Raw genomic sequence first — 461,957 nt, forward strand, 5'->3', positions numbered from 1 at the left:
GTGAGAGGCCCGCGTACCGCAAAAAAATAAATTAATAAATTAAATGGGGTTACAGTTACCCACTCAGCCCCATCTCCAAATGTGGCTGTGTGTTGAGTCACTGTGTGTATCTGCACAAGCTTTGCTTAGGTGTGAGGAGCTGTTTACAATCTCACACCCCTGGCTCCTAATGACAGCTGTAATAATAATAGCTAACATTTCTTACATGCTTATGGAGTACCAGGCACAGCTCTGAGGACTTTGACTATGTTAACGCATTGATTCTCACAACACCAATTATCCTGACTTTCAGGAAGGGGAAACTGAGGCTCAGAAAGGTTAAGTAACTTCCCCATGATCACACAATTAGAAGCAGGATTGGAACTCCAGTGTCCATATGGTTAACCACTCTGTCATAGTTTCTGGACTCACCAAGCCCCTCCTCTTGAGAACTGGGCTGCCAAACTTTCATTGAGCAAATGGTTACTGCACCTGTAGTATTCAAGGAGGGGAGAATGAAAAATTGAATTAACAGGAGCTATAGGAGTTCCCTAGTGGTGCAGTGGTTAAGAATCCGCCTGCCAATGCAGGGGACATGGGTTCAAGCCCTGGTCCGGGAAGATCCCACATGCCACAGAGCAACTAAGCCCATGCACCACAACTACTGAGCCTGGGAGCTGGCGAGCCACACCTACTGAGCCCACATGCCACAACTACTGAAGCCCGTGAGCCTAGAGCCGGCAAGCCACAGCTACTGAGCCCACGTGCCACAACTACCGAAACCCACAAGCCTAGAGCCCATTCTCTGCCACAAAGAGAAGCCACCACAATGAGAAGCCCATGCACCGCAATGAAGAATAACTCCAGCTCACTGCAACTAGAGAAAGCCTGTGCAGCCAAAAAATAAATAAATAAATATTTTTAAAAACAGGAGCTATAGATGGAGAAAAAAGATCTAGAATTACTTCACTATTGCTTGAGCCTGAGTAAGAAATTCCAAAGCACAGAATCAAAGTGCTATGGTAGTTCCAGGTGCAGAAGCTGCCTCTGTCTAAAAGAAGGGAACTGGAAGGCTGCACCAGAAGTGGGCCTTGAAGCATGGGAGGTGGACACTCCCAGGAAAGGAACAGTGAGAGAGGGCAAAACTGCAGGCTGGATGGGCCTGAGCCATGTTTAGGAAGAGCTTGAATAGTGAATCCTGGGAAATGAGCCTTTGAAGGTGAACTGTGGCCTTTGGTGGGTGTCCCACTTTGATGTTTGCTTTAAATTTTGAAAACTGATACCCCTTTATGGTGTTTGACACACTCTATAATAGGCATGTGTATTGCCTGTCTCACCCTTCCTATCAATGCTCCCCATCCCCATAGATCTCTGGGAGGAGATCTTATTTGTCACTGTATCCCCAGCACCTAGGACAAGGCATCCTGGATGGATGGATTTGAAGGCCTGAAGACCACGAGGTTTACCAGCAGTGGAACATTAAGTATGGACAGCCAGGTAACAGAATAGAAGGCCCAGTACAGCACCCTAAGGGAGGGTACGCCTGAGGGCCTACTCAGGCCTATCCTCTGTTTATGTTGAGCCCTCCGTTCTCACACTATGCACTGGGCTAGTGACTTCACTGCCATTCCACCCAGGAGGAGGCTTATGAGTGCATGGACCACACGGAGAGGCTAGGTGGGTCTGAAGCACAAGGCACCTTGGGCTGGGTCACATTAACTCCAGTGCCTTTCCTCCCTGTATATTGGGCACTCAGCTTGGGGTCTCTGTTAAGAGCCTGGGTCAAGCTCTAAGTCAGACGAACCAGTTTGAATTTTGGCTCTGCTGCTTTCTAGCTATGTGGTCTTAACTACATAATCTGGATACTGCTTTTCTCACATTGGCCCTGTGACCCCAGGCGCAGCTCTCACTTTCTCTGAGCCTCAGGCACTGTGTAGGTTGGGATGGTTACCCCTGAGACCCCTGTGGCTCTGTCATTCTCTAGGTCACCAGACAGTGCTTTCTAGATGGTAGCAATATGAATGTAAAGGTGAAGTTTGGTCTTTTCTCTCTGGGGCAGTAGGAAAAACCTCCAACCCAGCACTGATCACAGAGAAATGACTGGGTCAAGGCCAATTAATATCTGTCTTCCAGATATTGCATCTGGGTGACAATATTTCAGGCATATCTGGGGATTGTTATTCTCTATTTGCCCCTCAACCCAGACCCGCAGCCCTGCAGGAGGTTGATCCCTGTGGGCTGCATCACAAGGCCCCCTTGCCAACTGGCTTCCACATGGGTTTGGACAATGAGAAACAACAGGAGACTGGAGGATGAGAGGAGAGAGTGGTTGGGCTATTTCTCCCTCTGCTCCTTCCCCACTCCCTCCTTGATCCCATTTCTGCCAGGCAGCCCTACCTCTCATCCGGCTCTGGTGATGTGATTCCTGCCCCTGCTTTCAGCCCTAGTCTCTGGGTGGGTGCCTCACCATCTTTTGTTTGTTCCCTTAACCTGCCCACACCTCAGTACAGCAGTCCCTTCATTAAGTCTCTTCCTTTGAACCGTTACAGGTGAATTGCTTCCTGCTGGCTCCTGACTAATACAGGACCCTCCAGTATTATGCTAAGTGAAATGAGTCGTACAGAGAAAGACAAATACTGTGTGATATCACTTATACGTGGAATCTAAAAAGTATAACAAAATGGTAAAAATAACAAAAAAGGAACAGACTCACATACGTAGAGAACAAACTAGTGGTTACCAGTGAGGAGAGGGGATGGGGAGGAGCAATATAGGGATAAGGAGTAAGAGATACAAACTATTATGTATAAAATAAGCTACAAGGATGGAATATCACCAATATTTTATAATGACTATAAATGGAGTATAACATTTAAAAATTGTGAATCACTATATCGTATACCTGTAACATATAATATTGTACATCAGCTATACTTCAGTTTTAAAAAAATGAAATAGACTACCAAAAAAATATGGGACCCTCCACCTAGATCTGCCTATTTGGCTCAGTCAGATCAAAACTTTCCCCAGAACAAAGACCCAAGCAGCCTGACCCAGGAACAGCCCTCCCATTCACCTGCTCTAGGGCAGACACGTGCAATGTGGCTTCTTTGAGGGCCCCAAGGTCAGATTCTGACCATCACTCCTAAATGTACTCTTTTTTTTTTTTTTTTTTTTTTTTTTTTCGTTATGCGGGCCTCTCACTGTTGTGGCCTCTCCCGTTGCGGAGCACAGGCTCCGGACGCACAGGCTCAGCGGCCATGGCTCACGGGCTTAGTTGCTCCGCGGCATGTGGGATCTTCCCGGACCAGGGCACGAACCCGTGTCTCCTGCATCGGCAGGCGGATTCTCAACCACTGCGCCACCAGGGAAGCCCCTAAATGTACTCTTGTGGGAAGGGTCAGATGGGACAGGGGCACCTGCAGCAAGGCAACAGTGATTAGAACAGTGAACCAATACCACAGAACAAGACATGCCTCAAGGCAGGGCATGGCCATGCCACCACTCAGGCAGGGTGAGAAGTCAAGAACCTGCTCTGCTCAGAGAAGGCTCCCTGGAGGGCTGGGCAGGGCCTCATGCAGAATCACAGGGTGCTGGAAAGGCAGGGAGGAGAGGGAGGAAAAGCTTATCTCAAGAGAGATTTGAGCAAAGGCTTGGCAGAAGGAAGTGAGATCCCTGAGGGGCAGGGATTTGGTGGGCCACACAGTGATCAGTGGAAGGTGCCCCTTGGCTTCCCTGGACTTGGTGCCTGACGCAGCCCTAGCCTGGAAAAGGGTTCCCACCTGAGGACAGGCCTCCTACATTCCCTCCCAAGATCTCTCACCTCTCCCAGGATTGAAGAGCCAGTCACCCCAACTGTTTCACTTCCCTTGCTAACCGCACCTGCCCAGACCACAGCCATAGCAGGGCCCAGGTTTCAATTCTCATTTCCTCCACACCTCTATAGGCTCCTAAAAAGTTTCAATTCCTCACCAGGGGTTGGGCCTGACACTGACCTAGTTACCCTCAATCCTCTGCCAACATTCCTGCCTCTCCCCCAACCCAGCTGTCTCCTATCCTCTGCCCTCCTAAGCAGCTAGAGCAAGCCTTCTTTTTTTTTTTTTTTTTTTTTTTTTTTTTTTTTTTTTTTTTTTTTGTGGTATGCGGGCCTCTCACTGCTGTGGCCTCTCCCGTTGCAGAGCACAGGCTCCGGACGCACAGGCTCAGTGGCCATGGCTCATGGGCCCAGCCGCTCTGCGGCATGTGGAATCTTCCCAGACCAGGGCACGGACCCGTGTCCCCTGCATCGGCAGGCGGACTCTCAACCACTGCGCCACCAGGGAAGCCCCAGCAAGCCTTCTAATATGCTACTTTGACCATGCACTCCTCTGATCAAGGCGCTTCTATGGCTCTGCCTGCCCTCCAAGTGAAGCCCAGGCTTCTTAACATGACCTTCTAGGGCCTTCACCACATGACTCTTGCTGGACCACCTGACCTCATCTCTCAACCTCACCATTTTAGGTGTCTTTGTTCCAAACCCAACATATATATGCACTTCCCTTTGCCTTCAGCCTTTCCTCCTCTTCTCTGCCTGATAAACTTGTATTCATCCTTCAAACCCCAGCTCAAAATCCCTGCTTCTAGAAAACCTTCCTTCTTCCCCCAGGTCAGAATTAATCCTTATGCCTCTGGGTTTCCATAGCCTTGTTCAGATCTTGATGACAGCACTAAGCACAAGCTGACTAGACTACTAGTTAGTTATGCCTTTTTCTGAACTCCCCTTCCTTTCAAGTCTCTGGCCCAGCTGGACAGCTTCTTAGCTATATGACCTTGGACAAGTTACTTAACCTGCTCTGGAGCTCTCCCTGAGCCCCAGGCTGGATTAGGTGCTCTCTGTTGACAGTTTTTCAGCACCCGTATGTACGTTGATAATCACGATTAACCCATGATTTTGTAACTATCTCCCACTAGGCTGTGAATATCTCTCTGTTCTCCAGGGACCTCCCCCTTCCACCTCCCCGCTAGCCAGCATGGGCCAGGGCTCTGGACCAGAGAGCATGCCTACACCAGGCCTCACCTGTTGCTGTCCCATGGGCTTTCAGGATGGAAGCTGCCAGATGCCCAGACAGTTTTACTTCCCTCTTGGCTGCAGAATGCTGAGCGCAACTGTCAGACCTTAGGCACTTCCGTTTCACTCAGAGCCAGGCTTCCTTTTCACCCCTTCCGTAGGCAGCAAGCAGACGATGGGCCACAGGCTCTGTGCCAGTACCTGGGGAGTTTTGTTTCTTCTTGGGAATTCAGCCCAGACAGCTTTGGTGGTGGACTCCCCCTAAGGACAGCCTCCACCCTTGGGGATTTGTGGCAGGAAAACGTTACCCCAAACCCCTGGAGACTGGAGCCTTGACCTCATTTGACCTGTACAGTTGTGAAGTGAAAGGCTCCACATGAGGGAACTCCTGCAGAATCATAAACACTCAGAGCCCTTCATGGAACCTGTTCATTTTACAGGTGGGGGAGACTGACATCCAAAAAGGGATTTTCCCAGAACAGAAGCAGTGATGTACCAAGGGGCATTTATTTTAGGGATGCCTGACCTTAACTAAATGGTCCCAACCTGTGTTGCTCTTAAGTGCTTTTGCCTGTGTTAATATTGTTTTGTTTTTCTATCTCCCCGCCGCTTCTCTCTGCTGCCTTAGTGAGTGCCAGCCTGCCTGACACCTGCCTGTAACAGCAACCTCACCCCACCATGGCTGCCAATTAACCTTTAAACTGTTGACAATCAGATCACCAAGGGTGTAAAATTAATGTGTAAAATATGAGTAAATAGACTCAGATCAAGGGCTTGAGAAACATCTTTGGGATATCCAGGGGACTTTTATGTCTAGAGTCTGGTTTCTACAGCCTTCCCTTAGCAGAGGAAAGTCCAGGCCCAAAGATGGGGTTTGGAAATATATTCTCACAGCTCTTCATCAATCTTCACCAGCTCACACTTAACCCACATGTGAGTGCAGAAGGAAGACAACAGCTTGGTAACTTAATATCCTCCCCATGGCTGGGAGGGGCATTAAAGATGAGGCAATTCAACCCCATGTCACATTCAGAAATCATTGTCTTCATCTACCTTTTTTCTCTCCACAACCCTTTTTGGACTCACACCAGATACAATGCTTGGTATATTAGATCCAACAGAGTCTTGTCTTCAGGGAACTCACCACATCGTGAGGGGAGAGACAGACCTGTAAAGAATCCTGCAGTAGAGTGCATCATGTGTCCAGGTGAAAAGCTTTCTCAGGGAAGAAGATGCTTCTCGGGGATCTTCACAGATGAATTCACCAATCAGAGAAGTGAGAGAAGGGCTCCAAGCAGCTTTCTATATTCATACCACCAGTGCCCACTCTCAAGCAGATTCCTCCTAAGTCAGACTCCCAGACTTCTACACAACACTTTGTCTTTCCCCCAGGCTTTATTCACTCACTGGTTGGCCAAAAAATTTCCCATGGCCTTCATCTGTGAAGACTCTGTATTGGGCCCTGGGGACTTAAGGCCTTGAGGAGCCCCCAGCCTGGTGGGGGATGGATGCATGGAGAGCCACACAGCATGGACATGGTGTGAGGGAGGGAAGGCAAAACTGGAGAGCCAGCAAAGGCACCTGAGCAATTCTGGGAGGTCAGGGAAGACATTCTGCGGGAGATGTATGCCCTCAAATCTGAGATGTGGATAATCGCCTTTGACTCTCCTAACATTCCTCTAAGGTGGGTCTTCTTATCCCTATTGTACAAGTGATAAAACTCAGGCCCAGAAAAGGTCAATGCCTTACCTAAGATCACATGGTTAGTAGGTGAGGGGTGGGGCGGGTGTGTTCACTCCTGAGCCCCCAGTTGCAGAGTCAGAGGGTGGCACCACTGGAAGAGCTCGGTCTATGGGGGTAGGATCAGAGGTGGGACGTTCAGAGGTACACAGGGAGGAGTAGGAGCTGAGAGCCTGGAGCTGGGTGGAACCAGCCGGATATGCCATCTCCCCATACACAGTGGAGCAAAGGAGAGGACAGGAATACCCAACAGGTCATCAGTTCATGGCTTTGGGACAGCAGAGCTGGCTTAGTCCTTGGACACTATCTCATCCAGACTCCGTTAATCTGACGCTCATCCAGAGCAATTAATGAGGACATATGGTATCACAGAGGCTGACCCTGGATTAGAACCCAGAGGCCCTAGTCCCTGGCTCAAGGCTCTGTGCACAGCCCTGGCTGCCACTACATCATTTAATCCAATCTACATTTACTGACGTGCACTCCAGATTGGACACTCTTCCAGGCACCATGGGCATCAGAGGGATCTTCCCCATCACTGCTGTCAGGAGTTTACAGCTGGAGCGGGGAAGTCAGCTCCAGCTTACAGACCTGGACTCCAGGCAGCATGTGGGAAGTGGGGCAGCAGCAGGCATGAACAGAGTGCTGGGGAGTGGGTTGGGGAGGACCTTAGTGTCCCAAGAGCCCTGGGCAAGTCCTTGGACCTCAGTTCACTGGTCTGTTCCCAGAAGGCACTGGCGTCAGCAATCCCTGAGGTCTCTCAGTCAGGCCTCTACCCCTGCTTGCCTTTCAAGGGTTGGGAAGTGGGGCTGGGCCAAGAGGAAGTGGCTTGAGCCAGACCGGTTGCGCATGTCGGGGCTGACCCATTACCAGCAGGGAAATCACAGAATCACTGCTCAGACATCTGGGAGGCACTGGGCAGCCGGGATATTTTTAGAAGGCTACAGGCAGACATGCCCGGAATCCTGGGCGTTCCTGAGCTAAAGAAGCTGGGAGGCCAGCAGAGGGTGAACCAAAAGATGTGGTCCCAGTCCTGGCTTTTACTTCACCAAGGTCAGCTGGCCGTCCATTTTCCCAGATGCCCGGGCTCAGGCCTATTGTGCTCAAGCTCTGGGTCCCCTGACTTGCCACTGATCTGCCTCCTTCTGGGTAGCCAGGTACAGAGCTGTTGCAGGTCCTTAGGGGGAGAATGTATGTGGAGCACTTACTTGGTCTCAACTGACTCCTTCAGCTAGCTCTTTGGGTGCTTTCTCTGGTCCAGGTGAGCTGCTGGGCCCTAGGGATATAGAATAGAAAGGAGGCAACTCTGGAGCAGCTCAGATCCATTGGGGTGGAGCGGGAGGCTGGAGGTGATCGGAACACAGACATCAATAACACTCTGAGATCACTTTGGGGGAGCTCGGGGAGGGGTGGTGGCAGTCGGCTGGTTTCCCAGGGCTGCCACCCAGATGATTATCTGTGGACAAAAATGTAATCTGCCAGCCAAGGGACAAACTCCGGATTATAACTAAAGGACTATTATCAGTCCTTTCTAGAGCCATGCCTTTTCCTCTTGCATCATTTCTGAAAGATGATGTCTCAGAATTGGAGTAAAGGGTAAGATGATCTTTTTAGCTCCCAACCTATCTCAACTACAAGGAAAACTGCCCAATTTGCAGTGGCAGCTCTAACAAACAGATGCTCCTGCCCCCTTCCCCCTACCCTATCCCCACCAGTCTCTCCACTTCATTGTATTACAGATGAAGACCAAAGCCCAGAAAAGGGCATGTCCAGTCCAGGATCCCTCATCAAGGCCTCATCAAGGAAGGACTTTGACTTCTGTCTGCAACCTGAAGATTCCCATGTGATCAAAACCACAGGAAGGACACTCCCAGGCCTGCCTGTCACAGTGAGAGGGCTGGGGTGCTGGGGCATGGGGCAGGCAGAGGGCAGGAGTCCAGCCCCTCCCTGTGCCCCATCATAATGGACTCTGCAGTGTAGTCCTGTCTGCTCACCTCGCCGGGATTGTCTGTCCTTCCAGCCCATTTCTCAAACCAGGTTTCAAGCCTTAGTCATGAGTGTCTGCAAAATCTCTACCTGAATTTCAAAATGTTGTACCTTCACTTTAATAATAATCTAAACAAATTGACAGGAGAATATTCTGGCTTGGCTGGAATGCAGAACATCTTATAAAACAGGTGTCAGTGCCCATGTCTGGGTTTATCAGAAAACTGATTCCAAAGAATCCCCACATTGAACTTCAGTGCAGTGTCTCAAGCTGACATAAATTTGAGACTCACTGCTCTAGCTTACTTCCTTCCTGCAGGATTCTGGGCAGAGAAAGAAGGCCCTCAGTTGGGATCAGAAGACCTGGGTTCTAATTTTGTCTCTGTTCCTAGCTCACTGAATAGCCTTGGACAACTCCCTACCCAAGTCTAGGTCTGGGTCTAGGTTTCTTCGTTTGTAAAATAGTTTGGGTTAGACAATCCCCATGGTCCCTTCTGGCTCACATGATGGGATTCCAAATTATGATGAACTACACACTCTTATCCCCACCCATCCCTGACCCCCCACCCCCCCACACACCATTCCAACCCCATCTCTGAGGCCAGTGCTGCACCAGGCTGGTAGGTGGAAACCTAGGCAGAGAAGCAGAACCTGGGGTTGTGGTGGGGGCAGGTAGGGTGGCGTGTCAGGTAGAGATAAAGGAGATATCCTGAGGGGGGTTGGAGGTTATCAGGAAGAAAGCCAGTAGGCCAAAGAAAGCTCTTACAACCAGCCAGGCTGTCTGCTAAGACCCACCCTGGAAAGTCTGCAGGCTCCTCCCAGGGTGGTGGGATTCCACATCCTGGGCTCCTGCAAAGTCAGGATACCTTGCCTTCACCTGTGTAAGGTCCCCCTCTAAGGTTCCTGGTCAGGCCATCTCCCACCCCCATCCCCCATCCCTCCCTCCCTCCAGGGACCTAGAGTCATCCTCTCCTATACCCTCCCCCCATCCCAGCTCACACTGGGACCAGGACACAGGGGCCCCCAGACAGTGTCAGAGCTACCCGCTTACGACTAGACCACCTCCCTCTAACTCCTACTCCTTGGGCCTGCCCAACTCCCATAGATTGACTGGATTTCAAATTAGGGGTCCCCTATGCCAGAAAGCCCTCCCAGATTCCCCCACCCCAGACAAGGTCAGGACCTTGCCGTTTGCCCTCTGGGGCTGGGAATGGGGTTCCATTAAACCTTTCTCACTTTGCTGGGAAATTGACACCAGGGAATTTTAGGCCTGGAAGAACAGCTGGAGTAGGAAGAAATGTCTGTCCTCTAGACCCCTGACCTTGGGCCCCAGACATGCCTACCCTCCAAATTAATGTTCCCCAGCACCTCGGGCAGGCTTTGCCTGCATGTAACAGTTTGCTGACTGGATAAACTCATCTGGGCACCCTACTGCCTGACCCATCAATTTGTCCTGCCTTGTCAGCCTGTGCCTGAAGGGGTCTCCTGAGGACACATGCTAGTGAAGTAATTAGGTACACTGTGAGTTGGGAGAAGAAGGCAGGAGGAGGGAGGGAGTAGGGGTAGGGAAATGCTTGAGGGTAGGTGGGGCGTCCCTACCACACCTAGATGGAAGTGGCTGCTTCTCCACCTGGGTGTGAGACCATCCTAGTTTTCATCCTAGTACCTTGGTCCCTACACTGGCCCAGCTGAAGAGGTTTCAGAGCCTAGAAGTCACAGATCATCACCTCCCAGAGAAACACTGCCAGCCCCAAGGTGATCTGTTCTCAGCACCCCAGCCCAGGAGAGGATACTGGACAGTGAGTCAGGAAAAGTGTGTGGCTTTGGGCAGGTCATGCCTCCTCTCTGGGCCTCATCTGTATAATGAAGTTTCCCCACATGTACAATGAAGAAATGGACTCTAAACTCTAACGGCCCCTCCAGTCAGGACAGTATGTAGGCAGGATAAAGCAGAAGAAATTGGACCTGTGTGCAGTGTGCTGACTGGGTGTTCCAATATCCCTCATCCCGTCTACTCTCACAGCCATGGAGTGAGAAAGGATACCTCTGCTTAAGTAAAGCTGATGGAACTGAGGGCACAGTTTACGGGCCCCGTCGGAAACTGCACGTTTGGGCAGGAAGAGCCTTTGAGCCGAGATGGAGCTACCAAATTTTGGCTCTAGGGAAAGAAGCGTGGCCTGGATAAGTTTTGTTTTGTAGTAAAATATATGCAACATAAAATTTACCATTTTTTAACCATTTTCAGGTGGCATTAAGTACATTCACAATGTTGTGTAACCATCACTGCTATCTATTTCCAGAACTTTTCCATCATCCCAAACAGAAACTCTGTACCCATCAAACAATAATTCCCCATCCCCCTCCCCCCAGCCCCTGGTGCCCTCTTATTCTACATTCTGTCTCTATGAATTTGCCTATTCTAGGTACCTCATGTACGTGGAATCATCCAACATTTGCCCCTTTTTGTCTGGCTTATTTCACTTAGCACAGTGTTTTCAGATTTCATCCATGTTATAGCATGTGTCAGAACTTCATTCCTTTTTAAGGCTGATTAGTATTCCATTATATGAATATCCCACATTTTGTTTATTCATTCATCTGTTGATGGACTTTTGGGTTGTTTCCACCTATCAGTTGTGGTGAATAATGCCGCTCTGAACGTGGGTGTACAATTATCTGTTTGAGTCTCTGCTTTGAATTCTTTGGGGTATATACCTAGAAGTGAAACTGCTGGATCCTCTGGTAATTCCATGTTTAACTTTTTGAGGAACCACCAAGCCATTTTTCACAGTGGCTGCACCATTTTACATTCCCACCAGGAATGCACAAGGGTTCCAGTTTCTCCCGAGGACACAGGTTAGAGACGCTTGTTATTTTCCTTTTTGTTATTTTATAACGTTAGCCATTCTAATGAGTGTGAAGCAGTATCTCACTGTGGTTGGACTGTGTTGTTGTTGTTTTGTTTTGAACATATTTAAGCTACGGAAGTTACCCAAAGGCTCCATGAAGTCTGGGTGAGGAGCTGGCAGTGGCTGACTGGAGACAAGGAGGGCTGGAGAGGTGTTGGGGTCGGGGGCTCATGTGTGAGGTTACTTTCTCTGGGTCTCCCGTTCCCTGTCCTGCCCCACCCAGAGGTCCCTGAAGTCTTTCTGAGGAACTTGATGGCACAGTGTAAAATTGAAACAGGAGGGAAGGGGGCAGGACACAACCTTTAAAAGAATGACATAGCCCGAGGACACGACACGACAGAAACTGGTTAGAACAAAGTAGGTCCAAGATGGAGGAGGAGTCAACTTCCACTAGACCTTGAGCCTCAGGGCAAGCTCACTGTAACGCATCAGCAAGCTAAATGACACACCCACAGGCGCCATGACAGTTCCAAGGCCGACCATAAAGGTCAAAAAGTGGGCAGTGGCCCAATTCCTGGAAATCCCTGCCCCTCCCCCAAATAGCTGGAATACTCCTCCCACTCATTAGCCTATGAAATTACCCACTCCTATAAAAACTGACAACCCCACACCCTGATGCCACTCTTGCCTTCTGAGATGGCCCATGCTCTGTCTGTAGAGTGTTTGTCTCTAAATCACTCCACTTCTTATCTATCACTTTGTCTCTTACTGAATTCTTTCTACGATGAGACATCAAGAACCTGAGCTTCATTAAGTCCTGAGACCAGGTGTGTGATCTCAGTTAAAAGACCATGGGTTCAAGTCCCAGTTTGGGTTTTGGCTGGGTTCGAGTCCCAGCACGTGGGTTCAAGTCCCAATCTGAGTTCCACAGTTTCACAATGTCCCTGACTCATGGCCACCTCCCTTCTAGAGTACTAAATGGAGGAGGCCAAGTGTAACAGCAGCAGGAAGCTTTTCGTTCTTTGTCCTTGGGGGAGGACTTAGCCAGTCACCTTGGAGGAGGCCCTCTCTGTTTTGGCAGTCACTTGAGGTTATCAGATGTAAATAGGCCCTGGCAGAACAAAACAGAATACTTTGTGGCCCGACAAAGGCTGCCTCACTCAACATCCAGTGGGATGCAGAGCTGGGGAGGAAGGCAATACATTTGCAGGGGACAAAGGAGCTTCCAGGCTGCTGGTGGAAGAAGGCTCAGCCCCTTCCCTTGTGAGGTTCAAAATTATTCAACTCTCTCCCAAGATAGCCATCCAGTAAGCTCCACTGGTCAGTGGGAAAGGACCCCTGGGTCCCCAAGGGGAACTCAGTGGTGTGGGAAAGGGGCCTTGCACTGGTGACCAGGCTCAACTCTGTGGCTTTGGACTGTCTTCCTGGAGAAAATTGACTGAGCTCAGGAGTGTGAATGGGAGCTGAGTTGTGTGTTACTGGCTGCTGGGGCTCTGAGCAGGCGGTGGAACAAGGCTGGTGCTCAGCATTGACTGTGATCGAAATAAGCTAATCCCTGAGGTGTGTGAGCAGTCTGATGAGGAGGGAGAAATGGCCTCTAGAGGGGCAGTCTTTTTTTTTTTTTTTTTTTTTTTTGTGGTACACGGGCCTCTCACTGTTGTGGCCTCTCCCGTTGCGGAGCACAGGCTCCGGACGCACAGGCTCAGCGGCCATGGCTCACGGGCCCAGCCGCTCTGCGGCATATGGGATCTTCCCAGACCGGGGCACGAACCCGTGTCCCCTGCATCGGCAGGTGGATTCTCAACCACTGCGCCACCAGGGAAGCCCGAGGGGCAGTCTTATTAATAAGACTTCCTATTAATAAGCTCTTGTGGGAGCCCAAGCAATTATTGGGGTGGGGGAGATGTGACTATAATTTGTACCCTAAACTGACAGAGTAATCATGCCAGTTACATGTTGTTCTAAACTTCTTGACTTCTCTACCTTCCAGAGGTGTGGCAGGGTGAGGGGGACCAGACAAGTGTTTTAGCCTTTTCTGCACCCAGGCAAGCTCAAGACAACCTTGGGCCTCTTTCTGTACTTCACTTCCCTGCAAATCCTTCTCAAGTACGTTTCAAGAGCTCCCCGTCTGATCTTCATCCTCAAGATTTCACAGTGCCCCCTCGCCTAGGTCTACAGCCCAGGATAGTACTCAAGTGTTCAGGTTATCTCCTGTTCATTTCCTCTATCAAACTTGACCAGCCTGTGCCCCGATCTATCTGAACCTCACTGGGGACACTTAGCTCAGGTGACAGACCAAACTGGCCTAAGGAATTGATGGCACTAGTTGGTTAATCTAGCCTCTAGAGCTTCACATACATTCCTTCCCTGATTCCATTCACATTTTACCAGGGATCTTACTTATTCCAAAATGCAAAAATCTGAACAGGTTGTTGGAAGGTACTGCCTCAACAGTCTTTCAGCTCTGTTGTGCAAAGAAGGTGTGATTCTGTTGGTGGAATTTTAGGCACCTTGAAAAAATGTTTGGGAGGATATTTTCTTGCCAAATAGGCACCCTCTGCTAACCCACAGAGAACATAGCATTTTCTGCCTACACATGAGTGAGCCCAGATGAGGCCCAGCCCCAGCTGTGACCTTCAGTTCCCCTGGTCAAAATGCTAATTTCAGATCTCCCATCAGTCCTGAAGCAGGTTTGACCAGTCACCATAGGCACGTGCCTGGGCAACCAAACTTGCCTACAATGAAATCCTAATTATGCATAAGGAATCTTTAGCCTGCAATGTTTTCCACACCCAGCACACAAATGAAAACATTTCCTTAAGACTATACTAGGAAGGAAAAGAAAGACAAGCAGGATATAGGTCTTGATAAGAGAATAGAGCAGGAACCAAGGAACTGAATCCTATCAGCCATCAAACCTTCATTTAACCAGCCTGCTCATCTATGCCCTATATTTGCTAATTCATGCTTGCAACGAAGCAATCAATCTTCATTCAGCTAATCAATGAATGAACCATCTTTATTCAAGAATCCTGCATTTATTGGAGCAACCAGTTAATTTCATTCATTCCCTTTCTTTGACAAATCAACATGCATTCAGCAGACACTTTCTTTGACAAATCAGCCTGCATTCAGCAAAGTACTAAGTAGTCATTTCGGTCTTTATTCATGCCAAGTCAGTATTCCATATATCAAAGCTCAGGGCTGGAAGAGACCTCAAAGATCATCTAGTTCAGCCAATTTAATCTTCTAGGAATCCTCTCCATTGTAACCTTGCCAGATAGTCACCCAGGGTTTATTGAGTTCCTCTAACAATGGAGAGCTCACTGTCTTCATAGGCTGCCTGGACTGTTGTGGGACAGCTCTGGCTGTAGGAAAATATTTCTCAGCCCCTTGCAATATTCATATCTTCTTCGGGTGCTGCCTTCCAGGCCACCTAGAACAATTCAGCCCCCATGCTAGGAGAGCCTGTCAGTAGGTATAGATGGAGATGATGTCCTCTGGGCTCCCTACTTCCCTCACCTGGCCCTTGTGGGTGATGCTCCCTCCTTGCTCCAGTCTCTCTCTTCTGGTCAGGCAGGCCTCACTCAGTCCAGGGTTCTCTCCTGATCTGGGGATTGGATTCAGAGGCTACTTTCCAGGTGTCATGTGACCAGTTCTGAGGTAAGGGGACAGTCACCTCCAGTTCTGAACAGACCAACCCCCAAAGTGTTTGTCATGCCTGCCATTTTGTGAAGGGGTCTCCCCTCCTCCTGTTCCACATGCCTCCCACCCACCTCCCTTAGCTATAGCTGAGCATCCCAAGGGCAGCTAGTTTATAGACTTGCTGGAGACCACAGAGATGGCCTGGCCCAATGCTCTTCCCAAGTGGGGGCAACAGGGGTTAGGTGGGCCAGCCATTTCCTTCTCCTCACTCTGAGGAAGGAGCTAAGCCATTAGAAGCAGGAGGTGAGGCAGGAAGACAGAGAGAAGGGCTTGAGTCAGTATAGGCTAGGAGGAAGCAGAGACTGAGGGAAAGAGGGGATCCACTACATCAATCAGCTTGTGTGAACAAGTGACAGAAACAAACTGACCAATTTAAGCAGAAAAATAATTTCTGTAAAAGACTCCAGGTAACTTGCAGAAACTGATCTTCAGTAGAGGATGGTTTAGTAGTGGGGTATATATTTGATTCTAAAGAATTAAAACACATGGCAGGGAAAAATATATACTTGTTTCAGAAAATTTAAAATTTCTCTTCCCCCCATGTCTTCTCAGGAAGCTATATCCAGGTAGCTAGAGGGTTTCTGGTTTGCTGAGGACAAAGTCTTGGTCAGGGTGATGGCCTTTCCTACACTAGATCACAGCCTTACATCATGGGTAACGAAGAGAAGCCCAGAGCTAACTGTGCTGCAAAAAAGAGAGGCAAGAAAGCTGGGGGTACTGGAGACGCGGGAGAAGAGAGATGCTTGGGATCGCTTGACGCGAGAAAAGCCCGTTTGATGTAAACCCTACTCCATCTCTAAATAGAAATCTTCAATGTGACGTCCATTCCTCACTAAGGCCTTGTGGTGAAGATTTACTTTGGGATAATCGAGAGGAGTTCTGAGTCTTGCTTCTTGGCATGAGTGGAGGCTGTGGTGGGAGGGCCGACACCACATTTGGGACCCTGCCTGGGGCTTTTTTTTTTGACTGCGTGGGGTCTTCATTGCTGCGCTCAGGCTTTCTCTAGTTGCAGCGAGTGGGGGCTACCCTTCACTGCGGAGCGTGGGCTTCTCATCACGGTGGCTTCTCTTGTTGCGGAGCATGGGCTCTAGGCATGTGGGCTTCAGTAGTTGTGGCACGTGGGCTTCAGTAGTTGTGGCTCACGGGCTCAGTAGTTGTGGTGCATAGGCTTAGTTGCTCTGTGGCATGTGGGATCTTCCCAGACCAGGGACTGAACTCGTGTCCCCTGCATTGGTAGGTGGATTCTCAACCACTGCGCTACCAGGGAAGTCCCAGACCAGGGCTTTTGATGGGAAGTTAAATTCTCAGCTGAATCAGGGTTTTAATCATTACCCTAAACAAAGAGCCAAACATACAACACTGTACCTATAGTTAATATTACTCTATTGTGGACTTAAAATTTTGTTAAGAGGGTAAATCTCATGTTGAATGTTCTTACCGATATAAAAATTAAAAGCCAACATGCTCCTCCCTCCCCATTGCTGCAAAAGTGCCAATACGGGCTGATTCAGCCCAGGTAGAGATAACCCTGGAATATTACCTCAGCACCAGAGGGAGGTTGTGGCTGTGAGATCAGCATTCTGGACTAATCACGAATGCATTTTTCAAGAGGGTGTGGAGGTAAAGGAACCCTCCTACACTGTTTGTGGGAAGGTGAATCGGTGCAGCCACTATGGAGAACAGTATGCAGTTTCCTTAAAAAACTGAAAACAGAGCTACCATATGATCCTGCAATCCCACTCCTGGGCATATACCCAGAGAAAACTCTAATTCAAAAAGATACATGCACTCCAATGTTCATAGCAACACTATTTAAAATAAAGATATGGAAGCAACCTAAATGTCCATCAACAGATGAATGGATAAAGAAGATGTGGTATATATATGTAATGGAACATTACTTAGCCATAAAAAAGAATGAAGTAATGCCATCTGCAGCAACATGAATGGACCTACAGATAATCATATTAAGTGAAGTAAGTCCGACAGAGAAAGACAAATATCATGTGATATCACTTATATGTGGAATCTAAAAAAAAATGTTACAAATGAACTGATTTACAAAGCAGAAATAGACTCACAGACATAGAAAACAAACTTATGATTACCAAAGGGGATAGCAGGGCAGGGGGAGATAAATTAGGAGTTTGGGATTAACATATACACACTACTATATTAAAAAAAGGTAAATAGGGCTTCCCTGGTGGCGCAGTGGTTGAGAATCTGCCTGCCGATGCAGGGGACACGGGTTCGTGCCCCGGTCTGGGAAGATCCCACATGCCGCGGAGCGGCTGGGCCCGTGAGCCATGGCCGCTGAGCCTGCGCGTCCGGAGCCTGTGCTCCGCAATGGGAGAGGCCACAACAGTGAGGCCCGCATACCACAAAAAAAAAAAAAAAAAAAAAAAAAAAAAAGGTAAACAACAAGGACCTATTGTATAGCCCAGGGAATTATACCCAATATCTTGTAATAATCTATAATGGAAAATAATCTGAAAAAGAATATATATATGTATAACTGAATCACTTTGCATACTTGAAAATAACACAACATTGTAAATTAACTATACTCCAATTAAAAAAAAAGAATGGGGCTTCCCTGGTAGCACAGTGGTTGAGAGTCCGCCTGCCGATGCAGGGGACGCGGGTTCATGCCCCGATCCCGGAAGATCCCACATGCCGCAGAGCTGCTGGGCCCGTGAGCCATGGCCGCTGAGCCTGCACGTCCGGAGCCTGTGCTCCACAAAGGGAGGGGCCACAACAGTGAGAGGCCTGCGTACCGCAAAAAAAAAAAAAAAAAAAAAAAAGAATGGATTTTTCCAGAGGTATATTAATCAGGATCCTTTGGGTTGCAAATTATGGAAGTTCATCTCTAATGTATTAATCAAATAAACAAAACCCAAAAACATAAAAGAGGAGGGTGGAATTACTGGCTCACATAAATGTGAAAGCCAGGAGTAGGCCTAGCTTCAGGAATGGCTAGATCCATGCATACAAGTCAAGTCACCAGGAATCTGTCTCCATCTCACCACTCTGCCTTCTTCTGTGTTGGCTTCTCTCTCAGTTTATGTCCCCCATGTGGTGGCAAGATGGCCCTCAAAAGTACCATCAGGACATCATCAGCCCTACGTGAAAGAGCTTAATTTCCTAATAGTTCTGAGGAAAGTACCAGGGTTGAGTCCTATGGGACTGGCTGGGGTACTTCCCCAACCCTGGAGCTAGGAGAATGGGGTGAGCCACACAGGAACTCCTTGAACTGAGAGCACAGGCAGGAAAATCTCCCAAAGGAAATCAAGGTGCTGGTACCAGAAATGGGAATAGGAAAATAACAGTCAGTGAAAAATGGAGACATGCACCCTACAAAATGAGCCCAATAGACTGATATCAAACACCCTCCCCCACATACATCCTTGTGTGACCCCAGGCTGGAAATTGATGTTTAATCCAACCTTGAAGGACACATGACTTGTTAAGAAACCAGAGTATCTCCAGGAAGGGGCGAGGTGGACTGGGGCAGATACCCTTGGCTGATTTGGGCCCCCACTTCCCTCCCCTTTTAGCCTGAGGTTCAGAGACAGGATTTCCTGGAGCTGGAGCTGCTGCAGTACAGCTGGCTACCAGACAAGCACTGAAACCTCTGGTCAAGGTTACGTGCTACCAGAAAGGAGAGACATTTGCAGGGATTGCAGTCCCAGGGAAAAGAGGAGGATGCCGAGTTGTGGTTAGAGCTTCCCAACTAAACGTTACAGGATGGTGGTGGAAAGAGGGAGATAACTGACAAAAATTAAGAGGTTTTAGGCTCTGGCAGTAGGAACCAAACATAGATTCAAAGCTGCAAATCAATGCCTCCATCTCCATGCAAGACTGACCAGTGCCACTTAAAGGGATATGCAGTGCAAAGGGGAGGTGCCAGGATTCATATGTCTTAAAGACAACAGGAAAGAGACAAGTGCTCCCCACATGCGTTAAGACTGAAAACTTGTGCTGTGAGCCATGACCTATAGGACAAGATGTGCTTGACCACGGCTTGGAGAATCTGGCCCTGCTAGAACAGATAATCATGGGTACAAGTGATAGGGAAGCCTTACAGAAAAAGGCAGAAACTCCCCAGACACTGGATTCCCTATGCTGGATATTTTCCATTCTCTAGCCTTCTCCACTCTGCTCTCTGCCCCAGGAGGCTGATCTGTGGGGACTCAATTAACAGAAGTCTTGTGTTTCTGGCTTCAGGCTGGACTAGGCCATGGAGATCTCAGGAAGGGAGGAGAGTGAGGTCAGGGTATTTATTCCCTTGGCTCCCTTCTTGTGGCAGTGCCTTGGCTTGGCTCTGTCTCTCAACTAAAGGTCACTGCTCCTCTCAAAGAGGCTGATTCCACATGAGTCTTTCTCATTCCGGGTTCCAGTAACTGCTTCCAACCCGCCTTGGCCATTCAGGCCATTCTGCTGTTACTAGTTCCAGGATATTGCACTTGAAGTTCCCCTACACTTTGTAAATAGGCCATTTATAAATAAACCTCCTTCCATTTTCCACTGAGTGGGCCATCTGTGTCTTGTTGGGACCGTGAATGATGCTGTCCCTGAAATTCTCCCTGTTAACTAAGTGGAAAGAAGAAGAGAGAGAGGTGAGCTGGGCAGTCCTCAGTGAATAAGAATGAGCAGCAGAGTTCTAGCTGGGGGAGCCAGTACCCACTGGGGAGGCAGAAGGGATGCAGATATACCCAGCCTCCTGAGTCTGCATTCCTGGCAGGAGACATGGGCTGATGCAGGCATGAGGCTAGCAACCAATAGAAAGTTCTGCAGAGCCAGTCTGAAGCTCAGGCTAAAGCCCTGGGCATGCTCTCTTCCACTGAGGAGAGTCTAGTACCCAGGAGGATTGGCACTTGGGGGCACCTAGCTGGTCCCTGCACTTGCTAATCAGATTGAGGGGCAAACTAATGAATGCCAAGGACTCATGAATTTGAAACACTCCAGCACTTATTTTCACTGTGACCAGGAAAGCCATCTTGTGGTAGATGTACCCCTGAGGAAGCTCAGTAAATGCACCATTTTTTCCCTTTACAGGAGATGGGGGGCTTGGAGCTGAGACAGGCAGGGGCTTACCTAGTGCTGGGGAGTTGGGGGGGGGTGGGTCAAAGATGTGGGCACAGGGCTCCTCTCTGAAGTGAGCGAGAAGATCTAGGCTGAAATCCCACTGGCTCCCCAGGCCCCTTTTAATTCTAATGCTTGCACATTTCAACCAACAGTGGCTCCAAATCTCCAGAATTTCTCTTCCCCATCAAAGCTAAGTGTGTGTGTATGGGGAGCAGAAGAGGGAGAATGGAGGCATCCAAGAGGCTCCTTTGAAGAGACTGGGGTGCCTGCAGAGGGGGAGGGGGGCTTCTCCCCTTGGATACTCGCTGAGCTAGAACCCTAAAGGTTCATCCTGGCACTGCTGCTGGAATAAAGTGTAGTGAGAAAGCTGGGCTGTGGGCAGGGAGTGCCTGGGCCATGTTACCATGAGACTGGGGTTGTTTGTGAACACAGATAGTGGCTTAGAGAGTTCTGAAGATAAGAAGCTCATGGAAGGGCCTGTGTCAGCAAGCTTGTCAGGACCAGGATATGACGGGCCTGGGAGGAAAATAGGACCACCGCTCCCAGTTCCTTATACTTCCCATGGCTCCATGTGAAAGAGAGTGAGGGTTAGAGGTGGTGAAGGAACCAGAGCGCCAACCAGCAGCCACTAGGCCAAGCAGTAGGACTCCTGGTCTGGGAGAGGGGCTGGGGACAGACCAATGGTAGGGACAAAGGAAGGCCAGGTGGCCCCTATCTGTGGGAGTCCTTGGCAATGAGGGGGCCAATGTAGAGCTGAACAGCACCCAAGAAACTGCACATATCCCCTCTGTGGAGACCATCATATCACAGAGGCCACAAGGGCACTCAGAACCAGAGAAAGACCAGGAACCCTTGTCCACTGCAGAGTGAATTTGGGCTGGCAGGAGATCTCATCAAGCTTCCTCCCCAACCCCAGAAGCTAGTGACCAGAAAAGAGCAGAGTGTGTCATTGGCATATCATGGTTCATTCCCATGCCAAGCCCCTCTAGTCACAATTCTAGCCTGGGTGGTGTGGAAGAATCACTATGAATTGGATAGGAGATTGAAGTTTTAAACTGGGCTGGTCTAAGTTTAAATAAATGAATGAGACCAGAAAGTTATAAAAGTCTACCCATGATGTTTAAAAAAAAAACTCAAAAAACAAGAAGAAAGAGTAAAGGGAGTAATTAGGAAGAAAAAAAGACCCATAATTGCTTATGTGTCTACCTCAACAGATTGAATGAAACTCCTCGACAACCAGTTGCAGTAACAAAATGGCCACAGGCCTCCAATCTCCATAGGGATGCCTTCCACCCCCCTGAGCAAAACAAAGCACCTGTGAACCAGAGCACCTGCAAAAGTCCTGAGCTTCACCCTGACTGGACCACTTTGGGTGACAAGCCTCTCTTGAACCAATCACTGTGGCCAAGAGATGGAAGGTGCTGATTGGTCAAACTTAGGTCACATTTCTTTTTATAAATTTATTTATTTATTTAATTTTGGCTGTGTTGGGTCTTCGTTGCTGTGCACAGGTTTCCTCTAGTTGCGGTGAGTGAGGGCTACTCTTCATTGTGGGGCATGGGCTTCTCATTGCTGTGGCTTCTCTTGTTGTGCAGCACGGGCCCTAGGCATGTGGGCTTCAGTAGTTGTGGCACACGGGCTCTGTAGTTTGGCTCACGGGCTCTAGAGCTCAGGCTCAATAGTTGTGGCTCACGGCCTCCTTTGTTGCTCCGCAGCATGTGGGATCTTCCCGGACCGGGGCTCAAACACGTGTCCCCTGCGTTGGCAGGAGGACTCCCAACCATTGCGCCACCAGGGAAGTCCCTTAGGTCACATTTCCACCCCTGGAGTTGGCTTCCCTGGGACCACAGGGTTCCCAAAAGGGATGTGGTAACTGCAGGAAAGAAGGAAGAGAGGATGAATTTGGGGGAATTTTGTGTTGGGTATTTTCCCCATTCACTCCTCTGAGAGCATAACGTTTTTGCTCCAGGAAGACAGTGGAACTAAAACTAAAATTTCAGGTGTTTTATAATTCCCAGAATAATAGTCATTGACATGCTTAAAGATGATGTTAAAATGGTGGGTTGGAGTGGCAGGGCAGAATTAAATATCCCTGCAGTAAGAAAAAGGAGGGAAGGGGAGACATGAGTTGAGCGGGAGCTCCTTGGGGCATCCAGGGGCCTGAAGGCTGGGAGGGGCATCATGGTGAAGGGAGAACAGGAGTGCGCTGCTCTGGTGAGAAAAGTCACATCTAATGGGGATTTTCTGAAGTGAACTTTTGAAAGTGAAAGTGAAGGAAGCCATGAAAAAGTCCTCTCCTCTGTTTCCCATGTGAAATCATCAGTTAAAAAGTCAGCCTCTCCTGCTATAGACTGGAGTAGGGGACATGATGACTAAATGCAATGTGGTACCCTGGATTGGATCCTGGAATGAAAGAGGACATTGCTGGAAAAAATGGTGAGATCCAATTAAAGTCTGGAGTGTAGTTATACTTACTACCAATGTCAATCTCTTAGTTGTGTCTGTCCCATAGGAATGTAAGATGTTAATGGGAGAAACTGGGTAAGGGGTATATGGGACCTCTCTGTATTATCTTTGCAACTTTTACATAAATCTAAAATTATTCCAAAATAAAGTTTATTTTTAAAAGAGTTAGTTTCTCATGGTGTAAATTCACTTTCACTATGTGGAGGAGTACTACATCTATGATTATAAATATAAGTAAACACTAGTCTGCTTCTAGGTATCATGACATCACTGGTACAGTGTGGGGACAGTGGAAAGAGCCAAGTGGTGCCCTAAGTCCTCTAGGATCCCATCAGCTAAGCATGGGTGGATCAGATGGAGTCCATGTTGCACTTGGCAGAGGGCTGGGCACACAAGTTGTGCCCAGAGGAGGTTAGCAGTCTTCACTCCGCCCGTACCTGGAGATGTTATAATGTGCCTGCCCTCTCTCCTTGGATTTCCACATCCATGGGCTACGCCTCCCTGTGCCTGGGAGGGGAGGTGAGGTGTTCAGTTGCTTAGCGGAGCTTTTCCACAGGGCTGAGAACCCCAGCCCAGAGGCCCCTGCATCTTTGGGGCAAGTTGGCTATGCCTTACCTCCTGCCACGTGTGTGGACAAGTGCAATGACTCTGTGCTGGGTTCTGACCTAACTAATTTCATTTAACTCTCATATCAACCTGGAATGGTAGGGATTGCTGTCCCCATTTCACAGATGGGGAAACTGAGACTGCAGAGGCTGGTATTTGCTTTCTCTCAGAGCAGCCTCCTGAGACAGATAAGACAAAGAGAGCACTAATAGCTCTGGGACCAGGTGAGCTGATAAGCAGAAAAAACTTGGAGAACATGGAGAGGACAGGTCACCTCTGTGTCCCACAGTCAGTAGACTTTGAGCCAGGAGGGTTTCCAGAGAAAAGGGGATGAAGAAAGCATTCAAGAGGAGGAAATAGTGAGAGGCCTGGCACTGAGATGGTACACCTAGAAAATCTGGCAGTTCACAGGCAGTGTGTCTGGGTGGGCTGGAGCCCACGACGCAAGCAGAGAGTGGGTTGAGACCAAAGCAGAGAGGCTGTTGGGACCCCATAGTGCTCTTTATATCCCACTCCACAGTCCCTACTTCCCCTTCAGGATCTGCCCTGAGGCTAATGTTAGCTTTCCATCATTTGTAGCTAAGGACTGCCCACTCCAAGGCCTCTTTGTTTCTCTTGGAAGGAGGACTCTGCTAGGACCTTTATGGGTCAGTGCTGGTAGGACTCAAAACAGGGCATAGATGGGAGAAATGATTTAGTATTTATTTTTTGCCAAGCCCTAACATGGGCCATGGGGATCAAGATGACTCAATCCCCTTTCCCCAGAGCACTTGAGCTGGGGAGTATGCTGACTGCCATGCACAATGTGGTCAGCTAGTCCATGAGAAACAGGACTCAGGACTGTGGATGCCCAGAGGAGGCCCCCAGCCTCGGGGTGGGGGGGCAGGTGTGTGTGGAATTCCTGGCCAGACCTCACCAACCTGGTAGCAGTAGCCAACACGGCCAGCAGGCTCAGTGGGAAGGAGAACCCCAAGTTCTACCTCTGGCTGCCTCTCCAGGAGGAAATCAGATGCAGGAAGCGGTGCGCCCAGCAGGCTGAACCAGACCTCCGCACCTGGGCAGCCGTCTTCCTGCAGGGGGGCAGTATCAGGGCACAGCCCCATGGTGATGCTCAGTAGGAGCTTGGCTCCCAACAGAGTGATGGCCTCTCACTGTTCCAGATGCCCTCTAGAGCCCACACATTGGTTGTGAGGCTGTGAACTTGCCATTTGCCAGCTGTCTGGAACAAGACCAACAAAGTCACTGCCTCTCACCTCGCGTGCTAGGGCTCGTGACGCCAAAGTGCAGGGCTCTCTCAAGTGCTCTGCCTACTTCTCCAAGGAGGTGCAAAGTGTAAAGTCCTCTGGGCCTATAGCCCAACCTGAAACATGCGTTTCTGCAGAGCTGCAGGAAAAAGGATGCCTCTGTGACAGTGGGAATTCAAGCAGTGTGCTTGCGTGCTCCAAAGTGCAGCCATCATTACTTGGGGGCTTTTCTGCAAGCAAGCATTCCTTCTATTCTTGTGAGATGAGTAGGAAGGCATCAAGATGATTCCCTATTGGAGGAAATCTCATGATTTCAGGGAAGAAGGGCCCAGAGAGGCCTGGTGGCTCATGGGACACTGAGCACTGAGAAGGAAACAGTGGGGTAGGAGTCCCAGTAGCTCTCAGGGTCTTAGAGGAGATGTAGAAGGAAAGACCATGAGGTTGGATACAGGGTGGATTCTGCCATGGAGAATGCAGGACTTGAGATTTTTGCTATAAGTGGGGAGGCAGATGGCAGTGCCTATGGACAGGGGACCTGCCTGACCCATGGGGATCACTGAATCCTGGATCATCAGAGCCAAAGGGGCTACAGAGCCCATGGCATCCAATCGATTACACTAAAGGGAAGACCAAGGTTCAGAGGAGAAAAGGGCATGTCCTAGATTACCTGGTGTGTCAGGGCAGGGTCCAGCCTCAAACCAGAGTCCTGCCTCCCAGCCAGAGCATTTCCCATTCATGCTCAGGAAAGTCAGTGCTCTCTCTGGGTCTGGGGAAAAGGAAGGGCCCCTAGAGAGATGGTCTGGTGCCCCTGCCTTATTTCTCAGATAGTGAACCAGTGTCAGAGAGGGCCAGGGACTTGTCTGAGGTCAGGCAGCCAGTGAACAACAAAACCCACTCACCAGACCCAGAATGTTCTGACCCCCAGTCCAGGGTCTCTCACTGCACCAATATCTCCCAAGGAGAAGAAAAGGTGAAGAGAAAGGAGCCCACGTTTGCTGAGCATTTGTTATGTACCAGGTCCTTAGCACATATTCTTTCTGATCCCCACAACCTTGGAAGCAGACGTTCTTGACCATGTTTAACAAATCATAGAACAGAGGTTCAGAGAGGCAAAGCTACTTGCCTAAGGCCACACAGCTGGTAGATGGTAGTACAGAAACTCAAGCCCAGGTTTGTTTACTTCCAAAACCTGTGCTCTTGACCTTACCCAGGCTAGGTTGTGTTTGAGACCCAGGGCTGACAATGCAAGGAAGTCGCGGGAGGGGGAAAGCCAGGGGCCAACTCCAGGCACTGCCCCGGCTCCCAGCTGCCCGGTTGTACCAGTGACAAAATCAACAGAAATGACCTTGGGACAGCAGGAACTTACCTCCTGCTGACAGGATTTTGTTTTTGTGGGGTTTTTTTAAAAAGATATATTGATCCACACCCTGCAAAACAAACAGAGGTGATGGCATGGTTTCTGGTGTTGCTGAGATATTCACTACCAAGTGGCTTTAGGCCAAGGCACCCCTGACCTTAGCAACTCAGATTCTTAGAGTGATTCAGGAACTTAGACTCTCTCAAAGCCCTACCATGGAGGGGCCACTTAAGTTTTCAGTCCACCCCACCAGGAGAGGAATCCTCTCCACAGACTTCCCATATGGGCTCATCCAACTCCGGCCTCACACCCTCACTGCCTATATCTCTAGAAGCAGCTCCTTCTGCTGTAGGGCTGCCTTTCTCATTCTGAGCTGAGACCAGCCTCCCAGGACCACCCCAGATCTTCTCTGGGGCCCAAAGTCAGTGACCTATGGCCCCGAGTGGCCCTATTAAACTGGGAAGACAGTGACTCTGCATCTTCTCTGCTCTGGGTCTAAAACTACGTGGGCAGGGGCATCAGTGCCAAAGCCTTTCCTGAGAAATGGGCACAAAGCTACATAGAATAGCTGGTTGGTCACCTCCCACATTCTAGGCTTTATGCCTCTGCTAATGCAGCCAGACATCACATCCACCTTTGTGCTAGTCACGTTCCACTGTGTTCCTCTCATCTCAGACCTCAAGCCTTTATAAATTTGATCCGGGTACAAGGTCTTTTTAAAATTTCCATCTTGTAGGGCTTCCCTGGTGGCACAGTGGTTGAGAGTCCACCTACCGATGCAGGGGACGCGGGTTTGTGCCCCGGTCCGGGAGGATCCCACATGCTGCGGAGTGGCTGGGCCCGTGAGCCATGGCTGCTGATCCTGTGCGTCCGGAGCCTGTACTCCACAACAGGAGAGGCCACAACAGTGAGAGGCCCGCGTCACACACACACACACACACACACACACACACACACACACACACACACAAAAGTGCAAAATTTCCATCTTGTAAATATTAGCAATTCATGGTGGTACATACAGTTTATGTACAGCCTCTTCTCCTGCCTCATCTCCTTTCATGCTTAGGGCAGTTTACTGGACCTCACAAAGATGGCTGATGTGAGGCGTCCCGTGGGGAACCTGGTCATGGCAGCGGTCCCAGCGACAGCTGCTGAGATGACCATGAGCGTTAGGTGGGCAGGATCCTGTGCTCCAAGCAGTGATGGAAATAAGATCATGGGAGCCCAGAGAAGGGGAGACTGTGTGCAGCCCACATGAGTATCCAGAAGGGCTTCCTGAGGGCTGCCTCAGAAGCAGCTCAGAGCCTCAGACAGGGTTCCAGGGGCAAGTGTGATTGGGAGCCTGCAGGAGGTGAGAATGAGTGGAGACTGTCCGGTTTAGGTAGAGTCCTTCCTGAGGCAGACGGGGAACCAGATGCATTGAAAGTCCTCCCCACCAGCATTTGGGTCCCCTCATATGAGTATTACCACCCCTCCTTCCCCCTCATTGGCAGAGGAGGAAATGCTCAGCCAGGACTAGAGCCGAGGTCTCGCAGATGGGCTCCCTAGCCAGCAGTCTTTGTCAGACCTGAAGCAGGCTGGCCCAACAGACTGTCCTGAGCTCCCTTAGTTGGCTTGAGGAGGAGAAGACTTGCCCCGCCCTCTTGGGACTCCCATCTGGTTGGGGAGATGGGCTTTCTCATTTTGTGTGAGGTCATTTAGGCAAGCAGATTCCAGGAAGGCTGATGGCAGAAATTCAGGCACAGGTAACAAGCCTGTGGGCATCACTCTGGAGCTGGACTGGGATCCCAGTCTCTGGGCCTAGGATGAGTTGTCTGGGATCTGGGTCTGGCTGCAGATCAGAAAGCAGGGCCCTCCCCAGCCCAGGGGCCAGGCATGCAGATGGGTCCAAGCTAAACCTCCACACAAGGGTCCATTGTGGTTGCTCAGCCTGGCCCTGGGCTCCGCCAGCCCTTCCGGCTCATGGAAAATGCTTCCCGTCTGGCAGCTCCTGGAGCCGTCTGTTCTTGGCCAAGGCACTGGCCCCACACCCAGGCTTCTCTCACCCAGTGGGATCCTGGACTCCAGCAGCTCAGAGCTCTTGGGTGCAGCCTGCATTTCACAGCCAGTGTCCCTGAGGCTCAGGGGTTGGGCATCGGCCAGTCAGCACTCCAGGACCAGAACCCAGCACTCTGGCCATTTTTTTTTAGCTCTCATTGGCCCACAGGAGGCAGTAGGACTTGGACTCAGAGAGGGGAAGGGGCTGTCCCATCATATAGTTGATTGTGGTAGAGTCTGGGTGAAATGACTGTACCTAGGCAGCTGCTTGCCCACCCTAGACCTCTCAGGAGATCTGGGCATTCTTGGTTCAGTTGTGTGGCTTTGCAAGGATCGCTGTTCCTCTGTATCTGGGCGCTAGAAGGATCACCGCTGTCAATCTAGGCCTGACATCCTGAGCTTTTAAATCAGATATGGACGCACTGGATAGGATGAGGAGAAGCAGTTCTGGAATTTGAGGGTTTGACAACCCCGCACAATCTCCGTGTGCCAGGTTGCACCAGGGCCAGAGGTTCCGGGGCTTGAGGGGCCTCAGCTCTTGCCTGGGCTGACAGCGCCACCTGGGGCCCAATTGGTGGGACCTGAGTCCAAATGCGGATGCCACCTCCAGCCTTCACTCACTGAAGGACCTCTGTGCTGCTCTGTGGTAGGTGCTGAAGGAATTCTGGCCCCGGCCATGGGAGGAAGAGGCCTGCTGAGAGCCACCACCACTGGGGATAAGGGGCTGCAACAGCAAAAAGTCCAGGGCTGGAGAAGAGGAATTACTGTCATCCCAACTCCCATTGACTCTCCTCTGGGCCAGGTCCTGGGGACCTTCTCAAGGAGTCAGTTATGATCTCACAGAGAGGGACGAGAAAGAGGTAGGAGCTCAGGACTAGACACTTGGAGCTAGGGCTTAGAGAATGATAGTAATTTGCCTTGTGAACAAAGGGCATTCTGGGCTCAGGGAACAGCTTGTGCAAAGGCACAAAGGAGAGAGTTTATGTGTGTAAGCTTGAGGGTGACAGGACTGAGGGGGAAGAGGAAGTGTTAGGATATGAGGTCAGGAAGGTCACAGCCCTTGGTACCTGTGGTCATCAGAGCTTCCCCACAATTCCCTGCCCCCCATGATCACCTCCTGCTTTGACCCCTGATGCTGGCAGGCACACAGTCCCTACCTTGAACTCCAACCCTATCCCCTCTAGTTCAGGTTACCCAGCATCAAAGGTCCTGATTCCTGGAGCCTCCCCTCTTCCCCAAGGCCAGGGGCTAGGTCAGGCTTCTCACAGGCTGATCCTAGGGGATACAATCTTGTGACTTCTCTGGCCTCCAGGGAGCCCGGGCACAGCCCTTGGATCAGGAGAAGAATCTCCAAGCAGTTACTGAACTCTGGCCTCAGGTTCCTCAACTGTAAAATGGGCATAATCATAGTACCTATTTCATGGCGACGTGGTGAGGATTAAATAAGAAAATGCATATAAAGTCACTCATTAGTACCTTGCTGGCATGGGTTGATGCCAGAAAAAGAGGGTTTTCCCCATTGCCCATACCTCTGGGCACATCCCTTCCAGAAGGGGAAGCTGGAGGGCTTCAGATCCTGGCCCTCCAGGCTGCCCACCCCCCAGCCTTAGGTCTGCTAAACTTTTTTTCATAGTAAATGCACCATTTCACATTCCAACCGGCAATCTATGAGGATTCTGATTTCTACACATCCTCACCAACTTTTGTTATTCTATGATTTTTAAAATTATGGCCATCCTTGTGGGTATGATGTGATATCCCACTGTGGTTTTGATGTGCATTTCCTTGATCACTAATGATGTCAAGAATCTTTTCTTGTGTTTATGGTCTATTTTTCTATTTGTTTAATTGTCCATCTTATTTGAAAAAATGCCTAGTTAGATCTTTGCCCATTTTAAAATTATTTTTTTTTTGCTATTAAATTGTAATCTTTTTATATAGTCTAGATTCAAGTCCTTTATCTGATACATGATTTACAAATATTTCTCCCCATTCTGTGGATTGTCTTTTCACTTTCTTTTTTTTTTTTTTTTTTTTTTTTTGCGGTATGCGGGCCTCTCACCGCTGTGGCCTCTCCCGCTGCGGAGCACAGGCTCCGGACGCACAGGCCCAGCGGCCATGGCTCACCGGCCCAGTTGCTCCGCGGCATGTGGGATCCTCCCGGACCAGGGCACGAACCCGCGTCTCCTGCATCGGCAGGCGGACTCTCAACCACTGCGCCACCGGGGAAGCCCTTTTCACTTTCTTGATGGTACACTTTGAAGCAAAAGTGTTTTTAATTTTGACAGAGTTCAATTTGTATTTTTTTTTCTTTTGTCGATTGTGCTTTTGTTGTCATATCTAAGATTCCACTGCCAAACCCAAGGTGCTGAATATTTCCTCTTATGTTTTCTTCTAAGCGTTTTATGCTTTTAGCTCGTAAGTTTCTGTATTTGATCAATTTTAAATTAATTTTTGTATATGGTGTGAGGGAAGCAACTGACTGAATCCTTTTTCTTGTGGCACCAATTGTCCCAGCAACACAGCTGAGACAATGAGAAATGCTGGCAGCCTGTTCCTCCTAGGAAGATACCATAGCTCTCAACTGAAAGCTGGAGAAGAAGGAGCCCTGTGTTCTTAGCTTCACCTGTCTACAGTGGGGCTTCCATCACACTGAGCTAGCTGGTGGGGGCAGGGAAACGGTCATGGCTCAGATGCTCCAGACTCTTACTGTCCTTACCAAGATTTAGTAGATTTTCTTGAGTAAACATTCTGTCCCTTGCTGTGTGCTGTTAGGGCAATTTCCAGAGAAAGGTGTGTGTGTGTATATATATATATATATATATATATATATATATATATATATAATAATTACATATATATATGTAATTTTTCACAGTTATGGTTGTTCCACTGGGGAGAGGGTCTGCAGGGATCCTCATACCACCATTCCAGATGGTGTCCATCAGCTCATTCCTTTTTATTGCTGAGTAGGATTCCATTGTATGTAGGTACCACAATTAGTGTATCCACTTATTCGTTGATGAACATTTGAGTTGTTTCCAGTTTGGGGCTATTACAAATAAAGATGCTTTGATTATTTGGGTACAAGACTTGGTATTGACATATGGTTTCATTTCTCTTGAGTAAATACCTAGAAATGGAATGGTTGGGTTATATAGGAGGCTTATGTTTAAATTTTTTAGAAATTACTAAACTTTTTCCCAAACTGGTTGTACCATATTACATTCCCACCAACAGTGTATAAGAGCTCTAGTTGCTCCATATCCTCATCAGCAGTTGATATGGTCAGTCTTTTTAATTTTAGCCATTCTAATAGGTGTGGAGTGGCATCTCATTGTGGTTTTAATTTGCATTTCCCTAATGACTAATAATGTGTTTGAGCATCTTGCACCTATGTTAATGAAAGATATTGGTCTGTAGTTTTCTTTTCTTGTAATGTCTTTGTCTGGATTTGGTATTAGGGTAATGCTGGCCTCACAGAATGAGTTAGGAAGTATTCCCTCTGCTTCTAGCCTCTGAAAGACATTATAGAGAATTGGTATAATTTCTCCTTAAATATTTGGTAGAATTCACAAGTGAACCCATCTGGGGCTGGTGTTTTCTGTTTTGAAAGGTTATTAATTATTGATTCAATTTCTTTACTAGATATAGGTCTATTCAGATTGTCTATTTCTTCTTGTATGAGTTTTTGCAGATTGTGTCTTTCAAGGAATTGGTCCATTTCATCTAGGTTATCAAATTTGTGGGCATAGTTCCTCATGATATTCATTTATTATTCTTTTAGTGTCCATAGAATTTGTAGTGATGTCCCCCCTTTCATTTCTGATATCAGTAATTTATATCTTCTCTTTTTTAATCAGTTAGCCTGGCTAGAGGTATATCAATTTTATCAGTCTTTTCAAAGAACCAGCTTTGGTTTCATTGATTTTTCACTGTTGATTTTCTGTTTTCAATTTCATCTCTAAATCTTACTATTTCTTTTATTCTTCTTCCTTTGGATTTAATTTGCTCTTCTTTTTCTAGTTTCCTAAAGTGAAACAGATTATTGATTTCAGATCTTTCTTCTTTTCTATTATATGCATTCAATGCTATAAATTTCCCTCTAAGCAATTCTTTCACTGCATTCCACAAATTTTGATGTTATATTTTAATTTTTTCTTTTTTAATACATTTATTTATTTATTTTTGTTTGCACTGGGTCTTCATTGCTGCACACAGGCTTTCTCTAGTTGCGGCAAGCAGCAGCTACTCTTCGTTGTGGTGCGGGGGCTTCTCATTGCAGTGGCTTCTCTTGTTGTGGAGCATGGGCTCTAGGTGTGTGGGCTTCAGTAGTTGTGGCACATGGGCTCAGTAGTTATGGCTCACAGGCTCTAGAGTGCAGGCTCAATAGTTGTTGTGAGCAGGCTTAGCTGCTCTGCGGCATGTGGGGTCTTCCTTGACTAGGACTCGAACCCGTGTCCCCCACATTGGCAGACGGATTCTTAACCACTGCGCCACCAGGGAAGTCTCTAATTTTTATTTAGTTCAAAATATTAAAAAAATTTCTCTTGAGATTTCTCCTTTGACCCATGTGTTATTTGGAAGTGCCTTATTTAAACTCCATGTATCTGGGGATTTTCCAATTATCTTTCTGTTACTGATGTCTAATTTATTTTTGTTTTGGTCTGAGAGCAGAAGTTGTATGATTTCTATTCTTTTAAATTTGGTTAGGTGTTTTATGGCCCACAAAGTGGCCTATCTTGCTGAATGTTCCATGTGAGCTTGAAAATAATGTATATTCTGCTGTTGTTGGATGAAGTAGGCTATAGATATCAATTATACACAGTTGATTGATGGTGTTGTTAAGTTCAGCTATGTCTTTACTGATTTTCTGCCTGCTAGATGCATCTTTTTTGGCTGTGCTGGCTCTTTGTTGTGGCACGGGGGCTCTTTGTTGTGGCTCATGGGCTTCTCTAGTTGTGGCATGCAGGCTTAGTTGCCCAGCGACATGTGGGATCTTAGTTTCCTGACCAGGGATCGAACCTGTGTCCTCTGCATTGGAAGGCGGATTCTTAACCACTGGACCACCAGGGAAGTCTGCTAGACCCATTTCTAATAGGGGTGCTGAAGTCTCCAACTATGATAGCATATTCTTCTATTCCTCTCTGTTCTTCTACTAATTTTTGCCTTTTGAGCATCTTTCCATGTGCTTATTTGCCATCTATACACCTTCTTGGTGAAGTAACTGTTCATATCTTTTGCCCATTTTTTATTGGGTGGTTTGTTTTCTTATTACTGAGTTTTCAGAGTTCTTTATATTTTTTATAGTTTTGTGTTTGTTTATTTTTGTCTTTTATAGTTGTTCTGGATACATCTCCTTTTATGGATAGTGTCTTGCAATAGCTTCTGCCAAACAGTGGCTTGTCTTTTCATTCTCCTAACTGTGTCTTTCAAAGAGCAGAAATTCTTAATTTTGATGAAGTGCAATTTATCAATATTTTTCATTTACAGGTCATGTTTCTGGTATTGTTTCTATGAACGCTTTGCCTAACTCCAGGTCAGAAAGATTCTGTTTCTTTGGTTTTCCTTCCTTCTAATTTTTGGTTCACATTTTATGTATGGCTTTATATGTTGCATTTTTCCCCCAAAACTTAAAACAATTTTTTTCTAATCTATGGAAAAGTTTAAAGAGTAGTACCATGTCCACCCACATACCCTGCATCTACAGTGCATTCATTGTTAACATTTTGGCATGTTTGCTTTATCTCCCTGGATATGGTCTCCCCACCAGAAACATTTGACAATAAGTTGCAAAATCTTGTAACATTGATTTTTTTGCAAAGTCTAAGCAAGCTGTTCTGGAAATATTCTTTAAAAAGCAGCACCAGGGACTTCCCTGGTGGTCCAGCAGGTAAGACTCTGTGCTCCCAATGCAGGTGGACCGGGTTCGATCCCTGGTTGGGGAACTAGATCCTGCACGCATACTGCAACTAGGAGTCCGCATACCGCAATGAAGATCCTGTGTGCCTCTACTAAGACCTGGAGCAGCCAAAATAAATAAACAAATAAATATATATTTTTTAAAAAGTGGCAACAGCCACTTGTGTCATTTATTACAGGGACAAAGGCAGCACTAGCCCAGTGTGGAGGGCAAAATAAACGAAACAAAACAGGAACAAAGAAGAAAATGAAACTGCCTCCTCTCTTTATTCCAATTCCATCCATAATCCCAGGGGGGCCACTTGTCTGAGAGGTGGGTGGGGAGGACCCACAGGGCTCAGGAGCAAATCCCTGATTCCCACTGCAGTCCATAGTCCTGGGGCCACTTCCTGCAGAAGAGCCCTCGCCTGGGTGACCCCAATCTCCCTGTGGGATCTTGAGCCTCTCAGGGCTGGCTGGTAAAAGTAGATAAGCTGATTGATTGGCAGCCCTCCCAGGGGAGTATTTGTAGCTTTACTGTGGTAACTTCTCTACTGTCAGAAAGCTAGGTGCTCCTCCCCCCAGTATCCCACCCACAGTTGGCCTGTCCTTTAACCCTTTGCCTCTTGCTGGGGACTCAGAATCCCAGCTGCTTTTGTCTGGAACATCAGCCCTCTCCTCAACCAGTCCTCCATCCTTCAAGGTCCAGTTAAGCGTCCCTTGCCTCAGACTTCCCCCTATATCATCCTATCCTTAGAGTCAACCTTGCATCTCCCTATTTCCTTGCAGTAAATCACTCACTTGCTGTGGGTCAGGCCTGTGCCAGAGACTGCTTCACACTCCTATCTCATTCAGTGCTCATGACATCTCTCAAGGAAGGTTATCATGGCCATTTCAGAGAGTAGGAAACTCATCCTCAGCATACTGGGCAAAGTCAGTCACCCCGAATTAAGGCAGAGCCAGATTTGCTCAGGTCACCATCTCTCCTATAGAGACCCTGGAGTCCTTGTCTGCAACCCCAGCAGTCTGTGCACACAGAGGTCAGGCCTATGTCTGGTATCTGGGATCTCTAATCTATCCCCCCACTTCATCTCCATGAGTCTAAATCTGCCTCTTGCTTCAGAGTCCATACAGCTGCAGGCTGCCTACTCCATGAAGCTTTCCCTGATTCCTACTGAAAGTAATGTTCCTTTTCTGGACACCCCTACACCCTAAAATCTGTGGCCTGACTCTTCTGCCTCTTCCATCCCCACTCAGACCCCATCTCCAAGTGCCCAAGGTCCTGCATACTGACAACCAGTTTCATTCGATACTTTTTTTTTTGCAGTACGTGGGCCTCTCACTGTTGTGGCCTCTCCCGTTGCGGAGCACAGGCTCTGGACATGCAGGCTCAGCAGCCATGGCTCACGGGCCCAGCCGCTCCGTGGCATGTGGGGTCTTCCTGGACCGGGGCACAAACCCGTATCCCCTGCATTGGCAGGCGGACTCTCAACCACTGAGCCACCAGGGAAGCCCTCAATACAATTTTGATATTTTATTTTAATTTATTTGCGTTATCTCTTTCTAATATTTACTGATTTTTTAAACTTCTTTTATAATATTGGCTTTTTTTCCCTATGAAAGCATGTTCAAATTGTCAAAAATTTAGGAAAGAATAAAAATCACACAAAATTGTCCGCAGATAACTTAATTAACATTTTGGTAGATTATCTTTTAGTCTGATTTCTGTAGAAATTTATATTATATAGAGTTGAGATCACACTGTATAACAGTTCTAAAGTTTACTTTAAAAAAATCTAATATTACACCAAGGACATTTTCCATGTCATTAAAAATTACATGGCTCACACCCACTAGGATGGCTAGAATATTAAAAGGACAGATAATAACACATGTGGCAAGGATGTGGAGAGATTTGAACACTCATACAATGCTGGTGGGAATGTAAAATGACACAGTCCCTTTGGAAAATAGTCTGGCAGTTCCTCAGATAATTAAACATAGAGTTAATATATGATTCAACAGTTTCACTCCTAGGTATATATTCAAGAGAAATGAAAACATATATCCACACAAAAACTTGTACATGAATGTTATTAGCAGCATTATTCATAATAGCCCAAAGTGGAAACAACTTAAATGTCCATCAGCTAATGAATGGATAAATAAAATGTGGTGTATCCACAAAAAGAATGAAGTACCAATACATGCTACAACATGGACGAACCTTAAAAACATTATGTTATGTTTAAAAAAAGTCAAACACAGAGGACCACATATTATGTGATTCCATTTTCATTAAATGTCCAGAATAGGCAAATCTGCAGGGACAGGAAGTAGATTTGTGGGCTGGGTTGAGGGGAGGGGGAGATTTGGGAGCATATGAAAAGTGACTGTTAACGGGTATGGGGTTTTGTGTGACGGGGTGACGTCATTTATGGGGTGACAAAAACGCTCCGAAATTGATTACAGTGATGGTGGCAAAACGTTGTAAATATGCTAAAAACCATTGCACTGTACACTTTAAGTGGGTAGATTGTATGTTATGTGAATTATAGGTCAATAAAGCTATTATAATTAAAAACAAAAGAACTCCATGGCAGCATTTTTAATGCCTCTAGACACTATTCCTTTACACAGCTGCATCATAATTTATTTCAATTTCTATTGTTAGAATTTTATGTTTTCCATTAATTCGTTTGTTTCAAAACATTTGAAACACACACGAAAATGAATTGAATAGTATAATTGACCCCTGTACCCATCACCCACTTCAACAATAATCAACACAATTTTTGCTTTTACAGACATGGATTTGGTGAACGTTCTTGTGCATAAATCTTTGTCCACATTCCACCCTGTTTCCTTCCATGTATACTGAATTCAATTCAGTTCAAACCACTTCCTCAAAGCTTCACAATGCCCTCCCAGCATATCCGAGGGATGTGATGGATCAGACATCACCCTGCTCCTGTGGGGCTCCCAGTCTGGTGGGGGAGGTAGATATTGGATTGGAGTGACCAGCTGGGGCAGGGGCTGTGTAACTGGAGAGAGTCCTCTCCCTGTATCCAGGAAGGGTACTCCCCACACAGCGGGGTCACTCCACCCAGGGAACCTGTTTTCCAAATCTCAGCCCAGCCCTGTCTTTCTTCTCTCTTCTGCCACGTGGGGGCGCCAAAGCCAGCGTCTTTCGCAGCCTCATCCCCGCGCTCTCCCATCAGCAACGTGGGTGGGGTGGGCTCTGCGCCCCTTTTCCTGGCGACCCTGGCCTGGTGATGGCCCTCTCTTGGCCTTAGGATCCTCACGTGGGAAATTTAGGAGGTGAATGCTGTGAGCCATCTGGACTCACTAGTGCTATGTTTCAGTCTCCCTGATGACCTTTAGGCATCTCTCATCAGCAGTGTGTCCTAGACTCCATTCCCCTTCTCCATTCACCTGAGTCCCAGGAGAGACTAATGCCCACCCAGGCGACTTCCCACTCTTTGCAGAGGCCTACAGAAGGCAGCTTATTACTCTAGGAGTGACTCAGGCAGCAAACTTGCTGGCAATGCATGGTTGGTGGGTAAGGGGTCTGCCTACTGATGCCTCACAGCTGCCCATGCTGGGAGCTATCCAGGTGTGGGCAGCGTCAGGGACCCCACAGCTCTGGGATCAAGGTTAGGGTGTGGGTGGAGGAAGAGAAAATGAGTCATCAGGGACTTACAAAAGCCTGACCTAATAGACATCCGGCCCAGCCCCGAGGAGACTTGGCCCCCAGTGGGGGCCAAGGTCTGTACCATGAGGACTGATGTGCCTGGCATAGCTGAGGGCTGAGTCAAGGTACAGGGTGTTTACTTTCCTGAGAGGGCTTCTCCTGAGTAGTGGGAGGAGGTGGTCTCTAGCCTTGCAGCTCTCCTCTCTCAGCCAGTGCAAGAGGCAGTGGGCCAGGCTCTAAGCTCTGCCTGGATGTCTGTCTCTCTCCGGGTGGCTCTCTCAGCTGTGACCCTAACACCACCCTATTGGCCTTGTCCCTGCTTGTCCCTGGCCCTTCCCAGGATGCCTCCTTTTAATCCAATGAACTGGCGGCAACCAGCCAGGCCAGAAGCCACTCCCCAGATTGCCAAGCAGTTCAGTCATGGGGGGATGGGGGAAGGAAAGGCCAACTCACACATCCTGAGCACCTACTGTGTGTCAGCCTGGCCCTGGGTGAGCCGCTTTGTACATGTTATCACATTTCTTTCTCACAGCAGCAGCCTCATGAGGCAACTCTTATACATTCATTTCACAGCGGAGAAAGTGGAAACGCAGCCTGGCAGGGGGAGGACTTAAGCCCAGGCTGGTCTGACTCATGCCTGTGTCTCCTTCCTCCTCCCCACCTGCCTTCCGCACATGCTCTGATCGTTATGCACTGACTCCTACCTCCCCTACTCATCCTTGGTGCTGCTTCTCTCCTGCACTCACCCATGTCCACCCAACTGCACACATGCCCCCCCAGCTCACAGTCACCGAGGTGGGTGCCCTGGGCGACACTTGTGCACATGTGTAGCCCAGCCCTGACAGCAACCCTGACTGCCACTTAACAGTCGTGTGACCTTGAGCAAGTCACCTAACCTCTGTGAGCCTCAATTTTCTCATCTCATCAGAGTTGTTATGAGACTTAAATAAGACATCGTATGTAAACTTGTTAGTACCTGGCCTGGGCATAGTGCTCAGTAGAAGTTGGCTATTTTTTTTTTTTTTTTTTGCGGTACGCGGGCCTCTCACTGTTGTGGCCTCTCCCGTTGCGGAGCACAGGCTCCGGACGCGCAGGCTCAGCGGCCATGGCTCACGGGCCCAGCCGCTCAGCGGCATGTGGGAATCTTCCCAGACCGGGGCACGAACCCGTGTCTCCTGCATCGGCAGGCGGATTCTCAAGCACTGCGCCACCAGGGAAGCCGAAGTTGGCTATTTTTTAATTTTAATTTTTTGGCCACACCATGCAGCATGTGGAATCTTCATTCCCCAACCAGGGATCGAACCCGTGCCCCCTGAAGTGGAAGCGCCAGGTCTTAATTGTTGAACTGCCAGGGAAGTCCCTTGGCTATTTTTTTTTTTAATGTTAGCAACTTTTGTTTTTATTGTTTTTTTGTTTTATTGCTTGCATTTTTAAACACTCTCTATACATGTAACAAGTCACAAGCTGGATGCACAGGGGCACAAGGATTGCCATGAATGTCAACACACCCACACAGGAACCCACAATAAAACAGTCATCCACCTGCTATATCATGTGCCCACATGCCTGTGCCAGGCTCTACTGGGATTGGTTGGGGAATACCTATGAAACAGAAGACAAGGAGCCTGGCCTTGGGCTCCACCCAGGCTGGCTGGGAACTAAGATCTGTGATCAAAGTAGTCTGCAGACCAACCCTGGGACCTTGTTAGAATCCTGAAGAATCTCACATGCCACCCTAGACCTTCTGAATTAAAATCTGCATTTTTTTTTTTTTTTTGGTGCTAGGCGGGCCTCTCACTGTTGTGGCCTCTCCCATTGCAGAGCACAGGCTCCGGACGAGCAGGCTCAGCGGCCATGGCTCACGGGCCCAGCCGCTCCGTGGCATGTGGGATCTTCCCAGACCAGGGCACGAACCCGTGTCCCCTGCATCGGCAGGCGGATTCTCAACCACTACGCCACCAGGGAAGCCCAAAATCTGCATTTTAACAAGATCCTTAGAGCACAAGGCAGAGAGGAAGGAAGCGGGTGGAGCTGCTATTCCTAAGTGGGAGGTGCTGGCTTTGGGCCCGCCCCTGTTATCTCCAACCTACTCCCACAGCAGGCTGATAAACATCCTGGCTCCTCCTCTGTGCTTGGGAATTGATGCTAAGGTGTGAGGCTGTCCAACTCAGTCTTGGGAACAGAGGCTGGCTGCCTCAACCTTGATCTGGAAGAATATAAATAGCAAGGTCCTTCCCTGGACCCTCCCAGGGTTCTGATGGGCTGGGGAATGGGAACTACATCAGGGCCCAAGCAACTGGCAGAGGGTGCTCGCCCTTCATCCCCCCTCCTGAAATGCGTCCATACTCATTTGTGACTCTCGCCACACAACATCATGGTAAGGACACTGCCAAAACTCTGGCTGACCTCTCCCGCCTCCAGTGAAGTGTGGGCTCATTCCCTTGGGGCTATTGGAGCCAGAAGCCCGGGCCAGGGCTCTCTCCCTATCCCTGTTGGGGCTAATTTTAGGGCTGCCTTGACAGCTGCCTCAGCTCAACCTGGGTCAATTACCAGCCACTCAGTGTTGGGGTCAGTTGGGGACAGTTGGGGAGTGGGCCAGGCCAGCCCCAGCTTTGGCTGCAGCAGATGAAACTAGAATCTGTACCCCCTGGCCACCATCCCCACTGCCTGGAGAGCCCCCTCAGGGATGACCAGCAGGATGGGATGGGAACTGGTCCTGCTCTCAGCCTGGCACACACTCTGCAGACAGACAAACCAAATCCAGGGAAATCTGAGTCATGGAGCTCAGAGAGCTCAGGACCTTGAAGACCCCCTAGCTCAGCAACTTGCCTGCAGAAGGCAAAGGGCAGAGGAGCTGAGGTCTTGGCCAGAGCCACATATCTAGTGATGGCAGCACTGGGGCTGGAGACTGGGCTTCCTGGTGCCTGGCCGGGTTCTATGCCCTGTGCACCAGGGCTAGGTAGAAATGCAGAGGGGCTCAGCGACTAAAGTAGCCCATGAAGGTTGAGCCCAGGTATTGGTGTCCCCTGGACTGGAGGGTGTAGTGAGGGGAGACCCTTCTCAGGGACCCTCCCTGATGCCAACCTACTTTTTTTTTTAATTTTTAAAAAATATATTTATTTATTTATTTATTTATTTATTTATGGCTGCATTGCGTCTTCATTGCTGCCCACAGGCTTTCTCGAGTTGTGACAAATGGAGGCTACTCTTCATTGCGGTGCACAGGCTTCTCATTGTGGTGGCTTCTCTTGTTGCCGAGCACGGGCTCTAGGCACGCGGGCTCAGTAGCTGTGGCTCACAGACTCTAGAGCACAGGCTTAGTAGCTGTGGCGCACGGGCTTCGTTGTTCCGCTGCATGTGGGATCTTCCCGGACCAGGGCTCGAACTCGTGTTGCCTGCGTTGGCATGCGAATTCTTAATGACTGGGCCGCCAGGGAAGCCCCCAACCTACTTCTTGAGCTCCCTGTGCTGTGCCCAGAGGATTCAGGAGCAGATGGCACCTGGAATTGTTGACAGAAGAAGGATTTTAGCCTCTGAGGACGGAGGGATGGAGTCCTTGCTCTGTCACCAACATTCTGGTCTTTGGTTTCCTCTCTGATTAAATGGATACAGTGATACATAGTCACAGGCTGGTTGGGAGATGAACGGAGGATGGAAAGTGTGCTGGGAACGCCGGAGTGTGCTGTGACCACAGGGCTGCTCACCGGCTGGGGACCAGGACTCCTTCCTGAGGGGAATCTGGAGCCTGAGTGGCTCCCACAGTTTCAGCCCCCACTACCTCCATGGCCACCCTGTCCTCCACTCCCAATGTTGCAAGAGGAAAGGGGAAGAGATCTTGAAGCCAACGTGGGCAAAAGGGAAAGGAAATGCAAGCAAGGGTCACAGAAGGAAGATGCGGTTCTCCTCCCTCCCCCACCTGCAGCCTTTCTGTTTCCTCTGTTCCCACCTCCTGTCATGCCCTTTTCACTGTTCCCTCCTTCCAAGTCCCCCCACCTCTCTAGCCACGCTGCTTCCTCTTTCCCAACTCCTTTGAGTTCCCTCACCTTGGAGCCCCGTGCCCTGGCCCTTGCGGTTCCTGGGTCTCATGTCTGCCAGAGGGAGTGTGAATGCACATGCGCAAGTGGAGCTTTGCAGCGGTTGGGTGCCACTTAGTAAATATGTAATTGTCCACCTCAAATCCTTTTTGAAACAAGCCTATATATACATGAATAAACAGATAAACGTTGACTGATGCTAAACATACACATGTGCCCTGAGAAAAGCCTTGTTTATCCATCCTCCCTGGATAACAAGTTGATTCCCACCGCCGTGGACTCTCCAGATGATTGAAGGTGAAGGAATCTAAGGATTAGGAAGGAGGGAGCATTCCAGGTGGAGGGAATCACCTTGAACCAAGGCTGGGAGCAAGAGAATGCTCAGCAGTCAGTGGCACAGCAGTGTGAGGTGAGCTGGTGAGGCTGGCAGTGTCCAGATCATGAAAAGCCTCAAATACCAGGGCAAGGAGCTAATTTTATCCTGAGGGCAATGGGGAGTCATGGAAAGGTTTTGAGCAGGAGAATGATAAGGGTGGATGTGCTGCCAGTAGGATTCCTCCCTGCTGCTGCATGGAGCATGGATTGAGGGCAGAGATTGAAGGAGTCCACTGTTCAAGGTTCAGATGAGAGAAGATGAAATAACATAGGTGAGGCTAATGAAGGTGAGAAGTGGACAATCCCCAGGATATCACTGAGGGATGGCCAGGACTGAGTGATTGGAGGAGGGCAGGGAGGGGGTGAGGGGAGGCTCCATGATTCTCAGGTCCCTGGCACAGGTGACCAGCTGGCTGCTCAACCTCGCTGAGGTTGAGATAGCAGCAGGTTTGGGGAGAGATGCAAAGCTCACCTTTGGACATACCAGGGAGATCGTTTGACTAGAGGTGGAGATGTCTAGACTGGCCAGAGTGCTGGGGCCAGACAAGACTGGACAGACCTCTCTGAGTAACATTCTCTGGATGACATTGAAGTGTTCCAAGTGCCCTTAAGACAATCCCTGAGGCCCCAACCATCCATGGTCTCTAAGACAGATAAGGCCTGGATTTGAGCCCCAGGGAAGGACAGGGAATAGGGTCAGCAAAGGGCCTGACCAGGATAGAGGGGAGGGTCTTGGACCTAAAGATAAGAGACACCCTTAGGGTAGTGGCAGTGGACACCCCCAGGGTATAATAGATAAACAGAGGTTGTTGTTGGCAAAGTTGCCTACAGAATAAACCTTGAGAAGAATGTGACACCAAGGTATTGTTTCTTCAGGGTTTTGAGATTACTCAGGGAAGCTTTGCTGCTGACAGTGAAATAGACCCATAGATATTATTAGAGGAACAGAAGGTATGTTTGTGACAAATGTCAAAGTAATAATCCAAGAGAGGGGAACAGAGCATGTTACTCACTGTGGCGAGTTCCTTCCCATCAGTATGTGCACCATTACTGCCATGAGAGGACTCCAAGATTTTACTGAGAGGTTACTATTTACCCATATGTTAAAAGGGAAGTCTGTTTTGCAAACCTGCCATGAAAACATAGTTGTTAGTTGGAACGGGGTACCTCTACCAAGTGGCTTAGAGTGGCTGGTGCAGAGGTCTGGGGTGGACAGGGAATAAGAAGAAACCAAAGACAGGCTGAGCTGGTGGGCCTTAGCGATCAGTCAGCCCAAAGCTGCCATTGTACAAAGAAGGAGAATGAAGGCTAGTAGGGGAAGGGGAAAGGCCAGGTGATGTGGCAAGGCAGACATGTCATCAACTCTTGGCTCAGTGCCATCCCCTGGGCCACACTGGCTGGGAAGGTCAGCTCAGTGTAACTCTGGGATTGAGCCCCCTCAGCCATGTCCGGGTGGTGTCTGGTTCAGAGGGTACGCTAGGACAGACAGGTGAGAGCCCAACCCCTAAGCCATCCCAGCCCTGTGCTCTTACTTTCTCCTTCTCCAGACCCAGGCTGGACTGCAGCAAGTGGAGGAGGGAGAGCCACTGACCCAGGCCAGGGGACTCACAGACCCGGGGCTCACAGACCCGTACAGAGCTGGGCTCCTGGCAGAGGCTGTGTGGCACGCCTGGGGCTGGGGGGACTGTGGCATCGTGCCACGTGCTCCACGCAAGGCGAGATGTAATAGCGGCACTTTCCTTCAACAAAGGCTTATTCAGCACCTACTCCATGCCGGGCACTGTTATGGGATCTCCAGAGAGTGAACAGGATTTATGTTTTAAGTGGAGACTGATAATAAACAAACTAACACATAATATATTATCAAGGAGGGAAAAGTGAGATGAAGAAACACAGAGCAGGGAGGGGAGTGAGCAGGTTCAGCAGGGAACATGGAATGACAATTTGATAGAAAAACCCTGGCCTGTGGGTCTGACTTGCCTGGGTGATTTTGGTCAAGTTCCTGTCTCTACAATGCTCCCCTGCCCCCCACCCATTTTCTTCATTGGGAGTGAAACTGAGTCATCTCTGAAGTGCCTGAGGGGGCTAGCCAGGCCTCTCCCGTGAAGTCCAGCCCCACCCACTTGCTCCCACCCAAGAGACCCCCACCCCACCCCAGCCCCCATCCCACCCCCCAGCCCAGCTCCTCCGGGCAGCCCAGGGCCTTGGAACTGCTCTAGATGTAGTCTGGCAGGTGGTGACTCACCTGGGGTGTCAGGATCCAGGAAACTGCCTGGGGGTAGGTTAACTTGGAGGCTCCCTGCGCTGCCTTACCCAGGAGGGCCCTGGCCTTTCCTAAACCCCTATCCCCAAGGGTCCTCCTGCTCGCCAGGAGACCCAAGTTACAGCCAGGGAGTTGGGAGGGGCCCAAGGACTTGCCAGTGCCTGTCCCCTCTGGGCCTCAGTCTCCCAGTCCATGGCGCAAGGGATGAGACTAAATAATCTTCAGTATCTCTTCCATCTAAATTCTGCCTTTGTTGAGTATATTGCAGGAGGCCCAGGATCTCTCTGATGGCTCCCCGGAGGCTCAAGGCAGGGATGAGTAGGGTGGGGAAAGGGTTGCCAGGTTTAGCAAATAAAACTTTGAATTTCAGGTAAGCAATAATAACTTTTTAGTATAAGCATGTCCCCAGTGTTATTTATGCTAAATAATTACTCATTGTTTGTCTGAATTTAACTGGGTGTCCTGTATGTTATCTGGCAACTCCAGGTGGGAAAGGTGACTAGAGCCAGGACTTCAACAGAGGAAGGTCCCAGACACTTAGATGACCAGAGTTCTGGTCACCTACCTTGCTGCTCTCTGAGTCCCTTATCCATGGACTTCTTGATGCCTTGTTAGAAGGTAGGGGGGTGAGGGAGGGAGAACCAGGAGTTGGGGGAAACCAAGAGCTGTGTAGAGAGGCAGAGAAGCCCCAAGAGGCAGCCCCTGAACTCCTCCTGCCCCATATCCAGCTGACATCACCACCCCTCCTCCCATAAGGCAGGCAGGTCTCCCCACCATCTCCAGCACAGCCCAGACTCATACCTACCTCCACACCCTTGCTCTATTCCTGCCCCCTTCCCTCCTATACAAACTCTACCCACTGCAGGAAGGCCCCTTAGCTGTTCTTTAGCATCAGGACCACCTCCTCTGAGTTCCCAGAGTGCTGTCAGACTCACTGTCACAGAGCCATTCAATCAGCCAAGTGCTCTCTATGTAGCAGGTCCTGGACACGCAACAGTGATCAGGAAAGACACAGCCCCTGCCTCCCTGGAGCTCACAGTCTAGTGGGGAGACAGGCACACAAACGATCACAAAACAGGAGGATGATCGTTCTTTCACAGGACTGACCGGTCCATGTGACTAGAGGCTTTGTGCCAGTGGGGCCCTACCTGTTCTGTTTTATTTGGGCCCTACCACAGAGCAGGCTTCAACCAGTGGAAGAAATGAAAGTGCTGGGGGAGAACAGTGGAGGGAGGGCCTCCCAGGAGACCTTCCCCAATGGAGTTGGAAAAAGGGCCTTCCAGACGGAGGGAAGAAGGCAGGTGAAGGCCAGCTGTGTGCAATGAACTGAGGGGGGAGGGGTGTGGATGGCGTAGGGGATCAGTGCAGAGGAGGCTGAGAGCCAAGAGCTCCAGTGCTGTGGCCCTATGGCCTGGGGAGGCTTAGCGTCATGACGTGCCATTGCTTGGAGGGTGGCCTATCCTGCGAGATCCTACATTTCCAGAGGGCAGGGGCTGGGTATTTCTCTTCTCTCATGCTCTCTAGGACTGGGCTGAGAACCCAGAACGGAAGATGAAATGATGGAGAGCTGAGGGAGGGTACATACAGCTGCTCCCAGCTGCCTGGGAGGACCAGTCATACTCAGAGCATCAGGTGTTGCTGGGGCAATTTTTGTAGATGAAAACAGTCACTCAGCAATATTAGGTGAGGCGAGTGGCTTTCTTCCCTGCATGGAGTCCCCTGCTGCTTTCAGCGTCTGCTTGCCAGGCTGCTCACAGCCATGGTCTAGGGCAGTGCAGTGACAGTGACAGGCGATGTCTACCTACCAGGCACTGAGCCCCAACTCAAAGAGCCAGACCCCTATTGACACCATTTCCAATACCCAGATTAAAGAAGCAGGGAATTCAGGTGCTAGGAGTTGAGGCTAAACCAGGATTTTAACCCAGCTTTATCCAATGTTGAGGCTCAAGCTTTTGTCACCCTGAGCCGCCCTTATCTTTATTATTATTTAAAAAATTTATTTATTTTGGCTGCACCGGGTTTTAGGTGCAGTACGCAGGATCTTTGTCGGAGCATGCAGGATGTAGTTTGCCCGACCAGGGATCGAACCTGGGCCGCCTGTCTTAGGGAGCTTGGAGTCTTACCCACTGGACCATCAGGGAAGTCCCTACCCTTATTTTGAAAGTAATCTCTGAGCTGTTGCCTATTTTCGGCCCCGAGAAACTCACTCCAGCTTTATCCCATTCTGATCTTTGCTACTCGTGCTGCAGATGCCAGCACGGCTGTTGCTTGTTTCTGAACTCTGCAGCAGGCTTTGCCCAGAAACAATAAAGGAGGGAAGAAATCAGGAAGGTAGAGATGAGGCTGGCTCTTCCTGAGGTTCACTGGCACTTTCTCAGGGCGCTCCACCCTTCCTCCAGCCCGCAGCCCTGCCCTACCCTGAGTCATGCACTCCTCAGCACTCTTGGGGTAGCTGGTCCCCTTGCACAGACTCAGCCTTCCTCCTCCGTGGCCCAGGCTCACACCATCCTACCACGCATCACCCTGCAAGTGCTTCACTCCCTCAAGGTATTCGATGGCCACAATCGGCTTACTTCTGGGCAAGATGCTTCATGGGTCTGCGGTATGCCATGTCTCCTCTGCTAGACTGTGAAGGACTTGAGGACAGGGACCTTTCATTCTCTCATCTGTGTGCTCAGTAAGCACCTACTGTGTGCCAGGTACAGTGCTGGGCACCAGGGTGCAATTGGGGCTGAGACGCCCAGAGGCTTCCGACTGTTCTGCCACCCTAGCTGCCCCTGGGTGCACCACACAAGCCTCCTCACGTTCCTTCAACTAGAGGGCTCCAGGAGCTCAGGCCACATCAAAATCCACGGCTTGGACCTCTTGGACTTCGCTGGCCTCTCCAGGTATGTACCGGTACAGGGCAAGTCCTCACAGGGGTGGGTGTGGGGCAGTTTTCACGATGATTCATCTTATTATGGCCTCGGAGAATATAACATACAGTTGGATACAGACATGCCTGAGACCTTGAGAGCCACTCTGTGCCAGTCTCCTCACCAGCAACCCTCAGAGTCAAGCTTGGCTGTGGATAGATCCTTTGCTACCCCTTCCTTTTCTCCCATTGGTTCCAGGATCCAGCCAGTCCTCTCTCTCTATTCTGGCTTCTGTTTCACTCATGGACTAGTGGCCTTGGTGGCAGGTTCCACTTCCCTGGAGCCTGTGGACTTCTCATCAGCTCCATCCAAGAAACTTGACAGGAACCTGAGACCTTATATCAGGTTCTGTGCAAAACACATTGTATGAATTATCTCTTCCTCCAACAATCCTATAAAATAGACATTATTATTATCATCCTTCTTTTACAGTCAGGGGAAACAGGGTCATAGGGTTTAAGTAAATTAACAAGTGATGGAATCAAGGTTTGAATCTAGGGTTGTTTATTCTAAACCATTCCTCTTAACCTCTACAGTGCCCTGCCCTGCATTTGTATTTGAGAAAGGCCTCGTTCAAAGGCATCCGTGATATCATCACGTACCAAATGGAGGAATATTTGCTCAGTAGAGAAGGAAATAATCCCTGATTAATGGGTGGGAGCATCTATGGATATTATGTAAGATTAAAATATCATGCTACTTTTGATTTAGAGCATAACCATCAGGCCTCGAAACTACACCTGTGAAAAGGCAATGAGGCATCTCACCTAAATTTCTTCCCCGTGTAAGTCCTCTGGGGAAGATGTGTGGTCCAGGGTCTGAAAAGCAGAACCGCTATGGGGTCCTTGGCTATGGAAGAGGAACCCTGACTCTTAGTCTTGGTTTTTAAAGGTATTGGTGTCTACAGGGGGCTCCCAAGTCAGGAAGAGGCTGGTGAGGAACTTGGAAAGTAGGGTCGCAATCAGGCAAGCCCTTATTTTTCTCCCTGGAGTCACTTAGCACCTGAGAACAAATGACACCTGTTACCTCAAACTGTTTAGCAGGTCACATTCCACTCTGTTCATTTCTCCATTGTCACCTCTATCTGAACAGCCTTGTTATATCCCTTGTAAGGATTTTAGAAGGATACATTTTTAAGATAATCTTTTAAAATAAATAAAGTTTTAAAAAGAATAGTTTTTTTGTTTGTTTTTCTCGTGCTGCACAGCATGCAGGATCTTAGTTCTCTGATCAGGGATCAAACCTGTGCCCTCTGCAGTGGAAGTGCAGAGTCTTAACCACTGGACCGCCAGGGAAGTCTCAAGAATAGTTTTATATTTACAGAAAAGTTGCAAAGATTGTTCAGAGGATTCTCATATACTCCCCCACCCAGTTTCCTCTATTGTAACATCTTGTATTTGTCAGAACTAATGAACCAGTATTGGTACATTATTGTCAACTAACTAGAGTCCATACTTTATTTGTATTTCCTTAACTTTTACCTAATGTCCTTTTTCCGTCTCAGGATACTTCCTCACATTTAGTTATAATGCCTCCCTACCCTCTTTCTGGTCTGGACAGTTGCTTAGACTTTACTTGTTTTTGATGACCTTGACAGTTTTGAGGTGTATTGGTCAGGTATTTTGTAGATTTACTCCCTTAGGAGTAAGACCTCACAGCTAAAGTGCCATTCTCATCACATCAGATCAAGGGTACATTCGATCAACATGACTCATTAATGTGGATGTTAACCTCGATCACATGGCCAAGGTTATGTCTGTCAGGTTTCTCCACTGCAAAGTTACTAAGAGGATGCATTCTGTGTTGTACCTGCCCAGCTCACTAAGATGGGAGGGGCAGCACCCCTGGAAGTCTGCATGGTGCTGATAATAGTAACCAATGAGGGAACCCACAAAAAGGAAGGTGAAACTCAGAGGATAGTGCCCTGTTAGTGTCAAAGGCTTTGGGCTCTACCAGGCCAAAACAGGGAACTGGTCTCCTTCATCTTAGTGTCCCCGGTACTTGGCACAAGGCTGTCTGATGAATGCATGGGATTTTTTTCTTTTGCAGATGCATTTGTTTTCATTTTGCAGATGCATTTTTTAAGTTGAGGTGAAATTCACTTAACATAAAATTAACCGTTTTAAACTGCACAATTCAGGGCCATTTATACATTCACAGTGTTGTACAGTCACCCCCTCTATCTAGTTCCAAATGTTCTCATCAGCCCAAAAGAAAACTCCATAGCTGTTAAGCAGTCACTCCTTATTTCCCTCTCTCCTCAGCCCCCATACCTATTCTGGGTATTTCATATAAATGGAATCATAATATGTGACCTTTTGTGTTTTGCTTCTTTCACATGGAATAATGTTTTCAAGGTTCACCTGCACTGTAGAATGTGTCAGAACTTCATTCCTTTTATGGCTGAGTAATATTCCATCGTATGTATCTACCACATTTTGTTCATCCATTCATCCATTCCTGGACATTTGGGTTGTTTCCACCTTTTGGCTATTGTGAATAGTGCTGTTATGAACATTCATGTATAAGTATCTTGTGGGATCTGTTTTCTATTCTTTTGTGTATGCCTATGCATGATTAGATTTTTAAAGAAAGTGATATATCTTCACAGGTTTTTAGGAAGCTGGTCAAACTTATGTAGCAGCTCTGGTTATGGACTAGGGCCTGTGGGAAGGGGATTTCTGTCTTGGGCCTGTCAAGTTATCGTCTTATCAATAGGTTGGATAAAGACAGCACAAACGTATCAAATTCTCCTCCAAGAAGCCAACAGAAAGAGTTAAAAATCACAATTCAAATACATAAAGAGAGCAAAGTATCAAGTCTTGCAGTAGATTTCTTCAAATGATTGTCCAAGCACAGGATGTGGGTGAACTGGTATACCAACAATAATGCAAAAACGAGCTCAGAGTTTGAGCTGACCACAACTCTATGTGAGCCAAGGCGACAGCTACCAAACAAGCAAATGAAGGAGGCATTAACAGAGGCATAACATTCAGAAGAGAGGTGACTGCCCTGCTCTGCTGCACACTCAGCCAGACCCACCTGAGCTCTCAGGCCTCTCTGACATGTTGGGGGGTATGCTCTGGGTCAGGAGAAGGTGACCAGACTACAGAGGCCTGGAAACCAGGTCACGTGACAAGTGGGCACAGGATCCAAGTATAGGCAGGGAGGCTGGAGCAGGGTCTCTGTTGTCCAGGGTCTGCAGGACTGGTGCCCAGGAAAGAAGGCTTTTGACCCACCAGGGAGTGAGCTCCCTTCCTTTTAGGGAAGGGTGTATGGAATGAGCAGGGGAAAGATTCAGAAGGGCATCAGGTATGTCCAGGTGACTCTGGGGGTCAGATGACTCCCTGGGGTTTTTCAATACTGAGAAACAAATTTAGCCTGAGGGGAAGAGAGGGGCAAAGAGAATGAACCTCCAGTGGAGTTGGTTTCGTCTCTTCACCTCCATTCCCCTTCCTCTCCTCCTCCTCTTTCTCCCTTCTCCTCCAGGCTGGCACCCAGCACCATTCTATCCTGGGAAGAGGCGGCTAAATCTCAACACAAGTTAAGGATTTTTTTAAGAATGATGAGCTGAAATCAACAGGGTAGAATTTTACTGGCTAGGTTATAGGGAATTCCCTGGCAGTCTGGTGGTTAGGACTCTGCGCACTCACCGCTGAGGGTGCGGGTTCAATCCCTGGTTGGGGAGCTAAGATCCCACAAGCCGTGTAGCATGGCCCAAAATAAAGTAAAATAAAATAAAATGACTAGGTTGTAAAATCCCAGGAAAATGTTTGTTTGTGCCATGATGGTGAGTGAAAAAAAGCAGAGGATACGATTGATTATATGTGCATTATGAGTAGGTTACAATGCATAGAAAACTCTGATACAAAATACACCAAAATCTTAACATCAGTTATCTGTGTGGATTAGGACTGTCAGACCTTTAATTTTGTTTTATATTTTTCTGTATTTTTCAGATGTTTTTTAATGAAGAGACATTATTTCTATAGTCATTAAAAAAAAAGAACTTTGTCTAATACGTACTTGAGAATGAATTTAACTGGGATAGTTGTGGGGTTCCATGGAGGCTGCCTGCAGTTTTCGCCTGGCCACTTCCTGCCCTGCCTGGGGCTGGCTGTGTGGCACTCCCCACCTCCCTGGACCCACTCTCAGTGGTCCTTCTGGTCCCCTGGACTTCCCCACACAGGGCTCTGTTCCCAGCAGGCACTTGGGAAACTTCAGTAAACACATGACATTTTGCTTGAAGAGCCACACAAATAAGTGACTCAAGAGTTGGAAGGAGAGCCCTAGCCCACTTTCAGGTAGAAAAGACCCGAGGGGTGGGGAGACCACAAGACGGGCACAGCCAACAGCGCTGGGCAATTGCCAGGATGGGGCAGGCCTCTCTCTTCCCAATGGCACTGCAGTTGGCCATCAGCCTGGACGGACTCTGAGTCCTGAGGAGCCAGGGGTGGCGTTCGGCTCACGTGGTCTCCAGACATCCCCTTGTGAGAGCCCGGATTCACTGAGTGCCTCCTTAGTGCTATACTGGGCTGACCCTTTGTGTACATTCGTTTAATCCACACAGCAAGCCCACCGGGTCAGTGTCCCATTTTACCTACAAGAAAACTAAGGCCAGAAAGATTAAGCACCAGGTCATACAGCTCATACGTAATGGAGGTGCTTTTTTTTTTTTTTTTGCTGTACACGGGCCTCTCACTGTTGTGGCCTCTCCCGTTGCGGAGCACAGACTCCAGACGCGCAGGCTCAGCGGCCATGGCTGACGGGCCCAGCCGCTCCGCGGCATGCGGGATCTTCCTAGACCGGGGCACGAACCCGTGTCCCCTGCATCAGCAGGCGGACTCTCAACCACTGCGCCACCAGAGAAGCCCCTGGAGGTGCTTTTAACCACTATTGCACACGACCTTAAAATAATCTACAACACTTCAGCTTTCTGCTTGGTAAAGTGGCCTGTCTCTTGTCCTACTTGGCCTTGATGCAGCCCCATTGATCGTTTGGTTATTGCATGTGATGACACTTTAACTGTGGCCTTGGAGAAAGGATCTCCTGCTTACTTCCTCATCTCTTGGGGACGGCAGAGAGCTCTAGGTAACAGTTGCAGGGACCCCCCTCCCATCCCCAGCCCTGGCTCTGGTGGCCGGTTCTGGGCCCTGGGGGCAGCTGGGGTTTGTGTGGGCTTGAAGATAGAAAGGAGACCCTCAGGGAAATCACATAAAGCAGGTCCCAGATTCCAGGCTGCGGTGAGTTCCTGTTGCCAAGGGCACTGTGATCAGGGCCTGGACAGGACAGTTGGGATTTCACAAAAGGGCAATTGGAGGTCATGACCACAGAGGGCATTTCTGTCCTTCAGATTCTAAGATTCTACAATTCTAAGACTCTCAGATATTGATAGACTCAGGGAGGAGTGGTGGGGCAGTGGGTTGGTGCCTTTTCCTACCTGCTCAGATGCTTTCAGAGCCTCAGCCTACCCACTCAGGGACATAACCATAGGCATCCTTTTCTTTTGAAATGAATTTTTAAATATATTCTGTTTTTTAAAAAAATTTTTATTTACTTTATTTATTTGGTTGTGCTGCATCTTAGTTGTGGCAGGCGGGCACCTTAGTTGCAGCACGTTGGGCTCCTTAGTTGTGGCATGTGAACTCTTAGTTGCGGCATGCATGTGAGATCTAGTTCCCTGACCAGGGATCGAACCCAAGCCCCCTGCATTGGGAGCACAGAGTCTTAACCGCAGCGCCCACCATGGGTATCCTTGCCACATGCCAAGAATGGGACTGGTGTTTGTGTGGCTGCTAGTGGGACTTCTCCTGAGGGTCAAGGAGACTAACCCCTGGGGGTGAAGGCATAGCACTACGATCTAACTCAAGAAACATTTTCTATCATGTGCTGGGGAGAAACGATTGTTTGGGCTAGGTGCTGGGGATACAAAGAGTGATCACCCAGTCCCTGCCCTTGGATGGAGGCAGATAGACCCAGAGATGAGGTCTCAATGCCGAGACAGAGGGCACACAGGGGATGCAGGAGCCAGAGGAAGTGTCGCTAACTCTGGGGACATGTACCCAGGGACTTTGCAAGGCTGGTTCTCTCCTCCCTCAGTTCCTCCAACACTCTGTGGGGCCCAGGCTGATGACCTCTGAATAACCAAGGGCTATGCTGAGTCTGCCTGCTGCCCAGGCCCCAAATATATTGAGTCATGGCAGCCCAGCTCTGGTTGCTGGACATCAGGAGAAAGTGACAGCTGCCGCATGTGGCCCATTGGGTAACTGAAAAGAGGTTAGTGGTTTGCAGGTATTGAGTACCTACTGGGCTTCCTGAAACTTCAAGTTTCTTTCTGGACCACTCCCCATCTTCCTCTTTCAGGGTCAGGCTGGGGGCTGGGGAGTATCCACAAGCCCTCATCCATTTATTTATTCATTCAATGGTCATTTGCTCACCACCTCCCCTGCTCCTGTGTGTCCTGGTCTTGGGGGACTCCAAGAGACATCCATGGGGTTCTGCTCTCCTGAGTTCCCTGGCTCAGATAATGATAACATCATCTACTTCTACAGCCAAGGCAAAAATCCAGGCATCAGTCTGGACTCCTCCCTCACACACCCCATGTCTCCCCTTCTGTTATTCTGTAGTGTCCTGTCACATCGTTTATTATCTTTTATTGTAAAAGCTCCAGTTGTCTATCTTTTCCTTCTAGACTGAATGAAAGCAGGGACTGTGTCTATCTTGTTTTCTGCTGTATTCCTGGCACCTGGCACAGTGCCAGTGCGCAGTAGCTGCTCATTAAACATTATTGAATGAATTAGTAAATCCCTTGAATTCCATTCCCTTAATATTCCTTGGATCCATACCCTTCCCCCTTCCCCCAGCCACAACGTTTGCTCAGATTTCATCCTCCACCTGAACTATTGAGCAGCCTTCTCATTGCACTGCCTGCCTCACCTCCCCCATTCAATTTATTTTCCACACTACATCCAGAGACCTCATTCTAAAGGGCCCGTCTGTCCTACTCAGAACCCCTCCTGACTCCCCATCACTCTCAGGAACAAGGCCATGTTTCTTGGATGAAAAAAAAAAATTAGGGTAGACATGACTGATCATTCCACTATCATTTTACCTGTGAAATTATCAGGAAGATAAGCAATAATAGAAAAACTTGCCATGATACTATATAAACTAAAGATAAGAGAGTATCACAAGGCAAAGTGTGAGGGAGAAATTGCACTAACTAGATGGTAGACAGGGACAGATTGAGAAACACATTCTTGGATGACACACCACTTGCTCCTCCCTGTGAAACAGAATAGCATGTATCATGCTGTGTCATTAACTGACCATGTGCCTCCCTTCTCCTTTACTGCAAGCTCCTTAAGGACAAGAACCGTGTCTAAAATTTATCTTGATGTCTCTGGCACCTAGCACAGGCCTTGGCACCTAATAGGCACTCAATACATATTTGTTGAATGAATGAATCATAGGATTAAATGAATTAATGAATGAAGAACCAATGGTTCCAAAGTAAATAAAACAGACTAATTCCCACTGCCTACTCTTCTCTCAGGGACCCAGGGGCAGCAATGACTAAATGAACTTTTGGCCATACCCCAACCATCAGGGTTGTTGAGGGCATGGATTCCAGCACCAGAAAGTCATGGTAGAGTCCTGGTTCCATCAGTTATTAACTGTGTGAGCTTGGGCAAGTAACGTAACCTCTCTGTGCCTCACCTTTGTCATCTGTAAAATGGGGATAGTAATAATACCAATTTAGAACATTGTTGTGAGAACTAAATTTACGTGCATGTGTGTAAATTTAGTGTGTATATATTTAGTATATATATGTATATATATACATATATATAAATAAATGTACCTGTATATACTATACTATATATGCTATATACTATGTATAATATACACTAGATATAGATATAAATATAGATAGATGGTGATATTTAAGTTCCAGCTATTATTGATGATGTTGGTGATAATTCCCTAATAAACCCCATCAGCTTCTCTTTTTGTGTGTCTACAACATCTGTTTCACGGTGGGATTGAAACTTCCACCATTATTAAGCAATGCAATGTAAAGCTGAGAGGGGCAGGAGGCAGTGCCTGGCCTGGCTTTTTCTCTGCCTGGTGGAGCAAGGGTGAACAAAAACAATCAACATGGGACCTGTGAAAAGATCCTACACACAGGAGGAAGAAAATTGTTCTGAAGATTCAGATGAAGAACTTATTATCTCTGAAACGATTTTCTATAAGAAACAGAATAAACCTCTAAAAGTCATCTGCTTGGTATTCTCAAAACAAACACATACCCCAGGAAGCTTTGATATAGTGGTAATTTGCTGGATGGCTCCCAAGTGGGCAAAGGATGTGAACAAGCAGTTTATAGAAGTGGAAATGCAAATGGCTTGCAAACATGAAAGGATGCTTGTTTCCCTCATAAGAGAAATGCAAACCCAAACTACAGGAAACATGATTTTTCACCTATGAGACTGGCAGAAATCCAACAGTTTGATATCACAGGGTTGTGAGGCCCTTGTGAAATCCACTGTGGGGATTTTTGAATCCTTTGGGGATTTGACTTTGAAGAATTCACTCCTCCTTCCTTTTCAGCCATGTTGTTTAAGTGAGATTTCTTCCATTCCAACTCCAGGGGTGGCCCTGATGGCCTGAAGCCTACTAAATTTCGTATCATCCAGAGGAGATCATAGAAAATTGGGTAGGCACTCTGAGCTTTGTTTCCTTGTCTGTAAAATGCAGACAGTAGTAGAGACTCAGGGAAAGTAGCCAGCATCGTGTCTAGCACATAATCAATAGGTGACACATTTTATTGACTTTAGTAACTGGGTACATATGAGTTTAAATATATGTGCTTGGCAATCTGAAGGCTTATAGAATTACAAACTGGAGCTCTACTTTCTAAACCATTATAGAAGATAAAAACAAGAAAAACCTAGAATGTATAGCAGAGAAGAAAAAACAAAGCAATAAGGAAACACGAAAATAAAGAAGTAAAATGAGACTACATTCGTTATGAAATAGATATAAATAAATTATGCTATGCTAGGCAAAGATTCTCAGCCTCATGTTTAAAAATAAAATTCAACTAAACTATATTCTGCTTATAAGAGATACTTCAAATGCACATAATGTCCAAGGGTAGTAAAGATATATATGTAAAAAATAGGATATGAGTATTAAAAGAAAACATGGGGAAAAGATCTTAGAGTAGGAAAGGATTTTCTAATTATGGCTCAAAATCCAGAAACCATAAGATAAAAGATTGATCAATTCAACAACAGAAAAATAAAAACTTCTACAATTAAAAAAGAAAAACCTAAGTAAATTCAAAAGACAAATGATAAGTTGGGAAGAACCATTTTTAATTCAGATAACAGAGGGATAGATAATCTTCCTAAAATATAAAAAGCTAATAGGAAATCAATAAGCCCAACAACCTAATAGAAAAATGGTTGAAGGATATAATAGAAAAAGAAATACACAAAGATCTTAAATGCCTCTTTTGTTATGAAAAGATGTGCTCAAAATAAGAGAAATGCAAATTCAAATACACCGAGACAAGATTTTTCACCTATCAGATTAGCAAAATTGCTAAAGTTTGCTATCACGGTGTTGGTGAAGCTATGGAGAAATAAGTTCTCTCATACAGTGCTGATGGGAGGGTAAATTGGTACAACCCAATGACATGCAATTCAGCAGTAGTTATCAAATTTACAAATGTACAATCCTTTTGATTTAGTAATATTTCTGTGAAATTTTCCTACATGGGCAAAAAGTATGTACACAGTTATTCAATGCAACATTGTTTGTACTAGCAAAAATTGGAAACAATCCAAATGTCTACCAACAGAGAATTGGTTAAATACATTCTGGAACCTCTATTCAATGGGATACTCTGCAGCCCCTAGAAAGAATGAGGAAACTTGCAATGTGCAAGTTGAAGAAGGAAGATTAAGAAAAATCCCCGAGGTACAACTGAGTGATAAAATGCAAGATTCTGTGTATTGTGTATGTTACGTTTGTGTTTTTAAAAAAGGAAAATAAGTAGAAATATTTGTATTTGCACAGAGAAACTCAAGGATACACAAGAAAATAATAAAACCACTTTCCAGCTTAGGGGTGAAGGGAGAAGTGGGAACTGGGTAGATGAATAATGGAGAATGGAGGGAGGCTCTTCTCTGTATATCTTTTTTTCTTGTATTTTTAATTGTTGAAACGTAAATACATTATGCATTCAAAATTTTAAGTAAAAGTTAAATGACAAAGAAAATTTACATTAAAAACCACAAACAAAGCTATGTTAGGTAAGTGCAAAGTAGGGGATGGTAATAGTGATATAAGAAATAATAAAAATTGTGGCTAAAAGCATTAAATGGGCTAAAAGGGGGATACTTTTATTCGTTTAAAAAATACAGTCCATGGACTTCCCTGGTGGTACAGTGGCTGAGAATCCACCTGCAAATTCATGGGACACAGTTTCGATCCCTGGTCAGGGAAGATCCCACATGTCGCGGAGCAACTAAGCCCTTGCGCTACAACTACTGAGCCCACGCCCCAAAACTACTGAAGCCTGTGTGCTCTAGGGCCCGTGTGCCACAAGTACTGAGCCTGCGTGCTGCAACTACTGAAGCCTGAGCGCTAGAGCTCGTGCTCCACAACAAGAGAAGCTACCGCAATGAGAAGCCCGTGCACCGTAACAAAGAGTAGTCCCCATTCACCGCAACTAAAGAAAGTCTGCCCGCAGCCAAAAAAAAAAAAAAAATACAATCTGTAATGAGGAAGGCTTTTATATATTGAATCATAGAGCATCAAAATAGATGAAGTACAACTAGAAGGAGAAGTTAATGTAAATAGAAAAGTATGAGGTACATCATTATCACTCTGATAGGTTACATAGGCTAAAAATAATAGATATACATTATTTTAAAATATATGTGTGTGTATGTGTATGGTACAACTAAACTAATAAAATATCAAAAGATGGATCCTATAAAAAGTGAACACACATCTCCTTTTAAAAAATCCATAGAACACATAAAAAGTAAATTCTAGGGCTTCCCTGGTGGTGCAGTGGTTGAGAGTCCGCCTGCCGATGCAGGGGACACGGGTGACACGGGTTCATGCCCCGGTCCGGGAAGATCCCACATGCCACGGAGCGGCTGGGCCCGTGAGCCATGGCCGCTGAGCTTGTGCGTCCGGAGCCTGTGCTCCGCAACGGGAGAGGCCACAACAGTGAGAGGCCCGCGTAATGCAAAAAAAAAAAAAAAGTAAATTCTAAAAAATAAAATATACATAAACTACAGACTTTAATTAAACCAACGTCCCCCTATACACCTGAAATAAAACTAGAAATTCATAACACAATATTTTTATTAACAATTAAAACAAACAGCTCCCAAGCCTAAATATTCCCCTAAAAAGACTTTTACTGGGTCAAAGAAATAAAAAATTCAATGACCAACTATTTATAAAATAATGATAAGGAAAACTTTACATATCAAAATGTACAATGTGCAGCCGAAGCTAAATTCAGAGGGAAAACATAGCTTTAAATGCTTATGTTATTTAAAAAAATGACAAGAAACAAAATAGGCATTCACTTCGATAAGCTTGTAGAAAAAGAACAGAAAAGCTACCCCAAGGTAATTAAAGGGAAGAAAATAATAAAGATAAAAGCAGAATTACTTAGTAAACCATAGAGCTGAGAAATAAATTCAGGTGTGTTTTTTTTGTTTTTGTTTGTTTGTTTGTTTTTGTGGTACGCGGGCCTCTCACTGTTGTGGCCTCTCCCGTTGTGGAGCACAGGCTCTGGACACTCAGGCTCAGCGGCCATGGCTCACGGGCCCAGCCGCTCCACGGCATGTGGGATCTTCCCGGACCGGGGCACAAACCCGTGTCCCCTGCATTGGCAGGCGGACTCTCAACCACTGTGCCACCAGGGAAGCCCCTCAGGTGTGTTTCAAATAAGCAAACAAAAAAAGTCCGTGGTATGTCATATAAAACCTGCCATGACTCGGCCCTTGCAGTTTATCTATCCCTTGACCCGGCCCCCCACACTCATCTCCTGCCATTCTGAACTGTGGACCCCTTGCTATCTGAACCAAATAGATTGACTTAAATAAAGTGTTTAAGAGAGAGCTGGTTCTGTGAGCTCTTGTGGGTTGCTTACCACTGTCATCCACCAGTCAAGTCCACCTACCCTTTAAGGTCCAGCTCAAATGCCCCCTCCTCCAGGCAGGCTTTATGGATCCAAGCTACAAGCTCAAGCCAGACTGGGGTAAGCCCTGCAAGAGAATGAGTGAATCCAACATTGGGGGCACAGTGGCGGTTACATCCAACCGTGGGGGTAGAGGAAAGCTGTCTGGTAGAGGGGGCCTTGAACTGGTTAGTGAAGGAGAAAGGATTTCAGTCAGCAGTGAGCAGGGGGAAAGATCTCTCCAGGAGGAAGGAAAAGCATGAGCAAACGCAGGGTTGTGAGTGGACTGAGTGATTTGGAAAACTGTGGGATGTCTCATATGACTAGGTCGTGGAAGGCTGATAGGGAGTAGGGACAGGGGTCTGTGGAAAGGTCAACGGGGCAGGTCACGAAGGACCTTGAATGACACAGTGAGGGGCTTATGCTTCCTCCCGCTGTGGGTGATGGAGAGTAGCCAGAAGTTTCTGAGCAGGATTGTGAGGTTGGAGCTGTCAGATGGTCAGCTCCCTGACGAGCCCCACTCTCACTGAGGTGGGGGAAAGCAAGGTGGTGGGTGGTATGAGGGGGGGAATCCCTTCAGCTGGCAGGCTGCCCAGGAGAAGCTGGGGAGAGGCAGAGTGGGTAGCTCTGGCTCTGGTGGCCTGGACCTGGGGTTGGGATAAGGGGCCTGGCCCTGAGTCTGTTTCTCCTCCTTGACCCATTTCCCAGCTTCTGCGTGCCACCTCCCCACCCCCATCACGACCAGGGAGAGGCTGGGAGGCAGCTCCTGGCACCTCCCCCAGTTGCCAAGGGGCTTTTCTATCCACCCATCTGGCCCAGCCCCTGCAGGAGCCTCTATGGTCAGGTCTTTGTGTCTGCACAGTGGCCTTCTTTGTCCTGAGCAGCAACCCCCTTCCTCTTGCCCTTCTCTCTCTGCCTGTGTTACAAAAAGCACCAGTTTTGCAGAGACTGGCCAGGGCTCTGATCTTGGCTTCCCCCACTGAGTCTCTGTGTGACCCTGACCAAGCCATTTTGCCTGAGCCTTAGTTTTTAGTTCATGAAAAGGAGCTGTGTGAGGAATCAAACTCCTGACAAGAATTGGTCTGCTAGTTAATGCTGAGAGGTAAACAACAAATGATGTCCACGGACACCTACCCAACCTCAGGCTGTTCACTGAAACTCCTGATTACATCTCCCACCTCATCCTCATCACTGCCTGGCCAGGTGGCCATCATTTGCCCATTTGACAGATGAAGAAAACAAGGTCTGGCTTCACAGGTGTTGACCCATGCTTTGAAGGTCCCTGTACTTGATTTAATGCTCTACTATCCCATCTTGAGATTCATACTACTTTTTGAATAAGGGGCCTGCATTTTCCTTTTGCCCTGGGTCCCTCAAATTATGTAGCTGGTCCTGCTGGTAGAAAGGTAGAACAGAGGCTTGCCTAGGCCTGGACCAGGCTTCTTGCCTCTGGGGCTGCCTCCCCTGGGTGCCAGCATCTTGGCATGCCAAGAGCCAGAGCTTGCAGGCCGCATTTGACATCAGAGGCCTGGCCCCTGCCCTGGAAATCTGAGGAGCACAGTTCCCGGTCGGTGAGGGAGGCGGGGATGGTCCAGGCCAACGCAGCAGTACAGAGAGCTAGCAAGACAAGGCTGCTGGAGCCAGCCCAGCCCTGTGTAACCAGAGCTGCAGCGTGGGTCCCAGTGCCATGGCTCAGTCATCACTCCGGGAACTCAGCAGGGCCTTCCTTCCCAGCCCATTGCAGTTTCAGGGCCAGGAGATCTACCGCAGACTCTCTGTGTGATTTGGACCTTCACTTCCGCTTTCTGCACTTCAGTTTCCCTATATGTAAAATGATAAACCTACCTCTAGGGTTCTGGTGAAGATTAAATTAGATACTTTAAGACAATGACTAGGGCTTCCCTGGTGGCACAGTGGTTGAGAATCCTCCTGCCAATGCAGGGGACATGGGTCCGATCCCTGGTCCAGGAAGATCCCACATGCCATGGGGCATCTAAGCCCGTGCGCCATAACTACTGAGCCTGCGTTCTACAGCCCGCGACCCACAACTACTGAAGCCCACATGCCTAGAGCCCGTGCTCTGCAACAAGAGAAGCCACTGCAATGAGAAGACCGTGCACTGCAATGAGGAATAACCCCCACTCGTCACAACTAGAGAAAGCCCACGCGCAGCAGCGAAGACGCAACACAGCCAAAAATAAATAAATTAAATAAATAAATTTATATATTAAAAAAAGCGGCAATGACAAGCACAAAGAAGGTGATCAGTAGAGTTCTTACTCATACAATAAATATTCATTGAGGTTGCCCGGGTGACAAAGACAGTGCTGTGTGCTGGACATTTAACTGTGAACAGGAGGGACCCTAGCCCTACCCTCAAGTAGATCCCCATTAGAGGAGGAGATAGATATTGACAGTGATAAGATTGTGGTAAGTGATGCGACAGAGGGAGGTACCTGATGGGGCACCTGGGCTGGGACTTAGAGGAGCGATGGTGGGGAGTTAGGAGAAACGGCCGAGGGTGGAGAAGCATCCAGGGCACAGGCAGAGGGAGCAGCAAGTGCCAGGCAGGAGGCGAGTGAGGGCACAGCTCTGCAGTCTGGCTGGAGCAGAGGCAGGAGGGGAGGTGGGGGAGGAAAGGCCCGGTGTGGTAGCCTGCAGAGCCAGGATTTATCTTGAGGGTGGTGGTGGCCACCAGAGGGTGTAAGGCAGGCAATGGCTAAGGTGGGGGATGGCGCCTGTGAAGGCGGGCTTGGAGGTGTCATGTCCCAGCTGAGCGACAAGACCTGAGCCAGGACCGGGGCTCCACCCCCAGCACAAATTCTCAGAGTGGGTTTTCTCAGGGGAGATGAGAGCAGTCAGAGAGGGAAGATGAGAAGGCTTGAGAGAGCCAAATGCTTCCTCAGGGTTGGAGAGGCAGGAAGCCTCCAAATGCCTGGGGAGAAGCACTCCTGGGCTTGCCCTCCCCATCCTGACCTGTTGCTACTAATGGAACCCTGTTCCCTGCTTCCTCTCATGGTCCTCCCTCCTCGTGGGCACCATTACGTTTCTGGGCCTTCGCCACTAGCCCGCCTTGGCTGCTTGGTTGCATGCTCTTCCACCCATCTGTAATGGAGCCTTGTGTGGGGCTTGCTATGGGACTCGCTGGGCCTCAGTTCCTAGCCGGATCATGGTTCTTCAAACTCTTACAAGAAAATGTAAGTAAATACAAAGATAAAAGCAAAGGAGGGCTTCCCTGGTGGCGCAGTGGTTGACAGTCCTCCTGCCAACGCAGGGGACACGGGTTCGTGCCCCGGTCCGGGAAGATCCCACATGCTGCGGAGCGGCTGGGCCCGTGAACCATGGCCGCTGAGCCTGCGTGTCTGGAGCCTGTGCTCCACAACAGGAGAGGTCACAACAGTGAGAGGCCCGTGTACCGCAAAAAAAAAAAAAAAAAAAAAAAAAAAAATGCAAAGGAGCTCAGGTTGCAGTGGGATGGGGGCTCCTCAGGCTGCCCTAAGTAGAGGAGACTCAACTGGGGGATTTGGAGCCTGCTGGACTTGATGATCTCCAAAGCCCAGTAATGAGTGTCAGGGAAAGATGTCAGGAGACCTAGACTTCCAGCCCCTTATTAGAGGGGAATCCTAACCCTTTGAACCTAGGTCACTGGGGTTGATGGACAAAACCCTGAAAAAAGGACACCAGATGGGCCACTGAAAAAGGGATCATTATTGCCATTTTGCAGAAGAGGAAACTGAGGCTCAGAGAAGCATCAAAGGAGGTGAGGCAAGATGGGAACCTGAACTCAAGGCTGTGGTGTTCAAGGGCAAACCCCTTGCCTCTGTGCCTCAGGCCTAAGTCGCCTGTTGTGGTAGCTCAGACACTGTGTTTCTCAGGGATGCAGTTTCTTCTGCTGTAAAGAAGGACCTGACCAGAGCAGGTGCAGAACTCTGGGCTGCCCACCCTCCAGTCGGCTGGAGACTGAGGCAGAGCCCTGGGTCCACATACTGGTATCAAAGGAATTTTTTCTCTGGACCTAAATAGCAGTTACAGTAGAGGGCTGATGCGAGAGGCAAGAAGGGGGTTGGCTGAGGCCTCCACTGTTCCAGGGGGCCTTCCCCACGCTGAGACCCCAAGGCCCAAACTCCATAAGTAGGGGCCACAAAGATTCCTAGCCCCCTAGAAGCAGCATGGACCAGCTTGGACAATAGGTGGAGGAGGCTGGACAAGGGGCCTTTGTGTCTCCCGGGTGAAGGTCCCTGGGGCACTGCCGAGGCAGCTGAGCCACACAGGACTGTGTGTCCACCCTGCTCCCGCTCCTGGCAAGGCTGCAGCCAGGCCCCAGTCAGCTGATGTGGAGCCCAGCAGGACTCAAGGTCCCAGGGCCCTGGGCAAGCTCCTTGGCCACAGAAACAGACCTCCTGTGCACTGGTCCAGACACTGACTGTCTAAAGCCACACATGGAAGGTCACTGGTTGTTGGGAGGGTGAGTGTAATTGCCTCTAATTCACAGATAAGGAGGCCCTGAAAGGGGCTGGAACTGGGTCAAGGTCTCTCAGTCAGTGCTGAAGCTGAGCCAGAACGTGCACTCCTGACGCCTAGACCAGAATGAAAGAGAGGGGGGCATTCATTCATTCATCCATTCAAACATACAACAAGTATTGAACAACTCCTGGGACCTCTGGGACCGGTGAGAAGAAGGCAGACAGACCTGGTCCCTGCTCTCCTGGAGCTCACAGTCCAGGAAAGGGACAGACATAGGGTCCCTGACCACAGGAGCCGTGGGAGTGGGGTTGAGGGTAGAGAATGGAGTGATATCTGTGGCTGGAGTCATCTGAGAAGGCAGCTCAGGGGAAGCAGCTGAAGATGATGGACCAAAAAAAGCCGAGTGTTCAGGAAATTTCTAGTGACTCTTTCTGGCTGAGATTAAGCACAGAGAGCCCAGGGTAGGCTCCCCCCACCCTCCTCTCCAGAACTGGAGAGTCAGAACCCTGAATGCCCGGATTTCCTCCTGAAAATAGGAGGCGAGTGCTCTGAGCAAGGTGCCTGGGAGGAGTGGACACAGGTTCGGGGAAGATCTCGCGGTGGGCAGTGACAAGGGCCACAAGGATACCAAACTTTGCAAAACTTCAGCGTCTCTGAAAACCACTCATCATCCCGTATGAGGAAGCCCAGGGAGCCTCGGTCCCCAGGCGGTAGGACAGTCACCGCCAGCCCCTCCCCTGGCAGCACCCGAAGCGGACGCCCTGACCCCGCGGCCCTATCGCCCGGCAGCGTCCCGAGTGGTTGGCGGAGTGTCTGTCGGGACGGGAGGTGGTGATGGCTGTGCGTGGGTCTGTCCAGAGTCCGTCCCGCCCCCGGCCTGACCCGGCAGGGTAGGAAGCCGGGCGGGGCGGGCGGGGCTCTCAGGCACGTGGGTCCCCGCCGCGGCGACTGGACGCCGGCGCTGGCAAGCGGGAGTCGCGGCCGGGGCACTGCGGGCTGACGAGCGCCCTGCGAGGTGAGGGCGGGCCGCCTGCTGGGCCCGGAGACGAGGAGACGGCGGCGGGCGGCGGGCGGCGGGCGGCGGGCGGCGGGCGGCGGGCGGCGGGCGGGCCCGGGTACGCGGCCGGTGGCGGCACAGCGGCGCCGGGCAGGCAGAGCCGAGCGCATGGGGCTGGCCGAGGAGGCGCGGTTCCCAGCGGGTGTGAGCGCTCCGGCAGGTCCGTGGTCGAGCTGGGTCTCCACCGGAGCTTCGATATTGGGGAATGTGGATGGATACCCGTACGGATACCCGGGTGAATGTGCGTCCGCGTATTTGTGAAAGTCTGTGTGTCACTGGGTGAGTGCGTGCGCCCCTGCGGGGTCGAGTTGCTGAACCTGTGGAACTTGTTTGTGTTTGTGCTCTGGTGTGGACACCCCGGCAGTGGGACCGGGGCCAGAGACAGGCCAACCCTGGAAGCCCGCTGAGCCCCCTCCCTCCAGGGGTGCTCTGGGTGGCAACCTCGCCTGGGCATCGGCAAGACTGGGGGTGGGGGGCAGAGCAGTGGCCTAGGACAGTTAACCCTCTGTCAGGGCAGATTTAATCTGGCAGGCTGTGGTACGAAGGGTCAGTCTGGAGAAAGACAGTTCCCTCTCTCCCCACCCCAACTAGGGCCGCAGGTGTCAGCCTTGGGGTCGCCAGTAGCCAGACCCAAGGGCCAGGCCCTGCTGCGGACCAGACCTGCCAGTTTGGAGTCTGTGGGACTGATGGCAGCTGTTCCTTTCATCATGCATCCCCAGCTTCCCTGGGCCCACAGCCTGAACTGTCCACTTTGTTTGGGATCTAGGCTGGAATAATGGGGAGCTTTTGAGGGTCAGGGTGGGACCCAGATAAAGTCTCAGCTATCTATTGGTGAGAGCGGTTGGGAAAGAAGAGAGTCTTTGAGCAGACAGGGCCCCCGAAAAGCTCTCTGGAGACCCAGAGAGCTATACTCCATCGTGCCTTGTACACTGTGTGACCGTGGGCAAGGCATGTCCCTTCTCTGAGCCTCAGTGGCCTCGTCTGTAAAGGGGGAGTAATAATGATGTGGAACATGAGGACTATTGAAGAGCTGGTGTGTGGCTCATGTTCAACACAAATATCCTCCTGGGCAGGCTCACTGCTTGGGGGTGGGGGGATCAGTTCCTGGAGGGAACTTCCTGAAACCCAAATCCCAATCATTCTCCTCCTCGGGCTAAACTTTCACAGGACTTCCACTGGACTAAGCCTGAGCCCCTTGGCCTGGGACTCAAGGCCCCTGAGAACTGGTCCTTGCCACCTTCTCCAGCCACCTCTCCTGCCTGACTTTTCACCCTCTAGTAAATGCATGTAATCTGCTGTGCACAGTAGTCAGTTTCTTGCTTCTGGACCATTGCATATTCTATACTCACTGCCCGAAATGCCCTCCTACTCTCATCTTCTTCAGTTGGAGAACCACCCAGCCTTGGGGACCAGCTCCGGTGCCCCCTCCTCTGGGAAGCCTTCCTTGATTCCTCCAGCTGGGCTGGAGCCTCTTGTGGGCTCTTGCAGTCCTGGTGCTGACAGCCCTGGTCCCACCTTGGACTGTTATGGTCTCTGTCTGTCTCCTCCTTCCCTCTCCCAAGGTCTGGGGACCCCTGGAAGGCAGGAACTGGGCCTCACTCATTTTTGTGTTGCCAGGACCCTGCACAGTGCTGAGCTAAACTGGGAGAGCAGCAGCAACCCCTAACCCCTGCCCCTTGTCCCCAGCTTCTCCAGTGAAAGCCTGTCTACAGTGGAGCTCCACGTCATTACAAAGAAGGGGAAACCAGAATCAGGTCACCAGAATGGGTGCACAGATTGTCAGAACAGTGTGTCCTGGGGCACTACAGGACTCAGGGTGTACGAGGTGAAAACTTGGATTTCATCCAGAAGGCAATAGAGAGACTTGGAAGTTTTGTGAGCAGGGCATGGTCAGAACAGCATTTCAGAAAGATCTCTCTGGTTGCAGCGTGGAGAATGGATTGAGTAGTGTTGAGTACATGAAGGTTAAGGCATTTGTGAGATTGACACCAGAACCATCCAGGCATAATTTAAAGTTGGAGCCCTTGCCCCCTTGGCCAAACACTTCTCTGAGTCCTCAGATGCTCTTGCTCAGGAATTTGGGGAGAGTTAGGACTCTCCCTCCCCTAGTAGGAGCCAGGAGACTTGAAATTGATCTCATCCCAGCTTTGCCCCCAACACGCTGGGTGAGCTTGGGACAGTTCTTGCCCTACCAGCCTCTAAAAGGAGGCCAGAACCAGTGAAGTCTTGAACTGAGAGTATGGGGGGTGGGGAGGGGACAGCTGGCACGAACGGCTTATCACTCTCCACTTCGTCTTACCTTGGGCTGTCCTGGGGTCTGGCTGGAGGGGTTGGAGTGTCACAGTGGGTGACACTCACAAATGGTTGCCAAGCTTGGACTGCAGAGTAAAGCTATGGCCCCTCCTTTCTTGTCCTCCTCCTGCCCAGCGTGCACAGAGCTTTGAGGTTTCTGGATCCTCCAAGGACCAGCTAAAGAGTGTGAGAACATCACCAAGTCCTCATAGGTGACCCTGTGAAGGCTTTGCTTTGGCTTCTTTCCTGGCTGTGAGGAACCACTGTGCCCCTTTAGGTGTCAGTTTTGCCATCTGTAAATTGGGCACGGTGGTCCTTGTGTCTTCAAATGCAGGTTGCTATGACGATTCTTAAGACAGTGTCTAGGAAAGGGCCTTGTAAAGCTGTAAAATGCAATGCACAGGGGAGGCGTGTGATAATTATAGACCTAAATGCATTTTGAAGACGATACAAGAACACAAATGCAATAGTGAGGGATCGTGCTGGTTATTGGAATTTTAACTATTGACAGCCTTCCTCTCCCTGCCCTCTCTGCAGAGACAGCTTACTAGTAACATTTCATAAATGTACTTCATTTTATCTTCCACCAACCCTGTCAGGGAGGAATTATTACTCGCATTTTGCAGATGAGGAAATAAAGGCTCAGAGAGCACCTTGACCAAAGTCACGAAGCTGGTAAAAGCTGGGATAAGCCCTACCTGGCTTATCCCTCCCTATTCAAGACAGAAGCCCCATCTGGGTGAGGCCAGGTCCTCTAGTTTTCAGGCTGAGGGAAGTTTGAATTCCATCCTGAAAACATGTCTTCAGTTCTTGCTTGTGACCTGGTTACCCAGCTGCTGGTAAGATAGTATCTGCTCAGGCTGCCCACAGGGCTAGAGAAGCCTTGCTGATCTGGGTGAGAGGGGGTGCAGTTACCCCAGTGAAATCTTTCCTCTCTCCAGACTTCCTTCCGTGGGTCTGTCTGGTGTACCTTTTGACCCACACCTTCCTCTTAGGCCTGCCTTTGTGTCCTCGGGTCTGGCCTTTCCCAGCCATTGGGAGACTGGCTATGGGGGCCTTCCCTGACCTCTGTACTCATCCTAGAGGTCAGTTGCAGGACTAGGCCAGGCCGAGCCCACTATCTCTCTCTGTCCACATCACCCAGCACAGGCTGGGTACAGAGGAGGTGCCAGTGAGTGTTTGGGAAATGAATGACCAGGTGAAAGTAGGTGTATAATAGAAGAGGAAGATCTTGCTCCACGGAGAGATACAGTTGGTTCTTGAGCAGAGGGGTTTCTCTACTCCTCTGTCATGCCATCTCCAAGGCCTGAGTTGTGTCTGGTGCAGTGAGTAACTGGAGTCCCTGCTGGGAAGGTGGGCAACCTAGTCCCTTCTGGGCAGCTGCTTCCTCCATGGTGCTCTACCCTGGTGCCCTGTCATCACAGTGACAATGACACTGCCTGGGCACTGGAACATGGGAGGAGGGCCTCCCTCAGACTTCTTGGGGCCCTCTCCTCTCCTCTCCCCCTGCCTTGGGGAGGATCCTGGTGTTGCTGCAGCTTCCTGGTTAGCACCCAATCTCCCCAGCCTCAGCTTGTGGGAGGAGTCTTGCTGTGGCTGGGCTGTGGGCCAGCAAGGATGCTTTCCATCTCACAAGGAAATCCAGGGCCAAGGGATCAGCTCCCCTCACTGGACCATTATGTGTGTAGTCTCCTTCTTGATTCCTCCTTTCTGACCCCCGTTTCCTATCCAACTTCCATGTGGCACCATCTTTGCAAAGATCAACTCCTACCATGTCCTTCCCTGCTTAAGCCCTGCCATGGCTCCTCATTGTCCTCAGGATTGAGGCCTCAACCTGGCCTTCAAGCCTTTTCGTGTGAGGCCTGCAGGCCCTCCCACATTCTGTGCCACCTAACCCTCCACTCCAACTTCACATGACCCCCACAGTCTTCCCCCGACAGGCCACAGTGTCACACCATGGAGTCTTTGCACATGCCCTTCCCTCTGCCTTCAGTGATCTCCTACCTTTTTGTCTACCTGACAACTCCATATCATCCTTCACATCCCAGCTCAAATGACCCCTCCTCAGGGAAGCTCTCCCTGACTACCTTCCCACACCAGTTAGAGGTTACTCTGGATTCCATATCCCCAGGACTTCCCACTCAAGCAGACTTGGTCCATGTCTGTGTCTTTCTCCCCATCCAGACTGGAGCTCCTCAAGGGCCTGACAGAGTCTGATCTGCGTCTGGGTTTGCAGGGTCTTTCCGAGGTTGGGCATATGGGAGTATTAGCAAGTGTTTGTTGAGACACTGTGGCTCCTGGGAAAGTGATTTATGATTGTGTTACTCTGAGAGTCTAGACTCCTGTGGTTCTGAAAATCTCAAAACCAAAGCTATCAGAAGCAATGAATAACAGAAGTGAAGAAACATTTAGCATTCACTCCTGGAACCAGAGACTCTTGGAATTGGACTGTAAGAACCAATGAACTCCAAATCCTGGAAGCACTCTGAGTGAGACAATCAGAGTCACAGGCTCACGTATATCCTGGCCAACACTTTTGTCCCTTTTCCTACCTTGGGGTCTCCATTCTCCCTCTTTCCTCCGAAACTGGACCCTTCCTGCTTCTCCACAGACCTGATCACAGCCCCTTCTAGGAGCCTTCCCTGACTCCTCTGACCATGACTCCTGCTCCTCTGCTAGGTCACCTGGGAAGGCCCCCTGCTGAGAAATGTTTCAGGGTCTCTATGCCAAGATGGGCAGATGCAGCCTCCACATTAGGAGAGTGCATGATCTGCTAGCCCCACGGAGCACCCACCTGCCCCCTTGTCTTGCTCATTCCTCACGAGCTGTCTTATGTGGCAGTGATTCTCCCTGTCTGACCAGTGAAGAACCTGAGGCTCAGAGAGCGGCACTGACTTGACCAAGATTGCACAGCATGGATGGTTCCAAGTTGGAGCCTGAACCCAGGGTTCTTGCCTCTTGAGTATGGCTGGAGGCATTCGGGTGTGATGGGTTGGGGTGGAGTCCAGGGCATTGTGGTTCTGAACTTGTTCAGTTTAGCAACTGTGTGGGGCTGTGCTGTGTCAGAGGTGGATCAGATGGCTTGAAGTCCTGCCCTGGAGTGGGTTTGGGGGTGCTCAACCCCACACTGAAAATTAGAAGACCAGACCTTGATAAGGCCCTTCCTCTTCAGGAGTCTCAGTTTCCTGATCTGTAAGGTGGGAGGACCAGCCTAACTGACTTGAGACCCACACACTCCGATGCTCTGAGCTCAACCCCAATGGATGGCTCCCACAGTCAGGCTCCTGAGGGCTCCCAATGGGGAGAGAGATTCCAGAAGGGGCTACAGAGACCCAGGGCCTCCAGAGGAGGCTGCAGAGGCTTCACAGTACAACAGGACCTGCTGATAACATCTGAGGTTAGCCCTCAGCTATTTCCCCAGACAAGCCCCAGTGTTTGTGTTGCAGAAAGCACACCAGGCAAGGCTGGGGGCCTATTTGCCTTCAGCCCCATGGAGGACATTTGGGAGGGGGCAGAGGATGACTTCCAAGATTCTTCCTGTCCTCCAACCCAGCCTTGCCCTCTCTACTCCCCTCAAGCCACAGGGATGACTGACAGTTTCCCAAACATACTGCCGTAGTTTTCGCTCACTCTACTCCTCTTCCCTCTCCACCCTCTTGACTCCTACCCATCTTCCAAAGGCAGGTGTCCTCTCCTCCAGGAAGCCTTCCCTGATCACTGCCCCCCCCCCATTCCCATTAGCGGCCCTCTTGGTTTCTTCAGCTCTCATCACCTTAACTTGTCGCTGACTATTTCTGGTTCTTCCCCTGTCCTCTTCCCTCCACCCTCAGCCTTGACAGTGAGCTCCTCAAGATCACAGAAGGGTCTGATCCACCTCAGAGTCCCTAAGTGCCCCGCACCGGGACAGGTGTAGGTATGGCAGCCCCTGTAAAGGGTGAGTGAGTGATGAGGTATTGTGGGGTGTAAGTCCAGCTGGGGGTCCCTAAGCTGCCCTCCCTTCTGAGGATAGCCTTCAGTGTGGGAACCTTGATCTGTAGTCAGTCTGGCTGTGACCTTGCTACTCTGCCCATAATACCTGTGGGTTTCCTGCCCCTCTTATCTTCCTGGGATACTCCCATCCTCCCTGCCTTCTTCACGTGCTAAAATCATATCTCCTTTAATTATTTCACAAAGTGAGTCTAAGTCATCTCCTTTAGTTATCTCGACAAACTTACGAGGCAGGTACTGTTCTTAGATTGCAAGGAAATTGAGAGTTAAGTTGTGGAGCTGAGGCTTGTCCAGCTCCTATAGCTGGGGATGGCAGAACTGGGATCTCCCACCCGCCCAGTGCCCTCCCCGGCCCCTCAGTGGTGTTCTGGATCCAGAGCCTCTGTTTCCCTTCACAGCACTCCACCCCCAGCAGAGGCAGGCAGCAGGAGTTTCCAGAATGGTGATGGGTCACTTTCCCCTGCCAAACTGGACAGGGCCAGCCAGGTGGGTGTCGAGCAGGCAGTACATTCCAGAGCCACCCTAGTGGAGAAGCTGGAATGTTGTCCAACCACCTTGGAAATTCTGCAACCAGCCTGGGAACTGCCCCAGCCACTCCTCCTGGCTTTGGGCTCACTAGCCTGGGACCACAGGGAGAAAGACCCAGTGTGGGATAGAGGCAGAGCCAGGTTAAGGGAGAGGGTAGTCAGTCTGCATGCTAGGCTTGGCTCTGCCCTTGGCTTATTGGTGACCTTGGGTGAGATCTTGGGCTGCCCTTTCTGGCCTTGTTGGGTTTTTTTGTTTGTTTGTTTAACTGTAAGATGGCTACAGTAATCATCATGGCTGCTTCCAGGAAGAGTAGATCTTGGGCGCTGCCAGTAAGATGTTCCCTCCGGTGGAGAATTAATCAGACAGGCAGAGCTGTGGGGCTCAAAGAGGGCTGGTCAGGGAGCTTCCTGGAAGAGAGGATCCGGGCTTTGGAGGGTATGAGGTAGTTACCCCAAAACTGGGTTCGCCTCTTCATGGGCATCAAGCGAAAAGGCACAACCAAGCCAAAGAGCGGGAGAGGGAAGTACTTACTACTTGCAGCAAGTAAGGAGAACACCGGGGACCTTTCCCAAAGCAGTGTCTCACCGAACAGCAAAATTGGGGGAGTTTTAAGCTAAGGGTACATGCATATTCACTTGCAAGGGATATGAGCAGAGAACTCAGCATATGATTGGGGCAAAGGTTGACGGGGTCCAAGCTTTAATTGACTGAGGACTCAAGTCAGAAAAGGTCATCATCATCATTCCTTACGTTCCAGTTGATCTGGTAGTTGAGCCCTCAAGGGGGGTTTAAATTTTGCAAAACTTCTCAAGAAAGAGCCTCAGGCTAATCTTTACCATGGAAACAGAACTGGGAATCTTTACAACTGATTTATTGTTTGCTACTTCTCTTGCCCTTAAGATCATTAATTACTGAGACCTGTTCAAGGGCAAGCATTTCTGGCCAGGCTTAAATCCTAGGCCTAATATGGCTTCTCTTATGCCAAGAAAGCCATGCCTGGTTTTCTTTCTCTGGGGAACCCCTACCCTATCTGCTTACAGTCAGGGGCGTAGCTCCTAAAGTCAGACAGACCAGGGCTGCCCTGCCATTTGCTAGCTATGTGACCCTGGAGAGGTCATTCAACCTCTCTGAAATTCTCAGGACTAAACGAGAAGAGGTTGATGGAGCCATCTAACATGGAACTTGGCACAGAGAAAGCATTCAACTCTTGTTATGACATAGCTGTTAGAAGATAAGGGAGGGTACCCCTAAGCAAAGATATGACCATGGGACTGCTTTTCCTGTGTTGGAGACAGAAAGGTGAGGGTGGAGGCGGAGAGGGAGAGTAGTGTGGAGGGCAGCAGGCACCAGATCAGCAGGGCCTTGAGTGCCAGGCTCAGGAACTTAGATGTCAACTTGAGGGCAATGGGGAGCCATGGAAGGATTTTGAGCTCCATAGTATGTGGTCAGATGTGTGGTTTAGGAAGACCCATAACTGCAGTATGAAAGATGGACAGGAGGGGCAGGGGTGGAGGCAGGGAGACCAGTAAGTAGGCTAGTGCAATGGTCTGGAGGAGAAACGCAGGCCCAAAACCACGGGGTCGGGAAGAGTGGCGTGTCTAAGCCACTGCATTGGTCAAACTGACAGGGTTTGGTGAGTGATGGTTTCACATGGGTGGGAAAGAGAGAGGTTGTCAGGGGTATACTGGAGCTTTGAAGCCTGGAAGGATGGATGGTAGAGACCCTTCTCAGAAATGGGAGAGTGGCTTTGAGATCCTGCGTTGTTCTACCTTAGTCTTTTGAGTGAAGATATCTCCCTAGGAGGAGAAGACTGGGTGTGACCCTATGTGGAGTGGGTGAAAAGGTGAAGCTCTTTCTTTCACCTTGTCACTAGACTCCAGAACAGACTGGCAAACAGCTACCAGCCTGCTGGCCAATGTCAGCCTGAGACTCCTGGGGCAAGGTGCACTGGGAAAACGGTGGTCCAGGGCCTTTCCAGTGCCCCCTCCGCCTGCCCTATTCCTGCAGCCACCCATCTCCTCTCCCCACTTTCCCCCATGCTTGCATTGTACTTCCAGCTTAGGGATCTGGCTCAGCTGTCTCAGACCCCATTCCCCCATTGCAGGGAAATGAAACCGGGAGAAAAAGGAAGGGGACGTTCTTCTTCTCTGAGATGGGTCTGAGGTTCTGCTGGGACCTGCCCACACAGAGGCGTTCCTCCACCAGGTCACCATCCCCTCACTGAAGCGCTGTGCCTGCTCTGTGGGAGGGGCTCCAGGCAAGACATAAAACTAGGGCCAGAATCCAGACCTGGGTTCTGCTCTTGGCTCTGTCTCTGGCTTATTGTGAGGCCTTGGGCCTTAGTTTCCTCCTCTGTCAAATGGGAGGTTGGCAGAGGTGATTTCTAAAGGCTGTTCCAGGCCCTGACTGTTTAAGACTCTGGGTGTGTGAGAGAGAGTGTGTGTGTGTATACATCTGAGTATGACTGTGTACATCTCTGTGTATCTGTGTATGTAAGTGTGTCCATGTCTGTGTGTGTCCTTGTGTGTTTACAACACCTATGGAGGAATGGTTAGAGGTGGGATGAGGGAGGAAGGGTATTCCAGATAGAGACCCAGCTTGAGCTAAACTAGGTTGGCCAGAGTACTATCGAGTGTACACTGGGCAAGAAGGGTATTGACTGTTTCCAGACCAGGACCAAGGGAGGGGGGCACTGGAGGCTCAGCTCAACTCTGCAGGGTATGGCGGAGACCCTGCCTGGCAGAGCCACCCTCCCGTGAAAGGAGACCTGGGCCTGAAGGCTGGGAACAACCGTCCCTAGAACATGTGAGCCAAGGGTGGACGGCTAGGGGGTGAGTGTGGGCAGAGGACACTTCTGCCTACCGGGAAAGCATACCAGCTCACTTCTTTGCCTCTTTCAGACCAAGATTGGAGCAGAAGAGGCAGTCCAGGGAAGGCTTGGCCGGGCTGACTTCCCATGACCCAGAGCCCAAGCTGTCTCTACCTCCCTGTCTCAGGAGCCTGGGCACTGCCTGCCCTGAGAAATGCTGGAAGCTGGGCGAGGCCCCAGGCCAGGGGACCTGTTTTTCCTGTTTCCCACAGAGTTCCCTGCAGCTCGGTCCAGGGGTCCAGGCAGGTGCATTCATGAGTGAGGAACCTGAGCCTGCGCTGAGCATCCTGAGAGCTGAGAGCAGGGGCTGGTCAGGTATGGGCGTGCAAGGGCAGGGTCTACTGGCTGGGAGGCTGGGAGGCTGGGAGGCGGGAGGCTGGAGGCTGGGGCTGATGCACTCGTGCGTGTGTATACACTGAACTGGAGGTAAATCAAGGCGATCTGTGCTCTGCTCCCTCCATCCCAGGCTGTGATGAATTCAGGCTTCAGAGCCAGACAGCCCTGTGTATCAAACCCAATCTTTCCAATTCCTGGCAGTGTGACCTTGAACAAATAGCTTAACCTCTATGACGCCATCTGCCAAGGAATGAGGTGAAGGATGAAATGAGGATGCTGCAGGGAATTTGCTCAGCCCAGACTTGACCCCTACAAAGTGAAGGGGGGTGGTGATCTAAGATCAGGAGCTCCTGATCCAGACTGACCCATGACCTGAGCCAGAGATGGGTGAGGTAAAGGAATGTGGATCAGAGAGCTGACCCATCTCCAGAATGCCTGGGTCCGGTTCCCCTCCCTCTGGCATTTCTCTGATGTGTCCAGAGTAGAAAAGGGCTCTTGAAAGAGAGACAGTCCAGGAGCCTGCCTAGGGCAGGAGCAGGCCTCAGGTGGGCTGGGCCCCTGGAGGGCTGGTGTGACCTCTGGCCACCTAGGATCAGCAGCTGAGAAATCCTTCAATGTCATTGTCCTCTGAAAGGTCCTCAGAGGAATAAGGGAAAGGAGAGCCACCATCATAAAGCTTAGCCTCCTCTGGCCTCCCATAGCTCTTGTGCTTGCTTCACTTATTCATTCATTCATTCACTCACTCATTCATTCATTCTCTCATTCATGTCATACCTGCTTTGGATCAGGCCTCTTGCTGGATGATAGGGCCAGAGAAAGGAATCAGAGGGACCCAGTCCTCCAGGAGCACCTGGAATGTGTTGGGGTAGAGAGTGGAGGGACAAATTCCCAGCAGGGTGTGAGGAATGCCCTGGGGGATTGGTGATGGAGGGAGAGAGCTTCAGAGATGAGGTGACATTTGAGAAGAGCCTTGAGGGATGGGCAGGGTAGAGTGCAGTGTGTGTGGGTCTGGAAAGGCTTTCTAGACAGAAAGAACAGCAATACACAAAGGCAGGAAAGCCTGGCAGGCACTTATAAGCTCACGTCTCCCTCCACACTAGGAGCTCTTGAGCGCAGGGCCAGCCAGAACTGGACACAGAGGGGCTGGTGAGTGGTGTTGGACAAAGTTAGGTGGGAGCTGGTCCTGGGGAGCTGGGAGTGAGGCCCCAAGGGCATCAGGGGTCAGGAGAGGAAGTGGAGAGGGCTGAGGGAGAGGGCTGGGCACTTGGCTGTCTCTATAAGCAGGGGCTGGTCAGAGGGGGTGAGGCAGGAAAGACGTACTCACAGGTTGGTGGGCCAGCCTGTGGAGGGAGAGGACAGGCAGGGTCAGTCTGGACAGGAGCCACAATGATAGAGTGTCCCCAGCTGGCCTGTAAGGGTGGGGTCAGGATGTCTTAATACAGGTGGAAAGGGCAACTCCCTTGGTTCATGAGAGACTTAGGGAAGTTTCCACCCCTCTCATCAGTGTCAGAGGTTCCATCATGAGTAATTAGCAAGAAACTGTGTAGAGCAATGAGATGTTGACCATGAAGGGAGGATGAGGGCCCTGACCCCGACCCTGAGGAGAGACCCATCAGGCCTCAGCACCGGGGCAGGAGCGGAGCAGCTCTGGGGAGGTGGGGCTGGGGGGATGTTCCCTGAGCATGGAGTACAGAGGGGCCACCCTCCCTGTCTCCAGTGGGGCAGAGCACCTCAGGGGGGAAGTTTGAGGACCACAGTTCTACCAGGCCAGGGGATTCAGCCCATGAGAGGTCTGAACCTCAGGAGGGCAGGAAATACCTGATGTCATCTGGGGCTCTGTGGCAGAGCTGGACACCCCAAGCTGGTGTCCCCAGGGGGAATGGCTCCTCCACAGATCCTTAGTCTCACACCCGGGCTTCCAGACTCCTCCTACAGCTCCTGTGAGCCAGCAACTCCTGCTCATCTCCCAGTGCACCAGACCTGGTGGTCCCAGCCTTCGCCCTTTCCCACAGTCCGTGATGTGGCATCTCACACTTACCATGCCTGACACTGAGTTCCCCCTCCTCCTGACCCCTGAGCCTGAGGCATCCTGGCCCCTCCTCTATCCAGACTCCCTCTGGGCCAGTCTATCCAGCCTCCCTCCCAAACAGCTCTCAGACTTCTCCCCTCACGAGGTCCCCAGACCTGACCCCAGCTTGGGCCTTGGAGTCAGTCGCCTGGTCCACCACACTCACCTGCTTCACAGCCTCCAGGACCTTCTGTCTCTCCTCCACCTGTGGCCTGAGAGAGCTCCCCAAAGATTTCAGGAAAAAGCCGCAGGTGAGCTGAGCCTCAAAGCTCGTAACACACAGTGTACCTACTGTGTGCCAGGCATGGCTCCAAACGTTTTACACGAATTACCTAATCCTCACAGCAGCTCTGTGATATAGGTTCTGTTAATCACCTCATTTTACAGATGAGGGAACAAAGGCAGTCTGTGTCCAGAGGCCGGGTTCTTCTTAATCACTGGAGTTTGCTGCGCTGATGGATAGAGTTGTAATTTCAACAGGTGGAGGCGAGGGGTGTGAATGGATTCCAGATTGAAGGAGCAACATAAGGCTGGGAGGTGAACAGCATTGGGTGCATTCAGGAAACTGCAGGTCACAGGAGATTGTGGCTGGTGACAGAGGCTGGATTATGAAAACCTCTGGTACCAGATCGAGGAGCTGGGTTTTCTCCTGAGAGCAGACAGGAGCCACAGGAGGTTTCAAGCAGGAGAATGACTTGTCTTTTCCAGAGACCCCTCTGGACTGGGGGGACTGAGGCTGGAGGCAGGGAGGCTGATGCAGTGGCTCCAGCAGCAAGGGTGGAGGTGACACTGGGCTGCAAGGAGTAGAGTGGGATGCAGGAAGTGCTTTAATGCTGGATCCTGAGTCCTGGCCCCAGGCCAGAGGGGTCCCAGCAGTTTGGCCCTGCCAGCGTCCCCCACCCCAACCCCATACCTACCTCCTCATCCTGGATCTGCCCCGGCTCCTTGGGGAGGAATCTGTGTCCGTGGGAGGGTGGTCACAAGTGCAGGCTCCCTGCCTCCTGGTAGCATCTTTGCTGACAATAGGAGGCAGGGAAGATGGGGGAAGGGGAGGGTTATGGCAAAAGAAGGAAGCTGAGGGAGCAGTGTGTCCTTCAGCCCCCCTAATCTTAACTTCATGGGCCTCAGGCTGCTTCTGGGAGACCAGGCTGGGCAAGAAGCTCAGTGTCTAAGGGAGTGGATGTCACTGGCCCTGTAGAATCTCTGAGCCCCAGCCTCTCAGGACCCCAGGTTCCAAAATGAAAGGGACTGTACAGCCCCAGATTCTCAGGGTGGGGAGGATATACATGACATCTGCCCTCTCTGTCATCCCAGACACACCCACACATAGGGCACAAGCCCTTCTGCAGACTCTGCTAGAGAGATCCTTGCACACCCCCATAAGCAGCGAGTTCACTACCTCCTCCTACAGCCCCTTCCATTGTGGGGTGGACCCAGTTAGGAATTGCAGCCTATCCCCAGCCTGTGACCTGGGCCAAGTTACTTGAATGATCTGTGTCTCAGCCTCTTTATCGGAAACCTGATCATGATAACTTGGCTCCCAGAACCGTGTTGTAAGGATAGAATGAAGTCACGTGAATAAAGCACACATAGTAGTAGTGGGGCTTGAATAATGTCAGCTCCCCTGCCCCTTCACACTATTAGAAAGTTATTCTTTGTGTTTGTCCCAAACCTGCCCCTCTGGGACTCCCGTTATGATTTCCAGCCTACCTTCTGAGACCTTTGGGCACACCTTTGCCTTCCAGACTGGGATAGTCTGAAAGAGAGCTCTTGGTCACATTGGAGCGGTGGGGAGAGGAGGAAGGTGGCATCCTGATCTCCAGGTGCTCACTGTCTGGGCGGTCAGGCATCACAGCTGTGTTATATGCTCACTGGGGACAAGCTAGGAGAAGGTCAAGGTAGTGATGATATGTGAAGAGAAGCTGGGCAAGCCTGGAGGAAGCTGAATTTGCCCCCCAACAGAAGTCCCCTGATGCCCCCACTACCACCTACACCCCAGACTTCCCTGGAATCTTCAGAAGAGTCACAGCCCCATGTGGTAGCCTCATAGGCCAGGGAGAAGGACTTCTGTTTACAGATGCAGGAAGTACCAGAATAGGAGTGCCTAAAAATATTTGCTGAGAGGTGAATGAATGACTGAAGAGGGAGACCCTTGGAAATACTCCCTCAAATACCAAAATAGCAGGCACAGGGCCAGAGCCTCCCCAGAGAGAAGAAAGCTGAGCCAAAGGAAAGAACTTCCTAATGCCACCAGGAAGGTGTGGGCTGCCCGCTGGCCACAAACAGGCAGTGGGCACTGGGTGTGAGGTGGACCCAGTCAGCCTCAAAGGCCCCTTTCCGTGAATCTCAGACGGTATCCCTTTGGGACCACCAGATCCTCAGATTCTAGAGCTCAGAATCCTAGACCTAGAACTCTGTGTTCCTGAGGTTCTCAAACAGGGTCACTGATTTTATTTTGTAAGGCAAGCTGGTAAGTATTTTAGGCTTTGAGGAACATAATGGTCTTTGTCACAACTATTCATCTCTACGTAAACAGATGGGCATGGCTGTGTTCCAATAAAGCTTTATTTACAAAAACAGACTGGTAGGCTGGATTTGCCCTCAGGGGGTAGTTTGCCTCTCCCTGTTCCAAAGTGTTAGAATTATATGATCCTGACAGTCATGGATCTCATGCATTCTAAGGTTCCAGGATTCCAAGGTTCTGGGCCCCCTGGGCCCAGGGAGAGAAGCAGATCAGATGCAATAAAAGCCTTGAATGTAGTTGGGCAGATTTAACTGAGGAAGTCTGTGGGCACTTGGGGTCCCTCATGGCCCTGGTCAGGTGGGGGTGTCAGGCTTCCCTGCTGGGTCCTGATGGCCGTTCTCCCCACCACCCACTTCCCTTCAGGGCAATGGCCACAGACCCGGGCCTCTGGAATGGCACCATCAATGGCACCTGGGATGGGGATGAGCTGGGCTACAAGTGCCGCTTCAATGAGAACTTCAAGTACGTGCTACTACCTGTGTCCTACGGCGTGGTGTGCGTGCTCGGGCTGTGTCTGAACGCCGTGGCTCTCTACATCTTCCTGTGCCGCCTCAAGACCTGGAACGCCTCCACCACATACATGTTCCACTTGGCCGTGTCGGATGCACTGTACGCGGCCTCCTTGCCCCTGCTGGTCTATTACTATGCCCGCGGTGACCACTGGCCCTTCAGCACAGTGCTCTGCAAGCTGGTGCGCTTCCTCTTCTACACCAACCTCTACTGCAGCATCCTCTTCCTCACGTGCATCAGTGTGCACCGATGCCTGGGTGTCTTGCGTCCACTGCGCTCGCTGCGCTGGGGCCGGGCCCGCTATGCCCGCAGGGTGGCCGTTGCTGTGTGGGTGCTGGTGCTGGCCTGCCAGGCACCCGTGCTTTACTTCGTCACCACCAGTGCACGTGGTGGCCGCATTACCTGCCATGACACCTCGGCACCCGAGCTCTTCAGCCACTTCGTGGCCTACAGCTCCATCATAATGAGCCTGCTCTTTGCAGTGCCCTTCGCCATCATCCTGGTCTGTTATGTGCTCATGGCTCGGCGGCTGCTAAAGCCAACCTACGGGACCACGGGAGGCCTGCCGCGGGCCAAGCGCAAGTCGGTGCGCACCATTGCCGTGGTGCTAGCGGTCTTCGCCCTCTGCTTCCTGCCTTTCCACGTCACCCGCACCCTCTACTACTCCTTCCGCTCGCTGGACCTCAGCTGCCACACCCTCAACGCCATCAACATGGCTTACAAGATCACCCGGCCTCTGGCCAGCGCCAACAGTTGCCTTGACCCTGTGCTCTACTTCCTGGCTGGGCAGAGGCTCGTGCGCTTTGCTCGGGATGCCAAGCCACCCACAGACCACACCCCTACCACCCAGCTTCGCCGCCGTCTGGGCCTGCACAGGTTCAACAGAACTGACAGTAAGAGGACAGAAGACTCGGCCAGCAGTGAGAACTCTAGACAAACAGATCCCACACCGTCTGGTGGTGAAAACACTAAGGACATCCGGCTGTAGGACCTGAACCCCTTGGGCCTGTACCAGTTTGTGTCGGGTGAGACTTTAGACTTGTTCAAATGGGACAGTCTCCCCAGATATGGACCATCAGTGAATCAGGCCGGATGGTCAAGGGGGCCGTGACCCCAGTGCTCTGGCATTTGACAGGGGCGCAGTTTGTTCTCTGTGGTCCAGAGAGCTCAGCAGTCCCCACATCCCCAGTCACCATTTGTATGTGAGATCTGGGGAGTAAGGTTTTAAGAAAGGCAAGGGTTTGGGGCCAGTGCTGCCCCTGGCCTGAATCCCACGTAAATACCTGGCTGTGCCTGCCAAGGTACCTAGGCTGGGCTCTGGACTAAACAAGTCAAGTGGAGAAACAGGCCCAGAGAGGAAAGTGACTTAACCAAGGTCACACAGCCAAGCCTGCGCCTGAGCTACCTGGGAGGGACAGGGTTGCAAGTTGACCAGAGGACCCTGGTAAGGAGTCAGGGCTGAGCCAGAGGTTCCCACGATGAGTTGGAGTGGTCTGAGTGCCACCGAGGGCTCAGCTCTGAGGAGGATGCCCAGCCCAAGGGATGAACGTCTGGGAACTGATGTCATAAACCCATCTGGAGGCTGGGAGCCAGTTCGAGGCTGGGACTTGTACTAAAGGTGTTGTTACCTGCTGAGCCGGACCCCGTTGTGTAGTTGGAGGTTGGGGATACAGCCTGGGGAGCTCTCACCATCCACACTAGGGTCCTTTCTCCAACCTGTTCTCTTCTACCACCTGCCTTCCCAGTAGCTGCCTCAGTGGTGGTCTCATACGAGGAATATCCTCTCCAGACCCCAGGTCATCCTCCACTTTAAAGTTAACTGGCTTTTATGCCTGGTTTTGCTGGGTGCAGAGGGGAGTCAGGTGGGGTCCCAGTCCTCAGGATCTCCCAGTTTAGGATTTAATGGCGATGACCAGTCATGTGCTGGTAAAAGTCCAACCATTTAGCTGACTCTCGGCAGGGGGTGCGGGGGTGAGGGGAACCCCTTATTTGCAGCATTGCCAGTTTCTGTGGTACAAATACTCCTGCCACAGTCAGTTTCAGACTACCAATGTGATATCAGCCTCCTTGCAAAATTCCTGAAAAATTAACAGAGGGCTCTTGAGAGCAGGTACAAGTTTCTCTGGCACATCACTGGATAATGCTGAGTGGTTGGGGCAGTGGACCAGGGCATCAGGGAAGGCTTCCTGGAGTGGGTGGACTTCTGAGAAAAGCACTTCATCAGAGAAGAACATCCAGGTGCAGGTGCATTCTAGGCAAAGACATGGGGGCAGGAGAGCAGGGCCTGCAGGAACTGGAAGCCGGCTGGGCAGTAGGTGCCCAGGTTCAAGGCAGGAATGGGGGGGGGGCAGGTCACAAGGACGCCAAGTCAGGGCTCCCTCCTTGCCCTGACCATGAGGTTTCTTTTGCACTGGGGATAAGCGTGGGAGAGATTCACTCTTCCTGTCCAGTCCTCTGCCTCTTGGGAAAATCCAACTACCTGGCATAATGGTTGGTGCTCAGGCTGTGTCAGAGCTTAGTGTGGGGGAGATGAGTCTCACCTGGGACAGGTTCTGGATCTAGCCAGGACCACTCTGGAGATCTGTGGAGTTCATCTGGACAGGGCCCAGCCCTAGCCTTTGGGCAGGAATAGGGCAAAACTGACAGACCTCACTTTGAACCTCAAGGATAAGGGCTCTCTCTCTCTCTCTCTCTCTCCCTCTCACTCTGGGAGACCCCTTGCCCGATGGGCCCACTCTGCCTGAGAGAAGGTCCTTCTTTCCTCACCCCACCTACACCCACCTCCTATGACTTCTCCACCCTTCCCACTCTGCCTCTTCAAAATGGCACCCCCCAGAGGTTGATCACATGGGCTCCCCCATGTGACAGGGACCTGTCATAAGCCATGACCCAAATGATTCCTCTGCATTGTGCAATGTGGGTGACTTGCCCACAGTAGTGTGAAATGCTCACCTCCCACATTCTAGGTTCTATAATCCTGTTAATGTAGCTCGGGTCCTTATGAGCATTTTTGCGATGATCTCTTACAGTCTGTCCTTGAACCTTTCTTGCAGGCCTAAGCCTATCTCTTTCTTACCAGCTGCTGCTCAGGCTGAACCCAATCCCAGTTTATAAGGCGCCTCTACCCAGGTGAGATACTCTACTGGTCAGGAGTATTAATGCTGAGCTCTGACCCCCTCAGCCCTGCTCAGACTCAGAGGCAGGGAGTTATACATTGTGACTTTGGGGGCTCTCGAGTGTCTATCTGTGATTGGGGATGGGGCTGTGTCCACCACAGGCCCAAGTTCCCCTATAGTCCCCATTCCTTTCATGTCCTGCCCAGTTACCCCTCCAGCAGCTGTCCTGGAGACCCCAAGGACTGAGAGCCCCACAGCACATAGAGACCACATAGAGGCCTAGTGCCAGGACGCCTTCCTTAAACCAACTGCCTACAGATTTCTAAGGACACAGGACCTAGGGGACAGGAGGGCCTGACTCACCATCTAATCCTGTGGCAGGCACTGGTGGGGGTGGGGAATGAAGACCCCAGGGAACCAGGGACAGGCCCAGGGCCCCTCCTGAGGACCCTAGTCAAACTGGCTCTTCGGTGTGGACATCTGGCCTTGTTCTCAGTGCCCAGGCCCCCCGCCTGGTGGGTGAGGTTCTTTACCCTGTTGCCATATACTATTTTCAGCCCAAGTAAGAACAGGATTTTCCATTCCCAGCCCCAGACCATTGTCCAGCAGTGACGTGGAGGGACCTGCCTGCTCTCAAAATATCTTCTCTTACTCTCCGGGCCTTGCTGCCCTTTCCCCACCTCCTCGCCCTGACATCACTTCCTGGGGCTGTTGACTGCTGAAGGACGCTGTGAGAGGTCACAGCCCCTGACAGGGACCCCAGGGATTATCCAGCCCAGCTGCAGACTCAAGGCCAGAAAGGGGCAGGGCCTTGTCCAAGGTCACTCAGCAGGTCAGCGTGGCGCCTGGTCGTGCGCCAGGGGCTCGGGCTGCCCCTGCGGCTCTGCTCCATTTAGTGCAGGTCAGTGCCTTTGTGGGAATCCTGCCGTCACCCCCACCACCCCAGCTCTTCCCACCTCTGATGGAGCTGGGGAGCTGAGGCCAGGGACCTGGGGTGGAGGGGGGTCGGGAGAGCAGCTCGGAGGAGTAAATGCCTGCTGACTGGCCTACAGCAGCTCTTCTCAGTGAGCTCCGTGCAATGGGGGCAGGGGCTCTGGCACAGAGGGGTCTCTGCACCACGTGGCATTTGTCCCAGGGCCCAGGAGGGACACTCTCACCCTCCAAAGGCTAGGAAGGGCCCTGGCCAACATGCCCTCCACACACAGTTACTCCTATCTTGGTCCAGGTCAGGCCACCAAAGCTACCCCTCTGCCACCACCCTTGTCAAGGCAGATTTGGGCTGATCTGTTTAGAGCCAGGCCCCTGAGGAAGGGAGCTAAGGTACTGACCCATGTCCCAGGCACCAGGCAGGGCTCTCTCACATCCATTATTATTTATTCTTTACCACCACCGTGTGAAATAGACATTATTACCCCCATTTAGCAGATGAGAGGACAGGCTCTGAGAGGTGAGGACTTGCTCCAGGTTATACAGGCAGTAAATGGGTGAGTCAAGATTGAGTTCAGGTCCATCTGATGCTCAGACTAGTTCCCTTTCCAGTATCCCATGCCACTTGCAACCCCTGCGGGGCAGGAGAGTTTGTAAGTGACCCTTTGTGTGATTCAAGATGCGAGAGGCAGTCTAGTGAGCATGGAGTTAAGAGCACCAGTTCTCTGCTCAGACTACCTGTGTTTGAGCGTTGTCTCTACTTCTTCCAGCTGTGGCATCTTGGGCAAATCAATCTTGCAGCACTTCTATTTTCTCATGTCTTGAAGGAGATACTACTTCCCATGTAGGGCATTGGGAGGCTTACCTGAATGAATACACATGAAGCACTTAGAACAGGGCCTGGCACATGATAAGCATTTACACTCCAGGCACTGTGCCAAGGGGATACAGAGGCAAGCCAGCTGGACCCTGCCCTCAGGGAGTTGACATAACTTAATAAGTAACCACATTGGGATAAGTGAGTTGAAGGAAAGGACAGTGTGTCCGGCCAGTGAGCAATAGAGTGTCCGCTGTGGCTGAGGCTTCCCCAGGTTGTGGGAGGAAAGAGCAGGTCCATCCTGGGGTGAGGTGTGGGACCACCTTCTGCCCTGCTTGGCACTAGGTGGCTCTCAGGCTCATGAGCTTGTGTGTGTTTACAGAACCTTGTCCAGGTGATGGGCTGTGGAAGGGCAGTAAGGAGAAGTGATGGCAGGAGGAGGAAGAGGAGGATGTCTCTGATCTTCCAGAGCCTGCCGCTATGGGCTCGAGGGCTCCCACCCACCCATGGCAGTAGGCTTAGCCATTTCTCCCTGACTGGTGATGCCCACCACAGGATGCTGCAGCCTCTCCTTGGTTTATCCAAGAGTCAGAGACCCAGGGCTGGAGGACTGGCCTGACGCTGGGCCAGAGCAGACAATGGATGGGCATTTTTGCTGTGTGACCTGAGGCCAACTGCTTACCCTCTCTGGGTCACTCTATAGAACCCAGAGACCTTGCTTCCCACATTCCAGTTCTCCCTACCTTAGGGTAGCAGTCACCCAGATTTTTCATCAAAGACACAACTAACAGCTACTCCCCCAGGCACTCCCAAGACCCCATGAGCCCTCAGTTCTGAGGACCAGAGTGGGACAGTGGGTCTCCCCTAGTATCAAGTGACCAGAAAGGTGAAGTGACTCCACTGGCACCACACATTGCCTTGGAGTAGATCCAGTTGAATGTCTGATGCTTCTGCCTCCTGTGGGGTGGAGGCTGGAATTTGGCCAGGAGTCACTGGGCTGCAGGATGAAGGATGCATTTACCTTCCCCAGGGGTATGTGCTTGAGGTGGGGGGTGAAGGGTGGGGGAAATGAGTCCCAGAAGCCAAACTCATCCTCCTCTGTCCTGATGCACCATGTGACATGGTGAATACTTTTTTCTCTCTGGGCCTCAGTTTCCAATTTCCCCATATCAACAGGCCTTGGCTCTGCCCAGCCACTCCAGCCTCTTCAGTAGGGCTTGTCTCTCTCTTGGCTCTGGCTCAGCCAGGTGTCCAGTCTCAGCCCTGTCCCCGCTAAGAACAATGGGCCAGACCGAGCCAGTCCCCAGGGCCTCACCTGAGACTATTTTCAGCCCTTGGAGATGAAGTCAGAAAAGGATTTTCCACTCCCAGCACAATGGCTGACCTGCACCATTGTCCAGCAGGGCATCCGCCTGCCCCAAAGTATCTCCCCTGCTTCTACCCTCTGGGCCTCCCTGCCCTGCTTCTCACCTCCCAAACTTGACATCACTTCCTGGACCTGTTACTCCTAAAGGCCAGTGTGAAACAGCATGTGAGCCCCCTGGGAGACCTGACCAATTGGAATCAGTTTTCCCTCTTGGCAGGGACCCCATGGATTATTTGGCTGCTTTGAGAGATTGGAGACCAGAGAGGGCTGTGCCTCACCCAAGGTCATGCAGCAGTCAGCATAGAGACTAAATGTGAGGCCAGCGCTCTCTGGCTTCTTCCGTTTCCTCCATCAGCACTGGTCTGTACCTCCTGGGAATGACAGCTCATCTTGGAAGGCCTGGGGTGGACATCCTGGGGAGAAGCCTGAGTGATGTGGATGAGAGGGGGTGTACCTTGGGTTCTGACCTTGGAGCTCCCCATTCAGTTCTGTTTGTACCAACTGTGGCTTTAGTGTGTGCTGAACTCAGAGTTACCAAGTAGCAGCTTCAGGGAAAGGAGGAAGTCTGGGGACACAGGGAAGCTGAGGCAGGAAGATCAGGGTTCTGGCCCAGTTTAGCCACCATTAGCTCTGTGATTGCAAACTCAGTTTCTTCATCTGTAAAATGGAACTGATAGTACCTCCTTTTCCAGTTTACTGAACAGTGAGCATGCAGTAAGGCACAAACGTGCAACTGTTTTATTTTTCTCCCATCGACTCTCTCTGCTTGATGATGTCTAATTTCCCTTTTCCATCCATAACTGCATATTTGGTAAACTCCAAAACTTTGAGTCACTTTTGGATAACAACTAAAGTTCAGTCCAGTTTAAAATTCCAATCCTCTACTTAATTTACTGCTCCCTCCTCCTCTTCCCCTGTGCTGGGAGGACCCTGCTCCCTCTCCTTTGCATGCCCCTTTCCTCTGGATGTGGGGCAAGGTGAGGAGGAAAGGGACCAGTGGATCATCCCCGGGACTGCCACAGCCCCCTCTTGCTGTCCTTGCTTCTCTGATCCTGACAACCTGACATCAGTGCCCCTCTGCATGGAGTCTCCCAAACACCAGACCACACTTTTGTAAGAGTCTCTTCATTAAACAATCCCAAAGTCACCAATTTTTCTTTCCTGCTGAGACTCTTTAACTTTCCTGCTGAGACTCTTTAACTGATATACTCCAGTCTCTTTCCTGCTGAGACTCTTTAACTGATATACTCCAGTATCCCTGAGTAATTTTCCTAGAGCATCCCTCACCTGGCTTGAGAGTGGGAAAGCCCTTGTCAGGCCCCCTCCCCCCTCCCACTAGGTTGTGAACTCACAGCTGCAGAGATGTCAGGTGTTCAGCTTGTAGAGTAAGAGTGATGGGTGGGGGCGTGCTCCCAATGCAGGGGGCCCAGTTTCGATCCCTGGTCCGGGAACTAGATCCCACATGCATGCCGCAACTAAGGAGTCCACCTGCCGCAACTAAGACCTGATGCAACTAAATAAATAAATAATAATTTTTTTAAAAGAGTGAAGGGTGGTAGAGAGCTGGGGTAATAAACTCAGAGAAGGTATCTAACCCCAATTGTTTTCAGGTTACTTTAGTAGGTGGGTATTTTACCCCTCTGTGTCCTCAGATTTATGTCCTGGAGCCAAATTCCAAATCAGCAGCCGCATGAAAAGTGCTACCTCACTGTGGGATTAAACTGTCAGACCAGCCTTTGTGACCAAAGCAATTGCAAAATGTGGGGGAGGAAATTAAAAGTCATCACCCAGCCTGTGGTTTTGTGTGTGTGTGTGTGTGTGTGTGTGTGTGTGTGTGTGTGTGTGTGTGTGTTTACGTCTGTGTTTATGTCACACACAGTGGTCACATCTGTGTGTGAGGGAGAAGGCTGAGGGGTAGGGGCTGTCCCGGCAGGTACCAAATAGATACCTGGAGACAGAAGGGCCACAGGTGGGTGCCTAGCCTGTGGGAGAAAGAGAGGGACCAGGAGGGGCTGCCATGAAGTCAAACTAAAACCAGGAGATGGAAATAGACAGGGCTGGGGATGACAGGAAGAGATAGGAGTGGGGAGAGGATCCAGCTGCCAGCTCTGTAGACCCCCTTTCCTTCTCTCTCTCGCCATTCTTCCTCCCTTTCCTTCAGTTTCCCTCCCTCCTTACTTCCCATTTCCCTCACCCTTTTGTTCCCTGTCCCCAGAATTCCTGGGAACAAAGGAAATCAAAAGGGGCAGTTCAGGGCTTCCCTGGTGGCGCAGTGGTTGAGAATCCGCCTGCCAATGCAGGAGACACGGGTTCGTGCCCTGGTCCGGGAAGATCCCACATGCCGCGGAGCAACTAAGTCCGTGAGCCATGGCCGCTAGGCCTGCGCGTCCGGAGCCTGTGCTCCGCAACGGGAGAGGCCACAACAGTGAGAGGCCCGCATACCGAAAAAAAAAAAAAAAAAAAAAAAAAAAAAGGGGGCAGTTCAGAGCTTCAGACGTATCCCTTCAATCTGAGCGCTGGCTCAGCTCCCTCGCCTGGCTGTGCTTAGTCTACTGTGCGTCCTGGGTTCATAGACGCTGCCCTGCTGCCCCCTGGTGCCCAGAGCTGATGGCAGAGGGAGGAATGGGGGCTGGGGTCCAGACTCTCGCCTGTGGAGTGATGAGAAGAAAATGATCCTGCTGGCAGCCAGGTTGTTGGAGTGTGCGAGATAGGGGTAGGACTGAGAATTGAAACTGGGAACACAATTTGCAAAACATACCTGACTTACAAAACAGTTAACAGTGCCTGACCAAGCCGTGATGTCCATCTCAGACTAAGCTCATAGAGGACAGCTCTATGTTGTCCTCTGGCCATGGGTATTCCTTTAACCTCCTGCTTACCTTCCAGAGGCTCCAGATGGTGTCCCCCACCTTCACTGGCTGCCAGGAAGACACCCAAACCCTGGGTCTGAGGACACAGCTGAGTGTTGGGGAGTGGGGCTAGAGAGGCCCTCCCAAAGGACTTGCAGATCTGGGGCTGGGCTCTAGGCCTTAAGGACCAGCCTCTCCATCTGGCCTGGGAGCTGTTCTGAAGGGAAGTCAGAATCTTCTCCCCTCTCTGAAGCTGGGGTCTCTGAAAGGGTTTATCCTGCCAACAAGGGTCCTCTCTGTACCACCCTAACACCCTGACATCATTTGCATCTTCCCCCCACATCCAGAGATGGAGAGATCACTCCCTCCTAGGCAACCCCTGTCCCTGTGGGAGAGACCTCCTCACAGGAGCCCTGTCTCCCCAGCTTGGCCTTAGGGGCACACAGCACACCTGCCCTCAGCGCAGGGCAGCCACGGGAAGGTGTCACCATGACCCAGAGTTGGCTCTTCTCCAAGTTGGCATCCCCAGCTCCCTATTCTACCCCCTTCCAGGGCTACCCTGCCCCACTCCAGGGCCTCCACCCCTACCAGAAGCCCTGCCCTCTGTATGCCCCCAGAAGTCCTTGCCTCCTTCAATGGCAGCCTCTACAACAGGACTCCATCCCCTGGGAGGTGTGACTGAGCTCAGCTGCTCCTCTCAGCGTCCCCTGTGACACCATCTGGGAAGAAATAAGAGCTTACCCACCACCCATAAGATGCCTGTGATTTGGATCCCACCAACATGGCAGTAGGTAAAATGCATCTGACTCTCAATCATGAGGAAGGGGAGGTCCTTGGGATAGAGTGGGAAGCAAAAATTAAGGGGGTAGTTTCAGCCAGCTCTCTAGGCCCCACTCCACATCCTCACCCCAGACCCACACGCCTTGTCCACAAGCTTTCACTCCACCTAAACCCGGGTGCCCTCATCCACCAGGCACAGAAGCACATAAACCTTGAAGACTTACATTTGAATCTTGGCTCTGACACTCATTAATCAGATGACCTTGGGCATCTCAGTTTCCTCGTCATAAAAAAAAGGGATAATTGGGCTTCCCTGGTGGCGCAGTGGTTGAGAGTCCGCCTGCCGATACAGGGAACACGGATTCGTGCCCCGGTCTGGGAAGATCCCACATGCTGCAGAGCGTCTGGGCCCGTGAGCCATGGCCGCTGAGCCTGCGCGTCCAGAGCCTGTGCTCCACAATGGGAGAGGCCACAGCAGTGAGAGGCCCGCATACCACACACAAAAAAAGAGGGATAATCACACTCACTTTACATTCTATTTACTTGTTTGTTTATTTATTTATATTTTTGGCTGCATTGGGTCTTCGTTGCTGTGTGCAGACTTTCTCTAGTTGCAGCGAGCGGGGGCTACTCTTCGTTGTGGTGTGTGGGCTTCTCATTGTGGTAGCTTCTCTTATTGTGGAGCACAGGCTCTAGGCGCACAAGCTTCAGTAGTTGTGGCATGCAGGCTCAGTAGTTGTGGCACACGGGCTTAGTTGCTCTGCAGCATGTACGATCTTCCCTGACCAGGGATCGTACCTGTGTCCCTTGTATTGGCAGGCAGATTCTTAACCACTGCGCCACCAGGGAAGTCCCTAATGTTTTATTTGTATTGTCTGTTCCTTCCTGAAAGCTCCCAGAGGACAGGGGTTTTTGTCTAGTTTTGTCACTGCTTTACCCCAGTGCCTAGAACGGTGCCTAGTACATAGTAGGTGCACAACAATTACTCACTGAATGAATGAATGAGATTCATAGTGAGGAATAAACGAGATAAACCATGTAAATGTTTTGCAGAACATCTAGTACCAGTGGGTACTCATATAATTCCTTTCCTTTGCAAAGCAAGTCAAATTAATTATTTCGTGTAGGTTTCACCAGGGCCCTTTGAGGCAGGAACCTTATTATTATTGATTCATTCGTTATTTATTCAACAAATATTTACCAAGAGCCTACTATGTTGTAGGCATTGTTGTAGGTATTTGGAAATCATCAGTAAATGAAAAAGAAAGATCCTTCCCTCGGAGCTTATAGCCTAGTAGGGTGAGAGAGACAAAAAGCAACAGATACCATAAAGTGTAAATTCCATGCTGTGTTAGGAGGTGACAAGTGCTGTGGGGAAAACGGCAGAGTGGAAAGAGGGATTAGGAGGACAAGGAGGATGTGATTTTTAAATAGGGTGGTCAGGTGAAGCCCCAGGAGAGGCTATAAAGAGGGCATTCGAACAGACTTGAAGGAGAGTCTTCCAGCCGGAGGAAACAGTAAGTGCGAAGGTCTGGCTGCCCGAGGAAGGAGGCTGGGGCCTGGGGTGAAGACGGAAGAAGTGAAGTGGAGGCCAGAGGTTGGTGGAATCTTGTAGGACAGTGAGTGAGGTGGAAAGCCATTGCAGAGATACAGTGTGCCTTACGTTTTAGAAGGCTAAATCTGGCTTCAGTGTGGTGAATAAACCACAGTGGGGTGAGGATGGGAGCAGCCAGAGCAGGAAGGAGCCAATGAAGAAATCCAGGTGAGAGATCATGAGGATTAGGACCAGATGGAGGCAATGGAGGTGGTGAGAAATGGACTGATGCCAGATGTATTTTGAAGGAAGAGCCAGCAGGATACCTGACAGTTTTTTCTTGCAGGGTTTGGCAGGCAGTAAAACCAAGATCCAGAGAAGACCTAGTGAGGTGCCACACAGCTGGTCAGAGGGCGGGGTGGAGGAGTGGAGGATGAGGCTGTGGTGTCTGGAAGGTCCCCAGGTCTAGGGCAGAGTGGGAGAAAGACTTCTGCTGCAGAAGGTCACAAACCAGCCCCAGGGCATCTGGGCATTGATTTGATCAATGGTTTTTTTCCTCTTCTCCTGAATTCCCCTATGATGGCCTTTTAATTGAGTCCATTTTTTCCAAGAGCTCGGGCTGAGCAGACGCCAGAGTGTTTGCCTATTATTAAGTAGATTAGTAAATGGTCCTAGGTCCTGGGCTGCTAGCAAAGTCAGAGTAGCTGCACAGCATCTCTGAGGAGTAACCCCAGGCCCTTGGTGCACTGCAGGTCTGTGCCAGGTGGCTTACCTTTGCCCATGCTGCCCCACCGTCTGCAGTGTCCTTGCTCACTTGGTAAATGCCTCCTCCTCCTCCAAGACTCGCGGATCACCATCCCTGCCCTCGCTGGCCCATCTCCCTGGGCAGAGAACTCACACAAGTGCCGAGGAGGGTTGCCTCACTGCAGGGCCTGCCTCTGACAGAGGGCAGACATGGTCTGACTCAAAGTTGTCAGGGAAGAGAGAACATGTACTTCACCCAAACAGCATGGACATCACAATCCTGCTGAAGTAAAAGAGACTTTACCATCTCTCCCAGTTCCTCCTCAGGAGGAGGGGTAGGGGGGCAGAGAGAGGAGGAGGAGAGGAATTAGTGATAAATTCACAAAACGGCAATTAGCTGGAAATGTAAGCTCGACTGGAGAAAAAGAAAACTGTCTCATGGCAATAACAAATTCAGACTGTTAAAAAAAATTGGTTAATTCCATTTTAGACATTATCTACCGATTTCCTCTATAAAAGATGAAGATTTAGTTGTCTTCCCTCATCCTCCTGTTGCAATTTTTGGTTAAATCAATATTCAGTACTTACATTTTTATGACTTTGAAAGTATTGTTGGCAGTTAACATCTAATAGTGTTCTATGATTACATTTTCTTTCTTGCATAACTTTTTGTTTCTCCTGGAGTTAATAACTGCCTTACTGTACAACCCTAAGAGGGACATATTCTAAGGACAAAGAGAATTATAAAGAAATCTTAAACAGTGTTTATAATCATATCATGAGTGGCTATTGAAACATGGCTTGTCTGAACTGAGATGTGCTGCAAGCATAAAACACACTGGATTTTGAAGACTTACTACAACAAAAAAAGGTAAAATATCTCATTAATTTTTCATATTGGTTACATGTTGAAATGATAATATTTGGGGTAGAATGGATTAAATAAAATATATTACTAAAGTCAATTTCATTTATTTCTGATTACTTTTTTCAATACATTTTTAAAAAATTAATTAATTTTTTTTTGGATGCGCTGGGTCTTCCTCGCTGCCCGAGGGCTTTCTCCTGTTGCGGCAAGCAGGCTTCTCATTGCGGTGGCTCCTCTTGTTGCGGAGCATGGGCTCTAGGTGCGCGGGCCTCAGCAGTCGTGGCTCACGGGCCCAGCAGTCATGGCTCACGGGCCCAGTAGTTGTGGCTCACGGGCTTCGTGGCATGTGGGATCTTCCCATACCAGGGCTCGAACCCATGTCCCCTGAATTGGCAGGTGGATTCTTAACCACTGCACCACCAGGAAGTTCTCTGATTACTTTTTTTAATGTGGTTACTTGAAAATGTTATATTGTACCTGTGCCTTGCATTATGTTTCCATTGGACAGGTCTAGGCAGTGATAATCAACGGCTGTGTCCCCACTAACAGCCTCATAACACCTAAACCCACTGACCAATATTAACATCACAAAAAAAGAGAGAGGAGACCAGTCATACCTTGCTGATGTGGTGCAAAAGGAAGTACACACCACCACCTGTGAATTGTTGCCAAAAAATTGATCCTGAATCTGATCAAGCTGATTTAACTATCAGTTTTCAGGAGCTACAGGGTACAGAAGAATATGTTAAATGACAACATGGGGATGCAATTAGCCAGATCCAGAATCTGAGGACTTTTATGGGATAAATGACCTGTTTCTTCATTTAAAAAAAAAAAAAAAAAAAAACAACCATCAACAAAACAAAACAAAACACGGGGAAAAAATGGCAGAGGAGTAAATATAGGAATGGAAGTTGAAGCCAGGGTCCCATTTCTACTCACTGCTACAAAGGTATAAGTCCCAAATCCCTAAATGATCAGAAGCCATTTGTCTCGAAGGGAAACAGGGGGAGGAAATCAGAAACGGAGAAGAGACTGGACTACATTTTGCTTTTCTCCACTCTTCTATGCTGAATCCCTCCCCCAAAATACGTTGAAGTCCTAACACCTAGTACCTCAGAATGTAACCTTATTGGAGAAAGGCTCTTTAAAGAGGCAATTAGGAGGAGCTTCAAGATGGCGGAAGAGTAAGGCGTGGAGATCTCCTTCCTCCTCACAGAGACATCAGAAATACATCTACACGTGGAACTTCTTCTATAGAACACCCACCGAACGCTGGCAGAAGACCTCAGACCTCCCAAAAGGCAAGAAACTCCCCACGTACCTGGGTAGGGCAAAAGAAAAAAGAAAAAACAGAGACAAAGAATAGGGACGGGACCTGCACCAGTGGGAGGGAGCCGTGAAGGAGGAAAGGTTCCCACACACTAGAAGCCCCTTTGCGGGCGGAGACTGTGGGTGGCTGGGTGGAAGCTTCGGAGCCGCGGAGGAGAGCACACCCACAGGATGCGGAGGGCAAAGCGGAGAGATTCTCGCAGAGGATCGGTGCCGACCAGCACTCACCAGCCCGAGAGGCTTGTCTGCTCACCCGCCGGGGCGGGCCGGGGCCGGGAGCTGAGGCTTGGGCTTCGGTCGGATCCCAGAGAGAGGACTGGGGTTGGCAGCATGAACACAGCCTGAAGGGGGCTAGTGCGCCACAGCTAGCCGGGAGGGAGTCCGGTTGAAGTCTGGAGCTGCCGAAGAGGCAAGAGACCTTTTCTTCCCTCTTTGCTTCCTGAGGCGGGAGGAGAGGGGATTAAGAGCGCCGCTTAAAGGAGCTCCAGAAACAGGCTCGAGCTGCGGCTGTCGGCACGGACAGTAGAGACGGGTGTAGGACGCTAGGGTTGCTGCTGCCGCCACCAAGAGGCCTGTGTGCGAGCACAGGTCACTCTCCACACCGCCCCTTCCGGGAGCCCGTGCACCCCGCCACTGCCGGGGTCCCGGGATCCAGGGACAGCTTCCCCAGGAGAACGCGTGGCGCGCCTCAGGCCGGTACAGCGTCACGCCGGCCTCTGCCGCCACGGGCTCGCCCCGCATCCGTGCCCCTCCCTCCCCCTGGCCTGTGCCAGAGCCCCCGAATCAGCTTCTCCTTTAACCCCGTCCTGTCTGAGCGAAGGGCAGACGCCCTCGGACAACCTACACGCAGAGGCGGGGCCAAGTCCAAAGCTGAACCCCAGGAGCGGTGCGAACAAAGAGGAGAGGGGGAGGTCTCTCCCAGCAGCCTCAGAAGCCGCGGATTAAAGCTCCACAATCAACTTGAAGTGCCCTGCATCTGTGGAAAACCTGAATAGACAACGAATCATCCCAAGTTGAGGAGGTGGACTTTGGGAGCAAGATATACTATTATTTTCCCCTTTTTTCTTTTTGTGAGTGTGTATGTGTGTGCTGCTGTGTGAGATTTTGTCTGTATAGCTTTGCTTTCAACATCTGTCCTAGGGTTATACCGACCTGTTTTTCTTTGTATTTTTTTAATAGAAATTTTTCTTCTTAATAATTATTTTTTATTTTAATAACTATACTTTATCCTACTTTATTTTGTCTTCTCCCTTTCTTTCTTCCTTTCTTCCTTCCTTTCTTCCCTCCTTTCTTCCCTCCTTTATTCCTTCCTTCCTCCCTTCCTCTCTTCCTTCCTCCCTTTCTTCCTCTCCTCCTTCCTTCCATCCTTTCTTGCTTTCTTCCTTCCTTCATTTCTTCCTTCCTTTCTTTCTTCCTTCTTCCCTTCCTTTCTTCATTCCTCCCTTTCTTTCTTCCTTCCTTCCCTCCCTTCCTCCCTCCCTCCTTCCTTCCTTCCTTCCTTCCTTCCTTCCTTCCTTCCTTCCTTCCTTCCTTCCTTTTCTTTCCTTTCTATTTTTTCTCCCTTTTATTTTGAGCCGTGTGGATTAAAGGCTCTTGGCGCTCCAGCCAGGCACCAGGGCTGTGTCTCTGAGGTGGGAGAACCAACCTCAGGACACTGGTCCACAAGAGACCTCCCAGCTCCACGCAATATCAAACGGTGAAAATCTCCCAGAGATCTCCATCTCAACACCAAGACCCAGCTTCACTCAAGGACCAGCAACGAACAGTGCTGGACACCCTATCTCCAACAAAGAGCAAGACAGGTCTACAGCCCCATCCATTAGCACAGAGGCTGCCTAAAATCATAATAAGGCTACCAACATCCCCAAACACACCACAAGACGTGGACCTGCCCACCAGAAAGACAAGATACAGCCTCATCCACCAGAACAGAGGCACTAGTCCCCCCAACCAGGAAACCTACTCAACCCACTGAACCAACCTTAGCCACTGGGGACAGCCACCAAAAACAACGGGAACTACGAACCTGCAGCCTGCAAAAAGGAGACCCCAAGGACAGTAAGATAAGCAAAATGAGAAGACAGAAAAACACACAGCAGATGAAGGAGCAAGATAAAAACCCACCAGACCTAACAAATGAAGAGGAAATAGGCAGTCTACCTGAAAAAGAATTCAGAATAATGATAGTAAAGATGATTAAAAATCTTGGAAATAGAATAGACAAATTGCAAGAAACAGTTAACAAGGACCTAGAAAAAATAAAGAGGAAGCAAGCAACGATGAGCAACACAATAAATGAAATGAAAAATACTCTAGATGGGATCAATAGCAGAATAACTGAGGCAGAAGGACAGATAAGTGACCTGGAAGATAAAGTAGTGGAAATAACTACTGCAGAGCAGAATAAAGAAAAAAGAATGAAAAGAACTGAGGACAGTCTCAGAGACCTCTGGGACAACATTAAATGCACCAACATTCGAATTATAGGGGTCCCAGAAGAAGAAGAGAAAAAGAAAGGGACTGAGAAAATATTTGAAGAGATTATAGTGGAAAACTTCCCTAATATAGGAAAGGAAATAGTCAATCAAGTCCAGGAAGCACAGAGAGTCCCATACAGGATAAACCCAAGGAGAAACACGCCAAGACACATAATAATCAAACTGTCAAAAATTAAATACAAAGAAAACATATTAAAAGCACCAAGCGAAAAACAACAAATAACACACAAAGGAATCCCATAAGGTTAACATCTGATCTTTCAGCAGAAACTCTACAAGCCAGAAGGGAATGGCAGGACATATTTAAAGTGATGAAGGAAAAAAAACCTACAACCAAGATTACTCTACCCAGCAAGGATCTCATTCAGATTTGATGGAGAAATTAAAACCTTTACAGACAAGCAAAAGCTGAGAGAGTTCAGCACCACCAAACCAGCTCTACAACAAATACTAAAGGAACTTCTCTAGGCAAGAAACACAAGAGAAGGAAAAGACCTACAAGAACAACCCGAAACAATTAAGTAAATGGTAATAGGAACATACATATCGATAATTACCTTAAATGTAAATGGATTAAATGCTCCCACCAAAAGACACAGACTGGCTGAATGGGTACAAAAACAAGACCCATATATATGCTGTCTACAAGAGACCCACTTCAGACCTAGGGACACATACAGACTGAAAGTAAGGGGATGGAAAAAGATATTCCATGCAAATGGAAATCAGAAGAAAGCTGGAGTGGCAATTCTCATATCAGACAAAATAGACTTTAAAATAAAAACTATTACAAGAGATAAAGAAGGACACTACATAATGATCAAGGGATCGATCCATGAAGAAGATATAACAATTGTAAATATTTATGCACCCAACATAAGAGCACCTCAATTCATAAGGCAAATACTAACATCCATAAAAGGGGAAATCGACAGTAACACAATCATAGTAAGGGACTTTAACAGCCCACTTTCAACAATGGACAGATCATCCAAAATGAAAATAAATAAGGGGCTTCCCTGGTGGCACAGTGGTTGAGAGTCCGCCTGCCAATGCAGGGGACACGGGTTCGTGTCCCGGTCCGGGAGGATCCCACATGCCGCAGAGCGGCTGGGCCCATGAGCCTGCGCGTCTGGAGCCTGTGCTCTGCAGCAGGGGGGGCCACAACAGTGAGAGGCCCGCATACCACAAAAAAAAAAAAAAAAAGAAAGAAAATAAATAAGGAAACACAAGCTTTAAATGATACATTACACAAGATGGACTTAATTGATATTTATAGGACATTCCATCCAAAAACAACAGAATACACATTTTTCTCAAGTGCTCATGGAACATTCTCCAGGATCGATCATATCTTGGGTCACAAATCTAGCCTTGGCAAATTTAAGAAAATTGAAATCGTATCAAGTATCTTTTCCGACCACAATGCTATGAGACTAGATATCAATTACAGGAAAAGATCTGTAAAAAATACAATCACATGGAGGCTAAACAATACACTACTTAATAACGAGGTGATCACTGAAGAAATCAAAGAGGAACTCAAAAAATACTTAGAAACAAATGACAATGGAGACACGACGAACCAAAACCTATGGGATACAGCAAAAACAGTTCTAAGAGGGAAGTTTATAGCAATACAATCATACCTTAAGAAACAGGAAACATCTCGAATAAACAACCTAACTTTGCACTTAAAGCAATTAGAGAAAGAAGAACAAAAAACCCCAAATTTAGCAGAAGGAAAGAAATCATAAAGATCAGATCAGAAATAAATGAAAAAGAAATGAAGGAAACAATAGCAAAGATCAACAAAACTAAAAGCTGGTTCTTTGAGAAGATAAACAAAATTGATAAACCATTAGCCAGACTCATCAAGAATAAAAGGGAGAAGACTCAAATCAATAGAATTAGAAATAAAAAAGGAGATGTAACAACTGACAATGCAGAAATATAAAAGATTATAAGAGATTACTACAAGCAACTGTATGCCAATAAAATGGACAACCTGGAAGAAATGGACAAATTCTTAGAAATGCACAAGCTGCCGAGACTGCACCAGGAAGAAATAGAAAATATGAACAGACCAATCACAAGCACTGAAATTGAAACTGTGATTAAAAATCTTCCAACAAACAAAAGCCCAGGACCAGATGGCTTCACAGGTGAATTCTATCAAACATTTAGAGAAGAGCTAACACTATCCTTCTCAAACTCTTCCAAAAGATAGCAGAGGGAGGAACACTCCCAAACTCATTCTATGAGGCCACCATCACCCTGATACCAAAACCAGACAAAGACGTCACAAAGAAAGAAAACTACAGGCCAATATCACTGATGAACATAGATGCAAAAATCCTCAACAAAATATTAGCAAACAGAATCCAACAGCACATTAAAAGGATCATACACCATGATCAAGTGGGGTTTATCCCAGGAATGCAAGGATTCTTCAATATACGCAAATCAATCAACGTGATACACCATATCAACAAACTGAAGGAGAAAAACCATATGATCATCTCAATAGATGCAGAGAAAGCTTTTGAAAAAATTCAACACCCATTTATGATAAAAAACCCTGCAGAAAGTAGGCATAGAGGGAACTTTCCTCAACATAATAAAGGCCATATATGACAAACCCACAGCCAGCATCATTCTCAATGGTGAAAAACTGAAACCATTTCCACTAAGATCAGGAACAAGACAAGGTTGCCCACTCTCACCACTCTTATTCAACATAGTTTTGCAAGTTCTAGCCACAGCAATCAGAGAAAAAAAAGAAATAAAAGGAATCCAAATAGGAAAAGAAGAAGTAAAGCTGTCACTGTTTGCAGATGACATGATACTATACATAGAGAATCCTAAGGATGCTACCAGAAAACTACTAGAGCTAATCAATGAATTTGGTAAAGTAGCAGGATACAAAATTAATGCACAGAAATCTCTGGCATTCTTATACACTAATGATGAAAAATCTGAGAATGAAATTAAGAAAACACTCCCATTTACCATTGCAACAAAAAGAATAAAATATCTAGGAATAAACCTACCTAAGGAGACAAAATAATTGTATGCAGAAAACTATAAGATACTGATGAAAGAAATTAAAGATGATACAAATAGGTGGAGAAATAGACCATGTTCTTGGATTGGAAGAATCAACATTGTGAAAATGACTCTACTACCCAAAGCAATCTACGGATTCAATGCGATCCCTATCAAATTACCAGTGGCATTTTTTACAGAACTAGAACAAAAAATTTCACAATTTGTATGGAAACACAAAAGACCCCGAATAGCCAAAGCAATCTTGAGAACGAAAAATGGAGTAGGAGGAATCAGGCTCCCTGACTTCAAATTATACTACAAGGCCACAGTAATCAAGACAGTATGGTACTGGCACAAAAACAGAAATATAGATCAATGGAACAGGATAGAAAGCCCAGAGATAAACCCACACACATATGGTCACCTTATCTTTGATAAAGGAGGGAAGGATATACAATGGAGAAAAGACAGCCCCTTCAATAAGTGGTGCTGGGAAAACTGGACAGCTACTTGTAAAAGTATGAAATTAGAACACTCCCTAACACCACACACAAAAATAAACTCAAAATGGGTTAAAGACCTAAATGTAAGGCCATACACTATAAAACTCTTAGAGGAAAACATAGGCAGAACACTGTATGACATAAATCACAGCAAGATCCTTTTTGACCCATCTCCTAGAGAAATGGAAATAAAAACAAAAATAAACAAATAGGACCTAATGAAACTTAAAAGCTTTTGCACAGCAAAGGATACCATAAACAAGACCAAAAGACAACCCTCAGAATGGGAGAAAATATTTGCAAATGAAGCAACTGACAAAGGATTAATATCCAAAATTTATAAGCAACTCATGTAGCTCAATAACAAAAAAACAAACAACCCAATCCAAAAATGGGCAGAAGAACTAAATAGACATTTCTCCAGAGAAGATATACAGATTGCCAACAAACACATGAAAGAATGCTCAACATCATTAATCATTAGAGAAATGCAAATCAAAACTACAATGAGATATCATCTCACACCAGTCAGATTGGCCATCATCAAAAACTCTAGAAACAATAAATGCTGGAGAGGGTGTGGAGAAAAGGGAACCCTCTTGCACTGCTGGTGGGAATGTAAATTGATACAGCCACTATGGAGAACAGTATGGAGGTTCCTTAAAAAACTACAAACAGAACTACCATATGACCCAGCAATCCCACTACTGGACATATACCCTGAGAAAACCATAATTCAAAAAGAGTCATGTACCAAAATGTTCATTGCAGCTCTATTTACAATAGCCAGGACGTGGAAGCAACCTAAGTGTCCATCATTGGATGAATGGATAAAGAAGATGTGGCACATATATACAATGGAATATTACTCAGCCATAAAAAGAGATGAAACTGAGTTATTTGTAATGAGGTGGATGGACCTGGAGTGTGTCATACAGAGTGAAGTAAGTCAGAAAGAGAAAAACAAATACCGTATGCTAACACATATATATGGACTCTAAGAAAAAAAAATGTCATGAAGAGATTAGTGGTAGGACGGGAATAAAACACAGACCTACTAGAGCATGGACTTGAGGATATGGGGAGGGGGAAGGGTAAGCTGTGACGAAGTGAGAGAGTGGCAGGGACATATACACACTACCAAATGTAAATTAGATAGCTAGTGGGAAGCTGCCACATAGCACAGGGAGATCACCTCTGTGCTTTGTGACCACCTAGAGGGGTGGGATAGGGAGGGTGGGAGAGAGGGTGACGCAAGAGGGAAGAGATATGGGAACATATGTATATGTATAACTGATTCACTTTGTTGTAAAGGAAAAACTAACACACTATTATAAAACAGTTATACTCCAATAAAGATTTTTTTTTTTTTAAAGAGGCAATTAAGTTAAAATGAGGTCACTGGGGTGGGCCCTAATCTAGTAAGCCTCTTGCAAGAAGAGGCTATTTGGATACAGACACAACAAAGGGAAGGTGGTATGAAGACACAGGGAGAAGATGGCCATCTACAAGCCAAGGGGAAAGGCCCTCAGAAGGAACCAATCCTGCTGTCACCTGGATCTTGGACTTCTAGCCTCCAGAACGGTAAGAAAATTAATTTCTGTTGTTTAAGCCACCCAGTCTATGGTACTCTGTTACAGCAGCCCTAGCAGACCACTTAGTGTGTATGGTACTCATGAGAATCATCCCATCTTTTATAGTTTGAAAGGGAGGTGCATTTTCTTTGCACATGTCTCCCCATATGGGAATGCCTGGCGCAAACTACTTCTTAGGACCTGAACTCACCATTTCTGGGTAAACAAGTTGTCACCATGGTGGGGAACCTGGCCCTAATCACTCTAATTGGCCTAAGTTCTTACCTTTACACCTGAATGCTATGTTTTCTCTTCAACAAATGCTTCATGGATTTCTGTTGCTGTTGATGTTGACTTTTGTATGAAAGAACATCATCTCCTGTGTTGGGTGCGTGACTCAGCTGACTTTCTTTCTCTTCATTATCATCTCTAAATACTATGTGTTGACATTAATGGCCTGCGATTGCTTTTAGCTATTTATAATCCATGATTGTATAAGGCACCACATCTCATCAGATGTGTTCGGTGTTGAGGTTTGGGTTTGTGCAAGCATGTGTGTGTGTGTGTGTGTGTGTGCGTGTGTGTGTGTGTGTGTGTGTGCATGTATGAGATGGGATTTGCTGAAGCCACTGCCCACACAGGACAGAAGCTTAGGCCAACCTTCTGCAAAGTCAATGTCATCAACCATTATCTATATGACAGCTTCCTGGTCCTCTAAACACCTTGTACCAGCACCTATGTCAGTGAAGTGGTGGTTTTCATTGAAGTGGTCATTGCTATCACAGTACCCAGTCTTCATTTCTTTTCATTTTCATCCAATTTGCTCAAGGCAAATCAAAACCATGTGGCACCTGCCTCTCTCACATCAATGCCATTTCCCTTTTCTTTGGCTAGTAGTATTCCTGAATCAAACATTCTCCAGGGTCTATGAACCAAGGTCAGCAAACTGGTGAGTTTTCTATTCCAGTGTGGGGGTCCATGCTGAACTCCCTATTTAAAGCCTGAGGAACAAAGAAAATGCTGGTTAAAATCCAGGAAAAGCAGTGATCATGTAAGGAGATGCAGGTTTCTATTTTATTGGTGTTTTTTCACAGAGGGTTGTTGTCCCTATGTCCATTCTATAGATGGAGGATTGTTCGATCTTTCTTCTAAGAGACTCTTTTCATCACTTCCCTCATAGGTAAACTGGGCTTGTGCTTTGCTTTCTCATCTCCTGAACTTCTTGTATACAGATTTGACCAAGTGTAGTTGTTTATACACTAGACATTACTGCTTGGAACCCTTTGTCTCCTGCTCTTTTCTAAACCCTGGACGTACACCATCAATCCAATCAAGCCACCTGGAGAAAAGTTGAACACTGTGGATTGCTTCCCTAAACCCAGAACTGCCAGATCCTTTGGAAGGGTTCTCTTTCTTGTCAGTTCTGTTACTGAAAGAGGCAGCAGGATTCCAATGAAATGCTTCCCTTCCAACCTGCATAAGCAGCTCAAGGTGGACACAAACCCTCCTGATTTCGCCCTCTTGTTATCCTACCTTTTGTTCTTCTGGGCTTTCTTGTCCACTTCTGAGAGCGGCAACATCTAAGAGCTTCTGCCAGTCACATCTTCAAGTGGTGGCAGATGGAAGTGTTTCCACATGAACCAAGTTCCCTGGTGAGTAAGGACATTTGCGGCCCTCCTCACACTTCTCTCTCCAGGAAATAAGGGCTTTCTCCTGTGAGATGCAAATTAATCCCCTTATTCTCAAACTTTGGGGAAAAAAATTAACTGGAAAGAACAATTCTGTTGTTTTTTTTTATATGACAGTTTTCAATAAGTACTTCATTACTCTGTTAGTATTTTTCTAATCTGGGAATTGCCAGAAGCCAAGGTGAACATCATGTATGTCAATACAATAAACATTAGATAAAGCAGAGAACATACGACAACACCGCCATTTTGGCACCATTAATGCCAAAACCCTCACTAATGCAGGATGATTAGGGGACTAGATATGTACCCAGGACCTCAGTTATGGTGGAGCGTGGTTGAGAGTATAAACGTTGTGCACAATATTATCCAAAATAGAATAAAATATTCTGAAAAAAACATTTAGTTCTCCTTGCAAATTTTGCCATTTGTCATTTAAAAGCACTGCACATAAAATTGGACAATTCCTTTTTAATTTTTTTTTTTTTTTTTTTTTTCGGTATGCGGGCCTCTCACTGTTGTGGCCTCTCCCGTTGCGGAGCACAGGCTCTGGACGCGCAGGCTCAGCGGCCATGGCTCACGGGCCCAGCCGCTCCGCGGCATGTGGGATCCTCCCGGACGAACCCGCATCCCCTGCATCGGCAGGCAGATTCTCAACCACTGCGCCACCAGGGAAGCCCCCTCCTTTTTAATTTTACAGTGAGGCTTAGTATGGAAAAAATTACCTGAACACTGACAATAATAACTACAGAAAAGGTATGTGAATCTACTTAAACTTTGTCTCACCAATAAGACCATAAACATCGTTAGGGCAAAGATCATTTCCTAGACTTCCTTCAGTTCTCTGATACTTCTCCCATCCTTAGTTCGTATGGCTGAAATATGGGGTGTTCGTATTTCATGAACATTTCATGGCATTTCAAGAAATGCCAACTGAATTGGAACATCCTCTTCTGTTATTTAAATAAAATTTAAATAAAGCAACAGTTAAAGAAAGTTTTTGATTATTTGCTCTGTGGTAGGCACAGTGCTAAGAGTTTTACATACATTACCTCAGTTAATCTTCAAACCACTCCAGAGGACAGAATTATTTTATCCCCCTTTTTATGAGTCACCAGCACTCTGAGAAGCAAAGGTGTGGCTTTGTTCTGCATTTTCTGTGGTTCCTGTTATCAGGCCCTGGGTCTCCATTTCCAGTTCCTTTCCTTACAGATTGGGTGACATTGGACAAGACCATTGCCTTCTCTGAGCCTCAGTTTCCTCCTCTAAGAAATGAGAGTAGTCATCTGTTCTAAGTAAGGCTTAAGAAGATTAATATGTTAATTTATGCAAAACTACTTAGAAAAATGGTAAAACCCTATATAAAATTTTATTTATAAAATTTTTCGGGCTTCCCTGGTGGCGCAGTGGTTGAGAGTCCGCCTGCCGATGCAGGAGACACGGGTTCGTGCCCTGGTCCGGGAAGATCCCACATGCCGCGGAGCAACTAAGCCCGTGAGCCATGGCCGCTGAGCCTGTGCGTCCGGAGCCTGTGCTCCGCAACGGGAGAGGCCACAACAGTGAGAGGCCCGCATACCGCAAAAAAAAAAAAAAAAAAAAAAAAAAAAAAAAAAAAAAAAAAAATTTTTCAATTTTTCTCAATAATGAGACACTATCAAACCCCTTCATTTGCAGCAACTTTTTTTTTTCAAGAATACTTTCTTAAGAACACTCCTTTGTGGGTTTGTTTGTTTGTTTTGTTTTTAATTTTTTTCTTTTTCTAAAATTTATTTATTTATTTATTGGCTGCATTGGGTCTTCGTTGTAGCACGCGGGCTTCTCATTGCAGTGGCTTCTCTTGTTGCGGAGCACAGGCCCTAGAATGCACGGGCTTCGTTGCAGTGCATGGGATCAGTAGTTGTGTCGTGGGCTCTAGAGGGCAGGCTCCAGAGTTGTGGCGCACCAGCTTACTTGCTCCACAGCATGTGGGATCTTCCCGGACCACGGATCGAACCTGTGTCCCCTGCATTGGCAGGCATATTCTTAACCACTGTGCCACCAGGGAAGTCCCTGCAGCAACTTTATTAAATGTGACATCTTGATTTAAGAAAGTGATATGTTTCTTTATTTAATTTTCAACTAAAGAATGCATTCACTCAGTTCAAACAAAACAAATATTGAAAGGTAAACAGTGAAGAGTCTCTCTCTCATTAACTCTATTAAACAACCACCATTCATGGTTTCTTCATCTTTCCAGACAACTGTATGCATATACAAGCCCTAAAAGCCGTGTGTTCTTTTTTCTTTCTCTATACTCAAAAGGCTACATACTTGTACACATATTTCTAGCTTTCTTCTGCAGATTTCCTGAAAGTCTTTTCACACCAATACACAAAAAGCTTACTTGTTCTGTTCACAGCCATAATTTATTTAACCATTTCCCTATGAATATACATTTAGGTCATTTCCAATCTTTGGATATTGATTTGTTGATTTTTAAAGAGCTGAAATGAATGAAAACATCAATTCTTTCTTCATTATGAGGTTTAAACTATTTAACAAAACAATAATGTCTGACTGTACCTCAGATTCAACAAGTCTGATTTAAAAGGGACAGGAATCTGTTGGTACCCAGTGAAAGATTTCCCCCCTGATCTCAGGGTTCAACTCTCATGTAATTTGGCTTCTTGCTCCTCATTTTGATTTCATTACCCTCTCCATCCCCCTGCAGCAGGCAGTGTTGCAGAGGCCAATGAGGTTCCAAGAGGTAGTTTGAACAGCAGACCTCTGTGGACTATCACCTCTTTACTACATGCACTGTGTTCCTTTTAATACAAGCTAACTTCTGAATCAGGGACAGATCTGGTGGGCATGATAGGAAGGAGCCAGACTGAAATGAGAAAGGCCTCAATCTTACCTCAGAAGTCCTGAGTTCTAGTTCTGACCAACATTTCCTAGCTGCGTAAACTAAAGCAAGTCATATAGTCTCTCTGAGCCTGTTTCCTCATCTGTAAAATGGGAATAATCAGAGTATCTATTCAGACTCCATGTACAAATGAAGCATGATAAAATATGTAAAGCCCCTAGCACAATGCTGGCTCATAGCACACATGAAAAAATGGTAGCATGTTTTATTAGTAGAGCTTGGAAGGGTGAGCAGGACTCACAAAGACGAAAGGAAAGGAACAGCATTCCAAGAGGGGGAACAGCACATACAACTAGCAGAATTTACAGTGTGAACCCTCAGAGCCAGCCATGGGAGGAGGCAGAGCAAGGATTGTCGACCCAATTTTGTAGTTGAGGAAACTAAGACCCGGAAAGGGGCAATGACTCACGCCCATCTCCCATCAATGTACATGGAGGCAGGGGAGGAATTCAAAGCCCTGAGGAGGAGCTGCCAGGGCTGAAATTCCTGGGTTATGAATTTGTGGGTTAATACTTGGTTGTGCAGCTGGAATGTGGTAGGAATGTGAAAGGGGGAACTTCCGGAAGTGGTGGCCCTTTTCAGGACATAAGCTGCCCATGGATGCTGGACTGACAGAGCAAACAGGTGCGGCATGGGGCTCCTGGACCTCAGGAAAGGGGGTGGGGGGTCTTGGGACCATGGTCGGGGCTAAAAGAGAAGCACTGGTCTTGAGAGGAGGCTGCAGGCACATCAAGGCTGGGTGCTGACAGGAGCAAGGGAAGTCTCAGAAGTCGTTGGAAATGCCAGACATAGCTCGTCATGGGTCTCACTGGACGTCTGCCAGCTGCTAAGGCTTCTGAGGCCACAGGCAGAGGCTGGGAGAGGGGGGAAGAGTAGGGAGAGGAAGAGGAGGAAGCAAGTGTTCTTCCAGGCACACTCTAACGAAGGGCTCTTTGACCTCTCCTGGAGCCAGGTAGATGGGGCCTGGCTCCTGGGCCCAGCTCTGAGCCTGCAGCCCTCTCCTCCCTTCTCCCAAGCCTGTCTTCCCTCGCCCTCAGTGACACCACACTGCTCTGCTGCACATCTTACTGCTCTGGCTGCTCCTCCTCAGTCTTATCCCTGGACATCTCTTCTTCCCTCCTTTAACTGATGGCCCCAGCCCAAACCCTCTTCTCTATCTTCTCTCTTCCATTAAGCAAACTCACTGCCCTATGGCCTAGAAAACCAAACATTAAGTTGGTGAGTTCCCCAAATCTGTGTCTCCAGCCAGCTGTCAACCCTGGGTGATGGGATATTATTTTATTAAAGAGCCACCAATTTTCTCTGAATTGATGTGGGTGCAATGATCAAACCACTTGGCAAAGCTCATCGGAGTAGGCATTTCCAGGGGTTGGAGCACAGTCGCCACGGAAATCAGATGAGGCTCTGCATACCATCTGGGGGCAGTGGATGGACCAGGCAAGAAGGCTGAGGACAGGGGAGTGGACGCTGGGGAGAAGTCAGGGCCATCAAGACAACCCTCACTCCCCAACTTCAACACAGATTCCTCTCCTCTGCCCACCTTGGAGAACCAGGGTTCAGCCTATTGGGAGTAAATGGGCCTCCTCTTCCCCTGTAGCAGATGTTGGAGCAGGTCCCTGCTCATGACCCTCAGCGCTCACTATTCCCTATGCCCCGACAGCTTCTCACTGACGGTACCTGGGACTCTGCCTGGGAGCTTTCTCTGGCCGTCTGGAGCACATTTGGCCAGAAGGGCCAGAAAATTTGGGGACCAGCTTTTAACCAATGACAACTAGAGTTGATAGATAAATGCTCCAGATTCCTTGCCTCTCATGTGGGAAATCTCTAAGGCATGTTCTGTGCTGCCTCCTAGAGGTTCCCAATGGGATTGACCCCCAGGGATAATCTCTTCATTGACCACTGTTGGGCTGTACCTCACAGGCTTGCCCAGCTTCAAGACCGAAGAAAAAGCCGGGAGTCAGCGACAAAGACATCAATGGTTTAATGGATGGGGGAGCTTACATGTCTGAAGCAAAGTCCTGGAGCAACCGTGGGACAGGACATGGCAGCAGTCTTCACTCCCAGGGGTTAGAAGGGGATTGACATCAGGTTGGCTCATCGGTTACCAAGGAAACTAACAGAGGGGCACACCCCTCACTGCCCCTTTGATAAGAACAAGTACCAGCTCGGGCCTGGGACAAGTAGGTAGGAAGGTCAGTCATGTGAGTAGGGTGTGGGGGAGGCAGGCACTGGTCGGGCAGGGGATGTAAAGAGAACAAGAGAACAGCCACCTTGAGTGGCCTGACCATACAACCACCCTGAATTGGCTTCCTTCCTTTCCCTGTCTTACTTCCCCAGGCCCTTAGTGATGATTTCAGGATCATCTCAGAAATTAACTATTTGCATTTGATTCCTTGCCCCAGCATTGGCTTCTGGGGGAACCCAAACCAAGATAACCCTCCCTCACATTCACATCCAATCTGCCTGAATCCTGCTGATTCTACTTCCTAAAAGGCCCCTGCAATCCCCCTTCTAATCAGTTCCTCACTTATCACCCCTCCTCCATCCCTACCAGCTTGGCCACCTGCCTGGACTACTGGCTCTCACTGGTCCCCTGCCTCCTGCCCCTCTGCACAGCAGCTGGGACCAGCAAACTTTCTAAGACATTACTCTGATTATGCCCCTCCCCGTTTATACCCTTCCATGGCTCCCATCGCCCTGAGGATAAACTAAGCTTCCCAGCCTGACGTTCAAGGCCCTGCAAGACCTGGTCCCTCCCACCTTTTCAGCCTTGTCTGGCCCACTCCTCCCTTCCACTGGACTCTCCCACAGAACTGAGACACACAAGGTTCCCAGAATTTGCCATGTTCTCTCTCACTTCCAGGTCTTTGCATGCTGCCCGCTTCCCTGATTTCACCCAGATGACCCTAGTTGTCCTTAAACACCAGCTTAGGACTTGTACCCTGACTTCCCCTGTGCCCATGTCTCCAGGCTGGGCAGGGGCCCCTCTGGGTTCCTGTGCCTCAGTGCACATCTCTGTATCCCTCTACCAACAACAACATCCTGGCTTATCTACTCTCCAAACCAGACACTTCTTGAGGGCACTAGCCATGGACAATTCATCTTTGTATCCCCGGTGCCCTGACCACACTTGGGCACATAGAGAGGGTCAGAGAAGAGATGAATGATAATGATGACTCTAAATCCCCAAAGAGACCTATATTCATTCCTTCATTTAGTTATTATAGAGCACTGTGCCAAGTGTGGAGAAAACAAGGCCGGTGAACCACAGACACAGTGCCTGTGTTCGTAGGCAGTGTTCCAGACAGTGTTCTGGAACAGTGCCTCACCTCTGCTGGTGAGGGAGCGATGTGGAGAGAGAAAACATCAGGCCAGAGTGATTGGGTGCATCAGAGGCCAACACTGGGGCCTTGGGAGCCCAGAGGAGGCCCTGGACGCTGTCTGATGGGGAGGGGGACAGAGAAGGCTTCTGAGAGGAGGTGCTTCCTCTCTGTGCTGGCCCTGATCACCCTTTGTCTTTGCAAAGCATGTGGGGGGCTGGGGAGTCAGGGGAGAAGCAGGGTCTATTACTGTGTCCCTATAATCTCACCTCCTCCTTCCCGTCAAAGCTGACCTCTACCCGGTTGGTCATTCCCATTCATGTCTTTATACATAAGTATAGTATTATTTTGCATGTTTTAAAACGTTATGTTCACAGTATCATACTGTGTGTATCCTCCCATATACTTCTTTTTTCAGTTCCATTATGGTCGTGAGATTTAGCTTTGTCCATGGGCTGCTCTAGTTCATTCATTTTTGTCCATTGTATAGTATTCCATTACGTGCTTATACAGTCATCCCTTAACATAGCCCATTCCTCATAGTAAATCTGTAGATAGTAAAAGCTCATATTACAGAATTTTATCTGGGAAAAATAATAATATGTTGCCAGCTCATCCAAAACCTTCAGCTAATTTCGCCCCAATATCATTGAAATTCTTTAAAACTATTAATGATCACCAAGGATTTCTGCACAGTATTCTGTGCAGTATTTCTGCTGTGTTGTCCAATATAGTATCTACTAGCCACATGAGGCTATTTAAGTTTAAATGTAAATGAATTTGAAGTTAAAAATTTCAGGTCCTCAGTTGCACTAGACGCATTTCAAGTGCTCAGTAGCCACATACAGCTGAAGGCTATCATATCACATTGGACAGCAGACATAGGATATTTCCATCATTGCATAAAGCTCTAAGGCATTTAAAACACTGATTGCTTCATTATCTAACACTGAATGAGCTCTTTTTTAAAACACATTTTTTAATATTTATTTATTTGGTTGCACCAGGTCTTAGTTGCAGCTTGTGGGCTCCTCAGTTGCGGCATGCACGTGGGATCTAGTTCCCTGATTAGGGATCGAACCCGGGCCCCCTGCATTGGGAGCTCGGAGTCTTATCCACTGTGCCACCAGGGAAGTCCCCTGAATGGTCTCTTTTTGTTTGTTTGTTTTCTCACATGTAGGACAGTTCCTGTGTGTGATGGAGGAGGATACATGCCTGGCTAAGCTTACATCTTTCACGTGTCCAGCCCTCTCAATGAGCTTTATTACTTCCACATTTTCTCCTAATGTGTGGGCTTTCTTAAGCCTCTCAGGCTCAGGCATTCCCACTTTCTTAGAAGACATTTTTGCTTAACAATGAGGGGAAGATGGTAACAATTATGTACCAAATAAGTTGAAGGAACACAAGCGTGAGGTGCAAGTCTATCCTATCGGGAGAACAGAGGAGTTACCACCACAGCTTACTCCACATCCTCTCACCCAGACTTGTTCTGGGGAGCACCTGCAGGTTTGTTAAGTCAGGTTTTCTACTAGTAAAAAGTTTTGAAAGTCATTGTAACAATTATTGGGAGAGTGAGAGTTCAGATAGAAAGGGACACCTGAATGAAAATGTATTTTTCCATTCTCTTATTGATGGATATGTAGATTGTTCCCAATGTTTTGCTTTAGATAAAATGCTGTGATGTACATTTTTATACACCTGCTAAAGTTTCTCCGGGTTATTTATGTTAGGGTGGAATAACTCTTTTAGATGATGTGCATCTTCAACTACTAGATATTGACAAATTGTTCTTCAACTTGGTATGTTCAATTTCTAGTCCCACCCACAGTGCATAAAATTTCCCATCTCTCCACACCCTCAACAAAGTTGGTATTATCAAACTCTTTACTTTTTGCTAATCTGATGTGTGTGAAATGGTATTTACTTGAAATTTGTGGGTCTACTTGAAATTTCCCTGATTGATTGTGAGGTTGAACATATTTTCATATGTGTATGGGCCGTGCTTGCTTTCTTTTCTGTGAAATGCCTACTCATGTTTTTTCCTCATTTTTCTATTAGGTTGTTTGGTTTTTTCTTATTGGTATATAGGAGTTATATATATATGCTGAATAATAATCCTTGTCTGTTAACATGTTGTAATAACTCCTCTCAGTTTGTGGTGTTCTTTTTTTTAGTATTTTGGTTTTTGTTTTTAAATACATATCTGTTTAGGCTGCACAGGGTCTTAGTTGAGGCATGCGGGATCTTCGTTGCCACGTGAAGGATCTTCATTGCGGCATGTGGGATCTTTTAGTTGCGGCATGAGAACTCTTAGTTGCAACATGCATGTGGGGTCTAGTTCCCTGACCAGGGATCGAACCTGGGCCCCCTGCATTGGGAGCATGAAGTCTTAGCCACTGGACCACCAGGGAAGTCCCTTTTAGTATTTTGGATTAATAGAACTTTAAAATTTTTATTATACTTGAGTTTATCACTTTTTTTCCTTTATGATGTTTTCTTTTTTGTCGTTATGTTTTTGTTTAAGAACTCCTCCTTAATCCTGGCACATAGTAGGAATTCAATAAATGATTGTTGAATACAAGCTGCGGTGGGAGCTGAAAGGAGAGGCTGGTTGTCTGAGCGTTGCAGGTGTTGGGCTAAGGTGACAGGCGCTGATGGTGTTGTTGTGAAGATGAGGGCATGGGGGAGATTACTATAGAGAAGAGGGCACTTCAGTCATCAGAGGGGAGAAGTCCAGGGAGCAATAGGTCTGAGGTGCAGGAGAAAGGCTGGGCTGGAGGTGGGAACTGTGAGTGTCCAGCACACAGGGGTAATTTAAGGAGAGCCACTGCCCTCCCCCAGGGAGAATGTGCTGAGTGAGCAGAGAAGACAAGGCTGGGACAGAGCCCTGAGAGGAGTCTGGGAAGCAGGAGGAGAAGGGTGCTGTGGAGGCCACACAGGGAGTTCTTGACAGTATCCATCGAGTGACTTCCTGGGCAGTCCTTCAGGGGCACGGAGGTCACTGGGTCCTTAGAGGAGCCATCTTGGGGATGCTCTGGGAGCAGAGACTAGATAAATGGGCTGAGGACTGCAGAGGAGGCAACTCTTCTGAGACCACTGGCAGTGAAGGGAAGAGAGGGGGCAGTGCCTGGAGAGGGGGGCTCCAAGGCTTAAGAAGACACTGGAGCATGTTCGCAGGCCAGCAGGGGTGGAGACGAGGATTCCCAAGGGCGTGGGGACCTGGCTGCAGAAGCAGAGAACAGCTCTGGGCACTGCTGGGGCCTTCACCTCAGATAAAAGAAGAGCCACCTCTTGGGAAGGGGAATGCTGAGCAGAGAGGTCGGGGGCAGGAACTTAAGTGAGCCCCCTCCACTGAGCCTGGCCCCAGTCCTAATGTCTGCCTAGCACAGGTAAGAACCAGTGAGCATTTGGTGAGTGAATTTTCTTGGTCAGTCAGGTAGCAGGTGGGGCTGGGGTGTCAGTGAGTTAGAGCTTGTGGAGAGGGAACATTTGGAAGAGCTACCATGAAGGGAGAAAAGAGCTTCCCTAGGTGAGGGCTTCTAGGGGCCCAAGTCCGTTGAGTCACAGGCAAACACCTTCTCCCCTCAAAGGACTGGCAGCAACCATTTCCCCTTGAACCAGCCAAGGCCTCAAGGCCCCTTGGGTCTGGCGAAGTGGGTATGACAACAGCCCATGACACCAAATATCCCTGGCTCTGTCCTCCAGTCTCCCCCTCCCACATCCTCCCTGGGCCAGCGGCCATCATCTTTTCCCAGACTGTAGAACAGCCTCCTAGCTGGGCACCTGCTGCTACCTTGCCCCTCCTACCCATTCCTTATTCTCCAGCCAGCAGCTGGAGAGATTGATTAAAACGATATTTGATATACAAGTATCGAATCATGATGCTATACACCCGAAACTGATATGACATTATATGTCAGCTATACTCCAATTTTAAAAAAAGATATTTGATTATGTCACTCTGCTGCTCTAAATGTTTTGGTGACTCCCACGGCTCTTTGGACAATAGCCAAAGTCCTGACTTCGGGCTGGCTGGGCTGGCTGCTGCCGCTCCTTCAGGCCCATCTCCCACCATGCCTCCTGGCTCGTGGGGCACCTCCCACTCTGGCTGTGCTTCATTTCCTGGAACACGCCAAGCCCTTTCCTGTCTCACCCTCTTCAAGATTCCCCTGCCTGGGACTCTCTTCTCCCTCACCATCACCTGGCTGAGGCCAACTCCTCACTCTGGTCTCAGCTTAAAGGGCACTTCCTCTGGGAAATCTTCCCAAATCTTACTATTTATTTATTTGGCTGAGCCACGCGGCATGCGGGATCCTAGTTCCTCGACTGAGGATTGAACCCATGACCCTGCAGTGGAAGCATGGAGTCCTAACCACTGGACCGCCAGGGAATTCTCCCAAATCTTACAATTTAAACTAGATTCCTTCCCCCTCCCACCCCCATTATAATCTTTCCTCTAACCCTTCACTTTTCCTTCTTAGCACTTACCACAATGTGTAATTCTGTATTAATTTATGTGACTATTTATTTAACATCTGGGGCCTCCACCAGATTATAAACTCCATGAGGCCAGCGCTATCTGGACTGTCCTATTGACTTGGATCTGCAGTCCTAGCACAGAACCTGCCACAGAATAGGAACTCAACAACTGTTGATTAAAAGCTGCAGCGGTAGCCAAGAGGAGGGGCTGGCTTGTCTGAGGGCTACTGGTCAGGGGAGGTTTCAGAGATGAGGGAATTAGAGGCCACTGTCCATAAGAGAGCTTAGGAGATAAAAGAAGAGAAGGAAGAGGAGTTACAGGAGGAATGCTGACATTGATGAGCACCAATTATGTGACAGGCACTGTCTCATTATACCATCCCAGTATCACTCCCACCCCCACCCCCCCATCTTTAGTAGGATGTCCAGCTAGCTGGGTGACCTGGGGTAAAATAATCCCCCTGAACCTCAGTTTCTTAATCTGTAAAATGGATTTGTGACACCAAGATCCTGGGGTGGTTATGAGAATCAGGGAGCAGTGTACAGTATAGAAAGTGCCACCAATCCATGCTTTAGGGGTACTTGAGCTCTGGAGTCAGACTGTCTGAGTTCAAACCTCAGGACTGCCACTTACCAGCTGTGTGACCTTGGACAAGTCACTTCATCTCTCTGTGCTTGGGTTTTGCCATCTGTAAAATAGGGATAATAATACTTCTGGAATTGCTATGAGGATCAAATGAGATAATGTATTAAAACACCTAGTACGATGCCTGGCACATAGTAGGTGAAATAGCATTTATTTTTATCCCTCCCTCCCCACCACCATTCCAGAATTGCAGAATGTCAGAGCTAGAAAGTCGGAATCACCTCTTAAGCCCCACCCCCACCCCAGGCCCCAATCCAATGGGGGAAACTGAGGCCAAGCGAAGGTAGAAGAGGTGAGGGAATCTGGGCTGGAGTCCAGGGCTCCTGGGTCCCAGTCCAGAGCACCGGTCCCAGACACCTGCGGCCTCTTCCAGAACTATCACCTCCCCCGGGTTCCCCAGCGGCTGTCAGTCCAGCCCCGTCCCTCCTGGGCGGGAGCGGGAGTCCAGCTCCGGCTTGGAGGCCGCCAGGCCACACCACCTCCCCACCCCTTTGCTTTCGCGGCGCGAGGAGCGGGGACGCCCGGGGTCTGAGCTGCAGCCTCTGCCTGCTGCCTGTGCGGAGCTTCGGTTTCGGTTTCGCCTCCCAGCGCTGGAGGGAATGGCGTCCCCGGCCCGGCGGCTGCGTGCTCCAGGTGAGGACTGTGGAGGGTGAGGGGGACCGAGGGGCAGGCGGTGCCGGGGTGAGCGGGTACAGGGCAGCTCTGCCCATGCCAAGCTCTCGTTGCCGGGGGGAGTGAGTGTGTATGTGGGGTAAGGAGTGTGGTGGGTGTGTCGTGGGCAGCGTGTAGGAGATTAGTGTGGGCAATGTGTGTGTACTGGGTTGTATGCAGTTAGTGTGTGGTGTGTGCTAGGTGTGTCGAGTGTGACCAATGAATTGTGGTGTTGTCCACGTGCAAGAAGTGTGGTACCTACCTATAGCCATGACTGACTGAGCCAGGGTAACCCGGGGGTTCCACGTGTGTGCCCACTGTGTGGTGGGAGCAATCACACGATGGTGCATGCATGCATGTGGTGCCTGCTGTGAGATGTGTGTTCTGTGTGTGGCACATCCATGGCTCTGTGTAGTGTGCTGAGCCAAATAATGGAAGACGAGAAGCATTTGTGCAGCTCTTACTATGACAGAACATTTCCCATGAAATATTCCCTAGGGTGGTTCTGACTTTTCCACCCAGCACCCCTAAGGGCTTGGGAGAGTGAAAGCTCACCCTGGACCTGGGTGGAGGAAGTACAGCTAGTCCCACGCTCACCCTCCCACAGGCACGCATGGGTGTGCGCGCGGGCACACACACACACGAAGATTCTTTGAAGTCTCCTTGTTTAATCTTCAAAATTCATGTGGATTTTGCATTCCTCTCTGTAATATTTTTGCACTTGTTTTAATGTAAAAATATTGTTCTGCTAAGTTCCCGTCCAGTGAGTTGACTCAAGGCTTGGTGATGAGCTGGGTTTATCTTGCTGGGGGCCCTTCGGCACCTGTAAAGTAGGACGACTCCCCTGCCTGTCCTCCAAACTGAGATAGCAGGACTTAGACCTCCTGCTATTGGGGAGTGTGGCAGCACGTCTGGTGTGTGCTGTGTGTGCAGGTGTGCAGCCGAGTTGTGTGATGGGAAGCTGGAGTTGTGTATGGCCATGTGCACTGTGTGTGAAGGAAGGGGTCACAGGGGCGTGGGGATGTGTCCTACATGGGAGAACTGTGGTGGGGTCTGTCTGTCATTTCTAGTGCAGGGGCAGGGAAGCTGGGCTTCTTAGGAGGAGCTGTGACCATCAATGAGGTTCTCACCTTTTCTGCACTGACTGGGCAGGAAGAGGCTGCAGGACCCCAGGGGACCCTGGTGAAGGGGGTTCCTATAGCAAGCCACCACCTGGGACTGTCAAGGTGGTTATGTTATCCAAGCCTGGTTTAAATCCCACCTCTGGCACTCTCTACATGTAGGATGTAGGGCAAAACCTTTCTGTGCCTCAGTTTCTTCCTTTTGTAAAATGGAGACATTAATAGGATTTGCCTTGTAGGGTTATTGTGAGGATTGACTGAGTTCCTAGCTATAAAGTGCTTGGCATATAACAACCCTTAACAGGTTGTAAAACTATAATGACAGTGATGGAGCCGCCACATAAGTGGTCCCTTCCTGCTCTAAGAACTCTCGGTTTCCACAGAAGCAGTGATTTCCCATGAGCTGGGCAGGTGGGAATCTGAGAGTCTCCCACTTAAGTATGTCTGAAGGATCCATTCCTGTCCCCAACCTCTATCGCTGTTGAACTCTCAGTGACTCTCTGGCTCCTGGGAAGATGCAGTCTGAAAGGAGAAGAAGATGTTGAGTCTCTGGCAAGGTCTGGGATGGGGCATGGGAGAGAGGCTGAAGGGAGAGCTGCCAGGGCAGCCATGGGGCTTGGATGGAAGCCTCTTTCCTGACAAACATGGGAGAAACAGAAAAATGCTGGCCTGTGCCCTCGAGTGTATATGCGTGTGTGTGTGTGTGTGTGTGTGTGTGTGTGTGTGTGTGTGTGTGTGTGTGTGTGTGTGTGTGTGTGTTTGGGGACTGTCAGGGGCAGGGGCAAGGGCAGGAGTGCCCTCTGCCTGGAATGAGGAAAGTTAAGAAGAGTAGGATTAGGGATGTGTGGTCCTTGGGCCAAAGCAGGCCCTGGAAGTTAGAGGAATGCTGCAACATCAGAATTAGAGCAGGTAGGTCTGAGCTCCAGACCAAAGCGAACCAGGAGACAGGAGACCCCTCAGGCTGGGCTTCGTTTGGGGGGAGAAATATTTGCATTGGCAGAGCAAGAGCCCTTGTTCCTGGCGACTTCATTGGGTCAATTTAGAGAAAGTGCCCAGAGGCCTTGGAGAAGGAGGGGACATAGAAGACAGTGTCTAGAGCTGTGGAAACATATTTAGGGAGGACACCTAAATATATCCGCCTTGGTGGTGGGGTGCTGTGATGGGCTGGCAGCGAGGCTTGGGCTAGGGGAGTGGCAGACCACTGTCCCCACTGTCCCCAGGCAGGGAGTGCTTCGGCCCCAGAGGCCCTGGATGCTGCTCCAGGAGATCTGGAGGGCAGAGCCCTGTTGGGCAGCAGAAGGCCTGGCCCAGCCACCACTGGCTGGGTGACAAGGCCAGTTCTCTCTTCTCAGCTGTTAGAGAGGGGGGGATGGAGTAATGTTGGCATCATTTCTGTCCCTGATTTCCTTTGATCCATAATTCCAGCTATAATTATTTATGATTCTACAGCCCTAGCCCTAAGAGTCTATAATCAAACATTCTAAAAGTCTATAATCCAAACCCCAACTTTCTATTCTCCAGCGATAACATTCCCTGATTCCAGCTCAAGTGTTCAAGGATTCTGACCAGTCTGGCAGTCTGACACTTTCAAGTTTATAAACTACCAGGAAAGGTATACTAGAAGTCACTTCTGCAGCTATTTGAGAAGTCCCCAGGAAAGGGCCCTCCACAGCCAGTCACAAGCGCTGGAGCTGCTCCTATGTGTTGAGGGAATGTCCTTGTTCCATGGCCATATGCTGCCTGGGAGGGCTGACAGTGAACCCAGAGGTTCCTCCTCATCGGGGCCATGGAGGTGCTTGGAGTAGCCCTTGGTTCAGGGGAGGAAGGCCTCTCAGGAGAGGAAATGGTTCAGATCCCGAGTTGTCATCATTCCCCACAGGATGAAGGAATTGTGGGATCACTGGGCTCTTGGAGGGGACACGAAGAGGAAGAAGGGAAAGAACAAGAAATGGGGCTGAGGAGACCCCAAAGGCAAACCTCATTCTGTCTGAGAGACTCTCCAAGCACCTTAGGTTGTAGAAAAAATTCCTGTGGTGTTAGTAAGAACAGCGCCTTTAATGCGCAGTCGTGTTTGAGCTCAGCATTATGGGCCGGCAAGTGGAGAGCTGAGGGCCAGTCCCCGCTTCAGCTGTGTGACTTTGGACAAGCCACTGTCCCTTTCCAGGCCTCACTTTCCTCCTCTGGCAATCGAGCACACAGGACTAAAACTCCCTGACCTCTCTCTCTGACCACTGGGGACATCATCACTGTCATGGAGACCCGGTCCGTGGACAAGTCTATAAACATTAGTCGAATGAGGGAGGAGGGAATGAACAAATGAATGATCAGATGAAAAGAAGTGAAAATATAGCCTAAGGCACCATGATGATGAACCCCTTCCCTCCTCCCCTCTCAGCCTCAGCCCACATGTGAGAAACTGGTCTCAGAACTTAAAGAACTGGGGGGTGGGGTGGAGGGGTGGGGGCGGTTTCCTTCCACACAGACCTGGATTGGTGGAGAGTTTAAGAGATTGGGCGGTGGGAACTCCTTGGGTGTCACCGTTTGCCCTGCAGCATTTCCACTGCCAGCCCTGCCCTGAGCCCTGGGCAGCAGGCCTGCTGATTCACGATGCTCTCCCTGATTATTTCCCCATGATCACCCCCCAGCCCCCCGAGCTAATGATTAAAGGAAGGAACTGTAGCTTCAGGGGCAGTGGCTCTGGAGGCTGGGATGGTAAGCAGGAGCCCCCAAGAGATTGGTGGAAGAGTAGAGCCAGAAGGGTCCTGAGCCCCCAGGCCGTGTGAGGCAGGGTGAGGGGGTGAGTGGCCCAGGTCTGAGTAGCTGTTGGCATGAATGAAAACGGGGGGGGGGGGGCAGGTAGCACACACTCACCAGGCACCTGCTGTGTGAGGCATTGTGCCCAGTTCTTGCCTGTGTGCTCTCTGTCCTCCAGCCACCCTGGCAGGAAGGAGGGGTTTGGGTGTATCCTGGGCTTCTTCCTCATTTCTCCTTATTCCCCATTTCCCCTATTCAGTTATCAAGCCCCACTGAACCTGCCTCCCAAATATTTCTCTAGTGGTCCTCTTGTCTCCAGCCCTTTGACTCTGACCCAGCTCTGGAATCCTCAAAGCCTCCCCACCTCCCACCTTTTACTTTGGCTGCCAGGAAGCTCAATCACCATCTTAGTCTAGGTTTCTGCTGCTGTTTTACTGCTCTGCCTCTAATGGGATCATGTGGCATATGTGGCTTTTGTCTGAGCTGCTTCCAGCCTTTTATGGGCTTGGAAATTCTAAAACAATCCATAAATAAAATCTGCTATTCCCTAGATTCTTATGAGAACATCCACTGGCTTCTTGGATTTTTCACTTTTTTTTCCTTGCCTCTCCCACCACACTGACTCCCACCCAGACATGGAGACATTGCAGCTGAATGAAGCAGTGTTCAAATCCTGGCTCTGCTACTACTAGCTACATGAACCTTGGGCAAGTTACCTAACCACTCAGTGTGCCTCCCTTTCCCATCTGTAATATGAGGATAATAATGGTACCTACTTTGCATGGGTTTATGAGGATTAAATGAGATAGTATAAGCACTGTGGTAAGCACTGTGTTTGCCAGTATAGATTATTTGAATGGGTCTTAGCCATCCTGGGGGAACCTGGAGGACAAGGGGCTGGCTCTGTATGAAGTATTCTATGTCACTGCTTCTCAAAAGTCAATGTCTGCCTGAAACCCTTAAAGATTTGATTCACTTGCTCAAGGTGAGGCCTCCAGGAACATTCCTGACCTGCTCTCAGAGGATGCCAAAGCTTTTGTGCAAAGTCCAGACTTCAGTCTACTCTGTGAGGACGTGACTGTGGATAGAATCCTTGTAAACTGTAAAGTGCTTGACTATTGTACCTGGATGGGGGTTCCTGCCAGTGACTGAGGGCAGGAGGATAGCTGTGAAAGGGTCAGTGCCCACAGGCAGCAGAGGGTCTGAGGACCCCAGGAGGAGGGCTTTGGCCTTGGGCACACCCCTCCCCCACTATGAGAAGCCTATATCCAGGGCTGAGCAGGCCAAGTTAATCCTCTAAGCCTTCCTCCTCCTCTTGTGTAACAACTTTTGTTCCCCAGGGAAATTGAGAGCCTGCTGTGACCAGGAACCCCACAAATCTTCCACGGCATCTGGGCCTGCCTGGGATTGTGGCAAGGATTGCTGAGCCTGGGAAAACAAGGCCTCTAAAGTGGGGGTTTGTGGGCACACCAGTAGTGGGCCCATGTGTGCATTACATGCAGAGACACAAGCACAGGCAAACACACGTGTGAATGTACACACTCCAGGGCCACTCACACGGACACACATGTGTACCGTATACACATGGGTGCAATTCTGAACACATGCACCCCTGTGAATACATGTGCCTCTTCCAGGTCAGACCCACACATAGCTGACACCACCCCCACCATGTAGACATGCATGTAACTGCCGTTTGTGTAGGTACGTCCTCTCCCAGCCTGGGACTTGAGGTTTACAGTTACCTCAGGCTTACACCTTCTCCCGGAATAAGCTTTCCCAGGCCTCCCAGGCTTGTTCCTTTCCGTGTCTCCCTGCTCACCTGCTCACCACAAGGACAGAGAATGGGCTTTTCCTGTCAGCTGCTGGCCCGCTGGTTGGGAGCAGGGGTGTTTTTATCTTTCCTTTAGAACTGGTTCTGTGGGATTTTCACTTATTTCCCATCAAGGGTCAAGGCCCTGCCCTGGGGGTTGCCTCAGGGGCCCACAAGCATGAGGAGGCTGGTTTTCCGATAAACAGGAATGTTGAACATATAACAACCTCTGTCGTTGGAGTAGTACCTAAAAGTTTGCAAACTGCCTTCTTGCCAGTGTCTTGCTCCTTCTTCATTGACAGACCCGAGATGCAGGTGCCTTCATTTCCTCCATTTGGCAGATGAGGGAACTGAGGCCCAGAGAGGGGTAGGACCCACCTGAAATCACACCTGAGCAAGATGAGGCAGAGTCGACCAAAATTCTAACCTCTTGAGGTTGGGCTGAGGGGAAGTGGCTTCAGCCTCCTGGGGCTGAGAGAAGGAGAGCTTGGCCTGTCAGAGCTGGGAGGATGGGGCAGGCTGAGGATACAGGCAGTCCCTCATAGGCCAGTGCTCTGCTGAGGCTCAGCCCTTAGTGCACCTTTGCCTTGCTGTTTGATCCAGGCAAGTCCCTGCCCATCTCTGGGCCCAGCACCCTGTCTCTACAATGAAACATCGGGGTTGGTTGGAGGATGCACTCCCTCTCCGAGCCTGGGGAAAGCTTCTGCAGGTTGCGAGTGGAAGGCATGCTCAGGATGCTCCACACTGCAGCCTTCGTGGTCCTGAGCTACGGCCTGTGCCCAGGGAGCCCTCGCCTTGGCCCCTGGCCTGCTGCTGAGACCCACCAAGGCAGGGCCAGGCACAGAGTTGGGGCTCAGGGTCTGGGGTCTCCTCCAGGCTAGGCGGGAGGTGGTGTTGTGAGAAGAGGACCCAGAAAATCCAGACGGTGCCCCCAAGCCCTGTGGATCTCTGCCCCTTAACCTCTCTTATGTTTCTCTGTAGTTCTTATCACTACCTGACCTGCTATATATTTACTCATTAACTAAAATTAGTCTCCCCTGCTAGAATGTAGGTGCTACATGGGCAGGGAGTTTATTTTGTGCTCTCAAGTGCATTGAACGTTACCTGCACAGAGTAGGTGCCCAATGAGTACTTGTAAAAAAAGAAAACGGAGGAAGAGGAGGAGGAGGACTAATCTTACGGATGGGGAGTGGCTGGCCCAGACCCACCACTGACCAGAGGCAGAGCCACCCTGGCTGCCTTCTCATCAAGCCCAAGCTCGAGGATGGATTGGAGCTGGGGAAGGTGATGGTGTCCTGGGCTCAGACTTTTCCCCCCCAAATCACCCTCAATCTCAGGAGCCATACTCAGTCCACAGGGGGAAGGCAGGGCATCTGGACCTGTGGGGCAAGAGCCAGACAACAGAACCATTAATCTCAGGGTCTCAGCATCCTTTAATGGACCTTCCAGGCACTGCTGAGAAAACCAGGTTAGTCATTCCCTGCAGCAGCAATGAGCGGGGCCAGGACTCTCTTCAGACTTGAGAAAAGCCAGGAGAGGGCTGAGCGGTGGAGATGAGGAGGAAAATGGTCATCCGCTGGGTGCCAAGGCCCTGGGCCAAGCCCTGGTCTGTCGTTCTTTTTTTTTTTTTTTAATTTATTTATTTTATTTTTTTGGCTGCGTTGGGACTTTTTTTTGGCTGCGTTGCTGCACACGGGCTTTCTCTAGTTGCGGAGAGCGAGGGCTACTCTTCATTGTGGTGCACAGGCTTCTCGTTGCGGTGGCTTCTCTTGTTGCTGAGCACAGGCTCTAGGCGCATGGGCTTCAGTAGTTGCGGCACGTGGGCTCAGCAGTTGTGGCTCGCTGGCTCTAGAGCGCAGGCTCAGTAGTTGTGGCGCACGGGCTTAGTCGCTCCGCGGCATGTGGGATCTTCCCGGACCAGGGCTTGAACCCGTGTCCCCTGCATTGGCAGGCAGATTCTTAACCACTGCGCCACCAGGGAAGCCCAAGCCCTGGTCTTTCAATGCCACCTCACTCAATCCTCCCAACAGCCCTCGGGGCTGAATTGATGATACCCATTCTGGGGGTGAGCACACTCAGAAGGCAAAGTGACTGGGAAGAGGCTGGTCAGCCTTGGTGTTAGGGACTTGAGCTGGATTTGGGTCCCAGCCCTTGCTTGCCAGCTTGCCAGCTCTGGGCTGGGGCAAATTACTTCCCCTCCTCGGATTGCTCGGTTTCCTCATTGGCTGTCTCCCGGGATGACTCTGAGACATGCATGTGACAGTTTGTGGCACCAGAACTGGTTAGAATAGGGACTGCTCCAGGAGTCAGAATTTTCCCCAGCACTTGACAGAGCTGCGTGGCGCTCACTCCCTCCTGGGTGAGTGTTCTGGGTCCATGCCCTGAGAGTGCTGAGACACCACCTCCCCTCAGAGCTCAGTGATCTTGCCAGATGGACTGCTTGCAGCCACTTTGGCTCGTTGCAAGCTGGAGAGAGAGTGGGAGCGGACTTGGGGTTCTCCTCCCTTCCTTGGCCTGGTTGTACCTAGAGCTGCAGCCTGTGCAGCGCGGAGGGCAGAGGAGACAGCAACCTGGGGACCAGGCTGGGCCGCGGTGGAGGAGGGGAACAGGGCAGGCAGGCCTGGGAGCCACACAGGCCTGGGTTTCAGTCACTTTCCCTCTCTGGGCCTCAATTTGTAACATGGGGGTAACAACGATCTCCCCCTGAGTTTTGAAAAACTGTTAAGTGTTCTATGCTGGTGAGTGCCCCTCAGAGAAGAGGCTGTGCCCCCAGGAGCCTGTGGTGGGAAGAGGCTGGGAAGGATTAGGACCAGATAGGAGTCCACAGAGGAGGCCCTTAGGAAAGCTCTTGCCTCCATGTGACTGGTGGGGAAAGTGAGTCCCTGAGTCGTGGTACGATTTGCTAAAGGGGAGTGCGGCAGGGTGAATGAGTATATCTCAGGGAGCTGTGTTCAAACTTTTCTGGCATTTCTGTTGCCATTCAACTCCCACGACACCACCACAAGGGAAAAACTGAGCAGTACAGCCCATGGTATAGGCCCTGGCCTCTGGAAGATACCAGGGATGCACATCTCTTGCCAACTCTAGAATGGGTCCTAAGCCAATTCAGGGACAGTCTCTCCACCCCTCAGTATCAAATGAGAAGTTATATGAGAAGGCTCTTTGTAAACTATAAAGTGCTGTGCCTCTGATGGTGCATCTGTGTGTGTGTATGTACAAGCCCTCGGGTGTGTATGCATGAGTGAGAATGTGCAGCTTGTGAGCGTGTGTGCATGTGGTGTGTGTGCTCATGTTCCCTGGCCTGGCTGGGGCAGTAACTCCATGCTGTCCGAAGCTCCCTGTTTGGCTGGGACTCTTCTTCCCTAAACTTCTTCCAGTCTTTTTTCCGTGTTTCCTCACTGCTCCTTAGTTTTTCAGAAGGGAGCAACCTGTGGTCTGGAAACCTAGCAATTGTCTCTGAGCCTGCCCACTCTTCTCCCCTCCAGCCCGCCCTGGCCTCATCCAGCCCCTGGAGGCCCGGCTGCCCAGTCTGCAGGGCTGGCAGCTTGCTTGGCTTCCCTGCGCAGCCCACCTGCCACCCATTTTTCCCTCCAAGGCTCTGTGCCAGCCACTCTCACATCATTGTTCCACTGGCTCCTCACAACATCCCAGAATCCCACCCTCCGGGTGCTCTTATTAATCTCGTTTTAGAGGCAAGGAAATAAAATCTCAGTGAGGGGAAATGGCTTTCCCAACGTTACCCAGCCCAACTAGTGGCAGTGCTGGGGTTTCAACTCCTACCTAACTCCAAAATCTTTATCCTTAACTCTTGAGGCCTACCTAGCGAGGGTGTGCTGACTGGTTGGCTGAATGAGTAAATGAATGAAAGAACAAATGAATAAATCACTCAGTCAGTATTGAGCTGAAAGAGAAGGTTAAGCGATAATAACAATAACTCACTTATTGAGCACCTACTATGTGTTAAGTGCTTCACATAAAAGCAAATGCAGCCAAGATTATCATTATCCCCATTTTGCAGTTGAGGAAAATGAGGTTCAGAGAGGTTAAAGCATATTATTCAGGATGGGACCTGGAATTCTAACTTGTCCTCCCTAGAGGAGGTGTGAGTTAGCAGAGCCTGGTGACAGTGCTCACCCATTGCAGCAGAGACACGTCAAGATTCTCAGGAAACTGTGTCTCCAGGGCCCTCCCCAATGGCACCCACCCCCACCCCTCTTGTCCCGGGGCCATTTCCCCATTTGTCTCTGAAATGGGTTTCTATTTCAGTCTGGGGTGGGGATTTGCTGGTCTGACTGTTCCTTTCTGACTGTGGGCACGTCTGGTGAGGGCCAGTGCCTTGTCCTGGACATGTGGAAGTGTCTTCCTGTTCCTTCTGCCCCAAGGGCCAGCCCTGTCATTAACAGGTCCCATGGGAGGGCAGGCCTGTGCAAGATGCAGCTGTGGGTCTGTGGAGATGGCCTAGGCTGGGTCAGTGGCATCTGTGCCCAGCCCTGTGCTGGATGCCAGGGACCTAGCGGCGAGTAGATCCAGTCCTTCGCTTAGAGAACTCATGGGCGGAGTACGAAGCCTGGGTGGGTTAAGTCTGTAGTAGTGGGGGCAGAGCCTGGCATCCTGACTTCCAGGGCAGCGCTGATGTTTGTGGCCTGGAACAGATTGCGGGTTGTTCTGTGGCCCCAGGACAGAGCCGACCTGCGATGTCTGAGGGGCAGATCTCAGCTCAAAGGGATGACATTGTCTCTGTCAAGCCCAGAGGAGGAGAATCAGCCACTCATTCATTCAGAAGTTCCCAGAGGGCCTTCCATGGGGGGGCGGGCAGGGTGAGGGTGGAGGGGGCACAGGGAAAAAGAATCAGATGTTGAAATCAGAGCTGGGTTTGAATCCAGGCACCAGCATTTGCTGGCTGTGTGATTTCAGACAAGTTATTTAACTTCTTGGAATCTCAGTTTCCCCATTTCTGAAATGGGGTACTAGAACCTACCAGGCCAGCTCATGGAGTGGATAAAATAAGATAGTGCGCATTACTTGTAGGTTCTTAGGAAGGTTTAGTTCACTTCCCGCCTTACCCTGGAGAGCCCTTCATGAGGGAGGGGATATTCCTTTAGGCAGCAGCTAGTATGATGATTGAGGCAAGAGACGAAACTTGTAAGGGGTTACAGTGAACCCTCCAGACTGACCAACATTCACATTATGGTGCACGGTCTCATTTCTCATGTCACAAAAGGGAAATAGAGACACAGAGAGGCTGATGTTTGAGGCAGCCTGAAATACCTCTGCTGTAGAAAGTTGCTTAAATAAAAGAGATAATAGATTAAAATCTGAACAGTCCCCAGCCTAGGTCTCCTGACCAAGCTGGAAACCTCCCTGTCAGACTCTCAGACTTATTAAGATTCACTGAGGACCGACTTTATGCCAGGCCCACACTGTGGCTTTATTACAGATTTATCTTTATAATAACAGCAACAACCATGAAAGGTTAATACGTAAGCCACATTTAGTAAGTGGGGAAACTGAGAGTCAGAGTTTTACATAACTTGCTCAAGGTCATACAGCTAATAGAAGCTAAGGGAGGATTCAAAACGAAGGCAGTCCAGCCCTGAAACCCGTGGCTCTCCTACTCCATGGGGTACTTGTTCCACAAAAGATGTCAGGCCTCAGATCAGAAATACATATACCAAAAAGGTAAAATACAAATGACAACATAAAAAAGGAGTAATTGGGCTTCCCTGGTGGCGCAGTGGTTGAGAATCCACCTGCCGATGCAGGGGACATGGGTTCGTGCCCCGGTCCGGGAAGATCCCACATGCCGCGGAGCGGCTGGGCCCGTAAGCCATGGCCGCTGAGCCTGCGCGTCCGGAGCCTGTGCCCCGCAACAGGAGAGGCCACAACAGTGAGAGGCCCGTGTACCGCAAACAAAAAAAAAAAAAAAAAAAAAAAAAAGGAGTAATTAGGGAAATGTAAATCAAAATCACAATATGATACTACTTTATACCCGTTAGGATGGCAGTAAGGAAAAAGATGGACAATAACAAGTGTTGGTGAGGATGTGGAGAAATTGGAACTCTCATACGTTGTTGGTGGGGATGTACATTAGTGCAGCCACTTTGGAAAACTTTGTCAGTACCTCAGAAAGTTAAACATAGAGTGACCACATGACTCAGCAGTTCTATTCTTAAGTATGTACCCAAGCAAATTGAAAGCACACATCCACATGAAAACTTGTATGCAGATGTTCATAGCCATGTTATTCATAATAGCCAAAAAGTGGAAACTACCTAAGTGTTCATCAGTTGATGAATGGGTAAACAGAATGTGGTATATCCATAGAATGGGATATTATTCAGCCACAAAAATGAAATTCTGATCCATGTTACAACCTGAATGAACCTTGAAGACATTATGCTAAGTGAAATAAGCCAGTAACAAAATCATGCTTATTATATGATTTCATTAATGTGAAACATCCAGAATGGGCAAATCTAAATATACAGAAAGTAGATAAGTAACTTCCACAAGATGGAAGGAGAGAGGAATGAGGAGTAACTACTAATAGGTACAGGATTTCTTTCGTGGTAATGAAAATGTTCTGAAATTATATAGTTGTGATTAAGGTCGCACGATCTTAAAAATATACTAAAAACCTCTGAATTGTACACTTTGAAAGGGTGAATTTTATGGTAGTTGAATTACATCTTAATTTAAAAAACAACAGGAGCAGGACTATACAGTTAAAAAGAAGTTGAAACTAACATTGGTCCTACAGTAGGAAGGCAGGGAAACTCAACTGTGTGCTTCCTGGCAGCTGGAGCGAACAAGGAGGAGCAGCCTCCAAGAGGAGGAAAGTGCAGCACCTTAGGGAAACCAGCTCTTCCAGAGTGTAGCTCTAGGGCAAGATTCCCACAAGCCTGAGTTGGCTATCATAATGAATTGTCAAAACCACGAATTTCCTTCATCTCCTACCTGAGATTCTGATGCAGATAGCATCAAGAACTGTGAAGGGCATGAGATTGTACCACACTTACAGGCTACTAAATTAGCCTAGTACAGTTTCATGGAGGCTGGCAGAAGACCCAAGACTCCTGCTTAGAAACAAAGAACTCTGTTCCTCACATCAGTAGTAGCAGGGGGAATACCAGTATTAGCACTGGTTCCTCAAGCCCCAATTCCCACAGGGTAATGTAAAGGCCAGATAATACCTGCCCATGCAATGCATTTCATTACAAGAGAAGAACCTAGACCTGAGGCAACTGAAATCCTTTATAATCGACAGTGAGCCTGCCTGACCTTTGCCCTAAAGGAAGACATTATTTTTGTCATACCAGACAGCCAACAAAACTGCCTTGTGCTTCAGAGGGAGACACTGTCACTCTCTTCCAAGTCTGTTTGCTATGCAAAAACCGTTGAAAAGATGGTCTAGAACAAAGGCAATCTGTCTCTGCTTAATAGACTTGCCAAAATCTGAGAGACCCAAGGAGAATTATCTCCTGACACATAGGTGTAATGGTCAGGGCTGTTTTTGTTTGTGTTTTATTGTGGTACAATATACATAACATAAAATTTACCCTTTTAATCATTTTATTTATTTACTTATTTTCATTTATTTATTTATTTTTGGCTGTGTTGGGTCTTTGTCGCTGCCCCTGGGCTTTCTCTAGTTGCCGTGAGCAAGAGCTACTCTTCATTGGGGTGCGTGGGCTTCTCATTGCGGTGGCTTCTCTTTGCTGCCGAGCACAGGCTCTAGGCGTGCGGGCTTCAGTAGTTGTGGCTCACAGGCTCAGTAGTTGTGGTTTGTGGGCTCTAGAGGGCAGGCTCGGTAGTTGTGGCGCACGGGCTTAGTTGCTCCGTGGCATGTGGGATCTTCCCGGACCAGGGCTCAAACCCATGTCGCCTGCATTGGCAGGCGGATTCTTAACCATTGCGCCACCAGGGAAGTCCCTTTAATCATTTTTTAGTGGGAAAATATATATAACATAAAATGAATTGTTTTTACTCACAACACTTCTGACACCAAATGTGTGCACTTTTCTCCCCCAACACCAACCAATTCTTTTTTTTTAATTGAAGTATAGTTGATTTACAGTGTTTTGTTAGTTTCTGCTGTACAGCAAAGTGAATCAGTTATACATATACATATATCTACTCTTTTTTAGATTCTTTTCCCATATAGGTCATTACAGAGTATTGAGTAGAGTTCCCTGTGTTATACAGTAGGTCCCTATTAGTTATCTATTTTATATGTAGTATTAGTAACACCAACCAATTCTGACACCAACTCTGAGAATAAGCGTGGACCCCTTAGGTTAAGGGCTCAGTTGTCTCCCCCACCCCCTGCCCCAATTCAGATGTCAGTCACAGGTCCCAGTCCTCCTGTACTTCTGATGGGCTATAAATCAGGAGTTCCCATGACCCCCTCCTAAGGTTCCATAGTTCACTAGAATGGCCCACAGAACCCAGGAAAGCACTTTAACTATTACGAGATTATTAATAAAGGATAAAACTCAGGAACAGCCAATGGAATTGATGCATAGGGCAAGATAAGAGGAGAGGAACATCCATCCCTCTCTGGGTGGGTCATCCTCCCTGCACCTTGATGTGTTCACCAACCTAGAAGCTCTCAGAACGCTGTTGTTTAGGGTATTTTTAAATGGAGGCTTCATTTTGGAGGCATGATTGATTATATCATTGGCCATTGGTGATTGAATGCAACCTCTAGTCCCTCCCCACTCCCTGGAGGTTAGGGGGTGGAGCTGAAAGTTCTAAGCTTCTAATCAAGGTTTGTTCTTTCTGGCTACCAGCCCCCATCCTGAAGTTCTCTATTCTCTAGGTGCCTGCTGAGAGTCAACTTGTTAACAAAAGTTGCTCCTATCACTCAGGAAATTCCAAGGGATTTAGGAGCTCTGTGTGAGGAACCAGGGGCAAAGACAAAATATATATTTCTTATGCCATACATAAAATTTACCATTTTAACCTTTTTTGAATGTACAATTCAGTGGCATTAAACACATTCACATTTTTGTATAACCATCACCACTATCCAAATCCAGAACTATTTTATCCCCAAATGAAACACTGTACCCATTAAACAATAACTCCCCATTTCTCTCTCCCCTAACCCCAGGTAACCACTATTCTGCTTTTTGTCTCTATGAATTTGACTGTTTCAGGTACCTCATATAAGTGGCATCATACAATATTTGTCCTTCTGTATCTGGCTTATTTCACTTAGCATAATGTTTTCAAGGTTCATCCATGTTATAGTATGTGTCAGAATTAACTTCCTTTTTAAGGCTGAATAATATTCCATTGTATGTATATATCACCATTTGTTTATCCATTCTTCCATCCATGGACACTTAGGTTGTTTCTGCCTTTAAGCTATTGTGAATCATGCTGTTAGGAACATTGGCATATAAATATCTGTTTGAGTCTCTGCTTTCAATTTTTTTCACCTAGAAGTGAAACTGCTGGATCTTTTAGTATTTCTATGTTTGTTTTGTTTGTGAGGAACTGCCATACTGTTTTCATAGCAACTGCACAGTTTTACATTCCCAGCAGCAACTCTCAAGGGTTCCAATATCTCCACATCCTTACCAACACTTGTTATTTAATGTTTTTTCTTATAATAACCATCCCAATGAGTGTGAGGTGGTATCTCATGATGGTTTTGGTTTGCATTTCCCTACTGATTAGTGATGTTGAGCATCTTTTCCTGTGCTTATTAGCCATTTGGATATATTCTTTGGAGGGTGTCTATTCAAGTCTTTTGCCAATTTTTGAATTGGTTGTTTTGTTGTTGTTGAGTTGTAAGAGTTCTTTATATATTCTGGATACTAATCCCATATCAGATGTATGATTTACAAATATTTTCTCCCATTCTGTGGGTTGCCTTTTTACTCTGTTGGTGGTGTCCTTTGATGCTCAAAAGTTTTTAATTTTGATGGAATCCAATTTATTTTTTCTTTTGTTGCCTGTGCTTTTGGTGTTATATTGGTCAGGTCTGTTTTGATTGCATGCAACAAATGCAACTAATTTGGGCAAGAATGGTATTAGTGAATGTAAAGAAAAATTCAAAAGTAGACCTAGATCAGACATGGTTAGATTCAGCAATTACAATGATGCTATCAGCAGTCTCTCTTTTTGTATCATTTCTCCTGATTTTCTACTCGCGTCCTACATTCTCATCCAAGTTCTTTCCAGAAGCACCAGGCTTCCATGGCCCTCATGGCTAATAATCCTGGGAGAGAAACTTTCATGCTGGTTCCACCAAAGTCCTGGGGTAGACTCTAATTGGTTCCCCCTGAACCAGTCACTGGTAAGGGGTCTGGATGGATGCTCTGATTGATCAGCTCTAGCTCAGGTGTCCACCTTGAATGAACAAGATTACCATGGAATAGAGGACGGGGCTCCCCATAGGCAGAGATGCTTGACAGGCAAACTCCTCCCCAGAAGGGGTCTAGGAATCTGATAGACAGCTGGGGTTGGGAGGCTCTGTTTGAAAGGACATGCCTCATCTCAAATTTCCCATGGGGGCTACTGGAAGTAGAGGGAATCCTTTTAGTTGGTTCCTGAAGACTTCCTGGAGGAGGCAATGTTTATGGGACCCTGTGATTAGTGAGAAGGTGAGCCTAAGCAAGCTGGGTCCCAGGCAGGTTGAGCAGAGCAATGGAGGGGCTGGATTTCCCTGCCACTTGAGAACCTCCCTACCCCAGCCCTTACTATAGGAGCTAAGAATATAGACTCTGTATCCATACTGCCTGGGTTCATAGCCCATTAGCCATTCCTTCTACCTGTGCTACCTCAGGCAAGTCAGCTAACCTCTCTGTGCCTTGGTTTCCCCACTTGAGGTATAAAATGAAGATAATACCAGTCTTATCTCACAGGGTCATTATGAGGATTAAATGGAGTATTGTATATCTGGCACCCAGTAAGGGTTCTGTGCTTGTATCATTATTATTATAAGTTTGAGCCTCTTTTCTGACCACATTTGCTGGTACACTGGCTGCTCCAGCTGTGTTCACCATCCTTCAGTGTGCCTCATCCAGCCTCTGCCCTTGCTGTTTCTCTGCCTGAAATGACCTTTGCCTCTTTGCACACTTGGCCATTTCATTGCTACCTCCTCTACCGAGCCTTTCCTGCCTGCAGAGCCATCCTTCCCTATCTAGGCTCCCACAGGGCTCTGGAGCAGGACGTCTGCCTCAGATTGTGGGTCTTCAGATACATGTCCCTTGTCTAGGCTGAGCTCCTGAGGGCAGGACCTGGTCTCCTGTGTCATTGAGTTCCCAGCAGGAGCCTGCCAGCTGCAGTGTGGGGAGAGGGCAATCCAGGGGCAAAAACAGCCCTGACTGGGCCACAAAGGAGAGCACAGCTGGTCTCAGGAAGTGAAAGTAGCTCAGGGCCTAGTGGGTTGCATGTGAGGGGCAGGCCTTACTGCTGAGAACAGAGGGGTCATCAGGGCCCCAGCTTGCCCTAAGCCATAAAATGCTTAGGCAGGGGAGTGAAGAAGTTAGGTTTTTGCTGAGCAAGGACCCCTCTAACTGCAGAAAGGGGATGCATTGCCTGGGGAGATGGAAAACACAGAGCATGAAGTGGCTGCTGACTGGGTTGAGGCAGGGACCACAGGATGAGAGGAGGGGATAGTCTGACAGGTGTAAAGATGGAAAACAAACAGGACTTGGTAATTAATTTGAAGTGGGGCCTCAGGTTTCCCATTGGGGAAATGCGATGAGCACTGACCACTTTAACCAGTTAGTAACCGTCTCTGCTATGCAATCCCATACCCTCCCCACAGTCCATCTCCTCCCCTGGGTAGGGTCCAGGTCAAGCGCAAGGCCAGACGCTGAGGGGGGTTGGTCAGGTCTGCAAGCGCCAGGGACCAGAGCTGGGCATCCTTACCAAGCCCACCCTGGGAGTGCTGGTGGGGCTGAGGCACAGCTCAGCTGAGCTGTGCTGATGGGATCATTTGTCGCCTTAGGCAGGGTGGGGCCTGGGCTCCTCTGGCAAAGGAGGGACCAGCCCAGACCCTCAGTTCCTGGGAGCAGATGGTTCCCCCCTGTTTTGTCCTCCTCAGCCGTGCCTTCCAGAGGCTGGAATGGAAGAGAAGCGCCTTGGCAACGGTGCTGGGCACAAGGGCAGGCCCAGGGCCAGATACTGGTGCTGCAGGCATTCCACCCTCACCAGCTGAGTGTCCTTAGGAGTCATGAATCCAGCTGCCCAGCAGAAGGGCTGAGGCTAGGACCCAGGGATTCTGTCTCCCACACCTGACATCCATCCCAAGACCTGAAGAGCTGTGTTTATCTTGGGAGCCCAATGCCTCTCTTCTCTGGGCCTCAGTTTCCTCAGCTGCCAAATGGGTGTGAAGGAGGAGAGGAGAGAATTCAGGAAGCTCTAAGGCCCCCCTCCCCAGTCTGAGATGGGAGGGCCTACGCGGCCCAGGCAGTTGGAACTATCATCCTTCCAGACTCCTCTGAGTCCCCATCTACAAAAGCCACACCCTTGCTTCCCCTGAAGAGGAGGGTCAGACTAATGCAGCAGGCTTGGGAACAGGTTCAGGGGTAGAGGACCCCTGTAGACTCTACAAGGCTGTAGACCAGCCTTTCGGCTGCTCTGGGCCTTGGATTTTCATCTGTGTTCTGAGGACTGGAATAGGGTATCTCTGAGAACCTGACCCCTCCAATCTGTCTTTCTAGCATGATGGCTGTCAAAGCTGGTGGAGGAGTGTGCAGAGGAGGGGTGAGAGGCTACTGTGAGCCAGGCATTCAAGGCCCCTGATTTGGCCCTACCACCAGCTGGCCCTGCAGCCTCCCTGTCCCAGCCACTTCAGGCTACTGTCTCTGACCTGAACTCTAACCACATCCAATCCATCATCCATCCAGCAGCACAAGGAACCTCCTAAAACTCAACTCTGCTCACCCCTCTGCCCTGCTTTACAGACCATCGAGGGCTCCTTGGCTGACGCCCACAATGCAGAGGCCAAATTTGTAGCCTGGCATTTGAGTGAGGCCTTTTGGGACCTAGCTCTGTTGACCTCTCTGCCTCACCTCCTGCAAACACGAAAACTTGCAGACACCCGTGCCCTCATATCTCCAGCAGGTCTCTCTGTGGGGAACACCCTCCCCTTCTTTGTCCACAGTCCATCAAAGAATCACTTCCTCCAGGGAGCCTTCCTTGATAACGCAGGCAAGAATAGGGGCCTCCTTTGTCTTCCCAGAGACCCCCTCATCTGTCTTTCCCACCAGCTGAGGCTTTTCAAGGACAAGGTCCAAAGCCCAGTGAAGTCCCTGCACATTTTAAGGCTCCCTGCAAATGCATGGGAAATGAATGAATGAGTGAATGAGTGAGTGAGTGAGTGGGTGGGTAAATAAGCAAAGACTGCAAGTGAAGCCATTTCTAAGCTGGTCTGTGATAAAATTATGAGTGATAATAAAAGCCCCACTGAGTAAATACCTGCTTGCACCAGATTCTGGGCTGGGTGTTCTAGATCATTCCTGCATTTGAGCCCCAACAGTACTGTGAGATGGGTATGGCTATCTCTATTTTATAATTAAGGACACTAAAGCTCAGAGAGCTAAAGTCAGTGTTTATAAGCTGCAGAGCCAGGGTGGAAACCAGGTCTGCCAAGTACCAAGATCTGCAGAGAGGGAGCAGTGATGGGTGGCAGAGGGGTGCAGATGCCAGGAATGGACATTTGGCTCTAACTGACCTGGACCCCACCCAGGGGTAAGGGTAGGTTGCGGAGAGTGTATGGGACTGACTTGGAGAATTAGAATTAATGGGCTTGAAGAATTCTGGGTTTTCCAGGGAGCTCTGAGGAGAGACCCATTCGGGAGTGGATCCTTGTATTTTGTATGATCAGGGGTGATGCCAGGGGATAGTTGGGCGAGCTTTGTGCCTCCCACCCTCAGGTTGATCCCACCTACTCCATGATCAACAGCCCATCCTATTCTGTGATACAGACAATTGATGTTTTCTCAAACCAATATCATGAGCTATGCAGAGGTATCAGTCCTCCCACCTACCCCCTCCAGAATCACCCAGTTCCCACCTAAACAGATGTTCTGGAGGTGCCATGCCTATCCCGAGCTCCACCCCAAATTCTCAGCAGAGTTCAGGCCTTTTTCTGGAAGCCACAGAGGTGGCTCCCCTCCCCCAGTCCTGCTTCAGCCTCCGCAGGGGCGACGTCAAACCCAAGTGGCTTGTTTTTTTCCAAAAGGCTATTGTATCAAGGTCACTTCTGAGATTGAGATTTCCTTATGATGGAGCTCAGACAAGTCACAGGCTCCCAGCCTCACCTAGAAAGACAGGGTGCCCACCGCTCTCTCCTGAGCTGGGCCCAAAGACTCCCTGCTCTACCCTGCCCTCAGGTAGGGGTGTGAGAAATGGGGGCAGGGAGGGAGAAAGTAGAGGCAGAGCAGCAAGGACTCTTTCAGAAGCTTGATTGTGAAGGGAGGAAGAAGACACAGCTGGAGAGACACAGGGTCAAGGAAGAGGTGCTGCTAAGGTGAGAGGTGAGGATGGAAAGTGTTGTGGGCTGAGGGGTGGAGCTAGCAGGGGGTGGGGATCCGCACAGAAGGAGGTGGCCTGAGGCATAGGAGGAATGAGGAGAGAGGGAAGCAGGCTTGGATTTATTTAGGTGGCCAGGAAGTTGAAGGGGGGGCCCCTCGGAAAGGCCTTCCTTTGCTCTGAAGTATGAGTTGAGGGCTATTGGGATTGAGGGTAGGCCTTACAAGAAAGATGGGGCAAAGTCTTGGGCACGAAGGGAGAGAGGCCGCTCTGGGACAGGTGAAAGTTTGGGAGCCCAGCCAAGTGGGGTGGCAACCAGTTTGTGGGGCCTCAGGGCCCTGGGCTGAATCACATTCCTCCATCACACTCAGCTCCACAGTGCAGGGCTGAGCAGGCTGCTGGTACCAGGAATGAGGGATACAAATGAATGAGCTGTGTTCTCAGGAGTCTGGGGTTCTGGGGTGGAGATCCAGGCGGGCAAAGGAAGGGAGAGGGGCCAAGAAGATGCTGGCCCAGGGTGCTGGAGGCCTCCAAATCAGAGGCCCTGGTGCAAAGGGAGTGATGGTGTGCAGGCTTGGAGGCTGGAGGCTCTTGGGGGAAAGCAGGGCCAGTGTAGGGGTTTGGGGAGATGGAGACCTTGGACAGTCCAGGCCATGCCCTGTTCACCCTTCTCAGCTGGGACTGCTCACAGCCTGAATCTCACACACATAGCCAGTTAAAGGCAGCCCCACAGGTCTCTATTGGCCCTAATCCCCAATAAACACATGCTGCAAGTACCAGCTGCAGCTTGCAATAAAACAAGTCCCCAACGCCCCCAGTCAGATTTCTGTTCCTATATCTTCTCTGTTCTCGAGCTATCCCTAGAAATTCATCTATCCATCCATCCATCCATCCATCCATCCATCCATCCATCCATCCATCCATCCAACAAATACTTTATAGAGTACCTACTATGTGTCAGGTACCATCCTAGGCACTGGGGATGCAGTAGTGAAGAAAACATGAAAAGCCCTGCCCTGGTGAAGTTTATGTTCTGGTGGGAGGAGATAGACAATAAGCAAACAAATAAAATAATACATTTAAATATGGTACATGCTTCCCTGTCCAATAAACCATTTATGTCTCTAAAAAGAAAGAAAATAAAAAGATGATACATGCTAAGGAGAAAAATACAGCAGAGGCAGAGGCGTGTGTGTGTCAGTGGGAGGTTGCAATTTTCACTAGAGTGGAGGGGGAGGGCCTCACCTAGAAGATGTTGTTTGAGTGACCACCTGAAGGAGATGAGGTCTGTCCTGTGTTTTTCATACACACTCCACACACAAAAACGTGCTCCGTGGCAGGACCCCCTGTGCCACCCGCTGACCCCTCCACATGACACCCTGAGCCTGGCAGCTGCCCTGACTTTGATCTCTTCCCCCCAGGCCACCTCTCAGATGCCCACAAAGCGCTGCTCCTCCCACACTGGGTTGGCCACACATGGGGCCCCAGAGCCACATGGCTGACATCTGAAGGTGAGGGAAGAGGCCATGCCCCGCTCACAGCCCCCAGGCAGGGAATGAGACAGGACGGAGGAAAAGGGCTTTGTCCTCAGGTTTGGAAATGGTTATGGCCTCCTGGCCTCATGCCTGGTTTGTGGGCTCCACTACTAGGTTCCCTGGGCCTGGGCGTGAGCACTGGACTTGCTCATGGGAATGAAGACCAGCTGGTGAATGGGACAGTCTCTGCAGGATGTCCTAGGGTGTTGAGGACAGCCAAGCTCTGGGGCCCCAGAGGCAGGTTAGACTGCAGAAGAGAAGCAGTGACGGGGCAGCTCTCAGGGCTTGGTGTGGCAAAGCATATGTCTCACTGAGCTTTCTCAAGGTGGAATTCAGTGGCCTGGGAGAGAAGGGGTGAGCTCCCTGTCATGGGAAATATGTGAGCAGGGGCCAGACAAGCCTATCAAAGAGGCTTCAGGGAGCCTCCCTTCTCTGAGGAGTTGTGGAGAGCTCTGGGTCAGATGCTCTTAAGGCCTCTCTGGCCCGAGGGTCCAGAACTCAGAGCCTTGTCATTGACCCCTGGGCTCTGAGGTCCAGTTGAGTCTCGTGTGTCTGCCAGGTGGGCTCAGCTACCAGAGATGGTTGGAGCAGGGTGAAGGCAGAGGGCTGCCTTTTGTGGGCAGTGAGGGGTCTTCTGAGGTTTTTCTCTGCACCTAAACCTTGCCTGTGAGAGCTGTGGACATAGTTGCCTACCTTTGGGGCTTCAGTGTCTGTCTGTGAAATGGGTAGGACCATAATCCACAGTAAACACTCAGGCAGTGTTGGTGGTCTGCCCTTTCTAAGGGTCAGGGGCTCGGGGACACAAGAAGTCTCAGAGGTGCTATTCCTGTAGCCATGACCTTCATTCCCCCTGACGCGTATTCTATGTCATCAGCCAAGCCAAAATTTTGATTTGCTTTATTTTATTTTATTTTGCCACGCAGCACCAAGGACAGAGCCCTAAGGCTCATCTTTACAGGCTGGGTCCACTCATTCAACATTTCCCAGTGTCTCTTGGGAGCTGGAGCCTGTGCTGGTCTCTGGGACCACAAAGGGAAAGCAGACCTTGTCCCAAATTCCTAACAAAGAGAAAGGAGGGAGTCTGGCTGACATTGCCCCTTGGGATGTTCTTTTCTGCCCTGACTCCCAGTCCCCATTCCTTTGTCCTGTCTCAGGCCACTCTGTTCCCGAGACACAGGGTGGCGTGGTAGATTTACTGTACTTTGGGGAAGCTCCTGATCTCTCTGGCCTCCATTTTCCTGTAGGGAAATGTCATCTCTCTTCCTGAGCATGGACTTTATCATTATTCAGAGCCATGTCTTAGTCCTGGCTCACCGCTGACTCACTGTGTCACCTTGGGCAACACACCAGCCTTCTCGAAGCCCGTTTCCTTGTCTGTAAAATGGGGATAAACAGGCCACCACACAGGGCTAAGAGTGAAAGAGATCCTGCCGCAAAAGCACTTAGCTCAGTGGATGACACTTGCTGGGTAGCCAAGAAACTGTAGCAGTGAAGTTGTTCAGAAAAAATGAGGCTTGTGGAGGTGAAATGACTGCCCCAGGATCACACAGCAAGTGGGTGATGAATCTAGGACTAGACCCTGGATTTCTAGCTTTCTAGTTTCCTTCTCAGGAGCTACTGGGATGACACAGTGGTTACCCTGGAAGCTGATGGAAGAGGGGCTTTCCCCATGGAAAGTGAATTGGGGAGCTTCCCTGGCTGCCCCATGGAAGCCAGGCTTGACCTGACAGTCCCTCAGTCCCTATCTGCCCCTCTGCTGGTGACCTCCAGGTTCGTTGCCAGTTCCAGCCTCCACTGCATGGATATTAGGGTTCTGAGGCCAAAGCTGTAAAGATGGGCTGTTGAAAAAGGAAAGGGGAGGAATGGGGGCACAGGACTATAGGCAGGACTCCTGATTTCAAGTGACAATCCTAGGCCACACAGATTGAGGCAAAAAGGGAATTTGTTAGCTCATGCCTTCAAAAAGTCCAGTGAAAGGTAAAGCTTCAGGTATAGCCGGAAACAGGTGCTCAATAGTGTTCTCAGGAACCTGTGTGTTCCCACCTCTCAACTCTGCCATCCCATGGCTTTATTTTGGACAGTCTCCTCCCTGGTGGTAGTATCTTCAGTTCGCAGGACAGTTAGCCTGGCTGCAGCAGCTCCAGACTTACATCCTACCAGTTTTGCAAACTCAGTGGGAAACCTGTCTCCTTCCCAGTGTTCCAACAAAAGCTCCAGAATTTGAGGCACCCAGTGAAGGCTGCCCATCCACCCCTGAGCCAGTTACAGGGCCTGAGGAGCCCACTCTTGTCTCATTGGCAGATCTAGGTCACCACAGGCCTACCACTCCCAGATCCTCAAGACTCCAGGAGAGGAACTTCCCTGGCGTTCAGGTGGTTAAGGCTCTGTGCTTCCACTGCAGGGGGAGCAGGTTCGATCCCTGGTCAGGTCGGGGAACTAAGATCCCATATGCCATGCAGCATGGCAAAATATATTTTAAAAGAAAGACTCCAGGAGAGGAAGGAAGGGAGGCCATCATCATGAAGGAGGTCTGGGAATTGGGTGGGAGAAATGACAGAGGAACAATGATGGCCTGCAGGACAGGACAGACAACTGGACCCAGGCCATCTCTTCCCCAGCGGACTGGAGCCTGGTTATCTGGGAGGATCGGCGGGTTTTGAAGGCACCAATGGAGGCTGTCAGCCAACTGTACTCCTTGCAGCTAAACAGCAGGGTCTTTCTTGAAGGGGGATCCAAGTGGCACACCTCCATGGGGAGATTTTAAAAATGGGACAGCCTGGGGGTCCAGGCAAGGAACCCTCTCGCACTAGCTCCAGGGAAGGGGGTTTATTGAAAGGTCCTGCTATCTCCCAGGACCCTGGGCGGGAGGTGCTACAGCCCCATGGGCATGGACTTGGAAAGCTGGCCATTGTGGACTCTCTTCCTGACAGGGGCTCCCCTGTCACAGCTGTTCTCTGGGCCCCTGTGCTCTGTCCCACAGTTCCTCACCCTGAGGCTCACCTGTGACTTCTCAGCCCTGTGCCCACCAGGTCACCGTGATCTCAGACCTCCTTATACACATGCCTAAGAGAGAACCTCTTGCTAACTTTGCCAGGCCTCAGCTTCCTCATCTGCAAAGTGGGAATGGTAACTGTGAAGAGTAAAGGAGATATGGCATGTGAAGTATTTTTTAAAAGTAAATTTATTTATTTATTTTTATTTTTGGCTGCACTGGGTCTTTGTCACTGTGCGCAGGCTTTCTCTAGTCGCAGCAAGTGGGGGCTACTCTTTATTGTGGTGCGTGGGCTTCTCATTGTGGTTGCTTCTCTTGTTGCAGAGCATGGGCTCTAGGCATGCGGGCTTCAGTAGTTGTGGCACATGGACTTAGTAGTTGTGGCTCGCAGGCTCTAGAGCGTAGGCTCAGTAGTTGTGGGGCATGGGCTTAGTTGCTCCGCAGCATGTGGGATCTTCCCGGACCAGGGCTCAAACACGTGTCCCCTGCATTGGCAGGTGGATGCTTAACCACTGTGCCACCAGGGAAGTCCCCATGTGAAGTATTTTTGCACAATAAAAACATCTGTCCAGATTGTGGTGGGGATTACATGAGCTCACGGATGGACAACTGGGGCCTGTGCATAGTAGAGCCTCAGGAGATGCAATTTTCCTCTTTGCTCAACCTGTGGAGGCCAGAGAAAAACTATGAGAAGCAACCTCAACCCCCAAATTCCCTAAGGCTGCAGCTTCCCCTTCCTTGTACTCAAAATGACTGTTTCAGTTCCAGCTTGAACTCCTTCCTGTTGAGCAGAAGGCGAAAAGGGGAAGTGGAAAAAGAAAAGAGAAATCAAGTTTCCCTGTGCCCTCCTCCTGCCAAGTTTGCCTGCTTTAGTGGCCAGCCTGACATCACAGGTGAGACCAAAACTCCTCCAGGAGTTCCCTGGGTGCTGCCCTGGGGCACCCTGTTCCCTGGGTGCCTGGGAGGCACTGGTCTCAGGAATCTATCCATTTATCTGGTGGCACCTCAGGCTCAGAGAGGGTAGGTGGCTCACCCTGGATCACACAGCAAGTTGGTGATGGATCCCAGACTGTGTGACTCCTCAGAGGAAGGAAGCTGGGTCTTGATCTCTGTCATCCTGTGCCCTTGCTGCTAAGCTTAGAAGCAAGGGGGTTTCCAGGTCTTGTTACCCAGAAGGCAGGCAGGCCAAGGTTAGGAGGTCTCTTCCCATGGCCAGCCTGGTCTGAGCTGGTTCCTGGCTAGCTGGCAGGCGATGACTCAGACTTCCAGCTCCTGCCTCTGGTAGCCAGGCCTCCTCATCCCTTCCAGATAAGAGGGCCTTGGGGTGGGTTTTGGGATGGGGTAAGGCTGCAGAGTCATCTAAAGGGGTATGCTGAGACCACAGGATCCAAGCAGCCCAAGGAGCTTCAACCCCTATCAGTTCTTCCTTACGTCTAAACTTAATTGCTTCTGCTATAGGCAGAAACCAACCCTATGCGCTGTTGCCTGAATTGAAAAAAGGAAATGGCAGAGGTTGTCCTCTCTGTGGGGTAAGGGATTTCAGTGTTTCCACTGAAGGTGTGCCTGGAGTGGAGATGGACTGTGAAAGCTTGGTGTCAGGGAGACACTCCCCAGGACTCTTCCTCAGCCAGATAGGGCTCAGCACTGGCCCTGCACCCTGCCAATGTCCCCAGTGGCTCCTGAGAGCCCAGGTGAGGGATCTGAGAACAAGGCTTGAGTTTATCCAGGCATAAATGGGAGAAAGGCTCTGGAGTGGGTCAGGAGGAACTGAGGTTGGGAACCCATCCCTGAGGTTGCTCAGTGCCAGCCACAGAGGGGAGGACCCTGCGGTGTGGAGACCTGCTCCCAGCCCTCATCTTAGGGCTGGGGTCTGAAGGCGCGAGGCTGGCCATCCTGGGCAATCTCCTGGCGCCATCTCATGGCCAAAGGCCCTGAGTGCAGGGAAGACACTCCCCGGGGAATTCTCTGGCTTGACCATCTAAGCATGGACTTTGGGGCAACAATGGGAAAGGTGGCTGTAGAGTGAGGAAGACCTTGTTGAAATGCCACCAGTCGTGCACACCTTGGGAAACTCACTAGCCTTCCTTCCTTGATAAAATGGAGAGAATAATCTCAACCACTACCAGCCCAGAACTGCAGATAAAACATCCGGCACAGGGAAGGTACTTAAATGAATGACACCTGGTGCTGAGGACTCAGAAATCAGTGGAGATTGGGGCGGACTGAGGGAGCCCAAAGCTGGGCCTGGAATTGATTCATTCAGTTAACAAATGTCTGGGAATTCCCTGATCGTCTAGTGGTTAGGACTCTGCACTTTCACTGCCTAAGGGCCCGGGTTCAATCCCTGATCCCGCAAGCCGTGTGGTGCGGCAAACAACAACAACAACAAAATATTTATTGTGTGCCAGGGCCGCTCACATACATGGTTTCAGTTCATTCTTACAACAGCCTATGTAGTAGGGTACCAATGATCACTCTCATTTTACAGATTAGAAAACTACAAGGAAGGATAAGTGAGATTATTTAGAGAAGGTGAGGGAGAGCATCCCAGGCAGAGGAAAGAGCATGTGATAGGTCCAGGGGCTGGAAAGCCTGGCAGGGAAGGCTGAGGCTGGGCTGGGAGCCCTGGCAGGCTTGGGAGCAAAGCAGTGGCACCTGGGCTCTGCTTGAGGTTTTATGACAGGCCACCCCCGTCAGGCTTCCCATCTTGTCCCCTCTTCGCACAACTCATCCCATGCTCTGGCTGCAATATTTATTCTTCATTTCTCGCACAGGGTAGATTCATTCCCGACCTCTGTGCCTCCTGCCTGGGATGCCCTCTTCATTCTTTTTATGTGTCCAAGTCACCCCAGCCCTTTAAAGCCCAGCAGCAGACATGACTTCTCCAGGAGCCCTTCCAGGTGTACCCATGACCCCTAAGACCTGAGCTCTCCCTTCAGGGTCCCATCCAGATGGCAGGAACGGAGACCCAAGCCCTACGCTGGGGCTGACCTCTTCAGCAAGTCCTCGGACCTGCTCCCATTCTTGGGACAGACATCCTGGGGGGGGGGGTGACCACAGGAGGTTGTCCTGGGAACCCAGCAGAGAACTGGCTGCTGGGCTGAAGCCCAGGCCTCCTTGCCCTCCTGAGCCCTAGCACAGCGCAAATCAGACCAGGAGGTCCACACTCTCAGCAGGCACAAGCTACCACCTAGCACAGACTTGAATAAGCAGTAGGTGATCAATCCATGCACAACTGACCAAGTGCTTACCAGCAGTTCAAACCTGAATTTTCCCGCCTCGGTTCCTCAATCCCCTTGCCTGTAAAATGAGTTTGGGGGTGAGATTGGTGCTTATACCTTACAAGGTAAAAAGAGCCCTCCCTCCCTTTGGCAGGTCACCCTCACAACATACTGGTGGCCAGTATGACCACATTGTCCTGAGGAGGCTCAGAGAGGGGAAGGGGCTTGTCCAGAGTCACAAAGTGAGTAGGTACCAAGGTAGAACAAGAACCTAGGCCTCAAACTCCCTGGGCAGTGATCTTTTCCTGTACCATTCTGTCCCTATTTGCCTCAGCTACTCCAAATGAAAGCCCACCTCCTCCAGGTCACTCCCTGAATACCATCTCCACCACTGGAGCTGTTCCCCTTGGGACAGCAAGGAGCCACATCTCCTCCTCTGGTTGTCCTAACAGCTCTGAGTCCTGGTTCGGTGGTGAGGAGGGGCCTGGGAAGGGCTTGGCACAGGCAGGGAGAATGCACCCAGGTGAGTTCTCAGGCATCACCTCTATCCCCACAACCCACGCCCCTTACTCCCAGGGAGCTCTGGGCCTGCAGTGTCCAAGGGAACAGTGACTGCTAAATGGGGAAATGTGGGAAGATCGGGCTTGTGGAAAAAAAGGAGAGAGAGAAGAAGGGAGGGAGAAGGTGGCTGAATAAGTGAGTGCATAAGTGGATTGCCACAGAGAGGGATGGACAGGTCGGTGAACGAGCTATTGAGTGGATGAAGAAAGGAGGGATGGATGGAGGAGTGACTAGGAAAACGGCTCTGGGTATTATAGCTAAACAGAGACCAACAGTTCTTTAATCACCAAACTACCCATTTGACAGATGGGTAGACTGAGAGAGGGCTGATGAGAAAGGAAGCTGCTGGGTCTGTGGGGCTGGCCTTAGGCCAGCAGCCTCTCCTCTCTCTGCCTCCTCATCACCCTCTTTCTTCTGCTGGGGTGGGGAGTTTTCCAGGAAGGAGAAAGGAAGCTGCTGGGCCTGTGGAGCTGGCCTTAGACCAGGAGCCTCTGGTCCTCCGCCACCTCTCTCTGCCTTCTCATCACCCGCTTTCTTCTGCTGGGGTGGGGAAGTTTCCAGGAAGGATATCTTTTCTCGGACTCCTCACTCCTTAGATTCAGTTTCCGCCAGGCTTTGATGTTGAGTGTGATGGGGAGGGGGAGGCCCCCACAGGGACTATTTCAATCCGAGACAGCCCTGCTGGGAAACAGAGGAAGCTGCCCTGTCAGAGGTGTTACAGCCTGGGCTCAGGGCATGTCTGGCCTCCCCTTGATCCAACACACTTGGGGCCGCCAAGGTGCTTCAGGGACAGGAGGCTTCATGTAAGTGTTGGCACATCTCGGGGGCCGTGGGCCAGAGTGGGGAGGAGAGGGGGGCAGGCAGGCTGGGTCCAGCACTGACCTAAAGGAGGTCCACTGATTTGGGGGGTGGGCAGAGAGGAAGGGACTCCACCCAACTGGGGGATCAGAAAAGACAGAAGTAAGATTAGATCTGGAGCTTGATGGACACTTAGGGTTTTGACAAACAGAAATGGGTTAAATGGCATTTTGTGTGACAGGAACAGCAAAAATGGGGAAGCTCGGGCTTCCCTGGCGGCGCAGTGGTTGAGAGTCCGCCTGCCGATGCAGGGGACACGGGTTTGTGCCCCGGTCCGGGAAGATCCCACATGCCGCGGAGCGACTGGGCCCGTGAGCCATGGCCGCTGGGCCTGCGCATCGGGAGCCTGTGCTCCGCAACAGGAGAGGCCACAGCAGTGAGGGGCCCGCGTACCGCAAAAAAAAAATGGGGAAGCCCAAGAGGAAGTCTGGATCTCTGGCTATGAATGGCCGTGTGGCAGTCTCGGTGTCTTGAGAACAGTGTGGCAACAGAGGAAGGGGCAGAGTGAAGTACCTCATCTGGGGTACTTCAGATGAGGCTGGAGGGTTCGGCAGGGAGCTTGACTGTCAGGACAAGAGTTTGAGCTTTTCTTCAAAGGGCAGAGGGATACAGGGAAGGATGTAGTCAGAGCCACACCTGCTGGAAAGCCCTCCACCGCAGGCAGAGCAGCTGGAGCCCAGGGAGAGGCTGGGGTCTGAGCTGCTCCGGGGCCCAGGGCCCAGGAGTGGGTGACAGGTGTGAGAACTCGAAGGAGTCAACGTCAGCTGCTGCCCAGAGGCAGGGACCACGCGAGCCCTCCCTGGGACCAGCTCTTGCCGGGAAGTGGGAGAACAACTCACCACTCCTAGGTCCTCAGAAGGCGGGTGGATCAGGAAGCCAGTGTGACCTTTCCTGGAGCAGACCTGAAGGCTTGCCTGGATCCCCTAGAGCAGCCCCTGCCTCCTTCCGAGAGGACCACTCTCGCCAGTGAGTGCGAGGCAGAAAACACCTGGAAACTGCAGTCACCTGAGGCAGAGGGCCCTCTATCGGGGTGGTGTCCAAGGGCGACAGACCTCCCCAAAGAGGGGAGGCGTAGCACAGTTCCTTCTACCTGCTCTCCCTCCTCACCATAACCTTCTGTCCTAGCGTGCTGCTCTCCTCTCAGGCCCTGCCTGCACCCTCTTCCTCCCCACCTGGGGACACCCCAGGGGGCCTCACACCCCTCTCCATCCATGGAAATCTTCCTCAACCACCAGGGACTTGCTCCATTCTTCATCCTCCTCTGAAAAGTTTCTTCCATCCTGTGGCTCACACTGGTCTCCCTCCTCAGACTAGCATATGTATATGAATATGTGTATGTGTATGTGTATGCATATATCTGTATATGTATCTATTTACATCTACATCTGTACACTGTGCCACATGCAGTGAGCAAGCAGTAAGTACCCATTAAATGTCTGGCATGTGAAAACAAAGAATGAATGCATGAATGAAAGAATGGCTGGAACAAACAAATGAAGAGATGAATGAATGAACTTTCTCTTGCCTGTACTAATCTTGTCTTCTTGGTGACAATGGGGGGACTGCCGTGCTTCCTCCGCTGGCCTCTACCTCATGCTTAACTGCTTAGCTGGGTGCCCAGCACTCCTAGCACATGGACTGTAGCCCCAGGAAGAATCTTTGATAATTAAAGGTGATGTAGCATGTGGGTTACAGACTAGAGAATCCAAACATCATCATTTTGCAGTTGCCCCGAATCTGGGTAAAACATTTTCATCAGAATCAAATTTTAAGTTGGGAGAAATTAGTTTGAGGAGTTATGTTTTGCTCTAATTAACTTTTTAAAATCTCATAACTTTATTTAGCAGGTATATTCACATTAAGAATAGCTCACCTTGTACCATGGGGTAAGGGGTGGGGGAGGAATAAATTGGGAGATTGGGATTGACATATACACACTACTATATGTAAAATAGATAACTAATAAGAACCTACTGTATAGCACAGGGAACTCTACTCAATACTCTGTAATGGCCTATATGGGAATAGAATCTAAAAAAAGAGTGGATATATGTATATGTACAACTGATTCGCTTTGCTGTACCCCTGAAACTAACACAACATTGTAAATCAACTATACTCCAATTAAAAAAAAGAAAAAACGAATAGCTCACCTTGCCCTGTGCTAGGCACTGATCCTCACAACAACCCTATGAGGCAGGTACTATATTATCCCCTTTTATAGATGTGGAAGCCGAGCACGGGGGTTCAGTAATGGGCCTAAGGTCTCACAGCTTACATGTGGCAGAGCTGGGATTTGAACATGGGCATCTGGACCAGAGCCCTCATACTCAGCTTCAACCCTCTGTCACCTTCTGAGTGCATTTGCAGGACTTCATGTTTTTTTCTGGGCCTCAGTTTTTCCCATCTGTAAAATAGGGAGAGGGGGTGATTTGACTCACTATCCCAATGGCTTTCCCTTACAGGACCATTGGATTTAAGTTGTGAATTCTCTCTGGACACCAGTAAATATGGAAATGCCAGTTGGGAGGTGAGTATCAATAAGTCAGACTGATCCCACCAGGGAAACTCTTGAGGCATTTGAGCTGCTGGCTCCCCAAAAACTTAGCTTGAAGGGATGAGTGAACAGATAAGGTGTAAGATACAATGGCATGGCATGGCATTTATTAAGCACCTACTGAATATCAGGTCTACGACAGTTTTACTGATAAAGACACAGGCCCAGAAAAGGCAAGCAACCTCCCCTTTGCAGAACAGCATAGAAATAGGGGAGCCAGCATTTGAACCTGCCCTGCCTAGCTCTGAAGCTAGATTTATAACCTCTATACTTCATGTCCATGGGTCACACTAAGTTGCCTCCTCTTAGTCAGTCAGTTGGGTTCTGGTTCTGTCTCTGCTTCTAACTCACTAAGATTGAGCGGTCAGTGCCCCTCAGTGTGCCTGGATTTCCCTCTCTGTAAAGTAGCTGTGGAGTTGGTTGGTCCCTCAGCCATTCGCCTTCGGGGGAAGCGGTTTTCACTCTTGCCACCAGGGGGCGCTGTGGTCCCAGTGGCTCAGCCAGACACGCCTTTGGAGCCAAAAGTCCCGTGGAAGGATTTAGGGAACTCCTAAATTACCTCCTTCCCCCATTTTACAGATAGGAAGACTGTAGCCAAAAGAATGACCATGGCTTTGGAAAGTGGAGTCCAGGCTGAGGTGATGGGCACTGTCCTTAGCTCAGAAGTGTGGACATTCTGCTCATGCTGATTAATTAATTACCAGGGCCTTCCCTGCCCTGGCCCCCAGTTTGGGCTCTCAGACACAGAGAGGCACCAGATGTGGTACTTCTTCTCAGGAGCTTCGCAGTCTGTGGGGAAGAGATAGACAAGCAGGCCCACCATGACCACAATCTCCAAACTCCAGGGAGCCCAGGGAAGCCCTGCGTAGCATGATTTAGTGCCTCTAACCTCATGACATCCTGAGAGGTGGGTGCATAATTCCCCCAATTTTCAGATGGGAAAACTGAGACTCAGATAAGGTACATCATATCACTCGCTCAAGTTCACATAGCTAGTAAGTAGCAGAGTTGGGATTCAAACCAAAGTCTGTCAGTCTTCTCTTACAGAGGAGACATTTGACTAGGGTTTTGAAGGATGAATAGAAATTCACCAAGAAGGTTGGTAGGAAATGAATATTACAGCAAGAAAGTGAATTGGATTTCTCCCAAGCTTGAGCTTTATTGTATTCCAGGTTTCCTTAAAGTGAGGGCTGTGGAGGGCTTCCGTGGGGTGGTGAGTATCAGAGATGGTTCAGGTGGGGAGATCAAGGCCCAAAGAGGGACAGGGGCCTACTGGGTGGTCAATGAGTATGGCCACTGACAGATTGTATGTTGCTTCCCCAGCATCTCTGGATGTAGGAAGTCCAGTTGAACAGCCATGGAATGGGACAATGACACAGGCCAGGCCCTGGGCTTGCCGCCCACCACCTGCGTCTACCAAGAGAACTTCAAGCGGCTACTGCTGCCACCTGTGTACTCGATGGTGCTGGTAGCCGGCCTGCCACTGAACGCCTGCGTCATTGCCCAGATTTGCACATCCCGCCAGGCCCTGACCCGCACAGCCGTGTACACCCTGAACTTGGCCCTGGCGGACCTGCTGTATGCCTGCTCCCTGCCCCTGCTCATCTACAACTATGCTCAAGGTGACCACTGGCCCTTCGGAGACCTCGCCTGCCGCCTGGTCCGCTTCCTCTTCTATGCCAACCTACACGGCAGCATCCTCTTTCTTACCTGCATCAGCTTCCAGCGTTACCTAGGCATCTGCCACCCTCTGGCCCCCTGGCACAAGCGTGGGGGCCGCCGGGCTGCCTGGCTAGTGTGTGGGGCTGTATGGCTGGCCGTGATGACCCAGTGCCTGCCCACAGCCCTCTTTGCTGCCACAGGCATCCAGCGTAACCGCACGGTCTGCTATGACCTGAGCCCACCTGCCCTGGCCACCCACTACATGCCCTATGGCATGGCCCTCACAGTCATCGGCTTCCTGCTGCCCTTTGTTGCCCTGCTGGCCTGCTACTGCTGCCTGGCCCGTCGTCTGTGCCGCCAGGACGGCCCAGCAGGGCCTGTGGCCCAGGAGCGGCGTGGCAAGGCAGCCCGCATGGCTGTGGTGGTGGCAGCTGCCTTTGCCATCAGCTTCCTGCCTTTCCACATCACCAAGACAGCCTACCTGGCGGTGCGCTCTACGCCTGGCCTCCCCTGCCCTGTGCTGGAGGCCTTCGCGGCTGCCTACAAGGGTACGCGGCCCTTTGCCAGTGTCAACAGTGTGCTGGACCCCATCCTCTTCTACTTCACCCAGAAGAAGTTCCGCCAGCGACCACATGAGCTGCTACAGAAACTCACAGCCAAGTGGCAGCGACAGGGTCGCTGAGTCCACCGAGGCAGGACACGTGGGGTCTGGGCAACCATTGTGTTTGCCACTGTGCTTGGGGCACCAGAAGCTCCACCAGCCCCAAACCATGCAGAGAATTAGAGCTTAGCTCAGCTGGGCATAGAGTGAGACCCCCAACAGACCCCAAAACTTCACCAACAACTATTTTTTAAGCCCCTTTTCTGAACCAGGCCCTGTGGGTACAGAGAGAGACAAGCCTGGGCCTGGTTCTCCAGAAAGTCTCAAGAAGCCATGGAGAGTTGGGGAGAGAGTTAAGCTGCTCACAGAAATATAGTATGACATGTACTGTAACTGAGGAGTATGCTGCATACTTTGGAGTCACCAGTAAAGGGAGTAAGAGAAGATGGGAGGGGGAAGTGAGAGCTTCTGGGAAGGGCCATTTGAGCTGGGTTTTGAGGGATGAATATGAGATCTCTGGGGGATGTGCTATGTTCCATTCATTCATTTGGTACTCCTCTGCCGCTCCTCATCCTCTCTGCTCCTTGTCCTCATCTCCACGCACTCCCGCCCCATCCCCGCTCACTACTCCTCCATTCCTTATTCCCTCCTCCCAGATCTCAGTTTTCCTCCTGTGGAACAATCTGGCCAGCCCATGGCTGCTAGTATGCCACACAGACCCAGTACTGGCAGAACCAGCCATGGCAAAGGGAGTCTTCCACCTTAGAAGGTTAGAGCAGAGAGAGGAAAGGGCAGAGGAACAAGGCAGGGAGGGGAAGGACTGTACAACTTCTTCAGTATTTTTCTTTTAGCCCTGCCTAATCGTCAAGGCTGTTCAGCCAAGGGGACCTTTAGAGAAGGGCTCTGCAGGAGTTAAACTCCACAGTAATGTCCGAGGTATGCTTGCAGCTGGTGGAGGAAGGGGGAAAACCAGGCCCCAACCCATCTTGGGAATCCATTGAAAGTGTCCTTGCTGGAGAGGCTGACAATTTGCACAGAAGGCAATTTGATTCTTTGGGTCACAGTGAGATAGATGTGTGGGGACATCAGAAGACAGAGACTGGTTCTGAGTCCCCATATAGTGCAATGCTGTGCCAAGCAGTCCAGGTGTTACCCATCTTGCATCTCAGACCAGGCTCTTCAGCTGCCTGTCACGGGGGAGTAAGAGATGGGGGAGCAGAAGGCAGAGGGCCTCCGCCAACGGCGCAGGCTGAGCACGGCAGCGAGTCCTAAGTCCCGGATGACTGTCCCAGCAGGATGCCAAGGACTGTGACCCCTTGGTTACTTTTCCAAGAGTGGAAATTGTGGGCCACAGGTAAATTCCATTCCCAGCTTCCCTTGCAAGGCAGAATAGCTAAAGGGTTCAGACCCCAGAGCCAGATCACCTGGGTGTGTATCCTGGGTCTATCATTTACTAGCTGTGTTACTCTGGGGAAGTTATTTAACTTCTTCATACCTTAACTTCCATAACTGTAAAGTGGGAGTAATAATGGTACCTATTTTGTAAAGTTGTTGTGAGGATTAAATTAACTAATATGTGCAAAGCACTTAGAACAATGCCTGGAACATAGTAGGCATGCAATGCATGTTACTGTTATAATGGTTTCTCCTTTTGCTCACACAAGTTGTTCTAGGGCCTGTCTCTAGGAATAGGCATAGGAGGTTTCTAAGCAAGGAGCTTTAAGCAGGGGGGATTGCAAGGGTTTTTCTTTCTCCTTTAGCTAGGAGGCAGCTAGTCTTTTAAGAAAAAAAAATTCAGCACACTTTTTGAGAATAAGAGCCATAATCCATGAGCCCCATCTGTTCCTCTAAGAAGGAAAAATCATTTATTACATGCCAGGACCAGGGAGGGATTCCAAGCACCATTTAGGGGGCTTGAATTCCTCCTTCCCTTCCCCCTCCTTTTGTTCTTTTCCTCTTCCCCACCACCCTTCTCCCTTCTCACTTTAACCCAGAGCACTCTCAGTGATGGAGGGGCAGGGCAGCGGGGGGGGGGGGGCTTACTCTGGGCAGGTCTGCTTGCTGGCATGGGGACAGAGACGACACAGACAGGGGTGGAGTATGGTGAGGGGCAGGAGGGACCAAAGGGGTTGAGGAAGACTTCCTGGGCGAAGGAGCGGTGCAGCTGGGTCTTAAAGGATAGATGTTATTACACTGAAGGAAAAAGGGTAAGCGTGTTCCCTGGTGCAGGGAACAGCACAAACAAAGGCATGGAGGCTGCCAGAGGAAGGATCGTTGGGGCTGTGGCCTGATGTGAAGCTGGAGAGTTAGCAGGGCTAGAGAGGAAAAGGCTGCCGGCCAGGGAAGCACTGGGGAGGCACAAGGACAGTAGTGGCCATTGGCTGGGCTGTGTGGATTCCGGAAACCATGTAACATGTGGTATACTCATTTTCTCATTTAATCCATATAATACCTTATAATGGGGAAGCTGAGACCCAGGTGTGGGAACTGCCTTACCAAGGTCACACAGCCTTTCTCTAACCCAAATACTAGATCCTCCCCTGCTTCACCCTCCCTTCCCTCCCCTTTCCTTTCTTCACCTGACTTCCAAGTGCCCACCTGCCCCACCCAGTCCTAGTAACTGGGGACCCCTAGAAAGTTGTGCCAACCACAATGTCAGTTCTCTTTTAGTTAGGCACAGTCTCCTAGGATGAAAACTTCATTTCCTAGCCTCTCTTGCAGCTAGGTATGGCTAGATAAATTACTCCTGGTCCATGGGATATAAGCCAAATGCCCTGAGGCAGTTTAATATGGGAGGAGGGAATGACTTTAAGAGACAGGTGGTGTCTGGCCTCCCTTCCCTTCTTGTTGCTTACATTGTGACATCACAGCTGGAGCACCATCTTGGAACATGAGAAGCAGCTTGCGTTTCTGACCATTCCAGTTTGGGGTCACCTAAATCCAGACTTTTGCATGAGAGAGAAATAAATGTCTATCTTTTTTAAGCCACCAGTTTTTCAGGCCTTTGTTACCCACAGCCAAAACTAATCCCTTTACTCAGTATGCCTACTGAGATGGTGGACCTCGGTGTAGGCCAGGCAGTGTCATGGACTGGGAGAGGGACAAGGTCCAGCCTGGTGCGGGAGGCTGAGGCCTCCACCTAAGTAGGAGCTTGGAGTCAACAGGGTCTGGAGACACCAGGAAGGCTTCTTAGAAGAGTGGCAAAGCCTGGGGAGTGGTCATCCCACTTTTGGCTTGAAGCTGAGGGAATGGACGGGCTTCCTGAGGAAGAGAGTGAGAAGAGAGGGCCTGGATAGAGTCCTGGGAACTCTAGCATCAGGGTGCTGGGGAGAAGGAGGAGCCAGAGACGTAGAGGGTCAAAGCCTGGGGTTTTGGAATGATGTTGGCATGATGGTGCAGTGGAGGTAGGTGAGTCAAGGAGCAGCTGGAGGGGAGGAAGTGGAGATTCTGAGAGAGAGGAAGATTCCAAAGGAGGCCAGGCCCAGGGAAGGAGCTTCCAAGACAGGAAACCCATGAGTGTTGGCTGCTGGAGGTTGAGGACAGGGAGTCAGAGGGGCAGGGCCAAGATGGGGGACCCAGAGAGTCAGGAACCAGGGTTTGTCTCAGGAGACTTCCATGCCATGCAGGAAAAGCCCAGGGGCACTGGATCTGTCCTAGCAAGGATGCTGCTGGCTCCTCCCTCCAGCTCAGACCCAGCCCTACCCTCAGAAAGAATGCAAGGGCTGGGGGTGCAGACAAGGAAACAGTTCATCCAGCAAACAACATTTATTGAGCACCTACTGTATGCTAAGCATCATGCTGAGCATTGGGTCCCTGCCCTCAGTAAGCTCCTAGTCTGATGGAGGATGGCAATAATGAAATAAACACATACATATCTGGATTATTACAACCAGGCAGGAGAGCTCAGAAGAACATAAAGAGGGCCAGAGGACAAGGAAGGTGTCACTAAGGAGACAAAAAGCTCCTGGAATGGTCAGGGACCAATAGAGGCTGAGGGCCAGGGGAGCCTTGACCCAGCTTGAGGTGAAGAGAAGGTTTCTTAGCTGAGGTCTTTGGGCCTCAGTGCAGAAAGGCTGTTTCTGACTCTGACTTTGAACAAGCCCCCTTCACTTCTCCGAGCCTCTGTTTCCTTACCTGTAAAATAACGTTAAGACTACCAGCCCTCCCTATGCCCCCAGAGGTATGGAGCGTGGAAAAGTTAGGGCATAATTTTCATAAAGTACAAAAGAGTATTATAACCCAAGAGAAGAATGGGCAGGAGACACAAACAGGCACTTCACAGAAAAGGAAACACATCATCAAAAAACATAGAAGAGTTATTTGACCCCAGCTTGACATTGCTTCTCCAACATTGAACAACATCATAGCTGTTGCTCCAGCACTTCTGCGCATGTGCACGTGAAGTCATGCACAACGCTGAGCTGCACTGTTCACAAGCACGAACAGCTGGAACCACCCAAATGCCCATCCATGAGAGAGTGGATGAATACACTGTGCTATATTCACACATTGGAACGTTAACACATAGCCAGAATGCACTATACCGACATGCAAAGTGGATAAATCTTAGCAGTATATTAAGTACAAAGAAATCCCAAAAAAGTATACACAGCAAGATGCCCTTTTTATAAAGTTTTAAATAACTAGAATGAAAATATATACTTTGAAGGAATACACAGATGCAATAAAACTATATAAAAAGGAAAGCAAGGGAATGCTGAACACAGGAGGTGATGGTTATCGTGGGTAGTGAGATAGCAGCAGGAGAATGAGTGGTGGGAGAACTATATAATGAGATGTAGAACATTGTAAAGGCCCTAGTTGTTTTGTTTTTTGATGGGAATCAATTAAATGACTGGTAAGAATGTGTCATGAACAAAAGGTTACAAATAATCCAATTCTGTGCACTTGAGGCCTAATTATACAGGAAAGGGGACAATCTCGGGTCAATTCTATTTGACTTTGGAATGGAGTTAGGAGCCAGACTCCCCCTAAGACAGCTCCTGTCCAGAGCTCATTGCTTCTTGGAGTCCTCTCACTCCTCATCTTTCTCCCTCTTAAGTGCCTGAGGCCCATCATTGGCCTTGACTGTGACCATCACAATCTTCCTATCTTCATTTCCCCAAGGGATTCTACAGCCCTGATATTGCTGGCTCACCACAACTCACTGGGTAGATGGGTTATTGTTTTCATTCCCCTTTCATAGGTGAGGAGCCTGAGGCCCAAAGGAAAAGAGCAACTTGCTGAGGGTCACCTGTCACACCTGTGAGGGTGCCTGCATTGGGCCCGGCTTAGTGTTGCTCTCCGCCCTGGCACCCAGTGCTTCCAGACCCCTTCTAGATGAATATTCTGAGGCTTAAAAACACCCAGGACGGGCTTCCCTGGTGGCGCAGTGGTTGAGAATCCGCCTGCCGATGCAGGAGACGCGGGTTCGTGCCCTGTTCCGGGAAGATCCCACATGCCGCGGAGCAACTAAGCCCGTGAGCCATGGCCGCTGAGCCTGTGCGTCCGGAGCCTGTGCTCCGCAACGGGAGAGGCCACAACAGTGAGAGGCCCGCATACCGCAAAAAAAAAAAAAAAAAAAAAAAAAAACACCCAGGCCCTCTCTGTGCCTGGAAGATGACTTTGTCTCCTCCTGAATCAGAAGGGGCTGGTGGGGGGAGCACTCATGAAGTACTGTAAGCAGCCAAGCCATTCTCCAATTGGGTGAGCTTCCCATTGGGTGGAGGCCCAGCGTAGGTCCTTAAACACCCTCCCTCCCCACCAAGGGGATTCCTGGTCCAAAGGCCCCAACTAGCCCACCTCAAGGCCAAGCTGCAGGGCGCTGGGGGCCTGTGACCTGAATCTCTGCTCCTCTCCATCAGCTTTCCCATCTGTGATTTGGGAATAAAAACCTCTATCCTTTATCCCAGAAGTGACGTGAAGACAGAAAATGACCAGGTGTGACAGAGCTTGGAAAATTACAAATTTCAGGTGGCAGGGGCCATTATTATTATTGGAGGGGAGCAGTGATTTCCAGGATGAGGGTCCCCCCATCATACCAAAACAACCTAGAAGAGACAAGAGTCTGATTTCAAATAGAGTCAGAGAGAGGCACCCTTGGGGAAACTTAAACCCACTCCATACTTTTCAGATGAGGCAGCTGAGGCCCAGGGAAGTGCAGGGATTTACCCAAGGTCACACAGCAAGGAAAGGGCAGAGAGGCAATAGGCCAGACAGAGCTCTCTTCCTTGTTATCAATTTCCCATTGAAGAGTGAGCGATACGCTGGGCCCTTTGAAACAGAGAGGAGATAAGGTTGAGTTGAGGGACTTATTGGAGGCTGGTCTCAACTCAAAGAGGAAGAGCTTTCTCCCTAGTTATTTCCCACAACCCAAGGGAAGCAGCAAGCAGGACCCTGGGGTTCTTGCTGAGTCCTGCGTGTCTCATGCGGTAGTCAGGCAATCCCTAGTGTCTACCTTCCTGCCCTACGCCCAGCCCTGCCTGTTCATCTGGACTGGGGCCTCCTGCTCCCAGGGCCTCCTAGCTAATGGGGCCCAGCCACAGTCCTCTTGGGCTAAGGGTAACATGAGTGTCCGCTGTTCCTGGGGAGGCTGATCCCAGGCCCAGGGAGGAGGAGGATACTGCTGGGGGCTCATCAGGGATCTGGAACCAGCACAGGCTGTCTGGAGGAGCATGGTGTTTGAAGCTCCTGAAATCTGAATTTGAGTCATACCAGGAGCTGCCATTTCCTGACTTTGACACTGGTCAAAGTTCTTCTTCATGACCCACAGAGAAGGGGCAATAAGATCTACCTCCAAGGGTCGTGTGAAGCAGTAGAAGCCACCCACACCTTGCCTGACAGGAGGGCGGATGGGAGTCAGGTAGGAGTGCAGGTCTGGCAGTGGTAAATCGAGGGCGTTCCCGTCAAAGCGCCTTTTGTGTGTGAAGTCGAAGGAAGGGCAGTGCATTTTGCGAAGGGAATAGGTTTGAAACAGCTCTTGAAGCGACTAGTTAACGACTAGAAGGAAGTAAAGGAAGTGAAGTCTTCCCAACTCTCCGGGTTTGTTTGTTTTTGTGCCCGGTGCAGCTTTAGTAGTCCCAGTCTCCACGGGGGTGGGCGAATCCGGCCGGTAGACGGCGCTAGAGCCGCGTACCACAGAGAGATGGAGAGGGAGGAGGAGGGGTACAAGGCGCGCGGCTGGAAACGTGGGGGCGTGGTCACAAAGGGTGGGGGCCCGTGGAGCGGCTTGGGGAGGGTGGGGGTCAGTCAGAGCTGGATTGGCCGCAGAGGTGGGAGGGGCGGGGCGTTTGGGGGCGCCAGGGGCTGGACCCGGTCGCAGTTACAGCGGGATTCGCAGAGAAGGACCTGGCAGGAGGCGTGGCTTGGGCGGGGTGAAGGGGCGGGACAGGGAGCTGAAAACGCCCGGGTTGGTCTGCGGCGCGCACCGCTCCCCCTGGAGGCGAGTCTCTCGGCTGGGAGAGTGTTTCTGCTTGTACCTGAGAGTCGGTGATGTGTACGAGTTTGTGGGTCCGAGGTTGCCATGTTGGGGTCCCTTGGGCAGGAGGCGTTTCCGCCCGAATGCAGAGGACGCGCCACCCCGACTGTACGCCTGCGGAGCCGACCACACTCAGAATTTGCGTGTTGCAGCGAGTGCTGGGGGGATGGGGGGCAGCTCTGCCCGCTGAGCTCCCGAGGGGCTCATCTGGAGGGTCGCTTCAGTCGGCCTGTGCTCAAGCAGTCTTATTTCTCCTTCCGCTCCTCCCCGATTCCCTCCCCTCCCCCTCCCGATTCCCAGACTAGAGCGCGCCGGGAGCCCACCCCCTCTTTTGGGCGCGAGGCCCCGCCCCCCACCCCCTTTCCTCCACCACAAAGTTTATTTGCAACAAAAGGGAGCGAGGAGCAGGCAGCCTAGAGGGAGGAAGCGGGAGCCGGAGCGGGAGCGCGAGGGGAGGCAGGCAGGCCGGCTGGCGGGCGGGCGCAGAGCCGAGGAACGGGGCGCTGGGATCCAGCCAGTACCGGGTCGGGCCGCGATGCTCCGGGTCGCACCGGGCGAGGCGGGAGCTGGGCCCGGGAGTCGACTCTGAGGCGGGAGGGGTCGCGCGGGATGGAGCCGAAGCGGCCCGCGGGCGCAGAAACTTGAGCCGCAGCAGATAAACCTGTGCTCCGGACCCTGCACCCTTTCCTCGCTAACCGCCTCGCACTGCGGCTGCGAGACCCAGGCCTTCGGACCCCAATCGCTGCGCTCCTTTGGGGCGGGGGCGCAGGGGGGGTTGGCCGCGGCTCCCCGAGGCCAGCCCCCCCAGAGTGAGTGCCGCCACCATGGCGGACGGGACGCCCCGGCCCCAGCTTTATCGCAGCGTCTCGTTCAAGCTGCTGGAGCGCTGGAGCGGCGGGCCAGGGCCGAGGGAGGAGGCAACAGACACCTCCGGCCTGCGGCGCCGCGCCTCGTGCCGGCCGGTCTCGGACGTCCCGGGCCAGCCCTCCCGGCGCGTGTCCAAGCTGGCGTCTGGGCCCCCGGCCGCCCCCGCGCAGCCGCGCCCGCTCCGTAGTCTCTCGCCGTCGGTGCGCCAGCTTTCCAGGCGCTTCGACGCGCAGCATCTGGACGACAACGCCACTGGGGCCCGAGACGGGGGCGTTTCCCCCGGGGCCGCGGAAGAAGCGGCGGAGGGAGCCGCGCGTGGGGCCTGGCCCAGCGTCACCGAGATGCGCAAGCTCTTCGGTGGCCCTGGATCCAGGCGGCCCAGTGCCGACTCTGAGGCTTCGGGGACGCCCAGCCCCGACGGTGCCGCGTGGGAGCCCACGACCCGGGAACCCCGGCAGCCACCGACTCCACCTCCTCGGACGTGCTTCCCCCTGGCGGGCCTGCGTTCGGCGCGGCCGCTGCCGGGCCCAGGGACCGAGGGGAGGAGGCGGCGGCAGCAGCAGCAGCAACTGGAGCGAGCGCAGCGTCCGGCGGATGGTTTACATTCTTGGCATAGCTTCTCCCAACCGCAGGCCTGGGCCCGGGCCTCCCGCTCCTCCTCCTCCTCCATCGTTTCCTCCTATCCTGTCAGCAGCAGTCGGACTGCCAGCTCCAGCGAGGAGGAAGAGGAGGGTGCGCCGCCGCCGCAGGCCGGGGCGCAGAGTCCGGCCTACCACGGCGGCCACTCCTCAGGTAGTGACGAGGACCAAGACGGTGAGGGCGGCCACTGCTGGGGAGGGAGGCCGGGGCCCAGGCCTAGAAGCTCCCTCTTGGATAAGGACTGTAGGCCGGACAGTTATGGGTTAAATCTGGGCAGCATGGACTCGGCAAGGGGAGCCAGGAGCCCCGATCCCCCAACATCTCCAAGAGCCCCTAGCGAGGAAGGACCCCAGGAGTGGGGTACTGGCTCTCCTCCTTGTGTACCAGGTCCCCAAGAAGGACTTCGGCCTTTGTCAGACACTGTGGGGGGAACTTTCCGCGTGGCCAAGGTGAGCTTTCCCACGTACCTGGCGAGCCCAGCAGGCTCCCGCGGTAGCAGCCGTTATTCCAGCACAGAGACTCTCAAAGATGAGGACCTGTGGGCTAGCCGGGGCTCTGGGAGCTGGGGCGTGTATCGCTCCCCTAGCTTTGGAGCTGGAGAAGGGCTTCTAAGGCCCCAGGCTCGAACCCGCACCAAGGGATCTGTGGGCACCACAAGAGCGTTGAGGGATGGAGGATTGGAGCTGGACAAGAGCCGGCAACGGAAGTCCTTGTCGAATCCAGATATTGCCTCAGAGACCCTGACACTACTCAGTTTCCTGCGTTCAGACCTTTCGGAGCTGAGGGTCCGAAAGCCTGGTGGGCGACATGAGGACCTTGGGAGCGGCCCCTTAGATGGCAGAGATTCACCATCAGCAGGTGGCTCTGTGGGGCAACTTGAGCCCACGCCCTCCCCAGCCCCAGCATCACCTGGCACCCGCCCCACGCTGAAGGACTTGACGGCCACCCTTCGAAGGGCAAAGTCATTTACCTGCTCTGAGAAGCCCATGGCCCGCCGCCTACTCCGCACCAGTGCCCTGAAGCCCAGCTCATCTGAACTCCTGCTGGCAGGCCCAGATGCCGAGGAGGATCCACTGCCCCTCGTCGTCCAGGATCAGTATGTTCAAGAGGCCCGTCAGGTTTTTGAGAAGATCCAGCGCATGGGTGCCCAACAGGATGATGGAAGTGATGTCCTCCCTGGAAGTCCTGACTGGGCAGGAGATGTGATCCCAGGGCAGCGGTCCCAGGAAGAGCTCTCCGGCCCTGAGTCTAGTCTGACAGATGAGGGCATTGGGGCAGACCCTGAGCCTCCTGTTTCAGCATTTTGCAGCCTGGGTACCACAGGGGTGTGGCGGCCCCTTTCCTCATCCTCAGCCCAGACCAACCACCATGGCCCTGGGGCTGAAGACAGTCTGGGAGGGTGGGCCCTGGTGTCCTCTGATACCCCTCCCACACCAGGTGCCCTCCGCCGGAGACGCAAAGTCCCGCCTTCAGGCCCTGGTGGGACTGAACTGAGCAATGGGGAGGCAGGTGAGGCCTACCGATCTCTGAGTGACCCAATTCCACAGCGCCACCGGGCTGCCAGCTCTGAGGAGCCCTCTGGGTTCTCCGTGGATAGTAACCTCCTGGGCTCGCTGAGCCCCAAGACAGGGCTTCCGGCAGCCCCAGCTGTGGACGAGGGCTTGACCAGTGGCCACAGTGACTGGTCTGTGGGCAGTGAAGAGAGCAAGGGGTACCAAGAGGTTATTCAGAGCATTGTTCAGGGCCCTGGTGCCTTAGGGTGTGTGGTGGATGACAGGATTGCTGGCAAAGCCCCCAAGAAGAAATCTCTGAGTGACCCCAGCCGCCGCGGGGAGCTGGCTGGGCCTGGATTCGAGGGCCCTGGAGGGGAGCCCATCAGAGAGGTTGAGCCCATGCTGCCTCCGTCCAGCAGTGAGCCTATCCTCACAGAGCGGCGGGCAGAACCAGAAAAGCCCAGTCCTGCCAGGGGCCGGGCACAGTCTGAGAGGGCCCTACCTGAGGCCCCACCTGCTTCTTCCTCCACTGCCCACCGTGACTTCCACCTTGACCCAAAACTAGCTGATGTTCTGTCCCCACGGCTCATCCGCCGTGGTTCCAAGAAGCGCCCAGCTCGGAGCAGTCATCAGGAGCTACCGAGAGAGGAGGGCAATCAGGACCAGGCTGGCAGCCTGTCTCGGGCCCGACCCTCCTCCAAACACGTTCGTCATGCCAGTGTGCCCTCCACCTTCACGCCTATCATGGTGCCTGAGCCACCGACTTCCGTTGGCCCTCCTGTGGCTGTACCAGAGCCCATGGGCTTCCCTGCCCAAGCCCACCCTACGTTGCAGGCACCATCTCTTGAGGACGTCACTAAGCAGTACATGCTGACCCTCCACTCCAGTGAGGTCCCTGCCCCAGTGCCAGTGGATATGCCCTGCTTGACTCCGATTGCACCGCCCTCTGCCGAGGCCAAGCCCCCTGAGACAGTCCGGGCTCCAGATGAGCCTGCTCCAGCCAGCAAGTGCTGCAGCAAGCCGCAAGTGGTGAGTCTTTGTTGGGGGCCTTTGGGGTGGGGCCGAAGGAGGGCCAGGGACAGTGACTTATGCAGGAGTCTCGAGTGTGCTCATTGGGCAGGTGCCCAGGTCTGAGGGAGATTCTCTGGTTCTGGAAGTGCCCAGGCAGTTTTAAGAGTGTCACTGACACAAGGTTCCCGTCTTCTCAGGCCCCAGAGGCTTCAGGCTTCTGCTGGTGCTAATGTCAGAGGTTCTTATCTGCTCTAAGGTATTCTGGGTGATAATTACAAAGGGTTATAATCAGGTCCTTTAGATGTTTTTCAGGGACTGGTTTTAAAGATTCCTATCTGGTTCTTTGTTATCAATACATAAGGAGATGTGAGGGTGGTGGAACTTTCTCAAGAGCCTTGCTGCCTTATTGGCCAAACCCCTTGTAGGATGTTTGGGCTCAGGGGCCCACAGCTGACATGGGTTTGCCATTACTCACGTGGCTTTCGTGTGTCAGATCAAAATCTGGGTCTGAACCTGGGCCTGGGAGAATTGGAGAGATACAAGGCATTACTGTATGGAGTAGTGGAGAGGGCTCTAATGTACATTGGCAGCCCTGGCTTTTCTATGTGACTCAACCTCCCCGTCTGTAAAATCAGAGGGGTTGTGGACAAGGTGGTGCCTATATCTCCTTCCAGCTGTGCTGCACAGATTTGTGGGGAGTCCATGGGTTGGAATTGGGACACTTTGGGCCTGAAATCTTCTAAAGCCTCCTCCAGTTAGAATGGGTACCTCTAAGGGAGGGCAGGGTCAGATAGGAGCTGCTGAAGTTCAGCAGAGAGGGGCCTTGAGAGAGGTTGGGAGTGGTTTTGGCCCCCACAGGCAGGGCTGTCTCTCTGGGTCAGGATGGGGGCGCTGGTCCCCCGGACTACTTTGGTTACTGCCGGTTCTCAGTGCTCTCATGGCCCCTCTAAACTCTCTCTCTCTCTCTCTCTCTTTGTTTCTCTCAGCTGTCTCTAGTTCCCCGGTCCTGGCTCCGGTGTCTCTCACAGAGGCTGCAGAGTCAGTAGGCAGGGAGTGGGGAGAGGGGACATTTTGGACCTGACCTTCTTTCTGAGAGCCTGGTAGGGCAGCTCAGGTGCCCCTAACTCCAGTGCCAGTTGTCTTTGCAATGTGGGGGTGGTGGAAGGTGACAGCAGGGGCAGCTCCTGCCAGGGGCCCCATCCCCAGGTGCTTTTCCCTTATAATTATCTTCTCAGGGAGAGACCAGGGGTGAACCAAGGGACTCGGGGAGACTGGGGGTTGGGGGCCTGTTCCTAAGAAGAGGCATTGAGACCCAGAGGGGAGGTGGGTGTTTTTGCAGAATTGGCTCCTGGTCTACTCTCATCACATTGTCTCCCCATCCCACGTGATCCTTGAGGATCACGTGGGACAGGGATCTCAGCCCCCCCACCCCAGCTGCCCCTAGGGGGTGTGAGGTGGGACATACCTGCCCATAACACAGGTTTCTCCCTGCCCTCAATGGAGGCTCTCTCCAGCCTCCAAGCCTTTGCTCACTCCAGTCCTCCTATCTCTCCAGGCCCACTCGCTATCCCCTCTTACCCCTTAGGGGATAGAACTGGTGAGTCTGTCATTGGAAGAGCAGGGTTTGAGCCCTGGCTCCATCCAGATCCTTGTGTGGCCTAGCATCAGTCACGTCCCTGCTTTATGCCTCACTTTCCCCTTCTGTAAAATGGGGTTAATGGTCTCTGCCTGGCAGGCTTGTGTACTGTGAGTGGGTGGTGTGATCATGCCCTCCCTGGGGGCAGGAGAGGGAAAAAAACCGGGTCCACTGCCTCAGCTGCTTCTCAGTGAGCAGCCTTGGCCCCTCCTCTCTGCCCTCTACTGATTTCTGAGCGCAGGGCTGGGCATTCTGGGCCTCAGTATAACCTGGTAGACTTCAGTCAGCTCAGAAGAGATTCACCATCCCCTAATTCCCCACCCACTCATAAAGCCTGGAAGTTCTTCCTTTAGCTAGCCTGAATCCCTCCTGCTGTCCCTTTCTTTCTGGCTCCAGGAGGATGGGGAGCAGCTGTCCAACCCTCCTTCTGGCCTTCAGGGAGGAGACAATGTTCCCTTGTTTCCGGCCCAGGGCTCCAGTCACGCTCCCTGGCCTGTGGGAGGAGATGGTGTGGTGTGGGCTTCAGAATAAGAAGGGAAGAGTCTGTCACGCTTTGCTGATGAGGCAGAAACCAGTGTGAGTCCAGCCAGGGGGCTGGCAGGAGAGGCCCCGGGGACAGAGGGGGTCCCTGACCCACCCCTGGGCTGCAGTAAGTCCCTCAAAGTCAGGTCTCTCCCACCCCAAAACCTGTATTTGCCCTCTGTCTGGTGCTGCCTCTCTGTTGGGAGCAGGAAGCCTGGTTCCAGACCTGGCTTAGCCTCTGACTTGCCCTGAGACTTAGACAGAGTCATCTTGGGCCTTGGTTTTCTCGTCTGTACAGTGGGTAGTCTTTGCCTGGTCATTGAAGCTCTATAGGAGAGACTCAGCCTGCAGGGTGGTCAAGGGAAACTGGAGGAGTCGGGGTGTGGCTGGAAGGGAGAAAAAGGCAGCTCTATGCATCAGCTGTAAGAACCTAGGAGCCCAGGGAATGAGGGATAACTCATGGTTGCTTTCCATGAACAGATGTGCTAGGGGGAGGAGGCCCAGTTGTGGAGCCTCCCTGCCCTGCTCCCTCCCACAGCCCTTGTCATTTCCACTTAGGCCCACGGTTGCCTGGATGATCAGCAACTCTTCATCCCAAGGCTTCCCATCCTGCCCTAAAGTACAGTCTCATGATCTAACCTTCTGCCCTCAGGTACCTGATACCCATTTGACAGAAGTGATGACTCTAGTCAAGAAATAGGAAGTGACTTATGTCTCAGAATCAGATGGATGGACTCAGAGAACCTTAGCATATTGAAATAGCAGTAGGAGTGGCTAACATTTATTAAGTGCTTACTATATGCCAGACACTCTGAATGTTTCATTCTTCAAAAATGAAAGCTGTGAGAATCTCACAAGGCTGAATTCTTACAACTGCGGACTCATTCCCACTGAATCCTAGAATGTCATTGTCATTGGGGGCATCACCTGCACACCCCTGTCTGAACACTTTCATGGTAGTTATTTAATTCACTGGAGCCCATGTTTGCGGTGGGAAGAACTTCAAGACTCAGAAAGGAGAATGCCGACTTTAAGGTCCCATAGTATGGCAGGGCACAGCCAGGTCCATGCACCACCCTGACCTTGCTCCCGCCCCCTGCCCCCAGCAGACAAGACTCCCATCCCCAGCTTGCCCAGCCAGCTCCCTGCCTTGCAGAGGAATGCCAGGCTGCAGCTCTTTGTCACCTTTCTTCACTCTGTCTCCTTGGCAGGGAACCCACAGGGGTGGGGATTCTGTCCTTTCCCTCCTTGGCTCTTTGCTATGATTTTTCCATGGAAACTGGTTCTGGGAGAGGAGGCGATTAGGACATTTGGAATTCTGAGTGGCACCAAATATCTTTAATTAAATGTCTTGTCACCCAGTAGGAGGAGGGCAGGAGGGGGAGGACAGGCACAGGGCTGTCCCTTTCCTCTGTTTATTCCCTGCCCCCACCCACTCCTTCCTAAGCGCCCTGGGCTATTGGGAGAGTGTGGCCCAGGAATGGGTCGTCCTCCCCTCACCACAGGGAGGAGTTGGGGGATGGACCAGAGATGAGTCTGATATTTTCCAGCCCCACATTTCCAGGACCAGCTGGGTTTGGGAGGCTGGGAGGCTGCTGCTAATCCTATCCCAGGGGGCTCCCAGTGTAGGAACTTGCCCCTCCTGCTTCCTTCCCGCCCATCTGTGATCTTTCAGGCTACACATGCTGCCCCGCAGTGGGGTGGAGGCATCCCCAGCCTGGGGAGCCGAAACACTCAGAGAATTCAGGATCTAGTAGCAGCCTGGAAGGGGCTGTAGGATGTTGAGGGAGTGGCCTGGGGGCTGGCAGGAGAGGCTTCCTGAAGGAGCCTCTGTCTGGAGCTTGGCTTTGAAAACTGGGAGAATTTGAATATCCAGAGAAGAGAGGGAGGGTTTCTAGGAAGAGGGCACAGCATGGCCAGAGGCTGGTAGGTGGGAAAGAATCTGGCAAGTTGTGTGCCCTAGGAGTTTGTTTCAGAGACTTGGGTGAGCCTTGATAAGGCAATGCATTCATCCATTTAGCAAATACTTACTGAACCCCTAGACACTCAGGCACTCTCTGAGGCCCTGGGATACAACAGCAAGCAAAACAAAGGCCTGACCTCATGGAGCTTCCAGACTAGTGAGGAGACCTGTCTGTAAATGGATACATTGTGCTACAGGGAGAGATGGGGGCTGGGGAACAAAAGAAACCAGGATAAGGGACTAGAGAATGACAGGGAGGGGGTACTCTATTAGATTAAGAGATCTGAGAAAGTCTCTCTGAGGAGGTGAGATTGGACCAGAGGCCTGGAGGGAGCAAGACAGGTGGCTATCTGTGAGGTGAAGAGAGGAACAGCAAGTGCAGAGGCCTTGAGGTAGAGGTCAAGAGGACTGTGTGGATGCAGTTAAGTAGGCGATGAGGTCAGAATTAAGGGAGGGTGGAAATGGGTCGAAGCCAGATGAGGTAGATTTCATAGACCAGTAGGAGGTCTTCAGTGTTTACTTGAGGTGAAATGGGGCAGGCACTGTTGGAAGGTTCTGAGTAGAGCAGTGACCTAATCTGACTTAGGCTTTCACAAGTCTGCTCTGGCTACTCTGTGGGGGTAGATTGCAGAGGCCGTTGGGGGGGGGGTGGATCAGGGAGGCTGATCAGGAGGCCACTGGAATAATCTGGACAAGAGATGATGGTGGCTTGGGCTGGGGCAGAGGCAGTAGGGTGATGGGTTTCTGCTGTAGCCCAGAGGGCTTTGTGAGGACCTGAACTCCAGCATTCAAGGTAAACAAAGAGCTACTACAGCTCCTATGCCTGGACAGTGTGTGATGGATGGGTCACTCAGAGTGAGGAGGGGAGATTGACAAAACCCCCAGGGTAGACTGGAGCTGTACGCTGCACTAGCTGCCCCCAGCAGACCTTTGTTTGTGTGACTCAAAGGTTAGGAGGATGGAGGTTCCCAGGGCCCCAGTGAGGCAAGTGACAGTACCTTATCCCACTGGTGTCTCCTCCACAGCCACTGTGACACCTGTCAGCTCCAGCTTGCATGTTACCTGAGACAGGGAGCTCACACCACCCAAAGGCAGCCCTGTCCCTCCCATCTGGTCCTCTAGTTAGGTGGGCATCCCAGTATACAGATGAAGCAGGCCCAGAGCAGACAGAGGCTTACCCAAGGCCCTATGTCTCAAGTACGGAATTTGGCCCAAGGTGTCCTGACTCCTAGGGCATTCATTGGCCTCGCAGAGTTCCCACTGAGCAGAGTTGGCAGGGATGCTGGTAGTAGGGCGGGGGAAGGGGGAGCCTATGTTTCCCAGAAAGGCTCACAGCTCTGGCGTACTTATTGGGAAATGTGCCCAGGCAGCCTGGCGCCTTGCTGGCAGGCCCTGAAATGGGGGCCCTGGGTCCCTTGGGAAGCAGGAGCTTATTAGAGACATGCTCCCCCCATGGGAGTTGATCCTTCACGCAGCGCCCCCCCCCCCCCCCCGCCATTACCCGCTCCCAGGCCTCTGAGGCATTCCAGGGGTGAACAGAGGCAGAGGAAGACTGCCAGGCTGCCACGCTCTGAGCTGTGAGTGGGCCCCAGCCCATGACATGCAGGGGCCTAGGGCCCCAGCCAGGATATCTGAGCCCCCCTCCAGTAGCTATGGGGCTCACAAGGGATGACTTGGTATGACACATGGAGGTCTGCACTAGGGGTCAGGAGATGTAGGTTCCAGCCTTAGCCTCTCTATTTTCCTGCTGTGTGGCCTTAAGTAAGACCCTTCCCCTCTCAGACCCATGGATTCCTCCATGTTCTTGGGCACCAGGAAAAACCTCCTCTCCTGCTGGGAGAGGCAACAGCTGTCCTTCGTAGGATCCCAACTTGTAGACTGAAGTGCCGGTGGGGGGCTCACAGCCCCCTTAGGCCACTGAGGAGACTGAGGCTCAGAGTGGGGCTGGGACTCACCCAGGCCTGGCCCCCAGGGCCCTTTTCCCTACGACCAGCTGCTGCTCTGCACCCCTCCACACACATAGAGGGGGGCCTCTCCCCATACTTGTGAGCTGTGGGGCTCACTCTGGAGCCTGTGCACAGACGTGTTGATGCTGCCGCTGCTGGGATGTTAACACTTCCTCTGGGGCTTGGGGAAGTCACGGGGCTCTGATACACTCCCTGGGCAGGGAGAGAGGGAGAGGGGAGTCTCCAGAGGTACCTGAGGAGGGAGGCACACGAGCTAATACCAGGGTCTAGGCTGGCAGATAGGTGCTGTATTAGTTTCCTATTGCTGCTGTAGCAAATTATAATGCTTAGTGACTTAATACAAATGTTATCTTACAGTGCTGGAGGTCAGAAAAAATGGGTTTTCCTGGGATAAAATTAAGATGTTAGCAGGGCTGCATTCCTTCTGGAGGTTTTAGGGAAAAATCTGTTTCCTTGCCTTTTCCAGGTCTGGTGGCTGCTGGCACTTCTTGGCCCCTGGCCCCATTCTCAAAGCCGGCAGTATAGCATCTTCAGATCTCTCTCTCACTCTAAACTAAACCTCCTGCCTCCCTTTTATAAGGACCCTTGTTATTACTCTAGGCCCACTTGAATCATCCAGGATAACCTTCCCATCTCAAAATCTTTACTCATATCCGCAAAGTCCTTTTTGCCATGTAGGATAACATATTCACAGGTGTATTAGGATGTGGACGTCTTTGGGGGCCATTATTCTGCCTGTGACAGGTGAGCAGAGAGGTCAAGCTGTTGGCTCCTGGAAGCCAGAGCCCAGGGTAGATGCTGGCACAGGGTAGAGCTGGTGGGCGCAGGCCCACTGCTTTTATCCTGCATTCATTTCTTTCCCTGATCATTTGTCATTTTTTCATTCATTCAGCAATTGTTGAGCCCCTTGATGGGCTATAGGGACACACAGGGAAAGCTTGGACATCATCCCTGTTTGTCAGGAGTTCTCAGCAAGGGTCTTAGCCCTCTGATGTGGGTGGGGTCCAGAGGGTGGCCGAGCCCTGCTCTGGTGGGAGAGGGACAGAAGAGCCAATGGGTCCCCTGTAGATGGGCTTGGCTTCTAGGGTGGCTGGCTAAAAATTGGGATAAGGCAACTCCCAAGAAGAGCAGTTGGCAGGAGAGTTTAGAGCCAAGGCAAAGAGAGGAGAGGGGGATCTAGGGTGGGGGTGGGAATCACATCTCTGCTGGGCTGGCCTGGGCTGACTCGGGGCAGATGGCGAGGAGCTCCCTATTCCCATGTGCTTGGGAGCTCCATGTTGGGGATCGGCGACCCTGGTGCTGGGTTGGACCAGAGGGCCTGTCAGGTCCCTTCCTGCCCTGAGGGGCCGACCGAGGTGCTGCCCAGGAAGTGGCACCTGAAGGATGGTGCGTGAAGGGTAAGGAGCATGGTCCACGTCCCTTCTCTTCTCAGGCTGGCTTTGGGACCCAGGGCAACCATTTATGGACCCCTCTGAATCCATAAAATAGGTGCATTACCCCTTTACTCCGCCAAGGATTACTGTCAAGATTAAATGAAATAATGCCAAGAGGGTTTCCTCAAGAAATGTTAGTTCCTCCCCCATGACTAAGATGCTAAGATGTTAGGATTCTAAGATTCTAAGAGAAATTGATTCCAAGTTGCTCAGATTCTCGTTATCTCTTTCCAGCCATGAAGCAGAACAAAGCTCTGGACAGGAGGGCTGGTGGGGTCCTGGCTACATCTGTAGGGTTGGTGGCCCAGCAGCCTGTTCCTTTGGAGGTGGGCGGAGGGAGAGGGACTGGGGAATGAAGTGGAGCCAGATGCCCACTGACCTTGTTCCTCTCTCCAGCTCCCCCTCCCATTTTGTTACCACCAGCCCCAACCTGCAAGCAGAGCAGAGTCAAAGCCCCAGACCCATTGGAACCAGCCTGTGAAGTGGGTCTCAGTCCCCTCTGCTTACCATTCTGGGCTGAGATCCCCTCTAAGGCAGGGAGTCTGAAGTCTGTGTGCCCTGGGCTTTGGGGTCAGACTGATAAGGGTTGACATCTCTGACCTGACTCTGACTCACAGCTGGGTGGTATCTGACAAGTCATTGCATCTCAGCTCTGAGCCTCAGTTTCCTGCTCTGCAAAGTGAGGATGCTAAGGAGTTACCGTGAGGGCCAAAGAGAATACTTATGGAACCCTCAACCCATGACCCCAGGTCTGGAAGCTCAGAATTGTGGCCACTTTAAAGTGTGTGCTTTTGAGATTGCCAGTTCATAGTGTAGAATCTCGTGGTTTCAAGATGAACGAGTCTGAGTTTTTTCTCAGAAGGCTTCCTCTTAACTTGATTTTGTTTGTTCATTTGAGATTATTACTTCTTGGTTCTGAGATTCTGGGGCTGGGGAGAGGCGGGGCAGGTCCTGGGCCAATGGGAGGGCAGTTGGGGGTCTGTGATGGTGGGGGCCAGGCTGAGGGAGCAAGCACCAGGTTGGTGTCTGTTTCCTGTTTATTGGTTCCCAGGGGGTGAGCAGGCCCTGCTCCGGAGCAGCATGGAGCAGGAGGGAGGGAGGACTGGGGTCCTGGCTGCCAGCCAGCCCCATAGCCTGGCCTCCTGGGACTGCTGAGACCCCTCCCCCAAGCCCCCTTGGACAAACATCCAGTCCTTTCCCAGGACAGGGCATTGGAGGTCAAGGAGCAGATGTGGAGGGAAGGGGCAGAAGGATGGGAAGGGACCCCCCTCCCCCCAAAAATCCTACTGGCTCCATCTTTCTTGGCTGCCTATGTCACTGAGGTCTTGCTTCTGGTTCCTCACTGTCCCCCTCTGTCTCTCCTTGTCTCCCTGGGGGTGTGTCCTGGTGGTGAGACATCCAACTTCTTGGCAGACCAGGAGGCAGGACAAGGAAGAAGAAGAGGTACAAGGCCTTGAATGCCGGGATGGTCCACCCGAAAAGAAACCAGTGTGTCTTCTTTTTTTTTTTTTTTTTTTTTTTTTTTTTGTGGTACGCGGGCCTCTCACTGCTGTGGCCTCTCCCGTTGCAGAGCACAGGCTCCGGACGCGCAGGCCCAGTGGCCATGGCTCACGGGCCCAGCCGCTCCGCGGCATGTGGGATCTTCCCGGACCAGGGCACGAACCCATGTCCCCTGCATCGGCAGGCGGATTCTCAACCACTGCGCCACCAGGGAAGCCCACCAGTGTGTCTTCTAACCACCCCTCACCCCTTCATTACTCAAAGGAGAAATGAAGGCCCAGAGAGGGAAGAGGTCTTGCCCAAGGCCACGCAATAGTGGACCAGGCCCAGCAATCTGCCCGTGCACCTCAGAGCCAGGTTTAAGGGACCACTGGGAGTCCTTGAGAGGGGAGGGGACATGGGTCACTCGGCATTTTAGAGAATTGGGCTGAGCCAGCCAGGGAAGAGAAGCCTTGATGTATGTCTGGAGCCAAGAGGACAGGGAGGTCTCTTGTTGGACCAGAGCACACAGGGAGGGGCTGTGTGTATAGGAGCCAGGTTAAACTGGCTCAAGTCCTAGTTAAACTGCTGAGGCTTTGTCCTGTGGGTGGTGGGGAGCCATGGAAGATAAAGAGCTGAGGAGGAGCAGTGGGTGGTGGGCACATGAAAAAGCATTCTCTGGTCATGGGGGATGATTGGACTGGAGGGAGCAGGGAGAGAAGAAGCCTGAGCTTAGGGGAGCCAGGTGATGGAGGGATGGAGAGAAAAGAACCTCCTTGGGAGATAATTTGGAGGTAAAATTTAGGCTCAGAGGCCCTATTCAAAATGGGGGTAGGGGGAGTAGGGCTTACCTCTCTTATTGGAGTTAGAGAATGAGGCAGTGGTCATCTGAGTCATTCCCCTGCCTCAGGACAGAACTTTCCTCTGCATTTCTGGAAGGATGAGGGACCTCTGAGCCAGCTCAGGACCCTGCTTCTGTGCCCCATATGCTTTTTGTCTAACTTCCATTCCTCTTGCTCCAGTGGAAGTGCCCTGCTTCTCAGTGGGGTCAGAGGTCACCAGAGAACAGCAGAGCTCCAGGCTGTACCCCCAATCCAGCCCTTCTGGGACCACCCTGGGTAGGGAGCATGTGGGAGAGAGAAGGAGCAGGCCCATGCTGCCTGGCTGGCTATGACCCAAGGCAAGGCACTTTGCCTCAGTTTCCACATCTGTAAAGTGGGAGTCCCAGATGTGGCAGAGCCCAGGAGAGCTCTGGATTCTGCAGGTTCTCAGGAGTTGGGGGAAGAGTAACTGGTAGGTAGACAGGCAGGCAGCCTTGCTAGCAGTGCTCACAGTAGTTTGTAATTGAAGACAAAGTATCCTCATAATGTTTGTACCATAGACCCCAAGACAAGTGCTGTTGTGTGGCCCTGCAATCTTGGAGGCCTTCCTGGAGGAGAGTAGGGCAGAGGCTGTAGGGAGAGGAGTGATTCAGATTCGGGGTCTGCTCCTGAGCTTTGGTTTTCTCGTCAGAGGCCTGAGTACCCTTCTAGCTTATTGCTGCTTCTGGGCCCTCCTCTCCCCTCCTGCCTGGACCAGAGCTTCCAGGCTTCTCCCCAAGGCCAGCGGGGGCGTTGCCTGGGGCGGGTGAGGAATTTCCGAGGGAACAGCTAAATTCAGCCCCGGCTAAAAATAGTCCTGGGCCTGGCCTGGCCCAGCGGCTGGAAGAGGAGGAGGAGGGCAGGGTGAGCCGTTCCTCTGCCTGCCCCACCTTGTCACCTGGACCCTGGGCCTGGGCTGGGAGGGCCTCCTCCCTCCTCCACCTCTTTCCTCTACTCACAGCAGACATTTCCATTGCTGTGGGAGCCTTGCTTTCTTTTTTCCTCCCTCCTCTGTTGTTCACCCTGTCCTCCTCCCTGTCTTGCTCCTTCTGTCTCTTGTCTCCTCTGACCCCCTATATCTTTCGGCCTCCTACAGAGGCAGACAGAGGCCCCTGGCCAGAACCAGGCCTCAGGAAGAGGGCCCTGTATAGGGCAGTGTCTCCTAGGCATCCTCGCCTGAGTGTCAGGACCCCTCCCCTATGCAGGACTCACAGCTATTTCAGCTCCTCTCTGCTTGTGGAGGTGGACAGATCTCAAGAAGTCTGGGGTGTGGAGATGTGGGTGTGGCCCGCAGTTTACCCTGTGACCCAGTGCTTGGTTCTGGTCAGGTGACGCCAACTCTGCCAAGCCCTTTGTGGGCTCTGCCCTGGAGAATCACAGGCCCGAGCAACCAGGCAGATGAGCAAAGGGTACTTTCCAAGCCCCAGTACCAATTGAGGGTGGGGGTGGGACCTAGACACTGAGGCCCAGAGAGGGTGAGGTGCCAAGCTCAGACGACTGAGCTTAGGAGGAGTGAGGTGGTATTGGAACTGAGGCTGGCCTCCCTCCAGGGTTGCAGGAGAGAACCTTGTCTAATGCAGAGAGAACAGGGAGGGAGCTGATGGAAAGTCCACAGCACCTGTGTGAATATAGCACAGCAGGTGGAGAGTCATCAGTCATGGTAGCAAAGCTTGTAAAGCCCTTCCTGTGTGCCTGGCACTAGTCTGAGCCCTTTCCACATGTTCACTCATTTAATCCTCACAACCAGCCTTGGGGAGGGACTGTTGCTCTGTTTCACAGACGAGGAACCCGAGGCACAGCATAGTGAAGTAGTTTGCACAGGTTAGGAAAGCTAACCAAGAGTTGGAATCCAAGTCCAGACAGTCTGGTTCCAGAATCCATGAATGTTACTCAGGCTCCTGGATTTCAGGACTGCCGGGGTGAGGGGTGGTGCCATCACCAAGGTGGGCACGTAGGAGGAGAGAGTGGACATGGGGAGCCCGCAGGATTCACAGTCCACAGTCCTAGTCCCTGGAACTAGCACATAGTAGTTGCTCAGTAAATATTAGTTGAGTGGCTCAGTTGAATAGGAGGTGCCCTTGGGGAGTGAGAGTAGGTGATGAGCAGGCAAAGGAAATGTTTCCTCCCGTTGTGGGCCCAGGGACCTTTCTCTTGGTGCTAGAGAGCTGCTGAGGTAGGTGCTGGGCTCTCGGCCAGTGGAGAAAGATCTGGCCCAGGAGGTTGGAAGGGTGCTGAGCTGAGCCACAGGCAGGAAAAGGAGAGTTGGGGGTGGGGGTGCAGGCCAGGCAGTGCTGGCGCAGTCCCGCCTGCAGTATCTGGAAAGCAGATCTCTTGGGCCATGGCCGGCGTGACTCAAATGGAGACAAAAAAACCTTCCATATTTGGACAAAGAGCCCAGAGAGGCCCGGACCCACAGCCAGCCCAGACTTCCTCCCCCATACCCGGCCTCCTGCCCTGTCTCCTTCTGGGCCCCTAGCCCTGAGCCCTGTTCCACAAATTTAATTCTTGGTCGTCAGGCAGCACTGTGACCCCCTCCCCTCAGTCATCAGGTCACCTTCTGTGTGGCCAGACCTGGGCCGTGGGTGCTGAGGAAGAAACACCCAGTGTTGGTCTCTGAGCTCCAGCTGGAGGTGCACAGGAGCCCTGGCAGAGCCTGCAGACTGGAGGAGGGACACAGCAAAACCAACAATTCCCATGCTGTGGGGCAAGTTGACTGTAGACTCGCATCCACCCCAACAAGAGCAATGCCTGAGGTCCACGATGTGTAGGCGTGCACGCGCACATGTGCACGCGCGCATACACACACACACACACACACCACACACACACCACACACATACCACACACTCCCCAGCAGACTTCTATACTGACAAAGACATCTGGGCAGATAATCAAAAGTGAGGACCTAGCCTTAGAGCCCCTCATACCTGGCTTGGAGCAAGGTTTAATGACAATGAAGTGGTAGTAGATATGAGCGGCCAGATGTCAACAAGTGATATAAGTGGCGTTATCCATCTGGGAAGATGTGAACAGAGCAGTTCGCCCCTTCACTGAAACCCCTGCGTGTCCAACATGGGGCTGGGCTGGGCATCAGACACTAGAACCAGGTGACTGGGGAGAGGGCCTCAGCCTACTTTCTGCCTGGAGCAGGACCTCACTTCCAGGGGGAAAGCCTGGCAATTTGTCTGAGGACCGGGGTGCTTATTGTCGCTGGTAGAATAACTGAACTGACTGCACACCTGCCTCTAGCTTTTATAATTAGCCCTGGGTAGTTAACTCTGGGATCAGCCTGGTAATGCACTTGGAGAGCTCAGGGTAACCTATAAAATTCAATTCCACTGCCAACCGCTAGTGCCTGAAGGTGCAGGGTGAGCACATGGGCTATAGGAGAAACAGGAAGGAGTTCCTGCCCTAGGAAGCCCCATCTGAGAACTGAGAATCAGAAGGAGGGTGAGGGAGGCTAATGTGGGGCAGCGGCTAGAGCCTTGAAGAACGAGCAAGGCCCTGACAGACAGAGATGGGGCCAAGGGCCTTCAGGCAGAAAGAACCAGGAAGGCAGAGGCCTATGATGGAAAAGCTCTGGTGCGTCTAGGTTACCATGAATACTCCCTGGTTCTGAAGAAGTTGGGTGGTTCCTGGGGAGTCTGGAAGGCCAGCACTGAAAGTCTGGATTTGATCCCGGGGCAGTAATTTCCAAGCTTTTAAAAATAGTAGAACCCTTTCCTGTAGAGGAATCTTGACATTGAGCTATAAACTAGGTCAACTTAGAACCTCGTTGATTTAAGTGAAGGTGGGGGAGCGTGTCTGCCCCCTTGACCACATCTCCCCACCATGTACTTCCATGGAGCCACCTGAGACTCAGGCAGAGAATTCCTGTTTGGGGCAGAGGGGCTCTGGTGGAGGGTTTAGAGCTGTATAAGCCTCTCGCTTCAGTGTCTCCGCAGGCTCAGAAGTTCAGCCAAAAAAGAAAAAGAAAAAAAGTTCAGCCCAGCCAAACTCCCTGGGCAGGGACAGACTCTGTTGGGGACCAGGTCTCCAGAGGGAGCCAGACTGATGGAGCACCCTACCTTGGGGCTCATATGAGCAAGCAGTGTCCCCATCAGGGGCCTCTAGAGCTGGGCTGGGGCCCACGTGACTAGGAGGATGACCTGTCAGAATGATGGGAAGACCCTGATTGCCAAGTGCTGCTGCCTGGGAAAGTGCAGGCCTTTTGTGGAAGGTAGGAGCTAGTAGCCAGGCATGCTCCCAGAGCGGGCATGCTGTCCAGCACAGCTCACTCAATCACCGGGAGACAGGTGGAGGCAAATTCTCTAGAGGTCCAGGAATCCCACTGGCTCCTCTGGGGTGAGGTAATTTAGGTTAGAAACAGGAAGACTTCTCCAGAATTGAGAGTGAGCAAAAGGAAGTGTGAACAGGTATGGGCAGGAGGAAGCCTGAGCTCTGAGCCTGGTAAGTCCAAGGCCTCAGGAACCAGGCTTTGCCCGCCTTGGGCACTAGCCTAACCTGGCCCACCATGCAGCCTACGCTCCCACTTCTTTGGCCACCAAAAACATGAGATGATGGGGATATATGTATATGTATAGCTGATTCACTTTGTTATAAAGCAGAAACTAACACACCATTGTAAAGCAATTATACTCCAATAAAGATGTTTAAAAAAAAAAAAAGTGGGATGAGTAGGAAGTTGCCGAACATAAAGATAGTGAAGGGTGCGCCTGGCAGAGACCAGCAACGTGCCAAAGCCTAGGGTGTAAGAGAGCATAATGGGTTGGAGGAACTACTATGGCTAGAGCACGATGCGGCCAGAGTATGATACAGGTGGGGAAATTTGATACTGGTGGGTCAGCAAGGGCCAGGTCACCCCAGGGTGTCGGGGTCAGCCTGAGTGCTTGCACTTGATCCTGTATACAGCTGTGCCGGTGTAATGGTTAGAACAGATTGGAGCCAGGTGGCTGAGGTTCAAATCCTGCTCTTCCTCTTAGCTGTGTGACCATGAGCAAGTACTTAGTCCTTCTGTGGCTCAGTTTATGCACCTGTAAAATGGGGATAATTGTGATGGCACCTATTATAGGGTTTTGGTGAGAATCAAACGTGATAATGCCTCTGGTAACTGGGCTGGATCACTGACCACTGGGGATCAGTGGGAAATCATACAGCAAGTTGGAAGGAGAAGGGAGGGTGGTGGCCTGGCCTGGCTGAGGTGGGGTCCCAGGGGTGGAGAGAGTGGATGGAATTACCAAGAATAGCCTAGAGAGTCATCTTTGTGGGAGGAGGGATAAGCTGAGTTTCCCAGGGGAGGCTCAAAATTCTCCCCGCCCCACCAGGCAACTGCCCTAGGAACAGAGCTAAGGGGATACACAGATATGGGGTGGGATTCTGTGGGCTTGGGGCTCTGCTGGATTCTCATTGGCAGAAATCCTCACCCTGCTGTAAAGCTGCCTGTTGCCCACCTCACTTTACAGACGGTATCTGTGGCCCAGAGAGGAGCAGGATTGCCAGGGTTGCCCAGCGAGTTCTAGCCTCTGGGCCTTCATCCAGGCTGGGGACTCATGTCCAAACTCTGGTTGAGTCAAAGCCCAGCCCTGAGGTCGCTCAACCTAAGGAGTGGGGGTGGGTGGGGAGGTGGCCTGTGAAGGAGGACTTTAGCAATTATCTGCAGAAAGGGCTGGAGTGCTGAGCCTTTCTATGACTGCAGGGTGGGCAGGGAGAGCGTCTTGGAGGAGCTCACAGATGGGACTGGAATTGTCCAAGAGGAGACCAGTTAGAACGGAGAGAGAAAGCAGAAATAAAGGCTTTAAACTCAGGGTCCCAGAGTAGCCCCCATTCTTCCATTCGGTCTTCATTCACCCAGAGCCCCTCGGGATTTGGTCCTGTGTATAGGCAGGAACACAGGGCAGTGTGCAGACACATACACAGATAGGGATCCCAGGGGTGATCAGGGCTGGGACAGAGGAGCCCAGTGGGTTCCCACCCAGGAGGGAGCGTACAGAAGGGATGGTTTATGAGGAAGAGGCTGAAGCAAAGCCTTTGATGGGAAAGAAGGAGGATGAGGGCTGCAAAGGCGGTTCAAAGCTGAGATGTGAGCCTGGAGCAAGCTTAAAGGCCAGACTGTGAGGTGAAGTTTTAAAAAAATTCAGTCTATATATTTCAAATTTTGAATAGATAATTTATTCACATGGTTAGGAAAAATCAGAACAGGTAAAAAGTCTCCTTCCCGCCAGTAGCCACCCTGCCGTACCCCGGGACACTCGGTTATTAGTTCTTGTGAATCCTTTTATGTGCAAACACCAGCAAACGCACTGTCCTTCCCCACTTTCCACACAGATGATGGCACACGGTCCACACTGCTCTCCACTGAGTTTCGCTTGCAGATCTGCCTTTTCAGTGGCCTGAGAGCTTCCATATCCCTTCTTGTATTGCGTGGTGTCTCATTGCACAGATTACCGAACTGTATTTAACCACATTTTAAAAGATATTTCAGTCATTTTCAGTTTTTTGCTGTTACAAATAGTGCTGCAGTGAATGAGCTTTTTCATAGGTTATTTTGTATGGGGGCTGGTGTACGTTTAGGGCAGTTTCTTGGGAATGGAATTGCTGGGACGGAGGATATGGGTGATTCTAATTTTGATGCTCTCCACAGGGGTCCACCACCTGAGAAAGAGACTTCTTCCCCACAGCCTCACCAAGTCAGACCTTTGTGTGTTTTCCCAATCTGATGGGTGAAATGGTATCTCAGTGTATTTAATTTGCATTTATTTTATAATGAGTAAGGCTGAGCATCCTTTCACATGTCCAAGAGACATTTGGATTCTCTTTTCTGTGAACTGTTTGCATCCTTTGCCCATTTTTCTGTTGGGCGGTTGGCCTTTTGTTTTACCAATTTCTAAGAACATTTAAAATAGTAGGGAGGTTAGTTCTTTGTCTGGGTTATGAATTGCAAATATTTTTTCCTGACTTGTCACTTGACTTTTGACTTTGTTTATAGTGTATTTTTGCCATGCAGAAGTTTTTATTTTTATGTGGTCTAATTTATCAAGTTTCTATTTTATGGCTTCTGGATTGGGAGTCATGGTTAGGAAGGCCTATCCCTCTCCAAGCTTATAAAGCAATTTTCCCATGCTTTCTTCTGGTATTTTATGTTTTCTTGTTTTGTTTTACATTTAAATCTTTGATCCAGTTGGAATTTATCCTAGTGTGTAGTGTGAGTTATGGTTCCAACTCTATTTTTCTCCCAAACGGCTGGCATTTTAAGCTCAGGAGTGACTTGGTCAGAATGGGAGCATCTTTCTGAGGTGGGTGTGAGGACCCCCTGGGGGGAGCAAGGCTGTGGCTGTTGAGGATCAATGGCAGAGAGGTGAGGAAGCCTTGGGGCAGCACCAGTATAACTTGATGGACAGTTAGAGATGGGGCACAGGCTGGTGGCATAGCATTCCCAAATCCTCATCTGTGCTGTGTGACTTTGGACAAGTCCCGTCCCTCTCTGGGCCTAAACTATCATGGATGAAGGGACCCTGGAGATCACCCTGATCCCAGGATTGACTGTGAGGAAGGAGGCAGCAAGAAAGGGCTGTCTGAAGGCAGGGACACAGAGGATGGCCATGGATCTAGCCCCTACTCAGGCTTGGCTGAAAGGGAGGGGGGCTGGCAGCAGAATTCACTGTGTTCCTGGAGTGGTCAGGCGGGAAGGCAGAGAGGGGCGGGCACCCATTTAAAAATACCCACTGCAGCCTGGCACTGCAGGCAGGGGGTGGGGGTGGGGCAGGGCCTCTGCCAGCCTGCGGGGTCCTGGAATGCAGGGGATTGTTGGGGTAGGCACATTGTTGTCTCAGAACTGTGGGCCCAGGCCAGCCATAGCCATTCCTGGAGGGCCTCTTCCCCCAGACATGAAGCAGGCATCCTCGTCCTCTCCAGTGGAGAAATAGGGAAGCCACAGTGGACAGACCACCCCCCCAGGGTCTAGTCTTGGTACTGCTCTGGACTTGCTGTGTGACCTGGGACAAGTCTCTGTCCCCTGGGGTCTCTGTCCATCAAAGGGGCAACTGACCTTCCTCTGGTTACTTCCCCCACCCCTAGCCCTCATCCAGATTCCAGTTTAGATTAGAGCTGGAAAGAGTGATCTTGAGGTCCAAGCCTCTTCCCCTTTACAGATGAGGAAACTGAGGCCATGGAAGGAGCCAGACCCCTGCTCTGCCTTTGCTCTTTTTGGCTTTCCTGGGCCTCTGGACCCTCCTCCCTGACCCCAGCATGGCCTGTACCAACTCCCCACCCCCCACTCCTGGGCCCCAGTGGTCAAATTCCAGGGCTGTCGTTGCCATGGCAACAGCCAGCTCACAGGGCCCCTCCTCTTGGGGTTCTCCATTAGTCCAGGGAGGAGGCAGAGAGGGCCTCCCTCCCCTGGGGGATGGAGGGGTTGGGGGTGGGGCAGGGAGGAGGTCAGACCCAGCTGGCTTCTCTTTGTTTTCCAAAGGAGAAAATGGAAAAGGCACAAAGTGTTGCAGCAAATGCTTCTCAGTTATCCCAGAGACAGTGGGAGGGACAGAGGTGGTCTCCTGGGCTGGGGACAAGAGAGCCACCCAGAAAGCCCCTCTCAACCTTGCACCTGGAGAATTGCCCCATAGGAAGGTCTAAGACAGAGGATTTAGAATGGGAGATGGATGATCCTTCCCAAGGTCACCACCGTCCAATGCTAAGGCCACCCAGGGACTGAGGGGCCCAGCCCAGCTTGGGCTTTCTCCCAAGCACACCTGCCCATAATAGAAGGAGCTACCAGGGTACCATCGTAAGGGGTGAGCTCCTTGGTCCTGGGGGTATGCAAGAAAGGGCTGCCAAGGGATGCCTGCCCTGGGAGAGGGCTGGTCCAGATTACCTCCGAGATGACCTGCCTTCTAAGGTTCTCTGGTTATTCATAACAGCCAATATTTATTGAGAGATCTTTGTTCCAGGTACTGTGCTAAGTAAGCCCTTTATATTCTCTATTATTTAGATGAAGAAACTGAGGCACAGATGTGGGCTTCCCAGAGGTCAGGGCAGCCATCAGTGCAGGCTTTTCTCTTTACATATACATATTTCATGATGCTGAGATGGTGCAGTATATATACTCCTTGCTTCTTTCATTTAATATTACACTGAACGTTTCTCCATGGCATTTGAAACAGCTGCATAAGTGCACGATTCACTTCACCCTGTGGTCAATTCCCACTGTTGTGAAGAAGGCAGTATGAGTGTTCTCCCTGTGCTGGGGGCCTGGGCTGCTATCTGGGTTACTCCCTTGGGCTGGAAGGGGTCCCCTCTCCTGCTCTGTGGAATAGATGTGGATATCCTGACTCCTTGGCCTGCCAGGTGCACAAATCCTGGCTTCTGTGAGACCTTGAGCCAGGCCCTTAACTTCCCTGTGCCCATAGTCCTGTTGTGTAAAGCAGGGTAATAGTAATAATAGGGCCCACAAGGAGGCTTATCTCGAGGTTAAAATAAATACCTATAAGCAGCACATAGGAACCCCTCAAGAGAGATCAACTCCTATTTGTATGCCATTGCTCTCTTCCTGTTTGCAGGCACAGCTAGGTTAAGTGATTTACCCAGAGTCCCACAGCAGGTCAGTGGAAGAGGGGGCGTGGTTTGAGCCCCAGCCCTACCACCTCCTAGTCTTGAGAACCTGAGCAAGTTATGGTCCTCACTGAGCCTTGGTTCCCCACTGAGTTGCTGTGAGGATCCGATGAAATTAGGCCCTGCAGGCATTTTGTAAACTGTGAAGTTCTGAGTGGTGCCCCTTATTGTCAATATTATGATAGTTAAGCCTACAGAAAGTCTGAGGTTTCAAGGCTGCAATTCCAGAAGCCCAAAATGCTCAGAAAAGGAGGGGAGTTGGCAGATCTGGGCTGTCAGGGCAGGTTCCTGGAAGTGGTGGTCCTAGTCCTGATGCCTTGAGAGAATGGAACCTAGATCTGGCTCAGGCTGACCTTTAGCTATGAATCTTGTTGTGTACCACACCCCCCAACACACACACACACCCCCCCCCACACACACACACACTGCCCAGGCATTACGGCTGGTCACTAGTTGCTGATACAGTGCAGCAAGGCTTAGAAGCCGAGGTTGCCTCTTGTCAGCCGAGTCAGAGACCACTTCTGCCAGCATAGCCCCAGCCCAGTGACAGCCCCCTCGAGGCTGGGATGGAGGGATCGTTGAGCAGGGCATGGTCACTCTCCCTGCACATCTCAACCACCCTACACTTGTCTGGTGTGATGGGAGGGGCTTCTCTGGGCTCTGATTTGGGCAAGGGTCACCAGGGCTCACTCTAGGGCCAGAGTGACTGATGGATAGAACTTGCTCCCTTCCTGGGAGTGTCCCCTGGGTCCTAGAATAGGGTAGGGGCAAAGGAGGTGGAGACTGTAATGCCTCCCAGCTGGTTGGGTCCCTTTGGACAAGCTGTGATAGCAGAGCCCCAAGGGCCTGGTTCTAGCCTCAGCTGACTGCCTGCTACCCTCGGAGTCAGGAGACACTTTCCTCTCCAGGCCTCAGTGCCCATATGTAAAATGGGAAGGAACAGTCCCTTCTCTGGCTCCCTTCTCTGGCTCCCTCCTTCAAGGGAGGATTGAACATGGACATTCTAAACTTGCTGTGCACATTCATTACACTGATACTTGCTTCATTCATCCACTGATTCACAAATATGTATTTTACTTACTATTGGTGGGCTCTGTTCTAGGCATGCATACTGAAGTCTGTGAGCTCCAAAGGGAAGGGAACACCTCTGCCTTGTTCCAGCAGCATCCATGCTTAGAACAGAGGTCAGATTAGTAGGTTTGTAGGAGCTGATAACACCTCAAGCTTCTCTGGGCCTTTGTTGGTCTGAGTAGAATTTCTGGCACTGTGGTACATGGGGAAGATGGCCTCTTCTGGCTGCAGAGCTTTGAGAGCCCCCAGGATTATATCTCCAGCTCAGGCAAGCCCTGCCCCCTCCTCCCTGCCTCTTGGCTCCCTAGGGCTCTGGCCTGAGGCTGGCCTGGCCTTTCCCAGGGTGCCTGGCCCACAGCCCAGTGAATCATTTTCCGCTCTAGAGGCAGGACACCCCATCCCACCCGAACAACACACACAAATGGAACCCCCCCCCTACTGTGTCTGGGTTCAAGGGAAGGAGGGAGGGAACAAGAGGGTCTGGAAACAGGCACTGGCTAACTTCCGTTCCCACGATCCCTCACCCCAGCCTCCCTGTGTGCTGGAGAGTGGGTGGAGGTGAAGGAAGGGAGCATTCCTTTGCAGAGCACCTGCTGTGCAGTAGGTGTTCATCCTCACTTTTGAAGTGAGAAAACCAAGGCTGAGGGAAAGGGATGTTTGAAACAGCTGGAAGATGGTGGTGCTGGGCCCAGACCATATGGTCCCGATTCCCTGTACAGTGTTCTATGCTGAGCAGGGTTTAGACATTTTGAAGGAAGTAATTTTTAGAGCTCATATGGGAGGGCTCTGGAAGCAGACCTCATCCACAAGTTCTGAGCCCGGGCTGGGACCAGGGACCAGACCATTGCTGTGAGCGGCAGTGTGCACAGCGGTGGGCGGGTGCTTTTCCGGGGAGCCAGGGTTGCCAGATTTAGCAGATCCTACTTGAAGGCTTCATCAGATTCCCAGTGGTATTCCTGCCCATCCGCCACCCCACCCCACATCGCCACTCAGATGTGGGACCCAGAAGATCTGGGTTTTGGTTTCTCTGCCTGTAAAATGGGGATGACAGTCCCAATCTCTTGGGCCCTGGAGGTGAGTAAATTCAGAGTTTACTAGCTCTTCAGGAGATGTTTTTCACATCTGTTGGGGTCTCTCTATCCACCTACCCCCTAACCCCCGCCTCCTGCTTCTGGCCATTATCCGTAATGTTAAGAAACTCTTCCTTCCCAGGCTGGAAGATCCAGCTGTATCTTCTTGAAATTAAAGAAGGGGGGCGTGGTTGTTGGAGGGCAGAGAAGACGCAGGGGAAAAAACCCACATGAAACAAGACTGGAGTTAAATTCAAACCACATGCACCGCGGCCCCTGCCATGCTGGCCTCTGTTGCCACCTGTGGGTGTCTAGAGGAAGTGCAGTTTCTGGAGCTCCAACTTCCTCACTTAGGCCAGAAGGCTGGATCCTGGCACCTGCCGTCAGGGAGGAAGGTCAAGCTGTCCATGCCCCATCTCTGAGCATGACCTCACTTACCCACCTCCCTCAGGGAGCCTGGTGGGGAATTTAGAGTCCACCTGCACCTTCCCTCCTCCCTCATTTGTTTACAGAGGGGAAACTGAATCCCAGAGTGGGGAGCAACTTGGCTAAAGTCACAGAGCAAGTCAGTCAATCAGCAGATATGTATGGTACACCTACTGTATGTCAGGCACACAGCTGTGAACATGGAGAGACCTGGTCTCTGCTTTTATGAACATTACAGTGGCGAGGCGGGGGGTGGAGGAGACAGACACAGAGACCTTCCTCTTATTTGCCTACTTTCATCTCTATTTCCAGTCATCTGGAGGAGAGGATATAGCCCATTGCCATCTAATTCTAGGTGCTCTGGCTTGGCTTAACTCCTCATTTATGTGTTTTGTGACCCTGGTGAAGTCACTCAGCTTCTCTGATATGCTGATTACTTGGGGTCAAATCCCAGCTTTGCCACATCCGAAGTCATAACTTCAGGCAAGTTACTTCACTTCTCAGAGCCTTTGATTCCTTATCTGTAAAGTGGTGATAATAGTGATATATAACTCAGAGGATTGGCGTGAGGATTAAATGAGAGAATACATAAGAAACAGCACCTCGCTAAACATGAGCTGGCAGTAAAAATAAGTCCCCACCAAGGGTATGGGGAATGTATGTCATTCCCTGAGGTGAGGGGGTCAGGAGTACAGTGCGTAGGGTGTCTCTTCTTGGCTGAAAGGAGGCCACCATGGTTGAGCTGCCAGAATCTGGGCCTGAGCCCCAGCATAGGGAGTGAGAGCTGCCCCCTCAATCCTCCTCTCACCCATCAGAGATAGTTTCTGGAAGGGTGGTGAGATTTTCTAGTGCTACAGAGGTTGGGGTCCCAGATGGACCCCACTGGGCCAACAGATGAAATCTGGGTCTGAGCAGAAAGCATCCTCTTGCCTCATTCATCCCATCAGGACATTAAAGACCCTGGGTTCTTAGCCCAGCTCTGCCACTTACTGGCTACATAACTGTGGCTTCTTCACCTCTCTGGGCCTGCTTTCTCAGCTAGGTGGTTCTTACTCAGTCTTTCGTGCAATTGCAATCAGATAGTAGCTGGGCTGGACTCATCTTGAAGGTGTGCTCACTCACAAATCTGGCAGTTTCTGCTGGCATTTGAGTAGAACCTCATCTGGGCTGTTGGCTGGAGTACCCTCCCTACACATGGCCTCTGCATGTGGCCTGAGCTTCCTCACAACATGGCGCTGGGCTTTAAGAATGAGTGAGGGGACTTCCCTGGTGGTGCAGTGGTTAAGAATCCGCCTGCCAGTGCAGGGGACATGGGTTCGAGCCCTAGTCTGGGAAGATCCCACATGCTGCAGAGCAGCTAAGCCCGTGAGCCACAACCACTGAGCCTGCATGTGGCAACCACTGAAGCCCTCGCTCCTAGAGCCCGTGCTTCTGCAACAAGAGAAGCCACCACAATGAGAAGCCTGCGCACCACAATAAAGAGTAAGCCCCCACTCGCTGCAACTAGAGAAAATCCACGCACAGCAACAAAGACCCAACATTGCCCAAAATTTAAATAAATAAATAAATAAATTTAGGGCTTCCCTGGTGGCACAGTGGTTGGGAGTCTGCCTGCCGATGCGGGGGGCGCGGGTTCGTGCCCTGGTCCGGGAGGATCCCATGTGCCGCGGAGCGGCTGGGCCTGTGGGCCGTGGCCGCTGGGCCTGTGTATCCGGAGCCTGTGCTCCGCAATGGGAGAGGCCACAACAGTGAGAAGCCCGCGTTAAAAAAAAAAAAAAAAAAAAGAATGAGTGACCCAAGAGAGCAAGGTAAAGGTACGTGGCATGTGTATGGCCTAGCTTTGGATGTCACACAGTATCCCTTCTGCTGTACTCTGTTGGTCAAGGGAGTCACAAAGGTCCACCCAGTTTCAAGGAGAGGGAAAATAAACCTCATCGCTCTGTAGGAAGAGTGTCAACACCACATTGTAAGACCATGTGGCATGGAAAATATTGTGGTAGCTACCTAAAAATGCAGTCTACCACACCTTCCTGGGGTGCTCATGAGGATAATTGAGACAGTGATGTAAAGTACTTCGCCCATGCCTGGCACATGGTGAATGCTCAGCTATAGCTGGTTTTGGTTTTTATTGAAGTGGCCCCTTCACTTTCCACCTCTGCCACAGAACCACATAGACCATCACCCACAGAGGGGCTGTGTAGTCACATGGCCACAGAAGACCACTGATGGGGCATACACAGACACGTGAATGAATCCAAACAGTTGGGACACACGTTGTGTCTCTCATAGTCCCACCTCCAGGTGCACACGGTCCAACCTAAGTAGGGCAGTGGCCCTGTGGCAGGAAGGACCTGAGGCTCCTTAGGCCCTTGATCTCTCCTTCCCGTTCTCAAAGCACATTCCCCAGAACTCTGGGGCCCACCCGGAACAGCCAGTCCCAAGGGAGTCCTGTGGCTTGGACACTGTCCTTGCAGCTGCCTGAGGCCTGGGAACTCTGTGGAGCCTTGAGAAGGCCCCGCCTCCTAGAAAGGAGGGTCTGTAAGGGACAGGCCATGACGTGGGAAGGGATGGAAGACGGGAAGAAGAGGGAAGGAGTCTCAGATAAGAACAGATGGAGAGACTGAGGCCCCAAGAGGGGAAGTGTCTTGCTCAAGGTCACATCACCAGTAAGTGGTAGAGCCAGGATTTGCGCCCAAGCTGTCTGGCTCCATACTATGCCCTTTTAATTGCTATACCCAGAAGTCCCTCTTTTGGAACTTTCATTTCATTGATGAACCTGAGGACCTGAGGAGGGCAGCAGCCATCAGCAAAATGGATAGCACATTAGGTTGGGAACATTCAGTACTAACTTAATGCCCGTGGACATCGGTGAGGTCAGGAGCTCAGACAGTCCATCTGGGCCGTTAGCCAGGGCTCAGTTCCCAGGGAAGAGGATCCTCCATGATCCCAGCATTGCCTGTGGACAGCATTTTGTTTTCTACCAAATCCATCCTGGGTCAGGAGAATATGTTTGCCTCGCTGTCTCAGTACAGATGAGGCTGGAGAAAGGCAATTCAGGCAACCAGGGCGCCAGGGAGGCAGGGGAGCCTGAGGGGAGGTGGAGAGGGGCTCTCTCCAGGGCAGGTGGTGGTTTTAAGAGCATGGGACCTGGAGGCATCCACCTGGGCTCCACCCCTTACCAATTAGGTGACTCCCTGAGCCTCAGTTTCCTTGTTTGTAAAATGGGGGAGTAACAATATCAAAGCCCTTGATGTAGGGCTCCTGTGGGGATTAAAGGAGCCAGGGCTTGGAAAGCAATGGTGGGGTGCTTTCACACCTGAAAAGTGTTCAATTTGCATTAGTGATGGTGAGGATTCTAAGATTATGGCGTTCCCAGTGTTCTGATTTGGGCAGCTCTGGGGCCCAGACACTCTTCTGGCAAATATGTTAGAGCTGTGCACTTGTGAAAGGCTGGAGACCCCTCCCCATTCCTGCAGAAGCCTGATGAGACCTGCTGCCCCTGAACCTGCATTGTACTTGTCATTTCTTTTTCAACTCTTGTCTTCCCACACAGACTGTGGTGCCCAGCAGGGCACAGACTTGTTTTCTTACCTTTAAGTCCCCAGCACAGTGCTTGGTACCTGGAAGGTACTCAATAAATATTTGTTAAACTAATCAACAAATGAATAAAATAAAAACTCAATTAACATATCCATTGGACCATGTGTCTGTGTATCCATTTATGTTCATTTGTCATTGATTCATCATTCTGTTCTTCCATCCGTTTATTTATTCATCCATCATCAATCCACCCTTTCATTTATTCAGCCATTACTCATTATCCATCCATTTGTCCATCCATATGTCCTTTTTCATCACTGGTCCCCCAGCTGGTCCAGCACAAGTGGCCCCAAGTAGGCAAGAGGTCTTGCAGGTGGTCTTGGTGGGGCTCAGGGTGGGAGTGTGTCTAGAGGTAGGCAAACAAGTTGTTAGGCTTCCCTCAGAGATGGGGAAGTTGTCAGCAGACTAGGTGGGGGTCGGGAGAATTGACGTTCCCCAGGACTGGCAGGGGGTGCCCAGCTGGCTCCTGGAGTGGGGTGGTGGCCTTGCGGAGCAGAGCCCTTTCCTATCCCTGCCTCTTGCCTTCCCCTGACTGAGGAGGGGGAGGGGAGCTGTTTGGTGAGGAGGGAGGTATATGGGGTGTGGTGGGGTTTGGGGTATGAAGAGGAGGGCTAGATGGGCCTTTACCAACTACCTTGTACACTTACAAAAACTATTCTGAGCCACATTCACTCGAAACAACTGCCGATACCCAAAAGGAAAAGAAATCAGTGTCTGAAATGGGAGCTCAGAGGAACAACAACAGAACCAGACCTGCCCAGGGGTGTCTCCAGCCTCCACCCCAGCTGACCTCACCCTGAGGGGCTCTGATACCTGTGGTGTTGTGGGGGTGATCCCTGGACACCCTGATTCAGCAGCTGTGCATTCCTGTTCCTTCTCTCAGCTTCCTTTCATTTCCCTACTCCGACCAGCCCCTGTGTTGCCATGGCAACGGGCTTGGATCTAATTAGCTATTATTAATGAGCAGCGGCAGCAAGCAAAGCCTTCAGCACCAGGCCTCGCCCCCTTCTCCAGGGCAGCGGCCTCTGGTGAACTCTGCCTTCTGGGCACCCACATGCCTCTGAATCTCCTGACCTTGGGACCTTGTTCAAACCCTGCCTCCTCCAGGAAGCCCTCCCTGGATACCCCTCCCTTCCAGTCCCCCAGGCAGAGGCGACTCCCTCTGCTGAACCCTATGTGTTGTCTGGGAGCTCCTGGGTGCCAGCCAGAATGGATTCATCTCTGCAGGGCCTGGTCCCACTGGAGTGAGTGAGGGAATGAGTGTACCTCACTGACAAGCCCAAGCTGTGCACTACCTCCCAACTATTTTGAGGAAATAAGGCCCAGGTCATATAGCTGGAGAGAGGGTCAGATAGGGGAGGAGGTGTTCTGCGAGAAAGCCAAATGTGGGTTAAGTTGCTACAGTATCAAGCAATGGGCCTGGGGTGAGGCCTTCAGACCACAGGCCCTTGTGCTAGTGTGGGATTATCTTTGGGACCTGGCTATTTGGACTGGTGTCCATCCTCCTTGCTGTCATATCATCACTCAGTCAACTGGTCTGGCTGTTCCAAACCCTCTGCTAATGTGATGAGCCCAAGAGGAGGAGGAAGAGGAGCATGTCCCACCCCCAGGGAAGTCCACAATCCATCCCATTCGGAGGGTGAGAGGTGCGGGTCTCACTGGATTCCTCGGTACAAACCAGAGGCAGAAGAGGGCTTGGGGCCCTCCTGGAAGACCCTCACTTCCGCATCTGTGGGGCAGAAGGGGCTGGGCAAGTACCCGCTCTGGGGATGTGGTGGCCAGGCAGGCTCTTGGCCTTGAAGGCTCTGTGCTGCCCGTACACAGATTGCTGGGCTCCATCCCAGTAGGGTGGTGTCAGGGAAGCTGAGAATGTCCGTTTCTAACACAGTTCCCACGAGTTCCACAGGGACGCACTTTGAGAACCACTGCTATAGAGGGACCAGGAAGGGAGTTTGCGCAGGGTACACACTCTTGCCTGTATTCATTCTTTCTCAGCAGACTGGCTCTAGAGTTACTCTGGGCGGGGCCCTCATGTGACCCAGGAGAGACAAATGGGTTCACCAATTGTTCTCTCATTATGCAGCACAAACTTAGGGAGCACCCATCTGGTGTCGGGCTCCGCCCCCCAATGCAGGCTCTGGGAGCATCCCCCCTCCCCCCCACTCCCCATCTGTGTAGTGCTCACTGCTCTGGGAGCCCCGGCCTGGTGCAGGTCACACCGGTTTTCACTTGCTACTCTCTTAGAATTCCCTGTGCCTGTTTTCATTGTTGGCTACTTGCGGATTGTCTGTTGGGGAGTTAAAATTTTAGTGTTGGTTATTTGGGACTCTCTGAGATGCCCACTGCTGGCCAGGGGTGTGGGGTGTGGACTCACCTTGGTTGAGGGCTGAACAGGGGGATGGGGTGGGCAGTGGGGCAGAACAGGATAAGAGGCTGCAAGGGCCAGCAGGAAGGGCTGATCCTGTGTCATGGGATGCCAGGGAAGTTTCATAAGCAGGGACCTGCATGGGCTGGTTTGCCTTTCGGTGGTGACTGATTGGTGTGTGGGGAGAAGGGAGGAGGAGGAAGTGTTATTGGAGTTATCGTCATGAGCCGGCATCTATGTGCAGAGTCCTATGGCTTGCAAAAGGGACATGGACCCTGCCCTCGGGGAACCTACTGTCCCCTGGGAAGAGATGAGCATCAATCTAGCAATTGCTCAGATGTATAATTACAAACTATGATACCTGGTCAAGAAAAACTGAGGCTCTTTGAAAGCATGAGCAGGTGCACCTGACCTAATCTGAGGATTAGGAAGGGCTTCCCTGAGGTGACATTTGCACTTAGTCTTAAAGGAAAAGAAAAAGCACTTGTAGGAGAGGGAAAAGACATGGGCCGAGGCCCTGGGGCAGGAGAGAGTCCGGTCTGTTTCTAGGAGTTAGAACAGAAGTGGCAGGGGAGGGGGATATCAAGTAAGGTGGAGCTGGGACTGGCTTGTTGATGGGTTCAGAAGGTCTCCACTGCACAGAAAACCCTGGGGGAAGCAGGTTTGGGGGATGGTGTCAGTTGGGGGTTTGGTGATTGTGGGAGCCCTCAGTACCCTAGGGGAGTATGAGTTCCCGGGTCAGCTTCAGGGTGTATCAGAGTCCCTTGGTGAGGGTAGAAGCTGGTGCAAAACTAAGCTCACCCTGCCCCCCTCATGATTAAGTGAGTCTGGAATAGGTTCAGGCATCACCTGGGATTTGAGGAACAGGTCCTGAGGATCCTGCCAGGAGACATCCTGGAGCACAGTCTGGTGGTGGTGTGGGGCAGGGGGTGTAAATGCCTGAGCCACTCCACTTGGCGGGGGGTAGTGGGATGGGGTGGAGAGGGATAGGACTGGAACCCTCTGGGAGTGTCTCAAGCAGAGGACACAGGTCAGCTGGGTGGGGTGGGAGTAGGGTTGACTCATGGTGGGCCCCTTTCCCTGGTCCACCCCCCTCCATGGTCCAAGTGCTCTGCCCCTGGACGGGAGGACAGCAGCAATTCGCAGGGATGTGTATGTGTGCACATTCCTAAATTTGTGTGCCTATTTTTGCCTGGTTATAGTTGTGTGAACACGGAAGCACATGTCACTGTGTGCAGCCCTGGGTCGGTTTCTTGTGTGTCAAGGTTCAGGTCTGTATGGAACTATATTGTTGTGTGTGCCCTTGGCTCTGACCCAGGCGTGTTTCCTAATCGAGGACCGAGGGCAGGTATCCATGTATGTGGGCCTGTTCTGTGTAGGTATTTGCATGCCACCGCGTGTGCCTCCGTGCGTACAGGTGTGGACAAAAAGTGCGTGTTTTCGAGCGTACTCCCCTTTGTCCACAGATGTGCGCGGACTTGCGTCCTCAGAGGGAGGTGGGTCCAAGAGCTGACACAGCTGTGTGGCCGAGCGGCGGGGTCGAGGTCGGGCGTCTTTGCGTGTTGGGGGAGATGGGGCCGCGTGAAGGGGGGGATGGCCCGGGAGCGGGCGACTCCCTCCGCCCTCCTCCGCGCCGACAGCGGCGCCGCGCGCGGGGCTCGCCGGGCGCGGGGCTCGCCGGGCGCACTCGAGCGGAGGAGGCAACAGCGCCGCCGCGGGCCCGACCGCCGCCATCAGATCGACGCTGGAACTGACACCGCGCGACCGCCGCTGCGGCCCGGCTGAGCCCCCGGAGGGAGCGTCGGTGGGAGGGAGGGGCCCCGTAGACCCCCGCCGCCCCGGCGCCTCTGCCCCCGGCGGCAGGCCGGCCGCATGCTACAGATGGTGAAGACCCTGGCCCAGTTCACCATCGCGCTGGAAGACATGCGCGATCTGGGCCCAGCCGCCGCCTCCGCCTCCGGGGAGCCCGCCGGGGGGAGCAGCAGCGCTGACCCTGCTGAGCCCGGGGAAGCCCAGGTATGGAGAGGGGGAGGGGCAGCGAGGGACCAGGGCCAAGGCCTAGAGCTCAGGTGACCCTGGACTGGGGGAGGCACCGGCAGATGCTGGGGCTCAGGGCCGGAAACTTGGATCCGGCACACCAGCCGCCTGGCCGTGGGGCTGGGGGCTCAGTGACCAGTGATGGGGGCAGGGAGATTGAAGGTTTGTGAGGAGCCCTGGCAGGGGTGGTGTGGCTGGCAGTACGTTGAGGTTTGGTGCCAGCCGAATGCAAACTTGGGATGGCAGAAAGGCTGGCCAGCTCAGTGGGAGTGGGAGGACTGCACCCTGAGACCCAGCCTTGGCAAGGCCTAGTGGCACTAAGCATGCGATATAGGTCTGCGTGGAGGCAGAGGCTGTCACCAGTGGTAGGTGTACTGGGCCCATAGGCTCAGGGAGAGGTTTTGTCCAGCCTCCATCTCAGGCCTGAGGCAATCCCCAGATGAATATATGTGCTGGGGGGTAGGAGGTAGTCAATTTTGCGCCCCCCCCCCTTGCCATCCTAACCCTGCCACTGGGCTTGCTGGGCCTGGGTGGTGTCCCCATTCCTGGCTCGGTGGTGTGTTCCCCTGTGGGGGCGGGGGGAGGCTTCCACAGGCTGTCTCTATGCCTTTGTGTGTCTCTCTGGAGCTGGACTCTGATTGTTCCACTCTCCTGGGCTCCAGTGAGGACTGTGGTTTTGTCCTCTTCCCCATGCTGTATTGTGTGTGTCTCTCTCCACTGCCTCAAGTCTCTGGACTGAAAGACCTGGTTCTCAGCCGGGTGACTTGGCTGCATTTTTTTTCTCTTTGCGGGGTGTCTGGCCTTTACGGCTTCTCTCTGTGTACATGTATCTCTGCCTTCATGCCATGTATATAGGAGTCTCGGGCTTTGGGTCATGATGTCACAATTATACTTGTAGGAGAGGCCCCCCTCTGTCTTCCTGCTGTATCCCTTTGGTCCCCTATCCCTCTCCCCCTTCAGTGCCCCATGCAGTGAAGGTCTGCAGATGGGGCTGTTGAGGGGTGAGAGGCTCTGGGGGAGGCTGGGCTGCCCGGGCTGTCCCGCCCAGAACAGGTGGGCCTGCTGACCTGGTTGACAGCTGCATTGCCTGCCTCTCGCTTGCCCTGGCCCCCAGCCCCACCCCCACTCACACTCACACGCGTGTCTGGGCACGTGCAGAAGGGGCGCTGGATGCAGTGACAGGGAGATGGCCTTGTTTTCCGTACCTTTACCTGACAGCTGAGTGACAACCCACTAGGCTTTCAAGCAGGGAGGAGGCTGGGAAAGGCAGCTGTTCTGGCGTCAGCCTCCCTGCATGAGTTACCCCAGCCCCGGGCCATGAGGCGCAGCACCAGCCCTGCCTCCCTTAGGAGGCCTCCCTGCCCATGACCCTCACTGCTGGGCCTGGCAGGGCTGGGCTGGGGGTGGTGGCTGTACCACCCAGGACTGAGCCTGGCCTGGTCCTACTGTCAGGGGGCTCCCTGTCCAGCAGGGAGACGGATATCGATAAACAGTCTTGCTGAGGCAGAGAAAGAATGGACCTGAAAGACCTGGTGTGTGGAGAGAGCTGCTCCTTGCTTTCCCAGCTCTAGGAGGGAGGTATTATTTGTTCAATTTCATAGAAGAGAATGTGGAAGCCCAGATGGTTAGGTGACCACCCAAGGTGACACAGCTGGTAAGGGCCAGGCTGAGGACCCTGTGGCCCACGGCTGGCTGGTCAGAGTGTGAACTCCGAATTCCTGGGCCCGAAGGCTCAGCTTGAGGTGGCTGAAGAGACTCTGGTCCCTGCTGTGCCAGTCACTGGCTGTGTGACCTCAGACAAGTCAGGTCACTTCTCTAACTTTACTTCCTCACCTGTGAAGTGGAGATGACAAGTCCTGTCATAGAGCTATGAGTGTGAGGCTGAAATGAGGCCATATCTGTGAAGTGCTGAGGTGTCCCTGCAGGAGATGGGGCATCTGGGCCTTTCCTTGGGAGGCCCTTCTGGCCCTTGATGCTCTCCCAAGCTCTCCTTCCTAGGGCGGGCCTAACTGGTGCTGCCTCATACTGGAAGCTGCCCCATTTTTTTTAAGGCCTCAGAAGCACTGAGGATAGATGGTCTGGCTGCAGCTGGGGCTCTGAGGCAGGGTTCAGTGCCTTCTCACCCATCAGAGCACAGGGCTGGGGGGTGGGGCAAGGCAGCCTCTTCCCCTCCCCCAAGGGGGTGTCATTCACCCCCACCCCTGAGTTCCTAGCAGAGGAGACCACTTTTCTAAGTATGCCTCATCATAGTACAGGCTTGGGGACAGGCATAACCCCTGAGTCCCTGGGTCGGGGCGGGGGGGGGGGACCTAAGGTGTCCACGAGCAGGGGGATAAGCAGTGGCTGGATCAGGTAGGCTGGACCAGCCCGGCACTTGGGCACACTCAGCAGACATACCCTGGGTGCAGTAGTGACCAGGGCAGCTCCACTGGTTGAGTCCCTACCCTGAGGGTCTCCCAAGGGTGGGGACTAGAAGGATGCCACAAACATGGACAACCCACCATGGCATTGCCACATGCAAAGAGCATCCACGCAGACTAGCAGGCCTTGATGGCTGGAGCCCAGACTCCAGCTGAGGCCAAGCTGAGGACTGTGAGGAAGAGTGGAGAGGGAAGAATAAGCCCCAGAGATCTGGGCCCTGGCGAGTTAGGGACCTTGCTCAGGACCACTCCAGGGCTTGGAGGAGACCTAGAGTGGAGTCCTTGCCTGGGAAGGGAATCTGTTGGAGGTGCGCCACCTGGGAAGACTTCCTGGAAGAGGAGCGGGCCAGAGGCATAGAAACTGGTGGCAAGGGTCAGTAGGTAAGCTGAGTCCCAGGGGGTGGAACACAGAGAGGGCATCCTTAGACTGACTTCCAGCAAAACCTTCCCACAGAATACGGGCTGCCCTGTCAGAGATATGCACCTTGTCCCTGGGTGTGTGGGTGCAGAGTCTGGGTGACCCCTTAGGGACTCCATAATGCAGATAATCAGAGCCTCCGGATGGAGGTGTTGGTGCCTGGATCTCCTTTTCCTCATCCTTAAAATGGGAAGAATAATCACATATACTTCACAGAGTGGTCAGAAGGATAAAATAATGCACAATGCTTAGAATAGTGCCTGGTATGGAGTAAGGCTCAGCTACTTTTACTGAGTGAACTGGGATCCAGCCTTGTCTGAGAGTGGCTGAGCCCTGCCCCTACCTTGCTGCATGACTTTCAGCACTGACTTTACCTCTCTGGGACACCTTTTCTTCATATGTAGCAGGAGGTGACATTTTTGACTTTCTGGAATGGTGTGAAGCCCAAGGTAGGGACTGACCCCACAGTGCTGAGCCTGGAGGTGGGGTTTTCAGAGTTGGCAGCTGGAGTGGGGGGTGGCCTGGAGGCATTGGCTTTCACAAATGTGAGAAGTTATTAATTTTTTTTAAGTCCTTTTCAGGAGCCCAACAGGGGAGCCAAGAAGTAAACAGGAGATCTCCAGATCTGCCAGTAGCCATGGGGATGGGAGCAGAGGGGCAAGGGTTGAGGGGCACAGTCCGGGGAGGCAGGCATTTGAGTTGCAGGAGGAGGCACTCCCTGCACGGAGGGCACGTGAGCAATGACCTGCAGAGTTGGGGTCCAGGGTGCTTTGCGGGGAGGACAGGCCTTGAAGACCGGGAAGAGGGCATGGATGGGCTCCCTGGGCCCGTGTGACTGCAGGTGGTGGGTGTGAGAGGAACAAGGCACTGCTCATCCTCTGCCTTCTGTCCCCCCAGGACATGCGGAAGCATGTGACCATGACCCTGCTGGACACAGAGCAGTCGTATGTGGAGTCACTGCGCACCCTGATGCAGGTGAGGCTTGAGGCTGGCCTGGCCTGGGTCCCTGAGAGCAACCATTCTGAGTCTAGGTGGCTGTCAGACATGTGGGAACAAACCCATTTTGTGGACAGGGGACTGAAGTTAGAGAGGAATGACCCTAGGGCGTCCCATTCCTCCATGGGAGGAAGCCCCCTCCAGCACAGGAGAGAATGCGGGAGGGGCCTTAATGCTGGTGTGACCCGGGCACCCCAGGGCAGATGCTTCCTCCTCCTACCGTCCTTCCACCTCCCTTGGCAGTCCTGGGTCTGAGCTTGGATCTGTGAATCCCCTCTGGTTCCCCACCCCTCACCTTCACTTTATTCATTGACTGGAAAAATATTGGTTGAATGGAATTAAATGTTAGCACCTGCTTTTGCCAGGCCCTGTTCCAGGTGCAGGAAACACAGGGATGAATAAGAGATAAGCCTCTGCCACAGGAGCTGACAGTCCTGCTGGGGACATAGTTGAGTATATGGGCTCTCAAGGCATCAGGGGGTGCCGGGGAGGTGTGGGGTCAGGGAATTTTCCCTGGAGGAGGTGCTGGCTTCCTCCTACCCTGCCTTCTCAGCAGCAGGAACAGCATGTGCAAAGTCAAGTAAGGAGAGGCCTGGCACTTTCAGGGGTCCATGTGGCCGGCACAGAGCACAAAGGGTCAGTCCTGTGGTGACACTGAGGGAGCCAGCAGAGCTCACGTGGTGGGGGCCCTGGATACCAGGAGGAGAGTTTGGACTCTACCAAGCGCCCTGGAGACTACTGAGAGGCTTTGAGCGTGGGTGATGTGTAGTCTCCCTCATGCTTTACAAAATCTGTCTGACTGCTGGGAAGAGAGGTAGCAGAAGAGGAGGCCAAGGCCACTGAGGTCAGGCAAGGGAGGAGAAGTCGCAACCAGGCCAGAGGCTGCAGGGAGGGAGAGTTGGGGACGGACATTTAGGAAGTGGACTGGTCAGACCAGGCATAGTAACTGGTTGGCTGTGTGGGGCAAGGTGGGGAAGCCCGGGATGATGCCTGGGCTCTGGCCTGGGTGATGAAAGCACTAGAGGATCACTACCTAGAACAGGTGGGGCGAGAGGGTGAGTTCAAGTTCAGGTGTGTGGGTCTGGGAAAGCCCAGGATCTGGGATGCACTTGTAGGTCTGGGGCTCAGGATAGAAAGCGTGGGTCTGTGCTGAAGTGGGGCCTGGCAGTCACAGTTGAGGACAGGTTTGTTGAAGCCACCTGGACAGAGCAAGAGCAAAGGGTGGAAGGGAGAGCCCTGGAAACATTCAGAGTGTTCATTCGTTCACTGAACAAATCCACAACGAGCACCTTCTGCGTAGCAGGCAGCGTTCTCTGCGGGGGGTTCAGCAGTGAGCATGAGTGGTAAGGTCCTGTCTCCTGGAGCTCACAGTGTGTGGCGGAGACTGACAGTAACCAGGCGGGCCATGCGTGAGGACAAATGGTGATGCAAAAGTGCACGGAGAGTATACTTAGTGTATTTTTCAACCTTAAAAAGGAAGAAAATTTTGACACATGCTACAAGAAGTTCTTTGACATTATGCTAAGTGAACTCAGCTAGTCACTAAAGGACAAATACTGAATGATTCCACTTATATGGGGTACCTAGAATGGCCAAATTCATAAAGATGGAAAGTAGAATGGGGTTGCCAGTGGCGGGGGGAAGGGGAAATGGGGAGTTGGTGTTTAATGGGTACAGAGTTTCAGTTGGGGAAGATGAAAAAAAGTTCTGGAGATGAATGGTGGTGATGGTTCCATAACATGAATTTTCTTTCTTTCTTTTCTTTCTTTCCTTCCTTCTTTCTTTCTCTTTCTCTCTCTCTTTCTTTTGTTGGGTCTTTGTTGCTGTGCGGCTTTCTCTAGTTGTGGCGAGCGGGGGCTACTCTTCGTTGCGGTGCGCGGGCTTCTCATTGTGGTGGCTTCTCTTGTTGCAGAGCACGGGCTCTAGGCGCACGGGCTTCAGTAGTTGTGGCACATGGGCTTAGTTGCTCTGTGGCATGTGGGATCTTCCTGGGCCAGGGCTCGAACCCGTGTCCCCTGCATTGACAGGCAGATTCTTAACCACTGTGCCACCAGGGAAATCCCAACATGAATGTACTTTAATGTGGGCATACTGAACTGTTCACTTAAAAATGATTAAAATGGCAAATTTTATGCTATATATATTTTACCACAAAAATACATTGCTTTTATGTATGTATATATATTTTAAATGCATAGAGAGATGAGAACACAGACTGGGGGTCTGCCCTGGTGTCAGGGGCCAGGGTGTTGGGTGTTTAGCTGAGACCTGAAGGGTGGGTAGGAGTTAAGTAGGGGGAGAGCCCGGAGGGAGTTGTTCCAGGCGGAGAGCACCGCAGGAACAATGGCTGAGAGGCCGGAGGAAACCTAGAGTAGCTAGGGGTGGGGAGGTGGCCAGTGTGGCTGCTGGGCCATAATTGGAATTCCATCTTTAAGAGGTGCCCCTGCCTGCCAGGCAGGGGTAGACATGCAGGGGTCTGAGGGGTCCTTTGTCGTCCCCTAGGTGGGAGTCAAAGGCATGGGAGTCAGAGAGTCCAGGGATTGAGTCACTTGCCTCCCTTCTGGGTGATGCTAGCCTAATCACCTCACACCTCTGAGCCTTTGTGTTTTTGTCTGCAAGATGTAACTAATCATTCCCTTCTCTCAGCGCGCAGATTAAAAGGTGATGGGGCTGGGCAGGGGCTGGGCGTGCCTCTCTACCTCCGAGTCTCCAGGCTGCAGGGCTGCACACGTGGAGGCTTGCAGGGCCTGTGGGTGGAAGAGCTAAGGGAGGATGGTGCTGAGGACACCAGACTGAGAGTTGGGTGGGGAGGGGTGGAGGTGGGCCAAGACAGTGTCAGCTGAAGCCAGCTGTCACTCGAGGCAGCCCTGGTGTGTTGGAGGGACTGAGGTCCAGCCCAGGGGTGTGGAGCACAGCTCTGGAGCCAGGCTGCCAGTGTTCAAACTTGGCACTACCTCTTGACCAGCCATGTGACCTGGAACAAGTTACATATCCAGTCTCTGCCTCTGTTTCCTTGTCTGTTGAGTGGGAATAATATTAGTACATGTCTCAGGTGCAGATTATGAGATGCGTGAATAATTTAGCATACTGCCTGGCAGTTCTGCCTGCATGCTTGCATGTGTGTGTGAGTGTGTATATGTAAAATCACCTTTAATCCTTGTATTAACCTTGTGAGGCAGGTATTATAATGCTCTTCTTCATCTGAGGAAATGAAGGCTCAAAGAGGTTAAGAAACCTTCCCAGGGTCATCCATCTATTAAGTGGTAACAGACTGTTAAGTCTCTTTGGGCTGCTGTAATAAAAATTCCCTAGACTGGGTGGCTTAAACAAATTGAAATTTATTTCTCATAGTTTTGGAGGCTGGGAAGTCCAAGATCAAAGTGCTGGCAGATTCATTGCTGGTGAGGATTGGCTTCCTGGTCTGTGGAAGGCTGTCTTTTCACTGTGTCTTCTTCCGTGGTGAAAAGGCTGAGGGAGCTCTCTGGAGCCTTTTTTTTTTTTTTTTTTTTTTTTTGCGCGGTACGCGGGCCTCTCACTCTTGTGGCCTCTCCCGTTGCAGAGCACGGGCTCCGGACGCGCAAGCTCAGCGGCCATGGCTCACGGGCCCAGCCGCTCCGCGGCACGTGGGATCTTCCCAGACCAGGGCACGAACCCGTGTCCCCTGCATCGGCAGGCGGACTCTCAACCACTGCGCCACCAGGGAAGCCCTGGAGCCTCTTTTAAAGGGCGCAAATCCCATTCACAAGAGCTTGACCGTCATGACCTACTTACCTCCCAAAGGCCTCACCTCCAAATAACTACCACATCAGGGATTAGGTTTCAACATATGAATTTTGGGGGGACACGTTCGGACCGTAGCAAGTAGTACTAAGAGCTGACGTTTATTGAGTGCTTAATATGTGTGTGTTACATAAGTTAATTCATATAAACCTTACTATAAACCCCCATTTTACAGATGATAAAACTAAGCACAGAGGAAGTAAGGCAATTGCTCAGGTTCACAGAGCTAGGAAGTGCCATAGCCTGGGTTGAATCCCTGTCAGTCTCACTCTACGGTGCTCCCTAGACATAGGTGATATTCAAACTGAGATTGGACTCTACAGCCCCGGTGTTCCCTTCGTAGTGACCACTGCCACCCAAATTGATTTTGGTATTGTTCCTGCAGGCCAGGAGTTTAAAATGAAGAAAGAAGTTAAATACCAAGGTTAACAGCCAGAAAGAGGTGGGATTTGAACCCAGGTCCCAAGGCTGCATCCATTCCTCAGTGTCACCCTCAATCTTGGAGTCTTTCTTCAACTCATACTTCCTAGCTAACAACCCCTCTTTCCCTGACCAACCCCTTCTTATTTCCCACTGCACTTACTACCTTCCTATATACTGTGTGATAATTTTGTTATTTATGGTGCTTATTTTCCACCTCCTTCCACTAAATTGTCAACTGCACAAGCAAGCACAGGGACTTTTGTCTGCCCACAAATGCAGCCTGTGCTTAGAAAGCTGGACACACAGTAGTTGCTCAGCGAGTATGTGGTGAGTGAATGCAGGTGCTGGCTCCTAGCAGGTTCTGCATCGGGTTCCCAGTCACTGTTTATTCTTTCCTTCCACTGTGTTCAGGCTTCTGTGTGAGGCGCTGGGACCTGGAAGTGAGCGGTTTAGCTCCTGCTCCTTGGGCAACAGACCTTGGCACAGATCCGGCCCTGGTTCAGACTAGCCTAGGAGCTGTGAGAGGGAGGCTGCCTGTCTCCTCACCAACCTTTTCAGAATCCCAAACCAGGCGAGAGGATACTGTTGAGCTTTACTTTCTCAACCTTGTTTTACAACAAGCTAGGTTTTTTAAATGTTTGTTATAAATTTTTTTGCAACATTCCGTATACTTTTTCAAACAGCCTTGTTTCTTTGGCTTGTAGTTACAGTTTAGGCCAGTAGAGGGAGACATCTAAATGAGACAGCAGCCACTGAGCAGGGCTGTTCATGCCCAGGAAATGCCACTAAGTGCAGATTTGAGGTGAAAAATGGGAGTTTTAGTCACTGATTGACCAGAAGATCTGAAAACTGTGAAAACAGTGTTCAGATAGTGTCAAATAAGCCTTCAGTAACTTTCCATATGCCCTCCCATACCCCGCCCCCGCTTTATTTCCCCCACAGCAATTAACGCCTTTTAATTTACCACAGAACTTCCACATGTAGTCGATTCTAAGACACATTCTTCACATTTTACCATCTCTGAAATCCAGGTTCATTCTATAATTGATGGCCTATAATAACTTAATTGGCAGCAGTTTTTTTGAGATAAATAAGATTAATGATGCATCTAAAATGGATAAGTAATAAGAATCTGCTGTATAAAAATATTAAATTTTTTAAAAAGTCAGTTACATAGGACCATGTATTGTCTGATTTCATTTTTATGAACCACCCAGAAAAGGCAAATCCATAGAGAAAGTAGATTAGTGGTCGCCAAGGGCTGGAAGGGTTGTAGGGAGTGGGGAGTGAGTGACTGTTAATGGGGATGGGATTTCTTTTGGGAAGATAATGAAAATGTTCTAAAATTGATTGTGGTGACAGTTGCATAACTGAGAACATACTAAAAACCACTGCATTGTATATTCTAAAAGAATGACTTGTGTGGAATGTGAATTATAGTTCGGTAAAATTGTTTTTCAAAAAAAAAATTAATCATGCACCTTAAATTTGATGAAATGTGGGTTTATTTATTTTATTCGTGTGTTTAATCTGACTAGATTGTATGGTCTATCAGGGCAGGGATTTCGATCTTTCTTGTTCACTGCTGTCTCCCAGTTCTTAGAACAGTGCCTGGCACATATAGTAAGTGCTCAAAAAAATAATTGCTGAATTAATGTGTGGGGTCTCCCAGGAGCCCAGTCTTCATGCTTTCCTCACTCCAAGCTCTGCTCATTCACACATCCAACAGATCTTTCCCAAGACCCCTCACCCCCATCCTGTGCCAGGCCCTGGGCGACAAAGTAAGGGGCGTGGGAATAGATCTTCCCATCTCCCTCCCAGAGCTCCGAGTCTAATGAGGGAGATCCAGGAGGCAGGGCCACTGAGCTGCAGGCCCACTGAGCTGCAGGCCTAGTTGATTTTGTGTGTACCTATGCTGGTGGGTTGGGGTGCCATCTCTCTGAGGGAACCTGTACTGACCCTGTGGATCCCCCAGGGCTATATGCAGCCACTGAAGCAGCCAGAGAACTCCTTGCTATGTGACCCATCGCTGGTGGATGAGATTTTTGACCAGATCCCGGAGCTCCTAGCGCACCATGAGCAGTTCCTGGAGCAAGTGCGGCACTGCGTGCAGACCTGGCATGCCCAGCAGAAGGTGGGAGACCTGCTTGTCCAGTCGGTGAGTGGCCCTGCTGTCCACTGCTATAGCTCCCACAAGCTCTTGCCTCTCCTAGGAGGGGCTGGGTGCTGCCATGGACCCCTCCACCCCTCCTGGAGACTGACTCTGATCCCTGATCCAACCCCAGAACTTGACCAGACACTGGTAGTGACCCCAGATCCTGGATTGACCTGAACCTGGACACTGCCCAACCCTAGAGCTTGGCTGGACTCTGGCATGGATCCCAGCCCCAACCAGACACTGACCCTGACCTTAGACTCAATCCCAGTTGCTGGCACTGACCTGACCCTAGTCCTGACCCTGAGCTGCCACTGACCATGACCCAGACCTCAAATGGATGCTCTTACTGACCTCAACCCCTACCTTAACCTGAATGTAAACAATTGCCCTGATCCTGACCCTGGACTTGGGCTTGATGTTGACACTGGCCTAGTCTTGACTAGCTCTTTTCTCTATCAGGCATTGTAACAATAATGGCTGTTTGGCACTTATTATGTGCTAGGCATTCTAAATACATTGTACATATCAACAACGCTAAGGAGAAAGGTATGATTATTCCCAAGTTTAAAGTTGATGACTCTGGGAATTCCCTGGCGGTCCAGTGGTTAGGACTCTGTGCTTTCACTGCCTAGGGCCCGGGTTTGATCCCTGGTCGGGGAAGTAAGATCCTGCAAGCTGTGCGGGACATGGCCAAAAAATACCCACAAACAAACAAAAAATAAAGTTTATGATTCTGCCATGTAGAGAGAGAAAAAGTAACCTGATCAAAGTCAGTTCGTAAGTGGTGGAGGATTCACCCCCAAGAAACCTGGTTCCAGCACCCACGCTCTACCCTACCCCATCCGCTCTTTCACCACGGACAAGACTTTCTTCCGCCTGTGAGCTTTTCAAGATCCTACAGTAGTGATTGGGACCTTAGGAAAGGTATTGGCTTCAGAGTTCAAAAAGGACTGCAAAAGCAAAACTAATGAACATTCAAGTAAATGTTTGTAAAACATAACAAGCCATTTTCTTTAATTGTTAAATTTAGAATTCATTTACATGAATTGAATTCTATTTGAAAAAATTTCAGTTCCATTTTGTTATTTTGCCAGAATTCCCAAAAAAGCATGATGATGGATGAGAAATCCTAGGGAAATACACACTAAATGCTTACTCAGAGCCAAATAATTCAAAAGTAAAATTGTAAAACTCCTTCCAAAAAATTCTACTAGCAAAAAAACACCTTATCTATTTTTACGCGATGTGGGTGTGTTCACATGTGTTTGTGATGTTGTGGGGCGGACGCTGGGCCTAAGAAGACCCCTGCTGACCTGCAGATCGATGTGATGAGAACCTTGGCCTGGTGGTGGTGAGACCCCAGCTTGATTGCTGACGTCTCCAGCCCATCACAACCCTCACTGTCCCTGGGTTCATCCCCCTGCCTGGAACTTGATGCTGACCAAGGACAGCAGTGGAAGCCTATGCTGACGGAGGGGTCCTGTCCCAGGATCGGGGGTGGGGTGGTTTGAGGGGCTGTCTTCCTCCCTGAGCTGTTTCAGCCTCTGCCCTGCAGCACATCTGGGGTAGGGGGACAAGTGGCCTCTATAACCTAGAACCATGGATTTGGAGGCCCAGAGGGGGCCAGAAACAGCACCACAGGTCACCTGGTCCATCCATGGTGCAGCTGAGACAGGAACTGGGGTATCAGAACTTCCAGCCAGGGCTTCTGACCGAGAATATCCACGTTTAGCCCAGCCATCAGCCAGCCAGCAGGTATTAGCCACCAGGCAGTGTGTGCCAGCCCTGAGCAGGGCTTTACTAGGAGGGATGGGAGCACCTGTCTCCTTGGAGAGGGAAGACTTGTCTTGGGGGATCAGGGAGGCCAGAGGCCAGGTATAGTTCCAGGCAGAGCCCTTGTCAGGGCAGGGAGTACTTCCTGGAAGCGGCAGAACTGGAGCTCAGCCTTAGGGTGGGTGAGCTTTGGATGGGGGGAAGGACCTTCCTGGTTGAGGGAATTACATGAGCAAAAGCCATGCAGCGGGAAAGAGCCTGTGTCACTCAGAGGACAGTGAGGAGGGAGACCTGCCTGGTTGGACTTGGTGGGGTTGGAGACCAGGGTATGGCAAAGCCCAGTCAGAAGAGAGAGAACCTAGTCTGTGCACACAGAACATGTCCAGGCACACATATGTACATGTGCATATGAACACATACAAATAAGAACCGTGTGTTAAGCATGTGTGCACACGCTTAATCACACAATCACACATATGACATGTACACGTGACACAGGAGCACATGCCCAATCCCTTAGAGACCATATCATTTCCAGATGGAGAGAAAAGATGTTGGCTCGCGAATCAGTGGAAACCAGGACAGGGTGAGGTGGGGTAGGGGACACCTTGAGGGTGCCCAACCTGCCTCTTCACCCACAGTTCTCCAAGGACATCCTGGTCAACATCTACTCTGCCTATGTCGATAATTTTCTCAATGCAAAGGATGCCGTGCGTGTGGCTAAGGAGGCGAGGCCCGCCTTTCTCAAGTTCCTGGAGGTACTGGGGCTGGGCAGGGGGATGGAGGCCACCCTCTGTGGGCCAGCTTTGGGAGCCCCAGGAGCCCCCAGCCTGGGCACCAGAGCCCTACCCTGTGGGTCAGTGTCTGCCCTCGGGCTGAGCTGGAGAGGCTTGCTGGGGACCTGTCCCAGGACATTTCCATCTTTGCATGTCATTCCTCACTTGGGTGCCCATCCACCGTTTTGCGTTTCAGCAAAGCATGCGTGAGAACAAGGAGAAGCAGGCACTGTCCGACCTCATGATCAAGCCCGTGCAGCGGATCCCACGCTATGAGCTTCTGGTGAAGGTGGGCATGGGGCTGGGTGGGCAGGTGGGCAAAGCCTGGAGGCATGTGGGGATGCAGGGGGCTCTGTGGCCCCCACTTGGTGGAGACACAGGGGTCAGGTAGGAAAGGAAGTCCTCTCTGGAGTCTACCCCCAGTCCCTCCTCTTCCAGCAGTCACTGTGGGGCCCCAGGGCCTGACAGGGGCAGCTAAGCAGAGGTCTGGTGCCCGTCCCCACCCCAGGACCTCCTAAAGCACACGCCTGAGGACCACCCGGACCACCCGCTCCTGCTGGATGCGCAGCGCAACATCAAGCAGGTGGCTGAACGCATCAACAAGGGCGTGCGGAGTGCCGAGGAGGCAGAGCGGCATGCCCGTGTGCTGCAGGAGATCGAGGCCCACATCGAGGGCATGGAGGATGTGAGTGCCGCCCTGCCCTGCTCCACCCATGCCTGGTTCCAACCTGGAACTGTGGCCATGTCCACGCCCACAGCAGTGTCTGCAGTGTGTTTGCATCCATCTCTGTCCACATCTGTGTCCTCTCCCGTGTCTGTTTCTGGCCACATATCCCGTGGCCTGACAACACAGCATCAAGAGGGTGGACAAGATGTTGCTTCCACTGACCTGGCCCATGGAGCGGGACCAAGGGGTCACCGGGGTCTGGAGAGGGGAGGGAGTCATAATGAGCCTTCAAGATGCCTTGTCCCTCCTGCCCCACAGCTCCAGGCCCCTCTGCGGCGGTTCCTGAGGCAGGAGATGGTCATTGAAGTGGTAAGAAGTGTCCCGTTATCTGCCCACCTGTCGCCACCTCCCTGCTTTCTTCACACTTCTGCTCACAGCTTCTGCCCACGGGCCTCCTGCTCTTCCACCCCAGCAGGAGGCCTGGGTCACGTCCCAGCTCTGCCTCTGCCTCTGACTCTGGACATGTGGGGGAGCCCTCCCCCCTCCCTGGGCCTGGCTGTCCCCTTGGGCATGGTGGGCAGGAGGGTGGGCCTCTGGGCCTGAATCCTGCGTCGGTCCCCACAGAAGGCAGTCGGTGGCAAGAAGGACCGGTCCCTCTTCCTGTTCACGGACCTCATCGTCTGCACCACCCTGAAGCGGAAGTCAGGCTCCCTGCGGCGCAGCTCCATGAGCCTGTGAGCGGCCAGGATACGGTTGGGGAGCCCGGGCGGCGGGAGCGGTTGTCCCTCCGTGGCCCACTCCCCAGCCCTGGCCAGAGCACCCGCTTGGCTCCCCACAGGTACACGGCAGCCAGCGTCATTGACACGGCCAGCAAGTACAAGCTGCTGTGGAAGCTGCCACTGGAAGACGCAGACATCATCAAAGGTGGGGCTGGCTCAGGCCTGCCCGGGGTTCTGGGCTTTGGGGGGTCTTCCTCTGAGAAGCCTGCCTGAAGGGTTTGTGCTGTGGTCAGGTTGGCTGGCTATCTATCTGCTTTTCTGCTTTCTGGCCTCACTTTCCCATCCTGTCCAAGGGGGCTGGCCTGTGGGATCCGGTTTGTGCCCTGCAGAGCCGGACCAGGGCCTGTCCATGCAGACCACCTTCTGACCGGGCAGGGGCCTGCCATGGGCTAGCAGGTGGGCTAGGCTGCGGTGGTGCAGGGAGCGCAGACATACCCGTAGCCTTGATTCAGTGCACAAACGCACTTAGGCGCCTCATAGTAGATGATGGCGCACTGTTCTGGGCCACCAGTTTTGTGTCTGGGGAACAGACTCACTCAAGTCAGTCCAGTCAAAAGGCTGGTTGGAATGATCCTTTTGTTTGGGGCTGAGACTGTTGGGAGCTGAGGCAGCGGCTTCAAAGAGCCGCCCCGCCGGCTGTGTGTGTTCCTCCCTCCCCTCTGTGCCGGTTCTCCTCACTGCTGTCAGCTTTCTCTGCCTCCTCGTAACTCCTGTGATCCATCATGGCCTTTTCTGCGTTGTGGCCTTTCTCGCTCAGCTCTCAGCCGCAGCTGCTCCAGGATGAGCGGTTCACCTTCCTGAGTGGGGTGGTGGTTCTGGGATGGTGGTGAGGGCACCTCTGGACCGGCAGGCAGGTCAGGCCCAGACTCTGTCGCTGAGCTCACTTGAAGTGGCCCTCGGGGTGAGGGAGAGGCTCACTCAGCCCCTAGGTGAACCCAGGCCTGCCCCACACGGGCCCCTATGTAGGAAGACAAGCTGATTATTGGTCCGGCTCATCTCTTCTCACTAGAGAACAGGCCGGTGGAGAAAACGACTACCTTTAGGTTAGGTGTCCGCACCTGGTCCAGTCAGCTGTGGCCAGAGAGGGCGAGGGTCACAGGGAAGAAAGCGTGGCTGCCCAGGTGGGGGAGGGTTCTGGGGGAACAGTTACCCCTCAGAAGGAGCAGGAGATATCCTCAGCCCTGGCTTGTCTAGTACACTCCGCGGCCGTCTACTCAGCCCATTGGTGGGCCACTGGTCTAGGGCATTCGCCCCCCGCCAGGCGTGTAGGGCCAGCTACTTGGCAGTGGTCGGGTACGGAGTAGGACCAGAGAATCTAGGTCGTCAGCTCATTGCTCCCTCCTGTGTGGGGGAATTGAGTCCCCGGTCAGCAAATTTGACTGCCGGAGGCTCTGCCTGCCCAGCTGACTCCCCTGTGGGAGGCTATACCACCCAGCACTCCAGCGTCAGCTGGAGCCTGCATAACCTGCAGAGCCGTCTGCTGTTTATTCTTTGTGCTCTTCCAGGGAGTTTTCCAAGGGACCGACACCCTGTGCCAGGTGGCTGTGAATCAGGCCCAGTCCCCTGCTCTTGGGCCTGGAGGTTCTGTCCAAGCTGCCTATTAACTTTGGGGTTAATGTTAACCTGAGGTCTTGTGGTTTACAAGCTGTCAGTTAGTCAGGCTGTTCCCTGCACCCAACTGCAAGTTGGGAGGGGAGGGGAGGGGAGGAGTGTCTGTCGAAGCCCGACCTTGTCTGTGTCTGGATCTGCCCATGGCCTTCCTCTGTCCCCACTAGGGGCGTCCCAAGCCGCCAATCGAGAGAACATCCAGAAAGCTATCAGCCGCCTGGACGAGGACCTGAGCACCCTGGGCCAGATGAGCAAGCTCTCTGAGAGCCTCGGTTTCCCCCACCAGGTCTGCGCCTTCTGCCTGAGGTTCCCTAACCCAGCCTGAAGGAGAAATAACAGCCTTGTCATTTGCCTGAGGGAGAGGACATCGCTGTCAGTTACCTGAGGGGGAAAATACAGCCTCACCCCATCTGAAGGAAGTCATGTGTTCCAGGCCTGAGGGTGGAGACACAGCTCCATCCCCAGCTGAGGGAGGAGAGAGGGCCCATCATGTCTATGGGAGGGATCCAAGAGGCTACCTCTTGGTCTCAGGGGAGAAACAGAGTCCCATTTTCTGTCTGAGGGAAAAGGCAGATCCCCAGTCCCATCCCCAGGGCAGGGTCAGGCTGTGGGGAGAAGTGAGGCCCTGAGGCCTGGGCCCTCATCCCTGCAGAGCCTGGATGATGCACTGCGGGACCTCTCGGCTGCCATGCACCGGGACTTGTCAGAGAAGCAGGCGCTGTGCTATGCGCTTTCCTTCCCTCCTACCAAGCTGGAGCTGTGCACCACGAGGCCCGAGGGCACCGACTCCTTCATCTTTGAGTTCCCCCACCCTGACGCCCGCCTTGGCTTCGAGCAGGTCTTTGATGAGGCCAAGAGGAAACTGGGTAAGCCAGGGCCTGGGCCAGTGCCCTCCTCCCAGAACCTCCAGGCAGTGGGCAGCACCTTGCAGCTGTCTGTGACATCAGGAGCCAGAAATCCCTAGACTGCCATGTCCTATGTTCCAGTCTCTGCCAGTGGGAGGGTAGACTTAGACTTCTGCAGAGAAATATAGCACTTCCCCAGGGCCTCCTTGGCAGGGATTCTGTGGATAAGGTCAGCTTAGGGCAGGGGCCCTATCGTGGGAGTGGATGGCCAGGACCTCCCCCGCAGCCCCATACACACAGACACACACACACACAGACACACACGCAGACACACACACACATCACACACACACACACACACACACACACACACACACACACACACTGAGCAGTCCTGGATCAGGGAAAGCTGTTGATTGGGGTCCATAGAAAATCCTTAGAGACCTCTGGGTCTACCTCTTTCATCGTACAGATGGGAAAATTGAGGCCAAGGACAAGTAGGACATAACGCACAGCCACCTCATTGTCCCTGGAGAGACCCTGAGAGGCAGGAGAGGAAGGAAGACGGGCAAGGTCAGGACCAGGGTGAGGTGGGTGCTAAGTAGTGTCTGTCTGTCCATCTCCACTACAGCCTCCAGCAAAAGCTGTCTAGACCCTGAGTTCCTGAAGGCCATTCCCATCATGAAAACCCGCAGCGGCATGCAGGTGTGTGTATGCACCTGGGTAGGTGGGGGCATGTAGTCTAAGCCAGCATGTGTTTGTGTGTTTTTGTTCTGTGTACAGCATCATGTACATGTCTTGAACATTGCAATGGCTCCCTATGTCTTTGTACAGCTCTCTGCACAAGCACATGGACAGTGCATATGTGTCCCATGTATATGGGTATATTCATGCACATATGTATCTGTGCATGTGAACAGAACTATACCATTGATGTGAAAGTGTCTTATTTATGTGCTTGTATAAGTGCATACATATGGACAGAAGTTACCATTTTTCACATTTGTTAACACACATACATGTATGTGTGATCATATTTGGAGTAGATATATGTGTAAACACATATGAATATATGATACCTATATCACAGAGGGATGTGTGCATTTGATGTGTAGAGTGTCATGTGTGCTGTATGTGTGCACGTGTATGCATAGGGTGTGTTGAGAATCCATACACACCCACGAGGGCCTGGAGAGCAGTGTGGAGTTGGCAGCAGTTCCTCCATTCATCTTCCCCTATCCTTTGGCGCTTTCTGCAGTTCTCATGCGCAGCCCCGACCCTGAGCAGCTGCTCAGAGCCCACGCCTGAGGTGTGGGTGTGCAACAGCGACGGCTACGTGGGCCAGGTATGCCTGCTGAGCCTGCGCGCCGAGCCTGACGTGGAGGCCTGCATCGCCGTCTGCTCCGCCCGCATCCTCTGCATTGGGGCCGTGCCAGGCCTGCAGCGCCGGTGCCACAGGTGAGGCGCGGGCGGGGCCTGGGGACAAGGGGGGTCCCCCCCCTCAGCACACACTGAGGCCGCTCCAACGTGATGTGGGCGGGGCCTGGAGTGCGGCAGAACCTGGCTACTGGCGGCTCTCATCCCCACCGCTTCGTCTCGCAGGGAGCGGACTGCGTCCCTGAGGAACCCCCCAGAGACGGCACCTGAGCCCACCGGGCCAGAACTGGACGTTGAGGCGGCAGACGAGGAAGCGGCGACACTGGCCGAGCCGGGGCCCCAGCCCTGCCTGCACATTTCCATTGCGGGCTCGGGCCTGGAGATGGCACCAGGCCCCCCCGAGGGTGACCCCCGCCCAGAGTTGGTGCCTTTTGACAGTGACTCTGACGATGAGTCTTCGCCCAGCCCCTCTGGGACCCTGCAGAGCCAGGCCAGCCGGTCCACCATCTCCTCTAGCTTTGGCAGTGAGTATCCAGCTGGGGCTGTCAGGCAGGGTGGACCCCCAGAGCAGGGGGCAGCCCAGCTGTTAGTGATGGGTGAGTAGGGGTGGGCATAGGCAAAGGCATGGAATCAAGCCTCAGGGTGTTAGCACAGAGAGCACTGGGGGCAGCGGCTATGACACCAAAGATCCAGAGAGCATGGGATAGTCCGGCTGGATCCTGAGGACCTTGGAATGTCCAGTTGAGGAAGATGGAGTAGGAGGGGTGGAGTGGTTGGTCCCTCTGTCCGTGGTGGTGGATTGGAGGGGGCCAGGCTAGGACTATGAGCCTGTAGCACAGAGCTTTCAGTCAGCAAGGTAACAAGGGCTGAGCTGATGCAGAGGTCTGGGGGTGTGGGGAGAACAGTGGTGGGAGGCCCTGAGGCGGGGCATGGCCCAGAAGGGTGCACTGAGGGAAGATTAAGGCCTAGAGAGATACCAGGTCTTGGGCCTGGCAGAGGGGAATGGAGAAAGAGACCTTTGTCTTCCTCAGATGAGGAGACCCCGAGCTCCAAGGAGGCCACAGCAGAGACTACCAGTTCGGAGGAGGAGCAGGAGCCTGGCTTCCTACCACTGTCCGGCTCCTTCAGGCCTGGCAGTCCCTGCGGCACCAGCCCAATGGATGGGAGAGCCCTTCGCCGGTCCAGCCGTGGCTCCTTTACCCGTGGCAGCCTGGAGGACCTGCTGAGTGTTGACCCTGAGGCCTACCAGAGCTCTGTGTGGCTGGGCACTGAGGATGGCTGGTAGGGACAGGGGAGGTGCCGGGCCCACGGTGCCAGAACCTGAGGTCCCTGTTTTAGAAATTGTATGGTGTCCTGAAGCAGAAGTAGGAGGGGCTTTGGTTCAGACCTCAAGGGTACTGCCAGCCGGGGCTGCCGGAGGGTCTGAAACCCACAGGGAGGCCGAGGCTGTGGGATTTGGGTACCTTGGGCGGGCACCTGCCAGGAGGAGATCCTGGTGGAGGCAAGTAGGCAAATAGGGGTGACTCCAGGGATTGGTATGCCCAAGCACTTGTCACAGGTACACACCACTGATCCACAGTGTCCACGTGTACCAGTCCTCTGACAGCATCCGTGATCGCAGGAACAGCTTGAAGCTCCAGCACGCGGCCTCTGTGACCTGCATCCTGTAAGGCCCCTGGATGGCTCTTCTGGTTCAGACTCTTCTCAGCTACACATGCAGACTTCCTTCTGCCCCCACCCCGGGTCCCCTTCCCTACTGGCCCCTCCTTTCAGTGGCCAGAGGCCTGCCCTAGGCTAACTGTGCCTCTCACACACCGTGTCCTTGTGCAAGTCACTACCTCTTCTTAGACTCAGGTGCCCACCACCTAGAGAACGGGGTGGGAGGAGGTGGTCTCTCAGGAGCCATAGGCATTCCATCTGCGATTCCCTGGGCCCAGGTGATCTCCTTCAGCTTCTTGAAACCCTTGATGACTCCTTTTCCTTGCCTAGGTATCTGAATAACCAGGTGTTTGTGTCTCTGGCCAATGGAGAGCTCGTGGTCTACCAAAGAGAAGTAGGTGAGTGCCCACCCCTCCCCCTCCCCCCTGGAGCCCCTTCTGGTATTGGATTTCCCTCTTGAGCAAGATGGGGCCTTGGGGCTACAAGTCTAGAGGTGTGACTTTGGGTAACTCCCAGGTCTTCTCTGGGCTTTGGTGTCCTCATTGATAAATGAGGTTATCAGCACCTTATTTCAGGGGAGGGTGAGGCTCAATGCAATACTAGATTGAATTTGCTGTTTTCTTTACCCTACTCCCACTCCAGGCCATTTCTGGGACCCCCAGAACTTCAAATCGGTGACCCTGGGTGCTCAGGGGAGCCCCATCACCAAGATGGTGTCTGTGGGTGGGCGGCTGTGGTGTGGCTGCCAGAACCGAGTCCTTGTCCTGAGTCCTGACACACTGCAGCTAGAGGTATTGGGGATGGCGGTGTGGTTGGGGAATTGGTGCTTGGGGTGAGCCAGGCCCACGAGAGAGGAGATTAGACCACGGGGCCATAAAAAAGCATCCAGCTGAGAGGTCAGGGCTTTCCCCTGACCACTGTATGAATCTGGGCCAGCCCCTGTCCTTCTCAAATCCTTATTTCCTTTCTAGCTGATGAGGGCTACAGTAAGTGCCCCATGTACATTAGAATTCTTTATTCCTCCTCCCCGCCCCCAACCCCATTTCTCAACTCAGGTATTGGGGTCTTTGGGGGGTGGACAAAGGTCCTTCCTGATATCAGTATCCCTTAGCATTATTCTGGCCTTTAGTCTTGATTTGATTTATATATACATTAGAGATTGTCAGCCTGGTAGTATCCAGGGTTAACTAGTTCCCTTGATTTCCCTTTCACTTACCCCATCGTTGGCTGGGCTGGGAGTGTAGAGGTGTAGAGCCGGGTTCAGGCCCAGGTTTGTGACTGACTTGCTGATGCTCTTGGGCAGGTTCCTTTCCCTTCTAGACTTCAGTTCCCCAGCTGTACAGGGTGAGGCCAGTGATTGCTCTTAAAACTCTTCAAGATTTGAACTTCTCTGATCATTAACTCACTCAAGTTTCATGGAGAAAGGGCACTTCCATTTTAATTCCTGAGGTTTCAGTGGGGAGGTTCCAGTGAAACCAAGGTTTGAAAGGTTAATCATCCAGACCAAGGAGCAAGGCTGCCTTTGCTGTCAATCCTGTGGGCTTTCTGGAGAGGTTTGGTGTGAGTTGTAAGGAGGGAGGGATGGGCACTGGTGAAGCACAAGGTAGGGAGGGGCCAGCGAAGGCAGGCCTGTCAGTCACCCATCTGCTCTCTACCCCTGCCCCCCAGCATACATTCTCCGTGGGGCAGGATTCCAGCCGCAGCGTGGCTTGCATGGTGGACTCCAGCCTGGGCGTGTGGGTGACACTGAAAGGTAGTGCCCATGTGTGTCTCTACCATCCAGACACCTTTGAGCAGCTGGCAGAGGTAGATGTCACACCTCCCGTGCACAGGATGCTGGCAGGTACTGACCTCAGTCTACCCCTGCCCCTTCCCTTGGAGCCTTTCTGTCCCTGGCATTGAGGAGGCTGAGCCAGGGCCAGGACTCGGCCCCAGCACTGGTCTGTCTCCCACCCCAGGCTCAGATGCCATCATCCGGCAGCACAAGGCTGCCTGCCTAAGGATCACAGCACTGCTGGTGTGTGAAGAGCTGCTGTGGGTGGGCACCAGTGCTGGCGTCGTGCTCACCATGCCCACCTCACCCAGTACTGTCAGCTGCCCTCGGGCGCCTCTCAGCCCTGCTGGCCTAGGCCAGGGACACACTGGCCACGTCCGCTTCTTGGCCGCAGTCCAGCTTCCAGATGGCTTCAACCTGCTCTGCTCAACCCCACCACCTCCCCCAGACACAGGTGGGTCTACTACACATCCTACCCCAACCCAGGGACCTCGGCTTTGGGTTTAGGACTCCCCACCATCCTGCCAGAAGAAGGTTAAGAGGGAGGAAAAATGTAATACAGAGCTGGAAGTGGCATATATTACAGGAAATAGGCTATAGAAACCCCAAAATAAAACCTATTAGGATACTCTGTGTGTGTGTGTGTGTGTGTGTGTGTGTGTGTAAAATTCTGTCCAGAGAATGTCATGAGAACGAGGGAGTGAACTACAAGCTAAGAATTACAATATGGCACAGGAAGGGATATATACAACAGGAAATAAAACAGGACTGGAAATGATGTATAGGGCAGGAAGTAGAGTCAGGAAGTGATGTGCAGAGCAGGAAATAGAAATAGAGTGGCAGATAGGATAGGAAAGGGATTGTGAGGATTAGAAAGTGAAACATATTAGGAAATGTACATGAAAGAGGTCACAGTTAGCAGTCTTGTTTGGCAGGACAGGAAATCATACTCCCAAGAGGTAGTAGCTGTGGCCTCAGGAAGCAGGGAAGCCTCGGTCAGGAGTTGTCTGGGTCCAGAGAAGACTTAAGTTGCCTAACTGGGAAAGGGCTGTTGGAAGTGGGAAATGAGTATGAAGAGAGCCAGGTTGAGATGGTGCCACCCCCAGTCACCCCCAGGCTAATGGATCCTCCCCTCTGCCCCCCAGGCCCCGAGAAACTGCCCTCACTGGAGCATCGGGACTCCCCTCGGCACCGAGGCCCTGCCTCGGCCAGGCCTAAAATGCTGGTTATCAGTGGAGGCGACGGCTACGAGGACTTCCGACTCAGCAGCGGGGGCAGCGGCAGCAGCGAGACCGTGGGCCGAGACGACAGCACAAACCACCTCCTCCTATGGAGGGTGTGACCTTGTCCATGGTGGCCCAGGACTCGCCCGCCTACCTGCCCTCAGCCTGCTTGCCTCTTCCAAGCCCACAGGCAGACCCTGACCAGGAGTGTCTGACCAGGGCTGCGCCCCTCCCTGCACGGGCCACCTCCCATCCTCGTGGAAGCATTCCCAACGGAGCACCTGTGGGCCAGCCGGGCCAGGGCCTTTCCCAGCCCTCTCTCTGGCTGCTCCGGTGCTCCCAGTCATGATGGGGGTGGGGAGGGGGGCCCATGGGCTGCCCAGGACCTCTGTCCCTGGAGCTTCTACCAAAGACACGGCTGGGCCTGGACCCCACAGGGCTGGGGAGGGCCATGTGCAATATTTGGAGGGTTTTCTGGGGGCAGTGGGAGGGCTAGGGGATGGAATCCTTTCCCATGTACAGTATTTATGTTTCTTTTTAGATGTGTATCTTCCCAAGCACTTATTTATGCAATGACCTGGGGCATGGAGTGATTTGAGAAAATGAAAGAAGAGAAAAGAAAACAAAAACGCTATTCCTGCCCTAGGAACCACACTGGGACCCTAACCAGCCTTCCTGGAGGGACCAGTCCCCCTCTCATTATGTACGCGCACGCGCGCACACACATACACACACACACACACACACACACACACACACTCTCTCTCTCTCTCTCTCTCTCTCTCTCTCTCTCTCTCTCTCTGTCTCTCTCTCTCCATGTTCCGGGCACTAAAACACTGCCTCTTAACATACACTTTCCACGGCCTCATCCTGACTGGGCTGCCCTCCAGTATCCAGAGAAAAGGGCCAAGTCCCCTCAGTCATCCAGAACAAGGTGATGACTACGGGGGCAGTGACTCCCTTCCGGGGGCCTTCCCCAGGCCTTGGCATTTCCTTGCTTGTTGGCAGTGCCTTAGTGGTTTCTGAATTTGGGAACACTGACTGGGCCTTGGCCAGGGCTCTCTCTTGGCCTGAGCAGGGAAAGGGCCCTCGCTCTCCTCACAGTTGCCCCCCAACCCCTGTGTCTCATGCACTGGCACATATGGTTACCTTGGGAGGGTGGACCTAGGAGCCCCCTCACTCTGACCACTGACTCCCTCTCTTCACACCCTCTTCTGCCAGGGGCAGCCCTTCCAGGAAGGATGCCCAAAGCTGAGGGGCTGGACGTGGCCTCTTCGGCTGGGAAGGCTACCGTGGAGGGCAGCCTCTCCCCTGTCCCCCGACTGCAGAAGCCAGTCTGACCCCAGCCCCCGTGCTTCTTCAGCTGCAGCTCCAAAGGTCTGGTGTCAGTTGGGGTTTGTTTTTGTTGTGTTTGGTTCTGTTTTTGTTTGGGGTGGGCGGGTCATTGCGGTCTTAGACTATGTTTCTCTTGCTACCAAACAGTCATGTATTAACTTTCCCTGGATGATGAAGTTTAAAGAGTCAATAAATAGAAACACCAAATGACTGGTCCCCATTGGCAGCCATGGAGGCCTCCTGCCAGCAACCTCAGGGATCCCTAGCTGCGTGGGCCCCCCAGCACCCACCCACTTTGGCAGAAGTGGGACTCAGAGACCCAGAAGAGTGCTGAGATGGCAAGATGGCCAGATTCGCTGTGCTTTCCCAGGCAGGTCTGTCTGGGCTGCAGCTTCCTCGTCAGGAAAACCAAGAGTTGTGCTAGTCAGATGCTTTATAACCAGGGCTGCATGTTAGAATCCCTTACAGGTTACATAGTAAACACAAAGCATAATACATAAATTATACTTACATCTAAATACACATTCCCAGCCTCCCCCTAGCTCCTGAGTCAGTGGGTCTTGGATAAGGCTTGGGAATCTGAAGCTGACACATGCTGTAAGGGAAAAACGAGGCGAATGTGAGCCTGTCTACAACTCCAGGAATCGGTGCTCTCCAGCAAAGCCTCATGAGGCTCGGAATCTGACGGAAGCCAAGGTGAGCAGGGGTAGAATCCAAGTCTCTCTGATTTCTGGTCATTAAATCAGACACAAGGATGTAAAGGCCAACAACATGGGGCCATTCTTTGCAGTGGCAGAGAGCCCTTCCCACCAGGGTACACTGGCAAGGCGCAAGGGGATGACTTCTAGAAAAGGACAAATTGTGCCTCAGCTCTCGTGAACACGTTTCAGCATTTTCCAACCTAAATGATTAAGACTTTACAGAAATCAGTTGCTAAAGGGGCGTGCAGGCTTATGCTTTGCACACTGGTGTACACACATCTCGGGTCTGCCAGGCCCCTGATGCCATGGCACATGCATGAAACATCTTGCAGCATCACTACTGGGACAGTCTGGAGGAGGGGATTACAGAAAACACAGATACAGAGTAGAAGGCTACATTCATGTGGTGGAATTTATGAAGCAAAGCATAGAAGGAGCACAGGCTTTGAAGCTGAACGGAAACCTCAGTTTTGCCACTAACTAGCCATGGGACTTTGGATGAGCTGTATCCCCTCTGAATCTCCATTTCCTCATCGGGGCTGACAGTCCTTTCCCCCACAGGACTCTTGCTTGGTGTGCACAGGTCTTTGGATTGCAAGGAAGAGATTCATTCTGCCCAGAAATAAAAGGGGAGCGAATTAGTGGAGACATGAACTGGAAGCAAATAGCTCTCAACACAGTGGCCCACCTATTGCTGCTCCATCTCAAGACCCCTGGCCTCTCCACCTTGAGTCCCTGGTCCCTGCTTCGCCGCCAGCCAGCTGCTGTTCTCTCTGCTTCCCAGCTTCTGCTGCCTTAGGCCTTCTTCCACCTCTGGACAGACTTCACTTTCAGCACTGGTTACCCAAGGCTGAATCCTCATCATTTTTCCTCAAGCGTCTTGGTAGGAATGGGCCCTGCCCAGCCCACTGTTCTTAGGAGGTCACATCCCAGGGCATTGGGCAGCCTGTGGAGAGGTGCACAGCCCTGAGCAGGTCAGCTGTGGGCAGGGAGGTCCTGGGATGCACAGTTGTTAGGTCCCCAGCCCAGGGGAGAGCCTGGAAGAACTAGCTCCTCTAAAGCAGTCCTTCTCAATCTTGGCTGTACATTCTAATCACCTGAGGGGCCCAGGCCACATTCCAGACCAATTAACTCAGAATGCTGAGAGTGAGACCCAGGTGTCAGTAATTTTTTCAGGAAAACTTAGTTGAAGTATAACATTTGTACAGAAAGGTACTCAAGTCATTAGTGGGCAGCTAGGTAAGTTTTCATAAACACACCAAGATCAAGAAATAAAACCTTCTGGGACTTCCCTGGCCGTCGAGCAGTTAAGACCGTGCTTTCATTGCAGAAGGGGTAGTTTGATCCCTGGTCGGGGAACTAAATTCCCACATGCCACGCAGTGCGGCCAAAAAAGAGAACGTTCCGCCATGCAAAAGCTCCCCGCATGCCCCCTCCCAGTCTCCCCTTCTACGGTAACTACCACCCTGGCTTCTGACACCATGGTTTAGTTTTGCTAGTGAGGTGGAGAACCACTGCTTTAAAGGGCACGGCCAGGGACTTTGCCAGCGGTCCAGTGGTTAGGAGTCTTTCACAGCTGCGGACCCGGGTTCAGTCCCTGAAGGGGAACTAAGATCCCTCTGGGTTTGATGTGAGAGGGAAAGAGAAGCTTGAATCAAGGCAAGGAGGGGTGGGGGAGTCTGGAGGGAGCGGTCGGAGGTGTAGGCCCAGCTGGAGCAGAGGGGAAAGAGGAAAAGGCAGGCAAGGCAGAATGTGAGCTCAAGGAGGGGGGAGGGACATTTTGTTCATTGCTCCATCCCCAGGTCACCTGCAGTGCCTGACACACAGCAGGTGCTCATTAAGTATTTGTTTAATTAAATCTAGAGAATTCAGTTGGGATCCCCCTCTAGGTCTTGAATGTCACGAAACAATAGCCTCAGCTCCCATTTATTGTTTGCTGCAAGCCAGGAGCATGGATCATCCGGTTTAATCCTCAGTGGTCCTGGGAAGTTGGTACCATTATTATCATCTTTTTCAGATGAGGAAACTGAGGTACAGAGAGGTTAAAAGCCTTCCTCAAGGTCACCTGCCTACTAAGCAGTAGAGCCTGGATTCACATGTGATCTGTCTGCTCAGGTCTCTTTGCCTCATGGAAGAGAGGAAGGGCAGCCACATGGGGTGGCTGGAGGACAGGACACAGAGTCTGAGCAGTCAGAGACATATCCAGTCACTCTTGAGGTATCTGGCACGTGTTCCTCAGACCAGCCCTGGGAAGGATGTCCTGACTTCAGAAGAGAGAGTCAGGACCAAAAGCCATCTCCTCTCCAAGGGTTTTCTTCAGGTGTTTCCTTGGGCTAGGGACAAACAGCAGGGTTTAGGTAGACATCTACCTCACAAGGAAGATGAGGCACAGAAAGGGATAGAGACTTACCTAACATCACACAGCAAGGCAGCATTGAGGCTGGGGTGGGTGTACAGGAGAACCAGGCAGGAAGATTTCCTGTGGTCAGACAAGGAAGAAAGTTTACCCAGGTGACCTCTGAGAGCTCTCAACATCTTTTGCATGCCTGCCAAACACCAAGTCTCTCTTCTGTCCTCACAGACCTTAAGCCACAGGCCAGGTTGCAGGAAGCGGCAAGGGGAAGTGCTATTTTGGGCCCATTATGGCCAATGAGGAGCCCTACCTGGCAAAGGCAAGTGAAGGGGCTGGGTCAGGGGCAGGATGCAGGGCTGAATGGGGAGGGGGCAACGTGCAGGCCTCAGGGAGAAAGGGGGGCAGAGCCCAGATGCTGGGCTGTGGAGAGACAGGGCAAACACTGAGGGTGGGGGACCAGAGGGAGCAGATGGGGATTCTGAGCCCAGCAACCTAGAATAAGCTGGTATCCCCCAAATGGAGTCTCAGCAGATCCTCACAACACCCTGGGCAGGTAAGCTTGCGCTCAGAGAGGTGAGGTCACTAGCTTAAGGCCATACAACCTGACAATGGCAGAAATAGGACTTGACCCCTAACTGTGTGACACCAAAGCCCAACCCCAGTGGGATTCCAAACCCAAGCCAGGGTCTGGACCTAAATGCGGACAGAACCCAACTCTCAGGCCTAGCAGCCCCAGCTCAGCTCCTGCCCCAAGCTGAGCCCCACCCTGGCCTCCCAACCCCAGTTTTTCCTTAAACCAAGCCCACCCTCCCCCTGGAGCTAAGGCACAAACACAGGAGGACAGCCCACCTTCTGAGGTAGAACTTGGCCAGTTGGAGGGTTAGCCAAGTGCAGAGTTTTGAAATTTAAATCTGAGCTGGGACATTTCCTCTGGCTTTGGACGTCCACGTTGAAATTTAAGGGTAGCCAGCAGAGGGCACCACCATTTCTGGTCCATAACCCCAGGGGCTGCCATCTGCTCAGATCCCCTGCAAACATCCCTCTTCCTCTAATCCTGTGGCTCAGGATCCCCACCCCACCTCGGGGAGAGTCTCAGTGGGACATGGAGTCCATGTCCCTGCTTCTGGATCACCACAGCTCATCCCAGCTTATTGTGCTGTGCCACCTAGGATGAGGTGTGGGCCTTCTCTGGGCTCACTTCTCTGGCTGCACTATGAGAGGTTCAACGAGATTGTCTCTGAGGTCCTTGAGCTCAGGGCTTGTAATGCTAAGATTCCGTGGATCCATCTGAGATGCCAGGAGTTTTAAAAGCCTGTGATTCTGAGAGTCCTTTGTTCTCGAGCCTGTGGTTCTCCAACCTCCAGAAAAAGCCGATCTAAATCTCTCCCGCGGCCTCCACAACTCCTTCCCTGTCTCCTCACTGTAGCGGCTAAATGTTCCCAGACTCTTGGGCAGGGTCCCAGCTGCAGCTTGCTGTGGTTCAGAGGACAGGAGGGACTGCCTCGGCCCCTCCATCCCTGGTCATTTCTTCTGTCTCTGGTGGCTGCTCACCCTTCCCACTCGGCCACGTCAGGCAGATCGCCTCCTCCCACAGAGAACTGGAATGACCTCCAGGCAACAAGTTTGGCAGCCTAATTTTCAGATGGGGAAGCTGAGTTAGGGAAGGATTTGAGAGCTGGTAGTAGAGACAGGCCTGGACCCTCTATAGGATGTCTGATTAATAGCCAGTGCTCCTTGACCAAAAAGCATATCCCCATTTGGCCTACTGGGTGTGTGTGAAATGCTACCATTTGAACTCCAGTACTTAGAACTGGGGCATAGAAGGTTCCCTTACAAAGAAAACATTTGCAGGGATAGAGGGCGTCCTGGGCTGCTTCAGCCCCCTCAGCAGGTCCCCAGCATGGATCTTCTCTGGACTCCTTCTGTGGGCTCGGGTGTGGGATATGTGACCCTGGGATCACCCCTGACCTAGCCCTGGGGGTGTCCATTGACATACAAGGGGCCTGGCTGGTGCTATGATCCCAACATCAGTGACCTGGAGCTCTTTGCCCTTCCCTCACAACCTGGGCCTGGCCCAAGGAAATGGAAACTCCTCCCCTCTCCCCCTCCCTCTGCAGGTGTCCAGTTCTCCTCCTGGGATCTCCTGGACCCTGGAGACCTTACCTTTCCCACCCCCTCACCCCATGGCTCAGATGCTATGACAGTTTATTTAGAATTCTCCACCTCCTCTCACAATGTATCCCTAACAACTTATTTACCTTCCTCCACCTCTGCCATGAGCTGTGATTATCCTGATCCCAGCCAGGCCTCTGCCCCGCCAGCACAAGGCCCTCCCTACTGTCTGCATCTCCTCCCAGCCCTGCTGTCCTGGGAGGGCCACCTGGGATCCCCTGAATGGTACTGAGTGGGGGAAACCCTGGCTCTTGAGCTGCTGCCTTCAGTTCTGGCCCACCAATATGGCACAACTCCAAGGGGCACGATTCACAGAGCTGGGAATACAATATGAATAGTGCCCTGGGGTCCTTAGTCACCCCCTGCTGGGCAACCTGATGGCTGGTGTTGGGAATCAGCAGGGTGGGACAGCTGGTGGTAGGGAAGGGACAGCAGTGTATCATCTGTCTTGCTGGAAGGAGGGACTGACTATTCTGGCAGAGAGGGGAGGGGTGGGGAATGGAGACAAGAAAGGCCTCCTGGAGGAAGGAGGTTTGGGCTGGGCCCTGAAGAACGGGCAGGAGACCACCAAGTGGGCCTCCATTATAGATTCACTTTCACCAGACCTTTCTCAACAACTAGGTGGGGTTTCTGGGGGTGGACCTGGGCCTCTTCAACAAGGCAAAGTGAGGTCGTTGTCCCTGGCTGCCAATTTCCAGGAGGAAAACGAGACCCAGGGAGGGACAGCGGTGGCCCCGTTTGCACTGGCAATGGTGACAGGTCTCAGAGTAGCATCCAAGTCTCCAGTCTATCTTGCATCTTGCAACCCTTTCTTTATTGGTTTGGAGCCCAGAAGGGGCTGATCCGAGAGGCCTTGTCCGGTGCAGCCCCCTGCAGTTCCCGGGGATTGCGAGAGATGGCGACACAGAGCAGCACGGCCGGGCTGCAGAGCGCGAGCCCCATGGCGGTCTCCAGGGGCGGGGGCGGGGGCGGGGGTCGCGAACCAGAGCTCTGACGTCGGAGGCGGGGCCGGCGGCCGTGACGCGCGGGGGCGGGGCTGCGCGCCTTCCCGGAGCGGGCGGCGATTCATTCAAAAGGCGCGCAGGCTGCGCGGCCGGCCGTGCGCTCGCCGATCCCGGTTCGGGCACCGCGTCGGCCTGGGAGCTGGGCTGCTGGAGCTGCCGCGGGGCGGCCAGGTAAGGAGGACGCGCGGAGCCCCAGCCCGGAGTCCTATCCCAGAGGCCGGGGCCAGAGGGATGCGGGCCCGAGCGGCGCCCCCTGCCTCCCAGCGTCTCTGAGGAAGTTCGCCGGCGCGGCGGATGCCGCAGCCCGGGCCCCGCGCCTCCCTGCCCCCGCGTCCTGTCCCGGCGCCTTCCGTGCACGGACCCCCGCCCGTCTCTGAGCCCCCTGCCCGGGGACCTGTGTGTTCTCCGGCCGCGGCTCCAGGCCCGACCGTGCGTGATGGGGAGGCGGCGGCGGAACTTGCAATTTGAGGAGCCGGCGGGCCCCGGAGACGCCCCGGCCTGGGATACTTGGACTGAGACCAGGACGGGGTGCGGGGCGGGACGGCGGCTCCTCAGTGTGGCTGCGGCGCGGGGCGGCCGGAGGGGGTGTTCTAGACGGTGTCAGCCCGTGACTGTGGTGACACGGCGCGTGAGGCGGCCCAGTCAGGGCGAACGTGTGGCCCGGACACTGGGCGGTGACGTTGGGCCGAGGGGGAGACACCGAGGGGCTCACTGTGTCTGTGACAGGCAGAGTGTGTGTGTGAGACTGTGTGAGGGAGACACCCCGGGTCGCTACGGGTGACCGTGACCCCAGCCCACTGTGAGTGAGACCCCGGGTTACTGGGGTCACTGAGTGTGTGTGTGGCCTGGGGTGTGACCAGGACAGGGACAGGGCCCTCATGAACGTGAGTGAACATGGTATAGAGGGGGAGGAACCCCAAGTGACTGTGAGAACCAGCCCTTGAAGCACTGGGGTCATAGTGTACTGTGGGGTCAAGTAGTGCAGTGTGTGTGTGTGTGTGTGTGTGTGTGTGTGTGTGTGTGTCCGCCCGTGTCCGCGTCTGCACCTCAGAGAAATGAGTAAGAGGCTCAAACACCTACTAGCAGATGGGGGCTGGAAGGAGAGGGGCCAGGGAGAGGACAAGGGTCTCTCCAGGACTGTCCCCAAGAGGGCGTCCCTCAAGAGCTCAGTTTAGTGAGGGGGGTGGACCCTGAGTGACTTGCCCTGGCAGAGGGAGAGGGGCCAAGGCTGAGGGGCATCTGGTGGGGTGATATGTCTGGCAGCAGCTGAGGGCCCCTGAGGTAGCCTCAGGCTCCATCTTTCTCTTTTTCTCTCTGTCTCTCTCTCACACACACACACACACACACACACACACACACACACACACGAGGTCCGAGCACACACACACACACACACAGACACACACACACACACACACACACACACACACACACACACACGAGGTCCGAGAGGCCTGACTAAACTCTGTCACTGGTAACCTGTATTGGCCCAGGCATAATCTTGCTCTCAGATCCCACCCACCCTTGCTGGGCCTCAATTTCCCTGTTTGCACACTGAGGTGTTGGGCTGCGAATGGACTGTGAATCATCACTTCGGGATCCTCTATTGTTTTGGGGTCAACTGTCGACTGTCTCTGTTCTCCCCTACCTCCTTTCAGACAGAAAGACTGCAGTAGGGGGTGGGGGCAGGCTGTCTGCTGGGGACAAAGTGGCCCAGGGGCTGCACCCAGGTGCTGGTGACAGGGTTGGAAGCACAGCTCCTCAGCCGAAAATTCTGACCCATAGACATTGACTTCTCTGGTGCCCATCTGCTTTCTTCAGTTCCCTTCTCGCGGGGAGAGGGGGTATGTTCCTGGGGGGCATGAGTCGTCTCTGCTTTGGAGAGCTGGAGCAGGGCCTCTTCACCATCTGGGCTAGACCCTCCTGAGGCCCCCACCCACACAAGATGGTCTGTTGGGTTCGTGCAAAGTGGAATGGAAATCAGGCCCCCTAGCCCAGGAGAGGTGAGGAGACACCTGCTGAAGGATCTGCACATTCTCTCCTCTGCTGTCATTCTCTGAAAACGTTGATTGCATTCTGGGTCGGGGAGAGAGTTGGGGAGACAGTGCTAGGTGCTATGCTGAATGCTTTATGGTATGCTCTTGTTGAATCCTCACAGTGGCTCTGAGATGTGATGACTGTTTTTCAGAGAAGGAAACAGAACCTCAGAGAAGCGAAGTGACTTGCCCAAGGTCACACAGAGTCAGGACAGTGCCAGGACTGGAATTCAGGTCTCCTGCGCCTGAAGCCCTGTAAGATGCTTGGAGAGGGCCACTCCCCTTCCTAATATCTGCTCATGGCTTATCTGGGCTTCCTTCTCTCAAACGCAGGCTGGTGACATGGCCCCGGCAGGGTGTGCCATTGTGAGTTCTGAGTGTGGTGAGTTCTGAGTGTGAGTTCTGAGTGTGTCTAGAACATTAGGGGTGGCTGGGTTTCGTGGTCTTCTGTTCCTCCTCCTCCTCCCTCCCCCTAGCTCTCACCTCCTAGCCAGAGGTCACCAGGAAGTCCTGTCTCCTGCCTTCTAGAGCCTGTAACTGGTTTTGGGAGTGTCCATGTGGCTCTGAAGAATGTTGGGAGTCAGCAGCGTAGCCCAGGCTCCAAGAGTGGCAGGAGAATTGAGAGTCCCACTTGACCTTCACCATACCTGAGAGGCCCTGTGCCCCTGCTCAGAGTTGTTCTAGGGGCACTTTCCCCAATCCACCCACACACTGCGGGGGTTGAGGGACAGGCTAGGAGTGACCTTGAGCTTGTGCCTACCCTCTCAGGGCCTCAGTGTCCCCATTCTTCCCTGAAGCCCCTGCTAGCTCTGCCCACTGCTGCTGCTTTGCCGAGAGCTAGAGCTGGGGATCTGGGTGTCCCTCTGCCCTCTCTGGAATGACTGGAGTTGAGCTTCTTGGGGCTGATCAGAATAGCTGTCTTGATCTCCTGGGGCTGAGCCTGAGTTATTTCCATCCCCAGCAAAGAGGTGGAAATAGCTCAGGGCCCTGGAAAGGGAGGGAGAGGGGAAGGGTTAACCAAGGGTTAACCTCCTCTTCTGGTCCCAGCCCCACCCTGTGCCCTGCCCAAGCCAAACCTTTTCGGGAACTTGGGCTGCCTGGACCACAGGGATAGTGGTGGGGCCCGGCTGGGTTTCCATTGTGGCCCCATTTGGGACTCGTGTGACATTTGCTGGAGGCAGGTGCCCATTTCTGGCCAAGGAGGGGAAGCTTTCAGCCCCCTTCCCCTGCTCATAGGGTCAGCCTCATTTTACAGAGGGAGAGACCTGGTTCTGAGAAGTGCTGGGACTTACCAAGGCCCCGCACAACTCTGATATTTGGCTCTCACCCTCCAGACAGCGAACCTACCTTCTGTCCTGCCACACGTCCCCCAGCAGACTGGATGTGGCCCAGGACTGGAAGCAGGCCCGAGACATGCCTTTACAAAATCAGGGCGCCTCTTATGTTCCAGCTCGGGCCTTGCTGTCCTTGCCCAGACTCCTGTATTGGCCTCTCTGCCTCGGTTTCCATTTCCCTCACACACGGCGCCAGAGTGGCCTCCCTAAGGTAACTTGTACTGTTTGCCTGCAAAATATAGTCCAGACTCCTCATCCTAGCATCGAGGTTTTCCTTCCAGGACCCTTTTGAACTTTACATTTTCACCCTCATGCCTCCCTACCAGATGCCTTGACAGTACTCTGCCTTTGCATTTGCTGTCTCCCCTTTCTAGAACCCTCCTGACCATTCAGGGTACAGCCCCAGCCCCACCGCCTCCCCCAGGAAGCCCTCCCAGCCCAACATTAGTTCTTCTTCATTGTGTGGTCCATGTGCCACATGTCCCCCCTCACCTCTGGGAATAGGCACAGGGGTGGGATCCTCATGGGCACCACACGCCCAGCTGGGTGGGGCCGGCCTGGCCAACAGCCTCTCCTCTCCCGCTGCCATATCTGTGTTGGCCAGGCCTCTTCCTGAGGAAGGGCAGCCATCGTAGGCTGAGGGCTTACTGTGTGCTAGGATGCACAGGGAGGTTGGTACCCAGGGTCTCCAGTGCTCCCGAGTGTGTGCTGGGGGTTAGGGGCGAAAACTCAAGCCCACTCCTGTGCGTAGGGGCCAGTTTGGTGCTTGCCCTGGGCTCCTCAGGCAAGGCTCTCATTCTGGGCCAGCAGAGGACGCTCCCCCTTGAGGCCCTAATGTGTGTTAGGCCCTGGGTGCAGGGCTCCTTGCAGCAGCACTGGCAGGGCATCCCTTTCCTTCCAAAGCTACTCAATGGGGAGCCCAGACTCAGAGGGCAGAAGGGTCCAGTCCTAGTCTGACTCACACAGTCACTGGTGCTGGAGTCTGGCACTCAAACTCGTGCCCAGCCCCATCTCTGCCAGGCGTCAGGTGGGAGGCGAGAGTTGTCTGACAACTCTGGTGTCAGTTTTCAAACAAGGACCAGGCTGGCTACCTGCAGAGGGAGGAGGAAGTGGTGGTAGAGCTGCTCAGGCCCACTCCCTCTGTTATAGGGCCAGCCCTTCTGCCAGGTTAGGCAGGAGGGCTGGACCAGAGGGGGAGGCATTTTGCCTGAGATCAGCCAGCAGGCCCCCCCCAACCCCACCCCAACTCAGGATTGGGACATGACCTCTGGCAGACCTTAACACCCAGTTGGGGTGGCAGGGAAGACGGAGGTGCCGATGCTGCATCCCTGCTGTGTGTTCAGCCCTGGGTAGGACCGTGAGGCTCTCATCCTCAGCGTCATGCCCAGGTCGTCAGCAGCCCCATCCAGGTACAGGCATTGAGAAGAGGGCCCAGAGACGGGAAGGGACTTGCAAGACTCCAGTGTCACTGGGATCCTAACCCAGGTATGTTTGCCTGGAAGGTCAGAGCTTCTTCCCAGACCACCCTGGGAAAGATGAGTGCTCTATAAATAAACTGCCCATGTGGCTATGAGTGTGTGCCCTGGCTACTTGACACAGGAGAGGGATGGAGGGGCCTCTGCAGCCAATTAGAGGCAGGATCTGAGTGTGTGGGTGGAGAGAGAAGGAAGGAGAGCTTCCAGAAGAAGGGACCTAACTTGGACCTGGACACCCTCAGGGTAAGAAGGAGCAGTGAGTGCAGGGATGGAGCCGTGCCCCACCTCCTGCATGCACTTGCTGCCTCCCTCCTTGAAGGCGGGGACCTCGAACAATGATGGCTGAAGGGGCCAGGAGAGGGACGGGTCCACTCTGACAGGGAGGCTGGGAAGGCTTCCTGCAGGAGGTTGCACCTGGCCTGAGGCCTGATTGTAAGAAGAGTCACTGTTCCCTGATGAACCATGGATCCTCCAGCCATGCCAGGAGGTCAGCTGGACAGGCACAGTTGTCCCAAATCACAGAGGCGGAAACAAGTTCAGGGATGTAGGGCTGGGTCCTGACTGCTCAGCACCCCTCGCCTTCCTGACTGTGGCTTCAGTTGGCGTGGGAGCAGGTGGACACAGGCCTGTGTAAGGGCTGGGAAATGGGCACCCAGGGTCCACCTGGTGAGTCCAAGACTCATCCACCCGTGCTGTTGAGACCGATGTTGGGTTCTTCAAGTGCTCTTGCCTGCTCGCAAGCCACTGGGTGACCTTCGTTGGATGCTGCTTGGTTCTGAGCTTGGCTCCTCCTCTGGCCCTTGTGGGCTGTTGAGGACTGGTGCTCAGGAGAGGCCTGGTCAGACTGGGCCCTGACCAGTATTACCTACAGTGGGCTCCATTTATCCCCTCAGCATTCCTGGAGACAGGGACCAGAACCCCTGTTTGCAGGGGAGGACCCTGAAACTCAGGGTGGGTAAGTAACTTGCCCAAGGTCACAGAGCTCCTAAGTGATGACCTAGCTTGAACCCAGGTGTGACTGCTCTGGGTCCAGCCTCCCCCTCAGGCTCTGTTGGTTAGGGCCTGACCTGGGATTGCTGGGGGCAGGGGAATCTCTTTCCCCCAGCACCTTGAGTCTGGAGGAGGAGTCGGAGAATGGGGCAGGCTGGGCCTGTGATCTCCCCTCAGTCTCTCTCCAAGCCTCCCCAAGTCAGCCTGGTTGGGACTGAGCAACTCTGGGTACCCTGGCACAGTAGTGATCGGTACAGATGCACGGCTGGGGCAGGAGGCAAAGGTGGCTTCTCGGAGGAGAAGGTAGCAGTGGAGAGAGCTGGTGGGCAGTGGGGTGTCCTCCAGCCCTCCTAGCGCTTTGCCATCTGTCCTGGGAACTGGCGCGGCCTCCCGGCAGGAAGGCTCTGATTCTGAATGCTTGGGTGCTGGGCTGGAGCAGGGCGTGTGGGAGCAGTGGGAATGCCAGGTCTGGGGTGGCAAGAGCAGGGGCTGTCAGCTGCCTGTCCCCACTCCGCATGGGAAACCTTGTCTCCTTTCAGACTAAGTGGTTACAGGGTACTACTCTGAGTCTCAGTTTCCTCATTTGTGAAGCCTGGAACCCTGTCTTTGAGGCCTGGTAAGGGAATGGGCATGTAGTAGGTTCTTAGTGAGGGGTGTTGGGGAGCCCCAACTCTGCCTCAGAGAGGACTGTCTAGTTTGGGCCCTTGCCACACCCCCCAGCCCCAGGCTTAGGCCAGGGAGGGGGCAGGGATTGCATCTGTACCCAGACTGGGAGGGGCTGGTGGGCCCTGTCTGGCTGCCTCAGCCCTTTTCTTAGCCTCAAGGGCCAATTCTGCCCACCTCACACCCCTGAGCCTTCTAAGCCCAGGCCTGGTGAGGGGCCAGGGAGCAGCTGCTGTCTGGTGTGCCTGGAGTCCTCACCCCAGGGTTGTGACCTGGGAGATCTTGGCTGCCTGAGGCTGGGCTAGGGGTGGGAATGGGGGAGCCCTTCTCACTGAGTGGCCCTGAGGCAGCCTCTGCACATCTCTGGGCTCCCAGCCCCACATTAGTCCTAGGGAGCTGGGCTCTACCCTGGGATCTTCCTCTTCCTCCTCCTTTCCTGGGCTTCCTGCTTCTCACAGGTACCAGTGCCTTTTCCTACTGGGCCTGTGGTAGACTAGGGCACTATGCAAATGAGTATGGATGCAGGAAACCTCAGAGGCCCCAGAGACCCCCGTGGCGACAGTACCTCCTTCCCTGGCGCCTGCCCGCACACTTTGTAGTAGTCTTTCAGGTGAGCCGCCTCCTGTGTGCCGCCAGCTTCCTAGTCTCTGCCGTCAGGTTGGCAAACGCTCAGAACATCTGTTTTGCGCCAGGCCCTGGGCCAGGCTCTTTGGTGGGAGGGGCCAGAGTGAGGTGGGAAGCTGTCAGGTAGGCCTGGGCTCCACCCCTGCTTTACCTCCCCCTGGCTGGGTGACCCATAGCCACAACCTCAGTTACCCAAGGGTGAAGCAGGGATGCTCACCTCTCCTGTGAGGAGTGGAGGCAACCCAGGATGAGGGCCTGGCCCAAGGCGATGGGAGTCTGTTCCCTTCCCTTTGAGGGTGGAGGATGAAAAGGAGGCAATGCCTAGCTGTCCTCACTACCGCCCACTGTGGGCACTGCCCTACTTCAGCCCCAGTTGCCAAGGAACCACTGGCTTCCTTGCTAACCTGGATTTCTCTATTGATGGGCGGCCTTTGTCTTCCTGCCTAGGGCGCAGCCACTGCCGAGAAAGGCCTGTGTCCAGCTGTGTTTCCAGGCAACCCTAGCCCTTGGAGGCTGCAGGGAGGTCCCCAGGCCATCAAGCCACTGGCTGGGAAACAGAAATACCTTCCCCACACCCCCTGCTCCAGGTGGGTACCTGCTTCCCACCTCTGTCTCCCCAGCCCTGCCTCACTTGGCAGGCAGCCCAGCAAGCCCTCTGAGACTTCTGTACCTCTCCCTCCCCCGCTAACCCTTCAAGGCCCTGGGGGAAATGCAGGCTTCTCAGCTTGCAGCCTAAGCTTGGTGTGACCTGGGCTCTGCCCACCAACCTTTCCTCTCCCTTCCTACACCCTCCCACCCCCCAGATTGTCAGTGTGTCTCATCGGGCACCTCCTGTGTACCAGGCTCTGCACCAAGCATTGTACATAAATAGAATCTCTTGTACCTCATACCTCCCATCGAGTGTGTGCCATAACCCCCTTCCACGATTTACATGTGGGGAACCTGAGGCACGGTGAATGCTTACTGAGGGCCTGCTCTGTGTCGGGCTTTGTGCTAAGCATTTAATGTGCGTTCTCTCGGCCTCACAACAGCCCTCTGAGGGATGGGGAATGGGGGTGGGGTCCACAGCCACAGAGCCAGTGAAGAACAGAGCAAGGAAGGCTGGTTCTCCCCAAGTCAGGCAAGGGCTTCAGATCCGGGTTCAATACCCCACCCCGAGCCCAGCCTCTAGGCTTCTTAATCGTCAGCCTGCTCCCTGGCCCCCTCGACTTTGGGAGAAGGTGGACCCTCTCCTGAGTGCCTTTTCTGATCCCCCTGGTTCAGCACATACCTATTCACGTGCTGGGCACCCGGCACGGGGGCAGCATGTCAGTGGGGAAGGGGTGGGTGCGTAGCCTGGTCACACCCAGGGCGAGGACTGCACAAGTGAGGTGGTGGTTGGGGGCTTCCAGGAGGAAGTGACTTCGAGCTAAGCTCTGGAGGAAGGGTAGCTGTCAGTCGGGTGATGGGAGGGGTTTCTGGGCAGAGGAAACAGCAGGTACCAGTGCCAGGTGAGAGAGGCAAGTTTGGGGGACAGAAAGAAGCTCAGAGTGGCTGGAGTTGTGGGGAGGGACAGGGGTCAGATCTGGGTGTTGAGACGCCTAAGCTGCGGGGGGCTGAAGTGGAGGCCAGGGAGGAGGCCAGGGGGCAGGCGAGGGGTGGGGTGAGCATGGAGCCGTGGGAGACCCTTGGAGGAGGCCACCTCGGAGGCAGCCACCTCGGAGGCGGGTGAGGCTGGAGAGGGAATGCCGCGGAGATGGGGCCCCAGGCTGGGGCCGGGTGACCCTATGATCTTCATTTCTGGGAAAGGGGAAGCTGCTGAGGCCTGAGGAGGCCCTGGTGGTGACATAGCTTCCTCTTTCTCTGAGGCCTCCGGGGCTCTGCCTCCCTGGGGCTCTGGCACCTCCCGCTTGGGGCCCTGGTTGCAGCTTTGCTAGTTGGCTTTCTTCCAGGGAATTTCTGGTTCTAATGGTTTGGGCATTTTTTTTGGAGGGTGGGGATGGGCTGAGGGTGAGGAGCCCCTCCCCCTGCCCCACACCCCTGTGAACCTGTTTTCTCGGAGGCCTTCTGCTCCAGACACCGGGGCAGGGTTTTGTGGTGAGTGAGACAGACATCCCTGCCCCCGCTGCTGTGTGGTGGAGGGGGGCGGGGGCAAGCAATAAACAAGTAAGCAAACAAACAGTTATAAGCCTTGGTGGGAGGTACAGAGGGAAAGAAGGGGTGACGGGGAGGAAATCACATGACCTACATCAGGCTCGTTACCTCATTTAAACCTCATGACAGCCTTGCTCTGGGACATAAACCTCCCCATCTTGCAGGTGAGGAAACTGAGACCCAGCAAGGTGAAGCAGGGGTTCAGGTCCCCCAGGGAGTTGGTGACAGTGAGAACAGGCCCCAGGCTGAGATTTCAGGGAGGAGTGGCCTCTAAGCTAAATTCCTTCTCTGCCCCTGGGGCCTTGAAGGGTGGTTCTCTGCCAGGAGCCCCGAGGTCAGAGAAGACCACCACCACTGCGGCTGAGGGTCTGCCAATCTTTGACAGCCCTCCCCCAGGAAGCCCTCAGGAGGTGCCCCAAGGTGCAGGGCTTTGGAAGGTCACTGATTGCCCTGCCTTCTGGAAGGCAGAGGGGTGGGGATGGAGCCTTCTCAGACTCCCCTCCCCTGGCCAAGGGGCTTGATCTGAGCTTGCTTTTCAGTCAGGGTTCCAGGGCTCAGAGCATAGGTGCTGGAGGCTGGGTGGGGAGAAGGCGCAGAGGGGAGTCAGAGCAGCAGGGGTCCACGTGCGTGCAGGGGGTTCTGGGTGGAGGCCAGCGGCCTGACCGGGCAGGTCCTCTGGGGCTCAGGCTGATTGTGGGGCCGGGGGAGCTGCTGTAAGCAGAGACTCGGGCAGCCAGACTGGAGTAAGTGCTGGTTTGGGGTAATTAGAAGGCACATAATTAGAAGGTGTCAGGGCGCTAAGCAGCTAGCGTCTGTGAATGTGCCTGAGTGGGCCCTCACTGTCTTTGAGTCTGGGCCTTTGGACCCCACTTTCCTCCTCGAAGTCTTGAGATCATAGCTCCCCGTCTGTCGAGGTGAGCAGCTGCACAGCCCTCCCTGTGGGCTCAGGTCACCCAGCAGATGCCAGTCACGGCCAGGGGTGGGACTAGCAGGGAGTCTCTCCTCAGTGGCTGTTGGGTCTCTTACTTTCCACCCCTGCCCCAGCTCTCTGGCCCACCCTGGGGATATGGACGTGTGCTGGGTCTGGGGGCTGGACAGGGCCAGCCTGAGGTCTTGGGGCTCGTGGTCAAGCTCCCATGAAGAACCAAGGAGGAGGCCATGGAGAGATGGGCTTGAGTAGGAACTGGGCCTGGGCAGGGGGGGACACTTGTGACCATGTTGGAGGAGGGACCAAGGTGGAGGATGGGTCAGAGGATGGGTCAGAGGATGCCACCTGTTGGGTGCTGACTGCCAGGGTGCAGCCTTCACTCTACTCTCTGGCTGGACCTTCTGTCCCAGGTTTTCCCCTGAGCTGGCCTTGGGCCAAGAGCCACTGCCAGTGACCTGGAGAGTCCCGAGGATAGTGTGACCACTGCCCCAGCCCCTCCTCTGGGGGTAATTCAAACCCCTGGCCCGCCAAGGTCTGTGCCAGGCCAGGCCCACAGCGCAGCCGGATCAGTTTCCTCTGGCTCCTTTTCCTGGTGGGAAGTCCGGGCCGCCTGTAGGCCAAGGGGCTCTCGGCTCTTCCGTGACCTGGGGTTTACTGCAGGCAGTGCTTCTCCTGCCAGGCTGGGCATCAGACAGCCCCGAAGTTCCAGGCAGGGCCCCCTCAACATGCTGTGCTTGGCTGCTCGAGGCTGCCCCTTGGGGGTCAGAGGCTGCCTGTGGCCTGTGCCTGAGGCCCTCCATATACACCCCTCCCTCACCCTCCTGAGCCTGGAGACAGGCCTCCTGGAAAGAGGTCATTGAACACCCTTGTTCTGCCACTGTCCCTTTTGTGCAATCCAGATTTTTCTTCCTGCTCTTCCAACCTGTCTACGGGCTGGAGACTTTTCTACAGAGGAGGCCACACCCTTGAGCCTGGGAGCTCAGCCTCAGGCCTGTGCCCATCTCCCTCTGTGCCCTCACATGCCTTATTTGGTTTCTTGGCACTTCCCTCCAACTGGCACGGGACGCTCACTGTTTATCTGTTGGTCGTTGGTCTCCCCTGGGGTGTGAGCTCCCTGAGGACAGGGATGACGCCTGTCTTGTTCATACCTTTTCCCGTGCTGAGGGCAGTGCCCAGCACACAGCAGGTGCCCAAGAGAAGACAGAAGGTTTGAATGCTGGCTGCCACTCCCACCCCTACAGGTCTGTCCGCGACTCAAGAGTTGCAGTCAGACACATCCCAGATCTCTGGAGAAGTCTGCCCGGCGGGACCATGGGACCCGTGGGAGGACCAGCACTGTGATGGGGTTGGGGGTGGGGGAGCTTTGGAGAAATGGAAGTCTAGAGAGGCTTCCACAACAAGAGGCCTTTGTGTTGGGCTTTGAAGTGTGACGGAAAAGGCCTTCCTTGTAGCAGAAACAGCAAGAGTGAAGGCAGAGTAGCAGGAGAGGCGGGCATGCTTGTGGGCCCCAAGGAGTTCTGAGAGGCAGGAGCCTGAGAGCTGGGGATGCAAGGGGGGAGGCCAGGCGTGGGGTCGCCGTCAGCGCTCTCGTTCCTCCCACCCCGAGGGCTGAGGCTGTAGTCTTCCTTCCTCCCCTGCTCCCCTGCCCTGGCCTAGGGCAGCTGGCTGTTATGGAAGAGGCAGGAAGCCCTTCCTCCTCTGGGAAGCTGCCCTGGGAGGCTGGCCCCAGATAGGGTGCCCCCACCTCTGCTAAGGCCTGCAATGGACTAGAGGGCGGGGCCGGTGAGTGTAGGCCAAGCCGCCCCAGCATTCTGCCCTCCCGGGGACACCTCTCGATGTTCCCGTCCAGCCCCGTCCTGGAAGGAGCACTGGGAGGACGGCACCTGCCTGCCCGCCTGCCTGTCCCATCTCCGTCTGAGCCTCCGCTCCATCTGCCTGAGGCTGGCGACCCCCTGGGGCTTGAGGATGAAGCTGAGCCCACCGCTCTGGCCCCTATCCTGCCTCCTTGTGGTGAGTTGGGAATGGGACCGTGGGGAAGGTGAGTCCTGAGCCCTGCGCTCAGGAACCTCGTGCTGCGGTGGGTGCTGGGGTTGGTTACATGGCTCTTCTTTGGAAGAATCAAGGCAGTCTGACCCTAGGAAGCGCCTCCTGCCCCACGTGCTCCTGGTGCCGTTGGCCTCTCAGTGTTTGGCACTTGCTGGAGCCGGGTCTAGGGCCTGAGGAGGGTCTCCAGCTCCTCCCGTGTGACATTCCCCTTTCAGGGTAGCTGGCTCTGCACTGTGCCTGCCCCAAACGGGGGCCCAACTGGAGGACTGGGGGATCTCCCCTGTGGGCAGGATTCAGGGCAGATAGTTCACACCTGGAATGGGAAGAGAGGGAGCTCCAAGAGGAATAGGGGGGAGGACACGAATGAAGAAGATACTTCCTTTGGGGCCTGTCATGCCCTGTGTGGGTCCCAGGGTGTGAACAGCTGGCCTTGTGTTGTGGGAAGGTCACGGAGGAGGATGTGGTCCCAGAGACTCAGCCTCGGCCCCAAGGCACCATCTGCAGCCTCAGCCCCAGGGATGATGAACTGAGGCTGGTTAATGACATTTTCAGCTGTGGTGTGTGTGGACCAAGGCAGCAGGTAAGGGGGCGGAACCTGAGAGGAATTTGGAAGAATTTCCTCCTCATCATCCTGGTTATCTAGAAGGGCGTGACTCACAGACCCAGGGGCTCAAGATCCTGATCTGGCCCTGTCTGAGGCATTTTAGCACTTTCCAGAAGCAGATGTGGTTCTCCCCTTGCCTAGGCAATGGCAATGCAGCAGGTCTGGGACAGGCAGATTTTACTTGTAGCACAAGGGATTGAGGTTAGAGAGTGTCCCCAAAGCCTGGGGGTGGCCCTGTATACTGGTGGTCTTTGTGTCTGGGGTGACTGAAAGTGGGTGGGGGGTAGGTGGCCCCAGAGATGCCATGTCCCAGTGCTTTCTGCTCCTTCAGTGTGTCCTGCCCTCTTTTCTTCCAGTTGTTGCCCTGGCCTCTGGCCACTGCAGCATCAACAACCCCTTGGCCGTGCCCACCCGGCGAGGAGCCCAACCTGGTGAGCTCGCCCAGCCCATCCACCTCTCCTGGGAAGACTGTTGAGGGCCAGGGGCAGGGACCTCAGGCCTGGCTCCTGGCTTTGTTCTCACTCTTTCCCTCCTGCAGGAACCAGGGCAGGGCACATTATGCAGGTCCTGCCCCCCAGGCACCTTCTCAGCTTCGTGGGGCTCTAGCCCTTGCCAGCCACACTCCCGCTGCAGCCCTCGAGGGAGGCTGGAGGCCCAGGTGGGCACGGCAACTCGAGACACACTGTGTGGAAACTGCCAGCCTGGGTGAGCCATGGGGTGGGGTGTGGGTGTTCATGACCAGGTGACCAGGACTTGAGATCCTGGGGTCCCCCAGCCTCACTCACCTCTTGAGTGGGCCACAGTCTTCCCACCTGTGAAATGGGGTGGGTCAGGACCAGTGAGGGTGCCCAGTAGGAAGGTCCAGCCTCTCTTAAGGATAGCTTTTGGGCTTCAGTAACATCTTCCCTCCCTGCAGGTGGTTTGCCCCGTCAGAGGTCCCCCGTGTTCCCTGTCAGCCGTGCTCCTGGACACCCCTGGGTACTCGCAGCTGTTACGGTGAGTGGCAGGTGGTGGCTAGGACTGGCGGGGTATGTGTGGGGAGGGGTCTGGCGAGCTTGAGCCCAAGGGCCCCGCAGCGTCCGTCTGGGGCAGTGGGGTTCTCACTCCCCTAGCCCGGGGGAGGGTGTGCAGCCACAGGGTGTCCAGCAGGTCCACCGGCTGTGTCTTCTCACCCCGTCTTTGAGTGGCAGAGACTGTCCAGCAGGTGGCTGCCACAGCTGGTCGCTCACATCCCAACCGGTCTCCTGTCCTATCCCCTCGAAACAACCCACATAGCTGAGTGTGAGTGAGCACATATGCTTACACACATGCACCTCCTCTCACCTGTTGAGTTGGTCACCTTCTGAGGCAACTAACTCATGGGTCAGGCTGTGGAGAGGCAGGATCCGGTGTCGCTGTGCCCAGGCATGTGTACCGTTGCCTTTTGTTCACCCCTCTGACCCATCATGAGGGGTGGACAGGGGGCCTCAGGGTCTGGCTGTCCTGAGGGCTGAGGAGGCCTTGCTCAGGCTGGCTGACTGGTCAGATGGCCAAAAAGGAGGATGTGAGTTGCCCTTTCCTTCCCCACCATGGTGGAGAGTGGGTACTCCGGATAAGCCGGTACCAACCACCGCCCCGACCCCTGCCCACAGTAACCCGGGCCCTGGGCCTCTCTGAGTGTGTTTCTCTCTGCCTCTGTCTTTCTTCCATGCCTCCATCCTCCGTGGTGCTCAGAGCGGGGGCGACGGGCCCGACGTGGCGTGGAGGTAGCAGCAGGGGCGAGCGGCGCGGGGGAGACGCGGCAGCCTGGGAACGGCACGCGGGCGGGCAGCCCTGAGGAGACGGCTGCCCAGTACGCGGTTATTGCCATTGTGCCCATCTTCTGCCTCATGGGGCTGCTAGGCATCCTGGTGTGTAACCTGCTCAAGCGGAAGGGCTACCACTGCACGGCCCACAAGGAGGTCGGGCCTGGCCCTGGAGGCGGAGGCAGCGGTGAGGCCCAGCCTGGGGCTGGGTGGGGAGGCCAGAGGGCGCAGGCTGAGAACCTACTTGGTCTGGAGGGTCTGAGGGGAGAGGCCTGCAGAGGGCTAATCAGGAGAGTTTCCCAGAGGTGCCGCACGTGGGCCGCAGAGGATACACTGCGGACTGGCAAAGTGGAAGGAAGGGTGAGGCGGCCCGAGGTGGCAACTGGGGCAGAGCAGAGGCAGAGTGGAGGTCAAGTGGCTTCAGTGGGATTCCCTCCGTGTGTGAGGCCCTACCCAGCTGTAAGGGCCTGGACTCCTCAGGGGTTGCAGTTGTGTGTGTGGTTGAAGGGTTGGACTGCTTTCTGGGTACTCAGGGTGACCTCCGACCTCTGGCCTGAAGGGCTGGCAGGGCAGCTGTCCTGGATGGGGACCATGAGAGGCTCAGATTTCAGCTCCAGGCTGTGGTTTGAGTTACGAGCCCTGGACCCCCGAGGGAGAGACATGTTCCTCCTGCCCCTACCCCAGGGCCCTGGGTCCCTTTTCTTCTTCCCCTTACCCCCCCAGCACTGTCCCCCGAGGGCCAGTAGGGCCGGGATCCCACATGCACATACACTGCTCACAGAACTTGGGGGCCAAGTCAAGATAGAATGGCGCCTGCCACGCCAGCGCCCTTTTCAACCTCTGACACTGCAGTCTGCAGGGGGCAGGAGGGGGACAGGCGCTTTAGGCAGGCAGGAAAGTGGCAACTCAGGCCATTTTGCCTGGAACTGCACTTGTTTTCCTGGCCTAGGACTCCTTTAACTGTTGGTTGCTGCCTGGGTGCGAGTCCTAGGAGTTCTGTTTGCTGCTGGCCCAGGAATGATTGCACGGCTCATTCTTATGCCCTTAAGGTTTGGGTCCTCAGTTAGTTGTACCGACAGGGAGGTGTGTAGGGAGGTGATAGGCCTGGGATGGCAGAGTTTGCCGGGGCTGTCGGAGGTTCTGGGCAGCGAGGCAGCCCACAGCTCCCTGAGGCTAAAGAGAGGAGAGGGCAGGCCCTGGGAGAGGCTGCTTTCCTCATCCCACACACTCTGCAGGGACGGTGGAGTTCAGATGGCCCTGAAACTGCTAAGCCCCTGGTGCTGCTGGGTGCAGGGAGCAGTGATGCTGAGTAAGTAGTGATGGTGATAATGGGCTCAGAATCAGAGCTGAGGCCCTTAGGTACGCATACAGCCAGGCCAGGGGCGCCCTCTGCTGCCATGTCCTGGTGTAGCCTGTGAGCCCAGAGTGTACCCCTGCCTCCTTCCCTAGGATCATGGTTCTCTGCTCTTCCCCAGGGGTCAACCCTGCCTACCAGACTGAGGACGCCAATGAGGACACCATTGGGGTCCTGGTGCGCCTGATCACAGAGAAGAAAGGTGAGGGGGGAGGTCTGACCCCATCCCTCCCAGAGCTCTGCTCTGCCCCTCCCGCCGGGATACCTCAGGCCAGCGTGCCCCCTCTCTGACCACTGTGGCTTGGTGCTGCCGCCTCTCTGCCTGCTCTTGCCTGGTGAGAGGTGGAGGAAAAGGCACACAGCCTGGGCCAGGGAGGGGGTGGCGGGTAGGTAGGGGGATTTGTGCTGGGGCAGGATGTTGGGGGAAGTGTCCCTCACGGCCCAGAGCCGGGTTCTGACTACAGCTGCCCACAGAGAATGCAGCGGCCCTGGAAGAGCTGCTGAAGGAGTATCACAGCAAACAGCTGGCGCAGACCAGCCACAGGCCTCTGCCCAGGTGAGTGGACAGGTGGGCAAGGAGGGCCCCAAACCACAGGTAATCAGCCTGCCTCCTGGGGACTCACCACTTGGGTAGGTTGTCCCTCCTGTCACCCCGCTTCCCCTTCACTACCTCCTGGGGTCTCCTGGGCCTGCCCTGCCCCAGTGACTGCTCCCACCTGTGTCTTCCACAGGCTGCCGCCCGGCCCACCCAACATACCGCACGTCTGCCCGCATCACCACCACCTCCACACTGTGCAGGGCCTGGCCTCACTCTCTGGCCCCTGCTGCTCCCGTTGTAGCCAGAAGTGGCCCGAGGTGCTGCTGTCCCCCGAGGCTGCAGCTGCCACCACTCCTACTCCCAGACTCCTGCCCAACCCGGCCAGGGCGCCCAAGGTCGGGGCCAAGGCAGGACGCCAGGGCGAGATCACCATCTTGTCTGTGGGCAGGTGAGGAGGGCATAGACACAGCAGGGTGCCACGACATGACAGCTCTGGGGGAGGCAGGGCCCTAGCCTGATCCATGAACAGTGGGTTCAGTGGTGGCCTCACCCTTCCTGGCCTCAGTGGGCCTCTTTGCAGTGGGGGCGGCCAGGGAAAAGCCAGGTCTTCCCAGCTACACTCTCTCACATGGAGTCCTCGGGCCCCCAGGGCAGGGTCATAGACCCCCATCACACCTGCACCGCCTCAGGCTAAGAGCCTGTCCACCTGCAGCCTAGTGTCGGGAGGTGTTGGGAGCTTGTCAGTGGGTGGGAAGACGTGAGGAGGGCTCAGGCTCTGACCCATGAACTTGCTGTGTGACCCTGGCGGGTGCTGCGCCCTCCACACCTGGGGTCCCCCCAATGGAGGATGATCGCACTACCTCTCCTCACAGGTTCCGTGTGGCCCGAATTCCTGAGCAGCGGACTAGTTCAGTGGCCTCGGAGGTGAAGACCATCACAGAGGCCGGGCCCTCAGGGGGTGATCTCCCTGACTCCCCACGACATGGCCTCTCCAGTGAGCAACGGGCACTGCTGGGAAGTGGTGGAAGCCACACTAAATGGCTGAAGCCCCCAGCAGAGAACAAGGCTGAGGTGAGGACCAGAGGGGAGAGGTGTCTGTTGGTACCTGTGCCAACCCCGACTGCAGATGGGGCAGGGGTGGAGATACAGAGGGCTACTTTCTTGGAGTCCAGAAGCCCCCTGAGAGCTCTGACCTCTCACCCCCGTCCCCCAGGAGGACCGCTATGTTGTCCGGCTGAGTGAGAGCAACCTGGTCATCTGAGGGGCTGTCTCGTCTGAGGACACTGCAGCCCTGCCCTGGGAGATTCCGAAGGCTTCCTGGAGGAGGTAGAGCTGCAGCTGAGCCAGTGAGGATCCAGAATGGCCCAGCAGACAGAACAGCCAAGGCCAAGGCCTGGAGGTGGGAGCATCCACCCCAATGAGGAGGCAGGCCAGCCGGCCGGCGGGTGCTATGTACAGGAGCAGGTTGAGAGCCCCTCCCATCCCTGCCGCCCATTTCCTTCCCTGCAGGATGTCCCTGACGCCGTGCCCTGCCCTGGCTGGATCCTAGGAGCCCACAGGGTCCTCTGCACCACCAGGTGGCTAGGCCTCAGTGGTGGGGAGGAGCCCTCTACCTGGCCCCACGCCTTAGTGATGAGCCACCCCTTGCCTCTGTAGAGGGGACCTCCCCCTCCTTTCTGACAGGTCCTACAAAGGGAGGGGTCAACAAAAAGCCATGAGCTAGGAACCGAGTTCCTGGGTTCTAATCCTGGGCAAGCCCCTGGCCATTACTGGGTCCCAATTCTTCTGACTGTGAAGCGGGGAGAGAGTGGCGTCTCCGTGCCCAGGGCCTTCCACCATCTTGCAGGCTCTGGGCTGGGTCGTGTAGAGGGAGAGCTTGACCCCTTGCCACCCCTCCCACTAGTAGTTTTATCTGGCCCCGTTTTTGCTGCTTCAGGGCCACCACCTTCAAGGCTCCCATGGGGCTGCCCATCCATGGCTCTGCCTACAGAAGGGGCATAATGCACGTGCCTGCCGCTGACCCTGCTGTTTTTATTGAAATTGAAAAAAAGACTTGACCTGGGCAGGTCTGTGGTACAGAGCCCCAGCCTGCCCAGCCACCCACAAGACCTCAGGCGTTTTGGAGGGTAAGGGGTGAGGCCTCTGGCCTCGGTGGTTTCTGTGTCCCTGTGGTGTTGGTGTGTCCATCCCCTGGCCTAGGCAGTGCGGGCGACTGCCCAGCCCGCGTCTCCACTCTGGCTCAGCAACCTCGTTATTTATGTGGGGCTGTGCAGGCATGGGCCCACTGCTGTCCCCGTTTCTCTTATTTATTGAAACTTTGCTGTTGTCCCACCCTTGTGTCTCCATGCCCATCCATTTGTTGAATAATAAATGTGGGAAAGTAGTGTCATGAAGAGCTTCTTTTTCCCTGTGCCTTTTCTCAGGTCTGCCTATTCAGTGAATAGTTCTGTGTCGGGCTCCGTGTGTGGGACAGGCCATCCCTCCCCTAGCAGCGCCTGCTGTTTGGCAGGTGGACACCAGGCAGCAGCTGAAGTGGGGCCGGAGGAGGCCTCTCAGGTCACCTGGTTCTCACTGCAGGCCCTAGAAGCAGTGCAGTCCAACGGAAATAGAGTGTGTGCCACGTATGTAATTAAAATTTTTCTAATAGCCACATTTTAAAAAGTAAAAAGGAACAAGTGAACTTACTTTAAATGATATCGACAATATATTTTACTTAAACCAGTATATATCTAAAATACTTTCATTTCAATGTGAAATCAGTATAAAAATTATGAACCATTTTTTTGCTTTGAAATGTGGTATGTAAAATACACTTAAAGCACATCTTAATATGAAGTAGCATATTTCAAGGGCTTGATAACCACATGTGGCTAGTGGCTCCTGTATTGGACAGCACAGTTCTAGAGGAAGTGGAGCCTGGCAAATGGATGGGGTAAGTAAGGCATATTGAGGGCTGGAGAATGTGGGAAGGGGAGCTGTGTTCCACAGAGAGGGAACAGCGTGTACAAAGGCCGGATAGCAGTGAAAATATGAGGAGCTGGAGAAGCTGCAAGTACAGAGTGACTGAGGTGTGAAGGCTGGGCTGGGGGTGGCAGCAGAAGGCAGCCACATGGGCTCTTGGAAGCCATTGGCCCTATGCCAGGGATACCCAAGGAGCCTCTAGAGCATTCAGGAAGGGGAAAAAGTATGACTGGCCAGCGCATTTCTGACCACTGTGGAGGGTGGGGGAGCTGTGGGAGCAGGGATCCACAGGAGGCTGTTGCAGCCATCCAGACAAGAGACAGAGGAGCAGGGGTTTGTGGGGGTGATGGAAAGACTCCTGGGACAGAGGACAGAACTGCTAGGGCTTGGTGCTGGGATGTGGCTCACAGGATTAGGGCCAGCCTGGTGGGGAGCAGTGATACAGACCCACGGGATGTCCTGAGGCACCTGCACGTGAAGGCCCGCGGCGCTAAAGGGACAGACCTGGCCTATGATGATACCTGGAAGCACTCAGGTGGGCATTTGCACCAGGACTGGACTGGGAGGGAGCACGTTCCAGGGAGAGAGCTCAGGGAAGACCCAAAAAGGTGGGAAGGAAAGCAAGCAGGAGAGTGCAGCGTCCTGGAAGCCAGGGAAGGATGAGAGTGTGGGGAGCAGGGTGGGTCACAAGGCCAGGCGCTGCTGCAGGGTCAGGACTAGCGTCCCCTAGCTAGCCGACACAGGGATGTGGCGAGAGCAGAGCCAGGTCCCAGTGGGCTGAGCTTCCTGCAGAAGCCTGACTGTGCCAGGTAATAGCTGATGGGCCCTCAGGCTCCAGGGAGAGGGTTTTTAGTTAATTCCAGGTTCTTTTGGTGTTTGGTATGGTTCTGTGCCCCCCCCCGCCCCCCCCCCCCGATACAGGGGCCTCTCACTGTGTGGCCTCTCCCGTTGCGGAGCACAGGCTCCGCAGCCATGGCTCACGGGCCCAGCCGCTCTGCAGCACGTGGGATCTTCCCGGACCGGGGCACGAACCCATGTCCCCTGCCTCGGCAGGCAGACTCTCAACCACTGTGCCACCAGGGAAGCCCCTTTGGTATGGTTTTAAAAGACGGAGGGTCTTCCCTGGTGGTCCAGTGGTTAAGACTCCGCACATCCACTGCAGGGGGAGCAGGTTCAATCCCTGGTCGAGGAACTAAGATCCCTGCGTGCTGCGTGGTGCGGCCAAAAAAAAGAAGAAAAAAAAAAAAGATGGAAGGAAAGGACATATTTCAACACTAATGGGAAAGAGGCCCAAGGAGAGGCTGAAGAACCAGAAGTGATGGTTCATGGAACCTGGGGAGGTGTGGAAAGGGACGCCCTGCGGGAGGCCCAGGCTTCACACAGGGCAGAAATAATGACAAGGGGCTGGCCTAGCAGCTTAAGAGAAAAATCCCCACCTGAGGGGAGGCTGAGCTTTGAGATTCTGACCTCTCCCTTTCTCTCACCTCTCTTAGGGCACAGGCTTCTCTCTCTGGGGCTTCTCAGGTGGGCAGGAAAGGGAGGGCACCTCTGAGGACCCAGGAGGCAAAGCGCATCACCTGCTGTAGGAGAGGGGAGGGAAGGAGACAGGCTGGACATCAGGAGGAATTTTCCAGAGCACCAAAGGTTGCCAAAGTCTAGAACAGGGTATCTGTTGTAGGGGACCAGTGGGCATCACCAGTGCACCCCGGGGAATGTTCCCTGGGGCCGCCGTGGTGTGACTGGTGTCCCTACTCGCCAGCTGTTCAGCTGCACCTCAGGGTGTGCTTCTCAAACTTGGCTGTCCCCTCAGCCAACCAACCCCACTTCACCGAGGACTTGTGTGACACAATGAGTTGAGGACGAGACAGTGCCCTGGGGGAAAGGGGTGGGAGGCTGAGCCCTGCCACTCTCTGGCCTCCTTTCCCAGGGGGAAGTTGGACTCTGGTCTCTGGATGCCCTCTTGCCTGGGGTGAGGCACATACAGATGCCAGCGACAGTTGGAGGCTGAGGCTGGGTCTGGGCTTCCCGGGTTAGGTAACGCACACCCCATCTCAGTGCTGGGCCCTGGGGTAATAAGCACTGCTTCCCTCCAGACCACTCCCATCACCCCAATTTCCTGCTTGCTGGAAGGTAAGAGAAGGAATAGCCCTGGCCTCAGTCTCTTGTCCCTGGAGGATGTTGAGGCCAGCTCCCGAGAGAGTGGGATGAGGAGCTGAGCGATCAGGTATAGGGGTGTGTCCGATACCCTTGGCTTTGAGAGCCCCCACCCTCACGTGGAAGCTTTCTTGGCTCTAAATCCTGCTCTTGAGCTCAAGGTAGGTCCAGGCTGTTGGCAGGGCTGGGAGCTGGAGGACACAGTGGGGCCCTGGGCCAACCACTGAGGACAGTTCTGAGAGTGCCCTCTCTCACTCCATAACCCCTCCTCCATGGGCCAGAATGGTGGGTGCTGGGGCCCCGGTCTCTGCCTTCCACCTGCTCCTGGCCCCCAGCCCTGCCACTGACCTGGAGCTGAGTCCCTAGGAAAAATCCCCTTCCTGTGCAGGGGAAGAGCCCAGCAATGCCCTCCCCTACCACAGCCGACAGAGCTTTCTGCCATCACAAGGGAGGGAGAATGAGTTTCATGTCAGGTGAGGACAGGAGAGGAAACTGGGGAAGGTGCTATGGAGGCCCAGGGTATGGTTTGGTGGAAAGGGCTCGAGAGTCAGGAGTCCTGAGTGTTAGTTACAGCCAGGTCACTTAGCCTCTTTGGGCCTCAAGTATTCTCTCCATTTGAGGAAGCTGAATACTTGGAGGCTGGGAGAGCTTGGACTGCAGGGGCCAGGCCCTAGGATGGGATGGTGGCTGTGATAACCAGGGAGAGAAGCCCAGGCCTGGACTAGGGCAGTGGCTTTGCCCAGGAGAGCTACAAGATAGAGATGTTTAGGATGTAAATAAAACTGACAGCACTTGATGACCATTTGGATGGAGACCATATGACTGCTTTCAACTGTCCTTCTGGGACTACAAATCACACCAAGCCCTTCCCTTGGTTTCCCACCTGACCAATATACCCTTGAAGTGAGTACAGGCATTGCCTCCTCCAGGGTGGGCAGGAGAACGTGGGCCTTGGGGCTTGGTGCCTGGACTTTGGAGCCAGACCAAGTGTAAGTTCCAACTCCGCCCCTCACTAGCTCTGTAACCTTGGCCGAGGTACTTACTCAACCCTCCTTAGCTGCCCCCTACCAAGGACAGGGCTAACAACAGGGCTTACCTCCCATCCTGCCGTGAGGATTATGAGTTATGAAGCATAAAGCACAGGGCCGGCCACGTGGTGGGCACTCAGTATCACACACCTTAGTCCAGGTGCCGACGGCCACTTCCCAGGCCCCTCAACTGTGAGTCCCAGGGCCGCCCCGGAGATGCAGCGTAGGTGTTACCTGACTGGTGAAAACAAGTTTAGGATCAACTTGGGAAGAAGCCCAGGGTCCTCTCACTGGCCCAGGAGGTGTCTGTGTCCCCCTCCCCCAAGAACCACCAGTCTGGTCACCCCAGACTTTTTTTGGAAATTTTTTTAATAGTTATTGAATGTTCTACAGCTTACAGTAAATATCATAGTTACAAATTCTTGGCTTCAATCTTTCAGAGTGATCACTATCTGATCTTCAAAACAAAACGAAACAAAAACCCAAAAGAATCCAAAACAACAAAACAAAACCAGATTTACACTTCATACACACAAGCGAGGCCGTGGGGCTTTCCAATCTTTACACTCCAGGCTGTGTTTTGAAAACACCTATAAGTTCTTTGATCCAACTACTTGGAAGACACTGGTCAAAGGTTTATTATTATTATTTTAAATGTTTTTCTTTTTAAAATGTGAGTTCCAATAAAATTTAAAAATTAGATTCCAACCTGTAGATTAAAATGAATTAAAAAATACAAAATCATATACAACGCTCTCTCACAGGGATGGTACATGTCACGACTGTTGTGTGACATGAACAGGGATGCAGATACCTTTTAGTCAGGAGATGGGAACAGGCCCTTGGGCCTTTAAAGGTCACTATAGACAACTCCATGTTGCTAGAGGCCTGGAGGCCTGGCCTTACATCCCCTTGGGTAAGGAAGAGCTGGAGTCCCACCACAGATCCAGATAATCTGGCTGACCCAAGAAGGTGGTCTTTGGGCAGTCCCACTCTTTCCCTGACTCTCAGGCATGAGGAGGAAGGCTGGAGCCTGGAGATGCTGGTCTTGCTGGGGTCAGGCCCAAAGATGACTTCACCCATTTGAGTGCTATGGGCTGGTATTTATCAGCAAAGCTGTTATATCTGTTCTCCTCAGAAAGGAAAATACCCCCTCTACCAGGAGCTGGACTGGGTACAAGGCCTCACTGCCACAGCAAGAATACCCAGGGACTACGCATGCAGCCACAGGGAAGCAAGAGTTCTAGTTTCCCTTTCTGGCTCTGTGACAACCAACCCCAATCACCTGGCCACTGGGCTGGACTCAACAGCACGCAAGATAGAAAATACCCATTGGAGAAAGTGAGGGAGTGAGACCCAAGTCTGGCTCAGGCAAGGGTGGTTATGGAATGTTGAAACTGGCCTGTCAGGAATTTTAAAGGCTGGGCCCTAGAACCATGTAATGCCTAATTTCAGAAACAAGTTGTCTAGGAGAAGGGAACATGGACAGGTAAAGGACAAATCCTGCCACCAGCCTGGCACACCCATAGTAGGCTGAGCTCTCAGATGCTCAGGTGTGGAATTAGATGTTAGCCTGGCTGGGTCTCCTCTGCTGTGATCCTGCTTTTGGAGATAGGTCTGGCCTGGATTCCCCTGGGGCTGGACACCAGTATGGAGCCACCTCCTCACCTGCCCCTCCACTGCCCAACCTGCCCCCTCCAGATTCCCAAGCTTGGCAAGCAGCTGGGGACCACATATCCTATAGTGATGTGGAATACAGGATGGAAAAGCAGAGTTTCCACAAACTTTCACTCAACAGCAATTGAGGAGAAAATGCCATGGTGACATGTAAATGACTGCTCCAACCACTGTGCTGGGACCAAGAGCACTCCAAGACCCATGCCCTCTAGGCCCTCCCTCTCTGGCCACAGAGCAGAGGATCTGATATGCAGGGCTCCAGGCCTGACTCACCCAGAGTCCTGTCTGTACAATGAGGACACCAGAACCTGGTGACCAGAGGATCTGCACTATTATTATGCTCCGTGTGATTCATTTCTGAAGCCTACTCAGAACAAAGCCAGCCTCTCTGAAGAAGCACTCCCACATCTCTGGGAGTGGGATACCTCAAACTTGGAACACTTTGGGTGCCCAAGGGTAAGAGTTGGGATAAGGAGAAAGGACTGCACAGAGTCTCTCTAGATCCTGGTCCTCACCCATGGGAAAAACAAGCCCAGAGACTTGAGTCAGATGTGCTTTTGGCCATTCAGGGCTACACCAGGTCCCCTGGAAGTGCCAACTCGCCAGGTCTGGACAGTGGGCAGGCTCTCCAGGGTCAGAAAGTAAGGGTACACAGGCTTCCCAGGGACATGGGCCTATCAACGGACAGGTGCCTGGGGCTGCCCTTGAACATGTCTTCAGTCCTGGGCCTCATGACTCCAAAATGTTTTGCTCAAGTTAGGCCTTTTCTTGCAAATTCTCATCCTCTGGGTGCTGCCATCTGGATATGCCTCTGGGTTCCCAGGGCTCCTCATAAAAATCTGCTCAGCTGGGAGGACTGAGCTCCCCAGGTTTCCGTGGGGTCTTCCTCTGTTTGGGGGCAGACAGGCAGCCCATCCCTTCTGCATGCCTGCCACCCAGACCCAGCAGGTGCCAGCAGAAAGAGCAGAGGATTTGAAGAGTTCAAATCTTGGCTCTTTCTCTGATGAGCTGTGTGACCTTTGGCAAGTCTCTTAAGCCTTCTGAGACTTAGTTTTTCCATCTACAAAATGGGGATTTTTGGCAATCAATGTTGAAGTACTTTGTACACAGACAAAAAACTCTGGACAGGTGCGAGTGTCCTTTTTCAAGATATAGGGATGGGATATGTACTTTTGGGTCACTGCCAGGAGGGAAAGAGGAACAGCAGCAACTGTCCTGTCTCATGGGGAAGAAATTAAATACATTTTTCCAAAACGTGGCAGAAAGATAAATTCCAGGCTCTTAACCACTTGGGGGCACTCTAGCTTCCAGACTCCAGCTTCCTAGGCCCCAGGCAGAAGTGGCGGAAGCCAAGAGGGTTGGTTGGTGACTGGAACCACCTGTACCCCTGACCCTGGCCACCAAGTTTGTAGTAATGGGGAGAGGCAGTGGAGTGGGGTGGAGAGAGGGCTTTGCTGGTGCCATGCTGTAGCTTGCTATGTATGTGGGCACACCCCTTGTCCTTTCTAGCTTGCTGGCCTTCCTACAATGGCAGGGCCCTTCCAGCTCTGACCTCTGTCCAGCTTGACCACTGGGCCATCCGGTATCTTTGGATAACACCCATGGTACCTCCCAACAGATGCCTGTGATCCTACCAGGTGTGCTCTCATCCTATCACAGGCACACTACTGCCCCTGTTCTGCTGGGCTCAGTCCCTCTGCAATGACTCCCCAAGCTTGGCCAGGCTTGTGGATCTCTGTCAAAGCAAAAGGGTGAGGCCAGCTGAACTGGGACCCCAGTGCTCAAGCTGAAAAAGGGGCGCTGGGCCTGGGCTCTTCCAGACCACAGCCTTTTCACACCTTGTTTTTGCCTTGGGGCCTGTCTCTGATCTTGAATTACATACTAGGGCTAAGAGAGGGTACTGAGCATTGATGTTTCAGTCCATGAGCCTTTGTGTGGATTCAGACTGGAGGGACAGAGGCAGCAGGCTGGGACTCAAATGGCTCTGCCACTTATGAGCAAGTCACTTTGCTTTTCCAAGTCTCAGTTTCCTCATGGATCAAATGAGAGAATAATCTATTTCACAGGGTTAAACCAGATGATGGAAAACTGCTTTGTGAACTGTGAGGTACTAGATGTTAGTTTTTACTTACTGGTATAGAATGAACAAAAGTAAAAAGGTCATTCCTAGATCTCCTCCCTTTTTCCTCCTCTCTGTGGTCCTACCCTAGCCCATCTGGAGGCAGCAGGGTTCAGGGAAGCTTGTCAGGATACCAGGATTCTGCTCACTTTGGGCAAGTTCCCTTTCCTTCTAGAACCAGTTTCCTCATTTGTCAAATGGGTGTAATAACTCTGACCCCTTCTCTCAGGGCCAGTAAATTAAAGGCTGTGAAGTGCTCTGAAGTCTATGAGGCACCTGACAAATGCAAAGGTTTCCTATTATTATTATAATCATTATTATTATTTTGGCATTTTCTAAACATGTACGACATAATCTAAAACAACCTTCACCCACCCTTAGAAAACCAGAGAGTAGGAAGAGGTATTTGCAAAAAATGGGTTAACACTGGAAAACTTCCTATTGTTTTAAAACGAAACCTCTTCAGCACCCCAGAACAGACCATTTAGGACAGCTGGGCTTCTCCTTACTGGTGCTGCATTTCCCTGGAAAGCCAAGAAGGTGGGCCCCCAACTCCTGGCTCTGGGTTGAGGATGCTGCTGGGCTTTGCCCTCCTGGGAACAGCCAGATAGCCTCTGAGGTCCTTCTGGCCCAAGGGCTTCCTGATTTTCTCCTCCTTTAGGGAGACACGGGAGGTAGGGGTAGGGATTATGTCCAAGTATGCATGAATTTAAAATGAAGAGAGTTATTTAAAAGTTATAAATGTCATCAATGATCCCATTCTGTACAGTAAAATGTTCCTCTCCCCACATCCCCAAAGGGGCTGCTGGCCCAGCCAAGTGCTGGGAGCAGGGGGACAGTGCTAGATAACCAGGCTCCTGGTTGAGACCAGTGCGTCCCTCTTCTCCCAGCCCGTGTCTCCTCCTCCTCTCCTCTCAGGATGAGGGGCTACTGGCTTAAAAGCATGGACTCCTTTTCAGCCATCCTTAGGGCTGGAGTCAGGTATAGGATGAGAGTTCCAGATGTCTTCACAGAATTTCCAAATGCTATTTCTTCATTTGCAATTTCTGTTCCTGCCATCTGCCCCCATGTGACCTTTGCTCAGTATTCAATCCCCGTCTTTGGAATCCATGGAGGGAAAGAGCAGAAACAAAAGCCCAGAGACTGTTCCCGAGCTCACCAGGTGTGGGCACAGCTGACTTCATTTTTACAAAACCAAGCCAATCCATCCCTAGGTAAATTTTCATGGGCAACATGCCCCAGGCAGGAAGGCTGCATTTAATGCTAATTTACTGCAAGGTCTAGGGAAGTCCTTTCCGCTTCTCTGGGCCTCAGCTTCCTCATCTGTCAAACAGGGGAATGGATGAGATGGTTGCTAAGGTCCCTTCAGTTCCATGAGTCTATGAAGTGTTTATTGCTATTGCTTTTCCTTCACTAACCTGACCTTCAGAGCCGCCAGCACCCGCCTGGAATGTGGTTCCTTCACTGTGGCTGTGAATGGCACAAGGTAACCAAGAACTTGGCCTGTCTGCCAGCGCCATGGACAGACAGGTGAGCCCTGGCGGTGGGAAGGGCAAAGGGAAGGGAGAGAAATGCCATAGGTTTCCACTCTAATCAGGAGCAAGCTCCTCATCAGGGTGGATCCATGAGGGCCCAGGGGCCAAGGTCTGGATTACACAGGGCATCTGGCCTTCCAAGGCTTTGGGAGGCTGGGATCCCACCACCCTGCAGCTGCTTGGTAGGTCTGAGGTCAAAATCACCTTCTGAGGAAGTGCCAGGTCAGTTAACATCACTGTGCAAGTTAGAGGGTCCAGGCCCAGACAATTTGGCCAGAGACCTTACCAACCAAAGCCAGCAGGCAAGCGCCTCTCGACCCTCTTCCCTCTTCCTTTCCATTGTTCCCCCCTCCCCCCCACCCTCCCCCAAGTTCTCCCAAAGAAAGAATCTGGTTTTCCCAGGTTCTGATCTGGGGTATTATTAAGCTGCTATGAACACTCCTACCTAATCAGGTGGTTTTGTTCTTGGTCTGTTGCGATGGTTCTCAGAAGAGATTTCATTTGTGTCAGGACATGGTAATGTCTTAAACTAATCCTGCTTGAGGAAAATCAAAAAAGAAACAATCCCCCAGAGATGTGGCCTGCTCAACAGCTCTGAGTTCCTACCCTGGGCCTGAGGATCACATCTCTCATGCTCTTCAAAGGAAACTGCACCTTCAGTTGAACCACTGCAACAGACCCCACTCTCTGACTGCTGCTAGACGAGGCTCCCGGGATTGGATTCTTGGGGAAGAAAAGAAGAGCAGAGAGGATGTGCCTGGTCAGGTAGGAGGAGGGCTAGAGCTGGAAGGGCAGTGGCTAAAAGGGGGACAGTGGGGAGAGGCAGGAGATTAGAAAAAGCAGCTTTTACAAAAACCAAAAATAAAAACCAAAACCGTTAAAGATGCATAAAGTGACCCTTGCACTTCCGTTGTCTCTTCTTGCAAATAGAGGTGGTGCTGCTAGGGAGCTGCTCCAGCACCTGTGTAAGACTTGAGTAGTTGCATACAATGTGTGACTCCAAATCTGGGGGAGGAAGGGGAAGGCCGTTAGTGACAGTGATATCCCTGAGGCCACTTCAGGAAGCTACTGGAGCCCCTCCCCTCATGCTGGGAGCCCTAAATGGAGCCCTCTGTGCCTTCCCAGTGGAGCTGCCTGTTTCCCATCCAGTGCCAAGAGCTCCTGGAGGAGGAGAGCAGGGGAGATGAGGAAGTAGGGCAGAGGATTTTCAAAGTGACATCCCTGGAGCCCTGCAGTTCACTGGCACTGCCTCAGCAGCTGTGGAGGGCAGAAAGGAATCTGGTGGTGGGGATGGTCCAGGGTTTCTGCCTGGCCCCAGTCAGAGCCAACATCTGACTGAGGTAAAAGTTCATTGGAAGAATGGGGCCCACAGGTAGAAGACGTCTGAAGACTGTATGGTAAAGAGCACAGAATTTAGTACTAGAGGATTGGAGTTCAAGTCCCAGCTTAGTTTTTACTGGTTAAGTGATGTTGAACTATGTATTTATCTGTAAAATAGAGCTAATGATCCTTATTTCACAGAGCTACTGTGAGGATCATGAGAGAGCATATGTTAAGTATCTAGAATATATATAAAGTGACAGCTATTATTAAGAGTGATATTACTGAACCTGAAGCAGGAAAGGAACTGGTAACCGTCACCTGGCCCTTGCTGACACCTGTGCTTCAGACCAAGACAGGGGCTTTGAAACAATTCTGTTTTGTCACCCTCCTACCTCTCCCACCCTGGGCCCCACTCACTTGGATGGGATGCAGGCTTTACCAGTGCGGGGGCACATAGCTGTACGCAGGGGTCCCTTGGGCCCTGTATGCTGGCATGGAGACAGGGTGTGCCCCAATCGCGGTGTGCTGGGGTGCAGTCAGCAGGGTACCTGAGCATCCAGAGAGAGAAGAGTAAACCTGATGAGGCCGTCCCAAAGCGCTTGGGATGAAGAGGATGAAGCCACAGTCTTTCACACAGCTGCTGCCCACCCTTCCGCATCTTGCCGGGGGAAGCTTTCCTCGTGCTCCAGGACAGTCACTCACTCATCTTCAGTGGCCTCCTTTCACCCTTCTTTGTATGCTCCTCTCACTGCACCAACATCACACTGAGTGGTGATCGCTGGTTCATGTCATTGTGTTCCCACTAACCTAGCTGTTCCTACGGGTAGGGTTCTGGTCTGATCTATCAGTATTTCGTCCCCAGGACCCAACCAACAAGGCTGGCACCCAGCAGACATTCAGTAGCTTGCTGACCTGATCTGGGGAGTGAGAGGCCTCGACGACGCTTACATTAGGGGCAGAATAAAATCCCAACTCCCACCTCCTGCCCACTCAACCCCTCGTATTCTCTTCCCCCAGAAGGTGACCTAGCTGATTCTTTGAAAGTTGGGTCTCTAAAGGTTATTCAGAGCTCTCTTTTCTTCTCATGCCTTTCTTTTTAATGCCAGTTCATCCAAAGACTTCCCCCTAAACCGGCTCTTCCTCTGGCATCTCTCCCTGCCCCCATTTTCAAGGTTCTTGAAGGGCAGGGTTTCTGGAGTAAGTCAGAAATGGAGAAGGGGTCTTCTTGGACTCCTGCTTCTCCTAAGCCTCACAATTAATTATTGGACAGGTCCTTAAGCTCCTGCCTGCTAAATAACATTGCCCTAAGCCCTCCTTTCTGGAACCCTGCTGCTACCAGAGTCCTAGCATCATCATGTCTCCTCTAAACCAGAGCTTCCCCCTGGCTAAGCCTGCCTCCACCTTGCAGCCAGGGACAATGATTAAACCAAACTCCATCTCTCCTCTGCTTAACACCTTTCTATCTCCCCATTACCTAAAGGTATTCAAGACTCTCCACCACTTTATCTCTGACAACTATTCCAGCCACCCTTCCAACTCCATGCCCCTATTTTCTAAGTGATTTAGACCATTTCCATTCTGTGAATGTGCTTTACCCATGTTTTTTACCCCTGGACTTCCCTTCCCTTTTTCGTCTCTCTGGTTAGCCTCTGTTCACCCTTTAAGGCCTAGCTCAATATGTCCTCCTTGGTGAAATCTTCCCCATCCCTGTGGACAGAGTTAGAGGGTCCTCCTCTGTGTTCCTAGAACCCCCAGGCATAGAATTTTTCATGCTATGCTACAGTCCATTCCATGACTGTGTTCTCCACTCTGTCATGAGTTCCTGGAGGAAGCAGATGGACACCGACACAGATGTTGCCCTTACCTGCTGACATCGCCATGGTGGTGCCGGCCACCATGCCCATGGCCACGCCATTGGTCCTGGGAGCAGCGACAGGTGCCGGGTAGATGGCAGAGGGAATGCTGTTGGGCTGGACGACTGTGGTGTGGTGGATGACATGGGGCTGGGCAGCATACACCGGCTGTGTGTAGTAGGCTCCCTGGGGGAAAAGAGGCTGAGGTCACACAGGCTTCTGGAGAGGAGGGGAGAGGGGAGGGGAGCCTGTCCCAAACCCTAAGGGATGGGGTCAGAGAAGCTCTGGCCCAGGGACACAAGGTCTGAGGCTCTGCTTCTGTCTTCTATGTGGCTGTGGACAGTTCAGTGCTGGGCTCAGCTTCTGGTCTGAAAAAGAAGGCTTGAACCCTGTCCTGCCTCGCTCCTAGGGCTGCTATGATGATCTACTACGTTTATCTTATTGCAATGTGCTTCTTCTTAGACTGCTTAAAATATAAAGGTAGGGACCACGATCAATGAGTGAAGACGGCTGTGGACGAGTCTGGTGAACTTCAGAGCACTGTGCATGTGTACACACGAGGGATTACTGGTGGGAGTATCATACTGGTGCGAATGCTGCCATTTTACATACTGGAAAAATGTCATAAATGCAGAGCACTTCCCCAAATGTCTCTTACTATCTATTTCCCGGTAGGCAAAAAGGTTGAGGATGGAGACAATGGTCTGAGGTGACATCCCACTGCCTGGGTCACATGACTGCTTTGTGCTGTCACAGCCCACAGGTCTGCTGACCTTTGGGCAGAGTAGACAGGGCATCATGGATCATCTTAATCCAGAGCTTCTCAAATGTTTTTGAGATAGATAATAACAAGAGCCTCAGACTGTGGACTGAGGTAGACTGGGGGAGTGTGTAAACTGCAAGGTTATTGTTTTAATGACACAACAGCGACAGCTGATCAGAGCCTCGAACTCTCTTCTTCACCCCCCTCCACCCCACCCAGGTTGGTGGCTCCTTTACCTGCAGAAGTGGGCCCAGGCTTCTACAGGTACCTACCTGGGCATACAGATTCTGCTGGGGGTAGGCACTTCTGATAGGATACATGGCCGTCTGATAGGGGTTGGGTGATGGGGAGTAGGGGGGCGGAGCAGTATTACTCTGGGTCGGTGGGACCTTGTATGGTGTCCCCGCAGTATATCCTGTACCAAGGCAATAAGAGAGACTTTCAATTAGTTGGCAGAACAGCATCGCTGGAAGGCAGCAGGTCCTAGTCAACGACTCCCCAGACAAACATGGGCTGAATCCAGGCTGGAAACACAGATGAGAACAGAGAACAGGGCTCCACCCAGAAAGCCCTGGTCCCAGAGGCAGCTCCCTCAGTGGCTGCACGTGTGGCATCCTTTATTTCTGTCTCAGGGCTCTAATCTATAAAATAAGAGGCTGGGACCAGATGATCTCTTAAGGGACCCTTGCAGCTCAGACAGTCTGGGACTCTGAGCCATGTGCCATGAGACAGGCAGGTGTGCATGGACGGGAGAGCCTCAACCTGCTCACTCTATACTGTACTCTCTCTTCTCGCTTTTCTGTCTCCATACTCAGCACCTCAGGGCATCCTCTGCTGCTGCTTCTGTCTTACTTTCTCCTGTATTCTCTCTTTTTCTCCTTGTATCTCTCTCCCTTTTTGGACTGCCCTCCACCATGTTCCCCTTCTTCCCTGCCAAGTTTTAAGGTGGAAACCCCATTGAAAACCCCATTCAGAGACCCTCATCTTCTGGGATGCTGAAAAACTTTGCTCTACACAGCTGGCCTTTCCTTCCCTCCTGGGGTTTGGGGGAGGGCCACCACTGTCTGAAAGACTGAAGTCAAGGATCAAAAAGGTTCACATCGACCTGGAACCCAGGCCATGTGGGGTCAGCAGGGTGGACTGAAGCTGGGGTAGGGGCTGAGAAGTCAGGCCCCAGGAAGCTCACAATCAGCCATTCAAACAAACTGTGCTGCCTTTGAATTTTCTGGAAAAGAGAGTCAGATCCTAAGTTCGCAGGAAAAACCTGAAACATGAATCACCCAGGAACCCCACTCTCTTACTCTGTACTAGGGGATCCTGGCGTTCAGAAAGAGCAAGTCTTTTTAGGAACATCACCTTCTTTCTGAGTTGAAGGGACAGTGCCAAGGGATCCTGGCTTTGTATCTCCAATGGGGTGCCGCTGGGGCTTCTTCCCTGTCCCCATCCTGGCTTCGTCTGGCTGACACATCACTGAACCTCTCTTGGCCTCAGGTCTTTCTCCTACAAGATGCTCACCGAGGACCCTTTCAGTAACATGGAGCTGTTTTTACAAGAAGGGACTGGGGCCAGAGTGAAAAGAGTGCTTTACTGGAAAAGAAGAGGTCCAGGCTTCGGGCCAGGATTTCCTCCAATTTGCTGTGACTACTGGCAGGTCTCTGGGCCTTAGTTTCCTATTTTGTAAAATTATAAGGCTAAGAATGAAGATCTCTTCCTGAACTAAAATCCCATTTTTCTGAAGACCCTGGGTCTCTTCTACCCTAACCCCAAGTTAAAGCAAGCTGCCACACAGTCACAAATCTCTCTCAAGTCACACCACAGCTTTGACATGGTGACCCCCTGCCCCTGATGAGGTACTCAGAAGGATATGAGAGCTGCTATTTAGTCACCACCCAAGTAACCACCGAAAAGCTGTCCTGCCCTCTCCCCTGGAATCATGTCATTTATCTTTCCACCTGCAGACCCATAGTTTGTTCCATGAGAAACTGGAGAAACTGATTCTGTGGTCAAATATGCTTGGGAAATAAGTAGCAATGGGGCTGGAAAAATTCATTAATGAGAAGGTAGCACTGATAAGAACTAGAAACTAACTGGAAGTGGAGGTATGAGTCAGTTGAGGAAGAAGTCTAGAGTAGGTTCCTCCAAGTTTCTAGATTGTGCAGCTAATCATGAAATGTGGTCACAGGAGGAGAAGCCGATACTGTGGGGAAGACAGGGAGTCTAGGTTTGCAGACATCTAGAAGGAGCCATTTGAGGTGTACTTCACCTTGGAGACACAGTTTACTTGTCTGTAAAACAAAGGGGATTCTCAAGATGGGCATGTCCCAAGAGTATACAATGGACTATGATGCCAAGGGATCCAAACTGTTATTCTGACACCCCCCGCCCAAAAAAAAGAAGGACAAGGAGAAGGTGGGAGGGAAGGGGAAAGAGGGGGAGGAGGAGGAGGAGAAATATAAGATAAGAGAGTAATAGGTTTTATTCCATGACACTGAGAAGTTTTTAAATGATAGGATAAACTGTGACTCTCCAAGATAGGGATATGCAGGAGACTATTTCCAAATTTGCTTTACCACAGAATCTTTCTTTTTTTTTTTTTTTTTTTTTTGCCATACGCAGGCCTATCACTACTGTGGCCTCTCCCATTGCGGAGCACGGGCTCCGGACGCGCAGGCTCAGCGGCCATGGCTCACGGGCCCAGCCGCTCCGCGGCATGTGGGATCTTCCCGGACCGGGGCACGAACCCGTGTCCCCTGCATCGGCAGGCGGATTCTCAACCACTGCGCCACCAGGGAAGCCCACCACAGAATCTTTTATGCATCCTATTCACATTTAAAACATGCAAACTGTAATTTTGTGTGTGTGACTGTAGCTTGTTTTGGTAAATCAAGTTTTACTGTAACACAGCCATGCCCGTTCATTTACATACTGACTATGGCTGCTTTACTGGTAGGATGGTAGTTATGGCAGAGATCAAAAGGCCCCAAAAGCCTAAGATATTTATTATCTGGCCCTTTACAGGAAAAGCCTACTAACTCCTGATTTAAAGGAATAAAACAGGGTATGAGGAGTCCTGCCAGAGTGGAGAGCACCTCTCTTCCACGCAGGTGGGCAGGACACCCCTGAATCCTAAGATGCCTGTCTCGGAAAGCTACATAGCTACACAGGGTTGTGATTATGAGTGGCCTGGAGCCACACTGACTGCCTGGGTCCAAACACCAGCCCTCCTACTTAACAGCTGTAGAATACATCCGTCTCCTCATCTATAAAATGGGGATAATAATAGCACTTACTTCATAGGGTTACTGTGATGAATACATTAACTAATTAAGTGCAAAGCCCTTAAAAGAATGCCTGAGGGCTTCCCTGGTGGCGCAGTGGTTGGGAATCTGCCTGCCAATGCAGGGGACACGGGTTCGAGCCCTGGTCTGGGAAGATCCCACATGCCGCGGAGCAACTAAGTCCGTGAGCCACAGCTACTGAGCCTGCACGCCTGGAGCCTGTGCTCCGCTGTGAGAGAGGCTGCGACAGTGAGAGGCCCGTGCACTGCGATGAAGAGTGGCCCCCACTCGCCACAACTGGAGAAAGCCCTCGCACAGAAATGAAGACCCAACACAGCCATAAATAAATAAATAAATAAATTTTTAAAAAAGAATGCCTGACACATTAAAAGCAGTTCATAAAGGTTAGCTATTATTCTTTTCTCTCTCACTGTATAGAGAGATAGTAAGCTTCCTGTTCTAGGGGGTATACAAGCAGAGACTGGTCTGAAAGATGACAGTACATAGGAGGTTAAACTATTATGACGTGATCCAGCTTGGAACACAGACTCCAGGATTCTAAGATTCTAAAATTTTATGGTTTAAAATGCCATGATTTTAAGATTCTTTAAAGTTAACAGGCCAACAGTGCTGGTGACTTTCCTTTATGCTGCCAGAGAATGTGTGCTGAAGTTTTGTCCTCTGAGGAAGCCTGCACTAACCCTCTCTGTCATAAGGACAACCATCTTACAAAGTGTTGAGATTATCCCTCTGAGGAAAATCAAAAGGTTCCAAGAGACTGCAGCAGAATTTGGTTTCCACATCCAAGAATAACCTTGTCTACAAATGTATCCTTTCTTCATGTTATGAAATGAGACACACACAAACTCAAAATACAAATCAGTAGCCAAAACACACTTAGTGACCAAAAAGATGATGCTGGAGAAGAAGGCCTTGCCTATTTGTCCAGACAGGTTGAGAAGGGAGAAGCAGAACTGCAGAGCTAGAAAAGACCTTAGAGATCATCAAGACCGACACAAACGTTTCACAGATGAGACGAGAGCAAGTGAGCGATGGCTCACAAGGACCCAGGACTCAGTGCTCCCTCCTCTGACTACAGTGGTCCCAGTCCTGGGCTCTGTCAGTGATTCAGGTCAATTCTTCTCTCAAGGAATACCTTCACTAGACTAGATAATATCAGAGGACTAGATAATATCAGAGGACCTTTCTAGTGCTGATATTCTAAGTTCTGAGTATTTCAGTGGGACTTTTATTAGAAAATCATTGCAGAGGACATTCCACAACTGACTGATGGTTCTGTCCATACCCTTGAGAATCGCTGGAAATTCCCCTGGGGCTGTAGCCTGGGCTACCTTGGGTATCACAAAATTCAGGGTTTATTACTTTATGCACCTAAGTTAAAAAAAAAAAAAAAGCCGTTGGAATTGATGCAAACAAAAATGAAACAAAACCAAGTCAAAACAGAAACTCACTGATTTTGCTCAAATGAACTTAGATTCAACTCACTCACTCAGGGCCTGGGTCTCCTGAAAAGAGTTCTACCTCTGTCTGAAGGTTACAGAATTAGGACTTTGGAATGCTATACCTTAAGGACATTAGAGACTTGAATTCAATCCTCTCCAATTCAGATGAAGAACCTAGAGCCCAGGGGAGAAGCAACTTTCCCAAAACTGCACAGCAAATCAGTGCGGGGCTGGGCCCAGAGTTCGGGACTTACCATGCCCTGGGCAGAGCCCCTTTCTGAAATTATACGTCTCTGTAGTCCAATCTTGGACATTTGGTATATTGGCCTTTGTGTCTTCATTTCATTAAAGGCAATATTGTGAGAGAAAAAAGGAATTTGATCACTAGCATTCCTAGCCCTGACTTATGAAAGAGGCTTTGTTTATGGTACCCTATTCTTTCTCTCAGGTTGCTAACCATACTTTTAGACTCCATCAAATAGGGTAATAAAGAGGGTACATTAGCAAGATAAAACTTTTTCAGCCCTCTCTTCAATCCTTCTGCACTGTCATAAATCTTTTTCAGTTGTAGAGCCCCTAACACACACCTTCCCTACCACCTTCAAACACATTGATCCTCACATCAAGGATGCCTTTTAGACTGATCGGTTTATTGACTATTAGATTTATATGTCTGGACAAAGCTCTATGTATGATTCTTGCCTTGACTCCCCAGTCTCCTTGTTGGCAGCTGAACAAGAGAGTGCCGAATAAGTAGGAGGGAGACCTAACTACAAACAGGCTTAGCAAGTGTTAGTGAAATTAAATTGAATTTGTCAAAGTGCTCTGAGTTTTCTGTGGTATTAGAAGCCACAAAATCTGTGTGCTGGGAGGAACTCTGGTGGGACATGGGAGGACCAGTCAATCCCACCTCTATTTACAGATTATAAGAAATAGGGAAAAAAAAGAAGAAGAAAAAAGAAAAAAGAAAGAGGGTACATCTTGGCCCTTTCTAGGGACTGTGATAGCCTGTGAGAGGACAGTGGGATATAGCTACTGGACTTTTCAGTGGAACTTCAGGAAGATGTCAACATAGTGGACGGCAAGGCCTTCTAATACTCAGACTTTCTCATTGTGGAAAGCGTTGCTTCTGGAGGGAATGAATACTCCATACCTGGAGATGTGTGAACAAAGGCTAGTTGGCCAACTACTGGTCTGGGCAGCTAGAGAGGAGGCCCCTGAAAGAGTGGAGGATATTGGGTATACAGCACCAAGGTGATAGAATCAGGAGCCTAATAGCTAGAGAGAACCTTAAAGATGACCTAGTCCAACCCACTCATTTTACATTTGGAAAAAACAAGGTCTGAAGCACAGACATGAATTATCCAAGGTTACACAGAACCAAGTCTAGAATCCAACTCTTTTGGTCTTCCACTCCAGGCTTCTTTCTGCTACACCACAGCAGGTGTGTCTATATGCATCTACCTCCATATATGCAGATATAAGACAGAATATGCATGTATATGTCCATTTACATATATAATATCATAGGTACCTGGAAAAATTCCCTACTGCTATCACTCCTCTCTTAAATAAGAGTAAAATTAATCTCAAGAAAAAAAGTCAGTAATAGAAACTAAACTTGGGTGATACACTTTTCTAGTTGTGCTGCTTACCAGTTGGATGGCATTGGGCATATTACCTTTCTGAGCCTCAGCTTTCAAACTGGAATAAAAACCTACCCAAATAGGACTATAGTGTAGATTAAATGAGAGGGTGATCATGAAAACATATTCTGCAAAAGGTGAGAGTTATGTTGTATAAACACAAGTTGATGTTGACCTGAAGGGGCAACGATAGCTAAGGAGAAAATAACATTTTAAAGAAAAATTTTAAATACAATGTATTCTTCTAATTTACTTACTTAATAGATTAACACTTCACTGAACCCCAGACCATTGGGCCTAGTCTGCAACATCCCTCTGAGGGCCTGTGCAGCCCTTGCTGGTACAACTTAAGAGACTGGTGCTCACCACATCCAAAGCCAGCCACTCCTCTTTTGGACAACTGCAACAAGGCATGAAGCTTTTCCTCATACAGAGTCAAAATGCCACTCAGGCATTTCTAAACAGTGGTCCTCATTTTACCCAGTGGAGCCATTTTGCGTTAAAAATCAGATGTGAAGGTGAAACCATCAGTCACTCTACTGAGCCTCAAGTGAACGTGACCAGTCTGATGGCCCAGATGGTTTCTGACCTTCACAGGGACTTCCTGCACATACCTTGCTCTCACAGTGTAGCCTCCACGAGGGCAGTGTTTCTCAAGCTGGGGGCAACTCTGCCCCCGGAGATATGCACAGGACAGCCCCGCCCCCCAACCAAGAATTATCTGCTCCTGATGTCCACAGTGCTGAGGGTGAAAAACCCTGTGCTAGCTGGAGGAGCCCCCTCTGTTCAAAAGTCCACAAGACTTTAAAGTGCCCTCTGTCCTTCCCTTGAAATGCAGTAACAGTCCTTCCCTCATCAAACTCATTGGCCAGGTGAATACTTCCTTCTCTCTCCCTCACTGCTTTGTGTCTCCTCAAAGCAGGGTGTGTGATCAAAGAGGATGACCGTTTCTATATGAGGAGGGCCAATTTTTTGGCGGGTAGGAGAGAGAACCTCTTAAAACAGTGTCCTATAAATGTCAGTTATAAAAGTTCCCTTTCCTTTCTTCCTAAGAGACAAGTCAGTCCCAACCAAGGGGAACAAGGAAAGGAGGAGACAGGCTGTATTTACTGAAAGCCGCAGAGGATGCTTGGTAAGTTCGGTTCTCGGTCCCGGTGTCCACTGGGAGGTGGAAGGTGCCTTCAGTGCCACAGGAAGACGAGTTCTGTGGCCAGGCCTGTTTCATCAGCAGAGTTGCTTAAGGGAAGACACAAGAATGGCATTAGGCAGAAATAAGAAGTGGGCACCACCAATCACAGACACAAAGCAAGGATCTTGTGCTGGACGGAAACATATAACCCAAGGGGCCCTGTTCAGACACACGGGATGGTTCAGCTTTCTGTGATGGTGAGTGGTTGGGAGGAGTGCTGAAGTGACCTTCTAAATGATTTGAAACTGAGGAAACCTAAGCTTATACTAACTAGGAGAGTCAGGATTTTCTACCCACTACCAAACCCATGAAAATGCTTATGAATACTGCCTTCTACTGCCTGACATTCTAGCCTAAGACTCTGGGATACTCCTTAGCCACCTGCTCGTTAACATGTAGCAACTCGGAGCCTTTGACTATGTACTGAGCCAGATCAACTGAGTGCCCCTTTTTATGCCTGAAATCTCATCTGGAGGTGTATTTAACAAATTGTTCTCAAAGAGCGACCCCAAAATACTAATAACCACATGACATGAACCTTGCTGGACTGCCATCTCCTCTAAAGGGACTGAGCTTTGGTGGCTTAGAAGGCAAAGGCTGTCCAGCGGGACACTCCCTGCAAACTTCTTCTCCTGTAGACCTGCCAGAGCCAGACAAACCTCTTGCACACCTTTTATGTCTCCTGCTGAGGTGCTACTGGTGCTCCACCTGAGATATCACCTCATGAATTAGAGATGATCTTTTGGACCACTAAGAAAGCAAATGTCAAACTTGGGGTAGGTGTGAAATAGAGATGAGGCTCAGTTTGAAAGAAATCTGCAGAGACTTCCCAGGCTGACTCAAAGCTCAGCTTGAGAAATTTGAAGGATGGTGTTTCCTATGGAATAGAAGTGGGGAGTGACTGAAAAAACTTACCTTCATGTGTCCTGTAGGGAAGGAGAGAGGAAATAGGGTTTCAAAGGTGGGGGGGAGGGATTGCCTAACATTTTAGGTATCTCCCTTGATATATTTTCAAACAATAGAGGAAAAAAATTTTTTTTTTTTGGCCACACCACGCAGCTTTTGGGATCCAAGTTCCCCGACCAGGTATTGAACACGGGCCCTCGGCAGTGAAAGTGGGGAGTCCTAACCACAGGACCGCCAGGGAATTCCCGAGGAGAAATATTCTTGACCCAAATTTCTACTTATGGCTAAAGAATGATTTTAACAGTATCTTTTCCACTCAAATAAGGTCTTGGGAGACATGGATATGGGGTGTTTTAAAGTATAATAGTATTGGCAACAGTTGGATATACGTGAAACATTTTAACAAGGGGCTAGGTAAGACAGGGTGGTATGAGAAGCAAGTTTGCCTATACCCTCTCATTCCATCAGGACAAGGATAGTCCACCTCCAGAGAGATCTCCATAAACCCCTTTGCCTGCCCAGGTAACAGGAAATGCCTCTGGTTCCTTCAGTCATGGAAGTACTGGGGTCAGGGGAGGAGGTCAAAGACTCTACTGTTTTTGCTGAACCAAGGATAGAAGTATCGCTGTTCTGGGCTGACTCTGCGCTTGCATCAATGGCCCGCAGTATATACAGCGGATGCTGAGAAATAAGAAGGAAATCATGGGCAGGGAAGTGACACTAAAAGGAGAATTCTGGTAGAAGAAAATGGAGATCCAGCAGAATTCCAATGCAGAGTCCAGGGCCTTTGCTGGACATTACAACATGACTCTGCAGACAACACAGGAGGGCAGTCAATTTAAACAATTATCATGGGTTTCTTTTCCTGGGGGGCGGGGATGGGTGGAGTGGTGGGAATTAATAAAGGACCCAATCAGTGTTGAAAAATCTTATTAAGATGGCTCCGAATTTAGAATCTACCACTCCACGTGGCTGGAAAGCCCTGGCCACCTAAAACAACTCCCTAAAAAGTGAAACATGTAGCTCTGAGGAGTCAGATAGACCAAGCCCAGGCCCTCAGGACCCCACAGGAATCCACCAGGGAGCAGGAGGCCTAAATTTGGCTGCTGAGAATTTGGAGGACCTGTTCTGGTCCAGTTTTTAACCCAAGCGGTACATCTTTACCATAATTTTAATCATAAACCAAAAGTCTGACATTAGCTTAAAGGACTGTGTGACAATTAAAGTAAGTAAATCAAAATTAACCAAAGAGTGACTGAGGCCTACACTGCACTCAGCACTGAGGGGAGCGCCACGGTGGAAAGGAACACACGTGGGTCATGGTCACCGCACACCAGGTATTTATGGTCTAGCTGGGGATGCAACACAGCTACACGCCAACCAGAGAGTGAACAAGACAGCATTACACACAGTAAAACAATGTTCCAGATTAACCAGGAAAGAAGCAAGTGCGACTGTGCCTTTGATTATGTGTTTCCCAACTGAGCAAGTGAACTAACCTATACATGTTCCTGAAGAAGTGGGTATTTTCTTCTGGTTTCATTATAAAGAAAAGAAATACTAATATTTTCTATATTTTTCTGTATATATGAATACATAATAATTTAAATAACTGGATAAATATGAAGACTGAAAACAAAAAACAACAAATAACAGCTGTCAACTTGACTTCCTCATTAGTTAGCTATACGTCCATATACAATTCTAAAGAAACCCATTCTGCTGCTGGTAGTGATTCAGAGCTCAGCTGTGGGATGAAGACAATCCAACTGAAGCTTTTAGAGGTATGGTAATAGAGGACGCTGCTGACAGGTATGCCTGTTCTTGGGTGCCATGAAAGGTACAGACTCCTAGAAATGGTCTATATTTTGAATAAACACAAGTGTATATACATCAAATATTATTGAGGTGTACGTTTGAGACTACGTACTTTTGCACTTTATGTAGTACTATATATGTACTATTCCTCAATTTAAAAAAAGAGAGAGAGAGAACCCATGGCAGTGAAGGGCCGCGGCCCAGTCACAGCATGCGGCCCATGTCCAAGTGCTGGGTTGTTCACATCCCTGGACACGGGGCCCTCACGCCCTCTGACACTTGAACAATCTGTTAAGCACACTTACAAGGAGGAGAGGCAGCAAGGGACCATCATCCTGAACAATGTAGTAAGTCAGGAAATCTGAGTTCCAGCCTGGGCTGTGCCACTTATTAGCTGTGGGACCTTGGGCAAGTCACTATACCTTTCTAAACTTCACGTCTATTGTCTCATAAAATGGCAATAATAACCGTTCCTTGATTGCGTCATAGTATTGATTGTGAGGATCAAAAATCAAGTGTCAGCCAGTCTTACAGTTTCTAATTCTGGTGTCTGTCCACTCTTCCATCCCCACAGGTGTGGACAGCTTCAATGGAAGCTCTCCTCACCTCTTACCTGAATTACTGCAACTGCTTCCTCATTGTTCTGTTTGTTTTTAAACCTGCCAACTCCAATCTCCGAGCTGCAGTCAGAGTGATATTTCTAAGACTTAAACCTAATCACTAAAACTTCTTTCTTAAAAACATTCCATGGTTCTCCATTACCTAACTCCTTGTGTGGCACTCAAGGCCCCTCGTGATCTAGTCCTATGATCTCTCTAGACTCACTGTTCTCACTCTCAAACCCTACATGACAGCCACACACACTGTTCACCATTCCCAGACTATGCCAAGAAGCATTACTTCTCTGTATTTTTGCTCACACTGCTCACTCTTCCTGGTATGTCCTTCCCCAAATGCCACCTGGTAGACATTTATTAATCCATCAACCAGGAGCTGCAAGACTCGCCTCTACTATGAAGTCCTTTCTTTTCCCCACTTCTTGATCACAGCCCCCTCATGTATCCCACTTGGTTCACTATCCCAGTTCCTGTGATTCTTAGAAGCCCCTGTACTTGCTAGTTTGTCCATCTCCCCGGCTAAACTTTGAGCTCCTTGAAAACAGGAACCCTGTCTTACTGAATTTTGTATTTTCAAAGGGCCAGCTTAGGGTCTGGGACAGAACATTTTGTGAAGAGAAGAGCTCCATACATACACTTTAGTATTTCTATTTCAGATGCTATAACAGGAGGGGTGAAGAGGCAGGAGAGCTTCTCTCACTTTTTATGGAGTCTTCTGTTCAAGTTCATATATCCTGAGGCAAACAAACATGACTCCTCATAAACAATAAGAGAAACGGGTCTGTGACTAGCAAAATTGAAAGAATAAGATTATAAGAGGGCAAGCTGTTAGCATTTAAAGGGACCTCAGAGATCATCTGGAATAAAACACTTTATCTACGGCCTGGAAACATTAGCAAATTGCCCAAGATCACGCAGCCCACAGCAGCAGCAAGAAGAGATTTTCATAGCTCATCTCCTAAAAGATGTGCCACACACAAATTCAATTTTCAACATCCAAATAAGTCAAGGTTAAAAGTTGAGAAAGTGTGCAGAGACTTTACGAAAACATTGTCCTGAGCAGCCCAGGTGAGGGTGGTGAAAGCAGCAAGTCCCTCCTATGGTCCCTTCCTGTCTATGACAAAAAAGGACCTAGTCAAGTTACACTGCTGGGACCCTCACAGGTGCCCAGAAGTTCCCGTGGTGCCTTGGGCCTGGAGTCCACACTGCCCAGAGAATCCAGCTCTGGTCCCTGGCTTATTAGCACACTTGACCCTCACCTCTCACCATCCAGGAAAATGCCCCCAAAATGAGACAGAGCTCAAGATCTGGGCTAAGGGAATAGATTGTATCTAAAGTTAACCAGGTCTTCAAACATGTGAGACTGCCAATGGAGATGGAAAATCTGATCGTGGGGCAGACTGGTGTTTTGCATTCTTACAGGCATAATCCAGGTACTCCTCCGCACGGGCTGCCAAAAAGCCAACAGAGGAGCCATAGAGACCCAGGAATTTTTGTTCACTTGTTTGTTTGAATTCAGCAGCCATGTGAGGGTAAAGGTTTCTGACCTAGGTCAGATGGGACCCCAGAGGTGAGGAATGGGAGAGACGCCTTTTAGTGCCATGATCCTTCACTGCTGCCCTAGGGGACGGTTCATGTGTGTCTCCAACCCATGATTTTGCACCATCAGACACATTCCTGCATGCTTCAGGAACTGCTGCTGAGCCACCTGGGGGAGCCCAAGCCTAGGGGATGGGATTTGGGGAGGGAAGGAGAGGGGATCTACTGTTGTTACGAGATAACACATTCATAGGCCATAATACAGATGAGGAAAAATAGCTCTCCTACCATAAGCTGAATGCAGGAACTGAAACTCTGTTGGATAGAAATGTTAGTTGAAATTACCACTAAGAATCTGTGCAAAGTAGTACATATTGCAGTTACAAAAACAAACTTTGTCTTAAAAAAGCAGTTTCCCCCAGGCTACGCAAGAAACAGTGAACGCAGAGGGTGCAAAGTACCTCTACCCTGGAGAGGGTGACAGACTTGCCATCCAGGAAAGCCCATTCATTGAGGAAGGGTACGTCCTTGGATGCCATGACATCCTCCAGGCAGCTGACCCAGAAACTGCCTGGAAGTATGTAAGTCCAAGTTCCTGCTCTTTGCTTGTCCATGCTAAGAATAAATTTCAAGTCTCCCAAGCATTGCAAAGGGACTTCACACATGACAGAGGCTTTATGTGCTAGAGGAGGTAAAGATTCAGGGACAAAACCATCATCTTTGGCCTCTGAAGAGCTCTGTTTAAAGTCCTAGAGGGCCAGGACCAATGCAGAGGCACTTAATTCCCTGAGACCTCTGGGAGAGCGTGGTGCTGTACAAGGGGCACAGACTGTGGGCAGACAGCTTGGCTTTGAATCTGAGCTCCACTGCTTTTTATCTGTGCAACTTTGGACACGTTATTTAACCTCTCTGAGCAAAACTGATGGCAAGAAGCTCTAACTCACAAGATTATGGAAAAAAAATTAACATTTGTGACAAGACTTGCATAGTGTCCGGAACATGGCAGGTGTTCAGAAAACTCAAATTCCTTTTCCCTCCCCTTCCCCAGGTTCATCATATGTAAAATGGGAGTAATTGTACTTTACAATGCTGCTATGAAATCAAGTGAGACAACAGATGACAATGACTGATAAACAGATTTTTTGTGTGAGGAGGTATTTCATTTTTATCTATATTAGTTATCCTGTTTATCCTTTCCCTTCATCTTCAAGTCAGATTACCATTAATATGACCCATCCTTTGGTCTCCAGGTTTTGAAAACAAGTCTCTATTGGCTCTGCCTCCTGCGGGGCCAAACAGTTCTTAAGTAAGATCCTTGAAGTCACTAAGAGCTTGGAAGAAAGCTTCAAGTACCCACATTGCTTTCAGAACCAATGAAGGAGTGAAATATTTCCCTGCATCCTGGATAGAGGACATCTTTGGGTATTCAGAGCTGCTAAAAATAGCTCTTTCTGAAGCAACTTCTTGGTCTTCTTGAAAAAGCTGAGAGGAATTTAAACCTGAGAGCCTGGCTCCTTTGCAGGCTTCTATCCCGCAGGCATCTCTCAGCATCACAAACGGCCAGCTCTGGGAGGAAGCTGGGAGGAAGCTGAGAGTACTACACTGTCCTCTCTGACCTTGAGTCAGCTCCTCCACTGCAGTCAGGAGACCTGGTAAAAGCAGAGGTCAGCCTCCCAACATATGACACAGACCAGTTGTGTGTATGTGTAATTCCAAAGGGAAAAGGATCTGCCCAAAGTCACACCAAAATCAGTAGCAGAGGTAGTGCTATAACTCCGGTCTTCCAATTCGCAGTTTGGGGCCTTCTGATACAATGTGCTAATACCACCCTGTCTAGTGGACTGTGTGAGAAAATGGTCTGGGTTGGTTTAGTCACAGTTTAGAAATATGTTGACTTTTCAAAAGTAAAATTGGGGAAAATCAAGTTAGACGTGGGTTGATGTTTTGTGTGCTTTAAAATTAAAACTTAATCAGTACTTTACACACTCCAGGAGCTTTCCAATCTCTCCCTTCCCCATGTCCCCACAATCTAAGGCTCTTCCTGTCTGCTCTCCCTTTCCTCTCTAATCTGACTGCTCTAGTCTAACACCTCAATTTCTCTCTAGCCAACTGCAACTATAATGTTGTGGTTAAGAATGCATGCGGTGGGCTTCCCTGGTGGCACGGTGGTTAAGAATCCTCCTGCCAATGAAGGGGACTCTGGTTCAAGCCCTGGTCTGGGAAGATCCCACATGCCGTGGAGCAACTAAGCCCATGCACCACAACTACTGAGCCTGCACTCTAGAGCCCACGCACCACAACTACTGAGCCCACGCACCACAACTACTGTAGCCTGTGCACCTAGAGCCCGTGCTCCACAACTAGAGAAGCCACCACAATGAGAAGCATGCGCATGGCAACAAAGAGTAGCCTCCGCTCACCACAACTAGAGAAAGCCCGCGCAGCAACGAAGACCCAAAGCAGCCAAAAATAAATAAGATATAAATAAATTATTTTAAAGAGTCACAACTGGGGCTTCCCTGGTGGCGCAGTGGTTGAGAGTCCGTCTGCCAATGCAGGGAACGTGAGTTTGTGCCCCAGTCCGGGAAGATCTCACATGCCGCAGAGCGGCTAGGCCCGTGAGCCATGGTCGCTGAGTTTGCACGTCTGGAGCCTGTGCTCCACAACGGGAGAGGCCACAACAGTGAGAGGCCTGCATACCGCAAAAAAAAAAGTCACAGCTGCCAAATAAAACAAAGAGTATTAAAAAAAATTACTAAACAAGAAAATGAGGGTATTATCATGACATTCAAGGCCTTTCCAAACCTGGCCCTCGCACATCTGTAGTCCAGATTCATCTATTACGCTGCCACCCTAGAGCCTATGCTTCAACCATTCTTACTACTTCAAGGTTCTTCAGTGTCATTCCTCACATCTCCATGTCTTTGCCCAGGCTCTACTGTGCCTAGAATGCCCAACTCTTCCTTTGTATGTTTAAAAGAATGCCTTTTAACAACAACAACAAAAAAAAACAACCAAACAAACAAAAAAGAATGCCTCTTACTTCTCCCTCAAGTCTCCACTGCTAGGTCCTCTGTGAAGCCTCCCCTACACTCTCAACTCCAGGCAGAGGTTGTTCCCTCCTCCACTTACTCTCCTCTTGTATGTATTCCTTTTACAATATTCATCACACCATACAGCCATGAATTTATTCACAGGTCAGCTTCCAAATGGACTGTAAGCTACTTCAGGCAAAGACAGCATCCTTCCTTTTTCTATTCTAGTGTGGAGGACATTCAGCAAATAAATACTTGTTGAGTAAATGAAGAGGAACTTACATAAAACCATCTACAACCATGAGGTAGGTAGCACATTTCTCAGAGAGGTGAGGTAACTTGTCTAAGGACTCACAACTAGTGAGTTGAGTAATCAGGATTCAAACCCAGGACTTACTAACTGCAGAGCCCACACTCTTTCTCCTGCCCCTTGAGTATTAAAAGCACCAGCTGAGAGTGGCTTGTTTTTTTGAGCGTGGGGGTCAAGATGGTGGTAAAACCTCTGCATTGTTCCCAAACCGAAACAAACTTTGATACTTTCAAATCTATTTCAAGCTCTATCCAAGGACTGTTGGGCCTTTATTATTTTTGAAAAACAAGTTCCTTGCTACAGCTTGAAAATGTGGCAAGTCTCTCACTCTCTTCCAAATCCACGTCCAGGAAGGGGTGGGTGGGTGGGTGGTGTGTGTGTGTGTATGTGTCAATGGCAGCCTCAGGGGAAACTGAGGATGTGTGTGTGTGTGTGTGTGTGTGTGTGTGTGTGTGTGTGTGTGTGTGTGTGTGTGTGTGTGTGTGTGTGTGTGTGTGTGTGTGTGAACGGCAGCCTCAGGGGAAACCGAGCAAAAACTGGGTGTGGATACTGGAAGAGCAGAAAAGGTTCTGTGAGGAGGATACACATCTCAGATATTCCAGCAGAAGAGAGATGGGCCAACTTTAAGTCCCAAGGAGAATGGAAGAAATTCTATTCCCGGAGGCTGAACTGCCCCAGTTCCCAGAGGGGACTCCCTAGACAATCAAGCGTGGACAGGCTGAGCCCAGAGCAATTAAGGACATGGAAAGGCCAGCAAGTGTTTCAGGCTCTTTTTCCCCAAATACAGCCTCACCTCCCACCCCACTCACCACTGCTGTCTTCACTTTCTCCTTACCTGGAGCATAACTGGGGCTATTGGTGGGGTACAGGCTGGGATTGTAGGCAGGGGCTGCAGCTGGATAGGCTGTAGGGTAACCTATGAAGAGACAAAAAAGTTCCATTTAATTGGGCAAGAAGAAAGCAGATTTCTGAGGAAATGGAATCCAAGTCCCAAGCTTGGCCTTCAGCCTCTTCATGGGCCATTTCAGGTAGTGTATGTGACTGGTTTTAGCCTCTCAAGAAAAATCACCAATACCACAGTCCCAACATATACACATTTTTCTGTTTTTTAAAAGCAGTACAAGAAATATATGTCTATATGCTCACTGTAAAAAACCCTGAAACACTATGGAAGTATATATGGTAGGAAGTATAAGTTTACTTTCACATGCCTGCCATACTACTACTCTCTTCCCCAGAGATAATAGCAGTTTGGCATCTATGTCTCCAGATAGTTTTCCATGCATTTTTATACTCATATATTCAGTGGTGAGCTAGTAAATATTTAACGACTGGCTCAAGGGGATTGGGGTGGAGCCCTGTTTGTAGCATTTGCTAAGTTCCATGGTGTAAGCACTCCCAACCATGGCCAATTTCAAGCTACCAACATCACTGAATAAGCAGTTGAGAAGCTCACAATTGGCTCTAGAGAGCTCACACAAGCCTAATCCAGTCCACCACTGCATATTATATATAGGGATTTTAAAATTGTGACAAAATGTATATAAGATAAAATTTGTGATTTTAACCATTTAAGTGTACAATTTAGTGGCACCAATTACATTCACAATGTTCTGCAACCATCCCCACTATGTATTTCTAAAAGTTTTTAACCACCCCAAACAGAACTCTGTACCCATTAGGCAATAACATTCCATTCCCTCCTCCCATAACCCATCTTAACAACTTTTTTTTTTTTAAACATCTTTATTGGAGTATAATTGCTTTACAATAGTGTGTTAGTTTCTGCTTTATAACAAGTGAATCAGCTATACATATACATATATCCCCATATCTTTTCCCTCTTGCGTCTCCCTCCCACCCTCCCTATCCCACCCCTCTAGGTGGTCACAAAGCACCAAGCTAATCTCCCTGTGCTATGTGGCTGCTTTCCACTAGCTATCGATTTTATGTTTGGTAGTGTATATATGTCCATGCCACTCTCTTTGTCCCAGCTTACCCTTCCCCCTTCCCATATCCTCAAGTCCATTCTCTAGTAGTCTGCATCTTTACTCCTGTCCTGCCCCTAGGTTCTTCATGATTAACTTCTAATCTACTTTCTGTCTCTATGAATTTGCCTATTCTAGATATTTTATGTATTCTAACACATGGAATCAAACACTATTTATCCTTTTGTGCCTGGCTTCTTAGCATAATTTTTTCAGAGTTCATTCATGTTTTAGCGTGTATCAGAACTTCGTTCCTTTTTATGGCTGAGTAATATTCCACTGTATATATATACCACATTTTGTTTATCCATTCATCTGTTGATGGACACTTGGGTTGTTTCCACCTTTTGGATATTGTGAATAATGCTGCTGTGAACACTGACATACATGTATCAGTTTGAGTCCCTGTTTTCAATTTTTGGGGGTATATACTGAGGAGCAGAATTGCTGGGTCATATGATAATTTTATCTTTAGCTTTTTGAGGAACCACCAAACTGTTTTTCACAGTGGCTATACCATTTTACACTCCCACCAGCAATGCACAAGGGTTCCAATTTTTACACATCCTCACCAACACTTGTTATTTTCTATTTTTTTAAAATTATAGCCATCCTAGCAGGTGTGAATCGGTATCTTTGTGGTTTTGATGTGCATTTCCCTAATGATTAATGATGCTGAACATATTTTCATGTGCTTATTGGTCATTTGTACATTTGTTTGGAGAAATATCTATTCAAAACGTTTACCCATTTAAAAAGTTGGGTTGTTTTGTTGTTGAATTGTAGGATTTTTAAATATATTCTGTATATTAAACCTTTATCAGATTTGTCATACTGAGTGAAGTAAGCCAGACAGAGAAAGACAAATGTATGATACGCTTATATGTGGAATCTAAAAAAAAAAAAAAAAAAAAAAAAAGGTACAAATGAACTTATTTACAAAACAGAAATAGAGTCACAGATGTAGAAAACAAACTTATGGTTACTGGGGGGGAAGTGGGGGCAGGGGGATAAATTGGGAGATTGGGATTGACATATACAACACTACTATATATAAAATAGATAACTAATAAGGACCTACTGTATAGCATAGGTCAGTTCTCTGTAATGAGCTATATGGAAGAAGAATCTAAAAATGAGTGGATATATGTATACGTATAACTGATTCACTTTGCTGTTCAGCAGAAACTAACAACATTGTAAATCAACTATACTCCATTAAAAACTAAAATAAAAACTTTATCAGATTTAATTTTGATGAAATCCAATTTATCTATTTTTCCTTTGTTGCTCATGTTTTTGGTGTCATATCTAAGAATACACTTGCTAAATCCAAGGTCATGAAGATTTACCCTATATTTTCTTCTAAGAGTTTTAAGGCTTTGACACTTATATTTATATCATTGATCCTTTTTTTTTTGGCTGTGCTGCATGGCTTGTGGGGATCTTAGTTCCCTGACCAGGGACTGAACCCAGGCCCTTGGCAGTGAAAGCATGGAGTCCTAACCACTGGACTGCCAGGGAATTCCCATCATTAATTCATTTTGTATATGGTGTGAGATAATGGTAAATGTTGTTTTAAATTCTATTTTTTCACTTTAACATTATAAGCATTTTCCCACGTAATTCTCTTCAAAACACTTTTTAATATCTTGATAATATTCAGTTATGTAGATATATCAAATTATTTAACCATAACTTTGTTTTTATAGGTTTAGGTTGTTTGCAAATTTTCATTATAAATAATTTCCATTATAAATAAAGGTATGAGAACAACCCAAATAAATCTTTGGCCACATTTCTGATTATTTTTTCAGGAATGAGTTCTAGAAGTGAGCTTTCTAGGTCAAAAGCTAGTGCTATTATTTATTTATTTATTTATTTATTTATTGTGGTACGCAGGCCTCTCACTGTTATGGCCTCTCCCATTGCGGAGCACAGGCTCCGGACGCACAGGCTCAACGGCCATGGCTCACGGGCCCAGCCGCTCCGCGGAATGTGGGATCTTCCCAGACCGGGGCACGAACCTGTGTCCCCTGCATCTGCAGGCAGACTCTCAACCACTGTGCCACCAGGGAAGCCCGATAGTGCTATTTTTAAAGCCCATTCATTCAACAAATATTTCAGTATCTACTCTGTGCCAGACACTGTGATCCCTGCCCTTGTGGAGCTTATATTTTAAGAGGGTTGGAAAAGGCAGTGGATAAATAGTAAATATTTAAAAAACAGTCTTAAGTGCTATGGAAAAGAGAAAAAGGGAAGGGTAAAGGGCATCAGACATGCCACGGCGTTGGGACTGCACTATTAAATAGGGTAACCAGTATAAGACACACTGAGAAAGTAAGGTTTCCACACAGACTTGAAGGAAAAAGAGTTAACCAAGCAAGATTTCACAGGAAGGAAACAGTTCAAAGGCCCTAAGTTGGGAGTATATGATATGGGACATGTCTGAGGAATAGCAAAGAGGCCAGTGTAGCTGAAGTGGAACAAGAGATGGGGAAAGTAGTAGTAGAGGAGTCAGAGAGATAAAAGGCTGGTCAGTTCATGTAGGGCCTTCAGGCTACTGTAAGGACTTCAACTTTTACTCTGAGTGAAATTAGAAGCCATGATGGGGTCTCGAGCAGAATAATAACATGGTCTGACTTATGTTTGAAAAGAGTCACTCTGATTGCTGTGTGGAAAACAGACTATAATGGGGGAAGAGTAGAGAAGCAGAGAGACCAGTTAGGAGGCTACTGCAAACTCCTTGCAATAGATGATGGGGCTCAGATCAGGGAAGCAGCAGCAGAAATGATGAGAAGTGACATGCTAAGAGTCTTCACATACTTTGCCACACTGCTTTCTAGAAAGACTATCAATTTGTACTCACACTAGAAGTGTTAAGTGCCTGTCTCATTGCTCCCTGCAGTTTTTAAATGCTCATTGGTATTTTGACTGACAATGGAAAGCTGATTTTAAAAGTCAAAGATTAAATCCCTAAATCCCTAAAAGCTTCTTTGGGATTTATAAATATTGAGCTTTAATAATGTATCTTTGTTAATATACCTTTCCCTAAATCCTTTCCAATTCCAAAGAAAATTCATCTCTCTTTACTCCCAATCATTTTCTGATTTCAGAACCAAGGCAGCCAACTTGTCACTTAATTAGCAATATGGAGGTCTGCCACTTCTCAAGGACAAAGTCAAGGGTTTAATCTGGGAAGCGAAGTGACCTGGGTCTCATGGCTGAAATCTGTATTCAACTTCATGTGACAGATTGTACAGCCAAGGGTAATCATACCCCTATTATGTCATTTCAGATGTCTTTTACTTTAGGGGCAATTACAGGATCTTCCTTCAGTGTTTCTAAGTAGAATTATTTTTCATTCACTTGAATTTGGCAGGTATCAAAGAATGGCAGCATTAGAAAGAGCCCTCTTCATTTTCTAGGTGATATCCTTAGGCTGAGAAAAAGGAAGGGATTAGGGTCACAGATTGCAAAGGTTAGAAGCACCTTCAAGGCCATTTGAGGCTAGGGCTACTCTGCAACACACTCACGCATCATTCATCCCAGCTCTTACGCCTCTACTGACCATAATAAACTCTGTCCCTTTCTGAGACTCGGCAGCCCCCTCCACTGTGAAACTGCTCTGATTGTCTGAAAGGGACTTCTCATACTTCACCGAACTCTATCTGTACCTTCTACCCTGTAGAACAGAACAAATTTGAAGACACATGCGTCCCCAATGACAGAACTTATCACAGTGTACTTCGATGGTTTGTTTCCATTTCCTGTCCTCCCCCCTTTCCCCAATCTGTAAGCTTTTTGAAGGCATAACTATGTCTCATTTGCCTGTACACAATAGCTCTTGATCAGTTCCTATTTTCTACTCCCTGAGCACACCACCACCTCCTCTTCCCTTCAGCCTGGACAGCAAGCATCCAAGTTTCTCAAACACAGGGTGGTGATGAATAGTCTATGTGGCCAGTAGAGAGTATCCCTTCCTGACCATCAACTCCCCCTGTCCAAAAAGGGCATCATATGAAAGCTGGGCTTCTTTCCTACAACTTTTTTGGGTTTGTTTTGTTTATTTTGTTTCCTTGTCCCCAACTGATATTACTCATCCTGCTGCTTCTGTTGATGATGCTGGCATCTCTAGTGCCTATAGCACAGATAACTGCAGAGAATAGGTACTCAATAAAGAGATTACCCAGGGCATTGTATTCTGGAGCTATGAAAGGTTTAAAAACAAAAGAAACAAATCCAAGAGGGTCCCTGACTTTGAGTGTGTCACCAGGTAATGAGGGAGAAAAACAGATGAGTGGACACTTAGAATGCAGCCTGAAAAGTGCCATGACAAGGATGTAAAGTGAGCAGAGAAGGGACCTTCATCAACCAACATTTATTTAGTACCTATTGTCTGCCTGGAATTATACTGGGCACTAGGTGTCCCTTGATGTGGACCAAAAAAGGGGAGGAAGAACATTCCAGGCAGAAGGATTAAAGGTAGCATTTTGGGGACATCCATAAGTGGCTTGGTTTGTACCCTCCTTGGCTCTACAAAGAAGGACTGATGGGTTAACCACACCTAAAAGGGTGGGTTGCCTTTTAGGTCTTGATCTCATCATTTTGTCTTCTTGTGACCATATCTCCCTTTACAGTCATTGACCCTAACTTACCTTTTCAGTTTCATCTGTCCACTACCTATGCCCAAATTTCATTTTGCTAGACTGGACTGCTGTCCTGAACTCCAGACTCACAGTATCTAACTACTTACTTAACATTTCCACTTGGATGTTTTCTAGACATCAAGGCTATATGGGTAGAGTGGCTAAGAGTATGGTCTCTGGAGCTAGATCTAAGCTTAGGTTTGTGTGACCTTGGGCCACTTACTTAACCTCTCTGTGCTTTAGTTTTCCCATTTGTAAAGTGGGAATAATAATATTATTTATATAATAGGTTGCTATAAGTATTAAATTGGTAAGACCTCAAAGAACTAGGAGCCAGGCAAACAGTTAAGACTTCAAAAAGTTAGCAATTATTATTTTAAACTTATGACATTCAAAATTAAATATTTACTTTTATCTTCCCATTCCCTTCCAAAATCTGTTCTCTAAGCTTTTTCTCCACACCAGTAAATGACAACTCATTCTTCTAGATCCTCAGGCCAAAAATCTTAGAGTCATCTTTGACTCTACTCTTCTCCTATCCACATCTAATCCATCAGCAAATCCTTTCAGTTCCACCTTTAGAATATATTTAAAATCTGACCATATCTCATTGCCTACATACTTTCTATCCAGTCCAAGTCATCATTATTTCTCACCTAGATTATTGCAGTAGCTTCTTAATGGGTCTCCCTGCTTCTACCTTTGATCTTATGCAGTCTACCACAGCAGCCAGAACAGATCCATTAAAACATTAAATCAGATCATGACACTCCTCTCTTTAAGCCCCACAGTAGCTTCCCAAGACAGTTACAGTGAAATCCTTTCAATGACCCACCTGGACTTCAGCTACCTCTCTAACCTCCTCTCCTTGCCCCCATGCTAATCTACTCCAGCCACAATGGCCTCCTTGCTGTTCTTCAAATGTGTCAAGCACTTTCCCATCTCAGAGCCTTTACCCTGTCCCTTTCTTCCCTTCTGGAACTCTGTTCAAAGGTCACCTTACATTTTTTCTAAAATATTACCTTCAACTTTCATTACTCTCTGTGCTCCTTATCATGCTTTGTTTTCCTTCACAGCAGCTAAAACCCTGATATACTATATGTTTACGTATTTATGGGAGACTGCCTATCTCCCACTACTGGAACGTAAGCTTCAGGTCATAGTAACACTTGCTAGACTGTGGCTATTACCTGCTGAAGTCTCCTCTCAGCACACTCCCAAGACTCTGGATAGGCTCTGCCCCACCAAAGCGAGTGGAGCGCACTCCAAGTCCCAGTTCCCCAAGACTGCCTGGATCTGTTGAAGTGCACTGGGGGTAAAGACATGGAGTTCAAATAATACACCATGGATATTTTCCCCACCACTCAGACAAAAGATATTTTCATACATACATACATTTCATGCAAGCCTCAGAACAACACTAATGTTATTTTCCCCATTTTGTAGATAAGGAAATCAAGGCTCACAGAGGTAAAGTGATATTTTTTGGCTGAGATCATTCAGTAAATCAGTGGTGGGAACTGGCCTTTTCCACACCTGACAAATAACTATGACTTGCTCCTTGGGAACAAGTGTGCCCCTCCTGTATTTATATTCTTTGGAGGTCAAGAGTGAAGAGAATAAATGGACACAAAAGAGCTTTTCTCCTCTGTACCTCAAAGGCTACAGTAGTGATCAGGTTTCCTAGGATGCATACATTTTAACTGCTTTACAGATATTAATACAATCTAATCCCTTTTACTTGTTACTAGGATTAGGACTGAAGAAATATAAAGCTATTTTTTTGATTAATATGGAAATTAGAAATTACTTTCAAGAGAAATCAGAAACTATTTCTGAAACTACTTGATCTTTAGGAAGTAAAAATAGCAGAGTATCAAAAAGGTAGTGGAAGACTAACTCCTTGGGTCAGGAAGACAAGGAGGATTGTTCCTTTGTGAGCAGGGAGAACACTTATGCAATGAAGACACTTTAGTTCTGAAGCTCACAATTAAAATGAAGAAAACTGTCCCCCAACCCTAGGTGTGACCAAAAAAACCAAACAAGCAAAACAAAAATCTTTAATTCTCTCAAAATAAAAAAGAAGACGGCAAGAGGAAGGATACAGTTTTGAATCTGTAACATATTCTGAGCACTGTGCCAGGCACTTCTTTATCTGACTTAATTTTTACCCTAACTCTATGAAATATATTATTAGTCCCATTTTATACATGAGGATATTGAAGCTTAGACTTATCTTACACACTACTAAAAAGAGTGGAGACAGAACTGGGCCTGCTGAATGAGACAAAGTCCATTCTAACAACCTCCCTCAAAACATGAGTCTACTTTGCGTAAACCTCTGGATTTGGCTGCCGTTTTCTTTGCCAACATTCTTTTATTTCAGATTCAAAACCTGAAAAAACAGGAAATTACTCAGGAGAATCGATTTGGTCAAAGATGGTTCAGTTATTAAAAAAAAAAAAAAGCTATTCTGTTCCCACTCAGTATCCTAAATATAGGTCATGCTCACGTTATTGAAAAGCATCACACAGGCACTGAATTATACAAGTTAGAAGAGGTACTAGAGATGATTGAGTCTAATTTGACACTCAGCACTGTAATATCTTCTATAGTGGCCCACATGGCTGACCACATGGCCTCTGCCAGCACACCTTCTAATGATGGTGTGTTCAGAATCTCTTGAGGCAGTCAAAGCTCCTGTTGGAGAGCTCTGGAGGTTAAGAAATTCTTTACTCTGTGCTAAAAATCAACCTTGTAAGGAATCTAACCCTGAACAGCTTCTAAACTACTGGTCCTAGTTCCACCCTCCCAGAACATGTCTCCTCTGCTCCAGCACAACTGTCAACAGATATGAAGATATCAGTTATTCTTCCTGAATTTTCTCTTGCTCAAATCCAGACTCAATTCCTTCAACTCTTCCCCATCCTGATTGTCCACCTTTGGTCAGACTTCAATTTACACATCATCTTCCCTTAAAATAATTCCATTTTCTTCCTGCCTCACTCACTCTTCTTTTTAATCCTTGATTTAAAAAAAAAAAAAAAAAGAAAAGAAAAAGAACTGAATTGACACAACAAGACTGGTAATAAGTGGTCAATGAAGGCCTAAAGTGACTTAATCCAGATTTCTTCATCATTATCCATCAGCATAGTTAGCATCTAGCAGATGCTTACTGTGCCAAGCATGGTGCTAGGTTCTCTACATAGAGCTTACAGTCTAACAGGGAAGTAACATAGATTATTTATATTAACCTATAGGCAATATATATGATATATAATCAGAGAATGTTGGGGTATTCTTGAAATGCTGAGGAAGGAGTGAAGAACAGGTCTGGGACAGTTGGGAATAGCTTTTCAGAAGAAGAAAGATTTTAGCTGGCAGTGAACAATGAATAAGAGGAGTTTGTCAGAGGTGTGTGAGGGTGGGGACAAAGAAATATATATTCGTTTCATGCATGAAGGCATGAAAATGTATCGCATATCAGGCAAATGGCAAATAGTTCAGTGTGGCTGGAGGTTACAGTGAGTGGGGAAGAGTGGCAGGAAATGAAGGTTTAAAAAATACACTGGGGACAGATTGTGAAGAGATCTGAATGCCAGGCTAAGGCATGGAATTTAAGAATCCATTGGAGGATTTTAAATTGGGGAGTTTCAAATTTGTGTTTTATAAAAACGACTACAGTAGCAATGTAGAAAGGAGTTCAGAGTGGGTGAGATCAGAGAAGGAGGGACCAGATGGGAAGTTGGTGCAACAGCCCAAAGGCAAAGCTAAAATGGTAACAATGGGATAAAGAGAGTGGAACTAAGAAGATGTTTAGGAGACAGAGCTCACAAAACTTCATCCTGATAGTAAAATCATTTTTATTGCACTGAGCTGAAAGGCTAAAAGTAAAGATGGGAAACATTCTAACTGCAGGGTTTGTGGGCTTTTTTCCCCCTTTTCTTTAAATAGGCAGAAGGAAAGAAAATAAATTAAATGGACCCTTGAATGTGTTCGCTCCAGATAAAAAGTCTAAATCTGAATTCCTCTTACTAGTTGGGAGGCCTGGCTGCTAAGAGTGCTATACTGGCGGGAATGTAGGTCAGGGAGGCAGGCAGCAGTTCTGCAGTGCTGGCTCTGAACCAGCCCACCAGACCTGAATCTGAAGAAGCCTGTACACTGGATTCAAGGCCCGCCCACCCAGCCTCCCACTAGTGAGCCCCAGGAAAATATAAGGGTGTTAGTGAGGCATTGTTCTTAGTTGGGGCAAGGAAACTCCCCCTGAGGTAACAAGAAAGTAGGCACTATCCTGTAATCAACTGTGCTCTGAGTTACGTTGTTGCATCTTCAGGGAGAACTCATCCATCAGGTGAAAGGCCACCAACCTGCGGGTCATGCACCTTGGCTGGGCCCTAGAAGAGAAAGGCTGCTAAAACCAGAGCAGGCCTAGCTTGATATGTCTTCAGTGTAAAAACAATATCACAACAAAAAAAGAAAATAAGCTAGGTTAAAGCTAGTAATAAAATTGCTACTAAGTAAGCACATAAGGTAAGTGTGTTCTATTCCTCAGGGGGAAACATTCTTTTACAAATCTAAAAATATCACCAAAGTTCCCTATCTGCCAGTATGGGAGAAATTTTAATGGAAAGCAGATGGCCTATTCTGTCTCAATCACCACTCCAGGAGTATGCTGCTGCTCCCCGCCGCCACCCCATCTATAAGACAGATGGGAGGTACTCAGCACTTTACAGACTGTTCGGTGAATGATTCCTGCCCTCCCTGCATTTATCTTTTAAAAGACATAAAAAAGCAAGATGAAACCTTGCAAACCGATGATTTGGTCCATGAATCCCTTTCCCTCCCGGATCAATTCACTCTTTCATTTCATTATTCTGTTTAATAAGATTTGGTAAAGGAAAGAATCTTGCTCAGATTCAATAAAATATATTGGGATACTTGGTTTTTCATGTGAAGAAAAAAAATTAGATCCCCACCTCTCACTTCTCCAATTCCAGAAAAACCAAAGACCTAAATTAAACAAAGAAACAAAAACTTTAAAACTATTAGAAAAAAAAAAAAAAGGAGAGTATCAGTTTGACCTTGGGATTAGAAAGTATCAATATTTCTTAAATGAGACCAAAAGGTTGATAAATTTAACTTATCAAAATTTAAATCTGTATGACGAGATGCTATAAACAGAGTTAAAAAGCAAGCACAGAGTAAGAAAAGATATTTATCACACATTTAAAAAGAACTAGTATCCAGAATAAAGAACTCATATTAATCAGTAAGAAAATGAAAATAAGGCAAGAGAATCTAATCATACAATTCATGGAAGAAATCACTCAAATGACTCGGGAGATGGAGGAGAAAACAAAAAGATGTTCAACGACACTAGTAATCAGCAAAATGCAAGTAGATGGAATACAATATCATTTCACACCTATCAGACTGACAAATATTTTGAAGTCTGACAATATCAAGTGTTAGGAAGGATCTGAAACAATGGGAATTAGTAAAAGCCATCTGAAAGGCAATTCTGTAATACCAAATAAAGACATACAACCTAGCAGAATCTGTTTCTAACTATATAAGCTTGGGGAACTGGAATTTGAGCTGGGCCTTGTGGAATAGGCAGGATTCTGACAGGCAAAGATAAAAGAACTGGCATTCCCAAATAAAAAGAACAGTATAAGCAAAGCCATAGAGACAGGAAACTCCATTTGAGGAATAGCCAGACTCTTTTCCAAAGTGGCTATACCATTTTTACAGTCCTAGCATCAGTATATAAGACTTTTAATTTCTCCATATCCTTGGCAACACTTGTTATTATCTGCCTTTTAAATTACAGCCATTCTAAAGGTGTTAAATAGAACCTTATTGTGGTTTTGATTTGCATTTCCCTGATGACTAATTATGTTGAACACCTTCTCATGTGTTTATTAGCCATCTTTTTTTTTTTTTTTTTGGCGGCCGCGGGCCTCTCACTGCCGTGGCCTCTCCCGTTGCAGAGCACAGGCTCCGGACGCACAGGCTCAGTGTCCATGGCTCACGGGCCCAGCCGCTCCGCAGCATGTGGGATCCTCCCGGACCAGGGCACAAACCTGCATCCCTTGCATCGGCAGGCAGACTCTCAACCTCTGTGCCTCCACGGAAGCCCTATTAGCCACCTTTATATCTACTTTGGAGAACTGTCTATTCAGATTCTTTGTGTATTTCTTAATTGGGTTGTCTTTTTATTACTGACTTGTAAGAGTTCTTGACATATAAACATTGGTACAAGTCCCTTATGTGTCAGATGATTTGCAAATATTTTGTCCCAAATATGTGGTTTGTCTTTTTGTTTTCTTGATGGTGTCCTTTGAAGTACAAAAGTTTTAAATTTTGATTAAGTCCAATTTACCTATTTTTTCTTTGGCTTCTTGTGCTACTGGTATCATATGTAAGAAACCCTTGCCAAATCTAAGGTCACAAAGATTTACCTCCAAGTTTTCTTGTAAGAGTTTTATAGTTCTCTTATATTTAGGTCTTTGCACCATTCTGAGTTAATTTTTGCATATGATGTGAAAGAAGGGTCCTATTTCATTCTTTCACATGTAGATATCTAGTTGTCCCAGCACCATATGTTGAAAAGACTGTTCTTTCCCCCTCTGAATTATTTTTGGTACCCTTGTTGAAAATTACTGACTGTAAATACGAGGGTTTATTTCTGAACACTCAATACTATTCCAGTGATCCATATGTCTACCCTTATGCCAAAAACACACTGTCTTGATTACCTGTAGCTTTCTAATAAGTTTTGGGAAACTGGGAAGTGTGGGTCCTCTGAATTTGTTCCTGTTTAAGATTGTTTTGGCTAATATGGGTCCTTTGAATTTCCATGTGAAGTTTAGGAACAGCTTGTCAAAATATGCAAACAAGTCAGCTGGGATTCTGATGGGAATGTGTTGAATCTGTAGATCAATTTGGGGAGTATTACCATCTTAAAAATATTAAATCTTTCAATCCATGAACATGGGATATTTTTCTAATTATTTAGATCTTTAATTTCTTTCAAGAATGTTTTGTAGTTTTCAGAGTATATGTTTTATGCTTCTTTTGTTAAATTTATTCCTATTTTTTTTGTTTTGATGCTATTGTAAACAGAATTGTTTTCATAATTTCATTTTTGGATTATTTATTACAACTGTACAGAAATATGATTGATTTTTATATATTGATCTTATATCCTGCAACCTTGCTGAACTCATTTACTAGTTCTAATAGTTTCTGCATGGATTCCTCAGAATTTTCTCTATGCAAGATAGTGTCATCTGCAAAGACAGATAGTTTACTTCTTCCATTCCAATCTGGATGACTTTTATTTCATTTTCTTGCCCAACTGCCCTGGTTAGAACCTCCAGCACAATGTTCAATAGAAGCAGTGAGACCTGAAATCCTTGCCTGTTCACAATGTTATGGGAAAAACATTGTCTTTTTCTATTAAGTATGATGACAGCCATGGGTTTTTCATAAATGTCCTTTATCATGTTGAGGAAGTTCCTTCTATTCCTAGTTTGTTGGAGTTTTTGTTCACTTCTTTGTTTTTTTAAATCATGAAAGGGTATTAGAGTTTGTCAAAAGCTTTTTCTGTGTCTATTGAGATGATTATGTGAGTTCTGTCCTTTAATGTTTTAATATGGTGTGTGCATTGATTTTCCTATGTTGAATGGATCTTCCCCCCTGGGATAAATCCCACTTGGTCATAGTGTATAATATAATCCTTTCTATATGTTATTGCTCATTTTGGTACTATTTTGTTGAGGACTTTTGCATTTATATTCAAGTGGGATATTAGTCTATAGTTTTCTTATGATGTCTTTGTCTAATTTGGGTATCAGGACAATACTTGCCTTATAGAATAAGTTAGAGAGTACTCGCCCCTCCTCTCTTTTTTGGAAGAGTCTGTGGAAGGTGAGTGTTAATTCTTACTTAAATATTTGTTAGAACTCACCAATGAAGCTGTCTGTCCTGGGCTTTTCTTTGTAGAAAGTTTGTTTGTTTTTTTACTAATTCTGTATGTTATAGGTCTATTCAGATTTTCTATTTTCACACTATTGCAAAGTTGAAAAATCCTAAGTTGAATCATCATAAGTTGGGTACCATCTGTAGTTTGTCCATTTCACCTAGATATCTGATTTGTTGGCATACAACTGTTCATAATATGCCCTTATAATCCTCTTTATTTCTGTAAAATCAGTAATAATGCCCCCTGTATCATTCCTGATTTTAGTAATTTAAGTCTTCTCTCTTTTATTCTTAATCAGTCTAGATAAAAGTTTAATTTTGTTGCTCTTTTCAAAGAACAACTTTTGATTTATTGATTTTCTCTATTGTTCTTCTGTTTTTTAATTTCATTGATTTCTACTCTAATCTTTATTATTTCCTTCCTTTACTTGCTTTAGGTTTAGTTTACTCTTCTTTCCCCCCAGTGTGTGCTAAGGTGGATGGTTAGGTTACTGAGTTGAGATCATTCTTTTTTTTTTTTTTTTTTTTTTTTGTGGTACGCGGGCCTCTCACTGCTGTGGCCTCTCCCCTTGTGGAGCACAGGCCTCCGGACGCACAGGCTCAGTGGCCATGGCTCACAGGCCCAGCCGCTCCGTGGCATGTGGGATCTTCCCGGACTGGGGCATGAACCCGTGTCCCCTGCATCGGCAGGCGGATTCTCAACCACTGTGCCACCAGGGAAGCCCCATTCTTCATTTTTAATGTTGGCATTTATAGCTATAAATTTCCTTCTAAGTATACTTTAGCTACATCCCATAAATTTTGGTATGGTGTGTTTTACTCATCTCCAAGTATTTTCTAATTTCCCTTGTGATTTCTTCTTTGACCCACTGATTATTCAGGAGTGTGTTATTTTTCACTAAATTGTAAATTTCTCAAATTTCTTTTTATTATTAATTTATAGTTTCATTCCATTGTGACTGGAGAACATACTCTATATGAGTTCAATCCTTTAAATGTACTGAGAGTTGTTTTATGGCCCAGCATATTGACTATCCTGGAGAATGTTTCATGTGTACTGGAGAAAACTAAATTCTGTTGTTGGCGTCTGTCCTACAGATATCTGTTAGGTATAGTTTGTTTCACATATTTTGGGATTCTATTGTTAGGTGTATATATGTTTATAATTGTTATACCTTCATGAATGATTGACCCTTTTATTATTATTATAAAATGTCCCTCTTTAACTCTAGTAACATTTTTTGTTGTTTTAAAGTCTGTTCTGTCTGATAATAGGATAGCCACCCTAGCTTTCTTAAGGTTGCTGTTACATGATCTTTTCCTATCCTTTTACTTTCAACCTTTAAAAACGTTTATTTATTTATTTATTTAGACTTGTATTTGGCTGCTTTGGGTCTTCACTGCTGTGCACGGGCTTTCTCTAGTTGTGGTGAGCAGGGGCTACTCTTCATTCCAACCCTTTTGTATCTTTGAATCTAAACTGCATCTCCTGTTGATAGTACATAGTTGGATCTTTTCTTAAAAATTGAGCGTGACAATATCTGCCTTTTAACTTGATATGGAGCAGATTTAATGAAGGCACTGGAACAGCAGGCTGTGTTAAAACATGAGTAAAAATGTTGATAGTAAGGGACTTCCCTGGTGGCGCAGTGGTTAAGAATCCACCTGCCAATGCAGAGGACACGGGTTCGATCCCTGGTCCAGGAAGATACCACATGCCGTGCAGCAACTAAACCTGTGCACCACAACTACTGAGCCTGTGCTCTAGAGCCCACAAGCCACAACTACTGAGCCCACGTGCCACAACTACTGAAGCCTGCGCACCTAGAGCCCATGCTCCGCAACAAGAGAAGCCACTGCAATGAGAAGCCCGCGTGTAGCAACGAAGACCCAATGCAGCCAAAAATAAATAAATAAATAAAATTTTTAAAATTGTTGATAGTAAAGGAAAGGAGTGGCTATGACAGCTTGAGGAAGTAGGAGGATCCAGAGGAATTTTTTGTTTTGAATGAAGGAAAGACATTTTTTTCCCCTTAAAAATGAAGGAAATTAGGGGCATTGATCTAAATGCATCTTTATTTATGCTCAGGCAGTTAACACTTTTACACTCATTTTATCATCCTGAAGCCTGCATCCTTTTAGCCTTTCTCAGCTAACCTTTCCCCAGTGCTAGAATTAGTTGTGGGCTGGAAGGCCAGAAATTCAACCGTTCTAGAACTGTGTATATATTAAAAATTAATACCTGAGTGACTGTCTTCAAAAGTGAGCCAATACACAAATGGTGGTCAAGTCAATTAAATAAATATTTACTTGAACACTTAATATGTTCTAGGTGCTATAATAAATGCAAAATGAAAACACATAATCTTTGCCCTCTATAAATTCATCATCTAATGGGAAAGACAAACAAACACATAAGTAACCCTGGTATTAGGCATCCTGGAATAAAGGCTGTCAAAGAGGGAAATACAAAGTGCTATACAACAGGGAAGAAGGACAAAAAGAATTTTAGCATCTAACTGGCTCCCTCTCCCTCCAATCCGGTCTGGCTTCTGGATTGGAGAGGCTGCTGCAACTCCAAGTTAGTTACAAAACAGACTTTAAGTAGAGTGTTACTTTTGCTCAGGCCATGTACCTTCCCCTACTGTTGATTCAAACAAGTAACACTGTTGTCGACATTTAGAGCAGGTGTCAAACTGAGACAAACTGTACAGTGTTATAGAAACAGCAGGAGCTTCATTTACCAGCAGACCTAGATTCAAATCCCAGCTCTTTTACTTCTTAGCTCTGTGACTTTGGGCAAATCTCTTCAACTCGCAGAGCCTCAGTTTTGATGTATTTTTTAAAAATAGACACAATAATTAATTTACTTGCTTGACATATATTTTTTGAGTACCTACTCTATGTCAGGACCAGTGTCTCTTTTTCCTTCTCCTGTGTCTGCACATAGGCTGGCTAGGGAAAAAAGGGCAGTCGTGAACTTGCTTTGTAGACACCCATCTAAATATTCCTACTGACAGTCAGGAGGAGGAGTTTCCTGCTCTGGCCGTCCTATGGGAGTTCAGTAGGGAGAACAGGGGCTCTGAAAGAGGCAAGTGTGGATTCAAAAGTCAGCTGTACAACTTACCAGATGTGAAATCTTAGGCAAGTCCCTTTACCTGAGCCTCAGGAGCACAGGAATATCCTATACTACAGATTAGAAAATTTAAGGAGGTAGCATGCAAAATACCTAGCATAAATACTTGCCACAGAGTGGCAAGTGTTTTAATAAATGTTAGTCCCCTTCCTCTACCCCTACCCCTTTCATTAAAAGTTCTTTTGGAAATGGTTGTGTTTGCCTGTGGATTTTAAGATTATTTAATGAGAATCTTAAATCTTAATTTTAAACCTTCAATCATGTCCCTTACTCCTGATTTTCCCTTCTCCTTACATGGCTCCAGGTGATTAAGCCTATTGCTATTTGGCCAAGCAGAGGCTGGACAAAAGCAATCTCCTAGTTAGTGTGGCTTTTTGTAGAAACATCGAACCAGTCATTATGCTTTGAATACAGGTAATTTTTTGTGTACTGTTGTGCCTATAATGTGTATTTACAACCTTTTGTGCATTTAAAAGCATTTTTTGTCCCTTTCAAAAATGTATAAATATCAGTGTCCCACACTTTTGCATTTTTCTCAATCATTTTCAGTCTATTATTTTTATTTTGAGCTACTCGTTAATAGTGAAAGTTAAAGCAACCTTAATGTCTACTAACAGGGCATTATCTGAAACAAATCTAAATGACACAACTCATAATTCCTTAAACAAATTAAGGCATTAGAGGACAGCACATAGCATATAATCTCATTTTAAAGGATCTAGAAAAAAACAGATACCAAAGTGTTAATAGTGTATTGTCTCTGGATCAGGATTGGGTTTTCAAATAAACTAAAACATAGAACATGTCTTAGGTCAAAGAGCCCCAGAGAATGCTTCCATTTCAACACATTTTTTTTTTACTGCAGTGGGTCTTCGTTGCTGCACGCGGGCTTTCTCTAGTTGCGGTGGGGGGGGGGGGGCTACTCTTCGTTGCGGTGCACAGGCTTATTGCAGTGGTTTATCTTGTTGCGGAGCACAGACTCTAGGCACATGGGCTTTCAGTAGCTGCAGCACGCGGGCTTGGTAGTTGTGGCTCAGGGGCTCTGCAGCACAGGCTCAGCAGTGTGGCACACAGGCTTAGTTGCTCCTCAGGGTGTGGGGTCTTCCTGGACCAGGGCTTGAAACCATGTCCCCTGCATCGGCAGGCAGATTCTTAACCACTGCACCACCAGGGAAGTCCTCTCAACACATTTTTTGTTCAGAGCTGCCACTAAGTTAATATGTGACCTGGGCGAGACCCTTATAATCCTTATCAAATTCTGAATCTCTTATTGCATATGCAAAATAATAATAACAGCAACTATTTTTGTGTGTGTGTGTGGTATGCGGGTCTCTCACTGTTGTGGCCTCTCCCATTGCAGAGCACAGGCTCCAGACGCGCAGGCTCAGTGGCCATGGCTCACAGGCCCAGCCGCTCCGCGGCATGTGGGATCTTCCCGGACCGGGGCACAAACCCATGTCCCCTGCATCGGCAGGCGGACTCTCAACCACCGCGCCACCAGGGAAGCGCAACAGCAACTGTTAAATGAACATCTCCCATATTTTTACAGGTGAGAAAACTGAGGTTCTGCAAAAATAAGTGATTTGCTCATGGTAATGTTAGTGACAGTGAAGACTGAAACCAGATCTGATAAAGAAGAATAAGGTGGACTCTTTCTATGAGTTATTTTATTTTTTCCTCTTAACACTAAGGAGGCATCAGTAGAAGTTTCTTTGTATAATGCAAATGATACTGTACAGTCTATTGGACTGAATTAGAAGGTGCAGTGAATTACGATTAACTCATGGCCTCATCGTAACAGCTGAGTAACTAGACCAATCTAATCTTTTAAAATGCTATGGTTTGTTTTATTTTTTTTTTTAATTAATTAATTTATTTTTGGCTGCATTGGGTTTTCATTGCTGTGCGTGGGCTTTTGCTAGTTGCGGCGAGCGGAGGCTATCCTTCGTTGTGCGTGAGGGCTTCTTATTGCGGTGGTTTCTCTTGTTGTGGAGCACAGGCTCTAGACATGCGGGCTTCAGTAGTTGTGGCATGTGGCTCAGTAGCTGTGGCTCGTGGACTCTAGAGCGCAGGCTCAGTAGTTGTGGTGCACGGGCTTAGTTGCTCCGCAGCATGTGGGATCTTCCCGGACCAGGGCTCAAACCTGTGTCCTCTGCACTGGCAGGTGGATTCTTAACCACTGCGGCACCAGGGAAGTCCAAGTTGTATTATCATGGCCTATAATCAGTTGAAATTACAAGGGGAAGTTCAAGAGCCTTACATGCTGTAGAGGAAAGAACATCTCCTAACTCTGAGTAGCTGAATGACCCCAGGCAAGTTAATTAACTACTGCACCTCAGTTTCAAAATCTGTAAAATGGGAATAGCATTATCTTGCCACATAATTACCAAGCTGTATTAAATTTAGAAATCCTAGCACCAGAAAAAAAAGTGGATTCCTCAAGTGTTATGAGAAAATTATCTGAGAAACATCTAAAAGGAAAGCTCCCTGACACACACTGGCCTCAGTACTCCCAAGAACTCAGTGAAAAAGGCATAACCATGCAACCTGTCATGTAACCCAGAGGAAGCCTGAGATAAGTTCAGATTCCTCCTTCTCCCTTACTCCCCAAGTCCAACATGCAGTCTTAACTTACTCATTCATATGCCACAAATATTGAATGTCTACCGAATGTCAGACACTGTTCTCTCTAAAAATGTCTCAAAGATGTCCTCTCTTCTCCATCCCAACACTCCTTGTTCACATCTCTTGACTGAATTATTTTAAGGACCTCCAAACTTATCTTCTTCCTTTTTCTCTCTCTCCAATCCATCCTTCCTCCATCCAGAGAGACCTTTCAAAATTGCCACTCTGGTGGCCAAGAATAAAGTGCCAAACAAGTATCCAAACAAGGATAAAGGTTATTACCAAGAAGTAAGTTCCAAATTTCATAGCATGGTGTAAGGACCCTCCTTGTCTGGCTCCCATCCATCTGGATGCCCTATTATTTCTTCTTTTGCCAATCCTGGCCTGGCACTTTACACTACACCAATACCAAACACACAGCTATTCTAGCATACTCCATTCAACTGTTCTGTTTCCACATCACTGTTCAGGCGATCCCTAATGCTTGGATTGTTCTTCCCTTGCCCTTCACTCATTCCCTTCTTCAGAAAGTTGCCCTTGACCTTACTCTCTCCAGGCCTGGTTAGGGGGTCCCTTCTGGCTACTCTTATAACAGGCTATTCTTCCAGTTTTTATCAAATTATATTTCCATTTTTCTCAAGTACTCATTCCTCAATATAGTGGATCCTAGTATCAGTCCAGTGATGACCCTTTCAGTCATGTTTCTCTTTGTCCTTAAATGTCCTGGCTGGGGCTTCTGCTTAGACACTCACTGTCCAGACCTACTCTTTTCGGTCTCCTTCCCTGCCTAATCACCCAGCCTATGGCTGATGCCATGGGTCTGGCCAACACAGACTCACCAGCTAACCACCATTTCTCTGCTGACTCAACTCCCACTGCAGAAAAAGGAGAATGGACTTTAGATTCAGATAGGGGCTTTAATCTCAGTTTTGCCATTTCAGAGTATGTGAATTCAGGCAAACTTTTATCTCCACTCACTGAGCTTTGGCTTCCTCTTATGTAAAATGGAATAATAATAATAACTTTGCAGAGTTGAGATAATAATGCTAGCAATAAAGACAATATTATTACTTATTATGCGTCAAGTATTATGTTAAGCACTTTACATTGATCTCATTTAATCCTCACAACCCGTTCATGAGGTAGGTTCTATTATTATCTTTATTTTATAGATGAGGAATCACTAGAGAAGCTAATTTACTCACCCAGGTCATTTTGGTAGACCATGGACTGGCTCACCCAATGCTCATTTCCACCCCCCTCTGCGCTACTGAGGCTGGAAAAGTTAAATACTCGCTTTCTCAGCCTTCCTAGTACTTAGGACTAGCCAGGTGGCCCAGTTCTAACCAATGAAATATACAAAGAAATCTCCCGGGGCGAATTTTGGGAAAGCCTTTGTGTTCCTAGTAAAAGGACAAATATTACCGTGTGTTCCCCCACACCTCCTTTTTTCTTCCTTGATCACAGACATGATGCCTACAGCTGTAGCAGTCATCTTAGATCAAGCAGGAAAAGCCAAGAGTCAGGGGATACTGGTCTTGAAATCACAGACCTAATAAATCAATGCCACCTGCCACTGACCTCCAGACTTCTTTTTCATATGAGAAAAATATACCTCCTATTTGTTTAAACTACCATTAGTCAAGTCTTCCAGTAGGCATCTACAGGCATTTATAATTGATACAGAGTAATCAAATGATACAGCTAATAAGATTTAAAATTAAGCAGTCTTAACCACTAAGCTATGTGAGAAACACCCAGCACTGGACTTGGTAGGGAATGGGTACTCAAATGATGAAAATGATTATAATAATATCAATCACTCAGCCTTCCTCCTCAAGGCTCCATGTTCCTCTGGAAACTCAGGATTGTCAGTTACCTAAATCACAATGGAGCTTTCAGGAACAGGCCAACCCTATCGGACACTACCCAGCCCTCTTGTCTGCACTTCTGAATTCAGTTCTCCCAGCTCAGGGGCCACCCTAAGGAGGGAAAAGGGAAGGAAGGTCTGGAGTCAGGTCTTGGCTGCTCACCCCTACCTATCTCATGGTACCACAAAGATTCCAGTCCTCCTGCCATGCAGTCATAAGACGAAAGAGTTCAAGGAACTCAGCATAAACTTACAATCGTAGCAGCACTTGTCATGACAGTGATGGCTCAAGCTTCTCTCTCTGGCAGTCAGAGGCCTTTAGAGGTAACAAGAAATGTGGTTCTGTAGCTTAAACAAGACCAAGGACTACTGATTTTTTTGCATCTTTTCCTGCTGAGAGCAGTACTGGCAAAAATCTGATTTAGGCTCTTAATTCAAGTACCTTCCCCAACAACTAGGCAATTTTCAAGTAATCACACTTTTGACCTTACCCAACATGAGTCCTTTTAAAGCCAATTTTTTAGTTTTCCTAAGATGTAGAGGGAAAAAGGTAGGATTGTTGGCCATCTTCCTAAAAACTGTAGCTTCTACTCCTCTGTCCAGGGTTTAGAACTGCCTGGTCACAGACCTCCCAATCTGTCTGAGAAGGGGCCAGCCACGCCTCTGTCACAGCTGACACGTCTCCAAGCTAACACATGGCCTCTGTTTCTAAAGCTGTTCTGAATCCAAAAGGTATTTCTCAGAGGAATTATGACATTTATGATGGCAAAATTCCTAGACAAGCTCACTGAACTGGGAAAGAAGAAAAAGCCTATTTATTGAACATTTATTAAATGGAAGATATGAGCATCAGAATCACCTGGGGAGCTTGTGAAAACACAGATTGCTGGGGAACCACCTCTGGAGTTTGTAATTCAGTAGATCTGGGGTAGGGCCCAAGAATTTGCATTTCTAACAAATTCCTAGGCCTGGGGACTACCCTTAGAAGCCACTGCTATAAGATATGAATCAATCGGGCTTCCCTGGTGGCGCAGTGGTTGAGAGTCCGCCTGCCAATGCAGGGGATACGGGTTCGTGCCCCGGTCCGGGAAGATCCCGCGTGCCGCGGAGCGGCTGGGCCCGTGGGCCATGGCCGCTGGGCCTGCGCGTCCGGAGCCTGTGCCCCGCAACGGGAGAGGCCACGGCAGTGAGAGGCCAGCATACCACAAAAAAAAAAAAAAAAAAAAAAAAAAAAAAAAAAAAAAAAGATATGAATCAATCAGTCATAGAGACTTTGGAAACTCACAATTGGCCACCTTCAGATGTTGGAAAAGTCTCTCCAAGCCTAAGAAGAGATCCACCGTATCAGGATATTCATCTTGCTTATAGCTCCCCACCTTCTTTCAAGCAAAAATAAAACAATCCTCCCCATCCCACACCTAAATCACCATAAAGCAAATACTAACAGGCTTCTACAGGTTTCTCTTTAACTAAGGGCCAGATTCCAAATGCTTCAGAACACTGGGCAATGCCTGTGGGTTTTTAGAAGAGAAATTCCCCTAGGAGCTCCAAGCAATACACTCTGGAAGAAAGGATGAGTCAGCAGTGGAGGTTCACCAACCTCCCAAAGTATGCACAGACTACTCACTACCAGCTGCTATTAAGAAAACAACAATAATTTTAAGACAATGACTCTCAAGCTTTGTCCACAACACACCTGTGCTTGACAGTAATGATCAGGGGTGGATGGGTACATAGAAGGAAAAGAGAAAGACTGTGTGTGTGGGTATCCCTCATGGTGGCTTAGGAGATGTCAGTGAGATACAGGTGAACTGAGGTACCGATTTCTTAAGCTCTGTAGGAATGTCGGGGAAAGAAGGGGAGCAAAGGAGCTCCTAGGCAACCTTGTTTATCTAGAATTTTCTACAAATATTATTTTCTGTGTAGAAGCATTGGCTTAGCGTTAACTGTGAATCACTGCTTTAGATGAGAGTCTCAAAACAAAAACACTTATTCCAAACTCTGAGGTCAATCTGCCAGAGACTTATGGATCTCTGAATAGGTTAATATTAGGGACTTGATTAGTCATTTTAGTCATTTATTCGTTCAATCAGTATTCACTGAGAGTTTACTTGGTGTTAGGCACTGTGTTAAACACTGAGGACAGAATGACTGCCTGCAAGAGCAATGAGTGTTGCAGAAATATAAACAAGTATAAGGCAGTAAATAATACAGAAAACATACAGCTCAGTGGTTAAGAGCATGGAGCATCCAAACTTAGACTTGATTCTGGCTCTACCACTTCATGGCTCTGTGACAGGGACAAGCCTTTCCATCTTTCTTGACTTGTATCTATATCTATTAAAACTTAGATAATAAGGACTAAGTAAAATAATGATGACATAGTTCTCAAACTGGATAAAGGAGCCCCTGTGGGTACTCAACAATATGCTAGAGGGTACATGAAAGCACTGAATAAATAGGATGCACTTTCTTGGAATGTTAATTTTACCAAATACAAAGAAATTACTAAACAATTTAAAGTATTTATTTTAAAGAAAACAAGTATGACTATATAAAGGTGACAAGGTAAAACTCACATGAATTTTGAAGATAAACTTCAAACAGACTTCAAGTAAAGTTTAACCTTGGAGTACCTGCTCTGGGTTATTTCCAGGCTGATTTTGCTCTCCTCTGATGTCAGGTACATTAGGAAAGTTTCCAAACACTGTGCATGGCTGATAATGGATGCACAACAAACAGCAACCATTACTGTCAATAAGAGATAGCTGTTACTACTAACCCACCCACAGGAGAAACAACTTAGCTCTGTAGTGTTTGAGGCATAAGAGGGTGTCATCTCTACCCAGGTATCTTTTTTCCTAAGCTCTGGACTTCCTCCATTCCTACCCCCAAACCTTATGATTATTTGAGAAGTACAAGTCTGGGAATTTGGCCAATTCTGCCCCCAAATGCCAGGGAGCTATCTTCAAAACACACACAAAAGAATGTTTCAGCACTAGTTAAGTTGCTAATCTCATCAACCTCCTGACCTCTCCTGAGGCCTCAGCCTGCCCAAGCGGTTAACCTCCAGGATAAGAACAGTCAGTGCAGTCACTAACCCAGCTCCACTCCTGACTAGCTGTGTCCTCATTTGAAAAGTTCTTAGAGATCAATTATCTCCTTAAAGTCTCACAAACAAGTGACAGATAAGGTAGGTGTTATTTTTCCTACTTTACAGAGGAGGAAACTGAGGCCCTCGAAGTAAAATTAGTTGCAGTTTTTAGTTACAGGCAGAGCCAGGATTCAAATTCAAGTCTTCTGACTTCAAACAGGGACTCTCCCCACTACATTAAGCAACAGAAATCATTCCAATGAGAATCTATATAGCATAAGCAAAAGCTCTTCAAGTCCTTAATAAAAGTCCACCCATTTTCAGTTGTATTCAGGGTTAATTATAATTTAATATAAATACTATACTAAATACCATTCAGGGTTAAGTATAATTCAGTATAAGTACTAAATTATATTTCCATTAACTAAGAATCATAACTAATAGAAAATTAAATTAAATTGCATGAGCTTATGTGGCAGGAAAAGGGAACACACTCACTGGAGGTGGCTATGGCTTATCCCTAACTTTTCATAGGAGGATCCTTGTGAAAAGGTTTTCCATGGTTTCCTATTGATCTCGCCCAAGAATATCAGGAGCCCTAGGGCAAGAAGACCTGGGCTGACAGAAGCTACTGTCACTGTAGGAGAGGGTTCTGAGTAAGGGCACTGAGTTCACCTCACCTTCTTCGTTTCTGAACTTTTCATTAATACCAGGGATTCCAAGAAGGGGCGCAGAAAATTGTGTTCAAGAAGAGGCAAAAGAAATAGATTAAGGGAATGAGTTAGCCAGTAGTTTTATAATGAAAGAAATCTAATGAAAATTTATAGATTAATGCCCAGAATGTTAGAGCTGGAAGGGAAATTGCTAAATAACTCACGTAAGTCCCTCACAGCCTGGATGGGAAGTGAAGGCAAGACTTGCCCAGTGTCTTGCAGTTATTAGTAGCAGAACCAGACCTGGAACTGAGAACTCCACCTCATGCTTCAAGACCTAGTTCCATGCTTGACTTCTCAGAACCCTTTCCTGATAACAACCTCTGACAGAGTTATGGCCCCTCCCCTACGCCCACTTTGTTTCCACAGCAATTTGTACATCTGTTTATTATGTTAGGCTCTTGGAATATAGTGGCACATCCCTCTGAGACAGCATGTCTCACTGTACTGTAACTGTCTCCTTACATGTCTGTGTCTTTCCCCTTCTTACAGATCTGTGCTGGTTAAGGTAGCGAGTCCATGGAGAGGCAACATACACAAAGGACACACAGTCATTGCATGTATGTGTCTTCACAAAATTGATAATCTTACAATTTGAAGAATAGAGGATATAAGAAACTGGAAGGTGAGAGTTCATCCTGACCAGTTCATTTACATGCCCCTGTCTGTGGCAAGAGAACCCTCTTGTCAAACAAAATCTCACCTGGAAGTTTATATATAAAATCTGCCTGAGCAGACATCTACTGGAGGAGAAGGGAGCACCTATTTTGCTTAACCCTCCCCTTTAATAGCTCCTAAGGCATCTTGAGGAGCAACCTCCTCATTTAAAAAAAAATTATTTTATTATTCTTTTATTGAAGTATAGTTGGTGTACAATATATTGTTACAAGTGTACATATAGTGAATCATAATTTTTAAAGGTTATAGTCCATTTATAGTTATTATAAAATATTGGTTATATATTCTCCATGTTGTATAATATATCCCTAACCTCCTCATTTTTTGAATGAGCAAGCTGAGCCAAAATAAAGGAACCTTTAAGTTCTAGGCCTTCCCCTCATTCAGAATGGGATAGAGGTCAGAGAAGAGTCTTTGGAGCCCAGCAAAACTCTACTGAAATCCTCTTAGACCTTGGAAAAGTCATTTAACCTCCCTGCATCAGTTTTTTCACCTATAAAACTGAATAATAGCATCTATCTTCTGGAATGTTAGGAAGATTAAATGAGATGAACTATATAAAGCACACAGCTCATATCTGGTATAACTTGTTACTCAATGAATAGTCACTATAGAACTAATATTGTTAGATTCAGGGCTGGAACCTGGTGTTCCCCAGTGCTCTGTTCAGCAAACCTGCTGCCTATCCAAGAAAGTATTTCCAGAGGAAAGACATGAGGGCTAGCACCCTGGAGGGTGGCAAAGCAAGTCTGAAATACCTTAAAGCAAAAAACCTTAAATGAAATCTCTTCAGGCATAAAAACACCTAAATCTTGATTCAAAGCTCTCAGCATGCTAATGAATAAAGATTTTTTTCACCAGGGTAGAAGACAGGAAACAAAGTGAGCTATAGGACAGTATTTCCATCATTTAATAGAAATATGCCAATGACTGAATACACTGTTGTTACTTCAGCTAATTCTGAAAATCTGTCTGTCACTGTGAACAAATACATGGAAAGCACATGTTTCCTACCATCAAGCAGGATGATGGCTATTCTTTATTTGCAAGAAAATATTGGATGTATTAAGACCTTACCTGGAAAAGAAAAAAAATCCTTGCCTTATATTTTCTTTTATGCAATGGTAACGAACCTTTTTTTATATGACACCATTTTTGTTTGTTTGTTTTTAGGATACCTATACCGGGAGTGATGTCCTGGAAGATGTCAGAATAGGAAGCTCCAAAAATCCATTTCTCCACCAAACCGGAACAGGCAGAAACTGTCTGAAGTAACTATTTCAGAACAGGAGTCTAGTCAAAAAAACATGCAGCATCCAGAGGGAGCTTGATGTAGAGGCTGGTAAATTTCAGTTAATTGCAGTCTTTTGCCCAGCAGCTACCATGCCCCTTCCCACAGGCAGGCAGCAGTGGGGGTGAAGGCCTGAGTTGCTGCCATGGCCTGCTGGAGCTAGGGCTGGCCATAATGACCTTGTCCTCTAAATACTGGGTTTGTTTACGTGTTTGATTGCTCATTGCTGCTTTTGCTGGCTGAGGGACCAGCACAGAGGCTAACCACCACGGTTCAACCTCAAAGGGCTAAAGTTTATTCTAGGGGATTTAAGGAGACAAATGTTGAATGGATAAACAAAATGTGGCATAAATGGAATATTAACCAGCCGTAAAAAGGAATGAATTTTTATATATGCTACAATATGGATGAACCTTGAAAACATTATGCTAAGTGAAATAAGCCAAATAAAAGGCAAATTGTATGATTCCACTCATGTGAGATATCTGAAGTAGGCAAATTCATAGAGGCAGAAAGTAGATTAGCGGTTACCAGGGGATGGACGGAGGGGAAAGGGAGAATTATTATTTCATGGATACAGAATTTCTGTTTGGGGTGATGAAAAAGTTCTGGAAATAATGAGTATGTTTATACAACATTGTGAGTGTACTTAATGCCACTAAATTATACACTTAAAAATAGTTAAAATGGTTAATTTTATGTCTATTTTACCACAATAAATAAAGTAAAAAAATTTTTTTTACATATACTTATTTTCCACTTAAGGTAACACAAGCTATAAGACCTTGGGAAAGTTACTTAACATAGTTGAACCTTATTCCCTCATATGTAATAGCTCTTCCTTTGACAGTTATGAGAATTTACAACAATGTTTATAAAAGTGCCTGGCACTCCATTTGACAGTCATTAATGGTTATTACTATAAAATAATTACCTACAGCAACAGTAATTTATAATTAATATAAACATAATGATAAGAAGGTTTTTAAAAATAAATTTATTTATTTAATTCTTATTTATTTTTGGGTGTGTTGGGTCTTCGTTGCTGTGCGCGGGCTTTCTCTAGTTGCAGCGAGTGGGGGCTACTCTTCGTTGCAGTGCGCGGGCTTCTCATTTCCATGGTTTCTCTTGTGGCAGAGCACAGGCTCTAGGTGTGCGGGCTTCAGTAGTTGTGGCACATGGGCTCTAGAGCATAGGCTCAGTAGTTGTGGCGCACAGGCTTAGTTGCTCCGAGGCATGTGGGATCTTCCCGGACCAGGGCTTGAACCTGTGTCCCCTGCGTTGGCAGGCGGATTCTTAACCACTGTGCAACCAGGGAAGCCCGAGGTATTTACTTATTTATTTTAAAAGGGAAAACTTGACTATTTAGTACTTTTTTTTTTTTTTTTGGCTGCATTGGGTCTTCATTGCTGCACGTGGGCTTTCTCTAGTTGCAGTGAGCGGGGGCTACTCTTCGTTGCGGTTCACAGGCTTCTCATTGTGGTGGCTTCTCTGGTTGTGGAGCACAGGCTCTAGGCACGTGGGCTTCAGCAGTTGTGGCACACGGGCTCAGTAGTAGCATGACCTTGGGAAAGCTCATCCCCAGTCATTTTATCTGGAAAATAAGGGCTATCTCCCCAGACTTGTTATAAGAAATAAATAGGGAAAAACCCACAAAAGTTCTTTACAAAGAACAAAGTACAAATGTCAGTTAGTCTTAAAACCTCCACCAGGTGATCCTTAACAGAGAAGGGTGAAAAGGTACAGGGCCTGGGTCACTGCATAGATTTTTTTTTTTTTAACCTTACTGATACATCAGATTATTCATTGTATTTGCAGGCTGTCAGCTTAATTATTAAGGTCCTCTAGCTGATAAACTGCCATGTCAAATACAAATCTTGCTTTTTTTAAACTTTTTTTTTTTTAATTTATTTTTGGCTGCATTGGGTCTTCATTGCTGCACGAGGGCTTTCTATAGTTGTGGCAAGTGAAGGTTACTCTTTGTTGTGGTGCGTGGGCTTCTCACTGCGGTGGCTTCTCTTGTTGTGGCACACGGGCTTCAGTAGTTGCGGCACACAGGTTCAGTAGTTGTGGTATGTGGGCCCTAGAGCACGTGGGCTTCAGTTGTGGTGTGCGGGCTCAGCAGTTGTGGTGCATGGGCTTAGCTGCTCCGCAGCACGTGGCGTCTTCCCAGGCCAGGGATGAAACCTGCGTCCCCTGCATTGGCAGGCGGATTCTTAACCACTGTGCCACCAGGAAGTCCCCAAATCTGCTTCTTAAATTGACTTTATTTTTTTAAGTAAAGAAAGCATTCTAGGGGAAAATAAACTGGTGAAAAACGCTAGTGAAGTATTTGAACAGATCGATTTCCTAGTTTTGCAACCTTGAGGTTCATGTCTTTTGTGGGGAGTATATGAAGTATTTAACATGTTTGCTGCATGCTGAAGCCAGGAAATGCATTTAGGGCTCAGAACAGGAGTGGGGAGAGCATGTGAGCTGATCTGGGCCAGCAGAAGATTGGGAAGTGGCCAGGATAGGATGTTGACAAGCAAGGTTTTCAAGGATAAAACCTTGGTTTTTACTCTGTGGTAGAGAGACAATGAATATACAGACCCAGAATGGGAAGACCTAGGTACAAGACCTAGTTCCAACACTTTCCTCAAACACTTCTCCATCTTCTCACCTATAAAATGATGGGTTAGTGTAAGGGGGTCCATCTGTTCTCACATTTCAGAATTCTTTTCTAATAGGGTTTTTGAAACTTCACTACAGGTCAGTGGTTGGCCCTGTTACATTTATTACACTCAGCTGTCTTGTAAAGAAGGCATTCCTAGTCCTTTTTCTTTTTGCAAAGGATATACTGAGGCCCAGAAAGTTTAATAATTTATCTGATGTCACATAGTTTTTAAGTGGCAGAATCAGGTCTGTAATCTAAGTCACTAACTCCATATCCCATATTCTTTCCCCTACAGAGGTATACTCATTGCTGTGCATTATGATAACCACTACCTGAGTGTCAACTATGAGCCTGGTGCCAGAGGCTTTATAAACATGGACCCATGAACCAACCATCTGTATAGATCATTATCCCATTTCACAGTTGAGGAAACTGAGTTTCAGAAAGGTTAAATAACTCACTCAAGCTCACGCAGCTAATTAGTGGCACAGCCTAGATTCTACTCCAGATCTGATAGGTTCCAAAACCTGTCCTCTCTTCAGCACATATACCAGACCTCTGGTGATCCTTGGACACTCTCACTATTAGAATATTTTAAGGAAAGAAGAGAAAATGAAAGAAAAGAAAAATAGAGAATGTTTTGGTCTTGACTTCATTTCAAACTTCTAGCAGAGAAACATTTCTGAGGCCTTTTAGAAAAAGAAATGGCCAGTCTGTTAAAAGCCCATTGTCATGGTGAATCTATGTGAAGCATATTCAAGTGTTCACTGTACTTACTATCTTCATTGTCAGCTGGAGCTGCCACAACAAAATACCATAGACTGGGTGGCTTAAACAACAGAAATTTCTTTCTCACAATTCTGGAGGCTGGAAGTATGTGATCAGGGTGCCAGCCTGGTTGAGTTATAGTGAGGGCTCTCTCTTCCTGGTTTGCTGATGACAGCCTTCTTGCTGTGTCCTCCCACAGCAGAGAAAGAGCTCTGGTGCCTCTTCCTCTTCTTATAAGCATACTAATCCCACTATGAAGGCCCCACCCTCATGATCTCATCTAAACGTAATTATCTCCCAAAGGCCCCATCTCCAAATACTATGACATTGCAGGTTAGCGCTTCAACATATGAATCTGGGGGGGGGACATAAACATTCAGTCTACAACACTATCTACACATTCAGTATTTGAAAGTATATGAACAGATTATATTCTCTAAATTCACTTTTCCAAGGTGTTCAAGGAGCTAGTTAAAACCACTTCATAGGATTACTGCAAGTATAAAAATAGTCTGTAAAACACTGAGCTCAATTTTTGGCACACAATAAGTGCTCAGTAAAAGAGCTTTTAAAAGGAGAGAGAGAGAACACTGTCAATTGGCTAGAAGACAGCTGTTCACTGGAATACATTGTATTGCTGTGATATTGTGACATAACAAGCCTATATCTGGTCTTCATCCCTGTTCCTGGCACATGGTTCCTAAAAACCCTTGAAATTTCCTAAGTGATAAGAGCAATAAAGCTGTCTTTTTGTTGTTGTTGTTTTTTGTCCATGTTGCATGGCATGCGGGATCCTATGGCCCGACCAGGGATCAAACCCCTGCCCCTGCATTGGAAGTGCAGAGTCCTAACCACTGGACTGCCAGGGAATTCCCAAAGGATGTCTTGATATTCATGACAAACCCCTTTCAACCACACCTGAGTTTATGTTAATAAGGTAACTTTTGGAAAGCACCTAAGGATGGGGGCTAGTTGCCAAGAAGACCAAGCATGTTATTGAAGATTTGAAACTTGCAGTCCCACCCCTCCTCTTGACCTCTGGGGAGAGGAGAGGGGCTGCAAGTTGAATCTATCAGCAATGGCCAATCATACCTATGTACTGAAGCCAACATAAAAATCAAAAAGGACGAGAGCTTCTAGGTTGGTGAACATGTGGAGGTGCTGGGCGAGTGGCACCCTCTAGGGCAGCGGTCCCCAACCTTTTTGGCATGAGGGACAAGTTTCGTGGAAGACAATTTTTCCACAGACGGGGGCAGGGTGGGGTGTTCAGGCGGTAATGCAAGCTATGGGGAGTGACAGATGAAGCTTTCGCTTGCTGGGCTGCAACTCACCTCCTGCTGTGCGGCCCGGTTCCTAACAGGCCTGGACCTGTAGTTGTCCATGGCCCGGGGGTTGGAGACCCCTGCTCTAGAGGATCCACATTCCTTTCTGCATACATTGCCCTATGCATCTCTTCCATTTGCCTGTTCCTGAGCTACATCCTTTTATAATAAACCAATAATCTAGTGAGTAAACTGGTTTCCTAAGTTCTACAAACTGCTCTGGCAAATTAATTGAACCCAAGGAGGCGGGGGTTATGGGAACCTCTGATTTATAGCCAATAAGTCAGAAGCACAGGTCACAACCTGGACTTGTGACTGGCATCCGAAATGAGGACAGTTTTTCAGGGCTGAACTCTCAACCTCTGAAACGACGTTATCTCCAGGTAGACAGTGTCAGAATTGAGATGAACTGTAGGACACCCAGCTGGTGTCAGAGAAGAGCTTGGTGTGGGGAAAGAACCACACATTGGAATTAGTGTCAGAATTATAACTGCAAAGCTGTATTTTATTTCCCTCTTACATTTCAGAGAGCATTTCAAATCAGGAATTTTCCCAACTTCTCTATTCCCTGTGTCCACCACCTCATTCCCCCTGAAGCAGATGACAGCACAATGGACTTGACCCTCCACTTCTACTGCCCCCTTCCCAGTCTACCCCAAATTGCTGGCCAGGAGCAGGCTCCTAGCTCCTCAAAGGTGAGGCTCCCTAGTCCTAGAAACCGAAAAGACAACCCTCTCCCCTAGCTTATCACTGGAAGCAGTGAAAGAAGCACATATTTTAAGACAAATCAGCTTGCTATAACAGAAAGCATATCACTTTGATATAATAAAGATCCGAGTTCAACTCTTTTCTCATTCTTCAGAACCTACATATACTGGCCAAGTAATACAACCTGAATTAAACTACCAGTTACTTTGCTAAAAGAAGAGTACTATAGGGTTTATGATTAATAAGATTATAATTAATATATATAAAGTACCTAGTATGTGCTTGCCAAATGGTAAATAACACTCTTTAACATAACCATTATTGTTACTAACAATAATAACAAATGTTTACTCTAAAGCATTGTATTTGGCATTTGCTTATAGATTATCTCACTTGGATCTTTATTTCTTGCAATGTGGAGGAAAAGATAACCTGAAAATATGCCTATTCTGTAACACTTAGAAAAGCTGGATAAAAAGTATAACAAACAGTTTATGTTATATAACAAACACAGGCAGACTTGAGTTTTAGGAAAGAAAAAAATCTCCAGGGTCAACAAATGAAATGAAAAATCAGGAACTCTCACAGTGAACTGATATTGGGATGCTCTGGGAAGGTTTTTTTGTCTGGACAATCAAAGGGGCTTGCTTTTCATAGCTATGGCGGGGATGGGAGATGAGGCTCTGGGCCTTGGAGAAGCCAAGAGCTGCAACTCAAATTCCCCTGCATAAAGCTGAGAATTTAGAGAAGTCATAAGTCAGTTTAAGAGAAAAAAAAATTGTCTGAAAAGTACAGAGACAACAGGAAGCTAAGGGTAAAAAAGCAAGTTTCCCGAAGAATTTGAAACCTTGGCCTGTGTGAAGTTTGAATGTATTCTACTTATGTGGAGTTTATACTATCTGTGTAGTCTTAGAATCCCAGCAGAAAAATTAACTGAAAACATAGTTCCAGGGACTTTCCTGGTGGCACAGTGGTTAAAAACGCGCCTGCCAATACAGGGGACACAGGTTCGATTCCTGGTCTGGGAAGATCCCTCATGCAGCAGAGCAACTAAGCCCGCGAGCCACCACTACTGAGCCCACATACTGCAACTACTGAAGGCCGCGCACCTAGAGCCCATGCTCCACAACAAAGGAAGCCACCACAATGAGAAGCCCATGCACCACAATGAAGAGTAGTTCCCGCTCGCCGCAACTAGAGAAAGCCTTAGCGTAGCAACGAAGACCCAACTCAGCCAAAAAACTCCATAGTTCCAGGCTGATACTGATCTTCAGTGATTAGTAGAAACAAAGACAATCCTCCCCCTCTCTCTCCCTATGGAGTACTAATTATCTCATTTAATTCTCATAACTATCCTGTGAAATAGATAATATTATCTCAATTTATAAAATAAATTTAAATTTAGGGAGGTTAAGCAACTTGTCCAAAGTCATCTAGCTATTATCTGAAAGAGCTGGGATTTGAACTTGATTGTTGTTCATTCAGTTGAAACACATTTATCAATATATCATACTGCCTAATCTTCTTTGTGCAAATCAATAGATAAATGCAACTGTTTCTTCTCAGGTTTAACAACTCAGTAAGAATGAAGGCAGCCAGAATCACAGGAAACCTGAAGGATTCCCCTGGGCTCTGTCTGCCAAAGCAGCTCAGTCCCCTCTGGTAACGGAACTTAGATTGCTGGAATACTCTGAACCAGGAAGAGAAAAAGCAATGGGCTGCCTGAGCTTGTGGGGCATGGGATACTGCCCATGGATCCTGGTTAGTGAAATTAATTGTATTAGAATAAACATACAATAGAAGTCCAAAGAGAACATATTTACTATTAGGGTTAAATCACGACAATAAAGCTGTTGTGATAAACACAAACATATGAAATTGAAAATCAGTGATGACAGCTTAGTCATATCAGGCTCAATCTCCAATATATTTCTGAATGTTATTTGGGTTGCATAGCATTGAGAAAATCCTGATTTACAAGCATAAGCAGCTGCAAATGTTAGCAGTTTTTTTTTAAATAAACACACATTCTTAGAAGCTTAAGCTAACACAGTGATCATCTTATGTGTATGCATGCTTTATAAAAATAGTTCTAAATATTTTTCAAAAATCAAATCAAATATTTGAGGATGTTCTGAAGCCACACACCTCCCCCCCATGCCCCCCAGCCAATGTTCCTACAGAACAAAATTTGGAACAACCAGACAAAAATTTCTCTGAGATCCCTCCATTCTCAGTCTAGGAGGCTATACAGCATACATGGTAAAGTGCACATTTATAAAAAGGAACCAGTACATCCCACCCCCTGCTCTCTTCCAGGGTGAAACTCTTAACCCTCCCACCTCTAATCCTGCCACCAAGACCATTATTACTCTACTTTTTGAGCTCCAATTCCCAGTTTCCCCCTTTTTCTACTCTTTACTCCAGCTAATCTCAAGTACTGACTGTACCCTGTCCATACCTTCTTACCTCCATGTGTTCATTCATACTGTTATCTTCAGCTTGGATTTATATTCATTACATTTTTGAAGGCTCATGATATGCTAAGCACCATGCTAGACAATTTACATACATTTTCTCATTACCTTCCATTATGATACATCCTACCCATCTTTATTTATTTGTAAATAATAACCATAAGTACTTACTTTATGCCATATATTATATGATGAGTGCCTTACACTAGCTCATTTAATCCTTGCAGCAGCCCATGAAACAGGGTAATACTATTGCCCTCATTTTATAATGAGAACACCGAGGCTCTGGAAGGTTAAAAAGCTTGGCCAAGGACTTCCCTGGTGATGCAGTGGTTAAGAATCCGCCTGTCAATGCAGGTGACACAGGATTGAGCCCTGGTCCGGGAAGATCCCACATGCCCCATAGCAACTAAGTCCATGTGCCACAACTACTGAGCCTGTGCTCTAGAGCCCACAAGCCACAACTAGTGAAGCCTGTGTGCCTAGAGCCTGTGCTCTGCAACAAGAGAAGCCACCGAATAAGAAGCCTGCACACCACAATGAAGAGTAGCCCCCGCTCACCGCACCTAGAGAAAGCCCGCACACAGCAATGAAGACCCAACGCAGCCCCAAATCAATAAATAAATTAATTTTTTTTAAAAAAGCTTGCCCAAGGCCAAGTAAGGGAGAGAATTCTCCCTGGAAAAGTGCTGTCTGAGCTCAGAGCCGAGATCTTAAAGGATAAGGTGAAGCTGTCAAGGGACAGTGGCATTCTAGACAGAGGGACAACATACACAAAGGCAGTGCAGTAGGAAACAGCATGGTATGCAGTCAGGAAAAAGATCAGCCTTCAGAATCAGCAGACCTGGGTTCAAATATCTATTTTTGTTTGTGGCCTCTTACTGCAACTGTAGTTTCTCATCTGTGCAATGGTGATAATAAACCACACCCTGTACAACTACTTCTAAGATTAAAGTTAAACATGATATGTAAAAGTGCCCAGCGCAGGCCTAGGCCCATGGTAGGTACTCGGTAATAAATGTTACCTCCCTTCCTTTCCCCTAGTTGGCAATTCAATAGACCATGGTCTTAAGAATGTCATTTCCATCTGTACTAGACCCCAGACATGTCTCCCTTCTACAAGTTCCCAAGTTTACTAGGGCTTTTGGAGGCGCAGTATACCAAAAGTCATTCACAATGTTATGAGATAACATTCTTAGCCACCACTTCTCAAAATGAGAGCCATTCCCACACCACTCACCTGTGTAGGCCATGTTCTTAGGGTTGCCATAAGGAGCCCCAGGCTGCACGGGGCTATAAACAGGGTTCATTGTGGACAACTGAGAATCCTACAGAGACACAAACAAACAAACAAAATACAGCATTGATTAATGATTGCTCATTCTCCCTGACATCAACTTCTGATCTATAATCTTCAGGTTACACTCATAGAGAAGCAACACGGTAGAGTAGAAAGAGGACTACAAAAAAGCCATTTGTTTGTATTTGGTCCTATGCTAGACACTTTTCCCATTGTACACATGAAGACACTGAGAGGCAGAGAGGTGACACAATTTGCCTAATGTCAACCCCGGCCTTTTGAGTCTCAGTTCAGTACTAGTCCCACTATCCCACAGATGCCTCTACCATGAGTGTACTGTGTGGCACTGGCCAAGTCCCGTCCCCTCTATGGGCTTCAGTGTCCTGATGTAAAATCAATTACTTTGGGCTCTCTGAGGCCCTTTCTAAATCTAAGGATGCTAGTCTAGAAGCTGGGAAAGGATGCAATTCTACTCTTCACCAGGGGACCCCGTGTACCTGGTGATAAACACACAGACTGCTGGAAGAGCAGCACGTGTGTCACCCACCTTTTGCACTTACAGAGGACAGGATACTAGTTACTAGCAGTTTTGGAAAAAAATGGGAATTTACCGCCATTGATCATTTTAATGCAAACAAAGAAACACAGCCAAGATCTCTTTCAAAGCTTATTCAAGGGAAAGAAACTTGGAAATTTCTGTGCAATAAGTGTCACCTGCACAAGTGATCTGTTAATTATCTTAATGAAGCACGTTCTCTATTCTGATTAACGGAAAATCTGTCATTAAGCTCTGTTACCCAGCCAATTTGTCCCACCTTGTTTAGGCAACCAACTCTGACACACAGGCCAACACATGTTTGAAAATGTCTCCAAACATATTATTTACACATCATAAAAATCAAACAATTCCCTCCTAACTAGGCTCACATGATAGATGGGCAATTTTTTAGGTCATAAACTTCTCCCATAGCACCTCAGGATAGGAAACAAGTCAAATGTTGAAGACAGGCAGTTAAAGTCAACAGGTGGCTTGGTGACGATTGCTCTGAGATTACTCTGTCCAGGGTTCTGGAATGAGAGGTGGAGGAAAGATGGGTTCCCAAAGAGAGGAAGGTGGGGCAGTCAAACAGGCAAAAAAGGAAATGATGTTGGTCAAATTCAGAGGATAGAACTTGAAATGTACCCAATGCGCAGCCCTGCCAAATCACCCCAGGGCAAGAGGCTAGATTAAACTACCACCAGCTGACAAACTGAAACTAGAACAATTTGAGGATAAAAGTTACAGGAGATATACACATTCCAGCACAATTTAAGGAAAAAACACGCAGTCAGAGTTATCCAAGAATACAGCCAAGTTCACTCTCTCTAAATATAAGCACTCTCCTGGCAAGGTGCTAATAAGAAAATTAAGAGAGTTCACAGATGTTAAAATACACTGCAAACTATAAAGTGGCATGCAGATGTAAATGATGACGGTGATTGCCTTGCATCTCTCTTCCACCCGGTTCTCTGCTAAATAAGCCAGAGTAAGGAAGACTGTGCTAAGCAGCACAACGGGCTCTGTAAACATCTGAGCACTCTCCTACGGAGAAGGTACTCTGTGCTGCTGATTGGACAAAGTTAGAAATTGCTTTTCATAACCAAAGAAACTCATCAGTTTTGAAACTGGTCTCCTGCTGCTCCAAAATGAGGGCCACAGTCTCAGGAGACCATGCCTGAGCAGCACTCCACAAGAGCATGGATTCCAATCTCAACTAATGACTGGCAGAAATGAGATCTGCCAGGGGTTAAGAATTTGGAATAAGAATAAGACAGCTACTTCTGGGGAGTGGCTCACAGGCAGACAGGGTTCCTGGCTTTCACGGGAAGGTTAGCCTTTACAACAGAATCCACACACTGTTAATAGTTTCAGGGACAGGCTAAAAATGAGTAGGAAGATCACAAGCTCTACAATCAGGCAGATTTAGGTTAAAATCCTAGAACTGCCACATACCAAATGTGGGACCACAGGCAAGTCCACTAACTTTCCTGAGCATCAGTTTCCTCTAGCCTCAAAATGGAAAAGAATAACACATACTTTGTAGAGTTGTTGTAAGGCTTTTGTGGGTTTTTTTTTAAAGCTAGGTTTACTGAGGTATAATATACATACAGTAAAATTTACTCCTTTTAGGTATACAGTTCTATGAGCCCTGAAAAATGTATATAGTTGTACAAACATCACCACAATTAAGATACAAAGTATTTTTATCACCCCCAAAAGTTCTCTCATCTTTGTGGTCAATACCCTGTCCACAACTCCCAGCTGTGGCTACAACTGATCTGTTTTCTGTTGTTCTTTTGTGTACTCACATATCAACTTTTATTTTAACAGATGAAAAAAGTGAGGCTGAAAAAAGGCAAATGAACAGTCCGAGGTCACAAAGTAAGTAAGGGACAAGGTCAAGATTAGCACCCCAAATGGATCAAAGACCTAAATGAGAGAGCTAATAACATAAAACTCTTAGAAGAAAGAAGAAAAGATAGCCTAAACCTTTGTGACCTCGGATTTGGCAATGGTAATTATGATACCAATAGCACAAACAATGAAAGGAAAAAAAATACATAAAATGGATTCATCAAAACTAAAAACTTTTGGGACTTCCCTGGTGGCACAGTGGTTAAGAATCCACCTGCCAATGCAGGGAATATGGGTTTGAGCCCTGGTCCGGGAAGATCCCACATGCCATGGAGCAACTAAGCCCGTGCGCCACAACTACTGATCCTGCACTCTAGAGCCCGTAAGCCACAACTACTGAAGCCACGCACCTAGAGCCCATTCTCGGCAACAAGAGAAACGCACTGCAACGAAGAGTAGCCCCTGTTCTCCGCAACTAGAGGAAGCCTGCGTGCAGCAACAAAGACCCAACGCAGCCAAAAATAAATACATAATAAATATATAAATGTATTTTTTAAAAAAGGAAAAGAAAACTAAAAGCTTTCGTGTATTAAAGGACAACATCAAGAAAGTGAAAGACAGGGGCTTCCCTGGTGGTGCAGTGGTTAAGAATCCGCCTGCAGGGGACACGGGTTCAAGCCCTGGTCCGGGAAGATCCCACATGCCGCGGAGCAACTAAGCCCGCGTGCCACAACTACTGAAGCCCGTGCGCCCTAGAGCCCGTGCTCTGCAACAAGAGAAGCCACTGCAATGAGAAGCCCGCGCTCCACAATGAAGAGTAGCCCCCGCTCGCCGCAACTAGAGAAAAGCCCGCACAGCACCGAAGACCCAACACAGCCAAAAATAAATAAATTAATTAATTAATTTAAAAAGAAAAGAAAGTGAAAGACAACCCACAGAATGACAGAAGATTTTTGCAGATCATTTACATAAGGGATTTGTATTTAAAATATATAAGTAACTCTTAGCGCAATAATAAAAAGGCCAATAACCCAATTTAAAAAATGGGAAAAGACTCTCAACATACATTTCTTCAAAGAAGTTATATACATGGCCAATAAGCACATGAAAAGATGCAAATAGAAACCACAAGATACCACTTCACATACACTAGGATGGCTATAATCAAAAAGATAATAAAATGTGTTGGCAAGGATGTGGAGAAATCTAGACCCTTATACAATGCTGGTGGGAATGTAAAACGATATGGCCACTTTGGGAAAACATATGACAGTTCCTCAAATAGTTAAACACAGAGTTACCACATGACCCAGCAATGCCGCTTCTAGATTTTTACCAAAAGAAATGAAAATGTATGAACACAAATGTTCATAGCAGCATTATCCATAATAGTCAAAAGGTGGAAACAATCCAAATGTTCAACTGATGAATGGATAAATGAAATGTGGTATATCCATACAATAGAATATTTGGAAATAAAAAGGAATGAAGTATTGATACATACTACAACATGGATGAACCCTGAAAACATATTAAGTGAAAGAAACCCATCATAAAAGGCCACATATTCTGTGATTCCATTTTTATGAAATGTCCAGAATAGGCAAATCTACAGAGGCAGAAAATAGATTTGTAGTTGTCTAGATTAGTTCATGATATATGAAATTCACATCTCTCTTAAAATAATTATTATAATGCAGTACTCACCCACATCTACTTTCACACATACCTACTTCCTGAACGTTTCTTCCTGATAACTCCATAAGCAATTCAAACTCACAACATTCAAAAGTAAACTCAACATTCTTCCGCAAGTCCATTCTTCCATCCAGTACTGGCCATCTCACAGTTACTGACAATCCATCCACCTGGCACTTTAAGCAAGAAACCCTGAAAGTCATCCTAAATTCCTCCCACTCTTTCACACCCAATCAATCACCAAGTCCTCATAAACTTACCTTTCTCATTGCTACTGCTCTCTAGTTCAAGTTTCAGTATCTCTTGTCTGAAATATTAAACAGTCCTAAGAGGACTCTTTTCCCCCATTCTAACCAACTCTAATTAATACTTGATATTCTTTATTAAAGCACAGGTTGGATAAGGGCATTACTCCCCTCAAAAGCCTTGGGAATAAAATCCCTACTCCTTCACATGGTATAGAAGATCCTCTATGCTCTATCTGGCATGGGGCTTAGGAATCTATGTATTTGTGTTTCCAAGGATATTTTGATACCCAGTTTGAAGACACTGCCTGAGACTTTCTATGCCAAATGCCATTTGTCTTACATAAGCTTGATAGAGGAATTGAGATACAGCAGTGAACCAGACTAATAAAAATTCCAGCTTACATTCCAGTTGGGAGGGGGGAGGAAGACACAAAATTTTTTTAAAAAGTAAAATATACTGTATATCAGATGGCAGTAAATGGTAGAGAAATCCTCTGAAGGTGGATAGGGAGTACCAAGGGGAGGAGGTACAATTTTAAATAAGATAGTTAGAGAAAGTGTTATTGAGTGACATCTAAGCAGAGACCTGAAAAAGCTGAAGGAGCAAGCCAGGCAGGTCTCTTGAGGGGAAACTGTCCAAGTAGAGAAAACAGCAAAGGCAAATGCCCTGAAGTGGAACCATGTCTGAGAAATAGCATGAAGGCCAGTTTAGCTGGAGCACACACAGTGAATGAAAGAGAAAAGAGTAGGCAGTGAGATCAGACAGGTGATGAAGGGCAAATCATGTACAGCCTTGTAGGCCAGTATAAAGACGTTGTTTTTTATTCTAAATGAGATTAGGAGTGTTTCAAGCAGAAGAGTGACTTGATTTGACTTCATTTTAAGAAGATTACTTTGACTGTTGAGCTGAGATCAGAGAGCAGGAAGACAAGAGGAGAATCAGGGAGATGAGTTAGGATGCTATTAAAATGATCCACATGAAAGGTAATGGTGGCTTGAAATAGGGTGGTAGCAGTGGTGGTGGTGGTGGGAAGTAGTCATATTTTGGGTACAATCTGAAGATCAAGCTGATGGGAATTACTAACAGATTGACTATATAGTATGAGAGGAAGAAAGACATCAAGGATGACTCCAAAGTTAACTTGAGAAACTGGAATAATAAAAATGCCATTTACTGGGATGAAAACTATGAAAGGAGCATGTTTTGGTGTGAAGGACAGAAATTTGGATTTGGACTTAAATTTGAGATGCCTAAGAATTCTGCTTAAAACAATGGCTGGTATACAATAAGCATTCTATAAAGGTAAACAACCATTACTACTATTATAAATATTACCTCTACTACCAGCAGCTACTATTTATTGAAGATCTACCAGGTGACAAGTACTGTGCTACTGACTTACCTTATTAGTCCCAATGAGTCTTATAAGATCACAATGATCTTGCAAAATAGGTATTATTTTCACTGTACTATAGGTGGATAAACTTAAGTCCAGAGAAATGAAGCAACTTGCCCAAAGTCTCATAACTAAGAATTGAGAGAATAACCAGGTCTTCTGATTCCAATGTCCAAGCTACTTCCACTGTGCTAGATGAGTTTGAGTTTTCCAGTCTCCCTAGCCTCCCAACCCAGCACTGGTTTCTCCTCTGGAATAGCAGGCCCCTCCCTAACCCTCCTTTAACTCGGGGTCCCTTGTGCTCTGTTTGGACCCTGACAGATCCCACCAGTTCAAATCTACCTACTGGGTCCCTGCTGGACACACACAGGCAGTTATGAGAGAATAAAAGCACTGTCTGCCTGACTTCTATTCCTGCCAGCTGTCTAGGATCTTAGCTGCCATATGCTCCCGATCCAACCTGATTTTGCTTCTTAAGTAAGACAAGTAAGATAAGTGCCTGCTGTGCAAGTCCCGTATAGAATTTCCCCTGTTCCCTGGGGTTGAACCACAGTAAGTCTACATTACTTGTGTCAGCAAACACAACTCTGCAATAGCTTCCCATCTTATTCAGAATAAAATCCAAAGTCCTTATAAAGGTCTACAGGACCTTATATGATCTGGTCTCACATGCCCACCTCTCTAGTTGCAACTCCTACCACTATTCCTTGCTTTCTCCACCCCACTCACAATGACCTCCTTGTTCCCTGAACACACATGTATGCTTATGCCTCAGGGTCTTTGCATTTGCGTTTTCCCACACCTAAAATGCCCTTCCCCCAGATATTCAAATGGCATACTCTCTTACTTCATTCAGGTCTCTGCACAAATTTCACCTTGCCAGAAATTACTTCCTTAACCAACCTATCTAAAAATAACTCCTACTGTTATTCTCTGTCCCCAATTCCTGCTTTACTTTTCCTACTGACATCAATCACTAACTGATATATTTTCTTGCATATTTGTTTATTCTTTCCCCCATTAGAGTTATAAGTTCCATGAGAACAAGGATTCTGTTTATTTTGTCTCGTGTCTCCAATTCTCAGAATACTACCAGCATATAATGGGCACTAAATGCATAGTTGAATAAATAACGAACCATCCTTCATGCTACTCCAAAAAACAACTCTGGAAAAAGTTTCAAGGTGCTTGGCACTTCTCGGCATATCTCAGTCAACTACTTGGCTTCACATCTCTACAGCATTTACTTCCAATATTCAGAGAAGCCTCTACCGATAGCTCATCTTGGGCAGAACAAGCAATGGTGAGCCAGGTGGTGGCATGATGACTGAGGAAAACAGAGGTGCTAAAGACCTCCCTCCTAGTGGAGCTGGCATTCATTCCCAGACCGTTTTGCAAATAGCCTGCTGCTGCCCTCAAAACCACCTGAACTATTCCTTTCAAATGAACAGCAAAATCTATGAGCACAAAATGACAAGAAAAAAGTTCCAGGGTTGAAGGATGAACACTTGGAAGTACCATATGCACAACAGGTTGCAGTGCTTAAAATTAGTGTTGTAGTTTACAAACTACTTAAAAATTTTTAAAGAACTTTACCATTTACAAAGCTCATACAGATGGTCCCCAAATCAGGATGGTTCGCTTAAGATTTTTCAACTTTACAATGGTATCAAAGCAATACGCATTCAGTAGGAATATACTTTGAATTCTGAATTTTGTTCTTTTCCTGAGCTAGTGGTATGCAGCACAAAACTCTCTTGTGATGCTGGGCAGCAGCAGCAGCAGTGAGCTGCAGCTCCAAGTCAGCCATGTGATCGAGGGTAAAGAACCAATTTACACTTGCAACCATTCTGTAAAAATATAACCATCCTGTTTTTCACTTAAAATATAGTATTCAATAAATTACACGAGATATTCAACATTACAAAAATAAACTTTGTGTTAGACGATTTTGCCCAACTGTAGGCTGCTGTGTTCTGAGCATGTTTAAAGTAGGCTAGGCTAAACCATGATGTTTGGTAGGTTAGGTGTATTAAATGCATTTTCAATTCACAATGGGTTTATTGGGATGTAACCCCATTGTAAGTTGAGGAAGATCTGTAGTTTACAATGAGATTTTAGCCACTATTTCACTTGATCCTTTGAAGTAAGCAACATAAGGATTATTAATTTCATCAGACAGATAAAGAAATTAAAGCTTAAAGTTTTAATGCATATTAGGATGAACACTGTAGGGAAAAGATATAGATAGTGTCTGCCCAAAGGAGGTTATGGTCTAGCTAGGGAATTTTAAAAGTTAAATAAAAATAAAGATGCCATAAGTAACACAAGGAGATGGAATTTCTGGAATACTTAAACTGCTTAGCAAACTCTTCCCTAAAAGCAACAATAAAACTGAACAAGATTGTCAAAAACAACCATTTCGGGCCTCTGAAAATTAACCAAAGGCATACATCAAGCTGAGAAATGTTTATTCAAGAAGAATTATTGAACCATATTAAGAACAGTGAGAATCTGTGGCATTTTAGCCTGAAGCTGCTCCTACCCCACAACCCCCAGCTCCCTGGGGGTAATTCCATCAGGCCAGGCCAAGAGGATGGCTCTTGCCAGAGTGGGCTGATTTAATTTGAAGCTGAGTGTAGAAAATTTGCTCTGGATATTGCCCAGAGTCACTGTCAAAAACAATAGAGGGACAATCTGGGGAACAATAGTAAGTTATCCAGGAAGGCCACTACTACAGCTGGCCTAAGGTCATAATGTTAGTTAGGGAAGGCAACAGGTATGCAGATAAGCCAGAAATTTTAAAGGGGGTGCTGGGGAGCAAAAGATAAGACCCACTATGGGATCCCTGGTGATCTATAAGGTTTCATACTTGCTAAGGAGAAACTGGAGAGGTCCTAGCTATCTACTGATCCTATGTGAATGTAAGGTCTTGAACACACTGAAAGTAAAGGTTGGAGCAGAACTGCAAATTGCCTGGACTTTGAATGCATTCCCCGATCAACAAACAAATCCATCAACAAAAGGTAGAAGATTTCCTAGCCTAGGACTGAAGCCAGTCATTGTTGATCGCTAATCTATGCTGACCCAGGGGTGACCTTTAAGAAGCCAAGTTTAAAAATTAAAACAATAATTTTAAAAATATGACCAGAATAAACTACTTGCATGCTAAATAAATAATTAAATAAATATGCATGGTTAAAAAGACAGACATCAGCAGTCACACACTACAAAGGAGACAGATACTACAGAATTGTCTGAACAAGTCACTGAATAAACCAAAAAACAAACAAACAAACAACAAAAACCAACACAAAAAAACCCCAGCAACAACCCTCCCATCTGCTAGTGGTGGAAGAATCTGAATCAAGAGTTGCTATATTATCTAAAACATAGTTTTTCAACAAAAAAATCATAAAACATGCAAAGAAAGAGGGAAGTGTGACCCATTTACCAGGGGGAAATAAAAAAGGAGACTACATATCGATATTGTTTCTATAGGGGCCCAGATGTTGGAATCAGCAGATAAATATTTCAAAGCAGCTATTATAAGTACTTAGAAGAACTAAAGGAAGCCATATTTAAAGAATTAAATGAAAGTATGATGATAATTACTCATCAAATAGAGAATGTCAATAAATAGAAATTATAAAAAGAACCAAATGGAAATTGTTCATTTTGTTTTGTTTTTTCACTTTTGGCCATGCTGCACAGCATGTTGGAACTTAGTTCCCTGACTAGGGATGAAACCCATGCCCCCTGTAGTGGAAGTGCACAGTGTTAAATGCTGGACCACCAGGGAAGTCCCTGGAAGTTGTATTCTGAAATGAAACATTCAAGAGGACTCAAAAACAAATCTGAGCTGGCAGAACAAAGAATCATCGAACTCAAAGAGAGATCAACATAGATAATGCAATCTAAAAAACAAAAAGAAAAAATGAAAAATGAAGTCAGAGAGCTGTGGGAAACTCTGGAGCAAACCAACATACAAGTAATGGGAGTTTGAGCAAGAAGAAAGAAAGGAGTAGAAAAAATATCTGAAGATATAATCATCAAAAGCTTCCCAAATTTGATTTTAAAAACAAACAACATTAAACTACACCCAAGACAGACAGTGAACTCCAAGTGGGCTAAACACAAAAAGAGCCACACCTGTACACATCACTAACTATTGAAAGTCAAAGAGAAAATTTTGAAAGTGGCAAGAGAAAAAGGCTTATCAGATAAAAGGGATCAACAATAAGATTAACAGCTCAATTCTCATTAGAAACAATGGAGGCCAGCAGCAGTGGAATAATAAACATGCTGAAAGAAAGAAAATAAAAGTACCAACCATGATTTCTGATGCCAGTAAAACTATCATTCAAAATTAAACATAAGGGACTTCCCTGGTGGCACAGTGGTTAAGAATCTGCTTGCCAGTGCAGGGGACATGGGTTCAAGCCCTGGTCCAGGAAGATCCCACATGCCATGGAGCAACTAAGCCCGTGAGCCACAACTATTGAGCCTGTGCTCTAGAGCCCACAAGTCACAACTACTGAGCCTGCATGCCACAACTACTGAAGCCTGAATGCCTAGAGCCTGCGCTCTGCAACAAGAGAAGCCACTGCAATGAGAAGCCCACACACAACAAAGAGTAGCCCCTGCTCTCCTCAACTAGAGAAAGCCCATGGGCAGAAATGAAGACCCAACACAGCCAAAAATTAAAATAAATAAATAAATATATTTTTCAAAAAATCCAAAATTAAAGGCATAAAGACATTCCCAAACAGATAACAACTGAGGTGATTCACTGCTAGCAACCTGCCTTTCAAAAACTCTAAAGACAAACTAAAGCCTTCTGGCTGAAAGGAAATGGCACTACAGAGCAATTCAAATCCACATGAAAAGATAAAGAGCACCAGTAAAGGCGATTACATAGGTAAATATAAAGATAGTATAAATATTTTTCTCTTAATACACTTAAAAGACAGTTATATACAATAACTTTAAAACTATATTGTTGGGTATATGAAAATATAAAGATTTAATTTACAGAAAAACAAGGGCACAAAGTAAAAGACAGGGAAAATGGAGCTATACCTGAACAAAGTTTCTAAATTTTATTGAAATTAAGTTAGTTTATATTTGAAGTAGATTGTATATGAAGTAGATTATAATCAATATGTAATTTGTAAAAAATGAAGATATACATTTAACCCCCAAAACAACCACTAAGAAAACAACTTTTAAAATTTAATAAAAATATCAATGATATCAACAATAAAAAGGAACAAACCACTGATACATATCACAGCATGAATTAACCTTGAAAATATTGGACTAAGTTTAAGAAGCCAGAGCAAAAGACAACACATTGTGTGATTCCATTTATACAAAATGTTCAGAAAGGGCAAATCTATAGAAGCAGATAGATAAGAGGCAAGAAGAACTACAATCCTGCAGCCTCTGGAATGAAAACCACATTCACAGACAGCAAAATGAAAAGGCAGAGGACTATGTACCACATGAAGGAACAAGATAAAACCCCAGAAAAACAACTAAATGAAGTGGAGATGGGCAATCTTCCAGAAAAAGAATTTAGAATAATGATAGTGAGATGATCCAGGACCTTGGAAAAAGAATGGAGGCAAAGATCGAGAAGATACAAGAAATGTTTAACAAAGGCCTAGAAGAATTAAAGAATAAACAAACAGAGATGAACAATACAATAACTGAAAAGAAAAATACACTAGAAGGAATCAATAGCAGAATAACTGAGGCAGAAGAATGGATAAGTGACCTGGAAAACGGAATGGTGGAATTCACTGCCACAGAAAAAAATAAAGAAAAAAGAATGAAAAGAAATGAAGACAGCCTAAGAGACCTCTGGGACAACATTAAACACACCAACATTCGCATTATAGGGGTCCCTGAAGGAGAAGAGAGAGAGAAAGAACCCAAGAAAATATTTGAAGAGATTATAGTCAAAAACTTCCCTAACATGGGAAAGGAAATGAGCACCCAAGTCCAGGAAGCGCAGAGAGTCCCAGGCAGGATAAACCGAAGGAGAAACACACCGACCGAGACACATAGTAATCAAACTGGCAAAAATTAAAGACAAAGAAAAAGTAATGAAAGCAGCAAGGGAAAAATGACAAATAACATACAAGGGAACTCCCATAAGGTTAACAGCTGATTTCTCAGCAGAAACTCTACAAGCCAGAAGGAAGTGGCACAATATATTTAAAGTGATGAAAGGGAAGAAACTACAACCAAGATTACTCTACCCAGCAAGGATCTCATTCAGATTCAATGGAGAAATCAAAAGCTTTACAGACAAGCAAAAGCTAAGAGAATTCAGCACCACCAAACCAGCTCTATAGAAAATGCTAAAGGAACTTCTCTAAGTGGAAAGCACAAGAGAAGAAAAGGACATATAAAAACAAAACATAACAATTAAGAAAATGGTAATAGGAACATACATATCAATAATTACCTGAAACATGAATGGATTAAAGACACAGGCTTGCTGAATGGATACAAAAACAAGACCCATATATATGCTGTCTATAAGAGACCTGCTTCAGACCTAGGGACACATACATACTGAAAGTGAGGGGATGTAAAAAGATATTCCACGCAAATGGAAATCAAAAGAAACGTGGAGGGCTTCCCTGGTAGCGCAGTGGTTGAGAGTCCTCCTGCCAATGCAGGGGACATGGGTTTGTGACCCGGTCTGGGAAGATCCCACATGTCGCGGAGCAGCTGGGCCCCTGAGCCATGGCCGCTGGGCCTGCGCGTCCGAAGCCTGTGCTCCACAATGGGAGAGGCCACAACAGTGAGAGGCCCGCGTACAGCAAAAAAAAAAAAAAAAAAAAAAAACAAGAAAGAAAGGTGGAGTAGCAATACTCATATCAGATAAAATAAACTTTAAAATAAAGAATGTTACAAGAGACAAGGAAGGACACTACATAATGATCAAGGGATCAATCCAAGAAGAACATATAACAATTATAAATATATATGCACCCAACATAGGAGCACTTCAATACATAAGGAAACTGTTAACAGCTATAAAAGAGGAAACTGACAGTAACACAATAATAGTGGGGTACTTTAACACCTCACTTACACCAATGGACAGATCATACAGACAGAAAACTAATAAGGAAACACAAGCTTTAAATGCCACAACAGACCAGATAGATTTAATTGATATTTACAGGACATTCCATCCAAAAACAACAGATTACACTTTCTTCTCAAGTGCACACAGATCATTCTCCAGGATATATCACATCATGGGTCACAAATAAAGCCTCGGGAAACTGAAGAAAACTGAAATCATACCAAGAATCTTTTCCGACCACAACACTATGAGATTAGAAATCAACTACAGGGAAAAAAACACATGGAGGCTAAACAATATGTTACTAAATAACCAAGAGATCACTGAAGAAATCAAAGAGGAAATTTTAAAATGCCTAGAGACAAATGACAATGAAAACACAACGATCCAAAACCTATGGAATACAGCAAAAGCAGTTCTAAGAGGGAAGTTTATAGCAATACAATCCTACCTCAAGAAACAAGAAAAATCTCAAATAAACAATCTAACCTTACACCTAAAGGAACTAGAGAAAGAAGAACAAACAAAACCCAAAGTTAGTAGAAGGAAAGAAATCATAAAGATCAGAGCAGGAAAAAATGAAATAGAAACAAAGAAAACAATAGCAAAGATCAATAAAACTAAAAGCTGGTTCTCTGAGAAGATCAACAAAATTGATAAACCTTTAGCCAGACTCATCAAGAAAAAGAGGGAGAGCACTCAAATCAATAAAATTAGAAACGAAAAAGGAGAAGTTACAATGGACACCAGAGAAACACAAAGCATCCTAAAAGGCTACTACAAGCAACTCTATGCCAATAAAATGGTCAATCTGGAAGAAAGGGACAAATTCTTAAAAAGGTATAACCTTCTAAGGCTGAACCAGGAAGAAAGAGAAAATATGAACAGACCAATCACAAGTAATGAAATTGAAACTGTGATTAAAAATCTTCCAACAAACAAAAGTCCAGGACCAGATGGCTTCACAGGTGAATTCTATCAAACATTTAGAGAAGAGCTAACACACATCCTTCCCAAACTCTTCCAAAAAATTGCAGAGGAAGGAACACTCCCAAACTTATTAAACAAGGCCACCATCACCCTGATACCTAAACCAGACAGAGATACTACAAAAAAAGAAACTTACAGACCAAAATCACTGATGAATATAGATGCAAAAATCCTCAACAAAATACTAGCAAACAGAATCCAACCACACATTAAAAGGATCATACACCATGATCAAGTGGGATTTATCCCAGGGATGAAAGGATTCTTCAATATATGCAAATCAATCAATGAGATACACCAGATTAACAAAGTGAAGAATATAAAAACCATATGATCATCTCAATAGATGCAGAAAAAGCTTTTGACAAAACTCAACACCCATTTATGGTAAAAACTCTCCAGAAAGTGGACACAGAAGGAACCTACCATAACATAATAAAGCCCATATGACAAACCCACAGCAAACATTATTCTCAATGGTGAAAAACTGAAAGCATTTCCTCTAAGTTCAAGATCAAGACAAGGATGTCCACTCTCACCACTATTACTCAACATAGTTTTGGAAGTCCTAGCCACAGCAATCAGAGAAAAAAAAGAAATAAAAGGAATACAAATTGGATAAGAATAAGTAAAACTGTCACTGTTTGCAGATGACATACTACTATACATAGAGAATTCTGAAGATGTCACCAGAAAACTACTAGAGCTAATCAATGAATCTGGTAAAGTAGCAGGATACAAAATTAATGCACAGAAATCTCTTGTATTCCTGTACACTAACAATGAAAGATCAGAAAGAGAAATTAAGGAAACAATCCCATTCACCATTGCAACAAAAAGAATAAAATACTTAGGAATAAACCTACCTAAGGAGGTAAAAGACCTGTACTCAGAAAACTATAAGACACTGTTGAAAGAAATCAAAGACAACACAAACAGATGGAGAGATATACCATGTTCTTGGATTGGAAGAATCAATATTGTGAAAATGACTACACTACCCAAAGCAATCTACAGATTCAATGCAATCCCTATCAAATTATCAGTGGCATTTTTTACAGAACTAGAACAAAAAATGTTAAAATTTGTATGGAGACACAAAAGACCCCAAATAGCCAAAGCAGTCTTGAGAGAAAAAAATAGAGCTGGAGGATCAGACTCCCTGGCTTCAGATTATACTACAAAGCTACAGTAATCAAGACAATATGGTACTGGCACAGAAACAGAAATATAGAGCAATGGAACAGGATAGAAAGTCCAGAGATAAACCCATGCACCTATGGTAAACTAATCTATGACAAGGGAGGCAAGGATATACAATGGAGAAAAGACAGTCTCTTCAATAAGTGATGCTGGGAAAACTGGACAGCTACATGTAAAAGAATGAAATTAGAACATTCCCTAACACCATATACAAAAATAAACTTAAAATGGATTAAAGACCTAAATGTAAGACTGGACACTATAAAACTCTTAGAGGAAAACACAGGAAGAATACTCTTTGACATAAATCACAGCAAGATCCTTTTTGACCCACCTCCTAGAGTAATGGAAATAAAAATAAACAAATGGGGCCTAATGAAACTTAAAAGCTGTTGCACAGCAAAGGAAACTATAAGCAAAATGAAAAGATAACCCTCAGAATGGGAGAAAATATTTGCAAATGAATCAACAGACAAAAGATTAATCTCCAAAATATATGAACAACTCATGAAGCTCAATATTAGAAAAACAAACAACCCAATCAAAAAATGGGCAGAAGACCTAAATAGACATCTCTCCAAAGAAGACATACAGATGGCCAAGAGGCACTTGAAAAGCTGCTCAACATCACTAATCATTAGAGAAATGCAAATCAAAACTACAATGAGGTAGTTCATTCACCTCACACTGGTTAGAATGGGCATCATCAGAAAATCTACAAACAACAAATGCTGGAGAGGGTGTGGAGAAAAGGGAACCCTCTTGCACTGTTGGTGGCAATGTAAATTGATACAACCACCATGGAGAACAGTATGGAGGTTCCTTAAAAAACTAAAAACAGAATTACCATATGACCCAGCAATCCCACTACTGGGCATATACCCAGAGAAAACCATAATTCAAAAAGTGCTGCATGCTCATTGCAGCACTATTTGTACAACAGCCAGGTCATGGAAGCAACCTAAATGCCCATCAACAGAGGAATGGATAAAGAAGATGTGGTACATACATACAATGAAATACTACTCAGCCATAAAAAGGAACAAAATTGGGTCATTTGTAGAGACGTAGATGGACCTAGAGACTTTCATACAGAGTGAAGTAAGTCAGAAAGAGAAAAACAAATATTGTATATTAATGCATATATATGGAATCTAGAAAAATAGTACAGATGAACCAGTTTGCAAGGCAGAAATAGGAACACAGATGTAGAGAACAAACGTATGGACACCAAGGGAGGAAAGCGTGGTGGGGGGGGGATGAATTGGGAGATTGGGATTGACATGTATACACTAATATGTATAAAATAGATAACTAATAAGAACCTACTGTATAAAAACTAAATAAATAAAATAAATAAAGGCAAAAAAAAAAAAGGAGCAGATAGATATTTGGTTACCTGGAGAGGGAATGGGGATTGACATCACATGAGAGCAAAAGATCTCTTTGGGGTAACTAAAAATGGTCTAAAACTGGATTTTGGTGATAGTTGCACAACTCTGTAAATTCACTAAAAAGCACTGAATTGTACACTTAAAATGGTTGAGTTTTATCATATATAAGTTATACCTCAATAAAGCTATTTAAAATAATACAAATTGGTAATTTTTGAATCAGCAAAGAAAAATACAGATTTTTAAAAATAAGCTGAAAGGAATTAAGTTATTTAATTGAATACCCTCATTTTATACACGTGAACTGAAACCTCTTGTGCCAAGCTCTGAGCAAAGTGTTACTAGGTCAGATATAACAGGACATAATTTCTGTCCCTGGGGTGTTTATATGAGGGAGAGAGACATGGACTGAGAATTAATAGCAAAACTGTACTGCTATTATATTGAGCGCTAGAATTTAAAGAAAGAACAACTAATTTAAGGGGGGGAGAAATGCTCTAACTGCCACTAGATGGCAATATGCTCAGTTAAAGGATTCTATTTCCCACTCTCTAGTAGTTAAGTGTGGCTATGTGGTTAGTTCTGCTCAATGAGATATAACTGAAATATAGTATAGGACTTATGCTTAAAGCCTGCTTAAAGGGAACAGTGTTAGCTGGGGGAGGTGCCCTTCCTTCTCCCCTTACTCGTTCCTGCTATCTAGAATTAGGACATAATGACTGGAGCTCATCAGCCTTTTCCATGAAGCGACCTTGAGAATGGAAGTCTCAAACCAAGGACAGCAGGAGTCTGGATCCTTGATCATTTCAGCCCTGGACTACCTCTGTACTCATTTACATGGGAAAATAAAGCCCTATGTTTTTAAACCACTGTTATTTTAGATTTGTTATATGTAGCTGAACCTAATCCTATTTAATTGGGGAGAGAGATATATAAGATTTCAGAAGAATGTGTCATTTAATCTATGTTTTGAAGGATGACAGGAATTCTACAGGGAGAAGGGGAAGGAAAAGCCATTCGTGAAACTATACCATGAGAGAGCAAGGCACATTCAGAGAATACTGAATAGTTCTGAAAGGCTGGGACACAGAATCTGAGGGAAAACATGGCAGGAATATTATCATCCTGTCCCCATTTCTCAATTGTGTCCTCTCAGCTCTTATGAAGGACCCCAGAGAATTCCCTGGAGGTCCAGTGGTTAGAACTCTGCACTTTCACTGCCGAGGGTGCAGGTTCAATCCCTGGTCAGGGAACTAAGATCCAGCAAGCCGTGCAGCACAGCTAAAAAAAAAAAAAAAATCTCAGAAAGTCAAATTGGGCATGGCTACAGGCCATTTTATGATCCCAGAGCTCTCTGAACTTGTCTGTTATAAATACTTGTTGCAGCTGTAATTTGCTTGCCCAATTTCTTTCTTCCTGCTACCTTTTAAGCAACATAAGGTCAAGGGACCATATCTGTTTTATTCACTACTGAATTTCTAGTAAAGGGCCTGGTATAAAGCAGGGTGTTCAGTAAACATTTTTTTTTTTTTTTTCCTGTACGCGGGCCTCTCGCTGTTGTGGCCTCTCCCGTTGCGGAGCACAGGCTCCGGATGCGCAGGCTCAGCGGCCATGGCTCACGGACCTAGCCGCTCCGCGGCATGTGGGATCTTCCCGGACCGGGGCACGAACCCGTGTCCCCTGCATCGTCAGGCGGACTCTCAACCACTGCGCCACCAGGGAAGCCCCCAGTAAACATTTTTGACTAGATCAATGAAGTAACTAATGAGTAAGTTAAAAGAAATCGTTATTGGAATTCAATAGTTTAACATCACATTAACTTCTTATCAAATTTAAGAAAACACAGTTTCGGCATTTTTTCCCCTTAATTCTATACACAAGGAAGCCCAGCTGTTTGTTTGTTTTAATAGATCTTTATTGGAGTATAATTGCTTCACAATAATCTAGGTGGTCGCAAAGCACCGAGCTGATCTCCCTGTGCTATGAGGCTGAAGGAAGCCCAGTTCTTATAGCAGCTATCTACTTCTTCATACTGTCTGCCAAATGTAATCAGACTGCACATTATAATTCTGCGTTTTACAGTTCTGTATATATCATTTCGTCTCAGAAAATATTTCAATTTAAAGATGAAATGGAGAACTCTGATTTCTAGGAATCTGCCAAGAGGATCTCAGTATCAAAAAGGCTCCCACAGTTAACAGATCTTTCCATCTAAAGGCTCAATACCACCTCTTGTGCCTACCTGTAAATGAAATGCTTATTGCAAAATGTCACATTCTAACGACTAAAGCATTCAGCCCATTGAAACGGCTTTAAGAAAATGGCTTTTTCCTAGTCAAAAACACAACAAAATTGTCTTTCACGCCAAATGCTTGCAAATAATACAAAATTTCTTCTCAAGGTTTTTGTTTTGTTTTGTTTTGTGTTTAAGGGCAAACAAATCTCCCTTAATATAGAATCCAATTATTCATTAAACCTCACAAGTACTTGGGACTTACTATGTGTCATTTCTCTGTCCTTAAAATAATTCATCTTTTAGTGGGGAAACAGTTTTGTAAAAGAATGACTACAATAAAAGTGTTATATTTTAAAACAAAGTGCTTAAAACAGAGAGAAGTCATCTTGTTTGGAAGAAGGGTCAAGGAAAGCTTTCATAGTGCAGCACTTTTATAGCTTATAAGGATGGTGCAAGAGTTAACAATTACAACTTCACAGATTAAAGAAACAGAATCCAAAAAGTTAAATGATTTAGTTCAAGATTCCAGAGGTGGTTAGTGGAAAGCCAGGGACTATAACCTAGGTCTTTAGATTCCAAGTCCTGTGCCCTTCCATGACATCACACTGTTTCACAATCCAGGCGTGATACCTAAAATGGTTGTAATTTCAAAATAACATTTTCTTGCCTTCACACTTTAGAATCCAGCAGATTTGATCTTCTCTGAGTTCCCCTGAACATACTATACTCTCTTGCCTCTGAGTCTTTACACATGCTATTCTCTCTGTCTGAAATACCACCCTTCTCAATCATAGGGGTTTCTTCCTCAGTCTCCCTATCTTTTAGTCTGGACAATTCCTACTCTTCTTTTCAGGGCTCAATTAAATGCTACTTTCATTGAGAAGCTTCTGTAGTATTTACCACATTACACAGTTGACTCTCAAACAATGCAGGGATTAGGGATGCAAACCAACCAAGCAGCCGAAAATCCAAGTATAACTTTTATAGTCAGCCCCCATATCCATGGTTCAGCATCTTTGGATTCAACCTCCCATGGATTGTGTAGTACTGTAGTACGTATTTATTGCAAAAAATCCATGTGTAAGTGGAACCATGCAGCTCAATCTGTGTTGTTCAAGAATCAACAACTGTAGGGACTTCCCTGGTGGCGCCATGGTTAAGAATCCGCCTGCCAATGCAGGGGACACAGGTTCGAGCCCTGGTTCAGGAAGATACCACAGGCTGCGGGGCAACTAAGCCTGTGCACCACAACTACCGAGCCTGCGCTCTGGAGCCCGCGCGCCACAACTGCTGAAGCCGGCACGCCTAGAGCCCGTGCTCTGCAACAAGAGAAGCCACTGCAATGAGAAGCCTGCGCACCTCAATGAAGAGCAGCCCCCGCTCGCCACAACTAGAAAAAGTCCGTGTGCAGCAATGAAGACCCAAGGCAACCAAAAATTAATTAATTAATTAATTAATTTAAAAGAGTCAACTGTAATGTAATTGTATCACACTCCTGCTCGTAAAGCACATGACAGCAGGGATCCCTGACACCTAGAACAAAGTCAGGCACAAAGTATGTGCTTTGCTCTGAGCCTTCGCGTCCGGAGCCTGTGCTCCGCGACGGGAGAGGCCACGACAGTGAGAGGCCCGCATACTGTAAAAAAAAAAAAAAAAAAAAAAAAAAAAAAAAAAAAAAAAAAAAAAGTATGTGCTTTGAAAATATTTGCTGAATAAACACAGTTTCACAACCACATAATACAATGACTGTAAATTATCACACAACTCTAAAGCAAAGTTATAATTTGCTGGAAATGGGTTGCTGCGGCCACACTTGCTATAGCATCCCAAACTACAAGAAACAGTGAGTGATCAGGCATTTCTAGAGAGACTATGATTCAGCAATCCTGAGAGTCCCTCTTTAATGGTTACACACAAGAGGCTAGATTTGCAATGCAAAGATATAAACCATATCTTTTTAGATAAGGCCTGTGACACAGTATAAAAATAATGGTGCTCCTTTTGAAAAGTACAAGTGCCATATTATCCATCACTTTCTAGTTGCAGAGAGCTAGTTGGAAGAGGACTATGGTCATGACACCCAATAGCTTTACTTATTTTTATTTAGAAGCGAAAACTGAGGCACAGAGAAGGGAAAGGACTACCCTAGAAATACATGGCAAGTCAGGGCTGTGGACAGTGCCCTGAACAAAACCCAGGTCTCCTGCCCTTAGACTGGAGGCTTTCCACTGTATCACCTTGCTACCATCCTCTGGATGGACAGATGATCAAACAATTAAGTGGAAAGAGAAATGAACAAATAAGCTGTATGACAATACAGTTCCAGGAATGCCCCTCTGCCCTTTTGCTGGTCCTGTGTCTTTCTTGGCATTTCATTTTTTAAATATTTATTTATTTATTTGGCTGCACTGCGTCTTAGTTGCAGCATGTGGGATCTAGTTCCCTGACCAGGGATCAAATCTGGGCCCCCTGCATTGGGAGCGTGGAGTCTTAACCACTGGACCACCAGCGAAGTAAGTCCCTTTCTTGGCATTTTAGATCTATCTGTCATGAGACATAGGATACTAAGGGAATATAAAGAATTGCAGGTATTTGTTTGAAGAACCCATTCAGTCAAAGTGTAACCAGAATATGTTAGTTCTCTGAAGCAAACCCATGAAGCCCACTATATTGGGAATTCTCAACAGTAAGTTTATAGCACCCAAAGTCATCACCTTTCCTGGGGAAGTAACATGTGCAAAGTGCTGCCTAACAATTTCATATAATATGGTTAAGAACATAGGTCTTTATTTATATTTATTTTTGGCTTCATTTGGTCTTCGTTGCTGCACGCTGGCTTTCTCTAGTTGCGGCTAGCAGGGGCTACTCTTCGTTGCAGTGCACAGGCTTCTCATTGTGGTGGCTTCTCTTGTTGCAGAGCACAGGCTCTAGGCACATGGGCTTCAGCAGTTGTGGCATGCAGGCTCTAGAGTGCAGGCTCAGTAGTTGTGGCACACAGGCTTAGTTGCTCCACAGCATGTGGGATCTTCCCGGACCAGGGCTTGAACCTGTGTTCCCTCCATTGGCAGGTGGATTCTTAACCACTGCACCACCAGGGAAGCCCAAGAACATAGGTTTTTAATTCACCGCAGCTGTGAGGCCTTGGATAGCTTATTTAATTTCAGTTTCCTCTTCTGTATAGTGGAAATACCAGGGGTAACTACATCCTAGGATTGTTGAGAGGATTAAATGAGACAATGTATGTTTTGCCAGAAGACATGTAAACGCTTAACAAGTGTTGGCTTTATCATTATTTCATCTGGGGAAACATCCTCATCATATGTGATTTCAATGGCCTGGGACCCACAATGTCCATAGTGACACCCAGGACTATCCTCTTCTCAGGTCTATGGCTTTAGAAGGGTAATTAGAAAGCCTCAAAAGAGTAAGAGGGGTACGAGTCACCTTGAGGCTATCTGCTACAGGAAGGCAATTATTTCCTCATCTATAAAATGGAAACACTACCATTTAATCCAAAGAATTGCTATGAAGATGAACAGGGAGCCATGAAGGATTAAAGTAACAAAGCTCCATAAACATATCTGTGTTTTAGAACAATATTTCATGAGAAGATGGAGGATAGACTGGCAGAAGAGAAACAGAAGGTCTTAACTAAAAAAAAAGGCGAAAGAGAAAAGAAGGAAAAAATATAAGAAATATTTTGGAGTCAGAACTGACAGGATTCAGAAACTATATGCAGGGCTTGATGAGGGGAAAGTAAAGGGTTTCTAGGGTAAGCACTGAAAGATAGTGTTCATTTTTGAACAAGCAGAGGCAGAGATGTCCAACAAACAACTGGGAATCTGGATATACTAATCTGAGAGACTATGACTGTTGCGAACTAACTACTCACCAACCATTATGTTCATTTGCTTAGAGGTTAGCAGAAGTGGTCCAGGGAATTCTCTGGCTGTACAGTGGTTAGGACTCGGTGCTTTCACTGCCATGTCCCGGGTTCAAGCCCTGGTCAGGGAACTAAGATCCCACAAGCCGCACTGCGCGGCTGAAAAAAAAAAGTAGTAGCCCAGTAAGCGTATAAAAGCAGTAAGGAATGAAGAAACATGTTAGAAGAATAACAGCACAGGAGAATATGCTGTCAGATGTAATTCAGAGCTGAGTAGGGCTCCCTTAAAGCATGTCTTTAGAACTTTCTCAGTCACTGAAGAAGCAAGCCTGCTTGGCTCCCAATATGCTTGCTTGCTTCCTTCTTGCAGTCAATAAACCTCACTAGGTCTTTATTTTATACCAGGCCCAGTACCAGCATTAGGGATATGAAGATGAATAAGTTATGGAACATGCCCTTAAGGACATTGGTGCTAGCAAAGAAGGGAAACAGGTAAAGAGTCAAACAAGGACACCCATGTGCTGCGGTAGAGATGAGCATGGAGGTCTAGAGAACCTAACTCCATGCACCCCTTCTCCAGGATGTCTTCCCTGAATATTATATTAGCTAACATTTATGAAATGTTTAGCTAGGAGAGGAATTTTTCTTAGATATTTACATATGTTACCTCCTTTAATTTTCACATCTACCTTATGAAGTACTATTTATTATTCCCAGCTTACCAATGGGAAAACTGGACAGTTGGCCTACAAAGAACTCTCCTCTGAGCTCTCATTGTCCTCCCAAAGCATTTTATATCATTACACACTACTTTGTATCCTTGGTTTTTAAAAAATACCCCTTGAGGATAAAGCCATAATTTATTCATGTCTTTATATCCTACAGAACCAAGTATACACCAAAGATATTCAGTATTTGCTGAACATCAAAATGACTGTTATGAAGTCATTTCTTTGTCCAAGTTTTACACCTTAAAAAGCAGTCATTTCTTATTCATTCAGTAGATCCATATTAAGTATTGAGTCTAAGCCAATTACTGGTGCCAGGTATAGGCTAAACAGAAATAAACCAGACATAGACTCTACCATCAAGTTTATTGTGGCAACCACTAATGTGGTATATTGTTTAAGATAAGCTCTATTTTCTTCAGATATTACACCCAGAGATCAGTGTGTGTGTCTTTTGACTATTCAAACACTTAAAAGGAATAAACTATCAGTTTAAAAAATAAATGAATAAATGCTGGATACTGTGAACCTTGGACCAGGCCTTGCTCTGGCCACTAGGAAGCTCAGGGTTGAACCAAACCTTAGCAATAAACAAGAACTTCTGGATTCACTTACTCTGTTTTCCTTATTTCCTCCTTCACTGTGAAACTCTTTATTTACTTTTGATCCTACTACATTATGCATATTTTAAAAACTAATTTCCTTTAGGGGAAAAAAAAGTTGGGTATGTAGTATTTAGTCAATCAAGCTTTGATGTGATGATGAGACATGATCATTCTCCTTTGCCCAGATGCTTTGCTGAAGGTCTGGAGACAAACCAGGCCCCATGTGCAAGTCAGCAGTGTAGAGCTCATCTGCCTCTGAGCTCTAATAAAGGAAGCCTTTGCTGGAGGAACTATATTGCTTCAAAGATGCCAAGGCTCTACTCTTGAAAAGCTCCCATTTTAAGTTTTCAGCCCCCACATTTACGGATAGGGAGGTTCTGGAACTAGACAGACCATATTGGTCTAGACACTTATCTCTGTCCCTGACCTACAAATCTCTTAGAATCCCTTATCTATTCCTATCTACCTTCTTCTTGTGGCTTTTCTGAAGATCCAAAGGTAAAGCAGGTAAGAAGACAGTTCCTAAACTGTAGAGTACTACACTAACATAAGGTGTTGAAGAAAAAGGGGTTCATTATTTGTAATATGATGCAAGTACAGTTGGCCAAAATTTGACAAGCAGTCTTGTAGGCATTGGACACTTAAAACACTGGAAGGTTTTTTTGGTTTGTGGTGGTAAATATATACCATAAAATTTATCATTTTAACCATTTTTAAGTATACAATTCTGTGGCATTAAGTACATTTACACTGGTGTGCAAATCACCACCATCTATTTCCAGAACATTTCCATCCTTCCCATCTGAAACTTTGTACCCATTAAACACTATCTCCTCATTCTCTCCTATCCCTAGCAACCATCATGCTACTTTCCATTTCAGTTAGCATAATGTTTTCAAGGTTTATCCATATTGTAGCATGAAAACATTAGTTCTTAAAACATTCCAGGGAACTCCCTGGCAGTCCAGTGGTTAGGACTCAGTGCTTTCACTGCCAAGGTCTGGGTTCAATCCCTGGTGGGGGAACTAAGATTCTGCAAGACATGGCACAGCAAAAACCAAACAAACAAAAAAGAATTCCAGACTTTCAATTTCAGATAAAGTTGATCACAAACTATAAGGCTGACCACCATTTACTTAGCTTTTCAAGATAAAATCAAAAGCTCACTGCAGGATTTTTTTTCCTTCTGTTTCTATTGAGATTTCCAAATTGATTTGCAATCTTGCACATCTATGATCTTTCAGCTATAGATCATTCAGATGGGGTAAACTGCTACTCTGAAAATAAATTCCAACATGTTCATTAGGAAGCAAAATAACCCTCAATAAAAAAGACAATATGGTATCAATGTTTGAATAAAGAAGATTAATGTTTAGAACAAGATACTGATCTGCTTTGATATTACCAAACATTTTCTTGGAGGAGGACAAGTATGTATCTGTCTGGTTTTCATAATACATCTATAAATGTTTCCTATTCCAAAGTAGCATGGTTTTAACATTTGCAAACAAATTTCTATTATCCACATGGATTATTTTTTAACCAGCAAATCGTATCTTTCCAAATGGCATTGGAAGACCAATGTGGATAACCTTACTACAAGCAATCAGAAAAGACTTCCTCCTTCTCTGTTGGGAGTGTCATTTGTTCCGCACTCCACTTGCCCCCTGCCCCTGCCCCCAGAACGCCCAGGCCATCCCTCATTTCCCAGACTTTAATACTATGTGCCTCTATACATTACATGTTCTGATTCTCATCTCTCTCCCCTCTTCAACTCCTGACATTTTTTTTCCACTGTAACCTCTGGACCTCAAGGTTAGCTAAATTTCTGTATGTATCTTCAACCTCTTCTGTGAATGCCCCCTTCACCCTCCTGCTCTAAGTAAAACCTGGCAGTCCCTTACTCTGCACCCCTCTCAAAGGGTGGCTGGTTTTCTCTCACTCCCTATCTACCAGTGGGCCTTGAACCTCATTGTTCTTTCCAGACCCTCCTGTATGCAAACAACCAGTTTTGAATCTGACATTATCAGATTCAACATCACTCTTCCTTGCATCCATTTACCACTCCCAAGTTATTCCCTTTTAATGCTTAAAGATTGTGGCTCCCAGCAATCCACTCCAACACCATTCTTGCCATAATTCTTGGTAACTTTAAAAACTATATAAATAATGGTTACAACATACTGCCTTCCCAGTTACTTGACTGCCTCTCCTCTGTTGATCTTGACTCCCACTATATTTCAGCCTCTCATTCCTCTGGTTATACTCTTGACCTTCTCGTTACCAATAACTGCCAATCTTCTATAATCATAATCCCAAAGATTTCATTCTCCAACCACTATCTCTTATTTTTTCAGTTTTCTCACTGTAGTACCCCATCTCTAATAATCCTTTAGCCTATCAGGACATTTAATCTATTGATCCTACCTACCTATCCATCAGCTTCCTTACTCCTAACCCTGGCAGGTTTAAACTCCTCAGTCATTTCTTTTTTTTAATATATATATATATATATATATATATATATATATATATATATATATATATATTTATTTATTTATTTATTTATTTATTTATTTATTTATTTATTTATTTATTTATTTATTTATTTATTTATTTATTTATTGCTGCACTGGGTCTTCGTTGCTGCAAATGGGCTTTCTCTAGTTGTGGCGAGCGGGGGCTACTCTTCGTTGTGGTGCACGGGTTTCTCATTGCGGTGGCTTCTCTTGTTGCACAGCACAGGCTCTAGGTGCAAGGGCTTCAGTAGTTGCAGCACGCAGGCTTCAGTAGTTGTGGGTCGCGGGCTCCAGAGCGCGGGCTCGGTAGTTGTGGCATACGGGTTTAGTTGCTCCTCTGCATGTGGGATCTTCCCGGACCAGGGCTTGAACCCGTGTCCCCTGCATTGGCAGGCAGATTCTTAACCACTGTGCCACCAGGGAAGTCCCTCAGTCGATTTTTAAAATCACTCCCTTGGCCCTCTATCACCTGTATTAACACTAGTTTGATTAAACCAACAACCCTGGTTAAATCCAATTCACCATCTACTCTCTGCTTACACTGGCACAGGTCTTGGGAGGAGGAAAACATGTACAACTATACTCACTAAAGTTAAACTTTAAATTCATGATCACTATTTTCATGTGGACTCTAAATGCAACCTGACAGTCATTCTATATTTGCCAAGACCATTTACTTTCCTAGACAATTTCATGCTTTCTCTGCTCCTAATCTCACTTTCACCTAGTGATTTAGCTTATTTGTCTACATAAAATCAATCATCCAGAAGAGCACTTTCATAAGTCCCCATCCTTTTACCTATCAAACTGCATCTGAGCACATTAACTAACTTCTCTCCTATTACTATGGATAACAGTCCATGTCCAACCCTCCACTGATAAACTAAATTACATCCCTTCATCAAACGAGAGGCATTTCCCCCCCTTTCTCCCACGTCATCAGGATTTTCCTTTTCTGCAGAATTATTCCTATTAACATACTGCTACTTGTCTTGTCTAAAAAATAAATAAGATAAACAAATTAAAACTCCTTTCTTTATTCCATCTAACACACCAGCTATCAATCCATTTCTCTCCTTCCCTTCACATCAAAGCTTCTAGAAAGATATAGAGAGATATAGATATAGATATATTTGCTTTCTCTCATCTTTCCTCCCATTCTTCTGAACTCACTCCAACAAGACTTTCATTCCCACTATACCACCATAACTGTTCTTATCAAAGTCATCAATGACCTCTCCACCATGCTACAATTAGTGACCTATTTTCAGCTCTCATTTTCCTGGATATGTCACAGCAGCATGTCACCCAGTTGACCACTCTCTCCTTTTAAATACTTCTTTCATTTGGTTTCCAGACACTATACTGAGTTTGGGGAGGGGGGAGTATTTTGTTTTCCCCCCATTATTCTGACAGGTTATTCTCAATTTCTAAACTTTATGGTGACCTAGGCTCAAATCTTGAGTCTCTTTTCTATCGTCATGCACTCCCAAGGTCACCTCATCTAATCTCATGATCTAAATACCACCATATTTTTATATTCACTCATCCCCTCCCCTGAAATCTGTTTCTCCTATCTTTTCCCAGTTCAGCCAATGATAACTCCATCCTTTCAATTGCACAGGTCAAAATTTTGGTGTCAGTCTTGATTTCTCTTTTTCTTATACCTCACAACTAGTCCATCAGCAAATCTTTTTCAGTTCTACCTTTAAAATCAATTCTCATTACCCCCAATTCCACCATCTTAACCTAAGCCACCATCATCTCTTACCAGGATTAATGCAATTGCTTCCTAACTAGTCTCCTGCTTTTGCATTTACCATTTCTTCTATTCTCAACACAGCAGTCAGAATGATTCTATGAAAACGTATGGAAAAGTCACTCTTCTGACCAAAATCCTCAATGACTTCCCATCTCACTCAACAGAAAAGCCAAGTCGTTACTAGAATCTAGAAGACCCCAAAAGATGTGCTCCCATCACAATCTTCCGCCCTCTTCTATTGATCTCCCCTCTGACCACTTCACGTCAGCCATCCTTGTCTTCTGCCGTTCCTTGAAACATACCGGGTCTGGCTTCAGAGCCTTGGCACTTGCTGTTCCCTCTGCCTGGAATGTTCCTCCTCTAGTACATTCTCTCACCTTCTTCAGGTCTTAATCAAAAGTCACCCCCTCGGGCTTCCCTGGTGGTGCAGTGGTTGAGAATCCGCCTGCCAATGTAGGGGACACGGGTTCGTGCCCCGGTCCGGGAAGATCCCACATGCCGCGGAGCTGCTGGGCCCGTGAGCCCCTATTTAAAAGTTAAATCTTCACCACCACCCCCATCACCCCGTGGTTCTCCATTCCTTGTTTTATTTTTCTTCTTTCCCACTTATCTACCATACTTAATATTTTACTTTTTGGGCTTCCCTGGCGGCGCAGTGGTTGGGGGTCCGCGCCCCGGTCCGGGAGGGTCTCACATGCCGCGGAGCGGTTGGGCCCGTGAGCCATGGCCGCTGAGCCTGTGTGTCCGGTGCCTGTGCTCCGCAGCGGGAGAGACCACAGCAGTGAGAGGCCCGCGTACCACAAAAAAAAAAAAAAAAAAAAAAAAAATTTACTTTTTATTTTGTTAATTATGTGTCTTCCTCAAAATTATAAATCCCATGATGGTAGGGATTTTCAACTATTTTGTTCACTGTTGTACCCTCAGTACCTAGACCAAGACCCAGAACATGGCAGTTAATTTGAGAGGCTGCCCTTGTTCTGTGACTTGGATGACACACAGATTATGGATAATGAAAGCTCCCATTAGTCACTACCTACTGTGTATCAGATGATAATCCCAGTTGACCTCACTGGGATATTATTATATTTACTCCTTATAATAATCCAGAGCTTTCAGGGGCCAGCTGATCATAAAGAAAACACACCCACACACATACACACACAGAGCTAGGCTGAGAGGATCACAAACAGAAAGGAGATATGATGGGACATTACTGATGGTAATACCATCCCAGTGGGAAGCAGCCCTATGAACAGCCATCCGTGGTGGAAGTCTTCATGTTTATATAGCACTTACAATCAAAGGATGCTCTCACGTGGTTTCTGTTTCACACTCTAAATGGCACAATCCTTCCCACAGACAGAGCTCCTGGGAGACTATCCTTTCACTCTTGCAACTTCAGAATCCAGCTAGCAGAGTAGACTCCCATAAATGTTTGTTAAATTTGAGGCATTTATCCTCCATTTTTACTCATGATAAAGCTGAGCTTTCAGCAACATTACATGACACACTCAAGGATGCATATCCTCTAGGTGACAGACCAGAGATTTAAACTCAAGTTCCCTATTCTTTTTCCTGTGCCACATTGTTATTGTTATACAAAACTAACTGATTGAACACTGACCCTCTCTCCAACCTCAGCTATACTCTGAGAAAAGATATCATAGATGGTATCTTCACAAGGCAAGCCAAGTGCCCAAACTGAACCCCATAAGCTGGCAAGTCCCACATTCAAGCATTTCCCCAATTATTTTCCTCTTTGTTCACTCCCTTGATTCCTTTGTGTTCATACCTACCTGTCCAATTAGTGTGTAAAGTCCTTGGAGGGCAAAGGCCATATCTGATTCTTCCTTCTACCCCTCTAGCACAGGACTTAGCACATAATATGTACTTTGTGAATGTCTGTTAAATTAAAAATGCCCAAAAAGCCAAAGAAATAAAAAGATTGATTTTTGACTTTCCAAAGCATTTCTGTAGCCATCCAACAACTCAATGGGGAATCAGGGCTGAGATCTACTTTACAGATGAGAAAAGCCTCAAAGAAGAAAAGCAACTTGCCCAGATTTTACCCTGACTCTTCACACTCCAAGCCCAGTGTTCCTTCCAACATGTCGTGATGTTCACTATACTTCTTAGGGCCAAGAAGATGGTTAAGGCAAGAAAGAAGGATCAAGTGACAAAAAGACTGTTACATGTTATAAATTAATCACTTAACAACATAAAAAGCACATGCTGAATAAATATGTAAATATGACATCCATATCAGAGAGAAGAGACTTGGTTTAAAATAAACAAACCCACATTTAATGACACTCTACTATGTAAATCACTTGGAAGAGGCATAGATAATGAGAGATTAAGATATATTGTTTGCCCTTATGGAGCTCACAATCTAGTAGCAAAAATGAGACCCAATTACTCAGAGCTGAAACTCCTGGTAGCAGACAAAATGAGAGAAGCAGCTTGAACTCAGAGTTCCAAATAAGAAAAGAAAGGCAAGACAATAATAGTTAAAGGAATTTTACAGGTAACCTATAAACTATTGCAGGAGTTTGGAGAAAGGAGGAGAGGATTTCTGTGGCTGTGTGTCTTTAGTTTTTAGGTTTTTTGTTTTGTTTTGTGTCAGGTTTTTTGTTAGTTTTTGTTATTTAAGGAGGAACATGATTTACCATGAAAACTGTGACGGAGTTTAGGAAGGGAATGGGCTTGGCTATTCATATGAGATGGGAGAAGAAAGAACAACAGAAGAGATGAAGACAGGACCAAAGGCTCAAACACTCCAACCTACATAAAGCTTCACATATCCTTCCAACTGGAACTAATCACTCTGTTCCAAACACACTTGGTGATAGCCCCATTCTAGACTTGCTTCAAGTTAGACCAGGTTGTTTACATGACTACGTCTCTCCTGGGCTATGAGCTCTGTGAAAGCAAAGGCTATCTTGTTAACCTATGGAGTTCCTCACTGGCTATTACAGAGCCAAGCACACTATTAAGTAACTGAAATGAACCAGAGAAGTTAGAGCTTGGTAGGATCTCAAAGATAATTTAATTCAAGCCTTTCATTTTGCAACAGAGAAAACAGAGACCCAGTAACTTGCTCAGTCACAGAGCAAATCAGTAACAGATCCAGGACTGTACCTCAGGCCTCCAGACTCCCAGCCAGAAGAGTGGCAATGAAGCCACTTTTCTACCCAAAGCACAAGAGATCTCCTCTGCTTACTGGTTAGTTCAAAGCCTACTGGGCCCTTGCAATGGGAGGTCTAAGACTGATCAGGAGCTTCTGCATTCCAAACAGTTGAGACTGTAAATATGAGGCCAAATCTTTTGTCTCAGGACAAAAAGGCTCAGAAAAACCTGGCAGAACCACCCTTGTTAGATGCAAAGACCCCAGGATGCTCTGGGCTACAGGCCTGAGCACAGGATCAGGAAGAGTTTTACTGTGATGAAGCTGAAGAAAAACTGAAAAAACAAGGGTGGGGGGCAGATGGGAGCAAAGGAGAGTTAGATTCCTGCCCCAAAGCACCAACACTAAGAAAGCACTCTTGATAAAAAGGAAAGAGATTGTATTAGAAGAGGCTAGAAGCTCAGAAAATGGAAGGGAGGGTAATTTCAGGACATGGTAAAGACTCCCCAGGGAAGCACCTGTCTAATTCGAACCTTAATGGTATAGACATCACACCAAAAAATCAAACTGGAGACCACATGTGATGCCAAGAACAACCTAGTCAAGAATAATGCAGCTTGAGCGATCCAAGCCTCCTCACTCTCCAACACAGCTGCTGGCCCACTCCCCACCACCCTCCATCAGAATCACCTGGGGTTTTTATTTACAACAGAGTTTTACAAATAACTTGATTTAAAATGGGCAAAGAAGATGAACAGACGTTTCTCCAGAGAAGACATGCTAATGGCCAACACACATAAGAAAAGATGTTCAACATCACTAATCATCAGGGAAATGCAAATCAAATACCATCTCAAATCTGTGAGGACAGCCACTATTAAAAAAACAAAACAAAACAAAAAACAGAAAATAACAAGTGTTAGCAAGGATGCAGAAAAATTGGAACGCTTGTGGACTATTTGTGGGAATGTAAAATGGTGCAGCCATTATGGAAAATAGTATGGAGGTTCCTCAAAAAAAGTAAAAATATAATTAGTATATGATCCAGCAATCCCACTTCTGGGTCTAGATCCAAAAGAACTGAAAATAGGATCTTGAAGAGATATGTGCACAGCCATGTTCACTGCAGGATTATTCACAATATCCAAGAGGTGGAAGAAAATTAAATGTCCACTGACAGATGAATGGATAAAGAAAATGTGGTGTATATATACAAAATAATATTATTAAGCCTTAACAAAGAAGAAAATCCTGTCATATGCTATACTGTGAAAAAGTGTATGATAGGTGAAATAAACCACTCACAAAAAGACAAACACTACATGATTACACTTATATGAGGTATCTAGAGCATACAAACCCTGAGAAATAGAAAAAAATGGTGGTTGCCAGGGGCTGTTGGGGGATGCGGAATTGTTGTTTAATGGGTACAGTTTCAGTTTTGCCAGAGGAAAGTACTAGAGATCTGCTGAACAACAAGGTGCATATAGTTAATACTGCTGTACTGCACACTTAAAAATGGTTAGGACGGGGACTTCCCTAGTGGTCCAGTGGTTAAGAATCTGCCTTCCAATGCAGGGGACGATGGTTTGATCCCTGGTCAGGGAACTAAGATCCCACATGCTTCGGGGCAACTAAGCCCACACACCACAACTACCGAGCCTGCACACTCTAGAGCCTGCGTGCCACAACTAGAGAGCCTGCACGCTGCAACAAAAGATCCCACATGTCACAACTAAGACCCAATGCAGCCAAATAAATTTAACAACAACAAAAAAAAGACCACCTGGGAGTCAGAATTTTAGACAAGCTTCCCCAGGTTTTTCTACTATGTGGCCAAATTCAGGAACCACGGGCTTCAAAATAAAGTCCAAACTTTATGTTAGCATCCAAAGCCCTCCATGAGCCCATTCCTCTCTATCTCTCCATTCCCACCACTTGCTCTTCCTCAGGCCTCACTTTACTTGCCCTCTGCCTGATCCAAACAGAACTTTCTACAGTGATAGAAATGTTCTACATCTGTGCTGTTCAATATAGAAGCTATTAGCCACATGTGGCTACTGAGCACCTGAAATGTGGCTACTGGCTACTGTACTGAACAGCACAAGACTAGAGCAACAGTTAGGACCCCAGAAGATAAAGAGGGGCCAAGGTAAAAAACAATGCCATTTAACATTTTTTCCCTCACATATTATCATTACACATTCATTCAACAAATATTCATTGCTTACTATGTGCCAGGTACTATTCTAGGTCCTGGGGAAACAACAGTAAACAAAAAGACAAACATCCCTGCTCTCGGACTTCCCTGGTATCGCAGTGGTTAAGAATCCGCCTGCCAATGCAGGGGACACAGGTTCCAGTCCTGAAGATTCCACATGCTGCAGAGCAACTAAGCCTGTGTGCCACAACTACTGAGCCCACGTGCCACACCTACTGAAGCCCATGCTCCTAGAGCCCGTGCTCTGCAACGAGAAGCCACCGTGATGAGAAGCCCTCGCACCACAACAAAGAGTAGCCCCCACTCGCGGCAACTGGAGAAAAGTCCACGCAAAACTATGAAGAACAAATGCAGTCCCCCCCCACCCCCCAAAAAACCAAAACCCTGTTCTTAAAAAGCTTATGTTCTCAGGCTTCCCTGGTGGCGCGGTAGTTAAGAATCTGCCTGTCAATGCAAGGGAAACGGGTTCGAACCCTGGCCTGGGAAGATCCCACATGCCACAGAGCCCGTGCACCACAACTACTGAGCCCACGTGCCACAACTACTGAAGCCTATGCGCCTAGAGCCCGTGCTCAGCAATAAGAGAAGCCACAACAATGAGAGGCCCGCACACTGCAACAAAGAGTAGCCCCCGCTCACTGCAACTAGAGAAAGCCTGCGCACAGCAACGAAGACCCAACACAGCCAAAAATAAATAAATAAATTTATGTTTTAAAAAAAGAAGAAGCTGGGCTTCCCTGGTGGCGCAGTGGTTGAGAATCCGCCTGCCGATGCAGGAGACACGGGTTCGTGCCCTGGTCCGGGAAGATCCCACATGCCGCGGAGCAACTAAGCCCGTGAGCCATGGCCGCTAGGCCTGCGCGTCCCGAGCCTGTGCTCCGCAATGGGAGAGGCCACAACAGTGAGAGGCCCGCATACCGCAAAAAAAAAAAAAAAAAAAAAAAAAAAAAAAAAAAAAAAAAAAAAAAGAAGAAGCTTATGTTCTAATGAGGCAGTATAGGATAGTGGTCAAAGCAAGGACTTTGGAGCCAGAGAGCTTAGGTTCAGAGTCTGGCTCCACTGCTAACTACCTATGTGCTCTCTGAAAATTACTTAACTTCTCCATGCCTCAGTTTTTCAATCTATCAAATGGGGATAATAATAGTACTGCCTAATAGGGTTTCTATAAGGATTAAATTAGTTAACATATATAAAGTGCTTAGAACAGTGCCCCCAATATAAGAACTAGCTGTTACTATTATTGCTGTATTTTGTTATTGTTATTAGTGGGAGCAAAGACAATCAACAAATTGTAACAAAAAATATGGCCATTTAGTGATATGGCAGAAAAATAAAGCAGGGTAAGGTAACAGGGAGTGCCAGGATAGGGACTGAAACTTTTAAGAGGATAGTTACGGAAACCTTCACTGAGAAGGTGATACTTGAGAAAAGGTTCGAAAAGAGCAGTAAAGGAGCAAGCCACACAGCTATCTGGGGAAGAACTGAATCCTCTCTGAGGTACTTGATATTACTAACACCATTTTATAGATGGGAGACCTGAGGTTCAGACTAAGGAACCTGTCCAAGGTCACACAGCTTATAAATGACTGAGCTTAGAGTCAAATCTGGGACTACTGACTCCAATTTCTTCTACACTTCTGGACCCTGTTTGACCTCCATTCCTTTCTGCAGTGAAATAAGACCAGTGAATCCTTTTCACATCAGTTTCCCATTCTGGCACTGAGATTTACAGATTCACTATGATTAGATAAGTTCTCTGGATTAATGGATTAACCAAAGGAGTTAAAGGCCCAGGCTGCCTTTAACTGCCCACTCTCACATGCACTCTCACCCACCACTTCCTAAGCAGCTCCACACCAGGACCCCATGTTAACTGCATGCTGTGCATAGAAAACAGGCATTTATCAAGACCAACAAGACTCAAACACCAGGAAGGAGAGGTAAATTATACATCAGAAATAAAGGCCACTGCTTCCAACCAGGTCTTTGAGGGGAAAAGCTCTGCTATATTTGCACTGCCAGAGAACTATGATCAAGTTAGGTTCAACCTACTGAAACTTTCTAATCTAAACTTGGTACACAAGATCTACAGAAATAAGAAGAAAAGAACAAATCGCTATATCCTCACTTTATCTGTAAAGAAGTCAGTGAATCAAAATACTTTCAACAATATTTACTCTATACATTTTACCTGTGTTCATGTAAACTCTGTGAAAATACTGTGTGAAAACTCTGTGAAAATACTGGCAATCTATTCCAGAAAACCATTAGTGCTGCCAGGAGCAGTGGATTCTAGTCCTCCTTTACAACTTATTAGAAAAGTCACTTCCACTCCCTGGGTCCCACTTCTCTCATCAGTTAGAAGTAGAAGCTAGACTAGGTATTCTTTAAAGTTTCCATCTTCAACCCTTTATAGCACATTGTATTATAATAATGGCACAGCACCCCCGCACCTTCAGAGTCAGACCTAAAATTCATTCATTCAATAAACATTTGTGTAAGCTAGGCACTGAAAACACAAATATACTAAATGATAAATTCATGAAAGTTTCACATATATTGCCTTTCCTATTCACAGAAACATTTCAGAGCTATGTTCCTACTAAAAACAAAATGTGGTTCCAATTTTTTTTCTCCCCTAATCACACTTTAGAGAGTTTTGGGTCTTTTATTATTATATACTATACTTAACCCCCCCTCAAAAAAAAAACCCCTTCTCCCTATTAAATCACAGCTCACACTTGTATTTCCCTTCTTTAAATCACTCATAGTCCAAACTACTCAGGGGTTTTCCCCCACTTAATATATAGTGGGAGCACCTCTAATTCTGTACCTGTCTTTTTCTTTCTTTTTTTTTTTTTTTTTTTTGGTTTTTTTTTTTGTGTGTGTGTGTGTGGTACGTGGGCCTCTCCCATTGCGGAGCACAGGCTCCGGACGCGCAGGCTCAGCGGCCCTGACTCACGGGCCCAGCCGCTCCGCGGCATGTGGGATCCTCCCAGACCGGGGCACGAACCCGTGTCCCCTGCATCGGCAGGCGGATTCTCAACCACTGCGCCACCAGGGAAGCCCTTTCTTTCTTTTTTAATGCTTTTTTTTTTTTCTTTTTCTCTTTTAATTTTTCTTAATTTTTTTTCTTTTTAAATTTTTTACTTTTTTTAAATGAGCCTGGCAGAGTTCATTTCTGAGATTTAATTTCCTCATACATAGTTTAATTTCCTTGTACATAATTTAATTTCCTCATACATACAATGGGTACAAAAATAGTACCCACCTAACAGGATTCCTTGAGTACTAAATACAACAATCCATATAGCTAGAACTAAAAAAGTCACTTTAATTAGTTATTATTATTACTATATGCCAAGCTCCCTGCTACATCCTCTACTCCTATAACTTCATTTTTAAAATTTTTTTATTTTAGAGTATAGCCGATTAACAACTGTGATAGTTTCAGGTGCACAGCAAAGGGACTCAGCCATACATATGCATGTATCCATTCTCCCCCAAACGCCCCTCCCATCCAGGCTGCCACTTAACATTGAGCAGTTCCCTGTGCTATATAGTAGGTCCTTGTTGGTTATCCATTTAAAATATAGCAGTGTATACATATCAATCCCAAACTTCCTGACTATCCCTTCCCCCCATCCTTCCCCCTCAACCCTGTAACCGTAAGTTCTTTCCCTAAGTCTGTGAGTCTGTTTTGTAAATAGGTTCATTTGTATCATTTATATTTCTCTTTCTCTGTCTGACTTACTTCACTTAGTATGACAATCTCTAGGTCCATCCTTGTTGCTGCAAATGGCATTGTTTAATTCTTTTTAATGGCTGAGTAATATTCCATTGTGTGTATGTATACATATATATTTTTTAGAAATATTTACTTATGTTTGTGCATTTCTTTTTCTTACGACCATTAGTTCCTTGAAAACATCTGATTTTTCTTTGCATCCCAAGTAAGACCTTTTTATAATTTATTTATAATCCATACCAAGACTAATCCAAAAGGATGTTAAGTAGTTCATCTCATTAAGATACAAAAATAAGACAGTTAAAAATGAAAACAAATAAAAACCAGGGGTATAGATTTAAATCAAATGATCAAAATTCAGGTCCTATATCTACCATATACATGCCACATGATTATCAGCAAGTTATAACCTCTCTAGTGAGCAAGATACAACGGCAAACTTCACAGAGAATCTGTAAAACTCAGAAGTTAACAGAACAAGCAGCTATGAAGCCAGGCACTGTTGGCTGGATTCAAACCATAACTCCATCACATATTAACTGTGTGAATTTGGGCACCTTACTTATTTAACCCTTTTGGTTCCTAGTGTCTTCATCTGTTTCAATGGTGATAATACCACTTTTACAGCTGATATAAAAGTTAAATTAAATAATACATGTTAAGCACTCAGCACAGTGTCAGGCACATAGTAATAAGCACTCAATAAAAAGTAACTATAGTTACTTATACTCATACTATAGTTACTATAGTATGTATGCATCATCTCCTGGTTGTTTATAAAAATGTGTTAGATAAGGAGAAAAAAGTTTCTGAAGTTTAAAGTGCCATGAAATGTTTGGAATACTTATTACTATTACTCGTATTCAAAACTATGCAGGAAATTAATAAAAATGAGGGAAAAACATGTCCAAAGATAGTTGTCTTAAACATTTTTCTAAATATAGTTCCTTACAGCTAGCTCCCTCTTTTGCATTTCTGGCCTCCTTCCAAACATCTTTAATACTGCAGTAAAGCAGGAGTGGAAATGCAAGCTATGTAAATTGCAAATGTACTTGCAACTGACAGGAAAGGTGAGGCTTGGGGTTCTACCACCAAGTTGGGACAAAACTGTCATCTCCTAGTCCTGCAGGCTGATTGTGCAGGAATTGATAATCTGTAGCTGCCAGGAAGGCCAGTTTAAATTGAAGCAAGTTGTGTTTCTCTGTTGTTTGCTTTTCTGATACTATTAGAACACAGTGGTATCTGGGTCTGGCCTGCTCTCGGGATGACAGACGGTACAGCCAGAACATGAAGGCAGCAGAGGACATAAAAAGGAGACGACACAATAAAAATACTCAAAAAGTCAGTGTAGCATGATCACCAATGGGAACTATTTCATAAGCAAGTGTTGAATAAGCCAATATGTGTATAGTCACTGTGATACAAATACATTTCAATGCATTATGACCTGTGTACATGAAGAATGTCAAAGAAAAAGGCTGATCTGCATCCCATATACAGAGTCCTAAAATATCAGAACCAGAAGAGCCTTTAGAGATTATCCAGCACAGCATCATTGTTATTATGGATATAAGAACTAAGGGAAAGAGGCTTATCAGTGGTCACACAGACAAGGAGTAGAGCTGAGATCAGAACCCAGAACTAGGCCAATTGTGGACTTGAGTATAAAGTATGTAGGAAGGGAATATATTAAAAACCTTATCATTTGTGAACAAATCCCCAGAGATGGCTTAAGAATCCACGAATTTAGAAATGCCATTAACTGTAAGTGGGAGCCATTCCTTAGCTAAGTAAATCACTCTCATCCACCACTGATTCATCAAATACTTTTCAAATGCTCACCTCAGCAAAGTGGGAAATATGACATGTCATGGACCCCTGAGGCCTCTCAAGAATAGCCAGAGTTACATATGGTAAGTTCATCAAAGTGAAATGTCTAAAACAAAGTCCTGATCTGTACAGAGTAAAAAGGTAGAGAGTGCATTACTCAGCTTCCAACCAGTGTTCCCACAACTCATCTTTGAAGAATGAGTAAGCACATACAGTGATATTAATGGAAATAAAAGTAAAAGCCTCACACCTAAAATTCTAGGCTTTTAAAAACCTAGCCCCAACCTCTACTCTCCAGCATCCTTCACTTGTCAACAATGCTCTAGGCAACTTAGACCAGTGCTTGGCTTTTTAACTTTTTTTTACAGAGGAATAGAAATGTATGCTCTCAAACCTTGCACCATCCCTGTAAATTCAAATCCTAACCATCCTTCAGGCCCAGCTCAAGGCTCCCAACTCCAGGAGGCTTCCTCTGAAAAGCCCACATTAAAGGGATCTGTCCTCTTTGGCTCTGAATCTTTTCCACCTCATTTCTCATTGCCTTCCCCCCATCTCCCTCCACTTAATTCAACCTGTGCCCTGGCCACATCAGTTTAAATGCTTCTCTCCAAATGCAACGAACACTTACTGTCTCTGGAGCTTGGCTCTGTCTGGACTGTTCTTCCACTGTCAAAATCACACCAATCCAGTTATAATTTACTAGAAAGAAAACCGGACAACGTGGACTTGGAATATGTGAGTTGGAACCCCAGCTCCATTAATTCCTAGCCAAGATCCCCACCCACAACTACCTAGCTCCTTCGACTAAGCAACATATTCACCATATGTAAAATTAGATAATAACAAATCTCAGAGGTTATTAGGCATACCCGATAACTTAGGCTCTCTGAGGGATATAAAGGTACATAAGGAATGATCTCTGCCCTCTAAGAGCTTATGATGTTATGTAAGTTGGGTAGAAGGAGGTAGCAGAGCCTGGTAAGGGGAAAATTGGCTAGAGTCAAGGCATCACAGTCCTGGTCTTACGTCTATCACAGAACCTGTGGGATTGGATAAATACCTTCCCTTTATTAGGTCTCAGTTTTCTTCCTCTGTGAAATGAGCAGGGGTTAGGTCAGGGATTTTTTTTGCGGGGGGAGGTGGGGTACACCATGCAGTTTGCAGGATCTTAGTTCCCCGACCAGGGAATAAACTTGGGCCCCTGGCATTGAATGTACTGAGTCCTAGCCGCTGGACCACCAGGGAATTCCCTAGGTCAGGGATTTTTAAAGGCCCTGCCAACTTTGATATTCTGTGGAAGATAACCATAGTACTAGACCATTCATGAGGTGAGCCAAAAGCACAATACAGATAATGCCTAATGTAACCAGAAACAGGCTGCTGAATTCAATGGAAGCTGCTCTGTGACGGGCAGATCCAATGGAACTTCAAATGGGGGATGGGAAAGTTGAAGCCAAATGATGAATGCATCTGCTGCTAGGAGGTCAGGGCTAATCACAGGAACACTTCTCACAGGAAGCTCTGCACAAACACTCCACTGAGGTCCCAAAGTCCCTGCCCATACAAAGGAGCCTCATTGACCAGAGAAGGAGAGGGACCAGTCAGGAGCCTGGCAGGAGAGACAAAGGACAAAGCCAAATGAAACATAGCCCATCCTGCCCGGAGCTGAGGCCACATCTTGAGCCTTCTAGGTCCTCAGATTTTTTGTGTGTTTTGTTTTTGTTTTTTTTCTCGTCAGAGCAGGTAAAGGAAGGAATAGAACAGCAGGGCTCCACTGGTTGAATTTTTTAAAAACATGTGCTGATGGGACTTCCCTGGTGGTGCAGTGGTTAAGAATCCACCTGCCATCCACCTGCCAATGCAGGGGACACGGGTTCGAGCCCCGGTCCAGGAAGATCCCACATGCCATGGAGCAGCTGGGCCCATGTGCCACAACTACTGAGCCTGAGTGCCACACCTACTGAAGCCTGCATGCCTAGAGCCCGTGCTCCGCAACGAGAGAAGCCGCCACAATGAGAAGCCCATGCACTGCAACAAAGAATAGCCCCCACTCACCGCAACTAGAGAAAGCCCACATGCAGCAACAGACCCAACACAGCCATCAATCAATCAATCAATCTTTAAAAAAAATTATATACCAAAAAAAAAAATGTGCTGAATCTCAAGTTCTTTTAGCCAAAAACATAGTTTTTGCTTTGTAGAGCTTAAAATTTCAGAGAAGTAGCAGCAATTTTTTTGGTAAGTATCAGAAATAGTAAAAACAGGTTTTACAATCAGTCAGATTCAGGTTCAAATCCCAGCTCAACTACTTATTACCTACATGACCCCGGGTAAGTTATTTAACATTGCTGAGCCTTAGATTCCTCATCTATAATAATGTGACTAAGAATCCCCACCTCACAGGGTCAAGCCTGTGTTAGAGTATATGTATATACTCTTTCTATATCTGTCTCTGCCATGAGATTATGAACAACCTGAGAGCAGGGATTTTAATCTATATTTGAGATCCCCTAAAACAGTGCCTGGCACAAAGCAGAGGCCTTAGGAAATTAGATGAATGTGCCTACCATGTGTCCAGTCCTATGCTATGTGGTATAAGGGGAACAAAATAATGATCACAATAATGTTGAACATAATAATACAACCCAACAACAACAAATACATAGCATTTACTATGTATCAGACACAATTCTAAGTCCTTTAACTCTTCCTGCTCCCATATGACACTTATAACAAGCTGATGAGGTTAAGTATTATTGTCCGGACCTTGTAAATGAGAAAACTGAGACACAGAAAGGTTAAATAACTTGCCCAAATCCAGAACAGGCAAATCCACAGAGAAAGAACGTAGTTTGGTGTTCTGGCGGGAGTGGTGGCGGGAGGCTGAGGGAAGGGGAGAATGAGAAGTGACTGCTAATAGGTACAAGGTTTCTTTCCATATGATAAAATGTTTTAAGTAGAGGTGTGGTTGCACAAGTCTGTGCATATACTAAAAACTACAAATAGTATACTTTAAGAGTGGATTTGGGACTTCCCTGGTGGCACTCTGGTTAAGAATCCGCCTGCCAATTCAGGGGACACAGGTTCGAGCCCTGGTCCAGGAAGATCCCACATGCCGTGGAGCAACTAAGCCCGTGCACCACGATACTGAGCCTATGCTCTAGAGCCTGCGCGCCACAACTACTGAAGCCTGCACGCCTAAAGCCCGTGCTCTGCAACGAGAAGCCACCGCAATGAGAAGGCCCGTGTACTGCAACGAAAAGTAACCCCCGCTCGCCACAACTAGAGAAAGCCCGCGCACAGTAACAGAGACAAAATGCAGCCAAAAAGAAATAAATTTATAAAATAAACTTATTTTTTTAAAAAGAGTGGATTTTATGGTATATTATATATTAATAAAGCTGTTTAAAAAACAACAACAACAACAAAAAACACTTGGGAATTCCCTGGCGGTCTGGTGGTTAGGGCTCCACACTTTCACTGCCAAGGGCCCGGGTTCAATCCCTGGTCAAGGAACTAAAATCTCACAAGCCACGCAATGTGGTCAAAACAAACAAACAACTTGCAGAGGATCAGAGAGTTAGGAAGTGACAGACCCAGAATTCTAATTCTCAAAATCAGTGCTTTTAACCATTATTCTATAGTGTCCTCAAGGAACTTAAAATCTAGAACTATCTAGTTACTATTACTTACCTATAATATAGATACACAGATAGATATAGGCTATAGATTTTAGAAAGAAAACAAGGCCTGAAACTGCATATGTTCAATAATGTTTAATTGAATTGAACTTAAAAATTATCGAATTTATTAATTTAATTCCTGACCTTGAGGCATTCACAGTATAAAATGAGGCTCAGACATGTTAAACTATCCCTAACTTGCAAGCTAGAAGGAAACATGTTCTATGTAAAAATAATTTCCCTTGGGAAACATCTGGATGAAGTGGTCTGGCCAGCCCCCACAGTTCCCAGACCTCTTGCAGTTAGTTAGTGCTAATGATCTGTGAACGAAGGTGACATGTCTCACTTTCAGGAAGAAGTATTCAAAATCTGGTATATGACCCTACAGCTCTGACATGCACTTCCTCCCTCCCTCCCTGCCTCCCTTTCTCTCTATTCTGCAAAGACATCTTGGAAGTCTTATGTTGAGATGGTGGCATCATAAGACAAAAGCAGCATAAATGCACTAGGCATCACTTCCTGGAGGACAACTGCCCTCCAGAGTCACCTGGCCTGCAGTGGAATTCATATGAGCAAGAATTCAACAAATCTTTGTCATGTTAAGCCACTGAAATCTTGTGGCCAATTTGATACCACAGCATAATTCTGCATGTCCTGACTAATATAAATGTTAACAAGAAACAAACCCAGAATATATAAATTCAGATCTATACTCTACCTCTTACTATTTTGGCTAAGTTATTTGAACTCACTGGTCCTTGATTTACTCAACTTTAAATGGAGATAGTTAACACCATCCTCTCAGAGTTGTTATAAGTGAAATATACAAAAACAGTTGGCATAATGTAATTGCCTTTGGGGGAAAAAATGAGACATTGAACATCAAAAATGTGACATTGAACCCGACAGCTAAGAAATTCTAATAGGAGTCTATGCTGTCAAAAGCAAGAAAAAACATACTGTTTGGGAGAAGAACTGTGCTTTAACTAGTTCAGAAAGAGCAGTTATTAATTTTCGAGGGGGGGTAAAAAAACCATACTCCTGTCTGTATGGTACTTTATATGTCCAAATGACCTCCTATACACTGCTACATTTGATCTTCACGAGAATCCGGTAAAGATTCTTATTAAAGAAAGATTAATACAAGCCCCCACAGCTTAATCTACACCTATCTAAGGATCAGTAGGAAAAGACAAGTGTCCTTTTAAAGTAACAGAAAGAAAAAGTACTTCCCTGTCAGCAGCTTCCTCATCACTACCTCCAGGTGTGAAGGAAAGGTACCGTAATTCACTCTGCCTCAAAAGAGCTTCCTCTGGCCAATTATAGTGTCTTCTATAAGACATTTATTCCAGGAAGGGGTAACACTTCAACAGTTATGTTACTTCTTATAAACCAAAGAAAACAACTATCTAATAAATAAAAGAAGGAAAAGTGCCACTCTCAATCTACTTAAATAACAAAAGAATTCTAGTGAAGGTATGAAAAACTATAACCATTCATGATATACAAATTATAAAAGCCCATGAACTAATACAGGGGTTCAATGAACATGTGCTGATTAATACAAAAATATCCAGAACAACTGTCTTGCCCTCAAGAGGACTATAAGTAGGAGAAATGATAAAAAACTGGGCACACATAGCTAAAGTTAAAAAGTAAAAATGCCACAGAATATTAATTAATGAGAAATGAGGCTGAAGAAATCACTTCTCACAGGAAAGACATCATGAAAGATGGCATTTTGGCTGAGTTCTAAGAATCAGAATCTTAGAAAACTCCTCAAAAGCACTAGGAACTCTGGCCCTTTGAGGGAACATTACAGAACTCTAAAAAATGAGCCTATAATAACAAGAGCTCTGAACTTGTTGCCATTAGTTCTCTGAAAGTACACTCCTAAATGCAAAAATAAATATTTCTATCCCTCAAGGAGATCAGGGGAAAACATCTCATTAAGTGTCTTTTGTACTGCAAACCTTGGTTTGACTCAGGGATACCAATCACTTTTTGAAATACCTGATATGACCCTGGGTGTTTTTTTAACATGAAGGCAGACACTGTACCTTTTCAACATAAGATGGTAAGCATAAGCCATTCAAGTTGGGGGTCAATTACACAAGCAGAAGATTTGGAACCATTCCTTTCAGCATGGGTCACAACTTGATAGTATATGCCTATGAAAAAGGCAGTGTGCCTTAGGAAACTACAAAAAGAAGAGCAAATTAAATCCAAAATAAGCAGAAGAAAAAAACAATAAGAATTAGAGTAGAAATCACTAAACCTGAAAACAGAAAATCAACAAAACCAAAAGATCAATAAAATCAGTAAGCCTCTAACTAGGCTAAGAAAAAAAGAGAGAAGACACAAATAACTAATATCAGAAATGAAAAAGGGACATCACTACAGACCCCTTGAAAATTAAAAGGATAATGAAGGAATATTATGAACAACTCTACATGATATAGACCAATTCATTGAAAGACTATCTGCCAAAACACACAAAAAGAAACAATCTGAATAGACCAATATCTATTAAAGAAATTGAATCAATAATTAATAATCTTCTAAAAGAGAAAGCACCAGGCCCAAGTGGGTTCACTGGTAAATTCTACCAAATATTTAAGGAAGAAATTATACCAATTCTCTACAATTTCTTTCAGAGTACAGAAGCAGAGGGAATATTTCCTAACTCATTCTGAGTCCAGCATTACCCTAATACCAAAACCAGACAAAGACATTACGAGAAAAGAAAACTATTGGCCAATATCTCTCATGAGCATAGATGCAAAAATCCTCAACAAAATATTAGCACATTGAATCTAAAAAATATATATAAAGAATTATATACCATGACCAAGCGGGATTTATCCCAGCTATGCAAGGCGGTTCAACATTCAAAATCAATTAATGTAATCCATCACATTAATAGACTAAAAAAAAGAAAAATCACATAATCATATTAATACATGCAGGAAAAAGCATTTGACAAAATCTAACATGCACTCATGATAAAAATTCTCAGTACATTAGAAAAAGAGGAGAACTTTCTTAACTTGATAGTGACTACAAGAAACCTACAGCTAGCATCATATTTAAAAGTGAGAAAATCAAACTTTTCCCACTAAGATCCCATACAAAGCAAGGAGGTCCCCTCTTACCACTCCTTTCAACACCATATTGGAAGTCCTTGCTAATGCAGTAAGGCAAGAAAAGGAAATAAAAGGTACACAGGTTGGGAAGGAAGATGTAAAACTGTATTTGTTCACAAATGAAATAATTGTCTACATAGAAAATTCAAAAGAATTGACAAAAAAATCCTAGAATTAATAAGCGATTATAGCAAGGTTGCAGGCTAAAAGGTTAATTACAAAACTCAACTGCTTTTCTAAATACTAACAATGAACAGGTTACTGTGAAATTAAAAACACAATACCATTTACAATAGCATCAAAGAAAATTACTTAGGTATAAACCTAATGAAATATTATAAGATCTATATAAGGAAAAGTATAAAACTGTGATGAATGAAATAAAAGAAGAACTAAATAAAATGGAAAGATATTCCATGTTTAGGGATAGAAAGACTCAATATTGTTAAGATGGCAGTTGTTTCCAACTTGATCTATGGATTCAATGCAATCCCAATAAAAATCCCAACAAATTATTTTATGGATATTGACAAGCTGATTCGAAAGCTTATATGGAGAGGAAAAAGACCCAGAATAGCCAACACAATATTGAAGGAAAAGAACAAAGTTGGAGGACTGATGCTACCAACTTCAAGACTTACATCAATCAAGACCAAAGACCTTAGCAGACATCTGACCAAAGAAGATATACAGATGGAAAACAGCATATAAAAAGATGCTCCATATCACATGTCATCAGGGAGATGCAAATTAAAACAGCAGAAGATGCCACTACACATCTATTAGAATCACCAAAATCTGGAATACTGACAACACCAAATGCTGGTGAGGATGTGGAGCAACAGGAACACTCGTACATTGCTGGTGGGAATGCAAAATGGTACAGTCACTCTGGAAGACAGTCTGTCGGTTTCTTACAAAACTAAACGTATTCTTACCACATGAACCAGCAATCACACTCCTTGTTATTCATGTCCACACAAAAACCAGCACAAAGATATTTATAATAGCTTTATTCATAACTGTGAAAACTTTGAAGCAACCAAGATGTCCTTCAGCAGGTGAAATGATAAATAAACTGTAGTATACCCAATGGAATATTATTCAGTTCTAAAAAGAAATAAGCTATCAAGCCATAAAAATACATGGAGAAAACTTAAATGTATATTACTAAACATATAATCTTAAAAGGCTACATACTGTATGATTCCAACTATATGACACTCTGGAAAAGGCAAAAACTATGGAGATGGAACCTTTAAAAATGATATAAATTAACTTATTTACAAAACAGAAATAGACTCACAGACATAGAAAACAAATTTATGGTTACCAAAGGGGATAGTGGGGGCAGGCAGGAAGGAAGATAAATTAGAACGTTAGGATTAACATATACACACTGCTATATATAAAATAGGTAAAAAACAAGGACCTACTGTATAGCATAGGGAACTATACTCAATATCTTATAATAACCTATAATGGAAAAGAATCTGAAAAAATATATATATATATAAAACTGAATCACTTTGCTGTACACTTGAAACTAACACAACGTTGTAAATTAACTATACTTCAATTTTAAAAGTTTTTAAAAAAACTATGGAGACAATAAAAAGATCAGTGGTTGGTGGGGATGGGGAGGGGAGAGTAGGATGAATAGACAGAAGATTTTCAGGGCAGTGAAATATTCTGATATTATAATGATGTATATAGGTCATTAAATATTTGTCCAAACCCATTGGATGTATAACACCAGGAGTGAACCCTGAGGTAAACTAAGGACTTTAGGTAATCTTGATGTAAGCTAATCCCTGGTAAAAAATATATCATTCTGATGAGTGATATTGATAATGGGGGAGACTATGCACATGTGGGGGAGAGAGGTATATGGGAAATCTCTGTACCTCCCTCAATTTTGTTTTAAACCTAAAACTGCTCTAAGAAAATGGATCTTTTAATTATTTATTTATTTAAATAGAGTCTTTTTTTAAAAAGAGGCAGTGGAATTTAGGGGAAAGAGTGGGGAGTCCCAGTGATTCCATTTATTGACTGTGTGCTTTGAGGATAGTAGTAAAGGCTGTCTGGCTCACTACTGCATTCTCAGTGTCTAACACAATGTCCAAGTCTTGGCACACAGTACTCAAAATACATTTATTGAAAGCCTGAATGAATGAAGGAACCACTTACATTTTTTGACAGGTTTTTCTTTCTCTATCACTAGTAAGTGACAGAATCATGATCTGAACCTCTGCCTCTCTATGCTCCAGGGGTGTCTATCTAGGGATATCAGAGTAGTATAAATGCCTATAACAGAGCTACATCCATTTCTTAGAGATGATATCCAGTACCCAGCTTGGAATAATCTCTTGTGACAGATTGTATTTCCCAAAGATTGCCACAATCCCATGAAGAGGTAGAGCCTAACTCTCCTCCCAGTGAATCTGAGCTGGACTAGCCCGATCAATAGGATGCAGAGGAAGTAATGCTGTGTGACTTCCAAAGCTAAGTCAAAAATGAGCCATAGGGCTTCCCTGGTGGCGCAGTGGTTGAGAATCCGCCTGCCAATGCAGGGGACACGGGTTCGTGCCCCGGTCCGGGAAGATCCCACATGCCACGGAGCAGCTGGGCCCGTGAGCCATGGCCCCTGAGCCTGTGCTCTGCAACGGGAGAGGCCACAACAGTGTGAGGCCCGCATACCGAAAAAAAAAAAAAAAAAGAGCCATAAATATAGTCAACTATAGGCCATTCAGTTTTTGCCTGGTTCTTTTGGATGCTCCCCCAAAAGAAAGGGCTCCTTCATTCATTCAAGCTTTCAACAAATATTTGTTGCAAATTCCTACTATGTGTCAGGCCCTAGACATTTGAGAATGCAATACTGAACCACTCGGCCACTGACCCTGTCCTCACAGATTTTATACTCTAGAGGAGGAAAAAGATGAAGAGCAAGTGGGAAAAACTAATATATCCTATAATTATAACATATAAGAGATGCTCATAAAGAAGCAAACATAGAGATTTTCTCAAGAATGACAAGTCAAGAAAGAACACTCCAGGGTGGTGACATTTAAATAAGCCATAACAGATGAGTAGTTAGTCATGTTGGAGGGACGAGCAGCGAAACATTTCAGGGAAAGGAATAGCATGGGAAAGGCACTGAAGCAGAAAAGAACTCGACATGCTTTTGGAGGAAATAAGAAACAATGAATATGGGCAGAACAGAGTGAACAAGGTGGAGAGTAGCAAAAGGATCAGAGAAGAAATTTTTGAAGCAACACTGTTGGGTTAATCATAGATCAGTGAGTGTGGCATATCAGTAGATTCACCTCTCAAAATTCTAATTTAAATATTATTTTAAAGCCAGGTTTATATAAGTTCAGATATAAAACAAAAGAACTCAAGTAGTAAGTGCTGATACTGATGCTGTATGACTAGCTGTAGTCACATAACAAGCACATTATTCAAAAATGGGAATGTTTCCAAGACAAAGGACCATATGGTTTGAAGGACTTCCTGTAATTAACCTCTTTAGAATTTCAGGGCACAGAAAGACAAAATTGACTTTCTCATTGCCTCGTTAATGGTACATTTCATAAATCATACCTGATTTGACCTAGTTTTCTTCAGCAGTCATCTCAAAATGTTTCACTGAAACCACAGTCCTCTAATGGGGAGGATGATCAAACCTGTCACCAAAGGATGCCCTGTCTAAAAAGAAACAGCTCCTTTATAGAATTCAGAACATCAAAGCAGCTCCCTAATAACCTGCCCAAAGGCTTACTCCGCCCAAAGCCTTTGTCCTCTTATCACATGTCAAGCCCAAGGGAGAAAAAAAAAAGATGGGTTTACACATTATTTCACACTACTGTCAAACATCTATCCCTGCACCCAAAGACAACTGAAATCATCAGCTGAAAAAAATATTACTGGCAATTGTTCCCAGAAAACCAATTCATGGTCCTGGGACCTCCCAGCAAATGCTACTTTATAGCAAGGTCCTTTGGTCTAGAAGCCTATCTCTAACATTAGTTAAAACCAGCAAGTACCAAGTTATAAATGAGATGATAAAATTTTATTATAGAATAGTAGTTTCAGGAAATATATGTGCTATTATTTTAATAATGAGATTGATTTTAGAGTTATAATTTGAAAGGACTGATGGCTTTTTTCTGCATGTGCAACCTAGCCTATGAATGTTTATTGTGGCTCTCAAGTAAGAGCCATAAAAGGAGCCCTTTGGACCACTCTCCAGGGCAGTCTGAATAACAGCACTCTATACTCTTGTCTGTACTGTTACTGCAATACCTGTGGGACCCTCCAAAGGGATCTCTCTTTGGCATAAGAGAGCTGAGACACACCTACCCCTACCTACCCTAGTCAAGAGCACTTGACCAGGCTAAGGGCCCCCCTCTTCCTCTCCACTGAGCCCAGGGGTGGCAGGTGATAAAAATGAAGTTCTGTTCCTGGTTGTGCTCATACCTGGTCATGACATTTTGCTCTGGTGGTGAATAACAGCTCTTATTTTCTTTTCTTTTTTTTTTTTTTGCGGTATGCGGGCCTCTCACTGTTGTGGCCTCTCCCGTTGCGGAGCACAGGCTCCGGACGCGCAGGCCTAGCGGCCATGGCTCACGGGCTTAGTTGCTCCGTGGCATGTGGGATCTTCCCGGACCAGGGCACGAACCTGTGTCTCCTGCATCGGCAGGCAGATTCTCAACCACTGCGCCACCAGGGAAGCCCCAACAGCTCTTATTTTCATCTTTACAGTTAGGAAATTAGTCTTCAGCTGGATAAAACAACCACAGAGCAGCCTCATCAGTAAGCAAAGAAAACCAAGGGAGCTTGCGGCTAATGCCTGTAGACAAGAATGCTGTAATGGTATCAACAGTTGGGAAGGGGATAACCTAATATTTGAAGTAAACCACTAGGGCGCTGGCTCATTCTGAAGCCTTCTCTCTGGGCTTGAGTCTTATAGTTGGCACATGCGAGAGAAGAATGATTCTCCAGCACTAGACAATGGGGTTCCTCACTGAAAATAAAATTCTCGTGCATAATGGATGAGCAATAAATCATTTGCAGAAGTGACCCAAAGAACTATCAGGGGCACAGGAAATCTGGGAACACTAGAGTTAAACAAAGATGTCAAGGAGGGAATTCTCAATGAAGGTGAAATTGTAGCTTAGAAAGGAAGGAATCCAACCTTGCTAAAGGAGAAACAAACACCCCCCCCCACCACACACACCCCCACCCCCCACCAAAAAAAGCAAAGAGAGTAGTGGAGCAGTAGATTGCATTCAAGTTCTCTGACTCCTAAGCCTAGGCTGTGACTTCCCTCTCTCATGACAGGGGTATTTTGTCAGGGGCCAGCAACCGATTTTCAAACAAAAAATAAAACAAAACAAAAAAATGGGTCCACACAATTACTATAAAAGAGCCATCCCTAGTTCATCAAAAGAAATGAAAATGGACATGGCTGTCAAGCTGGCACTTCAAAAAGCAGTTTTATGGTAATTTATTACCCCAGCATCAGCTACTTAGGAACTGAGTCATTAGGATTCTTGTTTGCTATGTCAGGTACTTTGCAGTGTCCCAAATGCAGAGGCTGTAACAACCAATATAAAAAATATTGAGAGAGCTCTGTTGGGAGCACAAGTTTTCACTCATATAAACATCAGCAAACATTCCAAGGCAGGGAGAGGCAGAAAGGGCACTGGTGAGAGTCAAGAGAGCCTGAGCTGTAGGCTCAGCTTCTCTAGTTATTCATTCTAAAACTTTGGGCCCCTAAGTCTCTGGGCCTTAATTTTAAGTACAATTATGGTTGACTTCAGATGTATAACAAAAAGCAGCAGTCCCCTACCTCGCTCTGAATTTCTGCTTCTCAAAAGCAATCACTTTCAACTCTTTCTCTTGGTATTTATCTCTTTATTTCCAATAAACATGCTTATATTGGCACTTTTGGGGTCAATTTTAGTCACTATTTATCATCTTTCTGTTTTGAAGATCTGCTCTTTCATATCATGATCATCACCCCCATGACCACCCATACATACATATGTACACACACTTCCCCTTCCACCAACATAGTCACATCACAATTTTTAGTTAAATTAATATTTAGGATATGACCATTCCATGGAATACTACTCAGCAATCAAAAAGAATGAATTATTGATATACAACTACTTGTATGGGTCTCAAGTGCACTATGCTGAGTGAAAAAAAGGTCACACACACAAAAAAAGGTCACATACTGTATGACTCCATTTATATATTTATCTTGAAATAACAAAATTATACAAATGTTAAATAAACTAGTCGTTTCCAGGAGTTAGGGATGGGAGTAGGGGGTGTTGTGCTGTGAATATAAAGGGGTAGAGTGAGGAAAATCTTTATAGTAATGGAATATTCTGTATCATGATTGCAGTGGTGGTTACATAAATCTACACGTGATTAAATGGCACAGAACCATATATACACATTGCACCAATGACATTTTCATGGTTTTGATACTGTACTACAGTTACACAAGATCTAACCATTGGAGGAAACTGGGTAAAAGATATATAGGGCCTCTCTGTTTATCTTTGCAACTTCCTGTCAATCTATAATTATTTCAAAATAAAATGTTTTCAAAATTAATATTCATAAATCAACTATACCCCAATAAAAACTAAATAAAACATTAATATCAAGGTCTATATTATTTTCAGGGGGAATCACAACATATTTATTTAGAGGGAATACAATTCAACCTACAACAGGTTGATTTCAAATTTTAGCTATTATAAATATTGTTTTTATGAAAATTTATACAAAAGCCTTTATGTGGCTATCTGCTTTCATTTCTCTTGGGAATACACCAAGGCATGATTACCAAAGCTTTTTAATGTTTTGTTATCTGGAGGAACAGTATTCCAACACTTTCTTGTTTTTTTAAGAATACTCAGGGTCTATACAATGATTTTCACAGCTAAACCACATAGTGTATTATGACTACACTGCCTTTCTTGGATAACTAGAATTCTGTTTTTTCCGAAATAGTTGTCTCGTTTTTAATTTGCTTAGTTTTAATGTCCTTTTCCCCAATTCATCTCCAAATTCTCCAAAATAACTTTAAGGTTCTTTTTTAAATGGTCAAACATGTCAGATAATTTACTGATGTCGTTTTTTTTTTTTTTTAATTTATTTATTTATTTTTGGCTGTGTTGGGTCTTCGTTTCTGTGCGAGGGCCTTCTCTAGTTGTGGCAAGCGGGGGCCATTCTTCATTGCGGCGCGCGGGCCTCTCACCTGTCGCGGCCTCTCTTGTTGCGGAGCACAGGCTCCAGACGCGCAGGCTCAGGAGTTGTGGCTCACGGGCCCAGTCGCTCCGCGGCACGTGGGATCCTCCCTAGACCAGGGCTCGAACCCGTGTGCCCTGCATTGGCAGGCAGATTCTCAACCACTGCACCACCAGGGAAGCCCACTGATGTCGTTTTGTATTTTCTTTAAAGTGGTGTCCCCAATCCTCAGGCCCTGAACCGCACAGCAGGAGGTAAGCGGCAAGCGAGGGAAGCTTCATCTGCCGCTCCCCCTCGCTTGCATTATGGCCTAAACCATCCTCTCCCTCCACCCCATGTGTGGTAAAACTGTCTTCCAGGAAACCAGTCCCTGGTGCCAAAAAGGTTGGGGACCACTGCTTTAAAGCATCTCTCATGGAATCTCCAACCTCTCATTCAAATCTGGTAACTCTCTCTAGTCTGTAGGTCTCCTGCATAGCTGTGGTCCTGGAATACCCCTTAATCATCATTCTGGGACTTATACTCACTTTTCTCTTCTATATTAGATTCCCTTGATTCCTGGGTCCATGCCTTCCTATTTCTTTCCTATCTCATTATGGTATATCAAACTACCAAGCTGCCTGAGATAGCATACATGGGAAATAAATCTTTTTGAAATGTCAGAAAATGTCTTTTTTCCCCCTACTTTCATATTTGATTGTTACTTTTGACTGGGTATAGAATGCTAGGTTGTAAATGATTTCTTCTCAGAATGTAACGCAATTCCTCCACTTTCTTCTAGCTTCCAATACTGCTTTTGAGAAGTCCAATGCCTTTGTATGCAACTTGTTAATTCTCTCTGGCTGCTTTTATGATATTCTCACTCTACTCAGTGTTCTGAAATTTCATGATGATGTGTTTCTTTTTTAAAATTCATTGTACTGAGTGCTTGATGGGGTTTTTTCAATATAAACATATATGTACTTAAGTTCTGGGAAATTGCTATATTATTTCTTTGATGATTTCTTTCACTCTATGACCCCACATCTGACTATTAGGAGATCCAGAGATCTAAAGGAGAACACCTACAGGAATTGGAGAGAATAAAATCATCAAAAATAATTATATCAATTCTCTTAAATTTAAATAACTTTTATATTTAAATAAATCTTAAAACTGATCCTCTTATTTATTTTCTACTTCTCTGTTTTAAATTCTTTACTCTGATATATTTTTTAAGTGTCCAAAACTTCTGTCTTGTTCTCTATTCCTTTTTTTTAACAGAACCCTATTCTTGTTTCACTGAGGCAGTATCTTCCCTGATATGAGTTTTCTTCAAATTTTCTTTCGCTCCCTACGTTGTCTCTTGTGCTCTGTCTCCACCCCCTGCTCTCTTTTGGGGGGATGGGGGTCCTTATATCTGTCTGTTTTCATTTGTTATTCATGTTAGAGGTCTTTCTCAAACGTCAGGTGATCTTCGCCTTTTCTTTCATATTTAAGAGTAAGGCAACCAGAGAAACATTGTATGAGCAGCAGGGCATGTTAACTTCTAGGCTTCAATGTAACACGAGAAAATGTCAAGCCGGTGTTTTACTGGGGAGGTCCCCAGATGTCTGTGAGTCAGTTTCTCAGCAAGGAATCCTCTAATCTCCCACCTGAGGAAAATAAACCTGACTACCTATTTCTGGGAGATAAGAACTAGATGGAGCCCTTCACTTAATCCCTGTTTTAAGAATGGCACCTCTCTTTTACTCTCAGCTAAATTTGATATTCCCAAAGCCAGGGCCTCTCTGATTTTATTTCTCTAGAGGATAAACCTCCAATGTTCTGCTGAAATAGAGAAAAGATGTGATGGTTTAATTGTTCCTTATATACCTCTGAACTATTGTTTTCAGCTCCACCTCTCATCCTAATATTTAAGATGCCAAGAACCTCCAATACCTAGGGCTTTCTAGAGTTCTGTATGACAAAAAGCCTTTATACAGATTCACATCCCCTCTGTAGCTTTAGCTTTCTGCTTTCCCTGATCCACTAAATCATTCATCATCTGTGCCTCTTTCCCATCTTGTCTATTCTCTTAGTCTTTGTGAGTTAATACTAGTTTTATGCCATTTCAATGGAGTTTTTAAAAGGACATAAGGTAAGACGTACATGTTCAATCCAATTTATTTTAATCATAAGCCCCCTCATGAAGTTATTGAAAGGACAAAATACAGAATATGAAAGTTTTGGGGAAACTTATAAAGTAAAAGTTCAGTAATAGTGTTAGTGGTAGCAGTAGTATTCTATTATTTTCTTTTTATATCTTTTTTATTTTTTTTATTTTGGTATGCTATTTTTTTTTAAATAGCTATTCCAATATAAAGGATTTTTCTCTTTAGGTGCTCTAGGGAAGCACCAAGTTTCATAAATAAAACATCAAAAATATTTACAGGGCTTCCCTGGTGGCGCAGTGGTTGAGAGTCCGCCTGCCGATGCAGGAGACATGGGTTCGTGCCCTGGTCCGGGAGGATCCCACATGCCGCGGAGCGGCTGGGCCCGTGAGCCATGGCCGCCAGGCCTGTGCGTCCGGAGCCTGTGCTCCGCAACGGGAGAGGCCACAGCAGTGAGAGGCCCGCGTACCACAAAAAAAAAAAAAAAAAAAAAAAAAAAAAAAAAAAAATTACAACATATATATCAAAAGGTGAATACCCTTAATATACAAAGAGCACCCCCACCCTGCAAAATTGATAAGAGACAAAGAACCTAGCAGAGAGGGAGCTTAAAGATGGTGGAAGAGTAAGATGTGGCGATCACCTTCCTCCCCACAAATACATCAGAAATACATCTACATGTGGAACAACTCCTACAGAACACCTAGTGAACACTGGCAGACCTCAGACCTCCCAAAAGGCAAAAAACTCCCCATGTACCTGGGTAGGGCAAAAGAAAAAACAGAGACAAAAGAATAGGGACGGGACCTGCACCAGTGGGAGGGAGCTGTGAAGGAGGAAAGGTTTCCACACACTAGAAAGGCCCTTCTCGGCGGAGACTGTGGTGGCAGAGGGGGGATGCTTCAGAGCCACGGAGGAGGGTGCAGCAACAGGGGTGCGGAGGGCAAAGCGGAGAGATTCCCGCACAGAGGATCATTGCTGACCAGCACTCACCAGCCCGAGAGGCCTGTCTGCTCACCCGCGGGGATGGGCAGGGGCTGGGAGCTGGGGTTCGGGCTTCAGTCGGATCCCAGGGAGGACTGGAGTTGGCGGCGTGAACACAGCCTGAAGGGGGCTAGTGCGCCACAGCTAGCCGGGAGGAAATCCGGGAAAAAGTCTGGAGCTGCCGAAGAGGCAAGAGACATTGTCGTGCCTCTTTGTTTCCTGGTGCGCGAGGAGAGGGGATTAAGAGAGGCACTTAAAGGAGCTCCAGAGATGGGCGTGAGCCACGGCTATCAGCGTGGACCCCAGAGACGGGCATGAGACACTAAGGCTGCTGCTGCAGCCACCAAGAAGCCTGTGTGCAAGCACAGGTCACTATCCACACCTCCCCTCCTGGGAAACTACGCAGCCCGCCACTGCCAGGGTCCCGTGATCCAGGGACAACATCCCTGGGAGAACACACGGCGTACCTCAGGCTATTGCAATGTCATGCTGGGCTCTGCCGCCACAAGCTTGCCCCGCGCTCTGTACCCCTCCCTCCCCCCCGCCTGAGTAAGCCAGAGCCCCCGAAGCAGCTGCTCCTTTAACCCCGTCTTGTCCGAGCAAAGAACAGATGCCCTCAGGTGACCTACAGGCAGAGGCGGGGCCAAATCCAAAGCTGAACCCCAGGAGCTGTTTGAACAAAGAAGAGAAAGGGAAATCTCTCCCAGCACCCTCAGGAGCAGTGGATTAAATCTCCACAATCAACTTGACGTACCCTGCATCTGTGGAATACCTGAATAGACAACAAATCATCCCAGATTGAGGAGGTGGACTTTAGGAGCAACGATATATATATATATTTTTCCCCCTTTTCTCTTTTTGTGACTCTGTATGTGTATGCTTCTGTGTGTGTTTGTCTGTATAGCTTTGCTTTTACCATTTGTCCTAGGGTTCTGTCTGGTCTTTTTTTTTTTCTTTTTCTGTATAGTTTTAGTGCTTGTTATCATTGGTGGATTTGTCTTTTGGTTAGGTTGCTCTCTTCTTTCTTTTTCTTTTTTTAATTACTTAAAAAAATTTTTTTAATAATTATTTTTTACTTTTTATTTTAATAACTTTATTTTATTTTATCCCTCCCTTCCTCCCTCCCTCCCTCCCTCCCTCCCTCTCTCTCTCTTTCTTTCTTTCTTTCTTTTCTCCCTTTTATTCTGAGCCATGTGGATGACAGGCTCTTGGTGCTCCAGCCAGGCATCAGGGCTGTGCCTCTGAGGTGGGAGAGCCAAGTTCAGGACATTGGTCCACAAGAGACCTCCCAGCTCCATGTAATATCAAATGGTGAAAATCTCCCAGAGATGTCCATCTCAACGCCAAGACCCAGCTCCACTCAACAACCAGCAAGCTACAGGGCTGGACACCCTATGCCAAACAACTAGCAAGACAGGAACACAACCCCGCCCAGTAGCAGAGACACTGCCTAAAATCATAACGAGGCCACAGACACCCCAAAACACACCACCAGATGTGGGCCTGCCCACCAGAAGGACAAGATCCAGCCTCATCCACCAGAACACAGGCACTAGTCCCCTCCACCAGGAAGCCTACACAATCCACTGAACCAACCTTAGCCACTGGGGGCAGACACCAAAAACAATGGGAACTATGAACCTGCAGCCTGCAAAAAGGAGACGCCAAATACAGCAAGTTAAGCAAAATGACAAGACAGAGAAACACACAGCAGATGAAGGAGCAAGGTAAAAACCCACCAGACCTAACAAATGAAGAGGAAATAGGCAGTCTACCTGAAAAAGAATTCAGAATAATGATAGTAAAGATGACCCAAAATCTTAGAAATAAAATGTAGAAAACACAAGAAACGTTTAACAAGGACCTAGAAGAGCTAAAGAGCAAACAAACAGTGATGAACAACACAATAAATGAAATTAAAAATTCTCTAGAAGGGATTAATTGCAGAAAAACTGAGGCAGAAAAATGGATAAGTGACCTGGAAGATAAAACAGTGGAAATAAGTACTGCAGAACAGAATAAAGACAAAAGAATGAAAAGAATTGAGGACAGTCTCAGAGACCTCTGGGACAACACTAAATGCACCAACATTCAAATTATTTCTTCTTCTGAAGTCCCAGAAGAAGAGAAAAAAGAAAGGGACTGAGAAAATATTTGAAGAGATTATAGTTGAAAACTTCCCTAAAATGGGAAAGGAAATAGTTAATCAAGTCCAGGGAGCACAGAGAGACCCATACAGCATAAATCCAAGGAGAAACACACCAAGACACATATTAAACTATCAAAAATTAAACACAAAGAAAAAATATTAAAAGCAGCAAGGGAAAAACAACAAAAAACTTACAAGGGAATCCCAATAAGGTTAACAGCTGATCTTTCAGCAGAAACTCTGCAAGCCAAAAGGAAGTGGCAGAACATATTTAAAGTGATGAAGGGGAAAAAACTACAACCAAGATTACTCTACCCAGCAAGGATCTCATTCAGATTTGACAGAGAAATTAAAACCTTTACAGACAAGCAAAAGCTAAGAGACTTCAGCACCACCAAACCAGCTTTACAACAAATGCTAAAGGAACTTCTCTACGCAGAAAACACAAGAGAAGGAAAAGACCTACAGTAACAAAACCAAAACAATTAAGAAAATGGTAATAGGAACATACATATCAATAATTACCTTAAATGTAAATGGATTAAATGCTCCCACCAAAAGACAGAGACTAGCTGAATGGATACAAAAACAAGACCCATACATATGCTGTCTACAAGAGACCCACTTCAGACCTAGGGACACATACAGACTGAAAGTGAGGGGATGGAAAAAGATATCCCATGAAAATGGAAAAGAAAGCTGGAGTAGCAATTCTCATATCAGACAAAATAGACTTTAAAACAAAGACTATTACAAGAGACAAAGAAGGACACTACATAATGATCAAGGGATCAATCCAAGAAGAAGATATAACAATTGTAAATATTTATGCACCCAACATAGGAGCACCTCAATACATAAGGCAAATACTAACAGCCATAAAAGGGGAAACCGACAGTAACACAATCATAGGAGGGGACTTTAACACCCCACTTTCACCAATGGACAGATCATCCAAAATGAAAATAAATAAGGAAACACAAGCTTTAAATGACACATTAGAACAGATGGACTTAATTGATATTTATAGGACATTCCATCCAAAAATGACAGAATACACTTCTCAAGTGCTCATGGAACATTCTCTAGGATACATGATATCTTGGGTCACAAATCAAGCCTTGGTAAATTTAAGAAAATTTAAATCCTATCAAGTATCTTTTCCGACCTCAACGGTATGAAACTGGATATCAATTACAGGAAAAAATCTGTAAAAAATACAAACACAAGGAGGTTAAACAATACACTACTTAATAACAAAGAGATCACTGAAGAAATCAGAGGAAATCAAAAAATACCTAGAAACAAATGACAATGAAAACACGACGACCCAAAACCTATTGGATGCAGCAAAAGCAGTTCTAAGAGGGAATTTTATAGCAATACAATCCTACCTTAAGAAACAAAAAACATCTCAAATGAACAACCTAACCTTACACCTAAAGCAATTAGAAGAAGAAGAACGAAAAAAAATCCCAAAGTTAGCAGAAAGAAAGAAATCATAAAGATCAGATCCGAAAGAAATGAAGGAAACGATAGCAAAGATAAATAAAACTAAAAGCTGGTTCTTTGAGAAGATAAACGAAATTGGTAAACCATTAGCCAGACTCATCAAGAAAAAAAGGGAGAAGACTCAAATCAATAGAATTAGAAATGAAAAAGGAGAAGTAACAACTGACACTGCAGAAATACAAAGGATCATGAGAGATTACTACAAGCAACTATATGCCTATAAAATGGACAACCTGGAAGAAATGGACAAATTCTTAGAAATGCACAACCATCCGAAACTGAACCAGGAAGAAATAGAAAATATGAACAGACCAATCACAAGCACTGAAATTGAAACTGTGATTAAAAATCTTCGAACAAACAAAAGCCCAGGACCAGATGACTTCACAGGTGAATTCTATCAAACATTTAGAGAAAAGCTAACACCTATCCTTCTCAAACTCTTCCAAAATATAGCAGAGAGAGGAACACTCCCAAACTCATTCTACGAGGCCACCATCACCCTGATACCAAAACCAGACAAAGACGTCACAAAGAAAGAAAACTACAGGCCAGTATCACCGATGAACATAGATGCAAAAATCCTCAACAAAATACTAGCAAACAGAATCCAACAGCACATTAAAAGGATCATACACCATGATCTAGTGGGGTTTATCCCAGGAATGCAAGAATTCTTCAATATATGCAAATCAATCAATGTGATACACCATATTAACAAATTGAAGGAGAAAAACCATATGATCATCTCAATAGATGCAGAGAAGGCTTTTGAAAAAATTCAACACCCATTTATGATAAAAACCCTCCAGAAAATAGGCATAGAGGGAACTTACCTCAACATAATAAAGGCCACATGACAAACCCACAGCCAACATCGTCCTCAGTGGTGAACAAATGAAACCGTTTCCACTACGATCAGGAAAAAGACAAGGTTGCCCACTCTCACCACTATTATTCAACATAGCTTTGGAAGTTTTAGCCACAGCAATCAGAGATGAAAAAGAAATAAAAGGAATCCAAATTGGAAAAGAAGAAGTAAAGCTGTCACTGTTTGCAGATGACATGATGGTATACATAGAAAATCCTAAAGATGCTACCAGAAAACTACTAGAATGAATTTGGTAAAGTAGCTGGACACAAAATTAATGCACAGAAATCTCTTGCATTCCTATACACTAATGATGAAAAATCTGAAAGTGAAATTAAGAAAACACTCCCAGGACTCCCCTTGTGGCACAGTGGTTAAGAATCCGCTTGCCAATGCAGAGGACACAGGTTCAAGCCCTGGTCTGGGAAGATCTCACATACCAGGAAGCAACTAAGCCCGTGCGCCACAACTACTGAGCCAGTGCTCTACAGCCCGTGAGCCACAACTACTGAGCCCGCGTACCTCAAGTACTGAATCCTGTGCACCTAGAGCCCATGTTCCGCAACAAGAGACGGCACCACAATGAGAAGCCCGCACAGCACAACGAAGAGTAGCCCCTGCTCGCCACAACTAGAGAAAGCCTGCATGCAGCAACAAAGACCCAACACAGCCAAAAATAAATTAATTAATTTAAAAAAAAATAATAAAACACTCCCATTTACCACTGCAACAAAAAGAATAAAATATCTAGGAATAAACCTACCTAAGGAGACAAAAGACCTGTATACAGAAGATTATAAGACACTGATGAAAGAAATTAAAGATGATACAAACAGATGGAGAGATATACCATGGTCTTGGATTGGAAGAATCAACATTGTGAAAATGACTATACTATGCAAAGCAATCTACAGATTCAAAGCAATCTCTATCAAACTACCACTGGCATTTTTCACAGAGCTAGAACAAAAAATTTCACGATTTGTATGGAAACACAAAAGACCCCGAATAGCCAAAGCAATCTTGAGAAAGGAAAAACGGGACTGGAGGAATCAGGCTCCCTGACTTCAGACTATCCTACAAAGCTACAGTAATCAAGACAGTATGGTACTGGCACAAAAACAGAAATACACATCAATGGAACAGGATAGAAAGCCCAGAGATAAACCCACACACATATGGTCACCTTACCTTTGATAAAGGAGGCAAGAATATATATAGTGGAGAAAAGACAGCCTCTTCAGTAAGTCATGATGGGAAAACTGGACAGCTACATGTAAAAGAACAAAACCAGAACACTCCCTAACACCATACACAAAAATAAACTCAAAATGGATTAAAGACCTAAATGTAAGGCCAGACACTATAAAATTCTTAGAGGAAAACATAGGCAGAATACTCTATGACATAAATCACAGCAAGATCCTTTTTGACCCACCTCCTAGAGAAATGGAAACAAAAACAAAAATAAACAAATGGGACCTAATGAAGCTTAAAAGCTTTTGCACAGCAAAGGAAACCATAAACAAGAGAAAAGACAACCCTCAGAATGGGAGAAAATATTTGCAAATGAAGCAACTGACAAAGGATTAATCTCCAAAATTTACAAGCAGCTCATACAGCTCAATATCAAAAAGCAAACAACCCAATCCAAAAATGGGCAGAAGACCTAAACAGACATTTCTCCAAAAAAGATATACAGATTGCCAACAAACACATGAAAGAATGTTCAACATCATTAATCATTAGAGAAATGCAAATCAAAACTACAATGAGATATCATCTCACACCAGCCAGATTGGCCATCATCAAAAACTCTAGAAACAATAAATGCTGGAGAGGGTGTGGAGAAAAGGGAACACTCTTGCACTGTTGGTGGGAATGTAAAATGATACAGCCACTATGGAGAACAGTATGGAGGTTCCTTAAAAAACTACAAATAGAACTACCATATGACCAAGCAATCCCACTACTGGGCATATACCCTGAGAAAACCATAATTCAAAAAGAGTCAGGTACCAAAATGTTCATTGCAGCTCTATTTACAATAGCCAGGACATGGAAGCAACCTAAGTGTCCATCGACAGATGAATGGATAAATTAGAAGTGGCACATATATACAATGGAATATTACTCAGCCATAAAAAGAAACGAAATTGAGTTATTTGTAGTGAGGTGGATGGACCTCCAGACTGTCATACAGAGTGAAGTAAGTCAGAAAGAGAAAAACAAATACCATATGCTAACACATATATATGGAATCTAAAAAAAAAAAAAAGGTCATGAAGAACCTAGGGGCAAGATGGGAATAAAGACGCAGACCTAGTAGAGAATGGACTTGAGGATATGGGGAGGGGGAAGGGTAAACTGGGACAAAGTGAGAGAGTGGCATGGACATATATACACTACCAAATGTAAAACAGGTAGCTAGTGGGAAGCAGCTGCATAGCACAGGGAGATCAGCTTGGTGTTGTGTGACCACCTAGAGGGGTGGGATAGGAAGAGTGGGAGGGAGGGAGTTGGAAGAGGGAAGAGATATGGGGATATATGTATATGTAGAACTGATTCATTTTGCTATAAAGCAGAAACTAACATACCATTGTAAAGCAATTATACTCCAATAATGATGTTAAAAAAAAAAAGAACCTAGCAGAAAATGTACAGTAAATGACATAAATTCACAGAACTACAAATGGCCAATAAACATGAAAAAATATTTAACTTCACTAGGGAGATGAAAATTAAAACAATAAGGTATTTTTCTCTCAAGAGACATGCAAAAATTGTAGAGAGTAATAATATCCAGTGATGACAAGGTATGACAATGTTCCCAGCGATAATCAAAAACCTAAAAATAAAATGGCCTTCTTGCTAATACTAACCCTACCATTCACTCCCTATGTGACTCTGAACAAGTCATCTCCCCTCTCTGAGCCTCAATTTTCTCATCAGTTTTTTTTTTTTTTTTTTTTTTTTTAAAGAAGAAGAAAAACTCAAATCATTGAGAGTATTTGACTTGCTTATGGCACAAAGGTGTGCAGAGAAAAGCAACACTGGCCATGAAAGAACCTTGTAAACTTCACAGCTCAATACAATCCTGTAGCATTCATAAGAAGGAAAATCAGAGTATTTTCAAAAATAAACTGCTTATTGTTGGCTAGACATTCTATGAAATAAACCGCTAATTTTCAAAAAACCTACAGGAAGAGAGTTAAAAGGAAGAAATACAGGTTCTGGCTTTACCACATGACTTAAGCCCTCTAATCTTTGTGTTTCAGTTTCTGAAGATCTCTAAGGATTCTATAATTCTGTGACAAAAAGAGAAATGAAGCCCTGTACTAAAACAGTTGGAATTTACACTCACCAGAGTCTCTTGCCTGAAGAGGTTAAGTAGATCACAGGCCAGCTTTACAGAGAGACATCTAGTTTACTGGTCCATAAAACATTTTTTTACTGGTCAGCCCTCCTTCTTGATATATACCAAAGAAATAGCAAAATAACAGCATGATCACATCTTAAAGACCTCTGACAAACCCACCTAGATCTTATATACAAAATACTGACCCAGAAATACACACTACTAGGTTTTGAACCACATCTCAGACTTTGTACCCCACTTTCTCTATAGAGAGCAACTTGGAACAACAGAATCAGGACTATAGCTTGGGAAGGAAACTCTCAAGGGAAACAACTCCATAGCTCTGTCTGGAGAAATGATGGTAGGAGAAAGAACACCAGCAGATCAAGTAAAACTGTCCTTAAGGGAAATGACAAGAGCTTCCTACTGAAAGAATTAATCAATGAATATTTATTAAGCCCTGACCCAACCCACAGGAACTATGCTACCCTCAGGAATCCTTTCCTTCAGATCTCCTAAGAACAGTCATAGCCATTTATTTAGCACTTAGCGTTCACAAATACTATGTGCCAGGCATTCCAACAGACACTTCCATTTAGGTTAGCCAGTTTCTTTCTCAAACCAAACCTATTACTGAGGAATTACTGCCTCCATTTTACAGATAAATAAATTGAGGTTCACAGAAATTCACTTACCCAAAATTGTGGATCACTATTATTATTGTTATTATGTATTACTATTCTCATTTTAATGATAAGGAAACTGAGGCTCAGACAGTATAAATAACTATTAAGTTATTAAGTAGCAGAATAGGGTTTTGCCAGGTGGTTCTGCTATTAAAGCCCATACTAGTTCTACTACATTCCTTTTCTTTTTTTTTTTTCTTGTTTTCTTTTTTTTTTTTTGTGGTACGCGGGCCTCTCACTGTTGTGGCCTGTCCCGTTGCGGAGCACAGGCTCCGGACGCGCAGGCTCAACGGCCATGGCTCACGGGCCCAGCCGCTCCGCGGCATGTGGGATCTTCCCGGACTGGGGCACGAACCCGTGTCCCCTGCGTCGGCAGGCGGACTCTCAACCACTGCGCCACTAGGGAAGCCCTACATCCCCTTTCTTGTTTGATACTAAACCACAAAATGAAAGTAAGACTTCAACTCCAATGAGTATGCAGTTAAAAATAAATGACATGTATAGACTCCTTCTTCAGCTCCTTCCAAAGTATAAATGTCATCATTTCTGAAAAGCAGTAAAGCAGCAGCATTTACTCCCAGGAAAGTCAAAGGGGAAGGTGACTATCCTAAGATTCCCTAGTCAATGGTAGTACAAAAGAAACCAAGGATAGATGACATTGGTCCAAGGGCTTTTCACTGTCATGATGAAATCACACTCCCACATTAGCCAACCACAGTGGGCATTCCAATGGATAATCACAAAATAACCAGATGAATAATTTGATTAGCAAATCCTGACATCACCAGCCTCTTCCAGTGTTTTTAATGGAAAGCTTTTCTTGTAACAGTATCTCTCCCAGGCCATTTGCAATATTCTGACCCTTCAAGCAATGAGACAGGCATCAGGGTCCCCAACTCTGCCTGGCTGATGACCTGAGAAAAGAACAACTGACACTCAACCCTAAATAACTTACTTAAAGGCTTTGTGTGTGCCGGCCCAGAAGCAAGAAACACTACCAGCCTCATAAATTTTGCTTCCTAATAATAAATAAGCGGTCTATGTAGTTTCAGGCTCCAGAAAAGGGAAGAAACCTGGAAGAGCAAGAGAAAAGAAGCTTAATGTTGCAAAGAATGCATCAGAACTCTTTTGTGAGCTGCTAGTGTGGGATTTAAAAAAAAAAAAAAAAAAAAAGAGGAAGAAGAAGAATACCCTGCTGCCAGATAGCAACTGCTTCACAAATCAGATGTCTGAAGCAAAGGCTCAAACTGGCTTATTTAAAAGGCCAATTACTAGCAAACACTATGATAGCAGTCTTGCAAGTGCTGCTATTTCGTTCTGTTGTTACTTGCTCAGCCCCAAACAGCCAGAAACAGAAATCAGTTCCACAGGTTTCTACTGCCATCAGCTAACAAAAACTCTGTGCTTGCCCTCATAAGCTGGGGAAAAGAGAGAGTACCACCCTGTTCAAATTTTAAAACAGTCAAGCCTGGACTAGCTTTGCCACTTACTAGCTGTATAACTTTGGTCAAGTCCCTCAGCATCAGTTTCTTTTTTTTAAAATTTATTTATTTATTTTTGGCTGTGTTGGGTCTTCGTTGCTGTGCGCAGGCTTTCTCTAGTTGTGGCGAGTGGGGGCTACTCTTCATAGCGGTGCGTGGGCTTCTTCTCATTGTCGTGGCTTCTCTTGTTGTGGAGCATGGGCTCAAGGCACGCAGGCTTCAGTAGTTGTGGCACATGGGCTCAGTAGTTGTGGCTTGCAAGCTCTAGAGTTAAGGCTCAGAAGTTGTGATGCACGGGCTTAGTTGCTCCATGGCATGTCGGATCTTCCTGGGCCAGGGCTTGAACCCATGTCCCTTGCACTGGCAGGCAGATTCTTAACCACTGCGCCACCAGGGAAGCCCAGCATCAGTTTCTCTCTCTGTATATAAGGGTTTTTTTTTTTTTTTTTTTTTTTTTGGTCTCACAGCACATGGGATCTTAGTTCCCTGACCAGGGATCGAACCTGCACCCCCTGCAGTGGAAGCGCGGAGTCTTAACCACCAGGGAAAGCCCTCTATCTGTAAAATGGGCATAATACAATGGGCTGTAGGGATGAAATGGACTAAATTGCACATGACTCTCTTAATCTCCTTGCCCTTCTGAGGAATACCCTTGGTTACAAAGTACCTAACTTAGATCTCAGATTGTTACCCTTTAGAAAAGGGAATATGTTTAATTTCATAGAATATACGAATATTGACTGCAGAATGTTTTCCCTGTCCTTACTCTAGCATCTAATGCAACTATGCACATGACAGGCCCAAGACAATAGCATTCAATAAGGTTTTAACTGCTGAGGAGGATGCCTAGCCCCAATTCCTTTCAAGATAGTAAGACTTAAGCCAACCTAGAGAAACACCTAATTTTCCCTATCTTACAGAGACTTTCCTTCATTCAAACAGTATTTACTGAGCAACTCTGAGGTGCCAGGCCCATTCTGGGTCAATGCAGACACAAATATGACAACGTTCCAGCCACTACCGAGCTCATGATGCAATGAGGAAGACAAATATCGAAACAGATTATTACAATATAGAAATTGTTAATTTTTACCTTACAGTTCCAAACCAATTCTTCATTGCCCTACTCTGACTGGATTCTGCAGACTACATTTCTTCTTCCCCGGCTGGTTCACATCAGGTTTTGCCAATAGAAGGTACTGGAAGGAGACTACAAGGCTAAGGGAGAAAGAAAGGACTTTTTCCAGTGTTTGGTTTTTCTATAAGTATAAGGCATCAAGCAGATCAGCACACAGGGGGACATGGTAGATTTCAAGCCAGTGGCTCTCCAGGTTCTGAGGCGAGCGCCCTCTAGGCAGTTTCTTCACCACAGCAATAAGCAGCACATTCCTATGAGTGTATTCCATGCACTCTCCTCAGAATCTTGGCCTTGTGGAGCTCTCTTTTCTTAAGCTTGTAAGTTCCTTCCTTGTTTGCTTTTCCCTCAGCCTTAGGGATGGTAGTCATTTTCTGCAGTCACCACCTCTATTATACACCAGAGTTCTCTTTTTCTCTCTCTTAGTAGTTAACTACTTTTTACCTAGTTAACAATTCTTTATATAAAATTTTACCTGTTTCAAATTAATGGTGTGACTTCTAGCACTTCAACCGGACCCTGACTGCTGTAAGTAGGATAAATGCTATGATACTGCCCACGGAGTCCAGCCTCCATATTTTACAGATAAGAAAACTGCAGTTTCAAAGATTGAAAGTAATCTGCTCAAGGTCACACACATGTAGAACTGAAACTAGAACTCCTATATCCTGACTCTCAACAAATAATAAACATGTATCAAACACTTCTTCTGTGTCCAGGCTCTATGTTGGCTGTTGAAAACACAAGAGATGAACTATAATAAATCTCTGCTCTCAGATGGTCCACTATCTAGGCGGGAAGACAGACACTAAAAAAAGAGAAAGTTCTAGGGAGGGGTGACAAACACCAAGACAAAAAGAAATTACTAGCTCTTCGAGGCTAGTAAGAGATGCTTCCTAGGTGGTCTCATTTTACCACACTTTACTCTCTAAACTGAAGGATTCCTGAGCTGAATAGAAGGTTAACTTGAAAATAAATCTATAACCAAGGCTCAAGAAATGCAAGTAAACAAAAAATAAACCTCCACTCTGGGCATAATCAGAAATATCACTAATGGAAAATCCTTCTAGAATAGGAAGCGACACAGAAACAAATTATGGATGAACACTTGTCGGTATTAACTTAGGAGGGAATTGCATTGGCTTTCAAAGGCAACAGGAATTTGGAGAAGAGAGGTAATTATACTAAATAAGCTCTGAAGAAAGGCAAGCAAGAATAGAGAGGAGATGCAGGCTGCTTCAGAGAACACTTGCATATTACGAAGGATACGCCTATGGTGAGCAGATACTGGCACAGCATGATAGGAAGGGACCCTAGAGTCCTAGACCAGAGAAGAGGCCTGGTATATCTTACTCTCTAGTTCTAGCTGAATCAAGCTGCCCACTGCTTCCCTCAAAACAACAAATTCTTTCCTCTTTCTGAGATTTTGCACATACTGTTCCCTCTGCCTACAATGCCCTTCATTTCCTATCTATCTAAAGATCTGACCCTTCTTGCAAAGCACAAATCAATCATCATCTTCACTGTAAAGTTTTCTCCAATCATTCCCTGTACCCTTGATCTGGGCAGAATGAATCATCCCCTGTTCAGCACTTATAGTATATCTCTCAATTATAGTACTTTCTTACACTTAATTTCTTACAAATATATAATGTAATTATTTGTTTATATATCTCTCAATTATAGTACTTTCTTACACTTAATTTCTTACAAATATATAATGTAATTATTTGTTTGTGTGTCCCTTCCCAACTGGACCATGAGATTCCTAAGTAAGATATTTCCCAGTGTCTATTATTGTTCCTAGTAAGCAGGAGCTCAAAAAGGTATACAGAATTATTCTACTGAATTGTGTAGACAAACTCAGCCTTCAAGCCCAAGAATGAATGGATCTTAGAGCCTTAACGTTCCCGGATTCATGATGAATCCCTCCTGGAGTCCAGAACATTTAAGCTGTACTAGAAACTCAGTTATTTCTACCTTAGAGCTTAGGTATTTCCTTGTGCCAAACTGGCAATGCAACTGTGTATCTTTAGTGCTTCCACTAAAGGAATTAAAGTTTGTTGCAAGTCAGAACACAACAGTTCTTTATCCTCCTCCTTTACATAAATTGGAAAAATAGACTGAGAACTCTAATCAGCTGAAATCTTCCCAGGGAAGAGGACTTGGCTGTTTACTAACAGTTCAAACTACTGCTGTCTAATACCCATGTGGTTGGCATATTTTCTCTTTTGGCAGCGCATTCATATTGAGGGAGGAAGTATCATGCACTGCAATCAGAGAGTAGGATTTGGAGTCAAAGGAAGAGAATGAGTCCCAGCTCTGCCACTCTTTATTTTGCCAAGTGACCTTGGACAAGTCATTTAATCTCAATGAGCTTCAATTTCCCTGGAGGGAAAATAGGAAAAATATTACCTGTCCCACTGGGCTACCATAAGGATCAAATGAGGACTATTACTTATTGCACTGAATTCTCATCTTAGGAATTAACCTTGTCTTTCTGGAACACACAGAGAACTAGGAAGTAAGTAAAAAAAGCATCTTCAAAACCAAAATAACTGTCTCTAATTCTTCACACTTTACTACCAGTAGAATCCCTGGGGCCTCACTCTTCCTTTAAAAACATATCTAATAAACTCATAATGTGGCAGCACCACAGTTGAAGGCAGGGTTACTATACTGAAAATAATAGTGTTAAGTGAACTGAACATTGAGGGCCTCCCCACAGCCTTCCACTGTAGCGCCCCCTGCCCCCCAGCTTCCAGACCACTGGCAACCAGGCCTATGACCTCTAGGAAGGAGACTAAAAGATCCTTCAAGAGAATCTGACCAGCCCTAGTAAAAAGATCTAAAGATACTGACATTGCAGTTGCCCCACAAATGGCCCAGGCAGATCACCATTACAGTTGAGGTCCATAATCAGTAAGCTCCACCCAAGTATTTAAAATTTCCAATCAGCTTTTTAGTATCCCATTTTAAAATACAAACAATCAAGGATTACCAAACATCTGGGGAAAACTCCAGCATGAAAAGCAGAATTCAGATTCTATTTATATGAGAAGAAATTTGAGGATGTAAGTGAAAAGTTATTTGAAAGAAAGCATAAGTATAATAATTATGCTTATCTTGGCCAAAGTTTACCAGTGATAAAAAATCAGATCAGGAATGGAACAGGACAGAAAGCCCAAAGATAAACCCACACACAATGGTCACCTTATTTTTGATAAAGGAGGCAAGAATATACAATGGAGAAAAGACAGCCTCTTCAATAAGTCGTGCTGGGAAAACTGGACAGCTACATGTAAAAGAACAAAACCAGAACACTCCCTAACACCATACACAAAAATAAACTCAGAATGGATTAAAGACCTAAATGTAAGGCCAGACACTATAAAACTCTTAAGAGGAAAACATAGGCAAAACACTCTATGACATAAATCACAGCAAGATCCTTTTTGACCCACCTCCTAGAGAAATGGAAACAAAAACAAAAATAAACAAATGGGAGGTAATGAAGCTTAAAAGCTTTTGCACAGCAAAGGAAACCATAAACAAGAGAAAAGACAACCCTCAGAATGGGAGAAAATATTTGCAAATGAAGCAACTGACAAAGGATTAATCTCCAAAATTTACAAGCAGCTCATATAGCTCAATATCAAAAAGCAAACAACCCAATCCAAAAATGGGCAGAAGACCTAAACAGACATTTCTCCAAAAAAGATATACAGATTGCCAACAAACACATGAAAGAATGTTCAACATCATTAATCATTAGAGAAATGCAAATCAAAACTACAATGAGATATCATCTCACACCAGTCAGAATGGCCTTCATCAAAAAATCTACAAACAGTAAATGCTGGAGAGGGTATGGAGAAAAGGGAACCCTCTTGCATTGTTGGTGGGAATGTAAATTGATACAGCCACTATGGAGAACAGTATGGAGTTTCCTTAAAAAACTAAAAATAGAACTACCATACAACCCAGCAATCCCACTACTAGGCATATACCCGGAGAAAACCATTAATTCAAAAAGAGTCATGTACCACAATGTTCACTGCAGCTCTATTTACAATAGCCAGGACATGGAAGCAACCTAAGTGTCCATCGACAGATGAATGGATAAAGAAGAAGTGGCACATATATACAAGGGAATATTACTCAGCCATAAAAAAGAAATGAAATTGAGTTATTTGTAGTGAGGTGGATGGACCTACAGACTGTCATACAGAGTGAAGTAAGTCAGAAAGAGAAAAAGAAATACCGTATGCTAACACATATGTATGGAATCTAAAAAAAAAAAAAAAGTGGTTCTGAAGAACCTAGGGGCAGGACAGGAATAAAGATGCAGACATAAAGAATGGACTTGAGGGGCTTCCCTGGTGGTGCAGTGGTTGAGAGTCTGCCTGCTGATGCAGGGGATACGGGTTTGTGCCCCGGTCCGGGAAGATCCCACATGCCGCAGAGCGGCTGGGCCCATGAGCCATGGCTGCTGAGCCTGCGCGTCCAGAGCCTGTGCTCCACAATGGGAGAGGCCACAACAGTAAGAGGCCCGCATACTGCCAAAAAAAAAAAAGAAAAGAAAGAGTAGAAAGAGTAGAGATTGTCAAGTAAAACAGAAGAACAGGAAAGAGTAAAGCACAGCAGAAAGACTATCATGGGCCAAAACACACATGAGGATGGAGAGGTTAAGAAGCTGCAAATAATGCGGTGTCACTAGAGCACAGGCAAGAGCAGGAGATGAGCAGAAATCAGATCAAGGAAGACCTTGTATGTTATACAGGAATTTAGACTCTAACCTGAAAGCAACTTGGAGCCAATGAAGAGTTTTAACAGCAAATTAAGATGATTAGATTTGAATCTAGGAAAAGATCATTCTGATGATGATATAACAGATTTTGGGGGTGGGAAAGGGAAGGTTGGTGGCTACAACCTTCCAAGGTATGTACTAACTGTTCCTAAAAGGCAATTCTCACGCTTACAAATGCTCAGCTTACTGTGAAGCAGATTATTCTACCTCTAAGAGACCAGTAGCTACCAGAGACACTCTAATGATCCCCCTGAGGAAAGTAGCATCCCAAGGCCTCTACCACCAGGTTCTTTCTTTTTCTCCCCTAAGGTCTTCTTTAAAGGCACAAAGATTGTGTTAGGTTACCTTGTATCAGAGTATGTCTCTCAGCCTTGGTTTTAAGGAAGATATGCATCAACCCCAAGCCCTCACCTCCCAGTTCCCAAGCCCTCACCTCCCAATTCCCAATGACTACAGCAATTTTCTGCCATTTCTCAGAGCTCTATTAAACTAACACATAGATACATGAGAACACACACATACACTCACACACACTCATTTGTATACATGTCTGATTTTCCCATGTACATTCCTTAAGGAGATGGGAGGAAAGATAGAAAGGAATATTTAACAAGCACCAACTTAATGCTTGATTCTTTCCTCATTTCTCTCATTTAATCTCTCATTTAATCCTCACCACAACCTTGAACAAAGCAGATATTTATATTCCCATTTTTAGAGATGAAAAAACTATGTCTCAAAGAGAACAAATGATTTACCCAAGATCACAAAGCAGGTATAAGGCAAAGCTGAGATTTGAAGCCACATGTCTATGGGTTTACCAATGCTTTTCTACTGCACCTCACACTAGGTTTCCCTATACCTTACTTTAGTCATTACTAAATCTCCACTTAGTCGTTGGATTGCATTATACTGAACCACTCACTGAACAGATCAACAACCTAGAAAAACAACCAAACAGAAGAACCAGGTGCAAATGGAAAACTTGGATAATAGACACAGGTAGCAAAAAGACAGAAAAGAAAAAAGAAGAGAAGAGGAAAAGGAAAAGGAAAAGGAAAAAGAAAATAAGCAGCAGCAGCAACGTGGATTCCAACAAGCTCTTTGGAGCCCTAGCTGATACTGCCAAGTACAGAAATAGCCGAAACTCATGTTGACAGATCTCCATTTCCAAATCTCGTCTCCTCCTCAGCCAGCCACAGCAGCGTGCCTGGTAAAATACTGCCTAGTCAGGCACACATCACAAATGAATTCCATTAAGCAGATGCAACCTCTCCCTGAGGCCTTCCCACTCTTACAGAACCACCAGGAAATGGAGAAAGCTTTTGTTCTCCATCTGAACTACTGTCTACAAGCCCTTGGTGGTGAAGGGAAATTGGATTTGAGAAGCAAATGGCTTGTCAAAGAACCTAAAACCTAAGGTGGAAAAGGAAGCAATTCACTAAAACCAAGCATTCCGAAAGAGAAACTTTCTCTGAGGTGACAAAGAGTGCTGTCATAGTTATGACTTGCCCTCTAAACACAGGATCCCCAAAGCACCTTGTAGGAGGGGCAGAAGCCAAGACTCATAGACTAGCTCTCGATGCACTGGCCCACAGATATCATCACACGTTCATACTAACAGTCTAGATTTTTCTAAAAGCAAGAATCACTTGTTTGCAACAACTGTGCTTGGTTATGGAGATTTCACTATAGAAGGATTTTATTATGGAAAAAGAGTATTATTGTATCAATTAGACCCTAAATACAATAAGGGGAGAAAGAAAGGAACCTAAAGGTTAAATAAGATAATGTGGGACTTGCCTGGTGGAGCAGTGGTTAAGAATCTGCCTGCCAATGCAGGGAACAAGGGTTCAAGCCCTGGTCCGGGAGGATCCCACATGCCACACAGCAACTAGGCCTGTGCGCCACAACTACTGAGCCTGCACTCTAGAGCCCTCAAGCCACAGCTACTGAGCCCACGTACCACAACTACTGAAGCCCGCATGCCTACTGAAGCCTGCATGCCTAGAGCCTGTTCTCCGCAACGAGAAGCCACCGCAATGAGAAGCCCGTGCACCGCAACGAAGAGTAGCCCCCGCTTGCCGCAGCTAGAGAAAGCCTGCACTCAGCAAAGAAGACCCCACGCAGCCAAACATAAATAAATAAATTTATTCTTAAAAAAAAGAAAAAGATAATGTAAGTAGTCTAGAAACTGAGCTGGCACAAAGTAGATGTTTCAGCAGTGTCTGCTCAAGTGAACTGAAAAAGAGAAATTAGCGTTTAGTATCTGCTGATTAATACAAATGACCTAAACAGCTTTTGTATACTTTACCTTGCTTAATCCATAAAATAATTCAGAACAAGTGTTAATTATCCTCATTTTATATATAAGAAGATAGGTTCAAAAAAATTAGCAACTCAGTCATTTAGTTATTAAGGGACAAAAGTTGTGATTTGTTCACAGTATCAGAAAGTCATAAACTGAGCAAAAAAATAATATAATGCCATCTCATATTTGCTTTAAAGTTTTTTACTGCACAATGAAACATGTGGAGGTAAACAGTGGGCTGGGAAATGGAATACCTGAGTTCTAGACTTAACTGTGCCAAACTGGTATGCAGCTTAAATTAAGTCTCTTCCCCTTTCTGGATTTTAATTTTCTCAGCTAACTCAACAGTGGTACAACATTTAACTTAAAGATGAGTTAAATTATCTTGAAATTCCAGGAATATTGTATATACAATTGAGACTCTTTACTGGACAAGAAATGCTCCCTATTGCCCAGTGTTTACTCTACTCTCCCTGGCCACACGTTCAGGACTAACAGCTTACCTCTACCTGTCCATCAGTCATTCGTAAGCCAGAAGCATCCTTTACGGTAGAGCTCCCCACCTGTGCTGGATGCTTCATTAAGTGTAAAGCTGATACTATAGTTTGCTGGAAGCCTGGTGCACAAATGTTTCCTGGAGATGAATAAATCATTCCAGTTGTGTTGGGTTGCAACTGTAAGGGTAGCAGCTGTGGCTCTGAAAACAGATGGTCTTATAAGGATGGAGGACTTGGCTCCTATCTGATTTTCCTAAGGCAAGCAGGTTTGGGTCAGCAGGAAGCCTGGCTGGGAAGTGTGGGAGTAGAGCTAGCATTCAGTGATGAAGAAAGATGACAGAAATGTACAGGCAGTTTCTTTCCATAATAAATGAATATATCAGAGGCTGCAATTACTAGAATCCCAAGCCCTTACTTTTGTACCTACTCTTCAACTTCTAAATCATTTTCTTTTCAGTCCAACACTTTCTTCCTTGATTTTTCAATACAAAGCTGAGTTCAGGGAGAATGCCTAGCAGAGCCCAAGCACAAGAATAGAACTTTAAGATCTGCTGACTAGAACAACTTGAGAAAACGAACTGAATTTACCAGATGATAGTGGAATGAGTGTCTAATGACACAGTTGATAATAGTAGATGTGCAGTAAACATATATTTAATAAAGTAATGTGCCAGGCAACATTCTAGGTGTTGTACATATATTGCCTCTTTTAATTATCAAGACAGTCTTTCTTTTATCTCCATTTTGTATATAAGGAAATTAAAACTCAGAAAAGTCAGGTACTCTGCCCAGTCACACAGCAAATTAAGTGACAGGAGTCAGAAATGACCCCCCCAGGGCTAAATGATTCCAAAGCTCTATGCATTGTTTGTCAACCTCCTGTCCAACCAATAATGGCCTTCTTGCGGTTCCTCAAACACAGCTAGCAGATTCCTACCTCTGGACCTTTCTGCTTGCTATTTCCTCTACCATCACATCTTCTCAATGTTTTCTACTTTAGATCATTCAGGGCTCTGCTCAAACGCCATCTCTTCAGAGAAGCTTTTCTTGATCATCCCCCCAACATATACTGTTCCCTTATTTTGCTTTATTTTTTTATTATGACATTAACATTGTATTATTTATTAGTTTATTTGTTTGTTTACTGTCAGTCTCTCCCACTAGAATGAAAGATTTTTGAGGACAAGGACTTTTTCTTGGTCACAACTGTATCCCCTGTGCTTACAACAGTGACTAGTACATTGCAGGTGCTCAACAAATATTCAGTGAATCAATGAATGAATTGTGATCAAAATCACAGAGCTCTAGAATATTAGTGTAAAAAAGTACTTGTTACATAGCATAAGGTGCACAGGCTTTGCAATCAGGCAGATGTGGGTTCAAGTCTCTAACTGACTATGACTGTGTGACTTTGGACAAGTCTCTAAACTTCTTTAATTTTATCTGTAAAGTGGGTATAAAAAAATAAGGCCCATAGATCTATTATGATGATTAAATGCAATAAACACATGAAAATGTTTTGTGCAAACTATGTTATATAAATGTATGATGAGAAATTATGACAATGAGAAAAAGTTTAGAGACAATCTACTCAAGGCTTTCTCTTCAGAGATCACTCTAAGGCCCAAAAAGGTAAGTGAACTGACCAATGTCCCACAGTTATTTAGAACCGAACAATAATTAGACTCTAGGTCTCCAGGCAACCAAGCTGGGACACCTGCCATTACCCCCACAAACTAGTTGACCTCTGGTACTCCACTTTCTCTTGATTCTTCTTGTACTTCACTGGCTGCTCCTTTGATCTTCTCAACCCCACCCCCGCCCCACCACCACCTAGGTCAGCGTGTCTGTAGCTCAAATGTCAGATCTCTGCTCTATCTATACACATTTCTTGGGTGATCACATCTACTCCATGACTTTACATATACTATACTAATGATTTCCATTTCTGACCTGGACTTCTCTGAATTCCAGACTTGTATATCCAACTGCCTACCCAACATCTCCTTTTGGTTGTCTTACAGCCATCTGAAATGTAATATGTCTAAAATCAAACACTTGACCGCCCCCCCGCAAAACCTGCACCTGCCAGTCTTTCCCATCTCTGTAAACAGCAACTCCAATCATATAGTCACTCAAGTCAAAAACCTTCCATTGACTATTTTCTTAATCTCATAATCCTCAATCTATCAGCAAATTCTGTCAGCTCTACTTTCAAAACATATCCTGATTCCAACAATTTCTTACCACCTCCACTGCTACCACACTGTCTCAAGCTTCCTTTATATCATTCCCTAACTCTTGTTACAGCTTCCTATCTGATTCCCCTGCTTCTGCCCTTGCCCTATCCATCCCCTATCCCTCTCTCCTCAGAAGCCAAAATGACCCTTTTAAATTCAATTAGAGCATGTCACTCTACTCTGTTCGAAATCCTGCAATGGTTTCTCATCTCAACCAGAATAAAATAAAGGTTATTACCATGGGCTACAAGACACTATGTAATCTGGATCCATTCTACCTATCTGATCTTACCCACTACCACTGTCCTCTTTGCTCATTACACTTCAGCCACACGGCAGTAAAATTAAATTTTAACACCAACATTCATGTGGTTTGGGAACCACTCTGAAGTGGCCAAAAGCAAAGACCAAGAATATGCAAGCCTTGGACTCCTTAATGTGAACAGCAGGAACATTCTTCCCCTCCTTGTTGTTCATTGATAAACTGAGCACAACCCCACCTCAGGGATTTAATGCTTACAGTTCTCTCTGCCTAAAGCATTCTTCCCTCAAACTATTAATATGATGTGTTCCTTTATTTCATAACATCTCTTCTCAAATTTCACCTCACCAAAAAGGCCTAGGTCAACCAATCATATCTAAAAAAGACCCCTCCTGGGAATTCCCTGGCGGTTCAGTGGTTAGGACTTGGCACTCTTATTGCCAGAGGCCCAGGTTCAATCCTGGTTGGGGAACTAAGATCCTGCAAGCTGTGCGGTGCAGCCAAAAATAAAGTAAAGTAATAAAAGTAAAACAGACTCCTTTTCAATAACTCCCTTTCCCCATACATTGCCTAATTTTTCATATCTCTGCCCACTAGAGTGCCACTGAAATCAGGGACTTTAATTTATTCACTGCTATATCCCCAATGCCAAGATTGTATGTGCTCTATAATCCATACCAGTCATCAATTTAGCCATTAATTATTTTGTAATTAATATCTTATATCCTCAATCTAGTCTTCCCCTAAACAGACTAAATATTATTGTCAAATGAAAATCTCTCAATTCTGGATATCCTCTCTGAGAACTTTCAACTCAACTAGTGATAATGTAGAAGTAATTTAAAAAGGAGAGAATGGTAAAATGAAGCCATATTTTTCTTCTTCTGGGATCCTCTTATAATCAGCTAACAAATCAGTAAGTATTAATAAGCATCTTTAGGTACAGAGCACCATCTTATTAAAGAAGGATATTACCTAGCTAGGTAGTAAAACATAGAGAGGTACATAAAAATAGTAATAAGATGGATAATAAACACATGAAAAGATACTCAGCATCATTAGCCATCAAGGAAATACAAACCAAATCACAGTGAAATACCATTCAACTCACATTCACTAGGATGACCAAAATAAAAAAGAAAAGTGGTGGAGAGGATGTGGAGAAACCAGAACCCTCATACACTGCTGGGGGGAATAAAATGGTGCAGCCACTTCAGGAAACAGTCTGAAGTTCCTCAACGGGTTAAACATAAAGTTACCATGTGATCCAGAAATTTCACTCCTAGAATTCATTTCCTCTACCTAAGGGAAATGAAAACATATAACAAATATCCACACAAAAACTTCATATACAAATGTTCACAGCAGCATTATTCATAATAGCTAAAAAGCAGAAACTACCCAAATGTCTATTAACTGATGAATAGATAAATAAATATGGTATATCCATACAATAGAATATTTTGCAGTAAAAAGGAATGAAGTATTGATACATGCTACAACATGGGTGAACCTTGAAAACATTATACTAAATGAAAGAAGTCTGGTCATAAAAAGCCAACTACTGTATGATAACTTTTATATGAAATATCCAGAATAGGCAAACCTACTGTAGAAGATAGATTAGTGGACTTCCCTAGTGGCACAGTGGTTAAGAATCCACCTGCCAATGCAGGGGACACGGGTTTGAGCCCTGGTCCAGGAAGATCCCACACGCCACGGAGCAACTAAGCCCGTGCGCCACAACTACTGAGCCTGCACTCTAAATCCTGCAAGCCACAACTACTGAGCCCACGTGACACAACTGCTGAAGCCCGTGTGCCCAGAGCCCATGCTCCACAACAAGAGAAGCCACCACAATGAGAAGCCCACGCACTACAACGAAGAATAGCCCCCACTTGCCGCAACTAGAGAGAGTCTGTGCACAGCAACAGACCCAGCACAGCCATAAATAAATAAATAAATTAATTAATTAATTTTTTTTTAATTTTTTTTAAAAGAAGATAGATTACTGGTTGCCTAGGGCTGGTGGAGATGGGAGAAGTATGGGGTGGAATAAATAAATAAACAAATTTATTTTTTTAAAAAAGAAGATAGATTACTGGTTGCCTAGGGCTGGTGGAGATGGGAGAAGTATGGGTGGCTGCTAAAGGGTACATGTTTCTTTTTGGGGTAATGAAAATGTTCTAAAATTGATTGTAACAATGGCTGCACAATTCAGTGAATAAAAAAGCACTGAACTGTACACTTTAAATGGGCAAATTGTATGGTACGTGGATTATAGCTCAATAAAGCTGTTATTTAAAAAAACTTTTAAAATGTAATCTGGGGTTTATTTCAGGTTCCATTTATCAACATTCTTACCATTCACATTCAAATTAACATTTATTCAGGGTAGGATTTTCATCTCACAGCAGCAGCTATCAAATTGCTCACCAGAGCTCCATCTTCAGATAGACTTTGAACAGGTCCTCGGCATTAGGAGATAAAATAAGAGCTTATAAAAGCCAGCACAGATGAGACTGGCCCTGGCTGTGGTTGCCAAATATATGGAATTTCTAAAAATTAAAAGTTTTTGTAAAACAGTAAATTTTAAAAATTTTTAAGGAAAAAGAAAAGTTAACATTTATTGAAGGCTAGATAATTCTCATTTTATTTTACTCAATACAACCAAAAAGGCTGTGAGACAGGAGTTATCAACTCATCCATTTTGCAGGTAAGAAATCCATAGCTCATAACATTTAAATGATTTAGGGACTTCCCTGATGGTCCAGTGGTGAAGACTCCACGCTCTCAATGCAGGGAGCACAGGATCAATCCCTGGTGGGGGATCTAAGATCCCGCATGCTGCATGATGCAGCCAAATAAATAAATGATTTCAGACCTATGGTAAATTATGAGAGCCAGGAGTTGGTCCTGCATTCACTATCTCCAAATCTAGGGCTCTTTCTCATCACTCATCCCCAACTTCTTGCTAGTAAGCATAATTAAGACCTAGCTGTAGCCCTTACTCATAAAAGTAAGTACTAAGAACTAAGAGATCATAAGAACACAGATTTATAATCACAGATGAACAGAATGATGATCAAAACTGTATAACACAAAATCCAATATCCCTGCATTTAACTACTGGGTCAGCAGTGCTATGCTACATGAAAAGAGAGTTGGCTGGATCTGATTCCCAAGGTCACCTATGTGGGGGGATAAAGAAAAAGAGAAAGACAAAAAAGTCCACAGCATTCCCCAGCAAACCAATCAAGAACCATACACACCTCGGACAGGTTTGTAACTGACCATGGTTAATTCCTAAAACAAGACATCTTAATGATACCACCAAAAGCACTTACTAAAAATTTAGGCTGTGGGCTTCCCTGGTGGCACAGTGGTTGAGATAACGCCTGCCGATGCAGTGGACGCGGGTTCGTGCCCCGGTCTGGGAAGATCCCACATGCCGCGCAGCGGCTGGGCCCGTGAGCCATGGCCGCTGCGCCTGTGTGTCTGTTCCACAAAGGGAGAGGCCACAACAGTGAGAGGCCTGCGTACCGAAAAAATAATAATAAAAAAAATTAAAAAGCTAGGCTGTGACAAGGAAGTTTTTTTGGGGTGATGGAACTATTCTGTACCTTGACTATGGTAGTGATTACACAAATCTATGCATTATTAAATTCTGACACAAAAAGGTCAACTCTATTGTTAAGTTAAAAGTAAAATTTGGGGCTTCCCTGGTGGCGCAGTGGTTGAGAGTCCGCCTGCCGATGCAGGGGACACGGGTTCGTGCCCCGGTCTGGGAAGATCCCACGTGCCGCGGAGCGGCTGGGCCCGTGAGCCATGGCCGCTGGGCCTGAGCGTCCGGAGCCTGTGCTCCGCAACGGGAGAGGTCACAACAGTGAGGCCCGCATACCACAAAAAAAAAAAAAAAAAAAAAAAAAAAAAAAAAAAAAAGTAAAATTTAAGGGGCTTCCCTGGTGGCGCAGGGGTTAAGAATCTGCCTGCCAATGCAGGGGACAAGGGTTCGAACCCTGGTCCGGGAAGATCCCACGTGCCGCAGAGCAACTAAGCCCGTGTGCCATCAACTACTGAGCCTGTGCTCTAGGGCCTCGTGAGCCACAACTACTGAGCCCGGCTGCCACAATTACTGAAGCCCGCACACCTACAGCCCATGCTCTGCAACAAGAGAAGCCACCGCAATGAGAAGCCGGCACACCACAACGAAGAGTAGCCCCCGCTGGCCGCAACTAGAGAAAGCCCACGTGCAGCAACGAAGACCCAACACAGCCAAAAATAAATAAATAAATAAATTTATAAAAAATAAAAGTAAAATTTAAGAAAACCTGCATACATATTAAAAAGTAAGCTGTTGTACATCAAAAGACATTATCAACAGAGTAAAAAGGCAACCCATAGAATGGAAGAAAATATTTCCAAATCATATATTGATAAGGGATTAATATCCAGAATATATAGATAACTTCTAAAACTCACAATAACAACAACAAAAACCTGATTCAAAAATGGGCAAAGGGGCTTCCCTGGTGGCACAGTGGTTGAGAGTCCGCCTGCCAATGCAGGGGACACGGGTTCGTGCCCTGGGCCGTGAAGGTCCCACATGCCGCGGAGCAGCTGGGCCCGTGAGCTCTGGCCGCCGAGCCTGCGCACCCGGAGCCTGTGCTCCGCAATGGGAGAGTCCACAAGAGTGAGAGGCCCACGTACCGAAAATTAAAATGGGCAAAGGACCTGAATTGACATTTCTCCAAAGAAGATATACAAATGCTCAATAAGCACTGAAATGATGCTCAATATCACTAATCATTAAAGAAACACATATCAAAACCACAATGAGACACCACCTCACACTCATTAGGATGGCTATTACCAAAAAAAAAAAAAAAAAAACCACCAGAAAATAACAAGTGTTGGTGTGGATGTGGAGAAATTGGAATCCTTGTGCACCATTGGTGGGAATGTAAAATGGTATTGCTGCTGTGGAAAACACTATAGTGTTTCCTCAAAAAATTAAACAAAGAATAACCATATGATCTAGCAGTTCCCTTTCTGGGTATATACTCAAAAAAACTAAAAGCAGGGTCTCAAAGAGATGTTTGTACACCTGTGTTCATAGCAGCATTATTCACAATAGCTAAAATGTGTAAGCAACCTAAGTATCCATTAACAGTGAAGGGATAAGCAAAATCTGGTGTATATATACAATTATTCAGCCTTAAAAAGGAAGGAAATTCTGTCATATGATACAACATGGATGAACCTTGAGGACATCATGCTAAGTGAAATAAGCCAGTCACAAAAGACAAATACTGTATGCTTCCACTTATACGAGGTACTTCGAGTAGTCAAAATCACAGGGACAGGAAGTAGAATGGTGGTTGACAGGAGTGAGGGGACAATGGGGGGTGGTTGTTCAATGGGTGTAGAGTTTTACTTTTGCAAGATGAAGAGAGTTCTGGAGATGGATGGTGGGAAGGTTGCACAAGAATATTAATGTGCTTAATATCACTGAACTGTATAGTTAAAAAAACGGTAGGGGCTTCCCTGGTGGTGCAGTGGTTGAGAGTCTACCTGCCGATGCAGAGGACACAGGTTCGTGCCCTGGTCCGGGAAGATCCCACATGCCGCGGAGCGGCTGGGCCCGTGAGCCATGGCCGCTGAGCCTGCGCGTCCAGAGCCTGTGCTCCACAACGGAGCCACAGTTTGTTATTTATTTATTTATGAATAAATAAATAAATAAGCGAGGCCTATGTGGTAATGTTACTTCAAGTAAAATTATAATAATAGCTAATGTTTATGAGTGTTTACTATGAGCGAGCACATTATTTAACTTAACCCTGACCATAACTCCAACTATTAGACCTCTCTCACAAATGAGAAGGCTGAGCCTAGTAAGGCCAACCCACTTGCTCAAGATGACGTATCTAGTTAACTCAGACTGAATTCAAACTCAGGCAGTCTGACTCTACAGCCCAGGCCCTTAACTACTATACTACAGCATAAAATACTATATTAAATATTGCAGATAGAAGTTGACAAAGATAACTACTCAGGCTAGTCCTGATGACCTAAGCTTTCAACTGAACAGAACCACATTAGAAGCAGACATACTATATAACCAATATAGCAGATTAAAAGCATTGTGGAAACATCAAGAGCATTCTTGTAAAAAAAAAAAAAAAAAAAAGTACATAATTAACTGTAGCTGGCTCCACAGTCATTCCCTTCGGAACCATGCCCCAATGCAGCCCATAAAAGAAAAAGCAAAATAATGACAGTTCTAGATCATCACAGGCAGGAAACACACACACATACAATCTACTAAGACTCCCTCTACCCAAGACTCCAGCACCCCAATTTCAATACTGTCCTCCAATACTGTCAGATTCAAAGTGCCACCATCCAACTTTGTGGCACTTTGTACTTTTGAGTAGTTTTCATATTTGCTCTGGGCAAAGGACTGTCCGCTTTAGCCCAAGGCTCTGCAAAACAAACATCACACTCTGTATCCCCATCCCACAAATGGATGCTATATAACTTAACTCCATGCCCAACACTAACCAAATATCCCTTGTTTCTACTTAAGTTCTTTATTCCCTCACACCTCATAGTTTATGACTTATGTGTCAGTGCTTATTTATCTGAAAAGCAGAAACTTTAAAAAAGAAAAAAAAAAAAAAGCAGCACAATGAGCCAAACTAAAGTGCGAACAGCATGAACGGGGACCTAAGGAGGAGCTTGATGATAGAAGAGAGGGTACGTGGAACTAACTTTCTAACTTTCTGCATAATCAGACCTTATTATTCAAGGAAGGTCAGTGAAGCCTCCTCAGCACATGAGTTCCTTTCTCTCCTGTTGCTTCTAGCAAATAAACATAATACACCAAATAATAAATATACCTGTTAGCTGTATTTATTAAAGCCTAGACTGCATTTAATTCTCCATGTTTCTTTGTAAAAACATCTTACTCCTTCTAGGAATTTTAATCTGTTCCTTAAAAGGAATCACTAATTAAACCAAGTGTCAAAAGGTTCACATTCAACCAAACTTAACTGAGCACCTACTATGTTTCTGAATTAGATTTTGTCACAGGAGGTTTTTCATTTAATCCTAAAAAAGAATCCTTTGACTTAAGTATTATTGGCTGCCACCCTTCCTTTTTTTTTTTTTTTCTTAACCACCAAGTAAAGTGAGAATCAGGCAGTTAAGTAACTTGCAAAGATCTCACAGCTAAAAAGCAAAGGGAAAGAAGTAAAGGAGTCAGGAGTCAAATTCAGAACTCTATTTCACCTCTCTAAACTTTAACTTCCTCATCAGCAAGAAATATTACCTACCTTCAAGAGCTGATGTAGGGGGGCTTCCCCGGTGGCACAGTGGTTAAGAATCCGCCTGCCAATGCAGGGGACACGGGTTCGAACCCTGGTCCAGGAAGATCCCACATGCTGCGGAGCAACGAAGCCCATGAGCCACAACTACTGAGCCTGAGTTCTAGAGCCCACGGGCCACAACTACTGAGCCCACGCGCCGCATCTACTGAAGCCTGCGTGCTCTAGAGCCCATGCTCCTCAACTAGAAGCCACCACAATAAGGAGCCCGCGCACTGCAACGAAGACCTAACACAGCCAATAAATAAATAAATAAATAAATAAATAAATAAATAAAATGGTTTAGAAAAAAGAGTTGATGTAGGAAATACATGAAAAGCACTTAGATCAGGGGCTGCTCCTCAATAAATGTTAGCTTTATTCCTTTTTCCTTCATGCTTGAAATGTCTGGTTTGTTGGCTTATTCCAAACAAATAGCAATTTTTTTAAGTTTACACTTTGTTTTTCTTAGCTATCTTATTAACTGGTTTTGTCTTGGTCCTCACAAGGACGTTCATAATCCTGGGATATCTTGGGAGCACTTCTGGCTCACTTAGCAGCTGGGATGCTTGCAGCAGAGTTCTTTTTGCTCAGAAACTTGCATAGAGACTACTTCCTCTCCTCTATTCTCCCTTAGACAAACAGACACATACGCAGGTGGAAAATTTTTTTAAGCCACAATTAGCTTAATTAACATAAAGTGACAGAAATAGAAAAAGCCACAGTGTTCTAGCCAGGCAGCAGGCTGCAGGGGAAGCAAGAATTCTCTGGCTGGCAAAGTGAGAGGAGAAATAAGCATCTCCTGGGGAGGAAAAGGAGTCACCGCCATGTGGTGGGAACTAGGGAATATCTAAAATGGATGGTCAGCACCACCCACTGGGGTCCTCATCCCTAGTCCTCAGAATGGGTCAGGTGCCCCTGATTTATCAAACAAAAACTCGCACCAGACAAAAATGTGATTATGAGCTCCTTGAGGGCAGAAATTATAACTTACATCTAGATCCCCAGGCAAAGACCCTGGCACAGAGAAGCACTCATATTTGAATATATAAATAATTGCGTAAATGAATAAAGTCAGATTAAAAGAAAGAGCTTATCCGTCTTTTCCAGTGTACTAGTACTACACAAGGAGGGTTCCTATAAGCAACCATGATGCAATCCATAATTCCTCATAAATACCCCCACACACAAAAGTATGGTGCATCTGCAGGCCATCTCCCCAAGAGTTCTAGATAACCCACAACTGCTTCTGGAAAAATTTTAAAATGACAGCAAATCCCTAATAAAACCTACCAGCAGCTCCCCACTACCTTCAGAATAAACTCTATACACTTTAATTAGCATGTAAGGTCCTTTTGTAAACTAGCTCTTGCCTTTCTTCCCAGATACACCTTTTCAAGAACTCTGAGCACCTGCCAAACATGAAGCCCTCTGCCCCTTAAGTATGCCCTGAAAACCTGCTTCAGCACCTTTGTTGCTACAGTTCCCATGAGACTCATCACCACCAAAATTTGGTTTACCTAAGTTCAATTCACCTTTCATGAAACAACTCAGGTCCCATCCATTTTAACAAAATCTGTTATAATTGTCCCAGACCATAGTGTTCATCTCCTTTCCTGACTTAAGGTAGTACTATCCATAGCTCTCATCCCATATTCAACAATACCATGTTGTTATCGTTACACAGAGGGCATATATCCACACATAGATCAATACAAGGGTATGAGGACTTCCCTGGTGGTCCAGTGGTAAAGAATCCACCTTACAATGCAGGGGACACAGGTTCAATCCCTAGTCAGGGAACTAAGATCCCACATGCCATGGGGCAATTAAGCCTGCACGCCACAATTACTGAGCTCGTGTGCCCTAACTAGAGAGCCCACATGCCGCAAACTACAGAGTCCACACACTCTGGAACCCACGCACCACAACTACAGAGCTCACGTGCCCTGGAGCCCGTGTGCCAGAACTAGAGAGAGAAAACCCACATGCCACAACTAGAGAGATGCCTGTGCACCACAACAAAAGATCCAACATGCCTCAGTGAAGATCCCGTGTGCCGCAACTAAGATCGTACACAGCCAAAAAAAAAAAAAAATTAATTAAAAAAAAAAAATTTTTAATTAAGGGTATGGAGTGCTCCTGCGACCAGTAACTCTCATAATAGCAAGAACATACCTATGTTACTCTATTGCCAGTGGCTAGAAAACTAGCCTATCTCTAGTAAATGCTGTTTGTTCATGCAAAAATTGAACATTTTTTTCCAATTTAAAGTGCAAGTCCCAACTAAGTTATTATATTATTACACAATAAAGTGATTACCAATTTACCAGCTTTCTCATCAATTTTATACAATAAGTGCTCTAATAATAATGATCTATCTCCAAATTTTTACAAGTTCCTATCTTCAAATTTCTTTTTGAATCAAAGATAAGATTACATTGTGTACAGCGAGGTTTCAAGAGTAACTATGTTTTACTATGTCTTGATTCTTAGAAAACTAGTAACCTGTGAATGCTCTAAGACAGTGGTAACTGTTTAAGCTAGCATGTGACAATCAGGTATACCCATTCATCTTTTAAGACTCATAAAGGTATGAAAGTTTTCTTAAATCCCTCTCCCCACTGCCAGAATTGACTAATCTACTTCTTCCTTTGGGTTCCACTTTACCCCAGATATTATCTGACCGAACCCTAGATATATTTCTATCATAGCACCTATTACATACACTTAATTATACTTCCTTATTTACATGTCTGTCTACCTACCGACTTGCCCTTCTGGATGTTTGCTTTCCCATACATTAGCCACACATACCTTCTTAAATTCAAATTTATGTTAACTAAAACTAAATAAAATTTAGAATTCAGTTCCTCAGCCTCATTAGCTATATTTCAAGCACTCAACAGCCACATATGGCTGGTGACTACCACACTGGACAACCCAGATATAGAATATTTCCATCACTGCAGAAAGTTCAATTGGACAGGGCTGTGTCTAGATTGTATATGTTTTCTGAGAAACAAAGTCTAGCGGGCAGTTTGGCAGGAGCTATGCCTAATTCATTTCTGTATCGCAGCACCTAGTACTTACTAAATTCCCAGTAAACGTCTCTTAGGAATGACACTGGGTAACAGAGAGCTTGTTCCACCTTTCGTATTTTCACAGACCACCAGAGTCTCTGCTCCATAAGTTCAATGTTCCTTATAGGCTAGAATCGGTATAGTTACCCACCATCATCCCAACTTGTGGAAAGAGGTAGGAACCACGATAGCTAGAGGTAATCAGAAAGCCTTTGTTCAGTCCCTCTCCCCAAACCAAGGCTCCACTATTTAATGTAAGACTTGATGAAGCAGTTTATTTCTTGTTTCAAGTTTGGCATGTAATTAAACTGCAGTTGATTCTAAAAGGAATTTCTTTCAAAAACTGGAACAATCTTACAACTCGGCAGAAATAAAAACAGAGACACTGTTCAAAATTTAACACACTTTTGGGGACTCAAATTAATATATCCTCTCTATATAAAAATATAAAGTATGCTCTTTATATTAAAAAATAGTCATTTGGCACATTTTCTGAACATCTATAAGGGCTAGGGGCTAAAGAAAAATAAATAAGTTCTAGTTTAGGTAGATAGAAATTTAAATTGGAATACTACAAAGCGCTAAGTGATCTATGATAAGGGGAAATACCAGAAATTATGAAGAACACAAAGGACAGGCTCAGAATCCAGTGGTGTGATGCGGCAAAGGGTGGGGGAACCACAAGGGAGGCTGCTTAGAAATGAACCCAAGCTACATTTTGAAAGGAAATTAAAAGGTTGGGAGATGAAGAAAGGGCGAGAGGGTGTCACAAATAGAAACAACGTCATTGATGAAGGTACAGGAATTTGACTTGACAGTAAATGTCAAGTAGTTCAGGTTGGCTGGAACAACATGAGAAAGACAATTTGAGGCTAATGAGGCAAGCAGAGACCAAATCATGAAAAAGATCTGCAAGCTAAACTAAGGAGTTTGAATTTTATCCTCAAAGCTATGGGAAACCTCCAAAAGTTTTAAAGCAGGAAAGAGGAGTGAAAGCTACATTAAAGCTCACAGAGCAGCAGTACGGAGGATGATTTGGGGGAGGTGAGACAGAAGCAGGGAGACCAGTCAGGAAGTTGCTGCAAAAAGTGAAGAGACAGTATATTTTACCACAATTTTTTTTCAAAAATGGAAGAAAAAAAAAAGTGATGAGACAGGGCCCATCTGATGCAAATATTTTTAAACACAACCTATTTTAAATGGTCTCTCTCCATTAGTCTATGCCACCCAAAGCTGTAACACCATGACTCAATTATATAGCACAACTACAAAAGCAACTATTAAAGTCAGTTACATAAACTCTAAAAAATTACACTCACTCTTTTTATTCAATAGCCATTCTGGACTTCAGACTAAGATTGTACATTTTTCTCTTTTTCACTGCACACAATCTTGGAAAACCACTTCAGCCAGCTGAGCACATCTGTGCAGTGTGCAACAAGTGTGAACAATTTAACAGGAGTTTAACGAAACATTGCCTATTTTTATTGGAGAAAAAAAATTTAATTCTAACATGGCAACATCAGGTTGCAAATTGACATTTTTAAATTAGCTTTAAAAAATATGAACATGTCAATTTAAAATCCCATCTGGTTACATGGTGCAGCTGTCCTAAATGAATATAACATTTTCAGTTATTAGGCACTTGGCTAAAGCATTCAGAACTGCCATGTGCCATCAACAAACAGCAAGAGCCACAAATACAGTACTTAAAAACTACCTACATGCTCACACTGGTATGAGAGGATTACTTAGCCTGTCCTGGAAAGGTGGGGATATATGGGGAAATGGAAGGCACAATCTCACAATTTTAAGAAAGTATCTTTCAGTTTACCTCCAATTCTCTTAAAAGGCAATGGACTCTGATATCTTTGATTCCATAATTCCTTAGCCTAGAGAGCCTTACCTACGCTCCTGCCCTGAACCAATAAAATCTTAAGAACCAAGGCTTTGGAACTGGACTAAAAGTGGGTTCAATTCCAACTCTACCTCTAACACACTGTATGAACTTAACACATTTCTTAATCTTCCTGAGACTCTACTTTCTCAGGTGTAAAATGATAATACCTAAACCTGCAGAGTTGTGGTGAGGATGAAAGAAAATGTACATAAACTATCTATAGAATATTTGGCTCATGTGGGCATTCATTAAATGGTTAACTATTTTTACATTCTCCTTTGTACCTTACTATAATTTGTATAGAATAGTAATTATGCATGTACCTTAAAAGTTTATTGTGACAATTAAATGAATTAATATAGGTAAAGGGCTTAGAATAGTGCCTGGCACATAGTAGGCAATCATTAACTGTTAGTTGCTGTTGTTGTTACTACCAACACTGAATTACAACTTATCTGCTGTCTTCCTCCCCATTAATATTTAGCATAAAACCTCAATAAACATCTGCTGACCAGCTGAATAAATAATGGATGACTGGCTGAATGAATGAACTGAAGATATCATAGTTCTGTGACAAGAGGAACACCTCTCTGAATTTATCATACAATCTTCACACAGCAGCCATTCAATAAGAATGTATTGTGAAAAAAAATTAGAAGTTAACTTGTATAAAATGAATCAAGAGAGATGATTTTTTTCTGTCCAGTATATAAGTGTAGAAATAAAAATCAACACTGATACATACCTTAAAAAAAAAAGAAGAATGTATTGTGAATTGATTAATCACACCAAGAACTGATTAATCCAACCAAGCCTATGTGGTGAACAGGGAAAGTATTCTTGTAGGTCTGTCTCACAGATAAAAAACAGTCCCAGAGTGAGTAAAGGTTAAGATCACTCAGCTAGGTAAAAAACAAGAATCCCCTTTGGTCTCTCAGAAACTAGTACTAGATTTTCTTCTACTAGGGCTTACTCTCTTTCCTATTTTAAACATTACCTATGAGACTGGTCAAGTTTTTCCATACTCTGTGGTTACAGGAAGAGACCGCTAAGTCAGAAGATACTACCAACGAATGATGGAAGGGTGAAGAAGGAACATGACCAAATAAGGAGAAAGTCAGTGTCTCTTCCTTGAGAGAGAAGGAGCAAAGACCTGATTTTACGTGACCTGAAAATAGACAAAGCAACTAAATCTGAAACTAACAAGAGAATAAAGCCCTAACTATGAACAAATAAGGACAGAGGGTGCTTATAGGGTCAAATATGAAAGGCAGCATGAGGGTTACAGGTACTCATTCCCTCCTGTTGAAAGCATGACTAGGTACAGTCTTTTGGGGGAGTATTTATTCTTTCCTTTAACAAATATTATATTTATTGAGTCCCTGAAATGAACTAGGAGAACAACTTGACAGTATGTAGCAAGAGCCTTAAAAATAGTATACCTTTATCACAATTACTGTATTCCTAAATTTTTATCTGAATAAAGCTAACAAAAAATACAGACCAAAATTTACAAAGATGCTTATCGTAGTATTATAATATCCAAAAATGGAAAGTAACCTACATGTCCAACAATAAGGTTACGAGTAAATAAATCACATCATGCAATGCATAGTCATAGATGCTGAACAAAAAAATGACACTGCAAAATGCTTATAACCTAATATTAAATTAAAAAGCACTCCAGGGCTTCCCTAGTGGCGCAGTGGTTGAGAATCCGCCTGCCAATGCAAGGGACACGGGTTCGTGCCCCGGTCCGGGAAGATCCCACATGCCGCGGAGCGGCTGGGCCCATGAGCCATGGCCACTGAGCCTGTGCTTCCGGAGCCTGCGCTCTGCAACGGGAGAGGCCACAGCAGTGTGAGGCCCGCATACTGGAAAAAAAAAAATAAAAATAAAAACAAAAATAATAAAATAATAAAAAAATAAAAAGCACTCCACAAACAGTATATATAATATGATCTTTATATAAAACAGGAAAAAAACTTTTTAAAATGCTGAAAATTTTAAAAGTTTATTTCTGCATGGTAGGACGTAGGAAGAATAGGCTATAGGGAGATGTTGCCAAGTTTTCCAATTTTCCATAATAGGCATTTTTCAAAAAACCAAAGGGTGGAGGAGATTTACAAAAGAAAATTAAGAATATTAAATACCATCAGGATTGATCAAGATCTTTGGACTCTCTGCCAGGTGAGAAGAATATAAAAGGCATATTATTTCTATACAGAAGGATTACGTTAATCCTAGTGAGAACTGACAAAACTACAAGGGTGAAACACAATGGGAGACCAATAAGAAGGAAATCCAATCAGATTCCCAGGAGGTCACTTTCATTCCAGAATGTCTGTCAACAGCAAAGTCAAGTTCAATGAGTGAGGTGAGGACTGAAGCTTGATGACTGGAAGAAGATGGCAGAAATCCAGCTAATAACTAGTGTTAAAATATGTGAGTTCCTTGATGGCATGAAACCAGTCAATTACCATACAGTGTTTTGAAGACCATGACAGAAGCCAGCAACAAGAATGGGGCAAAACAGTCTAGAGAGGGTCCACAAAGGCTTTCTGAAAGACGACTCATTTAAAGGAAAAAGGCATTGGGCTTCCCTGGTGGCGCAGTGGTTGAGAGTCCGCCTGCCGATGCAGGAGACACGGGTTCGTGCCCTGGTCCGGGAGGATCCCACATGCCGCGGAGCGGCTGGGCCCGTGAGCCATGGCCGCCGGGCCTGCGCGTCCGGAGCCTGTGCTCCGCAACGGGAGAGGCCACAGCAGTGAGAGGCCCGCATACCGCAAAAAAAAAAAAAAAAAAAAAAAAAAAGGCATGAACCTGGAGAAGGGGAGAAGGGCATTCTAGGGAAAAGGCACAGTCCAGAGAATAGAAACAATTTAACAATTTATCTGGGGAAATGATATTCATTTCAGTGTTGCTAGAGTACAAAGTGCAAGGCGGGCAGTGGTGAAAGACACGGTTGCAGAAGTCATCAGGGGCCTGTCCCAAAGGACCTGAATGCCTGATGTACTATACAGCCAAGCAGTTGCACATGAACCAATCAACAAGGGTGTCAGTCCAGTAGGAGATAACTCCACCAGAGGAGACAGTTAGGTAGCATTATGGTAAAGATAAGTGAAAGGTGGTTAGCACAGAGTAGGGGCAAACAATTCAGCCTGTGGGGTCATATAAGGCCTCTGAGAGAAGGTGCCAAAGTTGAGACACAAAGGAAAAATGGGTCTAAAAGCAGCAACATTCAAGATGGTAGCACACTACTGATACAAACTCTGGCCTGACACAAATTCTGCAAATCAGAGCACCAGCCCCCACAAGACTTCCCAAGGGGGACCCATTCTCATCAGCAGAATGTAAGCTCCAAATGCTTTGTCTTGTTCACTGCCATGTCACCAATACTGAAAACAGTGAGCATGAAAAAGGTGCTCTATAAATATTTGTGAAGAAAAAGAAAAAGAGAGAGGGGGACTTGCTGTTATATTAAAAAGCAATGAGGGGACTTCCCTGGTGGCGCAGCGGTTGAGAGTCCGCCTGCCGATGCAGGGGACACGGGTTCGTGCCCTGGCCCGGGAAGATCCCACATGCCACAGAGCGGCTGGGCCCGTGAGCCATGGCCGCTGAGCCTGCGCGTCCGGAGCCTGCGCTCCACTACAGGAGAGGCCACAACAGTGAGAGGCCCGTGTACCGCAAAAAAAAAAAAGAATCCACCTGCCAATGCACGCACACAGGTTCAATCCCTGGTCTGGGAAGATCCCACATGCTACAGAGCAACTAAGCCCGTGTGCTACAACTACTGAGCCCACATGCCACAACTACTGAAGCCTGCACTCCTAGAGCCCGTGCTCCACAACAAGAGAAGCCACTGCAATGAGAAGCCCACACACCACACTGAAGGAGTCCCCACTTGCCACAACTAGAAAAAGCCCATACGCAGCAACAAAGACCCCATGCAGCCGAAAATAAATAAATAGATAGATAGATAGGCAGATAAATAAGCAAGCAAGCAATGGGAAATTCACAACAGTCAAAAGGTAGAGACAATCTAAGTGTTCACTGACAGATGAACAGATTTTTTAAAATGGTATACAAATATAATGAAATATTATTCAGCCCTAAAAAGGAAGGAAATTCTGACACATGCTACAACATGGATGAACCTTGAAGACATTATGCTAAGTGAAAGTCACTCATAAAATGACAAAAACTGTATGATTCCACAGTGACAGAAAGCAGAATAGTTGTTGCTGAGGGCTGGAAGGAGAGGAAAATGGGGAGTTACTGTTTAATGAGTTTCAGTTGTGCAACAGGAAAAATGTTCTGGAGATAGATAGTAGGATGGTTGCATAACAATGTGAAAGTACTTAAATGACACTGAATTGTACACTTTAAAATGGTTAAGGGCTTCCCTGGTGGCACAGTGGTTGAGAGTCCGCCTGCCGATGCAGGGGACACGGGTTCGTGCCCCGGCCCGGGAAGATCCCACATGCCACGGAGCGGCTAGGCCCGTGAGCCATGGCCGCTGAGCCTGCATGTCCAGAGCCTGTGCTCCGCAACAGGAGAGGCCACAACAGTGAGAGGCCCGCATACCGCAAAAAAAAATAAAAATAAAAATAAAAAGTGGTTAAAACGGTAAATTTTAACATGTGTATATAAACATTTCACCACAATATTTCAAAAATTAAAAAATGCAAAAAGAAAGTTACTTAAGGATAAAAAATGGGGAAAATAAAAGATATGGAAAAAAGGATAAAGAAGTAAAACTCTGAAGACTAAGGTCAACCCTTAAGAGCTTGGAGCCAAAGGAAAACAGCAGTCTCCCCCATCCCTCCCTTCAATTGCCATTTCCATCCACATCCAATTTAGTAATTCTAGATGCAACTGAGTCCTAATTAAAAGAGATACTAAGCATAGAACCCCCAAGGGGCCACAAACAAGCAAATCCATGGGTAATCTGAGAGATGTGTTATGAAAGCAGTCTCATTGACTTAACCTTGTTAATTGTTAGTAACAGCAAAACAACTATCATTTACTTGAACACCTAATATGCATGGGGCCCTATGGTTGGAGCTTTATAAACATTATCTCTAATCATAACAGTAACCCTGAAAGGTAAATGTTACTATTTTCTTTTCATACTGACTTATCTAGGATGATATAAATGGTAAAGATGCAATTTGAATCTAGGTCAATCGATTCCAAAACCCTTGAGGAGTGATCAACTGTTGTCTCAAAAACAACAACAACAACAACAACAACAACAACAATGCTACCTTCTGGGCTTCCCTGGTGGCACAGTGGTTGAGAATCCACCTGCCAATGCAGGGGACACGGGTTCGTGCCCCAGTCAGGGAAGATCCCACATGCTGCGGGGTGGCTGGGCCCGTGAGCCATGGCCGCTGAGCCTGCGCGTCTGGAGCTTGTGCTCCACAATGGGAGAGGACACACACACACACACACACACACACACACACACACACACACAAAACGCTACCTTCTTCCCAAGCAGGTACTGAGCCTGCGCGTCTGGAGCTTGTGCTCCGCAACGGGAGAGGGGACACACACACACACACACACACACACACACACACACACACACACACACACACACACACACACACAAAATGCTACCTTCTTCCCAAGCAGGTACCTCCTGTGTTAGAACCAGGGCCTAGGCCCCTGACCTGTCCTCCCCTCCAGCTCTGCTAGAAGTTACCAGCTAGGAGTACCTAGATTGAATCATTACCAAGTACTTTTCTAGGTAATCCCCAATGGCCCGAGATGGGGATGCTCTCAACACTGAGCCACTATAGGAGAAAAGAGGAGTGGCTCACCACAGGTCTTTCAGACCCCAAGTTGACCAAGCAGGACAAAGACACTTAGGACATTTGTTTACAATGTTTCCTCCAGGAGCACAAAAACACTCCACTGGCACTGCCCAAGATATTGCTACTGCTTAACAATGCTTCACTGATTAATAACCCTTACTCCCTTTCCTCCCCCAGACCAGCCCTAGAAATCATTACCAGCTCCAGTCTCCTTCTGGCCGGTTTCCCTCATCCTCTCCCAGTCCCAGAACCAAGTTCAAGGGTAATTTAAGTAAGATCTTTTATTCCTCCATATACTTTAAAAACATTCCAATCCTGTGGCCCATTCCTCTACCTAGCTCTACTGGGTGATCTACAATACTACCCAATGAACAAACAGTTCTCAGAGATTTCCAAATGCATTAAATAATTTACTCCTACAACAACTCTGAGAGATAAGTATTAATATCTCCATTTGACCAGGACTTCCCTGGTGGCACAGTGGTTAAGAAGCTGCCTTCCGGGCTTCCCCGGAAAGGGAAGCAGTGGTTGAGAATCTGCCTGCTAATGCAGGGGACACAGGTTCAAGCACTGGTCTGGGAGGATCCCACATGCCACAGGGCAACTAGGCCCGTGAGCCACAACTACTGAGCCTGCGCGTCTGGAGCCTGTGCTCCACAACAAGAGAGGCCGCGATAGTAAGAGGCCCACGCACCGCGATGAAGAGTGGCCCCTGCTTGCCACAACTAGAGAAAGCCCTTGCACAGAAATGAAGACCCAACACAGCGAAAATAAATAATTAATAAATTGGAGTGGAGTGTGCCCAGATAAACACCCCAAAGCTTATAAAAAATAAATAAATAAATATTAATTCTAAAAAAAAAAAAAAAAAAAGAAGAAGCTGCCTTCCAATGCAGGGGACATGGGTTCCATCCCTCATCAGGGAACTAGATCCCACATGCAGGCCATGACTAACAGTTTGCATGCCACAACTAAGGAGCCCACCAGCTGCAACCAAGGAGCTGACATGCCACAACTAAGGAGCCGCTGGGCGAGCTGCAGCTAATATCTGGCGCAACCAAAATAAATAAATAATTTTTTTAAAAATTCACTTAAAAAAAAAATCTCCATTTGACCAAACTGACTCAGTTTATTCTAAAAAATTAAGTAGCAGAGGGCTTCCCTCATGGAGCAGTGGTTGAGAGTCCGCCTGCCGATGCAGGGGACATCGGTTCGTGCCCCGGTCTGGGAAGATCCCACATGCCGTGGAGCGGCTGGGACCGTGAGCCATGGCCACTGAGCCTGCGCGTCCGGAGCCTGTGCTCTGAAACGGGAGAGGCCACAACAGTGAGAGGCCCGCGTACCGCAAAAAAATTTAAAAAAATAAAAAATTAAGTAGCAGAAAATACTTTGAGGTATCTTTTTCTTTTTTTTTTTTCAAGCCAAGAACCTTTCTCAAAAGTTTCTAGTAGCATTCCTGTCATGTCTCCCTGGCCAGACTTTGGGCACATACTCGTTCCTAAGTCATTCACTGGCAAGAGGCAAGGGATTACTGTGACCACTTGACAAATTAATTCTTTGAGTTGTAATGAAAGTTGGCAAACACACAACCACCACAGTGCCCATCACCTCAAGGACACAAATATGAAACAATGAGGGAAGCAGGCTGCCTCCAGACCCCTTAGTACATTTTCTTTGTGTCACAGGGACCCTGAAGACTCAAGGGGTCAGAACTGCTGGCCTGAGGAAAAGAGAACAGACATTCCACTAGAGTCCAGAGTCTGTGGAGCATGCTCTAGAAGAGGATCTAGAGTCTTTAGTTTTAGTAAAAGTACTATACTAATACTAGTTCTAAACTGAAATCCTGCTATGTAGGCTTTGCTAAAGGACTACCTCTCCCCAAACCTGTTTCCCCTTTAGTAATAAGAGACCACCTAGATAAGTGTTTTCAAACTGGTCTCCAGAGAATTAAGGGTTATGAAAAGGTATCCAGGACCAGAAGTAAATAGAAGGGGGATACAAAAGAGTAGTGTTTTAAATCCCACTTAAACTAGAATAGCTCTCATTCGATCTCTTTGTATTGAGCCTCGTAACAGAAAAAGGTTTCTAGCGCTCAAAAATATTTTTTTTTAATTCACTAAACTAGATGACCTTCCTTCTAGGTTAACATTCTATTTTTCAATGAAACAGGTTATCAGCTAAACAATCCCCCATTAATGACTTCACCATATTTCACTAAAGTTATGAATGACCTTCACACAGATAAATCCAATGAACAGTGCTTTATTTTTATTTGATCTCTCAGCATCATTTAGCACTGTTGTTCATTTCCTCCTAATTGAAACCCTTGGCTTCTGAACATTACATTCTCCAAATTTTCCTCCTACCTCTCTATCTGCCCCTTTTCTGCCTGCTTTCCAAGGTTATCCTCTTCTGCCCAGTGGTTAAATGTTAAAGACAATATACTATTCTCTATTCTTCTCTCACTCTATTCTCTCTCCCTAGACAATCTAATCCACGTCCATGACTTTACTTACCACCTAACTACCAAACATACAACCAAATTTCCTCTGGCCCTTACCTTTCTCTAAGTTCCAGGCACATTTATCTAACTGCCTACTCAACACTATCCCTTGGATGTCTTAAAGTCACCTCAAATTCAACATGTCCAAAACTGAATTCATAATACTCTGTTCCCAAGCCAGTCCCTTTCCAGTGTCCTCATTTCAGTGAAAGGTACTACCATCTACCTCCTAGTGATTAAGCCAGGCACTGGGAGCCATCCTTATCACTTCCTTCTCCTTTATCCCCAATATATAATCCATCACACAGTTCTAGCAATTCAACCTACTAAATACATCTCTTACATTTCTCCTCATCTCTGCCTACTATTTTCCTCATCCAACCTACCATCTGGTCTCTTACATGGACCATATTTGTGCAAGAGCATCCCTGCACTGACTGATACTCCTCTATAATCTTTTCTCTACATCTCAGTCATAGTGCTGTTTTCCAAATTCGGATCTTGCAATTCTCCCTTGCATAAAACCCTTTAATGTGAAGCCCTAGTCACAGCCATCAGACAAGAAAAATAATAAAAGGAATCCAAATTGGAAAGGAAGGAGTAAAATTGTCACTGTCTGCAGATGACATGATACTATACATAGAAAATATCCTAAAGACAGCACCAAAAAACTACTAGAGTGCATCAACAAATCTAGTAAAGTTGCAGGATACAAAACTAATATACAACAATGAATTATCAGAAAGAGAAATTAAAGAAACAATCCCATTTACTTTCACATCAAAAATAATAAAATACTTATAAATAAAACTCACTAAGGAGGTAAAAGACCTGTACTCGGAAAACTATAAGACACAGATGAAAGAAACTGAAGACAACACAAAGAAAGAAACCGTGTTCATGGATTGGAAGAATTAATATTGTTAAAATGACCATACTATCCAAGGCACTCTACAGATTCAATGAAATCCCTATCAAAATACCAATGGCATTATTCACAGAACTAGAAAAAATAATTCTAAAATTCATATGGAAACATAAAAGATCCCGAATAGCCAAAGCAATATTGAGAAAGAAGAAGAGAGGTGGAAGTATCACACTCCCTAGCTTCAGACTATACTATAAAGCTACAGTCATCAAAACAGTACAGTAGTGGTACAAAAAAAGACACATAGCTCAAAAGAACAGAATAGAGAACCCAGAAATAAACCAACACACTATGGTCAACTAATCTATGACAAAGGAGGCAAGAATATACAATGGGGGAAAGACAGTCTCTTCAATAAGTGGTGCTGGGAAAATTGACAGCTACATGTAAAAGAATAAAATTAGAACATTTTCTCACACTATGTATTTACAAAAATAAATCAAAATGGATTAAAGACCTAAATGTAAGGTCAGAAGACTCCTAGAAGAAAACATAGGTAGAACACTCTTTGACATAAATTGGAGAAATAGTTTTTTGAATCTGCCTCCTAAGGCAAAGGAAACAAAAGCAAAAAAACCTTAATGTGGGGCTTCCCTGGTGGTGCAGTGGCTGAGAGTCCGCCTGCCGATGCAGGGGATACGGGTTCGTGCCCCGGTCTGGGAAGATCCCACATGCCGCGGAGTGGCTGGGCCCATGAGCCATGGCCGCTGGGCCTGTGCGTCCGGAGCCTGCGCTCCGCAACGGGAGAGGCCACAACAGTGAGAGGCCTGCGTACCACAAAAAATAAATAAAAAATAAAAATAAAAATAAAAACCTTAATGTGACCTAATTAAACTTAAAAGCTTTTGCACAGCAAAGAGAACCATCAACAAAATGAAAAGACAACTTACTGAATGGGAGAAAATATTTGCAAATGATATAAACAATAAGGTGTTAGTATACAAAATATATAAACAGCTGATACAATTCAACATTAAAAAAAAAAAAACCTGACTTAAAAATGGACAAAAGAACTGAATAGACGTGAAAAGATGCTCAACATCGTTAATCATCAGAGAAATGCAATCAAAACCACAGTGAGATATCACCTCACATCTATCAGAACAGCTATCATAAAAAGACCACAACCAGGCTTCCCTCATGGCGCAGTGGTTGGGAGTCCGCCTGCCAATGCAGGGGACACAGGTTCATGCCCCGGTCCGGGAGGGTCCCACGTGCCGCAGAGCGGCTGGGCCCATGAGCCATGGCCGCTGAGCCTGTGTGTCTGGAGCCTGTACTCCACAACAGGAGAGGCCACAGCAGTGAGAGGCCCACATACCACAAAAAAAAAAAAAAGAAAGAAAGAAAAAAGAAAAAGACCACAACTAACAAATGTTGGCAAGGATGTGGAGAAAGGGGAACGCTTGTACACTGTTCATGGGAATGTAAGTTGGTGCAGCCACTGTGTAAAACAGTATGGAGATTTCTCCAAAAACTAAAAATAGAAGTAGCATGTGATCCAGCAATTCCACTCCTGGGTATATATCTGAAAAAAACAAAAACACTAATTTGATAAGATTCATGCACTCCAACGTTCACAGCAGCATTATTTACAACTGCCAAAATATGGAAGCAACCTAAGTGTCCATCAACAGAGGAATGGATAAAGAAGATGTTATATATATATATATATATATATATATATATATATATATATATGTATATGTATATTTATATACACACACACACACACACACAATGCAATACTACTCAGCCATAAAAAAGAATTTTGCCATTTGCAGCAACATGGATGGACATGAAAGGCATTATGCTTAGTGAAATAAGTCAGACAGAGAAAGACAAATACTGAATGTTATCACTTATATGTGAGATCTAAAAAATAAAACAAACAAATGAATATAACAAAACAGAAACAGACTCACAGATATAGAGAACAAACTAGTGGTTACCAGTGGGGAGACAGAAATGGGGATGGGTAAGATAAGAGCAGGGGATTAAGAGGTACAAACTACTATGTATAAAATAAATAAGCTACAAGGATATATTGTACAGTACATGGAACATAGCCAATATTTTATAATAACTTTTTTTTAAAAACCCTTTAATGGCTTCCACTTATTCTTAGTATAAAGAAAAACATCAGGGACTTCCCTGGCGGTCCAGTGGTTAAGACGCTGCACTTCCACTGCAGGGGGCATGGGTTCAATCCCTGGTCAGGGAACTAAGATCCTGCATGCTGCGTGGCACAGCCAAAACCAAAAACCAAACAAACACAAAAAAACAAAGAACGGGCTTCCCTGGTGGCGCAGTGGTTGAGAGTCCGCCTGCCGATGCAGGGGACATGGGTTCGTGCCCTGGTCTGGGAAGATCCCACATGCCGCGGAGCGGCTGGGCCCGTGAGCCATGGCCGCTGAGCCTGCGCATCCGGAGCCTGTGCTCTGTAACGGGAGAGGCCACAACAGTGAGAGGCCTGCATACCGCAAAAAAAAAAAAAAAAAAGAACAACATCAGGTCCTCTATGTTTTTATTTATATCCCCCCTTCTAGCTCTATACTTTGTAGACAGGTAATCTTTATTTCATTTTCTCAAATATACCAAGCTCTCTTCTGTCACAGAGGCTTTATATATGCTGTTCCCTTTACCTAGAAGACCCTACTCACCATCCCCACCTTGCCTTTGCCTAAAAAACTCCAACTCATCCTTCAGACTTCACATCCAATATCACTTCCTTAGAAAAGCCTTCACAGAACTTCCAGATTAGGTCAGATTCCCATATGATATTTACCCAGAGCAACATGAAGCACTAATTGGTAGTACTTACCTCAGTTATAATTTTATACATTGTGTGTGTATGATCATTTGATCAATGTCTCATCCACTAGACTGTAAGCTCCATAAGTTTATGGGAACTATATCTATTTTTGCTCACCACAGTATCTGTACTGCACAATGTTATACAATCTGAGCCAAGATTGGAGCCCAGATCTGATTACAAAATTCAAGGTATTTCCAATATATGCCACTGAGGATAGTGAACCACTAAGATTATTAGATTAAGCAGTTTTAACTAAAAACTAAGAAGGGGGATGAACTTGATGCTTCATGAATGTCTGTAAATCTCCAAGACTCCAAAGAGTGGATTTTCCACATTATTAAAGAAGGTAGATTCTTCTTTCAAAATGTGATTCACAGGGGAGGATGAAAATGTGAAGACCTTAAAATTGAATTATTACTGAAAAGACATCCCATGTTCACAGACTGGAAGACTTAACACTGTTAAGATGTCAATATTACCCAAAGAGATTTACAAATTCAATGCAATCTCTATCAAAATTCCAAAAGCCTTGGGACTTCCCTGGCGATCCAGTGGTTAAGACTCCATGCTTCCAATGCAGGGGACATGGGTTCTACGCCTGGTCAGGGAACTAAGATCCTACATGCTGTGCAGCGCGGCCCAAAAAATTTTTTTTAATTATTTAAAAAATAAAAACAAAATTTCAACATCCTTTTTTTGGTAGAAATGGAAGAGCCAATGCTCAAATTCATAAGGAATTACAAGGAGCTCCAAATAGCCAAAACAATCTTGAAAAGGAAGAAGAAAGTTGGAGAACTCTAAGTCTCAATTTCAAAACTGACTATAAAACTACAGTAAGCAAAACAGCATGGTACTGGTGTAAGGCAAAACATATAGATCGATGGAATAGAACTGAGTCCAGAAGTAAACCCATACATCTATGGCCACCTGATTTTTGGCAAGCGTGTCAGGATCAATCAATGGGGAAAGACTAGTGTCTTCAACAAATGGTGCCAGGACAACTGCATATTTACATGCAAATGAATAAAGCTAGACCCTTACCTCATACCATATATAAAAATTAATTCAAAATAGATCAGTGACCTAATATAAGAGCCAAAACCATAAAACTCTTAGAAGAAAACACAGGGTAAATCTTCATGACCCTAGATTTGGCAGTGGATCTTAGATATGACACCAAAAGCATGAGCAACAAAAGAAATGGATAGACTGGACTTCATTAAATTTAAAAATTTTTGTACAAAAAAGGACATGATCAAGAAAGTGAAATGACAACCAACAGAATGGGAGAAAATATTTGGAAATCATATATCTGACAAAGATCTGGTATCCAGAATATATAAAGAATGTTTACAATTCAACAACCAAAATGCAAACAACTCAATTTAAAAATGGATTAAGAACTTGAATAGTTATTTCTCTAAAGATATATAAATGGCCAACATACATGAAAAGATGCTTAACATCATTAGTCAATAAGAAAATGCAGAACTTCCCTGGCAGTCCAGTGGTTAAGACTCCATGCTTCCACTGTATGGGGCACAGACTCGATCCCTGGTTGGGGAACTAAGATCCCGCATGCCGCATAGCCCGACCAGAAAAAAAAAAGAAAAAAGTAAAAAAACCTAATAAGAAAATACAAATTAAAACCATGTGATACCACATCACATCCACTAAAATGGTCATTAAAAGAAAAAAAGGAGGGGCTTCCCTGGTGGCGCAGTGGTTGAGAATCCGCCTGCCGATGCAGGGGACACGGGTTCGTGCCCCGGTCTGGGAAGATCCCACATGCCGCGGAGCGGCTGGGCCCGTGAGCCATGGCCGCTGAGCCTGAGCATCCGGAGCCTGTGCTCCACAACGGGAGAGGCCACAACAGTGAGGCCCACATACCACAAAAAAAAGGAGAATATAACAAGTGTTGGCAAGGATGTGGAAAAATCTGAACCCTCATACATTGCTGGTGGGAAAAACAGTTTGGCAGCTCAACAACTTAAGCAATTATTGTTATGACCCAGCAATTCTACTCCTAGATATAGACCCCAAAGAATTGAAAATAGGTACTCAAACAATACATGTACCCACATGTTCACAGCAGTACTACTTACAATAATCAAAAGGTAGAACCAACCTAAATGTCCATCAATGGGAGAATGGATAAACAAATTGTGACATATCCATTCAGTGTAACATTATTCAACTAGAAAAAGGAATGAAGCACTGATACATGCTACAGTGTGGATGAACCTCAAAAACACTATGTTAAGTGAAAGAAGCCAGACACAAAAGGCCACATATGGTATGATTTCATTTACATGAAATATCCAGAATAGGTAAATCCATTGAGACAGAACTGGACTGATGGTTGCCAGCGGCTGGGGGAAGGGAAGGATGGGGAATGACTACTTAATGGGTACAGGATTTCTGTTTGAGGTGATGAAAATGTTTTGGAACTAGACAGATATAGTTGTCAACATTGTGAACGTACTAAATGCCACTGGATTGTTCACTTTAAAATGGTTAATTTCATGTTATGTGAATTTCACTTCAGTCAGTCAATAAGAGAACACTCCCCTTACAAACACATCCCCAAAACTGAGTTATTGCCTTTTCTTCCCATGGCCCAAATTATAGCAACAGACAGAAGGCATTTCTTGATTCTCATCAGGAAAGGAAACAAGATCTCTAGGGAGCTACCGCAAATTAGAATATAAACAAAATTCTCAATTGCACTACACTAACATTAAATAAGTCCAGGTGGCTGTATCCATAGAATTAGTCTCACTCAGGAAAGCCCAGTGAAGGCACTTTTGCTAATACTCCTGTTGCTGGGGTCCAGGATACAGGTATAGACAAAGAGAAAACTAAAATACTGGAAAAAGTTTTAAATAGCCTTGTAGGCCTACATTTTTTTAAAAATGTAAAGTACATTGGGAATTCCCTGGCTGTTCAGTGGTTAGGACTCCAAGCTTCCACTGCAGGGGGCCTGGGTTCAATCCCTGGATCCTGCAAGCCGCAACTCATGGCCAAAAAAAAAAAGTAAAGTACATTAAAAAAAAAAAAATTAAGTGCAATGGGTACAAACAACAAATCTGAAAAGCTAGTCTTGATTAAGGCTATCAACCCACCATGTGCTAAAGACAAACGTATCTTTAATCAAAGAAAAACTGAAAGAAGTACTACGTATCTATTAAAATAGCTGAAATAAAACACAATGATAATACTAAATGCTGGCAAGGATGCAGAGAAACTGGGTTTCTCATACACTGCTGGTGGGAATGTAAAATTGTATAGCCACCCTAGAAAACAGTTTGGCAGTTTCTTATAAAACAAAACATGCACTTACTATACAACCCAGCAATCACACTCTTCGACATTTATCCCAGAGAAATAAAAACACAAAAGCCTGTATACAAATGCTCATAGCAGCTTTATTTGTAATAGCAAAAGCCTGAAAACAACCCAAATGTCCTTCAACAGTTGAATGGTTAAATAAATGCCAGTACATCTATAATGGATTCTATTCAGCAAAAAAGGACAATATAATATGATACACACAACAATCTGGATGACTCTCAAGGGCATTATAATTAGTGATGTCAATCTCATAAGGTTATACACGATATGATTCCATTGATATATCATTCTCAAAATTACAAAACTCGTTTACAGATGAAGAACACATTAGTGGTTGCCAGAGGACAGCAATAGGAATAGGCTGGGGGAGAGGAGGTTTATGGGCAAATATAAAGGGGGCAGTACGAGGAGGAGTTCCTTTGTGGTGATAGAACAGCTCTGTATCTTGACTGCGGCAGCTGTTACACAAGTCTATACATGAGATAGACCTATACACACACACACAAACACACAAAGCAATGCATGTAAAAAAAATGGTAAAATGAATGAATGAGGTCTGTAGGCTAGTAAATACATTGTATCAATGTCAATTACCTAGTTTTGACATTCTCTTCATTATATAAGATGTCACCACCAGGGAAAGTTAGAAGGTTACACAGGACTCTATGTCTAGTTTTGTAACTTCCTGCTCGTCTACATTTATTTCAAAATAAAAAGTTTTTTGTTTTTTTTTTTAAAGTAATACAATTCAACAAACATTTACTGGGCTTCCCTGGTGGCGCCGTGGTTAAGAATCCGCCTGCCAATGCAGGGGACTGGAGTTTGAGCCCTGGTCCGGGAAGATCCCACATGGCCCGGAGCAACTAAGCCTGGGTGCCACAACTACTGAGCCTGCGCTATACAGCCCGTGAGCCACAACCACTGAGCCTGCGTGCCACAACTACTGAAGCTCGCGCGCCTAGAGCCCGTGCTCTTCAACTAGAGAAGCCACTGCAATGAAAAGCCAGCGCACTGCAACCAAGAGTAGCCCCCGCTCACCACTATTAGAGAAAGCCTATGCGCAGCAATGAAGACCCACCCAATGCAGCCAAAAATTAAAATTTAAAAAAAAATTTACTGTATATCTACAATATGTCAGGTACTATGTAAAGACATTCTGTAATGTAATGTAATTCATCAAAAAACTTACCTAGTATGATGTTGTCTAAAACCAAATTTTTTTCAATTTTGATATCCCTGGTTTATCCACTTTAAAAGTAAGGTACTTTTTGCTGAGACTAATCTTGATTTTCTCAATATGGAAACTTCCTAACCTTAATTTATTATTAACATACTTAAGAAGAATGTTATTACCTCTACATGCCAAAGCACTATTTTTAACACCATTAACAAATATATCAGGAGGTCACAAATATATCACCAGCTCTCCTTTTTCCAGTGAGAAGAGCCTGAAAGGTGCAAAAAACATGTAAGCTGGGGAAAAAGTCATTTCAGGAAAAAAAAAAAAAAAGAAGAAAAGAAAGAAGAGCAAGCATGTTTGAACATATAGGAGGCAAAGAAGTAGCTTCTTCGAGTATATCCATCCTAGGAAACGGGGGTAAACCAGACCACAAAGGAGGGCCTTGGCAGAAGATGCAACTGGTATAGAGAAATGAGGAGCCTCTGAATCTTGAAAAGGGGGAAAAGATTAAAACCTATCCTGCAACAGGAGTGTGTGAATACCTATGTGTTTGGATGGCCTGGGCTCCTACACGAAGTCCCCATTCCAGCCAGACATGTCTACCTGCTGGACTACCAACATACCCACTGCTCTGCTGAGAAGTCTTTCCTAGTTACCCCAGCCAAAAGTGGCCTCCCCCTCCTCAGAGCTCCTATAATCACAGAAGTGCATATTAATCCCACCTCTGGGAACTTACCCTATACTACTTTAAATTATAGCTTGTATATATATATATATACACACATACATACATACATACACATATTATATATACATAAACATATATATATATATATATATATATATATATTTTTTTTTTTTTTTTTTTTTTTTTTTTTTGTCCACTCCATGCAGCTTGAGGGATCTTAGTTCCCCAACCAGGGATCAAACCCAGGCCCACGGCAATGAAAGCGCCGAGTCCTAACCACTGGACCTCCAGGGAACTCCCTTGTTTTCTCCTTTTAAAAGCCAGCCTTCTCTCCTAGGTTTCTAGGAAATTCAGAAGTAAATTTGTAGCTCACCTACAGCAAGTAGGGAGACACATATATTATTCCATTTTCATTAGTACTGAATAACTTTCTTTTTTATATTATTTTATTAAGTTACTATTGTAAACTATCCTAAATTCTTTGTAGAATGAATACACCAAAGAACCAAAGACCACACAAATTTGGTAATAATATATCTCTAATAAGGATATTAAAATTATAGCATATAAGACCAGAAATGGCAGAGCCAAACACTTAAAAGAAAAATCCATAAACCAAGGCCTTTATCAGGCCTCCTTCCATTACTGAAATGACTTTATTTTCATATCCATATAATTTAACCAAGGGGGGAAAAGTGACACTTTCACTAATATGTATAAAGTAGATAACTGATGAGAACCTGCCATATAGCACAGGGAACTCTACTTTGTTGTACAGCAGAAACTAACAGAACATTGTAAAACAACTAGGCCCCAATTAAAAAAAAAAAAAGTGACACTTCACTCACTTTGGACAATAAAAATACTTTTTTTTGATAATTTAAGTATCCTCTTCTCTTTTGTGATTATTGCTTTGAGGTTTAATGCTGCAATCTTGGGAAGGACTATGATTCAAAACACTGAAGGGGAATATTTATGAGTATGACCTCTATTCACCTCTCTGACCCTCATCACAAATGGGGATAGTAATACTTACCCTGAAGGATTCTTTTGGAGATTACATAAGACAATATATGCAAATCATCTAGCAGTCCCTCAATAAATAGCATCATATGATTCAGACCCTAGTCTATCATTTAAATGGCTTGCTTCAAGGTGACAGTATTTTCAACCATAGAATGAAGTCTATAATGCTGAACTTTTTCCATCTGATGTCTTGCTTAATCTGGTTTCTGACTTTAAAGCTTATTAAAAGGACTTCCTTGGCAGTCCAGTGGTTAAGACTGTGCTCCTAAGGCAGAGGGCACAGGTTCGATCCCTGGTCAGGGAACTAAGATCCCACATGCTGTGTGGCGTGGCCAATAAATAAATAAGTTGTATTTATGAAAAAGAAAAAAGCTCATTAAAAACTAAAGGTTTCAGGGGCTTCCCTGGTGGCGCCATGGTTAAGAATCTGCCTGCCAGACTTCCCTGGTGTCACAGTGGTTAAGAATCCTCCCGCCAACACAAGGGACACGGGTTCGAGCCCCGGTCCAGGAAGATCCCACATGCCACGGAGCAACTAAGCCTGCAAGCCACAACTACTGAGCCCGCATGCCACAACTACTGAAGCCTGCACGCCTACAGCCCACGCTCCACAATGAGAAGCCACTGCAATGAGAAGCCTGCACATTGCAACAAAGAGTAGCCCCCGCTCAACGCAAATAGAGAAAAGCCCACGCACAGCAATGAAGACCCAATGCAGACAAAAATAAATAAATAAATAAGTTTATTTTTTAAAAAGATGAATCCGCCTGCCAGTGCAGGGGACATGGGTTCAAGCCCTGGTGCAAGAAGATCCCACATGCCACAGAGCAACTAAGCCCGTGTGCCACAACTACTGAGCCTGTGCTCTAGAGCCCATGAGCCACAACTACTGAGCCCGTGGACCACATCTACTGAGCCCGTGTGCCACAACTACTGAAGCCCATGAGCCTAGAGCCCGTGTTCTGCAACGAGAAGCCACTGCAATGAGAAGCCTGAGCACCGCAACAAAGAGTAGCCCCCACTCGCCACAACTAGAGAAAGCCCACAAGCAGCAACAAAGACCCAATGTGGCCAAAAATAAATAATAAAATAAAATAATAAATTTTTTAAAAAACAAAAAACAACTAAAGGTTTCAGGACTTCCCTGGTGGTGCAGTGGATAAGACTCCACACTCCCAATGCACGGGGCCCGGGTTCAATCCCTGGTCAGGGAACTAGATCCTACACGCATGTCGCAACTAAGAGTTCACAGGCCACAACTAAGGAGTCTGCATGCCGCAACTAAGGAGCCCTCCTGTCACAACTAAGAGCTGGCACAACCAAATAAAATAAATAAATATTTTTTTAAAAAAACAAAACACTAAAGGTTTCGCAATTAAGACCCAACGCAGCCAAATAAATAAATATTTTTAAAAACCAAAACCAAAAAAATCTAAAGGTTACCTGCTAGCAAGGTAGTTCTGCCAGAACCTGAGCAAAACATTCCCTGTCAATCCCAGTCAATCCCATTTGCTAAGGCATTAATTCACAAAGGACCCAGGAAGCAGACATTTACTGAGCTATTCAATGGGGCGTCACCACCATACTATACACTACACTCACAACCAGAATTGCCAATGCCTCTACTCTCTTTATCTTTCATTATTTAATACTGATAAAATTGGGGAAATCAATGAAATTATGCCAAGAAGAGACTCGACAGTGGCTTCTGAAGCAATTCCAGGGCTGTCAGGTATTTACTTGATGTTCATCTCAATCGTTCACCTAAGCCAGACCCCTCAAACATTCCAAGTATATGCTCTGGAAGGCTCAGTCACATTTATTCTCCATCATAACTGAACCAACAATTTCAGCTTTCTCACTTGTTAACTATATGACCTAACTTCTGAAGACAACACTACTTATCTAATAGCTACCTAACAGGTAGTGCTATTAGCTACGTAACTTTTAAAGGTAATTTATGTAGAATCTCTACATAATGTCTGGCCTAAAGAAAGTGTGCAGGGACTTCCCTGGTGGCGCAGTGGTTAAGACTCCATGCTCCCAATGCAGGGGGCCCGGGTTCCATCCCTGGTCAGGGAACTAGATCCCACACGCATGCCGCATCTCAGAGTTCACATGCCACAACTAAGGAACCCATGTGCTGCAACTAAGGAGCCAGTGAGCCACAACTAAGGAGCCTGCCTGCCGCAACTAAGACCCAGCACAATCAAATAAATAAATAAATATTTTTAAAAAGAAAGTATACAATAAATTATAGCTGTTATTGCCATCATTAATAACATTCATGAATGCCCACTATTCTCCCAACATTGTGCTAAGCACTAGAGTGAAACGATAGGTATAGATGCAGTCCCACTTTTAGAGGGTCTCTCAACAATCTAGGAGAAAACAAGTTAACCGTTATATATAATTATATAATTAAATGGTAAATTGTTTGGCATAGACTAAGTGCTGAAGGAGACTAGAAAGCTTCTCCCTCTATTAATTCACAAAAACTCTCTGAATCACACAGGCAGAAATTATTCTCATTTTATAAAAGAAACAGACTGAGAGAGAAAAAATTCCTGTTCATGTTCATAGAGATCATTTATGCATGTAACAAATTTTAGGCCATGAACTATGCTAGGTACAGAAGAGAAATAGATCAGTTAAAACTCTTTCCATTGTAAATGATAGAAAATTTAACCAAAACTAGTTTAAGCAAAAGGTCTAATTACTGGCTTAATTAACTGAAGCCCAGGATTAGGGAAGACTAGGTAAGAGCCTCTAATTCAGAGCTCAAGTCATCATCTCCATCTCTTTAGCCTTGCTTCCTCAATGTTGGTTCTATCATGAGCCAGAGTCCCCTCTTATGGTAGCCAAACAGCTTAGCACCTTCTAGTCCTTCTAGAAGCTAGCACCCTTCTAGTCCAGCAGGATTGAGAGAGGGTTTTCTATAGTAGCTCCCACAAAAGTCTTGAACATCCAGTTTAGAGGCTTAGAACATATTTTTACCCCTAAATCAATCACTGTGGCTAGAGGAATGTGATGTGCTGGTTAGCTTGGGCCTAGTTCAGGTACACCAGGGCTAAGAAGTTCCTAACCAAACCACAAAATAATGGGGAGGTCAGGTTGCTAAAACCAACATCTGAGGCCATTATCAAGCTAAAGAAGTAAATTACAAATGTCCACCACAAGGAACTCTGTGACTGTGCTCTCAAGGAATTTAGAATTTAGAACAATAATTCATAAGTGCAAATGTCTGGTAGAAAAAAGGGTTAGAGTTATGGTTCCAATGGAAAAGAAAGAAACATAACTGCAGTACAAAGCAATAAGTGCTACAGCAGCTAAGTGTCACAGGATCCAGAAACAAAAGGCATTAAGGCCACCAGGGGACTCAGGGAAGTCTTCATAGAGGTGGTACTAACCAAACTTAGTCCAGGTCAGGTAGCAAATCACTCAGCTACAAGAGTAGAACAAAGGTTTCCTGATTCCCTGTCAAGAGCTCCTTCTACTACTAGGTCCTAATGGTAGGAGAGGAAGATGGGTACTGGGGCATCAACGGAGGTGACTGCCATAGAAGCTCACTTAAATTATCTGTCAAAACTGCTCAGCACTTAAATATACTGCAAAGGCCTTGTCCACATAAGCAGCAGGACTGCAAAGACCATGCCAACCCTACAGAAAGATGTTTCCCCTAGATACAGTCATGGTCCAAACATGGAACTAAACAATCCATCATTTCCCAGCATTTTAGCTTCCTTTCCTACTACCACACTGCCTCTTTCCACTATATGTATAAGGGTTGAAGGCTCAAAGAGAAAAGTACCGAACACACTAAGCTGAGACCACATTATCATATGACAAAACAGAATTAAAATTAAAACCCACAAAACTGATATTTCCACACATGCACTTTATGCTCATTGAGACAGCATGAGGTACCAAAGAGGTAGGATTTGGGGTCTACATCAGTCCCCAACCAGTTACTGTGTAACATCAGGAAAGTCACTTTTCTGACCCTCAGTTTCCTCACCTGTAAAATGGGAAACATGAGTATATTCTTTCTTCATGAAGCTGTTACAGGAAAAAAACAACACAGAGCAAGGGAAAGCACATGATCAAATTATAAACCATCGTGTAAACATTAGTTATTATGTTTTTTAACTCTTCGTGGAAAGATGTTTCAAAGTATTATATGACTTCTATAAACACCAGAATCCTCAATGCTTCAAAATATAGGGACATTCCCTTCTGGACTTGAAGATCAAAACTGTTTCCAGGAAAGGCTTACAAAAACAATACCACATTAAACATTGGTGATTTGTTTTAAGAGCTGGTATACAATTAAGAGGATTCCATTGTTTCACCAGGCTCTAGTGGCATCCAATTAAGTAATAATATGAGAGGAGCTTTAATTACAGAGGAAAACTTCCACAAGCCAGTGACAGGTGTGCAGGGATCAAGCTGAGATCAAAATAGTTGATTACAGCATTAATTCCTCCCTTTCCTTTTTCCCAAAGACACTTAACTTTGCACGCAATTAGTTGAAAAGTAAACCAGACCAAATGACTACCATCTTTCAAGCTTTATTACCCTTTATCAAGTTAACATCCACCAACTGAGTTTTAAAGGATTAACACCAAAACAGATGTTTTAAATCCACAATAAGTAAGCTTCAGTGATCAGAAATGATAATGACCAAGCTGAATTTACACTCATCACTAAGATGTTACCATGTTTCCCTAAATTGTGCCTATTGTAAATTGAAGTTATTTATTTTTCATTTTCATTTACTTTGTAAATAACCTCAAGAATAAAACCACATTTACAGGGATGCATTTTTTTCTAACTTGTCTACTTTTCCTCCAAAATGTATAGCAAACCTCTTTTGTCCCTTGATTCAATCAATAAAAATTAAGCCCAAACATATGACATTTATTTTGCAGGTCACGGACAATCGTATTAGCAGCACCTGCATTAAAAGCCAAATAAACAAAACCCAAAAATGGAAAAATAATTTTCCCACAAGTTTGATTATTCTAAGGTCCTTTCGAAGAGATGGACTCTTAGAAACTAAACTGTTTATGTGAACTCTAAACATGTGACAGGGCAATGATGATACCACAATGGCACCTATTTGTTGAAATAGCCCTGTTCAAGCAGAGTTTGCTCCTGACTGCCAAAGAAAAGAGCTCCCAGAAGATCAGATCTCCAGATTCGGTGCTGGGAAGCAATTCCGGAGAAATATGTACACACTCATGTAAGATGAGTCATTATGATAAGAAAAACACAGAATTTGGATTTAAGTACCTTTCATATACTCCATTCATTCAAGCAATTAGTAAGTGTTGATGGTTCAAGGAAGACACATAAATGAATACAACAAAGTATTACAGGTTCTATGACAGGCATGAACACAGGAGAAACATGAAGAAAAACAGTCAATTCTACCTGGAAAAGAAAGCAACGGCTTTATAGAGGAAGTGATATTGGTGCTAGATTTTTTTTTAATACAATAAGGCTGTGTGTTGCCAGGGTAAGAAGAGAAGGATCACCTGAACAGAAGTAACAAACATGAGTAACGGTTTGACAGTATAACAGCATATGGTAAATCCCAGGGATTGCAAGTAGTTTGGCAAGGTCAAGCTGAGAAGGGTGGGGGGGTTCACTGGAGGTGACCCTGGCAGCAAAGGGAAGAATGGAAGCTACTGTCTGGACAAGAGATACTGAGAGTCTGAGTTGAGGCAACAGCTATGGGGAGGAGAGAAAGGCACAGATTTGGGAAATATTAAGGTTATAATATCCATACAGTTCAGGGCTTCCCCGGCGGCACAGTGGTTAAGAATCCGCCTGCCAATGCAGGGGACACGGGTTCGAGCCCTGGTCGAGGAAGATCCCACATGCTGCGGAGCAACTAAGCCCATGCGCCACAACTACTGAGCCTGCGCTCTAGAGCCCGCGAGCCACAACTACTGAAGTCTGTGCACCTAGAGCCTGTGCTCCGCAACAAGAGACGCCACTGAATGAGAAGCCCATGAACCGCAAGTAAGAGTAGCCGCCACTCGCCGCGACTAGAGAAAGCCCGGGCCCAGCAATGAAGACCCAATGCAGCCAAAAATAAATAAATAAAATAAATTTAAACAAATAATAATAAAAATATCTCTATAGCTTAGTGACTGCAGGAGTATGGGAAGATAAGGAAATCCCAAATTTCCAGTTTGAGTGACTGAGAGAATGGTGGTGGCATTAGTTAAGACAAGAAACACTAGAGAAGAAGGTTTGGGGAAGAAGATAATGGGTTCAGGTTTTGAGCCAACCATGTGACTTTAAATCAGTCACTTAATACCTCAAAATCAGTTTCCTAGTTAGCAAAATGGTTATAATACCACTTACCTCAAAGGTTGTGGTGAGTACTGAAGAGATAATGGATGGGGGAAGGGCTACATTATTATTACCCTCTACCTATGACTCTGTGGAGGAAGCTGCTAAGAGTATCCATTTTCCCTTTCTTCCTTTTAGTATAGACACTCCCCTACCCGCACTCTCTGCCAAGATTTAACTGAGGCACATGCAACCCAGCTGTAAGAGATAAATGTCTCTCTTGTTTGAGCCACTGACTTTTTGAGTGTCTGTTTCAGCAGCTACCCTGTACTCTAATTATATACGCTCTAAACTTGTAAAACCTGCAAGGAACTATGCAAGACAAATCTCAGGGCCCTACTATATACTGGTAATACCTCTAAGATTTGAGGGGAACATTCATGATGTATGCACGTGTGCACTCATAGACATAAAATGAGAAAACAGCTGGATTGATGTATGCCAAGTGACAGAGTAGGACCAGGACTGTAGGCAAGTAATCAAGATTGAAAATTCAAATTTTTTGATCTCATACAGTTTCCACAATAAAACAACTAACTCTTAAAAGATAAAGTAATATGTAGAATACTACCTGACACTCAAATCTACAATCTGGAACAAAGGAATCAATTATGACATTCCTAGGTAAGGGGTAATTTACATGAACATAACAACCATGTCATACTAAAATAAGAGGGGCTTAGGAATTCTCAAACATGTTGCACTATAATCATATGCAAAAAATAATGCAGGGCAACGTACTGAGAAAATCAAATAGCTAGGCTATGTCATGACCATATTTGAATGTGATATTGCATAGAAGCTAAATGAAACAAAACCAGCTTCTTCTCAAAGACCTGGAAGAAGGCTATGAATGGAACTTGCTCCTTAATATTTGTTGCTATTAGGATGTTCCTATCAAAAGCCACACAATCTATCTATATTTATCTACTTATTTATTTACAGGACAGATGAGCCAAAACTCTTGAGCTTGTGATTTTGGCCGTATGATGTCACCTTAAAGGCAATATTTGGCTTCGAAATTGCCAAAGTAAGAAAATAGTTTTCAAAGGAGAAAAAGTGTGGAAAAAACAGAGAAACTTAGGTTCTAGTCCCAGGTTATCCATTTTCAAACTGTATGACCTTGGACAAATTAACTGATTTTCCTGGGCTTCCAGTCCTCATTTGAAATGTAGGACAGTGTGAGGGTGGAGCAGATGATGATCTCATCCAGCTCTATGAAGTTCCAAAGTTCATAAATATTCTAATGATATACTACTGAGTTAGCCTTCTATTATTTTAATGTTAATATTTCAATGTAAAAAAAGGAAGTCACAATAGAGCATTACTTCAATTTATTTAAAATGCATATTTAAGAAAAAAAAAAACTGGAAAACTAATTTGCCACTGTCATATCTTCTTCATAGAAATACAAAAAGAAAATCTGCAAAGGCAATCAGAAAGAGTTCAGTACAATTAAGTTCCCCTAGACATTAGAAAAATTGCTTCTTCAAGTATTAAAAATGCGTAACTGCAATCCCTCTCTCATATGAAGGCTCTGTTATAGACAGTGACCATATACTCGCTCAAATATATATTAAATGCCACTATAATTAGTGTTACTGTAATTTTCAAACATAATCAGTGACCAAGAATGAAGCAATCAGGAGAAAGCAGAGGATATAAAAGTAATCTAGCAATTTTAGCATCATCACTCTCTAATAGTACTAGACTTAGCATGAACTCTTTCAATCATGCAGTCCGTCAGCAACCTTTCTTTACAGAAAAGATACTCCATGTCAGGTACTAGGAAAATAGAGATATTCTCTCTCTTTCTCCCCCCCCCCCCACCGACACACTCACACAGCTGTCCTATCTACCCTCAAGGAGCTTTCATCATCTATCTACTGGGGAATTTTGCCCCTTGGATTTGAAAAAGAAGGGAGTACAGAAAGATTCTTTAAACCTGCCTCTTATCTCCAGATAGTCTAGATAAAGAAATTTATTTCCATACCTAAAAAGATTATTCCTAAAATAGATGTATAGCTCTAACCAATGGCTATAGTAATGATAGAGGGAAAAAACTATGGAAGTTGGAGTCACGAAGCCAGGGAGTTGGACTCCAGATTCTGCCACTCAACAAATGCATAACTTTGTGTAATTAATTTACTTCGCTTTTCCTCATCTATAAAGTAGATACAGCATATCTGCTTCAGAGTTTTAAGGTGCAAATAAGATACATTTTATATATACTTATATATGCTTACAAGCAGTTTCTGAGAAATTATAGGGTAGAGGTTAAGTATGTAGGCTCTGAAGTCAGACTGCTTGGGTTCTTTTTTTGGGGGGGTGGAGGGTGCCCCATGCCTCGCAGCATGTGGGATCCTAGTTCCTTGACCAGGGATCAAACCCGTGCCCCCTGCAGTGGGAAGCTTGGAGTCTCAACCACCGGACCACCAGGGAAGTCCCAGACTACTTGGGTTCTAATCACAGCTGCATCCCTTCGTTATATGTGAGACTGAGCAAGTTACTTCCTTTCTCCAAGTCTCAGTTTTTTCTTCTATAAAATGGGGATAATGAAGATTGAAACAAATATTGCCCTTGGAACAATATCAGACATATAGCACAGTGCAGCTAGCATCATCATTATTAGATCTGTGCTGAATACAGTGAATACAAAGATAAAGAAATACATGGTCCTGCCCCAAAAGAGCTACCAATTTAGTGCAAGAAACAGGTCAGAAGAAAGAAAAATTTTAATAACAAAATACCTACTTAAAAAAATTATGCAAGTATCAGTTGACATTATTATATAGGAAGTTAATATAAAATAACTCAGACTGATTGTGAGTGAAGCCTATAGAAATCCATCTCCTACCTAATCACTGCAACACCTTCAAACTAATAGACAAAGGAGGTAGAAGACGGAAGCCTAAATGTGTTCTGATAATCAAACAAAATGGAGACTTTGAAACTATCCTATACAACAACTATTCTACCTCAATACTCAAAAGAGAAGGCAATGAGGCAGAAAGCATAATGCAGGCACTTCTAGTAAAGAAAAAAACAACATCCTCCTGAGAGAAAAATGAAAAAACTGGTGTAGTACCAAACTTCAGAGCCAGAAGGCTTTCTTCATATGAAAAAATCTTTATCTTAATCAATACACTTGCACCATTCAGACACATCAATAATTAAACACATTAAAATTTTTGGTTGGACTTCCCTGGTGGCGCAGTGGTTGAGAATCCACCTGCCAATGCAGGGGACACGGGTTCGAGCCCTGGTCTGGGAAGATCCCACATGCTGCGGAGCAACTAAGCCCATATGCCACAACTACTGAAGCCCATGAGCCTAGAGCCCGCGCTCCACAAGAGAAGCCACCGTAATGAGAAGCCTGTGCACCACAACAAAGAGCCCTCGTTCTCTGCAACTAGAGAAAGCCCGTGTGCAGCAACGAAGACTCAACACAGCCAAAAATAAATAAATAAATAAATTTATTTTAAAAAAAATTTTTTTGGTTGATGTTCCACTTAGGAAAAGTACCATCTTCATTACTGAAATGCTGTAAACAGAACCAATTTTCATGGAAGAGATAACCTGAATATGACTACATAAAATTAAGCTTTCTAGTCTGTAAAAGCAGATCCCCCACTTGCCAGCCACCTGCACCTCTTTAAACGAAAATATGCCGATATGCCCACCTGAGAGCCACCAAGTGATTCATCCACAATAAGCACAAGCTTCACTTGGAACGTGTCGTGTCCCCCCCCCCCCCCCCCCGCAAAATGGACACACAGCTGTTGTGGGGTAGGAGGAGCTGGGAATGAAACAAAATCTATTTTACTTCTGTACGTATTCCTAGAAGACTTAAAACTGGGATTTCAACTTGAGTGTCCTCATCAGAGAAGCTAAAACTGTTAGCTTCTCTCATCCCTACTCTTTCAACCACCCCTACTCTTTCAACCAGTTCTCCACACACTGCTCAGTGTTCTAAGATTTTCTAATCAAGAAGCCTCCCTCTTCTTTGCTCTATGGATCAAGACTAGACCAAGACCCAAACTTCATGTCTTAACTATTCTCTAAGTTCCCTTGGCCTGCCTCACAGCTGTACTCCCACCCCAACCCATTCTCACCTCTACCATCCAATTACAGTAACTCAATACTTTCTCTACTAGGACCTCATTCTGGCCTGTTCTCTTCACCTGTCCCCAAGAGCTAACAAAAAACTCATCAAAATGTTTCCTTTATACAGTTCAAGTGAAATTTAAAATTTCTCCCTTAAAACAGTAGTGGATTCTCACTGAGCCCCACCTGATCTAACTATGAAAGTCACATAATGATTACTATCTCACCTAGCATTTTTCAATGTAAAAGGCATCTTCACATCCACTCTCATTTGATCCTCACAATAAAACAGGTCAGTTATTATTATTCCTCCTCCAAGTCTCAGCTAGAGAAAGTCAGTTGTCCCAAGCAACTCAGCTAGTAAGCAGCAAAGCTAGAACTTTAACCAAGTTTGTATAATCACAAATCCAATGCCCTTTCCATATATGCACTCACTCTCCTGACTAAGAGAGTATAAGCAATGAACCAGATGTCTAAATGTCCCTTAAACAAATTACCTAGTTTGGGCAGCAAGTTCCTAGAGAAAAATGAACTCTTATCAGTTTAACAGCATCAACATGAAATGTAACAAAATAGCACTAGAAGTTGGCCATCTTTTAATAAATCCTGTGGCCAATGACGAAAGAAGCATCAAATTATCCCAATAGTTCAGTAATAGAGTAAGTCAAGTAGGAAGGAAGCCAGCACTTATTGAGCCCCTACTATGTTACAGGCATATACTAGGCACTAACCCTAATATCCCTTTAATGTGGGTATAATATCCCTATTCTGCAGATGAGCAAAATGACACTTATGCAAGGAGTAACGGTTAGCCAGTGAGGGTTAAAAGGTTATCCAAAACCATCCAATGAGTGGCAGTGCTCAGATTTTAAAACCCAGTTCCCAAACTACAAGTCTGAGGTTATTTCCAGCGACTATATCATGTTTTGGCACAAGATATAGTGCCAAACTTTTAAAGAATTCCTAAAACAGAGTATGTCTGGAAGATCTTTAATTTTGGTAAGATAATCAAAATACTCCATGATCCTTAACTGCTGTGATAATATAAGATTAGATGACACATATAACACTACTGTATATAAAATAGATAACCAACAAGGACCTACTGTATAGCACATAGAACTTTACTCAATATTCTGTAATAACCTATATGGGAAAAGAATCTGAAAAAGAATGCATGTATGTGTATGTACAACTGAATTACTTTGCTGTACACCTGAAACTAACACAACACTGTAAATCAACTATACTCCAATATAAAATAAAAATTTAAAAAATTAGATGACAGGAAGAACAATCAGATATACATCTGATGACAGGTACTAATTCATGTACAATGTATTACTGAGCCAATCTAAGAGCTGAAGAGAAACTTTAATGTATCTTCAGAATATCTTATGTTGTAATTGAAAACCTAACATAAGGTTTGAGTCCAGTAAACTGCCCACCACTTATTAACTGAGATACCTTAATTTGGTTACTTAAATTCTCTGAATTTAGGTTTCTGCATATGTAAAATGGAAGAAACAATACCTACCTCTCAGGGTTCTAATTAAGATTTAGAGATAATGTGTGTATCACCTAGGACAATGTCTAGCACATGGTAGCTAGTCTCATCCTTTGCCCTCTGTGAATACTCCCAGAAAAAAAACATGTAGATGAAAATTAAAAACTCAACTATATGATTTTCCAAATAGAATGGGATGTTTGGTACCATGAAAAGTAAATATTCAGATGATTGAAAAAAAAATTTTTTTCTTTCAGATATTTTGGCGTTGGGTAGACAAAACCTTAAAAACAAAATTCCATATGACAATCAAAAACAAACTCAGCTTTTTTGTCTTGAATCCCTAAGCAGAATTTCTTGCCTATTCAGAAGATCCTCTAGTTACCTAGTAACCACCTGCCAGCCTCAAACTAAAGAAAATTGGCTCTGCATTGGTCTAATTACCCAACCAGCCTGAACAATCTAAAACGAAGTGTGGAATAAAGAGAATTGTCAGCCAGAATGTTAGTGAAATTATCCACAACAGGAGACCTGAGAATCCAAATACCACCGGGCAGTATTTCCATGAGAATAAAATCACAATTTATGAGCCCTGCAAATTATACCATTATTAAAACAAACATGCCATTGAGGCTACAGCTATCAGATAAATGGCTTTATTGTCCCCATTGTTTCATCTACTGCAGCAAAGAGGTGCAAACTGAATGAGCGGTTACCAGAAGCTGCAATTTCTAGGAAATTACAATGCAGACCTCCATCTTAAAGCTCCCTTTGTGTTGGGCTGTAAACGCTCTGGAGGGGAAGAGGAGAATGGAGAAACAACTCTTCTCCACTGCCCCCAAACTCAAAGTTGCTGACAACTTTACAAGCAGAACTCACCAATTACCCTCACATTTTCCTATTTGTTTTTCCCCCCACTAGGTCGTTCCTGGGCTCACCCAGGAAGGAAGAATCTGAACTTAGCAAATCTACTTTATTCACTAAGAAGCCTTTAGACAATTCTCCAACCCAAATAAACACACAGAAGAGACAAGGAAAATGGACACCCGTTTCCCTGGCTCCCACAATACAAAGTACCTCCAGCTACAGCAATGAGAATTAACGAGAAAGTACAAAAACATGGCATCAGTTCCTCCATTAGGAAAAAGAAAATCCCTTTACAATAACTGCTGGCATCATAAACCTCGAGCTGCATTTTCAGACTTAAATGGGAAATCTGAGACACCACCTAATGGCTATCCTGGGCCAAACTGTATCATGGAATGGGAAAGACAAAAGTAATCCCTTCAGTGATAGTTCACTGAACTCCACAAATCTACCAATCTTGGAAATGGATGGAAAGAAACTAGAATCACTGGCTATCTGCTATTTGCCAACCACTGTACACACATTATTTCTAATCCTCACAAGAACCCTCAGAGGAAGACCAGATATCCCTTATTGACAGGTGAGAATTTAAGGCTCAGAGAAAATAAATAACTTGCCCAAGGTCACACAGCTACTAAACTAAAATTTGAATTAACGTATCTCTGACTTTAAATTCTAAGCACTTTTAACCTTTGGTTTTTGTTTTGTGCTACCTATTAGTAAAACCTAATAAAATATACTTTAAAAAAAAACAAACAAACCTCTAGGATATCAAATTTAAATGCTACCTAGGGCTTCCCTGGTGGCGCAGTGGTTGAGAATCCGCCTGCCGATGCAGGAGACACGGGTTCGTGCCCTGGTCCGGGAAGATCCCACATGCCGCGGAGCAACTAAGCCCGTGAGCCATGGCCGCTAGGCCTGCGCGTCCGGAGCCTGTGCTCCGCAACGGGAGAGGCCACAGCAGTGAGAGGCCCGCATACCGCAAAAAAAAAAAAAAAAAAAAAAAAAAAAAAAAAAAAAAAAAAAAAAAAATAAATGCTACCTAAACCTTTCACAGAGTTCTAACACTGCAAGGCAGTCACGGGACAATGCAGATGAACTATGACGTCATCATACAATTCATTTTCAAAATTCTCCTTTAATCCTCCCAACAAATTTGTGTGGTATGATCCGCCCCAACTTTACTTTTATTTATTTATTTATTTATTTATTTTTGTCTGTGTTGGGTCTTTGCTGCTGCATGCGGGCTTTCTCTAGTTGGGGCGAGCAAGGGCTACCCTTTGTGGTCGTGTGCGGGCTTCTGATTGCGGTGGCTTCTCTTGTTGTGGAGCACGGGCTCTAGAGCGCAAGCTCAGTAGTTGTGGTGCACGAGCTTAGCTGCTCCGTGGCATGTGGGATCTTCCTGAACCAGGGCTCAAACCCATGACCCCTGCATTGGCAGGTGGATTCTTAACCACTGTACCACCAGGGAAGCCCAGCCCCAGCTTTATATCTGAGAAAAGTGAGGCTCAGAAAGATTTTACAATTTGCCCAAGGCAGCATGGAAACTAAAACCCAGAACTTTGACTACAGGCTCATTGCTCATGCAGCTTTATCACAATGCCAGACTTAAACATAGGCATAAAGAACTCAAAAATCTGTGGTGGAGTTCTTTGCTTATTTATGAAGAACATCTGTTCATAATTAATAGCATGTGGAACATTGGGCATGGAGGAGGGAAGGAAGGAGTATCAGAAAGCCCTTTAGGTACTTAAGCTGCCTAATCAAAACTTTCCTATTTCAAGAAAGCTCATTCAGTAAGAGGGAACACAAGGTCTAGGTGATAGAAAAGCATTTTGGAGCTCTGACTCCTAAATGTACTCTGGGCCGGTGACTTCCAGGGACTGAAGGCCAGCTATGAGCCAGGCGCCACGCTAGGCTCTTTCTACACACAGTTCCTCTCTTCCTCATGGTCCTTTGGGCCAGTGACAGAATCCCTATTTTACAAGTGAGTAAACCAGGCTGAGAGATAAAATGACTTCTCCAAAGTCACCCAACTAACACAGTGGCAAACTGGGGATCTCAGTCCTGATTGCTCTGACTTCAAAACCATTGTTTAATCTATAATAATAATAGAAGAGAAGTTAAAAGTTATAGAAGGCAGACCAATGTTTGCTTGGATGAGGGATCAGAGAGCGCAGGAAGAAGGGATTGCACAGGGGTACCAGGAAACTTTGGGGAGGTGATAGATATAGTCACTATTTGAATTGCAGTGATGGTTTCACAGATGTACACACATGCTAAAACTTAGCAAACTACATTAAATTTGTGTCATTTACTGTTTGTCAGTTTTACCTCAATAAACCTGTTCAGGAAGGAAAAAAACACATTGTTCTTCTTTTTTTTTCATCACTGACCATGACCCCAGAATATCTGCCCTTAAATTGTGTCTAATCACAGGAAAACCAGGCCAAAGAGTTCTTTCCCTAACCAATTTAGTTCTGAGTTTATATAAACTATTAGTAAAACATCACAGAAAGGAAGTTTTAAATACCTAAGAGTAATAGATTATTTCCAAACACACTCTACAGCACTTCAGAATACGTATCCAAACAAATAAAATGTTAATTACAAAATGCAGCCTGGTAAAAGGATAAAGAGTAATGGCATTGCACAAACCTGGATTGAATCCCAGGTTTCAAGTGAATCTATTCAGGTTGCTAAATCTGTATCCAGTTCCTCATTTATAAAATGAAAGTGATAATAACAATGCTACCATTTATTGAAATCGTACCACGAGCCAAACACCAATATAAGCACTTCATGTAATTATCTCATTTAATCCTCCCAACAACTATACATTGTAAATACCACTATATCCCCATCTCATAGATGGATAAAGTAAGTTACAGAAAGATTAAGTAATTTTGAGGTCATACAGCCAGTGAGTGCAAGAGCTGGGATTTAAACTCACCTTGCAAAATTTTTCTGAGGAATGAACTTGAAGAAAGAAGTAAAATACTATAAGTCTTAGTATAGTACAAATGATAGAAAGTCCCCTCTATTCTTTAAGCAAGTTTCTCCAAAAGAAGTCTCTTGTATTGAAAGAGGAGAAAATTTGTTTTAATAGTCTACAAATTAAACTTTTAACTAATTATGGCTAATAGTATGCACTTTACCCATTTTATCCCTAATTCTCAGTCTGCAAATTACTATAATTTTTCTCTGTTTTATTGATGGGGAAAATGCAATTCTGAAATGTTAAATAACCTTTAATAGTGGCACAGATATAAGTCTCCTGACAAGAAATGGAGCTCTTTCCAGTTTGGCTTATTGCCATCCAAGTCACTCAGAACCACACTCAGTACTTTTTCAGAGACCACTCCTTAAGCAGTATCTTCCATAGCAGCACAGAACCAAAGTTTCATGGATTCTGGACTTAAAAACTCTTTGCTCTAAATCATGATGTTTATACAATGTTAATGCTTTATAAATGACATCTATACACTAACATACCCAATTTTTTTCTTTTTCTCCTTTCTGGTTTGAGTAAGAAAACTTATGCTCCAATCTTTCAAAATACTATTATCAATGAATAAATAAAACACAAAAACCAGGATATAGGGATTTCCCTGTTGGCTAAGTGGTTAAGAATCCACCTGCCAATGCAGGGGACACAGGTTCGAGCCCTGGTCTGGGATGATCCTACATGCAATGGAGCAACTAAGCTCATGTGCCACAACTACTGAGCCTGCACTCTACAGCCCACAAGCCACAACTACTGAGCTTCTGTGCCACAACTACTGAAGCCCATGCACCTAGAGCCCGTGCTCCGCAACAAAGAGAAGCCACCGCAATGAGAAGCCCAAGCACCACAACGAAGAGTATCCCCTGCTCGCCACAACTAGAGAAAGCCCGCACGCAGCAATGAAGCTCCAATGCAGCCAAAAATAAATAAATAAGTAAATAAATTTATTGAAAAAGAAAAACAAACAGGATATAATATTTGTTTAGCACATTTATGAAATTTTTTCACATATATTCAACCCTCGCAACTTTCAAAAGCAGATACAGACATGGTCATCCTCACTTTACAGGGGAAAAAAACAGATTCAGAGTGCTTAAACAACTTGCCCAAAGTCAGACAGCTAGTAAGTGGCAGACCTGGGGTTCAAATCCAGATTTTATGACCATATATCCAGAATCTTCCACACACAAGACCTAATGTTCTTTCAGAAATAAGCTCAGGTGTCTATTCCTCCAAGAACTCTTCCCTGAAAAAGTCATTAACACCTCACTCTCTGCTACTTATTCTACAGCATGTACCATACACTGAACTGTAATGTATTTATTTATAGCTTCTCCCTTGCACCTGGGAGTTCCTTGGAGACAGAGACCACATCTTACTCATCTCTGTGTATCATCAGAACCTACCTAGCACAGAGCCTGATATCCATGTTAACTAAATGAATGCAAGCATAAATGATTATTTTTGCCTGCTACTAAGACTCTAATCAACAAAAATTTTTTTGGAAGCCATAATTTAAATCACGTGTCAGGAACTATGAAGGGCTTAATAAGGCTTAAAAACCCTACATTTCTTAAAGTCTCAGTCATCCCACCACCATAACAGATAAGTCAAATCCTATACTTAGGCTCAAAAAAATCAAATGCATAAGCAGAGTACTTGTGGTTTGGTTTTGTAGCATTTATTTTATGTTACCTAAAAGTTAAAATTGACAAAAAAATTAATAAAGAGGAAACTTGGAAACAGAGAAAAGAACTAAGAGTTAGAAAAGCAATCATAAGGTCCCAGCTTCTCCATTTACCAATGTGATTTCATGCATTCCAAGTGAGATTCCAGGATCTGTCACAAATCAAGTTCTTTATGAAGATATACATGTCTAGTGTGTACACCATTCCACTGACCCAGCTATGGGCAAAGAATAAAGGATGAGTGTGAGCTGAAGTATAGTGGACACAACACAAGGGAAGGCAGGGGAAGGTGCAATGGCCACAAAAGAAAAGTCCTTCTACTAAAACTCAGCCTAGAACAACATGGTTGGGAAGTTACAGTGCTAACAGACCAGGCTGAAACCATGGATTCACTCAACAAGACCTTACTGGTGCCTATTCTGTGTAAGGTCCAAAAATGAGCTCTTGAGGATAAAAGGATGATTAGATGCAATCCCTGCTCACTGCAAGTAGAGGAGACCAATAAATAATAAATGGATAATTACAACCCAGAGATAGGGCAACCCAGAGACGGGATACCCAGTCTCAACCCGGAAAAGTCAAGGAAAGTTTTCTGGAAAAGGTTAACTCCTAGGCTGAGTCTTAAAGGCTGAGTAGGAGTTAGACAAGTTAAATTTAAAAGGAGATGTCCAGGCCCAGAGAGAAGCATGTGCAAAGACATTAAAGCAAGAAGCTTGGCACATCTGGAGAACTGCAAACACCAAACAATATACACATCATTAGTACTAAAGGTAAAACATGCAAGCTGGGAGGAGAGGCAAACAACGAATGACACTGGAGAGAGTTAGGGAGAGAACACTGAGCTAACTCTCTTACTAAAAACCATACTAGGGAACCCCATCTAGGAGACAGTGTACCTACACTGACACTTGACTGAAGGGCAGGCAGGCTTTCAGATATGCTCATTTAGAATGGATAGTTGGTTTTCTCCTCCATAACTCCACAGCCTGATCAAAATGTACTGTCAACTCTACTTAAAAAAAAAAAAGTTCTGTCAAAGCCATAAACCTCAAAAGTATGGACAAAATTACCACCAACAAAAATAAATGTAGAAAAATTCAAAAAACACCCTCCTCCTTTGGTTCTGGGGCAGAGTACTATGGAGAAATATTTGATCCCCTCAGTAACGAGTGGTATGGTTAGAAAAAAAATTTAGAAAGGGGCATTTCTCACATTCACTGACATTTTTCATTTAGAAAGAACTATCAACATGAGTGAACTCTCCAGAACAATTCAAACTGTTTCAACTAGACTAAAAAGTTTAAAAAGTTGATGGAGAGCCAAAAGCCATACTATACCTGCATTGGTTCACCAACAAACCCAGGCAAACAGCCAAAATTATAGACCTTCCCTGCCAGGAAGACCAAGTAAACTACACTCAGAAAACAAATTCCAAAAAAAAAAACCCAATAAATTCAGTGCTTTATTTCTCTAATAAAAATGCTTTAAAAGCCAAAATACTGTTCCTTCTTCACATGCTAAAAGTCACATTAAATCCATGCTTCATTCTAGAAGGATAATATGAATAACAGCTCCCATTTATTGACAGTAATATATGCCAAGCACTATGCTAAATTCTTTACATGAATTGTCTCATTCAATCCTCACAACTACCTAGGAATTATGTACTATTATTGCTGTCCTTCCCTTTTTAAAGATTAAAAAAATGAGGTACAGTAAAGTAACTTGCCCAAGGTCTCACAGGTAGTATGGGGGAAAACAAGGGCAGCATAGATATATTACCTATTTCTGAAGAGATTATTGACAATCTAAGGAAAATTCATCCTATTAGATCTCTTCAATTCCTAAATATCCAAATTATTTAAATAGTTTCACACAGTCTATCATTAAGAAGATTGACCCTTTCCCCACAACAAATGGTGACCAGACCCTACCATGCACCAATCTACACAGTAGCCCAGGGGTGTTAGGTTACATCTTACTCTGTAAAAACTGGTTCACTCATTTAGCACCAACTCAATTATTCAAAAAAAATGTATGAAACCCTACTAGGTTCCAGGTATCAAGGATACAGAAATAATCAGTGACACACTGTCCTTGGAAGATAGCACAGAATACAGGAAAGACCATTCATAGGCTATGGAGGTAGCAAAGTCTGGGAATGAATCCCATCCTAGTCACTTACTGGCTGGTGGGCCTGAGTAGGCGCTACATCTCTGAACCTAAGCTTTCTCATGTGTAAAATAAAATAATTATGGCCACCCTACAGTCTAATTGTGAGTTTAAATAAATTACCACACATAAAGGGCCTAGCACAATGCAGGCACACAATGAATGTTAATTCTCCTCCCCCCAGAACTAAGGTTCCAGGCTGTATAGTGGTGTTGGCTGAAAGGTAAAACAATGCTCATTATTATGACTTATTTAGCCAACCTCCTCCATCCCCCTCTGCCCAATCATAGTGAAAAACCAAAGTCATTACACAACAAGATCACTTGGCTGTGGCTTCATCTGCATCTTTTTCTTTTTCTGCTGCAAATGCTCCAGGTTAAGGGTAGGAAGACACAGAATCACTTTTACACACAGCTATGCACAGTTCTCTAAAGACTACTTCATGCCTTTCTTTCAACACAAGTGGTGGGACTTCCCTGGTGGTCCAGTGGGTAAGACTCCACACTCCCAATGCAGGGGGCCCAGATTCAATCCCTGGTAGGGGAACTAGATCCCGCATGCATGCCGCAACTAAATATCCCCCACGCCACAACAAAGGATCCCGCATTCTGCAACTAAGACCCAGCACAACCAAAATAAATAAATAAATATTAAAACACACACGCGCGCGTGCGCACAAGTGGTAAAGAATAAGCATCAAGCCCAATGATTTTTTCTTTTTTTCTTTTTTTTGACGTGGACCATTTTTTAAGTCTTTATTGAATTTGTTACAACACTGCTTCTGTTTTATGTTTTGGTTTTTTGGCCACAAGGCACGTGGGATCTTAGTTCCCCAACCAGGGATCGAAACCGCACGCCCTGCACTGGAAGGCGAAGTCTTAACCACTGGACTGCCCGGGAAGTCCCAAGCCCAATGATTTTCTAATATCCTGACAAAGCTGGAAAACTGCTCAACTCTAAAGTTCTACTAAGTGAAAGACCAACTGCATTCACGCTAGCTTTCAAAGCAGTACTTTTAGTAAAGGTTTAACAAATCCACCTATTCCTTCAATAAGAAATCAGTAAAGCCTGGAAACATAATTATACTAATAAATAAAACTATATCATCTTGTATTGAATTAAGGCAGTGACATCAAACTGTAATAGTGTCATTGCATTCTACATAGCCATGCCAAAAAAAAAAAGAACTATTTTGAGGTCTTGCTGAAGCCACAAGAATCTCAGTCCTTAACTACACATCTTTCTGCATAGCAAAGTACAAGAGTTATCTCAAGGAAAAGCACTAAGGCACTTGTGCAATTAAGTTGCAAGCTGAACTACCTGCTTTTTTTCATGAAACACCATTTTTACTTGAAAGAACAACTGCCAGACAAACTGATAATTCAGACTTGGATGTTTGGCAGACATTTTTTCAAAAATGAACAATGTGAGACTGTCACTTCAAGGAAAACAACTGTCAGTATTTGTTGCCAATGATAGAATTGGGGCTTTCAAGCAAAAACTAGAGAAGACTTGTCTGGTGAAATGGGTAGAGATATTAACAAATGTGATTTTTTGATACTGTATAATAAAATATGTCAACATTTTAGAAGATCTGCATAACTCAATGAACCAATGTTTTCAAAATGACCAAAGCATGATGACACAAAATTATGCATGAGTAGAAAATCCATTCAAAGTACAAAAGAGACCAGTGGACTTTAGTGTAACAGAGAGTATGAAAGGCTCACTGATATGGTTTCAGATTCCACAAGCTAATGGACCTCTAAAGAAACTACCAACTGACAAGTTTTGGTGTAGTATATAAAAAAAGAATATCCATAGTTATCTAAAAAGTCAATCAAGGGAATTCCCTAGCAGCCCAGTGGTTAGGACTCTGTGCTTCCAATGCCAGGGGCCTGGGTTCGATCCCTAGTAGGGGAATTAGGATCCCACAAGTCTCTTGGTGCAGCCAAAAAAAAAAGTCAATTAAAACATTCCTCCTGGGACTTCCCTGGTGGCGAAGTGGTTAAGAATCCAACTGTCAGGGCTTCCCTGGTGGCAAAGTGGTTAAGAATCCGCCTGCCAATGCAGGGGACACGGGTTCGAGCCCTGGTCCAGGAAGATCCCACATGCCGCAGAGCAACTAAGCCCATGTGCCACAACTACTGAGCCTGCACTCTAGAGCCCTCGTGCCACAAATACTAAAGCCTGCGCGCCTAGAGCCGGTGCTCTGCAGCAAGAGAAGCCACCGCAATGAGAAGCCCACACACCGCAACGAAGAGTAACCTCTGCTCGCCGCAGCTAGAGAAAGCCCGCGCACAGCAACGAAGACCCAACACAGCCATAAATAAATAAATAAATAAATAGATTTATTTTTTTTTAAAATTCCTCCCTTTTCTAGCCACATATATGTGGGACTGGATTTTCTTTATATACCACCAACAAAACAACCAGTTGCAGCAGACTGAATATAGAAGCAGATATGTATCCAGTCAGACAGTGAAGAGATATGGAAAAATTTTAAATATTATGCTTCTATTTTGGTGGCATACAGCTATTTTCATTAAAATATGCTAATATTTAATAAGTTTATTATTTTTAAACTCACAGTTTTAATTTTTAACACAATAAATACTGGTACACGTAACCCACAAACAAAAGCTCTTTGGGGTCTTTAATAGGAAGAGTGAAGACGCCAAAATGTTTAAGAACTATTGCTATATAGCAATGAGAAGAATAAACTATTGCTACATACGAGAACATAAATGAACCTCACAAACAAAGCTGAGTGCAAAAGCCAGTCATACCTTATAAAAGTTCATAAGTAGGCAAAAATAATCTATGGTATTGGAAGTCAGCATATTCGTTACCCAACCAGGGACTGAATCCAGGCCATAGCAGTGAAAGCACCGAGTCCCAACCACTGGACTGCCAGGGAATTCCCAACGTTCCCTTTCTTGATCTGAGTGCTGGTTACACTTTTTGTGCACTTTTTCTTGTATATATACCTCAATACAATTTCTTTTTAATCTATATTTTCTAAAAAAAATACACCCATACACACACCTGCTTTAGGCTCACGTGAAGAAATTTTGTTAGCACTGGTCAGGGTAGAAGTAGGGCATTTTTTTTTTAATAAGACAGATTTTCAGGTGATTCTAATGTGTAGTCAAGCTACTGCTCACCTAAGTAGGTTGAAAAATACTGATCTAAGAATTTAAAACCAGGGAACTTTTATATACAACACAGTAAAAAGAACAAGGACTTTGGAGCAAGGCAGGTAAGGTTTTTAATACAAGCTTCTCTTCTTTTACTATGTAACCAAATGCGAGCAAGCTACTTAATCCCTATAGGTCTCAGTTGCTTCAGCTTCCTCTTCTGTAAAATGGGCACAATACCCTAAACAGGGTAAATGTGAGGATTAAATTATATAAGGGAGAGAAAGCACCCAGCATATTACCTACAACAGATATTCAAATATTAAGTCCTTTCTGTCTTTCCACCTTCAACTCCTACTAGACCTAAGGCCAAAAATAAATTACCCTCTTGAGCTTCCCTGGTGGCGCAGTGGTTGAGAGTCCGCCTGCCGATGCAGGGGACACGGGTCCGTGCCCCGGTCTGGGAAGATGCCACATGCCGCGGAGTGGCTAGGCCCGTGAGCCATGGCCACTGAGCCTGCGCGTCCGGAGCCTGTGCTCCGCAACGGGGAGGGGCCACAACAGTGAGAGACCCGCGTACCACAAAATAAATAAATAAATAAATTACCCTCTTGACTCTTGATTTCTTCATCCTTAAAATGAAAATAATGCTACATACCCAACCTATGCACTGTAGATCAAATAAAATAGTATAATTATACATGCAGAAGTATAAATAGTGTAACTATATTTACAGACAGGGATTTCTGCTACCAACTCAAAATAATAGAGAGAGGACAACACTTATAAAACTAAGATAGGGAGTTCCCTGGTGGCCTAGTGGTTAGGATTCCGGGCTTTCACTGCCATTGTCTGGGTTCAATCCCTGGGAGCTGAGATCCCACAAACCGCGTGGTGTGGCCAAAACAAAAACAAAAACAAAAACACAATACTTTAAAAAAAAAAAAAAGAAAGAAAAGAAAACTAGGATATGTATATAAAGCTATAAAACAGAAGCTAGAAAATATGAGCATCAGCAGAAACTATCAAGCCTGAAGGATATGATCAGAAGCCAAATCGAGATTATAATCTCTAGTCAGCCAGGGATTGAAGCTTACTGTGAAAAACATATCAGCCCAGTGTTCCTCCAAAATGTCTGTATCTAGGAAAAAGCACAATCTATAGCATCATAAAAACAGGCATATTCTGAAAGTACCCAGACACCTGCCTAAAAGGAAAAAGGTGGGGGAGCTGTATAGGAGCTTTATAAACCAAGGTGTTTTCATAGCATCTTTATACAGAAATCGATGGCCTAGGGACTTCCCTGGTGGTGCAGTGGTTAAGACTCTACGCTCCCAATGCAGGGGGCCTGGGTTCGATCCCTGGTCAAGGAACTAGATGCCACATGCATGCCACAACAGAGGAGTCGGCGAGCCGCAACTGAGGAGCCTGCCTGCCACAACTAAGACCCAGCACAACCAAATAAATAAATATTTTAAAAAAAGAAATCAATGGCCTATTTAACAAAATAAGCTTTTAGATAAACAGGGTAGTTTGACATAAAAGATTCTGTACAATTATTTTCAGTACTAAAGATATGCATAATTTCCTAAGGAACTAAATTTTATAATAAATAAAACAAGAAAAATGAACTTGCTTTAGTCTCTTTGCTCTTCACTATGCTACAATTTTAAGGGACTCCCCTGGCAGTTCAGTGGTTAAGACGCAGTGCTTCCACTGCAGGGGGCTCGGTTCAGGGAACAGTGGGGGAGGGGGGAGTCTACAACTTTAAGTCTGATTTCTGATAACATACCAGGGATTGTCAAGCTATGGCACACCCATGGCCTGTTTTTGTATGGCTTGTGAGCTAAGAATGAAACATAGGAGGAGAGAAGAAGGGAGAAGATGGGGAGGGGAAAGAGAAGGAGAAAAAAATAATAGAGACTGTATGTGACCCACAAAGTCTAAAATATTTTTTTACAGAAAGCATTTGCCAACCCCTGAGCACACCATCTTGTTGTCTTCTACTTTCGAACCTTGTGCTATACACCATCATCATCAAAGCCTTTATCAATTAAATTCTAAATTCCATTCTAAATAAATAAAAACCTACATCTGGAAAAATACCTATCACCTTACTCCTCGTTAGAATATCATACTACTAGTTTGTCATCTCTCCTTACTATGTTCAGTTCAAAAATTAATCATTCACTACCTGCAAGGCACCCTCCAGGACCTAGGACTTTATAAGATGACCAGAACACAGCCGCTGCCCCCAAGAAACTTACAGTTAAGTGAAGGAGCAGAAAGAAACAGTCAATTTTCCTAAAACAGGGCAAGTATCAATATTATGACAGAGGCACACACTGGAGACTCCCTGTGAACAAAATGGGGGCACTTATGACAACCTTAAGGATTCTGTAAGGTTCCTTAGGGGGGATGCACTTAACCCAGAAGGATGAATAAAAGGAGAAACAGCATGAGCAAATGTGTGAAACTGTAAAATATCTGTAGAAACTACATGCTACTCAGTATTACCAGTGATGGGAGATCAGGCAGAAGGAGTACATAAGGACAGGTCATAGAAGGCCTAATATGTCATGCTAAGGAGCTTAAGACTTTAGAGCCAATGAAGGGATTTAAGCAAGGCAGTGATGTGGACATATACACCACTGGGTAGATGTTCTGGCTGCTGGGTGGAAGACAGGTTTACTACATGGGTGATATACAAACTAATTAGGAGGCTACTGCCCTTGTCCAGGTAAGATTAGGGCCTGAACTAAGGGGATAACAGTAGGGAAGGGGAGATGAGTTTCAGAAATATTTAGAATGATTTATTTTGGGCTATAGAAATAAGGGAGAAGAAAAGACTAATAGCACAGATTCATATCTTGAATGACTGGATGAACAGCAGTGCCTTTAAGTTAGGACAAAACTACAGGAAGAGATTATTTTAACTTTCAGGGGAGATACAAAAGAGGAAAGGTCAGAAGAAGGAGATGGGGAAAATGAGTTGCTCTGGACCTACTGAATTTAAGGACCATCAAAATGGATGTATGTAGGTTGCCAGTAGACAGTGAGATATACAAGTCTAGAGCTCAGGAAAGAGGTCTGAGCTGGAGACAGAGATTTTGAGTCATCACCATACAGCAGCAGTTAAAGTCAATAGAGTGGGCAAGACTACTCAAAGAAAGAATCTTAAAAAGTCCAGTGAGTCAAGGAGCCAACACTAAGGAATATCAACATTTACTGAGAAAGCAGAAACAATAAAGATCTCTTCTTAAATATTAGTTTCAAAAGCTTCAAAAATCTCTTCCTGCTAAACAACAGACTAGAAAGAACCACCATGAAATACATTCATTAGTACAGCTCATCTAATGGACAAAGAAAAGATTAAGGAACTCAGTAGGGGGAGGGCTTTCCAGGTGGAAGGCACAACATATGGAAAGAATAGAGCATAATAGTACAGCATGTCTGGGGATATGCTTATTTGGTTTGTTGTTTTTTTTTTTAAGGGAGGGGAGAATCTCTCCCCTTATTTTTTTCTTTTTAATTCATTTATTTTATTTATTTATTTTTGGCTGCGCTGGGTCTTTGCTGCTATGCATGGGCTTTCTCTAGTTGCAGTGAGCAGGGGACTACACTTCGTTGTGGTGCCCAGGCTTCTCAATGCAATGGCTTCTCTTGTTGCAGAGCACAGGCTCTAGGCGTGCGGGCTTCAGTAGTTGTGGCATGAGGCTCAGTAGCTGTGGCTCGCGGGCTCTAGAGTGCAGGCTCAGTAGTTGTGGCGCACAGGCTTAGCTGCTCCACAACATGTGGGATCTTCCCAGACCAGGACTCAAACCCGTGTCCCCCGCATGGCAGGTGGATTCTTAACCACTGCGCCACCAGTGCTTAAGCCCCTGTTTATTTGGTTTTACAGTAGGCATACATGCTAGAAAGCCCTTAAAAAGAGGTACAAAGTAAGGCCTACAAGAACATTGGGAGGGAAAAATCAAGGAAAATTGTGCTGTTGACATCATGAAACATTCGTAATCTCTACTTCCCCAGTACATCCACATATCCTTCAGGACTCAGCTCAAGCATTAACTCCCCCAAGCATCTCTCTCTTCCTTGCTCCCTCAGGCAGGTCAGGCCATGTCAACCTCCAGCCTCCCCATGGCCCTTACCCAGGTCCCCACCGTAGCAATTATTCCATTATGCTACAGTTATGTGTGACATGTCTGTCTCCACACTAGATTAACTATAAACTCCTTAAGAGGAGGGAATTTTAATTTTTGTATCCCATACTCCCAGCACTCCCTGATTGTTATCTAATAACCACTCAATAGATACTTGTTGAATAGATGTCTTAAACATATCTGTCACACACCCAACTACTAGCTCCTTGGCCTTGGAATGCATTGAGAATTTACATTCTTTGTTTTGCTTTACTTATGATAATTTTAAAATAAATTTATATTCCAAATGTAAAATGAGTGAGGGGAGATATAGCAGCAGGAAAACACTGAATAATAAAAGAATAGCCTGGAGGAAAAGTTAGCTCTAAACAATTCATAAGTAAAATAAAAATAACAACAGTAGTAGTTACCATATTAAGCACCAACTACGTAATGGCACAAGTTCTTTGTCCTTCTTATCTCATATAATCCATTAACAACCCAACAATTGAGTATTATCTCTCTTTTACATATGCATAAATAATCCATCTCACGGTACTACTCTACCCTGTAATAAGTTACAGGTAGAAAACTAAGAGGGAAATGACTGTATTTGTCAGGATAGTGAAGAGCAAACGTTGTATACTGCATTCTCCACTTCAAAAAGCGTCAATTGTTTCATTTCGAGCAAGCCAGCACAGTTAATGTAGAACCAGGTCCCATAAATTCACTAGGAGAAAGTCCTCTAGCACGCTCTCTGTCCCACTATATCCAACAATCTTCAAGTTTTAAGGGAGAAACTGTGAACTGATCTTCATGTATTCCTCCTCCACTGGGAGAAGAAGCCTTTGGAAAGGCAATAAAACAAATATGACAAGCTTTTCACCTCTGTGTTGGGTGCCCTGATTTCATTTTTGTAAACTAGAGAGGGAAAAAAAAAAAAAAAAAAAAAAACAAACCCCAACTAACATTTATATAGTCCTTTACAATTTAAAGAGTATTTTCACATTTATTACCTCATTTGAGCCCCACTTTACAGGAGAGTAAACCAAAACTCCAACAGATTATTAATGCATTTGGATTTCACATCTCTTAGACAAAAAATTCTTGGGGTTTAGGATGCTAAGCTTCTGATATGCATAACTAATGATTTCCTATTCATTGTACACTCTGTACATCAGAGGACAGACCCTCCTGTACAATCAGGTGAGGACCGAATGTACCAGGCTGCCCTTCTGCAAAAAGATGCACAGAAATTCTGATCAGAAGAGTTAAGTGACTTACCAAAACATGACATGAAGCTCTACGCTGGTATTACAAAGAATCAGTATCTAGTAAATAAAAAATCCGCCAATAAGAAAAAACTCTTAAGATGCTGTTCTTTCACAGCTCACAAAGGCTGCTACTACCCCCTCCCATTCCTATTTCCAAGTATGATAGATCCACATCTGGATAATCTGATCATCCATAAATGAAAACTGCCTTCCTCTTGCCTTCTAAATTACCCATATATGTACATACACGCATACTTACAGACATATATTAAAGAATATATTTTTATATGTGTATATATACCTACAAATAAGAAGTGTTGTTGAGTAATGGGACTATAGACAATAATATTGTTTCCTTTTACTTTTTCTGTAATTTTCAACTTCTGCTATGAGTATGTTATTTTAATTAATGGTAGAAGAAATAAAGCTCTTTTAAAATTAAAAAATAAGGATAATAAATAAGAAAAAAGCAAGTCACAGAAAAATACTTACAATATGATTCTATTTATATAAAGTCATAAAGGTACAAAATATATTGTTTAGGATACATACTTGTTTGGTAAAACTATTTTTAAAAGCAAGGGAATGATTCACACAAAATTCAGAAAAGTGGTTACTTCTGAGGGAGAAGGACAGAGATTCAATCAGGCAGGGAATCACAAGAAGCTTTAAAGGTACTAAAAATCTCCTTTTTGTTAAACTGGGTAGCAAAAACATAGGCCTTCAATTTGCTATCACTCTTTAAATTGAAGATTTATATTATATGCACTTTTATACATATGGTTTATCTCACAATTTAAAAAGAAGACATAAACAGGGTTGAAGAATCAGAATTTCAGGGCTGTAACCCAAACTCTTCCACTCACTGTGTAATCTTAAGCGAGTCATATTACCTCTCAGCAGTTTTTCTTCTTATTTTATAGATGAGGAAACTAACAGCTAATATATGTTTAGTACTTTATTGTTTAAAGTTCCTAGACTAGGGACTTCCCTGGTGGCGCAGTGGTTAAGACTCTGCGTTCCCAATGCAGGGGGCCTGGGTTGATCCGTGGTCAGGGAATTAGATCCCACATGCATGCCGCAAGTTCGAATGCCTCAATAAAGGCGCATGGGCTTAGTTGCGAGCTGCAACTAAGACCCAGCGCAGCCAAATAAATAAATAAATACATACATTTTTTTTAAGTTCCTAGACTATAGTACCAACATATAAATATGCAGATAAACTGTGAGATAATAATACAAAGTAATACATCCTTACTAAATAATAGATCATAATACTAAGAACTCAATGGTAGGACACACAAGGCTATTCACATTCTAGTCTCTTCTATCTAAAAATAATAACATCTAATATTTTTAATGTGTACAATGTAACACATTGTATTAAATGCTTACCATGGATTCTTTTGTTTAATCCTCAAAACAACCCTATGAGATTAGTTCTCTTATGCCCATTTTACAGATGAGACCATTGTGCCCAAGGTCACATAGCTAGTAGTAAATGGTGGACAGACTTCAGAACCCACACTCTTGACCACTACGTTAGTTTCGTCTCACATTTAAATCATCTATCTCTCCCATGACACTGAAAGCTCCTTGACAGCTGTTTTTTGTTCATTTTTTAACAATTTTAACTGTATTTAATTGTACAATTTAGTGGAAGTAAGTACGTTCACAATGTTATGCAACCATTACCACTAAATATGAAAGGTTTTTAATGACTTTACTAAAATCACTAGGTTATCAAGTGGTAGAAAGGGGATTTGAACTCAGGACTCTCAACCTCTAAATTAACAAGCTATTCATTCTACCAAGGTACCTGTCTACCAATGCCTCCACTGCTCTCCCCTTCTCACCAGAATACTGGAAGAATCAAATGAGGTGAAGATACCAAAACATTTTATACACATTTCTACTGCACAGGTGAACACAGCTGTGATGGGGGAAAAAGAAAATCCACCAAGACGTTTTTCCCAAGTGATTATTTTCCATTTTGAGCTCTCAAAATCTAGGGCTTTCATATAAATATCCCACCTCTAGATCAAGCCTGCAGATCCACAAAAGCAACGTCTGGACCCCAGAGTAAAGTTATGAGGAGAAATGCTTGCATTAGTTAGATTACTCTCTCATCAAATTATGGGTAACTGCTCAAACCTGATTTTTATTGCAATACAGAAAGCTTCCTCATAACAAAACACTTTCAATTCCAAGGATAAGTCCAACCTTCGATCATTCTGCCCATTTTGGAGCCACAAAAAAAAAAAAAGATTCTTAATATTGGGTATTTTCATGTGTTCAATTGTGAAGGCCAAGGAAAATGGTTTGTTTACAAGCTGAACCCTGAAGCTTGAACAAAAAAAGAATTATTTTGATCCCATTGGTGCCTTACATCCTTCTTTACATCCCTCCCCATTTTTCCCCAGTCTAAGCTCTAATCAACAGCCACTTCATGTTTAACATATCACAGTTAATGCAATTAAGTCCAGAAAACTATTTTCCTAAAGATGTTTCCTCCATTAACACCCTTCTCTACCTTCCAGCATCACTCTTCTACCATGATAATGAGCATATCATTAAGCTTTAAATAAAATTTCTGATGAATAGATGGAGGTATTTTTTGCAGTTAATGGAATACGCTTACATCTCCTAAAAAAAATAAAATAAAAATGATTCTTTATGTTTTTATCCACATCTGACAGAATTCTAACCACCTGAATTCCTTTAGAAGAAAATTCAATCTACAGAAATATAGTCCAATTATTTTAAATCTTATCAGGTAATGTCAAAAGAGAATCAAATGAAAATACCAAACTATCTCACCAATGAATATTTATGACATTTCTACATTTTCTGTCTTCTCTCTGTTTACATAAAACGGTGGTACCAAGATTCATCTCTGGATTATTAGCCTGCAATACAATGATGGGCTTAATTGCCTTGCAAACCAGGACACCAATAAATGGAGTCTTCAAGCAATCAATTTTAAGAGGAGGGGGAAAAAAGGCCTAAGCTCTTTCTGAATACATGCACGTTGCCTGACTGGGAAATAAATTCAGCCTTGTATTTTTCAGTCTCATTCATCAGTTCTCAAGCAAGGAATGCTCCCTTAACCACCTCAAGCTCATCAAATCTATTTAATACCAAATTCCAGGACTAATTTTTAAATGCACCTGAAGGAGAGAGGAAAGGAGAAGGCAGAGACATCAAGCAGAAAGACATCTATCACATTCCAGTTTCATCTTCTTCATTTTTAGTTACTGGAGTGGGTTTTTCTCCCCCAACTTTCTTTTTATAATACATGAATAATAGAAGATACTTTCCCCTCCTCAAAAAAAAAAAAAAAAAAAAGATACTTTCCCCTCCTCGATTCTACCTTAACTGAAGCCCCTCTCAACTTTACCCTTTCTGTTGGTTTACTTCCAAATATGATACTAATACATGTGAAGCAAACAAAAACTAACAGCTTAAGAAGTCCTCTAGAAAAGTCTCTTATGTACCTTCTCTCTCCCCAACCACAGCCTCCAAAGCTGTCTATTTAAGTCCAACCCCCAACCCTCTTGTGTCTCTTGGAGACCATCTCAATCCTTCTTCTCCAGAATCATCCAATCCACCTCTTCCCAACACTGCTCACTGCCCCTCTCCATCCTCCCTGCCCCCTCCATACCAACAACCCCAGGTTTCCCACCCCTTAATTAGCCCCATCTGCTACCTCACTATCAGCAACCACCTCTCCAGTCCTACCAGTTCATCTCAGACATTCTTTCTCCAAAACTCCCTCTGCCACCTTGGCCAAGGGACATTTTCTTCAAGATACCATCCCCCAACCTTGCTCACTACCTGCCACTATTCTTTCGGTGAGTCCAGCCCAGAAGCATCTTCTGTGCCCTCTGCTTTCACCCTGTACCTAGGGAGCCACCAGTGGTTCTAAAATCACTCTAACTCCCATCCCACTGTGCTCCCCCCGCTTCCCCTCCCCGCCCAATTTCAATCCTTGTCCGCCCATTTTGGGCCTAACTTCTACTTTACCCCCTCCTGCCAGCTCACCCTCACACTCCCCTCATTCAAAGTCCCACCCCCACCAGCTCCTATTCCAACCTCCATAAGCTTTCCCCAGGAAAACCCCGAATTCTACCTCCTCTGCTCTCCTAACCCACGCTATTCCATAAAATCTCAACAAATTCCACCACCCCCAGATGGCAAGCGCCCACTTCAAGCTCAGGTCTCAGCCCATGCCAAGCCCCTCCTCACCCCCGGCTCCTACCACCTCTATCAGCCTGCCCTAGGTCCACCCCAAATTCCACCCTCCTGAATTAGTCACCCCCCAGGGTCCTATCCAACTCTGCAGTCGCACTATTACAATCAACCCCTTACCCCGCAACCCGGCCCAGATCCCAAGCTGTCAATTGCTCCAGGCCAACCCCAAATCCACCACCCTCAGTCAGTCCCCTCCCCCATTAAAAGCCATCCCACTCCAGTCTCAACATCCATTTCGCCCAAAACCATCCAAATTCCACCCCATCCCTACAACCCCACGCTCCTGTCCCAGGTCTTTCCCATTAAAAGTCCCTTTCCCTTGTCTCTCCCCCCCCCAACCTGCTTGTGTCCCACCCTCACCCCACCCCCAGCCCGCGCCTGGACAAGTCTCCCCAGCCAGCCCGCCGTTCCATCGCGACTTCACCCCCTTCCCCCAACCCGCGAAGGGGCTCCGCAGCCCCCACTCTCATTCTCCCCAGTACCACCGGCCCAGGCTCAGGGAGAGCGGAACGGGGTAGGGTGGGGGGGTGATCTCCTCACCGGCGAGCCGCTGCAGGCGAAAACGGCGGCGGCGGCAGCTGAAGCGGCGATGCCCTTGTCTTCTCTGAAGGCTACAGAGGCGACGCTCTCGCTCCCTCGCCCGTGTCCAGTAAGGTGGCGGATGGCGCGCAGGGACTGGGAGCCTCCTCCTCCTCAGCGACTCGGCTGTGAATCCTCTGCAGTAGCCGCCGAGGAGCCCGACGGGTGGGGGGAGGGGACGCTGGGCTGCGGGCGAGGGAGGAGGAGGCTGAGGGAAGGGGCGGGGGAGAGCTGAGTAGGGCTGGGAAGGAGGAGCCAGCGCAGCGCCGCGACACGTCCCACAGCCTCAGCCCGCCGGGACCACAACTCCCGGCATGCCCCACTCCGGCCCGCGCGCAGCCGGCATCTCCGGAGCGCGCCCGATGCGGAGGGACTATTCCCTCCTTGGTCTCAGACAATGGAATAAAGCCACCCATCCGTGGGTGGCTTTTGTAGACTCAAAGCCCACATAGGAGGCAAGTTAGGCACCACAGCGGCCCCTTACCCCAAGGGACGGTGTTAGCGGCGTCTCCGACTTCTTTACGCGCGCGCACACCCACCCACACGGAGCCCCGCCACCACCTCCCGCTGGACTACATTTCCCAGCATGCCCACAAACTCTCGCCCTTCTTCCGGACCCTTCTCAGACCCGGTACTACAGTTCCCAGGGAGTGTGGTCCTTGCGAAATGCTGGGAGATGCAGTTCTCAGTTCTTCCTCCATGTTAAGAAAAAGAAGTGAAAGAGAGGAAAAAAGGAAGGAAATATGTCAACCCACCGAGAACAGGCCTAGATTGGCTAGATCACCTGGAAGTCTGTACTTTCTTCGCCATACCCGTTGCCACTGTCTCGCACCAGAGCTAATGTAGCAGCCTCCTGCTCTCCCTGCAAAACTGTAGACGATTTGGCAGCTTGAACCCAAATATAAAAAGAGCGTACTTCTTGACTCAGCTCCGCTACTTTTAAGAATTTACCTTAGAAAGATAATCAAACAATTTGGAAAAGATGAATGGACAAGGTTGTTATCTGAGATTGTTGATTATAGTGAGGTAAACGTAAATGTCCTTCAACAGGAGCTGGTTAAATTATACAAACAATGCATTACTAAGCAGCCGTTTAAAATAATGATATGGATCTTTTTCTTGACATCAAAAGCTATCCACAATTTATTCTCGAGGGAAAAAAATTGATAATAGAATAGCAAGTTTAGAATGATCTAATTTATATGAAGCTTGAGACAATGTTCTATAAGCATAGAAAGATTTCAGGAAAGAGCTTCCCCAAAATAACATCTGTGATTATCTTGGAGTAAAGAGGGTCAGATTTCAAGTAATTTTCATTTTCATATTGCCTGAATTGTTTAAAAAGAGCACATAACTTTTTAAGCTATAAAACGATTTTCAAAAAATATAATTTTCAAATCCAACAACAACCTGTCTTTGCTACCTAAAAGCTTTGCATGGCTTTCCATTGCCCTCAGTGGTGCTCCAAAATGAGGTCTGTCTGGTTTTTCTGGGAGCTCAACATTTCCACTAATTTAAACAAATAATGGTGGGGACTTCCCTGGTGGTCCAGTGGCTAAGACTCCGAGCTCCCAATGCAGGGGGCCTGGGTTCAATCCCTGGTCAGGGAACTAGAGCCCGCCTGCCGAAACTAAAAGATCCTGCATGCTGCAACTAAAAGTCCTGCGCTCAGCAAAAAAGATCCCACGTGCCACAGCTAAGACCCGGTGCAGCCAAATGTTTTAAAAATAAATAAGTAAAACAGATAATGGTGGTCACTTACAATTCACAGCCAAATGTTTTAAAAATAAATAAGTAAAACAGATAATGGTGGTCACTTACAATTCACAAAAGAACATTAAGTTAGTAGGGAGGATTTTCTCAATTTTCATTGTCTCTTCTCAAATTTTTCCTTCTTCTGGTCTTTCCACACCCATTTCCTCCTTTTCTCCTACTCATTCTTGAAACTAAAGCCAAAGTCCTACCTTCCCTAGAACATATATTTTAGGCATACTGATTTTCCTTGTGTCTGAATTCTTCTAGCGATGCTTTCTAATCTGTGAACCAGAGATCACTGTGGGGAAGAGGAATGAAGAGGGAGAAATAAAGTTATTGTAAAGGGTCTACAAAGCAATATTTAAACAAAGCATTGTCTATAGACTGAAGAAATGTCTTACACTTAAAAATTGTTTCCTTCTGGGACTTCCCTGGAGGTCCAGTGGTTAAGATGCCGCACTTCCACTGCACAAGGCACGGGTTCCATCCCTGGTGGGTGAACTAAGATCCCACATGGCAGGGGGAAAAAAAAAAAATTGTTTCCTTCTGTGTCCAGCTCTTCTAGAATATGGAATATAGTATCAGATGACTGTGACTTGACATAAATCTGGTACTCAATTACAGTATTTTAGATTTTATGTAATTATTCCTCACCGTTCTGCAAGAAAACACCAGAACATTCGAACTCCACTAGCCAGCCTGCTGGGGAAGCACAGGCCTATCAGAGAAAGCCCAGATTGCCTGAATCAAAGGTTAACTTGGTCCATAGTCCTGCCGCAATCTCGTCAGCAGCTTCACCCCACCTAAATCTAATTACACTCCTATGCCTTATGACTCATTTTCCCCAAATACATCAGGCACTGTCTTTTTCAAACTACCTCATTTTTCATCCTATTCTCCCAGCCTTAAAATTCCAGGTCCCCTGCCCATCCCCCAAATTCCTATATCCTCTGCTCCCTTCTCTGAGAATAATAAGAAATGTGCCTAAGAAATGTGGGCTATGTCCCTTCCCCTCTCTGAGTGTTGCACTGACCATCCCATCTTCTAAACCCACTTCACTCCTCCTCCTCCTCCTTCTCTCCACTTCTCCAGCTGGCAGACAGTGGGAGATGGACAATCAAAATTAAAAGGGACGGATCTGTCCAGCGAGAAAAGCATATCTGAGCTACGGGAATAGGTATGAGGAAGCTTACCAGACTAGGAATCTGGTAATCAGATCCTAAATCAGACCTTGCCATGAGCATGCTGGGTGACCTTTAGTAAGTCCCTTATTTTTTTTTTTTTTCTGAACCTCATGTTTACGGCTGTAAAATGAAAGGATGATTCCTGGTGTGTCACCTCATAACGTTATTAGGAGAGTCCAGTAAAACAGTGGGTATGAAAGTGCTTTGAAGACTGTAAATTGCCACTTACAATCCAACCCTTCAACTAATTTGAGAATTCTCTCTCCAAATCCCTGCATCTAATGCTTGGCATGTAAACTTTTTATTCAGAATTATATTATTATTAATCAATTTATTAAAGTATTTAAGGAATTTGCTCTAGTAAGCCAATTTAATTTCTTGATAAATTTTCTATATAGCACAGTTAAACAATTTCTGACTTTCCTAGATTTTTTTCTAAATTGAAATTTCATAAGATATATCCTTTTCTCTATCAGTTTTATAAGATTTTTAAAAAGATTTGATTCATCTGTTATCTTTTATCTTTATTGATTTTTACTAATTATTGCTTCAGCTGTCATGAAACTTCTAGTCAATATTTCCACAAAGTCCACCTTTTCTTGGAAGCAATTTGAGCCATTGGCAGTTTTATTTTGTGTTGATTATTTCTACCAAGTGGAATTTTCCCAGGGGTCAACTTTGCAATGTTCAATGTTACCAACAAAGATGGGATCATTCAGTTTGCTTTTCCATCCATAAGAAATTTTTACCACGTGTAGTTTTAGCCATTGTCAGTTTTATTTTGTGTTATTTCTACCCGTCCAATTTTTTTTCTGCAACCCAACAAAAACAAACCCAGGGACAAAATGACAGTGTCAAAACACTATCCTTTGCCTGTTACTATCTGATTGACTCAGACTGTGAAATGGTTTTGTCCCAGCTATGTTAATGAGCCGGCTTTGAGCTCTCTCTTTCTCTCAAAGCACCTCTTTAGGAGCCTTGGCACACAAGTGTGGGCTGGAGTATTACTTTAAGAATGCCTCAGAATTGCAGGAAAATGGATGTTAGAGACCATGTTAGGAGAACCAATCTTTAATGAGCCAGGGGCTGTGCTGGCATCTAAGATCCATTATCTCATTTAATCCTACAGCCTAAATTTCCTTCACATGGCCATTTTATAGTAGAGGAAATTAAGACCCAGAGAAGGAGATATTGGCCATGTTAGGAACAGAAACCAGACCCTGGTTTAATTCTCAGTGCAGTTTGAATGATTATAATTTCCAAAATTATCTAATTTAATTTTAAAACTTTTGCACTTCATCCTGTTGTTTGTTTTTTGGCTGAGCCACATGGCATTTGGGATCTTATTTCCCCAACTAGGGATCAAATCTGTGCCCCTTGCATTGGGAGTACAGAGTCTTAACCCCTGGACCGCCTGGGAAGTCCCTGCACTTCATCTTGTTGGAAAATTAAAATTTTTGAGTTTGACTAGGATACAAAGCAAGAGGAATATGTGTATATAAACAAAGCATTCTCAAAGAGCTTTTTGTGACAGCAAAAGAGACCAGGAGTGTGAAAATGTTTTGTAAATGACCCAACATTGGGCAAATGGATGTTTCTGCCATTTGTGATGAAGACTGATATATAAACCTGTTATGCCAGATTGGAAGAGTGCTAGAAAATTAATAGTGCACTCCTGACATTCAGTAGATAAATGTCAAATGCCCATCCTAATATTTAATTCTAATAGCCAATAGTAAAGGAATAACATTGCATTCTGCCTATCCTTTAAGAGGATAAGACATCAGGAAGCCTCTTCTGACCCCCCAGTTAGGTTAGAAGCCCACTCAGCTCCCACAGCCAGCTCACACTGGATGTTCATTGTCAATTTACTGCCCTCAAGGACAAGGACCAACGTGGTCCCATTCATCTCTGTGGCATAGAGCTCAGTTCAGCCTGAAGCTTCTCACAGGGTAAGGCTTCTGTAAATGGTGGTTGAAAGAATGAATCAATCAATCAATTAACATGACGTATATAGACGCTATAGATAATCAATTTAAATGACAAGGGAAATACCTCGATAAAGCTGAAAAAAATTACTGACAATGGAAGAGTGCACATTAAATAAAATTTAGGGCAGAAGTAAATCACAAATGAATCGGCAAGAACTGATTACAGCTACCAAAGCTCCAGCACAGCAGCAGCAGTGAGGAAAGAGCCTTGACATCCTGGGTTCAAATGCCACTTCAGCCAGGATTGGGTGTCCTCAAATTCCCTCCCCTCCTGCACCTATTTCCATATCCAGAAAATGGCTGACCTTGCAGAACTCCCAGGGTAGATAAAAGAGTTAATTAAGGCACCAGATGCTTTACAAGCTATGAAGAGCTGACCAAGGTGAGGGTTGTTAGTGATAAAGGTTAGAAGAGAATTTGGAGGAAAGTTTACACTTAGGAGAATCTTTTACATGAAGCTGCTCATGTTGATAAACTTAACCCCCCAAAAAGCATACCAATTATAGTGTCTTGAGTCGTGAATTGCATCTCCCAACAAAGATATGTCCAAGTCCTAACCCCCATACCTTCATACTTGTGAATGTGGCCTCATTTTGTAGGAAGGTCTTGGCAGTTAAGAAGGCAGGATGAAATCAGTTCTGGATTTAGGTGGACCCTAAACACAATGCGTGATGTCTTTATAAGAGAAAGGAGAGGAGATCTGAAACACAGAAACACCAAGGGGAAGGCTATGTGAGGACAGAGGCAGAGATTAGGCATGTGGCCCCAAGCAAGGCACACGGAGGCTTGCTGGCAGCCACCAGAGGCTAGGAGAAAGGCATGGAGGGATTCTCCTTCAGATCCTCCAGATGGAACCAGCACTGCCAACACCTTGATTTCAGACTTCTGACATCCACAACTGTAAGAGAATAAATTTCTGGTTTTTTTTTTTTTTTTTTTTTTTTGCGGTATGCGGGCCTCTCACTGTTGTGGCCTCTCCCGTTGCGGAGCACAGGCTCCGGACACGCAGGCCTAGTGGCCATGGCTCACGGGATTAGTCGCTCCGCGGCATGTGGGATCTTCCCGGACCAGGGCACGAACCCGTGTCTCCTGCATCGGCAGGCGGATTCTCAACCACTGCGCCACCAGGGAAGCCAATTTCTGTTGTTTTAAGCCACCCAGTTTGTAGCAATTTGTTAAGACAGCAGGGAGGAAACTAATACACTAATTAAACTGGAAACCCATATAATCAAGTAATTAGCAAATATCTTAAGTCTCCGAAATAGATTCAGAGGAACTATTTCAGGAAATGTTTCTCAGTTTCACTTAATCTGTCATCTCTAACAGCAGCTATGGAAAACTGGTGTTAACATCCATTGTCTTTGTGCCTTTTCTCTTCTTAACCCTTCTTACACTCTTAGTTCTTTCCCTGCCTTCTGGGATCGCTCATACTTCCAATCAGTGTGAAGAACTCTGGTGTCATACAAAATGTACAGATATGAGGAGGCCAGACCTGGGTTCATAACCCAGCTTAGTCACTTCGAGGCTACGACATTGGGAAAATCATTTCTCCTTACTGGACCTCCAAGTCCTCAATTGTAAGATGTGGCTAAAATTATCTCCCTGTAGGGTGAAATGAGTTAATTCACGGAAAACTCACTGCCTGACCTAGGAGTTTCATAACTGCTTTGTCCAGAGAGCAGGAGAGATCCTTCCTTCCTCCCTCTCTTCCTTCTTTCTTCCTTTCTTTCTTTCTTTCTTCCTTTCTTTTTTCTTTCCCCTTTTTCTTTCCTTCCTTTTTTTTTTTTGAGTTATGTATGGATGATGTGGAAGGGGGAGGGAGGGAGCCACCAATTTTCATTTCAACTAGAAGGTGGGTAAGCCTTCCATAAAAAGGGTAAGAACAAGGGACTTCTATTCCCAGAAGAGCTGAGGTTCCTACAGCTGGGGTCTGTGGACCCCTGTGGAAGAAGATGGACCATGTTGGATATTTATTCATCATTCATTCAGCTTAAGGTACTGACCCCAGGTCCTTTGCTGGTGCTAGGGCCCCAGGGTTAATTGAACATGGCCTTGTCCCCAAGGAGCTCACAGTCTAAGGGAATCTGCTGACAGACAGTTACATCCCAATGTGATCAGTGTCATGGTGGAAGAAAGTGAGGGACTGTGGGAGCCCAGAGGAACACCTAACCCAGGCCAAGAGGTCAAGTATAAGGATAGTGTTGCCACCTGCAGATTCTTCTCAAGACACTATACATTTCATGAGGGCCAGGATGTTTGTCTATTTTGTTTACTGCTGTATCCCCAACACAGTAACAGTACCAGGCCCATATTAATCACTCAGTAATATTTGTCAAGTGAATGAATATAAATTAAGTCACATTGCACAGGACCTTGTGCCCCTACAAAGTTCCTCCAACCCCCACTCCCACAGGTATAATGTCCATGCATTTATTCATTCATCAAGCTTTTCCTGAATATCTACCATTTGCCAGATACCATACTGGATTCTGGGTTCTGAGTTGTGAGCCAAAACAAACAAGATTTCATGAACTTCATGGTCTAGGGAAACAAAAAATTCCCTGTGTAAATCCCATGCTCCTTCAACCCTGGCCCAGCTCCCCTGTGCCCTGCGCTGACGTCCCCTTAGCTCAGCCTCAGATTCCAGGAGAGCACCAGATTCCATTCAGAAGAGGAGTGATGGGTCCTCTCCCCAGCTCTGTGCTGTGCAGTCACCTGGGCCCCAAGGAAGTCAGGGCTCTTGTACCTGGAGCTTCAGCAGGCCTCCTTCCAGCTTCTGACTTGGCCTTGCTAACCTATTCCATCAAAGATCACCAGCAAAGCAAGCTCCTTTCATTGCCAGAGAAATAGGCTGCCCTGCACAGACACTTCTGCAATGGCTGCTCAAGGACGGGAGTGGGAAGGGGGCAAGACAGGGGTCACTGGCACTCTAGTCATCAAATTCCATTCTGGACTGAGGTCCCTTGGGAAACTTTACTCACATACACCTCACAAGGCTGTTCTGAGAGTCTAATGTAAATTTCTCTTTAACCCTTAAGCTCTGTACAGAGACAAGTATTTTGCCTTCTGTTTTGTTTTGTTTGCTTACAACTGTATTCTTTTTGTTTTTTATGAAGGAGGAAAGCTCCAGAAAGATTCACAAAAGGCACTTGTGGATGACCAGATGCATGGAGCACAGTGGCAAGATCAGGCGAGGAGAAGTTGTCTCAGGATGGAGCAATCTTAGCACTTCTCAGAGAATACACTTTAGTTAAACAAAACAGTGCAGAGAGAGCAGAATGGAGACAGGACAAACTCCAGGAGCGAAAAGCCTGGAAACCAGGACACCCCTCAAAGGCTGGGGCTTGGCCCAAATATGTAAGGCCTGCTACATTAATGAAGTCCAAGAGATGGAAAAGCTCTAAGGACAGAATAGCAACCACCTGTGTGCCCACCAGTCTGCTCTCATTGTGGTCTTAAGGGGGGCGGTTCTTTTTTTCTCTAATTTTAGAAAATCTTTATATATTTTGGATGACCATCCTTTGTCCATCAAGACTGATTTCAAAGAGAATGAGAAAACTGTGCTCTCAGACCAACTCCATCCTTTCCAGCTCTTATATTTTCTTCTAGGCATTTTGCTTTCTCCTAAACTTCCCTTGAAATACTCCAGTCCTTAAATAGATAAATTAAGGGGAAGAGAAATTTGTCTGCTTCTCACCCAAGACGGTCTGGGAGGCTGTTTTCTGGAAAGGCCATGAAATGATTATGCTGTGGGGTGGGTGTTGAGGGGTGGAGGAAAGAAAGCCAGTGCCTTTGAAGGCAGTGAAAGGGAGGAGATTCCTAGAACCAGGAAGGTCTGGGGCTTGGACATTTGTGTGGCCTGTTCTCTGGAGGTAACATGGTAGACATATTCTAACAGAAGTCTGTTGGTATCCACTAAGCATGGGAAGGAGACTCCCCAAATATTTTTCTTGCCTAACACCCCAGATCTTTGTAAGGGAAGGAACCCAAATAATGACCAGGACTTAATTTGATTTAAATTGAATAAAATAATGTCATTTCTTACTCCCCTAAGTTTGTGGAGTAAGATTTGTACCCCCAACATAATCAAGAGAAAAAAGTAACACTGACAGCAGCTAAATTGCACACAGAGAAATTACTTATTGACTAAAACTTGATGGAAAAATCTTCTTGACAAAATGTAGATTGGCAAATTTGTCCCAGGAAAAGTAGATCTGATAGAACATAGAAATAATGACCACAGAAGATACCTTATGATGGCAGAAGCTATAATCATTAAACTGTGATATGGATTTTTTTAATTAACTAACTCATATCATCATTATAAAATTTATACAAAAAATTGTTTTTCAGATGAAGATAATTGTAGCTCAGTTTAAGTGAATATGGATAGGTTAGAAACAGATTTAATAGGCTGTGTAGAAAAATCAAAAGTATTGAACTGACCTAATGGCATTTGTTCTGGGGAATATTATCTCAGACAAAAGTAGTCAATATGATATAATTCCATCTAAAAATCTGCATTTATAAACACAAGACAAAAACATCCTTAGGGTCAAAACAGTGGGCCAAATTCCTGACCTCTCTGCTGAAGCTCCTAGAGAGAAAATAGAAATGGAGACAGGACTTGGCTGGTCTGCATTTTATCAAGATTTCTGTGATTCTTCCAACAACTTTTCATCAATAAAAAAATCTCACTGTATGGGATTTCACTGTTGTTTTATTTTTTCTACTGATTGTGTAGTGGCCAGTGTCCATAGAGAAGGCCCCTGCCTTGGGGTCCATTACTTAACATTCTCATGGTCCATCTATTACTCCATCTGTCCACTCAGCAGTTATTCACCAAACACCTACTCTGTGCCAGGCCTTGGCAGAGGAATCAGACCAAGCCCTCAAATGATGACAGTTTTACCTTTTTTCCCCCCTAATCTTTTAAGTTTTCTTGTTATTTTATTGGGAGAACCTCTACTACAATGTTGAATAGAAATTGTGATAGTGAGCACCCTCTTCTCATCCCCATCGCAGGGGGAAAGATTTTTATATTTCCCCAAAAAGCATGATATTTGCTGTAGGTTGTTTATGCCTACTCTTTATCAGATAAAGGAAGTTCCCTTCCATTCTTAGTTTGAAAAGGATTTTATCATAAATGGTCAGTGACTTTTATCAAATGTTATTTTTCTACATCTCTTGAGATGATCTGTGATTTTTTTTAACTTTATTCTGTTAATGGGTGAATTATATTAATTTTCAAATGTAAACCAACCTTATATTCCTGGAATAAACAAAATTTCATTGTGTAATATTATTTTTTTAATATATAAATTTATTTATTTTTGGCTGCGTTGGGCCTTCGTTGCTTCACTCGGGCTCTCTCTAGTTGAGGCAAGCAGGGGCTTCTTGTTGCAGAGCGCAGGCTCTAGGCTAGCGGGCTTCAGTAGTTGTGGCATGCGGGCTCAGTAGTTGTGGCTCTCGGGCTTAGTTGCTCCGCGCATGTGGGATCTTCCCAGACCAGGGATTGAATCCGAGTTCTCTGCATTGGCAGGCAGATGCTTAACCACTGTGCCACCAGGGAAGCCCCATATTATCTTATTTATAGATCTTGGTTTAGTTTTGCTGACATTTTGTTTAGAATTTTTGCATCTCTGTTTGACCTGTAATTTTCCTTCCTCACAATGTTCTTGTTAGGTTTTTGTACCTAGGTAATGCTGATCACATAAAATATGTCGAAAAGTACTTCCACTTTTTCTATTCTCTGGAATACCTGGACCTGGAGTTTTCTTTGTGGGAAGATTTTTTTAAAATTCAATTTATTAGAAACAGGACTGCTCAATTTTCCTATTTCTTCTTGTGTCAATTTTAGTAGGCTTTGTTTTTCTAGGAATTTGTCCATTTCATCTGAATTTTCAAGTTTGTTGGGATATAGTTATTCATAATATCTTTGCTGCACGGCTTGTGGGATCTTAGTTCTCCGACCAGGGATTGAACCCAGGCACTTGGCAGTGAAAGCACAGAGTCCTAACCACTGGACCACTAGGGAATTCCCCTCTTGTTATCTTTTTGATGAATGTAGAATTGGTAATGATGACACACTCTTTTCATTTCTAAAGTGATAGTTGGGTATCCTCTATTTTTCATTCATCAGTCTTGTGAGAAATGTATCAGTTTTAAGAGTCTTATCAGAGAATTAACATTTGGTTCTTTTTTTTTTTTTTTTTTTTTTGCGGTACTTGGGCTTCTCACTGTTGTGGCCTTTTCCGCTGCGGAGCACAGGCTCCGGATGCGCAGGCCCAGCGGCCATGGCTCACGGGCCCAGCCACTCCGTGGCATGTGGGATCCTCCCGGACCAGGGCATGAACCCGTGTCCCCTGCATCAGCAGGTGGACTCTCAACCACTGTGCCACCAGGGAAGCCCAACATTTGGTTCTTTTGATGCTCTCTTTCATGTTTTCTATTTTATTAACTCTTCTATCATCTTTATTATTTTCTTCCTACTTTATTTGGATTTAATTTCTGGGTGCTTTTCCTACCTATTTGAGATAGATATATAGATAATTAATTTTCAGCAATTTTTTTCTTTCCACTACATACATTTAAAACACAAATTTCACTTTAAGTACTGCTTTGGTTGCATTCCACAAGTTTTTAAATATTTTGTAATTTCTATTGTGGTTTATTTGCTGACCTATAGATTATTTGGTAGTATACTGTTCAATTTCCAAACATATTGGGATTTTCTAGTTTTCTTTTCCTTTTTTTTTAATTAAAAAAATTTTTATTACTACCGTAATCCAACTCTGATCATGGAGCATACTCTACATGATTTCAGTTCTTTGAAATTTGGTTAAACTTATGTAATGGCCTAGTGTATCAATAAATATTCCATATACGCTTGAAAGGAATTTGTATTCTATAGTTATTGGATCCAGTGTTCTCTCTATATCTCAATTAGGTCAAAAATTTTAAACATCTTATTCAAATCTTCTTTATCCTTATTGATTTTTCAATTTGCATATTCTAACAGTTGCTGAGAGAGTTGTGTGAAAATCTACCATATTTATGGATTTGTCATTTCTCTTTGAGAAAGAGGCCCTGTCCTAGAGGCTCTCACAGTTGGGTGGGAGGGCTGATGTATAACTAGACAATAATTGTGAGTATACATTTAGACATTCTAGCAGAAAGAAACCCAGGGAACACCAAATGTTTTGGTCACGCTGAACTCCTAGCTTCCTGAATGCAGATTTTATTTTTTCATATAAGACCTTTGTCTATACCATGTGTCACAAATTCAAATGCCTACATTTGAAAGAGAGATGATATAAGATGAAAAGAAGGCTTTAGAATCCTAAACTTGTACAAATAAGAAATTGGCTGAAAAAACTACTTAGCTACAAAAACAGGCTAACTTTCATGGAAAAAAAAAAAAAAGATGACCCACAGACCCTCAAGTTGGGTCTGAATCATGGAACTTCTTGATTTCAGAATCAATGTGCCTTGCTTGATTTCAGAATTGCTATGGAGCAGTGACTCTTTTGTGCTTCCTATTTCCTCCCTTTTGAAATAGGAGAGTCCATAGCAGTTGTCCTAGGCCTGTCCCATCATTGTATGTTTGGGGTTTTTTTGTTTTTTTGTGTGTGGTACGCGGGCCTCTCACTGCTGTGGCCTCTCCCGTTGCGGGGCACAGGCTCCGGACGCGCAGGCTCAGTGGCCATGGCTCACGGGCCCAGCCGCTCCACGGCATGTGGGATCTTCCCGGACCGGGGCACGAACCCGTGTCCCCTGCATCGGCAGGTGGATTCTCAACCACTGCGCCACCAGGGAAGCCCAGCCATCATTGTATGTTGGGTGGGTAGAGAGTAGATAACTTGTCTCTCTCTTGCTAGTGTTCGAATAAAGCAGAACTGTACTTGCTAAGAATACTTAAGTAATTACTCCCAAGGAGCCTCATTTGAAGCTGAATTTGACTAAAATAACAAAATTCTGGATTTCACGTTGATGCTGTAATGGGATGAGTCTTTTGAGGGAGTTGGAGGAGGGTGAGAGTATGTTACATGTAGGAGAGCTATAAATCACTGGGGTTAAGGGGAATTCCCAGGCGGTCCAGTAGTTAGGACTCCGCGCTTTCAGTGCTGAGGGCCTGGGTTCAATCCCTGGCTGGGGACCTGAGAGCCCACAAGCTGCATGGTGTGGCCAAAAATAAACAAATAGATCACTGGAGTTAAGACGGCAGATTACATAAACCAGCCTCCAAGATGGCCTCCAATAATCCTTACTTCCAGGTATTCACATCCTTGCAGAGTATGACTTCTGAGACTAAAAAAAAGCTTTGTAGCTTCTGTCTCACTTTTTCTTGGATCACTTGCTCTGGCAGAAGCCAGCTGCTGTATCATGAGAGCAGATACACATTATGAGGAACTGAGACCTCCCATCAACACCCAAGCTTCTTAAGCTTCAGATGCTACAGCCCTGTCTGATGTCTTGACGGCAACCTCATGAGAACCTTGAGCCAGAATCACCTAGTTAAGCCACTTCCTAATTCTTGACCACAGAAAATACATGAGACAATAAATCTCTACTTTTTTAAGCCACTAAGTTTGGGGGTAATTTCTTATGAAGAAATAGGTAATTTATACTTCTACTTGGACTGCTTACCTTGAACTGTTAAAGATGATCTGTTTATGTCCCATAGGATCACTGTTACAGCAGTTGAACTTATATCACCACTAATACAAAGCTGTCCCTCTGACTGAGACCTTCCTTGAGCACCACCACATTCCCTGCCCTGTCACCTGGCTATCTCACATTCATCCTCCAGGTCTTACCTCAGCTGTCTCCATCTCTAAGAAGCCTCCTGTTCCCAGGGACAGAGAGCCCCTGCGTTTTCCTCTGCAGTAGCACTGGTCACTCTGAGCAGTGACCAACTATGT

At 46.8% G+C, this 461,957-nt stretch overlaps 5 protein-coding genes across 29 annotated transcripts; 4 read left to right on the forward strand and 1 right to left on the reverse strand.

Moving 5' to 3' along the window:
* The first annotated feature begins 64,687 nt into the window (after positions 1-64,687).
* On the forward strand, positions 64,688-88,157 carry P2RY2 (purinergic receptor P2Y2). 5 transcript variants are annotated; one of them, XM_059069696.2, is made up of 3 exons: positions 64,688-64,985; positions 74,735-75,018; positions 79,995-88,157. In XM_059069696.2, the coding sequence occupies exon 3, from the start codon at positions 79,999-80,001 to the stop codon at positions 81,127-81,129; it is 1,131 nt and encodes a 376-aa protein (XP_058925679.1). In that variant the 5' UTR covers positions 64,688-64,985; positions 74,735-75,018; positions 79,995-79,998; the 3' UTR covers positions 81,130-88,157. The 5 variants fall into 5 exon arrangements, with proteins under 5 accessions (XP_058925679.1, XP_066894951.1, XP_058925680.1 ...); XM_067038850.1 differs by having other exon boundaries at positions 64,877-64,985; positions 74,916-75,018; XM_059069697.2 differs by lacking the exon at positions 64,688-64,985 and adding an exon at positions 65,089-65,187.
* A 27,354-nt stretch (positions 88,158-115,511) lies between these two features.
* Positions 115,512-152,948, forward strand: P2RY6 (pyrimidinergic receptor P2Y6). 6 transcript variants are annotated; one of them, XM_067038855.1, is made up of 4 exons: positions 115,712-115,771; positions 141,263-141,393; positions 147,606-147,670; positions 149,021-152,948. In XM_067038855.1, the coding sequence occupies exon 4, from the start codon at positions 149,055-149,057 to the stop codon at positions 150,039-150,041; it is 987 nt and encodes a 328-aa protein (XP_066894956.1). In that variant the 5' UTR covers positions 115,712-115,771; positions 141,263-141,393; positions 147,606-147,670; positions 149,021-149,054; the 3' UTR covers positions 150,042-152,948. The 6 variants fall into 6 exon arrangements, with proteins under 6 accessions (XP_066894957.1, XP_066894956.1, XP_066894958.1 ...); XM_067038852.1 differs by lacking the exon at positions 115,712-115,771 and adding an exon at positions 123,754-123,836; XM_067038856.1 differs by lacking the exon at positions 141,263-141,393 and having other exon boundaries at positions 115,512-115,771.
* Positions 152,949-158,141: 5,193 nt separating this feature from the next.
* ARHGEF17 (Rho guanine nucleotide exchange factor 17) lies at positions 158,142-215,697 on the forward strand. 2 transcript variants are annotated; one of them, XR_010841433.1, is made up of 22 exons: positions 158,170-161,465; positions 195,215-195,292; positions 201,492-201,674; positions 204,089-204,205; positions 204,420-204,512; positions 204,732-204,908; positions 205,209-205,259; positions 205,515-205,624; positions 205,729-205,814; positions 207,445-207,563; positions 207,930-208,143; positions 208,754-208,827; positions 209,381-209,580; positions 209,725-210,023; positions 210,531-210,780; positions 211,079-211,165; positions 211,489-211,556; positions 211,801-211,949; positions 212,827-213,001; positions 213,117-213,386; positions 214,078-215,017; positions 215,459-215,697. XR_010841433.1 is itself a non-coding variant. In XM_059069668.2 (21 exons), exons 1-21 carry the CDS (start codon positions 158,262-158,264, stop codon positions 214,272-214,274), a joined length of 6,201 nt encoding a protein of 2,066 aa, XP_058925651.1. In that variant the 5' UTR covers positions 158,142-158,261; the 3' UTR covers positions 214,275-215,697. The 2 variants fall into 2 exon arrangements, 1 of the variants encoding a protein (XP_058925651.1); XM_059069668.2 differs by having other exon boundaries at positions 158,142-161,465; positions 214,078-215,697.
* A 3,129-nt stretch (positions 215,698-218,826) lies between these two features.
* On the forward strand, positions 218,827-240,618 carry RELT (RELT TNF receptor). Of its 12 annotated transcripts, none has more exons than XM_067038860.1 (14): positions 221,783-221,891; positions 223,909-224,138; positions 225,091-225,301; positions 226,479-226,575; positions 233,753-233,913; positions 234,910-234,984; positions 235,092-235,258; positions 235,470-235,549; positions 236,267-236,524; positions 237,813-237,893; positions 238,166-238,247; positions 238,423-238,677; positions 239,102-239,300; positions 239,443-240,618. In XM_067038860.1, exons 3-14 carry the CDS (start codon positions 225,170-225,172, stop codon positions 239,488-239,490), a joined length of 1,635 nt encoding a protein of 544 aa, XP_066894961.1. In that variant the 5' UTR covers positions 221,783-221,891; positions 223,909-224,138; positions 225,091-225,169; the 3' UTR covers positions 239,491-240,618. The 12 variants fall into 12 exon arrangements, 11 of the variants coding, with proteins under 11 accessions (XP_066894967.1, XP_066894968.1, XP_058925669.1 ...); XR_010841434.1 differs by having other exon boundaries at positions 221,815-221,891; positions 225,207-225,301; positions 238,156-238,247; positions 238,531-238,677; XM_067038859.1 differs by having other exon boundaries at positions 221,815-221,891; positions 225,207-225,301.
* Positions 240,619-244,992: 4,374 nt separating this feature from the next.
* Positions 244,993-448,281, reverse strand: FAM168A (family with sequence similarity 168 member A). 4 transcript variants are annotated; one of them, XM_059069708.2, is made up of 9 exons: positions 448,065-448,265; positions 306,648-306,735; positions 270,279-270,359; positions 266,387-266,413; positions 261,140-261,265; positions 253,915-254,057; positions 252,891-253,065; positions 251,444-251,574; positions 244,993-250,708 (listed from the first exon to the last, which is right to left on the reverse strand). In XM_059069708.2, exons 2-8 carry the CDS (start codon positions 306,715-306,717, stop codon positions 251,462-251,464), a joined length of 735 nt encoding a protein of 244 aa, XP_058925691.1. In that variant the 5' UTR covers positions 306,718-306,735; positions 448,065-448,265; the 3' UTR covers positions 244,993-250,708; positions 251,444-251,461. The 4 variants fall into 4 exon arrangements, with proteins under 4 accessions (XP_058925691.1, XP_058925696.1, XP_066894970.1 ...); XM_059069713.2 differs by lacking the exon at positions 266,387-266,413 and having other exon boundaries at positions 448,065-448,280; XM_067038869.1 differs by lacking the exon at positions 261,140-261,265 and having other exon boundaries at positions 448,065-448,147.
* Positions 448,282-461,957: the final 13,676 nt, after the last annotated feature.

The sequence above is a fragment of the Kogia breviceps genome, chromosome 7 (genome assembly GCF_026419965.1).
Source record: "Kogia breviceps isolate mKogBre1 chromosome 7, mKogBre1 haplotype 1, whole genome shotgun sequence".
Lineage (NCBI taxonomy): Eukaryota > Metazoa > Chordata > Mammalia > Artiodactyla > Physeteridae > Kogia > Kogia breviceps.

Excerpts from the sequence above, each read along its gene's own strand:
- P2RY2 (XM_059069696.2), top strand. The coding sequence starts at position 79,999 with ATGGCCACAGACCCGGGCCTCTGGAATGGCACCATCAATGGCACCTGG.
- P2RY6 (XM_067038856.1), top strand. The coding sequence starts at position 149,055 with ATGGAATGGGACAATGACACAGGCCAGGCCCTGGGCTTGCCGCCCACC.
- ARHGEF17 (XM_059069668.2), top strand. The coding sequence starts at position 158,262 with ATGGCGGACGGGACGCCCCGGCCCCAGCTTTATCGCAGCGTCTCGTTC. Across the intron at positions 205,260-205,514 it reads AGGAGATGGTCATTGAAGTG|AAGGCAGTCGGTGGCAAGAA; the intron begins GTAAGAAGTGTC and ends CGGTCCCCACAG. Across the intron at positions 211,166-211,488 it reads GCCTCTGTGACCTGCATCCT|GTATCTGAATAACCAGGTGT; the intron begins GTAAGGCCCCTG and ends TTCCTTGCCTAG.
- RELT (XM_067038859.1), top strand. The coding sequence starts at position 224,099 with ATGGCCCCGGCAGGGTGTGCCATTGTGAGTTCTGAGTGTG. Across the intron at positions 233,914-234,909 it reads CCCTATCCTGCCTCCTTGTG|TTGTTGCCCTGGCCTCTGGC; the intron begins GTGAGTTGGGAA and ends CTTTTCTTCCAG. Across the intron at positions 238,248-238,422 it reads AGCCACAGGCCTCTGCCCAG|GCTGCCGCCCGGCCCACCCA; the intron begins GTGAGTGGACAG and ends TGTCTTCCACAG.
- FAM168A (XM_059069708.2), bottom strand. The coding sequence starts at position 306,717 with ATGAACCCTGTTTATAGCCCCGTGCAGCCTGGGGCTCCTTATGGCAAC. Across the intron at positions 270,360-306,647 it reads TAAGAACATGGCCTACACAG|GTTACCCTACAGCCTATCCA; the intron begins GTGAGTGGTGTG and ends GTCTCTTCATAG. Across the intron at positions 254,058-261,139 it reads AGCATCCTCTGCGGCTTTCA|GATATACTGCGGGGACACCA; the intron begins GTAAATACAGCC and ends GCCTTGGTACAG.